General features: G+C 43.8%; 2 protein-coding genes across 11 annotated transcripts; both read left to right on the plus strand.

The window, feature by feature from the left end:
- The first annotated feature begins 23,017 nt into the window (after positions 1-23,017).
- On the plus strand, positions 23,018-84,534 carry MYOZ1 (myozenin 1). 2 transcript variants are annotated; one of them, XM_068258050.1, is made up of 7 exons: positions 23,018-23,232; positions 31,931-31,972; positions 48,633-48,729; positions 53,976-54,166; positions 70,174-70,441; positions 81,531-81,708; positions 83,875-84,534. In XM_068258050.1, the coding sequence occupies exons 3-7, from the start codon at positions 48,660-48,662 to the stop codon at positions 84,101-84,103; spliced, it is 936 nt and encodes a 311-aa protein (XP_068114151.1). In that variant the 5' UTR covers positions 23,018-23,232; positions 31,931-31,972; positions 48,633-48,659; the 3' UTR covers positions 84,104-84,534. The 2 variants fall into 2 exon arrangements, with proteins under 2 accessions (XP_068114151.1, XP_068114150.1); XM_068258049.1 differs by lacking the exon at positions 31,931-31,972.
- A 73,649-nt stretch (positions 84,535-158,183) lies between these two features.
- USP54 (ubiquitin specific peptidase 54) lies at positions 158,184-389,072 on the plus strand. 9 transcript variants are annotated; one of them, XM_068258054.1, is made up of 23 exons: positions 158,186-158,617; positions 244,493-245,795; positions 283,471-283,563; positions 300,742-300,876; positions 307,235-307,348; positions 308,257-308,339; positions 312,544-312,649; positions 312,750-312,896; positions 318,777-318,926; positions 321,706-321,874; positions 322,386-322,556; positions 332,310-332,453; positions 332,560-332,931; positions 339,386-339,620; positions 345,755-345,894; positions 351,142-351,321; positions 357,428-357,577; positions 360,886-361,075; positions 362,673-364,081; positions 372,287-372,405; positions 376,229-376,369; positions 377,642-377,828; positions 387,318-389,072. In XM_068258054.1, the coding sequence occupies exons 2-23, from the start codon at positions 245,646-245,648 to the stop codon at positions 387,968-387,970; spliced, it is 5,238 nt and encodes a 1,745-aa protein (XP_068114155.1). In that variant the 5' UTR covers positions 158,186-158,617; positions 244,493-245,645; the 3' UTR covers positions 387,971-389,072. The 9 variants fall into 9 exon arrangements, with proteins under 9 accessions (XP_068114162.1, XP_068114163.1, XP_068114155.1 ...); XM_068258058.1 differs by having other exon boundaries at positions 357,458-357,577; XM_068258057.1 differs by having other exon boundaries at positions 158,187-158,617; positions 332,310-332,441.
- The last annotated feature ends 75,928 nt before the right edge of the window (positions 389,073-465,000 follow it).

Genomic DNA, 465,000 nt, shown 5'->3' on the forward strand with positions numbered 1-465,000 from the left:
CTAAGATTTAATTTACTTAAGATGTATGAAATTACAAAATAAATGGATACTTTCTTTACACATTTTTTTTTTAAATACTATCAACCTGTATGGCCTTACACCCAGGGTCGACTTTATATATACAGTGGGTTGCAAAAGTATTCGGCCCCCTTGAAGTTTTCCACATTTTGTCACATTACTGCCACAAACATGCATCAATTTTATTGGAATTCCACGTGAAAGACCAATACAAAGTGGTGTACATGTGAGAAGTTGATCGAAAATCACACATCATTCCAAAAATTTTTTACAAACAAATAACTGCAAAGTGGGGTGTGCGTAATTATTCGGCCCCTGAGTCAATACTTTGTAGAACCACCTTTTGCTGCAATTACAGCTGCCAGTCTTTTAGGGTATGTCTCTACCAGCTTTGCACATCTAGAGACTGAAATCCTTGCCCATTATTCTTTGCAAAACAGCTCCAGCTCAGTCAGATTAGATGGACAGCGTTTGTGAACAGCAGTTTTCAGATCTTGCCACAGATTCTCGATTGGATTTAGATCTGGATCTTTGACTGGGCCATTCTAACACATAGATATGTTTTGTTTTAAACCATTCCATTGTTGCCCTGGCTTTATGTTTAGGGTCATTGTCCTGCTGGAAGGTGAACCTCCCCCCAGTCTCAAGTCTTTTGCAGTCTCGAAGAGGTTTTCTTCCAAGATTGCCCTGTATTTGGCTCCATCCATCTTCCCATCAACTCTGACCAGCTTTCCTGTCCCTGCTGAAGAGATGCACCCCCAGGGCATGATGCTGCCACCACCATATTTGACAGTGGGGATGGTGTGTTCAGAGTGATGTGCAGTGTTAGTTTTCTGCCACACATAGCGTTTTGCATTTTGGCCAAAAAGTTCCATTTTGGTCTCATCTGAGCAGAGCACCTTCTTCCACATGGTTGCTGTGTCCCCCACATGGCTTGTGGCAAACTACAAACAGGACTTCTTATGCTTTTTGTTAACAACGCCTTTCTTCTTGACACTCTTCCATAAAGGCCAACTTTGTACAGTGCATGACAAATAGTTGTCCTATGGACAGAGTCTCCCACCTGAGCTGTAGATCTCTGCAGCTCGTCCAGAGTAGAGTTGGGCCGAACGGTTCGCCTGCGAACGGTTCCATGCGAACTTCAGTGGTTCGCGTTCGCGTCCCGCAGGCGAACTTTTGCGGAAGTTCGGTTCGCCCCATAATGCACCATGAGGGTCAACTTTGACCCTCTACATCACAGTCAGCAGGCCCAGTGTAGCCAATTAGGCTACACTAGCCCCTGGAGCCACTCCCCCCCTAATACAAGGCAGGCAGCGGCGGCCATTACGCTCACTCGTGTGCCTGCGTTAGTGAGAGTACGGCGAGCTGCTGCAGACTGTCTCTAATAGGGAAAGATTAGTTAGGCTTAGCTTGTTCCTGGCTGCATACCTGTTCTGTTCAGTACCTGCATACCTGTTCAGTGAACCTGTTAAGTGAACCTGCCACTGCATACCTGTTCTGTGAACCCACCACTGCATACCTGTACTGTGAACCCACCACTGCATACCTGTTCAGTGAACCCACCACTGCATACCTGTTCAGTGAACCCACCACTGCATACCTGTTCAGTGAACCCACCACTGCATACCTGTTCAGTGAACCCACCACTGCATACCTGTTCAGTGAACCCATCACTGCATACCTGTTCTGTGAACCCACCACTGCATACCTGTTCAGTGAACCTGCCACTGCATACCTGTTCTGTGAACTCACCACTGCATACCTGTTCTGTGAACCCACCACTGCATACCTGTTCTGTGAACCCACCACTACATACCTGTACTGTGAACTCACCACTGCATACCTGTTCAGTGAACCCACCACTGCATACCTGTTCAGTGAACCCACCACTGCATACCTGTTCAGTGAACCTGCCACTGCATACCTGTTCTGTGAACCCGCCACTGTATACCTGTTCTATTCAGTGAACCCGCCACTGCATACCTGTTCTGTTCAGTGAACCCGCCACTGCATACCTGTTCTCGCCATGGTGCGCACCAGTCCAGCACGGCCGTCACTACACAAACAGCTGTTTGCGGTGCGTTACACGGTGAGTTTGGTGTGTCAGTGTGAAGCAGTACCTTAATTACACTACCTGATTGATGTATACACATGCAAGATGTTTTAAAGCACTTTAGGCCTGTCATTTAGCATTCAATGTGATTTCTGCCCTTAAAACGCTGCTTTGCGTCAAATCCAGATTTTTCCCGGGGACTTTTGGCATGTATCCCACTCCTCCACCTGGGGATCCAGGTGTTAGACCCCTTGAAACATCTTTTCCATCACTTTTGTGGCCTGCATAATTTTTTTTTTTCAAAGTTCGCATCCCCATTGAAGTCTATGGCGGTTCGCGAACTTTTACGCGAACCGAACCTTACGCAGAACTTCGCGAACCCGGTTCGCGAACCTAAAATCGGAGGTTCAGCCCCACTCTAGTCCAGAGTCACCATGGGCCTCTTGACTGAATTTCTGATCAGCGCTCTCCTTGTTCGGCCTGTGAGTTTAGGTGTAGGGCCTTGTCTTGGTAGGTTTACAGTTGTGCCATACTCCTTCCATTTCTGAATGATCGCTTGAACAGTGCTCCGTGGGATGTTCAAGGCTTTGGAAATCTTTTTTGTAGCCTAAGCCTGCTTTAAATTTCTCAATAACTTGATCCCTGACCTGTCTTGTGTATTCTTTGGACTTCACGGTGTTGTTGCTCCCAATATTCTCTTAGACAACCTCTGAGGCCCTCACAGAGCAGCTGTATTTGTACTGACATTAGATTACACACAGGTGCACTCTATTTAGTCATTAGCACTCATCAGGCAATGTCTATAGGCAACTGACTGCACTCTGATCAAAGGGGGCCGAATAATTATGCACACAGCACTTTGCAGTTATTTATTTGTAAAAAATGTTTGGAATCATGTATGATTTTCGTTACACTTCTCATGTGTACACCACTTTGTGTTGGTCTTTCATGTAGAATTCCAATAAAATTGATTCATGTTTGTGGCAGTAATATGACAAAATGTGGAAAACTTCAAGGGGGCCGAATACTTTTGCAACCCACTGTAGTATGTTACGGCCAGAACCCGAAGTCTGGCCCCTTCGGGTTCTGGTCGGTCAGAACTAGAAGTGGTCGGCTGATCCGGGCGGCCAGTGTGCAAAATGTTATTGTTTTGTGGACTTTGACTGGCCAGAACACATTATGGCTAGATATGGCCGGCCAAGTCCCGAAGTATTGTTCCCTGCCACATAGTATCTCCTCTTTCTGCCGCTCTGCTGCTGCCACCTATTTTATCTCCTCTCCCATCTGCGAGCGGAAATATTCCCCTGCCATATTATCACTGCCATCCGATTCCGACTCCTCTCCGTGCTGCCAGCTGATTTCCTGTGGTCCTCACCCTGCGACTTCTTTTCAAGCTGTCGGCTGCAGCTGCTTTCTCCTGCGTGGACCCGGGGCTGGATTGTATGCTGCCGGCTGCAGCTGATTCCTCCGCTGCCTTCCGTCTCCGCCTTCTGTCTTCAGCTGCTACCGAGCAGTCCTCCGCTCCCTGCCACCTCATTTAAAGTGAACCTGAACTCTTGCACAGGACAGAAAATGTATAGGACTGCACACTCAATGTATTTAGAGAGTTTAGCCTGTCTAATTCCCCCTCATCTGTGTCCAATCACAAATTGTAATTTAATCTCTCCGTGTCACCTGACTGCCACAGCATAGCAGCTAACTTCAAGGCACAGGATGTTAACAATATGTCTGCTTTCATGAAAACAGGAAGTAGACACACATCAGATTTATTGCAGGATTTGTATCAGCTGTAACAAATACATGTTTTTCTTTAAAGGTTATTATGCTGTTGCGTATCTTTCAGACCAGAGAGGAAGTTCTGAGTGCCTTTCATGCTGCCGGACAGGACCCTGGATGTTCTGGGATTTCTACATTTTGGACTTTGGCCAATTGACTTTGGCCATTTTGCAAACTGGCTGGCCAATGTCAGAAATCCCCAGCATTTTGAACTTTGGCCGACGTCAAATCATCCAGTTCTAGAAATGGCCGGCCACTTCCCACTTTGGCTGACTTCTGGTTTTACCCATATATATCATTTCCCCTCAGGCCAATTTACTTGTGCCACCCTGCCCTCTTCTGTGTGCAGCTTCCCATTTCATATACAGCAGATGACATCTTCTATATGCAGCATCAGCTCCCCTACCATATACAGTCCCTTATGTGACGTGGCAAAGCCTCTTTCTTCCATTTCACATGCAGACTGTTTTCTAAATTTTGTCTACCTACAGCCAGGGCCAGTGCTGCCATAGAGGCAAAGGGGACAACTGCCCCAGTGCCCCGACCTCTGCAAAGGCCCCTGCACCGCCGGACCCCGCCAAGTTGTCTCCCCCCACTGCTCCCCAGGGCTCCTCATATGTAATTAATCACTCACTGGCTGTTCCGATGGGCAGCAGCTGCACTGTCCGTGCACTCTTAGCCATGCTGACTGCCTCTTCTCTATATGTGTTTACACATAACACAAACCGGACCCAATAGAGAAGAGGCAGACAGCATGGCTGAAGAGTGCATGGATGGTGCACCCTTCTCCTGCCTGTGAGTGATGAATGCTGCTACATGTGAGGGTGCTTTGGGGAGCAGTGGGGTAATGAGCATGGGGGGGGGGGGGTTATGGGGCCTCCGCTTATAAGTTTGTCCCAGGGCGTCTTAAATCAGCCCTGCCTGCAGCAGCCCTTTCTACCATGTATATGCTACAGCCCATGCAGTGTCGAACAAAGCCAAAAATGGGCCCCTGTGCATACATTAAGGGGATCTTATGTGAGTGGCCAGATCATGGTTAAAATAAATGTACATGAACCTAGGTGACATTCTGTAGGCTCTGTATTAATGTAGTACACATTTTTTACTTGTATATGACTGGGCCACAAGCAATTATCACTGCTCCTCACAGAGATGAGACTAGAGAACTATGCCGTAACTGTAGTGCAGCTGCATGAGCCCTAGAGGACACAGGGCCCCTGAGTGGCTGCACAGCTTGCACGGGCCTATGTTAGCCTCTGAGCTCATGTGGCCTTGTGGTAATCTGACCCCGCTTACACTAGCGTGAAAGCTGTTCATACATGTCTTGGTTGTTGTATCAGCTCTTGTCTCATTCACTTAACCTTGACCTCACTGCATGAATGATGACTTTGACATCTTAAAATCGTGTCCCACAACCAATGGTGCTCCTACTGACTGCACAAGTTCCATACAAACATCGTGTGCAAACTGGTGTATGAATGTTTCTCTGCAACCAAGAATTCAACATAGCTCCTTGTTTTGTAATGTCAGTCATACACAGACCTTATTGTTACAAATCACTGCAGCTCTGCTATCTGGTGGAATGATTTGCAATTCTAAGAAAAACAATGTAGTGCATTACTTTCTGAGTAGCCCTAAGGGGTGGTCTCAAGATGTGTGAGCATAGACTAGGTCCCAAGCTGCTCTTGTGTTGCATAGCAGCCATATCTACTGTGTCTATTGCTATGCCCCTAAACAAGAGGCAGTGCAAAGAGCCTGTGTGTTTATGTGTTTTGTGTACAGTGGGCAGCACAGTGGCATAGTGGACAGTGTTGGATCCTCAGTTCGAATCCCAGTTAGGGCACTATCTAGCCAAAGTGTTTATGTTCTCCCAGTGTTGCATGGGTTTCCACCAGGCAATACAGTTTCCTCACACATGCCAAAAACAAACAGATACCGGTAAGTGAAATGGTTTCCCCTACTATTAACTCTATGCTACAATGGACATATGACTATGGTAGGGTTTAGATTGTGCATGCCTTTGAAAGACAGTTAGTGATAAAGCTGTATACTTTGTAAAGTGCAGCAGAAGTTTTCAGTGCTATATAAATACTAAATAATAATAATACAGTGTGCGTCTGTCAATCCACTGCCCAAAATCGATTGGAAGTAAATCAACCAGATATGTTGGAGCAGTAGATGTCAGACAGATCAGAGAAAAGTGATCATATTGACTGGGAATTGATCATAAGAATGTATATGTTTATGGCCAGCTTAATTTAACCTGAAACCTAATCAATAGGGTTAAGCTGACCCCAACATGACCCTAATATTAACTACTTAAGGACCATGCTAATTGAAATCTATGCCCTGTTTTGATGGCTATCTGGCTGCCAGGTCGTAGATTTCAATACACCGACACTGCGCGTTCTTGTCGCTTTCGTCGCTCCCAACAATCTCGCCGCTCTCTCCCCGCCGCAGCTCACCTGCTCTGCCATATCTATAACGGCTGAGCCATGTGAGCGGGTCAGGAGCTGATTTCATTGGCTCCTGACCCTGTCTATCAACGTAAGCAGCTCCCATTGACTTACATTGATAGGCAGGGTCAGGAGCCAATGAAAGCGGCTCCTGACCGGCTCGCAGGAACTCTGCCGTCATAGAGAGGGCAGAATGGGTGGCTGAGGTTCCCGGCGTGCGGCGTGGACGGTGATTGCGCGGGTGTGTGCGGCGATTTGTCGGGTATTCGTCATTATCCCACCGTTTCTTGTACCAGCGGTCTCTGGTCCTTAAGGGGGCAGAGACCTCTGGTACTTAAGTGGTTAAAGAGGAACTTTAGCCCAGGATTGAACTTCATCCAAATCAGTAGCTGATACTGCCTTTTCCATGAGAATTTTTTATCTTCTCTCAAACAGATCAACATGGGGGTCTGTATGGCTGAATTTGTGATGAAACCCCTCCCACAGTGTGATGTCATGACCATGCTCCTCACAGATTGCTGTCTGTGAACCTCGTTGTATTGTGGGAAATAACAGCTTTTTCAAACTGCCAAGCAAGCAATCACTGGTGTAACAATAGGGCCTGCAGCCCCTGCTCCCATGGGGGGGCCCGCCCGCCCCCCCTGGGGCCCGCTCGGGGCTGGAGGGGTCACAGCATGAGGGGAAAGCCGTGGCCACAGTCGGCAGGGAGGGGGGACGTTTCCCCCCCCCCTCACCTCGGGGCTCTCCCCTCTGCACTCCCCTCCAGCTTAAAGAAGTGTCCGTGGGTAGCGGCAAACAGCGGCGAGCAGCGGCGGGCAGCAAACAGATACATACCTTCCATGCGCTTCAGCCTGCGTTCCTCTCGCTAGCCTCTGACGCGACTTCCTGTTATACCGGAAGTCACGTCAGAGGCTAGCGAGAGGAACGCAGGCTGGAGCGCATGGAAGGTATGTATCTGTTTGCTGCCCACCGCTGCTCGCCGCTGTTTGCCGCTACCCACGGACACTTCTTTAAGCTGGAGGGGAGAGCAAAGGGGAGAGCCCCGAGGTGAGGGAGTGGGGGGGGGACGTCCCCCCTTCCCGCCGACTGTGGCCACAGCTTTCCCCTCATGCTGCGACCCCTCCATCCCCCAAAACGGCCCAGAGCGGTCCCAATCTGAAATTCTGCAGGGGGGCCCGGTGGGGCCTAGTTACGCCCCTGCAAGCAATATCTCCCTCTGTGCATAGAACTCTCAGTAAATGAACATTCCGTACAGATCACCTGACAGAACTAAAGAGGTCACCACCAGTGATACATTTCAGAGTGTAAATCAGGAAGAGGAAAGATTTTACAATGGGCAGACACTGACTAAATAATCTATAAATGAATATTGTAAAAAATAAGCAATTTTATTTATCATGTCATTTTCATTACAGTTCCTTTTTAAGACTAACACTGAACACTCGAAATTCCAGTATATCCTGAGCATCCAAACCCGCAGTATCTTTTTTTGATTTCAAAAAGCAAACCTGCAGTATTTTATTGGTAATAATACCAATGTAGCAGGATGAAGAGAACTAGGATATTAAATCCCTTGGAGTTAGTCAAAATGAATGGATGCCAAATTAAATGGTCTTAAAATAGAAGAAATGTACTTCTTATAAGCATGTTACACGTGTATTTTAAGTTTTATAATTTTTGTGACTCTGGTCAGGCATGACATGGTAGGTGATTGTTTAAGTCACAATCAGGCTAATTGATAAGCACTGTACAGCTATGCTTACTTTGATAGGCTGAATTGGCACAACCTATACTATGTGCAAAGAGATTCCAGTCATGTAATGCATGCAATCAATGCTGTAGTTTAGACCAAGGTTGCTCGTAGACTACGCCAGCACGAATCTACGCATCGTAGTACGCAACTACGCATCATAGTTCGTAGGCGAAGTTTAAAAACTACACGTGCGCATTTCCGCGTAGTCATAGTCCCGCTATGCGAAGCTTCGCCCGCTACGCGTAGTTGACGTATGTATTGCGAAGTCAACTACGCGTGCGGTAACTGCATCTATATGGATCATTGCGCATGCGCAGAAATTTTATTGCCCTTTATACGCATACAATTCCGCATTGGATGGTGGAATGTACGCTTATATTAGTTTATATATGCGCATAGTTAGCAGATTATTGCGGAAATTTTTCCGCATAAGGGCATAACCGGTCGCATCAACTACGCTACGCCCTACGTGAAGCTTGCGTATTTTAACGCGTAGTCTACGGTATGCTAATGTAGCGAAGTTGCTGATTTCGGAGCCGTAGATTGTGAAGCGTATTTGCGTAAAAATACGCGTAGTTCCAGCGTAGCGAAGTTGGCTGACTACGACCATCCCTGGTTTAGACAAAAAAATACAGACAATCTTGTCTAAGCACATGGGCATTTGGCAGGACATTCTAATTTTGTTTCTTTTTCCTATTTTACAAGACTTACAGTATTCCTTTAATGACAGAGAGGTTTTATTGCCTTGAGAATAAATTAAAGCGCTAATGACCTTCCCAGTTTATGTGATGTATCAATGGAAAAAGGTGGCAAAACAGACCTTTAGTCACCGCCGGGTTAATGATATCAGTATACGGCCATACAGCTGAAATAGATATGTTAAGCAATCACTCTCACATCCTAACTGAACACTGATCATATGTGTATATTAGGAGCCAAACCCAAGGTCAAGTGGAGGAGAAGGTAATAAACTGATCAAATGAGTTATTGCAGAATAATCATGAGCAGTGGCGGCTCCAGGAAATTTTTTTAGGGGGTGCTATGCAGGTGCTGGACCAATTTCCGGGGGAGCTGACGACCTGCGGCGCGCGAAGCGCGCCGCGCCAAAAATGGGTGTGGCCACAACCTGCGGCGCGCGAAGCGCGCCGCGGCGAAAAAATGGGCGTGGTCATGACCGGATGAGGGCGGGGCTAACTGTAATTTAAAGTGAACCCAGGGTGAGAGTGATATGGTGGCTGCCATATTTATTTCCTTTTAAACAATACTAGTTGCCTGGCAGCCCTGCTGATCTATTTGGCTGTAGTAGTGAACTGAATTACACCAGAAACAAGCCATGCAGCTAATCTTGTCAGTTCTGACAATATTGTCAGAAACCCCTGACCTGCTGCATGCTTGTTCAGGGTCTATGGTTGAAAGAATAAGAGGCAGAGGACCAGCACGGCAGCCAGGCAACTGGTATTGCTTAAAGGGAGATAAATATGGCAGCCTCAATATTATTCTCACCTCGGGTTCCCTTTAAAAGTGCAACGCAAAGACAGAGGGCCCAAGTTTTGGTGACCCTTTTCCCAGAAAATTCACATAATTGTGCAGGTTTTCTCAAGAAAATACACGTAATGTGAGCAGATTTTAACAAAAAACACGTCCAATGACCCCAATATGCACAATCGTTATCAGATATGGCCCCAATATGCACAATCGTTATCAGATATGGCCCCAATATGCACAATCGTTATCAGATATGGCCCCAATATGCACAATCGTTATCAGATATAGCCCCAATATGCACAATCGTTAGCAGATATGACCCCAATATGCACAATCGTTAGCAGATATGACCCCAATATGCACAATCGTTATCAGATATGGCCCCAATATGCACAATCGTTATCAGATATGGCCCCAATATGCACAATCGGTAGCAGATATGGTCCCAATATGCACAATCGGTAGCAGATATGGTCCCAATATGCACAATCGGTGGCAGATATGGTCCCAATATGCACAATCGGTGGCAGATATGGTCCCAATATGCACAATCGGTGGCAGATATGGTCCCAATATGCACAATCGGTGGCAGATATGGTCCCAATATGCACAATCGGTGGCAGATATGGTCCCAATATGCACAATCGGTGGCAGATATGGTCCCAATATGCACAATCGGTGGCAGATATGGTCCCAATATGCACAATCGGTGGCAGATATGGTCCCAATATGCACAATCGGTGGCAGATATGGTCCCAATATGCACAATCGGTGGCAGATATGGTCCCAATATGCACAATCGGTGGCAGATATGGCCCCAATATGCACAATCGGTAGCAGATATGGCCCCAATATGCACAATCGGTAGCAGATATGACCCCAATATGCACAATCGGTAGCAGATATGACCCCAATATGCACAATCGGTAGCAGATATGACCCCAATATGCACAATCGGTAGCAGATATGACCCCAATATGCACAATCGGTAGCAGATATGACCCCAATATGCACAATCGGTAGCAGATATGACCCCAATATGCACAATCGGTAGCAGATATGACCCCAATATGCACAATCGGTAGCAGATATGACCCCAATATGCACAATCGGTAGCAGAAATGACCCCAATATGCACAATCGGTAGCAGAAATGACCCCAATATGCACAATCGGTAGCAGAAATGACCCCAACATGCACAATCGGTAGCAGATATCGCCCCAATATGCACAATCCGTAGCAGATATGACCCCAATATGCACAATCCGTAGCAGATATGACCCCAATATGCACAATCCGTGGCAGATATGACCCCAATATGCACAATCCGTGGCAGATATGACCCCAATATGCACAATCCGTGGCAGATATGACCCCAATATGCACAATCCGTGGCAGATATGACCCCAATATGCACAATCGGATCCGTAGCAGATATGACCCCAATATGCACAATCCGCATCACCTGAAAAAGAAAAGAAAAACCCATTTACTCACCTACAGCCAGAAGACCTTCTTTCCCGACCTCCCGTCCCGAGTCCCGACCTCATTGTGGCGCGCAGCGCCCGCGCGCCCACGATCCTCTTCCTTCCCGACGTCACGACGAGACTTCCTGCCTGCATGCAGAGAGCAGGGCTACGGGAAAATGGCCGCCCGAAGTCTGCAGAACAGGGCTCCGGGCGGCCATCTTACCGTAGCCCTGCCTGCTGCTCCGTGCTGCCGGTGTGTGAACTGACTTGGCGTCTTTTAGACGCCTGAAGTCAGTTCACTCCAGGGGGTGCTTTGGGGGTGCTTGGACAATTCTAGGGGGTGCTCGAGCACCCCCAAGCACCCCCCTGGCGCCGCCAGAGGGGATTCATGCATAAAGACGTGATGGCAGTAAAGCAGATACCAGCTGTCATTTTACAAGTGCAGGATAACTCTGTCAATCATAATAGTCATTCAAATGCAGAAAACCCTTGTGAGACAGCTGACAATTATCCATATAACTTTAAGGCCATGACATTTTCCATGGACTGCAATGGGACTAAAGTAGTAAGCAGCAGTGCTGTAGTAATAGCCATAGAGCCTAATGTAAGTTTATGAAAAGAGGGAGTCTTATTTTGTCTGCAGTGGGGGAATATATATTTTGGCTCATGTACTGTCTGCTCTATTGTAGGTAACTGCATGTTGCCATGTCCAATTATATCCATATGTAAGGGAAAGAGAAGGAATTATTGCTTACTAGCTGCAAAGCCCACCCATTGGGCATTATTGTTTACTAGCTGCAAAGCCCACCCTTTTAATAATGGGCGCTAGGGAGAAGGAGCCATAGCCGCATGCTGCGCACCCCCCTCCCACTTGTGTGCTGCGCCCATCCACTTGCGCCCCACAGCCTCTGTTCAAAGTCCATCCATGGCCACACATGCGCGCCAGGCAGCTGGCACGGACACAAGGACATGGGGGGGGGGGGGGGGGGGGGGCAGAGGCACAGGAATTAACATATAGGATATGAGCCTAGGATTGTCTGACACTGCACCATAAAATGTTGGTACAAGGCCCCATAATTTCTAGTCACACATGTGTTTGGTAGGGATATTTACCAATGGTTCTCAAGGCTGAATAGGGACATGATTATATCTTCAAGCAATACTGGAAACACACAACCATTTACTTCAATCGTCTCCACAATGTGTATTTCAAGCAGAGATGTGCTATTAGAATTGCTTTATGAATGTCTAGAATGCCTGTTAAAGAGGAACTCCAGTGAAAATAATGTAGTAAAAAAAGTGCTTCATTTTTTCCATAATGATGTATAAATGATTTAGTCAGTGTTTGCTCATTGTAAAATCTTTCCTCTCCCTGATTTGCATTCTGACATTTATTACATGGTAAGAAGTTTTAAATCAGGATGATACCATTTATTGGCTAACTACAAATGAATAAGAATAAACAAGCTTTCGGCCTTGCAGCCTTCGTCAGGTTTACATCCTGTTAGTTTGCAAGCTGGTGGTACAGACAGCTTATATACATGCAACATCAAAAGGGAAAACAGATATTTTTTTCAAGCATAAATACGTCATTAAGATGCCTTAATACAAACAGACCATCTAAATGGTTAGCCAATAAATGGTATCATCCTGATTTAAAACTTCTTGCTTTTACTGATGGCTAACACGGTACAATACCCTACTGTTATTACATGGTGACATTGTTACTGTGGGCAGGTTATGTAGCTGCTGCTAGCTGTTTTGGCAGTTAGAGACAGCTGTAAACAGCTAATTCCTGTCTGTGAACATTGTTACATTGTGGCAGTTTGCCCAGAGTACCGAGGTACTCAGAGCTTCTTGTGGGAGGGGTTTCAGCACAAAATCAGTCACACAGCGCCCCCTGATGGTCTGTTTGTGAAAATCATTATATTTCTCATGTAAAAGGGGGTATCAGCTACTGATTGGGATAAAGTTCAATTCTAGGTTGGAGTTTCTCTTTAAAAAGTTTATAGATCACCAACAACTGGTTTTGAAATTTAAAAACAAAACAAAACCTGTTTTTGAAATTTCTAATAATGACTTCATCCCAGCTCAGCTATGCCAGATTCACATTGGTGTGATCACAGTGTATCCTAAGCAGATATGGTGAACCCCGTTGTAGTGTCTGGCAAAATATTAACATTACTCACCATTGGTGCATCCAGTGCTCTGCAGTTGCCAATCGGGTTCTCTACCACTGCTGGCATCACTGCTGGGCTCAGAGGTCAAGTGCTTATTGAGGCCCAGTGCACACAGAGCGGTTCTAGCAGCGATCCGCCAACCACATCTGCCTGTGAAAACAGATGAAAGAAGAGTGTGGGTCCGCTTCAATGTCTCCAATAATTTATTAAGAACTTATCCCAAAACAACAACAGGACATACAAAAGCTGACATGTTTCGGACCTAAACTTGGTCCTTAGTCATAGCAACATTCTACAGCTCACACACACAGTTTTAAAATAGAGAAAGGCAGGGGAGGAGTCCACGCTGTCCCACCCGAAAAGGAGGGAGGGACGAGCCGACACCCACTCCTGAAAACCAATATCTCATAAAAAACAATGTGAAAATGTAAAAAAGTACAAAAATGCGTATATGTACATTGGAGCTTGTCTGCAACATTCATAGAAAGCAAAACAAATAATGCAGATCTCAGGAGCAACAAAAGATATGCATAACACTTTAGGCATGAAAAAATTCCCTGGACACCAGTAGGAACCACATACAAGTAAAACTACAAAAAAGGTACAAAATTTCAAAATTACAAAATTTACAAAGATTAACCTGTATTTAAAGCCAGATCCCATCTTGCGTTTAAACCTGTCGGGGCTCTCGTCCCCATGCGAAAAATCCATAGGGCCTCTCTCCTTTTAATTAATGCTTGTAGATCTCCCCCTCTCTTAGAAAGAAAGACCCTTTCAATGCCCTGGAAGAAGAAAGATGACAAGTCACCACCATGTACAGTACGGAAGTGTTTTGCAACATTAGATATGTTAGATGTGGACCAACCAGACCCCAGGTAATGTTCGGCAATCCTTGCCCTCAGGGGTCTGGGGGTACATCCCACATATTGCTTAGAACACTTCCCACAGGTTACCATATAAATTACATTTTTGGTATTACAATTTATTAAATGTTTCATGGGGAAACTCTGGCCACTCACTAAAGACTGTATATCCCAGGTCTGTCTGTGCACCCCACAATAATGGCAGGTAGAGACCCCACATTTATAGGACCCATAACAGGATAGCCAGGTGGAGGTTCGAGGTTCCAAAGATGAAAAGAGACCCGGTGAAAGCAAACGCCCAAGTGTGGGTGCACGCCGACTCGCGAATCTAACTCCCTTTTTGAGGAGGGGCTGCAAGTCACCATCACCCTCCAGAATCGGAAGGTACTTTTTGATAATTTGGACTATGGACTGATATTCCTCACTATAGGTGGTAACAAAGACAGAACCACCCTCAGGAATATTCTGCCTAAATGTTGTGGACCGCACGAGATTTTCGCGAGGAATAGACCGAGCCCGTCGCTTACCCTTTTCAACCATCCTCCAAACGTTTTGCTACTGCGGTGAATTCTGCCTCTATTTCAGCTTCGTCCGAACAGTTACGGCGTGCTCGAATAAATTCCCCTACCGGGATAGCACGTATCGTATGTTTCGGATGACAACTGCCTGCCCTAAGTGTAGAATTCCCAGCACATAATTTCCGACATTTCTTAGTTCTGATGGAATGGGAAACTGGATCCCCTGTGAGGGTGACATCCCAGTAATCGATGGACAAATCCTGCCAGGTGTATGTAAACTGCAAGTTGCAGCTATTATCATTCAGAAAGTCCACAAAGACCTTGGCACTGTCCCGACCACCCTTCCACACAACCAACAGGTCATCGATATACCTCCCGTACCACGCACACTTGGCTAATGTATTTCAATGAGATGGTGCACACCAGCGGTTTAAGGTTTTTTAGCAAACCGCAAACGTGCCTCCTGCTGCATGTTTACGGTTTGCATAAGCGTTTCTGCCTCAATGTAAAGTATAGGAAAAATGCAAACCGCTCTGGAAAACGCTAGATCAGAGCGTTTTCCAGACGTTTTTGTTACAGAAGCTGTTCAGTAACAGCTTTTACTGTAACAATATTTGTAATCTGCTACACAAAAACGCTCCCAAAAACGCTAAGCATGTTTAGAAAACGTCTCTAAACATGCTTAGAATCGCTCTGAAATCTGCTCCAAAAACCACTATCGTTTTCAGGATCTGCTAGCGGTTTTGGTGTGCACTGGGCCATATAGATCAGAGCCCCAGAAGAAGCAGGCTCCCATTGCTTTGCAAAAGACCAGCGGGAATCCTCCCTAACAAGAGGGAGGATTCTCATTGGTCCACCACTCAGTGAACCAGTCAGAATCCTCCCTGGTGCTAGGGAGGATTTCCATTGATCTTTTGCGATCTTTTGCGTCCATTGGTCTTTTGCGATCATTGGTCTTATTGAGATCTTCCAAGTTTTCTGAACACCCTTTAAACTGATAAACAGGGAGGCTGGGGGCCCAAATTAATTGCTCTGCTTGCAGCATTTGGGCACTCTGGAAAGGGGAGGGGGGTACCGCACTCCCTACTGCCATCTTGGGGAGCACCTGTTACTACTGCTTTTGGAGGACAGGGAAAGGCCACCTATTTCTGCTGTCTTGAAGGGAAGGGGAGCCACCTATTATCGGCAGACCTTTATAGGGAAAAGTCAGTTTTGTACAGGAATCGGCAGGAAATATACTAAAATTAGAAAAGCAATATATCCTAAAGGCTGCAATGCCCTTGGCCCGGACACTGACTAGCAGTGCCTCTGAAGGGCATAAGATGGACACATGGCCACACGTGCCTTTCTAGGGTAATAGGGGACCGTGCATGCATACACATGTGCAAGATCTCTGGGGATGTTGCGGCGGCCGTGAGTGGAAGTCATCTGTATGAGCCAGCTATCGAAAGAGTAGGGGTAGGATCCGTAACATCTTCGAAAAGAACTGGCCCATCCTGCCGAAAGATCCCTCGCTAGCCCAGATCGTGGGACTCGACCCTTAATTGTGGCAAAAAGAGCACCAAGTGATGCATTGGTATACTCACAGTATATACCCGAGGAGAAAAGTACATGGTTAGGTAAAAGTAAGGTATCTGGAATGTTCAGGTGTGGAAGATTTAAATTCAAATAGGCTACGGTAGATCAGACAAGACAACCAGGTGCCTCGCTTCAACCATTGTATTAGTTTTTCATTGAGGTTATGCTGCCATTGTTCACCTTTATATGTGCTTTGAATACTGGTAATTTCTAATAAACTGTTCCTGTACCTAACTTTTGCCTCTCTGACATTAAGGCTGTCCTTGGCAGGTTTTGGTGAAAAATATTAATTTTTATCTATAGACTGCTTGTGGGGCCCAAAGTAAAACCTTCACTGGAGACCATAGCTCTTCAAAGTGTACCCAAACTTAAGCTCGGGTACAAAATCAAATAAGGAGAGGGAAGCCCCTGGATCCTAATCAAGCTTCCTCCCAGTCCTAACCCTCCAAAGATTACCAACAAGATTACCTGCACAGGTACTCGCATGGCTGCAGCACGGCTGCACTCATGCCAGAATAGGAGCACAGCACCAATCAGCAGGAGGGTCCCGGTGAGCGGTGAAGCACTGGAGGATGCCGAGGGAAGCCTCATTAGGATCCAGAGGTTTCCCTCTGCTTAGGTAAGTATTGTTTCTGAACCCAAGCTTCGACTCATGTTCTCTTTAATAACACCACTTCTTGAAGATGAACTTTACTGTACATAACTTAAAGAGAGTCTGAAGCGAGAATAAATCTCGCTTCAGACACGTGCTCCTGCTAAACCGCCGCTATCCCGCGGCTTCACGGGGGTCCCTGATCCCCCAAATCCCCTCCGTAATGCGGGGGAGCGCTTCCTGGTTGGGGCAGGGCTAACCGCCGCAGCCCTGCCCCACGCGCGTCTGTCAGCGCGTATCTCCGCCTCTCCCCCGCCCCTCTCAGTCTTCCTTCACTGAGAGGGGTGGGGGAGAGGTGGCGATGCGCCGCTGATAGACGTGACTGGAGGCAGGGCTACAGCCGTTAGCCCTGCCTCCAGGAGCGACCAAGTCTGCGACCAAGTGTCGCAGTGGGGGGTTTGGGGGTGAAGGGACCCCCGTTTAGCGGCACTATTGCGGCGGTTTAGCAGGGGCACACTTGCCCCTGCTAACTATGAGCTCTGAAGCGAGATTTATTCTCGCTTCAGAGTCTCTTTAATGAATACAATTACATATTTTTACAATTTTCACTTATACAATGTGGAAACTATTTTTCTATGTTAAATGAGCAGAAACATCACCTGATGTAACAGAGTGCTCTAGGGGAGGAGGCTGCATGACTTAATCGCTTGGGCTAAACATCACTGGGAGTGAGGGATTACATACCGCTTTACAGCATTCTATAAATATGATGTCCGTTTTCTGCCGTCACATCTCCTACACACTGTTTACTAATACTGTGTCAGTCTTCTATGTGCCCCAACAGGTTCTGGTACAAACCTGCATATCTGTGTAGTAAACCAGCAGGATTGCGCTCTGTTTCATCATCAATGCAATGGAGTCTTATTATTTGATCTGATTTTTTGTGAATCTCGTGTATGCTGAAACACCAGTTAGGAACTTCAGTTATATTAATTGTGTTTAGGTACACATTTAGGCCTGGTTCACACTGGCACGTAAGTGGCAAATGGATCTGTGAAAATGGCTCAGTTTACCGGTCGATCTGATTCATATTCACTCCGTTGCCACTCAGCTGTTTCCGTTCCGTTTCCCCATATCCCCCCAAGACCACCATAACGAAAGTAGATTTTGCTGGCTAGAACACTCTGTTTCTTCTCTAGTGTGAAGAAACGTTCCATTTTCTCATTACCCCCAAGTGCAGAGCTCCAGTATCCGTTTACGTTTCGCTGGGGTCAGCGGTCCGGAAAAATTATTGCAGCAGGAAATTTGCAGTCCGTTCAGCAGATTGTGCGGAACGGATCTATTCTAAAAGACCAATGTGAACGGATCCATAGGTTAACATTGGGTATGTACACATTCGTTAGGCTCCGTTCCATTCCGATGTGTGAACAGACCGTTTTTTAATGCAAGTGTGAACAGGGCCATAGAGATGGAAATAAGCAGTTGCTATGATGCATACATGTAATGTATATTGCACAGTTACCGGTACTCAAACTCCTGCACTCCAGAGCCATAGAAACTGATCTCACTTGTGTTTGGACTTTTTAAAGTAGGAAGTTAGGAATGTTGGACATTCTGCACGCTTTGTTATCTTGTTTATTGGCAGTCTTTGTGAAAGTTAGATATTAAATCCAGTGACAGGTGATATCGATACAGAGGATATTAAAAAGCTTCAGAAGTATGACACAGACAGAAATTAAAACTTTATTTTGGTAGAGTCTAAGTAATGTATTCCTAAAAGGCCTCATTGATATTTTCGTCCAGTTTGAGGAGATTACCTCACTTCCTATCCTGATGCCTGAACATAAGTCATGTAGCCTCTGATTTTAATTCCTAAGATTTAAACTGACTTCATAAAGAATGGTTATATTTTGGTTGATTTTTTTGTAATTTGATTGATAAATACATTGTCTTTCTTAGCACTAAGTAGCCCTTAATTGAACACTGAAGTTTGTACTATCTGAACTTGGGTTCAGACACTGGTGACACATTCAAATTTAAATTTGTACAGGTGTCATTTACTGTATATTCAATATACTCCAGGATTTATGGACTATTGATTGACTTATTTAGGATAGTACAGTATGGTTGATCAAAGACAGAAGATGTGTTCTTAATTGCTTTTAATATGATCATGTTTAATACTAAATGGATATAATAAATGTTGACTGTATATACACTTTAACCATGGAGTGGTGTTATTTATTTGGGCAATCCTTTCATTTTTCTGCTCTCCATTGCAGGGCTGTCCCATTCAACTGTGCTGACTGAGACAGCTTTGCGGTGCACTCAAAATGAATGCAGCAGTACGTTGTTGTTAATCAGACAGTGTTGTCTATGCACTTGTGCTTCATACACTGTTACATTTTACTGTACACCCCTAAAGACTATCTTTTATACTCTGTTCACTTGGTTGTGTGGCATCGAAGTGTTCATGTGTAGTAATGTAGCGAACATGAAATTTTCCACAAAAGTTTGCAAACAGGTGAATCTGTCGAACTGACATACACATCAATGGCCTGCGAATTTTAAAACCTATAGGGACTGTTTCTAGCCATAAATGTGATGGAGAAGTTGTTTGAAGGGGTCTAACACCTGGACCGTGGCATGCTGTAGGGGGATCCATGGCAAAAGTCCCTCCAAAAATTACGTAGTTGAAACAGAGACTTGTTTTAAACTCTAGAGGGCAGAACGCACAGTACATTCTTACATTTGTGGAATTAAGTGCTTTAGAAGGTGTGGCGTGTGTACACGGTGATAAGGTACTGTGAGGGTTATGCCCGGTTCACGCTGACAGATAAAACGCTGTTTTTAACGCACCGCAAAAACAGCAACAAGCTTTAGTGATAATGTCAGGTGAGAAAATCATTGTTTTTACTAGTTGACGCCTCCAGGACATAAATGTTAGTCCTCTTGGCAGCAGTCTTAGTGTAGTGGTGTGTATTGCCGCCGTGCTTGTGCGCACGTTTGCGGGAGTGCAGGTGATCACAGTTTTCCAGCCCCTGCAGTCGAGCTGAGGCAGTTCAATGACAGTTAAGTGACCAAAAAACACTGATTCTGCACTAAGGCCTTATACAGGGGGCAGTAGTGGATACTAGATGCCAGTAGTGGTGGTGACGGATTATTGGGTTATGGTCGGTGCACTACTAGGACCAACAGACCTGTCTCCAACAGCTAACATGTGCACTGGACACACAGGATTGCCCATTATAACAAGAGCAAGAAAAAGAAAAACAGCCCTCAGAAGGGTGAACTACAGTAGCACTAAGCAATGACTGCACCTGTCTGCAACCGCTAAAGTGCACTGTGTGGACACACTGAAAATCAATATCACGAGATCAAAACAGAGCCTTTAAAAGGTTTCTGGGGTTTTGTAAATGGTGAATTGGTATTGTAGCAGCAAGGAACTCAACTGGGGACACAGAACACAGGCCTAACGCTTTCCCTATCTGCAGCACACTTTCTGCCTAGCACAAAAGCCAAACACAGACTGCAAAATGGCTGCTGTGCTGGCATTCTGATAGGTTGGGGCGGTCCAGGTGGGATGGATAGCTGATTGGCTGCCATGTGTCTGCTGACTCTGGGGTGAGAGGTCAAAGTTTGGCTCCATTATAATGCATTGGGGGCGGGTTGAACACCCATGTATTTGCCTGAGGCAGCGAACATGAACAAGCGTTTTTTGCTGCAAACTATTCGCTGGACAGTTCGGGCCATTTCTACTCATGTGCAATTTTTATTTTTTTTGTGAACAAAGATTAAAAAGGACTGATAAGGTAACTGTTTTTGATCTGACCCAACCACTAGTAAGTGGCTTTAGAGCAGGTTTATTCAGAAGGCAACCTAGGCACTGTCCAGGTCCTGGCCAAGCACCATTATAAGTATATGTGGGTAGTACCTGGTATCTGTGGTGTAGCTAGAAATTTTGGGACCCCATAGCAAAATTTTCATGGGGCCCTCAGAACTAGGTACTCTTGAGCAATGCCACCTGCCCCTAGCCTATGGATATGAGTTGATTGGCCAATTTACATTCCCATGCAATGTACACTGAGGATAGTCCTTGGGCTAAGAGACAAAGTCAGAGGGTGGAGAAACAAGGGAAAGTTAAAAGTGAACACATCAAGTACAATCTGAATATACAATCAAGTAAACCTGGATATAATATAACTTCTGCTATATTAAACCTGTTTTTTGGCCCCTGCAGTATTCTGTATCCGGCTATAGTGGAAAGTGGGCGGGCACATGCATCATACGTCAGTCGGAAGACCCATGAGCGGTGTTTGGGGGATGGGCTGGCAGCCACTTGCAGTCTGCTCGCTATCTGCACATTACTCTTGGCCTGCATGGAATACCTCAAAAGCACCAGCCGATGAGACCTATGCTTCCTGTGTAAGCTCCTGCCTGATTACTGAGGAAATTGCCTGTCATCTGGGACTTGCTTGTGCATGGCTGCAATGCTACAGTAATATGAACAAGAGGAGCACACTATCAGTACAGTACCTGCATTAGTTTGTGAGACCTATACTTCCTGTGTAAGCTGTTGAATGATTATTGCATGCAAATCCCTGCATATTGTGCATTTTGTTCTAGCTTGTCCACTGTTTGTACTCACTTGCAGAAGCATTGAAAAGAAAAAAATGACTCCTAATTATTGATTGAAGTACTATACTTTATGTGCTTGAGTATGACAGTTTCTGATATATTAAACTTCTGATATAGGAAACTAGTTTGCCTGGTCCCTTAGCATTTACTATAAAGGGATTCTACTGTATACCCAAATAAGCTAGCGTTCATTAAATCATTGAAATAACCACACAATCAGTGGCGGGTCCAGATTCACATTTTTTGAGGGGCACTAAGGGGGTACAATGGTGGGGATCATTTGGATGATCAAAATCAATGTTTGTATGGCAAGCTTTAGATATGTTTTACCTAACTTAGGTGATAAAATTAAGACTAACTAGTTCAGCAATGATAGGAACCAAATGTAAATATCACAAACAGAACTCAGTGGCTTTTGAGCAGAGCAGGTTGTGGTAATGATGGTGCAATTACTGAAGAAATGTTACCTACAGATGTACTTGGCTAGTGCGCTGGCATGTTTTAAGCCTTACTTGCTAGCAAGCTGCTCCTGTGTGGACAGATCACAGACAAATAATTTCAGCCCACAGCCTTTGTCTCATGACTTAGTAAGGGGAGGGGGAAGAGGCGGAAAGGAGAGAAACACTGTGTGTGTAATTCCTTATGTTAGTAGCAAAAGACTGCTGAAGACTAGAGCTTGTATTTTACAGACAGGAAGTTTTAAATCAGGATCATGATCCTGATTCAAAACGTTATATCTGTAAAATACAAGCTCTAGTTTATTGGCTAATTTAAAAGAAAAACAGTAAGCTTTCAGCTTGTAAGCCTTCTTCTGACTATATTCCTGTAGACTGACAATGTTAGAATATACAATCAGAAGGAGGTAAAGAGATTTTTGTGTGTGCAAATATAAGTGCTATCCAGATACATTTTGCACAAGGATTTTGAGGCATTTATGGCAAATAGATAAGACTCTCGGTTTACTTAACGCCTGCATAGACTCATGATGACATGGAGAGTTGCACTCAGCAGGGCACAGTGATTCGGGGAGGTACAGTGCCCCAGTTTAGTGCCATGCACACAATGGGCAATTCAGTGCAGGAGCTTCACATGCACATGATACAAATGAGAAGCATAATTTTGTGATTCAAAACCTACTGTATATTCATAGGGCTCCCATTTTAATGAGTGCTCTCTATTGCTCCCCTATGAACTTTGTATTAGTGCAGCTATTCCTGACCCTCTGGAGCTCATGATAACATAAAGACATGTGTTTCTTTACAATAACAGGCAGCAGGTTATTGAGATATCTGAAGTCATTCAACTGCTTTCACGTATCATTCAGCAAAACATACAAGTGGATATGTGACTCATTTTAAATATGCTGCTGTAATGATATGCCGTATGTACTCAGAATCAGCAGGTGTGTCGCTTTATCAAACTTCAATAAAATAATTCACAAATATACTAGACAAAGTATAGCTGGATGGGGATGATTTGCACTGAGGCTTAATAAGCTAAGATTTAATTGACTTGAGAGGACTGCTGAGTTCCACCTTTTCCCTTCCCTCTTCTGTGCTCTTGCCATCTGAGATCCCCCTTACTCCTTTTACTATTAATAAACTCCAGGATGCCACTACAAGCAACATCCAAGAGTCAAATATACTGCACTTTGCATCAGCACTTTGTGCTGTGCAGACACCACCGTGCACACGTCCTTCTTTCTGCTGCTGCTACTCTGAAAAACAGGAACCCCACGAACCAAGCCTCAAAACTCTACAAAGAAGGACCTTCACATTAGTGCAATTATTTGCAGGCACAGAAGTTTAATACAACTGACCCTAAAGTTGACCAACTGCACTAACTACACTAAGGTAAGATTCAGATTCAGTGTTTTCAGCAAATATCAGAAAAATCTGAAACAATTTAAGAGGAAAGGTTGTTTTCTTTTCTTTTTGGCTATGTAAGAACATAACATGGAAATAAACACAATTATTTATAAGTGCTGAAATGCTTAGGCTGAAATTGAAGCTCTCTGCAAGGGAATACTGCTGAGCCTGCAAGGCAGACTTCTCGAGTATGAGATGAATATAGAAAGCAGCCAAATGCTCCTTGGGTAACGTAAGATCCCTTCAGAGACTTTTACTAGGCTGGCTTTGCAGGCTGTACCTTAGACCTTTTAATGTTCTGTTGAAAATCACTTCTTGTCCCCTCTTGCTTTTGTAACGAAGCCAAATATGCCAGTTTATTTACATCACTTTGACCTGTTTGTTTTACTCAACAGTCAAGTCTTTGTGATTGGTCAATTAAATGGCCAATAAGAATTGTTTTTAGGAGCCACATTATTGCAAATAGCTTCTTTTTAATAAAATAATTTCAGATAAGTATTTTAAGAACACAAATCCCTCTCTGTCAAGTAACTGATTTTTTATGTGATTATTTTTGGTTGTTTCACAATTTCTTCTTAATACATAAAACACATACATAGTATTTTGAGTATTTTGTTTTATTCATTAGTACCTTAAAACTGGGAAAGGCCAATTGTAACTCATAGGAGTTTCTTTTTTTGCCTATGTTTCCATACTAGTAACAATGCAACATCTAATGACTTTCTTTGTATGGCCATAGAGTTGACGTTCAAGCAGTATAGTATTTCTGGCTTCCATTGGGGTCCTGGCAGGGCAGTAACATTTAATATGGGTTATCCTGCCTCTGACATTTTCTTTCAGAGGATCATGTTGTTGTCATTAGAAAATCTGTAATCCATAAAGTTTTTGTGTATACCTCTTGTATCGCAAACTATTACTGTCCTTGTTTATTTATGAATGTATTTGGACTGATAGTGGTAAATAGGCCTGTGAATAGTTCAGATTTCTACATATCGAGGCCTAGAAAAACAAATATTTATTTCCTTTCAGGGTGCAATATTCTCCAATAGTGGATCATAATTCTGTTTTATGAGTTGTCAGGATCAGGAAGCCATATTTAATGCCCAAATAAAACATTTCAAACATCATGGCAGCAAGTGCTGCTGAGGTCTCCAGTGACATTTTAAACCACGTGTGTGACAAGCATGACGTTTATGTGGTACAGCATTGATTAAAAATACCCAATGTGTTTGTCCTGCTTGTACTTGCCGTGTTACTGAGTACTGGGAGATCTGCGCAAGGTTTGTGTTGGCAAGTAGAAGATTAGTTTGTAGCATGGAATTAAGTCACACATTTTTTATTTTACATCAGCTAAATAGAGTTGTTGCCATGAGTTCCTCTAAAGCTAGCCATGCACATTTTGTTACAAATGATCAATTTCAAGCATATTTTATTACTGCATTGAAATGTAATTATAACACAGATTTTGATTGTCTGATGCATCATTTTTAGCATGAGATTTGGAGGAAAAGAAAACCAGGATGGGTCAGGCAGTGTCTCAGGCAAGGACTACACAGAATTGTATTGCATTGTGCGCTGAATACATTTGCAGAGTGGTGATTTGACCAATGTCACAGGTTCTGCATGGCAGATTGATCATTACTCTCAGATTGGTATTGCAACTGGAAAGTATTGCTCATTTACCTGATCAGGCCATTATAATTTATGCTTATTTAAAACATGGTACATGTTGTACTAGATTCTGTAAATTTAAGTGTAAATAAATAGATTCTGAATATTGCTCAGGAAATGGATTTTTTTTAAATCATTCTTATTTGACCATTAGAGGCAGGCTGTGCTTTGCTGAAATGTAGCAACTTCACAGACCCTATAATTAAGATAGAGTAATACCATTTTGAGTATGACATAAACGGGATTCCACTGAAATTGTGCACATAAAGGGGTCAATGTCACCTGAAAATGTATTTTGTAAATGCTTCTGATGACAGTTTTGTTTAGCTATGATCACTGTACAGGTAATCTCTTTGGCTTTCTTACAGATGGCAAATTCTATTCTAAAGAGATGTGTGTGTGTGTGTGTGTGTGTGTGTGTGTGTGTGTGTGTGTGTGTGTGTGTGTGTGTGTGTGTGTGTGTGTGTGTTAGTCTTTAGCTCACAGTGCTCCCCCCCCTCTTCACCCAAAAAGAGAAATCTAGTGTATGCAAATGCAGGTTTAGCTAGCCAACAAGGAGACTTATTTCACCTGTCACCTAACTCTTAGGCCTCTTTTACACTTAATCAGTTGCTCTCAGTTATAACAAAGAAAACTGATTTTCAAAGTAATGCCCATGCTCTCCTATGGCACAGTTCCCACGTTTTAACTGAAGTCTTTTTCACAATGCACTGGTATGGAAAAACGCGTACCAAAGCATATTAACGTATACTAACGCACACTAACGCACACCAACGCATTAAGTGTAAAAGGGCCCTAACTGAAGCAAAGATCACAGTTTCACGAAACTGGAAGTGCACTGGAAGCCGCAAATAGCCATCAAGGCTAAAAAACTGTTGCTTTCCCTCCTACTCAAATCAGGTCAAATCCTTACGCTGGTCACACACTGCTCAATCCAATTGTAAAATGTTGCTAAATCTAAATACTAAAATGGTATATATAAACTCTGATCAAGCGATAATTCATTTCCTAATCCTTAATTTGTTGGCATGGTAGCAAAACAAACACCCAGATGTAGAATCGGATTGCCAGGATTGTTACCAACCTATAATTAAATATTTTGAGTGTGTATTTAGTAATCCAACAGGCAAATCAAGAGTTTCTTAACCACCTAAGTCTATCTGGATGGATATATCCATCCAGATAGACTGTGTAGCGCCTGCTGCCTGAGGCGCGCAATCGCGCACGCTCCCGCCGCCTACCGTTAGCCCCCCGATCACTGAATGGGAATATAGTTCCCATTCACCGATATAAGTACCCCGCAGAAAAAACGGCAGTCTCTTATCAGAGGCCGCAGTCTTTCTGCAAAAAAAAAGTTTCCCGTCCTCTTTCTTGTTCCTGGAAGCGTGATCGTTCGCTTCCAGGACTTTTTGACTGTGGCCATCTTGTGGCCAAATATTAAACTACACTCACATACATTTTTTTAATTAAATAATTACATCATATTACATTTAAAATTAGCTGTTTACCTCCCACACCAAAAAATTACCCGAATACATTTTTTAATAAAAAAAATCTAAAAAAAATTACAATAAAAAAAAACAACAACATAAATAGTTATTTAAGGGTCTGAGGTTTTTAAATATGCATGTCAAGAGAGTATATGTTATATTTTTTTAAATAATAAGCTCGTAAATAGTGATGGACGCAAATTGAAAAAAATGCACCTTTATTTCTAAATAAAATATGGGTGCCATAAATTGTGATAGGGACAGCATTTAAATGGTATAATAACCGGGACAAATGGGCAAATAAAATACATGAGTTTTAACTACGGTAGCATGTGTTAATTTCAAACTATAATGGCCAAAAACTGAGAAATAATGATTTTTTTCAATTTCTTTCTTAATCTTCCTGTTAAAACGGATTTAGAAAAAAATAATTCTTAGCAAAATGTACCACCCAAAGAATGTCTAATTAGTGGCAGAAAAAAACAAGTAGTTATAAAGTTATTGGCGAATGAATGGGAGGTGAAAGTTGCTTGAATGCATAAGGTGAACAACACTGTAGGCTGAAGTGGATAATTAATACCAAATTCCCTTTCTCTGTGAAGGTCAGTGAGTAGTTGTCATATCCCCCGAAACTTATAAAGGTTTAGAGAATGAGCAATGGGGTTACTGCTTGTGAGTGGCATAATGGCAATGCGGTGTATAAGACCACTGGAAATCTAGATTTAAAGCCTGAATGTAGATTTAAAAAACAAATGAACAAAATGCGCTTATATATATTGTCTGTGTAAAAATATGCAACATCCATCTTTAATAGTGATTATTTATGGACAAATAAAGACATGATTACATGGCTGTATACTGTTTAATTTGGCAATGGACTAAAGACAGTAGTTTAGTTCCAGGACCAAGGGCCCAAGTGCAAAGTTTACACTGACCCTCCCCTCCTCAGAAACTCTATGTAAAATTATTGCATGATACAGACCAGCAAACAACCACTGTTTGAAAGATATATGAGCAGAAGAAAAATAATGGTTTAGTAATGATTACCCGTATTAAAAGTACAGGGGGGTCATTACCACCCACCAGTGGGTAGAATGCGAGTACAGGTACTGAGAATATGAAATGAATACAGTCCAGAAGTCTATGGGCACATAAATGAGACTATAATGAGACTTAAATCAGATCTTTCAATACATACCATACCTATGTCAAGGAGCTGGTAAATTGGATACTACAAAAACACTGGTAGAGGCGCCCTTTATGATATGATACTACTTGATGTTGTATATATGAGAAGTGTAATTTCTTACCTTCTGAGAAAAACAAATCATCATTTAATGAAAAAAGTCATGTTTATTCATGTACGTTAGGCAACAGGTTTCATGGGTTTTGGCCCACTTCCTCAGGTCAATACAAGTGCCTGTGGAACTTTTGGTCAGGAACGTGAGTGCCTAACAAGTGTGCAAAGAAATGGGCTGGTGGCACTATGTGTGAAAGGCAATGGTGACATGCAATGGCAGAGAAAGCTATGGGTGGCATAAATGCAGCAACAATATTTGTTTTAACTGAGTCATATGAACAGATTTAGTAGTGGAGGGGCCTCTGGGAAAGACAGCCCTCTATTGGGGGCAGCTTTAGACATTATACTGAGAGGCACCTGGCTGGAAGCACAGGCCTACTGTGCCTCATACAAAATGTAGCCCTGGCTATAGATATAAAGCAATTGGCCTGTCTGACCAACTGTAATGTGATATAGTGGTAGATATCTTGACTGAAATTAGATCATCTATAAATTATTGCTGTATTAGGTGGTCTATGTCATATTTAGTCATATGTATACCAGAAGTGGAGCTCGATACTTATAGTAGATCATTGTTTTATTAACTTTGATTTCTAATCTTTGAGGACATCATTTTTCTTTGAATTCGAGCAGCTGAGGATGGAACTATTAGAAGAAAAAAGAAAGAATCAGCAATAAAGAAGAATGGTTGTTTGCTTACTTTACAATGATAAATAAATGTATATAGATAGAAAGGACCTGACAATATCTGAAATTTAAAATTCCAGCTGCAGATAATTTGCATGAATTAGCAGATGACATCATCAGAACCATCAGAAGACATATGAAACCCAAGGATGGCCTGGTGGAATACAGCTATGCCAGGGTCAAAAAAGAAAGCCAGACGCAAAGAGACTGGAATTGTAGATGCTTAGAGCAGCCTTACAACCCGAGCAAGTCATGATGCAGTGTCCACATGTATTGCCTACATTTTCCAGGTTGTTGTTTTTTAACTAGCACCACTGTAGTCTTGCAAGGCGTCCTACTGTTTAAAAGTCTTCTGTTACCGGTAAGTTCTGGGAACATCAGAGTAGCCATGTGACTGCCTGGTCAAGTCTTCCTGAATCTACCCATTGCATCAACCATGCAGCCTCTCAATTTGCAAAATAGAGAATTGGCACAGGACATTTTCAAGTGAGGAGAGTCTGCAGTCCTGTCTGTGACAGTCCATTAGCAATGCTTACTAGTCAGGAATGGTACTGGATAGAGGAGCCCAAGATTTATAAAATGATTAAAAAACATTTTAAATTAAGGCAAGTGTTGGTCTTACCTTAAAGGGACTCCGAGCACCTGTCATGGGCATGCCTTTAAGATTCCGACCAGTACTACAAAGTACTTAAAGATGCATACCTTTCTGTAGCTTGTGCTCTCCTCTTTCATTTGATGCCTTAAACGCCGTTCTACACCAAATAGTTTGCGTTCGTTTTAAATTTAAAAATTGCGGCTGCCATCTTGGCTAAGTTATAACTTCGGGGTCACCTCTGTCTTCTCTATTAGAGAAGTGCATCACTGAATGAAGCAGGAAGAGGAAGTGACACGCATGGCCATTGTAAGAGGCTCCTCCAGAGGGGTCACAGCATGACTTTGTTGGAAGTCATCCGGCTTAAAGGCATGCCCATGAGAGGTGCTCGGAGTCCCTTCAAAAGATACACTCAAAGGTGATTAAATAATTTTTCTAAAAAGCACAAGTTTGGACAACATGTTTGACAATCCTAAGACCGCTTCTTCAGGTCAACGTTGCGTTCCATTCCATAGAGTTTCTAAGCTAGAAGCACTAGACTGGACTCCCGTTGTTCCTCTCTTTTTCTTTCCTTTCACCTTGTTGTAGAGGCTTCCTAGACAGGTTAAGCAGTTTAAATGGTATCCGTAGTGGCAATTAAAATACGATAAACATGTATATGTACAGACTCAGTTTTACATAGAACTAAACTGTAATTATTTGTAGATAAAGTAGAGTACAATACTAATAAATTAATTATTTATAGACTACAAAATATCAGAAAATCCATATATATACCAATAATATTTATAACTTCTGTAAAACAATTATCAATATCAAAAATACACCAATATAAGAAGGGTTCTCAAAATTAAAAAATCAACAATTATCACATCAATATTGCTCCAATATAATATAAGAAGTATTCCCAAATTAATCAAAAATTTGTAAATAGACAAGACATAGAACATTTACAGTAAGTGGCCCAAAATTTGAGACCCTTATTATCAGAAAGTAAACCAGCTCAACGGTAACAAAGAGTGATGTAACAACACAGAGTTGCTTATATAATGAACGCTCAGCTTTGTACAACGTAGTTATCACAGAAGTTAATGTCAGAATGGGTAAGAGGAAAAATGTAAGTGACTTTGAACGAGGGCTGATCGTCGGTACAAGAGGAGCTGGTGATAACATCTCTGAAAAGACGACTCTTTTAAAATGTTCTCGCTCAACAGTCTTGTTAGAGAGTGGCAGTTGAGTAATAAAAAAACTTCAAGCAATAAGGACTATTCTGGTCGAAAAAGGCTGGTAAACAAGAGAGATAAAAGGCGAGTAGCAGGCATAGTGCGCAGCAACTGAAGGGCAACAACGCAACAAATTACAGCTGTATTCAATGCAGGTGCATCACAAAACATACAACATACTAGAAGACGGACTGTGCAAAGGATGTGTGCATCTGGGGCTGTAGGGAGAAAGAGACCTGCAGGAACCACCCGTATCATTTTACCAAAATTCTTCTTATCAAGCAGAGTCAGGCAGTGTGACTTCATAGAGATAAAGTAAAGGTGTGTTACTTATGTTAACCTGGAGGAGGACTGCATTTAAAACATAACTTTTATTAGTGCAATAAAAATCAAGGGAAAAGCAACTATTGATAGGTGCTACAATAGTATCAATAATAAGATGGGATAATAAGACTGTAGGACTACTATAAGCCCTAAATATACAGATATGCCAACTCCTTGTTGGTTATGCATCAATAAGGTTCTTGATACATACAAACAATTTTCTGCTGATTACTCTTGAAAATCCTTAAGCAGTCGGGGTAAAGTGATTGATAGATCAGGAACCTGCCCAGTCTTTTTCAGGCCCTTGGCTGCTTAAATACACATACAAGTTGATGACATATAACTAAATAAACCCTCCACCAAACCTACATGTTTCACTTCCTCAAAGCGAAGCTTCGTCAGGGGATGAAGTGCTTACTGACAAAGTGCCAGTGCTAGGTCAACAAGTACCTTACATATACATTTCAAATATCAAAAACAAAAAAAGCCTGTTAGCCATAAATCAGCAGCCTAAAAAATAAAAAAAATCCCCATTGATTTTTATTGCTCTAATAAAAGTCATGTTTTAAATGTAGTCCTCCTCCAGGTTAACATATAAGTGTTGAATTGAGAAATCAGGTAGTGTGTATAATTACAGTGGAGGAGACAGCCCCTTGTCGTTACAGGCATAGGGCCGCCGTAAGTGCCCCACAAGCCCCATTTGACACGGTGAGTCCAACCTAGCGGAGAGTCATTCTGTGTCAGGGAACGGGGGCTTCTGTAGCTACCATTCTTCAGTGTGTTATACTGGTGGATATCATGGGCTGTGATTTAACCTCTTGACGACCAGCTAACACCGATTGGCGTAAACTGGTCGTCTGCGGGTTTCCATGGAAATGGCCGCTCGTTTGAGCGGCCTTTCCATGTCCGTTCACGGAGGCTGTCTCCGTGAACAGCCGGAGAGCCGCCGATCGCGGCTCACCGGCAAAATGTAAACACGCGGGGAAGAAATCTCCGCTGTTTACATCATACGGCGCTGCTGCAGAGAGGGACGAAGCCTAGAAAATGCTGCGGAGGGGGGCTTTGAAGAGCCCCCCCCCGCAAAGCGCAGAGAGCCGTTGGCGATCAGACCCCCCCAGCAGGACATCCCCCTAGTGGGGAAAAAAGGGGGTAAGTCTGATCGCCCTGGCATAATCCTGATCTGTGCTGCGGGCTGGAGAGCCCACGCAGCACAGATCAGACAGAAATCCACTGGTCGGCAAGTGGTTAAAGGGACCTGGCACCTATCCATGAACACTTATTGATAAATGTTGCATATTTATATATGGATTATTACAAATTTATTTTAATAAGGTTTATGACTTTTTCCCATTGAGCACAATATACTGGCATCTACAATCTCAGCTATTTTTCTTAGGCGAAGCACCCTGAAAGTCTATTGCGAGCCACTACAGGAGAGGTGAGATATGGGAGTCACCACCCCTTGTTGTGCTTTTTATCTCATGTGAATTAGACTGTGCGCAAGAATGTACTCCATCCAAAAGAAACAATTTGTTGAAGTACATCAATGTCTTAAAAAAGATCTTGTGGCATCATTAACAAAAAAAAATAAAGAAACTAGCGCTGTCATAAGTACAAGTAGGTGAACTGGTATAGCTTCTAGGTGAGTTTTCTTTACCATGAAAAAGGTTATGGGGAAAAGAGAACATAATGTATGTCCAAAAAAACAAGTTGTGTGGTCACTTTTTTAGTGCATTAGAAAAATTAAGTGCATACTCAGACAAACATCTAGTAAAAATATCTGACAGATCTGTCAAAATATTTAAAAACAATATGGCCGGCCCACGCTGTAAGCCATTCACACACCACCTATCACTGCCTGCTAAGGATGATCTGCTAGACTAAACCTACTGGCTATGAGCAACAGTCCTGAGAACTGGTAACTTGGGGTGCAGTCCTCCAATGCTTATAAGACGTAAATGGTATCAAGCATAAGTCAGGTTGAAGGGACAATGATGCCTGAAGCTCGTAACGTATATGTACATTCATCAAACACTTGCCACCGCTGTAATCCCAGCAACATCCGTAATATCCCAGAGGAGTGTCCAGATCACAACTCAATCGCAGTTGTGTCAATATAAGACTCCTGGATACGGAGCATGCCACAACAGAGCGTGTGCAAGAGCAAGCAACGCAGCGTATTTAAGCACAGGGCATAGCAGCCCAAAAGGCACCTAAGCTATTGCTGTAAAGCAGAAATTTCTCACCCATCCGCTCGACACCTCTTCTTGTATAGGCTCAGGATGTTAATAAGTCCATGTGCAGGGCTTACTCTCAGAGCCGCACTCCACTGAGCACAAGGTAGATGGCACACTACGGATCCCCGTATGCTGCTAGACCCTGTTGCGTGCTGATACAGGTGGCATGGACAGCGTTGTGACGTGGTACCCGGAAGGAAACGCCTACATGTTTCGCTTGCTCCAATCCCAAGCTTATTTCTTTACCAGTCAAGAAACTATTAAGTGTACACCACTTAATCTCAAAAGAATTGTTTGGCTAAGTCCGAATGTTTTATGGGGACAACAAATGAGAAACAAACATACATAATCTAAACCCCGGTACTCTCCACCCGACGGGTCCTGCGATGTCCCCTTGACGACGATCATCAAGCGACGCTTCTTCCTGCTGGTGGGTTTGCATGACATCACGTGACGCTGCACATCAGGAGCGAATGAGACTTCAAGCGATCACAGTACTTTGGGCGGGAGTTATCGGGGATCTTAGCGATCCGATAAAGAGAGTTCACGTGGTTGTGTGACTGTAATCACATTGCGATTTCGCATAAACGACCAATCGGCGCTCCAAAAATTGTCGGCCATCTGGAAAATCGTGACGTGGGTGCATCGCTTCACAGCGATGCATGAATGAAAAGAAGACTCTTAAGGCTAATGGACCACTGCTTAGATATTGAATAGCCAGGAAAGAAAGACATACCGGTAGTTTTGTAATTAATATATTTGCACATATATGTAATCAACATGAGACTACTTCTGTTTTTTTTCTCTGCAAAGTTCTGGACATTTCCATGGCAGCCATATATCTAGATGCATTAGATCTGGATTACCTTACATGTGAAAAAATGCTAGGTTGTAAGCATCAGACCATTCGAGACTAAGGATAAAGCAAATGTAAATGCATATACACATGCTAGACTGTTTTCTGCAAAGGCGGCCGATCAGGGCAGTTTCGGCCAAGAATCTAGCATGTCCTCTGTGGTCTGTCCAGATCGCTTCATGAACTGGCATGCCACATCCTTAAAGAGGAACTTTAACCCAGGATTGATCACAATCAGTAGGCGATACTCCCCTTTCCCCCGATAAATCTTTATCTTTTCTCGAATAGATCTTTAGGGACATCTCTATGGCTGGTATTGTGGTGTAACCCCTCTCACAGTGTGATGTCAGGGCCATGGTCCTTGTTTCATTGTATTGTTGCATTGTAGGAAATAACGACTGTTTCCAACTGCAAAGCAAGCATTATCTTCCTCTGTGAACTCTCAGTAAAGGAACATTCTTCAGAGCTCACCTGACAGGACTAAAGATGTCACCACCTGTGATAAATTTTAGAATGTAAATCAGGGAGGAATAATCTTGCAGTGGGCAAACACCTACTAAATAATTAAGTGCATTTTGCAAAATATAAGCATTTTTATTCATTGTATTTTCACTACAGTTCCTCTTTAACCTCCCTAGCGTTCTGGACGAGCTTAGCTCGTCCAGAGACGCTAGAGGGCACCGATCAGGCCCCGCTGGGCCGATTTTGATAAATTTTTTTGTCAAACACGCAGCTAGCACTTTGCTAGCTGCGTGTTTGCCCCGATCGCCGCCGCTCGCAGCCGATTTGCCGCTACCCTTCACAAAAGAGGGCCCCCCCGCAGACCCCGTGCGCAGTCTGGCCAATCGCCGCCAGGCTGCACTTTGGGGTGGATCGGGCGTTGATGACGTCACTCCGGTCGTCGCCATGGCGACAGGGGAAGCCCTAAAGGAGATCCCGTTCAGAACGGGATTTCCTGATGGGTGTGATCGCCGGCGGCGATCAGAAGGGTGGGAGGGAGAGAGCAGGAAGGGGAGAATCATGTAGCTAGCGCTAGGCTAGCTACATGATGAGAAACAAAAAATCGGGCGAAAAAAACCCCAGCAGGTTAACCAGCAGGTTAAGCAGTTCACCCCCAAGGGTTTTTACCCTAACGGACCACAGCAATTTTCACCTGTCAGTGCTCCTCCCTTTTATTCCCTAATAACTTTATTACTACTTATTACAAGAAAATGATCTATACCTCATTTTTTTCGCCACTAATTAGGCTTTCTGTGGGTAGTACATTATGGAAAAAAAATCATTATTTCTCAGTTTCAAGCCTCTATAGTTATAAAATTAAACGTTCTCCTGAGGATAAAACAGACACATTTTATTTGCCCAGTTGTCACGATTATTAAACCGTTTAAATGATGTCCCTATCACAATGTATGGCAACAATATATTATTTTGAAATATAGGTGTTATTTTTCTGTTTTGTTTTTCTTTTGTCCGGTCCATAATTACAAGTCCCTATGTAGTAAGGCGAAAGTAATTTTCCATCATAAAATATAGATTAAAAAACCTGAGCCCCTAAGGCAACTATTTATGTATTTTTTTTAAACTGATTTTTTGTGAGTTTTTTTTTATCGGGGGGGGGGGGGGGGGGGCGGCTTTGGTAGTGCAAGTTATTAATGTTATTAGTATTGTATAAGTATTTATGTGTCTGTATGTGTAATTTTACTTTTTGGCCACAAGATGGCGTTCGTGAACACTTTCCCGTTATAGGAAGTGTTCACTTTTTTTTTCTACATTTAAATACAATGTGACTGCTTCCTGTTTTATGAATGGACTTGGCCGTTGATCAAGGTCACGTCCATTCATTGCAGGCATTGCGATTGGGTAGAGGACCACTCGGTCCTCTTCCCCAATCGCTCAACACGGAATCCGGCCGGGAACAGCGGCGGGAGTGGCACACATGCGGAGCAGCGGCGGGAACACGTGACGTATAAAAAGGTCATGTTGCCGTTAACAGGCTAAAACATGACGTTTTAATACGTTAGAATGCCGTTAAATGGTTCAGTGACAGTTTGTGGCAAAATCTATTGTTCCCCTCCTCCCGGCAGCTGCTCTATTGTGCTTCTCCTCTACCCACAACAGCAGACACCTCCTTCTGCTATAGCAGAACGAGGCAATCTGTACAGTATCAAGTATTATCCTAGCAACACTCGCATACTTAGGTAATGCAGGTGGCGCTAATGGCAGTCTTACTATAGGGACTATGTCTGTTACATTGCGCTGGCCATACAATTGTGTGGACATATTCACATCACTGTATTGTAATCTATCATGTTATCTAAATGTGCATTTTTGGACAACTTGACTGAAAGTGTGTGTGCTCCATAGTAATTTACCCTACTATGAGATACCAGGCACATTTTAATGTCTGTTGTATTATAAGTGTCTTAACAGGGGTCTCCAACCTCTTAGCCACGGCCCACTGGTGGGCCGCAGGCTGCTCTGAGCTGGGCCATGTCATCTGTCATCACAGTGCAGAGAGAAGTGTCACTGAAGTTTAACGGAAGTTTAATAGTGGAATGAAAGCTGTGTGAATTGTGCGCCCACTCCTACACTGCGCTCTCTTGTCTCTACCTCGGCCCGGCCCTGCCCCATAGACTTTGTACACAATGTAAAGGCCCCTAAGGATAGACCAGTCTTGAGAATCCCATCGAAAGAGGCTGCAATTTTCCTACAAATTCTCTTGCTTTTTCTGTAGACAGAACATGTTTTATGAGAGTGGAGGCTTTACACTGGCTTTGGTAGGAAATCTTCAACCATATAAGCTGCTACCAGGACTGCTAATTCATTGAGATCAACACAGAAAGACAGAAAATCAACACTGAATCTTCCCGTATTGAATCTTCTCTGAAAGGCCCTGTAGTTAAGTATAGCTCACTTGCCATGCACCCTAATTACTTTCTACCCAAAACAAACTAATGGGTGGCATTTTACGATTTCTAAATATTTAATTGTAGCTTTCAGCAACGTAAGCTAAATATTTAATTCTTGAATAGCTAAGAAATGTTTTAACATTTTCTCCATTTATGCAAAAAACATCAATGAAAAATCTTTGTTAAATAGTTCATCGCATTTCAAATGTTGCTAAGAAATGGCCAAAATGTGAAGCTGTTCTGTACTTTCCTTGGGTTATTTTGATTAGTTTAGTTTAAATTTATCTCAAATTAGGATAAGTAGCTCAGCCAAACACAAAACCCCACAAAACTTTGTCACTATGCAGAAATATTCATGAGTATCTTTAAGGGCCCTTTTCCACTACGGCGTTTGCGATGGCTGAATCGCAAAAACGCAAACCGCTAGTGATTTTCAAATCGCAACGGTTTGCTTTTTAACATAGGAATCACGGTAGGCCATTTCCACTACCGCGATTCGATTTTTACTCAATCGCGATTGTGCCGCGGAACGATTATTGCCGCGATTTTGCTATGCAGTGCATAGCATAGCAAATTCGCGCTCGCAAACGTCGGGTAATCGCCGCGAAATTTAGCACTTTAGCTGAATCGCAATCGCTAGTGTTCAGCGCAAACGCTAGTGATTGCTAGTGGAAAAGGGCCCTAACAGACCTTCTGCTTTCCTGTAGAGAGGAGCATCGGCAGCTGGCATTAAAGAACACCTGAAGAGATAGACATATGGAGGCTGCCATAATTATTTCCATTTAACAATACCAGTTGTTGGCCATGGTACTCATCTTTCTGGTATCAGTAGTGTCTGAACCCAACACCTGATACCAGCATGTGGGTAATCCAGTCAGAGATCTCTGATCTGCATGCTTGTTCAGGGTCCATGGATAAAAATATTAGAGGCCAAGGATCAGCAGGACAGCCAGGTCCAAATCCCTCTCACTTCATGTGAGCTTAAAAAAAAGTAATGTAATAGTTTAATTGATATGTACACAGTGTTCATTTTGCTTTGGATTCCATTAGATTGTACCTTAAAGGGAACCTTAAAGCAGAATATAACTCTGCATTTCAACTTTGCTCTAAAACATTATTTACAGCATATTATATGCAACCAGCATTTTTTTTTTTTTACTACACCAGCATTGGAATGGTTACACACAGAGCTTTAAAGTTCCATGGAGAGAAAAGCTGCAGCAGCCGAAGTTTAGATAGATACATTTAAGTAAACACAATGTAACTTGTGAGGAATGTGACTCACTCTCTCTGACTGTGCAGGAGCTGGAGGACAGCCAAAGAGTGTGTAACATTCACCACTGGTTACATTGGCCTCAATTCACTAAGCTTTATCAAACACTTTATCAAACGTTTGATAATTTACCTCATGGTTAAAATCTAATTTTGAATTCACTAAGGTGTTATAGATTTATTGAATGTTTTATTGCTAAAACGTTCAATAAATCTATAACACCGTAGTGAATTCAAAATTAGATTTTACCCATGAGGTAAATTATCAAACGTTTGATAAAGTGTTTGGTAAAGCTTAGTGAATTGAGGCCATTGTGTTTACTTAAATGTATCTATCTAAACTTCGCATGCGACAGCATGTCTCTCCATGGAACTTTAAAGCTTTGTGTGTAACCCTTCCAATGCTGGTCTAGTAAAAAAAAAAATGCTGGTTGCATATAATATGCTGTAAATAATGTTTTAGAGCAAAGTTGAAATGCAGGGTTATATTCCGCTTTAACTGAGAGGGAAATGGATGTTTCCTTTTAAACAATACTAATTGCCTGTCAGTCCTGCTGATCTCTTTGCTTGCAGCAGTGGCTGAATCACACACCTGAAACAAGCATGCAGCTAATCCAGTCTGACTTCAGTCAGAGCACCTGATCTCCATGCTTATTGAGGGGCTGTGGCTAAAAGTAATAGAGACGCAGGATCAGCAGGAGAGTCAGGCAACTGGTATTATTTTAAAAGGAAAAATCCATATCCTTCTCAGTTTAGGTTCCCTTTAAGTTCCTTTTTGGACATTTTTAATCTACAATTTCAGTGTTATTCCATAGTCCCTTGTCTGTCTTAAGGTAGCCATACACTGGTCGATTTGCCATCAGATTCAACCAACAGATAGATCCCTCTCTCATCGAATGATGAGAGGGATCGTATGGCTGCCTTTACTGCAAACAGATTGTGAATCGATTTCAGCATGAAACCGATCATAATCTGTGGCGCTGCCGCTGCTGCCGCCACCTGCCCGCCAGCTATACATTACCTGTTCCGGCCGGCGCGACTCCCACGGTCTCCACTGTCTTCTTCTCCGTGTTGGTCTCTGGTCTGGCTGGCTTGCTTCACTGACCTTCCTGTCCAGGGGAAGTTTAAACAGTAGAGGGCGCTCTACTGTTTAAACTTCCTGCCGGGACAGGAAGTTCAGTGAAGCTGCAGCCCTGGAGCCCGGAGCGGAGAAGAAGACAGCGGAGACCGGGGGAGTCGCGCCGGCCGGAACAGGTAATGTATCTCCGCTGTATTGCGTCGGTCGTCAGGCATACGAACGCCGCTATTGACGCACTCCCGACCCGTCGGCGATTGAAAAAAATCTTCCGCATGGACGGATCTACGGGATTCGATGGGAACGATTTATTTCAGACGGAAATCGATCGTTCTGTCAGCATTGCGCGACGATTTCACAGCAGATTCGATCACAGTGATCGAATCTGCTGTATATCGGCGGGAAAATCATTAGGTGTATGGGCCCCTTTATGTTAATAGCCTCAGTCTATTGTGGCAATACAGTACTAAGCAAACTGTATTGAAGAAGCATACTTTCTTATTCAATTCACTTTTTTTAATTAAGTTTTCTCCTAGTCCTATGATATAATGTTTCATCTTCTCTTTAAAATAACTTTTCAACACTTTGAAATTAAAAAAAGTACCACAAAGTGGGTGAAGAAGTACTAAAAATTGTTGTGAGCATTTTCTTGCTTGCTGTTGGTTGAAAGGGCACTTTATTGACCATGTGTGAAAATATCCCATAAGAGAGAACTCAGGAGAAAAAATGAATTGCATTGTCTTGATTTAAAGCCCTGGTCCCGCCTTCCATTTTTAATGCATATGACAGCCAGCAAATTTGAATGAAATAGCGATGCATAACGTTTTTTTGCATTGCACATCTGTAGTTTTTGCTGTTAATATACTGAAGTTACCTGTCTAGCTTCTGGAAGGCTGTATCCAATAGGTCTCTATGCCAAGATGAGTGGACGTTCTTTTCCCAACACAAAGCACATCCCCTGGCCCAGCCTATTTCCTTCCAGTGCTGAGAGAGATTAAGGGTCTGTTTTCACTACACGCAGATTGGATGCAGAAAAACTGTCTCCAATGAAAGCCTATGGGCCTGTTTACACTAAACGCGATTTTTCTGATGCAGATTTTCCCATAGGCATTCATTGGAGTCAGTTTTTCTGCTTACATTCTGCATCCAATCTGCGTGCATTGGAAACAGGCCCTAATTGTTTAACCAGGATTACAACTATGGAGAAATAATGAGTACTTACTGACACCCTACCCTACTTGCAATTGGTGTAGTAACCATTTCCCTCTAAGCCCCTTTTTCTTAAAGGGACTCCGAGCACCTCTCCTGGGTATACCTTTAAAGAGACTCTGACCAGTACTGCAAAGTACTTTATGATGCATACTGTAGCTTGTGCTCTCCTATTTCATTTGATGCATGAATCGCCGTTCTACACCAAATAGTTTTCGTTCCATTTCAATTTAAAAATTGCGGCTGCCATCTTGGCTATGTTATAACTTCCGGGGCACCCCTGTCTTCTCTGCTAGAGATGTGCATCACTGAATGAAGCAGGAAGAGGAAGTGACACGCATGGCCATTGCAAGAGGCTCCTCCAGAGGGGTCATAGCATGACTTTGTTGGAAGTCGTCTGGCTTAAAGGCATGCCCATGAGAGGTGCTTGGAGTCCCTTTAACCTTTTTTTTGTTGTTGTTTTTAATAAACACACTGTTGAAGATATGGGGACATTGAATGCTTTATTACACACTGAGTAGAGAGGAAATGATGAGACTTTGCAGAACTGTAGTGCTACAGTGTCTGCCACAAAGAGTAAATATCTCTTAGTATCACAGAGGAGATGGGCAGGATCTGCATTGTGCTCACAGCCAGGAAAGGACTAGCTGGTGCCCCTAACAGCTACTCCCTGACCACTTCAAGTGCGTGATGATGAGATAGGGGAGGAGTTTGGACAGTTTACATATTGCTATTTAGTCCAATAAAGCTCCCTCTCATGTTTATGCAGGAATCTAGATTTCAAATGTAATGCAATGTAAAAATGGTTTAGGTGCAGTCATAATATATTGCACACAATGGCCCCAATTCAATTATTTTTTTTCTATGTTGTATCCAATTTGATATTTTACCCCCCTTTTTTAAAGAGGAGCTGTCAGCCATAGTATCTCAGAAACCCCCCCACATATAAGTAGATAAATACTTGCTCTACTTACATAACATATGTATTGCACTGTTCACGTTTGATTTTAGTGATTTTTCTACAGTAAAAAAAAAGAGAAAATCCTTCTTAGCATTTCCCATTTTAAGTGTGGCTATTTTGAAGCCAATCCTGACATCATTTCCTCCCTTACTCTCCTCTGCCTGATTTGCCCGCTGTAAACAATAGCGGAGCCACCGCCACGCAGGGCAGCGTGGCGGCGGCCTCCGCATCCCAGCCGGCGGTTTCCGTTCAGCTCACGGAACCGCCGGCACAGAGCAGGGCGGCGCCGCCGCCACTAGCGACACGGAGACGGGTCCCACAGTGCGGCCAGCGGAGTTTGGGACGCGGGCGCGCGTGGACTCGGGGCCTGGCCTCTCGGATGTTCTGAGGCAGAGGGTCACACGCGCGCGCAAGGAGACAGAACTCTTACCTCCTACGTAGGAGGGTCAGCTAATTCTCCTGTCAGCTGACATCAGGAGAGTCCCTGATTGGTTGGGCTCTGGGGTGGAGCTGAGTAGCTCTCTAGCTACAAATACAACTTGCCTGTCAGTGGCAAGTTGTCTGCTGTCATGAATACACACTCTGTGTTAGTGCTCAGACCTTGCAGTGCAGTTCCCTGGTGTTGATACTAAGGATTTCACACCTTAGCTTAGGATTATTGTTGTATATTTATCTGTGTTTTGACCATTGCTATCCATGACTACTCTATCTCTTGCTGATCTTGTACCTTTGCCTATCTGATTCTTGTTGCCGACCTCTGCCTGTCTAACGATTACTCTCTGCCTTCCGCTCCTGTACTGCCGCTGTCATCTCTGTTGCCGAACACTTGCCTGTCTGACCTTTCTCCCTTCAGTGGAACGTCTCCCACTGGAGGGTTATCTCTGAGGCTTGCCTCTCCGAGACGCCTGCCCCAAGCAGACGATTACTGCTGGGGGTCGAGATTCCTCACTCAGCCTGGTTAGAGGATCTCACTCACGGGGTTCCCATTCAGAGGTAACCACACCTCTGAGGAATTGCCGTGTGGTGGATATTTCCACACTTCTGTGATAATACTGTCTTTATTGTGTTCTTTTGCTGGTGTCCAGAGGTTAGCAATATATCGGATTATCGGTGATACTGCAGATCATCAATAATCGGGTATATATCTGCATTCTTGGTGATACTGCAGATCGCCAATAATCAGATTCTCTCTGCGTGCTGACACCGATCCTGACAGAACAGCAGACCATTGGTATGGAAGCACTACGCAGTCAGATCGAGACTCTAACCACCTCGCTTAATAACCTCATCGAGGTGGTTAATACTACAGACTCAGATCAACCAGTTGGCTGGGTCTGTACGGGTCTTGCAGACGACTGTGGCCACAGTGCAATCCCCTCCGGTCACAGATCTCCGCATGTCAGTGCCTGAAAAGTTTTCAGGGCAAAGATCTGACTTCCAGAATTTTCGTAACCGAGTGTTATCTTATTTTGAATTACGACCCACCCAGTCAGGTTCTGAGCAGCAAAGGGTGACTTTTATTAAGACCCTATTGTCCGGGGATTCGCAAACCTGGGCATATGGTCTTCCACCCGAAGATACGGCTCTCACGTCAGTTGAGGAATTTTTCAAATCAATGGCTATAATTTATGATGATCCGGATGCCTCGATCACTGCCGAGAGGAAGCTCAAGACTCTCAGGCAGGGTCGAGACACGGTTGAGGTTTACGCAGCAGAATTCAGAAAGTGGGCTGTGTCATCTAGGTGGGGATCTTACGCCTTGTTAGATTGTTTTCTGTCAGGCCTATCAGACTCGGTTTCTGAATTAATGTTGGGACACCCAGAGCTCAAGTCCGTGGACGACGCCATTTATTTGGCGATACGGGCGGACCGCAGATTGCGCTATCAGCGCCAATCAAGAGGCAGAAATGCAGTGAGAGGTTTTTCTCATGCGTCCTCATCGCCTGCTCCTTCTACCGACGAACCGATGCAAATCGGACATTCTCGGTTGACTCGAGCCGAGAAAGAGCGTAGAAGGGCAGAGAACCTTTGTCTATATTGTGCAGAGCAGGGTCATATTGCTCAAAATTGCCCTAGGAAATCGGGAAACGCTGCTGTCTAGGTGTAGTTAGAGGTAATACCCTAGACGCACAGAACTTACCTCTAAATCAGAATAATCGGTTACTTCTCCCGTGTTCCATTTCCTGGGGGAATTCCATAGTTTGTACTGAAGCTTTTGTGGATTCAGGGTCCGCAACCAATTTTATTGATTATGATTTTGTGAAGGGACTGGGGGTTCCCTTACAACCCTTAGACCGACAGATAGTCGTCACCGCAGTAGATGACTCCCCTCTACAGTGTAGATCACCTATCTCTCAGACCCCAAGGTTGTCATGTACAGCAGGGGTTCTACATAAGGAGAGCCTTCAGTTCCTTGTTTTGCGCATGGCAACCTCCACTGTTATTCTTGGTATGCCCTGGTTACAGCTCCATTCCCCACAGATAGATTGGGCCTCAGGTCAGTTACTCAGCTGGTCACCTTAGTGCCATACCCATTGTTTGGGGAGGGTTGCCATATGTGCTGCCAAGGTAGAGGTCAAGGGGATACCCACACAGTACGCTGAGTTTGCAGATGTGTTTTGTCCTAAATCCGCTGATAAACTCCCACCACATCGGAGTTTCAATTGTCCTATCGACCTAAGAGCTGGTTGTATGCCTCCTAAGGGTCATCTCTATAATCTCTCCGGTCCGGAGAAACAGGCAATGCGGGAGTACATTACTGAGAACGTGGCAAAGGGGTTCATCCGCCCTTCTCGGTCACCGGCCGGGGTGGGGTTTTTTTTCGTTAAAAAAAAAGATGGTGGTCTTAGACCCTGTATTGACTACCGAGGTCTAAACAAGATCACCATACAGAATCGTTATCCATTACCTCTGATAGACGATCTCTTTGGCCAGATTACCAATGCCACGATTTTTTCAAAATTAGACTTACGTGGGGCATACAATCTGGTACGCATGAGGGCTGGTGACAAGTGGAAGACGGCCTTCAATACACCCGACGGGCATTACGAGTATCTAGTTATGCTCTTCGGGTTGTGTAACACCCCCAGCCGTCTTCCAGGACTTGATAAACGAGGTTTTCAGGGAGGTGTTGGGGAGGTTTGTCGTGGTATATCTCGATGACATACTGATTTTCTCCCCAAACCTCGTGGAACATTGCAAACATGTCAAACACGTGTTGAGGAGGTTGAGACAAAATCTACTGTATGCAAAACTAGAGAAGTGCCTCTTTGAGGTCACTCGAATTCCTTTTCTGGGTTACATCATCTCAACGTCAGGACTCTCTATGGACCCAGAAAAGGTTTCGGCTGTCCTAGAGTGGCCGCAACCGGTGGGCTTGAAGGCACTGCAGAGATTCCTTGGTTTTGCTAATTACTACCGGAGATTTATTAAGGGATTCTCTTCGGTAGTAGCCCCTCTGACTAGCCTAACCAAGAAAGGGGCTGACCCTTACCAGTGGTCATCGGAGGCCCAGGCCGCATTCAGTACCCTGAAGAAACTGTTTTGCTCGGCACCCATACTGAGACATGTCAACATCACTCTTTCCTTCATAGTAGAAGTAGATGCCTCAGAGATCGGGGTGGGGGCTGTGCTGTCTCAGCGCTTGGGTCTGCAGGGCAAGACACATCCTTGTGCCTATTTCTCACGCAGGTTCTCTCCTGCTGAGAGAAACTACGATGTGGGCAACAGGGAACTGTTGGCCATCAAGTTAGCCTTCCAGGAATGGCGCCATTGGCTGGAGGGTGCAGAACACACCATTACTGTATACACTGACCATAAGAACCTGGAGTACATTGAAGGGGCTAAGAGGCTCACTCCTCGTCAGGCCCGCTGGTCCCTATTTTTCTCGCGTTTTAGATTTGTTATCACATACACTCCAGGTTCCAAGAATGTTAAGGCAGATGCTCTTTCGAGATGTTTCGAGCCTGAGACTACTCAGTTGACATCGCCAGAGGGTATCCTACCCTCCAAGCTGGTCTTAGCTGCCATGGACACCTGGGAGGATCGGGCAGCTACACTAGCTACTTACCAGTTAGATACCCCGGAAGGGAAACCGGAAGGGGTTCTCTTTGTGCCGCTTCCTTTCCGATTACAGATCATGCAGTTATTCCATACCCATAAGAACGCAGGTCACCCAGGGGTCGCTCGCACTCTGGATCTGCTCACTAGGTGTGTGTGGTGGCCTTCATTGGCCTCAGATTGTAAGGAATTTGTGAGGGAGTGTGTTGTCTGCTCCAGGAGTAAGCCTTCCCGCCTGGCTCCGGTGGGCACCCTACAATCTCTGCCAGTGCCAAATGAACCGTGGACCCATCTTTCCATGGACTTCATTGGCAAGCTCCCCAGGTCCGAGGGCATGACAGTCATTTGGGTAATCGTAGACAGGTTCAGTAAAATGGCACACTTTGTTCCACTTAAAGGATTTCCCTCAGCCCAGGAATTGGCCGACCTCTTCATACAACATATCTTGCAGTTACATGGTATCCCGGACGATGTGGTTTCAGATAGAGGAGTCCAATTTGTATCAAAATTCTGGAGGGCCTTTTGCCATACGTTGGGGATGAACCTGTCTTTTTCATCAGGGTATCACCCACAAACTAATGGGCAGACCGAGAGGGTTAATCAAGCCCTGGAGCAGTTCCTGAGATGCTATGTAGCGGATGCACAAACCGATTGGGTTAGGTTTTTACCCTTCGCGGAGTTTGCACACAACAACCTGAAAGGTGCGTCAACAGGGTTGTCCCCTTTTCAGGTTGTGTCAGGAAAATCCCCTAAGTTTTCCCCATTTCCGGTGTGTTCCTCGCCCTTCCCGGCCCTGGAGGATTAGCAGAGGACTTTAAGGGAACTTTGGGGACAAGTGAAGAAGAATTTGGGAGTGGCCTTTCAGAGACAAAAAAGACAGGCCGACAAAAGACGCTCTGTCGAATGGCACTTTTCTCAAGGAGACAAGGTGTGGGTGTCAACCAGACATTTGGCAGTCAGACAACCGTCACCGTCACCAAATTGGGTCCCAGGTTCATAGGGCCTTATCCGGTGGTCAAGAGGATCAAAGATGTCTCTTATGTCATTGATCTTCCTGCCAGCATGAGATGTGGCAGATCATTCCACGTCCCACCACTGAAGCCGGCAGTGTATGTGGATTCCTCTCCCCCCCCCCCCCCCCCCCCTGTGGTAATAGAGGGCCAGACGGAGTATGAAGTTGAAAAGATCTTGGATTCTCGCCTGGTGCAGAATTCAGTGCAGTATCTGGTCCATTGGAAAGGGTACGGTGTGGAGGAAAGGTCCTGGGTTCCAGAGGATCGCATGCATGCTGAGAGGTTGAGAAAGAAGTTTCATCAATTACATCCTGAGAAACCGTGTAGGAAGTGTCCGGAGTCCACTCCTCAAAGGGGGGGTACTGTAAACAATAGCGGAGCCGCCACCACACAGGGCAGCGTGGCCACTAGCGACAATGCGGCGGGTCCCACAGTGCGGCCAGCGGAGTTTGGGACGTGGGCGCGCGTGGACTTGGGCCCTGGCCTCTCGGATGTTCTGAGACAGAGGGTCACACACAAGGAGACAGGACTCTTACCTCCTACGTAGGAGGGTCAGCTGATTCTCCTGTCAGCTGACATCAGGAGAGTCCCTGATTGGTTGGGCTCTGGGGTGGAGCTGAGTAGCTCTCTAGCTACAAATACAACTTGCCTGTCAGTGGCAAGTTGTCTGCTGTCGTGAATACACACTCTGTGTTAGCGCTCAGACCTTAGTGCAGTTCCCAGGTGTTGATACTATGGATTTCACACCTTAGCTTAGGATTATTGTTGTATATTTATCTGTGTTTTGACCATTGCTATCCCTGACTACTCTATCTCTTGCTGATCTTGTACCTTTGCCTATCTGATTCTTGTTGCCGACCTCTGCCTGTCTAACGATTACTCTCTGCCTTCCGCTCCTGTACTGCCGCCGCCATCTCTGTTGCCGAACACTTGCCTGTCTGACCTTTCTCCCTTCAGTGGAACGTCTCCCACTGGAGGGTTATCTCTGAGGCTTGCCTCTCCGAGACTCCTGCCCCAAGCAGACGATTACTGCTGGGGGTCGAGATTCCTCACTCAGCCTGGTTAGAGGATCTCACTCACGGGGTTCCCATTCAGAGGTAACCACACCTCTGAGGAATGGCCGTGTGGTGGATATTTCCACACTTCCGTGATAATACTGTCTTTATTGTGTTCTTTTGCTGGTGTCCAGAGGTTAGCAATATATCGGATTATCGGTGATACTGCAGATCATCAATAATCGGGTATATATCTGCATTCTTGGTGATACTGCAGATCGCCAATAATCAGATTCTCTCTGCGTGCTGACACCGATCCTGACACCCGCCCTTCATTATAGAAAGTGCATTGTCTCAGTATGAGAAATATTGGCCAATCAGAGAAGAACAGAGCTGTGGGAGGGGAAAACAGGAGGGAAAGAAGCTTCAGCCAATCAGGCTGCATTAGTTAAGTCTGATGGGAAGAAGAAAAGCAAAAAAGGACAACCCAGCATGCCCCGCAACTTTCTTTTTGTGTACCAAATTTTGTGTGTACCAAATAAGAGTCAGGTAAACTGGGGAATGATCATTTATCAACAAGAAAAGTAACAGTGATTTTAACTTTTGGATTGCAAGGTTAGCATCCTTATTACTTGTTTACCAGATCAAAATAAATAATTTATTTTTTATTTTATGCCCGACAGTTACACTTTGAACAGAAGATAAAAAAAAATTATCTCCTAGGAGAAAACTTAGGAGAAAAAGTGAATTGAATAAGGGCCAAATGTTTTATAAGGATAAGCCTAAACTATGCTTGATAAATTATTACTTCCATGTGAGTTAATACAGAAAGTTGAATAAGGCCAGCCTCCTGCCACATGAAACCTGTGTTTATGTGATGTTTCCCAATGTAGATGCCAACAAACGAATATTTGGGCCACTTTAACTACTTAACAACCGCGTCACGTAAAGGGGCGTGACCGCGGCGGCAGCTCCAAGACCGCCTAACGCCAATTAACATCAAAGAAATCCCCTTTGTTTACATGCGTACAGCACTGCGGTCTCCAGCAGCGATGTACGAGATTGGCGATCCCCGGCCTCTGATTGGCCGGGGATCGCTGTCCTCTCATAGGCTGATGCCTATGAAAGGCGGAACAGGACAGATCACCATCCTGTTCAATACAGAATCTTGGAGGGGAGGAAGGAAGCGGAGGGAGGAGGGAGGGAGAGAGAAACAGCCTCATACAGGCTGAAGAAAATAAAAAACTGCCACAGCGATCGGACACCTCTGGCGGTAAGTCCCCTTAGGGACAAAACAAGGAGGTGAGTCCAATTGCTGGGCTCCATAGCTGGGCTGTGCAGGAGGCTGTAAAAACTGCACAGCCCAGCTTAGAAAAAAAGAGCCTGGTTTGGAGGGGGGGGGGGAGGGGTTAAGCCTGGGGACCTTAAGTGGTTAAACAGTATTATTATCTGTGCATTGTTATTCTTTCTCTTAAATTTACTTTGCTAATCATTCATCATTTTTTTCCATAGTGAAACCCAGAGCCAAGCCTCTGAGTTATGCCATTGTCAGGAACTCCAGCACCAAACAAGAGGAAAAAGTCCACAAAAATCATCATGGAAATAAACAGTAAGTAAATGTAAAGCTAAATACTAAATGTGTATTTTACATTCCTGCATAGAGATGTGGAATTGAATTGTTTCTCCTTTTATATTTCTCTTGGCTATCCCTTTATTAGCTGTAATGAAGTAATGAGCATTCCTTTGTGGCTGCAGGGCTGAGGCCCTGTCATTATGTCATCTTCATATCATTGTTATCCTTCATGGTAGAGCTTCTTTAGATTTTGTCATCACCATCGAGATGTCAAAACACATGAACACATGAAATGTGTTGAAAAGATAGGGCAAGTCACCGTCATCCAATCATTTCTGCTCATCCTGCTCACTGTATACACAAGCTTCCAGGTACCCCCACACAGGAAATAGGGAATATTGTTCAGCCTCAACCTAGCCCATAATTGAGGGCAGTGGCAACATTATTTTCTTATATTGTTTCATGCTAAATTTAATGTTACAGGACACATTGTGCCCTTTTACTTGCAGTAATATTAATTTTGTCCCCATATTTTCATTAGAGTGGGGAGAAAGCTTGTATTTTCAACATTCAAGCCCCCCTTCCCATGCATCTCTCCTTTGAGACTACAGTTTTTTGAGTACATTATAAAGTACATGTATCCTTAGAAAGCTAAGGAAGCTTCCATGTTGACCTTCTACAAAATGCTACTTTCTTGCTGTGATGCTATTTCCATCATCTGGAAATAGTGCTTTCTGGGGTGCTCTCCTGGAATTAGTATGACAATGAGAAAATTGGGAGGAAAGGTGGAACATCTGATCTACATATATGGCTATAAGGATGTCTAGAGACACAAATTCAGAATTACAGCTTAGAAACTAGCACTTTTTTTTTTAAGGGAGATCAACATGGTGGCCACCTCTATGTATAGCACAGGCTCAATAGTAGTACATTTAGGGAGACCCTTAAACTGTACCAGTACTGATTAAAAGAAAAAGTTTTATACATACCTGGTGCTTCCTCCAGCCCCATCCGCTTGGATCGTTCCCACGCCGCCGTCCTCCGCTGTCTGCAGCTCTGGTACCAGGTCCTGTCACTTCTGCCAGTCAGGACCAGTCTATGCAGGAGAAGTGTGCCCTCTATGTATCTCTCTAGTGGCTGGCCCCGACTGACAGAAGTGATGGGACCAGGTACCGGAGCTGCAGACAGCAGAGGACAGCGGCGTGGGAACGATCCAAGCGGATGGGGCTGGAGGAAGCCCCAGGTATGTATAAAACTTTTTTCTTTTAATTAGCTCTGGGTACCTTTATGGTACCCATACATTTTAAAAATGTTCCTCATCAATTCCAGTCAGATTTGATCAATGTGATGGAATCTGCTAGAAATCTATGCCCCAACATGTCAGATTGATATAATTTCTGCGGTAGATTAATGGCCAGTAGCACTGCAATGTACCGATCAGTGCAACGCTGTGGTTCAAAAGATATTCAATAGATTTCATGCTGAAATCTACTCTTTCTGATCATATTCAGATCAGAGAGGGAGCTATCTTTTCGGTACATTGAGTGGCAATCTATAAATGTATGGGTATCTTTAGTGCCAGCTTGAACACTATATCACAATAGTTAGAGAAAAAAAGAGTAGTAGCAAGCCACAAGCGGTACAAAAATATAGCGCATTTATTTATGGTGTATAACCAAAAATACAAATAGTTGTAAATCGCTCATACATACACAATTTTAAAGTAATACTATGCAGATAGAGGGCTGGCCTCCTTCACACATCCCCATTAGTCATTATTGCATACATACAGTACATGGCCACGTATGGCCATATCACTTCCCCCATCCTCCTCAACCCCACCAATCCAGCACTGGGACCGTGTGATCATATCTGATAAGCGTGTCTTGTTGAATATGTTCTTGCAGCCTTAGTTATATAGTTCTTAGGAACTCCTTGGGCAATCTTCAAAGCCATTCGCATCTCTGAGCAGTTCTGAGGATGAGTGAATCTGAGCTGCGAATGTGAGTCCGAACTCACACATGCACAATACGGATGCTCCCATCCACTGAACTACTCAGGGATACCAATAGCTCTGAATATTACCTGAGGAGTTCTCAAGAGCTATTTTGGGGAATAGCTGCAACTGAGGAGGGCAGTGGAACGGCAGGCTGGATGAAAAATGTAAATTACATACTGTAGCTGAATGAGCATATGAGCCTTGCTAAAAAAGAGCTATAGCAACATAACATTTGTAACCCAAAAACTGAGTATACATAGTTAAATCCAGGAGCGTAACTACAGGGGAGCAGACCCTGCGACTGCAGGGAGGCCCAGAGCTGTGAAGGGGCACCAACGACTACTTCACTTCCTCTGGGATCCATCCTCCAGATCAGTTGTTTTTGCGCTACACTTGTTATGGGTATGAAGATAATCAGGGCCATTCTTGACTTATGACCCATGTAAGATGGGCCCCCAGGCTGTGAGGCTCACCAGTGGTAGGCAAAGGAAATGGTGTGAACATTGGAGGGCCTCTTCAAAATTTTGCTGCGTGATTTGTGGTTAATTCTGTAAAATATACTGTACATTTCCTAGACAGACATCCATCTATGATCAGGAAGTCTCATATTGATCCTTGCAGTCGGGTAGATAAAGAGTAAATTTTACCTTTCCCCCTTCCAACACTTTATGTATAATAGTCGCATGATACAGGTAGCCTATCAAGACCAGCATTCCAGGAACCGCCAGTATGTGAGAATGGTTTAAGAAGAGGAAAATTAATGTTTTGTTAATGATTACCACTATTTAACGAATAAAGATAGTGATCATTACCACTACTGCACAAATAAACAGCTAATGCAGCAACAGAAGGTGGACCAAATGTGGGCTCCTAAGGTCTATGGGTCCTGGTGCTGTTGCAACCTATGCATCCCCTACTACTGCACCACTGGCTCACACTGAAACAAATGTGTTGTGCCTGTATGCCTTTGCAAGAAATCTGTGTGTTCTTGAAAGTAAAGCAATTCAAGTTAGAGTATAACTTTTGAGATGTATTTTACATAACTTGTAAAGTCATGCATTTTGGTCATAACAATGGTCTCGCACCATACAAAATAAATGGGATACAGTTGGGGACATCAAACTTGGAGAAGGACTTAGGAGCATTCATCGAAAACAAGTTAAATAATCATACTCAATGCCAAGCAGCTGCAGCTAAAGCTAACAAAATTTTGGGATGCATTAAAAAAGAAATAGAAACTCGAGATGCTAGCATAATATTGCCCCTGTTTAACTCTCTAGTAAGGCCACATCTGGAATATGGAATTCAGTTCTGGGCACCACATTACAGGAAAGATATTGCAGTTTTAGAGCAGGTGCAGAGACCAGCAACAAAATTGATACATGGGATGGAAGGTCTCAATTACCAAGAAAGGTTAGATAAACCGGGTTTATTTAGTCTAGAGAAAAGACGGCTTAGAGTGGATCTAATTAACATGTTTATACATATGTCAGAGGGCAATATAAATGCTTGGCGGATGAGCTTTTTGTCCCTAGGCTTCTCAAAGGACTAGAGGACATGATCTGTGCATGGAGAAAAAACGTTTTAGCCATTTATTTAGGAAAGGGTTCTTTACAGTAAGAGTGATTAAGATGTGGAATGCATTGCCACAGGAAGTAGTTATGGCAAATTCTATACCTGCATTTAAAGAGGGCTTAGATGCTTTCCTTGCGTTGAAAGACATCCATGGCTACAATTACTAGGAATGCCCAATGATGATGATCCAGGGATTTTATCTGATTACCATCTGGAGTCGGGAAGGAATTGTTTCCCTTTTGGGCTAATTGGATCATGCCTTGTCAGGGTTTTTCGCCTTCCTCTGGATCAACAGGGATATGTGAGGGAGCAGGCTGGTGTTGTACTTGGTTCTGGTTAAACTCGATGGACGTATGTCTTTTTTCAACCCAAGTAACTACGTAACTACTACTTAATCGTCTATGTTCAAGTTATTGTTCATAACAGTGCTGTTTAGCCACAAATGTATTATCACTTTTGTCATGCTTGAAAACAGCTCCAGCAAGGATTTCAAACTCCAAAGCAGCCTTTCTCAACCTTTTTATCCTGAATTAATCCTGCAAGTAATTTTTGGATTTCAAGGAAGCCCTGCCTTTATTTTGCAGGAGTCATGGGATGACTCACAGTGGATGTGGCTGTTTATAGTAACAGCCTTGTTGTTTAGGCCCCCATTCCAGTTTTCTCCCTTACACTATTCCCTATTATAGCAGCTCTAATTTGTGTGTACCATAGTTTAAACAATGATAGTGCACCCTTATAACAGTTCTGTTTATTATACTACTAGGGCCGGTACTAGACTTTCAAGATTTAAAACCTTTGAGGATGCGCCCCCCCAGCCCCCAAATGTGTAATGATCGCACAGCACCGGACAATCTGCACCGCGCTATAGCTGCGGTGTGACCCAACAAAACCCCACCCTCAGCATAGGTAAGTAGGTATCCAGGTGCCTCCAGTATAGGTTAGCCAGGTATAGTTGCCCCCAGTATAGGTTAGCCAGATATAGTTGTCTCCAGTACAGGTAGCCAGTATAGTTGCCCCAGTATAGGCAGCCAGTATAGTTGACCTCAGTTTAGGTAGTAAGTATAGTTGCCCCCAATATATAGGATAGCCATGTAGGTGCCCCCAGTATAGGTAGACAGTATAGTTGCAAACAGTATAAAGGTTAGCCAAGTATGTTCCCTTAGTATAGGTAGATAGTATAGTTGCCCCAGTATATAGGTTAGCCAGGTATGTGCCCGGAGTAAAGGTGGACAGTAATGCTGCCACCAGTATATAGGTTAGCCAGGTAGGTGCCCCCAGTATAGGTAGACAGTATAGTTTCCCCAGTATATAGATTAGCCAGGTAAGTGCCCCTAATAAGTAGCCAGCCTGCTCCCCCCTCCCAACCTGCGGCCGCTGCTTTTAATGCCTTTAAAAACTTACTGTAATTTAACCTTAATTTGTTTTTGGATTGACAATATTGAAATACTCAATGAAACACAGAGCATATAACAGTGTCACTACGGAAGATAGTAAATAAGATGCTTCCTGCTGTGAAGACTGAGGTACTAGAGAACAGAACTATCCAATGACTCTGCAATCCCTATAATCTCATGATAATACCATGTTAATCTTACAGTATTTACTGCAGGCTTGGTAATGGATCACAATATGTTTCTTTGCAGACAGTAATTTATGGGTAGGATTTTAAGCAAGCTGTTCTAACACATAATGGCTATTATTGTTTTAGCTCTAAGAGAAGGAGAACAGGACGCCTCCAGGCTAAACTTAGGGAAGAAGATCAGTGTTCCCAGGGAAATTATGCTGGAGGAGCTTTCGTTATCGAGCAACAAGGGTTCTAAGATGTTCAAGCTTCGCCAAAAGAGAGTGGAAAAATTCATCTATGAGAACAACCCAGATGTTTTCAGTGACAACTCTTTGGTAAGACAAAGAAGATCCAACATATCTTTAATAGGAAGCAAACAGGCTTGTCATTATCACTTTTGTGGCCTGAGTTTTTAAAATATTTTTTTATGCGCATTGAACCTACCAGTGACATAACAACTTAATGTATTTATACTCCAGTATTTTAAGCAAGAAAGTAAATGCTATAATAAAACATATTACACAAATGGACTACGAAACAGCAACAAGCAAATAAATGGGTGGGGGCTTTTTGACTGCATGCAGTGTATAGAATGTAAGCTTTATAAGTAAACTACAAACATAAGTGTCAAAAAAAAGTCAACACCTTTTTCTTTATCTGAGCTGAAAAAAAAAGACATGGCCTGAATACTTACCTACTACAGGTTATATCCAACATCTTCTGATGTCCCTCTAGTGTCCCATTTAGCTTCAGCTGCTCTACAAAAACCTACATCTCCATTTTGAAAATGGTGCTGACCCCCACAGAGCCTCCAGGATACCGCTTCTACTGTGCATACAGGGAACAGAGAACTCCCTGGAGCAAGCTTAGTGGGGTAGTCAAGGGGGATGTGAATGGAAGGGGGAACATACATGTAATAAAGGCGTCTACAAAAAAAAGGAGCCTCTAGTAGAATATAGGTATAATTAAAAATATTCTTCTACTTAATTCTGATAGAAAAATATTGGTTATCTTCACCAATATTTTACTATGACCTAACCTAACCCTACTCTCACACAGAACCCTCCCCGTTACTATTGCCCAACCCTATCTCTCCCTCTACTGATGCCTAACCCTTAAAGGGAAGGTCCAAGCAAAAAAAAAAAAATGAGTTTCACTTACCTGGGGCTTCTACCAGCCCCATGAAGCCATCCTGTGCCCTCATAGTCACTCACTGCTGCTCCAGTCCCCCGCTGGCAGCTTTCTGACCTCAGTGGTCAGGGCCGAATTGCGTACATTTTTACACATTCCCGCTAGTGCAGGAACATTAACACATACATTTTTACGCGTTAGTGGTGCAACGCGTACATTTTTGTTCCTGCACTAGCTGGAATGCGTAAAAATGTATGCAATGTGGCCCTGACCTCCGAGGTCAGAAAGCTGCCAGCAGGGGACTGGAGCAGCAGTGAGTGACTACGAGGGCACAGGATGGCTACATGGGGCTGGTAGAAACCCCAGGTAAGTAAAACTCATTTTTTTTTTTTTGCTTGGACCTTCCCTTTAACGCGTCCTCTACCGATGCCTAACCCATGACCATCCCTCTACCAATGCCTAACTCTTAACTCCCCCTCTACCAATGCCTAACCCATAACTACCTACTCCCTGGTGGTGCATAACCCTCCCCTGGTGTTGCTTAAACCTTATCCCCTCATCCAAAGCCCCAATCAATGGAATTACAGGGAAAATTATGCACCTGGAGGCTTCCACTATGCAATATTTGTATTGAGACTTTCTATTGCCGTTATATGAATTTCCGTATGATTTTCATATTGTGACTCCACTATGTGATTTTTGCATTGAGATGCATTTGCATTGAGACTTCCTACAGCTGTTACATGAATTTCTCTATGATTTTTCATATTGAGGCTTCCACTAGTATGGTTATCGGATTGAGACTTCCTATTCTTGTTAAACAATATTGTGCCCCTTTATTATACTGTGGGTGCCGCAAAAGCTGCTAATAACATTGTGCTTTATGCGGTGCCCTTTATACCTGCTGTGGGAGAGTATGGAGTAAGGGGTCTGACTTTCCAAGGCAAATTTTTCTACTGGTGATTATGGGAACTGGGGGGAGCAAGAAGGACAACAGACAATGCGCAGAGGTATCTACTTGCTGTCTGAACATAACTTTGTGCATCGTTTAAAGCGGATCCGAGATATAACAAGTAACTTGTCTATATATCTTATCTAAAGTTTAGATAGTTTACACAGCAAATCTAGCTGCAAACAGCTTAAACAGAATATGATTATCCCTTCCTGTGATACAATGACAGCAGCCATGTTGTTTGTAAGCATTACACACAGGCAAGCTGATCTGCATCTCCAGCCCTCAGCCTGTGAAAACCTAATTCCCCCTCCTCCTCCCTCCTCCCCTCTGCCTCTGAAATATCTGGCTAGTAACACCTCCCCCTCCTCCTGCTCAGACTGAGCTCCCATAAGCCCTTGCTACTGTCTGAAAATGCCAAGGCACTCTGAAAAGCTGTGGGCGAGGCTTGTTTAGTTTATAGGGAATTAAGAGTATTAAAACAAAAAAGTATTGGGCTTGTGGAATGTCCTATAAACAATACGAAAGGAACACAATTATGCAATGAGTAAAAGTTTATCTCGTATCCACTTTAAATTGCTGAAATTCGTGTCAGATATTATTTAACTGCTTCCCTACCCTGGTCATTTTCACAGTTCAGCTCAGCACTGATTTTGTTTGGCAATAACTTTATGAATAATTATCACAACTAAATGATCTATATATTGTTTTATTCAGGACAAATTAGGCTTTTTGGGACTGATATTTGTTTTTATTAATGACCGTATTTTCTATGTATTTTAAAAGGAATATAAGGAAAAAAAAGTGAAAAAATACACAATTTATCCACTTTCATACATTACAGCTTTAATGTAAATAGCTTCTATTGTACATTGAACCTACACATTTTATTTCGCTATCTCTCCTGTTTATTTAAACAGTTAGTTTGTTTAAATATGTATTAGTAACACACTGTATACACCCTACTCTCTTGTTACATCTGTCTGCTCCTGGAATGTTTGTTTACACATTAATCCTGCCATTGAATTCCCCGGGAGGAAGAGAGGGGTTTGCTGTCATTCCTTTACAACTGTGTATCATTGTCATTAGCTCAGAGATAAATAAATAGTGTTATCTAGAATTTTGTAGGGAGGGGAGTGCAGAGACATATTTTCATGTCATGGGGCAGGAAGTGGTTAATTCATGTTGCACTGACTGTTCATAGCTAGACACATATGTTTGTAGCTAGCATGATACATGATAAGAGTCCTCTCCCCCCACTTTTTATTTTTCCTTTGTAAGGTCTGAGTGGCTCATCCAAATGACAGCAAAACAGTGATCGTGACAAAATTGATAGCCAACTCACTCTCTCTCCTGTTACCTTGCCCTATCCCCTCCTATTCATTATTTGGTCTAAGTTGAGAACAGTTTTACGAAATGTAATTCACAAACCTTTATAAAAACCTTCAAATATCTTTATTGTTTATTTGCTTATGGCTACAATATGCTCTAGTAGTTTACATATTTACATAATTAACAATGTGGGAAATAATGATAATTGAAAGACACAAATAGTAATGACTAGGCTTGTTTGCTCAAACCAATGATTGATTTTATTTACAGTAATTGAAAAGTTTCTACAGGTCATCCATATACTGGAAAACGTGATCTGTCCAGTTAGTAAATAGGTAAAGAAAGGGTAGCATTTACTAGTCCACTTGGGGAACCCATTAAATATCGCTTCTGTTGATGATGGAGGAAAATGCCATACAGAACCTACTTTATTTGACTGTCATAGTACACAGGAAATTGTTGGTTGTAACTACCAGACCATCAGATAGTATTATCTCAACAAGGAAGTTCTATTCCTCAGTATTAGATGCTGCATAAATGAATCAACAAAGACTCATTTGCTGGTTACACATATATGGTTTGTGAATATTTATCCACTGAAGAGAATCACAGAACCATCTTTCTTATGAACCACCAGTGCAATGGCTCTGGAATTCATTCATCTCAAGATATGATTTAGACTTTGGACAAGTAATTATTGAAAAGGCATATACACTCTTTTTATATTGTATTTCCCAAGATATACTATTTACAGCGTATAGGGAATTAGGGACAGATATAAGTACAGTTTTGTGTAGAAATAAAGTAATTAGCAAAAAAAAAATAATACATCAAAAGAGATAGTGTAATGAAGTAAAGCTGGACCAATTAGCATACTGAGACCATTGAGCATACCAAGACCAATGAGCACACAATGAGAGATTGAGTGATAAAGTCTAATATGGAAATGGCACCCACAACTCAAAAACAACCGCAGAGACGGTGCTGTGCTATCCAGCAATGCAAAAAATTAATTTCCACAAGTATGCACCCTGGATCGACCTCTTCACAGTTAAAGATCTTTACACAAAGGGTTAGTCCTACCACTCCGGTGTGCAGTTCGAAGATAAGAAGTCTACTCCTTACTGCGTATTGGTTAATGATCCACCACCAAGTTCAGTTGTTCACTCGCTGCGCTGCACTGAATGCTCTAAAGCGTTAATGTCAGGGTCTCCAGCTGGATAATAGAGGCTCCCTTCCACTTCACACGTTGTCTCCACTGGTGCTAAAGGTCTGGACATGGAGCATCTTGCTGTTCTGCGTTCCACCTGGGAAAGGGGAGGAAAAAAGAGGGAAAACACAATAGTGCAGACTGCGCTTTGCATTGCTGGTGGAGATTAGACAGCCTTGGAAGAGGCCCTGAAATTTGTTTCTACATGGAGGATAAACACGAACTTGTTATTGTTTACTACAACCACCACAAGGACATCAGGCACCAGAACCAGCCAAACACACGGACAGACAGACACTCCAAGAGGGTCTCAGCTGGCTGCAACTATCCATCTCTAATCATAATTAAAACCACGGGTGTTAGTAACATGAAAAGGCAATACTGCAATTAAGCTATGGGGGCACTTACAAACCACTTATGTTTGACCTATGGTAACCCCTGCTATTTTCTGGCATGCTTATCTTTAATGGTAAGGTATGCATAAGCATATAAAAAAAAAGGGGTTACCATGGGTAAGACTTTTAAGTGTCTCCAATAGCATAAATGCGCTATTTAAATTTTATACGACCAATACCTGTGGTTTTAGTGACGATTAGAGACAGGGATTGTAGCTGGACAGCTGGAGGTGTACTGGAGTGTCTGTCCATGTTTGTTTGTATACTACATAAATTGGTCAGAAGCAGGCAAATAACTGCCATGAGAAAAGTACTTAAATGAATAGAGTACAATTTTTTACATTGATGTATTCATGCTTTCTTGGGTGGTGGCTCTCAACTATCATTCTGGAATAAGATCAGATTTGCTACAAGATTCATGCTAAGAGACTAAAGACTGAAGCTTAAATTGAAGGTCCTCCTTGAGAGTCTAACTTAACTGGCATGTGTTGCTCAGAGACAGTAATATTTAGAAGAGCCCCTGCTATGTTTAAGGAGTCCAACAGGATGGCGGAAATAGAAACACATATGGCATCCTCAATCATCCCAAAGAGACTACAGAAGTTCATTGTGCGTTTGTATTACCTGAGTCTTCATGTACTGTAAGCAGTATGTTTCAGCACAGTGATTTTGTTGTTCCTCTCTTAATATGAACATTGATGATTAGGTTTATATTCTTTGGCTTAATAAAAAGTATGATGATATCTACAGATTATCAGTGAACAGAGTAGGGAAAAAATGACTGTCTATTAAGTATTGTGAATATTCATGTTACAAAATAGTTACTAAAATTTAACACTGAAAACAAATAATTCTACATAATTTCACATTGCTAACTTCTTTCCAAATTTAATAATACTGTAATATCAATATGATAATTAGTCAGCCAGACATAGACATTCTATAAACCACAATTTTTTTTGTTATCTGCTATAAGTTTAATTGTATAATTTGTTCTAAATATTGCTATGTTATACATGTAATACTTAAAGAAAAACGACACTACTGCTTTAAAAAAAAACCCAAACAAAAGAGTTACAAAAAGAGAATACAAAAAAAAAGAGCAGGGTAGGTGTTTTCTTCAATGTTCCCACTGATATGTATGGTAAAATACATGAGGGTGCTTTGTCTCTGGTTCACTTTAAAGAATCAATCAATAATGTTTGTCCAGGATTGTTCAAGATCGATTGGGCCCATCAGCATCTCTGTTTCCATATAATACAATCTGAATAATCTTATTGAAAACGCGATTGTCTAATGAAAACTGAACCATTAGTGAGATACAAATGCTACATGTACTGTATCAATACATTTTTTGTGTAAGTAGCACATCCATGTAAAATTAAAAATGTGTGTTCTCACAAGAAGGAGCAATATACAGTATATGGAGTCAAAGGGAACCTTAACTGAAGCTACAAAAAAAAGTTCCACTTACCTGGTGCATTCACAAGCCCGCTGCAGCCGTCCTGTTCCCGGGCCGTCACTAACCTATCATTCGGTCCCCCGCCGTGGCTCAGTTTAGTTTTCTGCAGTGTGCCTGTGCAGCCCAGGCCGTGCACGTCCTCAATCACGCTCCCGTCCCTGTTTCCATCTTGCACCTGAGCAGAACGCATATGTACATAGTACTACGCGTATGTACATACGCAGTACACGTACTGTGCAGGCGCAAGTCGGCCACAGGAACGGGAGCACGATGGAGGACGAGCACTGCTCGGCAACTGATCAGTCGCTGAAAACGAAGCTGAGCCATGGCGGGGGACCGGATGATTGGTGAGTGACGGCGCAGGCACAGGACGGCTGCAGGGGCTGGTGGAAGCCCCAGGTAAGTGAAACTTTTTTTTTGTAGCTTCAGTTAAGGTTCCCTTTTAAAAGGAACTGTAACCAAGGATTGAACTTCATCCCAATCAGTAGCTGATACCCCCTTTCCTATGAGCAATCTTTACCTTTTCTCGAATAGATCATTAGGGGTGTGTGTGTGTGGGGGGGGGGGGGGGTAGTGTCTGTGTGGCTGATATTGTCATGAAACCCCTCCCACAGGGTCCCACTGTCTGTGAACCTCATTGCATTGAGGGAAATAACAGCTTTTTTTTAACTGCCAAGAAAGCAATATCTTCCCCTGTGCATGGAACTCTCAGTAACGAACATTCCGTACAGATCACCTGGCAGAACTGAAGATGCCACCAGCAGTGATACATTCCAGAATATAAATCAGGGAGAGGAAAGATTTTACAATGGACAAACACTAACTAAATAATTTATTAGTGAATATTGTAAAAAATTTGCAATTTTATTCATTATGTTATTTTTCAGTACAGTTCCTCTTTAAGTTGTGTACATGTTTATATTAAGAGGACCATAATTTGTTTATGCATATTGTTTTCCTTTAAGAAATTTCAAATTTCATTGAACTTCTGATGCTTGTGGTACGCTTTTTGCTTGTATGAAAAAAAAGCTTCAGTTGAGGAAGTACATTAAAATGTAGAAAATCTGGGTATTTGCTACTTGGCTGCTTTATGTTAGTGAAATGAGTACTGTATGCCAGCTATCCAGACTCAGCTTGAGCATCTTGAACTGCGGCTTGGTGTTAAGGCAGGACAGGTTATTTGCCGTCTGCACCTTTTACTCAGCTCTGTCTGGTGAATTCTGTTTTGCTGGTTAAGCCTCCAAGCGCTTAGGGTTATATAATCCCAGAGAGTCTCCAGCTTTTTACTTCTTGCATTTCTGTCTATATTTAGATGCTGGAACAGCTGTTCGGATAGCTGGTTTACAGATTTTCTCTTCTGAGACTACATTTACACTGGCTCTGGCGAGATAGACAAGCTTATAAGGCACTGATAATGCGGTTGTTTAGGCATATAAATGGGGTCCATTAAGTTATACCGGTGATGTGTAATTTCCTAAGGGCAATGTCCCACCCACAATTATCTTTTTTTTTTTTGCTGTACATGTTCCAGAAATAGAGTATGCCTTACTACATGTACTGTGCAAGAACTATTTGTGTTAAAGAGGAACTGTTGCAACATTTTTTAAATGTAAAATTTACAGTATGTAAACACATACAAATAACAAGTATGTTTCTTCCAGAGTAAAATGAGCCATACATTACTTTTCTCCTATTTTGTTCTCACTTCCAGTAAGTAATAGAAATCTGACATTACCAGCAGGTTTTAAGCTAATCCATCTCTCCATAGGGGATTCTCAGCATGACCTTTATTCATTATAAAGACACTACCTGAAAAAGATTGATACAGAGATGCTGGCCAGTCTGCCTGCTCACCATACAATGTTTAGGCAGTTGGACGGAGCAACTGCCATTCACTAAGTGCTTTTGAAAATAAAGAAAACCCAGAGAACCCCCCATGAGGAGTTGGGCTAGTCCAAACTTGTCAGATTTCTTCTACTTACTGTAAGTGACAGGCTGACAGCAACATAGGAGAAAAGTAATTAATGGCTCGTTTTACTCTGGAAGGAACGTACTTCTTATTTGTATATGTTTACATATATTCTACATTATACTAAGATTTTTGCGACAGATGTCCTTTAATCACATGCCTTTGTATCATATTATATTATACTATTTTATTTTTTATTATTACACTTAATGTTCTTCAAAGGACTTTACAATGTAATACCTCTACCACATTCTAGGAACATTTGTTGGGAGACAGGCAGTTAATGTGCTAATCTTTATTAGCAACAAATAATTGCAAACAGTAGCATAAACAGTGGAATGTCAGTGTTCCATCTTGCCACCTCCTGAGGGATAACCATTTCTTTATATTTTCACATACGTATCCTGGATTTTCTTAATCTGAGATGATCATTTGCAATCATCACAGGTGAAGATGTAGCATTTGTACAGGGGGTCCCCTAATGTTCCTTAGCAATTTGGCATGGCAGACCACTAAACAACCCCAGAGCGTTTTAGCCTCTCTTTTGTAGTCAATGCGAGGGATGCCTTTTACACGTCTGTTCCTCTCCCCTCTCCATAAAACAGAAACGGCTGCCCAGCATAAATTAAGCAATGCATCCGTACAGCAATCATATGAAAAACTGTCACCTGAATTATCACTAAACTATCATTTCTTGAATTAAATCCAGAATTAAAATATGATATATAATATTAGAAAAAAACAATGATGCAGGCTTCAGGTAAAATAGTACCCGTCAGCTCCTAAAATTTCACTCCAGGTCAGGGATTAAATTGTGAGCCCCTCTGAGGGACAGTTAGTGACAAGACTATATATTCTGTACAGCGCTACAGAAGATGTAAGTGCTATATAAACAATAATGATTCTGTCCTCCACTAGTTATACTACAACCTCAATAAAGAGAAGTGCACTGAACTGTACAAACCTAAGTTACCTATGTCTTGGCAACATAATGACCCTAAAGAAGTAAATGTTTTAGAAAGATGAGAGGATTATTTCAAGAATATCAACATACTTGCAATATCCAAATGCTTTTAAGGGAACAATTTATAGTTACACGTATTTGGCAATTATTTTAAGAAACCTGGACAGGTTTATGTTGGGCCTGTCATTTGCATCCCAAATCATTATGCACACACTTCTTTCATATGAATATTTATAACGCTGTTTTGGCAGAAAACGTTTCATTAGTTAAATGCAGTCCCGGATATTCCTTCAGGTGGCCTTGCCAGAGGTCTGTCTCACTTAAGTATTTTGGGAGCATGATGTGATCTGTAACATGAATACTAGGCATGCAGAGGAAGGCAGCATAGAAGAAGGGTGATGCTAATCTAAGCCCAAGACTCAAACATAGGTGGACTCCATCCATGTGACATCAAAAATATGAGTAATTTATTTTGATTCTTGCAGACCTAATTATTGGTTATTGTATGGATTGGTAGGTTTTGATTAGTTAGGTCATGTAAACAAGTGTTTTGTTTTTTTTAGCCAGTACAGTATACAATACTGATCATTTGCACTTTAAAAAAGTCAGGTATGTTTTAGATAGTAATTGGCCTGTATGCTACACAGCTATTTGCACTGATCACATTTCTCTGAAGTGACCTACAAGGAATGGTTTTGCATCAAAATGATCTACCACTTTTGACTGTGAAAAAAACTTCCCTCTCTTGAAGAGAGCTCTCTTAAAGAGAGAGGGATATAGAGGCTGACATTTATTTCCTTTTAAACAATACCAGTTACCTGGCTGTCCTGCTAATTCTCTGCCTCTAATACGTTTAGCCCTTAAAGCCAAGGCCGGGCCGAGGCATAGGCTAGAGAGGCTCCAGCCACAGGGCGCAGTGTAGGAGGGGGCGCACAATTCATTCAGCTGTCATTCCTAATTGTGTTTGAAGCAGAAAGAAATAAGAAAAGGGGATACATAGCAGTGACTGCAAGCCAGATAACTAGATATTAAGGTGTTGGGGAGGTTGTGGGCCCAGTGGCCCTCTTAGTCTAATAGCAATCAGTGTGTGACAGCTGAGGTGGGAGGGATGGAGGGGCTCACTTTGGTGTCTCAGCCTTGGGTGCTGGAGGACCTTGTCCCAGCTCTGCTTAAAGCTAATGGGAACCGACATTACAAAAATAAAAGTCAGATACTCACCTAAGGAGAGGGAAGGCTCGGTCCTAATAAGCCTCCCCTCTCCTCTCCCGGTGCCCGGTCCCACTCAGGATCCCCCGAAGCAGTATTCAACCGTTTCGGTCAAATACTGGCACTTCCGCCGCCGAAGGGAGGTTTCGGAAGACTTCGGGAGCACTCGGGCTCCCGAAGACGGGCCGCTCCATACTACGCATGCGTGAGCGCCGTCATAGACGCACTCGCGCGTGTCTATGACGCACTCGCGCGTGCACAGTATGGAGCCGCCGGCCTTTGGGAGCCCGATTGCTCCCGAAGACTTCCGAAGTCCCCGCGGCAGAGGATTTGACCGGAGGATCCACCGGGCACCGGGAGAGGAGAGGGTAGGCTCATTAGGACTCAGAGCCTTCCCTCTCCTTAAGTGAGTATCTGACTTTTTTTTTTACACATGAGGTTACATTAGCTTTAAAGAGAATCTGTATTGTTAAAATCGCACAAAAGAAAACATACCAGTGCGTTAGGGGACATCTCCTATTACCCTCTGTCACAATTTCTCCACTCCTCGCCACATTAAAAGTGGTTAAAAACAGTTTTAAAAAGTTTGTTTGTAAACAAACAAAATGGCCACCAAAACAGGAAGTAGGTTGATGTACAGTATGTCCACACATAGAAAATACATCCATACACAAGCAGGCTGTATACAGCCTTCCTTTTGAATCTCAAGAGATCATTTGTGTGTTTCTTTCCCCCTGCAGTTCTCATGCACTGAAGTTTCAGGCTGCTCGTTTCTTCCTGCAAACAGCTTTGCCTTTGTCTGTAATTCCTCAGTATGTGAAAGCCCAGCCAGCTCAGAGGACGATTTATCCAGCTTGTAAAAGATAAGAGAGAAGAGAGAAGCTGCCCTAATCTAAATAATACACAGGCAGTGTGCATAGAGGGGCCTGGAAGGGGGAGTTCATAGCAGAACCACAACACTGGAGAACTTGGCAGCCTTCCAGACACAGGCTGACAAGTCTGACAGGGGAAAGATACATTGATTTATTACAGAGACTGTGATAGTAGAAAGTGCTGCAGTAAGCCAGAACACATTAGAATAGCTTTTGGAACTTGTAGGATGATAAAAAACAGGATGCAATTTTTGTTACGGAGTCTCTTTAACAAGCATGCAGATCAGATGTTTCTGACAAAAATCTGACAAGATTAACTCATGCTTGTTTCAGGTTTGATACAGAGACTAATGACAAGAAAGATCAGCAGGACTGCCAGACAACTGGTTTAAAAGGAAAAACATATGGCACTATATACCTCTCGCCTTAGGTTCCCTTTAATGCTTTTCAAAACATGTAGCCTAGTCATATGTGTGCCAGTTTTGTAATAAGTAGAGGTGATTATTATTGCAGAGTTGCAATAAGTCCTGTGCGGTGCACCTAATTAATAATTTAGAGAATTTCATATTTAGCTAAAAAGAACAAAAAGCAATAGCAAAACATTGCATTAAACATCTAGTTCAAGCTATACCTACAGTGCTACCCATTATTCATACCCCTGGCAAATTTTGACTTAAAGTTACCGTATATACTCGCAAGCAAGCCGACCCGCATGTAAGCCGACCCCCCAACTTTTACCTGACAAACCAGGAAAAAATGATTGACCCCCATATAAGCCGGGGTAGGAAATGCTGGCTGCGTGATCCCCCCAGTGTGTCCCAGTATAGCTAGTATAGTGCCCAGTATAGCTAGTATAGTGCCCAGTATAGCTAGTATAGTGCCCAGTATGGGTAGGTAGTCCCCCAGTATAGCTAGTAAAGCACCCAGTATAGCTAGTATAGTGCCCAGTATGGGTAGGTAGTGGCCCAGTATAGCTAGTATAGTGCCCAGTATAGCTAGTAAAGTGCCCAGTATGGGTAGGTAGTCCCCCAGTATAGCTAGTAAAGTGCCCCAGTATAGCTAGTATAGTGCCCAGTATAGGTAGTCTAGTGCCCCAGTATAGCTAGCATAGTGCCCCAGTATAGCTAGTATAGTGCCCCAGTATAGCTAGCATAGTGCCCAGTATAGCTAGCATAGTGCCCAGTATAGCTAGCATAGTGCCCCAGTATAGCTAGTATAGTGCCCCAGTATAGCTAGCATAGTGCCCAGTATAGCTAGTATCATGCCCCGTATGGGTAGGTAGTGCCCCAGTATAGCTAGTATAGTGCCCAGTATGGCTAGTATAGTGCCCAGTATGGCTAGTATAGTGCCCCAGTATGGCTAGCATAGTGCCCCAGTATAGCTAGTATAGTGCCCCTGTATAGCTAGCATAGTGCCCGTATGAGTAGGTGGGTAGGTGGTGCCCCTCCCCGCTCCCCCCGCGGCCACGGCTGCTATTACCTTAGGCGGCGCCGCTTCCTCTATTCCCCTGTCCTGCTCCGGCGGTAACTAATTCACAGCAGCACGCCCCTCGGCGCTGCTGTGTGATGACGGAGGAAACCATAGAGAGAGGTTCCCATAGTAACGGCGATACATATCGCCGCTACAGGACCCACCTACCCATACTGGCACTGTGGCACATGACTCGCAAGCAAGCCGACCCCCCAACTTTTGGGCCACTTTTAGGGGGTGAAAACTTCGGCTTGCTTGCGAGTGTATACGGTACTTTTATTCAACCAGCAAGTCATTTTGTGGCGGAAAATTACATAAGTGTCTGCCAAAAGAAAATAAGATGATGTACAAGAGGCATTATTGTGGAAAACAACATTTCTCAGTTTTATTTACATTTGAGCAAAAAGTGTCCAGTCCAAAATTATTCATACCCTTCTCAATAATCATTAGAAAAGCCTTTATTAGTTGTTACAGTAATCAAACGTTTCCTATAATTGAAGACCAGCTTTTTGCATGTCTCCACAGCTATTTTTGCCCATTCATCTTTAGCAATGAGCTCCAAATTTTTCTTGCCATCACTCTGATCTTTAGCTCCCTCCACAGATTCTCAATTGGGTTCAAGTCAGGACTCTGGTGTGGTCCATCCCATTCAAATACATTAGCCAAGCGCTTTTCAAAGCTCTAGTATTTTGAAAAGTGCTCAGAAGCGTACTAGGTGGGAACCAGCCCTTAATTGTATCCACTGGGATCAAAGGATATGGTGTGCATCTGGACAAGTGATCTGGATCTTCGTATAACTGGACTAAATTTGAAGTCAAATACATATAATAGTCTTTAGGAGTATTACTGGTAATACAATTACTGACTGGCAATATCAGAAAATTAGGAGCATGACCCATACTTTCATACAGGAAGAGTTCTATTGCAATGGTGAGAATAAGGTTTTCATTATTTGTATATGTGTTGGGTAAAAAGGAATTAAAATAAATAATGTTTCTTAGTCTCTCAGGGGAGTCCATGATAGCCACCTCACATGTATCTTCTCGATTTGGGCATAGCCAGCTATGCGCACAAGTTAACAGTGTCCCCAAATGGTGCACATATTAAAATAGCAAAGCCAGACTTCAGGTAAAGCGTTCAGTTGATCAAAGCACCTAGAGGTAGTTTGCCTGCCTAAAGCTGGCCATACACTTATAGATTGCCACCCAATGTGGCAAGATGATTGATTCCTCTCTGAAAGAAACTGATTCAGTAAGGACATCACATAGCACATACCCCCTATCGATCCAACTGCAATGTTGCAGTGTTCCATGCAGTGCAACACTATGGCCTATCAATCGACTGCTGCTCCTGCCCCCATCGACCTACATTTTCTGCCCTAACCAATCAATAATTTCATTCAATTTTTGGTCAAAATTGATCAAAATTTGATTGATCTGACATTTTAGGGGAATAGATTCCCAGCAGATTAGTTAAATATACAGGGAATTGAACAGGAAAATCAATGAGTTTATGGGCACAAGTCTATGTTGTTGTAGTGGACTCAAATCTAATAAGCATTTTTTTCTATATCAGACCCAGGGCAATGAGAAGAACATGCAGAATTTTGGGAACAAACACCATTTTTACATTGTTAACTTGCCCCATAAGTTCCAAGGGTACAGACCAGCATAGTGATAGGCAACTTCCCACTTTAAATTACAAAATTATCGACTGCAGTGGAACTGTAGTGGAACTCTGTAGCGAAGACGCCAGAGCATAATAGCAACCAATGTCAAATATAGATGTTAAGGGCCACTGCAGATAATGCCGGTGGTGAGAAGAAGTGATGTCAGAAGGAATAAATCAGCTGTATAGCCTGTCTATGTGTGCCGGGTGACTGCTGTGAGCGGAGGAGGTGAGAGCCGGGCTGCCGGTCTGGTAGAGTCTGTATGGATTATACAAAGACAGTGGCTGGGACAGAAGTGGAGTTTGGCTAACCATGTAGCTGAACTCTGTAGCAATGGGAACATGACAATAGTGAGGAGGACACTAGTTAGTGGCATTTGATAGCGGCAGTGTAAGTGTTAGGTGTTGGTAGAGGGTAGGTTAGTGTTAGGTATAGGTAGTGGGTAGATTAGTGTCAGGCATAGATGCAGGGAAGGTCAGTGTGACAATAGGGTAAGATAGACTGATAGAATATCTTTGGTGTTACAGATATTTTACTATTGATAACAGGCGATAGTGGAATATCAGTAAAATGACTGGTATTCTAATATCTCGTGCCTATTTTACTTCACGGCACTTTTAAATGTATGAAAGTAAAATAGGGTCTAGGTTACTGAGGAAATGCGTAGCTACTGAAATGTACTAATTTCATACTTGGAAAAAATTGCTGTTTGAGCTTACAGGCCTTTTTAGACATTTAACACCAGCTATGGACTGAAATAGAAGCACACATTTTTAAGAACATGGCTTGTGATATATGTCATGGCAATTTTCTTTTAACAAAGGAGGAATTTTAAACTCTCTAAACTCTTTTAAAGTTCAAACCAAACCAGACCTCCAGCTTATTATTTCCCTGCTTTCCGTTCATTCCTTTACTTGGTGTCTAGTAAAGTTAATGTCAACCTTGAAAACCTAAAGATACTTCCTCTTCTCACATCTATATAGGGGGTTGGGGGCCCCAGTAAAGATTTGCTTAGGGAGCCCCATGGGTTGAAGCTATGCCCCTGTGTCATATAAGATCATAGTAAGGGTTTGTAAAAATACACATTGACCTGGTCAGTGACAACTTTTTGTGATAAATTTAGGAGTACCTGAATACATTATAAAACTTTTCAACAAATAGGACTACAATTGCAGTTTACTTACAGTTGAGATAATAAAAGTCAGAAGACAGCCCTCTCCACGACTTTGAAAGTCGTAGAGATTAATGGCTTGTTTTGCATAGAGATAACAACTGGAGTTTCTTGACTTTTCCTGTACTGGAAACAATTACACTGATGTATTTGACCTTAATGTTTTATTTCTTAGCTGTGCTACACATACAAATCATAATATCATAATTTTTTTTTGTCTCTTTAACAACTGGCACATTATCCCCTCCCATAATCTCTTCCCATCCAACATCCCACCCGATATCCCTGCATGCAGGTATATTTTAGTACTTTATGTCACCATTGCTAAAGACTTAATCAGCTTGCTATGCTGAGAACTTTCAATTAAACAGTTTTAATGATAACAACCAAAATACATTTATTAACTGTTCGTTCATATTAATGTACCATCCCAAAAGTCAAATTCTTTAGCTTCACCTAGAAAACTGGTTTGAAAACAGAAATATGACAGATAGGTTGAGGAATGAACAGTCTGTACTCAATGAATGTATTTTCTACAGGACCATTTTCAGAAGTTTATACCATCTGTTGGAGGACAGTTGGGTGTCGGTGGACAAACATGTGGCGTTGGAGTTGGCTATGGCGTAATACAAGGCAGCGGTCAATTTGTGTCTACCCTGTCTGGTGGGCACCATGGATCAGGAGGTCAACAACCACCAGTTCCTCCACCAAAGCCAGGAAGTAAAGGCGGTGCAGGAGGTCAGCAAGGAACTGGTGGTCCTGGTGGACAAGGCGGCAGTAGCGGAGTTGATGGAGCAGGAGGAAAAGGTAACTAATTATATCTGAAATTGACTAAAAGTGTATTTTGTGTGTTTTCTCTGTTTTTGGTAATGTAGAGATCCTCCAAAATATATACTTTTTTTGTAATTATCTTTATTTTCAATGTTTTCCAAACCTTATACATACTCCATATAAATACTTTCAGAGAAAGTTCCGTTAACTTAGAGCCATACACAGTATTCAAATTGTATTATTATACATTACTTATACCATCCCCTGTATTACTGCTTCCATATACTACTTTGTTTATATTTTACACCTCGTGCAATCCCTTATACTATTATATTTATTTTATGAACTTTCCCTCATCCAGTTCCCCTACTCACATTTCTCAATCCATTCAACCTGCTCCTTCCCCCCTCCCCCCCCCTCCCCCCGGGTCAGTCCATTCCACTCTTTATTTTTACCCTTTTCTACTATAAACCTTCTGTCGCTTATCGGCTCATGGGACTACCTTTTCTTCCGACTCCCTCCTCACTTTCATGTATTCATCTGAGTTTTTAAATTCAGACCATTGTTTCCATCTCTCCTCATGTGTCTCTATAACATATTTTAAATGCTTGTTTATGTGCAGGTATTGCATTAAAAAGGTAAATCGGAAACAGACTTGTACAAACGAAAAAGATGTTAAATATTCAATGGGAAGAGAGAAATCATCCCTGTCAAAATATTCACATATTGTTTGCATTACAGTCAGAAATGAACATAGATACAAACATAAATAATTTTTCCAGTTAAATTTACTCAATGCAATGTACAGCAGCAAAGCAAGTACAAGTACATTAGCAATAGTTCAGGAAAAAAATGTGAAAATAAAATCATTCCTCCATTCCACTTCTCCACTCGCTGCTCCATCATTGGTATTTTATGAAACCACCATTTGCTTTAATCACAGCCTTGAGTCTGCTAGGATACTTCTTTAACAACATTGTACATTTAGACTGTGCAATGTTTATCCACTGTTCTTTGCAGAACTGTCCAAGCTCAGTTGGGTTGGTCGGTGACTATTGGTGGACTGCAAACTTCAAGTAATTCCACATATTTTCAGTAGGGTTTAAAGAGAAACTCCGACCAAAAATTGAACTTTATCCCAATCAGCAGCTTATACCCCATTTTACATGAGAAATCTATTCCTTTTCACAAACAGACCATCAGGGGGCGCTGTATGGCTGCTATTGTGGTGAAACCCATCCCACAAGAAACAAGAAAAGTACGTACTCTTAGGGCTCTTTCACATCAGAGCTTGCGTTGGAGAACGCTCAAAGCATACGTTTTGTTGTATGCGTTTTAATGCGTTTTGATATGCGTTGCACTGCAGTGAGTGTGCGTTTTTAATCCGTTTTCAATGCGTTACAGCACATAGGAAAACGCAGGTAATTTTTTTTTCTTTTAGTTTTCAACTTTCTACATTGTTCCTCTGTTGCATTCTGGGACTGATTGCCTGCGTTAACGGATTAAAAACGCGCATAGTGTGCGTTTTACACTGACTAACATTGTAACGCATAAAGCTAGCGTCGGCCGAAAAACTGCGCCTGGGTGCAGTGTAACGCAACGCACAAAAAGGCTGCGTTATATGTGAAAGCTAAAATGAAAGTCTATGGACTTTCATTTCACCTTGGGTAACGCAAACTTTACCCCTTGCGTTGAAACGCAGAAAATCTGCCCTAATGTGAAAGAGCCCTTAGCAGTTTCCTGTCTGTGAACCATGCTGCATTGTGGGAAACTGCCAAAAAAGGATGCAGCAGCTACATCACCTGCCAACAGTAAAAATGTCACCATGTAATAAATGTCAGAATGTAATTCAGGGATTTAAAAGATTTTACAATGGGCAAACACTGACTAAATCATTTATACATAATTATTGTAAAAATGAAGCACTTTTTTTATTGCATTATTTTCTCTGGAGTTCCTTTTTAAGACTGGACTCTGACTAGGTCATGCAAAGGTATTCACCCTTTTCTCTTTCAGACACTGTGTGGTCAATTTTGCTTTGTACTTTGGGGCACTGAAAGGTTGGATGGTTAACTATTTTACCATTGATAACTTTTGTGGCAAGAAACCCAGTCTTTGCTGCAGAGAATCACCGTCATACTTTACTATAGCTATAGTGTTCTTTGGATGGTAAACTGAATTGGCTTTCCATCAGATATGGGGCTTGATTCACAAAAGGGTGCTAATTTAGTTAGCATGCCTAAAAGCCCCTTAGCAAGCCTAAAGCCCTTTAGGACGCGCAAAGGTGCGCGCGCTAAGTTTAGCGCTACGGGCGAAATTTCGCACCGAGTTCGACTAAACCGTTGCACGGGTGCGCCCGAAATGTTTTGGGCACACCCGGTGCATTGTTTTAGGCGCACCCGGTGCGACGTTTCGCGCGCATCGCGCAACGCTACACTTTCGCGATCAATAAAAGCTTTGGGCATGCTAACTGCTTAGCACCCTAGTTAGCACGCCTAAAGATTTTAGGCGTGCTAACTGAGTTAGCACCCTTTTGTGACTCGAGCCCATATTGTAAAGTGTTCCTGCTAAATAGCTTGAGTTTGGTTTCATGTCATCATAACACCTTTTTCCATTGACCTCATAATCTTCTGACTGCGTTTTAGCAAGTCTCACTTTACTCTGAATGTGTTTTTTTAAGGAGTGGCTTTTTTTCATGCCATTTCTGCCCTCCCAACAAACCACATGTTTGTAGCACTTGTGATTAGTGACAGGGCCGGGCCGAGGCATAGGCTGGAGAGGCTCCAGCCTCAGGGCGCAGTGTAGGAGGGGGCGCACAATTCATTCAGCTGTCATTCCTAATTGTGTATGAAGCAGAAAGAAATAAGAAAAGGGGATACATGCAGTGACTGCAAGACAGATAACTAGATATTAAGGTGTTGGGGAGGTTGTGTGCCCTGTGGCCCTCTTAGTCTAATAGCAATACGTGTGTGACAGCTGAAGTGGGAGGGATGGAGGGGCGCACTTTGGTGTCTCAGCCTTGGGTGCTGGAGGACCCTGTCCCTGCTCTGATTAGTGATGTTTGAGCAGATGCAAATAACTTTGAGTTGATGCAAATGTATGCAAAATTTTATGCTAATGTATGCAGCTTGAAAATGAACCAATCGAATTTTACCTCAGCAGAATTTGATTGGTTCATTTTCAAGCTGCATAAATGTGCATAACAATTTGCATAAATGTGCATCAACTCGAAGTTATTTGCATCTACTTGACCATCACAACTTGTGATATTGTTTGTCACATGCCCACAATGACTGCTTCAAAGTTTCCATAGACCCCTTGGTAGCCATTCTGTCCATTTTCCTCCTTACTGTTCCATCCAGTGTCAGTCTAATATGGATTGATCTAAATAAGGTCCTAGTATTACAAAACACTTTCCACTTCTTAATTATACTTTTCACTATATTGCTTTTTTTGGCGGTGTTACACGCTTTTGACCACGATGCATGCTGGGACTACATTTCCCGGCATGCATTGCGGCAGCCAAGAGCACGCTTCTACAGGTCTCCCTGGAGAAGATGGATGCCAGCATAAAGACGAGGGGCTAGGGAGTTGCCCCTCCACCCCGGAAAGAAATACCTGTGCCGACTCCCCACCACCACTGCAACCATGGAACGCTCCATTTTATGAACCTCCCTTAAAGGGAGGTTCGTTTCATATATTTTGGTAAATAGGTGCTTTTTAGTGCACTTTGCCAAGTAGTTTTAAGGGGGAGGGGATCTTTTATACATCTGGATGCCTCTGTCCTTTAGTTACTTTTCTTTGAAATATTACTATTATATCTATCTTTTGGATGTTATAAGTCACATTGAGTAAATGTGGATGATACAATATTATTTGGTATGTGTCGTCATTTGAGGCTGCAAAGTGACAAATGAGAATATTTTGAAGGGGACTTCTATTCTTTACCCATTGTTGCGGACACAAAACATAATTTTCCCTAATCATTTCACATTATATCAGCATCTAATTTTTCATAATGAAAGTAAGCTTACCTATATAAATGCAACATGGGGTCTTGAAAGGTCTCTTTCATATTAGTTGCACATCCATACCAATCATTCTAAGGCACACCATGTCATTTTTTAAAAATGTATTTTCAGTTCAATGATTACTATCAATTTTTTGGATCAATCATAACATTTGAAAACTCTGACCAATGTACAATACAAATGTATTCAATTTTTCTTCAATTCTGAAAAAGAACGATTGAAAACTCTGACAAAATTGCTTAGGTGTAAATATTAAGAAACTGACACTCTGCCCCACGCCATTCAATTTTCATAAAAATCAGAAAAACAGAAACAGAACAGAAAATCTGAAAAATCTACCACTCCTGATCGACTAATATTGAAAAAAAAAGGGGGGAAATCCGATTGGATTTCTTGGTTTAATAAAATTGTTTTTATCATATTACCATACAATTGGATCATTTTATTGTACGGTGTGTGGCCACATTTATATTTATATGAACATTAAAGAGAATCTGTATTGTTAAAATCGCACAAAAGTAAACATACCAGTGCGTTAGGGGACATCTCCTTTTACCCTCTGTCACAATTTCGCCGCTCCTCGCCGCATTAAAAGTGGTTAAAAACAGTTTTAAAAAGTTTGTTTATAAACAAACAAAATGGCCACCAAAACAGGAAGTAGGTTGATGTACAGTATGTCCACACATAGAAAATACATCCATACACAAGCAGGCTGTATACACCCTTCCTTTAGAATCTCAAGAGATCATTTGTGTGTTTCTTTCCCCCTGCAGCTAACTTATACTGAAGTGTCAGGCTGTTTCTTCCTGCAGAGTGCAGACAGCTCTGCCTGTATCTAATTCCTCAGTATGTGAAAGCCCAGCCAGCTCAGAGGAGGATTTATCCAGCTTGTAAAAGATAATAGAGCAGGGAGAAGCTGCACTAATCTAAATAATACACAGGCAGTGTGCAGAGAGAGGCCTGGAGGGGGAAGATGCATCACAGAACCACAACACTGAAGAACTTGGCAGCCTTCCAGACACAGGCTAACAAGTCTGACAAGAGAGAGATAAGTTGATTTATTACAGAGGTGGTGATAGTAGAACGTGCTGCAGTAAGCCAGAACACATTAGAATAGCTTTTGAAACTTGTAGGATGATAAAAAACAGGATGCAATTTTTGTTACGGAGTCTCTTTAAGTGATTGTATACTGTGAAAAAAAACGTCTGTGTAACAGAATGCAACTCAAGTGCCATATGTGGAAGGATGTCTTATCGATGTCCATGAAGATTTATAATCTGCTTGTCACTATTTCAAGCGCTGAGCAAACATACCCGGCGTTTCCTCCTGACTAGGGCAATTTTTTCAGCACATGCTTTAAAAAAAAACTGCTTTCCATCTTACAAATGTCCAGAATACTTTAGTGCTGGTTCTCATTCGGCTCATTTGGTCTGTAACATATAGAGTACACAGATAATGATGCCAAACTTTGTAGCTTGGAGTGAACATTTAGCAAAATATAGGCTGCACCTAGTTTGTGCCACTGAAGTATAATTGTTTACTTTGTGGGAGAGAATTCCCTATTTTCCTTGTGATTAAAGTGGATCTAGGTTGTAGATTAGTAGCCCTTAATGTAAAAACACTGTATTAGCCCTGCAAGGCTCACCGGGTGTCAGTGGTAACTTGTAAATCAATCCTATTTTGAAACTCCACAGCTATTTTTAACTGAAGTTTAACAGAGTTCTGTGCTTCTGTGGGCATCCCCACCTGCATTGCTGCAGCTCACCAGCAAGCACTCTATAAGTAACAAGAAATATGGAGTACCATAGGAGAGTTGCAGTGTCACAGAGGTGTAAGCAGGGTTTAGAACAGCTTGCTAATGATATCACTATTCAAAGCACATATAGAGGTGACCATTACTAACATAGCTGCACCAACAAACGACTAAAACAGTTGTTGAAGGTTGGCCCCTTCGGTCGATGGACCCCGGTGCGGTCAAAACCTTTGCATCCTATATTACTGCACGAGTGATTATTATTATTATTTATTGTATTTATAAAGCGCCAACACTTTACGCAGCGCTGGACAATAAATATATACAATGATACAAAGGATGTCAGACATAACCTGGTTATACAACAAAGCTATACAAGGAAAACAGGGTTTAAAATCGAGATACAAGATTATGCAATTTTGGGCTGGTCAGATAGGCCCAGTAATACAAGCACGAGGCTGTCATAGGAAAGGAGCACACAAACATGTAGAATACAGAAGGGAAGGAAGGACCAAACAAAGGCTTACAATCTAAGGGGGGGGGGGGGGCACACTAGATAGAACGGTGGAACAAATATTCAGTAGAGAGTTGCTGTGTGGTAGGGGGTGGCTAGGCCATCTTAAAGGGATTCCGAGCAGTGCAGAAACTATGGAAAGATGCATACCATTTTGAAGCTCTCTTTCTCCTCTTTCCAACGATATATAAACCGTCGCCCTACGCCTTTTAGTTTTCACTATTTTCGCGATCGAAATCGCGGCCACCGCGATTTCGATCACGAAAATAGCGAATACTAAAAGGCGTAGGGTGGCGGTTTATGTGGAGCTGCCGACTTTGGGGAAAAGTCGTCCTGTAATACAAGCAACTATGGAAAGATGCATACCATTTTGAAGCTCTCTTTCTCCTCTTTCCAACGACATATAAACCACCGCCCTACGCCTTTTAGTTTTCAATATTTTTGCGATCGAAATTGCGGCAGCTGCAATTTCGATCGCGAAAATAGCGAAAACTAAAAGGCATAGGGCGGCGGTTTATATATTGTTGGAAAAAGGAGAAAGAGAGCTTCAAAATGGTATTCATCTTTCCATAGTTTCTGCACTGCTCGGAGTCCCTTTAAAGAGGTGGGTTTTTAGGGCATGCTTGAATGTGTTGAAGGAGGGATCAAGTCTGATGGGAGGTGGACGGGAGTTCTAGAGGGTGGGGGCGGCGGAGAAATCGTGAAGGTGCACATGGGAGTGGGAAATGTGTGGGGCGGTTAGGCGAAGACCGGAGGGGACGACTTGGTGTATACCTGTGGACAAGCTTCCGAGATGTAGGTAGGGCAGGTTTTGTGCACAGCCCCAGGTAAGAAATTGCTACTTTCAATTTGACTTAACATTCCCTTTAAAGTGTACCTGAGATAACTGTAATGGGTAATACCTGAAAGGAGGAAGAGGCACCCAGCATGTAGTAAAATTGTGTTAATAACATATACATTAGAAAAGAAATGTGGTGACACGTCAAAGACAACAATTTCATATGATAAATCATGAATTTTAACATGCATTGGCATTGCGTTTCATGGGTCTATGCCCACTTCCATTACAGTTATCTTAGGTTTCCTTTAAGGTGCCCACAAATTATATAATAATTTAAATTATTATAAAATCTTTTTTGCTTAATCTTACCAAATCTATGTAGTAGAAGGGTAAATAGAGTAAATTTACTATGAATGGATATTATAGCTAATCCCTCATATTACATAAAAGTGGTAAAATTGCACAAAAAATGTTGTGTTATTAGTTGGCACCTTTACACATTTACATAGAATACCAAATTTTGGGAAAAAGACTTAAAGACAAAATAGAAAATCATTATAGGCTTACATATAAAAACACACAAATATGATAAAAGACACAATGAGGATGATTAACAAAAGATGTGTAGTGATGAGCAATTTGTTTAAACTTCAGGCTTCTTGTCGTGATCTCATGCTAAATGACTGCTGTACAAATACTGTCAATAATTAGATGCTTACTATGAGAAACCTTTAAAGGGAAGATCCATGGAGTTAAAAAAAAAAAAATACTAATCCACTTACCTGGGGCTTCCTCTAACCCGTGGCAGACAGAACGTGCCCTCGACGCCACTCCGGAGGCTCCCGGTCTTCTCCGGTGGTTCACCCGACCTGGCCAGGCCGGCTTCCTGGTTGGGCTTCTCCTTGCGCTCCAACGTGCATCTCACGTGACGTCATCGGACGTCCCACGGACTGTAGCGACCGTGTGAGACGCACGTAGGAGCGCACAAGAGCTCGACCTGGAAGCCGGCCTGGCCAGGTCGGGTGAGCCACCAGACAAGACCGGGAGCCTCCGGAGCGGCGTCGAGGGCACGTCCTGCCTGCCATGGGCTGGAGGAAGCCCCTGGTAAGTGGATTAGTATTTTTATTTCTTCGTGAACCCTCCCTTTAATGCATGAAACAAAGCCAAATATATACTTTCCTCAATATATACGTTCCTCAATTCACCCACAGGCTCCTGGTGTACAGTGGTTTGCAAAAGTATTGGAATTCCACTTGGAAGACCAATACAAAGTGGTGTACATGTGAGAAGTAGAACGAAAATCATACATGATTCCAAACATTTCAAAAAAACAAAAACTGCAAAGTGGGGTGTGCGTAATTATTCAACCCCTGAGTCAATACTTTGTAGAACCACCTTTTGCTGCAATTACAGTTGCCAGTCTTTTAGGGTATGTCTCTACCAGATTTGCACATCTAGAGACTGAAATCCTTGCCCATTCTTTTTTGCAAAACAGCTCCATCTCAGTCAGATTAGATGGACAGCGTTTGTGAATTGGATTTAGATCTGGACTTTGACAGGGCCATTCTAACACATGGAAATGTTTTGTTTTAAACCATTCCATTGTTGCCCTGGCTTTATGTTTAGGGTCGTTGCCTTGATGGAAGGTGAACCTCTGCCCCAGTCTCAAGTCTTTTGCAGACTCCAAGAGGTTTTCTTCCAAGATAAAAGATGTATTTGGTTCCATCCATCTTCCCATCAACTCTGACCAGCTTCCCTGTCCTTGCTGAAGAGAAGCACCCCCAGAGCATGATGCTGCCACCACCATATTTGACAGTGGGGATGGTGTGTTCAGAGTGATGTGCAGTGTTAATTTTCCTCCACACATTTTGCATTTTGGCCAAAAAGTTCCATTTTGGTCTTATCTGACCAGAGAACCTTCTTCCACATGTTTGCTGTGACACCCACATGGCTTGTGGCAAACTGCAAACGGGACTTTTTATGCTTTTCTGTTAATAATGGCTTTCTTCTTGTCACTCTTCCATAAAGGCCAACTTTGTGCAATGCACGACTAATAGTTGTCCTTTGGACAGATTCCCTCACCTGAGCTGTAGCTCGTCTGCAGCTCGTCCAGAGTCACCATGGGCCTCTTCACTGCATTTCTGATCAGCGCTCTCCTTGTTCGGCTTGTGAGTTTAGGTGGACGGCCTTGTCTTGGTAGGTTTACAAGTGCGCCATACTCCTTCCATTTCTGAATGATCGCTTGAACAGTGCTCCATGGGATGTTCAACGCTTTGGAAATCTTTTTGTAGCCTAAGCCTGCTTTAAATTTCTTAATAATTTTATCCCTGACCTGTCTGGTGTGTTCTTTGAACGTCATGGTGTTTTGCTCTCAATATTCTCTTAGACAACCTCTGAGGCCATCACAGAGCAGCTGTATTTGTACTGACATTAGATTACACACAGGTGCACTCTATTTAGTCATTAGCACTCATCAGGCAATGTCTATGGGCAACTGACTGCTCTCAGACCAAATGGGTCTGAATAATTACGCACAAACCACTTTGCAATAATTTATTTGTAAAAAAAAAATGTTTGGAATCATGTATGATTTTCATTCCACTTCTCACGTCTACACCACTTTCTATTGGTCTTTCACGTGGAATTCCAATAAAATTGATTCATGTTTGTGGCAGTAATATGACAAAATGTGGAAAACTTCTAGGGGGCCGAATACTTTTGCAAACCACTGTACTTACTGGTAGGCAGTGGCGTAGCTAAGGAACTATGGGCCCCGGTGCAAGTTTTACATGGGGCCCCTCAAGCACTCTATACATAACAATTGATATGGCGCACCAAAACCTGCCAAGGACAACAACAGTGTCAGAGGTGCAAGTAGGAGATGGGAAACAGTTTGCTAATGATTACTACTATTTAAAGAGGAACTGTAACGGCAAAACGTCCACTGGGGGGTACTCACCTCGGGTGGGGGAAGCCTCAGGATCCTGATGAGGCTTCCCACGCCGTCCTCTGTCCCACGGGGGTCTCGCTGCAGCCCTCCGTACAGCCGTGACGTAATATTTACCTTCCTGGCTCCTGCGCAGGCGCTCTGACGGCTGTCGGCTCCGAAGTAGGCGGAAATACCCGATCGCCGTCGGGTCCGCTCTACTGCGCAGGCGCAAGTCTCCGGCGCCTGCGCAGTAGAGCGGACCCGACGGAGATCGGGTATTTCCATCTATTTCCGAGCCTAAAGCAGCTACAGCGCCCCCGCTGGAGCCAGCAAAGGTAAATATTGAAATTACATTCTGGCCTGTCGCCGGCTGTTCAGAGGGCTGCAGCGAGACCCCCGTGGGACGCAGGACGGCATGGGAAGCCTCATTAGGATCCGGAGGCTTCCCCCACCCGAGGTGAGTACCCCCCAGGGGATCTTTTCAAAGTTACAGAGTCTCTTTAAAGCATCTATAGAAGTGATTATTGCCAACACAGGGCCAATAAAGAGCTAATATTGTGCTTGAGAGAGGGCCCCTCGGGGCCCCACTGACTCAAGGGCCTGATGCGTTGCTACCTCTGCAACCCCTATTGCTATGCCACTGCAGGCAGGGATCCAGCACCATCTTTCTCCTGTGCTGATCCCTTGGCATATTGAGCAGGCGTGCATTGCACTGCTTCATTAGTCAACCTGGTAAAAGGCATGGGAACTATACTGGCATGAGCTACTCTGTTGTGGTGTGAGTAATAGGTCATGACATGGTGGCCACCTAAACAAAGGTAGCCTGATGGCATGAGTAATAGGTAACCAATGTCCTGCAAGGCTGCTATCTTGATCATACACTTTATCAGTCACTGCACATTTGCTTTTGCTCTGTGTCGGGTAAAGGGTGCAAGTCAACTCTGGTGTTTTATTCGACACCGTACTAAATAATGCACACTACATCTGGTTTTTTCAATTGGAATCTTTTCCAGTGAGTATCATGCCTTCCATCTCATCCCAGGTTGCTTATTTTTGTTGTTTATAATTGCCTGCAATTCTTTCTTTCTACCATTTAATATTCTTTGTGTAATTCTAGATGGTCAATCAGGTCAACCAGGAAGTGAAGGTGCAAAGCATATCACTATAATTAAGACCTACCTATCTCCTTGGGACAAAGCCTTGGGAGTTGACCCTAAGCAGGGAGCCAATGTTCACGTAAACTTGCTAGAGTTTTGCTCCAAGGCTGAACTTTGCAAATACAAGTCATTTAACAGGTAAGCACATAACCATCAGCAGTCTGTCAGATGGCAACATTCATATTGCTTCAAATACAGGTTAGATTTTTCTGTGTGATGGAGAATGGGTTTTGGAAGAACCTGGAACAAGAACTTTTTCAATCAGGAGCTGAAAAAGTTCTATTTTTAATATCTAAAAAAGTGTACACAAAACAAATGTAAAAGGAACGCTGATCTTTTAGTTTGTTTTTTTTAAGTATACCTAAATCCAAATTTCCTGAGGTAAGTATCTAACTTTTTCTCTAGAACAAATCCTCTGGATAATCCAGAGACTTCCTCGTCCCCCTGAAGCTCGCTGTTCCATGTACAAGTGCAGCTGAACTGCGCAAGCACAAGACATATGCAATAACATGTAGTCACTCAAGCATGATTTTTTCCTCTGTGCAGAAGCATCTCCATGCTATTGTGTAAGCGTGGGCTGTCAGTGCGCCTGCACAGTGCGGCCGCACTCATACATGGATGGGAGCAAAACCGTGAAGAAGAAGAAGAGGGTGCCAGCGAGCAGCAGTGGGCTCAAGAAGGAAAATGGCTCAAAAGAAAAAGAGGTGTTTGTTTAATCCAGGTATCACCTGACATATATACTGGCAGCCAAATTGTCTACTGACAAATTAAAGGGGCACAGCAAACACATATTGCATCTGCTTGTCAGAATGTGCAGAGTTTTAAACTAGCTCACTGCTATGCCCTGCAGAAGTTGGCCCACTAAATACTTTGCATCTAAACAGAGGTGCCATTTGTAAGCCTCCTATTCCCCCAAGAAATGGGGAGCAGTGCTGACAACACCCCAAGCACTTCCAAAGGAAAGATTTCCTACCTTATTGTGAACTGCAACCAGCTGCAAGAGTATGCAAAATGCATGACCTGGGAGCAAAATCCTCAAATGGGGATGGGGGGGGGGGGGGGGGGGTATGCAGACAGGTGCATCAAGAGGTACCCCACTACTGCAGTAAGTACTGTATCTAACGTTTTTGTTTTTAAAAGTCACAGGTAGATTTTGATTTTTAGATTGCAGTTTTCAAGACTGTTCTGCCAAGCTAACTACAGATATTAGATAATAGTGACAGATTTTGACCACACCATTTTTTTACTGATGGAAAAACAGTAAACCTACATGACAAGAAAAAAAAACAAAAGCAAAGAACAAACAAACAAACCAAAAAAAACAACAACATGACAAGTAAAAATAATGGTGTGATTTACAGATGCCTTTCACTTCAGCTCAACTCTGTTCCATGAAGGACCAACAATCCATTGAACAAAAAGTCCCGATGTGGTTAGTAGCTATTCTTCTGCAGAGGTAGTTTCACATACACTAGCAACATCCATATTGGAAAACAAATTATTACTTTATGGCTAAGGAGGAATCGAGTGGCTAAGGTTGAGCAGTTTGTTTGTCACAGACTCACAGCCAGCCAGTGTGCTATTGTGGTTGAGCTGCAGCATGTCATGTGAGAACATTAAATGAAGCAGAGAAAGTTGTTGTGTGCTGTGCGATCATTCCAAATCTCACAAGTCTGCCTCATCAAAGCATTTAGAACCGGCCCTGCTTTTAGATCACCCTATCCATTCTGGCAGCAGCCCTATTACACAGGCAAATATTAAATCTTCTTGAGGTAGACATTTATCACTTCTACAGAGGTCGAGATAGATTTCAGAGCCAAAAGACTTCAGGTGTCTTGTTTTTCAGGGGACTCCCTGTGCAGATGCCACAGATGAGAATGGACCTCTGTGGCTGGTTTGCAATGCTTCCACATAGGGTTTCTGAAACGTTGTGCCAAGTTAGCTTCCCTATTGCCAATAACTTGGCATGGCACTTCTGACTATACAGTAGAATAGTTGTAGCCCTGCACCAGTTTTTACCAAGCACTATGATTAACTGATTTAGTTTTACATAGGTAATTGTGTTTGAGTGGGCACTGGGATGACCTAAATGAAAGACTATTCTTGTCAAGCAAGACACAGAAAGAAAAACTGGCCTAGCACAGAGACTGTATTTTCTCAGAAATAGAATATGAGTTTCACAAAGGAGTTTAGTGTCAGTGAAAAGCCACTTGGCTGCTAAGTTCTACAAAAACAGTTAAGCTATGAATAATATTTAATGAAGAAATGATTATATGACCATGTATGCTTATCATCTGTCTTTAGGTCAGCAATGCCTTTTGGAGGGTATGAGAAAGCATCAAAACTGATGACTTTCCAGATGCCTGAATTTGATGCTGAACCTGAACCTGAGTCTATCACTGTCTTCAACGCAAACGTCACCAACAGACCATCCTTCAACAGGACACCCATCGGATGGTTGGGAGCCGGTGAAAACGCGAACTACAACATTGAACTTGATGTGCCTGTCGGCGGTGAAACTGATGAACTGTAAAGCTATAGATCTGCAAAATAATCTGTAGCCTGTAGGTGTATGAGAATTTACAGATGTGGCCTGTACCAGTGGCTCTCTAATCATGGAAACAAGTGACATCATAAAAGCCAATGGCTCAGGTCACATCTCTGCCACATCCTAATGTCCTATGTCTATAATGCAGCCAGGCTTCCCCATGTATGTTGATAAATGCAGCTCTTTGCGGTGGTTTTTGTTAAATTGGAAAGGAAGAAATGTTGAAACTGGTCAGTAAGGGTGGATCAAGATAGTGTATTAAGACAAATAGAAGAAGGAAATGAATGCTTAGCATTTTGTGCAAAGTGGCAAAAAGGACAGTCTGTAAACATGTAACCTATATTTTCCTCAAAATCCGTGCTCTATACAAATTATTTTTCATTAGTATAACTAAATAAACACATACAGAACCTACAGTAAGAGAGTCTGTTTTTCAAAACCAGGAAATCATTTTCATGTGGAATATAGACAATAGAAGTTATTTTGTAAGATACAACATAGATCACAGGCATTTAAAACTGTGCCATACTAGCGGAGATGAAGAGGGGCCTGGCACTGAGGCCTGGGGGGGGGGGGTCACAGTCTTCTATGTCTCTGTCTCTTCACTGCAGGCTTATGATTTCTTGTGCTCTTCCAGAAGCTGCATTCTGACCCTCCTGTGAAGAGTAGCACATAGAAGGAGTAGGTATTACCTGCACCAGCACAAGGTGCTCTCCTTCTGCACCTTGTCTTATTTCATGTTGCATGACATTACGCCACAAGCAGAAAGAACTTGGAGCAGGAGGGAGGTGTAGGACGGCATTTGCCAGTGAGGGAAAGGATGTTTTTCAGACTTGCTGCTGGAACATGTAATAGGTTTACTGATTGTTGTGCTACTCCAAATGGTGCTTATTATTGGAAAGGGGGAAAGGGAAAGGAGAAGATTATGAAGAGAAATTGGTGCTGCACTTATTATTAGGAGGAGATTATGAGGAGAAATTGTAGCTGCACTTATTTCCCGGGTACAGTTAAAAATGGCGCAGAGTGAATAATGGCGCACCGTTCTGCCGATAATAAAACGCTATTTGCCATTTTAATGTAAATACATTAAAACGGTAAGTAACATTTTATAAAACATTTATTAGCAGAACGGTGCGCCATTTGCCGGGGGGGGGGGGGGGGCTAGTGAGGCAGCGGTGGTCAGGGGGAGATGCAGCGGGCAGGACAGGCAGCGGGGTGGAGGGAGTAGGATTAGGCAGAAGATGTGTGCGAGGAGTACATTACCTACTCCCAGCCGGCGATCGCTCCTTCACTTCTTCTGTTAGTTTGCAGGAGTCCTCATCCAGCCAATCACCATGCGGCTTCAGTTTCCACATGGTGATTGGCTGGATGAGGACTCCTGCAAACTAATAGAAGAAGTGAAGGAGCGATCGCCGGCTGGGAGTAGGTAATTTACTCCTCGCACACATCTTCTGCCTAATCCTACTCCCTCCACCCCGCTTCCTGTCCTGCCCGCTGCATCTCCCCCGAGACCCCGACCCCTGCTGCCTAAGTTTGTATAAGATATAAAACGATAAATATTGTTTTATGTTCCTTGGCGCTGTGCACCATTTTTGCCTGTTCCGGCACTTATTAATAGAGGTGCAGGTTTTTTTTTTTTAAATGTTAGCAGTATTGGCAACTCTTCTTATCAGGTGGAGGGAGGTTGATGGTCATTCTTGTCATAGAAAAGGGGTGGTCAGGGGAATGGTGGCAATGCTCTTTATGGAGAGTATGAGGGGTTATAATGGCTGCTGTTGTTATGGAAGGATACATAAAAAGTTCAGGAGCACCTAATGGCAACAGATGAAAAAGCGGGTATGCCAAGACTCAGTCCTTGTACCCTCCAGGAACCAAATGTGCAAATATACAGTAGCTCGAGTTGGCACCCCCAGAGTGTAAGAAGTTCTTTTTAATGTATCACACATAAAGTTAGATACAAGCATAGGAGCAGCAATAGACTGCTGTTTCGGGATGTTACCCCTTTGTCAAGCAGAGGTCTGTCACTGCTCCTATGCTCATATCAAAGTTTATGTGAGATACATTAAAAATGGCTTATTACTCTCTGGTGGTGCCAACTCTTGTTGCTGTGGGAGGAGAAATGGGTGTCACATATAAGAGAAAGTGTGTATCAGGGTCCTGTTGATCTCGGCACCGGTGATTGGTGCGGGCACTGCCAAGGCATGGAGTCTAAGTAAGCACGGGTCTTCACCAGCGCAAACCCCAGGGGATGATGGGCCAGCACTCCTAATGGGTGAAGGACTACTTTGCTGTCTGGTGCCCACCAGATCATGACACCTAGGACTACCCACCAGAGACAAAAAGAACAGGAGGGGTTACTTTGCAGTAAGAGAAGAAGAAAGAGAAGCAATGTGACAGACCTGACGTGACAGGACTGGTGTGACAGGACTAGTGTGACAGGGCTGACTGGAAGACAAGTGTGGCAAGACTGACTGGCATGGTAGGACTGACTGGTGTGAAAGGACTGACAGCAGGACTGACGTGACAGGACTGACATGATAGGACTGGCATGACAGGACTGGCGTAGCAGAACTGGCATGAGTTGCATGGCAGGACTGACTTGATAGGTCTGATGTGACAGGACTGGCTTCACAGAACTGACAGGTGTGAAGAACCATGTGGACACATGCCGCGGCTGTTAAAATGCAATAGCACTAAGTGCTTGATATGTCTGGATTTAAATACCCTGACCTCCATGCCAGTGCTGAAGCCATGCCCCTCGCCAACATATAAAAGGGCTAAGAGTGCATGTGCGTGCCTAGTAAGATGCAACTGCGCTGCCTGTTCCTGTGCATGCTGGTCCCGGAAGTCCGCCTGGACAGTGTGCACCGAAGACTGAGGAGCCAACACTGGAGCCCGGGATCAGTAAGTGTGACAGGGTGACTGCACTTGTGCATTTATTAAATTATTATTATTGTTTTAAATAAGCTTTGTGGAGACATCAACAGTGCATGGTTTGGTGTAAATGCTACCCAGAATTCTTTTCTCTATGTCTGCCTCATTGATTCACTTATTGTATTATCAAGCAGGAAGTAAAACGCTTTGAATTCCTTTGCACCACTACTGCGCTGCTGAAGTTAATGCAGAGACATATTCATTCACTACTATGTTAATTATCATATGCAATTCATATATTGTAAGTCAAAATATGTAATTCAATAACATGTAATTCATATTAGCTATGTTAATTAACATAGTAGCGGCCGCAATACTTCACAACAGCGGCCGGCTGTAGCAGGACAACTTCTTGAATCAAGGCCTTGTTGCCATACTAAAATTATTAGATTGACTTGAGCTAAACTATTCTGTGTAAACCATGCAGAAAAATTTCTGCTGTATCCAAGGGGGAAGCAGAGAACTTTCTCTACTTAGTTTGCGCAGCAATTACATAATTGCAAGACAATCTGATAATTTGTTATCATTTAGCTTCAGTGAAGTGTAAATATGTATTCAAGTGACATAATATCAGTCTTGTCTTGTGTTTGGTTTTTGCTGTGTTAAATATTTTAAAACAAAAATTATTTTTTTGCATTTCATACCACTTGAGAAGTGCTGACTGGTTTGAATGGCCTTAGTTCACAAAGATCATGCTGGTGATAATAAGGCAAGTGAAAACGTATCAGCACACATCGATCTGTGTTTTAAGTGTTAATTTACTAAAGAGGCTTGCCTTCGTAAGGTGTAGCGATACGTTTTCACAGTGAGAGTGTTGTCTTGCCTTATCACTTCTCTGAAGCGAATTTGTTTTGCTATATTTACCTTAGTATTCGCTTCAGAAGTCTCACCAGCGCTAAACCGTTGCATCCCCGCTGAAAAACGAGGGCTGCGGACCCCCCAAATCCCCGGGCAAACATCCACGACCAACTTGGTCGTGGATTGTGCTGCCCTGAGAGGCTAAACTATTCGCTTTAGTTCCGCCTCGATCGCCACGTGGATCGCCGCCTCTCTCCTGCCCCTCTCTGTGAAGGAAGAGTGAGAGGGGCGCGGAGAGGCGGGCGATTAATGGCAGGAAAGGCAGAGCTACAGCAGAGAGCTCTGCCCCTTCCAGGAAGCGCCGTCCTTAGACCCCCCCAAGGGTTTGGGGGGTCTGCAGCCCTAATTTTTTACCGGGAATGCGGCGGTTTGCATCTGATGAGAGTTCTGAAGCGAATGCTAAGGTAAATCTAGCAATTATTTTTCCACTTCAGACTCTCTTTAAGTTATCATCTCTGTAGTTATTTTAACATGCAGTATATAGGGAGGGGAGGAGCACATGCAGGCAGGATGTAGCTCCACCCCTCCTGCTCCCAAGATGATTACAGCTAGCCTGTGTAGATAGCAAGGGTAGGAGAGAGAGGCTGTGACTACATTTGTGTGGCTGGATCTGTGTCTTTGTGAGTGTGGCTGGATTTGTGTGTGTCTGTCTGTGTGTCTCTCTGTGTGTGAATTTGTGTGTGTGTGTGTGTGTGTGTGTGTGTGTGTGTGTTTATATACATATGATACTTGGTGTCTCTCTCTCTTCCTCCCTCTCTGTATGTCTGCTGTGTATATTTCTCTTTATACTGAGTCTCCTTCTGAATAAACCAGTAAAAAATCAAGGAGACAGCTCAAAATGCTTAACTTTACATTACAGTCTGTAGTAACACTCCACTTAACGACAGCTCAGGCCAGGTGATAACGTCACACTTGCTTACCTCTCTGTGTCTTTAACTTTAGAATTCTGTCTTTATTTTAAGGATTTAAACGTTAACTTTAGAGATCTCTCCTTAACTTAAAGACAGAGGGCCAGATTTATCAAGGGTGTCTAAGACAAAATGCTGGTAGGCTTGTAGAACTCCGTGCAGAACTGTCTCAGGCACCTTAAGAAGCCACTTGATGGTGCTGTTTCCTTCCTGAACTGTTCTAAGTGAGGAGGAGCTAGAACAGTGTTTCAGACAAATGAACACAACAGTGTATGACTTGTTTGTTTATCCATCTGGGACATGAGCAGCCCAGGCTGTAATTGCTCTCCTAAACTTCCATTCTTAAATAAACCTGATGTCTGCACTGTCTTTTACACACATTTTTAAAATGCTCTAATCAGTCAATTCTCCACATACTGGTCCGCAATTTCCCTCCTTCTCTTAAAGGATACCACAACTGAAATGTGACATAATGAGATAGACATGTGTATGTACAGTGCCTAGCACACAGATAACTATGCTGTGTTCCTTTTTTTCTTTCTCTGCCTGAAAGAGTTAAATATCAGGTATGTAAGTGGCTGACTCAGTCCTGACTCAGACAGGAAGTGACTACAGTGTGACCCTCACTGATAAGAAATTCCCCTTTTTTACCTCTTTCTTGCTCTCAGAAGCCATTTTCTGCTAGGAAAGTGTTTTATAGTTGGAATTTGTTATCAGTGAGGGTCACACTGTAGTCACTTCCTGTCTGAGTCAGGACTGAGTCAGCCACTTACATACCTGATATTTAACTCTTTCAGGCAGAGAAAGAAAAAAAGGAACACAGCATAGTTATCTGTGTGCTAGGCACTGTACATACACATGTCTATCTCATTATGTCACATTTCAGTTGTGGTATCCTTTAAACAAATAAACATCACCAGGGTGAAGTGGAGTTCCCCTCAGTAACAAATAAACGTGGGTAGATGGCAGTAAATCAAAAGGGAAGCTATGAGGTGTCAGTGTAAACCTGCTCTGCCTTGTTAAGAAGTGGTATTAGCCACTTCTTATTCAGGGACAGTTCTGCGCTGTTCTTAATCTAAGGAAAACTCTCAGAACTGCCACAATCTCCCTTCACTTAAGAAAGCATTGGAAAGCTTCTTAACAATGTGCAGAACAGTTCCCCCTGCTGGTAAGGACAGTTTAAGAAGAAAAAACTGTTGGTAATGCTTTGATAAATCTGGCCCAGAAACCTTAACTTTAGGTTTACCTGAGGTAAATTGTTTAGTGAATACTATGTGCTTCATCACCATGGTGATAACAGTAAAAACAGATCAGAAACGTTATTAAAGACAGGAGATGAGCTTAATGAATTGTGGCCTATACTTGCATAATTGTAACCAAATAACAGTATAAAATGAAGCTTATTCCTGTGGTACATTGTACCCAGTCATCAACATCACTGTTGACATAATTTGTAGACATTCCAGTATACATGAGCATCTCAATTACCATTCATTTCACACTGTACTTTCACTCATTTTACAATAATACAATATATAATACACAGAGCCGGATTAAGGCTAAATGGGGCCCTAAGCAAAGTAACTTGGGCCCCCCCCATCATGTCGTAATATAATCAGAAGATGCAGATGCACAGCAAAATGCCGCACACACCGGGGCAGCCGAGCTACTGGTTGCTATGAGCAACAGCACGCTTTCCTCTGTGCATGCACAATGCAGGGAATAGCAGCGGAAAAATGCAGAGTGAGAGATGAATGGCTGGGACATTTGCACTCAGGGGCTGGGGCACCCCTGTAAAGAGGGTGCCAGATATCACAGCAGCAGCACTTTTCCCCTGCATCTCCAGCCTGGCAATAGCAGAAAGCTCTGGACACCGCCAAACCAGAAGCCGTTCCCCAGACAGAATTACATAACCTCCCCACCACCGAACAACCGATTTCCTCCCAAACTATACAGCCACCATGCAGCTTCCAGCGGGGGAAAATGACAGCACCAGTTGACTCACATTCACCTATTGCGATCCAAGCAATAGTCATCCAGAGCCCTTCTGTCTTCTCTAGAGTGCTGCCGCTCTGTTACTACTACTATTACTACTTCCTACTTCCTGTCTGATCTGAGAATCAGGAAGTTCAGAGCGAGCGCCTGCACTGTAGAAGAGACAGATGGGTTTCAGATGACGGGATCTCTATCACTTGGATCATGGATAGGTGAGTGAGCGTTTGCCATCTGCTGCTATCATTCTTGCTGCAGCTGTGGTTCTCTGTGGGAAGGGAGGGAGGAGTGGGCAGCAGCAGAGCGCACAGTAGCAGGAGGGGGACCTAGGAGGAGAGCCTGGCTCTGAAGACAATCAGCAGTGCACGGCATCATTTGACAAGACAAATAACATTTATATCGCGCTTTTCTCCTGGCGGACTCAAAGCGCCAGAGCTGCAGCCACTAGGACGCGCCCTATAGGCAGTAGCAGTGTTAGAGAGACTTGCCTAAGGTCTCCTACTGAATAGGTGCTGGCTTACTGAACAGCCAGAGCCGAGATTCGAACCCTGGTCTCCTGTGTCAGAGGCAGAGCCCTTAAAGGGACTCCGAGTAGTGCCTGTGGGTATGCCTTTAAGCATACCCACAACTAATTAATTACATCCTCACACCTACCAGCATGATGTTTGTAATTATATCCCCCTGGGTTCCTTATATGTCATTGCATTGTGCTGAATCGAGCTGCCGACTTTGGAGAAAAGTCATCCTGTGTAATACAATGTAACTATGCAAAGATGCATATAATTTTGAAGCTCTCTTTCTCTTCTTTCCAATGATAGATAAACTGCCACCCTACGCCTTTTAGTTTTCGCTATTTTCACGATCGAAATTGCTGTGGCCGCGAATTTGATCGCGAAAATAGCGAAAACTAAAAGGCAAAGGGCGGCGCTTTATATATCATTGGAAAGAGGAGAAAGAGAGCTTGAAAATGATATGCATCTTTCCATAGTTACTGCACTGCTCAGAGTCCCTTTAACCATTATACCATCCAGCCACCGCTGACAGGATGGCGAGGGCTGGTTTATCTGCTGATGGGGCCCCTTTGACTCTGAATGGGGGCCCCGAGCGACTGCTTTTGTTTCCTGGTCGGTAATCCGGCCCTGATAATACAATAACATTTATAAAGTGCTTTTCTCCCATATGGTTCAAAGTGCATAGAAATGTCTCAGATCAATGCATAGTCAGAGCTGGGACAAGGTCCTCCAGCACCCAAGGCTGAGACACCAAAGTGCGCCCCTCCATCCCTCCCACCCCAGCCGTCACATACTGATTGCTATTAGACTAAGAGGCTCCCCAGGGCCCCCAACCTCCCCAATACCTTAATCTCTAGTTATCTGACTTGCAGTCACTGCCATGTATCCCCTTTTCCTATTTCTTTCTGCTTCAAACACAATTGGGAATGACAACTGAATGGATTGTGCGCCCCCTCCTACACTGCACCCTGAGGCTGGAGCCTCTCCAGCCTCTGCCTCGGCCCGGCCCTGTGCATAGTCAATGCATAGTGGTGCAACTAAGGAGCTTGTTGCCCCATTGCGAGTTTTACATGGGGCCCTAAGAATTCTATTCATATGGAGCCTCAAAATATACTAAGGACAGCTGCAGTGTCAGAGAGGTGTAATCAGAGTAAGAAAACAGTTTGTTAAGGATTACCACTATTTAATGCGCATTTAGAGGTGTTCATTACCTAATAAGATGGATAAAGGAGGGCTCCTAGTGGGTCCCTTTGGTCCGGGGGCCCCGATGTGGTCGCAACCTCTGCATCCCATATTGGTTGCAGGGTGGATTGTGTTACCAAGGAAAAAGTCAAGTGTTCATAAATGCCAGACTAAATAAGTGGCTTTTCAATTTGGACTTAAATGCTTCCAGGGATGGAGATGTCCTGACTGGGTGTGTGGAGTTTCAAAGTGTAGGGGCAGCATGACAGTAGGTTCTGGCTCCAAAGATTTGGAGGTGGATTCTGGGGTGACCAAATTATTAGATCCTTTTGATCTAAGATTGTGTGCAGGTACAACAAATCTTTCAGGTATCCAGGGCCCAAATTGTGTAAAGAATTGAATGTTAATAGGCCAATCTTAAAGAGGATTCTCAGTGTTATCCTCTCCACATCTCCCAACAGAAGAGACAGGTGGTACATCACAAGGTAAGGTGATAAAGTCTGCTAATGATCAGTTGACCACAATATAACCCATATATTGATCACATTCACAAACTGTATTGATTAATTGTTGATTGAGCAAAGCTGTAAGTTTCCATTAAAGCGGAATATAACCCTGCATTTCAACTTTGCTCTAAAACATTATTTACAGCATATTATATGCAAAAAGCATTTTTTTTACTAGACCAGCATTAGAAGGGTTAACCTATTTTGGTTCCTGGACGTAGTTTCTACGTCCAGGAACCATGCGCGCTACCGCGCGCCCCCGCGGCCGATCGTGCGCGTGCACGCGCACTCCCGGCCGCGGATTCGGTAGCCAAGGAATCAATGTATCGGGCTACGGATCCCGATCATTGATTCCTCTCCCCCGCTGAAAAAGCGACAGCTTCTCTCGGAAGCTGAGCTTTTTCTGGCCGTCTTCTTCATGATGCGTCACTCTAAGCGCGTGCTACGCTTAGAGTGACGTCATGTAAACAAACTCATGGCCACCATCTTGTGGCCAAAAAGTAATACTACACCTGAAAAAAAAAAACAGAATTAACACACATTTACATTATAAATCTATTGTTTACCTCCCACCCTCCCAAAAGTACCCAAATAAAATGTTTAGTATAAAAAAACAAAAAACATTACAATAAAAAAAAACATGTAAATATTTACCTAAGGGTCTAAACTTTTTAAATATCAATGTAAAGATGAAATATTTCTATATTATTTTTATTTTAAACTTGTAAATAGTGATAGATGCAAAATGGAAAAAATGCACCTTTATTTCCAAATAAAATATTGTCACCATACATTGTGATAGGGACATAATTTTAACGGTGTAATAACTGGGACATATGGACAAATACAATACGCGAGTTTTAATTATGGAGGCATGTATTATTTTAAAACTATAATGGCTGAAAACTGAGAAATAATGAATTTTTCCATTTTTTTCTTATTCTTCCTGTTAAAATGCATTTACAGTAAAGTGGCTCTTAGCAAAATGTACCCCCCAAAGAAAGCCTAATTGGTGGCGGAAAAAAACAAGATATAGATCAGTGCATTGTGATAAGTAGTGATAAAGTTATAGGCTAATGAATGGGAGGTGAACATTTCTCACGTGAAAACGACGGAACCTGAATGGGTTAAACACAGAGGTTTAAAGTTCCATGGAGAGATATGCAGAAGTTCAGATTGTTACATTCTATTTAGCTAAATGTATCTATTGAGAAATGTTACACACTCTTTGGCTGTCCTCCAGCTCCTTCTCAGTCAGAGACAGTGAGTCACATTCAACACTTAGATACATTTATGTAAACAAAATGTATCTATGTCAGCTTCGGATGCATCTGCAGAAATCTCCAGGAACTTTAAAGCCCTGTGTAACCCTTCCAATGCTGGTGTAGTAAAAAAAAAAAATGCTGGTTGCATATAATATGCTGTAAATAATGTTTTAGAGCAAAGTTGAAATGCAGGGTTATATTCCGCTTTAAGCAGGCAAGGCATTGACAACAGCATATCGTTCTACTGCATCAAGAGGTGCATCACTGGTGGGAGTAGTGGTACAATTGCTTCCCAGTCAGATTCTGATTGAGATGGATTAAGACCTAGTGGTAAATTAATCAAAACTGTTCCATCGCTTTTACTGAGGAGTGCTTGATCGCTTGATCGGAGCATTATCAACTAGTGTATGAGATGCCAAAATTAATCTGAAAACCAGCAAGACAGACCAACAACCTCTTCACCTCCCTAAAGGAGTGTAGGGTGGGTGTAAAGGATGGCCTTACAAGTCTTTACTAAAGACGAGTTTACTTTTCAGACTACAAAAGGTCTTTGTGAAAGCTGGATCACATCCTGCAACTAATATTAAGCTAAATCCAGGTAATTATGTGCCACAGCCCATCCTGCCTCATCCTTTGCAATCCCAGATCATCTGACTGTCTCTTGAGTACAATAAATAAGGGTAATTCAGTGTTTAATTTTAAAGGAAATGGTTATACTGAAGTCAGGTTTACTGTAGGCGGATTTGGTCAAATCAAGTGGATTCTTTGTGTTCCCTAAAAACTTACTAATTATACTTTATCAATTTTACAAGTAAAAATGGGATTACCTGAAAAAGTGACAAAGTGGTGTTCTTTTTTTTTATTAAGAAGCTCATAACTATGAAGCTTAATCAATTCTAATCTGTTTTTTTTTTCTGACATGAAGTTCAGAACTGCAGTGAAGAGCTTCTCCCATCAGACCTACAAAGAATGTATTGTTCACATATGATTTTTGTATTTACATGTCCAGAGTTTGTGTACACCTAAAGTGGCTTGGCTTTCCTGCTACATTATATTCGTTTTGGAGAAGTCATAAATGAATATACAGCTTATATTTTCTGACTTTGAAACAAACTGTGGTCCTCCCCTCCCCTTCTCAAGAATCATATAAATTCTTAAACCTACTCTAGAATTAACTAAAAAGTACAAAGTGGCTGCAAATAAACACAGCCTGCACCACATAGTACTAACTGCTCATGTCATTTGCATGAGGCTTGGTTGCAGTGGATGCTTTGCACTCATCATTCATTTTCATTCCCTTTATTTTAAAGTGTGTGCTTTTTGTTTATAAGTCTTTTTCTGTAAATGTATGCACTGTAAATCATCAAGCCATTTCCCTAAGACCCGGTTCACACTTGCGGTTGTTTGCCAAACGGACCGGATGACCTGACCGGATCCGGACCGGATCCGGATCGGAACCGTACGGTTCTGATCCGGATCCGATCCGGATCCGGTCAGGTTGCATCAGGTGTTCATCAGGATGCGATCCGGATCCGTTTGGCAAAAGTAACGTAAAAAACAAAAAAAATGTTGGGGTCTGGGAGGTCAGCAGAAGGGGGACCTGTGGAATCAGGCCCTCTGCTGTTTAGCACTCACCTCCACCTGCGACATGCTGCCAACATCTCCGGATCCGGATCCAGCTGTGCTGCTCCACTCCAAAATGCTTGCCCATGTGTCCCCATCCAATATCGCCGCAACAATCCGCATAGGAAGTGGGGTAGAACATCCGGATTTCTCAGCCAGTGTGTTGTGCGCTCTCCGGTTCCCATTGGTTTGTATTGGCCGGATGGTGCAGTCCGGCTCCGCCCCGGATACGGCTGCCGGAGGAGCCGGATCAAAAAATAGCGCATGTTGGAACGGAGGCCGGAGGCCGGATCCGGCCCGGATCCGGTCCGGCTCCGGTCCGGCAGAACGGACGCATGTGAACGGACGCATAGGCTTTCATTGCTATGCCGTGCGTCCGTTCCGTCCGTTCTGCAAGCGGTGCGGCTCCGGCACGGCGATTCCGGACGGCCACCGCTAATGTGAACTGGGCCTAAATGCTTCAGGTGGAACACTATACTAAAGGTCCATACACACAGTCGCTGCAAAGGAGCAACTTTGCGCAAAATACATTACCCCTGACAGAGAGAAACAACAAGTTTTTCAAACAGCATTGTTGTCCACACACCGATGTTCCAAATGACTATGTCATTTAAATATTGTGTACACAAGCGACATTTCGCACAAAATGCAAACTTGCTGTTGTAACAATGTAATATGAACAACACTGTATACACCTGGCTGGCTGCACAATATCTGCCTAACAGTTGTCTAAGTTGATCTGCCGGCTGGATCAGGCAAAATGCCCAATATCGGTTGCTTGTCATTGTCATTTAGCAAAATTTTTTGCAACAATTGTCGTTTGATATGGCAAACACTTCAAATGACTTTTGTATAGTGTGTGTACGTAGCTAAACACACTAGTACACTATTAATGGAAATGCCTGACATAGACCCTGCCTGCTGCCTGCACTAGGTTCTAACAGCCAGCAGAACTGTGCATCTATCTATCTATCTATCTATCTATCTATCCTGTATATACATACAGTGTACACCACCATAACTCTAGCAAATAGCCCATCATGCATGCCAGAACACCCTATCTTCTCAACAGCACTTGGGATCATAACTGGGACAAGGTCCTCCAGCACCCAAGGCCAAGACACCAAAGTGCACCCCACCGCAGCCGTCACACACTGATTACTATTGGACTAAGAGGCACCCCAGCCCCCTCCCCCAACACCTTAATCTCTAGTTATCTGGCTTTCAGTCACTGCCATGTGTCCCCTTTTCTTATTTCTCTCTGCTTCAAACACAATAGGGGAATGATGGCTGAGTGAGTTGTGCGCGCCCTCCTACACTGCGCCCTGAGGCTGGAGTCTCTCTCGCCTCTGCCTCGGTCCGGCCCTGCTTGGGATAACCCACAGAATTTTGCCACCAAGGTCACTATTGTTCATTCTGGACTTTTCCAAACAGAATAACGAGCATCCATGATGAATTTACTTTTACCCAAGTCTAAACAGCAATGAGAAGTAATCTGATTGTAATCTGCTAATTACAATAAAAATTGTGTACATTTTCGCAATTATGGCCATACGTAATTAAGATTTGGAAATCAATTGATTTTATTTAATCCATTTGTAATTTTGTGTAATTACGCAACATGTTGTGCCAACTTTAGCGGCCAATAGCAGAGCCCCCATACATGTTATGGTATGGTTTTTAAACTCAGAAAAATGACAGTTTAACCACTTCACAAGCAATTTTCACCTTTCAGCGCTCCTTCCATTCATTCGTCTATAACTTTATCAGTACTTATCACAATGAAATTAACTATATCTTGTTCTTTTCGCCACCAATTAGGCTTTCTTTAGGTGGGACATTATGCCAAGAATTATTTTATTCTAAATGTGTTTTAATGGGAAAATAGGAAAAAATGTGGGAAAAATGTATTATTTTTCACTTTTCGGACTTTATAGTTTTTAAATAATGCATGCTACTGTAATTAAAACCCATGAAATGTATTTGCCCTTTTGTCCCAGTTATAAAACCGCTTAAATTATGTCCCTATCACAATGTTTGGCACCAATATTTTATTTGGAAATAAAGGTGCATTTTTTTCAGTTTTGCGTCCATCACTATTTACAAGCCCATAGTTTATAAAGTAACAGTGTTATAACCTCTTGAAATAAATATTTAAAAATTTCAGTCCCTAAAGTAACTATTTATGTATTTTTTTAATTGCATTATTATTATTTTTTTTTTAATTACAAAAAAAAAAAAAAATTGGGGAGTGTAGGAGGTAATGAGTTAATTTTTAGTGTAAAAGTAATGTATTTGTATATGAAAAATGCTTTAGGGTGTAGTTTTACTATTTGGCCACAAGATGGCCACAGTAACTTTTTGTTTATGCGACCTGCAAGCGTACAGGAAGTACGCTTGCAGGAAGGGTTAGGAGGCTGGGAAATTTTTTTTACTCACAACGATCGCTGCTTCTCGTAGAAGCAGCTGATCATTGAGGGGGGCAGAGATCAACGAACGGGAAAGGTTTTTCCTGTTCATTGATCTCCGGGCAAGTGGGCGGCGGCGTGCACGAGCGCGGGGGCACGCGGACGAGCGAGCGGGAGCGTGGACAGCAGCGGGAGCGGTGTCAGGTGCGGATTTCTCCGTCCCTTGGTGTTAACAGGGTGGAAAAAGGGACACAAGAAATCCGCACTGCTGGGGTAAAGTGGTTAAAACACATTTTTCCTTTGCACATTTAAAATCGATTTTCTCAAAAATTACAAAATCTTTTTGAAAAATTGTTGTTTTTATTGACTTGTTTCCACTATCCGCCTTAGTATACGTAGACATTTTAATGATAAAAGCATGTGGGGGCCTTGCTATTCACCTCTAAAATCGGCACAAAACTATGGTTCCTGGTTACAGTTACAAATGAAATTAATTACCTTTTTTTCCCTGAAATTTCTCTTTATGATTTTGCATCGTAATTGCAAATTATGATGCAAAATTACGATTAATGTGAACTTCCTGCTCATCACCAGCAACAATGCAGATAACCTCATCCTATTCTTAATACAGGATTTTTAGGTACAGGAACCATATTTGACACAGAATATATGAAACTGACCAACCCACTGAATTGGCAATTGGATGGTATATTTAGATCTGTGCCTGGGGTAGGTCTTTAAGTTGCCATTACCTGCATTCCATACACACATTGCAGTAACAAGACATAAGAAAGGTTTTATAGAAGACAGGAAAATCCAGTTCTTACACAATCTATTCCTGTACAATTATTCATAATCTGTTTCTGTGAAAACATAAAAAAAACATGTTAAGTGACATTAATCTGAAAATAAATCACATAATGGACACAGTGGTATTGCCACTTCATTGTTTAATACAGAGCTCTGTGTGATTATCCGTTCATTTCAAAGTACACCAGTACGGCCGCAGGCAGAGTCATCCAACCAGAAACAGCGATGAGTGTTGCTCACTGACATGTAGCCCAGAAAATCTATTGAGAGAGTTTGTACAAAGTGACTCGATAAAAGCTATTTGGACAAAGAGCAACGATAACCAGTAATGCAGCATGCTGAAAATCAAGATGTTGGCAGGCCGATTGATCTCCGCCGCTCTCGATCTACTATCTTGTTCCTCCATTGTATTTTTTAAAAAGCATCGTCAAAACTTATGAATTCCTTTCAGATGAATTAATGGAACTCAACCATTGTGGTTTAAAAATATTTCTTCAGCTTGGGGGGAAAAAAAATAAATGTAATAATAACAAGCACTAACATACAAATCATACTAACACAACACAATTTAAAGGGAATCTGAGATGAGTTAAATAGAAGAATTTATACGTACCTGGGGCTTCCTCCAGCCCCATGTTCTCGGTGGGCTCCTTCCCCGTCCTCTGGGCAGCTCCTTTTCTCTTCAATCTTCTCCCTTACGCTTCAGTCACGTCAGCTGGGCAAAGATTAAAGATGCAAAGATGCAGAATGATCCTGGCAATGGGAGTGCAATGGGGACACGCATGACACATCTCAGGTACACTTTAAGACACAAGCAAATTGGCAGAGACTATAACATCATGAACTGCTAGTGTGACTGCCATGCAGCCACCTGGAGGTACTCTGGGCATCTGACCTTTAGTAAAGAGATGACATCAACACTGATAAATAGATCAGAAACAGAAAATATAAAATATGTAACCCTCTCAACCTTACAGGAACACAAAATCCTAACCCCAACACTAAAGCTTCCTAATCCACCTTTCCTTTCCTGTAACCCTCCCTAATGCGTCCCTGTGATCTCGCTGCCGGGAGACTTGGGCGCAGGATACAGCCGGTATGGCTTATCCTGCTGCTGCACAAGTTCCCGGCGGCGTTAAATACTATTCCTCCTCTAGGTCCACATGGATAGTGGGGAATTATGTAATTCGGCTTCCAGCTACTGCTGAAGGCCAAATTACAGTGTTTTAAAAGTAACACTTCATCTCCATCTTCTGACAGCGCTGAAGTTACTCACTGTGTGCTGCTATAGCCGTAATTCCTATTACGGTCTATGGTGGCGCCGGCTGTGCCCAAATCTCCTGCACTGTTATTACAGTGCTCGTCCCTAATAGCTTGAACTGTCACACTAATCATAATGCCATCATAATGACATAACAACAAAAGTTTTTTAGGTAAGGCCCAGTTCACATTAGCGTTCCAGGTCCGGCTTCCCCGGACCCGGAACGCTCCGTACACAGCGGATGGTGAATGGATACATTGTTAATCAATGTATCCATTCACACTCGTGCGACCGTCTGGATCCGGATCCGATCCAGGAACGCAGCTCCGGGACTATCCGTCTTTTTTCCAACATGCTCCATTTTTGCCGTCCGTCCCGGTGCGGCTGCGGACCCGGGCCGGATCTTAACCCGAACATGCGGTCATGCTGTGCAATGAGAAACGGATGTTTCTCATCACACTGGCAATAGGACCGGATGCTTCCAGCACTGGTCCTATGCCACTTGGGGGGCCCGGACTACACGCCGGTATCCCCCATGCTTGCGGTGCCTTTCTGGCACTGCAATGTATCTAGTTCCGGCTACTTTATTGTAGCCGGAACTGATACATTCTGGATACGCAACTGGTGGCAACTTGTGGCCACCGCAGAGACCCGTACGGTCTCTTTGCGGCCCCCGGACCCCCGGACACTTGCGGATTCGAACCGCAAGTGTGAACGGGGCCTAACACTTTTAATGAGTAATTGTACAATATTTCCTGGCCAGCTTTCAAAACTTTTTAAGTTTCTTCAGGCATACGAAACTGGATGAGAACCATTTACAGCTATTTCTTATAATCCCAAACTTATATATGATTTTCTCGGGGTTCTGTTTTATGTCTGAAGAAGAAAGTGTCAAAAGCTTGCTAGGAAAATCTTGTACTGTTAGCCATTAAAGGTATTATCTAAACATGTTTATTGTTATGTCTTTGTATTTTCTTCATGACTTTCATGGACCACATACAACTCTAACCGTAAAGGGAACCCGAGGTGAGAGGGATATGGAGGCACACATAGTTAATTTCTTTTCAACAATACACATTGCCCAAATGTCCTGCTTATTCACTGTCTCTAATACTTTTAGCCATAGACCCTGAACAAACATTTACAGTATATAAAAAATCGGACTAGATTAACTGCATACTTGTTTTAGGCATGTGATTCGGACACCACTAACCAGAAAGATCAACAGAACTTCCAGGCAACTGGTACTGTTTCAAAGGAAATAGATATAGCAGTCTCCATAGGTCTCTCACTTCAGGTTCCTTTTAATGCTTTCAGTAATGAAGCCCAATGACCAGCCTCATTCACCTAACCATAACTGCAACTATGGCAACAAATTGTAAAATTTAAAATATGTGCAAACATACACAAATAACAAGCTGACACATCATTGCATTCCAGCGGTTCTGGAGGAGTGTTTAGCTTCTAAGGGTACAATGGTTAATTTGCATATATTCAGCAGTGTTGCTCTGGGAGACATCTCAAGCTCACTCCAACCTGAATTATCGCAAATTCTTTCTGTTTTAGGAAAGCAAACTTTTGTTTTTCATACACAAATAAGAAGTACGTTTCTTCCAGAGTAAAATGAGCCATAAATTACTTTTCTCCTACGTTGCTGTTATAGTAGGTAGTAGAAATCTGACAGAAGCAACATGTTTTGGACTAGTCCATCTCTTCATAGGGGATTCTCAGCAAGACTTTTATTCTTTATAAAGATATTCCCTAAAAATTATTTAAAGGGGAACTATTGCTAATTTCATCTTTTTCAGACCCTTTAACATACATATGTCTTTTTGGAGTAATGTTATGGCACAGTATATAGTCTAATATGAATGTAATTGTTCACTGACAATAATGATTTTTTCAAGCTGTATAAGCTTGCTTACAATTTGCATTAAGTCAGAGGCCCTTATTCAATTCACTTTTCCTCCTAAGTTTTTTTCCTAGGTGAGATTTTCACACCTTATCAATAAAATGCCCTTTAAAGTGAATGTAGACCTCTTTTTTTTGTTTTTAATTAATAGAGGACCACTTGCCTCAATGCCCTCTATAGTTGTATCCCTTTCCCATCATTTTCGCTGCAGGATTGCACCTACAATCAGTGTATATAATCTTTGACCACTTTGGTCGAATATTCAAGGCAAGAGAGAGGAGGCAGAGCTTCTTTGCCCTGCTCTGTCACTCCTCCGTCATCTCCGCCCCTTTGTTCCTCCCTCTCATTCGCGCTCCCGCAGATGCGTGTCTCCCCGGCTTAGTACAAGAGCGCGCAGAGCTGCTGGGTGAGGTTGTGCGTGCGTGCCTGCTGTCATCATACACACAGCACGGCAGCTCCGTGGAATGTGCACTGCAGCCATGTAATGCACGCGCGCAAGCTTGACGGTAGACGTGCGCGTGCGCGCTCTGTACCAGGGACGCGCACCCCAAGTCTCCACTGTCTCACGCTATTTTATTGGCGCTGGAGACTTGGCGATGTAGGGAAGTAAGAGGCTGCCGACCCGGAAGATGAAGCAAAGGTCGGCAGCCATCTTGGATATCAATCCGGTGAAATTAGGGATATATTGAAGGAACGGGGGCCGGTGGTGCCGCGAAAACAAGCGCTGGTGCATGTAGCGATAGTAGGTAACATGTATATGTAATTTTAAAAAAATATTTAAAACTGATACCCATTGGCTTTAAGCCACCAGCAAGCAAGAAAATATGCTAAATAAATTTGACAGCACTTTTCACCTACTTTTTGGTACTTTTTCAATTGCAGAGTGCATACAATTTACTTTAAACAGAAGATGAAAAAAACAAATAAAAAGTGATTTGAATGAGGGCCAGAGTTTGTATGTCATTGACCATCCCTAACTACCGTGATATTGACCTTAACAGTGACTGAGCCCTCTCTTCATCTCCACACTAATACTAACCTAAACTGACATTGTTAGCACCTTAAAGGGACTCAGAGGTGAAAGATGAAAAAGATTTTATACATACCTGGGGCTTCCTCCAGCCCCATAGGCCTGGATTGCTCACACACCACCGCCCTCCACTGCCCGCAGTTACGAGAACCGGGTCCCTTCACTGACATCATCGGAGCCAGCCTACGCAGGAGAAGTGCGCCCTCTATGTATCTCTCCAGCGGCTGCTGGAGAGATATGCAAACAGCGCACTTCTCTTACACTAGACTGGCTCCGACTGACAGAAGTGCGGGCACTCGGTTCTCGTAGCTGCAGGCAGCGGAGGTCGGTGACATGGGAGCATTCCAGGCGGATAGGGCTGGAGGAAGCCCTAGGTATGTATAAAATCGTTTTCATTTTCAGCTCTGGTACTCTTTAAAGTGAACCAGAGACAAAGCACCCTCATGTATTTCACCATATATATCAGCGGGAACATTAGTGAAAACACCTACCCCGCCCTCTGTTTCATCCTTCACTGCTCAGCCTGCTTGTTGTCAGCCCTGATAAAATCCCCAACTGAGCATTCAGTCTGGCTTTGCTCAGAAATCATTATAGCTGAGTCTGTCTTCTCTGATGTCTTTTCAAGCCCAAGCCTGCCCCATTCTGTCTCTGCTACAATGACTCAGCTATAATGATTCCTGAGCAAAGCCAGACTGAATGTTCAGTGGGGGATTTTATCAGAGCTGTTAAGAAGCAGGCTGAGCAGTGAAGAATGAAACAGAGAGCAGGGTAGGTGTTTTTTCTAATGTTCCCACTGATATATATGGTAAAATACATGAGGGTGCTTCATCTCTGGCTCACTTTAAGTATTCCTCCAGGTGACAGGCAGAATAGCACCTTACAAGTTGTACAATTTGTGGAATCGTGAAAGCCCTTATATATGAGAAATTAATAAAAAATTCAAAATAATCTTACTAATTAAGCTGAAGGACAGTCTACTGTTGTTGTCAAATAACTTTATTGTCTTAATTATTTTGAGGTACTAAATGTTTTAAAAGAATGTGGCCCTTATCCTGAGAAGCTGGTTTGTCTAAAGTGGTTTGTCCAAAGAAGCAGTACATGAATGAGACGGGATGCTGTAGATGGATGTTAGACATAAAAGAAAGGGCTCCATATGGCATGGGAGAGTGGCTGCAGCACATGGAAGGGAAGCCAAACAGTAAAAATCCAGCCTTGTGAATGGTTATACCATATGCATTACCCTATGCCACTTTTGACAAGATTTATGTATTCAACCTCTAGGTAGCGGAAATAGCCTCTGTATTCCCCTGACGTCAACAAAGTGGGTGCCTGAGGTGCAGTGCCAGTGACCAGTAACGTGAAAGCAAGATTCATGCATATTGCCTTTCACCAAATTACTCCACCAGATTGAGCTTTTGTTGCTCATTGCCTATTTTTCTATTCCAGGCTTTCCAGATCTTGTACCCTAAAATCAACTGCAGTTTATCAGCAAGATTGGCAGTGTTTTTGAATCATTACTTATCTTTATTCGCAGATCTCTCTGTTCTTTAAAGTGGTCGCCACTATACAAAGAAAAAAATACAGAATAGTGTCTCTGGTGTATCAGCAGCAATATTTTTGAGAAAATATACATATAGTAACCTCCAATGTTGCTTTATACTTTTTTAAACTTAGATTTTAGATTCAATTGCTTCTTTGAATAAATGTCAATGCCAAAAACGAAAACTTCCTCCAGCCCCTATTAGTCCATGAGCTCCCTCGGTGTCCTTTGGGCTCCCACCATTCTACCTCCAGTGGCTCCGTTAGAGGGGCCATTTTGGCTGAAGTCATGCGCAACTGCGCGTGTGCTGCCCCTCCACTCGCTCGTCTTTCTCGAGTGCCTGTGGCTGTAAGCATTCTGCACATGCGCGGTACTCAAAAGAATGAACCGTGCATGCGCCAAACGCTCACAGCAGCAGGCACACGAGATGGGCGCAAGGAGGGGACACGCAAAGCAGATGCACATGACTTTATCCAAAGTCGCCCTTCTAATGGAGCCCTGAGGAACAATTGAAGGAGACTGGAAGACGCCGAGGGAGCTCACGGACTAAGAGGGGCTGGAGGAAGCCCCAGGTAAGTTTATTTGGTCATTTTACTGTCCTGCTCAGGGTCCCTTTAACTAGTCAGTATAAATGATTTCTCATCTAGCACTCAGAGATTAGTTTATATAGCATTATAGAAAATGTGTTTTCTCTGAACTGATGTTTTGTGGTTTATCAATATAGCCTTTGTAGCTAACATAAAGTGGCAATCTAAGGGCCTGTACACACTGAAAAACGCAAGCAAAATCGCAAGCGCATGCGTTTTTAAAGTGCCTGTAGTTTTAAAAACGCATGCGCTTTTGCCTGCGTTTTTTGTGCGTTTGCGTTTTTCTTGTAATTGCTGATTGGCTAAAGAATCCTTTGTTTTTTTTCTAGTTTACATTTCAACAGGAATCAGGAGATTGCAGAGTCTTCAGGGATACTGACTTCTGAAAAACGCAGGCAAAAACGCAAGCGCATGCGTTTTTAATGCGTTTTTCATGCGCTGCGCTTAAAAAAGCGCAGCAGGCACTGCATTTGCGTTTTTTAAAAACGCATCGCACCAGTGTGTACAAGTCATCACGATTTTCATTCTTTTTCAAAAGACCTTGCGTTTTTAAAAACGCATGCGTTTTTAAAAACGCAACGCAAGCGCAGCAGTGTGTACAGGCCCTTAGACTGCTCTGTCATTTTGTACTTGGCTAAGGTTCCCTCAGACCACTCATTTCCTTTACTGCTTTCACAAACCTATCATTTCCAACCCTAATCTCCTACACTTTTGAGATCAAAACAGTTTTGACCCCAACAACTGGTTCAGGCTCCAGTAATTGTTTACTTGCACAATTAAACATTTCCATTGTGTAGCTCCATAATATGGTTAAGATAGTAATATTCAGTATTTTCAAGTTAATTTTCATCTTTTTTCTTACATGAAATATTTGTACCTATCTGATTGAAAGGTAAGGGTCCTTATTTGATGAATTTATGAGGATATTTCACTCACATCTTCATGACTATAGATGTATACACGTGCACTATTTGTGTTGCCCATGAGAATTAACGCTGACCGTGCAGGTGACACTGTCAGGAACGACTTTTGTGCGCACATGCTGTTCTGATAGACAAGAGCAATATGTACTGTTGCTATGGGGAGGGGAGGAGGGGCACCAAAGTGGCGCATGATGGAGCAGCTCTTGGTCAGTGGGTAAAGGTAGAGAGCAATATACTTGCTATTGCTTAAAGATCTGGTGTGCGGTGTCTTTAAAGTGTTCCTGAGACGTCGGATTTAAAAGATTTGGTACTTACCCGGATCTTCCTCCAGCCCCATGAGCACAGATACGTCCCTCGCCATCCTCTGAAATGCCTTCGTTCAGCCGCAAGCACTCACGGTAATCTGGCTCAGTCATGCCAGTCGCCTCTTCTGTACACATCAGGTTATGTGGAGTGATTGCAGCTGAACGAAGGCACCCTAGAAGATGGCTTAAGACGCATCCTTGCTCAAGGGGCTGGAGGAAGCCCCAGGTAAGTAACAAATCTTGCTATAAATACCATTTTTGGCGGCCACATGTTCATAAATTAGCACTACTCATTAAGAGGAGACACTGAGGTAACTCAAACACTGTTCCCTACCAAATATTAAACCTGAGTATCTTCATGTGCTTAAAGTGAACCTAAAGTCACCCCCAAAAAATGAGATGAACTCACCTGCGGCTTCCCTCAGCCCCCTGCAGACGATTGGTGCCCTCGCAGCTCCGCTCCGATGTCCCAGGACCCGCCGGCGAGCACTTCCGGTTTGGCCGTCACCGGCCGACAGGCATGGGAACGCGAGTGATTGTTCGCGTTCCCAGCCTGTATATCGCCCCCTATGCTGCTATTGCGGCCTCCTAGCCACAATAGCAGCATAAGGGGCGATATACAGGCTGGGAACGCGAACAATCACACGCGTTTCCATGCCTGTCGGCCGGTGATGGCCAAACCGGAAGTGCTCGCCGGCGGGTCCTGGGACATCGGAGCGGAGCTGCGAGGGCACCGATCGTCTGCAGGGGGCTGAGGGAAGCCCCAGGTGAGTTCATCTCATTTTTTGGGGGTGACTTTAGATTCACTTTAATTATTCTTTTAATTGTAGCTTGCAAAGTAGACATACAAAAGGTGATTCACAACCACAGTTAAAACATCCTAAAACCAAAACGGCTGGCACATTAGCTGCTAGTATATTACACTCCACCGTCCCTGTGATGATAAGAGACCGTATTGACCACCCAGCCACAGCCTATGCAAGCCAATCGGTCATCCAATCACATTTGGACATATGTGGGCCCTCCACCCGGCGCACACCACGAGGCCTCCACATTCACGCCCTAGCAGTGCACAAACACTTTAAGATAGCCGGCTTGATCCCAAATGCAGTCAGAATCTTCACATATGTTATCATAAATCACTCAGATGATAATTAGGGGGTATAGCTATAGTTCTTAAATGATCTCCATCTCCTTTCCTTTAGCATTCCTTTCCCAGGTTAATAACCGAATGACTGCCCGAGTGGTTAAGAAAGTCCCAGATACTGCTGCACGCCTGGCTGTGTTACATGCCAATCTTCCGCCCTCTATGGCTGCACAACTTAGGGCTTGAAAGTACTCACAATACTCACTATCTTCTGGTAGGTTCTGTGAGCTTAGTTTCACTTTGAGAAAGCCCCATGGGCGGGGTGAAACGCCTCAGTGGGCGGTGACAGGCCGGCACACGTGAGCGCTCACTAAGCCCGGGACGCCAGGCCGGGCCATGTACCTCCATGGTGGAAGACGATCTCAGCAGGAAGCGGTGTAAGGTGATGCTGGCGCAGGCATCGGGCAATCGTTGTGGCCCCGAGCATAGCTCCCTCTAAAGCTCGCAGAACCTAACAGAAGATCGTGAGTATTGTGAGTGCTTTCAAGCCTTAAGTTGTGCAGCCATAGAGGGCGGAAGATTGGCATGTAACACAGCCAGGCGTGCAGCAGTATCTGGGACTTTCTTAACCACTCGAGCAGTCATTCGGTTATTAACCTGGGAAAGGAGTGCTAAAGGAAAGGAGATGGAGATCATTTAAGAACTACAGCTATACCCCCTAATTATCATCTGAGTGATTTACGATAGCAATAGCATATGTGAAGATTCTAAAGGAAAGCAGACCGAAGTCTGCATATCAAAGCACTCAATGAGTTGAGGAGTTTATAAAAATATAAAGCATTTATAAGTACACTTAAAAAATTATTTAATTGAGTACACTTAAAAAGACCCCATCATAAACGGCAGTTTAAAGCACGGCCTATTTGTTCACAACACCCACTATCCAGCCACTGTGGTATAAAGTATTAATATAAAGACAACCATATACAAAATCTGGATTCACAGTTCAAGATGGCTACATCAGTTGGATAACCTAGAATGCTTGAGAAAAGCCCAAGTTTTCTCTTGGTGGTAATTTGTGAATAACGCTCTGATGGTAACCTCCACGGTAAAATGGAGGAGTATGCAGTCAAACTTGCACAGTATTATCAAGTGTTTAAGGAGTAACAGCACCAGTTCACTTCATGTAAATTGCTCAGTCTATATCGTAATGATGCCCACTCGCAGCATCCACACTGCAAAAAGTAAACTTATGCACAGAAAGTCCATTCAGCAACAGTTCAGATGTCCAATCGCAACATCTTCATTTTCAAGGACTTACAAGGTAATATCAGGCAAAGGTGATAGTTAGGATAAAGGTCCAAGCCATCAAGAGTTCCAGATTGCAAAAATTGGTAAAAAAAGACATAGTATAGCTACTACAACGTGGGTACAGGCCTGTACTGATGGAGAAACTTGTCCGTATGAAGCCAATATGGCGCAATGTCCAGATCATCAAAGAAGCCAATAGTGCTGGATGATGTGGGGCCGTGTGACTATGTGAGTGGTGGAGGAAGGCCGACCGGTTTCGCCGGGATACCCGGCTCTTCAGGGCACTGAACCATGCAGAGTCTGCCTATGGGTACAGCGATGCCACCCCATGCCATAAATGGCGTGCACGCGGAAGTGCATCAGCCGCGCCCTGCAAAAAGGGAGCGGTCTATGCGCTCCACGCAGCCCGGACCATTGCGGAAATGACGTGGGCGGCGCATGCCCAATGTCCATCCCAAGTTTCCGCATTAGGTGAGCGCCGACAATAAAGAACAGGGGGCGGATACCGGGGCACTGTCTTGCCCACAGTACCGCCCCTTTGTCGGCGCCCATACATGACCGCCATCCCCGGGACGTGACACACAGAGACTAACAAGGGAACAGGAAAAAGAGGCGGTAAGGAAAAGGAATGGGAGGGGAAAGAGGTCTCTGTGTGTTCGAACCAAGGGGAAATACAGCCACATAACCGAGCTTAAGGTGGAACAGTGCCCCGGTATCCACCCCGTTCTTTATTGTCGGCGCTGGATAGTGGGTGTTGTGAACAAATAGAACATGCTTTAAACTGCCGTTTATGATAGGGTCTTTTTAAGTGTACTCATTTAAATAATTTTTTAAGTGTACTAATAAATGCTTTATATTTTTATAAACTCCACGATTCATTCAGTGCTTTGATATGCAGACTTCGGTCTGCTTTCCTTTTAAATTTTCTACTCTCAAACCACTCTGAGTCGTGTATTGGCTTATGGATGCTTTGTTAATTTGTGGTGATTGATGTTGGTTGGAACTCACTTCTTGCATTCAATTTTTGTACTCGGGTCTTGTTGACCCTGCCCATATATGTGAGCTCCACCCATCCACCACACATATATATTTCTAGCATGTAATTCATTTCATTATATTGATGTTTGGTGTCTCTGATTGGTTGGCAGCGGTGAGGTTCCCCACCCCTCAGACAGTAATTGTTTCCTTTTTCCTCCCTTCTCTTCTTTCCCCTCTTTTTTCTTTTCTTTTTTCTTGTTTTTTTTTTTTTCCTCATAATGTTTCGATGGGATAGTTTTATACAGAACTTACAGCAACATAGAGAAGGGACCTCCTCAGGTTCTTTGACTGATAAAGATATTTTGTATAGCTTTAATCGCCTACAGCGTTAGCTGGAAGCTAAATCTAGAAAATATTGGGAATTAAAATATACTGACAGATATCTCGATGAAAAAATAAGTCCATATACTATGAGAATACAACTTTTTCCACATTCACGTCACATCATTGAGGATTTTAAAAAGAGATGAGAAGGTAATTTTGAAAACAGCTCACAAGTAGCTCTAAAGATGACTAAAGAATTGTACCAAGCTGATCTGGCATCTCTGGACAAACAAATTGAGGCTATAAATTCAAGGTTGGAAACCCATAAAGAAAAACCAATATTTTTGTCCCGAAATGAAGTTTTGACTAAACATATGCATAAATACAATTTAGAGATTATTGATCAAAAAGAATCCCGTTTTGAACGTGATAGACTTGCATATAAAATGGGACAGGCTTACCAATGGGATAAGAAAATGCCAAATAGACCTCGCCCCAAACCACAGAATCCACAAGATATTCCTAACACAGGGGAAGCCTTTGACTCCTTGTCTGAGGCCCCCACGAGTGAAGATGAAGTACCCACAGGGGCCCAAAATCCACCACCATCCTCACAAAATGTAGAGCCAACTCCCCAAAAGGGTTGTGCCCCTACTGCAAGAGAAAAGAAATGACTTCACCCCCAGCAGTTCCAGATGGATCAATTGTACACAATGATTCTACCACTTTTTTAGACAACCCCTCCAAAGTGAGGGGAAGAGAAAGAGAAAAAGGAGAAAAAGAAAAATACAAAAAAATAAAAGGCACCAATCCCAACAAATTAATACCCACTTCACCTCATCACCCGAATCCACCCCCCAAGAAAATGAATATGGAGCATTATCTCCAAACGAAAAAATAAAAATGCAGATACCAACACGGTTATCAACTTAAGTGCCACACCTCTCACTCTGGATCAGATTTCGGTTCTAATGCTAGGCCTTAATTATTCCCTTTCACAAAATATTGATAAATTTGAGTGTGCAAAGGATCTCAATCTCTTTGCACGCAAGATCATTTTAAAATTACAATATATGAAAAAAGATGAGGCACCACTGGGAGGTGCCATTAAAGACTGGTCAGATTTTTCCAAAAAAGATTACAAAGCCCTCCGTGATTTACAAGCCCTATGGGAAGAGGGATATGTTCCAGATCAGCAATTGGTCGATCAGTCCAGAGAGTTGGATGAGGAAAAGATCAAATTTAAGAATAAATCACGATACTTCCCACCCCTTTCGATGAATCCACGTGTGAGTGTCTTTGTGGAAATGGTTTTGAAAGACCTGGATAGTATCCAGGCTAAACACACGCCAGATAATCTTTCGACTGCACAGACAGCTCTTGTGCAACTGTCTGAGATGTCCATGCTCACGGTGAAACCTTCCGATAAGGGAGGCAACATCGTGGTCATGGACAATCACCAGTATGAATCTATGTGTTTAAAGATACTGAATAATAGGGAATGGTACTCTAGGGCCTCGGCGTCCAACATCCTGAGGGACCAGGGAGTACTTTTTGGCATCATTGATTGGGCAAACAGTAATGGTATCATCTCAAATGCAGTTTCTGCTTTTTTGAAGGTTTCTCATCCTCAAGTACCAACATTTTATGCCTTACCAAAAACTCACAAATCTTTATCCTCTCCCCCAGGCAGACCCATTATATCTGCCTGTGGTTCTCGGACTGAAAATGTCAGTAAGTATATTGATTTTCATTTGCAAAAGCATGTACAATCCTTGCCTTCATATGTCCAGGATACAATGCATGTACTGCATATTCTTGATGGCTTACATGTGCGACCTGGTACTCTTTTGGTGGCGCTGGACGTCGAGGCCCTATATTCAAGTATCCCCCATGCTGGGGGAATACGGGCGGTTGCCAAATATGTGGAGACTTTACCAACCACAGATTTTGACCACTCCCTTTTTTTACTCAAACTCCTTGAGTTCTTGTTGACACATAATCATTTTTTGTTTGGCTCCTCCCACTACCTCCAGGTGCAGGGCACTGCGATGGGGACCACGTGTGCCCCGTCGTATGCCAATCTGTACCTGGGGGCGTGGGAGGCGGACATTTTCTTTAAAGATGATTGGGTTGAGTACCTGAGCCACGTGGATGTGTGGCACAGGTACATTGACGATATTTTGATGTTGTGGACGGGTGGGGAATCCCTCCTTATGGAGTTCATTGATGTTTTGAATGCAAACTCCCTAAATTTTAAATTGACCTGCAGTTATGATTTGAAATCTTTGCCTTTTTTGGATTTGTTGATAGAGGTGGGGAAAGATGGGGACCTCAATACAAGGCTGTATAGAAAACCCACAGCTTCAAATACTGTTTTACATGCGAACAGTTTCCATCCGCAGCATCTGATTCGTAGTATCCCTACAGGCCAATACTTAAGAGCGAGATGCAATTGCTCTACTTTACAAGATTTTAAACAAGAGGCTGAGGCCCTACATGATAGATTCCAAGCTATAGGGTTATTCTAAGACTAACACTCGCAAGGCTTATAATTGAGCACTTATGTCAGATCGTGAGACACTTATTCACTCACGTGCTAAAAAGGGTAAATCCAATGCAGCCATGGATGTGGTCCCCATGATCACCACCTATAATAAATAGCTGGGACAGCTCCATAAAATTCTCTCTAAACACTGGCATCTTTTGACCGATGATTATCGAATTCGCCAATGTGTTCCACCTGAGCCCAAAATTATATTTAGAAGAGCCCCTACCATAGCTAACAAATTAGTTAGAAGTCACTATCGGGGCAATAATCGTTTGGATCCGTGTAAAGTGAAAGGGGTATTTCGATGTGGATCGTGTAATCAATGCCCCCTCATAGCAGTAAATAGAACAGTTTATCTCAAGCATTTTGTGAACTGTGAGAGTGATTTATGTGCTTAAATGCACATGTGACGCCTTCTATATAGGAAAAACGACACGTAACTTCCGGAGAAGAATTTCTGAGCATGTGCAGGACATTGAAGGCCACAATTTACGTTCACCTGTGGCAAGACACGTAGTTGCATGTAAGGTAAATCCACACAGTAAGGTTTTCTTTAGTGCAATAGACCGCATACACCCTAATCCCAGGGGGTAATCTGGATAAATTATTGATGCAACGTGAATGCCGTTGGATTTATGAATTAAAAGCCACCATTCCGCCTGGTTTGAATGATGAACTAAAATACTCACCTTTCTTGTAATATGATGAGGTGCGTTTTTTCTAGATTTTTTCTAGATTTTTTCCAATCTTTTTACTCCTTTCCTACTTTTATCCTTCTCTCCCCCTTTTTTTTCCTTCTTTTTCTTTCCCTTCATATTGTTTGTTTATTGCCTTCTGGGGGGTGGCTGGCCTCACTGCTGCCTCCTTTCTTAAGGGGCACCAAAAATATGACACATTTGGTGATATTGTTGTCTGATTTATGAATTGCTAGTGTTTATTAGATTTATGTGATTTTTCAGTAAAGATATATGTACTGTTAGTTAATTTGTAATGTGGACGATTTTCTTTATACAAATGGATATTTTAGTAATGTATATGAATTATCTTCATTCAATTTTGATTCACAGCGGTGTTCCACCTTAAGCTCGGTTATGTGGCCATCTTTCCCCTTGCTTCGGACACACGGAGACCTCTTTCCCCTCCCATTCCCTTTCCTTCCCGCCCCTTTTTCCTGTTCCCTTGTTAGTCTCTGTGTGTCACGTCCCGGGGATGGCGGTCATGTATGGGCGCCGACAAAGGGGGCGGTACTGTGGGCGAAGACAGTGCCCCGGTATCCACCCCCTGTTCTTTATTGTCGGCGCTCACCTAATGCGGAGACTTGGGATGGACATTGGGCATGCGCCGCCCACGTCATTTCCGCAATGGTCCGGCTGCGTGGAGCGCATAGACCACGCCCTTTTTGCAGGGCGCGGCTGACGCACTTCCGCTTGCACGCCATTTATGGCATGGGGTGGGATCGCTGTACCCATAGGCAGACTCTGCACGGTTCAGTGCCCTGAAGAGCCGGGTATTCCGGCGAAACCGGTCGGCCTTCCTCCACCACTCACATGGTCACACGGCCCCACATCATCCAGCACTATTGGCTTCTTTGATGATCCGGACATTGCGCCATATTGGCTTCATACGGACAAGTTTCTCCATCAGTACAGGCCTGTACCCACGTTGTGGTAGCTATACTATGTCTTTTTTACCAATTTTTGCAATCTGGAACTCTTGATGGCTTGGACCTTTATCCTAACTATCACCTTTGCCTGATATTACATTCTAAGTCCTTGAAAAGGAAGATGTTGCGATTGGACATCTGAACTGTTGCTGAATGGACTTTCTGTGCATAAGTTTACTTTTTGCAGTGTGGATGCTGCGAGTGGGCATCATTACGATATAGACTGAGCAATTTACATGAAGTGAACTGGTGCTATTACTCCTCAACCACTTGCCGACCGCACACTCATACCGTGCGGCGGCAAAGTGGTAGCTGGAGGACCAGTGACGCACATCTGCGTCGCCAGGTGCCTCCCTAATTAATCAGGAAAGGCCGCTCGCACGAGCGGCCGTTTCCTGTTAGATCACGGAGCGGGTCTCTGTGAATAGCCTGCGAGCGGCTGATCGCGGTTCGCAGACTAAATGTAAACGCAGGAGACTTTTGTCTCCTTGGTTTACATTGAACGGCGCTGCTGCTACAGCAGCGCCGTAAGGCAGACCGCTGATTGGCCGGGGATCGCCGCCATGTGACAGAGGACAGCCTGTCACAGGCTGCACAGGACGAATAGTGTCCTGTGCAGCGCCGATCACCAGGGGGGAGAGGGGGGAGAGGGAGGAGAGGGAGGGGGGGGAATTTCGACGCGGAGGGGGGCTTTGAGGTGAGCCCCCCCCGCAACACCCAGGCAGGCAGGAGTGATCTGATCGCTCTGCCTGCAACCTGATCTGTGCTGGGGGCTGCAGAGCCCACCCAGCACAGATCATAAAAAAACACGCTGGTCCTTAAAGAGACTCTGTAACCTCAAAAACCTCCCCTGGGGGGTACTCACCTCGGGTGGGGAAAGCCTCCGGATCCTAATGGGGCTTCCCACGCCGTCCTCTGTCCCACGGGGGTTTCGCTGCAGCCCTCCGAACAGCCAGCGACAGACCTGACTGTAAAATCAATATTTACCTTTGCTGGCTCCAGCAGGGGCGCTGTGGCTGCTTTCTGCTCCGAACTACACGGAAATACCCGATCTCAGTCGGGTCCGCTCTACTGCGCAGGCGCCGGAAACTTGTGCCTGCGCCGTAGAGCAGACCCGACGGCGATCGGGTATTTCCGTGTAGTTCGGAGCCGACAGCCGTCAGAGCGCCTGCGCAGGACCCGGGAAGGTAAATAATGACGTCATCTGGTACGGAGGGCTGCAGCGAGACCCCCGTGGGACAGAGGACGGCGTGGGAAGCCTCATTAGGATTCGGAGGCTTCCCCCACCCGAGGTGAGTACCCCATAGGGGATCTTTTGATCTTACAGATCCTCTTTAAGGGGGGGTAAAGGCTGGGCCTTCAAGTGGTTAAACATTTGATAATACTGTGCAAGTTTGACTGCATACTCCTCCATTTTACCGTGGAGGTTACCATCAGAGCGTTATTCACAAATTACCACCAAGAGACAACTTGGGCTTTTTTCAAGCATTCTAGGTTATCCAACTGATGTAGCCATCTTGAACTGTGAATCCAGATTTTGTATATGGTGGTCTTTATATTAATACTTTATACCACAGTGGCTGGATAGTGGGTGTTGTGAACAAATAGACCGTGCTTTAAACTGCCGTTTATGATGGGGTCTTTTTAAGTGTACTCAATTAACCTGTTTTAGTTCCTGGATGTAGTTTCTACGTCCAGGAACCATGCGCTCCCGCGCGCTCCCGCGGCCGATTGTGTGCGTGCACGCGCACTCTCGGCCCGCGGTTCGTTAGCCAGGCAATCAGTGAATCGGGCTATGGTGCCCGATCACTGATTCCTCTCCTCCGCTGAAAAAGCGACAGCTTCTCTCGTGAGCTGCGCCTTTTCTGGCTGTTACCTCCCCCATGCGTCTCTCTAAGCGTATGTTACGCTTAGAGTGACGTCATGTAAACAAACTCATGGCCGCCATCTTGTGGCCAAAAAGTAATACTACAACTAGTAAAAAAGAATAAAAATCAACACACATTTACATTATAAACCTATTGTTTACATCCCACCCTCCCAAAACTAACCAAATAAAATGTTTAATATAAAAAAAAACAAACCATTACAATAAAAAAAACAACCATGTAAATATTTACCTAAGGGTCTAAACTTTTTAAATATCAATGTAAAGATGAAATATTTCTATATTTTTTTTATTTTAAACTTGTAAATAGTGATAGATGCTAAAAGGAAAAAATGCACCTTTATTTCCAAATAAAATATTGTCGCCATACATTGTGATAGGGACATAATTTTAACGGTGTAATAACCGGGACATATGGGCAAATACAATACGTGAGTTTTAATTATGGAGGCATGTATTATTTTAAAACTATAATGGCTGAAAACTGAGAAATAATGATTTTTTTCAGTTTTTTTCTTATTCTTCCTGTTAAAATGCATTTACAGTAAAGTGGCTCTTAGCAAAATGTACCCCCCAAAGAAAGCCTAATTGGTGGCGGAAAAATCAAGATATAGATCAGTTCATTGTGATAAGTAGTGATAAAGTTATAGGCTAATTAATGGGAGGTGAACATTTCTCAAGTGAAAACGACGGAACGCGAATGGGTTAAATAATTTTTTAAGTGTACTTAAAAATGCTTTATAGTTTTATAAACTCCACGACTCATTGAGTGCTTTGATATGCAGACTTCGGTCTGCTTTCCTTTAGAATCTTCACATATGCTATCGTATATCACTCAGATGATAATTAGGGGGTATAGCTGTAGTTCTTAAATGATCTCCATCTCCTTTCCTTTAGCATTCCTTTCCCAGGTTAATAACCGAATGACTGCCCGAGTGGTTAAGAAAGTCCCAGATACTGCTGCACGCCTGGCTGTGTTACATGCCAATCTTCCGCCCTCTATGGCTGCACAACTTAGGGCTTGAAAGTACTCACAATACTCACGATCTTCTGGTAGGTTCTGCGAGCTTTAGAGGGAGCTATGCTCGGGGCCACAACGATTGCCCGATGCCTGCGCCAGCATCACCTCACACCTCTTCCTGCTGAGATCGTCTTCCACCATGGAGGTACATGGCCCGGCCCGGCGAACCTGGCTTAGTGAGCGCTCACGTGTGACGGCCTGTCACCGCCCACTGACGCGTTTCACCCCGCCCATGGGGCTTTCTCAAAGTGAAACTAAGCTCACAGAACCTACCAGAAGATCGTGAGTATTGTGAGTACTTTCAAGCCCTAAGTTGTACAGCCATAGAGGGCGGAAGATTGGCATGTAACACAGCCAGGCATGCAGCAGTATCTGGGACTTTCATAACCACTCGGGCAGTCATTCGGTTATTAACCTGAGAAAGGAATGCTAAAGGAAAGGAGATGGAGATCATTTAAGAACTATAGCTATACCCCCTAATTATCATCTGAGTGATTTATGATAACATATGTGAAGATTCTGACTGCATTTGGGATCAAGCCGGCTATCTTAAAGTGATTGTGCAATAGAAAAAACGGAGACGGCACACCAGTGGCTCAGCAAACAACTGTATTGAGTATGCAGAGGCACAGACACGACATGTTTCGGGCGTAGCCCTTCCTCAGGTGTGCCCCACCCTACTTCAGTGACACCTTTATACCCCACCCACAGGAAACCACCTGACCATAAATCTGGTCACATGGTGGACAACCAACATAGTGCATACTCAATACAGTTGTTTGCTGAGCCACTGGTGTGCCGTCTCCGTTTTTTCTATTGTACAAGTATATGCAGGAGTGGTGGACCTGCAGGAGTTCAAGGCACCGGCAGCGGTCTAAGTTACTTGGACCTGACAGGTGAGCAAAAGTGTGGAACAATTACTTAAAGTGATTGTGCACTGCTAGGGCGTGAATGTGGAGGCCTCGTGGTGTGCGCCGGGTGGAGGGCCCACATATGTCCAAATGTGATTGGATGACCGATTGGCTTGCATGGGCTAAGGCTGGGTGGTCAATACGGTCTCTTATCATCACAGGGACGGTGGGGTGTAATATACTAGCAGCTTATGTGCCAGCCATTTTGGTTTTAGGATGTTTTAACTGTGGTTGTGAATCACCTTTTGTATGTCTATTTTGCAAGCTACGATTAAAAGAATAATAATAAGTAACAAATCTTTTTAATCCAACGTCTCAGGTTTCCTTTAAGTGGCCTCAGGGACACCTGTACTCACATTACATTCTCAGCCTTGAATGATCACCTTGGCTGAGTCCCATCTAGTATGTGTACGTAGCTTATTTTAGTAGTAGTTGACAATTTCTTTAAAGGGAATCTGAAGTGAAAATAAACTTATGATGTAATGAACTGTATGTGTAGTACAGCTAAGAAATAGAACATTAGTAGCAAAGATATGAGTCTCATGTCTACATGAACAGTTAAGAAACTTCACTTGTTACATATGCAAAAGAGCTTCTCTGAACCCTCTGACCCAACTTGGGTCAAAGACAGTGCTGTTTTCTGAAGCACTTATACATCAAAGAAACAATGAAAGATAACTTCAGATAAGATTTTACTGCAGGGAAGTTGAAATGGTCATTAGCTCTGCTCTGTTTCATAGTTTAAAAAACAGGGTATTTTGTAAACTGCACATATTAGAGAATAATGCAATGTTATAAAATAACACTACATAACTGAAAATAAAAGTATGAGACTCTTTTCTTTTCTACTAATGTACTATTAATTATCTGAACTACATACACAATTCATTATATCATAATAATTTTTTTCTCACTTCAGTATCACTTTAAAATGTAAGCTCTGGACTCAAGTTAATGAACAAGTACATCACACTTCGTTTTTACAAAAACAAAGGCTGTCCGATTACTACACAGTGTAAGAAAATATACTGCTTCAAAACAGCTACTTGTCTCAACATTAAGAGAATGACCTAAGAAGAGGGCTGATCTATTTTAAAACATTAAGAAGGTCACAATAAGGAGCAGAATTGTTGACAGCTCTTTAGTAAGATTGCCCCCTGCCAGCCACGATGCTAAGCAAATATAATTTGTAAGCGTTCATGGCAGTATTACCCAAATCTTCAGATTTACGCTCTATATTTGTAATTAGCTGCAGGAATGTTGAGATATCAAACCAAAATGCCAGCTAGGCCATATAAAATATATTGGATGTTGAAAAAATACGGAGTATTAGTTTGACTTTTAAGTTTAAAAGGACATCTGACACTACAATGTGAGTGAAGACATAACAGTGTTTTTGGAAAATAAGTTCTTACTTCTAAATCTACATTTCCATATTTCTTAATATGCTCTTCCAAAATGGGATCATCAGCTCCATTAGTGCAATTGCTTTTAGTATTTCAAAGTAATTGCTATCTGTCAGCAAGCCAGATCTTGCACCGGTACTTCTGAAAGACAATCTTTGAACAGGATATGATTCTACTACTGACAAAATTCACTTCAAGACTCTTCTTCTGTATCATTTTCCCCATTATTTAGTTCCTAAATTAGAACGTGATTGGCATTATTTTGTTTCGATGGGTGTGACTGTATGTGTGCAGTATGACAACAAAAGGGACATTATATGGTGATTTCCTTGAGGCTACTAAAATGAATGGCTAAATGTTATCACTGCAGAAAGCTTTTGTGTAAGCAAGCTACATAATACATGCCTACCGCCAATTAAACTCCTTACAAACCGCAAGTGCAAAACAGTTGCATTAGACAAAAAAAGCAAACAGCCTATGCTATATCTCAGTACATAGTTCTGAAGTCTTGTATGGAAACAGTCATTGTCTGACTCCCTCCATACCAGTCTTGAGTTGCTAAATCCCCCGCTGTGGAGCTAAACATGTTATTTTATTCTTTACAGTCCCAAACCTAGATTGCTCTATGAAAGCCAGAGGATCAGCAATAATGATCGCTTCCATTGGAGTACTAAGAGACAGGTATTTTGATTTCATATACATACCCTTCAATACTGTTAAAGCAAACCTGAACTGAAAATTAAAAGTCAAAATGAACATACACACATCATACTTACCTCCCTGCACCTTTTTTGTCCACTGTGATCAATGGAATTCTCCATCCTCCACTTTGAAAATTGTCATTACTCCATAACAGCTTCCTGGTCAGCCCACTGTTAAACTAAAATATCGCCCACTTGAGCCGTAGAGAAACATGGGCATTACCTTGCTCATCAGTTGTCCTTTCAGTTATGATTGACAGCAACGGATATATAACTGACAGCAACTGATATATTTCAGTTCTGACAAAACCTTGTGAAATGGAAGGAATCAGTGTGCGGATTGGACTGTGCATGATCAGTAGGCATAACTGGTGGGAAGCGTCACAATGGAGGAAACCCTGAGGACACAGAGAGACCTGAAAGACTACAGGGGCTGGAAGAAGACCCAGATAAATAAAAATCTACTTTTTTGTTCCAATTCAGGTGTGCATGGCGCACTGGTTCTCTAGAAACAATGACACCCGAGTGATGCTTCTCTGCATTATCCCCCTCCTCTCCCTCGCCCTGAAAGCAGCGCCACTGTCCACTACACTGTCACCTCTTCTTTTTCCTCTGAAGTGCTTGTTGTGCAGTTTAGCCTCCGATCGACCAGTTGAGTGCCTTCCATCTGCAATTGAATGCAGCCAAATTCCAGCATTTGTTGCTACATGCATGTCAGCATTTGACACATGATGTGGTTACAAGCAGCAGATGTCTGCCTCATGTCATGCCACGTCTGAGTGTGGTGGTATCCACAGGATGGATGCTTCCTCCCTGCCTACGCCAAGTGCTGGATTCATAGTGGATAACAGGATGCACTTCCTGCAGCTGCCCATGTGAAGAGGTCTGTAAGCAAACCTGAAGTAAAAATAAACTGAAGAGATAAACAATTCTATTTATAGTCCTAATCCTAAATAGGACTTTTCTGGAATCCTATAGTCTTATTTTGTATCCAAAGATTTTGACTGTCTCAAGTTCATGACACCAGTTTTTTTAAACATATTATTAAACTCCCATACAAAGACACTTGAACTTTTAAAGAGAACCCGAGGTGGCTTGTACAAATCCTATTAGCACACAGAGGCTGGTTCTGCATATAATGCCCAGCCTCTGTTGCTATACTGTTTCCCCCCAGGCCCCCTCCTGCGCTCTGCTGTGCCCCATAAATCCCGCAGGATCCTGTCCGTGCAATCATAACAGTCCCTTCCCTCCCCGCTGATTGGAGGGAAGGGAAGCAGGCGGGGAGTGGTGACATAGAGGAGGCGGGGGAGCGGCGAGACTGACAGTACAGATGTAAACAGCATGCTGGCGACATGCTGTGTGTCGCTAGCATGGCTGTGTGATTTATGGGGCACAGCAGAGCGCGGGGGGGGGGGGGGGTTGGGGGGCTGAGGGGGGAAACAGTATAGCAACAGAGGGTGGGCATTATATGCAGACCCAGCCTCTGTGTGCTAATAGGATTCGTACAAGCCACCTCGGGTTCTTTTTAACCCCCTTGCCGTTCCAATTGTGTCGGCAAGGGGGCGGCGCAGCACTTTTAAAAAGAAAAATGTTTTTTAATTCATGTAGCTAGCCTAGCGCTAGCTACATGATAGCCGCTGACAAGCGGCATCCCCCTACCTAAACCGATCGCCGCCGGCGCTCCCTGTTCAGAACGGAATTTCCTGCTGGGCTTGGGCGACGGGGCGGGATGACGTCATCGACGTCATCGACGTTGGGACGTCAGAGGGAATCCCGATCCACCCCTCAGTGCTGCCTGCCACTGAGTGGCCAGGCTGCGCAAGGGGTCTGGAGGGGGGGGGGCGGCGCGGCGGGTAGCGGCGAATCGGCGGCGAGCGGCGGTGATCGAAATATGCACACAGCTAGCAAAGTGATAGCTGCTTGCAATAAAAAAAAATTATGCAAAGCTGAGCTCGGGATAACCGGCAAGGAGGTTAAAGGACGACTGTAATGAGAGAGATATGGAGGCTGCCATATTTATTTCCTTTTAAACAATACCAGTTGTTGGTTATCCTGCTGATCCTCTGCCTCTAATACTTTTAGCCAACAACCCTGAACAAGCATAGTAAAAAAAAAAAAAACTTTTTTGCTCTCTTTGATTGAGCACTGAGCAGACAACATCTCACAGCCTTTTGGGGGGAATAAAATTAACACAGAGGAATTCAATACTTCCCATGAGACAGATTAGAGTAAACCATATACAGTAGACACAATAATTTACCCGATTCAACTTCTTGTATCCTGTCTAAAGGTAGCCTTTAATGTACATTTCGATCAATTGTTTTCAAAGGGTGCGTTAATCAATCCGAGACAAACAAACGTGGCCAATGGCCATTATTGGAATCGATCCGTTTTTTCGGATCGATCCTATCGATCTGATCGGATTAGTTAGTGGGAATTTGGCCATTGGTGGGCATGACCGATGCCTCTGATTAATTACCGTGGCGATTGGAAATAATCGATTGGCCACGGAATTGTGCCATTATTGGGTACCATTAGGCTATCTTTATGGTTCCTTTTTATTTGTGTAAGTTTATAAGTCTGCCCAAAATGATTAAGGGCCTGTACACACTGCTGCGCTTGCACTGCGCTTTTAAAATCACATGCGTTTTTTAATCGCAAGGTCTTTTGAAAAATCATGAAAATCGTCAGGACCTGTACACACTGCTGCGATGCAATTTTTCTATTTTCATGAAGGCTTTGTGATTTAAAAATCATGTGCGATTTTAAAAACGCAGCACAAGCACAGCAGTGTATACAAGCGCTAAACCAAACAGATTCTCTATGGCTAAGATTTTGACAGTTGCATATAATAGTTTAAGTAATTAAAAGTGGATAAGATATGGCAGTGTACAGCGCTCCCACTATCAAATCCAAGTAAGCAACAATTCAGCAATAATAACCTTATATAAACACAAGCAAATTTCAATATCAAACATAGAGTCCTAGTAAATGCTGGTAGTTATATTGCTGCTATATAGAGTCCAGCCTCCTCCTCCGCTATGATAGAGGGTTAGGATCTTCTACCTCCAAACAGTTCTACGGATGTATATGTCACAATTATATACTCTCACCAATGTCCAGAGGCTGATATTGGAGTAATCAGCAAAAGCACTCATATGTAGATATTAGCTTCCCAACAGACTTCCTCCTATATGCAGCTCAAAGAAACGAAAAGGCACATAGCGTGAACCAGTCTGGACACAGCTGTCATAGACACTCCCTCCACCAGTGAAGATTCTCAAGGTGAATTGACTGCCTCCTAGTACGTGCAACCCACATGCAGCCCGTGACTCGCCAACATAAACTCATAAGCGCTCACCAGATATTCAGGCTGACCCTGTGAAGACCAGCTTTTTCGCTTATGGTGGCGCTTTCTGATAGACCTTTCACTTGGACTGAGAGCCTCCTCCTTAAAAACTTAAGACAGAAGCCTCCATAGCGTAATACCGTTTAATAATACTCATAAAAGGATAAAAGTGCACTCACATAGATAAAACAGATTTGCGCATATCACAATGGACGTCCTCCTTCACTGTTAGTCATCCGCGTCTCCTGCTGCCGTCGCGCCTAAGGCCACGCCCTACCGGTTTCGTCACGTATGACTCATCAGGGGCTCGGCCTAGGCGTTGGCAGGGAGACGCTTTACACTCTCAGTTATGCAAATTACTTCCTGCACATGACGGCCTCAGCACGTATGCCGTAATGTGACAGGATAGATTATATTGAACATATTTAGCCCATTCCGTAATGTTTATCTTGCAAACAGTTAGTAAACACTAAGAAATGCGGAACTTCCGGGGTACTTGTCCTATGTCTATGGGCAGTATTACATCAATACCCACCCAACACTAGTCCGTAATTCTGGCACTGACCTCCGATACTTCTTCCCCATTCCCCAGTCCGCAATAAACAGTGGGCTAGAATAGCTGAATAATGGAACAGCAAAATAGACCCTAAACTGGCCTCCCTCAGTCCGCTAACAAACCGCTATAAAAACGCTATAAAAACGCTAGGAAACCACTGAAAAACCCCCACATCGCCCACTAGCACTTCACTACAATACATTTCCTATTGATACACACTCCATATCATATGGACCCCTGTATAGTAATGACCCCTGTGATGGTTAGATTCGCCAAAAAATTCTGACGTCATCCAAACCTCCCAGTATAGCGTACCCCTCATACAGTTACATCCCGTGATATTCAGGTTCAACATATAGGTCTGACTTCATCCATACATTACATGTGACATGAGAAGTATTATAAAATAAAATATAAAATAGATAAAATAAATGTGAAAAAAATACAAATCCATTTAGGCTTGTGACGTGTGTCAGTGCTATACCCACTTTTTGTTCACTATGTGTGAAAAGGTTAAATATTACCCACTAAATTTGGTTATCCCCTTAATAATTTTCTGGGGGTTCTTTTGCATAGGCATGCGTCACATGCCCAAATCCTGAACGAAAAAAACACTTCACATGTGTTAGCTACCCCCAGACCCAATAATGTGTATCATAACCCTCCCTATCGTGTGTTGAGACTCCCTATCTTGTGTTAGGACTAGTGTTAGTACCCTCCCTAAAATATGTGAAATTACTACCTTCACCTAATTAATACCTGCATGGTGTGACCATACTAATTTTTTTAAATCATTCTATCCTCTATGTATCCTAGATCTTAGTCATCAGCAATAAAGCAATTTGAATCCAGTTCCACATTGAGACCCAGCGGCCTCATTGTTTGCATGGTATAGATCCATTTTGTTTCCAATTTCGAGATCTCACGGATCTTATGGCAGCCTCGCCATCTTGTGGTAAGTTTCTGTATGGCACTGAACTGCATCAATCCAGGGTTAGCCCCATGTTTCTCTGCGAAATGCCTCGAGACACTGTGGCTTTTTAGGCCTTTTTCTATATTTTTAATATGTTCGTTAATTCTGGATTTTAACATCCTCTTTGTCCTACCGATATATTGGAGGCCACAGGGGCATCCTAGCAGATACACTACGTGAGTGCTGCCACATGTGATTAACTCCTTGATGGGAAAGCTTTTGCCTGTAACATTGGATACATTTGCACTCCTTCTACTAGTTTGTGCTGTTAGACATGGATTACATTGTTTGCATGGAAAAAAGCCTTTTTGTCCACATAGGTCCGTCCTATTCCTTACCGCAGGTTCTTCAATGCAAGTTTTTACTAAACTCCTTTGTAAGTTATTGGCCCTCCTATATATAAACCTTGGTTGGGGAGGAATCTTCATCCTCAGAATTGGGTCATTTTTCAGGAGTCCCCAATATCTCTTAATGACTTGCTCTACCTCCTTATGCTGTGCATTGTAGTCCAGGCATATGGCAAAGTCATATTCTCCGTTGTTTGGGGATTTCTCCTTATCTTTTAATATATCTTCCCTATCAAGCTCCTTAATCCTTTGGATTTCTTGTCTCAGGGGAAATTCTTGATAGCCTTTATTGACAAATCTTTGTAAGAGCATCTCTGATTGGTTTTCATAGTCAGTAATTTTTGTACAATTTCTCCTCACCCTGGTAAATTGGCCTCTCGGGATTCCACTTAGCCAGTTGCTGTGGTGACAGCTCTTTATTGGAATGTATGCATTCCTATCTGTTTTTTTGAAAAAAGTCCTAGTGCCCAGTTTGTTCCCATCCTTATAAACGACTACATCTAGGAAATCGATTGTCTGCTTATCCCATTTGGCTGTTAGGACTATCCCCCTAGTATTTCCATTCAGCCACTGAACATATGTTTCTAGTTGTGTTTCATTACCTCTCCAGACCCAAACCAGGTCATCTATATATCTCCTCCACGCCATGACATGTTGACTTTGTGGGCAAGCTAATACACCCAGTTCCCAGTCATCCATAAAGATGTTTGCCACACTGGGTGCATACTTGGCCCCCATGGCGCATCCGAGTACCTGTAGATAGAATTGGTTCCCGTACCAGAAGTAATTGTGGGTGAGTGAGAACTGTAATAACTGTACAATAAACTCAATCTGCTCTTGTTTCAACTCCGTATATATCTTGAGTGCTTGGCTCACTGTTCTTATATCTTACATAGTGAACAAAAAGTGGGTATAGCACTGACACACGTCACAAGCCTAAATGGATTTGTATTTTTTTCACATTTATTTTATCTATTTTATATTTTATTTTATAATACTTCTCATGTCACATGTAATGTTTGGATGAAGTCAGACCTATATGTTGAACCTGAATATCACGGGATGTAACTGTATGAGGGGTACGTTATACTGGGAGGTTTGGATGACGTCAGAATTATTTGGCGAATCTAACCATCACAGGGGTCATTACTATACAGGGGTCCATATGATATGGAGTGTGTATCAATAGGAAATGTATCGTAGTGAAGTGCTAGTGGGCGATGTGGGGTTTTTTCAGTGGTTTCCTAGCGTTTTTATAGCGTTTTTATAGCGGTTTGTTAGCGGACTGAGGGAGGCCAGTTTAGGGTCTATTTTGCTGTTCCATTATTCAGCTATTCTAGCCCACTGTTTATTGCGGTCTGGAATGGGGAAGAAGTATCGGAGGTCAGTGCCAGAATTACGGACTAGTGTTGGGTGGGTATTGATGTAATACTGCCCATAGACATAGGACAAGTACCCCGGAAGTTCCGCATTTCTTAGTGTTTACTAACTGTTTGCAAGATGAACATTACGGAATGGGCTAAATATGTTCAATATAAGCTATCCTGTCACATTACGGCATACGTGCTGAGGCCGTCATGTGCAGGAAGTAATTTGCATAACTGAGAGTGTAAAGCGTCTCCCTGCCAACGCCTAGGCCGAGCCCCTGATGAGTCATACGTGACGAAACCGGTAGGGCGTGGCCTCAGGCGCGACGGCAGCAGAAGACGCGGATGACTAACAGTGAAGGAGGACGTCCATTGTGATATGCGCAAATCTGTTTTATCTATGTGAGTGCACTTTTATCCTTTTATGAGTATTATTAAACGGTATTACGCTATGGAGGCTTCTGTCTTAAGTTTTTAAGGAGGAGGCTCTCAGTCCAAGTGAAAGGTCTATCAGAAAGCGGCACCATAATCGAAAAAGCTGGTCTTCCCAGGGTCAGCCTGAATATCTGGTGAGCGCTTATGAGTTTATGTTGGCGAGACACGGGCTGCATGTGGGTTGCACGTACTAGGAGGCAGTCAATTCACCTTGAGAATCTTCACTGGTGGAGGGAGTGTCTATGACAGCTGTGTCCAGACTGGTTCACGCTATGTGCCTTTTCATTTCTTTGAGCTGCATATAGGAGGAAGTCTGTTGGGAAGCTGATATCTACATATGAGTGCTTTTGCTGATTACTCCAATATCAGCCTCTGGACATTGGTGAGAGTATATAATTGTGACATATACATCCGTAGAACTGTTTGGAGGTAGAAGATCCTAACCCTCTATCATAGCGGAGGAGGAGGCTGGACTCTATATAGCAGCAATATAACTACCAGCATTTACTAGGACTCTATGTTTGATATTGAAATTTGCTTGTGTTTATATAAGGTTATTATTGCTGAATTGTTGCTTACTTGGATTTGATAGTGGGAGCGCTGTACACTGCCATATCTTATTCATTAGGGAAGTGATACCCCCAGTGTGTATAGCGATCCACCAGCATATATTAGGTATTAGTCACACTATCTAGGGAGGTTAGAGGAGCGCCAATACCACTAATTTTAAATAATTAAAAGTGGACCTGAAGTAAAAATAAACTCATCATCAGCTAATTCATTATATGTGTAGTAACATGGAAATGAGTCTCATATTTTTATTTTCAGTTGAAGGGCTTAATTAAGATTGCATCAGACTGTTAGGCCAGGTTAACATTAGCGTTAAAAAGCGGACCGTAAGCGGAATGGAACGGATACTGTACAAACGGAACTGATGTGAACGGATCCAATGTTAACCTATGGAACCATTCACATGTGTCTGTTAGTACGGATCTGTTGCGTACGTTCCGCTGAACGGAATGCAGCTTTGCTGCTTCTAACCTCTATTTACTTTTCAGGGAACCAGACTGAAATAAACAAGCTGCTGACAAGCTCTTTTGCATTGTTTTAACCCTTGTTGTACTGGAAAACAGAGAGAGAATTTCTTACTAGGGCTAGTTTTACATGTACGCATGTTTATCTCATCGTTTCACGGGACTCGAGTTACGCTTTAGGTACAATCAATGCCAAAACAGAAATACCACATGAAGAGGTAAAATGCTATGTTAATATCCTAAAATATGCTTGCAATGCAATTGCACTGCAATTTAATATTAACAGAGCACGTACAGTATAACATGTAATGTCACAGGCTCACAGCTGTATCCTCAGAGTATCTGGCCTAAAATCCTGCTGTTAATGAGATTACATTTTTAGCACCTTATCTCATTTCAACTAGAACTGTGCAGCTTTGCTTTAATTTGTGCCATTATTTCTGCTAACAATCCTCCTAGCATCCTGCAAGAGGTGAAATGGAGTCTGTTCTCTTATTTGTAATTACTTCTGGTGATGTATAGCATACTTCTCATGAAGGGAAAGGAACTGTAGAATCATTATCTTATTTTAAGATCTTGTCAAAACTGTTAAACTTTATATGACAAATATATTATTTTTCTGAATATAGTAAAACCCCTGTTATCAAGAACTAAGTTGACCTGAAGTCTCAAGCAACTAGGACAAAAATTCAAGCCTTGCAGGATGCATAAATCTTGTATCCGGCAATACCGTTTGGTGGAGGATAATGGGGTTTTTACTGTATACAGAAAAATGTCCAGAAAATGTTGTAAACGTAGACACAACCCTTTGTGTTGGGTTATGATCACTCTATGCACGTTTCTAATTGTACAATGTGCTTTTTTAGCAATATTGTAAAGCCTAGCCATTATTACTCCATCACTAGGTCGATATGGCTGCATATATGTAAAAAGGCGCCTGGAAAAGAAGGGCGCAAGGTATTGCCATTAATAAAATATTGCTAAACTTAACAATATTCTACTACTGCATTTAAATAGTAAAATATCAATAATATTTTACCATGGCTATACCTAACCCTACTCTCACACAGAACCCTTCCCTGGTAGTGTCTAACCCTAAGACCCCCCTGGTGTTGCCTAACCCTAAGACCCTAAACCCCGGTGGTGCCTAATCATAAGGCCGGATCCACCCTATAAGCATTTTTCTGAGCCCTTTGTGATTGATTAGCGCTTTTTAAAAATTTCTCCCATTCACTTTCATTAAAATTGCGGTAAAAATCGCATAAAAATCAACTGAGATAGCTCTGGTGAAAAACGTAATTGCATATGGACCCTGGGGCCATATGACATTCACCTTTTCGCCTGAGTTTTCTCCTAGGAGATAATTGTTCATCTTCTATTTAAAATAACTTTTCAACACTTTTCAACTAAAAAAGTAACAAAATGAATAAGTACTATGAAAATTATTTTGAATATTTTGTTGCTTTCTGGTGGCTTAAAATGCATTTTGACAAATTTAAAACTATCACCTAAGAGAAAACTCAGGAGAAAAAGTGAATTGCATATGGGCCCTGATCTGAAGTATAATCCCCTGTATCGGACGAGGGGAAGGTTAGTAGCTGTAGGCCCCCCTTATGATTGCAGCGGCTGCTCCCCTCTAGTTAGGCCACTGCATAGACCTTTTTATTTATGTTGTGACAAAGCTAAAAATGAGAACTTTGAGTTTTGACTCTAGGTTTACATTGATTACACCCTTCAGTTAAGATGTCCCCCATCAAAATGTACAAGTTAAAACATCAAGACCTTTCTTGGGGTGCTCATAAAAACAAAACCCTTTTTGACCCCACTCATAACACTGTACTATCCAATGAGGCCCTTCCACTCTGCTAGTAATCTCCAGTAGGATCTACCACAAATTCCTAAACTTGTAATAAACAATTGACTTCTCAGCCAGTAATCTCCCACAGGATGTACCACAGATTTCTCAAAGAAAATGGCCTTCTCAGGTTCATGGATTTTCACATATACCGGTAAGTGATGTCGCACTGCCATTGGCAAGGCATAAAAGAACATTTCAAGGCATAGGCCACCTAGGTGTGTGACTAGAGTGTCACCTAGTGGTTACAACAAGCATTGCGTCCTTTCATTGTGAAGTTGCTGCTACCTCCATATTGTGCAGGGGTCCAGTAGTGGACCTTGCGCAAGCAGTGCCTGTTGAGCATTCTTTGATTAAAAAGTGATTAAAAGATGGACTAAAAACAAGCTTTGAGTGTAAACTGTTGGGTCACCTTTTTTAATACAAAAATGCTCCAATGCTTTTTACAGCTATTTATATATGGTGTCGCATTACACCTTTACTATGGAACAGCACCAACAGCTGCAGCTCAGTCCTGTAAACCACATTTGCAGGTGTTCACTTAGCATTCCAGTGCAGCAGCTGAAGTATGTGATCAAAATACAATCAGTAGCTGTGGCTGATGAATGCATGTACAACCACAGATCCAGATGCATTCTTAAATGCTTCTCTAAAGGTGCCCACTAATGATACAACCTTTATTATACAATTTTCTTACTTCTATGTAATATGAGGGATTGCCTAAAGTATCCATTCAAAGTATATTCAACTAGTTTACCCTTCTACTACATAGATTTGGTAAGATTGTACAATCACAATCATTCTTACCAAATTAGCATTATTAGTGGGCACTTTAAAAATGCATGAGGTGGAGGAATGGATTGGTCATTGTACAGCCTAATGAAAAGTGACAAGGCCCGGAGAGCTGAGTGATTGTGTATGAGAGGCATTTCCTATCACATGCTAATATCAATTTCTGTTATTCAGTAAATGGTGTAACCCTGGAGTGTTAAACAGGTTTACTGAACTCATAAACGTATAGGAATGTAAAAGCCAGCGGGACAAGGTAATGCTTATACCAATTTCAGTTTGGACATAAGGCATGCTTAAACATGCACATTTGAGACTTCGGGAAGTTTAAACACAGCTCTCTACTTTTTACTGCAGCCTAACATAAATAACTCAAGTCAACAAAACCTATTTTATTCCTTTAACCACTTAAGTACCAGCGATCTCTGCCCCCTTAAGGACCAGAGACCGCTGGTACAGAAACGGCGGAATCCTGACGGATAACGACGAATTTCCGCACATACCCTCCGCAATTGCCGTCACCGCCGCACCTGGCGAACCTGGGCCACCCACTTTGCCGTCTCTATGATGGCAGCGTACATGTGAGCTGGTCAGGAGCTGCTTTCATTTGCTCCGGACCGTGTCTATCAATGTAAGCCAATGGGAGTTGCTTACATTGAAAGACAGGGCCAGGAGCCAATGAAATTGGCTCCTGACCAGCTCACAGGGCTCTGCCATCATAGAGACAGGCAGAGCAAGTGAGCTGCGATGGAACACAGCGGGGATTCAGCGTTGAGATCGGAGGGAGTGATGAAAACGGCGGATGCACGCATAGGCGGCTGATTGAAATCTACGCCCTGCCAGCCAGGTAACCACCAAAAAAGGGCGTAGATTTTACTGTGGTCCTTAAAGGGACACTTAAGTCTGTGGAAAAAAATGAGTTTTACTCACCTGGGGCTTCCAACAGCCTCCTGCAGCTGTATTGTGCCCACGCAGACTCCATCAGATGCTCCTGGTCCCGCTGGCAGCCACTTACGGTTTTGGCGACAGGAGCCAACAGGCAGGGAACGCGAGTGATTCTTCGCGTTCCCAGCAACAATAGCGCCCTCTATGCTGCTATATGATATATACTCTATGCTATAGCAACATAGAGGGAGCTATTGTGGCTGGGAACGTGAAGAATGAGAGTAAAACTCATTTTTTTCCACAGACTTAAGTGTCCCTTTAAGTAGGACCACTATCGCAAAAAAGTGTAAAATTCAAAATAAATGCAAGCACATACAAATAAAACGTACGTTTCTTCCAGAGTGAAGTGAACCATACATTTCTTTTCTCCTATGTTGCTGTCACTTACAGTAGGTAGTAGAAATCTGACAGAAGCAACAGGTTTTGGATCAGCTCATTTCCTTATGGGGATTCTCAGCATGGGGATTCTTTATAAAGAATTGCCTGAAAAGAATTTATACAAATATGCCAGACAGCCTCCCTGCTCGTCACACACTTTCTTTGGCAGTTGGATGGAGCAGCTGCCATTTACTAAATGCTTTTGAAAATAAAGAAAACACTGAGAATCATCCATGAGGAGATGGGCTAATCTAAAATGAAACGGTGTCTGTCAGATTTCTACTATGAACTTTAAATCACACATAGGAGAAAAGTAATTTATAGCACGTTTTACTCTGGGAAAAATGTACTTATTATTTGTATATTAATTCATTTTACAATTTTTGCGATAGTGGTCCTTTAACCACTTCCCGTCCGCCTAACGCAGGACAGCGGCTCTCTCAGGTCTCTATGATGCCATATGGCGTCATCTCGCTAGGCGTGAGATTTGACGGGAGCTCATGCTGGCATGAGCAAGCTCTCCCATCACTGCATGCAGGGAACCTCAGTGATCAGCCTGCCAGCCAGCGATTAGAGCTGGCAGGCTGTTTTTTAGATAATTATGAATTTTATTATTTATATATAGCGTTGACATCTTATGCTGTGCTGCACAGACTGTCCCTTGTCACTTAACTGTCACTCGCAGGGGCTCACAATCTAATCCCTACTATAGGCATATGTCTATATATGTGTAGTGTAGTGTTTGAATCGTAGTCTAGGGCCAATTCAGAGGGAAGCCAATTAACTTATTATTTTTTTACAAAATGTAGGGCTTTTTTTATTAATAAAATAACTACAAATAGCAGCAGCAAATATAATACCTCCAAAAGAAAGCTCTATTTGTGAGAAGAAGGAGGTACAATTCATTTAGGTGCTAAGTTGTATGACTGAGCAATAATAAAGTTGTGAAGTGGCGAATTGTAAAAAAAATGGCCTGGTCACTAGGGGGGTATAAACCTATGGGACTCAAGAGGTTAAAGAACTTAGAGTACTATATTTTATTTAGAATGCCATTCAGTAGGTATGAGTTATTGGAAAAAGTCAAATTTATTTAAAAACAAAATGCAATCCCATTTATTCCATCGCTTTATTATTAGCTTAAAGCAGGATTAAACTGACATAACATTTAATAAAAATGTGTTTTCCTTCTTTTTATTACCCATACAGTTAATATATTTGAATTTGTGCCCAAGTATTATCGTCTGTTTACTAATAACAAGTTCCCAAACTACAGTTTATCTGCTCTGAGGGCTGCCATTGTAATTTACTGCATAGCTTCTGTATTTATATATTTATATATTATAATGTTTTCAGAGAGAAAACTTGTTTCACTTTTTGCTTGTGTGCAGCTGAAGCACTGCTAGCAATGTTTACTTATAGTGGCTAATAGGGAAACATAAACAAGATAATGTAATCACTTCCTCAACTTTGGATTTAAGCTTCCCACTGAAGAAGAAAATGCTGTCTTTAACTATTTAAATGCTGTTCTGCTACCAATTTTTTCTGGTAGCAGGCTTTACGCTGTAAAGATTATTTTGGAGCAAAGAAGTAGCAATAGTATTGTACTTGCATCCTTAGAACAAAGAAGAAATTCTGAGTGTCATACCACTTAATTATTATTATTGATTTATAAAGCGCCAACATTTTATTCCCTGGCACTTTAAAGAAAAAGTTACGTATGAAATTCAACTTATCAACAACACAGGGTATATATTCTGCCAATTTTCCACCCCTCATTATGCTTATTAAGGAGAAACAGCAAGATTGGCTGAAATTACAAATATCGTGGGTATTTGCTCTGTTAAAATGATCATTTCACCTAAATTATTATACCAAATCCCTACCCATTTACATTTGCCCTCTATTCACTCTGAAGTAAAGAGGTTTATTTGGAGATACTCAAAAAGAATGGATTCCCTTGAAAATTATGTCTAGACAAAAATGGGGGGGGGGGGGGGGGGGTGAAAAAGTACCAAAAGGAAGATGAATAATTATTTTAATACATTTTCTTGTTTGTAAGTGGTGTAAAGAGACTCTGAAGCGAGAATAAATCTCGCTTCAGAGCTCATAGTTAGCAGGGGCACGTGTGCCCCTGCTAAACCGCCGCAATAGCGCCGCTAAACGGGGGTCCCTTGACCCCCCACTGCGACACTTGGTCGCAGACTTGGTCGCTCCTGGAGGCAGGGCTAACGGCTGCAGCCCTGCCTCCAGTTGCGTCTGTCAGCAGCGCATCGCCGCCTCTCCCTCGCCCCTCTCAGTGAAGGAAGACTGAGAGGGGCGGGGGAGAGGCGGAGATACGCGCTGACAGACGTGCGTGGGGCAGGGCTGCGGCGGTTAGGGATCGTGTCTGGGTACCAAAAACGCATAGGAACGGCTCCTAATGCTTTTGAATGGGCTAGTTCACATGTATGCGTATGAGACGCATACGTTTCTCATCCGCATTGCTGCACGCAGTTCTGTGCAATACGCATAGAAACGGACGCAATGAAAGTCTATGGACGCGTATCAAAAACGCGTACTATTGCGTTTTTAGCGTCCGTTTTCCTCTGCGGTTCCCATAATTTTTTTTTTCCCCCTGGGTTACGTGTGTGTGCAAAACGCAATAGAATACGCATTAGAACGCAAGAAAAACACATGCGTTTTTCACCTTGCGTTTCTTTGATTTTAAACGCATTCTTCATACGCAGATAGTCTGAACAGGCCCTAACGGAGGGGATTTGGGGGATCAGGGACCCCCGTTAAGCCGCGGGATAGCGGCGGTTTAGCAGGGGCATACATGCCCCTGCTAACTCTGAGGTCTGAAGCGAGATTTATTCTCGCTTCAGACTCTCTTTAAATAGTATTTTATTGATAAGGTGTGAAAATATCACTTGGTTAAAACACAGTAGAAAAAGTGAATTACATATGGGCCCAGAATGATTCTCGCAAATCACTGGAGGAAAAACGTTTTAGCCATTTATTTAGGAAAGGGTTCTTAACAGTAAGAGTGATTAAGATGTGGAATGCATTGCCAGAGGAAGTAGTTATGGCAAACTCTATACCTGCATTTAAAGGGGGCTTAGATGCTTTCCTTGCGTTGAAAGACATCCATGGCTACAATTACTAGGTAATGCCTAATGATGTTGATCCAGGGATTTTATCTGATTGCCATCTGGAGTCGGGAAGGAATTTTTTTCCCTTTTGGGGCTAATTGGACCATGCCTTGTAAGGGTTTTTCACCTTCCTCTGGATCAACCGGCATATGTGAGGGAGCAGGCTGGTGTTGTACTTTGTTCTCTGGTTGAACTCGATGGACGTATGTCTTTTTTCAACCGAAATAACTATGTAACTATATGTAACTAAATGGACACTAGAAAACAATATGTAAATATGTTCGTATCGTCAAGCGTTATATATGTTACGGCCAGAACCCGAAGTGTGGCCACTTCTAGTTCTGGCCGGCCACTTCGGGTTCTGGCCGGCCAATGTGCGAAGTGGCCGCAGCGCAGCGGCCAATGTTAGGAATGGAATGTTTCCTTTGATTATTTATGTAGTTTTCCGGCCGTCTCTGGCCGCAAATGTAGCAAAACAGTTAGTTCATTGAATTAAATGAAGCTGGCGGCAATGTAGAAGGATGAAGCCGCCCGGCTTCTGCTCCGCCTCCTCTCCTCCGCCCCTGCCTCTCTCTCCTCCCCGATACTGGCAGCGGGGGACATGCGTGTCCCCTCCAGAGTCGTTCGTCGCGGCAGGCAATCCTGTCGTTCGTCCCTGCAGAGCGGGTGCCGGCAGAAGCAATGTCTGCAGCCTCCCCGCTCTGCTTTCCTGCCGCCACGAACGACTCTCGGGGACACGCGTGTCCCCGCCGGCTGCCCGAAGAAGAGAGAGAGAGGCAGGGGCGGAGGAGAGGAGGCGGAGCCGCCAGCTCTATTTAATAAAATGAACTAACTGTTTTGCTACATTTGCGGCCAGAGACGGCCGGAAAACTACATTAATAATCAAAGGAAACATTCCATTTCTAACATTGGCCGCTGCGCTGCGGCCACTTCGCACATTGGCCGGCCAGAACCCGAAGTGGCCGGCCAGAACTAGAAGTGGCCACACAGCGGGTTCTGGCCGTAACATATACAATTGTAATAGTTCACATCATTAATCAAAAATACAATTCTGGTTTCTAGAAGCTATAGGGGCTGCCATGTCCCCCCTCCCCTTCTAGCTGCCCATTATTCATCCAGGGGAAGTTGTGAAGACTGCATCTGTGACCGCCGTTAACTCTGGAGCACAGTGTTCAACCTAAGGTCCCCCACCGTCTGCTAATGTGTGCAATTAAATAATTACATCAGTCCTTTTCTGCCAGAGACCTCTGGGAGGAGGTATGCTAATAAAACCCTCTGCTAAGCTTTTAAATGTAAAAAGAAGAGGTAAAATGTAAGTTTTCTCTTTTTTGTTAATAATGAGGCATTATGTTGGTATCCATATTAAATGTGCTATTGAGATGCCCTGGGTGCTAGAAATTGTGCCTGGTTCACTTTAACTCTGTATGTTTTGGGGTTGTGGGAGTAAATCGGAGTGAGTTTTTTGGGAAACTGGAAAAAGTATTTGCTGAAATGGATTTTGGTAGATTTAAACATGACAACTGACCATTTTACTGGTACTTTTTATGGGGTTTATGAAGTCTGACTTAAAATAAGTCTTCAGTAAAGCTACCTATCCACCATATGACTTGTTACTTAATTTTCACAGCTGCACATAAAACGTATCTGTTATGTTTATTACCAAATGTTCTAAGTTTGATTACGTACCACTCTCATGCCTGGATGACCTACCTTTTACATAGATGGTATGTGCTGCTTTGCTTAAAATATTATCATTAAAATTGCTGCCATCTCTACAGAGTGTGCCTGTATCAAAACAAAATTATAACATAGCAATAGCTGACTGTAATTGTATGTGACACTTTCTGGATGCATAAACACTCCAAAACAGTAATTACCACTTCTAGGAACTACTTTTAAAGCGTAGAACAGGTAGGCAATACCAGCTGCTATAAAACTCAGACACCTAAGAATGAATGTGCTGTAAGATTTGAAGAAAGCTGTAATTTTTGCATCATTTGAAATCTGTTTGGAACCACAACATTGCTTGCATCTACTTGGGTGATTAACATTTGACAGCTCATTTCATGTTGTTTTTAAGAAGAGATACTCTCATTTTTCTCCCAGTGACTGTAGGTTGCTCTCGCTCTGTAGCTTGGTAGCTCCCTGGAAATGGCACAATGGTTTTGGAAACCAGCTTTTGTAGTTCCTTAGTGACCATTAATGATGTGTAGCACTGCAGTTTCAGAAGATGGCTTGGTGTAAGGGATTTCACCATCTCTGTATTTTAGTCACACATAATGCCAAATGTAGAGAATGAGGGTACTATATTTGTGCAAAGTGTGGATCGTGTGGCCTACCACGTCCACACTGGTTGTACTGCCACCAGAAATCCTTCCCAATGGAAAGGATACTTACATTTCTTTCATGACCCATACATCTCATTTGTTTAGTCAACTCTTCAAGACCATATGTACTTCTGAATGCCAGATGTGTCTGTCAAACACAACTTCTTTCAGCTACTGCATAGGCATGTTCATAACTTCACATATACAGTCTATCTAGCTTCTGTTGTCATCTTATTTTGCCCTACATTTTTCCAACCATCAAGGATTTCCCCCAAAGAATCTGGCCTTCTCATTATGGCCCATGGGCAATTAACCTTTTCTGCTGTCTTAATGAACAGTGTTTACTGTAATCACACCTGACCATCCTGCACACAACAAGCAGACTTGCACACATCATGCAGGAGGAAGTCCACTGCATGAGGTGGACTCCCTTGTATAGAAGAGAAGAAGCAGCCAAAAAGCAGATCAGATCACAAAGCTTGCCACATGAACTGATAGAAGGCCAGATCACATGCAGGGGTAGCGTAGCAGAGTCCACTGGACAGTTCAGCACATGTTAGTTTAAGGCGACACAGTCCTCTCACCCGCTCCTTAATGACTCCCAGGTTATGTTGGTCAGGTGCTGAAATAGTGCTTGAATCCTGCTACTAAACTGATCAGAAAGCCCAACAGCAATCATATGAATTAGATGCCAGTGTTTGTATTGGTCCACACTATGGACCAATAGAAAATCTGTAGGCAAAACCCAAATAATTTATTGGTATTCACTGTCACTCGACTTGCCTAATTACTTCTGATCTCAAGTTCCTGTTAATGGCCCAGCTTGTTTTTGATCTCCATTTTCTGTTGTGACCTGGCCTTTCAGACTTCTCCCGATCTCTTGCTTGCTGCTATCCTCAGCTTGTATCCTTGTTTCTGTCTGGAGTATGTCACCCCTCCTGTCACCCAGTCCCTCCTTCTCCCTTCCTTAACGCACTCCAGCCTCTCCATTTCCCACAAACATGTATGCACTGATGTAAAATGCCGGTGGGCAGTGTCGGACTGGGAGGTGGAAAAGCTGAGGCAATCCACCTGCTGTAATAGCTGCAGAAACCTTGTGTTATCACTCCCAACAGAAACTTGTAGAAAGTCTTCACTGTGAGCAGCAACACATGTTTACTGCTGCTTGACCAGCAAGTGGATTTCCTCAGCTTTACCACCTCCCAGTGCGACACTGCCGGTGGGTCACGGGAACAGAGACACTACTGCAGGAGCTATGGAAACCATAGTATCTGCTGGGGAAAGAAGAAAGAAAGTATGCCAGCTGACAGTTGAGATATTACACTCTGCTTTGCTTACACTGCATTAGCCCCCTGTGGTCAACCATCTGATGGTGACACCCAGTGTGTGCTGTACCCCATAGTGGTGCAAATGAAAAGGGGTAAACTAGGGGAGCCCTACAGGCTCCGTGGCCTTAGTTAATTGCCCAGTTTGCCCTAATGTAAGCACCAGCTCTATCTATCAATTGATACAGTGGCTGAAGTCATCAATAACTGACACAAATTATTTCCCAATGCAATGTCACCTATACTGTTTACTCATCAGTGGAGTTGTAAAGAATCCAGTGATAACTAGGGTCCATCATCTCTTCTGAGGTTCTCTGTTTTCTGGGTGAGACCGTGCCATCTACTGTCAAGTGGCATAACAGTCTTTTCACTTTTGATATCCTCCCAAAGGAGTAGTATTTACCACTGTTTTATCAAACAGTATCAAAGCGCTCCAGAATATAACAAAACTAAAAGTCCCATAGAGTGCACTTCAATCAGGTTCCAGCTACAACCAATGCAGAAATCAGGACCATGTGAGTTTTTTTTATAATAAAGATTTTATATGTTATACTGTATCAGGCTATGAGAGGCGTATTTCTTGAGGTAAACGGCATGTTATTGTGGAGGAGATAAGGCCTACTCCCTAAAGGGAAATACCCACACCAGGACCCTGAGGGCCCGTTCACACTTATAATCGCAAAACGCAGGCGATTACCGCCGGCGTTTTGCGGGAGTGATTTTCCAGCGATTATGTAATGGGTAGCGGAACCGCCGCCAGAACGCACGTGGCGGCGGGTTCCGCATCACAAGCGGTAGCCTCCGCATCCTTGCTGGCGGGCGGAGTAGTGCAGGCGGCGGAGTCCGTAAGCTCGGCGGACTCCGCCGCACAGTTGCTGCCTGGAGGGTCGTCCGCTCCCTCGCCGGCTCAGAGTCTCCGCCTTACGCGCGCGAGGAAACAGGAACTTTATGCCTCTGGAAGGGGAGTCAGCTGACCAGGCCGGTCAGCTGACTCCAGCAGGTCCTTGGATTGGCTGGGGCTCTGGGGCGGCGCTGGGCAGCTCTCTGGCTACATTTAGGACTTGCTTGTCAGTAGCAAGTTGTCTGCTGTCGTGAATACTTCAGTATTAGCGCTCAGACCTTAGGCTAGATCCCAGGTGTCGAAACCAAGGACTTCACACCTCAGATTAGGATTGTATTTGATTATTTATCTGTGTATGACTCTGGCTATCCCTGACTATCCTTTACTCTAATTGTTATTGTACTTCTGCCTATCTGATTCAAGTTGCCGACCCTGCCTGTTTACCGACTCTGAATCAGCCTTCTGTTTCTGTACTTTGCCAGCCCGTACCGTTATCGACTATTGGCTTGGTTTCAGACTATTCTCTTGTCTCACGTTTCTGTATTGTCGCCGCCTGTACTGTTGCCGAACCTTTATTTGTCTGACCTTTCTCCCTTCAGTGGAACGTCTCCCACTGTAGGGTTATCTCTGAGGCTTGCCTCTCCGAGACGCTTGCCCTAGCAGACCGTTACTGCTAGAGGCCGAGACTCCTTCTCTGCCCCATTGAAGGATCTCACACACGGGGTTCCCATTCAGAGGTACCGTATTTTTCGGACTATAAGACGCTCCAGACTATAAGACGCACCTAGGTTTAGGGGGCAAAAACCAGGGGAAAAAAAAGAATACTGAACCTAGTTACGTCCATGGTCCAGGAGTGGTAGAACAAGGTATCCAAAATACTGTAAAGTATATGATACTCCTAGAACCCTACACAGGGTGGGGGAGGGGATGAAACAAAATGGGAGAGAGCACACTCTCAAAGCAATGCTGGCAAGCCTCTCTGTGGAGTAATCTCACCTCAGGGTGTTGCTGACTTGCCCTTATGAGTCAGTGGAAGTGCTTTGTCCCTCTCCAGCCAGGGACATAGGCTATGGGTATTTTCCTAGTCCTGCAGGTATCCTGGGGATCTGCAAAGATGCTCAGCAGGTGTCCTCCTGACAGATCAGTATCTCTGCCTCTGGGAAGAGTGAGCCTGTGTCAGTGTTGCTGCATGTGGGGCTTCTCTCTGTAAAATGCAGCTGCGTTGTGACCACCCACATAGGTGGTTAGGTGTCTACACGGGGCTCACGCTCAGTGACTCTTCATCCCTGCCACAACTGCTCCCTGCATCAACCGATCAGTAGTGATGTCCGCGGTGGTAAAGCAGCAGCAGCGCGATGCTAAGTGTTTCTGATTCACACCTGCTTAAAGAATACGTGACCTGACTGTAATCCTGGCATCCCCGGTGGGGAGGCAGCTGAATCAGCGCGATCCGAGTGTTTACTAAGCGGCATAGCAGCAGTCGCTGTGATGATCGGAAATGCTGCTCCTGGCTGGGATCTTCTAGTCTGACCAGCGCGACCCCGCAGAGAAGGACAATACATCTTCAGCCGCTATAGCGGCAGAGTCCTTCCGTACTGCATTGTTTACTGGCGCCCTTTCATGACCCATGGCGCACGTGCGCTGGGTCATGTGATGACACGAGTAAACAATGCAGTACGGAAGCCTATGAGGACTCTGCCGCTATAGCGGCTGAAGTTGTATTGTCCTTCTTTGCGGGGTCGCGCTGAGCAGACTAGAAGATCCCAACCAGGAGCAGCATTTCCTATCATCACAGCGACTGCTGCTATGCCGCTTAGTAAACACTCGGATCGCGCTGATTCAGCTGCCTCCCCACTGCGGATGCCAGGATTACAGTCAGAAATGAATACAAAATGGGGTGGTGGATCAGCCCGGCTACCGATTACAGTCAGGTCAAGTATTCTTTAAGCGGGTGTGAATCAGAAACACTTAGCATCGCGCTGCTGCTGCCTTACCACCGAGGACATCAGTACAGCACAAAGAATGAATGCCCCTACATTGGTAAAATTGCTACATTCGGACTATAAGACGCAGTGACTTTTTCCCCCCACTTTTGGGGGAGAAAAAGTGCGTCTTATAGTCCGAAAAATACGGTAACCACACCTCTGAGGAATCGCCGTGTGGTGGACATTTCCACTACGTTGTAAATTTATACTGCATTTATTGTTACCGCATTATTCGTGTGTCTACTACCCTGTTTTGATCAGCCCGCATGTCAGGAACCGGCCCGCGGCACGCCTGCGTATACGGTTCCCGACTGCGGGTTTGACCAGATTAAGCGGGGAACAGCCTTATTTAAGCTACAAACAAGGCTGGAACCCCTCAAACACTTCCCACTGCCACCACTAGCGGTTCGCTAGACACGTTCACTCTGCTGTCGAGTCCTCAGCGCGCACTCCACGTTTTCGTATTTGGGTCAGCTTTGCGCTTAGGCCAAATACGGGAACGCCACGCACCCACACACACACACAGTTGCAATCTTACACTGTCGTGAAGCAAAGACCCACTAACAGTCGTTCCGAACGATACTGTTAGCCACTCTGCTGTCGCTACTCGCACTGGCGTTGTTCGTACGTTGGGTCAGCTGCGCGCTTAGGCCAACGTATGACAAACGCCCCCACACACAATGCAATTACAATTTCATACGGTAGTGTTGCTCAAGCGTACAATTAGGCATGAACTTATACACGGTTACACTTCAGTCTCTTCTAGGCTATGAGTGTTAGTTTAGTACGGCAGAAGTCAAGCTTATTAAATAATAATTTAATATTCTAGAAAAACATAGAACAATGCAGAACTTAATATATACAAAAAGACTACAAAAAAACAAAGTAAAAATGTTACAAGATAAAAGTTACAAAAATAAGAGGTTACAAAGATAACACACACGGATATTTGCGTAAAAATAAACGGGGGAAAAAAGAACGTTACCAGCTTAGGTTAGAACGTTGTTTGACGGGAGGACGCCGTTTCGACCAGGAGTCGCGATCCTCCCTAGCTATTCGCTACCTCCGAGAGAAGACAGTCACTAGGCATCCGCCTCTGCTTTTTATACTCTGAGCTACGCCTGTAGGCTGCAACTTCCTTGGGGAGGGGAGGAACTAGGTTTTAATTAAATCTCAGACATATTCCATTTCCAGGTAAAAGTCCATACATCAAAGATTGTGAAGTGAGCCTTTCAACTCCAGGTGAAAACTTGATTACGGCTTTTTCCTGTCTCAGTTCTCAGACATAAATGGGATTTCCAGAGATCCACATACATGAAAAGGGTACTATAGCACCTCCACTAATGATTTAATTTCCACAGGTAAAAAATGGTATCAACAGGACTTCACCCATTTCTAATAGCCTGTCATGTACATTTCAAACGTTCCTGTGTTAGTCTCCAGACTCTGGTCCTCTGGCTTTGTGTATTGAGACAATGGGCCGTCTCCTGAGTTCAAACAGTCAGGCAGATAATCCCATTAGCACTCTCAGAGGAACTGCATACAGACTCAAAGCACCTGATATGGTCAAGACAATCACCCATTTCCTTGCCCCAAGCAACTCAAGGTAACCTGCTCCCTTCTGGCACAAAAAAATGAAAGAATATGTTCCTGTTATCCTTAATATCATCAGCACCTCAATATATCTCCACACCTCCGCCGTTAACTTGGTGCAAGGCAGATGATCTTCCCAGATTATCCTGCCAGCACCTACATTGTTGGTTCTGCTTGACGGGACAGTCCATCAGCATTCCCATGATTGCTCCCCTTCCGGATAGCGCTGGCAGGTGATTCTAAAGAATCATCCTGCCAAAGCCTACATTGACGGCCTGGCCGGGTGGGGTAACCCTTTAGCATCCTCAGGAGGGTTCCCCACCTGTCAGTTAGCTCCAAGCTACACGACTGGAAAGCTAGGTCAGGTTGCTGCAATGTGTCGTTGCCCTTGGCAACCTGACGTAACCAACCAGGGGAATGCGGGTCAGTGACGACCGTGAATTCGTGACCATAAAGACAGTGCTGCAGCTGGGGAAGGGTCCCCACAGTCGCTACACGCACTTTCTCTATAGTGGCAGGAGCTATCTCTCGGTCCCTTTGGGGAACGATTATCTGCCGGTCTGCCTCCTTCACTTCGGACAGCTCAGAGGGAATAACTTCCCAGAACCCTCTCAGCCCGCCCCTCCCAGCTGGTGACCTGCTGGCTAGCCCCCTGAGCTCTTCCAGGGTGCTGTCAAATCGAACCGCCCCAGAGAGCTCAGTGCTGCCTGTCACAAATTCCAGGAAGGCTGCAGACGAAGAGGCTCCTGGGTCCTCAGGGCCAGGTTCCGAAGTGGATGTGGCTGACCCAGCAGCATTTGCCACTTCGGTGGACAGTCCCTGTGCTGTAGACCCGCTAGCGCTGCGGGTTACCACTGCAGCTGAGGGAGTGCCCACATTATACACATCATGAATCACATCACATTTGGTCTTAAAAACATCTGAAGGGGAAAGATCTGGCCTGGTGCCGTCTGCCCCTTCAGTGGGCAATCCATCTGCTGCAGCCCAGCGAGCGCCGCTGGTTACTCCTGCAGCTGACGGAGTGTCCACATGACACACAGCATTATGTAGTACAACACATATGACATCAGCATTATCAGCCCTACATATATTGTCATTTGGGACATCACATAAAACATCCACATTATCTGTATCATTACACACATTGCTACTCAGCACTTCACAAGTAGCATCAACAGTTCTTGCATCGATCGCCTCGATAGTCCGTGCGTCACAAATGACATTATCAATTTCTGCATTCTTTGTATCAACATGTCCCACTCCAGGCCTAGGCACTGGAGACTCACTAGGGCTGGCTCCTAGCATACAGTCCATAGCCCCTGGGGCCTCGCCAGCATTCCCCACTTGCACAGCATTATCAAACAGTACCTTGCAAGAGTCCCGAACTTCTGCTGGGGAGGCGGGCTCCACAGGGTTTGGAGCAGGCTCATACCGGGCCACTAACCGTCCCAGGTCAGTACCCAGCAAAACGTTGGTGGGGATTTTGTCGGTTACCCCAACTTCTTTCAATCCGCTGCCGGCCCCCCAATCCAGGTGGACCAAGGCGGTGGGTATTGCTGGGGTGACACCCCCAATTCCTCTGACCGCAATCATTTTCCCAGGTAGGTACTGCTCTGGGTTCACAAGCTGGGGATGTATGAGAGTCACTTCTGCTCCAGTGTCTCTCAGCCCAGTGGCAACTGTACCCCCAACCGTGACACGCTGCAGATTCTCTGCATAGCCAGTGGCATTCCTGGTAGCACACAGAGCAGTTGGGACTTCACGGGGGTTTGAGGCCTCACTGGATTTTGGGGCCTCCCTCTTCCTCTCTGGGCAAGTCGTGCTGATATGACCCACCCTGTCACATACAAAGCATTTCCGAGTGTCAGGTTGCTGGAATCCAGGAGACAGCGGTGCTTGCCTCCTCTGGGTGCTGGGTGAAACAGGTTTAGCCATCTGTTCTCCTCTCCAGCTGGGCGTAGTAGTCCTCCGGGACTCAGGTGCTCTATGGGCGGTGTAGGCATCGGCCATTTCCGCAGCCTCATTCACTGTCTTTGGTTCTCGATCCAGCACAAACAGCCGGACCTCAACAGGACAGGTGTGTAGGAACTGGTCTTTTATCATCAGCTCCTGCAGGGCATCCAAGGTTTTAACTGACAGTCCTTTTAGCCACTGCTGGAAGGCAGTGCGCAGGTTGCAAGCATGATCCAGGTAGCTGTCATTAGGACCTCGCTGCACTGTCCTGAAACGTTTTCGATACACCTCTGGCGTGAGGTGGTATCGTGCAATGATGGCTTTCTTAATTGCCTCAAAGTCTGTTTCTTCCTCCTGGGGGAGACTCACAAACGCCTCCAGGGCCTTGCCTCTCAGCCCTGGTGTGAGGTATCTTGCCCACTGCTCACGGGGCACCCCATACTGCCGACAAGTCCTTTCAAACCCCTGTAGGAAAGTGTCTATGTCAGAGTCCTTGTCCATAGCGGGGAACTTATCCAGGGGGATTCTGTGGACTCGCTCACCTTCGCGTTCTGCGGGTCCAGCAGACCGGTTCTGCTGCTGAAGTTTAGCCAGCTCCAGCTGGTGTCTCCGTTCAGCACTTTCCCTCTCGGCCTGGTGTCGCCGTTCAGCTCTTCCCTCCTCTGCCTGTCGTATTTCCCTCTCTGCTTGCCGATGTTCCAGAATCAGCTTTAGGCGCAGTTCGGGCTCAGCCGAACCTAGTAGCTGTAGGTCGGCTTCCAGAGATGTCATCTCCGTGTTCGGTGGATCATCCAGGACATCGTCTCCACTTGCATCCTGTGGCGGGAGCGATTCCTCCTCTGGCGTGTCGTGAGCTGCATCCGCTGATGTTGAAGCACGGGCTCGTTCTGCCTCATCATGCTCCTCGAGCGCACGAACTAGCTGCTCCTTAGTCTGGCCGCTCACCGTCTCGATGCCTTTGTGCTCACACAGGTTGAGTAGTATCTCTTTGTTTTGCCTTGCATAGCTGGATGCTTTCTGAGCCATCGTGTTGCAAAAAAGAAAAAGAAAAAAAAGGGGGGAGGGAAAGCAAATACCAAGTGTGTATCTTTGAACAAAAAAAAAAAACGTATATAGGTTCTGCACTGAGTAGACTTCTGTAGGCTAGTTGCTTCTAGCAAGCTTCCAGCCTTTAGTACTCAATAGCGAGCTAAATTGCGTACTAATGTACTAAACGATGCCACCACTGCCAGCCAATTATGTCAGGAACCGGCCCGCGGCACGCCTGCGTATACGGTTCCCGACTGCGGGTTTGACCAGATTAAGCGGGGAACAGCCTTATTTAAGCTACAAACAAGGCTGGAACCCCTCAAACACTTCCCACTGCCACCACTAGCGGTTCGCTAGACACGTTCACTCTGCTGTCGAGTCCTCAGCGCGCACTCCGCGTTTTCGTATTTGGGTCAGCTTTGCGCTTAGGCCAAATACGGGAACGCCACGCACCCACACACACACACAGTTGCAATCTTACACTGTCGTGAAGCAAAGACCCACTAACAGTCGTTCCGAACGATACTGTTAGCCACTCTGCTGTCGCTACTCGCACTGGCGTTGTTCGTACGTTGGGTCAGCTGCGCGCTTAGGCCAACGTATGACAAACGCCCCCACACACAATGCAATTACAATTTCATACGGTAGTGTTGCTCAAGCGTACAATTAGGCATGAACTTATACACGGTTACACTTCAGTCTCTTCTAGGCTATGAGTGTTAGTTTAGTACGGCAGAAGTCAAGCTTATTAAATAATAATTTAATATTCTAGAAAAACATAGAACAATGCAGAACTTAATATATACAAAAAGACTACAAAAAAACAAAGTAAAAATGTTACAAGATAAAAGTTACAAAAATAAGAGGTTACAAAGATAACACACACGGATATTTGCGTAAAAATAAACGGGGGAAAAAAGAACGTTAACAGCTTAGGTTAGAACGTTGTTTGACGGGAGGACGCCGTTTCGACCAGGAGTCGCGATCCTCCCTAGCTATTCGCTACCTCCGAGAGAAGACAGTCACTAGGCATCCGCCTCTGCTTTTTATACTCTGAGCTACGCCTGTAGGCTGCAACTTCCTTGGGGAGGGGAGGAACTAGGTTTTAATTAAATCTCAGACATATTCCATTTCCAGGTAAAAGTCCATACATCAAAGATTGTGAAGTGAGCCTTTCAACTCCAGGTGAAAACTTGATTACGGCTTTTTCCTGTCTCAGTTCTCAGACATAAATGGGATTTCCAGAGATCCACATACATGAAAAGGGTACTATAGCACCTCCACTAATGATTTAATTTCCACAGGTAAAAAATGGTATCAACAGGACTTCACCCATTTCTAATAGCCTGTCATGTACATTTCAAACGTTCCTGTGTTAGTCTCCAGACTCTGGTCCTCTGGCTTTGTGTATTGAGACAATGGGCCGTCTCCTGAGTTCAAACAGTCAGGCAGATAATCCCATTAGCACTCTCAGAGGAACTGCATACAGACTCAAAGCACCTGATATGGTCAAGACAATCACCCATTTCCTTGCCCCAAGCAACTCAAGGTAACCTGCTCCCTTCTGGCAGAAAAAAATGAAAGAATATGTTCCTGTTATCCTTAATATCATCAGCACCTCAATATATCTCCACACCGCATTATTAGCAATTCCGCAGATTGCTATATAATCGGGTCTGTCCTTGTATTATTGGTGATTCTGCGGATCCCCAATAATCAAGGTCCTGGGGGTGACTCTGATCTTGTCTGATCGTTACAGGCACTAACTTACGTGAACTACAGCAATGGATGAATGACAACTGGCTGAAACTAAATGCAGACAAAACTGAAGTCCTTCTGATTGGAGGGCAGAGCATGATAACAAAACAACTTAACTTGCAGTCTTCACCACTGGGAATAGGAGGCACGGATCTACGCAGCTCTGATCATGTGCGTAGCCTGGGAGTTCTAATTGATGGGGATTTAAACTTCAGAACTCAAATCTCTGCTGTGGTGAAATCATCCTATTTTCACCTGAAAGAGAACCCGAGGTGTGTTTAAAGAATGTTATCTGCATACAGAGGCTGGATCTGCCTATACAGCCCAGCCTCTGTTGCTATCCCAAACCCCACTAAGGTCCCCCTGCACTCTGCAATCCCTCATAAATTACAGCCGTGCTGTGAGGCTGTGTTTACATCTGTAGTGTCAGTCTCAGCTGCTCCCCCGCCTCCTGCATAGCTTCGGTCCCTGCCCCGTCCCTTCCCTCCAATCAGCAGGGAGGGAAGGGATGCAGGCGGGGACTGGAGTTCTGCAGGAGGCGGGGAGAGCAGCAGACTGACACTATAGAGATAAACACAGCCAGCTCTGACAAGCTGTTTGTCAGCAGCGTGGCTGTGATTTATGAGGGATTGCAGAGTGCAGGGGGACCTTAGGGGGGTTTGGGATAGCAACAGAGGCTGGGCTGTATAGGCAGATCCAGCCTCTGTATGCAGATAATATTCTTCAAACCCACCTCGGGTTCTCTTGAAGAACATTGCAAAAATCAAGCACCTCATACCCCCAGAAGATCTGCCAACCTTAGTCCACGCCTTCATCACATCCCGACTGGACTACTGCAATGCTCTCTACAGTGGCCTTCCAAAAAAGGTCTTGTACCGCCTATAGCTGATACAGAATACTGCTGCCAGACTGCTAACCAACCAACCCTGTCACTGCCACATAACGCCAGTCCTGCATTCCCTTCACTGGCTACCTATAGAATGGAGGGTTACTATTCAAGATCGGCCTACTGACATTTAAATCCCTGAATAATCTAGGCCCTGGATACATGAAAGATATGTTACAGCTGCGTAGCAATCCCCGCATTCTCAGATCCACAGGTTCTAATAATCTAGTCATACCCAGAGTCCACTTGGAAACTTTTGGTCCCAGAGCCTTCTGTCATGCTGCCCCTACGTTTTGGAACTCCTTACCTCAACAGATCAGGACAGCCCCATCCCTGGACGTGTTTAAATCCAGACTGAAAACCCACCTGTTCAGTCTGGCATTTGCAGAAATATAACTTTTGTTGTGTGAATACTTCATCCTACTAATTACTGAATCTGAGAGAGCCTAAGCGCTTTGAGTCCTATGGGAGAAAAGTGCTATAGAAATGTTATTGTATTGTATTATTGTACTAACTTCCGTAGTGAGCCTTCCGCTGATTTACTATCAGGAAGATACTGATTACTTTGTTCATAAATATCTGCATTAGTGGTGGTACTGCAGATTATCACGTAATCAGATATCTGTGCTCTGGCTGACAGATTGTCACAGATTAACGTGGAAAAATCACTGGACACTGCGGTGGTTTTGGAGCAATCGCGATTAGCTGGGTGCAGAGTTGTGCCCAGAGCAAATTGTAAAAAAAACTATCCTTTGCCATAGTTCTGAATCAGAGCTTGACACCCATTTGGTTAGTCAACTACTTTTGCAGTTACAAAATTCGTACAATTTTGTGTGAAAATGAATGAAATAAATTGTATTCATTTTGTAGATCTTTAACCAGTAGCATGTTAACTACTTTATCCAGTACTATTTATAGTTTAGACAATTATAGGCTTTTTTTTACGCTCTTCTGAATCTTTCCAAACATCTTGCAGTGAAAGGAAACAAAACTTACTTACTAACTTATAACTTAAAGTGACACTGAAACAAAAACAACAACAAAAAACTTTATATAATGAATTGTATGTGTAGTATGAATAATTTATAGTACATTAGTAGCAAAAAAAAGTCTCCAATTTGTATTTTCAGTTTTATAGTTGTTGTTTTTTATAACATTGCATCTTTCTGTCATATTTGCAGTTTACAAACCACTATAAACTATAAAACAGAGCAGAGCTATTGACCCTTTGAACTTCCCTGTAGTAAAACCTTATCTGAACCTCTCTCTCACTGTTTTGTTTAATGTACAAGTGCTTCAGAAAACAGGACTGTCGTAGACCCAAGTTGGGTGGAATAGCTCAGAGAAGCTCTTTTGTATAGTGTACAGGACTCCAGGGATTGGTCCTGGATGGCAGATATATTCTGCCTTATTTTAGGCTCTTTTAAGACAGTTAGGGACTAAGAAGGAGCCCGGGGTAGTTTTCCAATCAACGGTTGCTATTTTTAGTTTTTTCAGGGCCCGGAGCTCTGGAACAGGGAAGGAAGGTAACTGGGTGGGCCTCCCTGTTCCACCCTAGTCCATGCCTGGTTTTGAAAGCAGCCAGACAGCAGTTATCTGGAACGCTGAGCAGGGGGCGAGCTGATTAGATGTGCAGCAGGTGTGCTACAAGGTGGATGTGTGTTGGCCTCCTGAGCTGTGTTAACAGAGGGGACAGCTTGCTGGATTTTTCCATTGTATTTCCAAACGGGACCGTTTTTCTGGACTATAAGATTGCTCATAGAGCAAGCACTCTGTTTTGCTACAAAGCTGAAGTAAGCCATTTTGATTTACTTGTATTACTGCCTTTTGCTGGAGAAAAGCCTGTTTCTGTTTTGTCTTGGCTTAACTAGATAAGGACCGCAGTGATTGAGATCTACGCCCTGTTTTGGTGGGCTCCTGGCTGGAAGGGCGTAGATCTCAATCATTGTCCGCAGCGTGCATCCGCCATTTCCGCCACTCCCCGCCGCTCAAACCCGATGATTCTCGCCGCATCTCACAGGCTCTGCCTGTCTCTATGACGGCAGTCATGTGAGCGGGTCAGGAGCCGATTTCATTGGCTCCTGGCCCTGTCTTTCAACGTAAGCCGTTCCCATTGGCTTACATTAAAAAACAGGGTCAGGAGCCAATGAAAGCAGCTCCTGACCGGTTCACATGACTCTGCCGTCATAGAGACGACAGAGTCTATGTCCTGGGGGTCTCAGCGAGCGGCGATGACGGCGGTTGCGGCGGGTATGTGCGGCGATTCTTCGGGATTGGACCAGCGGTCTCTGGTCTTTAAGTGCCCAGAGACCGCTGGTCCTTAAATAATTAAATAAACAGGACTTTCTGACATATTTACTGTCTTCTGCATACTAGCAGAAGTTCCCGTCAGTGGCGGCGCCAGGGGGGTGCTTTGGGGTGCAAAAGCACCCCCTAAATTTGTCCAAGCACCCTATTAGCACCCCCCAGCGTGAACTGACTTTCGGCGTCTAATAGATGCAGCGTCAGTTCACCGGCAGCAGCAGCCCGCAGCTCCGGTAGCGTCAGAGCAATGCTACAGTAAAATGGCGTCCGAAGCCCTGCTCTGGAGACTTCAAGTCTGCAGTGCAGGGCTTCAGGCACCATTTTCCCGTAGCCCTGCTCTCAACACGGGAGTTTTAGTTGCTGGCTGGCAGAGGATTGTGGGAGCTGCGCGCCGGACGGAGGCCAGGACAGGAGTTCCTCAGCAGGTGAGTGAATATTCTTTTTTTAATTTATTAACAGGTGTATTTTCTGGGTAAGTCTGCCACATCATTTACGTGTTTTCTGAGCAAGTATGCCACATGATTGAAGTGTTTTCTGGTCAATTCTGCCAACATGATTGAACGTATTTTCTGGGCAAATCTGCTCACATTACGTGTATTTTCTTGAGAAAGCCTGTACAATTATGTTAATTTTCTGGGGAAAAGGTCAACTAAACTTGGGCCCACTGTCTTTGCGCTGCACTTTTAAAGGGAACCCGAGGTGAGAATAATATTGAGGCTGCCATATTTATCTCCTTTTAAGCAATACCAGCTGCCTGGCTGTCGTGTTGGTCCTCTGCCTCTAATTCTTTCAACCACAGACCCTGAACAAGCATGCAGCAGGTCAGGGGTTTCTGACAATATTGTCAAAACTGACAAGATTAGCTGCCTGCTTGCTCCTGGTGTAATTCAGTTCACTACTGCAGCCAGATGGATCAGCAGGGCTGCCAGGCAACTAGTATTGTTTAAAAGGAAATAAATATGGCAGCCTCCATATCACTCTCACCTCGGGTTGACTTTAAATGACAGTTAGCTTCGTCCTCAGCCGGTCATGGCCACACCCATTTTTTTTGCCGCATTACAGCCACGCCCATTTTTTGCATCAGCTACCCCAGAAGTTGGGCCAGCACCTGCATAGCACCCCCCCCCCCCCCCCAAAAAAAAATAAATCCTGGAGCCGCCACTGGTTCCCGTGAACCACTAAACTTTACAATAGATATCAACTGAAGTTTCTTTACTCTTCCTGCACTGGAAAACGTGAGACTATTTTCTTTGCTATTAATGTTCTATTTCTTAGCTGTACTACACAAACAATCATTATCTCATAAGTTTATTTTTGCTTCAGGTTTGCGGAAAAATTGGGGTTGCTGCATATCATTCCTAAATTGCCAAATTATCATGCCAGTTTTGAAAACATAGTGATAGCTAGTTAGTTTAAAATGTAGTTTTTCTTTTACAACAAGTAACCTATTAAACAGGGCTAGCACATTGCCTTTGTGGAAAAGTTCAAATCTTTTAGATCCTCTGACCCTTTAAATGAAGTCAATGCAGATTAAAGGTTTCCCACTAAGAGGCATGGTGTGAAAGGCTTGGGAAAAAAAGCCTTCACTTCATTTACCATTCAAGTTTTTTCTGTCTCAGGATGATATTCTCTCTGCCATTGTTTAGGGTCAGCAGTGAGTGGGTTTCCTGTGTTTGGAAGAGAGGAAACACAGCCTCACCGAACTTACATTTTTTCTGTGGGAAGGAAAGAATATAATGTTCTGATCAGCAATTTTTAAATTTTAGGATCAGCTTATATATTTTGATATTTTGAACTTTCACAACATTTGGAAAATCTTAAATGTTTTCCTTATTTTACCCAGGCATGTTCATGAATACAGTATAGTATTTAAAATGTTGGGATTTGCATGTCATTACCATATTTGTCAACGCGAGTTCTAGAAAGACGTGAGACAAAAAATGGCAATACATGAATCGATCTGCCACCAGATTGAACATTAGTTTTATCCCTCTCTGATTGACTCTGAATTTTCAATAGATTTCAGCAAGAAAGCTACTGGAAATCGGCCTAGTACCACCCCCAAGTGTTTATGATGCTTTTTACCAATCTTGACCATAAATCGATAGAAAGTTGCAGCATTGTTTCTCCTCCAAGTCTATAAAAGTGTGGGCACCTTAAAGGGAAGGTTCAAGCAAAAAAAAAAAAATGAGATTCACTTACCTGGGGCTTCTACCAGCCCCATGTAGCCATCCTGTGCCCTTGTAGTCACTCACTGCTGCTCTAGTCCCCCGCTGGCAGCTTTCTGACCTCGGAGGTCAGGGCCACATTGCATCCATTTTTACGCATTCCAGCTAGTGCAGGAACAAAAATGTACGCGTTTCACCACTAACGCGTAAAAATGTATGTGTTAATGTTCCTGCACTAGCGGGAATGTGTAAAAATGTACGCAATTTGGCCCTGACCTCCGAGGTCAGAAAGCTGCCAGCGGAGGACTGGAGCAGCAGTGAGTGACTATGAGGGCACAGAATGGCTGCATGGGGCTGGTAGAAGCCCCAGGTAAGTGAATCTCATTTTTTTTTTTTGCTTGGACCTTCCCTTTAAAGAGACACTGAAGCAAAAAACAAAAAAATGATATAATGAATTGGTTGTGTAGTACGGATAATTACAAGATGCTTAGTAGAAAAGAAAATATTCTCCTATTTTTATTTTCAGTTATATAGTGTTTTTTATAACATTGCAACATTCTCTAATATTTGCAGTTTACACATTACTCAGCATTCTAAATGTTTTTACAGAGAAGTCTTGTGAAAGATCGACATGTCCTCTGGAGAGAAAAAGAAAATACAGTGTCTGACAGTTGAGATAACAAGCTTCAGAAGACAGAGCTCTCTGCGACTTTCAAAGTCGTGAAGCTCAATGGCTTTTTTGCACTGATAACAACTGGAGTTTCTTACCTTAAGTCAACGATAAAAAATGAGATTTACTCACCTGGGGGCTTCCCTCAGCCCCCAGCAGCCGATCGGTGCCCTCGCAGCCCCGCTCTGATGCTCCAGGACTCGCCGGCGAACACTTCCGGTTTGGCCGTCACCGGCCGACAGGCATGGGAAAGCGAGTGATTCTTCGCGTTCCAAGCCTGTATATCGCCCCCTATGCTGCTATTGCGCTTCCTGTACTGGAAACCATTATAGACTTGTGTCTCTGCTCCTAATGTTTTATTCCTTAGCTGTACTACACACATAGAATTTTTTTGCTTCAGTGTCTCATTAAGGGAGTTAAAACCTGCAGCACAACAAGGAGACATGATTTGAAAGTGGGCACTAAAGATCTAGTTTACTCTGCACTACTTTTCATTTATTAGACCCTAGTATAAAACTCCAGCCAATAATAATAAACTGCAGGCACTCAGTGACATAGCTTATTTTTGTTTGATAGAAACTGCTTGATTAGTTGATGTAAAATACATATCTCTGATCAGGAGCCAAGAGAATAGCCACTCTTCACCATTAAGTGTCATCTTGATGTACATACACACGCACAATGACTCGATCCTTCGGGTGGCAGTTTAGTGCTGACTGCTGCTAAGATGTGTTTGTTGCTGTAGATGGGGTAAGAGGCGCTACAGTTCGGCACATGGCATAGCGGATTCCAGCAGGAGGAGTAAGGAGGGAACAATACACTCACTGAGAAGCTCTTGCACTCCAGATTTTGTGTAATCTCACATGAAAAATTCACAATTTTGCGCAAAAACATAGATATGATACTTTGATACAAGGTAAAGTAGTAGAGAATTCTAAGAAGATTTAAAAAAAAGAATTGTTGCTCTACATAAAGATGGCTTAGTCTACAATAAGAGTGCTGTAGCCGCGATCAGGCCCAATCTGGGCTCTTTTTTGTGTATATGGAGGCAATTGGGGGTGAAAACAGTGGCGTAGCTAAGGAGCTGTGGGCCCCGATGCAAGTTTTACGTTGGGGCCCCCCAAACATTCTATAAATAACAATTGATACGGCGCACCAAAACCTGCCAATGGCAACTACAGTGTCATAGGTGCAAGAAGGGGATAGGGACAGCTAGTTAATGATTACCACTATTCAAAGTATCTATAGAAGTGATTATTATGAGCACAGGACCAATAGAGAGCTAATTCTGCAGTTGAGGGAGGGCCCTTCGGGGCCCCTCTGGCCCAAGGGCCCTGATGCGGTCGCAACCTCTGCAACCCCTATTGCTACGCCCCTGGGTGAAAGGAGGACGCAATCCGCGTCCCAGCTGCGCTACATACCCAAGTAGGTACATACTTTAATTAAAAGCTGTTGCCTCAGATATCCAATAAGCATGTACAATAGAGTCCCGGTTATCCGGAACACAAACAACCAGCACAAATTGCCAACAATACTAACAGTGGTGAAGGCCAACTTAGGCTTTTTGTGGGCTCTGCTGTGCTTAAAGACTGGGTTTCACGTATAACCAAAGATTCATTTACTTTCAATTTCTGTATTTTAACATTTAGTAGAGTTCATGGTGTGTATATAGAATGAGTTATATTGTTGAATTAGCTGGGCCTGTTTTTAATAATGAGTCTCAAGCAACCAGAAAGCACACTTATCTGGCATCACCGGATCCCCGACAGTGCCGCATAAACGAGAATCTGCTGTAATGAAGCAACTTATTTCTCACCTGCCAGTGTAAGACAGAATTGAATTACTTTACAACTGCTCTCGGAAGACTACTGTGTTATAAATGTAAGTTCTGTTTGGTTTCTAAAACATGTATTTTCACAAGCTATAGGAAAAACTATTTGTGTTGTCCTATGCATTTGCCCAGTTTCATGAAACTTTACAAAAATGAAATAAGGCTGGGCACGTACTACAGAGGACTGTTGCCCATGCACTGCTTTGTACGGCCTGGCATGTACGATGATGCGGGCAGTGTCCTTTTATAAGCAATCGTGGTCCAGTAACAGTTCATTCCCATGTGCTTATTTGGTCTATAGTAGTCTTGTCTTGAGGACTGAATTGTCTAGCAGTGCTCTATTGCCATACTCTTGCAGGTTCAGTAATATTTCAAGCTCACAAGCTGACTTGAACATTAGTGGCTCATTTCCATTCATAAGCACATCCAGCAGCAGTTTATTTGTATGCATTGGAAGCAATATTATTCTTATTTAATGTTGAGTACAGTAGTAGTATAGCCTCATACACCCTGGGATGTCAGTTTACTTTCAGATCACCCCATGGGATTTCAATTTACTTTCTACGCTCCCTTGGATGTCAGTTTACTTTCTGGGCTCCCCGGGACGTCCATGGCTAGATCTGAGGCAAGGCCACGGCCTAGGGCACCAGTAAGCAAGGGGTGGACAGCCGCTGTTACACCCAGGCAGTAAAATTGCCAAACATGTAAATGATATCGGTCACAGGCCTGGTTTGCGGCATTAAAGGACATTACAGGACAGGAGAAAAACAGCACAGGATGGAAGGGGGGGGGGGGGGGGGGGGAGAGAGAGAACAGCATAGGACAATGTAAGCACAGGAACGGGTGGGCAGACAGTGGGGTTGGTAACAGTGGGCCTTGAGCTGTAAAATGTACAAATCCGGCCCTGCGTGCACTAACAGGGACAGCATGTACTGAGAGGCACAGTAGCAGTCTATTCTAAAGCTGATAATAAAATTAGCAATCCATTCCCATTTATTAGCATTTCCAGGCATGAATTAATAATAACAGTATTTTTAAAGGACTTTTCTCCCGGGGGACTCAAACCGACCCTGCCGCGTTCTGCAGTCTCAAAGGCTTAGGAAAACAGGTGGGTTTTTAGCCTTTTTGTAAAGCTGTCCAGAGATGGGGCCTCTCGCACTGACTGTGGAAGTGAGTTCCATAGAGTAGGGGCTGCATGGGAAGAGGCCCACACACCAAAACGTTAACTGGATCCTGGGAATAACCAAATTTGTCTTATTTACAGAGCGGAGCGTGCGTGGAGGGCGTATAGCTCCAGTGTAGTTTCTCGCTAGCTTGTGCGCTTGTCGTTCATGTGAAAGGGCAGCACCTGTACTGTAGCTTGCCTCCATTTGTGCGAACACCATGTTCTCATCCTGATTTTTTCCGTCGTTTTAGCCAGCCCTGGATGCAACATGCTGCTGACAGGGTCACTTACATCGCATCTCCATGTTCCCCTGCGGGGAGGAAGACCTACGGAAGATGTGAAATGTTTTTCTCTGCGTACCTGTGTGAACTGGCCCTTACCCCCTTTTTTTTTTTTGTAAGGTGAAGTGGGTGCATTGTTTGAGAAGAGATGGGAATCAGGCTGCTGGACACCCACCAGGCCCTAGGCACCTGCCTAGGTTGCCTTGTGAATGATCTGGCTCCGTGGAGTTGTTTCCATGTACCGTATTAACATCTTCAGACACAGTTCATTCTCCTGCGCTGACGTCTATTCCCATGAATTAGCATATAGTACATTCCCATATATTGACATATCCAGACGTTTCATTCTCGTGTACTGACAGACTATCCGTCCATCTCCACGCACTGCCGTAAGCTGCAGAGCAGTCTATTCTTTTGCCCTGACACAGGCAGTCTTCGCCCTCGTCGTGCATTGATAGAAGCTTCAGTGACGGTGAGCGCTCTCTGCACAGCCCGCAGTCCGCACTGAGCTGCTCTCCTCAGGAGATGCGCCAGCCGCAGCTCTCTCTCTCTCCAACAGAGGAAGACGCTCTGAGCCGTGAGGAGGAAATTGCAGCAGCTCCAATCCCGATTCCCGAACAGCCCCTTTAAGGAAAACAATGACCTGTGTGGGAGGAGGGGCCGCATCCTGAGAATCAGGTGCATGTCTGAAGGGATGATGTCATCCCTGTAACGAGAGAGAGAGAGAGAGCGGCCCGGGAGGGAAGAGACGGCACAGACGGACGCAGAGCCAGAGATTTCCCTCATTGCAGCAGCATTCCAGATGGGAGGATGAGTCGCTGCGGAGAGTGAGTATATCCCGGATGGCATTCCCGCTCCAGCCTGGCCTGTGCACATCCACGCAGGCTGAAGGTGACACACTGCTCCTGCCTACAACTTGGGAACTGCAGGCCCACTGATGGCAGCAGCAGCAGCATCAGCCCACATCCCTGATCCTCTGCATCCATGGCCTAAGCATTCTGCATGATGCCACCAGCCATGTCTGTGTGCTGCCAGCATCCAGGCACCATCCTATTGCAGTATGCTGAGCTGTGTGTGCAGGGTGGCCTGCTCACAAGGACAAGTTAATCATTATACACACACACAGCCCTTGAAGGCTGCTGTTTCTAGGCGTAGTGATGCATCCCTCTTATGTAAACAACAGTTCCAGGAGTTGCATTGCATGGCATGCCAGCCTTCTAGACTCTATGCTGTGTGTACAAAGCTAGATCCTCATATGTTTAGGCCCCACAAGCCTTGTGCATGAATCCACAAGTCAGAGGATGGTGATGCCAGCTTGTATTTTTACACAGTTTTCATTGATGAGTGTTTTGCTTGCTTCGCAATGTTGATGGCATTTGCATAAGTACAGTATGAGCAGGATCATTGGTGCAGGTGGAATACAGTGGCACGCTGAATGTTTTGTGACAATTGTAGCTTGATTGAACGCCAGGATGGTGTGTTGCTTCCAAAATACAGTGAGCAGTCCCATGAGGTGTACATAGTAAACAGTTTAGTGCAGGAAATGAGTTGTAAGTACAGCAAGCCAAGTAACTGCTCTGACAGGAGACAGCTGATTGCTTTCCATATGCTTAATTTTGGGGTATACCTAAAACAGATGCAGAATATTTTTCAACCAGAGGCGCACAGCTATATCTTTTGCCTTTATGGATCTTTTTCCTGGAAAATGTAATTGACAGCTAAAACATTTTTTTTAATGGACTACTCAGGATAGTATAGTCTGTGTGATAGCTGTTTTGTGTACAAATAAGTAACACTTGTTTAGCATACAACAGTTGTGTAACAGTACTTAAATTACGGATGTTTCGATTTATATATTGGTTGTTTATATTTTGATTGTTGACAAATCTGGTTTTGATTGATCCACTGAGCATTTGGCTGAAAACATTAATTAAGACTTTAACACTTTCTGTGTTCTTTAATCATTTTTATACCATTGACAACTGTAGATCCTACTACTTGCCGCATTTTATTTACACCGCACATACTAGTGCTTTATATCGTAAAACAAGTGAATGAAAACAAACTTGATCTAATCATACTCTCAGACATTTCAGTGAAGCACTTCAGAGATTTACTGTACAGTCAGTAACCAGTAGCAGCTAAGCAGATTCCATCACAATATGGTTAATCTGGGTGACGGAATTTGCACACTACTATTGCTTTATTTTTATTACCATCATGATTATTATTACGCTGATGTATTCTTTAGGCTTGCATGACCTCTGCAGGTGCAACCATGAGTTAAAAAAGGAAGCTTGCTTGACTCAGAATCAGAGCTGTGCCCTTAGGGGCCAAGGGCCTGATAGTGGCTGCTGCCTGAACTGCCCTTGTTGCTATGCCAGTGAGATCATCCTCGCCTCTTGTACTACCTCATTAAATAATGCACTTGTGTTTGTACTGTATTCACATTATGCCAGTCTCAAAATTAAAAGGAAATTTAGGAAATCGCTCCGTTCTTATTCCTGTTGCCATGTGTGGTTGACGCAGCTTATCTGAAGTAATCTAATAGTCCGCCTATAAGCAGACCATGCCCAAATAGAACATTTATAGACATAAAATGTTACTAGTGACTGACTCAGACTCACAACGCAAAATGAAAAACAAAAAAGACCTGTTAACCACAAAATAGTAAAGTGAATGTTTTTTTTATTATGAAATACAGTAAAAGCCCCATTATCCACGCACCAATGGGTATTGGCTGATGCCGGATAAGTTTAGGTTCTGGTTGCTTGAGAGTCAATGTTAAACATAGGCCTATAGAAAAAACAGTAGTATATTCCACATTGTATAGTTACCCTAAACTCTGTATGTTCAAATACATTAATTAAGAACAAATTAAGACAAAGGACAAACTTAACTTAATGTAACTGAGGTTTATTATTGTATAAAGAGGTGTAAAAGTAAATGTTTGCATCCTGAAATGCCAGGATTTTTTCTGGTTGTTTAAGACTTCTGGTTACCTGAGTTCTGGATAAGGGGGGGGTTTACTATAATGTGCTTTTAAGGCAGGGGTATCAAGCTCAAATACAAAGTGGGCTGAAATTGTACACCGGGACATAGTCGTGGGGCAAAACTGTACACCAGGGCCTAGTCGCTGGACAAAATTGTACACCGGGGCCCAGTTTCTGGACAAAATTGTACACCGGGACCTAGTCGCGGGACAAAATTGTACACCGGGGCCTAGTCGCGGGACAAAATTGTGCACTGGGACCTAGTCGCGGGACAAAATTGTACACTGGGGCCTAGTCGCGGGACAAAATTGTACACCGGGGCCTAGTCGCGGGACAAAATTGTACACTGGGACCTAGTCGCGGGACAAAATTGTACACCGGGGCCTAGTCGCGGGACAAAATTGTACACTGGGACCTAGTAGCTGGCCAAAATTGTACACTGGGACCTAGTCGCGGGACAAAATTGTACACCGGGACCTAGTCGCGGTACAAAATTGTACACTGGGACCTAGTCGCGGGACAAAATTGTACACCGGGGCCTAGTCGCGGGACAAAATTGTACACCGGGGCCTAGTCGCGGGACAAAATTGTACACCGGGGCCTAGTCGCGGGACAAAATTGTACACCGGGGCCTAGTAGCTGGCCAAAATTGTACACTGGGACCTAGTAGCTGGCCAAAATTGTACACTGGGACCTAGTCGCGGGACAAAATTGTACACTGGGGCCTAGTCGCGGGACAAAATTGTACACTGGGGCTTAGTCGCGGGACAAAATTGTACACTGGGGCCTAGTCGCGGGACAAAATTGTACACTGGGGCCTAGTCGCGGGCCAACTTCAAAGTCTACTGGCCACCCTTATAAAGTTCTCTGGTGTTTAGAGGTCCTCCCTCCCCTATACAGTTCCCTGGTGTCTAGAGACCCCCAGCCACCCCTATACAGTTCCTTAGTGTTTAGCGCTCTCCCCCTACCTCCCCATACGGCCTTCCTGGTGTACTAGGGCTACACCTTCAGTATAGCTTCCCTGGTGGTCTAGAGTGGGCCAAACAAATTTGGCTTGCGGACCGGAGTTTGACATGTATGTTTTAAGGAGAAGAAGTTGTCAACAGATGGAAACCTGGAAGGGGTGGAGGTATTGTGGGTCTTCTACCTCATGTATATGTATGTTATTCTCATTAGCATGCGTTCAAATTTACACGGTTATATGTTGTTGTAAATGAAAACTGCAATAGAATGATAAATAGTTTCAGAGATACCAGTTGTTGATTTAATATGTGAATTTTAACTTTTCTTTTTTAAGTTACGCTTGGATCTACCTTTTCTACTATCAAACGCCCATGTTTAATGGGATGGGTGGCTTTAATGGCCATTAAGACAGGTCAAGGTGCTCTGTAAAAACAGGATCGCAACAGACTGGAAAAGTCATATTGTGCATTGTGTGCATGTTGAGACACATACAGTTATTGAAAAGTATGGTCCACTGCAACTGGAAACCTACACATTGTTCGATACCACACAGCATGCCTTGCTTTAGTGTTCTTAATTGAATTCACACATGATCGGCCAAATGGGCCATTTTGTTTGGGTTACACAAATAGTTACACAAATAAGGTGAACTAAGGATCCAGGAATGTGAGGAAAAGTAATAATATACAAAGCATGAAGGTCTTGTCTCTTGTGAACTTTGAACTCATGAACTGCAGTGCTTTACTCGGTTTACAAAGATTAACTGCGATTTGGTATACTACAGGAACGCTTGTAGTATATTACAAGGCTTCTCAATGCAATTTGTTCTGCAATATGATCTGTGATTGCAAGCACAGCTGAGTTCACCTAAGCATGTCTCGTTCATTCACTTACATGGTGCATATATGTAACATTTCTATTGGTGCCAATGGAAATGTATTGGTTGGTGTGCTTAAACTGAAAATAAAAATAAAGGAATGGTGGTTGATGTTATACGTTTCAGTTAGGACTTACCACCCTACGTGGCCTTTGTTGTCCCTCCCAGTCCCCATTCAAATGCTTTTATTATTCAACTGCCAGGTAGTTGTATTTTTTTCCTCCTTGCATATGCCATAGACTGTGAACCAAACTTGCCCATAATTGTGAAGAAGCATGTTTCCAGTGTTTATGCACAAGTTCATGAACCTTGTATGCCTAGTAAAAGAAACAGAAGCAATAAATTCCATTAACTGGACATTGCAGGTCATGAACATGTACATACGCACTGGAAATGTTCATAGTGGCTTTCAGTTTAGTGGAGCACTTGAACTTTGTGAAACCAGGAAAGGGAGGGACACAGTAGACTGCAGAGGCCAGTGTAAGCACTTATATATATATATATATATATATATATATATCTATCATAGAAAAGAACCTACCATTATTTTTTTTTAAATACTATTTCAGTTCAGGATGACTTTTGAAGTCTGCAAAAAAAAAAAGGCGCAAGTTTCTAAAACAAAATGTTGACTTTAACTGCAGGGCTGGGGAGTTGGAGTTGAGGAGTCAGAGCAATTTTTGGGTATCTGGAGTCAGTCAGTGGTTTCATAAAGTGAGGGCAGTCATGTGATTTTTGTATGGTCTCCACAGCCCTGGTAGGGCTGTGGAGTTGGAGTCTGTGATTAAGAGTCAGAGCAATTTTGTGTACCTGGAGTTGGTGGTTTGGATGATTTTTGTACCGACTTCACAGCATTGCTTAAAGGGACACTTAAGTAAAAAAAAAAAGACTTTTACTCACCTGGGGCTTCCAATAGCCCCCTGCAGCTGTCCGGTGCCCTCACCGTCTCCCTCCGATCCTTCTGACCCCGCCGGCAGCCACTTCCTGTTTCGGTGACAGGAGCTGACAGGCTGGGGACGCGAGTGATTCTTCGCGTTCCTGGCCACAATAGCGCCATCTATGCTGCTATAGCATATATCATATACCATATAGCAGCATAGAGGGTGCTAATGTGTCTGGGAACGCGAAGAATCACTCGCGTCCCCAGCCTGTCAGCTCCTGTCACCAAAACAGGAAGTGGCTGCCGGTGGGGCCAGGAGGATCAGAGGGAGACGGCGAGGGCACCGGACAGCTGCAGGGGGCTATTGGAAGCCCTAGTTGAGTAAAACTCATTTTTTTTGTTTGACTTAAGTGTCCCTTTAACAGACAACTACTTGTACTACTAGGTATTGAAAGCTTTGTTGCTTCATTTACCTTTAGGCCTTGTTCACAGTGGAGCATTGCAGTGCGGCATAACTGCTGCTCATTACTGCAATGTTCCACCTATAGTGAAGTTCACAATGGGTGGGGTCGTTGTGGTATAACTGCAGGCGGCATGGTAAAACACTGCATGCAAATGGCGCATAGGAACAGTGGAAGTGAAGCATAATTTTAATGTAACTGTATGCTTCACTGTAACCAACAGAACACGTGGCCCGCTGTTTATAACATTGCTTTGCGTTCCTACTTTTTTTTTTTTTTTGCATTTCGCTTTCCGTTTCTCCTGTCACAGGGAGCGCAACCTAACTGATCGCTGTGAATGGGGCGTTTGACTAGATTCACAATGGTGCGTTTAAAACACACAAGTTAAAATGTGTGCAGTGTAGTCTGGACATAGATGTTAATGTAGAGCCTGCATGCAGCGAGTTAGAAAAGTGTGGTCTGTTAAAATGCAGAGATGTGAACAGGTTCATAAAATTGTAAGGGCAGTGATGTGACCTGCAGAATCTTTCTGCAATGCAACTGATGCACTGTGAACTAGCCCTCAATGAATGTTAAAATATACATACTGCTCTCAATTTAAGTAACTACCATTTTTGTGTTAATAATTATACTGGTAATTTTCAGACTAACACCCCTTCCTCCCCTTCCTTTTCCCCCCATAGAAACTGTAACGAAAATAACATAATGAATACAATTGCTTTTTTTTTTTATTTATTTTTTTTATATATCTCATTCATTTATAGAGCATTTGGTCAGTGTTTATCCATTGAAAAATATTTCCTCTCTCTGATTTCCAATCTGAAATGTATCACTGGTGGTAACATCTAGTTCTGCCAGTAGTAGCAGTAGGGTATTGTACTGTGTTAGCCATCAGTAAAAGCAAGAAGTTTTAAATCAGGATGATACTATTTATTGGCTAACTACAAATGAATAAGAATAAACAAGCTTTCGGCCTTGCAGCCTTCGTCAGGTTTACTAACAGGATGTAAACCTGACGAAGGCTGCAAGGCCGAAAGCTTGTTTATTCTTATTCATTTGTAGTTAGCCAATAAATGGTATCATCCTGATTTAAAACTTCTTGCTAGTTCTGCCAGGTGATCTGTAGTGAATGTTCATTTACGGAGAGTTCTGTGCACAGAGGGAGATATTGATTGCTTGGCAGTTATTTCCCACAATGCAACGAGGTTCACAGAACGCAAACTGTCAGGACCAGACCATGGTCATGACCGCACGCTGTGGGTTTCACCACAATATCAGCCACACAGACCGCTCTGATGATCTTTTTAAGGGAAGGTAAAGATTTTTTGTAGGAATGGGGGTATCAGCTACTGATTGAGATCAATCCTTAAGTTCCTTTTTAAATGCTCTCATCATTATTCCATATAAATGATCTTGGGAAAAAAAAACTTGTGGTGCTAGTGATTGCAGAGCATGTTTTGTTTTGAGTGCCAGTGATGCTGCAGATGTCTTGCAACTACTGTGGGTAGAAAGTAGTAAACATTATCACTCATTTAAGCACAGTGGACTTTAGTACCATGTGAAGCAGCTTTCAGTTATCTGTTTGATTGCTTTTTGTTGTTGTAGTAGTGCAATAAAACAGACACAGACAAGCTCCAGAGAATCCAGAGTTGGAGTGAACTATGAAAAATGTTATCATGTGTTTGGATAAGGTAACATTGCCTTCAAGAGACAAAAACATGAGCACCATCCAGAAGATGGGTCATTCCACTATGGAAACATACTCTCAACGGCCAACTTTGATAAACTTACAAAGGAGTATGAATGGGAGAAAATGAAATTGCAACATTTTGAATAGTAAAAAATAAATACATTAATAAAAAGCGATGAAGTCAAGGCAGAAATAATCTGATATCTTGGGCAGTATAGCATCCTGCTTTTCCTACTACTCTTCATTAAAATAAATTATTCATGTTCCATTTAAATCTCTATACAACTGTTTGTCATGCTAATGATGGATAGAAGGTAGGAGTAGTACTTAAGGGGGTTCCACAGGCAATAGGACGTCTTGTTGGTAGCAAAACAGGACCCCTTCCCCCAACTCTTCACATTTCCTCAGTTTCAGGAGAAAACATTTGCCATTGTTCTGCTCTGTAACATTGTGTGACTTTCTGTTGGATTTCATCCCCTCCTGGCAGCTTTGATTGTATTCCTTTACTACTGCTCTGTGTGTGTTTTGTACTTTGCGGTTGTTGTTTCATCTCCCTAATTTCAAACTAGTTTTCCATGCAAAGCAGAGCTATCAGTAAAATCACATTTCACACCAGTCCATGGTGCACGTCAGCATTGCCAGCTGGCATTGCTATTTTAAGTCTGCTTTCCTGACATGAATATAAAGCTTTCTTCCCAGCTTCAGCTTACTTTGTGTGTCTAGATGCAGAGTCACAATTGGATAATAAGTGAGATAAGAGAAGCACGAATACTGTGTGTACAAGGCACAATTAGTCACCTGAATTATTGTGCGTGATCACTAGGGTGATAGTTAGGGGCAAAAGTGCTACACAGGCACAAGCAGCATATACTAATTGGTGGAGAGGGGAGGAGGCATGAGCGGGCGGTGCATGATGCAGCAGCTTCCAGCAAGTAGGGTTAGTGTAAAGATTTAATTCATCTTGTTGAAACCCATTCCTTCAAAATGTCCAATCAAATTTTAGTCGATTTTTGACAACGTTCAACATGACATTTAGGAAACCATCTTTGATGGAATATTTATAGCCCTCCTAATCTTCCAAATTCAGGTTTTTGATTTCAAGAGGAAGTAGACAGTATAGTTTTCATGCATAACAGGAAACTGAGGAGAACTTACTTAATGTTGTAACGATGAGGAGGTTTGCATAATAAGCTAAGCAGGCACTGCAAACATTGAGCAGGAAGGGGCAGATTCTTTATCAGAGCAAAAGCAAAATGTTAAGACATTTTTAGAAATTGCATTTAATGCCACACCGATATAAATATGTGGTTGCTATTTGCTGGTATTATTAAAGAGTGAAGCACAGCTATAGAATTTGTTGTGTGCTTGCATTAAAGAGACTCCGTAACAAAAATTGCATCCTGTTTTTTATCATCCTACAAGTTCCAAAAGCTATTCTAATCTGTTCTGGCTTACTGCAGCACTTTCTACTATCACAGTCTCTGTAATAAATCAATGTATCTTTCCCCTGTCAGACTTGTCGGCCTGTGTCTGGAAGGCTGCCAAGTTCTTCAGTGTTGTGGTTCTCAGTGTTCTCCCCAGAATTTTTCGCCAGCCGGGTGGCATGGAAAAGTAGCCGGGTGGTGCGAGACGGGGAAATTTGGTGGTTATGGGGGTTATTGCTGTGCTCCACACAGGAATGTTTGTTGCATGTCAGATGTTAATGCTGCTGAGAGAAAAGTAAGGGTGGTCGGGGGTGGGGGGGATGTGGCGGGTCAAGGGGTATTGCATATCTCATAGTGTGCATACCTTGTAGTCTCTACACTGGCTCAAGAGTTCATTCTTTAGTTTGTGCAATGGACCACTTTGCACAGACTTTTGCTGGACAGTTTTCACAGCACAGAGTAACTGCCAGAGTTAGCGGACAGGCTGACATTATAAGAAAATAAAAAAAAACATATACCAGAAGGTCAGATGATAATGCCCAATATATGGGGGATATGTGCAGGAGTAAACTAACCTATCACTAAGAATGATCTATCAGAAAGAAAAAAAAGACCACAATTAATCACAAGCCTGATCATCATTCAGAAAATTTTGTTTTGCAGTTAAGGTGCACACCATATTGGCCAACACAAAGCACACCGCAGCACCGAGAGATAGCTTAAAAAAAAAGCAAATAAATAAGTGTTGTTGGTTATTAGCAGCTGTGTTACAAAATGCTGGGTAAGCTGATCAGACCTCCAACGCAATCCAGTGCTAAATAACAAAACCGAGATCAGCGCACAAGGAAAACTTCTATAGGGCAACCTACACTCCCACAGAGTGATAAATAACACTAGCAAAATGAAGGCGACAGCCAAAAGCAGAGTGAAAGAAGATCAGCAGCTTACCCACGTGCATAAAAGCCAGGTGCAAGATGACTGCCCAGCGCGAGATGGCAGCCGGGCGGGCGCCCAACTTACCCGGGCGGAGCACCCACCTATTTGATGCTGGGGAGAACACTGTGTTGTGGTTCTGCTAAAAACTCCCCCTTCCAGGCCTCTCTATGCACACTGCCTGTGTGTTATTTAGGATTAGAGCAGCTTCTCTCTTCTCTCATCTTTTACAAGCTGGATAAATCGTCCTCTGAGCTGGCTGGGCTTTCACATACTGAAGAATTACAGACAAGGGCAAAGCTGTTTGCAGGAAGAAAAGAGCAGCCTGAAACTTCAGTGCATGAGAGATGCAGGGGGAAAGAAACACACAAATGATCTCTTGAGATTCAAAAGGAATGCTGTATACAGCCTGCTTGTATATGGATGTATTTTCTATGTGTAGACATACTGTACATCAACCTACTTCCTGTTTTGGTGGCAATTTTGTTTGTTTATAAACAAACTTTTTAAAACTGTTTTTAACCACTTTTAATGCGGCGAGGAGCGGCGAAATTGTGTCAGAGGGTAATAGGAGATGTCCCCTAACGCACTGGTATGTTTACTTTTGTGCGATTTTAACAATACAGATTCTCTTTAAGCTTTAGAGTAAACCTGTAGCAGGACCGGAGTTATCAGTGCCACAGAATATGTTGGCACTCTAAAAATTAATAAATTAAAGGCATCATTACAGAACTAATAATTGAAACTATGCAAAAATAGGGCACTAGCAGCATGCCCAGGTAACTCTTATAGTGCAGTGTTCTCCCCAGAATTTTTTTTCCAGCTGGGTGGCATGAAAAAGTAGCCGGGTGGGGCAAGATGAGACTACATGGCCGTTGCTTTTCTGCACAAATCTGCTTACAGCAGAGGAGATGAGCCGATGACAGCCGGGTGCTCATCAAAACTAGCTGGGTGGAGCATCTGGCTAAAAGAGCCTGGGGAGAACACTGTAGTGTCTGGTCAGGCCCACCTCTGCTGAGAATCCAGCATGTGTAGAGCCTCCCCTATGTGTTGAGGAGAGATCCGGAGTGCTGGATCATTTGGCCCAGCGTATTTTCCTCTTTACCCTTCCCACTGGTAGCCATCCATTGTCCATATCAATAGAACATGTCTGTATAGCACTCAGCCTAAAACTGTCACTTGAATGATCAGGTCTCGATTCCTGTAGGCGACATTCTTTGTATGTGTGTATGCAGCTTTATACCAAGGTTGGTACTGAATTATGGTGTGGATTTTGTTTGGGGGGAAGAGTGCTGAATGCTGTTGTCAGAACATTCTGCGTTTTCATCTTTGGAGATAGACTATCCTGTCTAATATGTAAAATTGCATGTGATACCGCCTTCAGTCAGTGTGTTGTGTGTATGAATATGACCCATCCCTGGCACACATGGGGACAAACTGTTTAGCACATCCACATGGTTTGCTGTACAGAATGTGTGTAGGTGTCCATCCAGATGTTGGTGTGACTTAATCTGGGAAATTACCCATTGGATCACTTGCAAGTGAGTGTTATAGAATTCATAAATGCTATGTGTTTTTAAGCTTCAGCCCACATAGTATTTTAGCTGGCAGGGATTAATGGAAAATAAGTGCTGTGGCTTAGTCAGTTTATTTTGTAAGTTGTATGGATGTCAAGACTTAAAAATAGAACACGAATAGATGTGTTTGGTGAGGACTAACGTTTGTTTTTTACATAAGTTTCTTGTATGGAAACAAAAAGATGGTGTGTATTTCTAAACGGTGACAGGGCCTGTTCAGACTATCTGCGTATGAAGAATGCGTTTAAAATCAAAGAAACGCAAGTTGAAAAACGCATGTGTTTTTCTTGCGTTCTAATGCGTATTCTATTGCGTTTTGCACACACACGTGACCCATGGGAAAAAAAATTATTATGGGAACCGCAGAGGAAAACGGACGCTAAAAACGCAATAGTACGCGTTTTTGATACGCGTCCATAGACTTTCATTGCGTCCGTTTCTATGCGTAACGCACAGAACTGCGTGCAGCAATGCGGATGAGAAACGTATGCGTCTCAGACGCATACATGTGAACTAGCCCATTCAAAAGCATTAGGAGCCGTTCCTATGCGTTTTTGGTACCCAGACACGTTCCCTGAAAACGTCTAGGAACGCGCATAGTCTACACATTGTTTGTCATAGTATAAAACTTGCCACAACAATTATTTCAGGATTTAATTCCAATGGATTGCCTAACTTTGTGGTAATATAGACCTTTTTCATAGTCATCCACTGCAAGCCTACCACTCGCATATTGCATACATACAGTTATTTCTATGTATGTATCCAGTGATATCCAGTCCCTGGGTAACTCATCCTGCAAACCTGGCCTACAATTACTGTAGCTTGTCTTCTGTTAGATGGGAGGTTCGCAGCTATCTAGGTGATGATGAAGGGATTATATAATCCTAGTCAGTCGGTGGTGCATTTGCAGTTCAAAGCAGATAAACTTGGCTAATGTATATAGCACCCTGGCGGATCACTTTGGCCAAGCCATGGCCGGTAGCATTGTTCTCCCCACTTATCCCGCCCGCAACCTGATGTCATGACAGTGCTGCTCCAACCTCCCCCCCCCCCCCCTTAAAAATATAAATGGAGCACGTTGCTCCTTTTTCAAGCAGCCTCAGCCCTGCAATTTCACCTGAGAAATGTATCCCATTACCCATCGGATGATATTGAGTGTGTGTACTAGGCTTAATAGCGACCAATCATTTGAAAGATCCAGACCCAAGGTGTAGTGGCGTATTGGTAACAAAACATGTATCCACTCAACTTCCACCCACGGTTAGTGCAGGACCCTGTGGCCCAGGCCCTGGAGCAAGGTCCGATTATAGGTATGAAAAAATCCTTTCTTACAGGAAACCCAAGGTGAGAGGGATACGGAGGCTGACATGTTTCTTTCCTTTTAAATAATGCACATTGCCTTGCTATTCTGCTGATCCTCTGCCTCTAATACTTTAACCCACAGACCCTGAACGAGCATGCAGATCAGATGCATGCTTATTTCAGGCATGTGATTTAGACCCACTGACGAGAAAGACCAGCAGCACTGCCAGGTAAATGGTATTGTTTAGAAGGAAATATATATGACCGCTTCCATAGGTCTCTCAGCTCAGGCTCATTTTAAATCGGGTATAAAACCATAACACCATCTGGTGCATACGTGGCATTTTAATGTGGGGCTTTTTGGCTCAGGGTGAGCCGAGTGATGGCTCACCCTGCTGCCTCACAAATTCGAGGTGTTTTCAAAATGTTATCATTAACGGCCACCTTTATGCTGGGAATACACGGTTCGTTTTTGCCTTCGTTTAAACCTTCGTTTCGATTGTGCCTTTTGTCCTTTTCGATCCCGAAATAATCAGTCATACGGTTAATATCACCACCCACGGTTTCGTTTTTTTTTCCGATTCTGATGGTTTCGTTTTTCCAATGATCGAAGGCTGCAAAGAAACGAAACGAAAATCCCTTTTTACAGGGACGGACTAGCATAAACGAATATATAATCGATCTGAACAGCCATCAAGCCTACCAATGGCTCGATTAGATGGATAAAGAGAGATAATATCAAACATGTTCGATCACTAGTCGTTCGTTTTTGGGGTCTATTAATCGAAACTATAATGAGATTATGACTATTTTCACATACGTTTTCAACACTCGATTCGTTTACCGAACGAATCGAAGGTTTAAACGAAGGCAAAAACGAACCGTGTATTCCCAGCATTAGACTATGCCAGGGATTAGATTGGAAACTCCTCTGAGGGACAGGTGTAAATACTCTGGACAGGGCTGCAGAAGATGTCAGCGATATATAAACACACAATAAAATGAATAATAATTTATTTCTGGAATAAATGATTACAGTCACTGAACCATCAGTCACTTTTGTATGTTAGCAGTTTAGGCAGGTAAAAGGAATCGCTCTCCAGCTATGCCTGGACTGCTTGGTCTGTATTTAGCATTAACAGTTTGTTGTTCTGGTAAGAGTGTAGTAAGTGTAATTTATCTCATGATTTATTTGTAAAACAGCATAAAGCGCAGACAAAACATTCACAGGGTAACAATATGTTTGCTGTTTCCCAGCACTGGTAAACTGTGAAAAGTGCCTGTTCCTGTCGTGCCATGCCAAAATGAGCCATCTGTGTCAAAATCTAACACATATTTAAAATGTATATGCTCTCTTGTTCACAGAACTAGATGCAGATGGCCATGCTGCAGTCTGTCTTTTCTGCTGCATAAACAGTTTCAATAGGTAACCAAGTAATATTGTTTTTTGAGTTTGGGCTGGAATAATTCAATTTTTTTAATGTTTTTAGGAGTTGTTTTTTGGTTCAGAATGAATAATTGGTTTAGATCCATGTAAAAGACATGAACCATTTTACTATGAAACTTCTGCTGATCTAATGCTGGGAATACACGGTTCGTTTTTGCCTTCGTTTAAACCTTCGATTCGTTCGATAAACGAATCGAGTGTTGAAAACGTATGTGAAAATAGTCATAATCTCATTATAGTTTCGATTAATAGACCCCAAAAACGAACGACTAGTGATCGAACATGTTTGATATTATCTCTCTTTATCCATCTAATCGAGCCATTGGTAGGCTTGATGGCTGTTCAGATCGATTATATATTCGTTTATGCTAGTCCGTCCCTGTAAAAAGGGATTTTCGTTTCGTTTCTTTGCAGCCTTCGATCATTGGAAAAACGAAACCATCAGAATCGAAAAAAAAACCGAAACCGTGGGTGGTGATATTAACCGTATGACCGATTATTTCGGGAACGAAAAGGACAAAAGGCACAATCGAAACGAAGGTTTAAACGAAGGCAAAAAACGAACCGTGTATTTCCAGCATAAGGGTTCATTCAGATATGTTGGCAGCATGACTCTTTAAATACCCCAGCTGTACTTGTTTTGGTTACCACAAGCAGGTGGTGTGGAGATGTTTTATTGAGAGATCAAATTAATAAACTGAAGTCGTTATTTAATAATCTACATTGATTTGTGCTCCTTAGGTGTGGAATTGATTTGTGCTATTTAGGTTTGGCTTGTGACATTAAGTTTTTTTTTATATGGTTATACCAGAATTGTATGTTATACAAAACAATGTGTAAAGATAAAGGTGATATAACAGATGAAAAAAACCCCCAAACTATGAAATCTGATTCTGCAGTTTAATTAACCAAAAATTCTGTAAAGTCTTCTGCTATGGAAAAGCAAGTACGCCCTTGGCATGCACCAGACTCTGACGCTGACTGACTCAGAGAAAATTTTCCACTCCTCTTTGTAGATTTTTTTTTTCAGCTGTGTAGTATTTGAGGGGTTTCCTGGATACACTGCCCATTTCAAATCGCCTCACAGCATCCCAAAGAAACGTTTAGGTTCAGGCTTTGATCTGGACGAATCTAGAAAATGCAGTTCCTTTCTTTTGTTTCTTTCTTTTTCAGCCTGTCCTGGGTGGACTTACTCAAGAGTGCTCAAAGATAGCTATAAGATTGGTATTGGCACTGAGGAAGTGGGATTTAGCCCACAAAACGCCTGAGTGCAATAAAAATATTTGAACCATTTATAGTGGTCATCCTTTAGGTAAGCTGTTTAATTATTGTATCCTGTTGGGCGCTTCCTTCTCCCTGTTCTTGCAGAGGTATTCATGAGCAAACTGTCCTCGTTCCCTTGTGTTCTTTGTGGATGGCACAGGTTTCCTCCTGACACACGTCTCAGGTACACCATATTTGTGCAGCTTTTTTCTAATGTTAGAGGTAGGAGTTTGACATCTGTAGTTGGGTGAGGTTACATGGTGAAGTTCTTAGAAATGTATTTCGGCATCTTTCATCCTGCTCTTGGCCTCAGCTTGTTGGAACAGCCTGGTCCGGGCACATTGCCAGTTGTTTCAACTCCCTTCCACTTGTAGATGTTCTCCCAAACCATGGAATACTGTCTTGTTTCTTTATATTTTCAAATCCGCTCCAGACTTGCATAGGGAAGGCTTCAAAATCTCTTGATTTAGGTATGAGGACACTGCATACTCTAACTACAAGACTAATCACATTGAATGTCTAAGGCAGGAGTGTCAAACTCAATCACAAAATTTTAAAACCTTTGAAGTTGCAAGCCAAATTACTTTATAGCTTTTAAAGAGGCGCTGTCAGCTATACTATCTCAGAACCCCCTCCCCCATCCACATATACAAGTAGATAAATACTTGCTCTACTTACATAACATATGTATTGCACTGTCCATGTTTTGATTTTAGTGATTTTTCTACAGTAAAAAAAAGGAGAAAATCCTTCTTAGCATTTCCCATTTTAAGTGTGGTTATTTTGAAGCTAATCCTGATGTCTTTTCCTGCCTTACTCTCCTCTGCCTGATTGTGTATGCACTGCCCGCCCTCCGCTATAGAAAGTGCATTGTCTCAGCATGAGAAATATTGGCCAATCAGAGAGTAACAGAGGTGTGGGAGGGGAAAACATGAGGGAAAGAGGCTTCAGCCAATCAGGCTGCATTAGTTATCTCTGGGGCGGAAGTAGAGAAGCAAAAAAGGACAACCCAGCATGCCCTGCAACTTCCTTTTTGCAAACCAAATTTTGTGTGTACCAAATAAGAGTCAGGTAAAATGGGGAATGATCATTTTATCAAGAAGAAAAGTAATAGGGATTTTAACTTTTGGATTACCTGGTTAGCATCCTTATTACTTGTTTACCAGATAAAAATAAAGAATTGATTTTTTTATTTTATGCCCGACAGTTACACTTAATTACTGACCAGTCTCAAACGGACAATGTATCAACCAGAAACCGTGTCACTGGTGCTCTCCTTTGGATGGGAAGGCAGCATGTTGTCACCGGTGCGCTCCTCTGGATGGGAAGGCAGCATGTTGTCACTGGTGCGCTCCTCTGCCTGGGAAGGCAGCGTGCGGTCACTGGTGCGCTCCTCTGGTTGGGAAGGCAGCATGTTGTTGTCACTGGCGCGCTCCTCTGGATGGGAAGGCAGTATGCTGTCACTGGTGCGCTCCTCTGTATGGGAAGGCAGTGTGCTGTCACTGGTGCTCTCCTCTGGATGGGAAAGCAGTGTGCGGTCACTGGTGCGCTCCTCTGGGTGGGAAGGCAGCATGTTGTCACTGGTGCGCTTCTCTGGATGGGAAGGCAGCATGTTGTCACTGGTGCGCTTCTCTGGATGGGAAGGCAGCATGTTGTCACTGGTGCGCTCCTCTGCCTGGGAAGGCAGCGTGCGGTCACTGGTGCGCTCCTCTGGTTGGGAAGGCAGCATGTTGTCACTGGGGCGCTCCTCTGCATGGGAAGGCAGCATGTTGTTGTCACTGGTGCGCTCCTCTGGATGGGAAGGCAGCATGCTTGGCTCAGAGGTTATCTAGATTCTAGAATGTGTCCAAGGCTTTCAGCATATGCACACACACACACACACACACACACACACACACACACACACACACACACACACACACACACACACACACACACACACACACACACACACACACACACACACACACACACACACACACACACACACACACACACACACACGTATGATAGTTAGTGATGGGCTTCCGAATAGCTCAGCTTTTCGTAATCCTTATTTTGATTACGTCTTGCTGGCTGCGGCAGAAATGGGTTAACTTACCCATGTCGCCCCCTATAGCTGGTGCGGAAGTGCTCATGATTGCCGTGCATGTTATGCTATGAAGCAATTGCAGTTATTTAGCAGATAGTAGTACAAATAACAGTGTCACACTTATCTGCAGCAGGGTAAGCTGTTACATGAGTCATAGTTCAGATGGGCTTGTATTTGATTTGTGTTGAATGTGATCAGGGGAGGACTGGGACCTTTTGGCCTGGGGGGACAACACAAACTAGAGGCCCGTTTTAACGGCATCCCCAGCCCAAAGCCATATCTTTCTTGTGTGCAAATCTTCAAATTGTGATGACTAACAGCCCCAGCCACAGACACACACACACAGACACACACAGAGACACACACACACACACACACACACACACACACACACACACACACACACACTATGTACCTGATGACTAACCCCATTTCTCCACACAATCTACCTGTCTGTGTCTGATGCCTAACCTTAAAGGAGTTATCAGGCTTTTTTTCTTTTATGAAAATAAGTGCTACTTACCCAGGGCTCGTCCAGCCCCAAGCTCCCAGCATGTCCCTCGCCGCAGCTCTGCAGTCAGCTGTTCGCTGCCGCTGCCTCCCAGCCCCCGGCGATGACGTCAGGCCGACTGCGCCTGTGCGAGCGGCGCTGTCAATCACTGCCACATGGACCAGAACGTACTGTGCAGACGCAGAACTACTGCGCCTGCGCAGGTACACTCCTGCTACGCCGCAGTAGGTGACGTCAGTGGAGCGCACGCTGGCCTGGAACGAGTAAGAGGTGAGTAATCCCCGCCCGTTGCCTCTTACAAATAGCTGCAGCCAGCACGGAACTTTTTAAAGATGGAGGGGAGCGGAGGACGGGGGACCCAGGCGAGGGAGGGGGGGGGTCCGACCCCCCTCCCCGCCGCTAGGCCCAATACCCCCTTCCTGCCCGCTATCCCCTCCAGCTCAGGCAGCCCCCCACACCCACGGCTTGGGGGGGGGGGGCGGCGGCGATTTCTTTGAAAATTGCCTCAGGCGACAAAAAGTCTAGGGCCGGGCCTGGCAGCTATAGGTGGCATCTCCGACTCTCAGCCCCCCCGAGTGTCCGACTCCTCCAGCCAGGACAGCCAGCCACTCGTAGCTGCAGCTCCAGGCCCCCAGCCCCCCCAGCACAGAAAGCTGAAGAGTGATACAGCTCACTCCGATGACACCTCAGGCACAGCAGCACAGGGGAGGACTGTGTCCGACTCCTCCAGCCAGGCCAGCCACACGTAGCTGCAGCTCCAGGCCCCCAGCCCCCCCAGCACAGAAAGCTGAAGAGTGAGACAGCTCACTCCGATGACACCGCAGGCACAACAGCACGTTGCGGGCGGCAATGGCTCCAGGCGGGGGGCGGAGTCAAGCAGGGTCAACCCACCGGGCCGGAGAGGATCTAAGCTATTTATGTCCTTGTGCCGCTCACATACACCGCAGGTGCAGCCACGCACAAGGGCACACCACGGCCGGCCGCCTCAGCCCCTTCTCTGATTGGATACTTCAACTTGCCGGGAAATATCGTGCGAGGTTGCGATCCCCACTGTGAACCTGTCACTTGTGGTGTGTCTGCGGCCGCTGCGTATAGCAGCGGCTGGCCCTAATTACTTAAGATTTGGGCGGCCCGGGGGGCAATTGCCCCCCGTCCCCCTGGGCCAGTCCTCCCCTGAATGTGATTCAGATGCCAGAATCAGCCCTTATGTCCTACATCCGTCAGGTTAGTGTGTTTTTATTTTTTTTTATTTTTTTTTATTTTCCTTTAAAAGCGGTGACTTTTTCTGCTATTACCATAGATTTGCATCCTCTTTCTCTACGGCAGTGTAAATCATGCAGCCCTCAGTGGCAGCGTAAAGAGTGTTATTTTGCAGAGGCCTGTGTGAAGCTGTCATGTGATCACAGGCCCTCTCCAACATTGCCTTTTGCTGACCCACTTACTGCAAAGGAATAGGCGGCACTCTGTCTCTGTTAGCTTCAGCTGCCAGTGCGGGTGAGGCAGCCTGGTGGTGCTGCTGCACGGCTGTATCTGGCAGCCATGATCAGAAGTGCTATGGTTAATAAAATAGGAAGGGAAAAAAGCAGTGGCTTGCTATTGGCTGTCTATTTTAGGTAATAACTGCTATTGCTCTGTGTGGTGCTGATAATACTTTGAATAGAGATTCCCGAGGTAGATGCTGCACTGTTGTCTAGGGTAGAACAAGGAGAATGCAGCTGTTTGTAAAGATTCTACTCACAGAGGACAATGTATGTGTATGTATACATGTTTTGTGTGTGTGATATGTGGACAGTGTTAATAAATACAGCCTGCTTTATCTTTTATTTATTTTTTCCCTCTCTCACATCTTCCCTCTTCTATTCTGGTTGACTGTTACCTTTCTGAAGGAAATACGGTGAGACTTTGAAATGGCAGAATATAAAAGAAACTGGTGTAGCCATGTCCATTTTCATTGGTGCCTGCACCGAATGGATGGTTTGTGTGTTTTGTCGTTTTATGGGATCTCATCCTTATTATTCACATAGCCGTCACTTGCTGCAGCCTCAGGGATTGCAGTCCTGGGCTGGGGTTCTATCTGAAGCTGTGTTCATTTATCCTGTTTCTCAGCAGAATCATTTGTATGGCAAATTAGAAAGCAGGATCAGCCAATGAGAGCACAGGAATGCTGGAATACATGTATGCCGTCATGAAAACAAAGAATATGCTTGAGCCTTGATATCATTTCCTGATCTTTGATTTTTCTGGCTGGTACATCTAAGGCTCAACACACACCATACAATCTAGGTTGTTCAATCTTACCACTTTCATGTAGTATAAGATCTTATACAATCTATCATCCAAGGTATTTTCAATCTGTTGGCCCTTATACTACATAGATTTGGTAAATCTGTACAACCAAGATTGTATGGTGTGTGTTGAGCTTAAGGCCGGCTCTGCAGAGGATCGCTTGCCATGTCTGTTAGGGTCTTTTGACACCAAAAAGCGGCGTCACCAATGCAAACCCATTGGCATGTGATTTTTTTTTTATTATTTTTTTTTTTTACCCAATTCCTTACAAGCTCAAATGCTGAAAAAATATAGTTTGCATTTCACTGGGAATTGAAGCACATTGGTTTGAAATGTTGCTGCAATTCCAATCGTCTTAAGGTGGCCACTAGCAATACAATTTGCTGAGTGATCGTTAAGTACAATTATTTGTATGAACAATTGGAATTATTGCTTGCTGTATACAGCATTTTGGAGCGATCACACTAATGGATGCAAATCTTGATTACTCTGGTAATCGTCTTTAAAATCCTGATACTTTGCGATTTGGAGAGTCACAAGCGTTTTTCACAAAATCGCACTACTGGAATTCTCCCTGGAAATTGAGGCGGTGATGTCAGCTTACAAAATGATGCACTACTGCTCTCCCCTATGGACTTTTAGTACATAGATAACTAAACATATCCCACATCACAGATCTCGGTGAGCTTTTAAGGGGTTTTTGTTAGGGGCAGGTTAGAGTTAAGTGGGTGGCAAGTTTACAGTAACGAGATTCTGCTGTGTAATGCAATTTGAGGAACTTTTTCCTAATGATGAATTGCTTACTACTTATTTTGCGGACATGATTTTTGCTGCACATTTACCAGTATGTCTGCATTGCTTGAGCTGTGCAAGAATTTGTCATTGAGGTGCCATTATAATTTTTTTTTTAATCAAAGTTGTTAAGAAAATAAGCATTAGTGAAGCATTGTCCAGAAAAAGCAAGAATCAACTGTTACATAGAAGCAGAATTCTGATTAGTTGTTCTTGGCAACTGCTCCACTCTTGCTCCTTTTGTTTTCTGTTTTGCCTTCATGAATGAGCTGCTATATGGTTACAGAAGCAGCAGGATGAACTCTGTGTGTTCATGAATGACATTTACCTGAACGCGCTCCCTGTAACCACTTTCACAAGGATATGACATTTGGAGGAATTCCTTTCTATAATGATAATGTTCATTCAATAGATAATATTTATAGTTAATATACTACTAATAATAAAAAAAGGATTGTAACACACACGCACACACACACACACACACACACACACACACACACACACACACACACACACACACACACACACACACACACACACACACACACACACACACGGCTTTCATCTGTCACGCACAGTATTCTTTCTGGCTTTTAACTTGCAACGCTTACCAAGTGACTGCAGAACGCTATTATCTACTTGTTTATCAACATTAATAACAAGGTGACGTACACACACACACATCTGCTTGCTCAACAGCATTAATATAAAGGACACACACACACACACACACACACACACACACACACACACACACACACACACACACACACACACACACGTACACACACGTACAATAGTTAGTGATGGGCTTCCGAATAGCTCAGCTTTTCGTAATCCTTATTTTGATTACGTCTTGCTGGCTGCGGCAGAAATGGGTTAACTTACCCATGTCGCCCCCTATAGCTGGTGCGGTCCACGTCGCGTTCACTAGCGTTCTACATCACTCTAAAGCTGGCCATACACTAGGCCGATTCCCCGCCGATCGACAGCAGATTTGATCACTGGGATCGAATCTGCTGTCACATCGTTCCCGCTACACGCTAAATTTCGATCTATCGCGTCCGATCCCGTCGATCACTCCGTGCGGAAAATTACCGTCGATCGCCCGTGGGTAGGGAGCGCGCCGCTAGCGGCGTTTGAGTGCCCGACGCAATAGAGCCCGCATACATTACCTGCTCCGCCGGCGCGACTGCCCCCGGTCACCGCTGCTCCGTCTCCGCTCTGGTCTGGTCTCCGGGTCCGGCATGCTTCACTTCCTCCTGCCCGGCAGGAAGTTTAAACAGTAGAGGGCGCTCTACTGTTTAAACTTCCTGCCGGGCAGGAAGAAGTGAAGCGTGCCAGAGACTGAGCAGCGGTGACCGGGGGCAGTCGCGCCGGCGGAGCAGGTAATGCATGCGGGGGGGAGCGGCGGCAGCACCACCACCACAGATTGTGAACGGTTTCAGGCTGAAATCGGTTCACAATCTGTTTGCAGTAAAGGTAGCCATACGATCCCTCTCTGATCAGATTCGATCAGAGAGGGATCTATCTGTTGGTCGAACCTGATGGCAAATCGACCAGTGTATGGCTACCTTAATGCTTCCTCCTTCTGGGTGTGACGTGGACCACATCAGCTATAGGCGGTGACATGGATAAATAACCCACCTCTGCCGTGGCCAGCAAGACATAATAAAAATTACAATTACAAACGGTGGGGCTATTCGGAAGCCAATCACTAATGATAAATGTGTAAATCGGAGGTGTTGATCTCCAGTTCTCGAGGGCCATATCCATGCCAGTGTTTAGGATAGACTGAGCAATACAGAAATGTGTTCTATATTTGATGAACCACACCTTTAGGCTGGTTTAAGGCCTCTTGCACACTGCACGCGATTCTGATTCAGATTCCGCTTTTTAATCAGTTTTTACATGCGATTCAGATTCTGATTTGCAGTTTGCTCCCTGCACACTGCAAATCGGAATCTGAATCGGATGCAAAAACTGATTAAAAAGCGGAATCGGAATCGTGTGCAGTGTGCAAGAGGCCTCACAGTGGGACGTTACAGGCGAACGTTAGAGCAGTCTGTAACGCACCCCACCGCACAGCAATGAAAAATCAATGGGCTGTTCACAGTGCCCACGTTGCGTTACATAGTAACGCTACGCCATTAGACAACGTACTGCATTCAGTACTTTATAAGCGGCAGAGCCGCGTTAGACTGCTTGCACATGCTCAGTAATGTTGGGGAGGAGCGGAGAGCGGCCAGGCACATGGCTAATTAATATTCACTACACTCAGTGACTTGCAGTGTTTACTTCCTGGAGCTGCCGCTCTGTGCGGCGATTGGCCGGGCGGGACCACGTGATGCCGCATGCGTCCAAGAGTACGCATCACGGCATCACGGACGCCAGAGTGAGCTGCACAACGCGGCTCACTCTGACATCCACATTAGAGAGCACCAGGCGTTGCGTTAAGGTCACGTTACGCGACCATAACGTCCCCTAAAACGCAACGTCCTGGTGTGAAACCAGCCTTACTGATTCAGCTCCATGAATTTGAGCTGTGCCAAAAATGTTTGAGGACTGGAGTGTGATATCCCTGGAAAAGGAGGTGATCTCACAAGATACAGTGCGGTTGATTTACTAAAGAACGTTAATGTTAATTTGTGCAGATAGCGCATGTTACTCAAGCATTGTAAGTAGCGCATGTATATAGCACGTTATGCAATTTGCAAAAGTCATTATGTTAATTGCCTACATGCCAGTAATCTCAACGTGCGCTTTTGACACCAATTAAGGCCCTTTAGTGAATCAACCCCATATGTCTAAAATGAAATAAATATCTCCTTGTTTTATTTAATGAAATGAAAACGGACATTATTTTCTGGGCCGTGGTGTGTGTGTGTGTGTGTGTATGTGTATGTATATATATATATATATATATATATATATATATATATATATATATATATATATATATATATATATATATATATATATATATATATATATATATATATATATATTTGTTTGTGTTTTTGTAAGGGATATTTTGTGAACTGGCCCTTTATATTTGCTTACACTAATGATGTCTGGGTTGTACACAGTATGCAGAGTGATGTCATGAGCCAATGTTATGTAAATAATGAACTTTTTTTCTAATTCAGCCAGACAGCTCTGTTCATTGATCATTAAGTTCTATTTCAGTTGGCCCAATCAATGAAGGCAATGTGAGGCAGTGATTCAGTGATGCATGTGTAAATTGTCTCTGTGTTATAATATGACTAACTTGTTACTGTCTGTTGCTGTGCTGTGTCTCCCACACGGCTTCCTCTAGACAGCTTTTATTTCAGTGAATGTGTGCAGCAGTATTCCATCATTTTGTGTTTTTCCAGGACAACCAATGCGTAGTCAGTTGCTTGAAAATGTGGTTTGTGAGAGGAAATCAGTTAACTGCACTGCTGAAAGGGAACCTAAACTGAAGATGTGGATTTTTCCTTTTAAAATAATACCAGTTGCCTGAATCTTCTGCTGATCCTGTGTTTCTAAGGGCTCGTTCAGATCATTCAGCGCAGATGGCTGTGCGATCGGAACGCAACGCGTACGATTGCACGCCATCTGCGCTACTATGCGCTCCGCTGCAGATCCTCTTCACTACAGGGAATGGGATCTGTGCTGCGATTCCCAAAAATGCATGCAGCGCATATGATGGGAACAGTAGAAGGGCTGTCTATGCCCTTCTACCGTTCTTGTGTGTCGCACACTATGCGCGCTGCCAAATTGCGCACTGCAACGCGCATAGTCTAAACAAACCCTAATACTTTCAGCCACAGCCCCTCAACAAGCATGCAGATCAGGTGCTCTGACTGAAGTCAGACTGGATTAGCTGCATGCTTGTTTCAGGGTTGTGATTCAGCCACTACTGCAGCCAAATAGATCAGCAGGACTGCCAGGCAACTGGAATTGTTTAAAAGGAAACATCCATATCTCTCTCAGTTAAGGTTCCCTTTAAAGTAAACCAGAGCTGTGGCTAAACAAAGATTTGATACTCACCTTCGGCTTCCTCCTGCTGCATAAATACATCTGTGTCCCACGCCCTCCTCCGCAGTCTGCCATTCAGCCGCGATCACCCCCGGTAACTTGTCCAGTCTGGGCCTACTGCGCGTGGGAGGACGGCGGGGGACACAGACGTGTTTATACAGCAGGAGGAAGCCCTGGGTTAGTATCAAATCTTCGTTTAGGCACAGCTCTGGTTTACTTTAAGGGCTGATTCACATTTAAAACGTCAGAGATTTTAAAAGTTTTTGCTAATGCAATGCTATGGGGGATTTTTACAAAATCACATCGCTCCAGTGTGAACACACATAGCATTACATTAGCTAGAGCTTTTAAAATCAGAGTGCTTAGAAAAGCTCTTGTAGTGTGAACAATCCCTAAGGCCTCATTCACATTAATGTAGAATGGCTGTGTGATCGGAACGTAACGTGCACGATCCACCGCCATCTGTGGCGCTGAACACTGCGCTGGTGATCCCACTACAGTGAGTGGGTCAGCACTGGGCTTGACTAACAAATGTGTGCAGCAGTGCGATAGTGTATGGCAGTGCTGTGCAGCACTTAAGATCTGAACGTCAGAAGTGTTGTCTATGCACTTCTGGCATTCTTGCGTGTCGCACAGCATACGTTCTGCTTAAATGCACACGGCAGAGCTTATAGTGTGAATGAGGCGTTTGGGCCAGAACACACTACAGTTTCCTCAGAAATGCTGTGCATTATGGCCCATACTCACGGGCAACTTTTTGGCCTGTCGCCAGCACACGTGAGCGTGTGCGCGACAGGCCGGCGACAGCTCGTCGCCAGGTCCCTCCGCATACACACGGCGGAGGGACCTGGCAACTGATGCGGCGGAAGCTGTCGCTGTTGCGCCTCCCCCCGCCGGAAACCCAATGGATACTTATCTTGTTGCTGTCGCTAGTCCGCGTACTCACGCGGACTAGCGACAGTTGCGGCGGAGTTGCGGCGGCGACTGTCGCCAGGCGATTGAGCGGTTCAATCGCCCGGCGACATCAGCGGCGAGCGACAGTTCGGGGTGGGCGCCCAGGCAACACCGCATACTCACGGGCGACCTGTCGCTGCAGCACGCGCGCGCCACGTGTTGCGGCGACATTTGTAGCCCGTGATTATGGGCCATTAAGACGCATGGCAACTGTGTTGCTCTCCGTTGCAGTGCTGCCCTATTCAACTATGCTGAATGGGACAGCCCTGCATTACGTTAAAAATGCGTGCAGCAGTGCTTTGTGACAGTGATTTGTTCATGTCCCTGCGCATTGCACGGCGTGCTGCGTTACTGAAATCTGGCATCACAGCAAAGTATTCAGGCTCCAAGTATCCTTCATATTGCTTAGAAATCTTAAAGATAGCAAGAAAGCTGGCAAACCTGTTTAAAAGTCAATAAACATGCCCCCTCCACATCCCTCTCACTGCAAGTGTCTTTTTAACAATACCAGTTGCCTGGCACTGGCAGTCCTGTTGATCTCTGGCATCAGTAGTATCTGATTCACACTCCTGAAATACCCATGCAGTAAATCCAGACAAACTCAGTGAAACATCTGATCTGCATGCTTGTTCAGGGTCTATAGCTAAAAGTATTAGATAAATAGGATCAGCAGGACCAGCCAGGCAACTTGCATTGTTTAAAAGGAAATAACTGGCAGCCTAGATATCCCTCTTAATTCAGGTGTCAGTTGAGTTTCATTTGGTGTTATATACTGCAATCCAGTGTTGTTAGTAGAAATCTTTGGGTCCTTTTTCACTTCATGTGCTAATTTTCAGGGTGCTTACAATTTTGGCGATTGCAAGGACTCTAGGTTTTTAAGGCAAATCAGGGTGATACCATTTTACTATTTCCTTGCATTGTGGTAAGGCTCTTGTTGAATGGAAAATACACTGCCTGCAGCTTTTTTGGTGTTATTGCCATTCGGTGCAATTGAATGGTTCTTTCCAATCTGACCAAAAATTGCAGAACAAGTGCAGAAGAAAACCATTGCATCCCCTGTGCGCTTGCGAAGTGCAGCGGATATGGGCCCTTAGGGCTTCTTTCACATTTCCAAATTGTGAATGCTCTAGCTGTGTCGTCGTTCCCCCCCCCCCATCCCCCTTTATGTGACTGTCCCCCCCCCCCCCATTCATGACCTTTCATAACATGCCTTTTCCACAAATAATGCTTGCAGTAGTAATTTTAAATATCACAGCATAAGAGCAATATGCCTTATATAGTGCATACTCTGCAATAGGGCTCGATGGCAGAATGTGTGTGTGTGTGTGTGTATATGTGATTACACATAAAGAAAACCCCTATGAAGGGATCCAAACAAACTGGTAAGAATGCCATACTATTCTTTATTTACAGTGTACTTAGAGGTGCTACAGCAAAGAGGTGTCTGAAAGTCCTTTTAAGCAGGCCCAAACTAAAAAACAGATCATAATTGCACAACAATTAACATTAAATAAATAACATTAAAACCTCTCAGCGAACCCCCACAGCATCCTGCCATGCTTTCGCGGTTTTCCCCTATTTTGCATCTTTAGAGATTATGGTAGGCTGAATTTAATGCAGCAACCCACTTTTTTAATTGACATTTTAATCAATGGTGGAGCTACTTTGCTATAAAACCAGTCAGATTTTTACTACCTATTGTTAGTGATATGGGAAGAAACCGGAAAATTGTATACTTACCTTCCGTAATTTTCCTTTCCTGGATCAAACGATGGCGGCATACCTATGGGTATAGGCTCCGCCCCCGAACCCTGATAGGACAGTTCACTTAATAAAAGCTCAGAACCCACCCCCTCCAGCCATTCTGGTGAAAATCAGTCCTCGAATGGACAAGAGGGAGGGATTCGTATGCCGCCATCGTTTGATCCAGGAAAGGAAAATTACGGAAGGTAAGTATACAATTTTCCGGTTTCCTGGACCAAACATGGCGGCATACCTATGGGATATAACAAATCACACAAGAGGGAGGGAATTCTGCAAAAAATACAAAATTTATTGATTTATACTGCAAGAACTGCTCTCCCAAAATCAACTGGAGTTAGAGAAGCAGGATCAACATGGTAATGATGCATGAAAGTATGAACAGAAGACCAACTGGCCGCTTTACATATAGACTCAACAGATACTTTTGAAAAACACGCCCAGGAGGCTGACATGCCCCTGGTCGAATGTGCTTGTACCTCATTAGGCACTGGTAAACCCTTCAACGAATAGCATTTTTTAATGATCTTAACCAACCAAGAAGAGATGGATCTAGCTGACACCTCTCTGCCTTTCCTAGGACCCTGATAGTTTATAAACAGGCGATCTGAATTCCTGAAAGATGCCGAGGCGTTTAAGAAGGCCCTGATAGACTGACCCACATCCAGGGGATGACATATTCCTTCAGCAAGGAAATTAGGCAACACTACCTCTTGATTTACATGAAAGGAGGAAGACACCTTGGGAATAAACTGCAGCACGGGCCTGATGACCACTCTGTCTGGGAAGAACTCTAATAAGTTGCTTGAACAGCCCAAGGCTTGCAAATCTGAGACTCTTTTCCCAGAAGCTATCGCTGTCAGGAAGACTGTCTTTAATGTTAGGTTTTCCAATGAAACATTCTCCAGTGGATGAAAAGGAGGTGATGATAGAACCTCCAGAACTAAAGAAAGGTCCCATTTGGGGAAGAACGGCTTTCTTGGAGGCCTCATCTTAAATACTGCCTGAATGAACTGTGTTATCAACGAATGTGTTGCCCATCGACTTCCTGTTAATGCAGATAGTGCTGACACTTGAACTTTTACTGCAGATACACTCAGCCCTTTCTCCACTCCAGATTGCAGAAAGTCCAATATATGGTGTACTTCTGGAGATAAGACACTAAATCCTCTTTCTGAGGCAAAAGCTGCGAATCTTTCCCAGATCCTATAATATGTCGAGTTGGTAGAAGCTTTTCTTGCCTTCAGGAGTGTGTCTACCACTCCGCTAGAGCAGCCTAAGTCTAAATACCTCTTCCTTTCAGCTTCCATGCAGTTAAATTCAACCTGTCTACTCCTGGATGAAGTAGATTCCCCTGTGACAAGAGGTTGTGAGACTTCGGTAGTGTTATCGGTTCTTCCACACTCATTGACACCGCTAGGGCAAACCATGGTCTCCTTGGCCAGTATGGTAGAATAGCGATGATCATGCACGATTCCTTGTAAAGCCTCTGGAGAAACCTGGAAATCAGGGGAAAGGGAGGAAATGCGTAACCCAGGGTGAAGTTCCAACTCTGGACCAGACAATCCACTCCTATTGCAGCTGCATGATGATGGCGTGAGAAGAACCTCTCCACTTTCCTGTTCTGGAATGATGCCCATAGGTCTATTTGAGGTCTGCCCCACCTCTTGGTTATTTGCAGGAACACGTCTTTGTCCAGGGACCATTCGTGGGGATCCATGAATCGCCTGCTTAGGCGGTCTGCTAAGGCATTCTTCTCCCCTGGAAGATAGGACGCTGTCAGGTTGGCTAAATTCTTCTGTGCCCATACCATCAGCTGCTCCGTTTCCCTCAACAGGGACAAACTCCTTGTTCCCCCTTGCCTCCTGATGTGTGCCACTGCCGTTACATTGTCTATTTTTAGTAATACCGACTTTCCGTAGATCAGGTGCCGAAAGGCTTTTAGGGCCAGGAAAGCCGCCCTGAGTTCCAGGAGATTCGATGGTACGCCTATTTGCCTTGAATCCCATTTGTTCTGACACTGGTATTCTCCGCAATGGGCTCCCCAACCGTCTAAGCTCGCATCGGTCGTGACAACTACCGGGACTTCCGGCTGAATCTGAAGGCTGTTCTTCAAATTTACTTCTTTGGTCCACCACAGGAGTGACCTCTTCACCTCTGATGGTAACCTGAACAATTGGAGCAGGGATGCCTTGCTCCAAACTTTTAGAAAGAAGAACTGGAAGACTCTCAGATGCCAGTGAGCCCACTTCACCATTGGGATTGTGGAGGATAGGGTTCCCAAAAGACTCAGGCATTCTCTCGCCGACAGGTGGGTTGCAGCCAATGCTTTGTAGACTTTCTGCTGGATCAGCAACCGTTTCTGGTCTGGTAGACATACTTGGTTCCTGAGGGTTAGGAACCTTGCCCCCAGGAACACCATGTCCTGAGAGGGTATAAGCTGACTTTTTCTGAAGTTGATTACCCAACCTAGGTGTTGTAGAAATTCCAGTAGTTGTTTCTGATGTTGGAACAACACCTCCCTGTTTTGATGTAACAGGATATCGTCCAAATAATGGTATACTTGCAGGCCCTGGATCCTCATGTGTGCTATTGCTGGTAATAGAATCTTTGTGAAGGTCCTTGGAGCTGTTGACAGCCCAAAAGGAAGACATCTGAACTGGTAATGGTTTTCTTCTACACAAAACCTGAGGAACTTTTGATAGTCTTCTCTTATTGGAATGTGCAGGTAGGCATCGGAAAGGTCTATAGTGGACATCCAGTCGCCTACGGCTACCATTGGTATGATAGACTGGAGGGACTCCATCTTGAAGTGCCTGATCCTTATATAGTTGTTTAGAAACTTTAGGTCTAGGACTGGTCTCCATCCTCCTGTTGCCTTTGGTACCAGAAAAAGAGGCGAGTAAATTCCGCCGAAGCGTTCCTTGCTTGGGACAGGGATCACTGCCCGCTCCTTCACTAGGGACTGAACATACTCTCTTAGAGAACACGACTTGTTTTTCCCCCGAGGCATTCTTGTGGTCACAAACCTGTTCTGTGGAGGCTTTCTGCAGAATCTCCAGAAGTGCCCCCTCCTTAGAGTCCTTATTACCCAAGGATCTGTGATACTTCCCACCCAAGACCTCCAAAAGAGCTGAAGCCTGGCCCCTACTGGATGATCTTGAGTGGACGTCCCATCAAAATCGCTTCTGGGATTGCTGGGAATCGGAAGAGACCTTGGACTTGTTCCCTTTCAAGAAGGAAGACTGAGTACCCTTCCAGTTCCTTCCAAACTGCCTCCCCGGCTTATAAGACCTTGCTTGCTGGTATCTGTTAGAAAAGTTTCTTCTAGAAGACGGTTGTCTCGGTCTTTGTCTTTTATCCTGCGGGATTAAACCCGACTTTCCCCCTGTCACCTTGGAAATGTCCGAGTCCATCTGGGATCCAAAGAGATGAGTTCCATCAAACGGAATCTTGCACCAATTCGATTTTGACGCTGGATCAGCTGCCCATGGTTTCAACCATAAAGCTCTCTTAGTCGTTATATTCCACAGCATTGCTCTCGCAGATGATCTAATTACATCAATAGCAGCTTCTCCCATAAAGTCTGCAGATAACTTTAACTCATCTAAGGCTTTTATTATCTCCTGTTTGTCTGTGCCGTTGTTCAGGGCCGTCTCAATGTTCTCTACCCATACTTTCGTGGCTTTTGCTAGAGATGTCAACGCCACCGCAGGCCTACAGGCTGCTCCTGCCGCCAGGAAGGCCTTCTTGATGTCTACGTCCATCTTTCTCTCCAGTGGATCTTTGAAGGCTATGGCGTTCTCTAATGGCAGAGTCACATGCTTTGCTAGGCGTGCAACAGATGCATCTACTATGGGAGCTGAATCGAATAATTTTAAATCTTCCTGCCCCAAAGGGTACAGCTTTGAAAACCTGTTGTTTAAGGAAGGTTTCTGCTCCACCTTGCTCCACTCGTTCAACACCACATCCTTTATGACCTTCATTAAAGGAAAAACTTGCGGTTTTTGATCCAAGTGTGGATAATATTTATCTGGCTCTTGCGAAGCGCCGTCTTCGTCCTGCCAGTCTATTGCCGATTTTATGGCTGTAAGAAATGCTGGAACAAGAGAGAAATCAAAGCCAATAGGAGGTGCATCTGCTTGGGGAGTTACATCGGCTGCCGAAACCTGAGCAGCTGCAGAAGAACTTGGAAGCTGAGAGGCCATATTCTGAAAGGTTTCCTGAACCGCCTGCTGGATAAAAGCTAGCACTTGCTGGTTATCAGACTCCTTTTCCCGGCCTAGTTCCAGAAAACATGCCTCACAGACCTTCTTATCTGGCAATGCAGGTTTTGTACAAGACCAACATTCCGCTTGCCCAGGCCTTTGAAATGGAGTAACTCCGTCTGACTCAGGGGACATGGTCCATACCCTGCGAGGCCCTCTTGGGGACCTGTAACCATAATAGTCATTCTGGGGATCATGTCTATATGCATAATAAGACGGTGAACGTCTCCTCCTGTCCTGTCTGTGCACAGATCTGGACCTGGACCTCCTGGACTGACGTCTGGGTGATCGTCTCCTTGACTCCCCATAACGCCTCCTGGGACTCCTGCTACGGGATCGACTTTTCCTATGGTCATCCCTTGAGGATCTCCTTCGAGATGCAGACTTGTCTCCTCTCTCGTATGAGTCTCTCCTCTTGGATGCTGACTTATCCCTTCTCTCCTGCGATCTTGGGTGAGCATTCGACCTGATAGAGGACCGTTGCTCCTGAATCTGAGCACTTCCTCCTTCCCCCGGTCTGTGGAGACATAAGAGTGAAATATGTTCCCCTCAGAAAAATATCCGATCCAATTGGACGGAAAAAACCAGCACTCTTTTAAAAACCTGGGAAGCCCTGTGCAGGGGAAACCAATACACCCTAGGTGAGGAGAACAGAGAAAGCTGCTTTTAGCAACTTGTTACCTGTCTTCAACCACCTCCTCCTCTATCTCCACCACTTGCCCACTAGCTTCCATCTCTATTTAAGAGAAATAAGCATAGGCCACATTAGTATGCACAAAAAGCATATACTAACATTTCAAACTTGCATTTGTTGTCATGGTTCCTCTCATACCTGGTCCCAGAAGAAGGCTTTCTTGTTCAATGTCCAGCTGGCCCTGGTAATCCACGTCTCCTGCTGCTTTGGAGGTCTCCGGCTGCAAACGAGTGGTCCCAGCGCAGAGAACGCTACCCACCGCTGCACATACCGGCAATGGAGTCCATCAGCGCTCCTTAAGCTTCCGGGTGACGTCACGACGCCGAATGCGTCCTCCCCGGCCAATCAGCGCTGCCGCTCGTATTCTCGCGAGACGCGAGATCTCCTCTTCCCTCTATGCGCGCCCGAGGTCCCAGTGTGATCGGAGGCAGCGGCGGAAAATGGCGGCAGCGGCGGAGACTCCTAGGAGAGAGCCTCCAGATACATGTGGGGAGAGAGGGTGCTCCTCTGTCCTATTTAAGGACTCTTTGAGCAGCATTAGCGGGAGAGGCTGAACCCGCTAGACCCCTGCACAGGTACCATTTTAAAAGTTATACCTAAGGGAAAAGAAAAAAAGAAAAAAGGAAAAAAATAACAAAAAGAAAAAAAGAAAAAGAAATAGTGAACATGTCCGTTCGAGGACAGAAAAAAAGAATGGCTGGAGGGGGTGGGTTCTGAGCTTTTATTAAGTGAACTGTCCTATCAGGGTTCGGGGGCGGAGCCTATACCCATAGGTATGCCGCCATGTTTGGTCCAGGAAAGTCTTTTATAGCATTGTCCCCAACCCTGTCCTCTAGGCCCACTAACAGTGCATGTTTTGTAGAAATCCAGAGGTAGTTAACCTCCTTGCCGGTCTAAAAAATCCGGCAAGGAGGCAGCGCCGCACATTTTTTTAAATTTTTTTTTTTTAAATCATGTAGCGAGCCAAGGGCTCGCTACATGATAGCCGCTAAGCGGCGGCATCCCCCCACCCACTCCGATCGCCTTCGGCGATCAGAGTATGCAGGGAATCCCGTTGAGAACGGGATTTCCTGCAGGGCTTCCCCGGTCGCCATGGCGACGGGGCGGGATGACGTCACCGACGTCATGGACGTCGGGACGTCATAGGGAATCCCGATCCGCCCCTCAACGCTGCCTGGCACTGATTGGCCAGGCAGCGCAGGGCTCTGGGGCGGGGGGAGCGACTCGGCGCGGCGGATTGCGGCGGATCGGCAGCGAGCGGCGGCGATCGGAAGTTACAAGCAGCTAGCAAAGTGCTAGCTGCTTGTAACAAAAAAAAAATTATGCAAATCGGCCCAGCGGGGCCTGAGATATCCTCCTGCGCAGGTTACCCCGAGCTGAGCTCGGGATAACCGGCAAGGAGGTTAATCAGCTCTGCTGCAACACTGATTAGTCCACCTGTGATTGTGTGTGTTTTTCTGAAAAACATGTACTGTTGGTGGGCCTTGAGGACAGGGTTGGGGAACTGTGTTTTATAGTGCCTTTTTACTTTGGGATAAATCTATATCTTTGTGATATAGTCCTTTTTTAATGTAAATATGGATGTTATTGGCTGTTGAGAAGCAACAGAGGGAGATTTAGGCAGGACATAGAAATAAATGAGGCTATTGTTATTATTGGCTGCTTTGAGGTTGTACAGGCCTTTCAGATGCTTTCATGCATGACATTTACAGGGCATACTACAGTTGAATATGACAGCAGTAGTGGGGTTATTGTAAGGGTCACATTGGCTTATATGGCTATATTGGTCTGTCTAGTTGGTGTTCCATAGCTGTCATATTCATGACCAGACTTGTATATGATTGGTGGTGTTGGGTCAGCATTCAACACGTCCTTGGACAAATTCTATATAAATGTCATATACTGTGAAAAGCTGATACTGTGAACTTCTTTTGAAATTGCCTACTTTGTGCTGCCAGCTTTATGACATTGCAGTCAGTCATTTCCTGGGCTAATAATGACATCTGTTGAATATGCTTGCCCTCAGCAGCAAAATGTTTCTAGTTGTCATAACGTATACTCTTGTCATGGGTGTAAAAAATAAAGCATCTGAGAGTTCATTGTTGTGCTGCTGTGTTTCTAGAAACAGTGTCAGTAGGACATGACTTTGGTTCCTGTTATTTTATGGCCTATTTTTGATAGCTTGATTGGCCCTCTGCATCCTGCTTTAACCCATTTGGACAGGAACACCCGTCATGTTTAATGAAGCAACCTGTTTCCTGAAAATCCTCACTTATGGTGGCCATACATGGTACAATTTTTTTCATACAATCTTACCATTTCTATGTAATATAAGGGAACTGTCTGAATTATCATTTCAGTAGATTCACTTAATTTACCCTTATACTACATAGAAATGGTAAGATTGTATGAAAAAATTGTACCATGTATGGCATATAATGATCACATTAGTGTCATGCATCACTGGGAACTCAAGATTGTTTGTTTGACCGCAGTGGGAATCTGGCATTAACCTCCCTGGTGATATGATTCCTTCCGGAATTTAGAGTCTAAAAGTGGTGCGAATTTTTTTTTCATGGGCTTTTATGCTGGGCATACATTGATACAATTATGCGCCGGATCAAGCCAGCGGCTCGATGCCGGCGCATCCCTGCACGCAGATCGATCCCCGCTCGTCCCCGATCGAGCGGGGAATCTATCCGGCAGGTCACCGGACCTGTCGGATATTATCAATCGAGCCATCAGCGGCTCGATTGATAAGGACTTGAAATGCTGTGTATGACCAACATTAGACCCTAAAAGCAGGAAAGAGTAATGCATCTAGAAAGATCTACAGCAGCACATTACTTACCTCCCCTGGATCTAGGGCTGCAATTCTCTCTCCGCCCACCTGATGGCGATCTACCCCATGATGCCGTCTGTCCTCATGACGACAGGTGGTGATCTCAACAGAGGGATTGGGAGCCTCCGAGGACCGGAAGAAGAATGGCTGCCAGCGTCTGGATCACAAAGTTCACAGTTAGGAACATATTGAGGAAATGGAAGACCACAGGCTCAGTTCAAGTTAAGGCTCGAAGTAGCATAACAAGAAAATTCTTGGATAAACAGAAACGACAAATGAGAACAGTCAGTCAACCCACAGACCAGCACCAAAGACCTACAACATCATCTTGCTGCAGATGGAGTCACTGTGCATCGTTCAACCATTCGGCACACTTTACACAAGGAGATGCTGTATGCGAGAGTGATGCAGAGGAAGCCTTTTTTCCGCCCACAGCACAAACAGAGCCACTTAAGGTATGCTAAAGAACATTTGGACAAGCCAGCTTCATTTTGGAATTAGGTGCTGTGGACTGATGAAACTAAAATGTAGTTATTTGGGCATAACAAGGGGCGTTATGCATACAGGAAAAACACAGTATTGCAAGAAAAACACCTGCTACCTACAGTAAAATATGCTGGTGGTTCCATCATGCTGTGGGGCTGTGTGGCCAGTGCAGGGACTGGAGATCTTGTAAAAGTTGAGGGACGCATGGATTCCACTCAGTATCATTAGATTCTGGAGACCAATGTCCAGGAATCGGTGATAAATCTGAAGCTGTGCCGGTGCCGAGTCTTTCAACAAGACAACAACCCTAAACGCTGCTCAAAATTCACTAAGCCGTTCATGCAGAGGTGCAAGTACAATGTTCTGGAATGGCCATCTCAGTCTTCAGACCTGAATATAATTGAAAATCTGTGGTGTGATTTAAAGAGAACTGTCCATGCTCAGAAGCCATCAAACCTGAATGAACTGGAGACGTTTTGTAAAGAGGAATGGTCCAAAATACCTTCAACCAGAATCCAGACTCTCATTGGAACCTACAGGAAGTGTCTAGAGGTAACTTCTGCAAAAGGAGGATCTACTAAATATTGATTTCATTTCTTTTTTGTGGTGCCCAAAATTTATGCACCTGCCTAATTTTGTTTAAACAGTTATTGCACACTTTCTGTAAATGCAATAAACTTCATTTCACTTCTCAAATGTCACTGTGTGCGTCTCCTATATGATATATTTAACTGACATTTTTTATCGTAACAACCAACGATTTATACAGAAAAATCATGACAATTAACAAGGTTGCCCAAACTTTCGCATCCCACTGTATTTGATCATTCATTTGGTTTTCAAATCTACCCATTATCTTTCTACATAATTTTTTTTGATCAGCACTCGATAAATGTATGACTGTATGTGTGTGCATGGTTTGTAATAGTGTAAACATAGTATGAAGGTACCATTGTAGTATGTGTGTAATCAGCAATGTTTAAGGGTCTGAGCACACTTTTGCATTGCTGAGTGCATTGCATTTAAGGTTGACGCCTGGGGAAAACAGGCTGTTAAAACAAAAATTGGATGTTTTCCGCAAACTTAAGTGTGATTTGTCCCTAATTGTACGTGTGTAAAATTGTGAAGCATGTTCAGATGTCTGTGTGTTATTGGCTGTTACCAGTAAAGTTGGTTTTATCAGTAGCACTAGAGAGCTGCAGTCACTAAAGGAGCACTCCGTAGGCCACCCTGGAGCATCTTAAAGTCTTTACCACGGACTTCTTACTGAACAGGTACTGTCTCCAGCCTGGATTCAAACCTGGATCACCTGTGTCAAAGGTGGTTTCTTTAACCACTTACCGACCGTCCACTGCACAGGGGCGGCCGGAAAGAGAATCCCGTAAGGACCGCCGCATGTACAAGAGGCGGCGGTCCTTGTACGGGCATGGGCGGAGCAATCGCGTCATCCGTGACGCGATCCTCCGCTGGGGATCGATGGCCGGGGATTTAGCCTCCAGCTCGCCGGCCACTTAGCAGCGCCGGCGGGCGGAGGAATACACATATCCACATGCAAAGCGTATAATAGGCTTTGTAATGTATACAAAGCCTATTATACAGGCTGCCTCCTGCCCTGGTGGTCCCAGTGTCCGAGGGACCACCAGGGCAGGCTGCAGCCACACTAGTCTGCAACCAATCACACTGATCCCCCCCCCCCCCCCCTGATCGCCCACAGCACCCCTCAGACCCCCCCTGCCCACCCCCCCCAGACCCCTGTTTGCACCCAATCACCCCCCTAATCACCCATCAATCACTCCCTGTCACTATCTGTCAACACTATTTTTTTTTAATTCCCTAAACTGCCCCCTGCTCCCTCCTGATCACCCCCCCACCCCTCAGATTCTCCCCAGACCCCCCCCCCCCCCGTGTACTGTATGCATCTATCCCCCCTGTAATAACCCACTGATCACCTGTCAATCACCCCCTGTCACTGCCACCCATCAATCAGCCCCTAACCCGCCCCTTGCGGGCAATCTGATCACCAACCCACACCAATAGATCGCCCGCAGATCCGACGTCAGATCACCTCCCAAGTGCATTGTTTGCATCTGTTCTCTACCCTATTACCCATCAATCACCCCCTATCACCACCTGTCACTGTTACCCATCAGATCAGACCCTAATCTGCCCCTTGCGGGCACCCAATCACCCGCCTACACGCTCAGATTGCCCTCAGACCCCCCCTTATCAATTCGCCAGTGCATTATTTACATCTGTTCTTCCCTGTAATAACCCACTGATCACCTGTCAATCACCTGTCACTGCCACCCATCAATCAGCCCCTAACCTGCCCCTTGCGGGCAATCTGATCACCCACCCACACCAATAGATCGCCCGCAGATCCGACGTCAGATCACCTTCCAAGTGCAGTGTTTACATCTGTTCTCTACCCTAAACACCCACTAATTACCCATCAATCACCCCCTGTCACTGCTACCCATCAGATTAGACCCCTATCTGCCCCTAGGGGACTCAATCACCTGCCCACACCCTCAGAACGCCCTCAGACCCCAGCCCTGATCACCTCGCCAGTGCATTGCTTGCATCTATTCCCCCCTCTAATCACACCTTGAGACACCCATCAATCACCTCCTGTCACCCCCTAGCACACCTACCCATCAGATCAGGCCCTAATTTGCCCCGTGTGGGCTCCTGATCACTCTGCCAAACCCTCAGATCCCCCTCAGACCCCCTTCCGATCACCTCCCCAGTGCATTGATTGCATCTATTTTCCCCTCTAACCACCCCCTGAGACACCCATCAATCACCTCCTGTCACCCCCCTAGAATTCCTATCCATCAGATCAGGCCCAATACAACCTGTCATCTAAAGGGCCACCCTGCTTATGACCGGTTCCACAAAGTTCGCCCCCTCATAGACCACCTGTCATCAAAATTTGCAGATGCTTATACCCCTGAACAGTCATTTTGAGACATTTGGTTTCCAGACTACTCACGGTTTTGGGCCCGTAAAATGCCAGGGCGGCATAGGAACCCTACAAGTGACCCCATTTCAGAAAAAAGACACCCCAAGGTATTCTTTTAGGTGTATGATGAGTTCATAGAAGATTTTATTTTTTGTCAAAAGTTAGTGGAAATTGATTTTTATTGTTTTTTCACAACGTGTCATTTTTCACTAACTTGTGACAAAAAATAAAATCTTCTATGAACTCGCCATACACGTAACGGAATACCTTGGGGTGTCTTCTTTCTAAAATGGGGTCACTTGTGGGGTTCCTATACTGCCCTGGCATTTTAGGAGCCCTAAACCGTGAGGAGTAGTCTAGAAAACAAATGCCTGAAAATGACCTGTGAATAGGACGTTGGGCCCCTTAGCGCACCTAGGCTGCAAAAAAGTGTCACATGTGGTATCGCCGTACTCAGGAGAAGTAGTATAATGTGTTTTGGGGTGTATTTTTACACATACCCATGCTGGGTGGGAGAAATCTCTCTGTAAATGGACAATTGTGTGTAAAAAAATCAAACAATTGTCATTTACAGAGATATTTCTCCCACCCAGCATGGGTATGTGTAAAAATACACCACAAAACACATTATACTACTTCTCCTGAGTACGGCGGTACCACGTGTGGCACTTTTTTACACCCTAAGTGCGCTAAGGGGCCCAAAGTCCAATGAGTACCTTTAGGATTTCACAGGTCATTTTGCGACATTTGGTTTCAAGACTACTCCTCACGGTTTAGGGCCCCTAAAATGCCAGGGCAGTATAGGAACCCCACAAATGACCCCATTCTTGAAAGAAGACACCCAAAGGTATTCCGTTAGTAGTATGGTGAGTTCATAGAAGATTTTATTTTTTGTCACAAGTTAGCAGAAAATGACACTTTGTGAAAAAAAACCAATTGAAATCAATTTCCGCTAACTTGTGACAAAAAATAAAATCTTCTATGAACTCACCATACACCTAACGGAATACCTTGGGGTGTCTTCTTTCTAAAATGGGGTCATTAATGGGGCTCCTATACTGCCCTGGCATTTTAGGGGCCCTAAACCCTGAGGAGTAGTCTTGAAACAAAATGACCTGTGAAATCCTAAAGGTACTCATTGGACTTTGGGCCCCTTAGCGCAGTTAGGGTGAAAAAAGTGCCACACATGTGGTATTGCCGTACTCAGGAGAAGTAGTATAATGTGTTTTGGGGTGTATTTTTACACATACCCATGCTGAGTGGGAGAAATATCTCTGTAAATGGACAATTGTGTGTAAAAAAAAAAAAAAAATCAAACAATTGTCATTTACAGAGATATTTCTCCCACCCAGCATGGGTATGTGTAAAAATACACCCCAAAACACATTATACTACTTCTCCTGAGTACGGCAATACCACATGTGTGGCACTTTTTTGCAGCCTAACTGCGCTAAGGGGCCCAAAGTCCAATGAGCACCTTTAGGCCATACAGGGGTGCTTACAAATTAGCACCCCCCAAAATGCGAGGACAGTAAACACACCCCACAAATGACCCCATTTTGGAAAGTAGATACTTCAAGGTATTCAGAGAGGGGCATGGTGAGTCCGTAGCAGATTTCATTTTTTTTTTGTCACAAGTTAGTAGAAAGGGAAACTTTTTTTTTTTTTTTTTTCTTGTCACAAACTGTCATTTTCCGCTAACTTTTGACAAAAAATAATATCTTCTATGAACTCACTATGCCTCTCAGTGAATACTTTGGGCTGTCTTCTTTACAAAATGGGGTCATTTGGGGGTTTATACTATCCTGGAATTTTAGCACCTCATGAAACATGACAGGTGGTCAGAAAAGTCAGAGATGCTACAAAATGGGAAAATTCACTTTTTGCACCATAGTTTGTAAACGCTATAACTTTTACCCAAACCAATAAATATAGGCTGAATGGGGTTTTTTTTTTTATCAAAAACATGTTTGTCCACATTTTTCGTGCTGCATGTATACAGAAATTTTACTTTATTTGAAAAATGTCAGCACAGAAAGTTAAAAAAATCATTTTTTTGACAAAATTCATGTCTTTTTTGATGAATATAATAAAAAGTAAAAATTGCAGCAGCAATCAAATAGCACCAAAAGAAAGCTTTATTAGTGACAAGAAAAGGAGCCAAAATTCATTTAGGTGGTAGGTTGTATGAGCGAGCAATAAACCGTGAAAGCTGCAGTGGTCTGAATGGAAAAAAAGGGTCTGGTCCTTAACCTCCCTGCCGTTATAAATATTTGCTGCGCACGGCAGGGAGGGTGTTTTTTTTTTTTTGCATTTTTTTTTTTAATTAGCATGAAGCTAGCCTAGCGCTAGCTACATGCTTCCCCCCTCCCTGCGGCGTCCCCCCGTATGCGCCGATCGCTGCCGGCGCATATGCCCATCCGGAAATCCCGTTCTGAACGGGCACGATGACGTCACGGACGTCGTGAAGTCAGAGGGTGTCCCGATCTACCCCTCAACGCTGCCTGGCACTGATTGGCCAGGCAGCGCAGGAGTCTCGAGGGGGGGGGGGCACCCTCTGATGCGACGGGTAGCGGCGAATCGGCGCGGAGCGGCGGCGATCGTAAGTAACACGCAGCTAGCAAAGTGCTAGCTGCGTGTATAAAAAAAAAATTATGCAAATCGGCCCAGCAGGGCCTGAGGAATCCTCCGAGGCAGGTTACCCCGAGCTGAGCTCGGGATAAAACGGCAAGGAGGTTAAGGGGGGGAGTAAAGCCTACGGTCCTCAAGTGGTTAACCAGTACACTATCCAGCCACTGCTTGTTGCTAATTCAAAGCGTAGAAAAAGTATGTTTGTTGCTTTGGGATAGACCAGGAGCATTAAATACAAATTGGGCCGAAACTGATCACTGGGACCAAGTCGCAGGCCAACCTCAAATTTTAGTGGCCACCTTCTTACTTTGTTTCCTGGTGCCTATGGGCCCTCCTCCCTCCCCTATACAGTTTCCAGATGTGTAGGCCCCCTCCCCTTCCCTTCCTTTATACAGTTTCCAGGTGTCAATTGGCCCTCCTCCCTCCCTTATACAGTTCCCTGGTGATTAATGGCCCTCCCTCCCCCGGGCCAGAGTTTGACATGTATAGATAGACCGTGCATGTTTAAGTTATGTCAGGTGTGAGGCTTTAAACCCAAAATATCAGTCATGACTATTTGCTCATGTTACAGTGTAATTATGCCAAAATTATCCAAGCGGGAAACTAAGCCATATTTGGCAGAAATTCCTGCTACACCTTTTATTTTATTGTTCTCTTCCCATGCAGGAAGTTTAGTGAACCATTTATTTTGCATGTTTCTCAATATTCTAGAACAATTTGTAAACAGTGTAATTTTATGCAAGGGAAGCTTTTTTTTTTTTTTTTGTTTTCTTTCCTACTAGGTCAATATTTTTTTATTTTTTATTTGCATACAGTACTTCCAAACTGTATTTGCCCTTTCCTAAATGTATCTTAATGCATTGTTCACATGGGATAATTTGTAATCTTTAAACAAATGTTACTATTCATGGAAGAAATGGGGGAAATCATTAAAGGTTGGTTATGGAAAGGACTTAAAATGAACCCGAGGTGAAAATAAACTGATGAGATAAACATTTTTTTAGATACCCCATGGTTTTATTTTATATTTAAACATTTACAAAGTATAGTGAATGTTTTGTTCTTTATAGTCAATGGCAGCCTATTAAGTGTTCCTAAATGGAAATAATTGATCTATTGACCTTTTTCTAACTCTCTGCTCTCAAAAGGGGGATTCTACCAGTAAAACTTTTATGGCTGTAATTTGCTTATCAGAAATGTGCACTATATTCCCCGACAAGGTACTGACAAGATAGAAGTTGTCACTTGCATGCCTAAAAAATAACTCTTTTTAAGCAGCAAAATTAAAATACCATATATACTCGCATATAATCCGACCCACATATAAGCCGACCCCCCCCCCCCAACTTTTACCTGAGAAAAAGACAAATGATTGACCCCCATATAAGCCGGGGGTCCCCCCAGTGTGTCCCAGTATGGGTAGGTAGTGCCTCAGTATAGCTAGTATAGTGCCCAGTTTAGCTAGTATAGTGCCCAGTTTAGCTAGTATAGTGCCCAGTATAGCTAGTATACTGCCCAGTATACCTACTATAGTGCCCCAGTATAGCTAGTATAGTGCCCCCAGTATAGCTAGTATAGTGCCCAGTATAGCTAGTATAGTGCCCCCAGTATAGCTAGTATAGTGCCCAGTATAGCTAGTATAGTGCCCCAGTATTGGTAGGTAGTGCCCCAGTATAGCTAGTATAGTGCCCAGTATAGCTAGTATAGTGCCCAGTATAGCTAGTATAGTGCCCCAGTATTGGTAGGTAGTGCCCCAGTATAGCTAGTATAGTGCCCCAGTATAGCTAGAATAGTGCCAAGTATAGCTAGTATAGTGCCCAGTATAGCTAGTATAGTGCCCCAGTATTGGTAGGTAGTGCTCCAGTATAGCTAGTATAGTGCCCAGTATAGGTAGGTAGTGGCCAGTATAGTGCCCAGTATAGGTAGGTAGTGGCCAGTATAGCGCTCGCTCCCCCCGACCCCCCCCCCCCCCCCCTCCCCGCTCCCCCTGCGGCCCTGCTGCTATTGCCCGCTTAGGCAGCCGTTTCCTAATCCGTGGTTTCCCTCTCATGTTGTGTATAAGTGATCACACTTATACACAACATGGCGTCACCGGGCGCGCTGCTGCTGCTGTGACGATGTAGGGGGCAGGAAAGAGCGCAGCTCCCTGTAGCGGCGATCTGTACACGGACCACCAGGAAAGACTCGCATACAAGCCGACCTACCAACTTTTGACTTTTGATTCGGCTTGTATGCGAGTATATACGGTAAGTAAAACATCCCGGTTATTAATGTTTCGCACTGTACATGCATATGTTTATCTCATGTGAAACGTCAACTCGGGTACACTTTAAAATGAACCAGAGACGAAGCTCCCTAATGTATTTTATCATATAGATCAGTGGGAACATTAGAGAAAACACCTACCATGCTTTCTGTTTTATTCTGCACTGCGCAGCTTGTTTCTTATCAGACCTGATAAAATCCTCAACTGAGCATTCAGTCTGGCTTTGCTATAATGACTCAGCTATAATGATTTCTGAGCAGAGCCAGCAGGGGGCAGGCTTGGACTTGAAAAGACATGAGAGAACACAGACTGAGCTATAAATATTCCTGAGCAAAGCCAGACTGAATGCTCAGTCGGGGATTTTATCAGGGCTGATTAGAAGCAAGCTGTGCAGTGCAGAGTGAAACAGAAAGCAAGGTAGGTGTTTTCTCTAATGTTCCCACTGATCTATATGGTAAAATACATGAAGGTGCTTCGTCTCTGGTTCCCTTTAAAGCCCTGTATGTTTACCATAACCAAGCTCAGAGGAGCTTGGTTTCTCAAAAACACTGTAAAGCTGCTTAGGATACGCTGTTGCACATAATATCTACAGTGGAGGAAATAATTATTTGACCCCTCACTGATTTTGTAAGTTTGTCCAATGACAAAGAAATGAAAAGTCTCAGAACAGTATCATATCAATGGTAGGTTTATTTTAACAGTGGCAGATAGCACATCAAAAGGAAAATCGAAAAAATAACCTTAAATAAAAGATAGCAACTGATTTGCATTTCATTGAGTGAAATAAGTTTTTGAACCCCTACCAACCATTAAGAGTTCTGGCTCCCACAGAGTGGTTAGACACTTCTACTCAATTAGTCACCCTCATTAAGGACACCTGTCTTAACTAGTCACCTGTATAAAAGACACCTGTCCACAGAATCAATCAATCAAGCAGACTCCAAACTCTCCAACATGGGAAAGACCAAAGAGCTGTCCAAGGATGTCGGAGACAAAATTGTAGACCAGCACAAGGCTGGAATGGGCTACAAAACCATTAGCAAGAAGCTGGGAGAGAAGGTGACAACTGTTGGTGCGATTGTTCGAAAATGGAAGGAGCACAAAATGACCATCAATCGACCTCGCTCTGGGGCTCCACGCAAGATCTCACCTCGTGGGGTGTCAATGGTTCTGAGAAAGGTGAAAAAGCATCCTAGAACTACACGGGAGGAGTTAGTGAATGACCTCAAATTAGCAGGGACCACAGTCACCAAGAAAACCATTGGAAACACATTGCACCGCAATGGATTAAAATCCTGCAGGGCTCGCAAGGTCCCCCTGCTCAAGAAGGCACATGTGCAGGCCCGTCTGAAGTTTGCCAATGAACACCTGAATAATTCTGTGAGTGACTGGGAGAAGGTGCTGTGGTCTGATAAGACCAAAATAGAGTGTGTTTGGAGGAAGAAAAATGCTGCCTATGACCCCCAAAACACCGACCCCACCGTCAAGCATGGGGGTGGAAACATTTTGCTTTGGGGGTGTTTTTCTGCTAAGGGCACAGGACAACTTAATCGCATTAACGGGAAAATGGACGGAGCCATGTATCGTGAAATCCTGAACGACAACCTCCTTCCCTCTGCCAGGAAACTGAAAATGGGTCGTGGATGGGTGTGCCAGCACGACAATGACCCAAAATATACAGCAAAGGCAACAAAGGAGTAGCTCAAGAAGAAGCACATTAAGGTCATGGAGTGGCCTAGTCAGTCTCCGGACCTTAATCCAATAGAAAACCTATGGAGGGAGCTCAAGCTCAGAGTTGCACAGTGACAGCCTCGAAACCTTAGGGATTTAGAGATGATCTGCAAAGAGGAGTGGACCAACATTCCTCCTAAAATGTGTGCAAACTTGGTCATCAATTACAAGAAACGTTTGACCTCTGTGCTTGCAAACAAGGGTTTTTCCACTAAGTATTACCGTAAGTCTTTTATTGTTAGAGGGTTCAAAAACTTATTTCACTCAATGAAATGCAAATCAGTTGCTATCTTTTATTTAAGGTTATTTTTTCGATTTTCCTTTTGATGTGCTATCTGCCACTGTTAAAATAAACCTACCATTGAAATGATACTGTTCTGAGACTTTTCATTTCTTTGTCATTGGACAAACTTACAAAATCAGTGAGGGGTCAAATAATTATTTCCTCCACTGTATTTGTGTGTAGTGGACAGAGTGGGGTTACATTTGTCATATTTTTATTGTCTCTGCTCCAGTTGAGATTTCCACTCTCCTCCTGTCTACATGACCGCTAACATTGAAATCAGGTAGCTGGTTCTCAGCAATGGAAATAAAAATAGCAGTAAAAAGGAGAAACTGCTCATTCATTCCACACAGCACACGCACAAACACGATTTCGCGCTTGTGTCCACAATGAGTGGTACATGGATCACGACACATTAAAGCGCAGATGTCAGCAGCCACAGCACAGGATAACCGGGAAAATCACGTGCGTTGTGCGAGAAAATGTTCCCGGATGCATTACAGCAGCACAATGCGTGGCAACACACAGTTAAACTGAACAGTAAAATGCAAGTCTATGGACTTACATGTGCATTCTGTTATGACTGACAGCAATGCACATGATTCACTAAACCGTGATAACTCAAATGTCACACCTTATGAAAAGATTTCACACCTTATGAAAAGATATCACACCTTATCAAAGTTAACATGCCTTATCAGAGTAGCATAGCGAGTGCTAGGAACCCGCAGGGGCTTAGGGCAGGACGAGTGCCATTGCCAATTAGCAGGCATAAGTTTGTATCGCTCGCTATGCTACTCTGATAAGGCGTGTTAACTTTGATAAGGTGCGATATCTTTTTATAAGGTGTGATATCAAAGATCACACCTTATGAAAAGATAAGGTGTGATATTTGAGTTGTCAAGGTTTAGTGAATCAAGCCCATAGTGTGAATGAGCCCTAAGTGGGAAAAGGTAGAATTTCTGTCAGGCATTCAGCATAGGTGGATCTAGGTAAAACTCCTAGAGTTAGTTATATAAAGCCAGTTGCTGCTATAGTACCTTTGTCACCAAAGTACAAAAATAGCTTTTAATCATCCTGAACTTGTTCAGAGTAGGATCAGACAATAACTCGCTGTTTTTCTGATGGATAATTAAAGATGCTGAGCACAAGACAATTGATGCTGACCGAGCGGAGTGTTAGACCATATTTTAAAGAGACTCTGAAGCAAGAATAAATCTCGCTTCAGAGCTCATAGTTAGCAGGGGCATGTGTGCCCCTGCTAAAACGCCGCTACCGCGCGGCTAAACAGGGGTCCCTTACCTTCAAAATCCCCTCCGTGCAGCGGGGGAGCGCTTCCGCATTGGGGCAGAGCTAACCGCTGCAGCCCTGCCCCACGCGCGTCTGTCAGCGCATATCTCCGCCTCTCCCCCGCCCCTCTCAGTCTTCCTTCACTGAGAGGGGCGGGGGAGAGGCGGCGATGCGCCGCTGATAGACGCGCTGTGAAGTAGGGCTGCAGCCGTTAGCCCTGCCTCCAGCAGCAGCAAAATCTACGACCAATTTGGTCGTTGATTTTCAGCGAAGGGGGGGGGGGGGTGTTTGGGGGTGAAGGGACCCCCGTTTAGCCGCGAGATAGCGGCTGTTTACAAGCACTGAAGCGAGATTTATTCTCGCTTCAGGGTCTCTTTAAATAAAGTAACTGCAGCAAAATGAGCACCAGTTGACTTTTAGGCTGGTTTCACAGTGGGACGTTACAGGCGCACGTTAGTGCAGCCTGTAACGCAGCCCACCGCACAGCAATGAAAAAAAATCAATGGGCTGTTCACAGTGCCCACGTTGCGTTACACAGTAACGCTGCGCCATAAGTCAACGTACTGCATGCAGTACTTTGTAAGCGGCAGAGCCGCGTTAGACTGCTTGCACATGCTCAGTAACATTGGGGAGGAGCGGAGAGCGGCCAGGCACATGGCTAATTAATATTCACTGCACTCAGTGACGTGCAGTGTTTACTTCTTGGAACGGCCGCTCTGTGCTGCGATTGGCCGGCGGGACCACGTGATGCCGCATGCGTCCAAGAGTGCGCATCACGGCATCACGGACGCCAGAGTGAGCTGCACAACGCGGCTCACTCTGACGTCCAAAGCAGGGAGCACCAGGCGTTGTGTTAGGGGCACGTTATGCGACCATAACGTCCCCTAAAACGCAATGTCCTGGTGTGAAACCAGCCTAAATAATCATTTCTGCTTTACATATTAGTCAGTGGGAGACCATATTTTTATTTTATTATTTTTACCATTCATAACTTTACCATCCTTTTTTAGGTCTTGGAAATTTTCAGATTTGACAAAATGGAATAAATAGTAGCTGTGTGCGAAAATAATAATAATTTTGTGTGTGTGTGTGTGTGTGTGTGTGTGTGTGTGTGTATATATATATATATATATATATATATATATATATATATATATATATATATATATATATATATATATATATATATATATACAGTGATGTGAAAAACTATTTGCCCCCTTCCTGATTTCTTATTCTTTTGCATGTTTGTCACACTTAAATGTTTCTGCTCATCAAAAAACTATTAGTCAAAGATAATATAATTGAACACAAAATGCAGTTTTAAATGATGGTTTTTATTATTTAGTGAGAAAAAAACCTCAAAACCTACATGGCCCTGTGTGAAAAAGAAATTGCCCCCTGAACCTAATAACTGGTTGGGCCACCCTTCGCAGCAATAACTGCAATCAAGCGTTTGCGATAACTTGCAACGAGTCTTTTACACCGCTCTGGAGGAATTTTGACCCACTCATCTTTGCAGAATTGTTGTAATTCAGCTTTATTTGAGGGTTTTCTAGCATGAACCGCCTTTTTAAGGTCATGCCACAACATCTCAATAGGATTCAGGTCAGGACTTTGACTAGGCCACTCCAAAGTCTTCATTTTGTTTTTCTTCAGCCATTCAGAGGTGGATTTGCTGGTGTGTTTTGGGTCATTGTCCTGCTGCAGCACCCAAGATCGCTTCAGCTTGAGTTGACGAACAGATGGCCGGACATTCTCCTTCAGGATTTTGTGGTAGACAGTAGAATTCATGGTTCCATCTATCACAGCAAGCCTTCCAGGTCCTTAAGCAGCAAAACAACCCCAGACCATCACACTACCACCACCATATTTTACTGTTGGTATGATGTTCTTTTGCTGAAATGCTGTGTTACTTCTACGCCAGATGTAACGGGACACGCACCTTCCAAAAAGTTCAACTTTTGTCTCGTCGGTCCACAAGGTATTTTCCCAAAAGTCTTGGCAATCATTGAGATGTTTTTTAGCAAAATTGAGACGAGCCTTAATGTTCTTTTTGCTTAAAAGGGGTTTGCGCCTTGGATATCTGCCATGCAGGCCGTTTTTGCCCAGTCTCTTTCTTATGGTGGTGTCGTGAACACTGACCTTAATTGAGGCAAGTGAGGTCTACAGTTCTTTAGATGTTGTCCTGGGGTCTTTTGTGGCCTCTCGGATGAGTTTTCTCTGCGCTCTTGGGGTAATTTTGGTCGGTCGGCCACTCCTGGGAAGGTTCATCACTGTTCCATGTTTTTGCCATTTGTGGATAATGGCTCTCACTGTGGTTCGCTGGTGTCCCAAAGCTTTAGAAATGGCTTTATAACCTTTACCAGACTGATAGATCTCAATTACTTTTTGTTTTCATTTGTTCCTGAATTTCTTTGGATCTTGGCATGATGTCTAGCTTTTGAGGTGCTTTTGGTCTACTTCTCTTTGTCAGCTCCTATTTAGGTGATTTCTTGATTGAAACAGGTGTGGCAGTAATCAGGCCTGGGGGTGGCTACAGAAATTGAACTCAGGTGTGATAAACCACAGTTAAGTTATTTTTTAACAAGGGGGGCAATCACTTTTTCACACAGGGCCATGTAGATTTGGAGTTTTTTTTTTCTCACTAAATAATAAAAACCATCATTTAAAACTGCATTTTGTATTCAATCATGTTATCTTTGACTAATAGTTAACGTTTTTTGATGAGCAAAACATTTAAGTGTGACAAACATGCGAAAGAATAAGAAATTGTAATGGATAGCGAAGATACCGCCGCAGAGGCAAGCGGCATGGCGGCTATCTCCGCGTATCAGCCGGCGGCCTCTGCCGCGCAGTTACATGCGGCTGCTCTGCCTGGTTCTTCTATTGCACATAAATTGAGGGCTACGCCCGCGCGTGCCAGCCGACAGGACCTTTATACAAATTGAAGGGGAGTCAGCTGATCTGCCTAGTCAGCTGACTCCAACTGTACTTTGGATTGGCTGAGTGATGGGGGCGGCGCTGCGGGGCATCTCTGTACATATAGTACTAGTCTGTCAGTTGCTCCGTGTCTGCTGTTGCGAATGCTAACATGTTAGCGCTCAGACCCTAGTCAGATCCCAAAGTGTGCTAGAACCAGCTGGAGCTGGGGATCCACACGCCAGATTCTGTTGATAGCTTAAAGTACTAATTGCATTGTATTATCTGTTATGACCTTCTGCTTCCTGTGACTATTCTCCTGCTTGTTGATTCTGTACTTCTGCCCATCTGATTCCTGTTGCCAACTCTGCCTGAACTTGACACTGTATCAATTTCACATTGGTTGTCCTGTGTCTGGCTATACTAGCATTATTGGTGATTGTGCAGATCACCACGTAATCAGGTATAGCAACTGTATTATTGGTGATACTGCAGATCACCAATAATCAAAAAATCTGTTTTGCTGACCACCAATCGTTACAGAAATCAGGAAGGGGGAAAATAGTTTTTCACATCAATATATATGTGTGTGTGTGTGTGTGTGTGTGTGTGTGTGTGTGTGTGTGTGTGTGTGTGTGTGTGTGTGTATATATATGTATATAGCTTATTTGGCTCGACCAAGTTTCATTCAGGCATTTCCAGAGCAAGGGGAAAAGGGGGATATGGTAGGGGGACATGGCTAAGCAGTCTGTGGAGATATTTTTAGGTTTCTATAATATTTTTGCATGTTATGCTTTATAAATACTTGAACAATTATTCACTGTTATTGTCTTAAAGGAATTAATTTCCATTTAAACAATGCTTATAGCCTGGCTGTCCTGCTGACCCTCTGCTGCGATTACTTTTAAGGTGGCCACTAATGGTTCAATTTCTAGCGAAAAATCGTTCGAGCGATCAGAAATTCTGATCGGATTGATTAAAAATAATCTCAATTGATGGGCACTATCGATTATGAACGATTGTAAAAAATAGTCGTCCCATTGGATTTTTGTCAAACCAAAATTTGGATTTTCTTGATTGGTTGTGATAGATGGGAAGCAAAGATTGGTTCGTTAATGGTGTAGTGAACGATTTTTCTTCCGATCAGAATTTCGCTCGAACAATTTTTTGCTAGAAATTGGACCGTTAGTGGCCACCTTAAGGCCCGGTTCACACTTGCGGTTCTCTGCCAAACGAACCGGATGACCTGACCGGATCCGGACCGGATCCGGATCGGAACCGTACGGTTCTGATCCGGATCCGATCCGGATCCGGTCAGGTTGCATCAGGTGTTCATCAGGATGCGATCCGGATCCGTTTGGCAAAAGTTAGTACAAACCAAATAAAATGTTGGGGTCTGGGAGGTCAGCAGAAGGTGGACCTGTGGAATCAGGCCCTCCGCTGTTTAGCACTCACCTCCACTTCCGACATGCTGCCAACATCTCCAGCTCGTTTAAAGTCACTGCTGATCCACTCCAAAATGCTTGCCCATGTGTCCCCATCCAAAATCGCTGCAACAATCCGCATAGGAAGTGGGGTAGAACATCCGGATTTTTAGCCAGTGTGTTGTGCGCTCTCCGGTTCTCATTGCTTTGTATTGGCCGGATGGTGCAGTCCGGCTCCGCCCCGGATACAGCTGCCGGAGGAGCCGGACCAAAAAATAGCGCATGTTGGGTCTTATGCTGGATCCGGTCCGGATCCGGTCCGGACGAAACGGACGCATGTGAACGCACGCATAGGCTTTCATTGCTATGCCGTGCGTCCGTTCCGTCCGTCCCGCATGCGGTCTGGCACGGCGATTCTGGACGGCGCCCGCTAATGTGAACCGGGCCTAAGTCATAGACCTTACACAAGCACAGAGCTGTGGAGTCGATACAAAGATTTTCCAACTCCGACTCCTCAGTTTATGAAACCACGACTCTGACTCCGACTCCGGGTACCAAAAATTGCTCAGACTCCGACTCCTCGACTCCGACTCCTTAGTCTAATACTTAACAGGGCTGTGGATTTTGTACAAAAATCATGCGACTCCGACTCCCGACTCCGACTCCTCAGTTTCTGAACCCACGACTTCAACTCCGACTCCGGGTGCCCAAAATCGCCCCGACTCCTCGACTCCAACTCCGACTCCACAGCCCTGCACAAGCATGCAGATCAAATGTTTAAATTGAGTTTGACTGCATATGCATATATTGATGCATGAAAGATTGGCAGGACTGCCAGGCAACTGGTATTGTTTAAAAGGAAATGAATATGGCAGCCTCCATGTCTCCCTCAGGTCAGTTGACCTTTAATACAGTATGATAGACAGACAATAAAAATATCCTATATGGAGGATAGCAGGAACATAGCATATTTGTTTGCAGTGTAACCTACTAACAGTAATATTTTTTCTAAGAAATTATCATTACCTCACTCGCTAACAGACAAGATGCCCATCTAGTCTCTTTTTTTTTTTGTTAACTTGATATGTTTTTAAAATCTCCAACTTTTGTGTGTGGTCAGGAGGTGCCTTTCTGTATGGCCCCGTTCACACTTGCGGTTTTGTAAAAACCGGAACGGATGTCCGGATCGCACCGGATCCGGACTGGACCTAATCCGTACGGTTCCTATCCGAATCAGGTACGGATCCGGTCCGTTTGCATCCGTTTTCCGTGCGGTATGAACACGGTTGCGGTCCGGATCCGGTTTCTTAAAAAGATAACCTGTAAATACCTGGGGTCTGGGAGGTCAGCAGAAGCTCTGGGGTCATTGTTGGAGACAGGTGGACGTGTGGAGACCATCCGTGGATACAGAGACTGCAGTTGGGACCATAGGTCCAGTCATTTTTTACTCGTACCTGGGAATTCTCTCCTTCCTGTTGTTCACCTACTACTATGTGGGGAGAAGGCCTCACCTCCTCGTTATCAGACATATCATCAGACATGTTGCTGCCAAAGAGCTCCAGCATGAAATCCCTGCTGCTCCACTCTGTGAACGCTGGGCTCATGTGGTCCCCATCCAAAATGGCCACTAGAAAAAGCATAGGAAGTGGGGTAGAACGTCCGGTTTTTATAGCCAGTGTGTTGTGCGCTCTCCGGTTCTCATTGGTTTGTATTGGCCGGATGCAACAGTCCGGCTCCGCTCCGGATACGTCTGCCGGAGGAGCAGGACCAAAAAATAGGATCTTATGCCGGAGTCCGTATCCGGTCCGGCTCCGGTCCGGACGAAACGGACGCATGTGAACGGACGCATAGACTTTCATTGCTATGCCGTGCGTCCGTTCCGTCCGTTCTGCATGCGGTCCGGCTCGGCACGGCGATTCCGGACGGCGAGCGCTAATGTGATCCGGGCCTATCTGTTGCTTTATCTGTGAGAAAAAGGTCCTTCAGTTCCTTTGTAAGCCTCTTAAGAAGTTGTGTTTTTTTTTTCCTTCTTTGTAGTGTTCACATAGGAGGAACATGTTCCAGAAAATACTGTGATGGAGCCAACAATGGTTTCACTTTCTAGAGATTACAAGCTTAAATACTCGCATAGAGCATAAAATAACACTTCTAATAGTTCTTCAACTGATAAATGTAGCTTTTCTTGACAAAGTGAGCTATAACTTTTCTTTGCCTTAACACATTGATTTCTGGAATAGCTTTCCAAGGTGCCTTTTTTTTCCCAGTCAACCTGTGAAGAGGCAATGGGAGGGGCGCTTAGGGAGTGTTCTGTTCCTTAGCAACAGATAAAAGTGTCTTTGTTGCTAGTTAATAGCCCAGTCTCGAGCCCAACTCCCTTAGCTGAAAACTGAACATTTATGATATTGACAGGATATTGCATATCAGTAGAATGTGTGCTATTCCTTGGATTGATTGCCACTAAAGGTCTTTTAGGTTTTTCTGAAAGAGTTTGATTTATTTATAAGTAATTAGTGGCATGAAAAATGATGGCATAGAAAGTATAGGTACATACACACATATGCAATTACTGTCGCCCCTAAGGATTCAGTTCGGAGCCAAGTTCTGTACAGATGCGGTGTTAGCCTGTGGGAAAGTGACATGATCTCTTGCTATGGAAGGGGGCAGAGAGATGATGTACAGAACAGCAGCATGGAATGGGAAGAGTAAGGTGGTAGAACAATGGATTGGACCACCACTTGAATGAGATGAATCAGGAGCCGTTGTGCACTTGCTAGATTTTTAACAGAGTCTGCCTCAAATCTCTTTCTTAGCCCACAACAATCTAGTCTGTGTTACAAGGCATAAGTGTTTATGCTTGGTACACACGATGCAATTTTCTGACAGATTTACTGTCAGATTGACTATTTCCAACGTGTCCGATCTGATTTCCGATCGATTTTCTGATCGATTTTCAAGTATACGGAAAATCGATCGGAAATTAGATTGGACATGTTGGAAATAGTCGATCCGACAGTAAATCTGTTGGGAAATTGCATCATGTGTACCTAGCATTAGTTAAGGGAAAGTAGAAGAAAAGTGAGAAGCTTAGCTTGGAAGAAGGGATAAACACTCTAGGCTACTGACCTTACTCTTAAATCAACCACATACATGTTTGTTTCTTTGTGGAACACTCAAATTTGCCTGGTCCAGTCAAGCATTTCTTTACTCTGGTATCAAGCAGTATTCATTCTTCAAGCAGTATTCATTCTTCACAGTAAGAAAGGTAAGCATGGTACTGAAATATTGCACAATACTGTCACAAACTCAAAGATCTCACATCAAGGGGTTTAAGAACTATCAAATAAACTGTTTTTCTGTAAACCCAACATATCTATAGAGCTTTTAGCCAGCAACACTACAATGATATTCAGAGGTCTCTTATGTGAAAAAAATAGTTTATATATATTATATAAATTTGTTTATACCAGCGAAATGTAACAAATTTGTGTTGGCCTCCCGGGGGGAGGACGGACTAGAGGCAGAGCTGAACTGTAACCTGGCTGTAAACTGCTTACTTTACACTGCAATACAGAGAGAGGGCGAGACAGAACACACAGCTGCAGCTGATGATTATTCACACACATTTGAAGCTATATTTCTGCTTTATATAATTCTGAACACATTTCACTCATGGTATTAGAGCCAGTAAAGATTGTTTCTGTATGCTGGATCTGCTGGACACAGCCCTTCATAGTAATGCCCACAGTGAACACTGTTCTCTGTAAATGTCATATTTTCTTCTCATAAGATATGAATGGATGAAGAAAAGCCTTTGCATTGCTATTTGCTAGTAATTACTGAAAATATATGTGGCATTTAGAATTTTAGTTAACTTTGATAATTTTGATAGTTATATAGAAATATTGCCACGTACCTCAGAATAGACAGTTATTTCAGAAAGGAGTATACTTAAAGGGAGCGTACCTGCTAACTAGAACATTATTCTCTTGAACCTTGCTAGCATTGGTGCGAGAATCTGAGACTGTGACAGCCTTGTGGACATTTTGGTGAACATCTTTTTAGACAGGGAGTAGGATGTTCAAAGGGAGTACAGCCCAGGGCTGTGGAGTCGGAGTCGGAGTCGTGGAGTCGGAGTCGTGGAGTCGGGCAATTTTGGGTGCCTGGAGTCGGAGTCGGGAAAAAATGCACCGACTCCGACTCCGACTCCTAATGAATTTGTAACTGTAATTAAAATAGAAAATATGATAAAATGTTCTATTTCTCAGATAATAGTCATTAAAAATAATGTATATATACAGTATATATACAGTAATAGCTGTGCTTAGTCCACAAAAATGAAATAAACCAATCAAAATTAGTTACTTGTGCTGCTTCAGTAAAGCAGTCCTCGTATTTTTAAGGTCAGATATACATATCTGATTGTGACTGTACTGTGTATATGATGTGTACACAGGAATCTCTTATATATACTAAATAACATCTATGCTGTAAGAATAAAGCCTGTTGTGTAGCTGTGTCACTAATAGAGATGGTCAACGAGATGGAAATAATTCTGCATTGATGCTGATTTATGCAAATGTATGCACTCCCTTTGCTCATGAAATCAAATAATTTGATATGTTATTAAAATTTGGTTTGGTGACTACAAATGAAAGGGTAACTGAGACGGATGAAAAGTAAAGTTTTATACATACCTGGGGCTTCCTCCAGCCCCCTTCAGGCTAATCAGTCCCTCGCTGTCCTCCACCACCCGGATCTTCTGCTATGAGTCCTGGTAATTCAGCCAGTCAGCGATGTCCAGCCGCATGCAGCTCCCACAGCCAGGAACGTTCTGCACCTGTGCAATAGTGCTACACAGGTGTAGTATGCTCCTGGCGGCGGAGTGTGTGCATGCGCACTACGCCAGACTGGCTCAAGTACCTGGACTCATAGCAGAAGATCCAGGTGGTGGAGGAGGACAACGAGGGACTGATTATCCTGAAGGCGGCTGGAGGAAGCCCCAGGTATGTATAAAACTTTAATTTAATCTGCCTCAGGTTTACTTTGTTACACAGTAGTACTATACTCTACATATGCACTTCCCACAGAGCTGCAGGGAATCCACTGAGAATGCTGTGCACATTGAACACAGAGGTGTTGTCTGTTTACAATCTCCTCCTTCCCCTGCAGAGTACTTGCACATCATTCTTACATGTACCCACACTTACATTGCCTAGGGCCTGATAGATGTTCTTTGTTCTGGTTTGTACCTTTTACAAGTACTCTTACCAAGGACTAGTTTTAGTCTAAAGGGAATAAATATAGTAGTCTACATATCCTTCTCACTTCAGTTGTCTTGTAAAATTCCTAAGCGTTGGCAGTTAAGAGACGAATTTCATGTTACATACTTTTAATCAACAAAATTGTAATATGCAAATTAGAGGAGTCGGAGTCGTGGAGTCGGAGTCGGTGGAATCCTAAACTGAGGAGTCGGAGTCGGAGTCGGAGTCGGTGGATTTTTGGACCGACTCCACAGCCCTGGTACAGCCTCCAACAAAAACAGAATTACCATTGCAGGGAGTTAATCACTTCTGCTGTGTCACCAGTAACAGTAAGTAAATGGAATCTATTTTATTGGGACAGGCAGGAAAACAAAACCCGACCTTCCCACACTTTGTTTGGCAGGAGGTTTATGTTATCTTCCGTGTTGAAGAGATCTATGCTATGTGCATGCTTGCATACTGCATAACTCGATTATGCAATAAAACGTTTCAGCCAGAAGGTTTCAGTGTTGTGAAACACAAATAGTGAGTAACCAGCTGAGACTGCTGAAAATATTTTCTCGTGGTTCAGTTGTCAGCCCTTTACATCATCGGGTCATTGATTTATGATCATGCCTTCACACTGACATAGAATCATTTGGGATGCAACGTTATGTAATTAAACAGGTTGCTGTGATTGTGGGATTTTGTTCTGTTTCCGCAATGCTGTTTGGCAGCCTATCATGAAACTAAAGATAAGGGCTTAGAACTGGCTTCTGAATAATCTTCTGGACTGCCTTAACAATGATGTTATTGTGTGTGTATATGAGGAGGAGGGGGCTGTGAGATTCCTTTGGACTGTAGTTTCCATTTTTTACAAAATGTATTTTTCATTCAGCTTTCTTACAGAATACTAAACCTTTGTTTTGGTGGGGCTCTGGGCAGACGAAAGGACTGCTTATGTATAGATATGTGTAAACCTCAGATGCCTTTTTCTGAAAGATAGTAAAATTGCCTGGCTGTCATGCTGATCCTCTGCCTCTAAAAGTGCCCATACCTCTGTCAATGTATGGGCAGATCAGCCAAGAGGCAGAGCTATCTCTGAACAAATCTGATCAGAGAGAAATCTGTTGCCTGCCCATACATCGCAAGCCAATTCCTGGTAGATTTAACATGAAATTTATCAGGAATCGACCATAGATGTCGCCTGCCTGGCTGCCCCCCAAGTATAAATGTCTCCCTGGTGATCTCAACTGTCCCACTGCCACAACTCACCATATGGATGTGTGCACTTCACACACGCCTGGTGCTGCCCGGGGGTGACTGCAAATAAGGCCGAAAGTTGCAGCAAGGGAGGGACATTTTACACTTTAGGGGATGGGGGGACAGCGGCTGGGGGTCTGTCACATTTGTTGGTCATCACGATATATCTAACACCATTACCGCTGCGCATGCAATCAAGCACTTTCACCAAGGTCTTTCCAGCATGACTGATTGTCGCATTTGACAAATTTCATCCCAAGATCGCTTGAATCATTGATGCATGCTTGTTTCGTCACCAATTTTTATCAGATTTGATAAAATTGTTACATTGAATGCTCTATCGGCCAGGTATGGATACCTTAATACTTTACCTATAGATCCTGAACAAGCATGCAGATAATATGCTCTGCCTGAAGTCTGTCTGGATTTGCTGCATGCCTGTTTCAGGTGTGTGATTCAGACAATACTGATGCATGAAAGATCAGCAGGATGTCAGGCTAAATAGAAATAAAAATGGCATCCTCCATAGCCCTTTCACTTCAGGTGTCCTTAAATGGCATGTTAGACTGCCATCTCTGCTGAAAATCTAGCATGTGTACAGCCTCCCCAATGCACCCCTGAGAGATCTGTAGTGCCATAGGGTCTCGTCAGAGCTCATCGTTCTTCTTGCTCCCCCTGCCTAAAGTGAACCTAAACTGAGAAGGATATGGATTTTTCCTTTTAAAATAATACCAGTTGCCTGACTCTCCTGCTGATCCTGTGTCTCTAATACTTTTAGCCATAAACCCTGAACAAGCATGCCGATCAGGTGCTCTGACTGAAGTCAGACTGGATTAGCTGCATGCTTGTTTCAGGTGTGTGATTCAGCCACTACCGCAGCCAAAGAGATCAGCAGGACTGCCAAGCAACTGGTATTGTTTAAAATGAAATATCCATATCCCTCTCAGTTTAGGTTCCCTTTAAAGCCAATGCATCATGTTTTGCATTGTCCTTCCTTCACTGTCTCCATAGCAACAGAAGATGTACCAAGGCTGTAGCCTCTTGACGTGGCTGTATAGCACCCAGCACCAACTGTTGCCCGAGGGGTTGAGTCCTGATCACTGTGGGCAACAATCTTTGTGCTTGTGTCACGCGACTTTAGCCTGTATCCAGTGAGTGAAAATAAGATCTGTACAGAGATAACAAGTACAGACAGGCAATATATAACGAGAGAGAAGGAAAGGAACATGTCAAGATAAATTAAACCTCAACTGATGATAAAATATCAACCCGTGTGCTGATCCCTGTTTGAATGAGGTTAACCACTTAGTAGTCATGGTAAATTCTATATGTGCATGTAATGTGGGGCTTGGATGCTTTCCTGTGAAGTGCCTCCACAGCTGTGATTGTTAGTAATGGGGAGATGATACCGTGATCCATTTACGGAGATAGTTTTTGCCCTTGTGGTTTTTCTTTTCTCTTGGTTGAGGTGCAGTGATGCTCAAGAGATTGAACATGAACACATCTATTTTTTAAACCTAGATAACCTGTAACTAGATACTGAACAGGGCATGACATGCCAGTATTGTCAAACATGGCTGCAGTCACTAATGCAAGTATATTGCAGAACTGGTCCCCATTTTTACCCTTTAGCAGCCAGTTCATTTGGCTTGCAAGTGCTTCAGGCCACTTCATTTTCACACATTTTTTTATTTCTTATTTGTTCATCTGCTTGCTACTAAATAGTACTGCTGTAATATGTATTTATGGCTGCTACTCACTAGGGGGCATTGTGAGAAAATAAGTGTCCTGACACACTGCAGAGCGTTTTGTTGGTCGTTTATCTTTCTTTCTTTTTTTATTTTTAAACTGCCACCATTGATCGCAGTAAAATTGCGGCAAAATTTTAAAAAATCAGCATTGCAGTGATTTTGCCACAATTTTACCGCAGTTTCAATGTAAGTCAATGGAGGTGTTTTTTAAAAAATCAAAAACGACCTGAAAAATGATCTGCGGTGTGCCAAGGCCCTCACAGGGGACTTTTGTTTTTAGGTGCTTTCAGAAATGTATTTAGGCGCATGCATTGATGTGGGTTTCAGTGCATTGCGGTGTGCTTTAAGCGGACTGATGCATTTTACCTGCGATCAAACGCGTTTCAATATATTTTTATTCAGCATGCGTTTTGTTTATTTGATGTTGCAGTTGCCAATCATTTTTTTTAAACGCTTCTCCAAGGAGTATTGTAAATGTGCTTCTATGTGATAAAAAAGCGCACCCATTTACTTGCATTGCTGTGCGCTTCACAGCACAGCGCACAGGAGTGCATGCAGCACCATGTTTCACTGATGCAGCACATACATGTGAAATTGGTACATTAGAATCAATGGAAAAGGCTGTACCTAGCAAAGTGCACAGTGCAATGCGCTGTGAAATGCGTACAGCAATGTCCCTAGTGTGAACAAGGCATATCTGTATTTTCTGCAAGCAGAGAGAGAGAGAGATCAAAGCATGCCAACAATTTACAGTTCTGCCGACTAAGGTCAAAAGCAGTACACTTATCTCAAGCGAGATAACTCTATTGAAGCAGATTTGAAATTTGTCTGATGGTACCCTTTAAAGTGTTACTTAACTTGTACATAAATGGCCTAAAAGTGTCTTAACCCCTTAGCAGCTAATGGGTTTAAGGCCATTTATGTACAAGTTAAGTAACACTTTAAAGGGTACCAGCAGACGAATTTCAAAAATTAAACTGAATTGTACTGTATTTCTCCATAAGACTGCTTCTTTTTTAATCTGAATATCTCTTCACCAGTTGGCACTGTATTGGCTGAGCGAGTTTCCACTTCTCTGATGTCAATCAAAGCCGACCCTCTTACCATCCCAGAGAGCCTCTGACTTGGAGACCTGGGAGGTGGCAGCTGTCTTGGAAAGTGTAATTGGAGGATTATCATTACTGCCACAGTATTGCCATGATAAAGATCCCTACAGAGTGAAGCGAAGGAGCACCATTAGACTTCTCCTGGGAGGTGACCATCTAGGTTTCTCCCTAGAGATGATTCTTTTTATGTAATGGAGAGAGTTCTGCTTTAGTGAGTGTAGCTGAAAACTTTGTTGCTTTACTCTCTTCATTAAAACCTGGAGCTTTTCCATAAGCTGCCTGGTGATTCTACAATGCTCACAACTATGTCTGGCTGGCAGGTGTTCCATAACCATGACTCTTCCCAACCCTCAAATGTTGGACATTTTCCAGCAGGGTGAAGGATTTTTGTGGGAGGTGCAGATTAGTTTATTCCTCTGAGTGCATATTGTTGCTTAGTAGTTTACTCATGTAATACTGTTATATAAAGCCTTGGTAAAATTATATGACGTTAAACTGGCTATTATATAACTCGTTCGCGTTCCATGGTTTTTACCCCTTAAAGAGACAATGAAGCCTCTTCAAATCCCACTTTCTATTCAACATTTATCTTCAACACTATCAGCCCTGCTAAAACGCTGCATACCCACGGCAGAAAGCTGTTTACAAACCTTCCAAATGGCGGGCAAAAATCCACAACTTTCTTGGTCGTGGATTTTGCTGCCTGGGGAGGCAGAGCTTTTGAGCTGCAGCTCTGCCTCCATTCACGTTAATTCCCCTCGGATCTCCGCCTCTCCCCTGCACCCTTTCAGTGAAGGAAGACTGAGAGGGGCGGGGAGAGGCGGCGGTAACCGGGAATTGACACGCATGGAAGCAGAGCTACAGCCCAAAGCTCTTCTTTCTGCTGCGGGGATGCAGCGGTTTAGCAGGGCTGATAGTGCTGAAGATAAAAAATGTTAAATAAAAAGTGGGATTTTAGGAGACTTCAGAGTCTCTTTAACCACTCTGGAGTTTTGATTTTTTGCTGCGCTCGGCCGCGGGTGGGTTTTCTTCACATAATTTTTTTTTTTTATCATGTAGCTAGCCTAGCGCTAGCTACATGATTCTCCCATCCCTGCGCTATCCCTCCGATCGCCACCGGCAATCATACCTAACAGTAAATCCTGCTCTGAACGGGATTTCCTGTTAGGGCTTCCCTCGTCGCCATGGCGAAGATCGGAATGACGTCAGGGGGAGTCCTGATCCACCCCATAGTGCAGCCTGGCGGTGATTGGCCAGGCCGCGCTATGGGTCGGGGGGGGCCCTCTTTTGCGGTACGTAGCGGCAGATCGGTGGTGAGCGTCGGCGATCGAATAAAACACACAGCTAGCAAAGTAAATTTTTGGGTAAAAAAACTACCCAACAGGGGCTGAGATATCCAGCCTGGCGGTAGTGGACATGCTGAGCTCGTCCATAACGCTAGGCTGGTTAAGGTTCCTGACATTTTCGACACTTTAGCTGTGTCGTTTTGATACAGCAGTAACTTTTAATAACTTATGCCATCTTAGTGATATGTCTTTGTTTTCTTTAGTACATTTTTTCCTTGGGTAATATTTTTCTCCCAAAATGATTTTATTTTATAGTCATCTTATGGGGAAGAATTCGGCATAAATGCAGAAAATACTCTTTTTTTTTTTTTTTCCAATTTTCACCGATTTTACTGTTCACATGACAAATCCCACAGTTATAAAACACAAAAGAAATGAATTTAGCCCTTCACTGGTTAAAACGATACCCCATGTGCCATATTTTATTACTAGCTGAGCACCTGGCGGACGGTTATCCCCCAGACGACAGTTCGGGGGCTATAGTGCTGTACAGATGCATCGCTCGGCTATGGCAGTGTGTTAAAGGGAAGATCCGCGCTGTCTAATAAAAATACAAATCCACTTACCTGGGGCTTCTTCCAGCCCGTGGCAGCCAGGATGTGCCCTCGGCGCCGCTCCGGATGCTCCCGGTCTTCTGCGGTGGCGCACCCGACCTGGCCAGGCCGACTTCCAGGTCAGGCTCTGCTGCGCTCCAAAATGCGCCTCACGGGGGCGTTCTGACGTCATCGGACGTCCTCCGAGCTGTACTGCGCCACCGAAGAAGACCGGGAGCCTCGAGCGGCGCCGAGGGCACATCCTGGCTGCCACGGGCTGGAGGAAGCCCCAGGTAAGTGGATTTGTATTTTTATTTTAGCGTGAACCTTCCATTTAAGTTTCATCGAGGTAAGTGTGCATTTTATATTTCCTCCCTCAGGTACAGTTTAAATTGGCCTGGTTCAGAACAGCAAATCCTGATTATTTGGTGTGCATTTTCACTTTGCATGTAGAAGTTTATTGAAGCAGTTCATTTTGGCACCCACTTCTGAAGCTGTGTAACAGACGCCAATGTAATTTGCGGCTATATGGCGCCGAAATGGTATGTTGGGCATCCGTTAGTAGCTGATTGGCTGCCACATTTCTTATATTAAATACTAATAGATCAGCTGTTAGTAGCCAAATGGCCAGTAGTTGGGTGCCGAGGGGTTAGTATTAGTTTGCAGGAGGAAGTTAGTGTTGGGCACTGGGAGCGGTGCAATAGTGTTGAGCATTAAGAGGGGAGGGTGACCTTTTCACTAATTGTACCACTTTTATTGCCTAAAAAGTTTCAAGTATCACCAGTGTTCCTGCATAGTAGATCTGACCTGATCAGGCTTGGCTGTTTCCACAGAAGCCTGAGTGGAGAGTAGCTGCTGCGCATGCACTCACGCTGACTAGGAGATCTTCAAGGGGTCCCAGCACTGTATCACCTCCACTGAGGAGGAAGAGGGAAGCCTCTTTAGGATCCCTCAAGGGCACTTTTTTCTTACAGGTACACTTTATGAAAAGGAGGGCATATGGGAGGCGAATAGTAGGAGGAATTGGTGAAAAGGATTACAATTAGATTGCTAACCTACAGATTGCCATTATTAGCTTATAAGCAATCTGTAGGTAGACTGCCAGCCTTTCCAGTTCCTCCTTCTTTTCCCTACTTTAATATAGGTAGCCTCCCCTCATCACCAGTGAGCTGGGTAGTGACTCACCACAAAGTTTGGCAACCCCTCGTTGTACTGCCCTGCAGCATAGTTTAGACCTCAAATCAGTGGTAACCTGGCCACAGTGAAGAGACAGCCAGGTGAACGGTGCACAGTGACGGCACCTATACTTCAAATACAGGAAGTGAGCAGTGATGACACTTCCTGTATTTGAAGTATACCTGCCGTCACTGTGCACCGTTCACCTGACTATCTCTTCACTGCTGATCTAAGGTCTGAAATATGCCGCAGGGCAGCACAGCGAGGGGTAGCCGAACTTTGTGTAGACAGGACGGGACCAGGACAAGCGGCAGGTGGGCAATTAAGTATCAAATTTGGTGTGTACCACCTGGCCAACAGCAAAGTACCGCTGGTGATACGCGTACCAAAGGTTGAAAAGCCCTATCTACTTCATTTCATTTTTTTTTGAGGCAGTAGTTTTTCTGTTTTTCTTATTATGTAATACAACATACTTCCTCTTAAACGATAATTGATGAATAGTTTAAGGCAAGTTTAGCTCTGTTACACCCTTTTTATTCTGTTCTACAAGTTTTTAGCTCCATGGAACCACCCTTAGCCAGGATTACGAAACACCAGAGTATATCATGTCATGATTGCTGTTTTTACACTTGTACGCGGGGATTGGATTTTCTGCCTTGAAGCATGATGACATATTTTGGCAGTGGAGATGTGTATGAGGCCATGCTACTAATAGAGTACAGTTTGTCTTGCTCAGTTTGCAGTGAGTACCACGCTCCACACAGCTCTGCACACAGAACACAACAACTCCCTTTGTGTTTGGGGTCAGACACCTGCTGCTTAGAGTTCTCCAACTTTGCTGATGTAACAAGACATTCTCCTCCCTATAATAACCCATTGTAGTAATTCCCTCTTGAGATCTCAGTCAAAGGCTACATACAGCTTACATAATTGTCAGTTCAATTACAAGTGATGTCAGAATTCCTTTGAAATGTAGTTCAATTTAAATTTCCACAGGCTTTTCTGTGTGAGGATTAGGAGAGAACCACAGTCCACAGTCAAAACTTTATTTTTTGATACATTACAGTAGATTCGGTGTCTCTTGCTTTTTTTGTCTCTTTGAAAAGACTCTCCTCTCAGTGAATTTAGTGGTGTATGGACATGTTTTTAGAATTTTTAAGAATGTGTTTTTTTTTTTTTTTTTCCCTTTGCTTTTTGAGTCCACTTGGAGACTTAAAGAGAGTCTGAAGTGAGTTAAAAAATCGCTTTTTATATTATATTGAACATGGGCATGCTTGCCCCAGCTAAAACTCCGCTATCCCGCGGTAGAACGAGGGGTCTTTACCCCCAAAATCCCCTCCGTGGTGTCCGGGGATCGCTTCCTGTTGAGGCAGGGCTAACGGCCGCAGCCCTGCCTCTCACCGCGTCTATCAGCGCGCATCTCCGCCTCTCCCCCGCCCCTCTCCCTCTTACTTCACTGAGAGGGGCGGGAAGAGCCGGAAATCCGCCGCTGATAGACGCGCATGGAGGCAGAGCTACAGCTCATAGCCCTGCCTCCATGAGCAGCAAAATCTACAACCAAGTTGGTTGTGGATTTTGCAGGGGGGGGGGGGGGGATTTGGGGGGGGTAAAGACCCCTCGTTCTGCCGCGGGATAGCGGCGTTTTAGCTGGGGCAAACATGCCCATGTGGAATATAAGCTGAAAAGCGATTTTTTTTTTTTTTTTTTTTTTTTTTTTAACTCACTTCAGAGTCTCTTTAATAAGGCTCCCACACAGGCAAATCTTGAACTATTTAACTTTTCATATGTTCCCTGCACTCAAGTTTTTATTAGCAACATTGGCGTTTATGACCTCTGATAATTAGAGAGTCACAGAGTTCCAACTACAAATGTAATTTAATGATTTGGATTCTTAGCTTTTATAGGCCCATATCCTATTAACTGAGTTTTCTCCAAGGAGATATTTTCAAACCTTGTCAATAAAATGCCATAAAAGCTCCCCGCATGCAGAAAATACTTATAATAAGTTTGATAGTACTTTTTTTACCTTTGTAGTACGCTTTCAATTACTAGTTGCAGAAAAGCTATTTTTAGAAAAATTATCTCCAAGTTAATTGAATAAAGGCCAAATGTGCCTAGTGCACAAAATTGTGGTAATAGTGCCACGCACAGACTGTGCATCATTTTTATTATTATAATTATTATTGATTTATAAAGCGCCAACATATTCCGTGGCGCTGTACAAAGTAAGAAACAAACATGGGGTACATAATCATACAGACAATGGTGTACACCAAAATACAAGATACATAATTAGTGACAAAATACAAAAAATGATACAAATACAGAATACAAAATATAGAATTGGTAATGACAGTGATAAAAGTAACATGATTAGTAAAATGTATGATTTCCAAGACACAAAAGGGAGAGAGCCCTGCCCTTGCGAGCTTACATTCTAAAGGGAATGGGGGGAAACAAGAGGAGGGGTAGTATACGATAAAATATATAGAGCCAGTGTGTTTTAGGATACCTAGTAGGTGTGCAATTTGGTCTTAGGACAAAGGGAAGTGGCCTAAGGTAGCGCATATGCTTGTTGGAACAAATTAGTTTTTAGAGCGTTTAAAGGTCACAAAGGTTGGCGAGTGACGGTTGTGTTGTGGGAGGGCATTCCAGAGGAGGGGTGAAGCACGTGCAAAATCTTGTAAACGTGAATGTGAGGAGGAGATTGCGATTGGGTTTGTATCTGGAAATTAGTGAGGATATGTACCGGGGAGAGAGATTGTGGAGAGCTTTGTAGGTTAGGGTTAGGAGTTTGAACTGAATCCTCTGGTTAATTGGCAGCCAGTGAAGAGCTTGACAGAGAGGGTCAGCAGTGGAAGATCGAGAAGAAAGATGAATGAGACAAGCAGCTGAGTTCAGTACAGACTGGAGCGGGGCCAAGTTAGTCCACAAAGTAGTATGTTACAGTAGTCCAGACGAGAAATTATAAAAGCATGTATTAACATTTTCCTTGTGTCTTGAATGAGAAAAGGACGGATGTGAGATATGTTTTTGAGTTGGAGATGGCAAGAGCTGGTTATGTAGTTAACATGAGGAATGAAAGAGATAAATGAGTCAAATATTACCCCCAAGCACCGTGCTTTGGGAACTGAAGTTATGGGAGTGTTATTAACATTTATTGTTAGGCAAAGAGGAGGAGGAGAGCGCTGGCACTGCTGTCATACGGTAAAATACAACATTGTCCATACAAAAAAAAGAAGACACATACCATGGGTGACTGTGGATGGTGCGGAGGGTGAAGAGCCTTAGGGCCGTTTTGCGCTTCTACGGAGGCAACCTCCGTAGAAGCGCAAAACGGCTGTAAGGCTCTTCACCCTCCGCACCCACCGCACCATCCACAGTCACCTATGGTATGTGTCTTCTATTTTTTGTATGGATAATGTTGTATTTTACTGTATGATGAGTCCTCAATAAAGTGTATCAAGAAAATGGGGTGGTAGGTAGCACCCCCTGGTGCGATCAGACCCCTATCAAGATGCGCTCAGCTGCTCCCAGAAAAACCGCTGCAAAAGATATAAAAAGAAGGGGCGCTTTGAGCCTTCTAGAACACACAATGACCTCGTCTACTAGGCAGGTCTCACCTGATTCCAAAGTGGCTTGTACATTTCGTGGAGGCACACCCTCCGCTTTTTCAAGTTAATCATATGATTAACTTGAAAAAGCGGAGGGTGTGCCTGCGCGAAACGCGTTGTTGTTTTTTAATAAATTTTGTACTTTGCTAGTACAATTTTAGTCTTATGCACCTTCACTACCTACGCAGCTGTGGGATCCACCCACAGCCGCTCTCCCTGGACACGAATATCACTCGCCGCCTCTGAGGGCGAGCGTTCCGGGTGCCATAGCTACCGACCCTGAAGGAGTCTGGGACGTGACGTCACATCCGCCTCCACGCTGAGAGCTCGGTCCCCGGCTCGGCCAAGCGGGACGCAGGCATATCGAGGCTGTGTACGCTGTACAAATCACTTTGGAATCAGGTGAGACCTGCCTAGTAGACGAGGTCATTGTGTGTTCTAGAAGGCTCAAAGCGCCCCTTCTTTTTATATCAATAAAGTGTATGACAGCAGTGCTGGCGCTCTCCTCCTTCTCTTTGCCTATAGATGACTTTGGCCTGAGCACGCTGAAGACGCACAGTACACACACCACAGTTTGGGACTGTGCTGCCCCTCCCTCCCCCTGGATGGAAGACGGTTACTGCAGTGCCAGCATCTGTATTCTTTTTCACTCATATAACATTTATTGTTACTTCAGGCAGAGAGGGGGACAGAGACAGTGGAAAAATTATTAGTTGTTTTACTCATTAAGTTTTAGGAAACGAGAGGACATTGTAACGATTGTGGAATTATCTCCGTGGTCAGCGCACAAGCTGCGCGCTGACACTGCGGAAATCCTGCACAAGCGTTAAAACAACACCACCCAGCTTAGGTGCAATGCACCTGTAGAGAGAAATTCCCACCGGCAGATGGAGCTGTGGAGTGCAGAGGAATAAATCCTCTGCACCGCCACAGATGCCAGATGGGAACTGTACGAGGTGAAGCAATACAGGGCAGGATAGCCCTTAGAGAGAGAGTGTGAGCACAGAGACAGAATGTATGTATGTCCACCAATCCAGTCGCCACCCGGCGACGGTGAACACACAACAGCGAAGACCAAGTGGGAACGCAATCGCAAGAATGGCGATTGCTGATAGCGACACAAGACCGAGTAAGACAGAGCAAAAGGAGAACAAAGACAGAACCGATAATAAACTGCAAAGCAACACAAAGTAGCAGACAGGACTAACTACACGCGGTCACCACACGAAAAGCGCAATAGCGACAAAAGCGCATGCACGGCACGGTCACCACACAATAAGCGCAATAGCGACAAAGCGTACCAACCCTGACTAACCAAAGAAACACGAAAACAAAATAGAACACGCGAACGCTTGCTAAACGGTTACCTCACCGAGACGACAGCAAGCGTTCGTTCCAGACAGGACAGACAGAAGGAGTAACCAGTAGCCACCACAGCTCTGGCTATACTCCCAGACAGAAATACAGAGAGATCCACCGCCTCTACCGCTAGGGCGAATGCGATGCAAACAGACAGAACGATTCTCTGTCGGCCGCCGCTGGTGACAGAAGTATCGCAACAGAAAGGCAGAACAGGCAATACAGATAATATTAGCAAACAATATGCAGAGGGCTGAGACTCAAGTCTAGCAGGATCAAACCTTTATGACCAGCAAGGAATTCTGGGAGGAAATGGTATTTATACTGCAAGCCATCAAAGGAAGCAGCTAAGCAATTTGCATGACAAGTAGATGCAAATTCCTCACCAGAACAGCAGCTCTGCAACTCGCAGAATAAAGACAGGTCTCTTTTCCAGAGACCTGCAACACTCAGACCTGAAAAATGGTCAAAAAGCTGTCTGCCTGTGCAGACAGCAGAGCAGATCATTACAGACATGAAGGAGGATATAGCAGACAAGCAGTCAGGAACACGTTTGAGGAGGGAGTTAATGTCTGGGGCCGAGAGGTACAGTTGTGTATCATCTGCATACAGGTGGTATTGAAACCCGAATGAGTTGATTATGTCACCAAGACCGGGCATGTAGATGGAAAAGAGGAGGGGACCAAGGACAGAGCCTTGAGGAACCCTGACAGACAAAGCATGAGGAGAAGAGATCTGATCTGAGTAGGAGACTGTGAAGGACCTTCCAGAGAGGTAGGAAGATAACGATGTGAGAGCGAGGCCCTTTATTCCTACATTTGAAAGTATTTGTAAGAGTAAGGTGCGGTTGACAGTATCAAATGCTGATGACAGGTCAAGAAGGATGAGTATGGAAAATTGACATTTGGATTCAGCTGTAAGAAGGTCATTGGCCACTTTGGTAAGGGCCGTTTCCGTGTAGTGGTTAGAGCGAAAGCCAGACTGGAACTGATCAAGCAGGGAGTTAGCAGATAAATAATGGCTTAATTCTGCATGTATATGGCGTTCAAGTAGTTTGGATGCAAATGGAAGAAGTGACACTGGGCGGTAGTTGGCGAGTGTGGTAGGATCTTGAGATGTTTTTTTAAGTAGTGGTGTAACAGCAGCCTTTTTGAGTGGGGACGGAAAGATGCCAGTAGAGAGGGACAGGTTAAATAGCGATGTTAGTGCAGGCACGAGAGATGAGGATAGCTGTGGAATGAAAAGGGAGGGAATAGGATCCAAAGAACAGGTAGTTAGATTAGTTTTGGATATTATAGAGAGAGCATGTTCAGAGAGTGGAGAGAAGGCAGTTATGGCCCATACTCACGAGGGACTTTTGTCGCCTCAACACGCGGCGCGCGCGTGTTGCGGCGACAGGTCGCCCGTGAGTATGGGCCGTCGCACACGCGCGCACCCCGAACTGTCGCCCGCCGCTCATGTCGCCATGCGATTGAAACTTTCAATCGCATGGCGACAGTCGCCGCTGCCCCCCCGCCGCAACTGTCGCTGGTCCGCGTGAGTACGCGGACTAGCGACAGCAACCTCCATGTAGGTACATGGAGCTTCCGGCGGGGGGAGGAGGAACGTCAGCGACAGCTTCCGCCTTGCCGCTGGTCCCTCTTCCGCGTGTGTACGCGGAGGGACCTGGCGAGAAGCTGTCGCCGGCCTGTCGCCCACACGCTCACGTGTGCTGGCGACAGGCCACATTTCTCGCCCGTGAGTATGGGCCATTAGAGAGCAGTCAATGAGAGGTGTGGTGGTGGGATTTGAGGGCTGTGGAGAATTCACTTCTGATTTTGTCAATTTTATCAGTGAAGTATGTTGCAAATTCTTCGGCTGATAAGCAAGATGGAGGAGGAGGGGGATGGAGAACGGAATTGAAGGTGCTGAACATAAGTTTTGAATTGTGTAAATGGGCTGATATTAGGGAAGAAAAATATGACTGTTTTGCCACAGAGAGTGCGTTTCTGAAGTTGTTCAAGGCTATTTTATATGAGATGAAGTCCTCACTTGTGTTACTTTTCCTCCAACACCGTTCAGCTGCTCTAGAGCATCTTTTTAACTGTTTAGTGGCTATTGCGCATGACAATATTATCTTTACTTCCAGCAGAAAGTACTGTGCATTACCCTATTAGCGTGACTCGTGGTACTATAGTAACACGACCATTGCTATGGTAATGCTTGTTACTGATGATTACCATAGCAAATGTCGCGCTACCCAAGTACTGTGGGTCGCACTAATAGCTAACCTCTCTGTACTTGCTGTTTAAAAGTAAGGATAATATTGTTGTGCGCTGTCTGTGTACCGCAGTATTACCGCAATTTGTGCATCAGACCCTTAGTAAGAAACAATGAACACAGCCTAATTTTATGTAGGTTTGGGGCTGTACACATACGTGTTTGTTTCATCCTGTTACATGTCACTTAGAGAGAAACCGTAACCAAGAATTGAACTTCATCCCAATCAGTAGCTGATACCCCTTTCTCACTAAAAAAGCTTTACCTTTTTCTCAACCGGATCATCAGGCTCTGTATGGCTGATATTGTGGTGAAACCTCTCCCACAGTGTAATGTCAGCGCCTTACAGCACTAAGGTGCTGACATGAAACTGTGGGTGCCTTGTTGCATTGTGAGAAATAACAGCTGTTTCCAACTGCCAAAAAGCAAGCAGCATCTCCTTCCACTGACATTACCTGCCAGCTGTAAAAATGTTGCCGTGTGATAAATGTCAGAATGTAAATCGGGGAGACGAAAGATTTTACAATGGGCAAACGCTGACCAAGCCTGTTTCCACTACATGCAGATTGGAATGTGGTTAGTAGAGGGGTTAGGTCGGCACTAGATGCTGAACTGACAGGCCTCTGGGGATCCGGTAGGGTACTCACTGTGTCTCCAGAGAAACAAAATTGAACACTTGTAGAGGAACAGAAAGGTTCCGGGCACCAGCTGAGTATGCAATCTGTTCTGCGATCGTTGCCATCTATTGCATGTGTCGTCTTGTCTGGGGATGAAATAAATCAATAGTAATTTGCATACTCAGCTGGTGCCCGGATCCTTTTTGTTCCTCTACAAACATGCAGATTGGATGCAGAAAAACTGACTCCAAATGCCTATGGGCCTGTTTCTACTAAAAACAATTTTTCTGTTGCAGATTTCCCATAGGCATTCATTGGAGTCAGTTTTTCTGCATCCAATCTGTGTATAGTGGAAACAGGCCCTAAATCATTTATACATAATTATTGTAAAAATTAAGCACTTTTTTTCATTACGTTATTTTCACTGGAGTTACTCTTTAACCACTTCTCTACCACGGGGTTTTTCACCTAAAAACCACAGCAATTTTCACATTTAAGGGAGGCAAGGGTTAATGGGCTTAATGGGGGTATAATTTATTTAAAAAAAAAACTCACTGATGCTGATCAGTCACTAATGCTGTGTTAGTTATCTGAGATCCTCTCACGAGTGATCTCAGTAACTGTAACAGCATAGTGACTGATACAATGTTTACACACATTCTGCATGAATAAGCACTGTCATTGGCTTTGTGAACACATGTTCACATCAGCCAATCACAGACCAGCGGGTTCCCGACGCGTATGCCCGTCCGCGTGCACGCGATCGCGCACGCGAACGCGGACGCGATCGCGCACAGCAGGAAAATAAACAGGAGTTGCCTATCTACGCCCCTGTGACTCAGGTGAGTTTTAAAGGGGCGTAGATAAGCGTGGCAGAGGTTGTTAAGTGGTTAAGAGACACCTGTAGTCAGCAAAAAAAAAAAAAAAGTGTCAGCTACTTACCTCAGTAGGTGAAGCCACTTCATAGTCCAGAGATTTCCCAGATCTTCCTACGCCCCTAAACTTTGTCATAGGTTGCACGAATACAGCCGCTCTGCAAAGAGCAAAGTATGGCTGGTGCAGTAGCATAGTTCCACTCCTGCATGGCTCTTTTCTCAGAGTATGTATGCCTGCGCAGTGCTACTGCACTCATACATGGAGGGGATCAAAGATAAAGGGGGTCCTGGCTGGTGATGGAGGGGTCGGCGAGGATGATGTAAGAAGTATATAACTCTCCTTCCCCCATTGCAAGATTACTTTATTGTACCATCTTGACTAGAGTTGCTGTATAAAGTGAAATTCTAGACTTCTAGCATGCGGTACATGTATCCCGGAGGAGGATGTTTATTTATAGCTGAGGGGTTACTTACACTTGTCCCAGTCAATTCATTGATTTAGGTTCTGAGATGAAAAACATAAATCATATCTAAAGGAAAACAAACAAAGTGTGCATGTGGTAGTTTTTTTTTTTTTTTAATGTTTAAGTTATTTTCTAGTTAGAAGCACAAGGTAATTATATATTCTGTACATCAAAGTTCAATGAAACATTATTGAAACAGAAGAAATATGGGGGTTACTACTATATACAATTTACAAGATTAGGTAAACAATCTACTTCTCCAGAATATTGACCATCGATCTTGATTGCAACGTTTCATCACCAGAATATTTCATAAGAATACTGCCTAGCGATATGTTTATACTGCTTGATGCAGTGCAATGCTATGTGACTATCAATGTTGATTAAACATATAATTGATTTATAGGACCCTCATTTTTTTATAGATCTGATTTATTTTTTGTTTCTGTCAAATTGAATAACTATTAAGACGTAATGGTCCATTTACATGAAGCAATGCAGACAGCCATTTGTTATATACAGGATCTCGTAAAAAAAAATTAGCATATTGTAATAAAGTTCATTATTTTCTGTAATGTACTGATAAACATTAGACTTTCATATATTTTAGATTCAAATACGCACAACTGAAGTAGTTCAAGCCTTTTATTGTTTTAATATTGATGATTTTGGCATACAGCTTATGAAAACCCAAATTTCCTATCTAAAAAAATTAGCATATTTCATCCGACCAATAAAAGAAAAGTGTTTTTAAAACAAAAAAAAGTCAACCTTCAAATAATTATGTTCAGTTATGCACTCAATACTTGGTCGGGAATCCTTTTGCAGAAATGACTGCTTCAATGCGGCGTGGCATGGAGGCAATCAGCCTGTGGCACTGCTCAGGTGTTATGGAGGCCCAGGATGCTTCGATTGCGGCCTTAAGCTCATCCAGAGTGTTGGGTCTTGCATCTCTCATCTTTCTCTTCACAATATCCCACAGATTCTCTATGGGGTTCAGGTCAGGAGAGTTGGCAGGCCAATTGAGCACAGTAATACCATGGTCAGTAAACCATTTACCAGTGGTTTTGGCACTGTGAGCAGGTGCCAGGTCATGCTGAAAAATGAAATATTCATCTCCATAAAGCTTTTCAGCAGATGGAAGCATGAACCCACTTTTGAACCAGAAACAGTGGCAGAAGCGCCTGACCTGGGCTACAGAGAAGCAGCACTGGACTGTTGCTCAGTGGTCCAAAGTACTTTTTTCGGATGAAAGCAACTTTTACATGTCATTCAGAAATCAAGGTGCCAGAGTCTGGAGGAAGACTGGGGAGAGTGAAATTCCAAAATGCCTGAAGTCCAGTGTCAAGTACCCACAGTCAGTGACGGTCTGGGGTGCCATGTCAGCTGCTGGTGTTTGTCCACTGTGTTTTATCAAGGGCGGGGTCAATGCAGCTAGCTATCAGGAGAATTTGGAGCACTTCATGCTTCCATCTGCTGAAAAGCTTTATGGAGATGAAGATTTCATTTTTCAGCACGACTTTGCACCTACTCACAGTGCCAAAACCACTGGTTAATGGTTTACTGACCATGGTATTACTGTGCTCAATTGGCCTGCCAACTCTCCTGACCTGAACCCCATAGAGAATCTGTGGGATATTGGGAAGAGAAAGTTGAGAGACGCAAGACCCAACACTCTGGATGAGCTTAAAGAGGAACTCCAATGAAAATAATGTAATAAAAAAGTGCTTCATTTTTACCATAATTATGTATAAATGATTGAGGCAGTGTTTGCTCATTGTAAAATCTTTCCTCTCCCAGATTCACATTCTGACATGTATTAAATGGTGACATTTTTACTGTGGGCAAGTTATGTACCTGTTTCTAGCTGTTCTGGCCTTGCAGACAGTTGTAAACAGCCATTTCCTGTCTGTGAACATTGTTACATTGTGGCAGTTTGCCCAGAGTACCGTACGGTACCAGAGCCTCTTGTGGGAGGGGTTTCAGCACAAAATCAGTCATACAGCGCCCCCTGATGGTCTGTTTGTGAAAATCATTATATTTCTCATGTAAAGGGGGGTATCAGCTACTGATTGGGATAAAGTTAAATTCTTGGTCAGAGTTTCTCTTTAAGGCCACTATCGAAGCATCCTGGGCCTAACACCTGAGCAGTGCCACAGGCTGATTGCCTCCATGCCATGCCGCATTGAAGCAGTAATTTCTGCAAAAGGATTCCCGACCAAGTATTGAGTGCATAACTGAACATAATTATTTGAAGGTTGACTTTTTTTTGTTTTAAAAACACTTTTCTTTTATTGGTCGGATGACATATGCTAATTTTTTGAGATAGGAAATTTGGGTTTTCATGAGCTGTATGCCAAAATCATCAATATTAAAACAATAAAAGGCTTGAACTACTTCAGTTGTGTGTATTTGAATCTAGAATATATGAAAGTCTAATGTTTATCAGTACATTACAGAAAATAATAAACTTTATCACAATATGTTAATTTTTTGAGAAGATCCTGTACTGAAGCACATGGCACCTTTATTGTTCTCTGCTGGAGCAATGATCTCATTTTTCAGTACACTGAATGAGACTCCACTATACTGTGGACTTTAAAGGGAACCTAAGACGGGGAATAGAAGAAATTTATACATACCTGGGGCTTTTTCCAGCCCCCCTCGCTCTGATCTGTCCCTCGCTGCTTTCCTTCACCCTCTGGATCCTCTGTAAGGGCTCCCATAAATTTGGCCAGTCAGCCGCGCACCCCCACCATGCTCCTGTGGCTGGGATCCTTCTGCACCTGCGCAGAACACTCCCAGACACAGGAGCAAGGTTGTCTGGAATCTAGCTAGAAGATGGTGATTTGGCTGTTGATTACTTTATAAATGTGCAGATATGCATTCCCCCTCCCCCCCCCCCCCCCCATTACTTCTTGGTGTTATTTGAAGTCTCTGAGTGCCTATAGATGTCCCAGTGGACTTTATAATATGTGACTGACTACGGAGGTCATTTGTCATAAAACTTTTAGAAAATTTCTACCATACCATTTTTCTCACTTTTACATTTACACTATCAACAAATGCAGGGGAGGACTGGCCCAGGGGGACGGGGGGCAATTGCCCCCCGGGCCGCCCGAATCTTAAGTAATTAGGGCCAGCCACTGCTATACGCAGCGGCCGCAGACATACCACAGGTGACAGGTTCGCAGAGGGGATCGCAACCTTGCGCGATATTTCCCGGCAAGTTGAAGTATCCAATCGGAGAAGGGGCTGAGGCGGCCGGCCATGGTGTGCCCTTGTGCGTGGCTGCGCCTGCGGTGGATGTGAGTGGCACAAGGACAAAAAATAGCTTAGGTCCTCTCCGGCCTGGTGGGTTGACCCTGCTTGACTCTGCCCCCCGCCTGGAGCCATTTCTGCCCGCAACGTGCTGCTGTGCCTGCGGTGTCATCGGAATGAGCTGTCTCACTCTTCAGCTTTCTGTGCTGGGGGGGCTGGGGGGCCTGGAGCTGTGGCTACGAGTGGCTGGCTGGCCTGGCTGGAGGAGTCAGACACAGTCCCTCCCCTGTGCTGCTGTGCCTGAGGTGTCATCTGAGTGAGCTGTCTCACTCTTCAGCTTTCTGTGCTGGGGGGGGGGGGGGGGGGGGGGGGTCTGGGGCTGTTATTACAATTTGAAGATTTGCATACAAGAAAGATATGGCTTTGGGCTGGAGATGCCGTGAAATGGGCCTCTAGTTTGTGTTGTCCCCCCAAGGCCAAAAGGTCCCAGGTCCTCCCCTGAACAAATGAATAAAATGTATATAGACCTCATTGTCTGTACAAACTTATTTACAGTTAACACTACAAACAAGTCACTTTTTAGTTTGCTACCCATTCATTGCTATTTTTTTTACCAGGATGAAATGTGTTGGTTGTTAATGATGGAGAGAGGTTGCTGCCTTTCCCGTACCATCTGTGGCATTTCATAAAGGAATCCTTGTTTTCTTTGTTTAGAGACCTTGTGCCCTGACGTTGACCTCCTTTAATGGGAAAAAATGATTGTGTCAGTTGCCTTGTATATAGATCTGTTGAATGGCTGAAGTTGTTCTTACTAAGAACCATTTCTAATTCAAGAAGTAACACTATATAGGTATGCTAATATATGAGTCGACGCTATATAAATGTTCAGATTATTATTATTAAAGCAAAAATTATTTTTTGCTGCCAAAATTACCTTAAAAATGCAGTCTTGGTATATGTACAGGTCATATAATAAACTGCTTGCTCATAAGCTCCCAAATCCAGCACCCTTTCCTCGTGTACACAAATAGACTTAGAAATTTGGTGGCCCGGATATAGCCAATAGTAGAATATCGTAACATTTACCATTATTTTACTATCTTACAGTGGTAATTCCGATAGTATAATATTGGTAGATGTTACCAATATTTTACTACAGCTAAACCTAACCTTCTCTCTGCAGAACCTTCCCCCTCGGATGCCTAACCGTAACCACCCTTATGCTGATGCCTACCCCAACCCCCCCCCCCTCCACCCGCGCGATGCCCAACTCTAAACCCTCCCCCAACACCTCACCTTAAACCACGCCCCACATCTGACTTTAAAACCATACTTCCTGACGCCTAACCTTAAAACCCCCCTCCTAAAACATAACCTTACAACACCCTCTTCCTGAGGCCTAACCTTAAAGCCACCCTCCTGACTTGCAACCTTAAAACCCCCTTCCTGACACGTAACCTTAAAACCCCCTTCCTGACACGTAACCTTAAAATCTCCCTTTCCAACACATAACCTTGAAAATCCCCTCCTCATACGTAACCCTGCAACCCACTTCCTGATGCCTAACCTTAACACCCCCCCCCCCCCCACCACCACCACCTTCCAGATGCCTAACCTTACTCACCACTGCCGCAAAAGCGGTAGCTGTAGTTTGCATAGCGGGCACCCCCAAGTTATAAGATATTTGTATGGTCGCCTATCGTGGCTCCCAAACTTCTGCGTTGCCTTCAACTCCCAAATGTCCTGCCTTCCCTTACCTTCTCCTCCTCCACTGTATGCAGAGCAGAGACGTGTAAGAAACCAAGGAACTGGTTTATAGCTACCTGATCTGGGGGAAGGCTCTGGTCTGTCTTAATATGTTTGAAGAGTTAAGCCTAGTACACACTTTAAATTTTGATTGGTCACTGATAAATTTTACTACCTCCATGTAGAATGAGGTTAAACAGATATTGAATTCTATGGGCAGATTGTGCAGGTAAACCTTTATACTACATGATGGTGGGAACATTGGTCAGTGATTGGGCAATCATAATTGTGTACCAGGCTTTAGCATCTCTTTAAGGTTTTATTTTAATTACATTTTATTAATTTTTGGAGAACAGAACCCATAGCTCCCAACTGTCCCTCTTTTGGAGGGACAGCCCCTCTTTGGGAGCCATCTGTCCCTTTTTCCTCCTCATTTGTCCCTCTTTCAGGACTTTGTCCCTCTTTCTATGTAAATATATATATTTCTCTACTAAAAATGTGTTTGACTCTAAACTTTATTCCCATCCTTTAAATTGATATATTACTAATTTTAAAATGTTAATATGAAGGAAAATGAACCAGGATAGAAAGGACCAGTGTGGTTTGAATTACAAAACAAGATATTTTTCTTATGAAATCTTTATGGTATGCGTGACTAGGGGTGTGACGGGGGCATGCTCAGGGGTGTGTCAGGGGAGTGGCTTAAAGGGAACCTTAACTGAACGGGGGGTAAAGAGTTTTACTTACCTGGGGCTATTACCAGCCCCCTGCAGCAGTCCTGTGCCCTTGGCGCCGCTCTGGAATCCTCTGGTCCCCCGCTGTCACTTAGTTTCGTTTTTGACGACTCACCAGTCGCCGGCCGCCATGCGTATTATTGGACGCATTCACCAATGCAATTAGCGCTATTGCGGACCGCAACGCGTACAAAAATACGCGTTGCCGCATATCTACGCGTGCGGAATGCGGCAACGCGTATTTTTGTACGCGTTGCAGTCCGCAATAGCGCTTATTGCATTGGTGAATGCGTCCAATAATACGCATGGCGGCCGGCGACTGGTGAGTCGTCAAAAACGAAACTAAGTGACAGCGGGGGACCAGAGGATTCCAGAGCGGCGCCGAGGGCACAGGACTGCTGCAGGGGGCTGGTAATAGCCCCAGGTAAGTAAAACTCTTTACCCCCCATTCAGTTAAGGTTCCCTTTAAGTGTCCCTCTTTCTCATCTCAAAAAGTTTAGAGGTATGAAAACCCCAGTAAAAAGTAATACAATTCTAATTCCTTTCCACACTATTCAAGACTAAAATCCTTATCCCTTGGAGTTGAGATAACCAGACGTTCTCTGTATTATATCTGAAAGGTGTTAAGCCTCAGACAGTGATTTGGGGCTGCTCACTGGCACCTGTATCCTCCCATGTGTTGTGGTTACAGTCGCAATTCCGTTTTTGAGAGGTGGACTGTAGGGATTTATGTAATGTGTCTGTCAAAACCTCCAGGAAGCTGGGTATATGACAGCTTGTCACAAAGTGTCCTCCCAAGTCACAAGATTGTGCATGACACAGCGATCATCATCTGTTCTAAATACAGCTCTTTGTTGACAAGAAATTCACACGCTTATAAAGCTATTAATGATGAAACTTGCCTGAGCAGTTTGGTGTCATTGTAAGATGCTAAGAAGAAGACATGTCTATGCAGCATAGCATTAATATAAGAAAACGGTCTTTTTTATTTTGGTTTTAACCGTTCCTTTTATTTATAAACTGCTGTGGATATCTGTCATCAATGACTACTGTCAGCATTTATCCAGTGTCAAGCTTGACATTTTGATCGTGAGTGACCTGGTGTACTTACCCTGCCAAGCACCTTCATAGACAAATCCACTCAGAGAGAATGAGTAGCCATGTTGACTTTCTTTTTCTCTGATCCTCTCCAAGTGATATTAAAGTATTAATACATTTGCTTAGACTGTATTACATGTCACAGCCAACTGATCAAGATAAAATAAAGGTAAAGTATAGTTAAGTAGGGACAAAGACAGCGATAGAAATGGATTGACATTAATCCCTTCCTTACTTTATGGCCCTTGTTCAATTTAGGGCTCATTTCCACTATCGCGAATCTGCATGCGTTGCCCGCATGCAGATTCGCACAGCCAATACAAGTGAATGAGACTGTTTCCACTTGTCAGTTTTGCTGTGCGTTTTTCTGTGCAGGATTTTTCTGCACGGCAGAGCCCTCAGAATTCGCTTGCGTGTGGAATGCAGGCGAATCGCACACAATGTATTTAATAGGGAAATCGCATGCGTTTTCCCCATGCATTTTTTGCCGCGAATTTGCATGCGATTTCGCATAGGTACTCATGTTAATTCACACAGGCAGTGACATGGTTAAAATCGCATTACCCTAACCTATGCGAATTCGCATGCGAAATCGCGGCAAAAAACGCATGCGGAATCGCACCCGCAAGCGTTTCGCCTGCGGTGATTTGCCGGCGATTCCGCAACGCTATAGTGGAAACGGGCCCTTAGGGCTGTGGAGTCAGTACAAAAAAACTCTGACTCCTCAGGTTACATTCCACTGACTCCGACTCCTCTAATTTGCATATTACAATGTTGTTGATTGAAAGTATGTAACTTGAAACGCATCTTTTAACTGCCAACACTTAGGAATTTTAAAAGACAACTGAAGTGAGAGGGATATGGAGGCTGCCATATTTGTTTTCTTTTAAACAATACCAGTTACCTGGCTATCTGGCGGATCTGCTGCCTCTAGACTAAAACTAGTCCTTGGTAAGAGTACTTGTAGAAGGTACAGACAGGAACAAAGAACATCTATCAGGCCCTGGTACATGTAAGAGTGATGTGCAGGTACTCTGCAGGAGAATAAGGCGATTCTTCCTCTATTACACATTCTTCAGGTACAATCTGAACCAGGTTTAAGGGTGATGGACCAGTGTTTCTCAACATTTTATTGGCATGTACCCCTTTTAAACCCTGTATTCACCAAGTACCCCCTAGCACAGTAAACATTGCCGCAAGTACCCCTTGACAAATATATATTTAATCATTGTACGTGATAATTGGTTCTAAACGATTTCCAAACATTTACTATTACTTTTAATTAGCTAAAACACAAATTTTGTGTTTAAATAAGATTTATCATTTTCTAAAACTCTAAATTTGTTATTCTTGGTTAAGTATATCAAGCCCGAGTACCCCCTGGAACCATCAGAAGTACCCCTGGGGTGCGCGTACCACACGTTGAACACCTCTGTGTTCAATGTGCACAACATTCTCAGTGGATTCCTTGCAGCTCTGTGGGGAGTGCATATGTAGAGAATAGTACTACTGTGTAACAAAGTAAACCTGAGACAGATGAAATTAAAGTTTTATACATACCTGGGGCTTCCTCCAACCCCCTTCAGGCTAATCAGTCCCTCGCTGTCCTCCTTCGCCACTTGGATCTTCTGCTATGGGTCCCGGTACTTGAGCCAGTCTGGCGTAATGAACATGCCACACTCCGCCGCCGGGGGAGTACTACACCTGTGCAGCACTATTGCGCAGATGCAAAATACTCCTGGCTGTGGGAGCTGCACACAGCCAGACTGCGCTGACTGGCTGAATTAACTGGACTCTAGCAGAGGATTCAGGTGGAGGAGGAGGACAGCGAGGGACTGATTAGCCTGAAGGGGGCTGGAGGAAGCCCCAGGTATGTATAAAACTTTTTTCTTTTCTTCAGTCTCAGGTACCCTTTAATTCGTAGTCATCAAATCAAATTTTAACATATCAAATTTATTTGATTTCATGAGCAATGGGAGTGCATACATTTGCATAAACCAGCATCAATGCAGAATTATTTCCATCTCATTGACCATCTCTATTAGTGACACAGCTACACTTCAGGCTTTATTCTTACAGCATAGATGTTATTTAGTGTATATATAAGATATTCCTGTGTACACATCATATATACAGTCACAATCCGATATATATATATCTGACTTTAAAAATACGGGGACTGCTTTATTGAAGCAGCACAAGTAACTACGGTATTTTTTGATTGGTTTATTTTTTGTGTGTGGACTAAGCAGAGCTATTACTGTATATATAAATAATTTATGATAACTTTTATCTGAGAAACTGAACATTTTATCATATTTTCTATTTTAATTACAGTTTAAATTCATTAGGAGTCGATGCATTTTTCCCGACTCCAGGCAATCAAAAATTACTCTGAATCCTTGACTCCGACTCCACAACCCTGGTTCAATTCACTTTTTCTCCTAATTTTACTCCCTGGTGATTTTGTCACACCTTTTAATAAAATGCCTTTTAAAGCAGACCTGATCTCAGAACGTCCACTCTGCTCTAAAAGATACGCAACAGCATAATAACCTTTACACAAAAAACAGTTCTTTGTTACAGCTGATACAAATCCTAAAATAAATCTGCAGTTTCTACTTCCTGATTCATGGACGCAGACATATTGTTAACCTCCTGTGCCAGGTCAGGTGACACAGGAGAGATCAAATTACAACTTGTGATTAGACACAAATGATCGGGAATTAGACAGGCTAAACTCTCTAAACACGTACAGGGTGCATTTCTCTCTGTTTTACTTTTGTCCTGTGGAATAGTTCAGGTCCACTTAAGGCCACCAACAAGGGCAAAAGTACCGTATTTTTCGCCATATAAGACGCACTTTTTCTCCCCCCAAAATGGGGAGAAAAAGTCCCTGCGTCTTATATGGCAAAGGCAGGGAATCCCCGACTTAGGATCTCCCGCCAATTGGAACCGCCGCCATGTCGGGGATTCCCTGCCTTTGTGTGCCTGCTCTGTCCCTCCCCCTTGTGATTCCTGCCCCTCCTAACGTGCCCGCGTTGATTAAACACCTCAGCGCTAGCCTGCGCTCCCTCTCCCGTATGTAGCTGCCCCCCCCCGGTGTTGGACTCTGTAGCGGCAGTCAGCAGCTTACCTTCCTAAGGTGCCCGCGTTGCTTAAACACCTCAGCGCTACCCCCGATAACCTGCACTCCCTCCCCCGTGTGTAGCTGGCCCGCCCGGGTGTTGGACTCTATAGCGGTAGTCAGCAGCTTACCTTCCTAACGTGCCCGCGATGACTGCAGACTTCCGTCTCCCTGGCACTTCTCGCTCTAGTGATCGGCTTGAACTGCGCGTCATCAGTTCAAGCCGATCACTAGAGCGAGAAGTGCCAGGGAGACGGAAGTCTGCAGTCATCGAGGAGGTAAGCTGCTGACTACCGCTATAGAGTCCCACACCCGGGGGGGCCAGCTACACACGGGGGAGGGAGTGCAGGTTAGCGGGGGTAGCGCTGAGGTGTTTAAGCAACGCGGGCACGTTAGGAAGGTAAGCTGCTGACTGCCGCTGCTACAACACGGGGGGGCCGGAGACGCAAGGAGGAGGGAGTGGAGGCTAGCGGGGGTAGCACTGTTATCTTTAGGAGGACACATGGGGAGACATGGAGGGCTCAGGAGGACCTGTGACAGTGTATCCTGTGGGGGATACACAGGATGGCCCATGGGTAACACGGGAAGACATATAGTGGATACATAAGGACATATGGGGGCCACAGGAGGACACATGGGGGATACATGAGGACACATGGGGAGACATGAAGGGCACAGGAGGACACATGGGGATACAGAAGGACACATGGGGGGACATAGGAGGGCACATGGGATACACAGGAGGACACCATCTGGGAGAGAACACATGTACAAGACGCTCCTGGAACATGGATGCACCAGGATTAGTATATATATATATATATATATATATATATATATATATATATATATATATATATATATATATATATATATTTTCCCTGTTTTTTGCCCTCTAAACCTGGGTGCGTCTTATATTCCGGAGCGTCTTATACGGCGAAAAATACGGTACTTTATCACTTACTTTTTGGCATTTTTCAATTGACGAGTGCTGAAAACTTATTTAAAACTTAACAGAAGATGGAAAAATATCTAATAGGAGATAACTTAGGTGAAAAAGTAAATTGATTAGAACATGTATACAGGGCCGGATTTACAGCTCAGGAGCCTATAGGCACTCAAGCGCTGGCGCCCTAAACGCCGCCCCTTAACACAGGCCACACCCCCTCAAATCACACCCCTTTTTCTTAAATAAAACCACGCAAGGTAATGTAGAAAGTAGGTGGGGTGGTTAGTGTTAGGAATAAGTGGGGGTTAGGGCACACAGTCATCAGGACACAGGGGGCTCACACACACACACACACACACACACACACACACACACACACACACACACACACACACACACACACACATACACACACACACACGGGGCTCACACACAGACCCCAGGACACAGGGGGCTCACACACAGACCCCAGGACACAGGGCTCACACACAGACTCCAGGACACAGGGGGCTCACACACACACACACACACACACACACACACACACACACACACACAGATAGACACCAGGACGCAGGGGGCTCTTACAAACACAGATAGACACTAGGACGCAGGGGGCTCACACACACACACAGACAGACACCAGGACGCAGGGGGCTCACACACACACAGACAGACACCAGGACGCAGGGGACTCTCACACACACAGACAGACACCAGGATGCAGGGGACTCACACACACAGATAGACACCAGGAAGCAGGGGGCTCACACACACACAGACAGACAGACACCAGGACGCAGGGGGCTTACACACACACAGACAGACAGACACCAGGACGCAGGGGGCTCACACACACACAGACAGACAGACACCAGGACGCAGGGGGCTCACACACACACACAGACAGACACCAGGACGCAGGGGGCTCACACACACACACAGACAGACACCAGGACGCAGGGGGCTCACACACACACAGACAGACACCAGGATGCAGGGGGCTCACACACACACACACACACACACACACACACACACACACACACACACACACACACACACACACACACACACACACACACACACACACACACACACACACACACCAGGATGCAGGGGGCACACACACACACACACACACACAGATAGACACCAGGACGCAGGGGGCTCACACACACACAGATACACACCAAGACACGGGGCTCACACACACAGACAGACAACAGGATGCAGGGGGTTCACACACACACACCTATCCCATATCCAGGAAGCAGAGATCAGCGGGTTGGAGCAGAGAGGCAGAGAAGAAACATTAAGCTGGGGGGGGGGGGGGGGCGGGCTCCAGCAGGCTAGTGAACCACCCCTGCACTTGTCTGGATCAGAGAGAGAGATAGAGACACACATTTACCGTGGCAAGGGAACACGGGGAGAGAGGGAGAGTGTAATGGAAGCATTCACCTCCCAAAAGCCTCACTGTCCTCAGCTGTCTTGTCTTCCTGGCTGACATCCCATGCAACATTGCCGCTGCAAACTTTCAATCTCCGCCTCCGCCTACTTTTCTCCTGGCAGATCCTGGGGTGGCACATGATTGGCCAGTGAGACAAGGCCATGTGAGAACAGGGAGCAGAGCATTTTCTGTCCCCCCTTCCACAGCCCCCATGTTGATCCGTTCCCCCCTGGTTCCTGGTGGCCAGAGCAGGAAGAAAACAAATAGATGTCAGCGCGCACCGCCCTCTGCTGACTACGCTGGAGTGTATGACTACGGTTGCTGGGGACGCTGGCTATGCGGCTGGGATGATGAGCAGCGGTGAGTCACACTGCGATCTTACATCACTCTGCATAGGCAGGCTGCAGGCACACATTCGGGGAGGAAGGAGAGCCGCCCTTGGAATGTTTGGCGCCTGTAGGCACGTGCCTACAGTGCCTTATGGTAAATCCGGCCCTGCATGTATATAAAAAAGTAATTCGGGCATGTGTATAAAAAATAACTAAAATAAAGTTTTAGTCAAAGCTCCACTTTTCGTAACATGATTACAGGAGAAATAAGACACATTCATATGTGTGCAAGTATTCATATGGGTATGTTCATGTTTATGATGGTCACATTCTCAAACCTTGATTTTCTTCTGTCTTCTCTTCTCCAGATGTCTGACCTCTTGAGGATGTCCATTCAGAAGATGAACTTATTGTGAGTGTTCTGAGGAATTTTACTGACACCAGACCAGCCTCTGGAAGGGATGTGCTTTCCTATGGGGATCTCTGCAATCATGGAGTACACTGAAGATCACCTTACACTCGAGCAGCCTTCAAACTCTGTGAAATGAACACTGTTTTGGATTTACCTGCTGCAGGGATAAGGGAATCCCCTTAATTGTTATTTGCTGCAGTCACATTCTGCATAGCGAAAAATAAAGGTGTGACTATCCTCAGTCACTGCCCTAAACTTCTAGCAAGTTACTTAATCATCTCAGTCTAATCTTCCTTGTCATTTTCTCTTTCCCTGGCTTCTGCTCAGGCAGCAGGTTTACTGTGGGAGGATTGCCAGACTTGGCAGCGCACAACTAAACAATGCAGCTCAGTAATTAAGCAACACTGGAATTTTTTTTAAAACCTCTCTCGTAAGAACCTTTCTACTGCCTCGGATTACCAGTTTATAGAGAAGCAAGGCTAGATTGATCATCTCGGAAAGACTTCTTTGGGATCTTATTTTGATGTGCTGGAATCTAAAACACAACAGAAATGTCCTATTTGTGATTCAACCTACTTTAACTGAAATTGCCTGTGCAGCTCTGCCTTGTACTCCACAGGGGGGCACCGGTCATGTGAAAAGTGTTGCTGTTGTGTAGGAGTTGCTTCCATTTTTTTTCTCTCCACTTGTTTCTTCTGTGTTCCTGCCCTGCTGCATCCCAGGGAGAGATCTGAAGGGGATTTAGACTCCTTTCTTTTGCACTGGACTCCTCTGGACAACAGCAATCTCATTCCATGGACTGCTTCTAAATAACTCCATAGTATTTCATCTCTCGAATGCTGGATAACTCCCGAGAATCTTTCTATAGCATAAGTTAGCTGGAAGAAAAGTTTTTCCTGTTGCCATCAAAGTATTCAGAATCCTGCATCAGCAACACTTCTGCACTTGGCGCTTACTCGATGGGTGGAGCTGAAAGTTACATTTCTCAGATTATTTGCTCCTGTCAACCTGTTGTAAGACTTTGATCCCAGCGGATTTTCTTGGATATAGTATTGCTGGAAAACATTGGCTGCATTGTTTATTTACTTTTGTCTTGAGTGTGGTTCTCAATGATGTCTTGGAAGAGGAATTACTTCCCTACAGGTCGTGGGGGGGTGAACGAGATGTTTACTCCACGCAATTCCATATCTATTGCCCCAAGCAAGGGGCTGATCAATGAGCCAGGACAAAACAGCTGTTTCCTGAACAGTGCACTGCAGGTAAGGATTGCTGCTGTCTGTCATCATCTGGATATAGTTTACAAATCATAACAATGTTTTTGTCTATCGATGCCAAACTTGTTTTGTTTATTCTACAAGCTGCCAGGTGGTGTAAATGTAGTTCACTGTGATTATTGAGCTTTAATTTATGTAAACAAAATGTGGCAGTGTGTGAAATAAGGTACTGCTGGTGGATAGCAAGCTCTGGGAGCATTTGAGGCTGAATGTTATATGAATTTATAAAGATAAAAGAATATCTGCTGCTATATTTTTCTTTTAGAGATGCAAGTTTTAGGGCTTTCATCCCAATGCTGGATTCATTACCCTGTGAATTTCTGATGAAGCCCTGGCATGACAATAGTAAAATCAGGAAATTTCAGCTGCCCTGTCTGCTTTTTACAGATCAAGGGCCAACAATGCTGCGCGTCTGAAATCAGCATCTTTCTTGAAAACAAAAGTGCAGTAATTCCATGTGTATCTTTTAGTTTGTATTTCTGAAGCTCTTTTTGGGACATGTGTTTTAACCCCCAATCTGTATGTAAAAAGCTGTGCACAGTCAACAGGTACTGCCTGATTGATTAACCTAAATCTGATGCTGGGCATACATGGCATGTTTCTGGATGCAATTATGCGCCGGATCGAGCCGCTGGCTCGATGCCGGTGCATCACCGCTCGTCCGCGCGGATCGATTCCCTCTCGTCCTTATCAGCCGCTCGATTCCCCGCTATTGTCCGCCGGCGAGGATCGAGCGGGAAATCTATCTGGCAGGTCATCGGACCTGTTGGATATTATCACTTGAGCCCATCAGCGGCTCGATTGATAAGGAAAGAAAGTGGCGTGTATGCCCAGCATGACTCTCTAGTGCAAACATGCTGCTGCTCAGAGACAGAGATAACCCTTAAGAGTCTTTAGCTGCTCTCAGATGTCCTTCAGGAACAGGAGGAGTAAGGCAATTTCCAGACTTTCCCAAGAGCAAGCAGCAGTCCACATGAAAGAGGCCAAGCAGATTCTGTGGCTCTCATAAAGAAGGTGATATGATGCTTTTAAATGATGATATGCAGATTTGTAGGCAGTGATGGAGATAGGTACAAGTGGGGGAATGTTTATTATGCTTTATTTTAGGCAGGAACAGAATTGCACAGCTAGCGCTAGCACCTGTAGGCACAATTCCAGCAGTGGCAGCTCCTGCATCAATCCATGGCTGGCCAGTACGATGCAGTTAATTCTGAGTTGATACAAATGTTATGGTAAATGTGTGCAAATATATGCAGCTTTAAAATTCCAAGCCAGTGATGGGTTGGCAAAGAAATGGCTGGGAATTCAGGGAATGTGCACTACCACTAGCTTTTCCCATTATGATTGACCTGATGAATTAAATGGTAATCATTATCTGTCTGTCTGTATGCTGCCCAACACAAAAGCCCTAGAAAGAAGTGCCATTTCCCGCTTTTTTTTGCTCCTATTTCTGTCTTCACTACTTTTTGCTGTATTGCATGTATTGCATTGTATTGCATGTATTGTTGCATGTTTTCACTGCTCTGATCTACTTGGTTATGGGTGTATTGGTCCTGATCTCCTACCAAAAACAATTTAAATCTATTATTATGCAGTTATATAGCACATTAAGCAATACATGTCAATACAAATGTCTCTAAAAAGGGTCACAATTTAACGTTTCTATCACACCCATATTCTAACTAGCTGTGGGCAGTTAGTTAAGCTATCTGTATGTTTTTTGGGTGTTAAGCCCGTTTTTAGGGGTGGGCAAGACTGGTCACGCCTGGGTGAAGTGCCGGAAGTGGGGGGAGTGGGGCCATGAGAGTGTGGAGCAGTGGACTAAATTCACTCATCCCTTCAGGATCCAGCGACGCGCGCACACACAACTCATCTTCCCTCTAGGTTCCTGCTCTCTATGGTTCCACGTGAAGACTAATGCCATTGGAAACTTAGAGACCAGGACGACTGGGAGGTATATGGGATGGGAGCATTGCTGGATCCTAGAGAGGCAAGTCACTTCACCCCTCTGCTCCACTGCATACTTTATATAATGGAGGGGCCCTTTTTGGCTACCTAATACTGGGGGCTACCTATACTGGGGATGAGGGGGGTATCTCTAGCCACATAATATTGGGGGAGGGGACTCCTCCGGCTAGCTATAATAGGGGTCACATTACGCTACCTATGCTGGGGAGCTATCTCTTGCTACCAACTATTGGAGAGTACCTTGGGCTACCTATTGCTTGGGGGTAACTCTGGCTACCTATATTTGGGGGGCTATTTAATACTGGGGACCTTCTGGAGTTTACCAACTACCGAGGAATACCCCTGGCTACCTATAGTGGGGGCTCCCTACTACTCAACAGTACCGCTGGCTACCGCATCACAACCTGTGTGAGTCTGTGACAAACTCCTGGCTGATAGTCTAAGAACGTGTTTCAACTATGTTTTGTGTGTGGGGTTTTTAATATATACATTTGGCACTAATTCATTACATTTTGTTCAGTGTAATTGAATGGTGTGTGTGTGTGTGTGAATATGCCCACTTAAAAAGCTTTTTGCATTTCTGTGTATGTTGTTTTTTTTGTGGTAGAAAGGAGACTCGATAAATGCAATAAATTTGAAACAATAACCACGTCCCCTCTTCTCAAAGCATTTGCAACTATGTCTGAGCAGTATCCCACATGATACTTGTTTGAATTTCCAGGGTGTTAAGTATAGCACTGCATGTTGTTTATCTCTCCTCACTCTGATATCTTCGCTTAAATATTTCCATAGAAACCATTCCACTTCATTTATGTGGCTGCTAAAGATTAGACAACTCTACTGTGCTTAAAGTGAAGGTCCAAGCAAAATAAAAAAATTAGTTTCACTTACCTGGGGCTTCTACCAGCCCCATGCACCATCCTGTGCCCTCGTAGTCACTCACTGCTGCTCAAGTCCCCCGCTGGCAGCTTGCCGACCTCGGAGGTCGGCGGGCCGCATTGCGTACATTTTTACGCATTCCCGCTAGTGCAGGAACATTACCACATACATTTTTACGCGTTACTGGTTTAACCCCCTTGGCGGTATGAAAAATACCACAAGGGGGAAGCGCAACAGTTTTTAAAAAAAAAAAAATTTTTTTTATCATGTAGCGAGCCGAGGGCTCGCTACATGATAGCCGCTGCTCAGCGGCATCCCCCCGCCCGGCGATCACCGATCAGGAAATCCCGTTCAAAGAACGGGATTTCCTGGAGGGCTTCCCCCGTCGCCATGGCGACGGGGCGGGATGACGTCACCGACGTCAGCGACGTCGGGACGTCATTGGGAGACCCGATCCACCCCTCGGCGCTGCCTGGCACTGATTGGCCAGGCAGCGCTCGGGGTCTGGGGGGGGGGGGGCCGCACGCCGCACCGGATAGCGGCGATCGGGCGCGCGGCGGCGGCGATCGGGGTGCTGGCGCAGCTAGCAAAGTGCTAGCTGCGTCCAGCAAAAAAAAAATTAAGTAAATCGGCCCAGCAGGGCCTGAGCGGCACCCTCCAGCGGCTTACCCCGTGTCACACACGGGGTTACCGCCAAGGAGGTTAATGCGTACATTTTTACGCATTGAACTGGTAACGTGGAAAAATGTATGTGTTAATGTTCCTGCACTAGCGGGAATGCGTAAAAATGTACGCAATGCGGCCCGCCGACCTCCGAGGTCGGCAAGCTGCCAGCGGGGGACTGGAGCAGCAGTGAGTGACTATGAGGGCACAGGATGGCTGCATGGCACTGTTAGAAGCCCAAGGTAAGTGAAACTCATTTTTTTATTTTGCTTGGCCTTCCCTGTAATAAAATTGTATGTTGTATATAAAAAAAAACTATGTATGACTTCATATGTAGTAGAAATACAAGATAGTTAAAAATATGTATCTGTCAGGAATTTTGTAATTCTGGCTAGCCAATTGTGCAAGATGTGTACAGACTGCTCAGATAAAGACTTCAGACATCTATTTACTTTTATATTTGTCAAGGGCAAATAAGACACCTTGGCCTTGATTCATAAAAGTGAGTGTGGTAGTTCAGAGAAGGGCAGGAATTTACCGCCAGCGGTAAATTAGGGTTTTTGCAGTGAATTCACAAAAAAAAAATTCAGAGTGCGAGGTGATTGCGATAGCAGTCGGTAAGTGTGCGGCGTGGTGTGGAAAGCTGTCGGTATAATTTGCTGAGTGCAGTAGCTTGCCGCTGATTTCCTAATGACAAGGTGCATGCTAGGTAGAAGTGGGCAGTCTTAGACACGTGACTTATTTATTATAAGTTATTATTTAAAAAATTATATATGTGTGTATATGTGTGTATGTATATATGTGTGTATGTGTATATATATATATATATATATATATATATATATATGTGTGTGTGTATGTGTATGTATATATATATATATATATATATATATATATTTCTTATAAATTATCTAACTCTGTGCGATTTCTAAAAACCTGGGTGATATTACAACCACCTTTCCTCCTCTGTATCCTTAAAAATTCCATAACATTAAGTTGAAAGGGCTCCATTTGTCACCTAAAATACTACTGTGTGGAGCAAACTCGCCAGGTTTGTTTTTGTTTTTTTCATAAATACACTTCATTCAGTTTACCGACACAAACAATGTTTTCATTACCGCACTATTACCGCATGCGGTAAACATGTGTAAAACATGCGTTAAATGTTATGAATCCACTATCAACAACATACCATGCGGTAATTTACTGCTTGGGCGATAACGCATGCGGTAATGCTTTATGAATCAAGGCCCTTGACTAAACTCAGTAAGTCAGCAGAACAGAATATCGGAGTGAGCTCCTTTTTCCTCTATGAATGCTCACGGTGTAAGAGTGGCAGCAGTCTGCGCAGGGCAGCACTGGGACCATTTTTTTTTTACCAAACTAAGGGGCCTGTAGGGACTGTGGAGTGGTAAAATGGTAACAGTGCACAGGGGATATTAATAGCCAGGATGAGGAGAGTTAAAGGGAACCTTAACTGAATGGGGGGTAAAGAGTTTTACTTACCTGGGGCTATTACCAGCCCCCTGCAGCAGTCCTGTGCCCTCGGCGCCGCTCTGGAATCCTCTGGTCCCCCGCTGTTACTTAGTTTCGTTTTTGATGACTCACCAGTCGCCGGTCGCCATGCGTATTATTGGACGCATTCACCAATGCAATAAGCGCTATTGCGGACCGCAACGCGTACAAAAATACGCGTTGCCGCATTCCGCACGCGTAGATATGCGGCAACGCGTATTTTTGTACGCGTTGCGGTCCGCAATAGCGCTAATTGCATTGGTGAATGCGTCCAATAATACGCATGGCGGCCGGCGACTGGTGAGTCGTCAAAAACGAAACTAAGTGACAGCGGGGGACCAGAGGATTCCAGAGCGGCGCCAAGGGCACAGGACTGCTGCAGGGGGCTGGTAATAGCCCCAGGTAAGTAAAACTCTTTACCCCCCCGTTCAGTTAAGGTTCCCTTTAAGGCCCATTTAAACTCAGATTTAAAAAAAAACATAGCAGACCTAGTGATGCCTGCACTGTCTTGCAATACTTACCACTGCCTGCCACCATATTCTATAGTGTAGAGGGGTGGGCGGCCTGTTTGCTCTGCTAGCACCACGCCATCTAGATTTAGTGGTAGGATTACACTTCCCTAGTGGGCAGTAGAAGGAGAAGGCTGCACACCACTATACTTCAGAAAATGGCGGCAGTGAGTACAGCAGGGGAACGTTCAGCTAGTCAGCACTAGTCCTGCTGGGTGTGTTTTTACTTGTGTATAAGAGCTTTAATAGTGTTTGTAGAATGAGTTCACAAGCATTAACCTTGCTGGTCCGTTTCACAGAACAGACTACAACAAGAAAATGGACATTTAGGCATCTACTGATTTGTCCATGGCAATGAATGAACGCATGTTTCCAATCTGTACAATATTTATGGACAGTAGGACAGGTCATAGTAAACATACAGATCTGAAAAGGGTTTTTTCTGTTTCTGCATCCACTGGGGGAAAATGCTACCTATAACTTTTTTTTTCCCTCTTCTTTAGATCTGCTGTGTGTGGACCGAGACACAGACTGTTGCCATGTTAGCAACAGTCACTAATAGAAAATGGTGCGCATGCTCTTACATTAGATACTCAGGAGTGATAGTTCTGCATCACTGGCAGTAGCTTATCAGCTAATGGCAGTGCAGCATCACTTTTCTTGTTTGCCATGGCTCTAAGGGATTAGATGACTAATCTTTGTGCTAGTATATGCATACTGCTTATAAACCTATGTATAAAGGAAGTGAGAGGACTATGTAAGCAGTCGTATTGCCTACTTAAGTAACATTCCTCACCCGTTAATACTTTGAGTCACCAATGCAGAATAGGGATGATCAGAAAGATGCAAATACTTCTGAGATTAGGCAAATTGTTATATAAATATATGCAGTTTGAAAATGGACCAATCAATTTAAATCCAAGTTTAAATTGACTGGTCCATTTTGAAGCGGCATATATTTGCATAAAAATGTGCATACATTTGCATCAACTTGGAATTATTTGCATATCATTGATCATCCCTAATGCTGAACAAGTATGCAGATCCTAGATGTAGGAGAAAGCGGACAAGGCATCAATCGACTGCTCGAGAGAGTTTAATTTGCAGCCTGCACCATCAGACTGTACAGCCATTAGTATACTGATACCGGCCTGACAGCTATTTCACGGATTGCTCCGCTTTCTCAGAGATCACTAGTATCACTGATTCTAGTGGTAATAGTGATACTAGTGATCTCTGAGGAAGCTGAGCAATCCGCGAAACGGCTGTCAGGCCGGTATCAGTATTCCAATTGCTTTTTTGTCTGTGCTAGGACAGGTTGCACATTAAGGGCCCTTTTCCACTATGAAATGCGATTGCGATCGCGATTCCAATCGCAATCGCGTTTCAATTTCCACCATGCGATTGCGATTGCGATTGAGCTACTATACTCATTATAGTCCAGCTAAATCGCATACAAAACATGGCAGGACGACGATTGCGCTTTGACCAAAATCGCATCGCAATCGGATCGCACTAATGGAAATTGCTGCTGCAGTTTCCATTAGTTTAATGTACCTTGCGATTTGCGATCAGAAGCAAATCGCAAATCGCAGGCTAGTGGAAAAAGGCCCTAAATTCTCTTGAACAGTCGATTAGTGCCCTGTCTGCTTTTTCCTACATCTATGGTCTATGGAGTGTTAGTTCAAGGGAGCACACTAGTAGCAACCAGACACAGCAGTCCTGCAAAGCAATTGGTGTGACTCTCTACGTCTGCAGAGACGCTGTTATTGCCCAACTGTCTGTACCTGTGTGACTGGGCACCACTAAAGCCAAAAGATGACAGAAGGGCGAGACAAAGATGAGAGCCTGTAAATTTTCCTCTCTTGTCAGCATAGCAGAATAAAAAAAAAAAATTGCCGGAAGCTTAGCTTTAAAGGGAAGGTTCAAGCAAAATAAAAAAATGAGTTTCACTTACCTGGGGCTTCTACCAGCCCCATGCAGCCATCCTGTGCCCTCTTAGTCACTCACTGCTGCTCCAGTCCCCCACTGGCAGCTTGCCGACCTAGCAGGTCGGCGGGACGCATTGCGTACATTTTTACGCATTCCCGCTGGTGCAGGAACATTAACACATACATTTTTACGCGTTACTGGTTCAATGCGTAAAAATTTACGCATTGAACCAGTAATGTGTAAAAATGTTTGTGTAAATGTTCCTGCACTAGCGGGAATGCGTAAAAATGTACGCAATGCGGCCCGCCGACCTCCGAGGTCGGCAAGCTCCCAGCGGGGGACTGGAGCAGCAGTGAGTGACTATGAGGGCACAGGATGGCTGCATGGGGCTGGTAGAAGCCCCAGGTAAGTGAAACTCATTTTTTTATTTTGCTTGGACCTTCCCTTTAAGTTTTGCGTTGGTTTTACATGAGTTGGCTTCTCTGCAGGAAAAAAGATAGCTGGTAACAGTAGCTGTTGCCAAGGAAATCATAGCAATAGCTGATGTCACTTCACTGTATAAACAAAACTAGCGGTGATTAATAGAGCAAACAGAAATAAGTACCTAGTGAATGTATTATGCATGATAAGTGCCAGTGAGGAAACTGGTTTATCATTATGATCACAGTAATTATCCAGGTTAGACAGAAGCTAAACCAAGTGTAAAATTCTGAGGAGTTTCCTGTATAATGCATAATGCAAGCAGACGTGTTAGTTTGTTGTTGACTTTGTCACATGAAAAAAAATGTTTGATCGTGTGGGTGACAATCCAGCTTGAGTACAAGTCTAACTTTAAAGATAAACTGTGACCAAGAATTAAACATCATCCCAATCAGTAGCTGATGCCCCCTTTTACATGAGAAATCTTTACCTTTTCTCTAACGGATCATTTGGGGGCTCTGTATGGCTGATTCTGTGGTGAAACCCCTCCCACAGGAAACTGTGAGGACCATGGTCCTGGCAGTTTCCTGTCTGTGAACCTCATTGGATTGTGGGAAATGACAGCTGTTTTACTGTTTACAGCTGTTTCCAACTGCCCAAAAAGCAAGCAGCATCTCCTGTCACTGGCATCACCTGCCAGCAGTAAAAATGTCACCATGCAATAGATGTCAGAATGTATCCGGGAGAGAAAAGATTTTACAATGGGCAAACACTGACTAAATTATTTATATATAATTATTGTAAAAATGAAGCACTTTATTACATTTTCACCGGAGTTCCTCTTTAACATCAGGGAGCTCCTCCCCTCACCATAGTTCAGAATGGGCTATTTGGCACCTCTACACTGATGAGGGTCACTCAGAGCAATCATGAAAGATCAGTTCACATGACTCTTATCTAGTGTATGTATGATTTTTAAAGTGTTAAGGTGCCCACTAATGATGAAATCTAGATTGTACATTCTTACTACTTACCATGTAATGTGAAGGACTGCCTAAGGTGATAGGAAATTTGAGTGCCCGTGTTAATATTGGCCATTGACAGAAATTTGAGCCTCCGTGGCGCCCAATAAAATAGCGGCGCCATGGCCACCTGCTATGCAAACTGTGGCTAAAAATAGTGGGTGAAAAGCGGAATTACTGCTGCTCAATAGCAGACCATCCGTAATTTTATTGATTATACTAGTACTTTGGTGCCCATTATGTATATAAGTTACGGCCAGATCCCAAAATTGGCCATGTCGAGATCTGGCTGGGGCTACGTCAGTCAATGCAGTACATAGAAAGTTTGTACCCATTGGACTTTGACTAGAGCTGGCCGGCCAAGTCCCAAAGAAAGGAGGGGAAATGCAGCTGCGGCAGGTATTTGCAATTCCCCAGGCTCCTCAGCCTGCCCCAGTGTCTTCTCACCTATCCGTACTGCCCCTACGTCCCGACTCCACTACTGCCCGTGTCTCCTTTTTACTCTGACAGGAAGGAAGAAGGGGCAGCCTCTCCCAGCAGCTAGTCTGTGTATGGCCTCTCCAGTTCATTGCAGCCCCGTATGTTACCAGTATTTGCTGCATTATAAAACCGTTTTCATAGAGCAGCAAATGCTATTAGTAGTGGAGTTGGGATGAAGGTGCAGCATGTGAGGACCTCTGGGCAAGATGGAGAATTGCGGACACTTGCTGCAGCTGAACTTTGGTTCTTTTCTTCAGGACTTGAACAGCCAGCTCTGGTCAGGTCCCAAAGTCCTTTGAAGCTTTTCGCATATTGGCCACAGTAGCTTTGCCACTTCTTACATTGACTGTCCAGATCCCAAAGACGCTTAACTTCAGATTCTGGCCGTGGCATATTCACCGGCCTAAAGGATCCATTCAAATTATTTTACCTTAGTTTACCCTTCTACTACATACATTTGTTGAGAAAAATCTGTACACACTGCTTGCAGGGTCTCCCCATGTTCCCTTCCCCCCCCAGCCATGCAGAATGTAGCAGTGGAGCGGACTTTTACCCGTTTGCCAGGGCTGTGTGCAATTTGTGCTTCCCTATGTATGTGCAGTAAGATCCTGTCCTGTCCATAACCCTGAGTCCATGGTGGCCTAGAGGGTGAATGGTAATCTATGCCACCTGGAAATTTGCCACTGAGCATGCTATGTGCATGAAGCAGCTTTAGGGCAGCACAGTTAGACACTGCACAGGCGCTCCTTCCTGTCTTCTCTCTCCCAGAGCACCTGAGACCCGGGACTAAATGGTGGAGGCAACCAACCAATAAGGCCTGTGGAGAGCATTATTATTATTTATTCGATTTATATTGTGCCAACATATTACGCAGCACTGTACAATACATAGGAATACAGACCATGATAACAGGGGTGACCGACAGCACAATACAGGTAATAGACAATAGATACAACAATACAGGTAATAAAAAGCAATAAGATATTTTATTATTATTATTTAGTATTTATATAGCGCCGACATATTACGCAGCGCTGTACAGTGTGTATATATATCTTGTCACTAACTGTCTCTCAAAGGAGCTCACAATCTAAACCCTACCGTTGCCATATGTCTATATTATGAAGTGTAAGTACTGTAGTCTAGGGCCAATTTTAGAGGGAGCCAATTAACTTATCTGTATGTTTTTGGAATGTGGGAGGAAACCAGAGTGCCCGGAGGAAACCCACACAGACACGGAGAGAACATCCAAACTCTTTGCAGATAGTGCCCTGGCTGGGATTCGAACCAGGGACCCAGCGCTGCAAGGCGAGAGAGCTAACCACTACGCCACCATGCTGCCCGATACACAACATAATACAGGTAGTAATACAATGCCAGATCATACACTGGAGTGGTAGTGCTAATAATGCAGGTTCATATATTCTGGGTGGGGTGTACAATCAAGTATGATACACAAGGGGAGAGGGCCCTGCCAAAGGCTTACAATCTAGAGCAAGGGTGTCAAACTCAAATTGTACACTGGAACCTAGTCGCGGGCCAACCTCAATGTCCTCCCTTATAAAGTTCTCTGGTGTCTAATGGCCCCCCTTCAGATCCCTATACAGTTCCCTGGTGTCCAGTGGTCCCCATCCTCCCGTATACAGTTCTCTGGTGTCTAGTTGTCCTCTCTCCCCTATAAAGTTTCCTGGTGTGTGGAGCCCTTCTCCCCTATACAATTCCATAGTGTTTAGTTATTTCATTTATCTCCCCCATATGGGTTCCCTGGTGTTCTAGGGCTTCTCCTCCAGTATAGCTTCCCTGGTGGTCTAGAGTGGGCCAAACTTAATTCAAAGTGGAGAAACCCCTTGAGGGCCAAATTTGATGGCTCCGAGGGCTAGATTTGGCCCGCAGGACGGAGTTTGACATGTATGATCTAGAGGAAGGGGTGGCGATACGAAAGGAGGGGGGTACATCAAGAAGTTCTTGGCAGAGAGAGTTAGGGCAGTGTCAAGGTGAGGTAGGCCTCCTGGAAGAAGTGAGTTTTGAGTGATTTTTTTTTGAAGGTGTTGAAGGAGGGGACAAGCCTGATGGGCAGTGGGAGAAAGTTCCACAGGATGGGGGCAGCTCTAGTGAAGTCCTGTAGTCCAGCATGGGAGTGCGAGATACGTTGGGTGGTTAGGAGGAGTTTTTTGGAGGAGCGAAGTGGGCGGCCAGGTGTGTATCTGCTGACCAGGTCAGAGATGTAGGTCGGGCAGGACTTGTGTATAGATTTGTATGCCAAGCATCCGTTTCCACTCGGGTTGGACTCTCTTGTGTTGTAGCCACTCTCTTAAATTGAAAAAATGGCCACCAGTGCAGATGTTGTCCACCCTCCATGGAGGGCTAGAAAATACAAGCAGAGGGAAAGAAGCATTGAGGTGTTTATGTTAAAATCAAAAAAAAAAGGAGGAGTTGGCTTACCTCAAAGATGACTTTGAATATATTAAATTTGAGAATTCTATTTGCACTCTGGCAACATGTTTTGTGGGGCCATAAGGCCCACATCTTCAGGCTGATTTTCAGTACTTGCCATGGCAACAGCTTAGCGTTGAGCACCTGGTATTGTTTAAAAGGAAAAAAAATACGGTAACTTCTATATTCCTCTCACTTCATAGGCCTTTTTACCAAAAGTTATTATTATGAAAATCTATCCATCTTATTAATCTGATATACATCTAGAATCAGTATCATACAATGGATACATCAAAAATACTGGGTCCTAATTCAAGCCAAATTCCGGCAACACATTCAACCTCATTACTTTGACAGGCTGCATCTTCATTTGTTTTAAAAAGGTGCCATGCTCCTTCTTAAAGGGAACCTAAACGGAAAAGATATGGATGTTTCCTTTTAAACAATACCAGTTGCTTGTCATTCCTGCTGATCTCTTTGGCTGCAGTAGTGGCTGAATCACACTCCTGAAACAAGCATACAGCTAATCCAGTCTGACTTCAGTCAGAGCGCCTAATCTGCATGCTTGTTCAGGGGCTGTGGCTAAAAGTATTAGAGACATAGGATCAGCAGGAGAGTCAGGCAGCTGGTATTATTTTAAAAGGAAAAATCCATAACCTTCTCAGTTTAGGTTCCCTTTAAGGGCTGGTTCAGACGGACATTTGGAGGCGTCGCGTTCGTTGACGTCGCGGTTGCAGGCTTTCAGCAGCGTTCGTTTTGCGTTCGGATGCGGTCGCGTTTTTTCTTCCCCTACAGGCACATTAGCCGTCGCGGTTAACCGCCCCTGGAAGCTACATGTAGCTTTCAGGGGCTCCTTGAATGCCAGGGAAAAATCGGGACCCGAACGCCGCGTTCGTGCAAACGCACTTTAAGGGCTGGTTCAGACGGACGTTTGGAGGCGTCGCGTTCGTTGGCGTTGCGTTCGTGATGCGTTCAGGCTTTCAGCAGTGTTCGCATTGCGTTCGGATGTGGTCGCGTTTTTTCTTCCCCTAGAGGGACATTACCCGTCGCGGTTAACCGCCCCTGGAAGCAACATGTAGCTTCCAGGGGCTCCTTGAACGCCAGTGAAAATCGGGACCCGAACATCGCGTTTGTGCAAACGCGCGTAAAAGCTTGGTACAAATGCTCCCATTCACTTGAATGGGAGCGTTTAACGCCAAGCCCCGAACGCTGGCAGCAAACGCTCTGCAAACGTCCGTCTGAACCAGCCCTAAAGCTTGGTACAAACGCTCCCATTCACTTGAATGGGAGCGTTTAACACCAAGCCCCGAACGCTGGCTGTAAACGCTCCACAAGCGTCCGTCTGAACCAGCCCTAAGAATAATCCCTTGGTATTAGGTAGTGCCTAGGGCAGTTATCTACTCGGACTGCATGTGAAGAAATTAGTGATCACCCTACCCTAGGCTGTGTTTAGTAAAAAACCTAGCATGCAAATTTCCACAGACCCATGAAGGGAAATAAATTATGCCTGTAGTTGCAGTTTAACTCATCAGATGTTTAATTTGATTGGCATAAAGTGGAACTGCAAGGTCTTATAAAAAAAAATGAGTTCCACTTACCTGGGGCTTCTGCCAGCCCCCTGCAGCCGACCTGTGCCCACACCGTGACATGCCGATCCTCCATTCCCCCGCAGCGGCTCACTTTTCTTCTCGTAGTGGAAGCCGACTTCTAAATCGACCTCTACTTCGCCCTGCCCATGCATATCCTTGTACGCATTCCTGTGGCCAGGAGCTTCCTGCGTAGGAGCAGCAAATCTCTACTGATGATGCACAGGTGCAGTGGACATCCACTGCGCGAAGCGAACGTGAGCCATGGCGTGGGAATGGAAGATCGGTATGTCACGTTAAGGACACGGGTCAGCTGCAGAGGGCTAATAGAAGCTCCAATTTTTTTAAGACCTTTCTGTTCCGCTTGAAATTTTTGGGTCCATGGAGTTCTGCAGGTTAAGAGGGTATTTTGCTTATCATTTAGTAGGGGTGATCATTGTACAGGCCTCAATAACAATGTTTATCATCTCAGCTATGAGTTCGCAAGGAGATCTGAACACCACAGTCTTTGGCCTACATAACACAGGCAGTTCCCTCCCCAGCAGGGAGTCATCCAAATCATTAACATTATTAATAATTTATATAACCCCGTAGTCTTCCCTGGTGTTGTACATAAAAAGATAGATAAAGGCGTGAGTAATATAGAGGTAATGGAATTTATAAATGTGACCATAACAAAAGCTACATTCACACCTAGAATAATTGTCTCCCAAAATAATCTTTAGCGATGGTGTTGGATGACCGGTTAGGAAAAATTGTTGTATAGACAGGCTGCTCAGCTATATTCCAAGCTGCAAATAATAATAATCTCTAAAGAGTTTTGGGATTTGAATAATGACGGGAGAACCCACTGATGTACGGACATCATGGATGACCTGTTACAATTGACAGAGATCTAAGTTATATACATAGCTTAATACAGATGATTGTCTAAAACATGCCCTAATGGCAAGGAAGGCATTCCCTCACTTACAAGCTTATTTATGAGATTTGTGAATGACCTTGCTGGCAGTTGAGGTTATTCCATATTAGGGATATTTGCCTGTAAAGAAATGTCCTGTGTTACATAGGCCGGTACTTACGTATTATACCATCTGAAGAGTTTGGCAGTTCCTTTTTTATACTTAAAGTTTTTTATTGAGATCACAGTCAAGCAGACAAAATCATAGCATTTTATAGGATTTACATGAAGCAATGTCAAACAAGATACAGGGATCATGATAGCATGACCTCAATATAAACATTTTCACATTTTCATAGCGCTAGAAGTAATCTCAAGTACAATTGGGAACAAAATTACTCCAAATGGGAGTGTACTTCAAAACTTTAACAGAGCAGGATGGTCAAAGGATAACATATAACTAAGGGGGAAGATAGAGAGAAAAAAAACATGTTCCAACAAGGCACATAAAATACATCTTCTTCGTCCAAACCCCAATCATAGTCACAACAGATCTGTTTCCGCCAACACCACATTAATGTCCGAAAAGTCCCAATTTTTTTCAAAAGATGCTATTGTGTTGTTTTTTGTAGCTGTAAGAAGGTCCATCTGTCTAATAAACTTTATTTTAGCTTTAACACTCTCTATTGTAGGAGCGGAGGTGGATTTCCAGCATGCTGCAATCGACAATCTGGCAGCCACTAAAATTATGTTTACCATTTTCTGTGTAGAAACCCTGGTATGAGGTAGGGGTAAGCCAAGCACCAGGTCCAAGGGTCCAAAGGGACATCCTTGAGAATAGTTTTGGCAGCTAAATCCTGTATATTTTTCCAAAAATCTTAAATTAAAGGGCAGAACCTATAAAGTCTTCCCGAACAATAAGTTGTGGTTCTCCAACAAGCTACGGCAACTTCGGAAGCGCAAGGAAGCTGCACATAAATCGGGCAACCTTGAGGAATATAGGAGGGCGAGGAACGACCTTAATCGTGAATTGAGGGTTGCCTAACGTGAGTTCGCTAAGAGGATGGAACAAAACCTCTGTTCAAAAGACTGACGAGCCGTATGGAAAGGCCTTAAAGTTGCCACCAATTACAAGCCTCCCCCCCCCGACACGCTCCACCTAGCACCGAACTTGCTGAAGAACTCAGTAAATTCCAGGGCTGTGGAGTCGGGCAATTTTGGGTGCCTGGAGTCGGAGTCGGGAAAAAATGCTCCGACTCCTAATTAATTTGTAACTGTAATTAAAATAGAAAATATGATAAAATGTTCTATTTCTCAGATAATAGTCATTAAAAATAATGTATATATACAGTATATATACAGTAATAGCTGTGCTTAGTCCACAAAAATGAAATAAACCAATCAAAATTAGTTACTTGTGCTGCTTCAATAAAGCAGTCCCCGTATTTTTAAGGTCAGATATACAGATCTGATTGTGACTGTATATATGATGTGTACACAGGAATCTCTTATATATACTACATAACATCTATGCTGTAAGAATAAAGCCTGATGTGTAGCTGTGTCACTAATAGAGATGGTCAATGAGATGGAAATAATTCTTCATTGATGCTGATTTATGCAAATGTATGCACTCTCTTTGCTGATGAAATCAAATAATTTGATATGTTGTTAAAATTTGGTTTGGCGACTACAAATTAAAGGGTACCTGAGAAGGATGAAAAGAAAAGTTTTATACATACCTGGGGCTTCCTCCAGCCCCCTTCAGGCTAATCAGTCCCTCGCTGTCCTCCTTCACCACCTGGAACTTCTGCTATGAGTCCCGGTAATTCAGCCAGTCAGCGCAGTCCAGCCACGTGCCGCTCCCACAGCCAGGAGCATTATGCACCTGCGCAATAGTGCTGCGCAGGTGTAGTATGCTCCCGGCGGCTGAGTGTGTGCATGCGCACTACACCAGACTGGCTCAAGTACCTGGACTCATAGCAGAAGATCCAGGTGGTGGAGGAGGAGGACAACGAGGGACTGATTATCCTGAAGGCAGCTGGAGGAAGCCCCAGGTCTGTATAAAACTTTAATTTCATCTGTCTCAGGTTTACTTTGTTACACAGTAGTACTATACTCTACATATGCACTCCCCACAGAGCTGCATGGAATCCACTGAGAATGCTGTGCACATTGAACACAGAGGTGTTGTCTGTCACCCATAAACCTTGTTCAGATTGTGCATGAAGAATGTGTAATAGAGGAAGAATCTCCTCATTCCCCTGCAGAGTACCTGCACATCATTCTTACATGTACCCACACTTACATTGCCTAGGGCCTGATAGATGTTCTTTGTTCCGGTTTGTACCTTTTACAAGTACTCTTACCAAGGACTAGTTTTAGTCTAAAGGGAATAAATATAGTAGTCTACATATCCTTCTCACTTCAGTTGTCTTGTAAAATTCCTAAGCGTTGGCAGTTAAGAGATGAATTTCATGTTACATACTTTTAATCAACAAAATTGTAATATGCAAATTAGTGGAGTCGGAGTCGAGGAGTCGGTGGAATCCTAAACTGAGGATCCAAAAATCCACCGACTCCACAGCCCTGGTAAATTCTACTGTAGGTTCGAGTGCCAGGCTTTGCCTGCGGGGGATCTGTCACCGCCCACTTCCCCTCTGGCACATGCGGACCTCACCTCGGGTCTAAGCTCACCCCCCATGGCTGTGAGAGAATCCGACGTCCTTCATCACCTGTCAAATATGAACTCCAGAAAAGCCTCTGGCCCGGACGGAGTGTCCCCTGCCTGCCTGAAGTCTTGTTCTAGGCAACTTGCCCCTATTCTCACCACCATATTCAACAAGTCACTTCAGATGGGCATGGTTCCTGCCTGCTTTAAGAGGTCCACCATAATTCCAGTCCCCAAAAAGCAGGGCGTCACTGACCTCAATAACTTCAGACCTGTAGCACTAACATCCGTTATCATGAAGACCCTCGAAAGGGCTGTCCTGTCCTTTCTGAAGTCCTCCACTACGCCACTCCTAGACCCATTCCAATTTGCGTACAGGGAAAACAGGTCCACCGATGATGCCATCAATATCTGCCTGGAGCTCATCAGCAACCACCTGCACAGGCCTGACTCGTATACCAGAGTCCTCCTCCTGGACTTTAGTTCGGCATTTAACACCATCTTTAGTTCGGCATCCACGCCAACTTCAGGAGGGTCTAGCTACACTCGGTGTCCATTCCAGCCTACGCCTTTGGATCACAGACTTCCTATCCCACAGGTCACAATCTGTCAAGCTGGGTGACATTCCTCCCAACCACGGACCACGAACATGGGGGCTCCACAAGGCTGCGTCCTGACTCCAATGCTTTTCTCCCTTTACACCAACAACTGCAGATACACAGCGGACTCTGTCAAGGTTATCAAATTTGCAGATGACACCACTATTGTTGGCCTTATCACCAAGAACGACGAGAGTGCCTATCGTCAGCAGGTAGACAGTATCTGTCACGGGTGCAGGGAGAACAGGTTGGTCCTTAACACTGCAAAAACTGTGGAGATGATTATCGACTTCAGGAAGCATGCCGCTTCTCCACCACCAATCCACATTGACGGTACTGAAGTGGCGATAGTTCCCTGCGTCCGCCTCCTGGGCACCACCATCTTAAACGACCTCAGATGGAAGGCTAACACCAGCTCCACCGTGGCAAAGGCCCAGAAAAGACTCTTCTTCCTCCGTCAGCTGAAAAAGTTTGGCATGCCACATCAGGTCCTTAAAAGATTCTACTCTGCCACCACAGAATCTATCCTCTGCTCTTCCATCCTGGTCTGGCACGCTGGTTCCTCCATCAGCGACAGACAAAAACTCCAGAGGGTCATTAGATCAGCAGAGAGAATCATCGGGAAACCCCTCCCTCCACTTGATCTACTCTACAACTCGAGACTTCACACTAGGGCGCTGAAGATAGCCATGGACCCCTCACATCCTGGCCACTGCTACTTCAGTCGCCTGCATTCAGGGCGAAGATTCCGGGTCATCCCCATGAGGACCACGCGGCACAGGAACTTTTTTTTTTTTTTTTTCCCCTTCAGCAGTCAATCTCCTGAACTCCACCCACGTCTCACCTCCACCCCATCCTTCTTAGGCTCACAGACGTGTTCGGAACTTATGGGGCGAGCCCTCATAGGCTGCCTCCACTATCTGTTGTGTCTTGTTAATTGCTATCTGTAGTATCTTATAAATGCTTTATCATGTATGTCTCTGTTTAGTGCACTATTATTCATGTCCTTGGTGGTGAGTGGTGAGGGGAGTAGATGTCCGCATCTACTCCCCTCACCACTTCCAGGTTGCTGTCATCTACCGGCCTCCTGGACTAGCCTCCACCTTCATTGACCACTTTTCAACATGGCTTCTCCACTTTCTATCCACTGACATTCCTTCCATCATCATTGGGGACTTTAACATCCCCATAGACACCAACTGTTCCACTACCACAAAATTCCTCTCACTCACCTCATCCTATGACCTCTCCCAGTGGTCCTCAACCTCCACCCACAAACATGGCCACACTTTGGACCTAGCTTTTACCCGGCTCTGCCCAGTTTCCACATTTAATAACTCTTTATTCCCCCTTTCAGATCACAATCTCATAACTTTTACAATCAGCCCCTCCCTGCCTCCTCCAGCTACCGTAGTGCAGCCATCACGCTTATGCAGGAATTATCGCAACCTCGACCTCTGCTCCCTAGCTGTATGGCTGAAAGAACTGACAGACTCCGGCACTCCTCATAGAATCTTCTTTTATTGAAGCCACAAAGCACAGGTACAAACGAAAGCCCCTATGTCTACAGCTGTTTCACGTGTAACCACGCCTCTTCAGGACACGTGGGGCCTGACACCTTCTCTTCCTACCCCACCTATATCCAGGTATCCCCTACCACCACCCACCTCTCTCTCACAAACGGGGCGGGGGGAGACAACCATGAACATATTACAGGTTAAGGTGACAGTGTAGTATAACTTGGAATCCTACCTAGAGCTTTTACTTAAAAAATGCATTAACCTCATCCCTCTCATTAAAACCCAGATTCCCCAGAGCCTCAGTATGTGAAATCATCCAGGCCTCCCTTTTAGAGAGTCGATCATCTCTCAAACCTCCCCTGCCGTCGCCTTGTACAATTTCCAAGCCTGCAAAGGAGAGACACTCCGCATTGCCACCATGGCTCTCATTTACATGCTCTATCAAACGGGTAGCACCTACCCCGTTTTTGATAGATCTTTTATGCTGGAGGAAACGTTCCTTTAGAGGCTGGAGTGTTTTCCCGATGTAATAACGGCCGCAGGGGCACCAAACACAGTACACAACATATTTTGTCCGACAATTGATGAATTCTCTAATTCTCCAGGTGACTGGTCCAATCTGGACTACCTTACCCTTTCTAACAGAGCGACACGCACTACAGTGTCCACATCCATAATTGCCTTCCCATTTTTTCTTTGACAACCAGGTAACCGAACTTTCCTCTCTAACTCTAACGTCACTGTGTACCAGTAATTTCCTAATCGTTTTCCCCCTCCTAAAGCTGACCCTAGGGGGCATGGTAGTTAGATCCTTCAAAGTACTATCCAACTTTAGAATACGCCACTGATTCCTAATAGCCTGTCTAATTTTTTCAGATAGAGGAGAGTAATCAAAAACAAAGTTACACCGATTTGTCTTTAACAATGATCGATTCTTTCTGGTGAGAAGTTGTTCTCTAGGGACCTCACGAGCTCTAGCAAGGGCTTTGCCCACTGATTCTACCTCATAACCTCTATTCCTGAGGCGGTCATACAATTCCTCCGCTTGTCTCTCAAAGTCAGTGTCATTTTTATTATTTCTCCGAAGGCGGAGAAATTGGCCATACGGGACGGCGTCCTTGACATGTCTGGGATGGTAACTAGAAAAATGGAGCAAACTATTAGTGGCGGTTTCTTTCCTGAACCCTTTAGTAGTAATCACCTGATTTTCAATCACCACCCTGAGGTCCAGGTACTCCACTTCCCTGTCCCCAAAATGTGATGTAAAGCTCATATTTATCTGGTTGGAATTAATCCACTCCATGAATTGAGCAAACTCCATGCTGTCACCATCCCAGACTACAAGGACGTCATCCACATATCGACGCCATAACTTCAATTTAGCACGAAAGGGGTTAACAGGGGACCAGATAGTTTCATCCTCCCACACAGACAAGAAAAGATTAGAATACGTGGGTGCTACCGGGGTCCCAATGGCGGTCCCTGATACCTGCTTGTACCACTTCCCATTAAACATAAAGGAGTTCTGTTCTAAAATGAAGCTCATACATTCACATAGATAGTCAGAGAATTCATCGCTTTTACCGTATTTATCCAAAACGCTACGCAACGCTATAAGTCCCGCCGTATGTGGAATGCAGCTATACAAGCTGACCACATCAATTGTGGCCAAATGATAGCCTTCCTTCCACTCAAAATTTTCCAGGACATTCAAAATGTCCACTGTATCCTGCACCAATGATTTCACCATTCTGAGGCAAGGTCTTAACCTATAATCTAAATATCTTGAGAGAGCTTCAGTTAGAGAGCCCACCCCGGAGACAATGGGTCTCCCGGGTGGGTTCTCCAACGTTTTATGCACCTTAGGTAGATAATACCAAAGGGGGAACCTGGGTTTTTCCGCAAACAGCTCCTCCCCCACCTTCCGACTTAGGAATCCCAGTTCCACCCCTCTTTTCAAAAGAGCTCTTAATTTCCCCTTATCTTTCTCAACTGGATTTGATTTCAATTCCACATAGGTCAAGGTGTCCCCCAGTTGGCGATAAGCCTCTTCCAAGTAGTTTTCCCTGGACAAGATCACCAGGTTTCCCCCCTTATCGGCGGGTTTACACACAATATCGGTCCTGGATCTCAGCCATACCAGTGCCTTCTTCTGCTCCCTAGCTGACTCTCTAAAACCCCTGGGCTCTCTGTCATCCTACACTGACCCCGAGTCAGCATCCATCTACTACTCCACCACAGTCACCGCTGTCATGAACATAGCCGCCCCTCTCACCAACTTCCGCCCCTGCCGCATCAACAGACAGCCCTGGCTGACTGAACCCATCAAACAACTGAAAAGACAGTCCAGGGCAGGAGAACGGCAGTGGAGGAAAAGCTCCAATGCAGATGACTTTGCCCACTATAAAAACACGCTTCTCCAGCTCAGGGACGCTCTCACTTGCAAAGCAGTCATACTTCTCTACACTTATTTCTTCACAATCCCATAACCCTAAACAACTTTTCAACACCTTCAGCTCTCTTCTCCACCCACCGCCTCCCCCCTACAACCACAAGCTTGTCTGCAGAAGACTTTGCTGCATATTTTGTGAGCAAAATTGAAACACTACAGAACAGCTTTCAAAAGCAACCCTCTTCACCGGTCCAATCACCTCTTCCTTTTTCCTCTCTGCCCGGCAGCTCCCCTACTATCAACTATCCCTCTCCACATAACCACTCACCCACTCAAACCTCCTCCCCGCTAACAATCTTCTCTGCCTTAACTGAACAGCGTCTTTCTTCACTAATCTCTAAAGTTCATCTTACTACATGCGCCTCAGACCCTATTCCCTCTCATCTTATCCCCCAGCTCTCCTCCCCCCTCATTCCTGCTTTAACACTGTTTAACCTTTCCATCTCAACTGACACTTTCCCTTCTTCATTTAAACAAGCTATCATAACACCACTAATCAAAAAACCCTTTTTAGACTCTACTGCCCTTTCTAATTACCACCCTGTCTCTCTCCTTCCCTTTGCCTCCAAACTGCTGGAATGCCACATTTACTCAGTTGTCTAACTTTCTCTCTGCTAATTCCCTGTTGGACCCCTTCCAGTCTGGCTTCCGCCCTCAACACTCTACGGAAACCGTTCTCACTAAAGTTGCCAATGACCTCCTAGCTGCTAAAGCCAAAGGCAAATTTTCGGTACTAATACTCCTAGATCTGTCCTCTGCCTTCGACACTGTTGATCATACCCTACTTCTCCAGACCCTCTCAACACTGGGAATCAAGGGCCTAGCACACTCCTGGCTCAACTCTTACCGGTCTGGACGTTCTTTCATGGTCTCCTATGCCAATACCAACTCCTCTCCACTCCCACTGTCTGTGGGAGTACCACAAGGGTCCGTCCTTGGACCCCTCCTCTTTTCCATTTACACCCATGGCCTGGGACAGATAATAAGCTCTTTTGGGTTTCAATATCACCTCTATGCTGATGACACCCAAATGTATTGTTCTGCCCCAGACCTCTCCACACTACTATCAAAAGTCCCCGAATGTCTATCCGCTGTATCTACATTTGTCATCCCGCTTCCTTAAACTCAATATGAGCAAAAAGGAGATTGTGATATTTCCACCTTTGCTCTCTGTTCCACCTCCCATTGTCACAATCAATGTAGATAACACCCCAATAGCATCAACCCCCAAAGCTCGTTGCCTAGGGGTAACTCTGGACTCTGAGCTCTCCTTTAAACCACATATTAACACTTTAACTACCTACTGCTACTTACATCTCAAAAACATTTCCAGAATCCGTCCCTTCCTTTCACAAGAAGCAACTAAAATGCTTGTACATGCCCTAATCATCTCCCGTCTTGACTACTGCAACACCCTACTCTGTGGTCTACCAAAAAGCAGACTGGCACCTCTCCAATCCCTACTAAACTCTGCGGCCCGTCTCATCCACCTCTGTTCTAGATCCTCTGAGGCAGCCCCTCTCTGCCAATACCTCCATTGGCTACCAGTAGTGTTGGGCGAACAGTGTTCGCCACTGTTCGGGTTCTGCAGAACATCACCCTGTTCGGGTGATGTTCGAGTTCGGCCGAACACCTGACGGTGCTCGGCCAAACCGTTCGGCCACATGGCCGAACTAAGAGCGCATGGCCGAACGTTCCCCGAACGTTCGGCTAGCGCTGTGATTGGCCGAACGGGTCACGTGGTTCGGGCCCGAACGCGCTCTGATTGGCCGAACGGTCACGTGGTTCGGGTAAATAAATACCCGAACCACGTCATATCTCCGCCATTTGTCTGTGGGTTTAGCTTTGGGTAGGCAGGCAGGGTAGTTCGCTCTCCAGCCACGCTAGCCAGGGTCCCCCCCAGTCATTGTGTGTCGCTGCTGGGAACAGTAGTACACCGCTCGCTCAGCCACACTATATATAGCATTGTTTACTGCCACTGTGTACCTCGCTCAGCCACGCTATATATATAGCATTGTGTTTTCTGACACTCTGTGTACACGGCTTAGCCTGACTAATATAGCATTGTGCGTACTGCCACTGTGCACCTCGCTCAGCCACGCTATATATAGCATTGTGTGTACTGCCACTGTGCACCTCGCTCAGCCACGCTATATATAGCATTGTGTGTACTGCCACTGTGCACCTCGCTCAGCCACGCTATATATATAGCATTGTGTTTTCTGACACTCTGTGTACACGGCTTAGCCTGACTAATATAGCATTGTGTGTACTGCCACTGTGCACCTCGCTCAGCCACGCTATATATAGCATTGTGTGTACTGCCACTGTGCACCTCGCTCAGCCACGCTATATATAGCATTGTGTGTACTGCCACTGTGCACCTCGCTCAGCCACGCTATATATAGCATTGTGTGTACTGCCACTGTGCACCTCGCTCAGCCACGCTATATATATAGCATTGTGTTTTCTGACACTCTGTGTACACGGCTTAGCCTGACTAATATAGCATTGTGTGTACTGCCACTGTGCACCTCGCTCAGCCACGCTATATATAGCATTGTGTGTACTGCCACTGTGCACCTCGCTCAGCCACGCTATATATAGCATTGTGTGTACTGCCACTGTGCACCTCGCTCAGCCACGCTATATATAGCATTGTGTGTACTGCCACTGTGCACCTCGCTCAGCCACGCTATATATAGCATTGTGTTTTCTGACACTCTGTGTACACGGCTTAGCCTGACTAATATAGCATTAGAGAGGAGATTGACATCCTCCCCCTCCTCTAGCCAGTTGTACGCCGACAGACTGACTTCCGCAAACCCAGGACGACCAGGAGGGCAGCAAACAACGCAAGCCGCAGCTAGTGCCCAAAAGGGAATGGTATCGGCAGTGTCCTTGGAGTGGGAAAATTTTCTGACACCCATGCAGCAGCAGCCCACTGAACAGGAAGCGTGCAGATCCACCTCCAACACCGATCGCCTGGAGAAGATGGTCAAGGACTACATGTCAGATGACGTAGCTGTGTCGAACAATCCATCTGCACCCTTCAACTATTGGGTATCGAAGCTAGACACCTGGCACGAACTGGCAATGTACGCAATAGAGGTGCTGGCTTGCCCGGCAGCCAGCGTTATGTCGGAACGCTGTTTCAGTGCTGCCGGAGGCATCGTCACAGATCGGCGTATCCGCCTCTCCACAGAAAATGCAGACCGTCTGACTCAAATTAAAATGAATCAATCCTGGATTGGAAACGACTACTACACTCCAGGACCCCAACCAAGTAACATGACCAATGAACATCTGGGATGGTGTAGCGTTACCGGTCCCTGTTTATTGAACCTCTCATCTGTATTACATTTATGACTGCATGGCGGCAAAAAGCATTGCTGCTATATCCGCACGCTTTTTGTCCTCATGCAAGGCCTGGGTTGTTGTGTCTCAAAAAGCATGGCCTTCTCCTCCTGCGCCTGCTCCTGTTCCATCACGTGTGCTGCTGCTGCTGCTGGGTTAGCGTTGCCGGTCCCTGTTTATTGAACCACTTATCTTTATTACATTTATGACTGCATGGCGGTACAAAGCATGCTATCCGCACGCTTCTTGTCCTCATGCAAGGCCTGGGTTGTTGTGTCTCACAAAGCGTGGCCTTCTCCTCCTGCGCCTCCTCCTGTTCCATCACGTCTGCTGCTGCTGGGTTAGCGTTGCCGCGTGGTCCCTGTTTATTGAACCACTTATCTTTATTACATTTATGACTACATGGCGGTACAAAGCATGCTATCCGCACCCTTCTTGTCCTCATGCAAGGCCTGGGTTGTTGTGTCTCACAAAGCGTGGCCTTCTCCTCCTGCGCCTCCTTCTGTTCCATCACGTCTGCTGCTGCTGGGTTAGCGTTGCCGCGTGGTCCCTGTTTATTGAACCACTTATCTTTATTACATTTATGACTGCATGGCGGTACAAAGCATGCTATCCGCACGCTTCTTGTCCTCATGCAAGGCCTGGGTTGTTGTGTCTCACAAAGCGTGGCCTTCTCCTCCTGCGCCACCCTCCTCCTGTTCCATCACGTGTGCTGCTGCTGGGTTAGCGTTACCGGTCCTTTTTCCTGGAACCTCTTATATGTATTACATTTATGACTGCATGCCGACAAAAAGCATGTTACCTGTGCAAAGAAAACAGACATTTCCCGCATTTAAAAGACAGTTTTCCCTTTGAAACTTTAAAATCGATTTTCTCAAAAACTATAACCTCTTTTTGCTAAAAAAAATTTTCCTCTTGTACCCACTCCCAAGGTGCACATACCCTGTAAATTTGGGGTATGTAGCATGTAAGGAGGCTTTACAAAGCACAAAAGTTCGGGTCCCCATTGACTTCCATTATGTTCGGAGTTCGGGTCGAACACCCGAACATCGCGGCCATGTTCGGCCTGTTCGGCCCGAACCCGAACATCTAGATGTTCGCCCAACACTAGCTACCAGTTGCCCAAAGGATCCAGTTCAAACTTCTCACACTTGCATACAAAGCTCTACACAAGCTATCGCCTCCATACATTTCCTCTTTAATCTCCAGATACCTCCCCGCCCGGACCCTCCGTTACTCACAGGAGACCCTTTTGTCCTCCAGCCTAGTCACCTCCTCTCACTCTCGCATCCAAGACTTCTCATGGGCTGTCCCTCTCCTTTGGAACCCTCTCCCTCAGCCGGTTCGTCATGCCATGAGTCTGGAAACCTTCAAACGTACTCTGAAAACACACCTGTTCCGACAAGCCTATAATTTGCTATAGGCAGCACTGAAGGCACACTGGCTCACCCACTAATCCTTGTGTTTCCTTCCATTTTGTTTCCTCCCCACTACCCTCTAGATTGTAAGCTCGCAAGGGCAGGGACCTCCTCTTAGTGTTTCTCATACTGCTGTTATTTTAACATATGTACATGTACCAACTACATATCAACTATGTATGTATCTGTATTTATTCTATTCAATGCCATGACTGTACAGTGTCTTGTATTTCTTATGTGTATTTTTTTCCCATTATTTGTTTGTACTATGTACAGCGCTACGGAAGATGTTGGCGCTATATAAATAAAAAAAAAATAATAATAATAATGTCCTTGTAGATGTTGAGCTCTGTATGTGCCAAACCCAATTCCAGGCGTGATCCTGTCATGCTTGGCGAAATAAAATGATTCTGATTCTGATTCAGAACCAAAATATGTGATCTAGTGTGCCAGGGCCTCCACAACCATCTCCAACATCTATCAGAGACTTCTGGGAAAAACGTATGCAGGACCATCAGAGTGCGATATCACCAGAATAGTAATTTATATATATTTTCTTTTATAGTTACACAGATAGAGGTTCTGTGGGCATTCTCCCAAATCTCCAACCATTGTGGGAAAGTAAGTTCTTTAGAGAGGGCTTCTTCCCATTTAAGCATATATTTATGTTTAGGGAAAGAGGAGATGTCATTTATGTGAATTGTATCATAAAGGAGAGAAATTAAACCCTTCTGCCTGTCCCCATTCCTAGAAAGAGATTCAAACGGAGAAATAAGGGGATGAGTCGATATGTTGGAGCCGGACAAAGGTCTATTAAATATCCAAATCTCTGGTCCAGCAAATCTCTGGTCCAGCCACCAAGTTTGGAACTAGGCTGAGAGAGATCGAGAGAAATTTGAGACCCCCATTATCGGCGCGAGCAGGGAAGGATTAGATAACCAGTTAAGTTTTTTTTGCAAACTTTCTCCATAAACCAATTGTAAAAGTGATTGGAGCTAGTAATGTTAAAGAGGGATCTATAAAGCCTGGAGGGCTCCAGATATAAGCCAGTAAGTAGTAAGTTTAATCCAAAATATTTACAATTCTACCCTTCTCGCATGAGGTATATCTTTAGCCCATTCCACAATCTGTCTAAAATGTTTTGCTAGGTAATAATCTTTAATATCAGGAACCCCTAGCCCCCCCCCCCCCCCCCCCTAGACCTGTCTGCTAGCATGACTCCCCTTGGTTTTTCACCTCCCCAGATAAATCTCATAAAATCTGCTTAAAGAGTTTTGATTCGAGCTATGGGGACTCTAACCGGGAGGGTCTGAAATAGATATAGGAGTTTGGGTAAGGTATTAATTTTTAAAGAGTGGATGCGACCGATCCAGGAAACGGGGAAGGAGCTCCATCAATGCAGGTCTTGTTTAATTCTCTTTTAAAGAGAGGGAGAAAGTTTTTAGTGCATACAGTTTAGAGTAAGAATGACCTATCTTGACCCCTAGATATTTAATGGAATCTGACTGCTATTTGCAGGGGAAATTCTTCTGGTATATGGGAAGGTCCGCTGGGGAAATATTTATGGGAAGAGCCTCTGTTTTGTCAGTGTTGATTTTAAACCCTGAGATGTCTTCGAAATTGGAGAGTACCCGCAGAAGAACTGGTAATGAAACTTGGGGATTTGAGAGGGACAACATAATGTTGTCTGCGAAAAGAGCCTCCGAAACCAATCTCCTAGAAAGGTGGTCGAAGGCCTTCTCCGCATCCAACCCCAGTAGCAGAGAAGGCCCCCGACCGCGTCCCATCACCTCAACCAGGTCAATTAAACGTCTAGTGTTGTCTCCTGCCTGTCTATTTTTAATGAATCCCACTTGATTCCAGTGCACCATTGATGGTAAAATCTCGTTTAAGCGATTGGCCAACACGTTTGTAAATATTTTAAGATCAGAGTTGAGCATGGCTATAGGCCTTTAGCTCTGGGGATACCTGCCCTCTTTTGGAATTACGGTCAAATAAGACATTTGTAGAGAATCTGGAATGGTTTTACCTTGAAGGAAATTGTTGGTCAATGTGGCCAAATGAGGGGAGAAAACAGATCAAAATGTTTTATAGTATAAATATGAAAACCCGTCTGGGCCAGGTGATTTCTTATTATGTAAGGATTTCAAAACCTCCAATATTTCATCCAGTTTGATGGGGCTATTTAAAGATAACAATTGTGGCTCAGTCAGTCTAGGGAGGGACATGGAGGAGAAAAACTCATCCATCTTGGTGGACATCTGAGAGCGGGAAAGAGAACCAGAAAGGTTATATAGCTGGTGATAGTAATCCGCCATTATTTCCGTAATTTTCAATGGGTCAGTTAAAATGGTGCCCCTGGAATCCTGCAGGGAGTGAACCATAGTCAGGCTCTGTTGTTGACGTAGTTTTTTAGCTAGTAATGTATGGGGTTTATTACCATTATCATAATATGTCTAGCACAACCAAGACAAAGACCTCTCCACCTGTGACATTTGCATAGAGTAAATCTTTTCCTTAGCCAAAAGTAATCTCCTGTAATTAACCTGTGAGGGATGTAATTGGTGAGTCAGTTCAGCCCTGGATAAGTTATAAAGAGCTTTTTGAAGAGCTTTCTGATTTTGCTTTTTCTTCCAGGATGCTATAGAGATCATATAGCCCCTGATAAAGGCTTTATGGGCCTCCCAAATTATTATTATTATTATTATTATTATTATTTAGTATTTATATAGCGCCAACCTATTACGCAGCGCTGTACAGTGTATATATATATATATTGTCTTGTCACTAACTGTCCCTCAAAGGAGCTCACAATCTAATCCCAAAGAGTTGAGAATTCCGAAACCGATCCTTCGTTCAGTCTGAAAAAGTCTACTAGGCGGGACTAAACCGACTCAACAAACATATCATCATTCAGCAATGCTTCATGTAGACGCCAATTAGATTGTTTGGCAGTTCCTTTTTTAAGTTCGGTTTGCTCCACTGCCAAGATTTAACCCTTTTTGAAAAGCTGAAAGTCCTGGCTTTCCATTACACCAGGTCCCATGTCAGTGTAATGCTCCGTTGCCAAGTTAAAGGGTTTTGAAGGAGGGGTGTCCACTGCATCTTGAGAGGCGAAGAGGGTGTATTGCTGGGCTGCTCCTTCGTCCTCATAGAGTCTCCAGCCCCAGCCAGTAACACACAGAGAGAGGTCAGGAGGGTGTATAGCTTGTCTGCTCTTTCGTCTTCCGTAATCAGACCCCTGCGATAGAAGACTACCTCCCGGGGGTGCTGCTGATCATTCATGTCGGGTATGTCCGGTACTTCTGCAATCACGCTTTGTGCTGCCAAGATGCAGGGGACACCCCTCCTTCGAAACCCTTTAATGTGACAACGATGCATTACACTGACACAGTGTGTAATGGAAAGCCAGGACTTTCAGCTTTTCAAAAAGGGTTAAATCTTGGTAGTTGAGCAAACAAAACTTAAACAAGGAACTGCCAAACACTTCAGCCGGTATAATACGTAAGTACCCATAGGCCTTATACAATACAGGCATTAGTTCTGCATCAAAGTTCTACATAATCTTCTACAGGTATTCATCACAGGAGGGGAATATTTGCATGGAAGACACATGTAGGGGAACGTGCTTCAGTATTCTGTTGAACAGAAATCAATCACCAGGTTTCAAAAACCCATTAAATGCTTCTAATACCTATAGATGTTTTGCAATTGGATCATTCGAGGTTTTTTCAGTTCTACACTTGATGTTGACCACTTTTGGTTGATGAGGCAATTGAATGTATTGTTTAATTGAACTGCCAGCTTCAGTTATTTGGTGGACTCAGCTGCAACCGTTTTTAACAGTTGTTAGCTTTCTTGAGATGAGATTTGTGACACATGACATCATTGGCATTCAGTGATGAAGGATGTAAAGCTGATAATTATAACTTTGTCAAAAGAAAACTTACCTGAAATGCCAGTAATTACTCTTTTGGATTATGAATGAGAATTCCTGTTTCTTTTCTGAATATATATTTGTTGAAAAATGTTAGTGTATTTTACAGTTAATGGTGCAATTCGGGGTTGTCAAGCCTTGTAGAATTCTTTATGTGCGACTTGTAAAATGCTTTTGAGATTTTCATTAATAAGAAACATACTCTTCCTACCTTTTAACCTCTTCAAGGTCTACTTGTGGTTTTAGCCAATTTGTCTCATCCACTGCCAAAAATAAAAAGGCATTCAAGTCAGTTTTTTCTGTGCTTGGAGCAACTTCTCAATGTCACCTCGTGGTAGGATGCCCAAGGGCTCTTATATATCAGAAAAGGGAGAGGGGTCATTAACATTCTGTGCTACACAATCTTATTAGTTCATGACCAGACCACAAAGTGTGGAACATATCTCCAGTAGATTCATATATCCTAAAACCCCTAAAAACTATGTTCTCCTACCATGATGCACGTACCCTCATACTAGAGGCCTGTGGGGATCTAATTTTTCAAACCCGCAGCCCCGCTACCTGTACCCGACCTGCACCGCTTTCTGGTGAATCTGGTACCCGCACCCGACCCGCAACTCAATTAAAATCAATGGTACCCAAACCCTCTAACTCATACAATGGGTATGTATTCTTTCAAATTTAGATAGTAATAAAGGAACATCCTCCATGAATAACAGTATTGTAGCTACCAAATTAGTCATGTGCGGGTTCTGTATTTTTTCTTGTTCTGAAATTGTGCTTTGTCCCATGCCTATATCCCACTACTGCTTAACAAATCTGCAGTCCAAAATGTTATGTTCTGGCAACCACTAAAAGCTGTAGCTTTTTTACAGTACTGGTCAAAACATGTTCACACCGGAGGCCAGTGGTAAGTGTGATAATAATAGTCTTGCTGGGTACCATACAAAGTTCCACTCACCAAGTTCATGTAGAAAAGAGCTTAGGTTCTCCGGTCTCAAAGTCGTAAGTAGCCAGAATGGAGTCACAATTTGAGTTGGAGATCAGGCTGATCTCTCAAAACTATCTATAAAGGGGCTTTTAATTGCTGGGAAAACTCAGCTAACTGAAATAACTACGTATTGTTAACACGTGGCCTTGTCTGTGACACCTAATCCACCATTCTATTTATGTGTGAATAAAGTTTGTAACTGTACTTGGGCATTTCCTACCATATATGAGTATGCCAGTATTCTGTTGTTAATCTGAGGTAATGGGCCAGGACTGAAATTTAAATGTTGAAAAGTAATATACAAACTTAAAGAGCATTTATTTATTACATTGTGCCCCAATCGTGATATTCACAGGTTGACCATGCAGTTAAGGAAGCAGATATCCTTTGCAGAAGGGTGCATAGCTGTCAACAGGCCTTTTTTATTCGTCATGAGGTAGATCCCTAGAAAGGGTTGTGCAAAACAACATTGGATACAATTGTGCAAAATTCTGTCATATCTGTGCCAAATCTCTACATCTCTATTTTTTAAACATTGAGATGTATATGTAAACTCTTGTGTTTGAGACTATAAGGAAAAATAGGAAGGGGTTCCCAAAACAGCTGCTGCATAAACGGCACAGCAAATAAACGTTTTTTGTGACCGCAGAAGACAAGAGAAGACACAAAAAGTTTATATTGTGCTTTTCTTTTTGTGGACTCAAAATGCCAGAACTGCAACCTTAAGGCATTCTCCACGGGTGACCAGGATCAGGGAACCTTCCCCAAAGACTCCTTACTGTTTTACGTGGGGTTGTGGAGTCGGTACAAAAATCCGACTCCTCAGTTTATGAAACCTCCGACTCCAGGTACCCAAAATGACTTTGACTCCTCGACTCCGACTCCTTAGTCCAATACTTACCAGGGCTGCGGCTTTGGTACAAAAATCGTCCAACTCCGACTCCTGACTCCGACTCCTCAGTTTATGAAACTACCGACTCCAACTCCAGGTATTTAAATTTGCTCCGACTCCAACTCCGACTCCTCAGCCCTGGTTTTACGTTCTGGCTTGAGTCAGGATGCGAACCCTTGTAAAAGGGCTCATAACCCACATCAAAGGCTATGCAATTGACCTGCGCTCAGTGCACACTCAGAAGCTACCATTCAGGTTACAGGGAGAACCACGGAACACATTATGTATCCTCGATGTGCCAAAGAGTAGGAATATATTGAACAGTCAACCAGTCAACCAATCTGACCAGATGCAGCTATTTAAAGCTTTTACCTGAATGACAGATTCTTTGCATTTGGGACCCAGTCTGGACTACAGGTCCCTCACTGATAAGGAATTGCAGCCATAAAACACTTTTCCTGGAAGAAAACTAGGCTTCTGTGAGCAGGAGATAGATAAAAAAAAGTCAATAGTTCATATATTCTAGCCCTCTGAGACATGGGACAGACTAAAAAAATGAATCTACTTTGTAAGTTTTTAAACATAACATAAAACTGTGGGTACCTAAAAGTCATTTTTAGGAGTAGGAGGATAGATACAATAGTTTATTTATTCAGTTTATTTTCGCTTAAGGTTCACTTTAATATGAAATGGTAGTGAAATAGAGGCCACAATGCCAGCCCCTGTGAATGAACCACAAGCACTTCCCTTCTTCTTTCCCACCCACTGTTAATTCCCAAGAGCCCTCACAAAAGATGTTGGCTCTGTTCAAAGAAGTAAAGAGAATACATGTTTTGAAGAGCTCTGTATTAAATTTTTTGCATCATTATAAACTATGATCTCACAATTTATAAACTGTAATCCAAAACACACGTCTTTGATTTTAGTCCCCACCATTTCCTCAAAATGCGACTACGCTACAGGTACACTGTTCCATGCCCACCTTTTCTGAGCTAGGATGGGTCGTTGGGTAGGTAGCTGCATCATCGTAGTGCCAGGAATGGGAGGAACTATGTTGGGGATCCATGGCACCACTGAATGGGAGGAGCTATGTTGGGGATCCATGGCACCACTGAATGGGAGGAGCTATGTTGGGGATCCATGGCATCACTGAACTTCCTCTCAGCAACTTAGTCGGATGCTGGTACAGTATTCACATTGTACCTGTGTGTTTTTCTAGCAGTATTGGGGTTTCAGTTGGGGATGAAAGGGCAATGTACAAGAACATCATAAGCTCTCCAGCCTTTATTCATTTAGGCATGTATATTTCACTTGTATTTATTTAGTTATTCTGAATGATATCAATGTAACTAAAGTTGAACAGTTATGGATGCTCCATTGATGATGATGATGATGATGATGATTTAGTATTTATATAGCGCCAACATCTTACACAGCACTGTACAGAGAATATAGTCTTGTCACTAACTGTCCTTCAGAGGAGCTCACAATCTAATCCCTATCATAGTCCTTTGTCTATGTATGTATCGGGTAGTTTTATTTATTGTAGTCTAAGGCCAATTTTTTAGGGGAAAGCCAATTAACTTATCTGCATGTTTTTGGGGTGTGGGAGGAAACCGGTGTGACTGGAGGAAACCCACACAGACACGGGGAGAACATACAAACTCCTAGCAGATGTTAACCTGGCTGGGATTCGAACCAGGGACCTAGCGCTGCAGGGCGAGAGTGCTAACCTCTACGCCACCGTGCTGCCCATGTCAAGCTGTATACCATGTGTGCAGGATTTGGGCCACAGAGAATTTTACTTTACTACACACATTTTTATTTGTCTCACAGATTTCCTACCAGAGCAATCACATGTCCTTTATAAGCTGTAACTTTTACTTCGACTTGAAAAGGTTGCCTCTTATTCACTATGAAAGAATTTGAAGTCTTTGGGATGTGGCGGGTTGCTGTATGAAATGTTAATGAGGCTGCTATTTTAATAACCCAATATAATTTGCTTCAAGCAGTCAACAGGGTGTTCCCTTCATGGTCTTATGACTAAGACAGTAATGAGAATTTCCGTGATGTTATTTTTATTTGCATAGCTTTGAGCTGGAGAGTGGGATGGGCCAGAGGCTTGCCTGGCTACGCTAATGAATATTTTTTTTTTTACTTGTACGGTATCCTTGGAGAAAGACAAGTTTCTTAGAGACGAGCTGTTCTGAACTTACTCTTCGTAATAAAACAATATTGTTTCAGCTCGTGGGAATACACTCACCTAGGAATGTTACCCAGTTGTACTGTTTGCCTTATCCCAAGCAAAATATTTGGAATGGCTTGCTGCAGCCTGCTGTACTTTAGTTGAAATAGTTTAACTTGTACTAGGCCTGACATTGTTAAGTTCAAATAAGATCATTAAGGTGGCGTTAAGGATCCTCTGAACCTAAAAAAGGTTTCTGTAGTTTCATGGCTTTGGAAGATATATATATATATATATATATATATATACCGTATATATATATATATATATATATATATATATATATATATATATATATATATATATATATATATATATTTATATATTATAAAGTTTTATGCTGGAGTATACAAATCTTCAACAGGAAAAGATTAACAAACTATTGACAGCAGGCCATACACTGGCTCGATTCCCGGCCGTTTCGACAGCAGATTCGATCCTGGGATCGAATCTGCTGCCAATCGTTTGCGGTAAACGCAGCCGCCGATCCGATTTCCTCCCGAAATCGGATCGGTCCGTCGATCGCGCCGTGCGGGAAATTACCCTCGATCGCCCGCGGGTAAAGTGCGCGTCGCTAGCGGCGGCCGATCCGATCAAGTATACATTACCTGAGGCTGGCTCCCGGGTGTCTTCTCCACGCTGCACGGCTCTGTTCCGGCTCCATCCATCCCGGCGCTTCCTGTGTCACTGCAGTGACCAGGAAGTTCAAATAGAGGGCGCTCTATTTGAACTTCCTGGTCACGGAGTAACACAGGAAGCGCCGTAATGGAGCCGGAACAGAGCCATGCAATGCGGAGAAGACGCCCGGGATCAGGCATCAGGTAATGTATACGGGGGGGGGGGACAGGCGGCAGGAGCAGCTCAGCAGATGGTGAATCGGTTTCAGGCTGAAATCGATTCACAATCTGTTTGCAGTAAAGGCAGCCATACGATCCCTCTCTGATCAGATTCGATCAGATAGGGATCTGTCAGCTGGTCGATCTAATGGCACATCGACCAGTGTATGGCCACCTTTAGATAAGTTTGTTGCTGCTTAGGTTACAAAAAATATTGAAGTTAATCACCAGCTGTGCTAGGTAATCAGCAGTAAAATTAGGATTAAAGTTGTATAAACCCCCCCCCCCCCCAATTCCTGCATGTCATATGTAATGTCATACATTATCAGGCAGAGTGCTTTCTGTTTTGAATATGTGGCCATCTGAATGTCTTCTGAGGAGCGTACATTTAAAAGGGGCACCTGTGTAATTGGGCGCAAGATGTTGCGGATGTTAGATTATCGATATTGTTACGGATATTCTATTATCTCCTTCTCCAATCTAAGCCTCACATTATCCCTCCCCTGCCCCCCCCCACCCCCCACCTGTGCCTACTAACACTCACTTTCTACCTTTCTACATCTAACACTAACATAGCACACCTTCCTGCTAGTTTTACCTGATTTTTCTTAGGAGGCAGTAGCAGGTTGCATGATGGGGGTGCTGTAGGTACTGCGTGGTGCAGCACCACTGTGCTTTCTGTCTAGACTGAAGGGCCCATTTCCACAAAGGGTGATTTCCTGTACAAGAATACAAAAGCGGAACTGCAGCCTATTGAAATCAGTAGGCTGCTTCCAGATTCATGTGCTGGGGGAAAAACAAAAGCACTGATTCAGAATTATGGACAGTGCCTCTGAATTTACCATAGCCTTGCATGGCTACAAGGATTCAGATGGTGTCCGTCCCAAAGATGTCCACACAGCACAAGTGGAAACCCGGTCTAATAGGCAGAGCACAGATAGATGTCAAAGAAGATAATGGATTAAAGCTCAGGAAGTCTGTGTATCAAGAAATGGCAGATATATTGATACTTGAAAGAGGACAAATCACTGGGGAAGTCATTAGACTGTGTTGCCGTGGGCTTCTGTTCCATAATCAGACAAGTGTGTCCATAACCAGACATGTTGGGTAAGGAGTCTGGTGGAAGGATGGCATCCTTTCACAAGAACTCTTATCCAGCTGTATGGGTGATGTATATGTTCTCTTTTATTTTGCTCACCTTGTATGTATACATGCTCTATTTATGTGAGCCACAGTCTTCCTGCTTGCACGTTGTCCCTTTTTTGTATTTTCTGTACTTTTTTTATATTACACAGGAATTGTGGTTTTGGATTCCAGTTGTTCTGATGTGTTTATACTGTATATGCACATATTTTGGCACTTTAACATCAGGGCTGTGGAATTTGAGCAATTTTTGGGAACCTGGAGTTGGGGGGGATGCACCAGCTCCTAATAAATTTAAACTGTTATTAAAAGAGAAAATATGATAAAATGTTCTATTTCTATGATAATGATAACAACAACTAACTAACTATAATCACAAATAATCATAAATATACAGTAATAGTAGTGCTATATAAGCAGTTATTTGTGCTGCTGCAATAAAGCAGTTACCATATTTTCAAAATCATATGTACTTATCTGATAGTGACTGTATATTTGATGTACACACAGTAATACTTCTCTCAGCTCCCGGGAAGGAAACAGATAACTGAAGCATCATTCCGGTATCACTTTTAACATCTTATGCAAAGTATTTTTGGCCTATAAGGTGCTAAATATACTTTCTGTAGTATAATGCCTTTGAAAGATGAGATAACGTTTATTTGTCAGGATCTTTTACATTAATAAAAAGGAGTAGCTGACCGACCTTTCTCATATTTTCAGTAGTGAATTGTATTATTCTCTGCTTCATATTTAGCACCTTATAGAATATTTAGCACCTTATAGAATATATTGAATAAGACTTCAAGTGGACCTGAGGGCGGGATACTTGCCTAAGAAGGGGTAAGCCTCAAAATCCTCCAGAGGCTTCCCACATCCTCCTGTTCCCAACTGTTGCTGTGTGCAGACGCCCAGAACATATTCAACAAAAGTCTGTCAGATATGTTAACATGGCCACACTTCCCACTGTGTACAGATTTATTCTGCCTGTGTGGGTACCGCCGTGCCTGCGCATAAAGCAGCTCCGGCTTAGTGTTTAGGCATAGCCGTACTCACACAGGTGCAGTATGGCCGCACTTCTACGTGAAGAGGGGCGCGACGCAAACTTCAAGAGGGTCCTGGGCAACGGCAGTGGTCTGAAGGAGGATGTGAGAAGCCTCTGGAGGATCCAGAGGTTTTCCATTTCTTATGTAGGGTAACTTTTTTTATTTTATGCTGCCTTGTGTAGTTAATGATTTTATAAATTATCATTCCTTAACCAATGTTAACTTGGTGATCTTTTGCATTGCAGGTTTTGTGGCATCTGGATATATTTCGGCGGAGCTTCCGACAGTTAACCACACACAAGTGCATGGGCGACTCCTGTATATTTTGCGCTCTCAAGGTAGGTCAGACCTGTGCTTTTCTCTTGGTTAGGTCTTCATGTATTAACAGAGTTTGGCTTCCTGTTAAGATGAGTAGTTTTACCACAAGTGGAGCTTGGTGGCTCTGAACAAGTCTTTTACACTTTATTTTTTGTCTCGGCGCACCTTTTTACTACCATTCTTTCTACTCACAGCTTTCCTGTAAAGGCCCATACACACAGCATACATTTGTCTGTAGTTGTGAGGCAGCGACAAACAAGAGACAACAGCATATTTATGGCAGTGACAATTCGAGTTCAGGACAGTAGTACACACGCGACCACTGAAAGAATGAAGACACAACGGAAGCTGTCTGCCACAGACTGCGTAAAGTAGTAGTACTATGGTAGCGACTCTGCTGTCTGTAGAAGACTTCCGTACACACGACAGGACACCAACAGACTAAGCGACAGTTCGTGAGACAAAAGCCACAAGAGATTCACCAGCTGAATCGCTCAAACATAGCTGTGTCTGCTGACAGTCTTTGTCTCTTGCCGTGTCCACACGAACGAACCGTCGCTCAACACGTGTGTGTACAGACATTTGTATGCCTTGTGTATGGGCCTTTAGCCTCATCTACACGCGTAGATGAGGCTCCGATCCGGCGGCTCGATTAGCCGCCGGATCGCCTCTTCCGCGTCCCCGCTCGCCCGCGCGTGCGCCGGATTCGATACCCGCTCGTCCCCGCGATGCGCAGCTTATCTTCCGCTCGATTCCCTGCCATTGTCCCCTCGCAGGGAACGAGCAGGGAATCGGCGGTAGCAAGATCCGACATGTCGGATCTTATCAATCGAGCCGCATCAGCGGCTCGATTGATAAACCACATCGCCGCCTCATCTACTCGTGTAGATGAGGCTTTAAGCTAGTACAGTTAAGGTGTGAACAATTACATCCCCTCAGTTCATCTCCCCTTCTGTTACTGGTACACAGAAGGGAACACTGCTATCCACATACACCCCTGCTGTTCCTTTTATGGAGAGACAGGCATTACCTTCTGATCAACTGTAGTTGAATTCAAGAACCTGCAACTTTACATGCAGGCATGAAAATTAGAGTGGAGTTGGAGCACCTGACTAGCATGTTCCCTCTGGAACAGTGACCCAAAAAGTATTAGAGCCAGAGGATGAGCCCAACAGCTAGGCATCTACCATTGTTAATAGGGAGACTGCAATGGCACCTTTCTGTGGTCCTGCAGTTTAGTTTTCCTTTAAAAAGGTTTAGTAACTACTGTGGTTGCTAGTGACCTCTGGATCACACAGATTTGCTGTAAAGGTTTTTTTTTTATTATTATTATTTGATCAGATTGAGGAATGGATGTAGACATAGAAGTGGATTAGGGAAACAGGTAGCACAAAAGGTCACATTCAGTCACAGTCTCGGCCAGGAACTCTAATGGTTATGACATTTTTAGAATTTCTTTTCAGCTTAGTTGGGTTGGTCTGCTGTGCCCAGGCTAAAGTGTAGTACTGCTAAAACCTATCACAAGGACAATACTACAGCAGCATTAATTATGTTCCAAGGATAACAAAGCACTTTGTTTTCTTTCCAAACACTGCCCTGCTTTCTCTCCTGCTACTCACAGCTGTTTATTTACTGCATAGCATACACTGTTTGCTTACTGAATTCTTTAAAACTCCCTTTTGCCTTTTTGTTCCATTAATTATGTGTATTGTGTTAGCCATCAGAGATAGTTCACTGACTTTTGTCTTTCATGTGTTGGTGTTTGGTGTATTCAGGTCAAATGGACTTGGAAAAATTGTATATGTGTCTTGGGGACTTCTTAACTTTTTCTCTTGAGCCACATTTACACACTCAATAATTGTAATCCGAAACAGTACTTAATAGTCATTTCAGGTATCCGTTCAGGAGAGGTTGCTGTACATACATGCTGCTAAGCTATCTGGCAAGCAACCTTTCAATCTTTTTGTCCTTTGGGGGAAGAAACTTTTATTGGATGAAATCCAGTCCAGCAATGTTAGGAGTTGTAATGTCCAGTCAGGCAGGGTAAAGTCTGATTTGTGAATGCTATAAGGTGGAGACCTTCATGGGTATCTGATATATACAAATACATTTAAAAACAGACTTTTAATCTTATTAAGTTACAGGAAGGCTATATAGGTGTTATATTTTAAAGTGTGTGTGTGTACGCACACACTCAGAATGTAGACATAATACTCACATCTAAATTTATACAGTAAGTCTTTAAGGAAAACTGTACCTATAATGATTTAAAAAAAAAAAAAGTTTTACCTGGGGCTTCTGCCAACCCCCTGCCCGCGTCTCAATGTTGACTTTATTCAGTCACTGGCCACTGCTCGACCTTGTTTGCGCTCCTGTAACCCGGGAGTGTCCTGCGCAGGCGCAGAGCGCGAACAAGGACATGCGCAGCCAGGTCATCTACTTGCAAGTCGGAAACTGAATCTTGGCGGGGGGCTGGAGGATTGTTGAGTACCGGCACAGGGCGGCTGCAGGGGGCTGGCATAGAATTAGGCGCGAGTATTATGTCTACAGATCTCTCCTTTTTTCTGTAATCTTTATCAAATTCGACACACACACACACACACACACACACACACACACACACACACACACACACTCACACACTCACACACTCACACACTCACACACTCACACACTCACACACTCACACACTCACACACTCACACACTCACACACACACACACACACTCACACACACACTCACTCTAAAACAAAAAAACCTATATAGCCTTCCTGTAACTTGTTTTGGGAAAGCAAGCTGATTAAAAAGATTTAAAGGAGTACTATCGATTGAAACGACTTTTTTTTTTAATACTCTATATTAGTGTACACATTACCACTAGTGCTAGGGGCACTTTATTTATTCACCCAGGTCTCTCTCTCACTATCCCTGCTTAAAAATTCATTTCTCACACAGCTCATAGTAGTTTGGGTCACCCTGAGCTGCTTGGTTACTCTGTCACACAGCTCACAAATATGTCACTGTGTCACTCCCAGCATGCAGCAGACATGAGGAGAAATAGGCTGATCTGAGGTGGTAACAGGTAACTAAATGAGCTGTAATATTGCTGGAATATAACTAGCTATTGTGTTTACACTCAGACTGCTTGCCTGGCTGTCTGCTGAGGAGATACACTCCAGGCTGCATCCACTTTACAAGCTGCAGAGAGGGGCAGACCACTGCTTACAATTAGCATTATTAGTATCTTTATCAGTAAAGAGAAGCAAAGATAATAAACACACATTGCTAGAATCTTTAACCCCTTACCACCATATCAATAAGATGCTTTCAGCAAGGTGATAATTAAACTATAAACTGAGTAGTTAATAGCATCTCCCCTTTGCAGAGATATGGTCTAGTCCTCTGGGAGCTCAGTATTAGATACATTTTGTATCCAATACTGACGCCAAAACTGACGGAGGATTTTACAGCTGAGAGGAACAGCTGTGTGAGGAATCAAATTGCTCCTAGTACTTGCCCTAATGTGTGCTACAACATACAGCAGTTAAAAATAAATGCATACATCGATAGTATTCCTTTAAGGCCTACATACCGCAGTACAACTTACCAACGATGAGTAGGTAGCTTGAAAGCAAAAAGGTAGAGCAGTAGTGCACATCTGTATAGCATTCCTGTCATTGATATTTAGTAAAAAAAAAAAGTGGATAAACACAGAATTTTCATTTGTAACCTAATAGTAGTTTGTAATGTTTGCAGTTTGCACCAATTTTCCAAGCCTGTGGCCACTCCATGCGGTTTTGTCATCCAACGCAAGCTTGGGCAGTTGTGTCTTGCCCCTTTGCAGGTTCAGAGGGTTAATTGCTCACTATTATTATTATTTATATAATGCTGACATCTTTTGACAGCGCTTTATAGTATAAATAGACTTGTCACTAACTGTCCCTCAGACGAGCTCATAATCTAATCCCTACCATAGTCATATGTCCATCGTAGTCTAAAGTAAATTATTTGGGGAAGCCAACTAACTTATCTGTATGTTTTTGGGATGTGGAAGAAAACCAGATTGACCAGAAGAAATCCACACAGACACAGGGAGAACATACAAACTGTGCAGATAGTGCCCTGGCTGGGATTAGAACCAGGGACCACTACGCCAACACGCTGCCCACTTCATCTCTTCCTTCTGACAAAGTGGGGCCATTTTCCCATCATTCAGAGACTTTTGCCATGTAAATGCATTATACATTCTCTCTGGAAAAGTAGCGTTTTGTTTTGAATGTAATGGCAGGCCATGAGTGGACAAGGGTCTGGGGGTTAATTGTGTTATTTATTTGGGCCTAAAGTTGGGTTGAAAGAGAATCCAAAATTTAAAAGAGGGACAGTTAGTAACCTGACTATTTACTCTGTAAAGTACTGCAAAAAATACCAGCACAATATAAATATAGAATAACAGTAATAAATAGTGGCCTTATGGAAAAAAAATGATGCTGACCTATTTTAAAGCAACAGATTGTTGCTGTAGATCTTGAATTTTACATACCGTATATATCTTGAAATCTCAGAGGTCTTCAGTTGGCAATTGCTCCTTTCCTAGCTTCTGTTTATGACTTGTATTGAGTTGGGGGTCATGTACCGAGCTCCCAAACACAAATGTGTAGCTGGACTAGCCTCTGTTTATGGCTTGTATACAGCACATTTTTTTTTGTCTGTCTAAGTTCAGATACTCTTTAAATTCGATTATCAGAGGTTTTTGAAATTGCAAACTTTAGTTCATATTTCTATTTTTTTAATTTTTTTTAAGTTAGTATTAGTACGGTATATTCATTCCTTCAAACATGCACATTTTGTGGCCATTGATGAGTGTGCATTACTAGTCATTGACCTACTTATTTGTGTCAACATGTCATCCAAATGAATCTTCCGGCAGCTATAAAGCTTAATGGGGACTGATGGAGTTGATTGCAACAGTTCTTGGAAGTCTTATCAGACAAGATCTAAAATTTGACCCCATTATGAATAAGTGTTTAAGTTCCTGGTCAAAATGAGCTTTCCTTAAAGTGGAATTTACTCAAGCTGCTTACTTGCCTTTTATTTATTTAAGTGTTTATATAGTGCCGACATTTTACGTAGCGCTGTACAGAGTATATTGTCTTATCACTAACTGTCCCTCAGAGGGGCTCGCAATCTAATCCCTACCATAGTCATATGTCTATGTATGTATTATGTAGTGCATGTATCATGGTCTAGGGCTAATTAACTTATCTGTATGTTTTTGGCATGTGGGAGGAAACTGGAGTCCCTGGAGGAAACCCACACAAAAAAAGGGGGACAACATACAAACTCCTTGCAGATAGTTTACCGCGCTTTTGCATGCGATTTCGCATAGGTTGATAGTGATGCGATTTTAACCATGTCACTGCCTGTGTGATCTAACATTAATTTCTATGTGAAATCGTGGTAAAATACGCATGCCAAAACCGCATGCGATTTCCCTATTAAATACATTAGCGGCGATTCGCATAGCGGTGTGCGGGATGCGAATTCTGACGGCTCTGCCGTGCAGATTTCTCCCGTACAGAAAAACTCTCAGGATTACTGACAAGTGAAAACAGGGCCATCCACTTGTATTGGCTATGCGGACAACGCATGCGGATTCGCGATAGTGGAAACGGGCCCTACTAGAGGAAGAATCCCCTCATTCTCCTGTAGAGTGCCTAAACATTACTCCTACATGTACCCAGAGTTAGATTGCCTAGGGCCAGATCGGTGTTCTTTGTTCCTATCTGCGCCCTCTACAAGTACTCTTACCATGTATTTCTTTTGATTTCTATTTAACAGCTACTTTTACAGCTATATCCTATGCTTAGTTAAAGGGACCCTGACCTCTAAAAATAAATGAAATTGGTACTTACCTGGGGCTTTCTGCAGCCCACCGTAGGTTGGGAGGTCCCCCGGCGTGGTCCTGGCTCCTCTCCCGGTCCCTCCGCCACATACCGCACCACCGACATCCGTGCCGGGTGTCGGGCTCCCACTTCCTGAACCGGGACGCTCTTCGTCATCAAGCCGGCCGCTGTGTGTCATCACGGCGGTCAGCGTGACAGTACTGCGCATGTGCAGTACTGTCATGCCGGCCACCGCGATGACGACGAACGTTCCCGGTTCAGGAAGTGAGAGCCCGACACCAGGCCCGGGTGTCGGCGGTGCGGTATGCGGCGGAGGGACCGGGAGAGGAGCCAGGACCATGCCAGGGGACCCTCCCGACCTACGGTGGGCTGCAGAAAGCCCCAGGTAAGTACCAATTTTATTTATTTTTTGAGCTCGGAGTCCCTTTAAAATGCTTCTCTGGTGTACATTAAAAAAAACAGAGGTACACTAATGCTTAAAAGTTACAATATCCCAACATATTGGCCTCAATTCACTGAGCTTATCTCCTGTCTTTAATAACTCTTCTAGAGTTGTTACCATGGTGATAAGGCATGTAGTATTCAGGAAACATTTTACCTCAGGCAAACCTAAAGGTAACTCTTCTGTCTTTAAGTTAACTCTTTAATCCTTAAAATAACTCCAGAGTTAAAGACAGGCTGTTCATTAACTGCGTGTGAAAATAACTACAGAGGAGGTAACTTAACTACAGAGGAGGTAACTTAACTACAGAGGAGGTAACTTAACTACAGAGGAGGTAACTTAACTACAGAGGAGGTAACTTAACTACAGAGGAGGTACATTAACTACAGAAGAGGTAATGTAAGGAATGAAGAGATAAGTTAACTCTTACTGTGTGGAGGTAAGTTTTCTCTTGCCTTATTATCTCCAGCATGATCTTAGTGAATTGAGGCCAATGTCTGTTTAATAAGAATCTCTGGAACTCAGCTGGGTTCTGATTCATAGATCTGCCTCCTTGCAGAAAATAACCCTGGCCTATTCTGTGTCAGATATAGAAAAGGCAGAGAGGTCTTTTTCTAAAAGATGCTGGGCTACATGGTGGAACTCAGCTGATGGGGGCTTCGGTGAATCTTATTATACAGACAGCATTGGGACATTCACCTTGGCAGTGATGGGCCAGGATGGCTGACAGTGGTAAAGTGTCAGCTTCCCGCCCAGGAAGCTTTGTGTTCCCAAAAGCAGATGCCATTTTAATATAGCTTTACATTTCCTAAGTTTTGACAGTGATGAGATGCCTTTTATGTTTCATACGTTTAATCAACAAGATTGTAATATGCTAATTAGAGGCATCGGAGTCAAGGAATCTAAGTCTATGGAAACCTAAACTGAGGAGTCTGAGGACTTTTGTACCGACTCCACAGCCTTGTTGGAATACTGTGTCCTATGGCCGCTCATCTGAAGGCAGGGGATCATGCTCTGCTTCAGTATGTCACAGTACATGTTGGCATTCATGGTTCCCTTTATTAAACTCTGATCATTCTGTTGAGCAGATACCAAAGTACTGCCATTTGGTCACATGACTTCTACTGCCAGACAGAAAACCTTTAGGCCTCATTCACACCTAGAATCGAAAACGCAAATGTATTGCGTTTTTGTGTGCTCCCCCTCCCTGCGCTCCACTGCGCGCTGTGTTTCTGGTAAAAACGCTTTTCCAGAGCGGTTTTGTAATTCACTCCCTGACGCAAGTCAGGTAATGAACTCTTTGACCAGGAAAAGAATAAATACAATGTATTTATTCTTAAAAACCCTCACGCAATCGCTGCCTAAAGCGATTTTGTGAGCGTTGCACGTTTTTCCTATACCTTCCATTGAGGGGTACAGGCACTGCTTTGCTGAGCGGATCACAAACGAAACGCTCAGCTGTGAACTCTCTCATAGGGAATCATTGCACAAGCGTTTTGTGGGCGATTTTATAAAATTGCCTGCGCTTGAAAAAAAAGGCAAAAACGCCCCTAGTGTGAACGGGCCCTTATAGAGTAAGAATTATCAACAGTTTTTATCATAAGTTTTTATAGTTTAGGAGTGTAGAGGAGGATCCACATACTTGAAGGGGCCCTTTACGGGGGGCAATGGTAATTTCTTTAAGGGGATTTGACGTCACATAGTTGGTCAATGTATTGCATAGTAGCTATTACTTATATTAGTCAATAAAGAACGTAAGCAAAAATATAGTTAAAATATCTAACAATTAAAGCAGAATGCTGACAATGCGGCTTAGCTGGATTCTGGAATATAAAACAGCGGAGACGTCAGGCTGGGCAGGTGAAGATTTATTACATTCATTGTGCTCTAGCTGCTTGAGATGTAAAATGATACATAATTTATAGAAATGCTAGTATTTTGAATGTGTATAAATCTGAAGAGTCATTATGAGTATAATTTCTGAGCTATTTTGTGTACTTTTTGTTTAAAAAATGGCTTTATTCAGAGCAGAGCAGTTTCTTTGCATAGAAAAAAGCTGGCTTCATAATGAAGCATATGACGAGAAATTACTTGCGTCTCAACCTCCATCAATTCTATCAAGTACAGTAGAGGGGAAGGAACCTCTACGAATTAGATTCAATATTTTTATTACATATTTGTGTAGTGTGGATATCTTCCTCAGTGCCCTACAGCATGGGTCCCCAACCTGGGGGCCGCGGCCCCCTGGGGGTCCTTGGGCAGATTTCTGGGGGGCCGCGGCTTCTCCCTCTCCCCCCGCAGCCGCCACTCCTGTTACCTTATGAGCTACACTCAAAATCAGGGAAAAGAGGGGGGCCTGCCACCGCCACTAACCAGAACAATGCTGATTATTTTCATGGGAGGCAGGACCAGCACTGTGTGTGTAGCTGCCATAACACTTGCCTGAGTCAGCGTGCCTTCTCTTCTTGATGCTCTTAGGGATCGTTCTCGCGATTCCCGCTCACCGCAAACCGATAGCGTTTTTAAAAAAATGCTAGCCCATGTAACACTATGGCAGTGTTCTCACTGCCGCGATTGTGGTGAACGTTAACCGCAAACGTGTTACATGCAGCGGTTTGCAGGCGATTCCGGAGCTATAGCGATTAGCATGTATAGAACCGCTAATCGCGATCACTCCCAAAACGCTACGGTGTCCAGTGACTTTTCCTTGTTGATCGTGGGAAAATCACTCCTGCTAAACGCTAGCGGGAATCTGTAGCGTTTTGCAGATTTAGGTGTGAATGTAGACTTAATGTTAGGGGGGGGGGGGGGGTACTAGAGGAGCTTATTTATGAATTGAACTATTTACCAAACCTCTTGTCTATATTTGGAAATGGAATTGTACTCTCACACTTGCACATGAAACATTTTGTTTGTTTTTTAAATGGATTGTAATGGCTGGTGGCCTTCAAGGACATCTTTTTAATTCACTGGAGCTACATATTGTTGACCCAGTTTTCCCTGGAAATGTGAGAACAGATTAGTCTCCTGGCTCTGGTATTGTTTTGACCACCTTTTAGTACAAACTGAAAATGGCAACATAAGCGTTATAAACAACTTCTAAGCCTTTTAAGTGAAAATCCTGTTATGCATGTGAATATCTAAACTGCTGTTCTTGCAGTTACCCCACAGTTCAAAGTTCAGAGGTGAGTTTAACTTGGAAGACCTATGGGAAAGTCTCTCATGTTGGCCCCCTTGTCTTTTGTTAATTAAAGCACACAGACAACTTAATCCAAACGGCTCTCTTAAGATCTAAGACAATAACCTGCCTGAAAGAATGCATTCTGTATACCCGCTCATTTTCCAAATGAGTGTTTCTGGTTTAAGAGGTAAAGGCTCTTACTATTAAAAAGATTTATTCACATGCACAGACACATTTTTAAACCGTCAGTTATATCTTGCAAACATAAAAGGTATTTTAACTGTTGACAAGACTTTATTTTACCTCTGGTTGATGACCCAGCTCAGAGCGAGTGTTGTAGTTTCACATATATCTTAAGCATTTATATGAGGAACACGAGACACAAATGAAAATATTCTGATAGCCTGTCAAGACTTGTAGGCCAAACGTGTGTGTTTATATGAATGTCATTTAGAGGAAATGGGAGCCATTATAAAGGTCCTATAAAATTAATGGAGAGAAGCTCAGAGTTCCATGTACACAGAAGACACATGGCCTGTTTTGAATTAATGTGAGATCTAAGTGCAGCCTTTCCCCTCGCGCTGGTGTGCTAGCCACACACATCAGTCTGCCGCCAATGTTATTTTACATCCAGTTGGAATTTACAGTCACGTTTTTGAATAATATCTTTCAGCTGACTATACACATTTATTAGTTTATCCAGTTACAGCTAACTTTATAACGTTATAAAAAAAAGTTTTTTGTTTTTTTTTATATTTTATCACATGTCAAGTATGTTAAAGGACATTTAAATCACATGGAGACTAATGGAAATGTTCTACCCAGTCTGATGATTTGTATTCTGTGAAGTCTACCAATTATATCATTTTTGGGATTTCCTAGAAAAAAAAAAGGAAATGGCACTCCTGTCAATTTTACTATTACAGAAAAATGAAATAATTATGCAATAATGATGCTCAGATTTTTGGCTTCTTATTTTGAGAGCAGTTGCAGGCATTTAAGAGTAGAACTTACTATAGGTAGCATTGGGGGTTTACTGCCTCATCCGCTAACCCTTGTGTCGCCTTCCCTAATGTCTCCAACCCACTACCCTCTAGATTGTAAGCTCACAAGGGCAGAGACCTCCTTCTAGTGGTTCCTAGTATTATGTAATTACCGTATTTTTTGGAATATAAGACACCCTTTTTCTTCCCTAAAACTGTGTGTGTGTGTGTGTTGGGGGGGGGGGGGGTTGAGGGGGGGGAGTGGGTGTGTCTTATATTTTAAAGGTACAAATTTAGGCCCCCAGAATATACTTTTTGCATTCTGCCCCTGCACTCCTCTCCTCTGTCTTGTGGTAATCAAAGCTCTTCTGGGTCCATCCTCCGGCTCCTCGCTGCAGACTGCAGCCTTGCGGCGTACACGTGCCGCCACCATCTTCCATGGTTACAGCATCCTCTTCCTGGTTAAAGTGCCCCCAAACGCGTGACCTGCCGTGTACGTGCGCCTGACGTCATGCATGACTTGCCTGACAGGTCACACAGTAGGAGGGACTGTAACTAGAAAGAGGACGCTGTAACTATGGAGGATGGCGACGGCAGCCCGTGTACACCACAAGGCTGCAGTCTGCATATGCGAGGAGCTGGCAGCTGGACCCAGAAGAGCTTGATCATGGGGTGGCCTCAGATTCCTGCGAGATGGAGGAGGAGAGGAGTACGTCTGGAGGATCAGGTGAGATGCAGCAGAGGATAGTTAGTCAGTGAAGTGTAGTTAGTGTTGGCTGCAGGGGTTAGTTAGTGAAGTGTAGTGTAGTTGGTGTTGGTAGCAGCAGGGATTAGTTAGTGAAGTGTAGTGTAGATGTTGGTGACAGCAGGAGTTAGTGAAGTGTAGTGTAGTTGGTGACAGCAGGGGTTAGTTAGTGAAGTGTAGTGTAGTTGGTGGTGACAGCAGGGCTTAGTTAGTGAAGTGTAGTGTAGTTGGTGGCAGCAGGGGTTAGTTAGTGAAGTGTAGTGTAGTTGGTGGTGACAGCAGAGGTTAGTTAGTGAAGTGTAGTGTAGTTGTTAGCGGCAGCAAGGGTTAGTTAGTGAAGTGTAGTTGGTGGTGGCAGCAGTGGTTAGTTAGTGTAGTGTAGTTGGTGATGGCAGCTGTGGCTAGTTATTGTAGTGTATGTAGTAGGTGGTGGCAGCAAGGATTAGTTAGGGAAGTGTAGTTGGTGGTGGCAGCAGTGGTTAATTAGTTTAGTGTAGTTGGTGGTGACAGCAGGGGTTAGTTAGTGAAGTGTAGTGTAGTTAGTGAGGGCAGCAGGGGTTAGTGTAGATGAACAGTGAAGCTTAGATAGACAGTTTAGAGGGGAAAGGTCCATAAGTTGCCCCTGCACCAAAGACGCACCTAGGTTTAGCTTATTTTCCCCCCCCTGATTTTTGCCTTCTAAAATTAGGTGCATCTTATATGCCGTAGTGTCTTATATTCCAAAAAATACGGTAATCATATGAACATACACCAGTATTTGTGATGTTTCCAACCACTTATCAACAATATGTGTATTTGTATTGCTGGATGTCCTGGTTGTACAGAGTCTTGAATCTCTCATGTATCTGTATTCCCCACTGTTTTTGTACTATGTACAGTGCTATGGAAGATGTTGATGCTATATAAATAATAATAATAATAATAATAGAACAAGGTATTTTCCAGAGAGTACGGTATGTTACATTTTTTTGTACAGATAACATAAAAGATGAGGTCCTACGAACAGGTGTACATCTAATATGTGAGCAACTGTAGTTTCATCAGAGGTTTCTGACGACAGCAGAAATAGTTGTAGATATTAGTTTCTGTGCTTTCATTCAGCCCTGGAGAGGAATAAAGTGCTTATTTGTTCTATTAACAGAGGTACCTTGTCCTCCAACAGCGGGCCTCTTCTCCGCCAGTCTCACTTGTAGAACAATTTGGATGACTTGAGAAAGGCTGCCAAGTAGCCTAAAAAAATAGAGCTTTATGTCCATGAAAACTTTATACTATTTACAACAGCAGTTAAAGCAGCACCCATCTAATTATTTGGCTGACATGATTCACGCTTGGTACCATGTAGAGCTCCTGAGGTTTGCAAAATTATTATTTTTTTCTTTTGAAAAAGCTCCCTGTTGAATGTATTGGTGCATTGACTGCACATTTGATATAGTGTAGTGTAATGTGTTGGTGTATTTAAACTTAGAATTAGGCTGTAATGAATAATGAAGCTGAGACAGAACACCAGCTTTCAGATAGAGGTAAACTGCAATTTTTTTGTATTCATTAACATGGATTTATTACACAAAACACTTCTGCACACTAAATGGGTCTAAAGACAGTCTAGTGACTATTAGTTCCTGGATCATATGGATATCTGTGCATAAACCATCTTGTAATAGCTTCAGACTGGCCAAAAGTGGCCGAGGACAGAAACCTCCACCGCACCTGATCAGCTGGTCACTCAGCAAGTATTCTGACCCAAAATCAGAAGGATCGACTTTGCCTTGAGACCTTTTAGGGCAGTCTCCTGCCTCTCCAGCAACTCTTTTCCTTCAAGTTACAGCACTGGTCCAAACAACCTTTATCACCCCAAAAAGCTCAAGCATAAAACCGTATACACCTTTATTAAAACAATTTCAGATGTCTAAGTCAGATGAGTAGTTTTTCAATGGGCTCTCCCCTGTATTCAGGCTGCTGGCTGTCCTCCATGGCTTAGGAATGTATTTTGCCACTGAAATTATCCCCTCTGTACTTCCATTCTGCTGCATCTGTGTTAGAATCCAACCTTTCTATTTCTTTTCTTTTTTTTAAAAGGTGTGAGCCTAAAGTGGACAGATCTTGTCTGTGGGTTCTCCACCCATAACTTTGCCCAAGTTGTTTGTTAGGACACCTGAAGTAAGAAGGATATGGAGGCAGCCATTTTAATTTCCTTTTAAACAATACCAGTTGCCTGGCTTTTCAGCTGATGCATCAGCAGTGTCTAGCTCACATACCTGCAGCAAGCATTTGGCTAATCCAATCGAACTTCAGTCAAACATTTGGGGCTTGATTCACAAAGCGGTGCTAACAGTTAGCACGCTGGTGAAAAGCCCTTTATCACGCCTAAACTCTGTTTAGGCGTGATAAGTTTAGGCGTGATAACTATAGCACCAACTGAGTTAGCACCGCAGTGCACAGCTGATCAAAAGTTTTGCGCTAGCAAAGTCTGGTGCACTTCGCATAGAGTCTAATGACGCAGCTTTGCGTGCGGGACTTTGCGCGCAATTTAAACTTATCACGCCTAAACTTATCACGCCTAAACTGGCTTTTCACCAGCGCGGTGCAATGGTTATCACACCTAAAGTCTCTAACTGGGTTAGCACCGCTTTGTGAATCAAGCCCTTGATCTGCATGCTTGTTCAAGCTCAATGCCTAGCAGGAGAGCAAGGCAATTTGTATTGTTTATATGGAAAGCGACATGGCTGCCTCCATATCCCTCTCACTTCAGGTGAGCTTTAAAGTGTAAATGTCAGGCATAAAATCAAAAATCAATTCTTCATTTTTATCTGGTAAACAAGTAATAAGGATGCTAACCAGGCAATCCAAAAGTTAAAATCACTATTACTTTTCTTTTGATAAATGATTATTCCTCAGTTTACCTGACTCTTATTTGGTACACACAAAATTTGGTACACAAAAAGGAAGTTACAGGGCATGCTGGGTTGTCCTTTTTTTGCTTCTCTACTTCCCCCTCAGACTTAAAGAGACACTGAAGCGGAAAAAAATGATGATATTATGATTTGTATGTGTAGCACAGCTAAGAAATAAAACATTAAGATCAGATACATCAGTGTAATTGTTTCCAGTACAGGAAGAGTTGAGAAATTCCAGTTGTTATCTCTATGCAAAAAAGCTATTAAGCTCTCCGACTAGTCTTGGAGAGGGCTGTTATCTGACTTTTATTATCTCAACTGTAATTGAACTGTTTACTTTTCCTCTGCTAGAGGAGAGTTCATTACTTCACAGACTGCTCTGAAAGACTCATTTTGAATGCAGAGTGTTGTGTAATCTGCACATATTATAGAAAGATGCAATGTTAGAAAAAACACTATATACCTGAAAATAAAAATATGAGAATATTTTCTTTGCTACTAATCTTCTAGTAATTATTCATAGTACACAACCAATTCCTCATATCATATATTTTTTTTCGCTTCAGTGTCTCTTTAACTAATGCAGCCTGATCGGCTGAAGTAGAGCAAGTATTTATCTACTTATATATGAAGGGGGGGGGGGGATTCTGAGATAGTGTGGCTGTCAGCTTCACTTTAAGGACAAACAGCAGGATGGAAGTTGCACCCCTCATGATACTGAGCAGGAAGTGACACGCACTTGCCATCACTTCCTGCTTCGGGTATGAAACGGTGTGAAAGGGCCCTCAGAGTAAACTACACCATTGCTTACAGATTATTAAAGCAAACCACTGGAGGTCTGCATAAGAACATACAGGTGGCAGTGATGTCCAATGCAAAAGAGTCCTTATGCATTGACAATTAATGCAAATGTTCTATAATATGCATATTAAAACATGCAGCTGAACTAGAATTGTTCTGTCTACTTTGTGTGAAATATGCACAGTGTGTGACAGATCTAAAACTAGTGCATCTTAGAAATTCCTTACAAGTATCATGTTTTTTGTTAAGATAGAAGATGGCTGTCAAAACAGCAGTAAAATAACTCCTAGGCAGTTTATTATACGTGATGTTAACATTTGTAAATATAAACTGTTAACATAACTGTCAAAAAGCTTATCTTATTTGTTAGATTAATGGTTCATGTTAAAGGCTCTGTACGTTTTGTTGCAACATATTGATATGAACTTCAAATTATATGTTCGCTGCATTTGCCTTTGTGAAAAATGCATTTTTAATAAAACGAGTTGAAAGTCCTAAGAGGTTTTTAGGGTATTTGTTTTTGGGTACAAAGTTGCACATGGTTTTCCGTCTGCATTTGTTTAAATTACTGTTTTAATGGAACCTGATTTTTTTCAGATCTACCATTTTGTATGAATTACACCAGTAGTTAAGGCGTTTGGAATGTCAATGCATGAAGCAGTATATAGTGGCATACTTAGATATGTAGGTAATCATTCAGTATGTTCTACATACACATCAAGTTATGTACAATGGTCCTTGCATGTTAAAAGTGCAGCATGAGGTGGTAGTCAGGTTGTAGCTGTAGCAAGGCTAGCAGATTTCCTCAGTGCCTGCATTTTCTTAATTTGATTGACAGAAACCCCATGAGGAGATTTTGGTCTACCGAACCAGTCCTAATACAGTAAAATCTTGTTATTGTATATGTCAAGGGACCTGGCCAAGTAGTTGACTATATCAGAAGTTTACTACTTTAGGATTGGTCATACATTGTATATTTATATATGCCACCCCTTGCCATGGGAGCTGCTGACAAGCTTCTACACCGCAACCATTGAATCCATCATTTGCTCCTCAGTCATTGTCTGGTACGCTAGTGCGTTGGCCAGCGACAGGCATAAACTGCAGAGAGTCATTACTGATGCTGAGAAGATCATTGGATCTCTGCTGCCACCCCTCAAACTCCTCTACTCTGCTAGGATGAAGTTGAGGACCACCAGGATCTCTTGCGACCCCTCCCACCCTGGAAGCCGCTACTTTGAGCTCCTCCCGTCGGGTCGCCGCTATAGAGCTATCCCATCTAAAACCACCAGGCGCAGGAACTCCTTCCCCCAAGCAATTCTGCTGCTAAACTAATGCAGTACTGTCCTGAGGTCAGCATACCCTCTGTTGCTCCCCTCACCCTTACAGCACCTGGGTCGTAAGGCACCGCAGCCTGGCTGAAACTGAACTAATTTTTTGGACTTTATGTGGACTTTATGTAGACTTTATGTGTACCTTTCGTAGGCCCCACAGGACTGCACTGCTGATCTCCCCGAAATGTTACATGTTAGAAGTTATATGTACCAATGCACACCTTAATATGTCTGTTTTGCGCATCTGGGTTACCTGTTTGATGTACTTTGCCTATGCCATGTGTACCTCAAATCATTCCGTGTACGACGTAGTGAGTAAAAGTGATTCTGCCTTATACTGGCACATGCTTGGGACCTGGGGACTAAGTTTACTATAAGCCAGAGGCAGGGCTATGGAGTTGGTACAAAAATCATCCAACTCAGACTCCTCAATTTATGAAACCACTGACTCCAGGTACCCAAAATGATTCCGACTTCTTGTTCTAATACTTACCAGGGCTGTGGAGTCAGTACAAAAATCATACAACTCCAACTCCTCAGTTTATGAAACCACCGACTCTTCGACTCTGACTCCACAGCCCTGGCCAGAGGTTTACTATATCAGAGTTTACAATAATGAGATTCTACTGTAGTAGATTTGTGGATCAAACAAAAGGTCTTTCTAAAGAAGTAGAATTATGAAATTTGCTGATTCAAAAAGAAAACGTATAAGTAGGATGACCACAAAGATCGTTGGAGAAATTTACTGTTATGGTGTCCTAGCTTTTTTTTTCTGTACCTCTCTGAATTCTTCGTTTGGCACTAGTTCACTGTCTATATGTTCATTTTTTATTCTTTTGCGATGCGGTTTACGGTTTAGAGCAGCATTTTCATACATGCATACATTTAAAAACCTTACATTTCTGTATTTCCAGGGGATATTCAACCAGTTTCAGTGCAGCAGTGAGAAAGTGCTACCATCAGATGCCCTACGCAGCGCACTTGCCAAGACTTTTCAAGATGAACAGCGTTTCCAGTTGGGTATCATGGATGATGCAGCAGAATGTTTTGTAAGTAGAAGAGTTTTTTAACCAATTTTAAAAAGTTTTCTTCAGTTCTTGGTAAGGCAGGATTCTTTGACCTTGTAAATTGAACATTACATCAGTGTAACTTGTGAAGTATGGTCCGGTGTCCGACAAGGAGCAGACATCAAACCAACAAACGTTGATTCCGGTGATACCTTCAATAACTAACTGTACATGCAATAAACCATGTACAGTTAGTCATTAAAGGTATCACCGGAATCAATGTTTGTTGGTTTGATGTCCGCATCAGTGTAACTTGAGGAACATTGGGGCAAATTTATCAAAACCACTGAGCAGAAATGGAGCAGATGTCCAGATCAAGGTTTCTGATTGTCCATTTTGACCAACTGCTCCACTTCTACAACTGTGTTTGCACCAGATGTGCTCCAGTTCGAATATTCAAAATGTTTTTTCATAATACATGGCAGGAGCTATGCATGACACTTCTCCAAAACCTGAGGGATGAGATGATGCTGCTCCTTCAAAAAAAAAAAAAAACCAAAACACTAAGACAAAGAGAGTACAAATGTTGCAGTAAATATGAGTATTTGTGGAGTGGTAATGGATGAAATTATATTCACAAAACCAGATTACTAGTAAGGGCAACCAGTCACTTTAGGCAGGTGGAGATCATGCAACGGTCTCCACTCAAGTGTTCCCAAGATCCTCCTGGGTTGTTTGCTCTCTTATAAAATACATGGGTTTGCAGCTAGAGGCCTCTCCCTCCAAAGAAAATTTAGAAAATAAATATTGGGGGAGTAGAGGCACCCGAAATGACATAAAAAAAAAATTAAAACCAATAAAATAAGTAATGAAGAGGTGGCCTACCTCAATTATGACGATTGTGGCATAAAAAACAAAGGTTTTCATTTGACAGTGGCGATGTGCCCTGTGGGCTTAACCCACTCTCCCAGGCCAAATTTCTGTGCCAATACAATACTGAAGCTGAGCTTTGAGCATCTTTATGCCACGATCAGTGTCATCTTTTCATTACTTTTTTAATTGGTTTTAACTCAGTTTTATATTGTCTATATTGTCTAGGGAGTGTCTGTTCCCCATACATCTAATCTAACCTTCCCTTGGAGGGTGTGGCCCCCAACCTACCCAGCTGGTGTCCATCATATTTATAAGGGAGCAAACAATCCAGGAGGAGCCTATAATCACCCGAGTGGAGACAGTTCCCTAATCTCCATATGCCTATATTGGTTGCTTGCCCTTACCAGCAGCCTGATTTTGTGAGTACGTTTTTATCCTGTACCACTCCACAAATACTCCTACTGCACGCTTTGGGCTCCCTTTGTCTTTGTGTTCTTTTTGAAGGTGCAGTATCATCTCATCCTCTAGACGTGAAGGGTTTACTCTTCAGACCTACAGTAATGAGGTCCATCGCTCATCATGGAATGTAGCTGCATTAGTGCAGCCCCACATCCTAAACGATTGTTGTTTTTTGCATATAGAAAGCAATGCATATGTGCAGGATATATAGCAGATAATTTATAAAAACTCTTGTTCAGGACTAGAGGCTATAATTCTTCTTTAACATATAGCAGGTGTATTTGGATGCTGAATCACAGCCTATTGAAATCAATACTCTGCATCCAAATCGCAAGCGGGGGGGGGGGAAAATGCTGCCTGCTGCAGTTTTATGCACAACGCATCCAAATCGCCACGGTTCTGCACAGTTATAGCGATTCAAAAGCCTTAGAATAGCCTTAATATTGGAAAATGAAATTAATTTACTGTAATGAGTTTTAATGTTGCATAATTCAGATGTCAAAGATAAATGAGCAGCTTACTTTACAAGACTTCAATGCATTAGGCATCATCTCCTATCTTCTCCACTTTGGGCCAGGCACTAGGTTGAAAGATCCAGGGAAAACAAGCTTTTGCTTTCACTCAATTTATGAGTCAATATTTAATATAAGCAAGCCACTCTTGTTAAATCTTTATAACCAATGCTGAGTACTGGCAAGGCAGTTTGTGGCTGCTCCATCATTTCTTATTTTTGAAAGTCCGTGTTAGGTAGTGATAGCTATGAAATCCCCATAGTCCTTCCAACAGCACCATGTAACAGGAAATAGCCAGAAAGAAGGGAAGTTGAAATGTAAACGGTAATATTGCTTGTACAGTGTGTGGAAACTCTGTGACCAGTATAGGAATCACACAATGACTGCATGTATTATTGACTTTGCTGAACACAATCCCTCTGCTGTAAATGAAGAAGTCCATAATGGGAAGCAGATTGCAGCACATATAGTTCACTACTTTTGACAGCTCATTCCTTGGCAACAAACTGATGGGCTGATTTACGAAGATTGGATAAAAGTGAAAACACAGAAGAACCTAAATGAGCTACTGAACTTTTTTATTTTTTTATATGTATATGCTTTTTAGGTAGCAATCATCAGCAACTCTCGCTTAGGTCATCTGATTCAGCCACAGCTTCTGGCGGGCAGGTAAAGGAGAGACCATTGCACATGGCCAAGATGATCCAGCAATGCATGGCGGCTGCACACATGCTAGATTATGGGAAGAGGCAGTAAGTCAAGCCTGTCTCTGCCGAGTTTAGCGTGTTGTACACACATTGGGCTCGATTCACAAAAGCGTGATAACTGCTATCAAAGCAGTTATCACGCGCGTGAAACAAGCACGTGATCGCGTGCAAACGGTCGTTTATCACGCAGAACAATCTATGACGCGTGCAAACCGCCACGTGTGGCAGATCGCGCGATAACTGCTGTGATATCAGTTATCACGTTTTTGTGAATCGAGCCCATTGACCGTACTGTGCTCTCATGTGATCAGATAGGCATGAGTTGTAACAGCTGCCTCCCAAATGCACCCTCAATTTAATTTAAACATCAATGTTTCCTAAACTTCTCTTGAGGTCCCACCACCAGTGCGCATTTTGTGGATATTCACAAAGGTAGTTTATTCACATTGCTGAACACGGACTTGTGCATATGCAAGCACAGTTTATTAGTGGCAACTGAGCAGGTGAGGCAGCTAAGGCCTCGTTTCCATCTGCGCGCTTCTGTCCGCTTTTCAGCAACATGTATCAATCTGTAACATTGATGTGCTGATAAAAAAAGGACAGAAGCGCACTAAGTGGAAACGTGCCTTAAGACTTGTCTGTCAAATCTCCCACCCTGTTACTGAGCAGGAGCTAGGGAGGTCAGGGACTGAAATCCTGTAAACTCTTTACTTTACAGCAAGATATAGTCCCAACTGCTTTTATGTGCTGCTCCATAGACCATCTTATACTGTACTACAGCTTAATGACTTATCTGGCACAAGGGAGCACAATTCTATTTATGAGCATTAGTAGAAATAAAATTTAACGTAAACCAAGCACCATTTTAGCACCCAGGGCATCTCTATAGCACATTAAAAATGCATGTCAAGAATGTGACTCATTATTTAAAAAACCCTTTAATTTGACCTCTTATTTTTACATTTAAAAGTTTACCACAGGCCTTTACTTTATTTCCTCCTACTTTCATGGCCTGCCGCCGGCAGAGTTTTCAGGCAGATAAGAACTACCGGTGCTAATTATTTTATTGCACATATTAGCATAGAGAAAATAAAAAAGCTTTTGATCAGCAGGGGGCGTGTGTAGATTGCACAATGTGCTTCAAAGAGTTTACAGAAGTCCCATTTGCTATCTTCACACTGTCCCTGTGGATACATAATTGACAGCTAGAAGGGGAGGGGGGGACATGGCCGCTCCTATAGCTATTAGAAACCAGACAAAAAGAAGCGGTGCTTGGTTCTCTTTAATGGGCACTTGAACACTTGCATCTTCTAAGTTGTTCTACTTCTAGTTGTAGTTCTACTTTAAGTTCAACCTTTCAATCCTTTTTGTGTGCATAATTTATTTATCACTGAACTACTTGGGGACCGGCAAGCTCTGCCACAACCTTTTTTTTATTTTCTGTTCCGTTATAACTGTGATTGGCTCACAGCAATCACAGGGTCAGAAGCCAAAGAAATTGTGGTACGTTTCATATCGGCGCGGATGCACGATTGCGTCCTGTGCACTTGAGCCTCTGTAGTTAAAACTACGCCACATCACATTTAAGCAGCCACAAGTACAGTGTAGTTTTTACTAGGGGTGGTCCCAAAGCAGTTAAACAGCGATCTAAACTGCTCTCCAGCATACTCTGATCTGAAGGAAAAAAAAATATAAGATTACCATCCATGCTTTCAAAGAACAATTAGCTAATGTATGCGAAAGCCGGCGAGTTAAATTACTTTTTAATCACGGACTCTGCATTCATTTAAAATGTGGAGCACAGCAAATGTATTGTCGAGCACGCTACAGGTGCTCTTGAACTACGATCAGTACATTGTACATTCATATTATTTGGCTTTATTGAGAGAATGTACTCAGACTTTTTCTGTGAGTTAGGCTTTGCTTTTGCAGTCCGATGAACAGTTTGATACCGAGCACGTGGCCGTAAGTATTAATAATCCTAATTACAGAAGCTTATTATAGCAGAATCGGGAACATGTAATTCTCTTCCTCCCCTCATTAAATTGCACCCTTTCTGTTCTCAGTATTTGAGCAGAGAAAGTTTAAAGCAAATTTATTGCAGAAATACAAGTTCCTCTGAAAAAATGGTCATAGTGAAATAACACACGTTAAAGAGGCACTGTAGTGACATATAGTAGAATATAGTAAATTAGTCAGTATAACCACTTTTACATCAGTTAACTCTGGTTTCAGCATTTGAAACACTCCCTATATCTATACCTATACCTATATATTGCTTTTATATTGTATGTAATCCTGTCTTCCCAGTGATGTCAGTACCTAGGCCAGTGATGGCTGACCTTGGCACTCCAGCTATGACAAAACTACAAATCCCATCATGCCTCTGCCTCCCCGAGTTATGCTTAGAGCTGTCAGAGTATTGCAAAGCCTCATAGGACTTGTAGTTCCACAACAGCTGGAGTGCCAAGGTTAGCTATCACTGACTTAGGCTGTTTAGCTGTTTAGCTATTCAGAATTCTCTTCCCAGAGCATTCTAGGAAACCAGGTATTATTTCTGTTGGCTTTGGAACATACAAGAAACAAACATTCCGCAGAGATGCATCTGCTGGCAGTAAAGATGTTGCCTTCTGTGATAAATTTTAGAATTTAAATTAGGGTAAGGAAAGGTTTACAGTGGATAAACACTAAGTAAATAATTTATAAATGAATATTGTAAAAAAATAAGCAATTTTATTCATTATGTTCTTTTCAGTAGAATTCCTTTGTAACCGAAGCAAGTTAACCACTTCTTTACAGAGATTGCTCCACAACCAGCCATAACCCCTACCAACTCTTCTGAATGATTCTGAATTGTTTGTATAAGATTTTCGTAAGAGGTCTAAGCCATGTACACACGCTATAGTAAACTCGGCAGAGGCAGCTGTTTGGGGCCATCTTGGCTGAGAATCTAGCCTGTGTTCCTCACCTTACACCCCCCCCCCCCTTCCAACACTCATCTCTGAAGGCAGTTTGCCTTACCCCACATTGTCATTCCTGCTCCTGTTTCGACTGTAGCCTTGTGCCGCTTCTGTTCAGCACTCAGGTCCCAAGTTTCATCCCGAGGGATCAAGCACTAGTTGCTCTGGGCAACAAACCGTAAATGCATATGACGTAGTCTTGCCCAGATGTGCCTCCATGATCTGAATGCCTCTTCACTGGCCATGCCAAGTGCTGGCAAACATCTGGCCAGGGCACGATCACAGGTGAAGGAGGACTTATGTTTAAAATGAGCTTTGGGTGACAGGTTTATTAATAATGTGTTTAGTAAAACTATATTCATGTTGTAAAATTCCGTTTTAAAAAAGGAGTTGAGTTTTGTGACATTTTTTAAGAAGGACATATTATAGATTGCTGAATCCATTTTGGTTTGAGTTGATTAGGTTTAAAACTTGAGAAACAATTAGCAAAATATTGCATCTCCCCCTTGCGCGTTTTAAAAAAAAACAAAACATGACCATAAAAGCAATGAAATATTTATGGAGTTTTACAACTTATAGAGATTGTCGTTTGCCAAGATCAAACAACCTCCATTTCAGCTGGATATCCTAATATGTGAATGAGCTATAACACAAGTACAAGGCAGAGGTGGCCATACAGTATACCACCACATTTTTGGGATGGGATATGAGTGTTTTTGAGGTATGAGGAGGGAAAGGGGAATAATGGTTATTGTGATATGTATACCAATGTGCATGTCGTACTGTGAACTTTTTGAAAAATTGTGGCAATAAAATATAGTTGAACAAAACATATCTTTAACTGGCACTTTACATACAGAACAGTGTAACATGTATATTTATCCAACAGGAAAATCTTCTAATCCGCCTCCATATTCACATCGCAGACGAGTCCAAAGAGGATATCTGCACTGCCCAACACTGCATTTCTCATCAGAAGTTTGCAATGACCCTGTTTGAACAGGTATGGCTAATATTGTGACATTCATAATGACACAGAAAGCTTCCTTTCCCCACATTTTCTTGCATGTAATTATGTAATTAGGTGTGTTTTTTTTAAGCAAAGAACAGTAGGCTACATTAGTTCATTGGTTTTAGCTTATATCTAGCACAGGGCGTAGTGGATAGCACTCTCACCTTGCAGTGCTGGGTCCTTAGTTCAAATCCCAGCTAGGGCACTTTCTGCATGGTGTTTGTTTGTTCTCCTCATGTATGTGTGGGTTTCCTCCAGGTACTCCGGTTTCTTCCCATATCCCAAAAACAGTTAAAGTTAAAGGACAACTGTAGCAAGAGGTATGTGGAGGCTGCCATGCTGATCCTCTAATTGTAATACTTTTAGCCATAGACCCTGAACAAGAATTTGCAAATCAGGTTTACCTGACAAGATTAGCTGCATGCTTGTTTCTGGTGAAATTCAGACACTGCTGCAGCCAAATAGATCAGCAGGACTGCCAGGCAATTGCTATTGTTTAAAAGGAAATTAATATGACAGCCTCCATATTCTTTTCACGTCAGTTGTCCTTTACTTGGCTTTTTGCTAAAAACATATGATTACAGTAGGGATTCGATTGTGAGCTGTGAGGGACAGCTAATGACAAGACTATATACCATGTACATACTCTATACAGAGCTAAAGGAAGATGTTGCCACTATATGAATAGTAAATAATAATATCTTGTTGTATGTGAGCCTTAAGTGAGCCTAATGCGCCTAATAGTTGCACAAATCTTAAAAAATGTCCCCGTAAAGCCATAAGCAATGTAATCCCTGTACAAAGGGTGTCATGTTGTACTGAGGAGCACAAGCATAGAAAGATCATCCATATGTTGCCACCCTATGGTATTCTCTAACTTTTATGTTTTTTTCTTACAGTGTGTTTGTACTAGTTGTGGTGCCACATCAGACCCATTGCCTTTTATACAGATGGTGCATTATATCTCTACCACCGCACTTTGGTAAGGAAAGCTAATCTTGAACTGACTTTGTAAATATTGGATTATAACTTAATACTCAGCACACTGGCATTGCTTTATGTCAGTCTTGGTCTGGAAAAGTGTTAATGTTATCCGTTGGGAAATGAAGTCTTATTAGCTGTCATGGAGAGCACCAGTATATATTAGCCTGTTTTCATTCTTTTTAACCAGTTCCGGATCCTTGGTATATATATATATATATATATATATATATATATATATATATATATATATATATATATATATATATATATATATATATATATATATATATATATATATATATATATATATATATATATATATATATATATATATATATATATACATATACATATACATATATACATATATACATATATACATATATATATATATATATATATATATATATATATATATATATATATATATATATACATATATATATATATATATATATATATATATACATATATATATATATATATATATATATATATATATATATATACATATATACATATACATATATATATATATATATATATATATATATATATATATATATATATACATATATATATACATATATATATACATATATATATACATATATATATATATATATATATATATATATACATATATATATATATATATATATATATACATATATACATATATATATATATATATATACATATATATATATATATATATATATATATATACATATATACATATATATATATACATATATACATATATACATATATATATATATATATATATATATATACATATATACATATATATATATATATATACATATATACATATATACATATATATATATATATATATATACATATATACATATATATATATATATATATATATATATATATATATATACATATATATATATATATATATATATATATATATATATATATATATATATATATATATATATATATATATATATATATATATATATACATACACACACGCCCCTGTGTACTGTACTTGCATTTCAGTGGCATATATATACACACTGTTTACTTACCGCCGACCAATCGCGATCCCCGCGCCGTTTCCGTTTGCCTTCGTCTCAACCCCGTCCTTCTGTGCTCTGGGTATGAGAATCAGCTGTTCTCAAGCCCGATCGTCCTGCTTGTGATGAATGAGAGCTTGTGGCAGTGAGTCCCAACTCTAATTCAAAACCGAAAGCAAACTGTTACACACGCACACTACTTCCTGTCTGCTAGCAGATGGAACTAAGTGTTTTGCCATCTTGTGGCCAAAACATAAAATACACTCAAATACACCATAATACACTTTTACATTCAAAAATGTAATAAATATTTATTATTTTTTAACCACTTCCACCCCTACCCCATAGTTACCAAAAGAAAACGCTTGTAAAACAAACAAAAAAACATACATAATTTAAAAAAAAAAAAAAAACTACATAAATACTTACCTTAGAAACTTCTTTAATATGTATGTCATGAGGGTATATTACTTTTGCATTTGTTAATAAAGGCTTGTACTTATTTTAGTACAATTATATATATTTTTTTAGCAACTAAATGGGAAAAATACACCTATGTTTTCAAATAAAATATTATCGCCGTACATTGTACTAGGGATGCAATTTAACCACTTAAGCCCGAAGGGTTGTTTATTTTTTTTTCATCTGAGCAACTTTCACCTCCCATTCATTTTCCAATAATAATAATATATCTTGTTTTTTCCAACACCAATTAAGCTTTTTTGAGTGATACGTTTTGCTAAGAATTATTTTATTCTAAATCCATTTTAAAAGGAATCGTAAGAAAGAAATGGAAAAAAAATCATTTCTCAGTTTTTTGCCATTATAGTTTGAAATTAATACATGCTACCGTAATTAAAACCCATGTATTTTATTTGCCAATTTTTCCAACTTATTACACCATTTAAATAATGTCCCTATCACAATGTATGGCGCCGATATTTTATTTGGAAATAAAGGTGCATTTTTTCAATTAGCGTCCATCACTATCTACAAGCCCATAATTTAAAAAATTATATTAATATACTCCTTTGACATGCATATTTAAAAAGTTCAGACCTTTAGGTCTATTTCAGACCTATTTGTTTTTTTCGTTTTGTTTTTTTAATTTTTTTTTTTTTTTTTTTTATTAAAAATTGTATGTGGGTAATTTTTGGTGTTGGAGGTAAACAGCTAATTATAAATGTAAAAAAATGTATTTATTTATTAAAAAATGGATGTGTGTGTAGTTTCACTATTTGGCCACAAGATGGCTACAGTGAAAAAGTCCTGGAAGCATGATCGTACGCTTCCAGGAAGAAGAATGAAGACGGGGAACTTTTTGAAACTCAGAAAAACCGCAGTGTCTCATGAGACGCTGTCGGCTTTTCTGCGGGGGCCAGTTTTAAATCAGGATAATACCCTTTATTGGCTAACTAAAAACGGTACAATACCCTACTGCTACTACTATGAAAGGGATCTATAATCCCTTTCATTGATCGCTGGGCTAACGGCCTGCAGCGGGAGCGCCTTTGGGAGTGCGCGCAACCCAGCTGGACGAGAATGTTCATCCAGTTGGGCTTAGGTGGTTAAACGTCGTAATAACCAGGACAAATGGTCAAATAAAATATATCTGTTTTATCTACAATAGCACATTTTATTTTTAAACTGCAATGGCTCAAAGCTAAGAAATTTTGAATTTTTGCAGTTTTTTTCCTTCCCTGTAAAATGCATATAAAATAAAACAATCCTTAGCTAAAAGTACTGCCCAAAGAAAGCCTTGTTTGTCCCGCAAAAAATGATATATAGATCCTTTCAGTGTGATAAGTAGCAATAAAGTTATTGGTGAATGAATGGAAGGAGTGTGATGTGAAAATTGCTCTGGTCTTGAAGGGGAAAAAAACTTGTGGTAGGGAAGTGATGAAAACTGGTCCCAGCTCCCTGCCCATCTTGTAGACTCATGTGGGGCGGCACACTGGTGTAGTCTAGTGGATTGCACGCTCATCTTGTGGTGCTAGGTCTCAGGTTCATGTCTAAGCTAGGACACTAGTTTGTATGTTTTTCCACCCTCTTTTTGTTCCACATCCTCAAATAAATAAATTGCCTTAGACCTGAGATGTCGAACACATTTCTCCATTACTCTGTTCATCCTAAACTCTGGCATAAATATGGCCCTCAAGGACTGGAGTTTGACTCATGTGCCTTAGACTATGGTAGGGACAGTACACTGTGACTTTGGTAGGTATTAGATTATGAGCTTCCTATGGGGGGGTTAATAACGTGACTGTGCACTCTATAAAGAGCTGCAGATGATAATAAGCTACTGATGGACCTTTGTTTACGCAGTTTTGAAAAAAATGTAACTGTGGTTATGTTTGAAAATGGCCCTATACCGTTAGGTCCATAAATATTTATAACATTTCAGAATTGTGTTAAATAAAAGCTTTAGTTGCCTCCTATTTTTTTGCAATCATATTTTACCCCATTGAATTAAAGCTGAAAGTCTGCACTTCAGCTGTATGTGGGTTGTTTCATATGAAAGTTCATTGTGGTAATGCACAGAACCAAAATAAAATAAAAAAAGTTGTCTCTGTCCAAATATTTATGATCTGTAAAATGTTGAGAACGCTTGCAATAAACCATGTACAGTTAGTCAATAAAGGTATTACCAGAATCAACGTTTGTTGGCTTGATGTCTGCAGAAGGTAGTCAGTGATGCCGGCACGATCCAGCCACAGCTTTCCCTGTACTAGATTCAACATAAAGAGGAGACCTCGCCTCGGCCCAGTATCACTGTTTATAGTTTGGAGAGGGACATGAAGGCACAGTTAGACACTGCCTATATTGATTTAAAGGCAGTTATAGAAGTACTGGGACCTGGTTCTCTAACCACCATAGCAGCCAACACTATTTTGCAACATCCATTAACCAGGATTGTCATTTGGTCCACTTATGAACTCGAGTTTGGACCAAGTTTATACTGTCTAATATGTATTATTTAATATTATTAAGATGCCATCTTGTCATATAGCATATTGCTTTGAAATACATGACATGAAATGTAAGGAAAACATAGGTTGTCTGGAGTATATATTTGATTGTTTTATCACATTTGTTCACTCACAAATATTATAGACTAATTCATGTTCTATTTATTTATATACCTAGCAACCAGGCAATATGTATGTTGGAACGAAGAGAAAAACCAACACCAGATATGTTTGGAGAATTGTTACAAAAAGCTAGCACTATGGGAGACTTGAGGAACTGTCCAGTGAGTAACCAATCAGTTGAGCTCTAGAATATTATTCTACCTTGTGTAGTTTAACAATGTTGTTTCCTCCTTTGACTTCTCTAATAATCTCCATTTACAGAGTAACTGTGGTGAGAAAATCAGGATTCGCAGAGTGCTCATGAACGCCCCTCAGATCATAACCATAGGACTGGTGTGGGACTCCGATCACTCGGATTTGGCTGAAGATGTCATACACAGCCTTGGAACATGCTTAAAGCTTGGGGATGTGAGTTTCCTGTCGGCTTTGGTAGTCATTTCTGTGTAATGTATGGTCCTTGTTGTTTCAGCAACCAATAATTTCAGGAGATAAAAACACTGACTAAAGTACATTGATTCTTTCTAGTATAGATGTTATTCAAGAGGTTAAAGAATTGTATTAGGGTGTTGCATCCCCATAATGCTTGTTACTCTGCTTATACAGTGGTGTGAAAAACTATTTGCCCCCTTCCTGATTTCTTATTCTTTTGCATGTTTGTCACACTTAAATGTTTCTGCTCATCAAAAACCGTTAACTATTAGTCAAAGATAACATAATTGAACACAAAATGCAGTTTTAAATGATGGTTTTTATTATTTAGTGAGAAAAAAAACCTCAAAACCTACATGGCCCTGTGTGAAAAAGAAATTGCCCCCTGAACCTAATAACTGGTTGGGCCACCCTTAGCAGCAATAACTGCAATCAAGCGTTTGCGATAACTTGCAACGAGTCTTTTACAGCGCTCTGGAGGAATTTTGGCCCACTCATCTTTGCAGAATTGTTGTAATTCAGCTTTATTTGAGGGTTTTCTAGCATGAACCGCCTTTTTAAGGTCATGCCACAACATCTCAATAGGATTCAGGTCAGGACTTTGACTAGGCCACTCCAAAGTCTTCATTTTGTTTTTCTTCAGCCATTCAGAGGTGGATTTGCTGGTGTGTTTTGGGTCATTGTCCTGCTGCAGCACCCAAGATCGCTTCAGCTTGAGTTGACAAACAGATGGCCGGACATTCTCCTTCAGAATTTTTTGGTAGACAGTAGAATTTATGGTTCCATCTATCACAGCAAGCCTTCCAGGTCCTGATGCAGCAGCAACCCTAGACCATCACACTACCACCACCATATTTTACTGTTGGTATGATGTTCTTTTGCTGAAATGCTGTGTTACTTCTATGCCAGATGTAACGGGCCACGCATCTTCCAAAAAGTTCAACTTTTGTCTCGTCGGTCCACAAGGTATTTTCCCAAAAGTCTTGGCAATCATTGAGATGTTTTTTACCAAAATTGAGACGAGCCTTAATGTTCTTTTTGCTTAAAAGTGGTTTGCGCCTTGGATATCTGCCATGCAGGCCGTTTTTGCCCAGTCTCTTTCTTATGGTGGAGTCGTGAACACTGACCTTAATTGAGGCAAGTGAGGCCTGCAGTTCTTTAGATGTTGTCCTGGGGTCTTTTGTGGCCTCTCGGATGAGTTTTCTCTGCGCTCTTGGGGTAATTTTGGTTGGCCGGCCTCTCCTGGGAAGGTTTATCACTGTTCCATGTTTTTGCCAATTGTGGATAATGGCTCTCACTGTGGTTCGCTGGAGTCCCAAAGCTTTAGAAATGGCTTTATAACCTTTACCAGACTGATAGATCTCAATTACAGTACTTTTGTTCTCATTTGTTCCTGAATTTCTTTGGATCTTGGCATGATGTCTAGCTTTTGAGGTGCTTTTGGTCCACTTCTCTGTGTCAGATAGCTCCTATTTAAGTGATTTCTTGATTGAAACAGGTGTGGCAGTAATCAGGCCTGGGGGTGACTACAGAAATTGAACTCAGGTGTGATAAACCACAGTTAAGTTATTTTTTAACAAGGGGGGCAATCACTTTTTCACACAGGGCCATGTAGATTTGGAGTTTTTTTTTCTCACTAAATAATGAAAACCATAATTTAAAACTGCATTTTGTGTTCAATTATGTTATCTTTGACTAATAGTTAACGGTTTTTGATGAGCAGAAACATTTAAGTGTGACAAACATGCAAAAGAATAAGAAATCAGGAAGGGGGCAAATAGTTTTTCACACCACTGTAAATGTAAAATGTGGACAGAATCATGGTTGACTGTTAAAAGGAACACAAGGTGTGAGACCTCTGGAAGCTGCCATATTGATTTCCTTTTAAACAACACCAGTTGCCTGGCAGTCCTGCTAATCTTTCTGGTCAGTAGGGTCTAAATCACACACCTGAAACAAGCATGCAGCTAATCAGCAGATTTATCATAGAAGTATGCTCTGCGTACTTGTTCAGGATCTACAACTACAAGTATTAGTGGTAGAGGATCAGCTGGACAGCCAGGCAATGTGCATTATCAAAAAGGAAATAAACGTGTCAGCCTCCACATTCCTCTCACTTCAGGTTCCCTTTAAGCACTCTCAACTTTCAGTGCTTAAGTCCTAGGTTTGAATCCTGACCAGGATGCTGTATGAAATTTGAATGTTCTTCACCTATGGGTATTCACTAGGTGCACAGCTATGTTCATCTGGTGAGATGCTTTGTTTCCTACATAGGTCATATATCCTGCCACCTCTTTACAGCCGCCGCAGCGTTGCCCAGCAACCTCCCAATGCTGTTTCCCTGCACTCACCTGGCGGCAGCACCTTGTCACGTGGACTCCGCTCTCGTGTTGCTACCCTGGCTAGGGGGAGTTGGCAGCCTTGCTGTGGAGCAAGTGCTGTTGTCGCTCATTCACCACCTAGCGTGCGTGATCTCCTGCAAAGGCCAGCCCCTGGACTTTACGCCGATCGGCGTTAGGCGATCCTGGGGCTGCCATCCTAAAGTGGTGAAAGGGACTCAAGCACATACAGGCTTTATCTCACTGACAGCTGTTAGAATTCAGATGAGAGCTGTCCTGGACAGGGCAATTATATATTGCACATATTGGCCTTAGAGTGCTCTTCTTTTTCTATATTTTTATACAGTGGATGCCAAGAACTGCACAATCAGGTTGCCTGATCGCACCACCAGGGGATCCATCCAGATTCACAACCATTCGATATCAGTTTTAAGCGCCAGATTGATTTTATGGGTCAAAAGTTTTAAAGTAAACTTAATGCAGTGCAATTTAAAGAGTAGACTGCCCATACCTGTTGTGTTGTCATCAACAGACAATGCTATTTTGTTTCACTGAACACTTCCCCAGCACGTAAACAATTAACATCTGCTTAATAGTATCAATTAACTAGACTATTTGGCTGAAGTAAATGGATGTTATCCACACTTATAAAATGCCTAAAGGCTCATACACACGTACCAACAATCTGTCCAACTATTTTCCAAACTTGTATGTTGAAAGATATGTTGGCCATGTGTACTGAGTTCAGGCGTGATAATGGGCTTTTCACCAGCGTGCTAACAGTTAGCACGACTTTGTGAATCAAGCCCATAGTATTTAAGTGTGTTGGTTGGCTTGTGTGTACGTACTTTTCAGGTAAGCAACTTGTTGTGTGGTTGGTCATATTGTGTGGTTGGTTGTGCATTAAAGGGGTTCTGTGGGGGTTTCTGAGGAGAAAAACTGCCACTTACCTGGGGCTTCTATCAGCCCCCTGCAGCGGTAATGTCCCACGCCGTCCTGCTCCCATCCGCCGTTCCCCGCAGCCGGCACCGGGCTATTATTCGTCTGTCACACAGGCGAATAATGCGCGTTGCTGCGCCTCTGCTCGCGTCATCTGAAGCTTACTGCGCAGGCGCAGTACAACGGTTTCTTGTACTGCGCTTGCGCAGTAAGCTTCCGATGACGCAGGCGGAAGCGAGCGGGTGCGCGGCCACTGTAGCGCAGCCGCAGTTGGAGCCCATGCCGCTTAGACCGGGGCCGGCGGCGGAGAACGGCAGATGGGAGGAGGATGGCGTGGGACATTACCGCTGCACGGGGCTAATAGAAGCCCAAGGTAAGTGTCTGTTTTTCTCCTCCCCAACCCCCCACAGAACTCCTTTAAGTTAAATGTGTGTGATCCTTAAAGGGACCCCGAGCAGTAATTAAAATCAAAACTTTCACTTACCTGGGGTTTCCTCCAGCCCATCATAGGCCGCAATATCCCCTGCCATTCTCCTGGCTCTTCTGGCGGCCCCGTTGCCGGCGACACCTGGACTGGGTGTCAGGCCAACACTTCCTGATTTTGAATCTTTGGCACACGCTACGCGTCATCGCGCCGGCTGCTCAGCATCATCACGGCGGCCAGAGTGACAGTACTGCGCATGCGCGGTTCAGAGGTAGAAAACTGCGCATGCGCAGTATCTATTCACTTACAACAGCAGGAGTGATGAAATGTCTTCTAATAGAGAAAAAGATGTCCAGTTAAATCTATTTAATTTTATCTGTGCTTGGATTGCCCTTACCATGAGGGCTTGGGCTCTGCATACCTTGACAAAGGGGACCCTGCGTGGCCCTGAAACAATTGTTGGATTTTGTGCACCCCCTAGCATTATGGAATAAAGATATGAACAGCAGTCACATAGTCTGCAAACTGGAGTGTCCTTCTAAATTTCCCAGTCCTCCACCTGGTCGCAGGTGTGCAGCTGTTACTGTAAATGTGGCCACACACCATACAGTAAAATGATCACTTTTTACAGCAATTCAATAAAAATGATCAGTTGTCCTGAAAAATCGAAAGTGTATTTTTTATTCAAGAAATCAGATCAAATTTCCTATTTCTATTCAATAAATGAAGATCGGGAGTGTTGGATTTTTCTGATCAATTTTTATGAAGATTGAGTTTTGTGTGGTAGATTCAGATTGTCAGTTACTGGATATACAGACCCAAGTACTTTTTTCTGAGTTTTCAAACATTTTTTTCATAATTAAAAAAATGTAACATATGTGTGGTACATTGTAACATTTCATTAAAACTGGGAGAGAGGGGAGGCGGGCACTCAGCTAGTCCTGTGGATGTAGTGAGCCTGGCGACTGTTATAATGTAGTTCCAGCAGGTGTTACGTGCTCAAGACAAAGCAGAGCTACACATTGCAAAAATTCAAAAAGAAAAAAGCATGGATGTCTGGCACTGTAACTTTAATGCAAACAGCAGGTGTACAACAAGTGAATCGTAATGCAAGTACAAAATGCATGTGTCCGTGCAAAAGGATGGTATTTATCGTGCTCTGCTGGAATGGGGAGGCAACTGTGGGCGCCAGAGGGTGCACGGCCTTACGACCGTTTCTCAATGGGGTGAGCCTTGCTTCCTCGGAGGCTAATGTGCACGTTAGCCTCCGAGGAAGCAAGGCTCACCCCATTGCGAAACGGTCGTAAGGCCGTGCACCCTCTGGCGCTCACAGTTGCCTCCCCATTCCAGCAGAGCACGATAAATACCCTCCTTTTGCACGGACACATGCATTTTGTACTTGCATTACGATTCACTTGTTGTACACCTGCTGTTTGCATTAAAGTTACAGTGCCAGACATCCATGCTTTTTTCTTTTTGAATTTTAACATTTTAACAATCTGATCACTCACTCATAAAAATTGATTGCAATTCTTAATTTAAAATATATTTTAAAAATTGCTGTACAGGAACACTGTCGGACAATTTAACTAACCGATTCAGTTCTATAAAGTGGGTATTGGGAATAGAAATGAGAGGTGATCTATGCAAGGACTACAATATAAAACAACAATGGTAGATCAGTTGTTGGTGATCCAAAATATCTGATTTCTGACTACATCGCTACTAGTAACATTGAGGGGCACTGTACTCACACTAGATTTCAGGAATGATCTTTCCAGAAAAATCGTTGCAACCAACAAAAATCAAATGTGTTTACCGAGTGTCCCTGCAGATGTATGAGGCGCAGTGCTGGCATTTGCTACAGGTTGTCGCACTTTTTTTCTTCAGCAGCGAGAGAATGACCTCTGCATTTCAACCCCCTGGACATTGGTGTAATAGCTCTTTCATGCTTCAGTAGCTATATACAGATGGGTTAAGTGTTTTAAAATACTTGAACTAGCTTTATTTTGAGAAAATCACTAGCAATCACATGACTACTGCTACTTCATATATGGGTCAAGCATACTTGGATTGAGAATTCTTTGTATATTACAGAATATTTTCCTTCAAGCTGAATGAATGTATTAATCTGAAAATATGCTTTTTTCCGTCTAGTTATTTTATAGAGTTACGGATGACCGAGCAAAGCATTCTGAGCTGTATCTGGTTGGGATGATCTGTTACTATGGAAAACATTACTCAACATTCTTCTTTCAAACAAAAATACGCAAATGGATGTATTTTGATGATGCCCATGTAAAAGAGGTAAGTCATGAGTTAATCTTTTAATGATGGGTATTTCCTTTTTGTCATCAAGGAATACTATAAATTACTGCTTCACACCACTAGATATTTATTATTATTATTGTACTTATAAAGCGCCAACATATTACGCAGCGCTGGACAATAAATACAATGATACTAAGGATGCCGGTCATAACAAAGTTATACAACATAGGGCAAAGCTATACAAGGCAAACAAGGTACAGAATACATAACCCTGCGATTGTGGTTAGGTGGGCCCAGTAATTCAAGTGTGAGGCTGTCATAGGAGAGGAGTACACGATGATGTAGAATACACGAGGGAAGGGAGGTCCCCGCCAAAGGCTTACAGTCTAAGGTGAGGTGAGGTGGACACACTAGGTAGGGCTGTAAAATAAGTATTCAATAGAGAGCTACTGTGGAGTAGGGGGTAGGCCATCTTGAAGAGGTGGGTTTTGAGAGTTTGCTTGAATGATATTTGATAACATCTACCAGGTCCTGTGCTGATTCCTGATGTGAGGGATAGTTACCTGTGGCAGATCCTATAACTTCCCACTGGTGTATCTAGAGGTGTTACACTGCCATATGGGTAGAGTAGCTTTCAGTAAAGGGTGTACTTCCTTTAGTGCTCCCGTGGGAGGTGTGGAAGTCATTAGAATGATTCAGTGTTGCATCCTCAGCCTCATGGGGGCATTGCATTTCACTCAGAAAATGGCTGCTTTTATGCACCATTGTGGGAGAATGTACTCCACCCACTAGTACGTTAGAAAGTAGGATTCCGGGCAGTAATAATTTTCTGAATATTAAAGAACACTCTCATTTGTATTGTTTCAGCTAAGTTTTCTATTTAGCTAACATGTATTCTAATATTCTGTGCACTTATTTTTACATTTTAAATTGCATCAATTTCACAGTAGTGCCCCTTTAAATCTTCATAAAATCTGTGTCTTGAACTGGGAACTGATCAATAATGTATTGATTTTGTGATCCAGCTCTAAGATGCCAGCTGAGTTGATGTAAAGATAACAGTAAGCTGCCCAGCATATCATTGCCTGGCTGTCCTGTTGGTCTTTCTAGCATCAGTAGCATCTAAATTACACATCTCAAACCAGGGGCATATCTGGGTAATATAGAGTCCATGGCAAACACTGAAATTGCCCCCCCCCCTCCACCCTTCCGGTCAGAGCCCCCTTCCACTTTAAAAACGGCATCCATTCTTGCGTACATGTGTTATGGTTGCTTGTGTTCTTTGGCTCAGGATATTGCTGAAGTTACTTTTTTGGAAATATCTCTTCTTATTCCCTCCCTGTCCTCTTTTCTAATACTAAGCCAAGTGCTCCCTACATACATACATACATTAAGTAGCCATGTTTCCCAAATAACAGAATTCATCTTATCTGAGGACTGAGTGATGGGGAGGCACAGATGCAGGCATAGCGACATAGCACAGGGGCAGGCATGGCACCCATGGTGCTGTGGCGCCCATGGTACGAACAAGGCTTGCACCCCTCTAGATACGCCTCTATCTGAAACAAACATGTAGCTAATCCATCCAGACCAGTTAGAAATGTTTCTACATTAGAGGTGGCCACACTTTTTCGGCTTGTGAGCTACTTTAAAAAATTAGCAAGTCAAAATGATCTACTTATGTACAATTTTAGGAGCACACTTGTATATGTTACGGCCAGAACCCGAAGTGTGGCCACTTCTAGTTCTGGCCGGCCACTTCGGGTTCTGGCCGGCCAATGCGCGAAGTGGCCGCAGCGCTGCGGCCAATGTGAGAAATGTTTTGTTGACGCCGTCTCGCCGCGGCCAAATTGATGATGCTTAATTGTAATGAAATGTAGCCGGCGGCAATGTCATAGATGAAGCCGCCGGCTTTCGCGCACTGCCTCTCCCCGATCCACCCTCCCTCCTCTCCCCGCCTCCCATTACAATACATAGCAGCCGGGCGGGGACATGCAGCCGGAGAGTCGTTCGTCGCGGCAGGGGAATCCTGCCGTTCCTGCAGAGCGGGGTGCTGGCAGAAGCGATGTCTGCAGCCTCCCCCGCTCTGCTGCCCCTGCTGCGACGAACGACTCTCCGGCTGCATGTCCCCGCCCGGCTGCTACGTATTGTAATGGGAGGCGGCGGCGAGAGGAGGGAGGGGGGGATCGGGGAGAGGCAGTGCGCGAAAGCCGGCGGCTTCATCTATTCTATGACATTGCCGCCGGCTACATTTCATTAAAATTAAGCAAGTTTGTCATCAATTTGGCCGGGCGAGACGGCTGTATACATTCCATTTCTCACATTGGCCGCAGCGCTGCGGCCACTTCGCATATTGGCCGGCCAGAACCCGAAGTGGCCGGCCAGAACTAGAAGTGGCCACACTTCGGGTTCTGGCCGTAACATATACACGGAATGGAAAATGTAGTGGGGTCGGAATCTACCATAAATCCTTTGCGATCTACTGGTAGATCACATTCTACCTAATGGGCACCCCTGTATGCTTGTTCAGGGTCTATGGCTAAAAGTATTAGAGGTATTAGAGTAATATTACATCTGCAGAACAGCCATGCATCTGGTATTTGGTAAAAAGGAAATAAATATGGTAGCCTCCATATTCCTCTCACCTCAAGTTCCCTCTAATTACCAGAAATGTTTGCCTCTAGTAAATTCTGCATACGGTTTTAGACCAAAAAGAATGTATCCATATGACAGTTCTGATTCTGTTCTTGAATAACATCAATCTTTACCTCATCCCTAAATAGTGACTTTTTCCTTGTACTTTTAATGATCCCAGATTGGGCCAAAATGGAAAGATGTGGTGACAAAGTGCATAAAAGGTCACTACCAACCCTTACTACTTTTGTATGCTGATCCCAGGGGAACACCAGTAACCATCCCAGACATGCTGTCACAGATGGATCTGCGACAGTACAGCAGAACTTGTTATGACAGTGAAGACTCAGGTAAGATTATTGTTCTGTTATCATAAAGGGACCATGAACAGAGAAAATCATTGGAATCTGTACTTACCTGGGGCTTCCCCAGCTCCCCATATCCTGTGAGTTCCTTCGGCGTCCTCTGGGAGCCATCCGTGGTCCAGCTGGCGGCTCCGTTAACCCGCCGACTCTGGCTGAAGTTGCGCATGCGATGTCACCGCGCCATGATTGTGATGGGTGTGTGGAAAGGCCGCACATGCATTACTTCAGCAAAAGTTGCTGGTTTAACGGAGCCACAAGTGGGACCATGGAGGGGACCCAGAGGATGCCGAGGGACCTCGCAGGCTACAGCGGGCTGGAAGAAGCCCCGGCTAAGTCCAGATTCAGTTTATTTTCTTTGTTCAGGGACCCTTTAACAATTTTGCCAGAACACAGTGATTCAAAGACAGCCTCAAAAACGGCAAATTAACAGTATGTAGGCTAATCCCTTGATTTAACCCATTATGGTTATTGGTGTACATTTTGCTTTGTTTATTAGGCAGGGAGCCATCTATCTCCAGTGATACCAGGACAGACTCCTCCACTGACAGCTGTCATTACAAACATTCACATCATGAGTCTGTGGTGAGCCATTTCTCCTCTGACTCGCAAGGCACCGTCATCTACAATTTGGACAATGATGCTGCATCACAGAGTAGCAGAGATACAGGTAGCGTACACTAAATGATGTTGAGATTCCTAAGCCTTGTCTTGCTATATCTCAGTGGTAGATGTAGTGTATTTCTTCATTGCTACAATTTACACGTGCGCGTAAAGCTGTGCAGTCTCCACCTTGATTTATGGAGGTGATTTACTACAGTTAATATGCGGGAGGAGCAGTGAACTGAAGGTCTGAAAACAGACGTCAAACATTTTGTCTTGTGCGTGGGATTTAGAAAAATATATGCTTGATGCAATGTTTGAGGTGCACACACCTTAACTACTAGTCTAGATTTCTGACATGGACTAATGGGTTATATTACACTGATCAGCCAAAACATTAAAACTGCTGACAGGTAAAGTAAACAACACTGACTGTTACAATGACACCTGTCAAGGGGTGGGACATATTGGGTAGATGAATTGTCAATTGTTGAAGGTGAAATCTTAGGAGCAAGATGTTTGTAAGAATGTAAGCGACTTTGACAAGGACCAAATCATGGTGGCTAGGTGACTAGAATGAAACATCTCTAAAAGTACAGGTCTTGTGGAGAAAGCAGGTCGATTTGTTGCACAAGCCTGATACATTTGTTCTTTGATTTGGGCACCTGGTAACTTGGTTACCAGAGAGTGCTTTGACCGATACTAGTGTTATCACAAAGCAGGGTAGACTACTGGCAGGCTCCAAATGCTGAAGCTAAAGCAAATAGTTGTAGACAAGGATCGGTTAGGGCTAGACAGGTAGTTTTGGGGGTTTTGTCTTGAGGAGATGGGGTAAGGATAGATCAGTACCTTCTGGTAGGATTACACATTTAGGTTTTGGTACCAGGAAAAATAACAATGGGGGTGAGGGAGGGGGGCAACTATGGTTAGGCACCAGAAAGGATTTAATTCGGAGGGGGGTCAAAGCATTAGGGTGGGAAGTCATCATTCGGGATTTCGATGGGGTTAGGCAGTCAATTAAGGGAGATAAACTGAAACACAAAAGACACCATTGTGATTTTTTCCTGATATGCAGTGGTTTGTACCTACCAATGGTCTAAAGTGGAGGATAACCAGTGAAGTAGAAACAGGACAGGACAGAAACAAAGGTGTCTATTGGTTCACTCGTAAGTGGGAAGTGAAGGCTAACCTATCAGGTCCAGTCTTGCATAAGACCTACTGCAGCACAAAGGGCTACTTAAGACGTAATACTGTGCATCATAAAAGGTGTTAGAACACACAGTGCCCTGCAGATTGCTTTTCTTGGGGATACATGTCCAGTGACCAATTAAAGTGCCCATTCTGACTCCTGCCCACTATTGAAAGTACTTACAGTGGATGGGTGAACCTCAGAACTGGACTATTGAGCAATGGGAGGAAGTGGCCAGTTCCGATGAATTAGGTTTTCTTTAGCTGTCAAATTCCCTAGGTCTGAATGTAATTGAGCATCTGGGGTAAAAATGGGCAAGATCCCCACTCCTTATCAGCCGCTCGATTTCCCGCTATTGTCCGCCCGCGGGGATCGAGCGGGGAATCTATCCGGCAAGTCATCGGACCTGTCGGATATTATCAATCGAGCCATCAGCGGCTCGGTTGATAAGGAAACTACTGTCCGTGTATGCCAGAGATCTTATTGAGTCAATGTCTCGACAGGTCAGAGCTCTTCTGGTGGCACAAAAGGAACCTACACAGTATTAAGCTGCTCATTTTAAAGTTTTGCCCGATCAGTGTATTTCCATAGTGATGCAGAAGGACTCCTGCCAGGGTTGAGGAAACAAATGAGTTCCAGGATACGTTTTTATTAATTATCGCCCTCATTAAACTTTCAGGTCGTTAGAACGAACCGGTACTTACCCACATGAAACAACATTAATACTAAAACTTTTGTCATCCAAAAAATACAGCATGCTGTCAGTTTTTTTAGGGTTTTTTTTTGTTTTGTTTGTTTTTTAAACTTGAACGTGAAAATGTATCTGGTGTGAATGAGCTCTTTGTGTTTTTGTTTTTTTCTTTTGTCAACTTGGGCCATCAGTTTTATTGCTTACTTTTTTTTACATTGCCGTAAAATGCAAACAAAAGGATATAGTATGAATATATCCATGTTATTATTTAACAGAAACGCAGCTACTTAGGCTTCGCTGACTTAAAATGTAAACAAGACACGGCAGGGATATGTTTGGGGTTTTTTTTGGGGGGGGGGCTGTTTCTTAAATAAGAAAATCTGAAATATTGTACTAGAATATTTACTCCTTACATCTAGTTTGTAGTGTGCTCCTTCACATTATAGCAGCAGTGAACAAACAAAATATCCTTGCTTTGAGGCTGCTGTAAAAACAATGTCAGCCCAGTGTAGTGTTATGTAGGCTATTGTGGATGGTCTTCTGCCTACGGTTATAAACCAAATTTGGCATACATTATCTGTTAAAATTAAGTTTTGTAACTGGAGTACCACATTTGTGCTGTATGAGCTTGGTCAAGGTACTGGATTATATTTGGTGAATTTACTGACTGCAAAATATTCTGGAATCCTGTAGTGATTCACACATTTATAGTTAATGTAGAGAGGAAAGTTTTTTTCCACTAAACAAAAGGAAAAAAGCATGTTATGAGGAGAAGAAGAAAAGATAAGCAAAAGATAGAAAATAATCCTCTTACCCTGTCAGTGTGGTATGGAGAAAAATGTCTTGCGCAGCATTGAGGGAATCTTGTTTACTATTGGCCCACAAAGCTAGAATGTTTTCTTTTATTCCCTTAGTTCAAGACCTGACCCTTTTTTTTCTTGTATAGATACCCAAGTTTATGCAGATAATCCAGATTTTCACACTGAAAATTGATGCAAAATTCCTGCTATTCTGCCACAATTTAATTTGCAATTTTTGTTCAGGGAGTGTTTCTTATTCACTAAATGAGAAGCGCAATTGCCACAATTTTCAGTGTGAAACAGACATTGGTTTTCACACTCTTTTCTGCTATTTCTCTGCTCTCCCCTAGGCTGCTATGCCGGAGCTGTGTCTGATTCTGTGCTGCTGCTGCCATTTCTCTGCTCTCCCCTAGGCTGCTATGCCGGAGCTGTGTCTGATTCTGTGCTGCTGCTGCCATTTCTCTGCTCTCCACTAGGCTGCTATGCCAGAGCTCTGTCTGATTCTGTGCTGCTGCTGCTGCTATTTCTCTGCTCTCCACTAGGCCGCTATGCCAGAGCTGTGTCTGATTCTGTGCTAATGCTGCCATTTCTCTGCTCTCCACTAGGCTGCTATGCCAGAGCTCTGTCTGATTCTGTGCTGCTGCTGCTGCTATTTCTCTGCTCTCCACTAGGCCGCTATGCCAGAGCTGTGTCTGATTCTGTGCTAATGCTGCCATTTCTCTGCTCTCCACTAGGCTGCTATGCCAGAGCTCTGTCCGATTCTGTGCTGCTGCTGCTGCCATTTCTCTGCTCTCCACTAGGCTGCTATGCCGGAGCTGTGTCTGATTTTGTGCTGCTGCTGCTATCTCTCTGCTTTCCACTAGGCTGCTATGCCGGAGCTGTGTCTGATTTTGTGCTGCTGCTGCCATTTCTCTGCTCTCCACTAGGCTGCTATGCCGGAGCTGTGTCTGATTCTGTGCTGCTGCTGCTATCTCTCTGCTTTCCACTAGGCTGCTATGCCGGAACTGTGTCGGATTCTGTGCTGCTGCTGTCAGTTCTCTGCTCTCCAATAGGCCGCTGTACTGGAGCTGTGCCTGTCCACATTTAGTACAGTATAAGATTGTGGAGCTGATATTTAAGCCCCGATATATTAGCACTCATACCTCCTACACAACCCCTGAACTGCCTCTGTGCCAAATTGCAGTTCCCCAGTCCTGGTGGTTCCTGAGATAGGGTATATCGAAACTACCTTGTGAACTAGTGGGGCTGGGTGCTGCAATTTGGCACAGAGGTAGTTGGGGGGTGGGGGGGGGGGGGAGAGATCCCCTCTCTAACCTCAACATTTGTTTTGTATAGGAGGTGTGAGTGCTGAGATATTGGGGTTTAAATATTAGCAGCATCTTTTATGTAAATTGGGGAGTGATGTCATCACCCACAAGGCTGTGCATCCAAGGCTGGAGTTTAATGCGTCCTAAGACTTTCATCATTGAGTAGGGAGGATATCACATTTTCAGCTAGATTTCCATTAGCCTCATGACTTTTGCCCCTCTGAAGACTGAGTTTTCCCTGACAAACCTGCCATCAGCTTTACACTGGTGGTGAGTTCATATCCATCTTACACAGCGGCAAGCCCAGGATTTTCACTGGGGGCTTCCTGAAATGTCTCCCTCGGCAACACAAAATGCAGTATAATAGTATGGTAGGACAACATGCTGGGTACACACAATGCAATTTCTGACATGTCTTATCTGCTAACGATCGACAATGGGATCCATCAGGAGCAGTTTAAATGCATATAAGAATGAGGATAGCTGACATTGGTAATGAAGGGGAAAGTGAAGCATTCACACAGCAGGGTCACAGGGTTGTGCTCTTCCCTAGCTCTGTGCTATGTTAAGTTCCCCAGAGCTGCATCATGCTCTGTACACATGCTGTTGCTACATACAAAGTCAACTGTAGCCGGGAAAGAAAGTGCAGGCAGCAACACTGTGCTGTAAGCTAAGCAGCAGGATGCTTGCAGACATTCTGTTGTCTCAACTTATGCCTGTCCCCAAACACTGCACCGGCCCTGGTCTGGGGGGTTCTGAACAGCTATATCCCCCCCCCCCCCCCTCCCAAACTTGCCTATGTTAAAGTTCCTCTTTAATATACTTTCTTCATACATCTTATTCTTTTTGCTAGATGTATTCATGTTGTAAGATTCAGTAGTAATAGATTAAGTCAGCCCTCATATAAAATGATCTACTCTAGCAGTTTGCTATATTGTTTTCTTCAAATTAGTTCATGTGATTGCTTCCTTTAGTCTAGAGAAATTAAATTTCCCACAATGCATCACTCCAAGGTTGTGGATGGAGCCATGCAAATCATTTGCTTCTTGGAGCGAGGAGTGCATCCAGAATTACTAGTTTATAGCACACCAGTAGGCCTTAATTACCCCATAACTGCAGTATGTAAGTTGGATCAGGAAGTAAATAAGGGTTACTGGTGAGTTTTTTTAAACTGGTGAAAAATGTGTATGGCTTTGCACTCTGTTTTAAAGTAATACTGGGAGGTTCACATTGGACAAGGAGAAGTGATTATATCTAATTACCTTCTCTATTAAGAAGATAATAAATACTGTGTAGTATTTTTTTCTCTTTAGAGGGCATTTGGGTTTCTTTAAAGCGAGTAACTTTAATGGGTAGTCATACTACTTGTTAATTTACTGTTTACAATGCTTACTTCCGAGCCTATGCACATGTACCTGAGTATGTGCAGATTCACTGGAGCAAGTTTTAAGTTCAGTGCACTTGCTGTTGCAGTTGTAATGCACGGCATGGATGCAGCTGTGCACGTGCAAAGCACAAGCTGCCACCCACTCACCACAATAAAGGAGAGAAGGGTACTGGATTACAAGGGGTTATTTACCCACAATTCCGCCGCCCGCCTTGTGTTCCAAACAGCTTACCTATTGATCACGTTGCAAGCCTCACCACAGAGCACTTCAGTGCGCCGTGGTGAGCCTCACCATGGAGCATTTCAGTGCACCGTGGTGAGGCTTGCAATGCGACCAATAGGACACATGCAAGCTGTTTAGAATGCAGGGCGGACGGCGGAATTATGGGGAAATAACCCCTTATAATTTAGCCGCTCCGCTGTGGCAATTAAGGCTCATTTCAATTATAAGTAAGCACTCGTGATTACTTGTGAGCACAGCCCCGCATGTGGGCAGAGCAATGTTTCACCAGAAAGTATACATAATGGTGAAGCATTTTTCTCAGAAAATACAGATAATGTGGCAACGTTTCACTAGAAAATACACTTTATGCGGCAGCATTTCACTAGAAAATACACGTAATGTGGCAGCGCTTCACCAGAAAATACACGTAATGCGGCAGCATTTCACCAGAAAATACAAATAATGGTGCTGCCTTTACACAGAAAATACATATAAAGCGGAAGCCTTTCCCCAAAATATACAGATGATGCGGCAGCATTTCACCAGAAAATACACGTAATGTGACAGAGCTTCACCAGAAAATAAAAATAAAGTGGCAGTGTATCATCAGAAAACACATGTAATGCGGCAGCGTTTCACCAGAAATTACATGTAATGTGGCAGTATTCCAATAGAACACATACATAATGCAGCAGCATTTCACTACAATATACACGTAATGTGGCAGCGTTTCACTTGAAAATACATGCAATGCGGCAGCATTTTACCAGAAAATACACATAATGCGACAGTGTTTCACTAGAAAATGCAAATAATGCGGCAGCGTTTCATTACAAAATACAAATAATGTGGCAGCAGTTCACCAGAAAATACACGTATGTGGCAGTGGTTCACCAGAAAATACACGTATGTGGCAGCGGTTCACCAGAAAATACACGTAATGCGGCAGCGTTTCACCAGAAAATACAGGTCATGCAGAAACGTTTCACCAGAAAATACACATAATGATGCTGCTTTTCCCCAGAAAATACAGATAATGCGGCATCGTTTCACTAGAAAATACACGTAATGAGGCAGCGTTTCACCAGAAAATATACATAATGGTGCGTGCAGCCATTCCCCAGCAAATACAAATGATGCGTCAGTGGTTTACCCAAAAAATACGCATAATGCGACAGTGCTTCACTAGAAAATATACATAATGCGGCAGCATTTCACTAGAAAATACATGTAATGCTGCAGCGTTTTACCAGGAAATACACATAATGCGACAGTGTTTCACTAGAAAATGCACATAACGTGGCAGTGTTTCATTAGAAAATACACGTAATGTGGCAGCGGTTCACCAGAAAATACAAATAATGCTGCATTTCACCAGAAAATACACTTAATGATGCTGCTTTTCCCAAGAAAATACAGATAATGCGGCAGCGTTTCACCAGAAAATACATGTAATGCGGCAGCGTTTCACCAGAAATTACATGTAATGTGGCAGTATTCCACTAGAACACATACATAATGCAGCAGTGTTTCACTACAAAATACACGTAATGTGGCAGCGTTTCACTTGAAAATACATGCAATGCGGCAGCATTTTACCAGGAAATACACATAATGCGACAGTGTTTCACTAGAAAATGCAAATAATGTGGCAGCGTTTCATTAGAAAATACAAATAATGTGGCAGCAGTTCACCAGAAAATACACGTATGTGGCAGCGGTTCACCAGAAAATACACGTAATGCGGCAGCGTTTCACCAGAAAATACTGGTCATGCAGAAGCGTTTCACCAGAAAATACACATAATGATGCTGCTTTTCCCCAGAAAATACAGATAATGCGGCATCGTTTCACTAGAAAATACACGTAATGTGGCAGCGTTTCACCAGAAAATACACATAATGGTGCGTGCAGCCATTCCCCAGCAAATACAAATGATGCGTCAGCGTTTTACCCAAAAAATACACATAATGCGACAGTGTTTCACTAGAAAATATACATAATGCGGCAGCATTTCACTAGAAAGTACATGTAATGCTGCAGAGTTTTACCAGAAAATACACATAATGCGACAGTGTTTCACTAGAAAATGCACATAATGTGGCAGTGTTTCATTAGAAACCCGTCCCTTCAGCAGCTTCGGCGGAACTAGTCGGACGGGCGCTGGAGCGCCCATGCAGCCGTCCCCACGCCATATTGATCTGCTTATTTAGGTGAGCCTCGCCAATTCCTATCTCATTGTGCTACTACCATATTGCCATCAGTCTCCTAACACACTGTCACTTTCATCTATCCTTGTTCTTATTACCTTCTTGGTCTTGGTATCATATAATTGTTTACATTGACAATACACTATTATTTGCACTAGGCACTTTATTGCTTGTTGAGCAGTTGCTCCCATGTATTATGCACGCTTATGCACTTTGTGACTTTTTGCAATTTACTGTTTATTGATTGATTCAACACTATTAGCACTTTTTTTTATCATTGTACTATTTAGGAATTTATATAGGTACAGCTATTTTTGTATACATTAGTGCGCTCCTCTTGATACATAGTGTGACTCAGTATTCAAATTTATTTATATTTATTTATATTTAGATTGCATTACTCCTTAATACTGAGCTGACTTTTTCCACATGTTGTTTTGAGAGGGACGCACTATTTGGAAACCATTGTATTTTATTGATCATACATTGCTGTGCCCTCCATTACCTGCGAGGCCAACTGCATAATTGTTAGTATTGGGGCCTTATATAGGCGTGGATACGTCTTGCTTTGTTTTAGATGTTTTTATTTTTAATTTTGGCTTCAATAAAGATATATATTATACTTCCTTGGTGTCTTGGTCCAATCAGTGCTCATTGATAATGCACATATAGAGGGGTTGCTTTTTCTTTTTCTTGTGTATATGCTTTAGTTGGGTCTGTGACTCTTTTCCCCCATCAAATATATAGAAAATGCACATAATGCAGCAGCATTTCATTAGGAAATGCATGTAATGTGGCAGCAGTGCACCAGAAAAAACACGTATGTGGCAGCGGTTCACCCGAAAATACACGTAGAGCAGCAGCGTTTCACCAGAAAATACAGGTAATGCGGAAGCGTTTCACCAGAAAATACACATAATGATGCTGCTTTTCCCCAGAAAATACAGATAATGTGGCAGCGTTTCACTAGAAAATACACGTAATGCGGCAGCGTTTCACTAGAAAATACACGTAATGCGGCAGCATTTCACCAGAAAATGCACATAATGTTGCAGCCTTTCCCAAGAAAATACAAATGATGCGTCAGCGTTTCACCAAAAAAATACACATAATGTGGCAGTGTTTCACTAGAAAATATACATAATGCGGCAGCATTTCACTTGAAAATACACGTAATGCGGCAGCGTTTTACCAGAAAATACACATAATGCGACAGCGTTTCACCAGAAAATGCACGTAATGCAGAAGGGTTTATCTAGGAAATGCACGTAATGCAGCAGCATTTCAATAGAAGATGCACGTAATGCAGCAGCATTTCACTAGAAAATGCATGTAATGTGGCAGTGTTTCACTAGAAAATACACCTAATGCAGCAACATTTTACTAGAAAATACACGGAATGTGGGAGCGTTTCACTAGAAAATGCATATAGGCAGGGCTCCTCTTTTATGTGTGTTGTTCCCCCCTATTAGTGCCCCCTAATATCCCTGGTGCTAGTGATGCACCTGTAAAGAAATAACATATAATCACTTGGCAGAAGACCCCTCTCCAGGCCTCCAGCGTATCTCCCCAATAATCTCTGCAAAACCCCGCGCTGACGGGCAGAGCAGGGCTACGGGAAAATGGCGCCCAAAACCCTGTGCTAGAGACACATATGGTCTCCAATGCAGGGCTGCGAACACCATTTTCCCATAGCCCTGCTCTGCCTACCGGAACCTACAGACTCCCACAGGCTGGAGGTGAGTTGCGGGCTGCGGCCGGTGATCTGGGCGGTGTCTATTAGACTTCGCAAGCCAGCACACCTCCTGGGGACACACCATCCAGGCCTGCATTGGTGGGCCTGATGAAATAGCCACGCGGGCTGTAGTTTGCCCACCCCTGGTTTAAAGCTTCTGATCTGAATAATTCTAGATACATAGTAAACCATCCAAGGTTGATGTTGTAGTAGTTTGTCCTGTATCTACCTTTCAGCATGTCTTCCTTTTGTGTAACATTATGCTTACTTGTGTTCAGGACATCTGACAGACAGTGAGTGCAGTCAGCAACACTTCTCAAGGAAAGGACCTTTAACAGACCGGAAGCGTAGTTCCAGTCGGCCTCGCAGAAAAGGAGATGAATTGCAGTCATCAGGTTATCATAGTGAAGGTCTGACCTGCGGTATTAACAGGCTTCTTTCTCTTTACCTTTTTCTTCCTTTTATTAGTTTTTGTTTCCCTTTTGTGTTGTGCCTGTTTCTAATAAGTTTTTCTATTTATCATCTTAGGTGAAACACTGAAGGAGAAGCAGGCCCCAAGGGCTGGTCTAAAACTTTCCTGCAGTTCAAGTAGATTACGGGACTTTAAAGCAACAGTTAGCAATATGATTCACAACAGACCATCTCAAGCTTCTCAGACAACGCAAAATTTGCATCATGTTGGGAGCGCCATGGACCAGACAGAGATCAAGCCACCATCAGCAGTGCAAGCCAGAGACTGGGAGATGGAAAATGGCAATGAGGCTAAATCTGGCTTGTCTAATAGGTATCGACCAACCTGGCGCCCAACACGGGAACCACTAAATGTGGACAGTATTTTCAGGTCAGAAAAAAGGGTCAACAATACGTACAGTCCGCTCAGTCCCTTCTCTGAAGACTCTGGTAAGATATTTTATTCTGGTGTTTGTCTAATACATGTTTTTATTCCCTGTATATTTCAGAAACTGAAACTTGTAATGGCTATTAATTAACACATCGTTAAATGATTACAGAAAACAACAGCAACAACAAAATTAGAAACTTCACTTCTAGTGCTTGCAGCATTTGTACAAACTTGTACTTTTCTTTTCCTATTTGCTGTAGATTTTAATGCATAATTATATCTTCTTGAATTCAAATTCATGCCAATAAAAAACTTAATTTCTACAAAGTAATATCTGTAAAAGTGTGTGTTAAAAAGAACCCGAGGCGGGGTTCTGAGAATAAAATCCCCATACAGAGGCTGGGTCTGTCTATAGAGCACAGCCTCTGTTGCTATTTAGATCGCCCCTAAGCCCCCCCTGTGCTCTGCAATCCCCCCATAAATAACAGCCGCGCTGCTGACATGCAGCTTGTCAGAGCGGGCTGTGTTTTCCATTGTAACGCCAGTCTCCGTTCTCTCCTCCCTCCTGCATCGCTCCGGTCCCCGCCCACGTCCCTTCCCTCCCCGCTGATCAGCTCTGCGTAACATGTTGGCGCTTTATAAATACAATAAATAATAATAATAATTATAACGTGTGCGTTATGCAGCTGACCATTGTGAATCCAGCATGAAGAAGCATTGAAAAAATGCAAGCTTTGGCTGGTACTTTAGCAGAAGTTGTTTAGTGCTAACAAAACTGACACACGTTACAGGTGTTGATTGGCACTTTCAGCATGCACTGCCTGGATGTTTTAAAAGTCATCGAGTGGTGCTCAGAGATACTCGTTTTGCCAGTGATCTCATTGGTGCTGGCAGGCATTTTGCATTGTTCAGAAAAAAGTATTAGCAATGGTGTGCTGCCATTTTACCATATCTGGCCCCTAGTGTATGCAGGCTTGCTGCGCTTTCTTCTAGTGTAACATATATACAAAATAGGATACTGGTAACACAGCACTTGAAAGTGGCGCCTTCTCACGATAGTCCAAAAATAACACAAGCCCAGCTATAGATCAATTGCTCCTCTTGTTTGGATGCAACTTTAGAAGACAATCTCCTTACATTTATATTCATTTGTTCTCAGAAAAATACACTCTCATTTGTATGTCTTTTTCTGAGGACACGTGGATATAAATTAGAGATCGTGATCTAAGGAGCTGCATTCAGACAAATGGGACGATTGATCTATAGCTGGGCTTGTGTTTTTTATGGACTATCTTGAGGAAGCATACTCTCAAGGACTGGCTTGGGCATTTTGCATTTACAATTTCATGACTTATTACATCACTAGTCAGTGCCACTAGAAAAGCATAATCTTATCAAAGCCTAGTGTCAACCAGCCCAAAGTTGTAAATAGTAGGAGATTGGGATTCCTTCAGATAAAGAAGGGTTGTGAGGACCAAGCCTTGTGATACTCCTACAGACAGAGGCATGGGCTGAAAGTGGTGCTGGAATGAGCAACTCTGACAGTGCTTACAGAAATTGAGGAGAGCTATGAAAGCGCAAGAACCTGGTTGGCCACAGAGATAATCAGGAGAGGATGGATCACTTTGTCCAAAGCTGAGGAAAAGGGGGATCAAACAGAATGACTGTTGAATGATAACTTTTGGCTTTAACAATTAATAAGTCATTTGTCATTTTTACAATTCTGTGGTATTACAGGGCAAATTCTGTGGTATTACAGAGCAAAAGCCAGATTGGTGATGATTTAACCACTTGAGCCTAACTGGACAAAAATTTCCGTCCAGTTAGGCTGCGCGCACTCCCGCGGCCCCCTCCCCCCCCCCCCCCCGTGCATGCTCCCGCTGCCGGCCGTTAGCCCAGTGATCAATGAAAGGGATTATAGATCCCTTTCATTGATCGGACACCCCGGAGAAAAGCCGACAGCGTCTCTTCAGACGCTGCGACTTTTCTGAGCTAAGAAAGTTCCTGGTCTTCTTTCTTCTTCCTGGGAGCGAGATCGATCACTCCCAGGACTTTTTGACTGTGGCCAAATAGTACAACTCCATCGCCAAACCACATTTTATTAAATAAATACATGTTTAAACATTTAAATCCCCTGTTTACCTCCCACACCAAAATACCCACATAAAAGTTTTAAACAAATTAAAATAAAAAATTACAATAATAATAATAAAAAAAAAACATAAATAGTTACCTAAGGGTCTGAACTTTTTAAATATTCATGTAAAAGGAGTATATCAATATGATTTATTAAATTATGGGCTTCTAAATCGTGATGGATGCTATTTGAAAAAATGCACCTTTATTTCTAAATTAAATATCGGAGCCATACATTGTGATAGGGACATAATTTAAATGGTGTAATAAGCGGGAGAAATTGGTAAATAAAGTACATGGGTTTTAATTATGGTGGCGTGTATTAATTTCAAACTATAATGGCCAAAAGCTGAGCAATAATGATTTTTTTTCCATTTCTTTCTTAATATTCCTGTTAAAATGGATTTAGAATAAATTAATTCTCAGCAAAATGTATCACCCACAGAAAGCCTAATTGGTGGCGGAAAAAAGATATAGATCAATTCATTGTGATGAGTAGTGATAAAGTTATTGGCAAATGAATGGGAGGTGAAAGTTGCTCAGATGTAAAAAAATCTCAACCCTGTAGGCTTAAGTGGTTAAACGTTGAACATGGAAGGGAAATACAGTAGAATGAGACATAGGCCTAGTGCACACCAGAGCGGTTCTGCTGCGGATTGCGATCCGCTTGCGGGTGCGGATCCGCTAGGGTAATGTATTTCAATGGGTTGGTGCACACCAGAGCGGGAGGCGTTATGCAGAAACGCATACTCCCGGGCTGCTGCAGATTTTGGATTGCGGATGCGTTTCTGCCTCAATGTTAAGTATAGGAAAAACGCAAACCGCTCTGAAAAACGGCAGTTCAGAGCGGCTTGCCAGGCGTTTACTGTAACAATACATGAAATCTACTACACCAAAAACGCTTCACAAAACCGCAAAATGCTAGCTGAAACGCTACAGAAAAATAAGAAAAAGCGTTTTAAAATCTGCTAGCATTTTGCGGATCTGCTAGCGTTTTTTGGTGTGCACCAGGCCTTAAAGATAAGAGATGTGTTCAGTTAATTTAACAGAAATACGGGAAAGGGGAAGCTGTTTCTGATGTTGTGATCTTGGCTTTAAAAACTTTGTCAAAGTTTTTAATTTGAAATGCAGGAAGCAGGAGTTAGAGGGTAGGAGGTAAATACAATGATGTGAAAAACGATTTGCCCCCTTTCTGATTTCTTATTCTGTTGCATGTTTGTCACACTTAAATGTTTCTGCTCATCAAACCCTGTAAAAGACTCGTTGCAAGTTATCGCAAACGCTTGATTGCAGTTATTGCTGCTAAGGGTGGCCCAACCAGTTATTAGGTTCAGGGGGCAATTTCTTTTTCACACAGGGCCATGTAGGTTTTGAGTTTTTTTTCTCACTAAATAATAAAAACCATCATTTAAAACTGCATTTTGTGTTCAATTATGTTATCTTTGACTAATAGTTAACGGTTTTTGATGAGCAGAAACATTTAAGTGTGACAAACATGCAAAAGAATAAGAAATCAGGAAGGGGGCAAATAGATTTTCACATTACTGTGTGTATATATGTATATATATATATATATATATATATATATATATATATATATATATATATATATATATATATATATATATATATATATATTATCTCTGTATTACGCCGATGGTGAACAGATGAGAGAGAGAGAGAGCGTAGTATGATAGTTTGGCCATAGCCAAGATGTGTCTAAATTAAAATGGGGCTTCTTTTTCCATTTTGTAAACAATCATGAATGAGTATTGCTTTTATGACATTCCCTTTTGGTCACCTAGGGGCAATTTTTCAATAGTTTAGTCTGATTATTGAGCCCAGGGTTGATGGTTGGCAGTGCTGGCTGCCAACCTGTACTGAGAGTGGGCAAAAGAGCAGTAGATTTGTGAGTTAGGGTAAATGGGATTTGATAGTTAGAAGCTCAGCCTGAGTTACGTGGAGGTCATTCACACACATAGTTCAACTGCGCTCATCTGCCAGTGTTCATGCACCATTAGGTTTGTTAGTCGTTTAGATAGCATGTAACATTAGGCCTTTTTTTCTCTCTCTTTGAGAGCAGGAAGAAGTTGGCAGATTGAGTCAGGATTTCTTATAGTGCATGTGATTACAGGAATTTTATAAATCTTGTATGTTCTCTTAATATTGAATCTTCATTTGGAAAGGTGTAAGGCCTGGAGGCCACTAGAAATCGCAAATCATAGGATTTTTGAGAGTGATTTTGCCTGTAAAAACAGAAGACTGTACCAAACGATTTCAGAGAACGCGATTTTGACCTCTGCATTCCCTGAATGAAATTGCTGTGAAAATGTTGCAGACAGCCCAATTGTGGCAAATCGCAGTCATTTCTGTGGAATCACGGCCATAGAGTTACACTGGTTAATCGTTTTTGTAATTTTTGGTGATTCCTAGAAAATACAAATTGTTGCTGAAAATGCTCTATTGGGCCCCAGGGCTTAATGTAAACAAATTTATATTTATTTATTCATATGATCAGACCTGGAATTTCAAGTAAATCTGAAGTTGAAAAGTAATAAACTGGAGATGGCCCTATGTACATGGGTGACACTACACACATTACATATTATCCCAGTCCAGTTACATATGACTGTTTCAAGGTGATCTTGGCGGGGGATGAAAGCTGATTTTTACCATACTCTAATATATTGACTTTCTGAAGGTTTTTAGCAAGAAGTTTTGAATCAGGATGCTACCATTTATTGGCTAACTTAGAGATGGATAAACAGTGAGCTTTCGACTTATAAAAAGCCTTCGTCGGACTGGTTCCTCACCAAAACTGAAAAACACAGCTTATATACACTGACATACAGAGGAGAAACATTCTTTAGCAAACATACATGTAATTAGATGCCTAAACTGTTACTGAGGAGGCTTTCCCTGGCATCCTGTCTAAATTGATAAGATCAATAGAATCCTCAACATGACATAAAGCAGACTCTGGTGATGGGGAGACATTGTAAATTCCGAGTTCAAATGGTAACTGGCCTGGTTACATGCACCATTAATTCTAAGCTTAGAATTGCTACAGAGTAGACAAATTGCTGTGATTTCCTCTCTAATCACCAATACCCTGGCTCAGGAGTTCTGGTTATTCAACAATATGCTGATGTCTTAGTACAACATTTTGGTTACAAAATAGGTGTAATAACATACCAGTTTTAAAGAGAACCCGAGGTGTGTTTAAAGAATGTTATCTGCATACAGAGGCTGGATCTGCCTATACAGCCCAGCCTCTGTTGCTATCCCAAACCCCACTAAGGTCCCCCTGCACTCTGCAATCCCTCATAAATCACAGCCATGCTGTGAGGCTGTGTTTACATCTGTAGTGTCAGTCTCAGCTGCTCCCCCGCCTCCTGCATAGCTCCGGTCCCTGCCCCCGCCCCTTTCCGCCAATCAGCAGGGAGGGAAGGGATGCAGGCGGGGACTGGAGTTCTGCAGGAGGCGGGGAGAGCAGCAGACTGACTCTATAGAGATAAACACAGCCAGCTCTGACAAGCTGTTTGTCAGCAGAGTGGCTGTGATTTATGAGGGATTGCAGAGTGCAGGGGGATCTTAGGGGGGTTTGGGATAGCAACAGAGGCTGGGCTGTACAGGCAGATCCAGCCTCTGTATGCAGATAATATTCTTCAAACCCACCTCGGGTTCTCTTTAACAGGTGCTAAAGTCAACTGATTTGTCCCTCTCCCCCCTCCTTATTAGTGCCATGCTCCTCCCATCTCCACCCACAGAGTGATATAAATCTCTGTTTGGTCTCCTTTTGTCAGTCTGGTTGCTCATGCCATGAGTGGAAGTTGGGCAGATGTCACTGTTTTAGGGGAGATGGGAGAAATATGGTTCTGTATTCAGGTTGAACACGGGGCATCCATGGACACTTTGGTTTCTTTGACAAGTGATATAACAGCATTACACTAATGAGAAGGAGGAGAAGAAAACCACTGTGAGTGAGTAGTCACCCCTATACATGGGGACATCTTCAGTCTATCACCTCAGATAAGCTTTAAAGTTGTCTCTATTTACAAATGATGCTTATCTAGCCAAGTAAATTAAGATAATAAAAAAATAAATAAAGACAGATTGCCTTCCTGTTCCTAATCACATATACCGATAATTAGTTTTAATCCCTATAATGTGAGTGTAAATCTAAAATTATAAAACCTGTTTGGCATTTAATTATATCTTATTTGCCCCACATTTCATATGGTAATATGTAATTTGCTTTGACCTACCCATGTTTAATATTGTATGCAGGATGATTGAGAAATTAATCAGGGATCCAATTTCAATAAGCACACTGTCTCATTGTTAAAGTTCTCTCTTCTGTTCTTTCCCACAAAGCTAAGGAATTGCCAGTCAATGAGCAACGAGAAAATGGTACCTCTGATTCAAAGGAGAAGAATCCATGTGTGAAATACAGGAACTATGGAATGGGACGGGGTGCTTCTCACCTGGGAGATCACCAGCAGCCTCGTCTTATCCAGAGGATGGAGTCTGGCTATGAAAGCAGTGAGCGGAACAGCAATAGTCCCATCAGCATGGACTTGCCTTTATCAGAAAACTGTAGTGCTTTTCGGTAAGTGTTTTTTCCTTATTTAATTAGCTGTGCATGTACGGATCACTTATGTTCTATAGTGTTCTCCACTGTTCTTGGTCTTGTTGCCAAGTCGCAGCCTAATATGCCCAGATTTGGTGAGTCAGCTGCTCAGCACCTGATTTGGGCATTGCCATAGATTGTTATGTTAATTACGTCTATAGTGGCGCATGGGGAATTGTTACAAAATTGCTGTAATTTGGGTGCCAGCAATAGCTAGACTGCAAAGAACAAATTAGTTAATCAGTAGAGGAATATATTAGTTATATTCCCCCAGATTACCTAGCACAGGGAGAGCCGTCTCTTGGCTTCACCCTGCACCCACATTACTTATGGCGAGAACATACATTTACGCCAAATGGGGAGTTTCCCACAGCTGTTCAGCTGTATACCTTCAATAAACGGGTTGTGCGCCAGTGGTTGCTATACATACCACACATTGTATTTCCAGCATTCATTTAGGACCTCTTAAAATTTTCTAGTGGAAACCATACAAACTCAGTTACACCTCATGGTGGCCACACATTACAATGTTTCTGTTTGATTTTACCCCAATTCGATTAAAACGATTGTGTGAGAAAATCAAGCGAAATGTTTTTAATTTGATTGATAAATTCGTTTGAAATTGTCATTTTATTTTCCTCAATTAAAATCGATTGGAAAGGTTGGAAAAATCAGATAATTTTTGTCAGAAATTGAATGGTGTGTGGTGGGTTGTATGAAAGTTATTCGACCTAACACATTTTAAGTTTACATTCAAGAATAAAGAAACTTTATTTGTCATAGTGACACATTATATAGAATGTATTCCTGCACTATAATAAATATAGTGTTGTTGATTGATGAAAATAAATAAGGAACAGATTTTGTTAATGTAAGGTAAAAAGGTTGTTTGTGTTGTGTGCCTTTATACTCAGCAGTAATGGCACAGAGCGCACTATACACATTTATAAATGAAAATGTAGATATTATTACATGTAATTGCTATCTTTTATTTGATCATTTTTGTTGTGATTGTGTCAAAATCGAACATATGTGTGTGGTACATTGGTTGGAAGAGTCTAAATTTTCATTTGAGCAAAAAAAAAACGAAAATTGCAGAATCGAAAAAATAAGTAAAAAAAATTGTAGTGTGTGTGTGTGTGGGGCCACCCTAAAGGTGCGTTCACATGCACTACGGCCGCCAACGACGGGTCCGTCAGACCCTCCCGCTGGAGGACATTCAGGCGACAGTAGCGGATCGCTCAGAAACAGCCTCATCAGTCCGCCGACTGCGCATACACACGCGCTACTGTTGCCTGTAAGTCCGCCCAGCGGGAGGGTCTGACGGACTCGGCGTTGGCGGCCGTAGTGCGTGTGTACGCACCTTAAGAGTCTATGGTATTTGTTGGTTACTAGAAGTTGGCACTAAAGCATTTTCTCGCAGAGAGCAAAAGATCTAAGCCCTGCAGTGTCCCACCTACGGGTGTTGCTAGTCCGACACTTTATGCTACAGTCCGGAAAAAAAAGAAAGTTCACATTCTGTTAAGTGACAAATTCTCGCTCATGCATTTTATAACTGTCAAAATAGCTGTCTTTTAATTAAAGGCGAACTGAAGTAAGAGGTATATGGAGGCTGCCATATTTATTTCCTTTTAATTAATACCAGTTGCCTGGCAGCCCTGCTGGTCTATTTCTCTGCAGTAGTATCTGAATAACACCAGAAACAAGCATGCAGCTAGTCTTAAATAGGAGACACCGAGAGCCCAATATAGTGTAGTATGTATTGGAAATCGTGGATAAATGTAAGTGTGAGATGAATATACTCACAAGCGTGGGTTACCTCTTAGGCAACCACTGTAGATGCAGGTGAGGAGATTAGACCTGTCCTCACTCAGGATTAAGATGTCGCTCTCTGTAGATCAGGAAAGTAGGGGTAGGTCACCCCTCCACCAGGGGTGGACACAGTATTATCGTAAGAGAACAGAGGCGCCAGCAGGATAAAAGGTAATAAAAATTTAAAAAATTGCAGGGAGGCAGTGGTGGACTTGCCTCCGAAAAGCAGACTCAAAATACTGTCTGAATTAAACAAATACATTTATTATTGGTACCCCAAAAGATGCAACGCGTTTTGCAGGCACAGCCCGCTTCATCAGGCAATAAGGTAGGGGACAAACAGTAGCTCGTCAGTAGCACGAATGGCACCTCTGTGATAGAGGTGCGACAGAGGTGCCATTCGTGCTACTGACGAGCTACTGTTTGTCCCCTACCTTATTGCCTGATGAAGCGGGCTGTGCCTGCAAAACGCGTTGCATCTTTTGGGGTACCAATAATACATTTATTTGTTTAATTCAGACAGTATTTTGATTCTGCCTTCCGGAGTTAAGTCCACCACTGCCTCCCAGCAAATTTTAAAATTTTTATTACCTTTTATCCTGCTGGCGCCTCTGTTCTCTTACGATAATGCAGCTAGTCTTGTCAGATCTGACTTTAAAGTCTGAAACACCTGATCTGTTGCATGCTTGTTCAGGGGCTATGGCTAATATTATTAGAGGCAGAGGATCAGCAGGGCTGCCAGGCAACTGGTATTGCTTAAAAGGAAATAAACATGGCAGCCTCCATATACCTCTCTCTTCAGTTCCCCTTTAAAAAGACATTGGCTAAATGTTTAATTTGCAAATTTAGACCTCTCATTTAAACAATATTCTGTGTTTAGTCACAGTTTTTAAAACCACATTATGCCTTACATATTATAAACAGGCCCATCCTGTCCCGCCTGTGGCATAGGGTGACACAGCTTCCTCAGGCAGCGGAAGTGCAGGGGCGGCGCCAGGCAGAAACCGGAAGAGAAGATTGCGCCTGGCCTGCTGCCGCCCGCCTTACTGCCGCCCGTCTGGAAGCAGGTAGCCCCCGCACTGTTTCCTTCCCTTTTTGGTGTCAGATTTCATCCTCCGCTTTGTCTATTACAACAGGGCTACAAGAAAATGGCTGCCGGCGCCAGCATTTTCTGACATCGGCGGCCATTTTCTTGTAGCCCTGCTTCAATCGATGTGGAAAATGTAATCTGACAAGCGGGGAGGGAAACGGAGCAGGGGACACTACACTGCGAGAGTCGTGGGGTGGGGGGTTGCATCCTCACAAGTTTGCTTCAGGTGGCCTCAGGCGGCAAAAAGTGTAGAGACGGCCCTTATTGTAAGCCCATAAAGGCCATTCAAAAGAAAAAACATAAGTGTATGTAATGCTAAAATAAAGTGCAAAAGCTTTATTAGAATTCAACAAGTAAAACAAATGCTAGTGCAAACTAAAAGTTCCAACCTCTGCTCACATCAAAAAGCTGTAGCATAACAATTGCAGCCTTGGCAATTGATGTAGGACTGTACATATTCAGCCACGCATAAAAATTCTAGATTTCAGAAGTGCTTACAAACGTCTTCTTGTGCCTCTTGATAACTTTCCAGAGTCTTTTATATCTGCTAGCTGTATACAAGCTAATGAAGACATCATCAACATACACAAGGCCTCAGTTTGAAACATCCCATTTAGCTCTGCCCACCTATGCTTTTTGTCCCGAGAGGCACTTTGCCTGTCCCGTTAATAAGGAGCGCTAGGCAATAGACCTTGCACACACATCCATGACCTCAGCATGTGCACGCTCCACCCACGTACATGACAAATGCCCGAAGTCTGCCCATGTTTTGCGCATGGGCACCAGGCACCTAAGGCACAGGGACAGGGAAAATATTATATAGGATGTAGTCATGCACCAGACCTACGGGGCAGCAAACCTGATGTGATCAGTCTTTTATTTGTAAACAGTAATAACTATTATTAAACGTAGTTTTGCTCAGTAAATTAAGGAACATTTTCTGATGGCTGGTTGTGTTTCAGACTTTTCAAGTATTTCAGTTTTGGAACTAGTTATGTTTAAAACAAACTAAAAAAATATTCATGTTGTGCTACAGTTGAATGTATTACTCATCATAATGGGTAGGCTTAATTACTGATTTAGAGATTTTTACATGAAATGTAAAGAGGAGGAAGCAGGTTCATTTTGCTAATTGTGCGGTTTGTTTACAGAAAAATGTATGTTTTGCAGTATGTAACCAAACCATGCCTGTGATCATAAGTATCATATGCTGTAGTGTTGTTTTTTTTCATATTTGGTTGTTATACTTTGTATTTACTGTGCGTTTATTTACTGTGCTCGAGTATATTTCTTTAAAAAGCTTATTCTTTCACCTTTGCCCCTCTGTTCTGAACATAGTAAATTCTAAGTACTGCCAAGACCAGTCTTGCTTTTGCACTGGGAAGGGGTCCAGCTCTGGTCCATGCAGCTGTTACCTTTCTATCATCATTATGTTGAGAGCAACATTCTCAACAGTGCACGTCAGAAAAAAATACAGCAAGCAAATGTAGTCCAGTCCTATGTAGTAGTCTTATGCTTGTGTTATCGTGCATTATATTTCTTTGTTTAAATCCACACCTTTTTGTAAGGCTGGGTTAAATTAACTTTTTTGTTTTATGGCATCTTACAGTTGTTATCTATAGTGGATTGACTGGTTTCTGTTATATTTTCATGACGCAACCATGTCATGTAGAGCCCTAAGCCAAACTACATAAAAAAATAAAATAAACAAAAATGGTAAAGGCCCTGCTAATCGAAGCTTTGTTCACGGTGTTGCAGTGCGGCATGACAGCCACTCTGTAACACGGCTTGCCGCAATGCACCACCTATGCGACATTCACGATTCGGTGGATGCGTTGCGGTGCAATGGATTGCGGCATGAGAACGCATTGCATGCAGTGCGTTACTGCAAAACGTGCATGTTGACTGGTACAGTAAAGCATATTTTTTTGACGTATGCTTCACTGTATGTACACACATCAAGTGGCACAAGCAAATGGATTTGCTTCTGGTTCAGGCTGAGCTATCCTTAATTCACGACACAATGTATTTCCAGTAAGCGCCTCAATGTCAATAGTACAAGAAATCCTCCAACAAGAGAAGAAGGCTGCCACCCACACGGGATCAGACACACCGATTGGGATGTACTATGTATTACATTAGTCTAATCACGTCTGTAGGGCATTGAATGGGCTCCCCTCGCCTCTTACGATCCCTCTCAGAGTCGGGTATGTACTGCATACAACAGTCTCCTCCCTGCCGACTCTCCAATCCAGGTTAAAATCAATATTTCATAAGACCTCAATAATAAGCAAGAAATGCCTTTATTGCGCAGCATAATTTCTTAAAAACGGCACTTTGTTAAAAATGAACACTCGCATCTAGTGGCAGGCGATAACTGGTTTCTAGAGTATTTAGAGTAGGCTCCACCCCACGCAGTCTTCCCAGGCTAACCGCCACATTGTGTACTGCACCACATGCCTCCATGCCAATTCCCTGCCACTTGCTTCCGTGGCAGGCTGCTCCCAACTAGTTTCACCACACCATGTGACTCATCAGGGGATGTATACCTGACACAGAGGGATCCGAAAAGGCGAGGGGAGCCCTTTTAATGCCCCACTGGCGTGATTCGACTACTGTGATATGGAGTCCATCCCAGTTAGTGAGTCTGATTCCTTGTGGGGGGGGGGGGGTGTTATCTGTATGCTTGGCACTGTACATACACCTGTCTGTCTCATCATGTCATCTCGGGTACACTTTAAGAACAATAAGCCACAAGTCCGTGTACAAAGAGAATTACGTTTACTGCAGTAGCAGATTCCCCATTGCAGAACTGTAGTATGTAGGTAATGAGGAATACATGAAGTAACAACATATAGCATCTAGTTCGCCTGTCTGATCTTTTCTTGATACCTGCTCTTGTACTGAAGCTGCAGAGCAGTACACTGGATAAGCCCAGAATGTGAGTTTAATGAAAAAGAAGGTTGGGAGAGATGGATGACTTTTATCTGAGAGAGTAGTAGCCAGAATGTAGCAAGCTATTCAAGAAGAGATCAGCCCTCATATTAGCATTTTGCTCAAATTTTTTTGTAATGCGCTGTGTGCATGTCTTAGTCCAGTATTAGTTTAAAATTAATAATCAGAATGAATTTTTGATGCATTAGTGATTTTCAAGTTGTAAAAATTGTTCCCAGATGGTACATTTTGATCACTGTGATTTTTATTCTTAAAGGGAGTATCATTCAAGAAAAAGTCCTGGTTCTGCACCGGCTCCCACCTGGAGAAGCATCCCAAAGTCTCAGAGCAGCAGTGCACTAGATATGGCAGATTCCGCTTCTAGTGTGTGGGTGAAGGTTCATCCATCACATGTTGGTAAGCCTGACAGATGTACTTGATTTCTAAAGTCCATAAACTAACTGGTTCCACAAAGCCAGGCCACCAGCAACGGGCCCACTGTCTGGTTACAGCCAGTAATGCATCAAATGAGTTGCATGATTGGGATTTGGTTTTTCTGCAGACAGTCTCAGATGGCCCACTGTTTCAGGCTTTAGGCAATGTTGTTTTCCATTGTGTGTCTACCAATATTCTGTGTGTCTTTGGCTATGTTTTGTTGCCCAGTCTGGTAATGTTTAAAGTGGATCTGAGATGAACTTTTACTCATTGCATAATTGTGTTCCTTTCCTATTGTTAGGGCATTCCTCAAGCCAAATACATTTTTGTTTTTGTTTTAATACTCTAATTCCCTATAAACTAAACACAGGGTTTCAGAGAGCCTTTGCATTTTCAGACAGTAGCAAGGGCTCAGTCTGGGCAGGAGGAGGGGGGGGGGGGGGGGGTATTACTAGTCAGAGATTCCAGAGGCGAGGAGGAGGGGGGATTAGGTTTTTTTCACAGGTTGAGTGCTGAAGATGCAGATAAGCTTGCCTGTGTGTAATGTTTACAAACAACATGGCTGCTGTCATTGTATCACAGGAAGAAATAATCATATTCTATTGAAGCTGTTTGCAGCTAGATTTGCTGTGTAAACTATCTAAACTTTAGATAAGATCCATGTAAGTGACAGTGATACAGTGACATTGATAAAGTAGCGTAAATAACACTATTAACAAATAAGTATATGGTAAGAATAACATAGAACAAATAATTCCAGATTCAAGTGTACCTCAGCCTGCTATGCAATCAACATTATAATGGTGGTCGAGAGAGTATGACCCATACAAGTTTTCTTTCACCAGTATTATTACGTAATCCCAATGTACATTTATAATATGAAGTAATTGAAGATATAGATGACTTTGTGGGTGAATTTTTTTTCTCCAACATTTGTATGGGTTTCCTCTTTCCGCTTTATCTTCCTCCCAGGATGTACTAGTAAATAAACTGGTGATTATACTAATATTGCTGTTTAGAGATTAGAATGGAAGCATTGCTGAAGAAGAAGTTGGTGATATGTATTGTTCAGCGCTGCGTAATATGTGGACGCTTTATAAGTACAATAAATTAATAAATAAATTGTTCAATATACTCAACTGCAGGAAATGATCGTTTCACCAGCAGCCTTTTCCCAAATCAGAACTGCTACAAAGTTTAGATTAATTTCCTGAAAACTCCAGTTGTTATAGTTGTAATTAAATACAGGTTTTGTAGAAAATACTTTTTCTACAGGCATAGTTTATACAGGCAGCAGAGCAAACCCAAAAACTTAACCGGGCTTATTCCATAAGGTAGAACAAAGACCAAAATGCAGTAACATATAGTAATTAATGCTGTGTGTACCAAACAGAGAGATGGTTTAGGAAGGATAGCCTGGGCGTCGGCAGTTTATTAAGCACAAGCTTAATAAAATCTTGTTTTCAAAAACTGTGTGTATAAACCATATGGCATCATCACATCATAAGTGATGCAGCATTGCTGTTAAAATGAACTGCAAGACTGATTTTCATGCATTATAGCACATTGCATCATTCACTAATGAACCTCTGGGAGCCTTGTCAGCTGTTTGCAGCAGTCCTGTCTCCCCCTCACCAACACACACACACACGCACACACACGACAATTCACTAAACACGCCAAAGCACCAACCAGTATAGGCTGCACACTGCAATTTCTCTAAATAAATTAACAGACTGCGACTAATAATTTCCAAAAAAATGGATTTATTGAAAAATGATCATATCTTGAAGTTGAACAAACGGTGAGATTACCACCAATCCAGATTGCTATATTATGTGCGGGCACCCCCCCCCCCCCCCCCTTACAAACACACACACCTAACCCAGTATCAACCACAAGGTGGTCCTTTTTTGATGTCCCTGAAGGTAAGTACAAGGTAGTTGAGTGGCCCAAAAGTAAAAAAGGGGGGAAAAGGCCCAACTATAAAAGGATTTTGCCTCATACAAGCACCATCAGTAGAAAAATTGTAGAATGAGCAACTTGTATATCAAACCTGCATTAAAACCAAGAACTGAGATCATATTGGTACTTATACTTCCCCATAAGCAAAAAATATGAGGAAGTCCGGCCTAGTAGCCATTTAGTAGCCCACAAAAATATTTACTAGGGCAGTTGACAAAAACACTCACAGAGGTTAGTATTAAAAAATACTCCACCAATCTGATCACTAAAATTGACTATCTGCTGTCTAAATTGCATAGAGGAAGTTTTCCTCAACCCAGGAACTAGAATCTTGAATTGTAGAACAATGATACTCCTAAAGAGAATGGAAGCTTGTCACAAATTGTAAATAACTTAATTTTCACATACATGGCAGTTTAAGTCACACTTATTCTTTGGCCTATTTTACTAATATGCATAAATGCAATCCAACCAGTACTTAGTGACTCTGCTATAATGTCCAAGATAGTAGTTGAACACTTTTTTGAGTTGTAAAATATAATAGCTTAACTCCACGGCCCAAAGATTGTCAGTCTCGACCAAAAACATAATTCTCACAAGTCACAGCATCCATAGATCTTTTTGCCTTGTGATCAAAGTTTTACATCAACTTGCATCAAAGGGCAGGATCCTCTAAAGTTTTTTTTGGATATTATTACTCGCAGTCTGTTAATTTATTTATTGCCACAAAAGAGAGAGAAAAGTTACTGCGCTCCACAGACACAAATTGCAAAGAACAGGTGATCGCAAGGATCACGTCGATGCTCAGAGGAAGACTAGGCAAGCCTATGGTAGACGTACAGCCCTGAGTTCCGTGGCTAGGGTTAGAACGTGTACTACGGCTGTCGTAAGGTGCAATAAAGCTTCAGTTTTTACCTGGACCCCGGTGCCTGCCTGGATCTTTATACAGATCACATCTGTGATATGCAGTGAACAAGAATCGCTCTGGTGAGTGGAATCACGAGGGAGGATCGTTGCCCTGTGTCTGTACGGTGGTGGCACGTCCCTGTGGAGTGCAGCACGTGGTGCAATCTGTGTTTTAAAAATACAGTGCTGAGCACGATGTGCAGTTTTAATTTGCTTTTAGGGTATTGGTCTCCTTGCTGGATGTGAGTTGGACTACTGGAAGCGCAGTCCTGGGTTGTAATTGTTAATTTATTTAGAGAAATTTGAGAATGCAGCCTATACTGGTTGGCGCTTTGGTGTTTTTTGTCAATTATCTGTAAAAGAGAGAACCGAGAGCCCAATATAGTGTAGTAAGTATTGGTAAATGAGTTTATGAAAAGTGTACAACTTTATACTCACAAACCAGGGTTACCTCCAGGCAACCACTGTATAAGCAGGTGAGAAGATTGCCCTGTCCTCACTCAGGATTAAGAAGTTGCTCTCTGTAGACAGGAAAAAAGATGGGTGCCAAAAGTACAAAATTGACTACTAAAAAGTTTAAAAATGCTTAGGAGGCAGTGGTGGACCCACCTCCTACAAGCAGACACAAGAAGCTGTGCATTCAAAAACAAGTTCATTTTATTGGTACACTCCAGGGGGGTATTTGCAACGTGTCTCACAGGCTTAAACACGACTCATCAGGCAATAGATTTGTCGATTATCTATTTTATTTTTTTTTTGTGGTGTATCCTCTCCTTATTTCCCTCAGTCAGCAGGAGAGGAAGGGAGAAGAATGTTGCGAGCACAGTGCCTTTTTCCGGCAGTGGTCTCACTGTCAGATTGAGACCCAGCTGGAAGCCACAATGTCGTGGCATTGCTTAAACCTCAGTGGTTTTAAATGGGAAGATGGGGCATAGGGGATAGAACCTTAAATTGTAGTTGAGCATGAAGGACAGTGTCCCACATAACAAAAAATTGTAGGAGCAACATCTGTCTGATAATGTTAACCAAAGGAGTTGCTGCTACCTTTGTCCTATATGTAGTAACATGAAGCTCTAACGTGTCTTTAGCTGTTTGGAATTTGAAAATTGTTTTTGTTGTTACGATGACGCTTACATTACGATCAGCCTGATGTTGTTACGTGTCAAACCTGCTGGTGCCACTGGCTGGTCCAGTTATATATTTGCATAATTATTGGCAGTTTAATTTGGAGCTGCCTATTTTGCGTAGCATAGATTAATCTTTCTTCCCACTTACTCTGGTAGTCTGAGGATTGATACGCACAGTTGTACAGAGGAGGGAGATGTCCGACACTACAGGTCAGATACCTTGTGGCCTATTGCAGAATAGACCATAATATACATGTATTTTCAAATAGGGAATTTTTCCTTTTCCCTCAACTCCTTCCCTCACCCAGCTGCTTTTTTTTGTCCCACCCTCCTCTTCCCCCCCCCCTCTCCCCCCTTCTTTCCCCCCACCCATCCCTCTTTATTCCTCCTACTCTTTCACCCACCCCCCTCATCTTTTTTATTTTTTACTTCTGCCTCTCTTTCTTCTTCTTTTCTCTTCTTTTCATCCCACCTCTCCCTTCCTCTGCTTCACTTTCTTCTCTTTCCCAATCTCCCTCACTGTTCCCTTCCTCCTTTCTATATATATTCCCCGTACCTCCTTCCCTCCCTCTTTTGTCTTTAACGCCTCTCTCACACCATTCCATCTCACATGACTCTATACACCCTCCCTTTCCTTTTTCTTATACTTTATTTAATATAAACAACCTTTTTTAATAAAATTAATTATTTGAGGTATTCACTTTTTAAGAACCCCTGTAGTCCTAAGAAAGTGAATGATGTTTCAGGAAACATGTTGAGTCTTCAAACAATTGTGAGAAAATAATTGTGATTGTCGATTGGGATTCATCACAGCACATATATCATGAGTCCCTGGGTGCCTTGGTATCGCCTCTACAAACATTACTGAATTTGGGATAATGTACTATGTTTATGGTGACATCCATTTTTGTTTCATTTTATAAATATTTATAACATTTATCTGTATCCATATCTCAATGTATAAGAAGGTAAAATTTTTATGATCTAAACTGTTTTATGAATATGTGACTTGACCCCTTATAAGAGAATTTGATTCTTTTTTTTTTAAAGCCCTATTTTTTTTGTTTAGGGCTTTTTCTGTTTTCATAGTATATTTCATCAGCTAATCAAGCAGCTTACACACAGGTTACTGAATGTGTACACATCACTAGAAAATACCTTTGTTGCACTTTTCATAATCACACTATAAAAGGCTTGCTCACTTTTTTTCCGGCATTTTCCTGTACTCCAGTTACGGCAACAGAAGGTCCGATTCCTATGAAGAGCGAGCTAGATGAACTTCAGGAAGAAGTTTCAAGAAGGGCTAGAGAAGAGGAAATACGGTGGAAGCGGGAAAAGGAACTTGAGGCAGCTATGGGTTTCAATCCAAGACCCAGACGCTTTCTAGACTTGGATGAATTACAGAATCAGGGTAATTTGCTGTGTTATGCTTTTATTTATGCATTCTTATAATAGACAAAAACTACATTTTACGATGTACACGGCCAAGAACATGCATTGAAAGATGTGTGCAGTGTTTTTGAAACTTGGTTAAGTAAAGCTAGCATTTTTGTGACTGGCCCTGCTGGCCGCGCAGTTTGGAGTAGGTACCATAAATAAGCTCAGCTAGAGAACCTCTGTCATGTGTTACTACTGCAGATTGTTGTACCAGCAACTGGCAAATGCTAATTTTAAACTGCATCCAATCTTATAGTTCAGGAGCATACCACTACTACTGCTTCAGTTTCAGCACTGGCGCAGAAATTACTAGATTGCTATGTGTTACACCTCCCAGATTGTTTGTTGCATAGTAACCGTGTTCTCCCCAAGCCACCCGGCTAATTCTAGTGAGAGCAAGGCTGTCATGGCTCTCCTCCATCATTACACAGAGAATTGAATGTGTGCATTAAACACCAAGTGAACACCTGACATAACTGGCTAAGCAAATTTGGCCTAATTGGCTATTCATGAGGCAATGCTCATGCAAATATGCATTCGCTTTCGCATGCCAACTTATGCAGGGTCAAAAACCAATGCCGCAAAGCGGTTGCCCTGCGGGAATTAGTTCATGCTGCAATAGCACTATCCAGGAGCGCTACAGGGAGACTTCCCAATGCCCCCATACAACCGGGGGGACCGCGGGGTCCCAGGCGCTCTCACTGCCTGGGAACCACAGCGGGACCCCGGAGGGGGAGGCTGGGTGGCGCAGGCGACTCCCCCCCCCCCCCCCCCAAGCGTGGCCAGCGCCAGGGAGAGCCGTCCACACCCACCTCCCAATATTTAAAAATGGGCATTGCGTTCTGCTACTGAGCATAGCTTGGGTGCAACACATTTGAAAAGGAATGAAGCATGGGTCGCACTGAGCTTTGGAGCTCAGGGCTGGCTCACACACAGCACTCCAAGGGGGGGGGGAAGGTCTCCCCGGTTGTATGGGGGCATTGGGAAGCCTCCCCGTGGCGCTCCTAGATGGTGCTATTGCAGCATGAACTAATTCCCGCAGGGCGACCGCTTTGTGGCATTGGTTTTTGACCCTGCATAAGTTGGCATGCGAAAGCGAATGCATATTTGCATGAGCATTGACTCATGAATAGCCAATTAGGCCAAATTTGCTTAGCTGGATATGTCAGGTGTTCACTTGGTGTTTAATGCACACATGCAATTCTTTGTGTAATGGCTCTCCACCATACTCCCCTCCTATTACAACAGCATATAGAGAGGAAGAGGGGCCAACCAGGAGAGAAGTGAATACTAATTAAGGGGCTGGATACACAGACTCCCAGCCCTCCCATATCCAGATCTGTGGAGTATGTGAGAAGGATCGTCTGCTGTACCAAATGTACAGCGCTGCTGCCCCCTAGAGTTTGCTGCCATAATTACTTTGATTCAGGTTTGCATCACCACTGAAAAGCTAAAATTAAAATTGTTTAGGTATGTAAGTGTCATACGTGGGAAAAGTACTTCACATCTAAAAGCGTGTTGTGGACCTATTTAGTAGAAAAAAAAATTCACTTACACTCACCTAAAGGATTATTAGGAACACCTGTTCAATTTCTCATTAACCAATCACATGGCAGTTGCTTCAATGCATTTAGGGGTGTGGTCCTGATCAAGACAAGCTCCTGAACTCCAAAATGAATGTCAGAATGGGAAAAAGGTGATTTAAGCAATTTTGAGCGTGGCATGGTTGTTGTTGCCAGATGGGCCGGTCTGAGTATTTCACAATCTGCTCAGTTACTGGGATTTTCACGTACAACCATTTCTAGGGTGTACAAAGAATGGTGTGAAAAGGGAAAAGCATCCAGTATGTGGCAGTTCTGTGGGCGAAAATGCCTTGTTGATGCTAGAGGTCAGAGGAGAATGGACCGACTGATTCAAGCTGATAGAAGAGCAGCATTGACTGAAAAAAAAAACACTTGTTACAACCGAGGTATGCAGCAAAGCATTTGTGAAGCCACAACACGCACAACCTTGAGGCGTATAGGTTACAACAGCAGAAAACCCCACCAGGTACCACTCATCTCCACTACAAATAGGAAAAAAAGGCTACAATTTGCACAAGCTCACCAAAATTGGACAGTTGAAGACTGGAAAAATGTTGCCTGGTCTGATTAGTCTCAATAGTCAGAATTTGGCGTAAACAGAATGAGAACATGGATCCATCATGCCTTGTTACCACTGTGCAGGCTGGTGGTGGTGTAATGGTGTGGAGGATGTTTTCTTGGCACACTTTAGGCCCCTTAGTGTCAATTGGGCATTGTTTAAAGAGACTCTGTAACAAAATGTTCAGCCTTATTTCTTCTATCCTATAAGTTCCTAGATCTGTTCTAATGTGGTCTGTCTTACTGCAGCCTTTCCTAGTTGCACAGTGGCTATATTATCTCTGTTATATAATATAATCTTCTTTCCTTTGACGACTTTGTTGGACTCAGGCAGGAATGTGCTGCTCTGCTTGTGATAGGTTGAAGCTATACACACCCTCTCTCTCCACGCCCCCTGCAGACTCTGTATGAGTCACAGACTGAGCTTCTCTCAGCCTATCACATGCTGGTTAGCAGCCATGTTTTGTTTTGTTTTTTTGCCAGTTTTAGGCAGTGTTTACAATTACATGCCAGGATTGCAGCAGGGAGTGGCAGAAACAGCACAGAGGGGCCCAGGAGAGCATAATGAATAGAATGGTATGAATATAGTACAGATTCTCTTTAAATGCCACGGTCTACCTGAGCGTGGTTTCTGACCATGCCCATCTCTTCATGACCACCACGTACCCATCCTCTGATGGCTACTTCCAGCAGGATAACGCAGCATGTCGCAAAGCTTGAATAATTTCAAATTAGTTTCTTGAACATGACAATGAGTTCACTGTACTAAAATGGCCCCACAGTCACCAGATCTCAACCCAAAAGAGCATCTTTGGGATGTGATGGAATGGGAACTTCGAATCTCCAACTGCAAGATGCTATCCTATCAATATGGGCCAACATTTCTAAAGAATGCTTTCAGCTCCTTGTTGAATCAATGCCACGTAGAATTAAGTCAGTTCTGAAGGCGAAAGGGGGTCAAACACCGTATTAGTATGGTGTTCCTAATACTCCTTTAGGTGAGTGTATGTCAGCTGTATTGGCATTGCCAACTTCATTAAGTCCTTTTAGTAGTATCTGAATCGCATATCCGAAACAAGCATGCAAAAATCTTGACATTTTTGTCAGAAGCATCAGATCTGCTGCATACTTGTTCAAGATCTGTGGCTAAAAGTATTAGAGGCAGAGGACCAGCAGGACAGCTTGGCAATTTGTATTGTTTAAAAGGAAATACATATGACAGCCTACATATCCTTCTCACTTCAGGTTCCCTTTAAATTATTTTACTACGCAACTGCAGGTTTTTGTTTCTCCCAGCTAGCTGAGCTGTTTTGGAAACTGTTTAGTATTGCCTCATAGCCATTTTGTTGTTGCCTGTAATGTCTTCCTCATTACAGGCCGTCGTCCGCCTTCTTGATCTTCGGTAACGGGCCCCGTCATTTCGGCCACTCGGCGTATGCACAGTGCGCGCCTCCATCTTGCTCCTGTGGCTGAAGCGTTCTGCGCCTGCGCAGTAGTACTACGCATGCACAGAGTGCTCCCAGCAACGGGAGCAAGATGGAGAAGCGCATGCGCTGACTGGCCGAAATGACGGGACCCATACCGAAGATCAAGAAGGCTGAGGACGGCGGCATGGGAGAGATTCATGCGAATGGGGCTGGAGGAAGCCCCAGGTATGTATAAAACTTTTACATGTAGTAGTCTCTGGTTTCCTTTAAATCATTACTCTTTGATACATTTTCATGAGTGAATTTGCATCATCATGTCATCTTTGATGAATGGGGCAAAATGCCTGATTTTTCATGTTGTTATTCCATAAAATTATTGTGCATTCAAAGTTTTTGTAAACTTTTAAAAGAAAATCTGTTCTGGAACTAAATCTCCAGGAAATTTCAGCAGCCTGCTCATTATCCCCTTCCCAGTCAGTCTGAAGCCACGCCTCCCAGCTTCAGCTGACACAGCAAGCAGCCTCTCCTGTGTGCCCAAGTGACTTAAAGTGTAACTGTCAGGCATAAAATCAATTCTTTATTTTTATCTGGTAGACAAGTAATAAGGATGCTAACCAGGCAATCCAAAAGTTAAAAATCACTCTTACTTTTCTTCTCCATAAAACTTAATTCCCCAGTTTCCCATAGCTCTTATTTGGTACATATGCTGCACAAAGGAAGTTGCAGGGCATGCTGGGTTTTCTTTTTTTCTTCTTTACTTTCCCCTCAGGCATAACTAATGCAGCCTAATTGGCTGAAGCCTCTTTCCCTCCCGTTTCCCCTCCCACACCTCTGTTCCACTCTGATTGGCCAATATTTCTCATGCTGAGACAATGCACTTTCTACTGCAGAGCTGGGTGGGAGTCTGAAGACTGGGAGGAGGGCGCTCAGGGTGGCAATGATAGACAGAGTAAGGGAGGAAATGTCAGGATTAGCTTCAAGCTAGACAGTCAAAATGGAAAATCCTAAGAAGGATTTTCTCTTTTTTTTTTACTATAGAAAAATCACTAAAGTCAAATTGTGGACCGTGCAATACATATGTTATGTAACTAGAGCAAGTATTTATCTACATATATATTTGTGTTTTGAATTTTTTTCTGAGATAGTATGGCTGAGAGCTCCTCTTTAAGGAGGTGTTTTTCAGGCTTACTAAGTATAAAGAAGCAACTGCCAAATGTTAGGGATCTAAACTAGTGCATTATCTTTTTCTGTTTTGCAAAAACTGTATTTTATTAAAAACAAAAATGTGTACATAATTTGAATATGTCTTAATTGGTGCATGTCAAAAAAGCTATGCTGAACTGGACCTAAAGTAGTTCTAGGTCAGACTCAACTGAAGGTCAATGGAGCTTAAAGGGATACTGTAGGGGGGTCGGGGGAAAATGAGCTGAACTTACCCGGGGCTTCTAATGGTCCTCCGCAGACATCCTGTGTTGGCGCAGCCACGCACCGATGCTCCGGCCCCGCCTCCAGTTCACTTCTGGAATTTCTGACTTTAAAGTCAGAAAACCACTGCGCCTGCGTTGCCGTGTCCTCGATCCCGCTGATGTCACCAGGAGTGTACTGCGCAGACACAGACCATACTGGGCCTGCGCTGTGCGCTCTTGATGACATCAGCGGAATCGAGGACACGGCAACGCAGGCGCAGTGGTTTTCAGACTTTAAAGTCTGAAATTCCAGAAGTGAACCGGAGGCGGGCCGGAGCATCGGTGAGTGGCTGCGCCAACACAGGATGTCTGCGGGGGACCGTTAGAAGCCCCGGGTAAGTTCAACTCATTTTCCCCTGACCCCCCTACAGTATCCCTTTAAGATTTAGTTGTTAATGTTAACAGGACAAAACCAAATGAGTTCATTTTACATCACCACCAAAATGCTCTTGTGACCAGTGAAACTGATGAATGGCTTATATCTGTAAGCCACACAAGTAAAATGATAAATTCCTCCTATTGGACAAAATCTGGAGAAGCATCACGTGATCAGATTGTACGTCTAGCAACAATCTAGCCGCTTCTACATCTTGTATTAAAGGGAACCGGAAGTGAGAGGAATACTGAAGCTGCCATCTTTATTTTGTAATAAACCGTGCCAGATTCCTGACTTCTATGCTGCCGCTAATACTTTAAGTCACTGGCCCAGAATGAGCGTACTGATCAGATGCTTGGACTCTGGCCTGACTCCACTGGCTGCATAATTGTTGCAGATGTGTCTCAAAAACAACTAAAGCCAAAAACTCAACATGAAAGCCAGGCAACTGGCATTGTTTATAAGGCAATCAAAATGGCAGCCTCTGTATACCTCTCACTGTAGGTTCACTTTAAGCTGCACAGGAAACAGAAATTCTGTTTGATCACCTGATGAGGACCAGCTAATTAGTGGCATGCAAACCAATCACACAATTTAATCAGTCACTACTCCATCATTTCTTCTTTTGGATAAATTATCTACAAATAATCATCTCTATAAAATCAATTAGGAGATGGACAATCATATGTGGCTGTTACAGGGAGGAGTGAGAGCTTTGAGCGGTCCATGCAGGAGGCAGATGCCGTCTTTGAACAATCACTGCGGCTGGAGCAGAAGGGAGATTACACTACAGCTATGGCACTGTGTAATGAAGCTATTTGTAAGTAACTTATAACCAATGCTGAACTCTGCCTTATTGTGTCTTGTTTAACATGGCATGCTTTAACATTTTGTGGCTCAGCTGTTGGCTGTGAAAGGTGACCTTTTGTTTTCTTATTTCTTATTTTTTTTGTTTGTTTTTCAACAGAATCCTTGCAATTTGCCGTTATCCCAAAATACTCCATTGCTTTGTTATTCCTGCTTTTGTTGCTTTGCCCATGCTTCTACAAAAGAGGCTTTGCAGTATGAAAACAGTGCTTTAGATACCAATTATTTTTCATGTGACAAGTGTAACAATACAGCTCTTTCATCTGGCTATAACACGGATCAGAATGTGCCTTTAATTACCTACCCTCCGTCTCAGACGACAGTCAGGCCTTGTTCAGTTAACATTTTAACTTTATGAAACTGTTGTGGGATTTTATACCCAAGTAGCATTGGTGGCCTTATGTCTTAGCAACATGTGCATTTTAGTCACAATGCAATGAGAACTGTAGGTGTAAAGCCCTGTACACATGCATGATTTAAGTCGGCTGAGGCAGCCGATAAGACCTCCTCAGGCAACAATCCAGCGTATGTACAGAGGCCCCGACAAGCGACTGCTTTTCTGTCATCAATTCACCAGGTGGATCAACTCAGTGGAGCAAAGGCTTCCTTGGTGCATGCTGCTCCCTGCCCGCCGAGTGACATCATGACGTCGCCAATCCATCAGTCCTTCGCCCCCTCCACATTGAAACAGAGCAAATCGTCAGCCTATAGGCTGACTATGCCTCTGTAAAGTGTTGACCCAACAATGTTGCCTGGGGGATGGGGTCCCAATCACTGACGGGCGAAATAAGTATTCAGTGTGTAAGCACCTTAAGAGTTGTTTTGTCATACATACTTTGCTCTCAGTATACAGTATATATCAGCTTTAGTAAATGCTGAGTTCCTCGCTGCCACATGTATCTTCTCAGGATTTGAGTAGGAAGATTTCTGCATGCAGCAGTGACTGTGGCGCTGTGCAGGTCACATTTGGGAGCAGTCTTCTCAAGTAGAAGAGATCCACCTCAGAGTCCTCAGCAAAGGTGATCGGCACTAGATGCTTTCCAGCAGACCCCTAGGAGGGTTGGTGGACAGGTCACTGTGCCTCCGGAATGCAGGCAACCATATAGAAAGTAGACAAGGAGGTCCGGGCACCATATGAGTTGCAAAAACTTCCACCGTTTTACTTCATCCCCATAGCAAACGATACAGACACATAAGCAAAGGCCTCAGAGTCCTCAGCATCAGTGGCAATATCCACCTATATTTGCACTCCCGGTGACAAAACAAAAGAGCATCCTCTCAGTAGTATCACTTAAAAGGCTTTAATTTTTATAAAAGCAGAACAAATGCAGATGTACACGGGTCACTTACAAGATGAGGGTCCAAACCCACTTAGAACCCCACTCGGTTGCTCTAGCTTCCCACCCAATGTTGTACTCAAAACCCTCTCAGTGCTGTGCAGTACAATCACACTGCCTGCTCTCGTCCTCAATAGTTTTGGCTCTTGCTGTTATCAGGGGTCATGAGAGCAGGCGGGTCGGTGTCTCTTTTTACAGTGTAATACTTCTTTACCTTAAACACTAAAAAAATAATAATAATAAAATAGTGCTTTTTTGATTGTGTACGCATGCGGTCCACAAAAATGCTTACAATATAAAGAAACCCTTAAAACAAATGTATCACTTTTGGTACAAATATTGCAGGGAAATGTAACCCCGGGGAGGTTGACCTTTTTTTTTAAGCTAGATCATGCCTTACAGCAATCCTGTGTACTACAGCTGTGTAGTACATGGTATCGCATTAATTTCCCTTCCAATAGGAGGACCTCACTGTGGTGGAAGGGTGTAGTACAGAATATTTTTGCATGCAAGTTGTTTTGGAAGCTATCCTCTATTAGTGTAAAGTTGTAACATCTGTTTTGAATGTAAAGGGTGCAGTCTGTCTATAAAAGGCTATGCACACCTAAGCTGGTAGTCATTCAGATGCGGCCTGGTTTAGTATGCGCTGCCATTTCCCTCTGCTGTGTATATTTTATCCATTTTATGGGTAGACATGAACATATAGAATAACCAAATAATAAAAGATCTGGCTGGTCTGCACCCAATCACAATTTCAAGAATGCACAGGTGACAACTGGTACAATTGCAGGGCACATCTGCCAGCTTCACGGTAGATGAGCAAGAGATGGACAGCTTTCCTAACAGGGTTGTAATAACCATTAGGCTGCACACAGAGGTTAGATGGTTGCCATATTATCTAGCTGTATGTGAGTAGAATGGCTGGTATCCCCGTGCCTGTGTACACCTTTCCCATACTTGGAGGCACACCCTGCTCAAGGATCAGTGACTTGCTGTATTGGATTTCTCTTCCCAGCAGGAGGTCATTGGCACCTCTTCATGTTTTTCTCCTGTAGATAAGAATAATAATGATACTAGGGCAAGCCAAGCCAGCATGTTCATATATTCATCCATCGTTATGATTGTTGAATCGTCTTTTGCACGGGCAACCATCATAAAATGAATACCACACAGTTAGCTGTAGCCATGATGGAGCTTGTTGTCAGGAGTTGATACTAGTACTAGTATTTGGATAGCTTTACAGCAGTTATGGATAACTTTTTTTTTTACTGGTGTGACACTGTTGAAGGCAAAGTTGTTTGAAAAGCAGCTTTAAAAATGTTGCTATTTAGTGTGTTACAGACTATTTAATTTTTTTAAATACATAAATCAATCACCCAAATATGCTGATTATTTTACAGAGATCAGTGTAAACCACTTTCATTTATTTTGATTTTTTTTCCAGATTGCATACCTCCCAGTGAGATAATGGCCTTCTCATGTTCTTTCCTACTGTGTTTACAATTTGAAAAAAAGAAAAGAAAAGCTTTATATTTATTGTATGAAAAGAAAAACCTCTATCACTGAATGTGCAGCCTGGCTTCACATTTTGGGAACTTTTGGAGATCTGAGCAGATCATTATCTCAGTGTTTTTCTTTGCTTTCTTGTCCTTTAGTGGAAGGTATGCAATTATTTATGTGCCTGTTGCTAAGGCTAGGCATTGAAAAATTCTTTCATATCAATTGCGTTAAATACATTAACATATTTAGGGTGCATTGCTTACATAAATGTTCATTTTTGATGATCTAAAAGAAGCATTACTTATTTTCCTCTGTACTGCATGTTCCCATGTTATGCTCTTTTTATGCATCCTGTTTTTTCTTTTTTATATTTTGGTTTGTGTGCGTGCATTTGTTTCTGCTATGTTTTTCTTTTGCATTTTAGCTAAATTCAGACTTGCCATGCATGATGCCAGATCTAGCACACACTGCAGAGCCCTAGCAGATAAGAAGGTGCAAATGTGTTTACGAAAAGCACGAAGTCTCCAGGACCGCATGCTGCTGCCGACAATTCCTCAACCGCTGCCACCAGCTTACCCCTCGCTGCAAGGGGGAGCAGTAAATCAATCTACAAGGTAGCTGCAAACAAACTTCCTTAACTAGGAATGATCACGTGATCTGTTGTTCTTTAGCATGGTTTAACACCCATTTAAGGGAAAACTACACCTATATCCAAATGAGGCTGAATACTAAGAAACATTAATGCATAATAAAATGGGCACATTTTAAGGGATTTCTGAAATATATTAATGACAGGAGAATTTGTCTGTACCTGCTTATTGTCCTGTCACCGCACTCTCACCGCAGTGAAGATGAAGGGACATTTTCTTTGGAAACCAGGAATGTAGAAGCATTGCTTGAGTGTCTGCTTTATGTGAAAACTTTCAAAAACATCCATAGTTTTCAGGGATAGCATTTAGAGGCTAAAAGAAGCATCCAGGAGGACCTCAGCCATACATAACTAATGCTTTCATCTCAGGAGGGCTGAAATGATCCCAAGGGACCAGAGGCTGTGGAAAACATGTTTTTACAGCTTTCAGGGTACCTGATGAAGAGATGTATTCACTTTCTGTCAACACTGATGTAGCAGGAATTGAGAGTTAACCTCTCCAGTAGAGATACAGGTAATAACCAACAAACAGTGGTTGGAACCCTTCCCCACTCCATCCAAAACTTACACATTAAAATTTCCATGAGAAATCCACTTAGTCAAAAGTTTGAAGATAATGTTTTTCAGGTGAGCAAAGCTGTAGTGCACTCTGCCCCAACACAAATACTAGATGCGCAAGCTCTCCCACCTGTACTACTGGCAAGTGGCAAGTGGATTGATCAGGAAGTTGTGAAGCCCAGGCTTGCAATAACATTCCTTCAGACTCCTGAAACCATGGCTTTTCTTGTTTATTAATTATAATTTTCTGTTTTTCACAAATGCCAGAAATACATTTTATAATTTCCCATTAGTGTCTTAATGTTGTCAACTTTCTAAATCTTTTGCTCTAGACTTTTTAATAGTATTAAGGTGGAAACATTATAATAGTATGGTTCTAGGCTTTATTATAACCCTTGCATTAGCATCACAAATGTTAAGGGCCCTCAGAGGACTGCAAACGAAATCACAGTTTTTATGGTTTAACAATCACAACTAGCGGAAACCAGCAGCTTTCCAGTCATAGTAGTTCATGTGTTTTTTATTTACGCTATTGCAGCTTGGTCATATTAATGTCTCTTGTATTATGTTGGAAATTGTGAGTGCTTAACTAATTTGTATCTGCTTATTGTGCTATTAGATTCCACCATTTTTGTCCCATGTGTTTTAAAAAACATACCCATTTATGAGAAAAAGGTATCTTGTGGGACTTTCTCTTCATTGGTTTCAGAAAGAAAGGAATATTGAAGCCTATGCTTGAAGTATCAGTTGTGTATTTTTTTCACACAACAACCACTACAAGATTATAGTTTTAGAAACATTTGAGACTGTAAGCAGTCTTCTTACATTTTACAGTCAAATCATTTTATTTCACAGATGCAGTATTGAACAGATTTCCTTTTGTGGAATATGAACAGCAAAGGCATTTACTTGAGAGAACTACAAAATTATCTTTTTCTCGTATTTTGGTATTCTTCTTTGAGTACTTATTTTGGTGAAAATATATCATATTCATATCATTACAGTGACCAGGCTATCTCGGACAAAATTCCAATGAACCGACAAATAAAGCCGGAGCCAAACACAGAGGAGGACTTCGCATCTACTCCATTAACACACCCGTTTGCTTCTAGCCATGAGTTGCTTCCATCGTCTGCTGAGTCTTCCAGCTTCACGTTTTCTGAGCATTGCCCATGTAGCAAGACATTTTCAACCTATCTCGCTCCTCCAGATCCAAATTCCCTAGAGTGTGCCTCAACTTCCGCACAAGTTACGGCTGATAAACTAGTAAGAACAGAGGGTTCTAGCCCAGATCTACACAACAAAAAGCAAAAGGGAGAGAGGAGTAACAATGGAAGTCCTGATAACGGTAAAGTGGCCGAGGAGCATGAAGTTAAAGATGGTCTCCTTACTCTACGGAGGATGAAACTCAGTGGCATTAAATCTGGTTCTTTACCATCATTACTATTTCCATGGGCACGTCGGACACAGGCTCAGTCTCCAGACAGAAGCACCCCACCTACCTATTGTCACAAATCTGTCAGTACAGAAATTAATGTAAGTGAAGACAAAGTTGGTTCCTCCATGGCAAATTCAGTGTCTACAGCTGGTTCAACAGGACTTATTGTTCAACCTACCAACATGTCGCCTAGCGCAAACAACCAGGATACCTTGTTAGATAAACAATGTGAGTTGAATATTTCTGAGTCTAACAAAGTGGAGGTCCCAAAAAGTAAAGGGTTAGTGCGCTCTTTGGCACAACAGTTCCAAAGGCTGCAGGGGAGTTCACCAAAGAGGAGCAGTTTTGGTGTTAATTTTACAGGAATTGACAGTTTTGAGCAGAAACCTTCAGTTGGGAAACAAATACAAGATTCTCTGAATCGACTTGATACAGAATCCATGCCGCAACCTTTGATAAGTCAAGAAAATAAATCAGTCAGCACAGATCAAACAAGTACTTCTCCAGACTCAGATGATGGGTCTTGTAATGTAAACAGTTCCAGTCTGCTCCACCTCAACAATCAAAATAACAGTTCACTCAATGAATTCCGTCCAGAAGATAGGGCTGATGCTGGTAACCATGGGAAATGTTACTACAAAGCAGAGAAGAAGGTGAAATTTGGAAGTACTGTTCATTTGCCTGCCTCTCTGCCTACAAACCAGTGGGTTGATAATGTCAGCAGATATTACAATGCCCAAGTGGATGGCTCAAATGTGGAACACCATGCTCACCCAAGTCTGTCCCCCAACCGCAATCCCATAAGGTACGGCTTATCGAAGAGCTCACTTGATCTACGGCAGGAGTGGAAGCCGGATTTTAAGCAAGATATTTCTGAACTGGATGCCTTGTATAACAACAGCCTGCAGACTTGTCCAGGCAATAGGAATGTGCAGTGGAGATCTGAGAATTCAAGACAGACGTTTGGGAAACCATGTGAGTGGATTGTCTCACCTTTAATTTAATGCAATATTGCATCATGTTCACGCACTGCAGACCCATCAGAATTCACAATTATTTATAATGTATAGTTCTTAAGTATCTTAAATCTAAGAATACAGTAAGGCTATTTCAAACCCATCCAATTTTTTTAATCTCTTTAAAGCGGTGGTGAGGTTAAATAAATGAAGCACCCCATCAGGCAGAAAGTTACAGCCGTGATCAAGTTTAACCACTTATGTGGTTACCAATGCTATATCTATGTCCCACAGGACTTCAGTTCCTGCTCAGGGACGTAGATATTCGTCTATTGCGGCGGATGGCCACCGTTCACTCCCATGCCGCTCGCAGTTCTCATTCATTAATCGAAGTCCCCGTGTCAATCATCGGCAGCATCAATGAGATGCCTGCGTTCATTGTAACTACCAAAGTAACACGTCCACCCATTACTTCCTGTTCGCTTAGTGAGAGTCCGCTAACCGGAAAGAATTCACAAGGATATCTTGTGGCCAAATAGTAAAATTACACATACATTTTATTTTAATAAAAAGACCCACACATACATTTAAAATTAACCCCTTACCTCCAACACTCCCCCATAGTTACCTAAATAAAGTATATGTATAAAAATAAAAAAAATACATGAGTAGTTACCTTACGGACTGAACTTTTTTAACCACTTTAAGGTGGGTCCCCCAGGACTGCATAACGCTGATCGGCGGCGGCATCTGGGGGACTGATTGGCCAGGGATCGCACGCATTCACCTCTATTAGGCTCCGCCCACCTGTGCCGTCAACCCGCCGACCAATTAGCAGCGCCGGCAGGTTGTAAACACTCGATCTCCCCGTTACTAATAGTATAATACACTTTGTTAAGCTAACAAAGTGTATTATACTGGCTGTCTGCTCCCCTGGTGGTCCCAGTGATCGAGCGACCACCCAGTGATCGAGCGACCACCAGGGGGGGAGGCAGCTGTGTATGTAAAAGCACACACACACTGATCCTGTCCCCCAGCCCCCCTGATCGCCCACAGCACCCCTCAGAACCCCCCCCCCCCCATCACCCCCTCAGACCACTGTTTGCACCCAATCACCCATCAATCACCCCCTGTCACTATCTGTCAATGCTATATTTTGGATTAGGTCCTAAACTGCCCCCCCTGGGGGCTCCTGATCACCCCCCCACCCCACCCTCATATCCTCCCCAGATCCCCCTGTGTACTGTATACATATATTCTCCCCTGTAATCACCCACTGATCACCTGTCAATCACCCATCAATCACCCCCTGTCACCACCTTTCACTGCCACCCATCAGATCAGACCCTAACCTGCCCCTTGCGGGCACCCAATTACACGCCCACACCCTCAGATCGCCCTCAGACCCCCCCCCTGATCACCTCACCAGTGCATTGCTTGCATCTATTCTCCCCTCTAATCACACCCTGATCACCTATCAATCACCCCATCACCTCCTGTCACCACCTGTCACTGCTACCCATCAGATCAGACCCTAATCTGCCCCTTGCAGGCACCCAAAGTAAGAGAAGTAGTGTAATGGGTTTTGGGGTGTATTTTTACACATACCCATGCTGGGTGGGAGAAATATCTCTGTAAATGGACAATTGGACAACAAAATCAAAAAAATTTCATTTACAGAGATATTTCTCCCACCCAGCATGGGTATGTGTAAAAATACAACCCAAAACACATTATACTACTTCTCCTGAGTACGGCGATACCACATGTGTGACACTTTTTTGCAGGCTAGGTGTGCTAAGGGGCCCAACGTCCTATGAGTACCTTTAATATTTTACAGGTCATTTTAAGGCATTTGATTTCTAGACTACTCCTCACGGTTTAGGGCCCCTAAAATGCCAGGGCAGTATAGGAACCCCACAAGGGACCCCATTTTAGAAAGCAGACACCCCAAGGTATTCCGTTAGGTGTATGATGAGTTCATAGAAGATTTTATTTATGGTCACAACACTGGAAGAAAAGCGAGATTCTCTCCCAGCGTGCAGGGAGGCCTCGGGGGCGCAGCCAATGGAAAGCCTGCAGGAATGCTTATTTCTGGGGGATGTATCGCGGTGAGGGGGGCAGAGAGCGGTGTGGGGGACACACACAGGCATGTCATGAGGCAGGGAACATGCTTCTGTGTCCCATCTGCCCCCCACCACCACTACCACACCACCTTGGTGCCACGTAAAATATTGGCACCATACATTGTACTAGGGGAATATTTTAAACATTTTAATAACTGGGACAAATGGACAAATAAAATGTGTGGGTTTTAATTACAGTAGCATGTATTATTTTAAACTATAATGGCCGAAAACTGATAAATAATGAATTTTAAGAAAAAAAAAATCTTGTTTTTATTATTTTAAAATGCATTTCCCCAGGATTTCTGTGCAAAAAGTGATCCAATTAATTTTCATAACCTTTTTTTTCCAGTAACTTGCCAAAATGTGTCAAGCAAGGGTCTAGTATACAGTGCAGGAGAGTATTGACGTGTATGCACGTCAATACTGTTCACAGCATGTTTTGTATTGACATATATATCTGTCAATACCGCTAGGGAGGTTAAGAATAGAAAAATTCTTTGCAAATGTACCACCCAAAGAAAGCCTAATTGGTGGTGAAAAAAACAAGATATAGATCGTTTTGTTGTGATATAAGTAGTAATAAAGTTATAGGCAAATGAATGGAAGGAGCACTGAAAGCTAAAAATTGCTCTGGTACAGAAGGGGAAAAAACCCTCAGTAGTGAAGTGGTTTAAGTCTTAAAGGACAACTTTAGCGAGAGGTATGTGGAGGCTGCCATATTTATTTCCTTTTCAAGAGTGATGCGTCATGGGAAACCTCTCACTTATTATTATTATTATTATTTATTGAATTTATAAAGCGCCAACATATTACGCAGCGCTGAACATTAATTTAAGTTACAGACAATATTTAGGGGTGACATACAGCAATAGGGGAATACAAGAAAACCAGATCACACACCATAGTATGAGTACCAGGTAATCCTTAGTCAGTCACTGGATGGAGCATGGAGATTAGGCAAGTTAGGTTCACTCAGGTGCATAGCATGGGTTCACAGTAATGAAGGTGCAAGAACAGGTAGGACACAAAAGGAGGAGGACCCTGCCCAAAGGCTTACAATCTAGAGGGAGAGGTAAGGACACGAATAGTAGGGGACCAGAGTTCAGCTGTAGGTTTAGAGGACTTGTGAGGGGTAGTAGGCCAGAGTGAAAAGGTGAGTTTTGAGGGCTTTCTTGAAGATGTTGGAGGGGGCTGCCCTAATGGGTGGAGGTAGGGAGTTCCATAGTGTTGGAGCAGCTCTTGAGAAGTCCTGGAGGCGTGCATGGGACTGGGTGATGCGGGGGCGGTTAGGCGAAGTTCATTGGAAGAGCGGAGTGAGCGGCTAGGTGTGTACTTCTGAGTAAGATCGAAAATGTAGGGTGGACAGGTTTTGTGGACAGATTTGTAGGTCAGACACAGTATCTTGAATCTGATTCTGGACTGGATAGGAAGCCAGTGGAGGGATTCTAGGAGGGGATCTGCCGTGGTGGAGCGATGGGAGCAGTGGATAATTCTGGCTGCCGCATTCATGATAGACTGCAGTGGGGCTGTTCGGGTCATAGGGAGACCAGACAGCAGGGCATTGCAGTAGTCAAGGCGGAAAATTATGAGGGCATAGATGAGGAGTTTGGTGGTGGCAGAGGTCAGGAAAGGGCAGATGTTACGAAGGTGGAAGTTGCAGGACTTTATGAGGTTTTGGATGTGGGAAGTGAAGGAGAGTGCGGAGTCCAGGGTGACACTCAGACAGCGGGCTTGAAAGGTAGGGCGAATGGTAGTGTGGTTAACAGGGACATGCACATCTGGGAGGTTCGTGCATGGCCGTGGTGGGAAGATCATACATTCTGTTTTGTCTAGATTTAGTTTCAGGAACCTAGCGGACATCCAGGAGGAGATGGCTGGAGGAGACCTTGTCCATGGTAGTGGTGGATATGTCAGGGGTGTGGAGGTAGACCTGGGTGGCATCTGCATACAGATGATAGTTAAAACCCATGGAGGAGATAACCTTGCCAATGGAAGATGTGTATAGGGTGAACAGTAGGGGGCCAAGGACTCCCACCAAGAGGTGGTTGGGGGTGGATGAGGACTCATTGAAGGCGGTCGTGAAGGAGCGATTGGAGAGGTAGGATGAAAGCCAGGACAGGGCGAGATCGTGAATGCCGAAGGACTGGAGGAGTAGGGGATGATCTACTGTGTCAAAAGCTGCTGACAGGTCAAGAAGGAGGAGAATGGAGTATTTACCTTCAGCTTTAGCTAAGGCAAGGTCGTTGACCACTGTGGTGAGAGCAGTTTCGGTTGAGTGGGCAGGCCGATATCCAGATTGGAGTGGGTCTAGCAGTGATTTGGCATTGAGGTACTGGGTCAGGCGTTTGTGAACCAAACGCTCAAGGAGTTTTGAGGCAAAGGGGAGGAGGGAGATAGGACGGTAGTTGGAGGATAGCGAGGGGTCGAGGGAGGGTTTCTTGAGCAGGGGTAGTACAGTGGCCTGCTTGAAGTCTGAAAGGAAGGTGCCTGAGGATAGGGAGAGGTTGAACAGGGTAGTGAGGACTGGGGCCTATTCCGTGAAGTGAGGCTGGAGTAAATCAGAAGGGATGGGGTCAAGGGGGGAAGTAGTGGTATGGGAAGTCTGCAGTAGGTGGTTGACTTCCTCGGTGGTAGTAGGAGGGAAGGATGTGAGGGCAGGATAGGGTGGAGGAGGAGCTGGTTGGGAGTGGGTGGGAGGTGAAGATTGGAGATTGAATATTTCCTGGTGGATGGAGACATTTTTGTTGGTGAAGTGGGTGGCTAAATCTGTGGCAGAGAGGGAGGAAACGAAGGGTGGGGGGTGAGTTTAAGCAGGGAGTTGAAAGTGGCAAAAAGACGCCGGGGGTTGAAAGCTTGTGCTCAGATGAGCTTGGTAAAGTATTCCTGCTTCGCATGAGCAAGGGCAGTGTGGAACTGCAGCAAGTTAGTCTTGTACTGTAGGAAATCCTGGTTAAGTCTAGTTGTTCTCCATTTCCGTTCAGTGGCGCGTGTTTTCCTTTGGAGGTTGCGAGTATGGGTAGTGCGCCAGGGCTGGGGGTTAGGGGGTCAGTTGCGGCGAAATATTGGTGGAGCAGCTTTCTCGAGGGCTGATGAGAGAGTTTGGCGATACTGAGCTGCAGCAAGATTAGGACAGGTTAGGGTGGGGAGAGTGGAGGAGAGGGCATGGAGAGGGGGTCAGCAAGGACACTAGGGTTGAGCTTGCGTAGATCTCGCTGCCATCGACCAGGTGGGTGGGTAATTTGGAGGTGCCTTCTGTGAGGAGGTTGAAGGTGAGAAGGTGATGGTCTGAGGGTGGAAAGGGTGCGATGTCAAGGTCTGCAATGGTGGTGGATTTAGTGAATATAAGGTCGAGAGTGTGACCTGCGTGTTGTACTAGACCAAGTGAGTTGGCAATGGTGAGTAGCCGGGTCACAGCGGAGCTCTGGGCTTCATCGATGGGAATATTGAAATCCCCAAGGATGATGGTGGGGAGGTCAGAAGAGAGGATGTGAGGGAGCCAGGAGGCAAGGTCATCGAGAAATTACGGGGTGGAGCCCGGAGGGTGGTATAAGACCGCAACAATGGCAGGGAGGGGGTGATAGAGGCGGATGGTGTGGGCCTCAAATGATGTGAATTGTAGAGAGGTAGGTGGAGTGGAATGGAATGTGCAGGATGGGGAGAGGAGCAGACCCACCCCTCCCCCGGTCCTGTTGTCTGGTCTGGGGGTGTGACTGAGGTGAAGCCCCCCGTAAGAGAGGGGAGCCTCTGCGGCAGAGTCAGAGGGGGTGAGCCATGTCTCAGTGAGTGCGAGGATGGTGAGGGATTTGGAGAGGAAGAGGTTGTGGACTGCTGTAAGTTTGTTGCGGACTGATCTGGCATTCCAGAGACCGCAGGGTAGGGGGAGCATGTGTTTGTGGGTGGGATGGATGGAAATAAGGTTGGAGCGAGGATGGGTGTTGAGGTTATTTGTGGACAGAGGGCTGTGAAGTGTATGAAGCAGGTCAGCGGGGGATGCTTGTCGGGCAGCAGGCTGTGGCCCAGGATTGGGTGATATATCACCAGCTGCAAGTAAGAGTAGGAGGGAGAGAGTAAGCAAATGTGAATGGGATTTAAATGTTTGTGAGGTTTTTGAGCTGCTGGAGGGAGAGAGAGATTTCAGGAGAGCTAACAGTTCATGAGAAGCTGAGTAAGGTGAGGAAAGCAGAGCAGGTGAAATGAATATGGAGTGTGGTACACTGGGAGGATGCATATTGCAATGCAACTTGTAGATGTTTGCAGACAGGCAGAACATAAGAAAAAGTGCAGTAAACATGGTAATGGTCTCTGATTATAACCAGGAAGTTTCCAACCACTAAACAGTTTAAATGAGTATGCAGTTAGTGCAAGCAAACCTGTGCAAAGAAGCAGAGTCTACATGGCCGTGCAACATATGTCCAGTAGTGGCATTTTTAGCAACAGCATTGGAGGCAGTTGTGGATGCAGAGTAGTTGTTTCTAGCAGAGTCCTGTGGCTGTTGAATCCTGTTTGAATTCCTTGGTCAATTCTTGGTAAGCTGTAAAGCACTTTGTAATAAATGGCACTTCGGAATTAAATGGCATAAGTGACCTAGGCCACGAGTGACCAAGCTCCAGCGCTTAAATAGGTATGGTAGCTGCCATGGCTGAATTGGAAGTGATTCTCAAATAGAAATTGGGAAAACAGTTCAGCTGAGGATGGAAGTGGCTACCAAAAACCAGGCCTGCTGCAATAAATAATTACTGCTCACTGGGCCGGAACACAAAGGATTCACAAATGTAATATGGGAATTTACTAACACTGCTGAACTACTTAAATTTATATTAAACAATCTTAGTAGCAATGTATGCAGCAAGCGTACCAATTAAAACGTGCAGATAAGGATTGCAGTCACCGATTGTACAGCAGACTTTGCAAGGGAGTAGCAAGCGTACCAATTAAAACGTGCAGATAAGGATTGCAGTCACCGATTGTACAGCAGACTTTGCAAGCGAGTAGCAAGCGTACCAATTAAAATGTGCAGATAAGAATTAAAGGGAAGGTTCAAGCAAAATAAAAAAATGAGTTTCACTTACCTGGGGCTTCTACCAGCCCCATGCAGCCATCCTGTGCCCTTGTAGTCACTCACTGCTGCTCCAGTTCCCCGCTGGCAGCTTGCCAAGGCGGGCCGCATTGCGTACATTTTTACGCATTCCCGCTAGTGCTGGAACATGAACACATACATTTTTACGCGTTACTGGTTCAATGCGTACATTTTTACGCATTGAACCAGTAATGCGTAAAAATGTATGTGTTAATGTTCCTGCACTAGCGGGAATGCGTAAAAAAATGTACGCAATGCTTCCCGCCGACCTCTGAGGTCGGCAAGCTGCCAGCGGGGGACTGGAGCAGCAGTGAGTGACTACAAGGGCACAGGATGACTGCATGGGGCTGGTAGAAGCCCCAGGTAAGTGAAACTTCTTTTTTTTATTTTGCTTGGACATTCCATTTAAAGCTGAATTATCGCAAATACCTTGTTTTAAGAAGGCAAATCATACTCAAATGTCTTGATGTGAAACGAAATAAAAAAAAACAGCTAAATTGGTGAATGGGCTTGTCATTTTGCTAATTGCAATTAAAGTGAACCTCTGGACTACAATTTTATTAAGCAGAACTGAAAAGGCTTGGTGTTTCTTTAACAGTTTCACAGCATCAGAAGTTTGTTTTTCTTACCAAAGCATCATTTTTAGCTGCATTTTTAGCTAACCTCCACCCATCAAAGAAAACTGCCCAGGCTTTTTTCCCTGATGCTGTGCAAAGCATGATGGGATTTCCTATGTTGTTGTTCACGTTGCTTAGCAACTGGGAAGGGTGATCAAGACACAGGACAGTTGGAACTGTGTCTCATTCTCCGTCACCTCCTTTCAACCAAAAAGGTGGCTGCCCCCATGAAATCAAACATTTGCCTGTTCTTTTAAAATCGGGTGGGTAAGAGATTATATTACCTATGTATTTTAATTAACATAACTAATGTAACTTAATGACAGTATGTTTGTTTAGGCTGAAGTTCCTCTTTAATTATACATTCTTTCATCTTTAGTCTACATTTATTTTCTTTTCAGTTTTGGACAACATATGTACAAGAAAGATACCACATGTTGCCGGCCGAGGTCTGTCACGGACTCCAACAGCAGAGATAGAGCGGAGTCTCTGTGGACCCGCACGCTCACCCGTGTCTAAGGTAAAGGGAGATTGATGAATTGGTGGGTCAAGGTGTCTTGTGCTTGAGGATTTAATAGACTGTTACTATAAATCTGCTAAAAATTCATCTCATCTCACACTCTAAAATGCAAGGTCCTTTACAAATAACTGATTTTGAGTGATATGGTTTGCATTCACACCCATAAACTATGTTGGCAAATGTTGTTAAACCGTTCAGCAGCAGTCATTTACTAAATTTCATGTAGCGTAATGAGCAGCCCAATTCAGGGTAATCATATGGGCCACCTATTCAGTGCAGGCCATGTAAAGTGTCACAATGCCTTGCTATTTTTCAGTCTTGTACAGTCTAGGCTGGCGATACGCTTAAAGATTTTTGGTAGATCAAGTAAAAGATCAATGTCTTTTTAATACTGATTGTTCACCTGGACTACTAGCTTGCACCAGTAGACTGTAGACAAGATTTCAACTGAAATCTAATCCAATATACTATACTGTAGAATGTGGCACGGCTGCTCGCTCTGTACTGGGCAAAGCAATACAAAGGTGTGCACAGTGGCGTATCTGGGTAAATGGCAAACACTTAAATTGTGCCCCCCAGCCCTGCCCCCAAGAAGAGTCTCATTCCCCCATAATAAAAGCAGCCAGGTGCCTCAAGATAAGAAATTAAATAGCCAGGTGCGTCAAGATAATTAAGTAGCAGTGTCCCCTATATACATAATTTGAGTAGATATGTTCCACAGACAATAGAATTAAGAAGACACGTGCTTCTAGATATCAGTATAAGGTAGTTATATGTGCACCCCACATTTGCAAAGTGCTCATCTAAGGACAGTTATTGGCATGAATATGTACTCTGTACAGTGCTGCAGAAGATGTCAGAGCTCTATAAATACATAATAAAAATATGGTAGGACATTAGACCATGACTATGGTAGGATTAGATTGTGAGCTCCTCTGAGGACAGTCAATGACATGACTATGTAGTCTGTAATGTGCTGCAGAAGATTTCAGTGCTGTGTAAATGCATAATAATAATATGATTGGACATTAGACTATGACTATGGTAGGATTAGATTGTGAGCTCCTCTGAGGAAAGTCAGTGACATGACTATGTAGTCTGTAATGTGCTGCAGAAGACTTCAGTGCTATATAAATACATAATAATAATATGGTAAGACATTAGACTATGACTACGGTAGGATTAGAGTGTGAGCTCCTCTGAGGACATTCAGTGGCATGCCTAGGTGCTCTGTAAAGTGCCGCAGAAGGTGTGTGCATGTGGGGGGGGGGGGGGGGGAGCAATGGAACTAAATGCAGCCACTGATGGAACAATTTCCTGAAAGAATCTCCAAAAATCAGCGGGGAGCAATAGGAATGTGATGTGTACCTTTTTAAGAAGCAGGGAGAGCAAGTTGGGGAAATGGAGGACAGTAAGAATAGTGGGAAAGGCAGGGGGGACACGAGAGGGCAAAAAAAAAAGAGAGAGAGAAGGAAGGGTGGGAGATAAGGATGTGGAGGAGCAGACTGTGTGGAAAGGGAGAAATCTCACCAGGGCTATCTTCACCAGCCCCGTTTGGCAGGAACATCACACCACAATTATGCTGCACAGTACAGGAGAGAGAGGGGGCAGAGCACATGCTGGAAGCCGCGAGAGGACATGAAGTATTCAGCGTAATAATCTTATCTATATTTTAGGGAGCTGCCTCTCTCTTCTCTGGTAACTTCACACACACTTTCCCACAGCTGTGCTCATCTCCTGCCTGTCTGTGTCACTCGGCTGCAGCTACACAGACTCTTGTTCTCCTCTCCCACCCCCATCAGCCCCAGTGGCAACAGCAGGGCTCCACTAAGCCAATCAGGAGGGGGATATGAGCAGTGCTGACTTTGCCCGGGCAACTAAGCAGCAAAGAAGTGAATCTGATGCAACAAGCATCTCCTAGTGCTGGACGGCGCTGGCGGCCAGCTAAAACACCACCATGGGAAGGAGCCAGGAGGTGCTCAGATCTGGCTGGGAGGGAATGGGATGTTTTCAATTATGCGCCCCCTTGGAAGTGAGTGACAAGGGCCGCCTATAGCAGGTGCCCTATGTGCACTCCTCCAGATCCGCCTCTGGGTGTGCAGTAACTGATCCTGCTCAAGCCCCCTTTACTCCCCATGATCTTCCTGGTTTTGATCATCCAAAAAATAAAAATTCCATATTCAAATTTTGACTGATGCTATCAAGAGTGCCCAAATATATTGTCGTTTTTTTTTTTTATTTTAAGAAAATTGATTCTTTTAATAAATGGATAACTTGATTATGAAAAGAACCAGATAATTGATTTCAGGGGGATGTTTCCTCCTAAACAGATACTTCCAGTTGCCTAGATGTGAAGAAGGATGTCTACAGGTTACATTTCTTCTCTCCAGCATACATTGAAAAATGGTGCCGATAAATTTAGGTGGAGGGTGAAGCCCTGGACTAACTATACTCCTGTCCTCAATCTAAACCAGGGGTCACAAACTCGCGGCCCGCGGGCCATTTGCGGCCCTCGATACAATATTTTGTGGCCCTTGCCGGCAAAAGCTTCCTTATAGTTCGCTTCAGTGCTCCCAAGTAATCCGCCACATCCCCGCCGCTAAACGAGGGCTGCAGAGCCCCCAAATCGCCCGGGAGGCAATCAGCCGGCATTTCCTGGAAGGGGCAGAGCTTTTAGCTTCAGCTCTGCCCCTCCTGACGTCAATCGCCGCACAGATCGCCGCCTCTCCCCGCCCCTCTCTGTGAAGGAAAAGTGAGATGGGCGGGCAGAGGCGCGATGCGCCGCGATTGTGAAATTCCTTATGCGGCCCAGCCTCATCCTGACTTTGCCTCCTGCGGCCCCCAGGTAAATTGAGTTTGAGACCCCTGATCTAAACTATCCCCCCTACTGGCTACCTAATTATTTGTCTGTGCACATAATTCGGACTCCTACCCTGTTTTTATTGTAATTAGTGTTCCGGCGCCTAAATTAGTCAGTGCCGCTATAGTCACAATCCACATTATGACCTATGGTGGCACCCAAATCCTGACCGCGGCATTGCAATGAAATTAACTGTCTTCCCTCTCCAAGGAGGCAGGGTACTAAGTAACATTGCCACGTCATCTTGGTCTTCTCAGATATCTCCCACCTTTGCTCATTGCTTTGGTTGGTATGTTGTAGGCTGTTACATATGGATTAATAGTGGTTGTCAGATTTTCTAAGATTGTCATCTGATGACCAGCAGGTGTTCCCATGAATCAAATACGTAAACATATCTGAAAATATATGTTTATTTATGATAGTGGGAAGGTGAAAGAAGGAAAGAGACTTAATACTTGCAAGAAAACTGTAGGCATTGGCAAAAATACAGTCTAGTGTATCCTTCTACTGCGGAGAGTAGTATACGGACATACCATCATTTCCAGATGCATATAGCAATGCATTATTTTTTTTCTTCTACCACCTAATTTTCCTCTGGAGCTTTTTGATCTTACTAGAGACTGCATTCATAGAGAAGGCACCTCAGGAGTTTTGCATAAAGTCCTTCTGCTCTATATTTTAGAATAACAACATCTCAGGTTTCATTTCTGCCTACAATTTCGAGCTTTCCACACAAACTTTCTTCTAAATCCCAAAGAATGGCTAGCAAAATAACATTTGAAGTAGAGAACATTTCTGATATTGTTCAAAGTTTTGTATCTTACAATTATTATTATCACGATAGATAGATGACAGATTTTTTGTCGCATTTTATAGGATATCTGCTGAAAATGAGTGGCAAGTATCTGATTATATAGAGAGAGAACTTTTCTGTCACTTGTTAAATTCTGTGTTCACCTGCAGGTCACTCTTGTAAGGGACCAAAGCAGGGAACCTGAGGATGATGAGCTGTACAGCGCAGAGAACTTTCGGCGGCTTGCACGGAGCCTCAGTGGAACTGTCATCTCTGGTAGAGAAGAGACTCTGGTCTCTTCTCATAGCTTCGTAAGTACTAAGAGCAAATTATCCTGTCAGATGTTTACAGCTCACTGGTTTAAAGGACACTAACAAAATTGCATAAAGCCCCAGTAAAAAAAAAAAACCTAAACCTGCAGGGCAAATCTTCAATTCAGAATTTAGAAATATTACTGATCCTTATAAACTACAAACTGCAAGGGAATGTGGCTAAACCCCCACAATCAGTAAGCCCTTGTTTCTATGGTGACCGCTGATTCTAACCATACCCATGAGATGCAGATAATTCCAAGTTGATGCAAAGGTTTATGGCAATTTAATGCAAATTTATGCAGCTTGACAACGGACCATTCAAATGCCTCAGCAACAGGATTTGATTGGACCATTTTTAAAATGCATAAATTTATGTATTGAAGTCGAATCACAGATACTAGTAGCCACAACTGAGTCACCTCTGTGACATAACCCTAACGGCCTACAGGTTTGCTTTAAGTAGTCAGCCACTAATTTTCACCTCCCTTTCTGAACTGTTAAGTCTGATTCAAACACATTCGATAGAAGATCACTGTTCTTTGCAATAGACCATTTAGTTCGATGACTGGACTAACGTGTGACTTTATCAGATTGGATGCTGTTTTTCAGGTGAACATCTGTGAAACTTTATCTTTTTATTGTTCCATCAGGAGCTTGACATAATTTATGATTTAAGTGTCTATATTTCTGTCACTGGTTTTTACATGGGAAAATCCTAGGTGAAGAAAATTCTCTTCTTCCAGCTGGCGAAAACATTGTTGGTGATGTCACTAACTTCCTTGGCTCTCTGTGCTGAGCTGCTAGCTCTAATGAGAGAGTTCAGGTTATGGCGGCCTCTCTATCCCATTATCCTTGTTTGCCACCTGCTTTCTTTACCTGCTGCTGTTCTGTTTAAGCAGTTCATGTCAACCATATTCAAATGTAAGAGAGCCTAGGTAAGGCTACTTGCCTAGCGTTTGGATTCTAGTGTAATAGCTATTTTGGTAAAGGTAGGAACACCCATGTGTATACATATTTTCTGCTGTAACTTCAGTGCATGTACATTGCATAGTGCTTAGCTAATATCATCCTATGGCTTGACACCATGGTGCAAGTGTTAATGTTCTGTATTGAAGGTAATCATGTGCCTTAATTGTGCAGTGTTTAATGTTTAACCACGTGTTTTCCTTCGTTGTTATGTAAGTAATTGTTATTATAGAAGTATTTTTCCTGCTTCTCATTAACCATCTTGTTTATCAGTGTATTTTTTCTATTTCATTTTGTTAAAAGGAGGCATCCATTGAGAGGAAACCACTTGTGGACAGCAGCCATCGCTCTCACAGCTCCTCCTCCTACCCTTATACCCACAATCCTTCTGTCTTATCCTTTGAACCCCAGCACTACCCAACCCAGATACAGCACCCATCTCATGAGGTACTGGCGCCCAGCATGGTGGGTGAGGCACACAGGCCACAAGGTAATTGCACATGACCCTCCTGCATGTTGAATCTCTTTTGGTTTTGTGGCTTTATCATATGTAGTAGTGCTTCTTCATTGAACACCATACACTTTACCCATGGTATCCTGTGTGTTGTCTTGAATGGCTTAATATAGTCTGCTTTTTTCTATTTTCGATACATCTCCTATGAAAATGTATGCGTATAGGCATGGTTTTACAGTGTTCATTTACTAAGACCTGATATTTCACTTCAGATTCCTATAGCAAGGAAAAAAAATATATATACATAAATATATGTATAGAAAAACAAGTCTCTCGCTTATTGAAAGCCAACAATGAGGTCCCCTAGCACAATACCTCATTCACTTTTCTGGCCATTAAGCAGCACCCTTATGGCCCAAACTTATTTTGTAATCTTGATTAGAGTAGGAAGGGTTTGGGATTTTTTTCTCTTTTAAATGTCTGTATCCTGATAATGCAAAGTTCTCGAAACATGAATAGAGATTTCTCTAGTGGAGACACACAAGTCACTTTCCGATGAAGTATGACTGTTGTGACTGTCTGTTTCACTGATGATATTTTCATCATTAAATGCATGAGGAAATATTAACAAAAAGTGAAAAGGATCCTTCCAGAGACAACATAAACAGTTAAAATGTGACAACTTTTTGGCCTGACCCCACTATATCCAAAGCTAAAAAATAGTTTTGCCTTAACTTCTAGCTTAACCACTTCCCTACCACAGGTTCTTTCCCCTTCAAAAGCCCTTTATCGCTACTTATCACACTGAAATGATCTATATATTATTTTTGCGGGACAAACCAAGCTTTCTTTGGGCAGTACTTTTTGCTAAGAATGATATTATTTTATATGCATTTTACAGAGGAGAAGAAGAAAAAAATTGAAAAAATTCATAATTTCTCTGCTTTCAGTCATTGTAGTTAAAAAAATAAAATGTGCTATTGTCGATAAAACAGACACATGTTATTTGCCCATTTGTCCCGGTTATTACAACGTTTAAATTGTGTCTCTAGTATAATGTATGGCAATAATATTTTATTTTGGGGTAGGGATGGAAGGAGTTACAAAATAATGAAAGCGTATTTAATTTTTCTATGGGAAAGTGTATAATGATGTATTTGAGTGTAGTTTTACTTTTTTGGCCACAAGATGGTGCTATACAAGCTCTGTGTTCTAAAAATAGAAAACAGAACAGGTGTTTATATACAGGGACTTAGATAAGCATGGCAAGAGTAGAGAAATGGTTAAATCAAGGTATAGAAATAATATGAATATTATCCTTTTAAAACAGAAATCAGTGACTGAATTGGATTTCTAATGTAGATAAAAATACCTCACTTGTTTTGGACTGCTGTCATATATTCATGTGCCATTGTCTACAGGCAATGCTGATATGTATGGTGAAAGTTCCTTGCAGGTTTGGGACTACATTTCTGCACCGAGTTCAGGGTTTAGTCTGAATTGATAGTCTCCCCAATGCTGATAAATATAGGCAGCGCTCCTCCATTAGCCTGAACCATAAAAGTGGCATCAGATACTAAATTCTGAAACAGGACAATGAGCCCAAACACACAATCAAGGTCATAAAGAAGTATGCTTAGTAAAAAGGAGGAAAATGAGCCCTGGGAGAGATCGTACAGTCACCGTAGTCCTAATCTTCTCATTATTGAGTGTGTCCTGGATTATATGTCTAAAGCCGCAGGCCAAAGCTGGCTAATTTTCCTAGACATTTGGAACACCCTACATACTGAATTCATTTAAAAGCTCTGTGCAATTGTACCTAGGATAATTAAATGCGGCTTTACAGCATTGCATAGTAAGTTCCGATTTTGTTTTTAGCTACTCCTTGGAGTCCCTTTAATGCTCTACTAGGCTTTTAGTGTAGCGGTTTTCAGTTGCTGACTCTTAGTGGACCTTTCTGTCCAAAGTTTAGTTTAGTTAAGATCAGGTGACGGCCAGTCAAGACGCCTAGTCAAGAATTTCCACCTTTTTGCGTTAAAGTGGACCTGAACTCTTGCACATTACAGAATGAAAACCTAGAGAAATGCACAGTGTATGTATTTAGAGAGTTTAGCCTGTTTAATTCCCCCTCATTTGTACCTAATCACAAGTTGTAATCTGATCTCTCCCCTGTGTCACATTACTGCCTATGGCAGAGATGGTAGATAAGCCCATTTGAAAGCACAGACTGTTAACAATGTGTCTGCTTCCGTGAATCAGGAAGAAGAAACAGTGCAGATTTATTGAAGGCTTTGTATGAGCTGTACCAAAAAAAATATTTTTGTTTAAAGGTTATTATGATGATGTGTATATTTTAGAGCAGAGAGGACCTTCTGATTTCAGGTCCGCTTAAAAGGACTTCCGATGTCAAAAAGCAAATCTCTTTTTTTACTCACCTAGGTTATATTCCCACCCCTCGCAGGCGTCTCAGTCCCTCAACGCAGCCCCGAACCTCAGCGTTGTCCCACTGGCCACCATTAATGATTGTGATTGTCTTCTGCACCTGCACGTTCACGTCATCTGGCTCTTACTGTGCCTGCTTACAACTACTGTGCAGGCGCAGTACGCAGCAGATGACGTGGACGCATGGGCACGAATGCACGCACAGGCGCAGAAGACCCGGACCACCCACGGGGTCGCAATCATTACTGGTGGCCAGCAGGACAACTTGGAGGGCTGCGGCAAGGGACTGAGATGGCTGCAAGGGGCTGGAAGAAGCCCCAGGAGAGTATAAAATAGATTAGCTTTTTGACATCAGAAGTCCTTTAGTAATGGGTTGCTTTGGCTGTGTGTTCTGGGTCATAGTCCATCTATATTTTGAAATGCAGCCCAATCATCATTCAACTGAATTTAGTTGGATTTGAGCAGACAGTATGTCTCTGAACACCTCCGAATTAATTTGGCGGTTTCTGTCCTGTGCCACTTCAATAAACACTAGTGTCCCAGTGCCACTGGCAGCCATGCAGGCCCAAGCCATCACACTACCTCACCGTGTTTTACAGATGTTGTTGTATGCTTTGGGCAATGAGCTGTTACATGCCTTCTCCATACTTTTTTCTTGCCATCATTCTGGTAGAGGTTGATATTGGTTTTATCTGTCCAAATAATCTTTTTCCAGAATTGTGCTGGCTTTTTTAGATGTTTTATAGCAAAATCCAATCTCGTCTTCCTATTCCTGAGGCTTATGAATGGCTTGCGCTTTGCAGTGCACCCTCTGTGTTTAGTTTCATACAGTCTTCTCTTTATGGTACGCTTGGATATCAATACGCCTACACCCTGGAGAGTATTGTTTACTTGGTTGGTTGTTGTGGCGGTGTTCTCTTCACCATGGAAATTATTCTGTGATCATCCACCACTGTTGTCTTCCGTGGACGTCCAGGTCTTTTTTTTTGTTGCCGAGTTCACTAGTGCAGGATTTCTTTCTCAGGTTGTAGCATACATCAACATACAGCACTTATAATATTGCAGCAATTTCTCGGATGGGTTTTTTTGGTTTTCGCAGTTTAAGGTTTCACCTGCATGAAGAGAGAGAGCTCCTTTGACCACATTGTTGTCTGTTCACAGCAAAATCTTCCATATGCTAGCACCACACCTCAAATCAACTCCAAGCCTTTCATCTGCTTAATTGATAATGACATAACGATGGACTTGTCCACACCTGTCCATGAAATAGCCTTTGATTCAATTGTCCAATTAATTTTGTGCCCCTGAAATTAAAGGATTGTGTTAAAAAAATGCTTTAGTTTCCTCACATTTTTATGCAATCGTTTTGCTCACCTCACTGACTTAAAGCTGAAAGTCTGCATTTCAACTGCATCTGAGTTGTTTCATTTAAAATTCATTGTGGTAATGTAAAGAACCAAAGTTAGAATAAAGTAGTCCGTCAAAATATTTATGGACCTAACTGTATACACCCTTGATCTGCAAGTGAAGTTTGTAGGAGTGTATATACACACACACACACACACACGCGCGCGTACGCACGCCGGCGCATGCACGCACGCGCACACACACGCGAAAGTTTGGGCAACCTTGTTAATTGTCATGATTTTTCTGTATAAATCGTTCGTTGTTATGATAAAAAATGTCAGTTAAATATATCATATAGGAAACACACACAGTGATATTTGAGAAATGAAATTAAGTTTTTTGGATTTACAGAAAGTGGGGAGTAATTGTTTAAATAAAATTAGGCAGGTGCATAAATGTAGGCACTGTTGTCCTTTTATAGATTTCAAAACCTTTAGAACGAATCATTGGAACTCAAATTGGCTTGGTAAGCTCAATGACCCCTGACCTACATACACAGGTGATTTAAATTATGAGAAGTATTTAAGGGGGTTTCCCTCCTCTTTTAATTTTCTCTGAAGAGTAGCAACATGGGAGTCTCAAAACAACTCTCAAATGACCTGAAGACAAAGATTGTTCACCATCATGGTTTAGGGAAAGGATACAGAAAGCTGTCTCAGAGATTTCAGCTGTCTGTTTCCACAGTTAGGAACATATTGAGGAAGTGGAAGAACACAGGCTCAGTTCAAGTTAGGGCTCGAAGTGGCAGACCAAGAAAAATCTTGGATAGACAGAAGCGACAAATGGTGAGAACAGTCAGTCAACCCACAGACCAGCACCAAAGACCTACAACATCATCTTGCTGCAGATGGAGTCACTGAGCATCGTTCAACCATTCGGCGCACTTTACACAAGGAGATGCTGTATGCGAGAGTGATGCAGAGGAAGCACATTTGGACAAGCCTGCTTCATTTTGGAATAAGGTGCTGTGGACTGATGAAACTAAAATTGAGTTATTTGGGCATCACAAGGGGCATTATGCATGGAGGAAAAACACAGCATTCCAAGAAAAACACCTGCTACCTACAGTAAAATATGGTGGTGGTTCCATCATGCTGTGGGGCTGTGTGGCCAGTGCAGGGACTGGGAATCTTGTCAAAGTTGAGGGATGCATGATTCCACTCATTATCAGCAGATTCTGGAGATCAATGTCCAGGAATCAGTGACAAAGCTGAAGCTGCGCCGGGGCTGGATCTTTCAACAAGACAACAACCCTAAACACTGCTCAAAATCCACTAAGGCATTCATGCAGAGGAACAACTACAACGTTCTGGAATGGCCATCTCAGTCCTCAGACCTGAATATAATTGAAAATCTGTGGTGTGAGTTAAAGAGAGATGTCCATGCTCAGAAGCCATCAAACCTGAATGAACTAGAGATGTTTTGTAAAGAGAATTGGTCCAAAATACCTTCAACAAGAATCCAGACTCTCATTGGAACCTACAGGAAGCGTTTAGAGGCTGTACTTTCTTTGTGGTGACCAAATTTATGCACCTGCCCAATTTTGTTTAAACAATTATTGCACACTTTCTGTAAATCCAATAAACTTCACTTCACTTCTCAAATATCACTGTATGTGTCACCTATAAGATTTATTTAACTGACATTTTTGTATCGTAACAACCAAACGATTTATACAGGAAATCATGACAATTAACAAGGTTGCCCAAACTTTTGCATCCCACTGTGTGTGATATATATATATATATATATATATATATATATATATATATATATATATATATATATATATATATATATATATATATATATACATACACATACATACATACATATATATATATATATATATATATATATATATATATATATATATATATATATATATGGAACTCGAAGAGACCCAGCACCGTCTTCAAGTGTATTATAAGCTCTTTTATTTATTTAAGGCATCAAAAAGACAAAAAGGGCAAGTCTGCGCGACGTTTCGAGAGGCGACTCCTCTCTTTCTCAAGCTGACAAGCCCTCTGAATACATAAGACACAATCAGCCTTAAATAGTCCTTGTTCCACTAGGGAGCCAATCAAAATGGTCTGGACGCCCTGTCATCAACCAATTAGGTTAAGTTCCTGCTTGCAGGCCCTCCCATCTGGTGGAGGACCTGATGGGGAACTACATCTATTTATACACTCCAATCATTTTAAAATGGCCGCTAGAGGGCCGACCAATGGGGGTAGAGCATGTTCTGAATGGAAAAAACGTCATTCAACCGTCATGCGGAAATCCGCATTGAAAATCCGCATGTGGTTGCGTTCAATGCGTATGCGTAAAAACGTACGCGTAAAACCATATTCCAATACTATGACCACGCGGAAATCCGCATTGGATATCCGCATATGGTTAAAATTAATGCGTATGCGTAAAAACGTACGCGTAAACACCCGGAAGCAAAAAATCGTCTAAACCATAGCCGTTTCAATCCAATCGCCTATACCGGTTACGCATAAAATTGATCTATACCGATTGAAAAATGTACATGCTCCTAACCCTAATAGGAATGAGTGTCAACAATATATAATATATGATAAGAGAAATCTGAAAAAAATATAAAAAGGAAAAAATGACAAAACTCACGCTAGGTGTCTGGCGGCCACCCACAGCGGCGGCCAGACACCGAACGTCACAAAAAATGAATATAAACCACATCTCACCCTCCCAGACTGGCGTCCGTCTTAATCGCGGCGGCCAGTCTGGGCTAGCGAGAACAAAATTACCAATTCTGTCCCGACTGGCGTCCATCCCTGGCGGCCACTCGGGAAAGAAACAGGCAAAAAATATATGCTTTGAAGGCCAGCCCGGACTGGCGGCCACATATCAGCGGCGGCCAGTCCAGGAGAGCCAACAAATCAACATAGTCAATAAATATATTTTTTTCAAAACAAATAATAAGTTTTGCTATAAGCTCCTCTCCCCCCCGGCCGGCGGCCACCAATTGTGGCCGCAGGTCGGGAAGGATCGGAAAAAAAAGAAAACAGAACCAACCCAAAAAGGAGACTCCAGGCGTCCAGACCAAACAATAAACAACAAGACATCTATCTATAAACACATGGACCCAACTCGTACTCCCGGTTAAGACCCCCTGGACCAAGGGCATCCAGCTTCCTAATCCAAAACAACTCCCGTCTCAATAATAATTTGACCCTATCACCCCCCCTGCGTGGTGGGGGGACAGAGTCAATCACCTGGACCCTCAACTGGCTAACACCATGGCGACAGGCAGAAAAATGGCTAGCAACCGCTTGTTCAGATGTGCCCGAGCGGATAGTTGACTTATGCGCAGAGATGCGCATTTTAAGTATCTGTGTGGTCATCCCCACATAAATCAATCCGCAAGGGCAGCGAAGAAGATATACAACATATGCAGAGTCACATGTGTAATAACCATTAATTGAAAAACGTTTCCCTGTAGTAGGGTGTGTAAAAGTATCTTATTGTTTGTTTTGAAAAAAATATATTTATTGACTATGTTGATTTGTTGGCTCTCCTGGACTGGCCGCCGCTGATATGTGGCCGCCAGTCCGGGCTGGCCTTCAAAGCATATATTTTTTGCCTGTTTCTTTCCCGAGTGGCCGCCAGGGATGGACGCCAGTCGGGACAGAATTGGTAATTTTGTTCTCGCTAGCCCAGACTGGCCGCCGCGATTAAGACGGACGCCAGTCTGGGAGGGTGAGATGTGGTTTATATTCATTTTTTGTGACGTTCGGTGTCTGGCCGCCGCTGTGGGTGGCCGCCAGACACCTAGCGTGAGTTTTGTCATTTTTTCCTTTTTATATTTTTTTCAGATTTCTCTTATCATATATTATATATTGTTGACACTCATTCCTATTAGGGTTAGGAGCATGTACATTTTTCAATCGGTATAGATCAATTTTATGCGTAACCGGTATAGGCGATTGGATTGAAACGGCTATGGTTTAGACGATTTTTTGCTTCCGGGTGTTTACGCGTACGTTTTTACGAATACGCATTAATTTTAACCATATGCGGATATCCAATGCGGATTTCCGCGTGGTCATAGTATTGGAATATGGTTTTACGCGTACGTTTTTACGCATACGCATTGAACGCAACCACATGCGGATTTTCAATGCGGATTTCCGCATGACGGTTGAATGACGTTTTTTCCATTCAGAACATGCTCTACCCGCATTGGTCGGCCCTCTAGCGGCCATTTTAAAATGATTGGAGTGTATAAATAGATGTAGTTCCCCATCAGGTCCTCCACCAGATGGGAGGGCCTGCAAGCAGGAACTTAACCTAATTGGTTGATGACAGGGCGTCCAGACCATTTTGATTGGCTCCCTAGTGGAGCAAGGACTATTTAAGGCTAATTGTGTCTTATGTATTCAGAGGGCTTGTCAGCTTGAGAAAGAGAGGAGTCGCCTCTCGAAACGTCGCGCAGACTTGCCCTTTTTGTCTTTTTGATGCCTTAAATAAATAAAAGAGCTTATAATACACTTGAAGACGGTGCTGGGTCTCTTCTCTTGGAGTTCCTGCTTGCTGTTCCTGGAGACAGAGGGACAACGACCAATAGCACGTCGCATCTAGATGGTTGGGTGCTGCCTGTAACCACTTGTTCACCATATATATATATATATATATATATATATATATATATATATATACACATACAACTGTTTAACCTTCTTAGCAGTAATCCCGAGTCAGGCTAGGGATGGAAATCCACAGCTCAGAGCGGTAATCCCGTGCCTGAGTGAGTTATATGCAGCAGCTGCTGCAGATCTCTCTGTAGTATGTTTTTATTCCTGTTTTTTGGGTCTGAAAGCTTGTGAATAACTTGCACGGCTTTTAGACCCTGAATCTGGAAATAATCATAGCGCCAGTGAGGTTAAGGTGAGCCAATTCACAGCAATGGCATTAGATAACCTGCTCTCTTTATAAAACCACAGAAGGGGAAAAAACTGCCATTTGCAAGAATTGTCCACAAGAGAACATATAAAAGCATATTGCTTAAAAACAACAAATGACACTGGCAATGGAGCTAGCCCCATCCTATGTCTAATTGCACCATATTAGGAAAGGATTTTGCAGTACTTGTTGGTCTATTTAATTTTATTGCAATTAAATGGAAAGTGTGGATGTTTTGTTATGTAAACAATAGTTGACTGCATCAAGTTCCATGACTTTGAGTGAGGTCACTTCTGCACCACTCTGTCGCCCCCCCCCCCCCCCACACACACACACACACACACACACACACATAGCAACAGTACATGTCGCTAGCCTGCAGGCTAGTGGTGCATCTGTCAGCTTTGGCCCTGCAATGTCTCCCGAGTGGCACTTACCTTGCATGTGTACAGGCCCTAAGCTGAGCACAAGAGCTGGGAATGTAGACCAGGCATTGTGCTTCAGTTATATGTAAACAATGGGACTTAGGTGTTTTCTCGTTTCCCCTTATAGACACAATACATACATACATTATAATACAATATTCCTGCATTACTAACAAGATGTTGCTTTATAATACAATATATTTGCATTACTAATCCGAGGCTGTTTTTTAAGCTTTGGTATTGGGTTTGGTTTTAAAGTTTTTTTAAAAAGTTTATTTATACATGATTACAGTAATTGTTTTTTTTTTCTTTTTTAATTAAGGAGAAACAAATGTCCAAAACTTTTTGGCTATGCCTGACAGGAGTGAAAGTGTCAGAGAGAACGAATATTCAGATGTGGCAATGAGCTATGCAACTCTTCCGAGGGCTCCTAGGATAACAACCAATTTGTATTCCACCTCATTGCAAAGGTCTCCACCTGACTCGTGGCAACAGCCAAGAACCATGGAACAGAGCTTTTCCAGCTACCGCCAGTGGTCAGGACCGCCGGTGCAGGCAAACAGAGCTGAGCAAAACACAGCCAGTCCTAGCTTTTTGTGCTCGCCTGACAGAAGCTTGCGAAATAGTCCCTTCCAACCAACATCATCTTATGGTAACTATGACAGCTACACTGCGAATCGTAGGCCACCGCCTCCAACTTCAGAGTATAGCACGTTAAGAATGCCACGAAGCTCTTCCAACGGTAGAGGAGACGCATGGAGAAGTGCTTTCGCTCCGCAACCTAGAGTTCAGGGTCCAAAAAGAGTTGACATGCCACCAGAAGAAGACTGGAGACACAACAATGTGACCCCTCCAATGGGAGCAAGGAGGCAACATCCAGCTTACTCCCCACATCGGACATTTTCATCTGCCACTGACGTTTATGGTACAGTCAGCTGGAGAGGTCCGTCTGCCTTCCATAGGCATGGCAGATAAATGTAATTATATAGCTATCCGGCAAGCCTGCTAGGAAAAAGCTGCCAGACTTGCATCTAACATCCCTGATCCAAGCCTTTGTTATTTAAAGGATTTTAGTATGTCAGTCTTGTCTTAACACCTTTAAGCCTGTGGAAAGTCCCTTTGTGCTAGATTTGTGAGCAAGATATGGAATTTAAGTATTACTTTAGATTGCCAAACTGGTGCAGAAAGGTTTTGCAGTGAACTACCATTGGAGCTAGCACATGTCCCAACAGTGTATGTTCATCAAGCTCCCAGCTACTTCCGTTATGTGAATCATTCTTCCACTTAAAACACAGCAAGAACATAACCGGTATCTTACTTTAACAGTATGGTGCTCGCCCAGCAATAATACGATCCGGAGAGAGTTTGTTACACCACGTGGCTATCAGGAGAGATCCAGCACATAACACCTAGACCGTCTTTGGAAACCATTGCCTTTTGTTCTTTCAGACCTTGCTTCAGTTAGCAATAGTTCTATGTTGCAGTGGTGGTTATTAGAGTAAACTAAACTGTTTGCAGTTAATGTGTTGGTTCCCTTTTGGTGTCTCTGCGACCAAAGGACCTTTCCAGTAACCCATGCACTGCAGTCCTACAGGGTGTATAGTTTAATATTTGGTCCTCCCTCAACTTTACCTTAATAGCTTTTCTCTGCCTGTAAGAACCTGTATTACCACTGGCAGCGAGGGTCTAACCTATAAGCAGACCACGCATCATTGCAGTTGGTCTTCAGTGGCACTCAATACAATAAACCAGTGTGCAGTTAATAACGGACTTGAAGCGTTAATTGAAAAAAAAGCAAACCCAGCATTAACCATGCAGATAGTTAAGCACAAATCTTGACTACTGTAAGGGAGGTGGGAGAGGAGGGGAGGGCAATGCCACAGTTGACTCGAGAGATCTGCCCACCCCTTTTTCCTTCCCTCCAGTAATTGTAGCAAGCTCATACCAGATGACTGTTATCACTGCATGCTTAAACCCACTGATGTTAACAGCTAGAGGAAAAATTAAATATTTTAGTGTCAAAACATTTGCTTTTGTAAGTATTTTTCAAATAAATATATAAAATAGTTCTATCAAACTGCATCTGCACTGTTTTTTATTGTTGTTTCTATAACTTGAGAAGTATATAAAATACTCTTGATTTTCTCTGAAAATGTGAACCCTGGAAAACATTAAATAATTTAATATGACTAAAGAAATGTTTCTGTGGTGAATGGCTGTGTTTTGTGTTACTTTATTGTATGCGTTGTTTTCTTCTCATTTGTGGTCATGCAAAATAAGGCTGGGAATTGGGATGCTACCTGTTCTAGTCATTCTATTGTGTGAGGCCCCTTTCACACCATCGGGTCACAGTACTCTACACCACCACTTCCATGTCCCAGTGGCCATTAGTCTCGATGAGACTGGCCATGCTACCCATGGTGTGACGCAAGTACTGGACTACGCAGAGGCGACACAGAATCTGCAATGTGTTGCCGAACAGTACTGCTACACGCATTTGCATTGGAGTCGGCGGCAATGCAACAATCTATTTAGATTGTTGTGGAAATGGTATGGCATGCATGTGTTGATCTGACAAAATTCATGTGTGAAACCAGCCTAATATAGCTAGGTACGTTGCTGGGGGTAGTTCACCACTGGACAGTTAGAGGATGTCATTGTCATGTAGTATCTATTTAGTGTTGGCTTGAAGTCTTTGTGTAGAAGGAGACCATTTCATACACTTAGAATGTCCTGAAGTATAGCAATTGCCACCACATGTGTACCACCTGGTCTCATTTATGTAGTTGCATAGTTTGCTTTAAAAACCACATTTGTCCATGAAATCCAACCAGAAAAATAAACAAGTAAATAGACATTAGGTACCTTTCTCTCCTGCACCCTCACATATCCCAGTTGATCCAGGGGAAGGAAAAAACACCCTTACAAGGCTTGGGCCAATTAACCTTAAGGGGATAAAATTTCTTCCCGACTCCAGGTAGCAGTCAGATAACATACATGGATCAACTCTGCTGGGAATTAACTAGTAATTTTAGTCACGGATGTCCTTCAATGCAAGGAAAGCATCCAAACCTCTTTTAAATGCAATGGTAAAAATTCCACATTCTTTCTACAAAGAACCCCTTTCCTCAATAGATGTCAAAACCTTTTTTCCTCCATACGCAGATCATATCCCCTTGTCCTCTGTACAAGCCTAGTAATTTAAATAACAAATATATTTCAATCAAATATCAAAGTAAAACAACACCTCAGACTACAGGACAATAGAGTTCTTGACTGTTTACAATTTATACTAAATTTGCATGCTAGACAAAAATTATATAGCAGATTTCTAGATATTGGTTTTACAGGGCAATCCCACTCCTAAATCCTTCGTTTTTATCTTAACGCTAACCCAAATAAAAGGGCCGGGCCCCAGCGAAACATCTGTTATATAATACCTGGATGCAAGCTCTTTTAGACAAGTTATTGTTTAAGGATGGGGAGGTGAGGGTTGATAGTTAGGATGAGGAGGTTGGGATTAGATGTTTAGGAGAAGATTTGTGTTGGGGGAAGAGGTGGAGTTAAGGTTAAGTGCCAGAAAGGAATTAACAGTACCTTACCGATATTTTATCTAATCGGCATCAGCTGTGCCCAAATGTACGGCTTGGCATTGATTGACTAAATTCCATTCCATTTTCAAACTTCCTATTCAAGCTCTTATTACTTTTTATGTTTGTTTGTGATCCACTCTATTCTACTCATATCAGTATGTAAATAAGGGTATACTGCAGCTTCTATTATTAAGTGGTCATGACATTTGCTCCCAGCTATATTTACTGGAGTGCCAAAAATTCTAGTCCTACAGCAGTAGCAATAAATTAGAAAGGTTATTTGCATACTGGGTGTTGCATTGCTCATCCTGGAAAAGCAGTATTGCAACGGAAAGGAAAAGTCGCATTGTACGTTACGTGTGTGATGCAACACATGCAGTGAAGCATATTTTTGCTTTGTAGTATAAATGTAAATGCACACGTATTCTTGTAACTAACAGCCTCGTGTTATTCCATCAGATTCTGCTGCACCAGACTGACTACAATATAATTGTGGTTGATTATAGATACATCGGTAGTGGGAAGCCTGGATAGGTCAGAGGCTTTCCCGATTCTCTTTTTGCTCCGCCTTTTAATGTTGGGTCCCTCTAAGCATATTCGACAATGATAGCAATAGCAAAGAAGGACACTGCACTCAGGAGCTGTGCAGCAACAAGCTGTATTGGAGTCACAAGCAGGGCCGGATTTGTACTCTTTACCGCCCTAGGCCCACTATCTCAAGCCGCCCCATGATTACAGTGAGGTTAAAGGAGTCATCAGGGAAAATAATGTAAAATAAGCGCTACTTACTGGGGGCTTCCTCCAGCCCCAAGCTCCCAGCATGTTCCTCGCCGCAGTTCTGCACGCAGCCGTTCGCCGCAGCTCCCTCCTGGTCCCAGACGATGACGTCACAGCGACCTCCAGGTCGCACTGTACTGCGCGAGTGGCGCTGTCAATCACCGCCACGTGGGCTGGAGCGGACAAGCGCAGGTGCTCCAGCCCACGTGGCGGTGATTGACCGCGCCACTCGCGCACGCGCAGTACAGAGCGACCTGGAGGTCGCTCTGATGTCATCGTCGGGGACCAGGAGGGAACTGCAGCGAACGGCTGCGGGGAGAGCTGCGGCGAGGGACATGCTGGGAGCTTGGGGCTGGAGGAAGCCCCCAGTAAGTAGCGCTTATTTTACATTATTTTCCCTGTTGACTCCTTTAAGATAGGGTTATCCGACATAGGGAAGGGGGTGGTTAGGGATACTCATAGATCAGGCATATCTAAAGTTAGGCAAAATTAGCATAAATATGCTTAGTGGAGATTAGGGCCACATTCACAGTGGTGTGTTACACCACCTACTGTATGTTCAAATTGTGGCAGGTGTATTGCGGTATAATAGGTTGTGGTATTGTAACATACGGCATACAGTGTGTTACTACTAAATGCTTGCAATCACAGTAATGCTGGATCCACACGGTGCGTTCGCGCACTCGATTTCCTGCTCGATTCCCGTCGATTCGTTTATTTCCAACATGTCCGATTTGGATTTCGATGGATTGTTAGGTCGATTTGGCATACTTTGCATGCGAATCGACCTAACGATCCATCGAAATCCAAATCGGACATGTTGGAAATAAACGAATCGACGGGAATCGAGCGGGAAATCGAGTGCGCGAACGCACCGTGTGGATCCAGCATAAAAGTGATGTATGCTTTTAATTGACTGTATACTTCACTGTATCCGACACAAGGCTAGCCTAACATGCAGCACTGCTGTCCCGATCTGTTGCATTCCTGCTGTCACAGGAAATGCAAGGCCCACTGTGAATGTGGCCTAAAAGCTAGGCCCTTTGGCAAGCTTGGTTAAGGCTACAAATTTGAGAATAGAATTACGGTGGATTAGGGCTCAGTGACATATGGCTATGTAGTCTGTAACATACTGCAGAAGATGTTAGTGTTATATAAATAAATATTAATAATAATATGGTAGGACATTAGACTATGCCTATGGTAGGATTAGATTGTCAGCTCCTCTGAGGGCAGTCAGTGACATGACTATGTACTCTGTAAAGTGCTGCAGAGGATGCCAGTGCTATATAAATACATAATAATAATAATAATAATAATAATAATATGGTAGGACATTAGACTATGACTATGGTAGGATTAGATTGTCAGCTCCTCTGAGAGCAGTCAGTAACCTGACTATGTACTCTGTAATGTGCTGCAGAAGGTGTCAGTGCTGTATAAATACATAATAATAATAATAATATGGTAGGACATTAGACTATGACTATGGTAGGATTAGAGTGTGAGCTCCTCTGAGGACAGTCAGTGACATGACTATGTACTCTGTGAAGTGCTGCAGAGGATGCCAGTGCTATATAAATACATAATAATAATATGGTAGGACATTAGACTATGACTATGATAGGATTAGATTGTGAGCTCCTCTGTGGACAAGCAGTGACATGACTATGTACTCTGTAATGTGCTGCAGAAGATGTCAGGCCTATATAAATACATAATAATAATATGGTAGGACATTAGACTATGACAGGATTAGAGTGTGAGCTCCTCTGTGGACAAGCAGTGACATGACTATGTACTTGTAAAATTTGAGGGATTTACAGACTGTAAGATAGAATAGAAAAGAGAGCACTAGATGACAGAGAGGGGGAAGGAAAATACAGCATGTGATGGGGAGGAAAGTTTAGAGAGAGAAGGAGAAAAAGAATTGCAGTTTCAGCTGTAGAGTTTATGTTGGACATGCAGGGGAAAGAAAACAGTCATTTTATCAGCAGCAGCCCCCATCCCCCCTCCCTCCTGTAGGTTAACTTATCTTTATTGCAGCTGATAGTAGATAACTTTATAAGTCCTGCTACTTGCCTGTGATAGCTTTTCCTGTGTAATTGTCACTGATATCAGCTCCTGCAGCGTGAATAGAATCTCCCGGCAGAGCCTGTGTGACAAGCAGCCCGGAGAGGAAGGGGGCGGGGCTGCAGAACACACAGCTCCATACAGGGAGAGAGAGGAGATTGGGAGGACTCGGGGAGCGACAGGCTGCAGGCATACACGTCACTGTAAACAGCCTGCAGCGTCATCACCTCCCACTGCCTCCTTACACATCCCCGACCCTGTCCGTGGCCGTCCTCATCTATGTGTGTGGCAAACTCAGAACCAGGGCGGCCGCGGATCGGTCTGCCTGGCTGCACAGGACACTCTCCAAAGCACACAGACAGGACTATACTGCAGTCAAGCAGTTTCTGCAAGGGTGAAATTCGCCCTTGCTCTTTCAGGTGCCCTAGGCCCCAGCCTATGTTGGCTAGGCTGAAATCCGGCCCTGGTCACAAGATACACAACGTTTCGGGCGGAGCCCTTCCTCAGGTCATATTCGACAAGGGCAAGACAAATATGCTTCGCGTGGCCGTGCTCCTGCCATGTACAAGCTTCTCCATACTAGGCATGTGTAGGTAAGGTCCATGCTTGCCCAGTAGAGCGAAACCCGTTCATGCATTACTTTTTTCCTCCGTGAGTACTTTGTTCTATTGGGCATGCATGGAGCTTACTCATGCATGTGGCCACAAAAAGAGGGTCCTGGACAGCAGCGGTGGGCTTGAGGAGGATCTGGGAATCCTCTGGACCATCCAGAAGCTTACCACGACTGAGGGAAGTATTGACATTTTAACTCTTTCTTCCTCACAGGTTTGCTTTAATCTTTAGATCAAGGGCAAATCCCATTATACAATCATTTTTACTCTTTAAAACTCATGGCCTCCGTTCATAGGATACAAAAAGCTGTACTTTACCTGCTGATCTTTGACCAGTATGGAGAGTCTGGCTAAGTTCATACTGCACATTGTGGAACACCCACGCTACAACACGGGCATAACACAACACACTGTACATTATTTTTGTGCACAATCTTTTTCATAGCATGAAGATTGCTATAGTAAAATTTTAGTTAACGTGCATGTTATCCAGAATGAGCTGAAGAAAGTACATATGGATAACATGATCTGATACAACACAGAGATGTGAGCATTGCCATATAGTTGTAAGGGCAGTGCGTTAACATGCAGCAACACAAATAGAATGAATTCAACACAAATAGCATCAATTCACCTTCTTTGTCTGTTTTTAATGTTAAAGTGAAACTGTATCCAGGAAGTTGGTGAAGCCGGGACTGAGGCGTGCAGCGGGATCCAACCGCGGGGGAGGCTGATACACTCAGATAAGCGCTTGATCTTTTATGATCTGGTACGCAGTTTATATATGCAACTTTTATCAATAAACTTGTAAGGATTTTTATGCTATGCGAGTCCCGCTTTCTGTTTTTAAGTACTTTGGTTTTAAGGAGCCCTGTGCCCAGGTGTTTAGGAGGGCTGATACGCATTATAGCAAGAAGGGACACGGTGAGTGTGACCCACTACGGGGGCGCAGTACCCACTAAGTGTTCAGTGTTCCTGGTGAAGGCCCTATACACCATCCCTGGATTGATCACCGGTTGTTTTAATACATGCAGTATTGCGCTATGTAGAGTTTCTTTTACAGGGAAATCATATACCTCCTATCTGTGGACAAGCAGTATATGTGGATTGTGATTGCGGCTTTTTTTGTGGATTGGAATATTCTTGGGATGTCTGGTGATGGTGTAAATTGCTTTCTTGAGGTCATGCAACAGCATCTTAATTGGGTTGAGGTCAGGAGTCTGACTGGGCCACTCTAGATGGTGTATTTTCTTCTGTTTAAAGAGACACTGAAGCGAAAAAAAAATTATGATATTATGATTTGTATGTGTAGTACAGCTAAGAAATAAAACATTAAGATCAGATACATCAGTCTAATTGTTTCCAGTACAGGAAGAGTTAAGAAACTCCAGTTGTTATCTCTATGCAAACAAGCCATTAACTCTCCGACTATGTCTTAGTCGTGGAGAGGGCTGTTATCTGACTTTTATTATCTCAACTGTAAGTGAACTGTTTACTTTTTCTCTGCTAGAGGAGAGGTCATTACTTCACAGACTGCTCTGAAAGACTCATTTTGAATGCTGAGTATTGTGTAATCTGCACATAATATAGAATGATGCAATGTTAGAAAAAACACTATATACCTGAAAATAAAAGTATGAGAATATTTTCTTTGCTGCTAATCTTCTAGTAATTATTCATAGTACACAACCAATTCACTATATCATATTTTTTTTTCGCTTCAGTGTCTCTTTAAGCCATTATGTTGTTGATTAACATCTATGATTTGGGTCATTGTCCTGTTGCAACACCCATCTTCTGCTGAGCTTCAGCTGGTGTACAGATGGCCTTAAGTTCTCCTGCAAAATGTCTTAATAAACTTTGGAATTCATCCTTCCTTCGATGATAGCAATCTGTTCATGCCCTGATGCAGCAAAGCAGCCCAAAACCCTGATGCCCCCACCACTATACTTCACAGGTGGAATGAGGTTTTGATTTTGTTGTGCTGTGCCTCTTTTTCTCCAGACATGGTGTTGTGTGTTTCTTCCAAACAACTCAACTTCCTCTGTGGTATCCTCCTATAAACTCCATTCTTGTTTAGGGTTTATGTTTAGTGTATTATGTATTGTAGATTCGCTAACATGGATGTTAGTATATGCCAGAGACTTTTGTAAATCTTTAGCTGACACTATAGGATTCTTCTTCACATCATTGAGCATTCTGCGCTGTGCTCTTGCAGTCCACTTTAGAGGACAGCCACTCATAGGGAGAGTAGCAGCAGTGCTGAACTTTTTCCATTTATAGACAAGTCTTACCATGGACTGATGAACTGCATGCAAGTCAACAATTCTTAATCGTAGGTCTTCTGAGAGTTCTTTTGTGTGAGGCATCATTCATACCAGGCAATGCTTTTTGGGAAAAGCAAACCTAAAACTGGTGTGTGTTTTTATAGGTTAGGGCAGCTGTAACCAACACCTCCAATCTCATCTCATTGATTGGACTTCAGCTGGCTGACACCTCACTCCAATTAGCTCTTGGAGATGTCATTAGTCTAGGGGTTCACATACTTTTTCCACCTGCACGTTGAATGTTTACATGGTGTGTTCAATAAAAACATGGAAACATTTAATTATTTGTGTGGTATTAGTTCAAGCAGACTGTGACTGTCTATTGTTGTGACTTAGATGAAGATCAGATCACATTTTATGACCTATTTGTGCAGAAATCCATATAAATCCAAAGAGTTCACATACTTTTTCTTGCTACTGAAGAAGGGGGGGAGGTTAGTGTTAGGCATAAATATGGGTCGGTTAGTGTTAGGAGTAGGTGAGGGGAGGGTTAGTGTAAGAGGAAGGTTAGGTAGAGCAATAGCTGACTATCACTAAAATCAGCCAGCAATTGATGTAATATAGGTAATTTTACTGATTATCTTCCTGGCAACCTTATTGTTATGATCAAAATTACCCATACTCCATGAGCATCCAGTTACAGCCAGAGATTAAGGTGAAAAGGGTTAAGGCCCTTTCACACTGGTGTGGCATTTTTACCACACTCCACCGTAGGGCAATGTTAATCTATGGAGCATTTCATACCGATGGAAGTGACATTTTCGCCGCATTCCCGACTCAAGGGCAAATCTACATTACCATGCAGCTCCACGGTGGACTGGAAGTCATGTAAGTCTATGACGATGCAGGTTTGTTAAAATGCCCGCCACAAGTTTTACGCCTCGCGCATGCATATTTTAGCAATACGCTTCCACACTTGTGATTGCTTTGGCCACAGGAAGTGAGCATCACTTCCTGCTTGGCCAGCTGCCAGACAGCCATTACTGCCAATCTGCAGTGTGAAACTGGCCTCACTCAAACACTCCTCTTTGACCTTACTGAGCAACACATTTGCTGTAAGTTTATTTCTTTTAGGACTCATTTACATTATACAATGCAGCTTCCTGGATAGTGATCTTCATATTACATGTTGTGATATAATAATGTCGTGAATAAGGTGATGGAAAACCATTTGAAAGAAAAGAAAGCTGCCAAGCAGGTCAGGCTATAGACCTGAGACAAGCAAATTAACCAAATAAGCTAATGCAGCCAGCCACCTGTTATTGCCTAAAAATACTTCACGACAGCATTTTAGTAGTAGAACAAAAGAGACATCTAGTGGTAAGATCTAGGTACAGCATATGGCTTTAAATACCTAGAAAACAGAGGAGTTTTTCTTACTTTTAGGACATGGGCCTATGATATTTGATTTCAGTATTTAAAATATACATCCAAATATTTCTAGAGTTACTGAATTACTGGCTAATTGAGTTGTTCATAGGAGCATGCAAAGAGAAATATGTTAAACTGAACTTCACCTGCTGCGAGAAAAACATACCATCTTCTCCATGAAGGCTTTTGATGGTCACCCATCATTAATGCACTATGTAAAAATGAAATTTCCACATCAAAAACTTCACACATTTACCTTAATAAACTTAACCCTGTACTCCTTTACTGTGTACATGTAATAAAAGTGCATGTGAGAAAGGGTTCCGGATATTGCCACTAGTAGAATGTCCGTAAAATTACAGATATTCTGTTACTTAATTCTGATAGTGAAATATCGGAAAACTTTAACAATATTTTACTATGACTTAAGCTAACTCTTAAAGGGGAACTGAAGAGAGAGGTATATGGAGGCTGTCATGTTTATTTCCTTTTAGACAATACCAGTTGCCTGGCAGCCCTGCTGATCCTCTGCCTCTAATACTATTAGCCATAGCCCCTGAACAAGCATGCAGCAGACCAGGTGTTTCAGTGGTTCAGACTTATAAGTCTGATCTGACAAGACTAGCTGCATGCTTGTTTCTGGTTTTAATCAGATACTACTGCAGAGAAATAGACCAGCAGGGCTGCCAGGCAACTGGTATTGATTAAAAGGAAATAAACATGACAGCCTCCATATACCTCTCTCTTCAGTTCCCCTTTAATTTGACACAGAACCCTCCTTCTATCGATGCCTTATCCTTTTTTTTCCTGTTTTGGATTTACTCGGACTGAACTGTTAAGGTCCCTGGTTCAAATCTGGACCAGGACAGTATCTGCATAGAGATTGTATGTTCTCCATGTGTGTGCATGGGTTTCCTCTGGGTATCCTGGTTTTCACCCCAACCCATAAACCTATAGATAGGTTAATTGGACCCCTTAAGCCTGTTACACACCTTCATTTATGATTGTCCATTCACTGACCAATGTCACCACCTCCATTTAGTATGAGAATTTTCCTACACAATCTGCTCATAGTATTCAAAATATGTTGACCCTCCTACTACATGGAGGTGGTAAAATTGGTCAGTGATTGGCCAATCATAATTGAAGGTGTGTACCAGGCTTTAGACTACAATAAGACAATACTTGACTGTGGCAGGGATTAGCTTGTGAGCTCCTCTGAGGGGCAGGAACTATACACACATGTAAAATTGATGTAGAAGATGCCAGCGCTATAAAAATACCTAATAGTGTCCTTCCTTGTGCTCAGGTGATCTGAATTGGGGCTTACCATATATGTGTAGCCTGTAAAATATAGGAGTGGTTTATTTGCTACTTTTTGGGGGAGTCTATTGATAGTCCAAGACTACATTGCTGGTAAGAAGGCTTGTAGGAGAGCAGGCCAGCCAAGTTAAGTATTAAAACACCTGAAGTGAGAGGGGTGTGGAGGCTTCCATGTTTATTTCCTTTTAAACAATGCAAATTGCCTGGCTAACCTGTTGATCCTCTGCCTCTAAAATGTTTAAACATACACTCTTAAAGTAAACCTGAGGCGCAAATGCAGAAAGATTTGATTCTTACCCAGGGCTTCCTCCAGCCCCATAAGCACCGCTGAGTCTCTCCCCCATCCTCCCGACTGCCTCCGTTCTTCATCTATCAGTCCTGGTAATCTTGCTCAGCTGTGCCAGTCGGGCTCGTTCAATCAATTTTGTGCTGTTTATTGATCAAAAGTCTGATTGGACAAGTTGAAAAATCTGGGATAGGAACAGGAGCGGAGGGAAATCGATGGTCTGTTACTTTGTCCTGCATCAAATCGAGCATTCAGGGAAGAACTGAGGCAGCATACAGAGATGTATGTGCCCAAATGGGTATCACCAGCCAGCCATTGTGAGCCCAGAGCAGGATCATTCACGAGGCAACCTAGCCAGGTGCTTGGGGCCTAGTGGGTGTCAAGGGGCCCACCTGCTAGCTTCTTTGACCACTCTTCACTTCGGGGGACCACAAGGAGGACCCAAATCTACCTTGCTTAGGGCCCCATTACATCTTAATCCATCTCTGGTGCCCCCCCCCCCCCCCCCCTCCAAATTTGAAGCTGTAGCTGCCACTGTGTCCTGTTTACTGCCTATGAATGGATGGATTTTTTTATGTATAGTTTGCATTTACAACCTATATGGATGAACTCAAAAACTATTGTGTGTGATCCATATGGGACCTCATGAATGAGTGTTGTATCACAGCTTCCTACCCAATAGAGTGCAGAGCCCAACTTTATAAACGAGTAATAAATTAGTATTGTGGAAAAATGATGAACTCACATCAATAGTAAGTACTATTCAAAGCTTTATAAATAAACCTGTGAAATGAAGATTGCGTTATCATAACAAAATACAAGGGATAACATCTTAAAGCATTATTCTCTTCTTGCCAGCAGGGGTCACTAAATCCCATATTTAAGTAATAAACTCATTCACAGACAATTATACTGTAGAGCTCAGATTGAAGCACTTTGTGTTCCCCAGAAATCAATATTTACTCCACATTGATCAGAGCTGGATTAAGACCACACAGGGCCCCGGTTAAGCATTATTCTCTTCTTGCCAGCAGGGGTCACTAAATCCCATATTTAAGTAATAAACTCATTCACAGACAATTATACTGTAGAGCTCAGATTGAAGCACTTTGTGTTCTCCAGAAATCAATAATTACTCCACATTGATCCGAGCTGGATTAAGACCACACAGGGCCCCGGTTAAGGCCAGTAAAGCTAACAGTCTCCTTGCCTTATCCCCCAAACCCTGCACCTAATCAGAATCAGAATATTTTATTTCGCCAAGCACGACTGGGCCGTGCCCGGAATTGGGTTTGGCAAGTACAGGGCTAGTGTGAAAAAGAGCAGGACATACAAAACAATTCTAACCTTGGTTATCTTCTGGCTATAACCTGGACTTCTTTGGTCTTCATCCATAACTTAAGTTGTAGCTCCTGGCTCCAGTGCTCAATCCATTGCCCCTTCTGAAAACTCCTTGCGTGCTCCAAGGCACAGACAATGTTATTTTAGATTCAGTGCTGGTCAAGCTCCCATACATGGACAAGCTTATCCGTACTGGGCTTGTACAAATAAGGTCCGCAAATGTCCAATAGAACTAAGCCACTTGTGCTTGACTTTTGTTTCTCCTTGCACAAGAGCTTTGTTCTACTGAGCATGCATGGCCCGAGTGCAAGTCAAATTGGTACAGAGAATCCAGGAAGCCTCTGAACCATTCAGACCATTTTTATTCACTTTAGGGGTACTTTGTCCCTTTAGCAGCCACATATAAAACTATATGTACGCTGCAAGGACAATTCATTTTCTGCCACTGAGGAAGTGTGCCTTCCACAGCCTGGCAGACTATGTAGAGAGAGACAGGGAACTTTCAAATATACCTGCCCAGATTCTGGATCGGCTTCTCCTCCTCCATCCACGGCACTACACTCCCAACATTCTCTTTTGGGTACCAAACCCAGAGGATGGTGTCAGTGTTTCAGTGCCGCCTGGTGGTGGAAGAGGGGAATAGTCTCCTTCACCACCCCTTTTCCAACACTGGGTGGCACTGCAGTGTTGACACCATCTTCCGAATTCGGATCACGTCATATGTGATTGGGGCTCAGAAGAAGATGTTGGGAATGTAGAGCCGTGGGTGGAAAAGGTAAGCCGATGCAGTTGTCCAGACAGGTAACTGACAGCTCCCTGTGCCCGCTCTGCATGGCTGCATTAGGCATTAGAATTTAGCTGGCAGCAGATGCCCTGCGTTACCTCACACGCGATAACGCGGGCAGGGCTGATAAAAGTTTAAAGCCCAGGTATGTTTTTGTCGAAAAATCACCTATTGCAGAGTGTGCAGCATCAGAGACCTGTTCAGAGCAGATCAGTTTGCTGTAGTAACAGCCACTTCTGCCAGGCTAGAGTGGTCTGGCTTTCAATGTCTTGAAAGAAATTTTCAAAAAGGTATATGCAATTCAAATACTTTTTCAAATAAAAAGAAAGTGTTGGTTTATTTAGTCAAGCTTATCCTGCATGTGAGGCATGGACACACACAATACCTCAAATAAGCAGAGATCTCTGGCTTTATATATTCATAGGCTTGAGGGTGAGCCCCAGAGCTGCAACAAGGCCATTCTGAGGTCACTACTCTATCACTAGAGACCAGGGGCTTAATTCACTAAGCTGCGCTGCTAAAGCTTGACAGGCTGCCTATCACATCACTTGACAGGCAGCCTATTGGGCCAATCAAGGTGCGGGGAACACATCCTTCAAATCCACAGGATCCGATGGGGCTGAGGGTGGGCTTATAGGAGAGGCCAATACTTTACAGGGAGCATGCGTAAGTTAGCAGCACACACTACTCAGCACTCCTGCTCGTAACTTGCGGGGATATTTTAAGTTGCGCTGCTCAAACTAAGCTGTCCTGCTTTAGCAGCCTGATAGACTGAAAATGCTGTCAGATGCGAAGGACTCTTCACAAATTGCTGGGTGCTTGTTCAAATCAAATGGTGTGTGGCAGTGCGCCATTGACTGGGAGCGGGAACGCCTCTCTCCCCAAACGCTTCTGCGTGGGGCACGTTGCTATGGCACCAATCACACAGCCAGCAGAGGCTGGCCAATCAGAGTGGGTGCAGTGCGTAAAAACCATGGTCTGTTGGTTTTCATGTCCCTATGGCCTGTCAAAAACTGGTGAAGTGCGACAAGTTTGTGCCACTGAAGCCATAAAATGCTGCAGAACCCTTGAAGGGTTCTCACGGAACTCCGGTTGAGAATTGCTGGTCCAGAGGTTTCCTTCTACTGAGGTCAGTATTTTGTTTTTTCTTTTTAAGAACTTCAGTTACGTTTTATCAAATGTTAATAAAAATGTGTTTATTCCTAATAATCGTTTTTACATTTAACTCTTTGTTATAAATACATATAGGGTCCCCTGATGAGTAATTTCATGACGAAATGCATAGGGATGAGCCTAGAGACACACGGGATGCATTAGGAACCAGGAAATAGAGCAATTTACATGCAGTGCTATTTGGGGGAGATGTGTTGGCTGGCTTGATCGCCTACTTATCCTTACATGATATGCCTGATACATCCTGCCGGAATGTAAGCATACTACTGCTTTATATATTGCATTTGATTAAAGGTTTTACGATATTTGGAGCATTATCTCTTGAGTCTAAGATAATATAAATACTGCATACCCTGATCTTGGAGGGTTGATACACTGTCCTACAAGCTTGAGCCACTTTCAAGACCTGGTCTTGAAAGTGGCTCAACGCTTAAGGTACCAGACTCCCATGTGTGCTTTCTAGGGTTCACTTACCAACTCTGTCAAATACATTTTTTTCTGGTCTTGAAAGTGGCTCAACGCTTAAGGTACCAGAATCCCATGTGTGCTTTCTAGGGTTCACTTACCAACTCTGTCAAATACACTGTCCTACAAGCATCAATCTGGTGAGTGTGACCCACAAAGGGAGAGGCTCCCTTTGCCATATCGACTTGTTCATTTGGCACTTTTATTGGCCTGATGAAGCGGTCTTAGATCCGCGAAAAGCGTTGCCTGTGCTAAATAAAAATCTTTTGTCAGATACAAGGATTTCGTTATTGAGGTAAGCCACCTCATATTATTTCCTCGATTTTAAGCTGTTTTAGATGCTTTTATTTCAACCAGGGCGCCTCTTTACCTCTAATTGTGACCCACAAGGGGGTGGGTTTCGCTTCCTACTGAGAGCGTAGGCACACCTTTCTGAGTGCAGTGGTCACTGTGGTGTCATTTATCCTTGGGGAATCAGGAACTATGTGCATATATTTGCATTAGTCTTCTAGGGGTAAGTTACAGTAGCTTTGGGAAATCATTTGCCAAGTGGATTGGTTATCCTGAGTGTTGTCAAAAGCGCTGCTTGTTTTTCTGAAAATATGTACAGGATTAAAATTATTCCCTTTGCCTGTAAACATCGGAAGTGATGGACATCTCAAGGTCCTCTGTTATTAAAGAGGGATCTCCAAGAGAGGGGAAAGATTTCTGCTCCTCTGTTGCAGAGTTCCCTGCTATGTAAAGGACCATTATTATTTATTATTATTTTGTTTTTATATAGCGCTGACATCTTTCACAGCGTTGAGTATATTGTCTTGTCACTAACTGTTCCTCAGAGAGTCTCCCAATCTACTACCCACTATAGTCATATGTCTATGTATGTATTGCGTAGTGTATGTATCGTAGTCTAGGGCCAATTTAAGGGCAAGCCAAATAACTTATCTCTATGTTTTTGGGATATTGGAGGAAACCAGAGTACCTGGAGAAAACCCACACAGACACGGAGAGAACCTACAAACTCTGTGCAGATAGTGCCCCGGCAGGGATTCGAACCCAGCACTGCAAGGCGAGAGCGCTAACCAATATGCCACCATGCTACCTACAAAATTACGTTGATTCATTGTCACACGATTGTATGTAGTGGGACCGCGATACTTTAGTAGCACAGCCCCTACTATGTTAATGTAGCAGCAGCTGTGCTAGTGAAGTATCATGGTTACGCTACATACCATCCGACGGCACTTCAAAGGAGTGCATGTAACTTTAAGAGTACATGCTACGCAACAGGACTGCGCTTAGCGTGCTCTTGGTGGTTTAACCTGCGCTAAGTGCAATGCTCATGTGTGCTGGTACTGTTCATGAATTGGCTCCTTGAATGATTCAAAAAAGCACCATTGTTAGTGAAATGTCTCATCACCTGAGTAAATGAACACTTATCTGCCCTCATTATTGATGTTTAAATCACCGTCCACATCTAAACCGCTAATTGAACCCTATGAAAAGACTTCAGGTCAAGAAAAATAAAAATGTTCAAATGATTTCTAAAGCAATCGGCAAATTGCATGATGCAAACGACCAACAGCCCTTAAAGAGGAACTCCAGTGAAAATAATGTAATAAAAAAGTGCTTAATTTTTACAATAATTATGTATATATGATTTAGTTAGTGTTTGCCCATTATAAAATTTTTCCTCTCCCTGATTTACATTCTGACATTTATCACATGGAGACATTTTTAATGCTGGCAGTTAATGTCACTGGAAGTAGCTGCTGCTTGCTTTTTTGGCCGTTGGAAACGGCTGTAAACAGCTATTTCCCAAACTGCAATGAAGTTCACAGACAGGAAACTGCCAGGACCATGGTCCTCACAGTTTCCTGTGGGAGGGGTTTCACCACAATATCAGCCATACAGACCCCCCTGATGATCCGTTTATGAAAAGGAATAGATTTCTCATGTAAAAGGGGGTATCAGCTACTGATTGGAATGAAATTCAATTCTTGGTCACGGTTTCTCTTTAAGTTTTAAAAAATGAATTACCGTAGGTCTTATGTCTCTGCAGGCAGAGACTCATTAGGATACCCTCCTCTCAACCTTGCTTTCTTCTGTTTACCTTTACTTGTCACATAGAACAAAGGATATGTGAGGGAGCAGGATGGTGTTGTACTTTATTTTCTGGTTTAACTCGATGGACGTATGTCTTTTTTTTCAACCCAAATAACTATGCAACTATGTAACAAGCATGGCTGCAAACGCCTTCCCTAACATTCAGGTGCACTTTCACAGTAAAATAAATCAAAATCAACCAAATCTCATCCTCCTATTTATTGCAATGTATTTTGGAAAAAATATCATGCTTTCACTAAATATTGGTGAAACAAAGCATGATCTTGCTGTTCAGAGCCGGTTCTAGACAGGCACATATGAGGGGGCAGTCAAAAATGGGTAGGGGCATCATGTTCGAGGAAATTTGTTGCGCGCAAAAAAATGGGCATGGTCATGTGGGCAGGGCTAACTGTAATGTAGTTATACCAGCTAATGTAGTTACATAAAAAAATGACGCAAATGCACGTAATGACAGACAGCGTTTCCCCAGTAAATGCACGTAATGACAGACAGCGTTTCCCCAGTAAATGCACGTAATGAGAGACAGCGTTTCACCAGTAAATGTACGTAAAGAAAGACAGTGTTTCGACAGTAAATGCACATAAGACGCAGCATTTCACCAGTAAATGCATGTAATGAGAGACAGCCTTTCACCAGTAAATGCACGTAATGAGAGACAGCGTTTCACTAGTAAATGCACATAATGACAGACAGTGTTTCACCAGTAAATGCATGTAATGACAGACAGCCTTTCACCAGTAAATGCATGTAATGAGAGACAGCATTTCACCAGTTAATGCACATAATGACAGGCAGCCAGTGTCCCCAGTATGTGTAGCCAGGTGTATAGGTGTCCCCAGTATATGTAGCCAGGAGTATAGATGTCCCCAGTGTATATAGCCAGATGTGTAGATGTCCCCAGTATATGTAGCCAGGCATATAGATGTCCCCAGTATATGTAGCCAGGTGTATAGGTGTCCCCAGGTGTATAGGTGTCCCCAGTATATGTAGCCAGGAGTATAGATGTCTCCAGTGTATGTAGCCAGGTGTATAGATGTCCCCAGTATATGTAGCCAGGCATATAGATGTCCCCAGTATATGTAGCCAGGTGTATAGGTGTCCCCAGTATATGTAGCCAGGAGTATAGATGTCCCCAGTATATGTAGCCAGGTGTATAGATGTCCCCAGTATATGTAGCCAGGCGTATAGATGTCCCCAGTATATGTAGCCAGGCGTATAGGTGTCCCCAGTATATGTAGCCAGGTGAATAGATGTCCCCAGTATATGTAGCCAGGTGTATAGATGTCCCCAGTATATGTAGCCAGGTAATCGTGGTTGGGGTATCTTGGCACCCTATGGAAAAAAATACAGGAGACAAAAAAGGGAGCCCGATAGTGCAGTATGTCAATAATAGGCATGTGGAGAAATCAATTGATTGAAAGGGCTACTCACAAAGGAGGGTTGCAAGGGGCAACCGACCACAGGAAGCAGGTGGAGACCATAAACCCGACTCCACTCGGGGTGGTCCTGGACGGACCTGGTTGCGGTCGCTCTCTTAGACGAAAAAGGATTGACAAAACATTAACCGTGATAAAACAACGGGTGTTCTGTCACCACCCCTCGGACAAACATGTACGGGGGTATAACTATGCACAATAAGGGAAAGAGGCGCCCTGATTTGAATAAAAGCTTTTAAAACCAGTTTAAAAACGAAAATGAAAAATGAGGTATCTTACCTCAATGACGAAATCACTGTAAACTTACAAAAGATTTTTATTTGAGCACAGGCAACGCGTTTCGCGGTCTGAGCCCGCTTCCTCAGGCCAATACAGTGCCTAGAACAGCAGGAAGAGTTCCTCAATATACGTACATATACATATTTCATAAAAAATTATACAAACAATAACGGTCAGAGTGCATATATAAATGAATAAATAGCATAACATGATTTAATTTGGCAGATTTACCCATGCCCCAATAGTTGATTCCATGCTGTGCATATGCAAACGCATATTTATGCGCACGCACACACACATCAAAGAGAACACACTACTGTGTCTCATATCTAAGGGCAAACTTGATGGTTTAGTCTAAGCTCCATTTGCCGTATTGCACAATACCATTATTGTTATGCAACTTCTAGATGAACGATTAATATATATATAAATATATATGGAAAAAATAAAATTATATACAGAACAAAAAAAAAATTACTTCAGGATCCTTCGCATGAATTTAAACTTCAATATGATAAACTAATTCTATCAGCATAGGTATAATCTCCAAAGATGAAAAGGATTTTCTCACCACTGCACATCCCAAGTTGCCGTTTTTCTATTTCCTACCAAAAATTCATAAGTCGATAAAAAATCCCCCTGGTCGCCCAATAATCTCTGGTATAGGATCACTCACCTCTCCATTGTCAGAATATATCGATCACTTTCTACTAAAATACGTCATATCACTCCCTTCTCACCTGAGAGACTCTAGCCATCTCCTTGAAGAACTTACATCTTTTGAATGGTTGCCGAGTTACCATTGGGTTACTTTGGATGTAGCTGCCCACTACACTAACATCAAACACAATATTGGCCTCCAGTCGCTAGCCCATTTCCTATACTCAGATACCACTATGCCCATCCCCCCAAAAAAACTTCCTCTTACATGCCACCAAATTCATACTTACCCATAACATTTTTTCATTCCAAAAAACGATATACCTACAGATCCGTGGCACAGCTATGGGTGCTAATCTAGCACCATCCTATGCAAATCTGACGATGGGCCTTTTTGAGAAGCTATTTTTTAGTCAAAACCCCCTATCAGAGCAATGTGGTTAAGTACTGGCGGTACATAGATGATGATATACTAATCTGGGAAGAAGAAGTTGACTCGATTGGTCAATTTGTGGACTCCATCAATAACAACGATTGGGGGCTTTCCTTTACCGTCAATACCCATCCTTATACCATAGATTTTCTGGACATAACTCCTTATGTAGAAAACAATGTTGTTAAATCAAAAACCTTTTTTTAAAAAAGTTGATGCGAACTCGTATGTCCATTACAAGAGTTCGCACCATAAACCTTGGAAAACAAACATTCCATTCGGGCAGTTCAGACGGATACACAAAAACTGTTCAGATACATCTACATTTGACACCCAGGCAGACACCCTAGAAAGCAAATTTTTGGAACGATCCTTCCCAAAACCCCTGATAAAATCAGCTAGAACAAGAGCGAGACTTCTAGAACAAAGATTCCTCCTTACCACACAAAAAAGGAAAGTCGCAGCCACTGACACACAACCCTTGTTCATTACCCGCTTCTGCTCTAACCACAATAATATAAGATCTGTTATCAATAAACACTGGTCAATATTGCCTAAAGACCCTTACATTTGTCCAAAACTAGACTCCAAGCCCAAACTGATATTCAGAAAAGCCAAAACCTTAAAGAACATCATAGCCCCGAGCAGACCCCAAGAACTTGCCCCCAGGGAACCCACTCTCAAAATCTCCCCTGGTATACAAAGATGCCATTCACAAAAATTCTTAGCCAGTGAATACCTGCGCCCAGGAACCTCCTCTTTTAAATGCACTGTCACTCAAGAAACATTCAGCATTGACCACCATTTCACTTGCAGCACTACACACATCATCTATTTGATAACTTGTCCTTGTAATAAACAATATGTCGGCCGCACAAGTCAACAAACAAGAGCTCATATAGGACAACACAGGAAATACACAGTGGTGTGACCGCACACTCCAATAACGACCTCAAAGTGTGACGTGCCCGGCCAGCGATCCAGCAGCACTCCAGATCATCCAACCAAGAAAGAAGATGAAGCCGGCACCGTCTTATCTGTTTCTTCTGCTCTTTAATTGTATTCCAATCATAAACACAACGTTTCAAGGCTGCACGCCTCTTTATCAAGCTGAATTGGAAGTCACAATGATGTAACAAACACACTGGTATTTATACTAGACATGGTTAACAACAGCCAATCAATTCAAATCACTATTATCCAATCATAATGGTCCTTATCTGTCGGACCTGATGGGGAACTTGTATATGGCTGCTCTGATAGGATGTGCAAATAGGTACCTCCCACCTATCCTGCCTCCCATGGTCGCCCAGCCCCCGACCTCCTGGGTCCGCCCATTGCTGCACCCACCCCATCCATCCGCCCAACGCGGACCTGATGGGGAACTGGCGCAACGTCACGCAGAAAGGCGGAGCTAAGCTCCGTCATAGCGTGTCAAGGCGGACACTTGTGGACGCATGCGGACTAACGTCCGCATACGGCACAGCGTGTCATACGGACACCCGTGGACGCATGCGGACTAACGTCCGCAAACGTCACATCTAGATGTTATGAGGCCGGAGCCGTCAGCCAATGAGGGGCAGGCTATATTCATACGTGCATAAACATGTATATATTTACATCCAAGTGCAAGTATCCACGCATAGGATCCAGTCTCAAATTGATCCTATGCCCCCGGGGCAGTTAAATGTAAACTGAAAATAGATCCAATGATATTAAGAAGCAGTAACAGCAAGAAGAGGGGAAAGGGGAGGGGGGAAAGGAAAGGAGGAGGGGGGGGGGGGAGGAGGGGAAAAGGGAAAGGGGGGGGGAGGGGGGGGGAGGAAAAACAACAGCAATATGAAATAAACTCAAGGATATTAACATATTGAGCCCATCGGACATACATCAGATCCAGTACATATAGAATTTCCTAAATCATATCAATAACAATAATAGAGGGAAATCAATAACAACAATAAAAGGAAAGTCGAGGCTGGGCACAATGGAGCAATCATAAAAAGGGGACAAGGTCAAGTTCCCTGTTTAAACCCCTAGGCTCCATTGTGTCCAGTCTCTTAATCCAATAGGCCTCCCTCCACAGCAGCTTTTTTAATCGAATTTCCCCCCTCCTTAAAGGCGAGACCCTCTCTATCACCATAAACCTAAGTTGGCTGACATGATGATTCATCTGAGCAAAATGATATGGTACGGCCTGATCAGTGAGTCGTTCCCTTATAGCATGTTTATGGGATGATAGGCGCTTCTTAAGTTTTTGGGTGGTCTGTCCGATGTATAATAGGCCACAAGGGCACTTAAGAGCATAAACAACATAGTCTGAGTCACACGTATGCCATCCTTTAATGGCAATTTTTGTACCTAAGTGGGGATGTAATATACAAGGGCCTTTGATCACAGAACTGCAGTGAACGCAGTTCAAACAGGGATAGGTACCTCTTCTATGTGTCTGGGTTGCCTCCCTAACTGGCGTCAAGTCAGCATGCACTAGTCGGTCTCTAAGTGTCGGTGGTCTTCTATAAGATATTAGTGGGGTGTTCCTAAATTGCTCAACGTCAGGAAAGCTGTCTGTCAGCAGGTGCCAATGTCTTCGTATTATTCTAGATATATTGGAACTCTGAGTATTGTATCTTGTTACAAATGGAATCCGATTGTGTGTCTGCTGTCTGTTTCTTTGTCTACCAGATTGATTGGTAATTCTGGTACGTGCCTTCTGTAGGATATCAACAGGATATCCTCTGGACTCAAATTTGCTCTGCATCTCGTCAAGTCTCCTCGTCCGCACCGCCTCCTCCTCAACTATCTGGTGTATCCTCTGGAATTGGCTGATGGGAACCGAACCTCTAGTAGCCCTCGGATGAAAACTCCCATAATGAAGAAGGGAGTTGACATCCGTGGGCTTAACATAGAGGTCGGTAATAAGCCCATCTCCACCTCGTCGTACCAGAGTATCCAGAAAACTCACTTCCTCAGTCGAGGAGTGAATAGTAAGTCGAATCGTTGGACATCTAACCATCAGTTCCTCGACAAATGTCACAAGGGTCGATGGGCTTATTACCGACCTCTATGTTAAGCCCACGGATGTCAACTCCCTTCTTCATTATGGGAGTTTTCATCCGAGGGCTACTAGAGGTTCGGTTCCCATCAGCCAATTCCAGAGGATACACCAGATAGTTGAGGAGGAGGCGGTGCGGACGAGGAGACTTGACGAGATGCAGAGCAAATTTGAGTCCAGAGGATATCCTGTTGATATCCTACAGAAGGCACGTACCAGAATTACCAATCAATCTGGTAGACAAAGAAACAGACAGCAGACACACAATCGAATTCCATTTGTAACAAGATACAATACTCAGAGTTCCAATATATCTAGAATAATACGAAGACATTGGCACCTGCTGACAGACAGCTTTCCTGACGTTGAGCAATTTAGGAACCCCCCACTAATATCTTATAGAAGACCACCGACACTTAGAGACCGACTAGTGCATGCTGACTTGACGCCAGTTAGGGAGGCAACCCAGACACATAGAAGAGGTACCTATCCCTGTTTGAACTGCGTTCACTGCAGTTCTGTGATCAAAGGCCCTTGTATATTACATCCCCACTTAGGTACAAAAATTGCCATTAAAGGATGGCATACGTGTGACTCAGACTATGTTGTTTATGCTCTTAAGTGCCCTTGTGGCCTATTATACATCGGACAGACCACCCAAAAACTTAAGAAGCGCCTATCATCCCATAAACATGCTATAAGGGAACGACTCACTGATCAGGCCGTACCATATCATTTTGCTCAGATGAATCATCATGTCAGCCAACTTAGGTTTATGGTGATAGAGAGGGTCTCGCCTTTAAGGAGGGGGGGGAGATCGATTAAAAAAGCTGCTGTGGAGGGAGGCCTATTGGATTAAGAGACTGGACACAATGGAGCCTAGGGGTTTAAACAGGGAACTTGACCTTGTCCCCTTTTTATGATTGCTCCATTGTGCCCAGCCTCGACTTTCCTTTTATTGTTGTTATTGATTTCCCTCTATTATTGTTATTGATATGATTTAGGAAATTCTATATGTACTGGATCTGATGTATGTCCGATGGGCTCAATATGTTAATATCCTTGAGTTTATTTCATATTGCTGTTGTTTTTCCTTCCCCCCCCCTCCCCCCCCCCCCTTTCCCTTTTCCCCTTCCCCCCCCCCCCCTCCTCCTTTCCTTCCCCCCCCCCTTTCCCCTCTTCTTGCTGTTACTGCTTCTTAATATCATTGGATCTATTTTCAGTTTACATTTAACTGCCCCGGGGGCATAGGATCAATTTGAGACTGGATCCTATGCGTGGATACTTGCACTTGGATGTAAATATATACATGTTTATGCACGTATGAATATAGCCTGCCCCTCATTGGCTGACGGCTCCGGCCTCATAACATCTAGATGTGACGTTTGCTGACGTTAGTCCGCATGCGTCCACGGGTGTCCGTATGACACGCTGTGCCGTATGCGGACGTTAGTCCGCATGCGTCCACAAGTGTCCGCCTTGACACGCTATGACGGAGCTTAGCTCCGCCTTTCTGCGTGACGTTGCGCCAGTTCCCCATCAGGTCCGCGTTGGGCGGATGGATGGGGTGGGTGCAGCAATGGGCGGACCCAGGAGGTCGGGGGCTGGGCGACCATGGGAGGCAGGATAGGTGGGAGGTACCTATTTGCACATCCTATCAGAGCAGCCATATACAAGTTCCCCATCAGGTCCGACAGATAAGGACCATTATGATTGGATAATAGTGATTTGAATTGATTGGCTGTTGTTAACCATGTCTAGTATAAATACCAGTGTGTTTGTTACATCATTGTGACTTCCAATTCAGCTTGATAAAGAGGGGTGCAGCCTTGAAACGTTGTGTTTATGATTGGAATACAATTAAAGAGCAGAAGAAACAGATAAGACGGTGCCGGCTTCATCTTCTTTCTTGATAGGACAACACAGGAGGAATATTCAAAAAGCATATGCCAAACATAGCCTCTCAAGACATTTTGCAGAATTTCATAATTCAGATCATAGGCTCTTCACATGCATGCCAGTTGAATACGTATCTAACAACCTGACCCATACCGAACGCATGACTCGCCTTCGGGCTAGAGAAATGTTTTGGATTTTTAAATTAAGAACATTGAAACCAGAAGGACTCAATGAATGCCTGGAGCACAATTACTAATCTAGCTCCGACATTAAGTACAAATTTTTCCGAACTAGCCTGTCATCTGGACCCCCACCCCACTTTATCATGCATTGACACACACCAATGTTTGCTTATTATCCTGTATAACAATGTTCCAATTCATCCTTCACCCCCTCACTCTTCACTCACACACCAACCCAACCTTTCTTTTCTTTCCCTCAGCTCGGCCATCCACTTGCCAATAAAATCAGTCCACCACATAGTCATTCTCATCTACACCACTCATATGCACACATTTCATACATATTGGGAAATATAAAAAATTAAAAATAAAAATATCTTATCCTTATGACATCACTCATATGATTTTGAGAGTGACACAAACTATTATATACACATTCTGAGCATTATATATGTGCTAAACAGAGATCTATATACCACAAAACAATGCAGTCTTATTGTATAATCGTGTTTAATGCAAAGATTCCCATATAATTTAGTTCATCTAATCACTATTCTTTTCTTACCACTAACTATGAGATATTTATCTAAATAATCCACTATTGCGCCATGTATTTTAATATATATTTTGTTTTTTACCAATTAACTGTCAAAATCTGTCACTATGAGAACAGAAATCCAGTACACTAGTGTAACGATCGGTGAAGCACAGAGAGGATCTGATTACCGGTGATCTGCAGTATCACTGGGAATACAGATGTATACCAGATTATAAGTGATCTGCAGTATCACCGATAATCCGATATACCAGCTAACCTCTGTTCACCTGAGTAGAGTGTAGTGTTTGGTGTAACAGTAACACTTTGAGGACTAAGCCTCAGCGCTGTAAGGTATGCTGCACGGATTCCTTCCGAAGACCTGGACTCTCCAAGATGGGAGGAGTCAGGCTGCGAGTAGGAAGGATTGTCTAAAAGTAACACTCTGGAGGAAGTGTCACTGATAGAACGGGGAACCGCCTCCAACAGTGAGGTCGGTTCTCGAGGTCGGACAAGCCAGGTCGTACACACACGGACAGATAAAGTACAATATCAAGAGGCAAAGGCGGAGTCAGGTACAGGCAGGGTTCGGCAACAGGGTATCAGAAATATCGAGGTACAAGATCAGTAGGCAGAAGCAGAGTCTAAGGACGAGCCGGGGTTCGGCAACAGAGTATCAAAAAAATATCGAGGTACAAGATCAGAGTTCAGGAGGATAGTCAGGCAGGCAAAAGGTCATAACAGATAATCACAATCAAACTAGTACTTTAAGCTATCAACAGAAACTAGCTAAGTGTAGGATTACAGCTCCAGCTGGTCCCGGCACACTTGCGGATCTGACTACGGATCTGGGTGCTCCCACGTATGTGATCGCAACGCCAGACAACCAGCAACTGAATAAGCAGCAGAATATATAGTTGCTGGACTCTGCTGCCCCGCCCGAACCATTCAGCCAATCATGAGTCCTGCAGGAATCAGCTGACCTTCCTGATCAGCTGACACTTCCTCTGCAGGTATAAAGGTCCTGAATTCAGGCCCGCGCGAGCATAGCTCTCCATCTGCCTAGGTGCACTTCCGCGCTTCCTCACAGTACCCCCCCCCCCCCCCCCCCGAGGAGTGGACTCCGGACAACTCCTACCAGGTTTCTCGGGATGTAAAGCGTGAAACTCTTTCCTTAATTTGTCCGCATGCATGCAGTTCCCAGGTACCCATCTAAGATTTTCTCTACCTCCATACTCGGGTTGGTCCTCCACCATCACAGGAGGAGGAGGAGTAGGACCCACATGAACCGCAGGTTTGAGTAGGGACACGTGAAACGACCTTACGCCCCGCATGCTGGCAGGAAGATCAATGGCATAAGTGACGTTGTTGATCTTCTTGGACACAGAAAATGGACCCACAAACCTGGGGCCCAGTTTGGCAGATGGCTGCTTCAGGGCCAAGTGACGTGTGGACACCCAGACTAAATCCCCTGGCTGAAACTTCCATTCCATGGGACGTCTCTTGTCCGCTTGACCCTTTTGACTTTGGAACGCTTTCTGCAAATTCTCTCTAACAATTCCCCAATTGCCCCTGAGTGACTTCTGCCAATCCTCCAGTGCGGGAAACGGAGAAGAGGCAACTGGCAGCGGGGAGAACTTGGGCGACCTCCCTGTCACAATCTGGAACGGAGAAAAACCAGAAGAAGAACTCTTCAAATTATTCTGTGCGAATTCTGCAAAAGCCAGAAACTTTACCCAATCATTCTGTGTCTCCGCAACGTAACATCTTAAGAACTGTTCTAAAGACTGATTAATTCGTTCGGTCTGCCCATTGGTCTGTGGGTGGTAGCCTGACGAGAAAGACAGCTTCATGCCCATTTGGTGGCAAAATGCCCTCCAGAATTTAGAGATGAATTGGACTCCCCGATCGGACACAATGTTTTCCGGAATGCCGTGCAGCCGGAAAATGTGGACGATAAATAGGTCGGCCAATTCCTGGGCCGAGAGGAGTCCTTTCAAGGGCACGAAATGGGCCATTTTGCTGAAGCGGTCGACTACCACCCAAATGACCGACATGCCTTCAGACCTGGGGAGTTCACCCACAAAATCCATGGACAAGTGGGTCCATGGTTCACTCGGGGCGGGCAAAGGCTGCAAGGTACCGACAGGTGCCTGCCGGGAGGGTTTACTCTTGGCACATACCGCACACTCCCTGACATACTCCTTGCAGTCTGTTGCCATAGAAGGCCACCAAGCACACCTGGCGATCAGATCCTGCATTCTGGCAGCACCAGGGTGACCAGCATTCTTATGGGCGTGAAACATTTGTAAGACCTGTAGACGAAAAGGCAGTGGGATAAACAAAACCCCCTTTGGTTTTCCCTCAGGGACATCCTGCTGAAAGGGACCCAAAGCTTTTTTGTCCAATCCTCCCAGGTCTCTGTGGCTGTTAATACCAGCCTTTGCGGGATGATGGACTCAGGAGCGGGGGGCTGTGCTGTCTCTAATTCGAAACATCTGGACAGGGCATCTGCCTTGATGTTTTTGCTGCCTGGAGTGTACGTGATAATAAATCTTAATCTCGTAAAAAATAAAGACCAATGGGCCTGTCGGGGACTTAGTCTCTTAGCCCCCTCGATGTATTCCAAATTTTTGTGATCAGTATAAACCGTGATCGTGTGTCAAATGCCAATTTAATGGCCAGAAGTTCCCGGTTGCCTATGTCATAGTTTTTCTCTGCCAGAGAAAACCTACGGGAAAAATAAGCGCATGGATGCAATCTGCCTTGTAACCCTGACCGCTGAGACAGCACTGCCCCTACCCCAACCTCCGAAGCATCAACCTCCACAATAAAGGGAAAGGACGTGTCTACATGTCTTAAAGTAGGCGCTGAGCAAAACAGTTTTTTCAAGTGCGAAAAGGCTGCCACAGCCTCAGGAGACCAGTGGGTGGTATCTGCCCCCTTTTTTGTGAGACTGGTGAGAGGGGCAATTATCGTGGAGTACCCCTTTATGAACCTCCTATAGTAGTTCGCAAAACCTAAAAATCTCTGCAGGGGCTTCAACCCCACTGGCTGTGGCCATTCCAGGACAGCTGTGACCTTGGCAGGATCCATTGACAAGCCTGAGGTGGAAATCACATACCCTAGAAATGTGACAGTGGTCACCTCGAAAATACATTTCTCCACCTTGGCATACAGCATATTTTGCCTCAATTTGTCCAACACGAATTTAACGTGGACCCTGTGCTCAGAGAGGTTGTTGGAATAGATCAGTATATCGTCAAGGTATACTAGCACAAATCTACCCAACACCTCCCTGAATACCTCGTTGATTAATTCTTGGAAGACGGCTGGCGCATTGCACAACCCGAAGGGCATCACTAAGTACTCGTAATGCCCGTCGGGAGTGTTGAAGGCCGTCTTCCATTCATCGCCCTTTCTAATGCGGATCAGGTTGTATGCACCCCTCAGATCTAATTTTGAAAAGATCTTGGCGTTCGTGGGACCTGCGTAAATAAATCGTCTATCAATGGTAACGGATATCGATTCTTCACCATGATTTTATTCAGGCCACGGTAGTCGATGCAAGGTCGAAGCCCTCCGTCTTTCTTCTTAACAAAAAAGAAACCGGCCCCTGCAGGCGACCGGGAGGGGCGAATGAACCCTTTGGCTAAATTGTCATGAATGTACTCCTGCATCGCTATTTTCTCTGGTCCAAACAAATTATACAGGTGACCCCTAGGGGGCATACAACCGGCACGGAGATCGATGGGGCAATCGAAAGGGCGATGAGGAGGTAACTTGTCAGCAGCCTTGGGACAGAATACATCCGAGAACTCGGAGTATTGCTCGGGAACACCCTCCACATGAAACTTGGTCTGACCTAAAGTCACCTTCCCTAGACACTGTTGGGAACAGAAGTCTGACCAACTAGTTAATTGTCCAGCAGCCCAATTAATCTGTGGCGAATGGAGCTGCAGCCAGGGCATACCAAAAACAATTGTGGAGGTGGTCATGTGTAATACAAAGAAACTTAGACTTTCGTTATGCAGAACCCCAATAGTGACTTCCACCTCTGGTGTCTGAGACAGCGGACGGTCCCTTTGCAGCGGGGAATCGTCCACAGCAGTAACCTGGATAGGTGGTCTTACTAGGGTGAGCGGAATGCCCAACTTTTCTGCGAACTCTGAACTCATAAAGTTAGCCGCGGAGCCTGAATCAAGAAAGGCCTCTGTGGCTTCAGATTTGTCCCCCCACGTAATCGTACAAGGAAGGAGTAAACGTCTTTCTTTTAGGGGTGTGAGTTGGGCGCCCAGGGTGTCACCCCTTACAACTCCTAGGCGGTAGCGTTTCCCGGCTTATTTTTATCCGGTTTAATGGGACAGTCTCGTACCCTATGCCCCCCTTCACCACAGTATAGACATAATTGCTCAGACATTCTCCGTCTTCTCTCCACTTGGGTCAACTTAGACCGACCGATCTGCATCGGTTCAGGTGGCGGCAAGACCGGAGACGATGAGACAGCAGGAGATGGAGTTACTAGGGGTGCAGTAGGAGGTGCTGCGTAGGAAGTCACCCTGACACGATGACTGCCCCTAGTTTGTCTCTGATGGCGTAGCCTACGGTCGATTCGAATGGCCGACGAGATGGCCTCATCGACTGTCTTGGGCTCGGGTTGGCTTAACATTAGGTCGGAGACCTCATCCGACAACCCAGACAGGAAGTAGTCTAACAGGGCATAGGTGTCAAACCTGGCCGTAACTGACCACCTACGAAATTCGGCCGCGTAATCTTCGACTGGACCCCTGCCTTGCCGCAAAAGCTTAAGCTTCCGCTCAGAGGTCGCAGCAAGGTCAGGGTCGTTGTAAATCACTGCCATGGCTTTAAAGAATTCCTCTACCGAGGTAAGGGCTAAGTCACTGGCCGGCAAATTGTACGCCCAGGTCTGGGAGTCACCAGTTAGTAAGGTCTTAATAAATATGACCCGTTGAGTCTCAGTTCCCGAGGATCGGGGTCTCAGCTCAAAATATGATAACACTCTACTCTTAAAATTCCGAAAGTCAGACTTGTGGCCGGAAAATTTATCAGGTACGGGCATACGTATGTCATCACTAGGAGGGGATCGCACCGAATCAACTGACGTCTGAAGGGTTCGCACAGAGCCTGATAGGGCATCAATTAAGGCTTTGTGCTGCCCCAGTGCTTGATGGATGCTATCCACCGAAGTGGCAAGCACAGTCAGAGGGTCAGCGCGTGCGTCCATCTGTTTTTTAATCTGGCGTTCTGTAACGATCGGTGAAGCACAGAGAGGCTCTGATTACCGGTGATCTGCAGTATAACTGGGAATACAGATATATACCAGATTATAAGTGATCTGCAGTATCACCGATAATCCGATATACCAGCTAACCTCTGTTCACCTGAGTAGAGTGTAGTGTTTGGTGTAACAGTAACACTTTGAGGACTAAGCCTCAGCGCAGTAAGGTATACTGCACGGATTCCTTCCGAAGACCTGGACTCTCCAAGACGGGAGGAGTCAGGCTGCGAGTAGGAAGGATTGTCTAAAAGTAACACTCTGGAGGAAGTGTCACTGATAGAACGGGGAACTGCCTCCAACAGTGAGGTCGGTTCTCGAGGTCGGACAAGCCAGGTCGTACACACACGGACAGATAAAGTACAATATCAAGAGGCAAAGGCGGAGTCAGGTACAGGCAGGGTTCGGCAACAGGGTATCAGAAATATCGAGGTACAAGATCAGTAGGCAGAAGCAGAGTCTAAGGACGAGCCGGGGTTCGGCAACAGAGTATCAGAAATATCGAGGTACAAGATCAGTAGGCAGAAGCAGAGTCTAAGGACGAGCCGGGGTTCGGCAACAGAGTATCAGAAATATCGAGGTACAAGATCAGAGTTCAGGAGGATAGTCAGGCAGGCAAAAGATCATAACAGATAATCACAATCAAACTAGTACTTTAAGCTATCAACAGAAACTAGCTAAGTGTAGGATTACAGCTCCAGCTGGTCCCGGCACACTTGCGGATCTGACTACGGATCTGGGTGCTCCCACGTATGTGATCGCAACGCCAGACAACCAGCAACTGAATAAGCAGCAGAATATATAGTTGCTGGACTCTGCTGCCCCGCCCGAACCATTCAGCCAATCATGAGTCCTGCAGGAATCAGCTGACCTTCCTGATCAGCTGACACTTCCTCTGCAGGTATAAAGGTCCTGAATTCAGGCCCGCGCGAGCATAGCTCTCCATCTGCCTAGGTGCACTAACAGACCCAGCCACACCAAGCACATGCTGCTGCATGCAAACAGCCGCTTTGCTGTCAGGACATGCGGCGGCTTTTCCGCGTTCCACCACACAACCAGACGCGTGCAAACCGCCGCGTAGGACGCGCAGTCAGCCGCCTAGCTCTTGGCACACGCGGCGGCTTTTCCGCGTTTCCTTACAACTAGCAATGAGACGCTAATGAGAAAGTCCCATCACCATCTAGTGGCCAAATAATTTAATACATCAACTCCTGGTCCTATCTTTTCTATGATTCCAGCGTAGGACTGGCAAAATACATTGCCTTCCTATGCTATGCCCCTTTCCAATATGGCCCCGCCACTACTTCCTGTGATGACATCATCACTCCCCCTTCCTTAATCTGCTGGGAGTGTGCAGACCTGCAGCTGCTTAAACAAATCAAGTAAGGTTATATAATGCAGAGACAGGGAATGTCCTGTAGAGGCTCCCTATGCTACATGATTTCTGTCATTTGGTGAGTGTTACAACGTTGTTTTCTGGTCTCCATTGTATCCTGCCTTTTTACTCCTCCTGCTGACTGAACATGTATTATGCTGTGCACAATGTACTGCAATGCTTTTAAAGGTCAGTGACCAGTTAGGCCTAGTGCACACCAGAGCGGTTCGGCTGCGGTTTGCGATCCGCTTGCGGGTGCGGATTCGCTTGGGTAATGTATTTCAATGGGCTGGTGCACACCAGAGCGGGAGGCATTTTGCAGAAACCCATACTCCCGGGCTGCTGCAGATTTTGGATTGCGGAGGCGTTTCTGCCTCAATGTTAAGTATAGGAAAAACGCAAACCGCTCTGAAAAACGGTACTTGAGAGCGGTTTGCCAGGTGTTTTTTGTTACAGTAGCTGTTCAGTAAAAGCTTTACTGTAACAATACATGAAATCTACTACACCAAAACCGCTACACAAAACCGCAAAATGCTAGCTGAAGCGCTACAGAAAAAGAAGAAAAGGCGTTTCAAAATCTGCTAGCATTTTGCGGATCTGCTAGCGGTTTTTGGTGTGCACTAGGCCTTACTGTTACTTATGCAAAGCATTACTGTGAAATGCTTGCAGCGCTGCCTGGATTTTGTCTTTTGTTTAGAACTGGCCAAGTCTTTAGTACTTCTTATGTTGATGTGTGTGTATGTATATGTATATATATGAGTATATATATACAGGATCTTCTAAAAAAATTAGCATATTGTGATAAAGTTCATTATTTTCTGTAATGTACTGATAAACATTAGAGTGATAATTAGGTGATAATTTTAAAATTCCTTTTAAGTTAACAGAAAGCAAGAAAATACTCAAAATACTTTTGATAGTACTTTTTTACTTACTTTTTGGTACTTTTTTAGTTGAAAAGTGCTGGAAAGTTATTTTAAATCAAAGATGAAAAATTATCTCCTATGAGAAAACTCAGGTGAAAAAGTGAATAACGTATGGGCCATGGTGTTTGCTTCTCTGACTTTCACACAATATATCAGCCAGCAGGGCATGGCTTTGGTGTATGAAGTAACAACCAATGTCTGGCAATGTGGGATTAGTGTGGTGTTGCCGGGATGTTGCACGAAAAACTGTTGGAGGGAGTGGAGTTGGCACGGTGTGAACAGAGCTGGAGTGGGTTTGATGATGACCCCAGCTGTCTGACTGGACGGTGGAGAAATGCAGTGCTGGTCGTAATGGAAAAATCTACGCTTACGGATCATTCCGCGTAATTTTACGCTATTACGCATTACGCAATTACGGTTACGGCGCAGGAAATTATCTACGGTACATCACTGTAATTACGCGTAAACTTACGAAGTTACGCGTAAGGATACCGTAAACCTACTCTTTGAACTTCGCATCTCCGCGTAGCTATCGTAACCGTATGCGTAACATTATGCTCGCATGCGGATTTTCTTTACGCGTTAGCCGTGAGTGTACCGCGCATGTGCGCACCGGATTGCCCACGATGCGTATGGTGTAGTCGGCAAGCGTACAACCTTCCGTATCCGCTCTGCAACCACTGCGCGCGCGCATGCGTACTTTGCCTCCGTACGCGTACGTACACGCGTACGTCACAAGCGGAAGTTTTGATTGGCTGATGCGTAGAGACAGGAAGTTGGCCAGAGCAGGCACCGGCAAACGCGTGGAGAGGACGCATCACATGCATCACACACACAGCACTGCCAGTCTGCCATCAAGATGCCTCCCAAAATCCCCCTCAGGATGAAAGTCATGGTAATTGAGGTAAGCAATCTATTAACAGAATGTATAGTTTTTGGCTACTGTTTCTGACTGCATTTCTCTAATCTTTATATGTCCCATCATGTAAAAGGATATCATAGGTGTTGTAGTAGAGAATTGTTTTTAGTTTATCTCTGTAACTTTGCATTTGTAGCAGTACTGTTAATAGTAGAGTGAGACATATTCACTACAGTGACCTGTTTTTTCTGGTTCCAACCTGGGACAAGTGAAGGTGGGGGGGGGGCTGTGGACGGCTGGGGAGGGGGTCGCAGCGCGCCGGAAAACGGGCCTGGGGGGCGTGTGCGGCGCGCCAAAAAATGGGTGTGGTCATGACATTGTATGGGCGGAGCGTAACCGTAACCCCAAAGCAGCAAATATAGACATTTTAGCAGAAAACAAACGCAATTTAGGCCAAATTTTAGCAGAAAACAAACGCAATTTAGGCCACATTTTAGCAGAAAACAAACGCACTTTGGGCCACATTTCAGCAGAAAATGAACGCACTTTGGGCTGCATTTCAGCAGAAAATAAACGCAATTTGGGCCACATTTCAGCAGAAAGTAAACGCAATTTGGGCCATATTTTAGCAGAAAACAAACTCAATTTGGGCCACATTTTAGCAGGGAAAAAAATCGCAATTTGGGCCACATTTCAGGCAAGCATCACGCAAGGCCTTTCAGCCCGCACGTCATCCCCAATCCAACCAAAAACAGTATTGCCAGGCACAACAGCCAGTAGAGGAGAATTGAGAATCCAGGTGAGAGGTGTCTACCATATTAAGGGGGCATTCTGCCTATTTATGTGAAATCCTGTCTATTTATGTGCCTCATGACTGCTGAATTTGTCTTGTTGGGGGCCTCATGATTGCTGAATTCGTCTTGTTGAAGGCCTCACGATTTTTTGGGGGCCTCAAGATTGCTGAATGTCTTGTTGGGGGCCTCATGATTTGTTGGGGGCCTCATGATTGCTGAATTTGTCTTGTTGGGGGCATCATGATTGCTGAATTTGTCTTGTTGGGGGTCTCAAGATTGCTGAATGTGTCTTGTTGGGAGCCTGATGATTTCTTGGGGGCCTCATGATTGCTACATTTGTCTTGTTGGGGGCCTCTGGGAAAAGCTGAATCATTATCCTATGAGACAATAGCATTAAACCTACATTTTTGCTTTTTAAAACGGAAAATAAAACTGTGAGGTTCTAAAAAACGAATACATTTTTCAGGAGTAGGATGAAAGAAATTGTTTATCTTCACAGTTTATTTGCAACTTGGATTTTCAATAATGTTCATGTATGAGTTAAAACGTTTGTATGAAGTTTTAAATTGCTGTTGCCACTTTGCGATAGATAAATTGACTTTTGGGTTGCAGTTTGGGCATTCGGCCTCCAAAAGTTTCGCCACCACTGTCCTAATCTAATGTCCCACATTGCTAAGTAAACGAAAATTTGTCGCCACCCATGGCCACACCCACATTCTGGTCCATGGCCGCACCCATTTTTGGGGGCGGCGCGTACGTGCGCCGCACAACATAACCCTCAGGTTTTTCGGCGCACACATCTTCTCTAAAATTTGCGGCGCACCACTTCTTCCCTGCCTTTTTGCACCCCCCCCCCTGGAAAATTTTGTGCGGACGCCCATGGCTATGAACTGGCACAAAGTCTATAGACGCCGCGGCCAGTTCATGGAATCCATTCAATTATATATTTGATGCTTGCTGTCACAGGATCTTCTCTGTCAGTCCAATCACACATGAAATGAAATGATGTAGTTATTATGGCTAGCAATGTCAGCAGTTATAGGTGGCACTAGTCATCGTTGATCCCTAGTATCTGCCCGAAGTCATAGTTGGTTGCTTCCCACAATTTTTGAAAACTGTCATTATGAATAATATTATAATCTTTTACATTATGCTGTAAGTAAGAAGATTCTTAATTAATGAAGGTATAATACAGTGGTCATTAATACTGTAATATTTCTTTTCCAGGAATTTACAAGAGGCCGTTATGACCTCACCACCGCGAGGGAGAAACGGGACGTGGTGAGAAGGGTGCAGGGGATCCTGAGGGCCGAGTACCGGCGGGACCTCACCACCAAGCAGGTCCAAATGCTCTGGAGCGACCTAAAGAGGAGGGACCAGGACCTGCTCAGGCGGGTGGTTGCTCAAATTGGATGTAAGTCAGCAAACTATTAGTTTATGTATGTCTATTTTGGGTTTTATATGCTGTATGTATTTATCCTAAAAAATAATTCCATGGGCTGAATACTATAGAGTTGTGCAGTATGTACAGTTAAAGTATATATCCGTAAGGTATTCACAGTGCAGCACTTTTCCCACATTTTGTTTTGTTAGGGGCTTATTCCAAAATGGGTTAAAACATATTATTTTGTGCTCCTGTGTGGGCATAGTGATGATATTTATGCAATATGTACTGATTATACTGCATTCATGCAAATAAAGTTATTAAAAAAAATGGGCCCCTAGGCTTAACATTGGTTTTTGATAACCACTGATGATCAATTAACTTTTTTTTTTTTTTAGAAAAATTTGATAGGTGCTGTCGTCCAACTGGACCCTATATCCTCTCCAGGTCCTAGGCAAGTGGCTAGGTTTGCCTTGTGGATGGTCCGGCTTTGTTGCACAGCAATTTTTTTTAAAGATCTCTCCAGAGCTATTCAATCGTATTGAAGCCTAAGCTCTTGCTGGGCCACTCAAGGACATACACAGAGTTGTCTCGGAGCCACACCATTGATATCTTGACTGTGTGCCCAGGGTCGTATTCCTACTACAAGATGAACCATTGCCCCAGTCTGCGTTCCAAGTGCTCTCTTTAAAGTGATCCTTAAGCCTGTAAAAAAAAAAAAAAGATTTTGACTCAACTGTGGCTTCCCTGAGCCCCCTGCAGTCGATCGGTGCCCTCGCCGCCTCGCTCAGATCCTCCTATACCCCACGGCGACCACTTCCGGTTTCGCTGTCAGGAACCGACAGGCATTGGGAACGCGAGTGATTCTTCGTGTTCCCAGCAAAAATATCGCCCCCTATGCTACTATTACGTCCCGGAGGCCGCAATAGCCGCAAAGGATCACTTTAAAGCCTATCCTAGTTTTATTTTACTGTATTGAAGAGTCATATTCTTTCATGTATAATAAATACATTAAAGGAATAAGAATATGATTTTTTGTTCTGTGTTTAGAGTAAGGTCCTTATCAAAGTTCACTTGAAAATAGAAATAAAAGTAATTGTAGTTCAAACAATAAAGTTATTACTTTGTATCCATTTTATCATATATTTTGATTAAATTGTATTATTCATTACTCCTTACTACAGCTGCAAGTGGTTCCCGCACTGCCCGGCCCCGGGGATCCTCTGCACCCAGGCCTCCTTCTTCGTCAAGGGCCTCCTCACCTGGCCCCAGCCATCATAGCCAGAGGGCTTATCTTAGTCGAGCCAGGACACCGCTTTATGGTAAAATTCTCTTACTGTATGATTAACATTGCATACTATGGAAAAGCAAGTAAATGCTATGTTATATGTATTACATTACAGGTTCTTAATTTTAGGGATGATCAATGAGATTGAAATATGTACAAGTTGATGGATTGCTGGGTTTACCTATTTTGCACATTTTTTTCTACAGTTCCTCTATCAACATATACGAGGCTGAGGGGCCAGGTGAGGAGGCTGACGAAGACCAAGAGGAGGCATGAGCGGGAAATCCGCATACTAAAGCAGCAGATGCTGGAGATGCGCCAGCATATGGCGAATGTGGAGGAGGAGGTCCGCCAATTGAAGGGGACAGGGGGTAGGGTGGACTGAGGGGTTTTTTTGTTGTTGTTTTTTTTTGTTTATTTTTGTTGAACATTTTTACTGCTGGCAGGTGATGTAGCTGCTGCATGTTTTTTTGGCAGTTGGAAACAGCTGTAAACAGCTATTTTCCACAATGCAGCAAGGTTCACAGACAGGAAAAAAAATCGACTCAGCAGCACTTAAAAGGCCTGGTGTTTCTTTAACAGTTTCACAGCATCAGAACTTTGTTTCTCTTATACAAGCCTCATTTTTAGCTGTACAGAAGAAAACTGCCCGGGCATTTTTCCCCTGAATCCGGGCAAAGCATGATGGGATTTCTGATGTTGTTGTTCTCGTTCTGCTGTTTTGGTGCAATTTTTTTTTTTTTAACATTTTGAATTTGACATTTGAAGCCTAGGGTGTGCAGCTGGGAGGGGTGATCAGGACACAGGACAGTTGGAACTGTGTCTCCTGCTCCCTGTCACCTCCTTTCAACCAAAAAGATGGCTGCCCCCATGACAAAGATGGCTGTCCCCATGAATCACAAACATTTGACTGTTCTTTTAAAACAGGGTGGGTAAGAGATTATATTACCTATCTATTCTAATTAACATAACTAATGTAACTTAATGACAGTATATTTGTTTAGGCTGAAGTTCCCCTTTAAGAAAAAAAAAAAGAAAAGAAAAACTTTTCACAAAAAAATAAATTTTTTTCTTAAAAAAGGATAAGTTTCTTCTCTTTTGTTGTACGATCTCTGACACTGACACATTGTGTTGGACTAAATAATCGCAAAAGAAATGCAATGACATTGTTAATACAATGCATTTCAAAAACATATATTTATGCAGAATACTTAGTTGTATGTGTCACATTGCTTGTGTGATGCAATCCCTTAATTTTGTAGATCTTCTTCTGTGTCCAACACAAAGCACCAGTGTGCAAAATAGACATTTAAAGTGTAAAGAGTATATGTAGCAATTATTCATTGCTTTTTAGTTCTCTTTTACAGCGCATGCAGGTTCAGGCTACTCTACTTTCTTCCTCCCCTCCTCTCTGTGGCACGCGTCATAGTGCACGGAACTATGATGCGATGCAGAGAGTCGGAAAATAATTTGAGGAGACAGAGACTGCGCATGCGCTGTAAGGACCCACAGACATCATTTTTCATGTTTCAGCTCTACTTTCTGTAGGAGCCATGTTTTCAATAGCATTGAGAGTGGGCATACCGGGATGGAGAGGGATTAAGAGAGGAAGTGTATACACTTCATATACACTTGGGTATACTTAAAGGGACTCCAAGATCAAATTAAACGCAAAATGTGAACTTACCCGGGCTTTGCTGTAGCCCCGTGCTGGTCTGTAGTTCCCACGACGTACCTCCGGGTCTTCTCCCAATGCCTCTTCAGAAATGGTTGGCCGGCGGATCCTGGCGACACTCGGGCCGATTGTCGGGCTCCTTCTTCCGCATACATCACGCGTAACGTCATTACGGCGTCCGGCGTCACAGTACGGCGCATGCGTGGTTTAATCGCGCATGCGCCGTACCTTCACGCCGGCCACCGTGATGACGCGAGGCGGCCGGCGTAATGACGTTACGCGTGATGTATGCGGAAGAAGGAGCCCGACACTCGGCCCGAGTGTCGCCAGGATCCGCCGGCCAACTACAGACCAACACTGGGCTACAGCAAAGCCCGGGTAAGTTCACATTTTGCGTTTAATTTGATCTTGGAGTCCCTTTAAAAACATACCCTGTGCCCCTGCTCAGTGTCCCTTTCAGGGGTTCTTTCTTTAGGGTGGGGGAGAAGAATTTGGGCCTGGTTTGCAGGCATTACAAAATACTTACCGAGCCTCCAGCGGCGTTTTGTAGCCTTCCTGAAGCTCCTAGCATGCTCCTATTGGCTTTCCGACGTACTCTGTTCACGGCAGCAGGCGTATCACTCGACTCTAGGCAGGTCAGGTAACACGCCGGCTTTTATGCAAGGAGGATGGCAGAAAGCCGCTAGGAGTTTCAGGAGGGCTGAAAGATGTTGCTGGAGGTTTCAGTGAATATTTTGGAGCAGGTTTGCGTTTTTTTCTGCTGGTGGTTCAAGTAAGCAACCGACAAGCACATGAATACGGCTTCAAGTGATCACAGCTGGTGGATATTGGGGACATATGTATATACAGTATATGTATAAATAAAATATATATATATATATATATATATATATATATATATATATATATATATATATGCATCTGATAATAAATCTCCATGCATGTATATCTGATACACATATAAATAGAGGTAGCCAGACCTCTCCATCCAGTTAAATATAGGTAGCCAGACCTAATCCCCCACCCTCCCAAGTAATTCATAGGTACCCAGACCTCTCCCATCTCCCCCCAGTAATTCATAGGTAGCCAGACCTCTCCCCTTTCCCCCCAGTAATTCATAGGTAGCCAGACCTCTCCCCTCTCCCCCCCCCCCCCCCCAGTGATTCATAGGTAGCCAGACCTCTACCCTCTCCCCCCAGTAATTCATAGGTACCCAGACCTCTCCCCTCTTCCCCCAGTAATTCATAGGTACCCAGACCTCTCCCCTCTCCCCCCAGTAATTCATAGGTAGCCAGACCTCTCCCCTTTCCCCCCAGTAATTCATAGGTAGCCAGACCTCTCCCCTTTCCCCCCAGTAATTCATAGGTAGCCAGACCTCTCCCCTCTCCCCCCCCCAGTGATTCATAGGTAGCCAGACCTCTACCCTCTCCCCCCAGTAATTCATAGGTACCCAGACCTCTCCCCTCTCCCCCCAGTAATTCATAGGTAGCCAGACCTCTCCCCTTTCCCCCCAGTAATTCATAGGTAGCCAGACCTCTACCCTCTCCCCCCAGTAGTTCATAGGTACCCAGACCTCTCCCCTCTCCCCCCAGTAATTCATAGGTAGCCAGACCTCTCCCCTTTCCCCCCAGTAATTCATAGGTAGCCAGACCTCTCCCCTTCCCCCCAGTAATCCATAGGTAACCAGACCTGAACCCCTTCCACCCTCCCCCCAGTAAATCATAGGTAACCAGACCTGAACCCCTTCCACCCTCCCCCCAGAAATCCATAGGTAACCAGACCTGAACCCCTTCCACCCCCCCCCCACTAATCCATAGGTAACCAGACCTGAACCTCTTTCCACCCTCCCCCCAGTAAATCATAGGTAACCAGACCTGAACCCCTTCCACGCTCCCCCCAGTAGTTCATAGGTAGCCAGACCTCTCCCCTTCCCCCCAGTAATCCATAGGTAACCAGACCTGAACCCCTTCCACCCTCCCCCCAGAAATTCATAGGTAACCAGACCTGAACCCCTTCCACCCTCCCCCCAGAAATTCATAGGTAACCAGACCTGAACCCCTTCCACCCTCCCCCCCAGTAAATCATAGGTAACCAGGCCAGAACCCCTTCCACCCTCCCCCCAGAAATTCATAGGTAACCAGACCTGAACCCCTTCCACCCTCCCCCCAGTAAATCATAGGTAACCAGACCTGAACCCCTTCCACGCTCCCCCCAGTAGTTCATAGGTAGCCAGACCTCTCCCCTTCCCCCCAGTAATCCATAGGTAACCAGACCTGAACCCCTTCCACCCTCCCCCCAGAAATTCATAGGTAACCAGACCTGAACCCCTTCCACCCTCCCCCCAGAAATTCATAGGTAACCAGACCTGAACCCCTTCCACCCTCCCCCCAGTAAATCATAGGTAACCAGACCTGAACCCCTTCCACCCTCCCCCCAGAAATTCATAGGTAACCAGACCTGAACCCCTTCCACCCTCCCCCCAGTAAATCATAGGTAACCAGACCTGAACCCCTTCCACCCTCCCCCCAGAAATTCATAGGTAACCAGACCTGAACCCCTTCCACCCTCCCCCCAGTAAATCATAGGTAACCAGACCTGAACCCCTTCCACGCTCCCCCCAGTAGTTCATAGGTAGCCAGACCTCTCCCCTTCCCCCCAGTAATCAATAGGTAACCAGACCTGAACCCCTTCCACCCTCCCCCCAGAAATTCATAGGTAACCAGACCTGAACCCCTTCCACCCTCCCCCCAGAAATTCATAGGTAACCAGACCTGAACCCCTTCCACCCTCCCCCCAGTAAATCATAGGTAACCAGACCTGAACCCCTTCCACCCTCCCCCCAGAAATTCATAGGTAACCAGACCTGAACCCCTTTCACCCTCCCCCCAGTAAATCATAGGTAACCAGACCTGAACCCCTTCCACCCTCCCCCCAGAAATTCAGTTTCAGTATATTTTATTTTTTTTGGGAGTGCTCCATGACAGTGGGAACACTACTATCTATAATCAAAAGAAGGTGGTACATTATAATAAAAAGTGTGGAGTACCCTAACGGTGGGGACACCCAAGAAATTGAACTGGAACAGGAGAGTATTTTTTTTTTATTTTTTTTTTGTGGAGTGCTCCCTGACAGTGGGAACACTGCTATTTATAATCAAAAGAAGGTGGTACATTATAATAAAAAGTGTGGAGTACCCTAACGGTGGGGACACCCAAGAAATTGAACAGGAACAGGTGATTTTTTTTTTTTTTTTTTTTTGTGGAGTGCTCCCTGACAGTGGGAACACAGCTATCTATAATCAAAAGAAGGTGGTACATTATAATAAAAAGTGTAGAGTACCCTAACGGTGGGGACACCCAAGAAATTGAACAGGAACAGGTGAGTTTTTTTTTTTTTTTTTTTTTGTGGAGTGCTCCCTGACAGTGGGAACACAGCTATCTATAATCAAAAGAAGGTGGTACATTATAATAAAAAGTGTGGAGTACCCTAACGGTGGGGACACCCAAGAAATTGAACAGGAACAGGTGATTTTTTTTTTTTTTTTTTTTTTTTTGTGGAGTGCTCCCTGACAGTGGGAACACAGCTATCTATAATCAAGAGAAGGTGGTAAATTATTTAAAAAAGTGGGGTGCACCCTAACGGTGGGGACACCAAGAAACTGAACAAGAAAAAGGTGAGTTTTTTTTTTTTTAAGTCAGCAGAAGCCTTTTTGGTGGCAGGTAGTAGGCAAAGTCCTAGCTTGTGGCCCTGAGAGGAGCAGCGGCTCAGTCATATAGTAAGTTGACCATCACCCTCAGTAAGCCCAAGCCATTTTGGTGGCAGGTAGTAGGCAAAGTCCTAGCTTGTGGCCCTGAGAGGAGCAGCGGCTCAGTCATATAGTAAGTTGACCATCACCCTCAGTAAGCCCAAGCCATTTTGGTGGCAGGTAGTAGGCAAAGTCCTAGCTTGTGGCCCTGAGAGGAGCAGCGGCTCAGTCATATAGTAAGTTGACCATCACCCTCAGTAAGCCAAAGCCATTTTGGTGGCAGGTAGTAGGCAAAGTCCTAGCTTGTGGCCCTGAGAGGAGCAGCGGCTCAGTCATATAGTAAGTTGACCATCACCCTCAGTAAGCCAAAGCCATTTTGGTGGCAGGTAGTAGGCAAAGTCCTAGCTTGTGGCCCTGAGAGGAGCAGCGGCTCAGTCATATAGTAAGTTGACCATCACCCTCAGTAAGCCCAAGCCATTTTGGTGGCAGGTAGTAGGCAAAGTCCTAGCTTGTGGCCCTGAGAGGAGCAGCGGCTCAGTCATATAGTAAGTTGACCATCACCCTCAGTCAGCCCAAGACATTTTGGTGGCAGGTAGTAGGCAAAGTCACCGGAAAGGTGGAAGACCAATAAACAAAACAGCAGCAACATCAGGGACAACAGTAAACATAGCAGGACATAGCAGTGCTCCATGAGGGTAGGAACACTGAAATACTTTTGCAGCAGGAGCAGAAAAAAATAAAAAATTGTGCAGTGCACTGTAACGGTGTGAGCAACGATATCAATAAAAGGTTTTTTTTTTTTGGGGGGGGGGGGTTTAACCATAGAGCTCCATAAAAGTGGGAAGACTGCTGTACCTTTGAATCAAATTGTGCAGTGCACAATAATGTTGGGAACACAACTGAACATTAAATATTTAATGTTATCTTATAGACACATAGGTATATCAGAGGGAGTTGAAAGCGATCTCATTCAGTTTCTGTCTCTGAGGGCAGGGGCTGAGTATTCACCATCAATCCAGGACTGATTCATTTTTAAGAAGGTCAGTCTGTTCACTGAATCTGTAGACAAACAGGATCGCTTTTCAGTAACCACCCCACCTGCCGCACTGAATGCACGCTCAGAAATGACGCTGGAAGCCGGGCATGACAGAAGTTAAAGCGCATACTGCGCCAGCTCGGGACAGGTTTCCAGTCTGGCGGACCAAAATTCCATAGGGTCCTCTGTGCGCATTAGTGTTGGGCGAACATCTAGATGTTCGGGTTCGGGCCGAACAGGCCGAACATGGCCGCGATGTTCGGGTGTTCGACCCGAACTCCGAACATAATGGAAGTCAATGGGGACCCGAACTTTTGTGGTTTGTAAAGCCTCCTTACATGCTACATACCCCAAATTTACAGGGTATGTGCACCTTGGGAGTGGGTACAAGAGGAAAAAAAAATTTAGCAAAAAGAGCTTATAGTTTTTGAGAAAATCGATTTTAAAGTTTCAAAGGGAAAACTGTCTTTTAAATGCGGGAAATGTCTGTTTTCTTTGCACAGGTAACATGCTTTTTGTCGGCATGCAGTCATAAATGTAATACATATAAGAGGTTCCAGGAAAAGGGACCGGTAATGCTAACCCAGCAGCAGCACACGTGATGGAACAGGAGGAGGGTGGCGCAGGAGGAGAAGGCCACGCTTTGAGACACAACAACCCAGGCCTTGCATGAGGACAAGAAGCGTGCGGATAGCATGCTTTGTACCACCATGCAGTCATAAATGTAATAAAGATAAGTGGTTCAATAAACAGGGACCACGCGGCAACGCTAACCCAGCAGCAGCACACGTGATGGAACAGGAGGAGGCGCAGGAGGAGAAGGCCACGCTTTGTGAGACACAACAACCCAGGCCTTGCATGAGGACAAAAAGCGTGCGGATAGCATGCTTTGTACCGCCATGTAGTCATAAATGTAATAAAGATAAGAGGTTCCATAAACAGGGACCGGCAACGGTAACCCAGCAGCAGCAGCAGCAGCAGCAGCAGCAGCACACGTGATGGAACAGGAGGAGGCGCAGGAGGAGAAGGCCACGCTTTGTGAGACACAACAACCCAGGCCTTGCATGAGGACAAAAAGCGTGCGGATAGCATGCTTTGTACCGCCATGTAGTCATAAATGTAATAAAGATAAGAGGTTCAATAAACAGGGACCACGCGGCAACGGTAACCCAGCAGCAGCAGCAGCAGCAGCAGCACACGTGATGGAACAGGAGGAGGCGCAGGAGGAGAAGGCCACGCTTTGTGAGACACAACAACCCAGGCCTTGCATGAGGACAAAAAGCGTGCGGATAGCATGCTTTGTACCGCCATGTAGTCATAAATGTAATAAAGATAAGAGGTTCCATAAACAGGGACCACGCGGCAACGGTAACCCAGCAGCAGCAGCAGCAGCAGCAGCACACGTGATGGAACAGGAGGAGGCGCAGGAGGAGAAGGCCACGCTTTGTGAGACACAACAACCCAGGCCTTGCATGAGGACAAAAAGCGTGCGGATAGCATGCTTTGTACCGCCATGTAGTCATAAATGTAATAAAGATAAGAGGTTCCATAAACAGGGACCGGCAACGGTAACCCAGCAGCAGCAGCAGCAGCAGCAGCAGCAGCACACGTGATGGAACAGGAGGAGGCGCAGGAGGAGAAGGCCACGCTTTGTGAGACACAACAACCCAGGCCTTGCATGAGGACAAAAAGCGTGCGGATATAGCAGCAATGCTTTTTGCCGCCATGCAGTCATAAATGTAATACAGATGAGAGGTTCAATAAACAGGGACCGGAAACGCTAAACCATCCCAGATGTTCATCGGTCATGTTACTTGGTTGGGGTCCAGGAGTGTTGCGTAGTCGTTTCCAATCCAGGATTGATTCATTTTAATTTGAGTCAGACGGTCTGCATTTTCTGTGGAGAGGCGGATACGCCGATCTGTGATGATGCCTCCGGCAGCACTGAAACAGCGTTCCGACATAACGCTGGCTGCCGGGCAAGCCAGCACCTCTATTGCGTACATTGCCAGTTCGTGCCAGGTGTCTAGCTTCATGCCCGGTTTCAGGTCCAGCGGTGCCAGCCACAAATCCGTCTGTTCCTTTATTCCCCTCCAAATTTCCTCCCCTGTGTGCTGCTTATCCCCAAGGCAGATCAGCTTCAGCAACGCTTGCTGACGCATGCCAACAGCTGTGCTGCACTGCTTCCACGATCCTACTGCTGCTGGTGCTGGGTTAGCATTTCCGGATGAGGTACAGCTTTGAGATGCGTTGGAGGAGAAGGAGTCAGAGAGGTAGGTGCTGCTGTTGTTATCCAGCTGTTTGCGGCGTGGGCAACACCCGCGCCGTAGCAGGTGAGGAATCGCTGCCAGGCTCCACAAGGTTCACCCAGTGCGCGGTAAGGGAGATGTATCGACCCTGGCCGAACGCACTCGTCCAGGTGTCAGTGGTGAGGTGAACCTTGCAGGCAACGGCATTCTTCAAGCTTCGGGTTATTTAGCTGACCACGTGCTCATGCAACTCAGGCACTGCAGAGCGCGCAAAGTGGTAGCGGCTGGGAACAACGTAACGTGGGATGGCCACTGACATCATGCCCTTGAAGCTGTTTGTCTCCACCACTCGATATGGCAGCATTTCGCAGGCCAGAAGCTTGGCTATGCTGGCTGGCTGTTACTGCCACGGCCCGGGGGTCATTTGCTGGCAATTTCCTCTTGTGCTCAAACATCTCAGAGACAGACAACTCAACCGTAGCGCTGCACACCGAAGGGCTGTTGGTTGTTGTGTTTGATGAACACTGGGAGACCTCAAGAGCACTAGTCCGGAAAGTGACAGTGTCAGCATCGTCTGATGTTTGTGAATGTTGTGAACCACGCAATGGCTGGGCTACTGCTGCTGCTGAGGCGGGTCTGGTGGTGAGTCTGGTGAACCCAAGGGAGGCAGTGTTGCTGGTGGTACCCTGTCCTGCCGCGTTTGCCCACAGAGTGGGATGTTTGGATAGAATGTGGCGGCTCATGCTGGTGGTGGAGAGGTTGTTAATACTTTTCCCCCTGCTCAGGCGGGTCTTGCACACCTTGCAAATCGCCATGGTAACATCCTCAGTGCAGTCTTCAAAGAAAGCCCAGACTTTAACTGGCTGAGGACTCGGACCTCGTGCGTGATGTGCTGGTGCTGCTTAACCCACTGCTGGACGCTTGAGAGGTCATCCAAGTAATTATCTGGTCCTGTTCTTTTGGATCTGTGAGGGTTGTTGTCCTGGACAACATGGGCAGTATTGAGTGGGTTTTCTTGGGTGCTCCCCTGTGGCCTGTACGTGAACCGTCAGGGGAAACACCTCTTCCCTTGCCCCTCCCTCTTTCACCGGATTTCTTCCTCATTTCACTTATCCTTAAAGTACACGCTGACTGGCAGCAGTACAGTGGCAGTACAGAAATGCTATACAGTGGTGGGTGAGCGGTGTACCACTATTGTCAGCAGTGACACAGAGCACAATGCTATACAGTGGCGGGTGAGCGGTGTACTACTGTTCCCAGCAGACACAGAGTGGAAGTAAACACAATGCTATATAGTGTGGCTGAGCCGTGTACACAGAGTGGCATTAAACACAATGCTATATAGTCTGCTATATAGTCACCCCGAACAGGGTGATGTTCTGCAGAACCCGAACAGTGGCAAACACTGTTCGCCCAACACTACTGGGAGGGAACGCAGATTTTAGTACCTAAACACACGATACAACATGTTTTCCGGGGTCGGACTCTGAGGCACATACAGATGGTCCCGATCATCATCCTCATCATACAACTCTTCTCCTGAGTCTGACCCACCCACCACCTCTGCCACCCCAACATCCCCAGACACAGACCCCTCATCGTCCTCAACATTAACTTGGGATGCTGGCCTGAGCCAGACCTCCTCCTCCACATCAGGCCCCATCATCTCCTCAATGGCAGCCCTCATTAATCGCTCTGGCGACGGACTGATGGACACAACGTTCTCCTCCGGGGAGGGCTGCTGCTGACCACTGGCTGCTGGGGTGGATGTTATAGCTTGCGTGGGGCGTTGGCTGTTGCTGTTGTTGGGAGTGCTGCTCACAGCGGAGGTCTCTGGGGAACTCATGTTGAGCTCATATAGTGGTTGACGGTGAGTGGAGTATTACTGATCCCAGCAATATACACACTGACTGGCAGAGTACGCAATGCTATATAGTGTGGCTGAGCGGTGTACACAGAGTGGCAGTAAACACAATGCTATATAGTCTGGCTGAGCGAGCGGTGTACTACTGTTCCCAGCAGAATCAGAGTGGCAGTAAACAATGGTATATAGTCTGGCTGAGCGGTGTACACAGAGTGTCAGTAAACAATGGTATATAGTCTGGCTGAGCGAGCGGTGTACTACTGTTCCCAGCAGAATCAGAGTGGCAGTAAACAATGGTATATAGTCTGGCTGAGCGGTGTACACAGAGTGTCAGTAAACAATGGTATATAGTCTGGCTGAGCGGTGTACACACAATGCTATATAGTCTGCTATATAGTGTCAGTAAACAATGGTATATAGTCTGGCTGAGCGAGCGGTGTACTACTGTTCCCAGCAGAATCAGAGTGGCAGTAAACAATGGTATATAGTCTGGCTGAGCGGTGTACACAGAGTGTCAGTAAACAATGGTATATAGTCTGGCTGAGCGAGCGGTGTACTACTGTTCCCAGCAGAATCAGAGTGGCAGTAAACAATGGTATATAGTCTGGCTGAGCGGTGTACACAGAGTGTCAGTAAACAATGGTATATAGTCTGGCTGAGCGAGCGGTGTACTACTGTTCCCAGCAGAATCAGAGTGGCAGTAAACAATGGTATATAGTCTGGCTGAGCGGTGTACACAGAGTGTCAGTAAACAATGGTATATAGTCTGGCTGAGCGGTGTACACACAATGCTATATAGTCTGCTATATAGTGTCAGTAAACAATGGTATATAGTCTGGCTGAGCGAGCGGTGTACTACTGTTCCCAGCAGAATCAGAGTGGCAGTAAACAATGGTATATAGTCTGGCTGAGCGGTGTACACAGAGTTTCAGTAAACAATGGTATATAGTCTGGCTGAGCGGTGTACACAGAGTGTCAGTAAACAATGGTATATAGTCTGGCTGAGCGGTGTACACAGAGTGGCAGTAAACACAATGCTATATAGTCTGGCTGAGCGAGCGGTGTACTACTGTTCCCAGCAGAATCAGAGTGGCAGTAAACAATGGTATATAGTCTGGCTGAGCGGTGTACACAGAGTGTCAGTAAACAATGGTATATAGTCTGGCTGAGCGGTGTACACAGAGTGTCAGTAAACAATGGTATATAGTCTGGCTGAGCGGTGTACACAGAGTGGCAGTAAACACAATGCTATATACTCTGGCTGAGCGAGCGGTGTACTACTGTTCCCAGCAGACACAGAACAGTGAACAGAATGCTATATAGTGTGGCTGAGCGAGCGGTGTACCACTATTCCCAGCAGACACAGAACAGTGAACAGAATGCTATATAGTGTGGCTGAGCGGGCGGTGTACCACTATTCCCAGCAGACACAGAACAGTGAACAGAATGCTATATAGTGTGGATGAGCGAGCGGTGTACCACTATTCCCAGCAGACACAGAACAGTAAACAGAATGCTATATAGTGTGGCTGAGCGAGCGGTGTACCACTATTCCCAGCAGACACAGAACAGTGAACAGAATGCTATATAGTGTGGCTGAGCGAGCGGTGTACCACTATTCCCAGCAGACACAGAACAGTGCACAGAATGCTATATAGTGTGGCTGAGCGAGCGGTGTACCACTATTCCCAGCAGACACAGAACAGTAAACAGAATGCTATATAGTGTGGCTGAGCGAGCGGTGTACCACTATTCCCAGCAGACACAGAACAGTAAACAGAATGCTATATAGTGTGGCTGAGCGAGCGGTGTACCACTATTCCAAGCAGACACAGAACAGTGAACAGAATGCTATATAGTGTGGCTGAGCGAGCGGTGTACCACTATTCCCAGCAGACACAGAGTGGCAGTAAACAGAATGCTATATAGTGTGGCTGAGCGAGGTACACAGAGTGGCAGTAAACAGAATGCTATATAGTGTGGCTGAGCAAGCGGTGTACTACTATTCCCAGCAGACACAGAGTGGCAGTAAACAGAATGCTATATAGTGTGGCTGAGCGAGGTACACAGAGTGGCAGTAAACAGAATGCTATATAGTGTGGCTGAGCAAGCGGTGTACTACTGTTCCCAGCAGTGACACAATGACAGGGGGGACCCTGGCTAGCGTGGCTGGAGCGCGAACTACCCTGCCTGCCTACCCAAAGCTAAACCCACAGACAAATGGCGGAGATATGACGTGGTTCGGGTATTTATTTACCCGAACCACGTGACCGTTCGGCCAATCAGAGCGCGTTCGGGTCCGAACCACGTGACCCGTTCGGCCAATCACAGCGCTAGCCGAACGTTCGGGGAACGTTCGGCCATGCGCTCTTAGTTCGGCCATATGGCCGAACGGTTTGGCCGAGCACCGTCAGGTGTTCGGCCGAACTCGAACATCACCCGAACAGGGTGATGTTCTGCAGAACCCGAACAGTGGCGAACACTGTTCGCCCAACACTAGTGCGCATACTGTCAGATGCACCAAGTGACCCCATGTAATCACTGACCATGCGGCTCACCCGCTGGTGAAAACTTCCTTCTACTGTTCTTGTTGTTATTGTTGGACGCTCAGAGAAGTAAAAGTTTCTCATTGCTCCAAAAAGGTCTCCAGGAAGAATGGGTCTGCTAGGCTCAGCTACTTGCTGGGTGCGATGAGTGGGGATAGCTGTGATCTCAGACTGTGGAAAGGCCTCCTGCACATGACGTATTAGGGCCTGCTGCAGCTCCCGCATCCTCTCCTCCTGCCGGCTTGCTGAAATGAACTGACCCAGTTTCCCCTTGCATCGAGGGTCTAAAAGGGCGGCCAACCAGTAGTCATCCCTCTCCTTAATGTTTTGGATCCAGGGATCTCTGCGTAAGCATTTCAACATATGAACAGCCATGGGGAAGAGATGAGCCTGCGCCTCCAAATCATCCGGTCTGCTCAACACATCAAAATCCTCTGACTGCTGCTGCTGCTCGTCCTGCCTTCCAATGTCTACCCACCCATGAACCACAGATGCCGCACTGGCCTGCTCTCCCTCCTCACAATGGTCAGGCACCTCAAGTAAGTCCCGCGTGAAAGTAAGCTCCTCCTCCTCCTCCTCATGTGCCTGAGTTTGGGTGGCTTGGAGCAAGCTTTGTTGTTCAAGCTCATCAAACGCATCCTCCCCAGCTGCCATCAGGCTACTCAGACTCTCGTCCAGCATGTACACGAGAGGGATCACTTCGCTGATACAGACTTGTGCCCCACTTACGAATGTTGTACCCTGATCGAATGGGGACAAGACACGGCAGACTTGATACATCAGCCGCCACTCTTCTTGGGTGAATCGGGCAGGTGCGCCCTGGGTGCCATGTCCTCCTCTGAGGTACTCTGCAACCGCCTTTTTCTGCTCGCACAACCTATTCAGCATGCGAAGTGTGGAGTTCCACCGTGTTGCACTGTCTGCAATGAGCCTATGGGGGGGCAGGCCATGTTTCTCCTGCAATTTAGACAGCGAATCTTTGGCATTTGAAGAATAACGTAACTTCGATACAACTCTTCTTGCATGCTGCACCACATCACTCAAACCTGGGTAGGTGCGTATAAAGCGCTGCACCACCAGGTTGAGTATGTGGGCAAAACATGGCACATGGGGGATGTTGCCCTGATTCAGGGCGGCAATCAGATTTGCTGCGTTGTCACATACAACATGACCAGCCTGGAGTCTTCTTGGGGTCAGCCACTTCTGCACCTGTCCGTTGATAATGGCCAGGACATTTGGTGCAGTAAGTCTCTGCTGCTCAACGCTGACTAAGCCCAGAACCGCCTGACAGCGTCGATGTACCACTCTGCTGTGGCCAGTCCCACGGGCACGCTTACTGGGGGCCTCAGCTGTAGCGGTTGCGACATGACTAGAGGCAAGTGTGGAACTGTTCCCCTTGACACCACGGGGCGGCGCAACCAGCTCATTGGCCGCCCCAGGACTGGAACCCTCCTGTTGACATTGGAGGGTGACCCAATGTGCCGTAAAGGACATATAACGTCCCTGGCCATGACTGCTGGTCCAGCAATCCGTCGTGAGATGTACCCTGTTGCCTACAGAATAGTCAAGGGACAGGGTCACATTATCCACAGTGTGGCGATACAGGTCAGGTATTGCTGTCCTAGCGAAAAAATGGCGGCTGGGGATCCGCCATTCTGGTATGCCAAACCTCAGCAGCTCGCGAATGGCTGTACCCTCCTCTACAAGACTGTAGGGCAATAACTGCTGGACCATAGCCTGTGACAGCAGCCCATTCAGCCTCCGGATCCTGCTGTGATGGGAAGGCAGTGGCTTTGTCGACCTTATCGACTCAGTAATTAAGGGCTGGGTGCTGTGAGCCACTGACGAGAAACGTGCAATTGAGGTAGCTGACATGTGGCCTCTACTGCCAGACTGTGTTGCGGAGTGAAGGCAGGGGGAAGGGGTGCCGATGTCAGAACCTGAATGGGAAGAAGGATGGGGCACTGTGCGGGGTCTTTTACCCATTGCTTCCTGAACAAGCTGATTTTCTCTCTTATGCTTTTTTATGTGGGAGAGTGGTCCACCTGTGCCCGCTCTTGACAAGTCCTTCCCTAAACGCACCTTATGACCACAAATGTTGCATATGGCAATGTGGGGATCAGATTCATCGACGGTAAAGTACTTCCAAACTGGGGCTTTCTTAGATGATTTTTTAACTGTTTTTTCAGTCTCAGGCACAACAATTTGGGAGAGGGTGCTTTCAGATGCAGGCTCAGGCTGTGGCTGCTGCCTCGTTTGAAAAAGCCTACCAGAGGAGCCACTGCTTCCACTAGGTCTCACGGTATGCTGATGCAGCCTCTGCGGCTCTGAATCATCTGAGCTGGCATGTTCAGGCGGGGCATAGTCCCTATCCAGATCATCGTCACTACATCCCTTATAAGAACCCAGCTCATCATCATCAGGATAATTGGGAGAAAGAAGGTTGGGAGAGGCCTCATCCTGGATGTTATGTTCTCCCATTGAGGACTGAGACTGACCGCGGGCATGGTACAAGTTGTCATCATGATCATCACCCGCCAATCCCTCATCGATAACATTCTGAGGTTCATTAAAAAAATTCTGGGCATCAGACTCTAGGTTTATGTCGGACTGCGAAAGAGCTTTGTCCACAAGGTCTGCAATATGTGCAGTATATGGAAGTGAAGGCTCATTTTGGATGTTGGTGGCAGATCTTTGAGCAGGCATGGGTGTGCTGCTGGTACTGCTGCTACTCTCCAGGGCCTGAAGATTGGGGGACTGAGAACCGCTATCTCTCGTCACAAACTCCACAATATCATCAGCCTGGCTCTCCCTAATGGGGCGTCGTGGGCCCTTCATCATCATAGAATCGCGCGTAAGGTTGTAGACTTTTTTTGGAGTTACATCTTCACTCCTCACTGTGCCTGTTGAGGATTGGCCACTACCTCGCACTGATTGTCCACTACCAACTGACTGTCCCCTGCCAGTTTTGGACTGACCCCTGCCGGGTACAGTGCATCCCCTGCTTGGTGCAGAGCGTCCCCTTCCTGCTGTGAAATAGGGATGTACTTTTTGGGCTGCTGGTTCTTGATCACTGCCTGTCAAGGTGTCAAACAAACATCTTTTTGCAGTGGTTTCAATTCCTCGGCCACGGGCACGGCCTGCTCCACCTCTGCCAGACATTGTAGGGAATATGTTCAGCAAGTGCCAAACGTTAGTGTTTTATTGAAATGTAGGGGAAAGTGACAAATGATAAACGTATAAAATAAAATAAAAATAAATCAAATTAAAATTTCAATGTAATGAGGGAGGAGAGGACTGGAGAGCTAGTCCAAATTATATATCAATTGCTTTTGGACAACGCACTTGAAATAAATCCCCCCACAAAAAAAATGAAAATAAAATTCAATCAAATCAAATAATTAAAATGATAAAAAAAAAAAAAAAACACAAATACAATTCACTCTCAGCACACGATCCCTGAATCTAACTGATTTCACTCTATTACATATCACAGGCCCTCTCTTGTCTCTACAATCTACACGCTTTCACTGTAAAATCACAAGCCCTATAATCAGTTTTCCCTGCCTCACTAAACAACAGAATTCTAACCCTAAACAAAGCCCTAACTACAATAATCAACTTCCTAACACAGGCTTACAATCACACAGATCAAAGATGTAAGAAAATGCAATAGAATTGCAATTAATATGGATGTGTAACTGTATCACTCTCTGTCTCACTCCTTCTCCTCAGAAAGTGAAAGCAACCCACAAAGAACACAGATCATGGCTGACAGCTTATATACTGAAGGGCGGGAGAAGATACTATTGGTTGCTTAGGATGTAGCTCCCAAACAAACTTGATAACTGATTGGCTACTCCTAGAAAAGGGGAGTTGTGCCTACGAAATTACGCGTAAAATTACGCGTAATTTGCTGTAAAATTACGCATGCCTACGCTATTACGGTAGCCGGCGTAATTACAATACCGCTTTACGACTTACGCGTACATACTTACGCATAAGACCGTAAATTACGCGTAGCGCTTACGCGTAAAATAGCGGTAAATTACGGTGCGTAATTACGCGCATGCGTAATTTCGGCCCAGCACTGGAGAAATGTGACCCAGGAGTTGAGTATGGGGTGGGACGGGGGGAGGTAAAGTACAAGTTAGGCAGTAAGGAGAGAAAGTTAGTTAAAAAAAAACATGGAATAGAGATTTAAGTTTTTAAATACAGATAGTGGTTAAAAAAAGGTCTGATATACAGCATTGTTTGTTTACGCTTCTTGAAAGCCGATCTCCACCTCTTCAGGGATGTCTCATCGTAGAAGCAACACCTTTTCGAATAAGCCATACTGTAATGGCTGATCTCAACAAACATTTCCTGCTTTAACAAAGGGTGAAAACCCCAAACCCTGTCATTTCCCATGACACTTGATTTACTTGTTTAATTTCAGGAGAGCTTGCTATCAGATATGAATGTCTCTTTACTATACAAGCCTAGTGCGTCTGTATTATCCAAAGTGATTGCAGCAGTTTTTCTATAGCAGCTCATCTTCTGTCTTGAAGTGATGGCCATCCGTCGACAAGAGCGGCCTGCAAACCAGTGTAAAGAGCTGATTATCACTGGGTGTCAAAATAAAAAGGGGGAGAAAGAATGAGACTGGATGTGAATGAGACACTTTAGTGATCCTTTCATTCATTCTTCACAGGAAGTTAGAAAAGCAGATGCCTCAATACCTCATTAAGAAAATGTGCTGTGTCTTCCACCGAAACAAAATCACTAAAAGTGGCCACAATATTATGTTAAGTGTCTGCCCACAATCGGCCCTTTCACAGGGAAACATATGGTTGAGGGTTTGTTTAAAGAAACACAGAATGAGGACAGATAAAAGAAATAAAGAAAATCTTAAATAATGTTGGAAGGAAAATGTAGTGTTGTGGAGAAATGGTAGAATGTAAACACTTAGGTCCCATGAAGAGGCTCATCCTGCTCTGGGCTCTCACATTTCTTGCTTGCATTGACTTCTGCTGCAACAGCCAGTCTGAGTCTTGTTGGGTTGCTAAGGCTGCAGCCTAAGTTGAACTACCAAAGGTTAAGTCCTAAAATTCTTCTCTGGGTTTATCTAGTGGAAACCTGAATGGATGCTTCCAGTTCAGTGTACTGATGTTCTAACATTAAATCATTGCATAAAACCATTCAGTGCTGACACACACTAATGATGCAAAGTGTTCGAGTGACACAAAGCTGCTGTTACTTTGGAATTTTTATAGCCTTACAACCACAGGTCACTTTACTTCCCTCTATTTCATGCATACATTTTAAAAAGCCACAGGTTAAAAAGGGTGCCGTTTACCATTGGTAGAACATCAGTAGTTTTACTAATGGTCTACTTACTACCGGTATATACTTTTACTATTAGTAGATTATCAAAAATGTTCCCAATTTTCTACTATGGCCTCAATTCACTAGGCAGTTTAGACTAGTCTACTGATGGTTTTTAGTCTACTGATGGTTTCGGATCAGTGAATAATGGCGCACAGCGCCTATGCATAAAAATGGCGCCGCATTAAAAAGATACGCTTATCGCTATTTATCGTTAGTACTGCATAATAATGGCGCACAGGGAAAAAAAGAAGAAACACGGTACACACTAACGTTATTTATCAATAGTGGCACACACTAACGTTATTTATCAAGAGTGCCGTTCATTTGCCAAACAGCAGACGTTATTGCCCACAGTAACGTTATTTATCAATAGCGCCCTACATAAGCCAAACTGCAGACGTTATTTAACTGCAAAATAGTGAATGGCTTTAATGTAACACTGTTAAGGTTAGGGTTAGGCACCACTGGGGGGGGGGGGGCCTTAGGGTTAGGCACCATCAGGGGGGTCTTAGGGTTAGGCACCACCAGGGGGGTCTTAGGGTTAGGCACCACCAGGGGGGTCTAAGGGTTAGGCACCACTAGGGGGGTCTAAGGGTTAGGCACCACTAGGGGGGTCTAAGGGTTAGGCACCACAAGGGGGGTCATTAGGGTTAGGCACCACCAGGGGGGTCTTAGGGTTAGGCACCATCAGGGGGGTCTTAGGGTTAGGCACCACCAGGGGGGTCTAAGGGTTAGGCACCACCAGGGGGGTCTAAGGGTTAGGCACCACAAGAGGGGTGGTTAGGGTTAGGCACCACCAGGGGGGTGGTTAAGGTTAGGCACCACCAGGGGGGTGGTTAGGGTTAGGCACCACCAGGGGGTCTTAGGGTTAGGCACCATCAGGGGGGTCTTAGGGTTAGGCACCACCAGTGGGGTCTTTAACTTTAAATAACAATAAGGCTTTAAATAGTGATTAGCGGCAAACGGATTAGCGGCAACACCGTGCGCCATTATTCTCAGGCACCATTTTCAGATGGATCCGATGGTTTGGTGTAATGTTTTAGACCTGTTTTTAGACATGGTCTAAAACATTCGGTATTTAGGTTGGTAAAGCAGGAGAAATGATCAAAAGATGCAATCTACAAAGGCAAACAAGGAGTAACCACGCCCACCTTTTCTGACAGAGATTAGACCAGCTGACTTTTGTTGGTAAAGTAATTCTGCGAGGTGTTTTAGACGTGAGGATAGAACCTTTTGAATTAATTATGCAGGAGTTTAATTGTATCCAGAGGAGAGCTCATTAGAGGAAAAGGATGTCAGTCATAGCTACTCGCTTGTGAATTGCATGTTTTAATCATTTCCCCTGCTTTACCGACCTTATTACCTAATGTTTTAGACCAGGTCTAAAAACAGATCTAAAACATTTGGTAATTATTAGTAAACTCCCTTTTGATGCAAATGATTTACACCAAACCATCAGTAGACTAAAAACCATCAGTAGACTAGTCTAAACTGCTTAGTGAATTGTTGTCTGAACCCTAATCTAATTCTACCTACGCCTAAGCCTAACCCCCCATTAATGCCTAATCCTAACCCCTCCTTCCTATGCTTAACCCTACCCCTACCAACAATGCCTAATCCGAATCCCTTCCCTTTCCTACACCCAACTTCTGTGGAATATAGGCAGATTACTGATATTCCCCCTTTTCACTGCTTAATTCCAATAGTAGTGTATCTGTAAAAATTGCCGATTTTTTTTTCCTAACACCCAATCTTACCCTATTCTCACATGACCTGCCCTCCACAGATGCCTAACCCTTACTGACTTCGTTGCCACAAAAGAAATGTGTACCCGTTCTTAGTAAACTGTGTAGCACGTGACCATGACTTACTTGTTAACATTTGGCAAGGAGTAGTTGGTCAGTGGATAGAGCGAGTGTCCTTGGTCAGATTTACAGTACATATCCATGTTAACCCCCTCACAAGCATAATTCCAAAAGCATATGTTACAGTAAGTACACGTACTGCTGAATATTAACAACACCTGAAGTAAGATGCATATACCACAAATACGTTCATACTTGTGAGTACACATGTATTTATACCAGTGGTTTAGAAATTAAAACCCATTTCCAGGATTTTTTTTAACCACTTGAGGACCCACCCTTAACCCCACCTTAAGGACCAGCGCTGTTTTAGCTGATCTGTGCTGGGTGGGCTGTGCAGCCCCCAGCACAGATCAGGGTGCAGGCAGAGCGACCAGATCGCTCCCCTTTTTTCCCCACTAGGGGGATGATGTGCTGGGGGGGTCTGATCCCTCCTGCCTGATGGTTGTTGCGGGGGGGGGGCACCTCAAAGCTCCCCTCCGCGGCGAGATTTTCCCCCCCCTCCCTCTCCTCCCTGTCCCCCCTGGTGATTGGCCGGGGATCGCCGATCTGCCTTACGGCGCTGCTGCGCAGCAGCGCCGTACAATGTAAACAAAGCGCATTATTTCCGCTTGTGTTTACATTTAGCCTGCGAGCCGCGATCGAATTGACAGGAAGCAGCCGCTTAATTAGCCTGCAGCCGGCGACGCAGAACTGGTCCTGCTTGTCCTGGTCCTGCAGCTGCCACTTTGCCGACGCGCGGTATGAGTGCGCGGTCAGCAAGTGGTTAAATTATACCCTCTCCATTCCCTTTATTAGCCAATTGATCCCTCGCATCTAAAAACCCCTTCTATACTCACCTTGGGTAGCCTTCAAGTTTGCAAGCCATGTGTTCCCTCCATCCAGCCAGATAACCATTGAGTCTGAAGCACTTGAAGCCTCTTTGACCCCAGTCGGCACTTACCTGGATTTAGAGGTTAGTGACTGCATCATCTTCACCTCCCTTCCACTCTAATGAAGGCAAAGGGAGGGGATGAGTGGTGTGTGTGTAATGCTTTTCTCAGCAGGAGTAGAGAAGTCTGGGCTTCTGTGATGTTGGGGCTGCCCACCTCTAGGATGTAATGCAGACTCAGGGGAAGTCCCAGTTGTAATCAGTAGAACTTTTGGAACCCAGGTGAGTACAACTGGAAAGGAGGTGAGTTTGGGGATTGATGCTCACCTTAGTACAGGGGGAGTGGAAGGCAGAGGGGTAAAGACGTTAGAAAGTGTAGATAGGATTTAAAAAGTCGTCATGCACATCAAGTTAAGAAGTTCGTGTATCCACCTACCTTTGTCTAATTTTGTATTTGAATGTGTAGTTGTATAAATGCGCTGTTTAGCCATAACATTAGAACCATAAGTGAAATCAATATACCAATGTAGTCCCACCAATGATAGAAAAAACAGAAGGGCAAACCATGTGGGAAGGACAGAATGGATTGATGGGAAGGATTGATGGGGAAACTGGAAGGACAGGCTGGCAGGTCGGACTGAAAGGAGGGACTTGCAGTGTGGACGAGAAAGACAGGAGGAAGGAGAAACTGGAAGGGCGAACTGGAAAAAAAGCCTGGCAGGAAAGTCTGGAAGGACAAACTAGCAAAGTGGACTAGAAGGATGAACATGTCGGGAAAGATGAACTGGCAGGAACTAAGCACTGGCAGAGCAGACTGAAAGGAGGGACTGGCAGGACAGAGTAGAAGAATGGGCTGGCAGGGAAAACTGTAAGGATAGATTGAAAGGATCATCTGGCAGAAAGAACTGGCAAGGTGGACTGGAAGGACAGACCTGGATGGATGGCAGAAAGGACTAGCTGAGTGCATTGGAAGGACTGGAAATGTGATTAACGGGCAACGTGACTGGTTGGAACAGCATGGCAACACGCTGTGGCTATAATTGTCAATTTTGCATCAAAGTTTGCAATTACAATGCGAAATTGTATTGCAAAATTAATTTCGCAGGTTGCCAAAATTAGAATGCACAATTTCACATTGACTTGCAATTTTACCAAGTATACATCTCTGTGGAAATATCTATTGACATTAATACATTTGTTGAAAAGGAATTTTCCCAATTCCCATGCATGCCCATAAATTTTCGCACATATACTCATTTATTTAAACATTTCTTCAATTGTGACAAGTATGCAAAATTTTACAAAAGCAAAATTATCCATTACCATCAACACTACTTGGGACTCAGCTTAGAATAACATTTAAACTTCCAGTTAGTATCGGTAACCTAACCTTATCCTCAACTAGTGATGGACATGGCCCCATTGTACCCACTGCACCTAGTGACTAGCACAGCCAAAGAGTAAGCTCAAAGTCACAAGGAAATTGAGGCTGCATAGGAGGATTGCTCTTAGCCCTGCCCCCTGACTAGTGTTGGGCGAACATCTAGATGTTCGGGGTCGGGCCGAACAGGCCGAACATGGCCGCGATGTCCGGGTGTTCGAGCCGAACTCCGAACATAATGGAAGTCAATGGGGACCCGAACTTTCGTGCTTTGTAAAGCCTCCTTACATGCTACATACCCCAAATTTACAGGGTATGTGCACCTTGGGAGTGGGTACAAGAGGAAAAAAAATGTAGCAAAAAGAGCTTATAGTTTTTGAGAAAATCGATTTTAAAGTTTCAAAGGGAAAACTGTCTTTTAAATGCGGGAAATGTCTGTTTTCTTTGCACAGGTAACATGCATTTTGTCGCCATGCAGTCATAAATGTAATAAAGATGAGAGGTTCCAGGAAAAGGGACCGGCAACGCTAACCCAGCAGCAGCACACAGGATGGAAGAGGAGGCGCAGGAGGAGAAGGCCACGCTTTCAGGCGCAACTCAGGCCTTGCATGAGGACAAAAAAATGCGTGCGCAAAGCAATGCAATGAGTAGTTTTCAGGACACAATAGGCTATTCGGAGGAGCTATTCCCACCCCCACAATCTTCTACCTGTGAAAGGTGAATGGAACAGCCACAAATGTTGTGCCCGGATTCACAACCTTTTTCTGTGGAAAATGCACCTCGCACTGAAATGCAAGGCGAGGCCGAGGATGAACATGACGTCAACAACTCAACATGACGCAAAATGGGGGCGGAACAGAAAGCTGCTTTCAATGTTTTGAAGGCCTTAATTGCCTCCGGTGGCCAGTTAGATGCATCATTCATCACACCCAAATCCCAGAGCAATGTGTGCAGGAATTTGAATCGCAGGAGGTGTACCGAGATCATCTGGACAAGTGACCAAGTGACAAAATGACAAAGTGACAAAGTGACCAGTGACAAAGTGACAAGTGAGAGGTTGTTCTGGGGAGCTCTACTCCACTGCACACAGTCACATATGAGGAGAGGTCTCGTCGGGACTGCTGATCCTCCTCAGCTTGCTCAAAGCCTTGAGGGTTCCTGAAGATCCTCTGCTTGGAGTTCGCCGGGATTCAGCTTGGTGTCGGGGTCGGTGGCGTCCTCCTCACTCCAACGTGGCAGATCTTCTGTTAAAGGAAAACAAAAAAAAAAATTTTTTAAAGTCCAGTACCGCTTCTGAAGGACTCACCAAGAGATGCAGGAGCGCTTCAATCTAGCGCACCATCGCTCGCTGGGTGATGTCCCTCCCTACGCGCTGGAATTCTACGCTGCACATGCTAGCACGCTTTTGCGCAGTGCCGAGGCGCATTCCAGCAGCTAGCTACCAAGCTTCTGTGGATCTGATTGGGCCACCATGTTGTACCTCTGCCAAGTCCTCCAAAATTTTGAGCAATCCACGTTGCTTGTGACTGAGCAGTGACAACTCTACAGTCAGCATTACAATACCACTGCTGTGTTTACTGAAGAAATCAATGTTGAAGATGGACCGCTGGCATGATGCAAGTGGGGGAATCTGAAGATGAAAACGATCAGCGTGATGATACCAACATCAGGCAATCTGCCTCAGGAAACGCTGGTCCCAGCTATGACAAAGAACAGGACGAGGAACAGCTGGAGTTGGAGCAGGAATTGGATGCCCCCACTGCCGAGGGACAGAGTGGTGCACGTTGGACTTCCACAATTTAGCCCATTAGGGAATGGACAGCAGAAGAGGAAGAAAGTGATGCTGGTGATGAATATGGTGCATCACAACAATCACAACGCTCACAAGAACATGAAGACAGAGGAGTCTGGCAGGACTCTCTGGCACACATGGCTCAATTCATGCTAGACTGCATTGAACGCGGCCCGCGCATTATTCACTATTCATTATTAATCATTATTCTGGATAACACCAATTACTGTGTTTATACCCAGTTTATACAAACACAATGTTAAAAAACTGATTGAAGAAAGTGTCAGACAGGTCAAAAATGGAACAATTTCAGCAGGCCCTTGAGGATGGAGACTTTAGAGAGGAGATTGACATCCTCCTCCTTCTCTAGCCAGTTGTACGCCGACAGACTGACTTCAGCAAACCCAGGAGGACCAGGAGGGCAGCAAAGAACACAAGCTGCTGCTAGTGCCCAAAAGGGAATGGTATTGGCAGTGTCCTTGGAGTGGGAACATTTTCTGACACCCATGCAGCAGCCCACAGAACAGCAATCGGGCAGTTCCATGTCCTCCAACACCGATCGCCTGGAGAAGATGGTCAAGGACTACATGTCAGATGGCGTAGCTGTGTTGAACAATCCATCTGCAGACAGACGGTGAGTGTGACAGCACAGAAGGACCATGGCAACTCACTCATAGTACCACAGTTTGATAGTGCTGCCCAAAAAATTATATGGATCCGTGGACCCGGGCAGTACTGGGAACGCAGTTTTTAGTACCTAAACACACGATACAACATGTTTTCCGGGGTCGGACTCTGAGGCACATACAGATGGTCCCGATCATCATCCTCATCATACAACTCTTCTCCTGAATCTAACCCACCCACCACCTCTGCCACCCCAACATCCCCAGACACAGACCCCTCATCGTCCTCAACATTAACTTGGGATGCTGGCCTGAGCCCGACCTCCTCCTCCACATCAGGCCCCATCATCTCCTCAATGGCAGCCCTCAATAATCGCTCTGGCGCCGGAGCGATGGACACAACGTTCTCCTCCGGGGAGGGCTGCTGCTGACCACTGGCTGCTGGGGTGGATGTTATAGCTTGCGTGGGGCGTTGGCTGTTGCTGTTGTTGGGAGTGCTGCTCACAGCGGAGGTCTTTGAGGAACTCATGGTGAGCTCATTTAGTGGTTGACGGTGAGTGGAGTATTACTGATCCCAGCAATATACACACTGACTGGCAGAGTACGCAATGCTATATAGTGGTTCACGGTGAGTGAAGTACTACAGATCCCAGCAATATACACAGTGACTGGCAGTACAATAGTATGGGTGGGTGAGCAGAGTACTACAGATCCCAGCAATGCTATATAGTAATGGGGTGACTGAGTGAGCGGCAGTGTACTACTGATCCCAGCAATATTATACACACTGATTGGCAGAGTACGCAATTCTATATAGTAATGGGGTGACTGAGCGCCGGCGTACTAACGATCCCAGCAATATTATATACACTGAGTGGCAGAGTACACAATGCTAAGTAGCAATGGGGTGACTGATCGTTGGTGTACTACAGATCCCAGCAATATATACACTGATTGGCAGAGTACACAATGCTAAATAGTAATTGGGTGACTGAGCGTTGGTGTACTACAGATCCCAGCAATATATACACTGATTGGCAGAGTACAGAATGCTAGATAGCAATGGGGTGACTGAGCGTTGGTGTACTACAGATCCCAGTAATATATATACACTGATTGGCAGCGTACACAATGCTTTATATAGTAATGGAGTGACTGAGCGTTGGTGCACTACAGATCCCAGCTATATATACACTGATTGGCAGTGTACACAATGCTTTATATAGTAATGGAGTGACTGAGCGTTGGTGCATTACAGATCCCAGCTATATATACACTGATTGGCAGCGTACACAATGCTTTATATAGTAATGGAGTGACTGAGCGTTGGTGTACTACAGATCCCAGTAATATATATACACTGATTGGCAGCGTACACAATGCTTTATATAGTAATGGAGTGACTGAGCGTTAGTGCACTACAGATACCAGCTATATATACACTGATTGGCAGTGTACACAATGCTTTATATAGTAATGGAGTGACTGAGCGTTGGTGTACTACAGATCCCAGTAATATATATATACACTGATTGGCAGCATACCCAATGCTTTATATAGTAATGGAGTGACTGAGCGTTGGTGCACTACAAATCGCAGCAATATATACACGGATTGGCAGAGTACAGAATGCTAAATAGCAATGGGGTGACTGAGCGTTGGTGTACTACAGATCCCAGCTATATATACACTGATTGGCAGAGTACAGAATGCTAAAACGTAATGGGGTGACTGAGCGCCGGTGTACTACAGATCGCAGCAATATAACACTGATTGGCAGAGTACAGAATGCTAAATAGTAATGGGGTGACTGAGCGCCGGTGTACTACTGAACGCAGCAGCACACACACTGACTGGGGGGGACCCTGGCTAGCCTGGCTGGAGAGCGAGAGAGACTCTATCTAACCTGCCTGCCTACCCAAAGCTAATCCCACAGACAAATGACGGGGAAATGACGCGGAACGGGTATTTATTTACCCGACCCACGTGACCCGTTCGGCCAATCAGAGCGCGTTCGGGCCAAACCACGTGACCCGTTCGGCCAATCACAGCGCTAGCCAAATGTTCGGGAGACCGTTCGGCCATGCGCTCGCAGTTCGGCAATATGGCCGAGCTTTTGCCCGAACACCATGAGGTGTTCGGCCGAGCCCGAACGGTGCACGAACACCAAAATGTCCGTGCAAATCCGAACAGTGGCGAACACTGTTCGCCCAACACTACCCCTGACATGAAATGTGTCCCTGCTATTGGTAGGGTAGGCAAGAAGAAAGAGGAAGGTGTGAAAAGAGGGAGGATCTAGGTATCTGTCAGCCATTACTACCATAAGTAACTAAACTATGTATTGGAAAACCCAAGCATTTTTTAATCATTGCTTATCTAGGTAATAGAGTTATAAAACAAGAAATATGGTATATAGCTTTAAGATCAGTTTGTGAAAAAGCAAGCATAAAACACTGGTATGTAGAATGCACAGTCACAATGCAAATTCTTCACAGTATTATCATAAAGAGAAGCCATAAGGTGATAATAAAATCAATCAATACAAGTCCTGACAGTTACAATCTGTTATTTGTGGCCTCTTTTACACATCTATACCTATGATCTGTTTGTTCTAACCATTGCGTAGTGTGGGTCACATAAACTCTGATGGTGGAATGTTATTAAAACTAAAATGCAACAGCAGCAGAATGACCGGAGATGGCACCAATAATAATGGTGAGCTAAACAGAATTTTGACAAGGGTATTTCCTTATTCATCAAGTACGGTATTCTTGTACTTGGTTAAATGATTTTAAAAGGAGACAATGTCAAAATAATCTCATTGTCTTTAATTATAGTAATTTTTGATGCAGTATTTTAATTGTAGATACTCATATTCTGCTCTGAAGCTATAGCTAGACCACAGTTCACAGATAATGGTTTTCTAAAGTGTTCCTAAGTCCATGCAGTGATTTCCTCTGCATAATTATGTATTTTTTTAAGCCCTGCCTAATGAGCCAAAGATCACCTCCATCCAATATTGGCTTTCAGCCATGTCTCTTGTCTACAGAGATTTCTCCAAATTCACTGAATACATCGTATTGTATAACAAACAGAATTCAATGCACAAATTCTTTACAATATTGCAGTGAAAAACATTATGCTTAAAGAGAAACTCCAACCAAGAATTTAACTTTATCCCAATCAGTAGCTGATACCCCCTTTTACATGAGAAATCTATTGCTTTTTACAAACAGACCATCAGGGGGCGCTGTATGACTGATATTGTGGTGAAACCCCTCCCACAAGAAGCTCTGAGGACCGCGGTACTTTTGACAGTTTGCCACAATGTAACAAGGTTCACAGACAGGAAATAGCTGTTTACAGCTGTCTCCAACGGCCAAAACAGCTAGCAGCAGCTACATAACCTGCCCACAGTAAAAATGTCACCATGTAATAAATGTCAGAATGTAAATCGGGGAGAGGAAAGATTTTACAACGGGCAAACACTGACTAAATCATTTATACATAATTATTGTAAAAATTTAGCACTTTTTTTTATTACACTATTTTCACTGGAGTTCCTCTGTAAACTCTTGCACCATATTTAGCATTGCACAACTTTTTGAGCCTTTTATTGTTACTCACATTTTATTATCATTTGATTCATCATTTCAACTTTTTGGGAAAATGGGCTGTTTATCTGTCTGACTGTACAATTTTTATACAATCTTACCAACATCCATATAGTATAACAGCAATAGATTCACTGTAACTTGGATATATTTTTCAGTTAGTCTCTTATACTACACTAGTGACCTTAGGGCTAGGTCTGTCTCCGCGCGCCTACCGCGCGCATGCGTCCACCCACCCACCTGCCCGTCGCGCACATCTGCCGTGCGCGCACCCGCCGCACACCCGGCCCACCCGCTCACACGCCCGCCTGGCCCCCGTCCCTATCCTCCTGCCTGTGTGAGGCTGGGTCTATGCTGCACACATGCGCAGTAGCAAAAAGCACGGACCCAGCTACACAGAGACAACTGTCCCTGCTGTACTCAAGGACAGTTGCCTATTATTATATAGGATGAAAGTGGTAACATTGGTGATTCATTGTATAGTCAGATTGCATGGGATGTGGCCACCTTAAATCCTGGTACACATGTTACTCATGTGCACACTATTTTGGCAGTTGGACTGAGCAACTGTCATTCAGTACGTTTTTGTAGACAGAGAAATAGCTGAGGACCCCCCTTGTCAAGATGAACTAAACCTGTCAGACATAGAAAAAGGAGTAATTCACAGTACATTTTACTCTGGAGGAAATTTACATTTACAGTATATGTATGTATTGTACTTTTTTTAAAACTTTTGGTGATAGTTGTCCTTTAAAGTGTAACTGTCGGGCGTAAAATCAAAAATCAAGTCTTTATTTTTATCTGGTAAACAAGTAATAAGGATGTTAACCAGTCAATCCAAAAGTTAAAAATCACTCTTAGTTTTGCATAAAACAACATTCCCCAGTTTTCCTGGCTCTTATTTGGTACATAAAATGGCCCCTGACACCTCTCACCCAGCTCACTCCATCTTCCAGCGCATGCCTTCAGGAGTAAGATTCCGGTCAGTCGCTGCCAAAACCTCTAGACACAGGAACAGCTTTTTCCTCAAGCGGTAGCCATACTTAATGCTGAACCACGTTAGAGCTGCTAGGACTTGAAAGTAATTAGCACAGAACTGAAAATGAACAATTCTCACATTGCTTACTGCCACTATACTTATAATGTTCTTGGCTTGTAATATACACACTGTCTGTCCTTGTATTGTTTTTGTTTGTGTTTGTTAAGCAACTGCCAAGACAAATTCCTTGTAGGTGCAAACTTACTTGGCGAAAATAAATTTATTCTGATTCTGATTCTGATCTGCTGCACAAAGGAAGTTGCAGGGCATGCAGGGTTTTCTTTTTTTTTTTGCTTCTTTACTTTCCTCTCAGACCTAACTAATGCAGCCTGATTGGCTGAAGCCTCTTTTACTCCTGTTTTACCCTCTCACATCTCTGTTCCTCTCTGATTGACCAATATTTCTCATGCTGAGACAATGCACTTTCTACTGCAGAGCTGGGTGGGAGTGCCTGAAGACTGGGAGGAGGGCGGACAATGCATACACAATCAGGCAGAGGAGAGTAAGGGAGGAAATGACATCAGGATTGCCTTCAAGATAGACACAGTTAAACTGGAGAATCCTAAGAAGTATTTTCTCTTGTTTTTACTATAGAAAAATCAGTAAAATCACAATGTGGACAGTGCAATACATATGTTATGTAAATAGAGCAACATAGTACAGGTCCTTCTCAAAAAATTAGCCTATTGTGATAAAGTTCAATATTTTCTGTAATGTACTGATAAACTTTAGACTTTCATATATTTTAGATTCATTACACACAACTGAAGTAGTTCAAGCCTTTTATTGTTTTAATATTGATGATTTTGGCATACAGCTCATGAAAACCCAAAATTCCTATGTCAAAAAATTTGCATATTTCATCCGACTAATAAAAGAAAAGTTTTTTTAAAACAAAAAAAGTCAACCTTCAAATAATTATGTTCAGTTATGCACTCAATACTTGGTCGGGAATACTTTTACAGAAATGACTGCTTCAATGGGGCGTGGCATGGATGCAATCAGCCTGTGGCACTGCTCAGGTGTTATGGAGGCCCAGGATTCTTCAATAGCGGCCTTAAGCTCATCCAGAGTGTTGGGTCTTGCGTCTCTCAACTTTCTCTTTACAATATCCCACAGATTCCCTATGGGGTTTAGGTCAGGAGAGTTGGCAGGCCAATTGAGCACAGTAATACTATGGTCAGTAAACCATTTACCAGTGTTTTTGGCACTGTGAGCAGGTGCCAGGTCGTGCTGAATCTCCATAAAGCTTTTCAGGAGATGGAAGCATGAAGTGCTCCAAAATCTCCTGATAGCTAGCTGCATTGACCCTGCCCTTGATAAAACACAGTGGACCAACACCAGCAGCTGACATGGCACCCCAGACCATCACTGACAAAACCACTATAACTCATTTTTAGCACCTGCACAAATCCATCACCTGCCTGCAAATTTTGTCACGCATATACGCCAAATTTTGTTAGAGCTTTTATATAGACATAAAAGAACAAAAAAGCAAACTTAAACAAGTTTTATCATTGAGTCCTTGTAGTATATAGAGCTGAAGTGAATGGACTGCATTTGTTTCAGCAAAAGTGTAATTTGGAGCAAGTGTAAAGACCAGATATTGTAAACTTACTTTGACTTTCCTTATCTATACTTATCTCACTAGTTTCCCGTAAGGTCTAAATAATTATTATAGCCAAAGGATCAGCTTTACAGCCAGAATCCTAACATGTTCAGGTGTAGGTCAGCAAAGTTTATGTACAGTATAAGTATGGTGAATGCAAATTTGGGCTCTGGGTACAGCTGATAATAATAGTAAATTGCTCCTATCCTCACTAGTGTTGGTGTTCGAATTCAGGACCACATGGTTCAGAACCCGTACAGTCACATTCAGCACCATTTCAGCACTGGACAGCAGGATGGACAGCTCAACTCATTTAGCTCTGATACTTCTGCTTCCAATCTGGAAGGAGGAAGTATCAGAGCTATATGGAATGCATCCAGTCCTCCATGCACCTAGACCACATGGTCCCAAATCCAAACTCCAATACTAAACTTCACTATTGGCTTTCCAACAGGCCTTTCATGCATCTTTTTTCAGCACTTCCTCACCACAGATAGACAATGGCTATTTAATGAGAACTCCCTTCTCCTTCTTGATGCTTTATCCCTAAATCAACACTAAATGTAAATCAATTTTTTTCCGAAGATCGCACCCACATATATCATCGCAATTTTTGTTTAACTTACAGCACTTTCCGATTTGACGCTCCAGTGATTGTAAGTGTGTACTCCTTTTTTTTACTATGGAGATCAAGTATATACACAATTATATTTTTAGTTTTTTTGCACTATGCTCCTCATCTTAACACAGATAGCTCCTATGGCTGTTTTGAACTGCTGTACAGCCAAAATTGATTCTTTTTGTCTCTGAGTGAGAGGGATATTGAAATTGCCAGGAAGTTGCTTCTCCTTTTTCTTTCCTCCAATTGCACTTGTCATTGTATGCACCCGGGGCCCTCGCCTAGAGCACCATTGGCTGTCAGACTGCACTGTACAGTGTTGCACTCACCAGCCTGCATTCCTCTGTCAACCTTGATTTGAGTTATTTGTGTGTTGTCCCTCCCCTCCTCTGTCTCTAATACGCCCTGCCCCAAAGCCAATTGAATCTGCTGCTATTTTTCTTCTCCTCGCCTCTAACTCACCCCTCAGCCACACAGGCACCGTGGCTGAGCATGAAAGCAGCTTGGGGGAGAGCGAGGGACACAATCTGTGGCACAGTGGAAAACGGAGCAAGTAGGAGATGCATACTGTGCAGGATGCCATGGAATTGCATAAGCCCCCTTAGTTCTCTGGGTCACATATTGCCTGTTTCAGGGAGAACTTCAGTCTGGAGTAAAACTCCACTCCCACCGCTCTTGGCTATCTAAGTCAATTTAGTTACCTGTGGCCATCACTATGTGTGCTCTAAACAGCTAACTGTTCATAGTTTGGAGGCTGTTTGATTCACTTATATATATATACTTTTAGACCTGGATCACACTGGTACGGATGGAAAACTGATCAATGTAAAAACTGATCCATGAAGTGAATCAGTTTTTAAAGGCATCAGTTTTCTATCCGTGACCCTTAGTTCCATTAGCGTGCAGTCAATGTAACGCATCAGTTGATCCAGAAAAATCACTGCAGACCCAAACTTACAGGCCGTGTGACGGAGCAGACCAATCCATTCGAATGGACCAATGTGAACATGTCACTTAACACTGGATCCATTCGCATCCGTTCTTTTACGGTCCACTAAGCCATCTGTATTTTAGTTCAATGTGAACCAGGCCTAACACTTGATTTTGGTCCTGTCACTAAATAGCGACTATTGCGTACTTTTCTCTTTTTGACACATGATTGCACTTAAACTGGCTGATTTTGTTCCTGCTTGCTGCCCTGCCATTGGCCCTTTGTTTATTTATTTATTTATTGTATTTATAAAGCGCCAACATATTACGCAGCGCTGGACATTAATTTAGGTTACAGACAATATTTAGGGGTCACCTACAGCAATATGACAGTACAGGAATACAAGAAAACCAGATCACACAGCACAGTATGAGTACAAGGTAATGCGTAGTCACTCACTGGATGTAGCATGGAGATTAGGCAAGTTAGATTCACTCAAATGCATAGCATGGGTTTAAAGTAATGGAGGTGCATGATCAGGTAGGACACAAAAGGAGGAGGACCCTGCCCAAAGGCTTACAATCTAAAGGGAGAGGTAGGGACACGAAAGGTAGGGGACCAGAGTTCAGCTGTGGGTTTAGAGCAATTACTGTATGAGGGGTGGTAGGCCAGAGTGAAAAGGTGAGTTTTAAGGGTCTTCTTGAGGGTGTTGAAGGAGAGGGCTGCCCTAATGGGTGGAGGTAGGGAGTTCCATAGTGTTGGAGCGACTCTTGAGAAGTCCTGGAGGTTTGCATGGGACTGGGTGATGCGGGGGACGGTCAGGCGAAGTTCATTGGAGGAGCGGATTGAGCGGCTAGGTGTGTATCTCTGAGTAAGATCAGAAATGTAGGTTGGACAGGTTTTGTGGACAGATTTGTAGGTCAGACACAAAATCTTGAATCTGATTCTGGACTGGATAGGAAGCCAGTGGAGGGATTCACGGAGGGGAGCCGCCCTGGTGGAGCAAAGGGAGGTGTGGATAATTCTGGCTGCCTGTCGCATATATTGTTCCTCCTTGTTTAATTTTCAGACATAACCTACATTCTGAGCCTAGAAAAATGAGAAACGCTCCTGAGGAAGTGAACAACACTCCATTAAAAGTTCACGAAATATACTGAGTTGAAAATTGGACCTCAGCTATTTGCAATATATTAATATTTTACTGTAATTGTGACATTATACTATGGCCACTGGCTCCTAACTGCGGCCACCAAAAGTTTGGACTTTAATGTATGAGGTGAGGCCAACCTCCCCATCTCCCATGAACCCCCTTCCCCGGGAATACTTACCTTGGGAGGGGGAAGCTCTGTATCCTCCTAAGCCTCAGGGATCCAGCCCTAAAAGTACAGCTGACAAGGATGTTGGCTGTGGTGCAGGTGTGGTAGCGCCTGCAATATTTACCTACCGCGATCCTGCACAGGCACAGTTGTGGCAGATCAGGCCCAGGCATAGATAGCCAAGCCCGATCCGTCTACTCTACTGCGCCTGAGCCCGATTGGAAAGTTGATACTGTCGTGCACAGGATAGCTGTAGGTAAAAATTTACCACGTTGGTGTTTGTGGGCTGCCAGCGCTGGATCCTGGTGGGTAAAGAGGACCGGGGGAAGCATCATTAAGATCCAGAGGCTTCCCATTCCCAAAGTAAGTATCCCCCTCAGTGGGGTTTGTTCCAGATTTTCTTTAAACATTTTAACTATGGACAAATCCCCTCTGATCTTCACTCTCTACTTCGAACCCTTTCTGTGCAGGAATCAAATGGGATTTGAGGACGTTCCCTTCCAAAATCAACACATAATGTTGCCATGTGCGCGGTTTCCCTCACTGACCCACACATAGCAGTGCTCAATCTCATGACTGAGTTTGGCCAATTATCATGTTTGAAAATGAACTATGATAAAAGTGAAGCCTTAGGAATCTTACTTTAGCCATCACAAAAGAATATGTTATGTTCTAGCTTTCCTTTTACATGGCCTTTCGAAAGCATTAAAATATTTGGGTACACATACAACCCCAGACCCTAAATTTCTTTTAAAACTTAACTTCTATCCTTTGCTAGACCATAGCAAGCAGGATTTATCCAGCTGCCACCGAGCTTGTTTGGCAGAGTAAATAAAATTAAAATTACCATTATGCCACATTTACTGCATCTATTTCAAACCCTGACAATAACACTTCCATCCTCTTTCTTTACAAAAGCGACTGAATGCTTTAGCAACTACAAATGGAGTTGGTGTAAAACCAGACTCAATGCCCACTGCTGCTCCTGCCAATCCCTGCAATGCTGATCCTGCGTGCCAGAACCACTGAATCCTCCTTCTCAGAGTCAAAGCTGACATCCCCCTTCCGGTCCATGGTAGTCCGGGACCTTCACCTCATCATTAAGATCAAACTCCCCCTCCTCAAACAACTGCTGGGATGATGAGCCCGCCTCAAACTCCTCTTCTGCTGACACATCATGGACGGGCTCCCCCCCAACAATTACTGTCACTATCTCAGACTTTTCCGCAAAGCCAATTTTGCTCAGAATGTTTTCTCTAGGGCTGGTGGTGGCCTCACTGGCCTGCTTGTCGTCATCCACCATCAGCTGCATCAGAGGCAGGGCGTCTTTCTCCTCCAATTTGCGCCGCTGACCCTGCTTGAAAATGTCCGCAACACGCTGCTGCGTCTCTGCAGCGTGACTCCCCCTAACAGCTGGACGGCCAGTGGGTAGCGGCAGAATGGAGACTGATGCGGCAGAACTGCAGACGGAGGCCGCAATGTTGCACCCTCTGCTCTTGGCCTTGCTGCCCCTCCCCCGGCTGCCAGTGCCAGACATAGTACAAGACTGTTGATGACGTCACAGATGATGTGTGGGGTACTTGTACTTTATTAGCGGTGGCGGGTTTATATGACTGTTGCTGGCACTAATGCTTTTGTGATGCCAACTTGTCACGCCTTGCTATTTTGAGCCACTTTCTCATCTGTTATATGCTGTTTGTTTGAGCTGGAACCTCCTCAATTAGGAATCACTGGAGAAGTGGAGTGAATTTAACATTCGAACAATGCAATATGACACATCTGTGATCTTTATTTAAACATCCGTTTGAGCAATATGTGAGGAGGAATCTCCATTTTCATATCCTCAACTAACGTGTGATCCACCACCTTGTGCACTGAGGTGCACCTCAGTGCACGCATTTAAAAGGCTCTGCTGACTGGTATGTGTGGCTGGTATGTATGAAGGGAGCTCCCATCCGGTAGTTAGAGGGTAGTTAGGGATTGAGATCTGGGCAATTTTTAAATATTTTTTATACTTGGATACTAATAAAGTTTATACAATTTTTTGACAATAATATCTTGTTGTATGTGCATTTTTTGGTATGTATCATCCACCTTGTTGTCCCTTCCTATCAATTTTTGTGCTTGGACTGTGAATCAGCACGGAGTGACAGACAGCATAGTACAACAAGACACACTGACACTGCTCAGTCAGCAGCACAGCAGCTGCAGCACTGCAATAATCTGAAGTAGCCACTAACACAGTACTACTCTCACTCTAACAACTAATAGCACTACAACTACACAATATAACACAGTAATACTAACTACCTAACTACTAAGGCTAATAGCAGGCCAGCAAGCATCAAGGAGCTTGGACTGTGTGCACACACAGCAGCACACACAGCAGCACACACAGACAAAGACACAGGACCTAACTAGCAGGCACAGGCAGCTGCTGCAGCTGAAAGACTGACTGACAGACTGACACTAACAAACTGTACACACACTAGCTAACTACAACACAGTAAAACAATGGTGTAGAGAAGGTGTTTAAGTGTAAAAATTCTGGGTTTATCACTCAGATAATGCACTTGCTTCAGCCAAACACACTGGAGTTGTCTCTCAGTGGCAGTCACAAAGCAAGGACGAAATTCTCATCATGGCCCCCTCCTTATATACTGGAGGGACTGGCCAGGGTTCCCCTGTGATTGGTTACTTGGGTTTAGGCTGGGAGCCCTCTGATTGCCTGAATGATCTTCTGATTGGCTGAATGACATCATAACCTTATTCCTATCCATCCTACCCCTAGGCATTCACTCCATGTTTCCTGTGGCCTCTGGAATGCCAGGTCCACCCGCAATAAGCTGCTCTCTGGAACTCGCTACCTCCAGCCACCAGACTCGCCCCCACCTTTAATACCTTCACACAAGCTCTCAAGACTCACCCTTTCATGCTCGCATACCCCCTACACCAGCACCATAATATGTTCTGTTAGACACCCTCTCAACAGATACACCTATTGTCTCCACCCCCACCCTTTAGATTGTAAGCCTCTGGCAGGGCCCTCCTCCCTAGTGTTTCCAGCTTGATTATGCAATCTTACTGACAATCACCCCTCTTGTGGACTAGAACAGTCTCTATTTTGACCTATGACACTGTATTATCAAATCATTTGCATGATCTTGTTTTGTTGTGAGTTTCCTGTATGTCCTACCTTGTATGTTAACCCTTTTATCTATTGTGCAGCGCTGCGTAATATGTTGGCGCTATATAAATACAATAAATAATAATAATAATGACATGGATATGACATCCATGATGTCCGGATATCCGCATGATATCCGCGGATATCCGGGCACACGACCAAATATCCGCGGCTTGCATTACGGATTTGGGCCCAGGTATCCGGAATCCTAATCTGGTCGGATAGCTGAAAAAGTTTGGATTATCCGGGTTACCCGGATATACGGAAACCTGATGAGCAGCACTGTAGGTTGGTGCACTGTGAACAACAGGTAGGTATTTGCAGGAGTGGGCGTTATAATGTGCACCTGTCACACACAGGCAAGTACCAGACAGGCACAGTGACACTGCATGCGCTCACATTTGGTAGGTGGGTGCACTGTGAACAACTGGTAGGTATATGCAGTGATGGGTATTACAATGTGCACCTGTCACACACAGACAGGTACCGGACAGGCACAGTGACACTGCGTGCACTGACGTAGGTAGGTGGGTGCACTGTGAACAACAACAGGTAGGTATATGCAGTGATGGGTATTATAATGTGCACCTGTCACACACAGACAGGTACCGGACAGGCACAGTGACACTGCATGCGCTCACGTAGGTAGGTGGGTGCACTGTGAACAACAGGTAGGTATATGCAGTGATGGGTATTACAATGTGCACCTGTCACACACAGACAGGTACCGGACAGGCACAGTGACACTGTGTGCGCTCATGTAGGTAGGTGGGTGCACTGAAGTGAACAACAGGTAGGTCTATGCAGTGATGGGTATTACAATGTGCACCAGTCACACACAGATAGGTACCGGACAGGCACAGTGACACTGCGTGCGCTCACATAGGTAGGTGGGTGCACTGTGAACAACAGGTAGGTATATGCAGTGATGGGTATTACAATGTGCACCTGTCACACACAGACTGGTACCGGACAGGCACAGTGACACTGCATGCGCTCACGTAGGTAGGTGGGTGCACTGTGAACAACATAGGTATATGCAGTGATGGGTATTACAATGTGCACTTGTCACACACAGACAGGTACCGGACAGGCACAGTGACACTGCGTGCGCTCACGTAGGTAGGTGGGTGCACTGTGAACAACAGGTATGTATATGCAGTGATGGGTATTACAATGTGCACCAATCACACACAGACAGGTACCAGACAGGCACAGTGACACTGCATGCGCTCACGTAGGTAGGTAGGTGCACTGTGAACAACATAGGTATATGCAGTGATGGGTATTACAATGTGCACTTGTCACACACAGACAGGTACCGGACAGGCACAGTGACACTGCGTGCGCTCACGTAGGTAGGTGGTTGCACTGTGAACAACAGGTAGGTATATGCAGTGATGGGTATTACAATGTGCACCAGTCACACACAGACAGGGACCAGACAGGCACAGTGACACTGCATGCGCTCACGTAGGTAGGTGGGTGCACTGTGAACAACAGGTAGGTATATGCAGTGATGGGTATTACAGTGCGTACATGTCTCACACAGACAGGTACCGGACAGGCACAGTGACACTGTGTGCGCTCACGTAGGTAGGTGGGTGCACTGTGAACAGGTAGGTATATGCAGTGATGGGTATTACAATGTGCACCAGTCACACACAGACAGGTACCGGACAGGCACAGTGACACTGAATGCGCTCACGTAGGTAGGTGGGTGAACTGTGAACAACATAGGTATATGCAGTGATGGGTATTACAATGTGCACCAGTCACACACAGACAGGTACCAGACAGGCACAGTGACACTGCATGCGCTCACGTAGGTAGGTGGGTGCACTGAAGTGAACAACAGGTAGTAGGCATATGCAGCGATGGGTATTACAATGTGCACCTGTCACACACAGACAGGTACCGGACAGGCACAGTGACACTTCGTGCGCTCACGTAGGTAGGTGGGTGCACTGTGAACAACAGTTAGGTATATGCAGTGATGGGTATTACAATGTGCACTTGTCACA

This window comes from Hyperolius riggenbachi, chromosome 10 (assembly GCF_040937935.1).
Source record: "Hyperolius riggenbachi isolate aHypRig1 chromosome 10, aHypRig1.pri, whole genome shotgun sequence".
In the NCBI taxonomy this organism is placed as follows: domain Eukaryota; kingdom Metazoa; phylum Chordata; class Amphibia; order Anura; family Hyperoliidae; genus Hyperolius; species Hyperolius riggenbachi.

Excerpts from the sequence above, each read along its gene's own strand:
- MYOZ1 (XM_068258050.1), top strand. The coding sequence starts at position 48,660 with ATGCCATTGTCAGGAACTCCAGCACCAAACAAGAGGAAAAAGTCCACA. Across the intron at positions 70,442-81,530 it reads TGATGGAGCAGGAGGAAAAG|ATGGTCAATCAGGTCAACCA; the intron begins GTAACTAATTAT and ends GTGTAATTCTAG. Across the intron at positions 81,709-83,874 it reads AAATACAAGTCATTTAACAG|GTCAGCAATGCCTTTTGGAG; the intron begins GTAAGCACATAA and ends ATCTGTCTTTAG.
- USP54 (XM_068258054.1), top strand. The coding sequence starts at position 245,646 with ATGATGTCTTGGAAGAGGAATTACTTCCCTACAGGTCGTGGGGGGGTG. Across the intron at positions 339,621-345,754 it reads GAAAACTGTAGTGCTTTTCG|GGAGTATCATTCAAGAAAAA; the intron begins GTAAGTGTTTTT and ends TTATTCTTAAAG. Across the intron at positions 376,370-377,641 it reads TGGTCTCTTCTCATAGCTTC|GAGGCATCCATTGAGAGGAA; the intron begins GTAAGTACTAAG and ends TTTTGTTAAAAG.